Source organism: Marmota monax, unplaced genomic scaffold (assembly GCF_021218885.2).
Source record: "Marmota monax isolate L192 unplaced genomic scaffold, Marmota_monax_Labrador192_F-V1.1 WCK01_AAM20220418_F8-fsc00210, whole genome shotgun sequence".
In the NCBI taxonomy this organism is placed as follows: Eukaryota; Metazoa; Chordata; class Mammalia; order Rodentia; family Sciuridae; genus Marmota; species Marmota monax.
Genome location: NW_026695248.1, coordinates 50928 through 598691, shown reverse-complemented (window position 1 = coordinate 598691; position 547764 = coordinate 50928). Strand labels below are relative to the sequence as shown.

The window sequence follows — 547764 nt, the reverse complement described above, 5'->3', positions numbered from 1 at the left end:
TGACGAGCAAAGACTACAAATGACTACAGTGACATATCAGTGGGTACAGATGATAAAGAATATAGATTTCACAGAATTAGCTCAAGGGAGTCACTAAACAAGCAAAAAACAACAAGAACAAACAGTAACAACACATCCTGGGAAAGAAGAATAAATATGATTTCCAGAGTTACCACGGCATAATATTTAAAATGTCTGTTTTTTAAAATAAAAATAAATAAATAAGTTATAAGGCACATATACAGGAAAGGACACAGGCTTAATGGTAGTTGATAGACCATTCCTGAAAAGCACAAATGTTAGACTTACTAGACAAAGATTTTAAATCAGCTATTACGGATACATTCAAAAAATTAATGGAAATCATGTTATGGTTCAAATAGGGAGTGTCCCCCAAGAAAGTTTTGAGGTGAAATGATTGGGTTATGAGAATCTTAACCTAATCAATGCATTAATCTTGTAATAGGGATTAACTGGGTGGTAGCTGTGGGCAGGTAGAGTGTGGCTGGAAGAGGTAGATCCCTGGGAGCATAGATCCTTCTTCCTCTTCCTCTCCCTTTTCCTCTCCCTCTCTTTCCACCTCTCTCTCTCTCTCTCTCTCTCTCTCTCTCTCTCTCTCTCTCTCTCTCTCTTTCCTGAGCATGACCTGAGCAGCTTTCCTCCTCCACATTCTTCTGCCATGATGTTCTGCCTAACCTCAGGCCCTGAGGAATGGAATTGGCCATCTACAGGCTAAGACCTATAAAGTCGTCGTGAGCCACAAAATAAACTTTTCCTCTTCTAGAATGTTCTTGTCATATCTTTTGGTCACCGCAGTGAAAAACTGACTAAAACATCATTGTATATAGTATATATTAGTACGCTACTTCTTTTTCTACAAAAGAAAAAAGTGATAGACAAATAGAGGAACAAAAAGGATATATGATACATAGAAAATAAATAATAAAATGACAAATAAATCCTACCTTATCACAAGCTATATTAAATATAAATGCATTTAATAATGGGATCAAAAGCAGAGATTGACAAAATGTACTTTTTAATCAAGTGTTTTAATTGTAGATGGACACAACACCTTTATTTTGTTTATTTACTTTTTATGTGGTGCTGAGGATCGAACCCAGTGCATTACACATGCTAGGCAAGTGCTCTACCGCTGAGCTACAACACCAGCCCCGAAAAATGTACTTTTAAAAAAATAGATCCAACTACATGCTGTCTGCAGAGATAAACTTTAAATTCAAAAGTATATACAGGCTTGAGGTAAAGTTATGAAATCATGTAAACCATAACCAATAGAGTGCTGAGGATTATACTAATATCAGAAAAAAACAGACTTTTAAAAAGATTGCTAAAGACAAAGACAATGTTTAGTAATAACAATAATAATTGATCAGGAAAACAATAATTGTAAACTATATGCATCCAAAATAAGTCCCAAAAATACATGTAGAAAGTCTGATAGAATTGAAACAAGAAGTGGAAAATGTAATATTTATAATTGAAGATTTCAGTATTCCACTTTAAATAATGGATAAAGCAACAAGCCAGAAGATCATCAAGGAAATTAAAAAACTTGAACAATGCTTTAAACCAACGGGACTTAACATACCTATGGAATGAACACTCCCCCAAACAGGAGCAGAATAGACAAAATGCTCAATCACATGTGGAATATCATGCAGGAGAGACTATGATAGCCCCTTTAAAGTCTCAATAAAAAGAATTGAAGGTGGGCTGGGATTGTGGCTCAGTGGTAGAGCGCTCACCTAGCAAGTGCGAGGTCCTATGTTCGATCCTCAGCACCACATAAAAATAAATAAATAAAATAAAAGTATTGGGTCCAACAACTTCTAAAAAATAAATGTAAAAAAAAAAAAGAATTGAAGGCTTACAAAATATGTTTTCTGACCACAATGCAATTAAAATTTAAAAATCAACAACAGAAGGACATTTACAATTCATTGGAAATTAAACAACACATTCCTCAAAAGACCAAAGAGTTCAAGAAGAACTCAGAAAGGAAATGAGAATCTATTTTGAGAAAAAAAATTAAAATAAACTTGTACTTCCAGTGTCTCTCCCAGTGCACAATGTCTTGCATGCAGCAAACAATGACACAGTTTTATTGAGCTTGGTGGTTTTCTAATCTGGATCCCTTGCAGAGTTTTTAAAAATTCTGATTGCCCCAGCTGTACCCAAGGCTGGCTAGCTTAACATCTCTGAAGGTGAAGGCCAAGCTTTGGAATTATACAGTTTCCCTGGATGAATTTTCTGTGCAGCCAAGGTTGTGAACCACCAGTACATTACTTTATCCATCTGTTCTTATTGATAAGTCCTGGCCAAAAACAGTTCACCTCCACTGGAAATGAACTGAATTAAATTTGGCAATTTTGTTTTTTGTTTTGGTACCAGGGATTGAATTTGGGAGCACTCAGCCTCTGAGCCACATTCCCAGCCCTATTTTGTATTTTATTAAGGGTCTCACTGAGTTGCTTAGTGCCTCACTTTTTCTGAGGCAGCTCCTTCTACCTCAGCCTCTGGAGCTGCTGGAATTACAAGCACGGGCCACCACGTCACACGGCTCAATTTGGCAAATATTTTTGATTCTGCTATCTGCAATCAGGTACATGTGGATGTGTACATAACAAACACAATTTCCATGGAATAATACTTCCAAGAGTGCAGTCTTGTTATTTTCTATTATATCCCCTTACAGCTTGTCATTTGATTGATCTCATGACTCAAGAATGGATTACAGCCCACAATTTTAAAAAAAAAATTAAAAGCCTTTAAAGAATCATAGTAACTTTGCAAGGAACAGGGAAAGCAGTCAGACACCTTCTGCTTGGACCAACGAACCTGACCCAACTCTATTTAGCATAATTGAGCATGTGGTTACATATGTGGTTTCCAGGGTCCCTACCCAACTTCAACGCTCTATGCTTTGACAAGTGAAATGGGTACAATTAAAACCCCTCCATGCTTCTCCATCTCCCTCTCTCTCCCATCTGAGCTCACCCCTGGTTGTCCCACAGCTGCAACAACCAACAGGCCTCTGGATCCCAGGTGCTACTGTGCAGTGATGGGCAGAGTGGGCCATTGGCTCCTGGGGCCGATGGTGGTGCCCTCGGGAACAGGGCAGGTTTGGAAATGGTGCCCGTAAAATTTTAGCATTTACTTATTGGCACAGGAAGTAAAGTATTTCCTTCCATGTTAAAAGGCAGATGTTTCAGATAGCTTTTTTGAGATATAATTGATATAATTTTGAATGAAAACTATACATTTAATGTATACAGTTTGATGAGTTTGCACATATGCATACACCTGTAATACCATCACCATAATCAAGGTAATAAATATATCATTTCCAAAAGGTTCCTGGTGACTCTTTAAAAAAAAAGAAATTTTAATAGTATCAATAGAAAAAAAAGCAAAAGCAGATATTATGAAAAGTTACAAACATCAAATAAGGTTTATTTCTCACATGTTTCAAAGTCCAAGAGCAAAGGGCTCAGAAATCCAAGCTCTTTAAAGCCAGGCCTGCTATGTCACCAAAAACAAGAAGAAAGTAGAACAGGCACATAGAGACACCTATGCCACCTCTACTCAGGCATCACTGGTCAGGGCTAGTCATCTCATCAGCCTGTCTGCAAGGGTGGCTGAGAGGTAGAGATACACCATGTGGGTGAGACAGGGGTGCACCACCATCATCAAAAGCCATCCCACCCACCCAGAGGGACAAACATCAGGCAATGCATTTATTATCAATCATTGAATTGCGAGTCCTTCAACAGGGGCATTCTTACTTTGGCACCCGGACTTAATTACTGGTAACAACGTGCTAAAAGGACCAAACCAGGCCTTGCTGCCAGTCCTGAAAGCTGAGGTTTGCCCAGAGAATGAGATCATCCCTCCCACTGTACTGGTGAGATTTGTCTTTTTTTCTTTTTCTTTCTGATTCCAGGGATTGAACCCAGGGATGCTTAACCACTGAGGCACAAACCCAGCCCCTTTTTATTTTGAGACACAGTCTTTCTAAGCTGCTTAGGGTCTCAAAGTTGCAGAGAGTGGCCTCAAACATGCAATCCTCCTGCCTCAGACTCCCGAGTCACTGGGATTGTAGTTGTACACCACCATGCCCAGCCAGATCTGTCTTTGAATCATAGTCCCCACACAGAGAGAAGCCCTAGGTGGAAATATGTGCACAGCTCAGAGCAATCCTTCCCTTCTATGGGAAGTCATACTGCATATGGGCAGAAGTGCCCTTGGAACGCTTCCCCTTATTATTAGCTGAGCATTTTTTTGTTGTTCCCAGTCTGGGGACTGGGAAGTCCAAGGTCAAAGGACCCACATTCAATGAGGGCTTTCTTGCTGCAAAGGGATGGGAAACAAAAAATGCAGGGTTTCTTTGCAACTCTTCTTTCCTTCTTCTCAGGTAACCCCGAATCACATCCACAAGATTTCTCGCCTCTAATGAATTTAGGAAAGACGTGAACTGTGCTTAAACTGTGAGAGAGTCCAATATTGCCACCAACCCCGTGAACACTGACTTCTGTTAACAGGATGAATTTTGCATAACCACAGGAAATGGATAGAAGAATCAAATCATTCTGTCAAAGCAGACTCAGTCATCTGGGCCTAAGGTTTACCACGCTGCCCTCAACCATGAAGAGCTGGCAAAGAATGTCTGCATGCTTCGGTGCTATCAGAAGCCACTTACCACGTGTCCTTCGTAAATGACTGGTCTTGGGCAATTTCACTGAGAATATAAGATTTCGAATAACATAAACCCAAATTTAACTTTAATACTTGAAAGTATATATGAAGTTTAAAAGAATTTCAAGGACCATTTTGGAAAATTCTCGTTTAACAATTACTACCCTATTGAAACAGAACTTGGAGTATTTCAAAGGAGCTGTCAAAAGAGCTTTGAATTCTTCACATTCCACTCTTTCAAGATAGGTGCCTTGTTTTAAAAATCACACCAAAAAAATATAACCCACATCCAAAATACCTAAAGTCATCATAATACTGTTTGGATAACCAATGAGTTTCATGGTTATTGGGCATTTGATTTTTTTTTTTTTTTTTTTTTTTTGATAGCAGGGAGGGTACTGGGGATTGAACCCAGGAGTGGTTAACCACTGAGCCATATCCCCTGCTCTTTTTTTTTTTTTTAATATTTTATTTAGAGACAGGGTCTCCCTAAGTTGCTTAGGGCCTTTCTAATTTGCAGAGGCTAACCTTGAATTCATGAACCTCCTGCCTCAGCCTCCCAAACCACAGGGATTACAGGCATGTGCCACCACAGCCCAGCGTTACTGGGCATTTGAGGATCATGAACCAGGAAGCAGCCCTCACTAGACACCAAATCTGCGGGCACCTTGATCTTGGACTTTGCACCTTCCAGAATGGTGAGATATAAACTTCAGTTGCTTATGAGCCACTCAGCCAATGGCATTTTATTAGAGCAGCCCCCAAAGACCAAGACGCTGTGTATATATAATAATGTCATTTTAATTTTCTCATGTTTATCTACTTCTCTCTTTTCATGATGCAATTTAGCAAATATAATTGTAAAGAAAAGCAGTAAACCAGAAGACTGGAAGAACAAGGAATAGCAAATGTGCAAGGTCCTCTCTGGCCAGGGCAGAGGTAGGAGGACAAGATCTGTTCACCAAAGTTTCTCAGGGCCCCTGGCCCAGGATTCTGCCCCTCTCATGTCTCTTTTTTTTTCTTTTTTTTTTCATAAATAATTTGATGACAAATATAAAATATGATTGTGATTTAAAAGAAAACTGGAAGGTATGCATAAGCAAAGGAGAACAAAAAATAATTTGTTTATCGTTCTACCATGAGATAATGGTGTTAAGAATTTAGTATATCATTCCACACTTTTTTCTGCCTATTTTAACTACCTCTCTTAGAATGAAAGAGAGAATGAGATTGAACACAAAAGAACTTTTCAAGGTCACTGTCTTAGTATTGCTGTGTTGCTGGTAGTTTTGCTATAACAGAATACCTGAGACTGGGTACTTTATAAAGAACAGAGGTTTTGCTTGCCAGTTGGTATATGCCTATAATCCCAGTCAGTTGGGAGGCTGAAGTGGAAGGATCACTTCAAGCTTCGGGTTCTAGACCAGCCTGGACAACACAGTGAGATCCTGTCTCAAATAGTAAAAGAGATACAAACAAACCCAAAACCAGAGGCTTATTTTGGGAGTCTGGAAAGCCCAAAGTCCACATCATAGTGAGGGCCTTCTTCCTCTAAGGGGCTGTCAAAATAGAGATGTTTGCACCTCCTTCTTATTCTTCTCAACTCCAAGTCTGTGGATTTGCTTTCTTCTCAAAAGAAGTGGACTTTATGACTATATTTTCTAAATAGTGAGGATTTCCGCTGAAAACAGCATCTATCCTAAGAACATCTGGCTAGAGTCGCTGAATAGCATGGAGAGGACAAACCTGTGTTACAGAGACAGAGCTCTATATGGCATAGTATACGTCTGACTTGAAATGCAGAAGTGAATAGGCTCCCCCTCCAAAAAAAAAAATTCTTTTTAAGCTGAATCAATTTCTGAAATTAGAATAAATGCATCCCTCTGTGCATCTCAAGCAGCCCCAGGGGGTTCTGGGAATGTGTGCAAAGGGTGGGGGGGGGGTTGGGGGGGTTGTCAAAGTGACTGCAGGTGCTAATGGCATTCAGTGTGATGGGGGATGGAGGCCAGATGCTCATTGTGATGCTGCCCTACCCCAAACAAGGACTGAAAAGCCTGTGACAGGGATCACTGAGAACCAGCCACTCCTAGGCCCTCTTCCCCCCTGCCGTGAACACAGTCTTAATGTTCTTGGGAAGCATGGGGTCCTTTTTTAAGTGCTAGGATGATGTGGGTCATAGGCCCAATTGCCCCCGGAATTAACTACAAACACACTGGTCAAATCCTCTTTTCTTTTAGCTGAATCAGAGATGGGCAGAACTAGAAGGGCCCTGAGTTAACACCCCTGGCCCTGTCCTAGGGACAGAGAGATGCAGCAGCCCCAAGGTCAATCTGAGAGATGCAGAGCCCCCAAATCCTGAATGCAGTACCTTTGCCAGCAAAACACGCCAAAGTGGTACCATTTGCTCATTTAACTCCTGCGGATCCAAGCGTCTGAGTCTTAGGAAGAGCTGGAGGTGGGGATGAACGCAATACAGATGTTACTGATATGATGCGTAAGCCCATCATATAAAATGGTACAGTATTTGCAGGGCCTGACATACTTCAGATCTCCTCTAGGTTAATTATAATATCTAATGCAATGTAAGTACTATAAAAATAATTGTTACACTATATTGTTTAGGGACTAATGACAAGGGACAAAGTTCAGTACAGACACATTTTTGTTCTTGTTGTTGTTCCAGATATTTTCTCTGAGGTTGGTTGAATTCACAGAGGCCCAGCTGAGAACATAGGAGGCTGGCAGTCATCTGAGTTGTGCCGGGGACTCCAGCCACTGTTCCACTGTTGAACTGAGTGTGGGAAGCTCAGCACACTATCAATGTTCCAGCACCAGAGCAAAGATTATCTTTAAGTTAATATATTATTTGTTTCTCAATATGAACAATGAAACCAAACATAAAGTCATTCTTTAAAAAAATGGAAAGTAAATTATTCAAATGAAATCCATGATTTGAATTCTTAAGTTACAGTTAGGAACTAAAAATCACTAAGATAACAGGAATGTGTTATAAAAATAGACACTCACTTTGCTTTGGTGGAAATGAAATTTTCTGACAGTTTTAATGCTTCCGTGGCCCATTATCTCTTTTCCTCTAGAAATGGTCACTACATTTGCCAGTGTTTCTTAGGACCTTGTAAACCTTAAGAAGTTTATTTTAAATTCAACACGCTATGTTCTCTACTGGCAGCTGGTCCTGGCAAAGTTAAATAGACAGTGGAGAGCTCAGAAATGAACCCAGTAAATTATTGCCGCAGTTATGCTGCATGCAAGTCTGGTGGGGATCAACAATGACGCCTGATTTTGAATCCATGTCTCTGTTGTTGTGGGAGAGAGAACACAGCAGCCTTGTCTGTCCAGATAAGACAGGGTTGAAAATCACTCCCCTGGGTTGAAAATTGTCACACTGTATAGAGTTAGAACAAGCCCCTCTACTGCCACCTGCTGGGAAAACGTCATAATTAATACAAAAAGGTTCATAATGGTGTGCGTGAGCAGGACACCTCTTTAGCTGGGGCCTTACAGGGCAGAGCACAATCAGAGTAGCTTGATGTCTCTTCAGAGATTGTGCTTCCTTTCTAGGGTACAGAGCAGCTGTCCTGGGAAGCAACTGCTTAGTGAAGGGTCACAATTTCCACTCCCTCTTTCCCTGCATCTAGATGTGAAAAGTTTTCACCAATAGAAGTGATAGGTGTCTTCTTTTTAATTTTATTTTACTTATTCCAATTTTTAAATATAACAACAGAATGCAATTCAATTCATATTACACACATAGAGCACAATTTTTCATGTCTCTGGTTGTACACAAGGTAGAGTCACGCCATTCATGTCTTCATACATGTACTTAGGGTAATGACGTCCATCTCATTCTACCATCTTTCCTACAACCATACACCCTTTCTCCCTCCCTTCCTCCCCTTTGCCCTATCTAAAGTTCATCTATTCCTCCTATGCTCCCCCCACAATCCCCATTATGTATCAGCATCCTTATATCAGAGAAAACATTCGGCATTTGGCTTTTTGGGATTGGTTTATTTCACTTAGCATTATATTCTCCAACTCCATCCATTTACCTGCAAATGATGATTTTATTCTCTTTCAATGCTGAGTAATATTCTATTTTGTATATATACCACATTTCCTTTATCCATTCATCTACTGAAGGGCATCTAGGTTGGTTCCACAGTTCAGCTATTGTGATTTATGCTGCTATAAACATTGATGTCCTGCATCCCTGTAGTATGCTGTTTTTAAGTCCTCTGGGTATAAACCAAGGAGTGGGATAGCTGGGTCAAATGGTGGTTCAATTCCAAATGTTCCAAGGAATCTCCATACTGCTTTCCAGTTGGCTGCACCAATTTGCAATCCTACCAGCAATGTATGAGAATGCTTTTCCCCCACAACCTCGCCAACACTTATTGTTTTTTTAATTTCTTAATAGCTGCTATACTGACTGGAGTGAGATGAACTCTTAGTTTTGATTTGCATTTCTCTAATAGCTAGAGATATTGAACATTTTGATAGGTATCTTCTTTAGGCCAAGGTGATTATGAACCAGAGGTACCTTGTTCATCTCCTCAGACCTGTCTGGTAGCTGCCTGTGGAACTCTGAGACCCACAAAAGGGCAATGCCAAAACCCAGGATCTGGGTCCCTGCTAGCCAGGAGCATCCATGCTGCAAGAGTGAGACACCTGTGTTGTGTCAGCATCCGAGATTGGTAGTCCATTGAGGGCAGCAGCTGGTGCGACTTTAGTAAATATGATTTGCTACTGGCTGATGCGTTTCATCAGCTAGCTGCTGACTAGTGGTACCAAACAGCAGCAATTATAGCAACATTAATGGAGGAAATATGAAAAAAATTGAGGCCATTTACATTTCCCTGAAAATTACTAAAAAGATTGTTCTTCCTAAATTTCATAGCAAAGTACCAGTGTAGCTCACACAGAATCCATGAGAATATGGTTTGGAAAACCTTCTGTTGCTGTTTTGTGGAAGGCAACCTTCTGCTTACTCTTTAGGGAAGATAGAACCTAGGGTGATGGGTACAGGTAAGGCCAGAAGGCCTACTGTGGCCAGGCAACTCCCTATCCTTATTTCTTTTTAATATTTATTTTTTAGTTTAAGGTGGACACAGCATGTTTATTTTAATGTGGTGCTGAGGATGGAACCCAGTGCCTCACATGTGCTGGGCAATCACTCTACCACTTAAGCCACAACCCCAGCCCTGCCTAGCCTTAATTTTGCAGGTATTTACCTGCTCACCTGATCTAGGTGTAGAACCTCAGGAACTGAAACATCTCCAAAGCTGTCTTTGCTATAAAGATCATCACATTTCATGGGATGAGCTGATGAAAAGGAAGTGACATAGTACACTGGAATCCACATGGGAATTTAAAAGAAAATCCTAGGTCAGTGCTACCACATTAAGGGTCCAAGTATTTACATTCCACCCAATTTTCTGGCTCTTTGGAGCTCAGAATGTAGGTTCTCTTGTCTCTTTCTGGTTAATGGAATTCTCTGGTTATTTGTTCTGCTTTAGTATTATTGTAGGTGCACCTGGGCAGGTTTCGCCTGTTTGATAAATTTGTTAAATATTGAATATGGTTAAATATTCAAGATTAATGGACATGGGGAGGTTGTAGTATAAGTTAATCTTAACTTTTCACCAACACAAACCACCACATTAAGGTGGGTGCCTCAACATGGATGTCTACCTGTTGCTTTGTTATAATTTCTAGGTACCTATCTTAGAAATGTACCAAAGAAAGCTCACTTTCTAATTTCATGAGAGCAAAATCATACCCAGAAACCTCAGAAGAGCACATTACTGACTAAAACAGGTTCCAGTCTTAGGTCTTAAATCATAGACACTAGGGAGTGTCTTTCTAAAAAGAATATTAAATTATAAATTCAAAATCACGAACAAAAGTAAATATTTGAGTGAGAAAAATCATTAAATGTTACCAATTTAAAAAAATAAAATACCAAAGACATAACAAACTAAAGAACAATACTCTATTGGTATTTTATTGCCATTTTATTAGTCAACTAGCTGATATAACCAGTTTGCTACTTTTGGGGGGGGTGGTACTGGGGATTGAACTTCAGAGCACTTTACCACTGAGCTACATCCCCAGCTTATTTATTTATTAATTTTGAGATAGGGTCTCAGTAAGTTGCTTAGGGCCTTGCTAAATTGCTGAGGCTGGCCTTGAACTTGGGATCCTCCTGCCTCAGCCTCTTGAATTGCTGGATTACAGGCATTACTGTGCCCAGCAGTTTGCTATGTTTCTTTGTCTTGCTATTCCAATCAGGTTTCAACATGAGCTTTCTTGAGGGCAAACCTTGTCGACCCTGTAGGAGAACTAAGGACGCTAGTGGATGAGCTGGGAGTACCCCTTACCTTCGTCTCTGGCTCACAGTCCCCAGCCTCCCCACTGTTCCTGCTACCTCTTAACTCCAATTTGCCCAAATCCTCAGGCTCCAATCTCGGCTCATGATTCTCACCACACCATCTTCCTGCTTCTGTCCCCATGGCTGAGTGCCTTATGGTTGCTGTTTTTTGTCTCAAGCCCTGGAGAGCCTGAACCTGGTTAGCTCAGCTTGGCTTTTGCAGAGAAGAACCGTGCAGGTCTGCATCCCTGCGTAGAGGCCCATCCAAGGTCCAGCCAGCTCTGCTATCAGCCTTCTCTCCTTTTGTAAATATTCTGCCAGTGCGTTGTTTGCCATTGATTAGAGTGCTTTGTTACATGGTCAGATCTTTACCATTTGGTGCAGACAGGCTAGGCAAAGGAATAACTACTAGGAGTTTTGATAAAAGCACTTATTTGTTTGTTTACTCCTCCCAGTGGTGGCCCCAGTAACAGATTCTTGATTCCTCCCATGTCAGAGAGAGCACTTGGTACAGTCCTGAGTAAACTGAGTGATTTAGAAACTCCACAGAAGCTGAAGGTGGAGGCCCCGGCTTGTAATCCTAGCAGCTGGGGAGACTGAGACAGGAGGATCGGAAGTTTAAAGACAGCCTCAGCAACTTAGCCAGGCCCTAAGCAACTTATTGAGACCCTGTCTCAAAATAAAAAATATAAAGGGCTGGGATAAAAATTAAAAAGTCTCAGTGGTTAAGTGCACCTGGTACAGAAAGAAAGAGAGAGAGAAGGAAAGAGAGAAAGAGAAAGACTCCGCAGTGTAGTGATTGAAGTCCTCCATTAATGACAATGTACACGAACTTCTGAAAGAAGGTTCTCATTTCACAAACCCTGATCTCTTTTTTGGGGGGGTGAGGTGGGATACCAGGGATTGATCTCAGGGAATTCAACCACTGAGCCACATTTTGTATTTTATTTAGAGATAGGTCTCAGTGAGTTACTTAGTGCCTCGCTTTTGCTGAAGCTGGCTTTAAGCTCTCGATCCTCCTGCCTCAGCCATCCCAGCCGTTGGGATTATAGGTATGTGCCTTTCTTATTTACTAGTATTTTACAACTGTACATAATAGTGGGATTCATGATGCCATATCTGTACATGCACATAACATGGTTCGATGGATCTCATTTCCCAGTGCCTTCCCTTTCCCTCCTCTCCTGCTTCCCCTGATCTGCTTGCTCTAGGCTATTGATCTTCCTTATGTTATTATTATTACCATCATCATCATCATTATTTTAATTAGTGCATTATAATTGTATGTATGCAAGATTCATTGGGGTATATTCGTGCATGGATATAGCATCATTGGTAGATTTCATTCCCCAGTACTTCCCAGTGCCCTCCCCTCTTCCCTCCCTGTCCATCTGATTCCTCTACTCTGTTTGTCTCCCTTCAATTACCCCCTGTACCTTCCTTTTTTGTTCCCTTTTCTCTCTCTCTCTCTCTCTCTCTCTCTCTCTCACTTCCATGTCTGAGAGAAAACATCCGATCCTTGATTTTCTGAGTTTGACTAATTTCACTTAGCATAATGTTCTCCAGCTCTGTTCATTGACCAGCAAATGACATAATATGGTTCTTCCTTATGACTGAGTAAAACTCCATTGTGTATACACACCACATTTTCTTTATCCATTCATCTCTTGATGGGCACCTGGATTGGTTCCATAACTTGGCTAGTGTGAATTGTGCTGCTGTAAACATTCATATGCAGGTATCACTATAGTAAGACAATTTTGTTTTTTTTGGATAAATATTAAGGGGTGGGATAGCTCGGTCATGGTGGTTCAGTTCCTTTTTTGTGGGGGAATCGCCATACTACTTTCCAAAGAGGTTGCACCAATTTGCAGTCCCACCAACAATATATAAGAATATGTAGTTATTCTTATTACGCTGTAGTGATGTAAACTTTTGGGGGAAGCTACTTAACATTCATGCAAAACCTAAGAAGTCCAGCATTTTGTTTCAGTAGCTTCACCTCCAGGAACTCTAAGGTGATTAATCCCTTCAACATCTAGCACATACTTATCAAACAACTATTATGTGCTAGGTCTTATACTGTGGGATTTACCATGATAAGGAGAACCTGATTATTATCTGAATAGAATTTGGTTTAAGAAATAATCAGATGAATGTGCCATAGAAAAATTAACAATGGGCCAGGCTCAGTGGCTCAGAAGTTGAGGCAGAAAGATTGAAAGTTCAAAGCCAGCCTCAGCAATTCAGTGAGCCCCTAAGGAACTTATTAAGACCCTGTTTCAAAATAAAAATAAATAAATAAATAAAAGGGCTGGGGATATAGCTCAGTAGTTAAGCATCCCTGCGTTTAATTCCCAGGAATCCATCAACACATGAATGGTTAAAAAAATATGGTATATTTACAAATGGAATTTTACTCAGTCATAAGGAAGAATGAAATTATGTCATTTCACAAAATTAGAAATGAATAATGGAAACATGAATGATTAAAGACTGACAACTACTGGCAAAAGTAGATTTGTTATGGTTGGTTGGAATGTGCTCCCTCTAAATTCATGTGTTGGAAATGTAATCCCCAGTGCAACAATATTGGAGGTGGGGCCTAAGGGGAGGTGTCTAGGTCACAAGGGCTCTGCCCTATACAAAAGTTTGTAGGAGTGGATTCTCTCGATTGCCCCTCTATAATGTGTCCGCCATATTGTGACACAGCACAAAGGCCCTCACCAGGTGCTGGCCCCTCCATGTTGGACTTTTCAGCCTTCAGAACTGTGAGAGAATAAATTTCTCTTCTTTATAAATTACCCAGTTTCAGGTGTTCTGTTACAGGAACACAAAAGGGATGGGAGAATTTGCCCTTTAAGACTATTGGTGGCCAGGTGTCTGGTGCACGCCTGTAATCCCAGTGGCTCTGAAGGCTGAGGCAGGAGGATTGCAAATTCAAAATCAGCCTCAGCAAAAGCAAGGTCCTAAGCAACTCAGGGAGACCCTGACTCTAAATAAAATACAAAATACTGGGGATGTGGTTCAGGAGTCAAGCACCCCTGAGTTCAATCCTCCCAGTATCCCCCCCACCACAAAAGAAGGACTATTGTTGTAGTGTGCATTGATTGTGCACAAAAATCACAAAAGGTTGAAACAAACTGTTTTAAACACTCCTGCTTGCTTCGTAGAGCCTATGGGTGTAGTGTTTAGAATACAAATTCTAAAATCTACATTACTAGTCCTGTGACCTTGGCATTTTACAGACATTCTCTGAGACTAATAGTTTTTCTACCTGGTTATGAAAATTCAATAAGACAGATTCACTCATGAAAGGAGTTCCCACCAATACTGGGTACTTCTCTGGGCACTGGAGATATTACAGAGAGCAGAAGAGGGTACTAGAAGGAGAGATAGGCAAATAGCACCTACCATTAAGACATTTCTCATCTCCTTCAACTTGTTTGGGCTGGTGCATCCCTCAGCATGTGCCATGTCACTCCAATCCTTGCTTTTGTGGTCACATCACCTTCTCTGTGATCTTCTGTATGGGAACCCCATTCATAAGGACCCTTGCTACCACATCAGGCCCACCTGGATAATTCAGGATGAATCACTCCATCTCAACGTCTGTGAAGTTTTCATGTCTGCATGATCAGTTGATATTGATACTACATACCCTCATGGCAGTGATAAAGTGCTGTTGTCAGGCACTTGGCTCCTGTTCTGGGTGTGAATATGTGTAATATGTTAATATGGCTTTACCTTCTGGAGAGAGGAATATCACATAATCTATATAGGTTTTCTGCAATTCTTTTATAAAAAATGATGTCCTTTCTTCCTTATTCATTGGTTTATCCATTCATTTATTTATAGGTGTATGGCCTCCTAGAACTTTATATTATACTTTGGGTTATAATAATTCTATTTTTTTTCTTTTGTTGTTCAACTGGTTTCAGTTTTGGCCACTGGGAACTCTTTCAGAGTGTTTGCTATGATGTCCCTTTGACATACTTCCAGCATTTTTTAAAAGCAATTTATGGTTCTGTGAGATGCTCCAGGCTCATCATGTTATTTTCCCTGCCCTAGTTCTAGAATCATCCTCTGTTCTTTTTCTTGGAGAAAGATAATTAGAAACCAAGATCTAGGTGCTCACTACCAGTAAGTACCAATAAGTCCAGGCCATTCAGCAGACAGACAGGAACATATCCATGTCTACCAACCTTTGTATGCACACCTACCTACACTTACTCTGCATCAGTCTGTATGTATAAATAAACATGAGTTCATAGTGACATCTCTGATTCCAATATAAGACCACAGGATTCATTCCTGCCTCTTACTCTTACTTTTTTATAAATTTCTCTATGTAATAAACTTCAAACCATTCAAACCCTTCCTTCCTTCCTTCATAGAATGCTTGTCATCTCAGAATACCCCCATATCAAACAAATTTACAACTGGAATTTTGTGTTCATGTAACTTCTTGCTTGTCTCAAGTCTAACTTTCTAATCAAAGCACCATTTATTTAGGTCATCGTTGTACCCTGTGTCCTTCAGTAAGTTTATGTCTTATGTTTGTAATACAGTTAGATTTATATGTCAAAAATCTGCTTTCCATTACAGATTTGCCCTATATCCAGATCCAGTTTTTAAAATTTGCCTTCCTTAAAGTTTACTCTTTGTGATGCACAGTTCTCTGAGTGTGGAGAGATGTGTATCTGTGTATCCCAGGCCCATCACACTAAGCATTCCCCTGCGTGTCCACTTGATAATCAACCATTCGCCATCTCTCAGCTCCTGACAATCATGGGGCTATTTTCAATCCTTATGGTTTTGCCTTTTCCAGAATGTCATATCAATGAAAACTTTTGGCATGAATCAATGACTCATGGATTTTCATTGGCTGATTAGTATTTGATTATATGGATATACCACTGTTGAATTGTATCATGGTTGCTTCCAGGTTTTTATTATAAATCAAGTTTCTAATAAATATTTGTATGTATGTTTCATATGAATTTGCTTTTAATTCTCTTGGGAAAATACCCAGAAACATGATTGCTGGATCATATGCTAGGTATGCATTTAATTTTGTAAAAACTGTACTAAATTGTCTTACAAAGTGGTTGGGCCAGTTTCCATACCCAGCAGCAATGCATGAGAGTTTTTATGCTTTACATCCATGGCGATATTTAGTGTGGTCAGCTTCTTGGATTTAGCCATTGTTTTAAGTAATTCATAAAGTCTTTGCACAGAAGAGTACACATTTAAAAATCAATTAATGGGGCTGGGGTTGTGGCTCAGTGGTAGAGTGCTCTCCTCACACATGCGAGACCCTGGGCTCGATCCTCAGCATCACATAAAAAATAATAATTAAGTGAAATAAAGGTGTTGTGTCCAACTACAACTAAAAAATAAATTAAAAAAAAGTACTCTGACTTAAAAAAATCAATTAATATGTGTTGTTAATAATAATGTTAAAGATTAAAAGCCTAAGTCAGAAGGTTCTTTCCATGTGTCTGTGGTGATGGAGGAAATGTATGCTTTTGCATAAAGAATGGTGCCTGGCACACAGGAGGTGTTTAATAAATGATCCTTCCTCTCCAGTCTGCCTTTTCTCAGGCAGTTCTGCTTTCTTAGGAGGGAAAGCTTCATGATACAGGAAAGAAGGTTTGATGCTGTGCTATAAGGAAGCTGTCACTGGAGGGGGGGTCATTTTTTAGGACGCTTGGTCATTACACCTGCTCCAGGTACAGAGAAGGCGGGGCCTCAAGTCTGTGAAAGATATTCTGTCAAACTCAAAGCCCTTCCCACCCTTCTCACTTTTCTAGAACTCTCTACTACGCAGCAACTGAGGAAGATAGGAAAGCAGAAGGAAGGGAAAGGGACTTTTTACTTCCTTTTTGCCCCTCCTTAGACTGTCCAAATTCCTATTTATGAACTTGTCCGAGTTCCTGAACTATCAGTAACAGCCAGCAGTACCCTGTCCTCATAAGTCTGAGTTCAAGCTCTTGGGCCTGCTCCTCTGAGCACCTCTGCCCCTTTGATCTCCAGTCCTGGGGGTGTATAGCTGCTTCCTGCAGCTGCCCCTCCCTGAATAAACTCAGCATCCTCTTCCACTCTTTCAGTCCCCCAGCACGTACAGCTAATTCCCTCTATTAAGTTCTCTTTGGTGGAATACCTAGCATGGTTTGCATTTTTCTGATGTCCTTAGATTCTGATATTTAGGTTCTTTGTTGGCTATTAAAAACAGTGCTGCAAAAAAAAAAAAAAAGAAAAAAAAAACAGTGCTGCAGGTGGGTATTGTACCCCACACTTGTAATCCCAGCAATGCAGGAGGCCGAGGCAGGAAGATTGCAAGTTTGGGGCCAGCTTGGCCAACTTAGCAAGACCCTGTCTCAAAACAAAAACCAGAAAGGTCTGGGAATGTAGCTCAGTGGTTGAGCACCCCTGGCCCAATCTCCACAGTACTCCTACAAAACAAAATAAAACAATGCTGCTGTAAACATTTGTACCCGTCTCTGGGGACACATCACTGTCATGTCTCACCTGCCTCTGGATGTTCCTGGCCCCTCCCATCAGTGTATACCACCCCTGCTCATTAGTCCCTATTTTTCTAGGGAAGCCATTGCCCTAGACACATACACTGGGGTTGGAGCTTCCTTTATGTCAAGAGCTGAGGCAGGATTCAGGAATCGTTTTTAATCCACATCTTTATTTTTCCTGTGCAAATGTCAACGCAGGCATAATTAATAGTTAAGGCTTTAAAAATATACGCATTTTGAGAAAACATTGCTAGTTACATTTTGCTGATGCTATGAGATTGGATCAACGACCTTTAATAGACCTTCTTATTCATTTTTTAAAAGTTAAAATGGTCAAATGACCCACAGTAAATGGTCAAATGACCTGCAAGAAGAGACCCATGTAAGTCCAAAATACATAATTGAAAATGCAGTACTTTTGGCATGAACTATATTAGGACCCAATTATGTAATATATGGATTATAACATCAGATCACAGAGACTTCGAAATTTTCAAAGCAAAGTGGGGGATTTTGTCTGATGAGAAGAAGAAAGGAGGAGGAGGGAAGGAGAGAGAGAAGAGAAGGGGAATAGAAAAAGAAAGATTCATCATTGTGTAATTTGCAATGTGTATTCAAGTGAAGGATAGACCACGGAAAGTATAATTTGCAATCACAGAACCAAAATATACAAATCTGTTATAAAATGTTAATGTAGTTATATTTATTGGATTAAAAAAAAACCCTAGTTTCTGCAATCTGCAAGTTCTCAGCTAGCTATAAGCTTTGCCTTAGGATGGAATTCCAAGAGGGTTTGAGGCTTCCTCAGGTATGAAGGAGCAGTTTGTAAAGATATGGATTATGGGCCTCATCTTCTACAAGTCCCGGTCAACAGCATTTTTGACTTACGACACCATTCCAACCTCCAAACTAAAAGCCTCTCCCTGAACAGAGCTCTCCTCTTGGAGCTAGGACAGCTTGTCCCGGGGGGTCACATAGCCCTAGCAGCAGGCTATCCCGGCAGTGGCAGTTGGTTCCAATCTCCTTTGGGGACTCCCAGCATCATTCTCACCATGCAATGCACTCTCTTCAGAGTTTGTCTAAATTCCTGTGTCTGCCAAATTTCTCTGAGTCCCTGAATGATCAGTGATGGCCCACAGCATCCTGTCCTCAGAGGTCCCAGTCCTAGGACAAGAATGGAAGCTGTCTTTGAATCCCTTTGGCAAGTGAAAAGGGGACACCGCTCTTCCCCTAAAGAGAAGCTCTATTCTAGGAAGCAGATCCTGGTGTCACTGTGGCTGCATCTGCCAAGGAGTCTATTGGTGTCACCGTGGCTGCATCTGCCAGGGAGTCTAGTATTGCTTTGCCAATTTGAAGGGGCCTCCCACAGAATTTGTGCTTGCCACAGAACCACCAAAGGCTGGGGTTTCTAGGGGTCCCAGCAAGCATGTAAAGAGACATCAGACTCAGAAATACATCCTCAGACCATCTCATATAAGATCGAATTTTCGTTTCTGCCTATCTTTTAAGTTTCTTGTTATATTTTATTTTTTTTAATATTTATTTTTTAGTTAAAGGTGGGCACAATATCTTTATTTTATTATTATTTTATTGTTTATGTGATGCTGAGGATCGAACCCAGTGCCTGACACACGCTAGGCGAGCACTCTACCACTGAGCCCCAGCTTGTTACTTTTCATAATGAGATGGTGATAGAGTGAGGTTGGAGGTGAGGAAAAAGAAAGGGTGACTAAGTAATCTTCCACTTGTAGGAAAATTAGGTTACAAGTCCTAAAAATCTCCTCATGGATTCCATAAAAAAACAAAACAAAACAAAAAATTGGGCCAGCATGTAGCACACACTTGTGGTCCCAGCTACTTGGGAGGCTGAGGCAGGAGGATCACTTGAGGCCAGGACTTCAAGGTCAGCCTGGACAACACAGTGAGAATCTGTCTCAGAAGCAAATTATTACAGTTTCCCATACATACTTGCATGTGCTTGGACTGAGGATACTCCACATTTCCCTGCCCTGCTTGGAATTTCATGAAGATCTTACAGTAACCTGGCACTTCCCTGGAGCTAACATCCTGAGTCCCATTTTCTAGAGAAGAAAACCAAAGCTCTCTCCTGCAGTCACACTGCTTGCAAAGGATGAGCAGAATGCAGGATGAGGAATGCAGCCCCAGCTGAGTCCTCCGCCACACAGCTGCAGACATACAGCGTTGCACAGAGAGTCGGCCCCCATGGAGCAGCTCATTTTCACTACTGTTTGGCCTCTGTCTTTGCAGCCTCATCGGGAGCCTCCGCATCAGACGGGGGGCCGCTCCCACTGCCCTTCACCTGGCTCTCCAGCTGGCTGAGCCGCTGCTTCACCTTCATCTGGTTGGAGTTATACTCCGCCAGGAGCCTCGCAAACCTGGTCTGTAGCATGTCCAGGGAGGACTCCAGGTGCTCCACCTTCTCCTCGATGTCCTTGGGGTCTGCCCCAGCCTTGGCCACATCCTCATCGATCAGGTTGTCCTTCATCAGGATCTGCCGTCCCTTCTCCTCCAGAGCCTTCTTGGCCTCAGGGTATTCAGTGAGGGCCTCCATCAGATCATCCTTGGACAGGCAGAACAAGTCCGAGTAACCGATGCTCCTGATGTTCGCCGTCCTGCGGTTCCCCGACTTGCTTCCCTTGATGTTTAAGATGCTGATCTCCCCAAAGTAACTGCCATCGCTGAGGACCACAAACTGGGTGATCCCATCATCGGCCACCACAGCCAGCTTGCCCTCCTTGATGATGTACATCTCCTTCCCAATGTCCCCCTTCTTGCAGATATAATCCCCAGGGCTGAACACGGTTGGCCGAAGCTTCAGCACCAGCTCCACCAGCAGCCCCGCCTCGCAGTCCTGGAAGATGCGGACCTTCCTTAGGGTGTCCAGGTGCACGTTGATGGCGATCTCGGCTTTCAGCTTGTCTGGAAGGCTCTTCAGCACCTCCTTTTCATCCACCGTCTTCCCGTTGGCCCACAGGTAGTCAAACCAGCGGATAACCCGGGTCTCCAAGTCCTTGGTCACCTTGCGGAACTGCATGTACTGCTTGATGGAGTCAATCTTAGCCTGGAACTCGGCCCTGGAGGCATTCATGTTCGAGATCATGGAACCCACGTTGCCCACAATGGTGGCAAAAATCAGAACACCCACCAAGAAGTCAATGACCACAAAGAGATACTCCTCGTCTTTCACGGGGGGTGGAGTCTCACCGATGGTGGTCAGGGTCAAGGTGGACCAGTAGAGACTGTAAATGTACTTCCTGGAGAGGCGTGCATGCTCTGGCTTGGAGATATTTGGGTAGACCCAGGAGTCTGTTCCGAAACCGATGAACTTGGAGATGGCAAAGTAGATGCAGGCATTCCAGTGGATAATGACGAGGATGTACAGGACCAAGTTCCCAATCCTGAACACATTGGGGTAGCTGGTCCTCGTCTCTGTGCGGTCAAAGAATTCAAAGAGGCGAGAAAGTCTCAGTAGGCGGTTGAACCTCAGTTCTGGGTAGTTCATGCCCCACTTTATATAAGCCAGGTCTGTGGGGACCAGGGACAATACATCCAGCTTGAACTGCATGGACTTTGTGTAATGTTTCCACAGCCTGCTAGTATCCTGGACCATCAAGCCTTGCTCGAGGAAACCTAAAGAAGAAAAAGAAGGTCACGTGGGCATCAGAGCACCTGGCTTTCTTTGGTCACGGGCAGAGAAAGGTATTTTATATCAGGACTACACACTATGCAGTGACACCTATGTAAGGACAGCAGCTTCCAAGAGCTGTGGGAAACTCACACTCACGGATTTTCTTCGATGATGTTCTAATGCATTCTATATTCTATTCAGCTTTTCAAAAACCAGATCAGTTGGGCAATATTGAAAATAGATTGGGTATCATCCATGTTGGCATCCTGACCTTTAGGTTTCCTGTTATATTTTCACCATCAGATGGTGGCAGAGTGCGGTTGGGGAGGTAAAAGAGGAAGGGTGACTACATAATCTTCCATTTCTAAGAAAATCAGGGTACATACAAGTCCTAAAAATCTCCTCATGGATTTCATAAAAAAATAATTGGGCCTGACATGGTAGCACACACCTGTGCTCCAGCTACTTGGGAGGCCGAGGCAGGAAAAGATTATTACATTTTAAAGGATAAATGAAAATTTGTATCTATGATTTATATATAATATAATTTTAATATATAATTATATAAAATTTTACTTACATATACATTATTATTAATATATATAAAATTCATAATTATACATGTATTATCTATATACATAAATTTATATAAAATTATATAAATTTTATGTACTATTTATATAATCATATAAACATAAATTTATATATAACCATATTATTTATAAATTATACATGATTATATGAATTTACAATGTGTATAATTTTATGATTTATAAATTTTATATATTTTATAAATTATATTTTACAAATATTGTATAATATACTTTTTTATAAGTTATATATTATGAATTAATAATTATTATTTATATAATATATAAATTATAATTGTTCATATAAATATATAAAATTTTAAAATACATAAAATTATAAAAATAAAATATAGGACTGGGTTGTGGCTCAGAGGTAGAGCACTTGCCTAGCATGTGTGAGGCACTGGGTTCGATCCTCAGCACCACATAAAAATAAAGACATTGCATCCACCTATAATTTAAAAATAAATATTAAAAAATAATAAAATAAAATCTATATGAAATTTAAAATGTACAAAATCATAAATTATATATTTTATGATATATTTTATTTTATAAATCATGCAAAATTTATAAAATTATATATTTTCTACATTTATACATTATTATTTATGTAATTGTATATTATATATAAATATAAATGGGTACATATATGTGTGTATTGATTTTAAAAGGGGCTTTTCTAAGTTAACTTTCAGAGTCAGAGTGAGCTGAAGAGTTCACTGCCTGGGATTGGCTTGAAAATATCCCAGGCAGCAAAAAAAAAAAGGGACGGGGTGGGGCAGGTGACGGACAGAGGGTAAGAAGCTGGGAAGTGTGGAACTGGGTGAGGGCCGTAGGGGTCACAATACTGTTCCCTCTGCTTCTGGCTGGGTACACTGGAATATCAATCATAAACATTTAAACACACAGCTCAGATTCTATCAAATCGATTTCACCAGTCTCATGGGGCACAACCTGCCTTTGAGAAACCCTCCCCAGGAGTGGGGTGGCTCCTCCTGGTTGCACATTATAGTCTCCTAAGCTGCTAGAAGTCTGGGATTCGTGTCCAAAGACTCAGACTGGCAGGAGACAGGCTGGATACAGGAGTTAAGAGGCGTTCCGACCAGTGCACTCTATCATGGAACTCGTGACCTGCATTCTTTTAGTTTTCGCTATTTCCAAACATGCACAGGAATAGAGAGAGTAATATAATGGGTGCTTTTGAACTTTGGGTAAGCAGCAGAGTCCCCTATGGGGGGTTCAGTGGGACACAGAGGGCTTGAGCCTGGATGTCTGGGGCACTTCTAACAGGTTCTGGGTGCTGCTGCCACTGGTCCAGGGCCACACTTTGAGGCTATATGGGGGGTAGGCTGTCACCTCTATTAAAATTGGAAATCAAGTTTATCCACACATAAAGTATGTCCACACATAAAGGACACCCCACCTCCAGCCCCTATTCTTCACATCCTTCTTTTGTCATCCATTCTTCCTTTGGTGTCTTTGGTGTCTTTGGGCGGGTAGGTTCCAGGATCCACCTACCCGTCCTGCCCAAGGATACAAAAATCCTCAGTTGGTTGAGCCCGAGGACACAGAGGGATAGAAGGGCCATTGCACATGTACTTATTGAGTGCCTGGGCTGTCACATAGCATTCCTGTGCCTTGACACGTCTTGACACTTCTTTGAGACCTTTCTCTCAATTCTGATGAGTTTTCCCCTTGGACCATGATCCACAGCCACTTGGTTTCTGTGCTTCCCTCTCCCCCAACTTCCTGATGCACCTGGTGTTGCCCAGGGCGGAACACAGGCATAAGAGTCAATGTCTGAGCGAGGGGTCTTGTTGCACCAAACTTGGCTGAGATCAAGGACAGCCAGCCCAATGGACTGTTCATGGAGCTCTGAGCCTGTGCAAGCTAATGATGTGCAGCAGAGTGGCAGATCCCCAGGGCTGGCAGGTCACCATGTAAGCCTCAAGCCATGCATGGGAGGTCTTCTAAGTGACAGTGCTAGGCACCAGTGTGGGAGCCCGTGTGGCATGACTGGGTAGTGTCTGTGGACTTTGAGCAACTCACACAGTGTCTCTGGCCTTGTTTTCTAAATGAAAAACGGAGACCACCATCCTGCACCTCTTGTCTTGTGCAGTAGTTCCAATGAGAGCATGAGATGTGTTTGGAATGCTTTATAAACTACGAAGACACACAGAGAGAGGTGTGCTTGCTGTGACCTGGTGGTGTTAACATGGACAATTATGGCACAGTTTTTAGTTTAAAAATCTTGAAAGAAATAAGCAGGGCTTTTGCCAGTCTTCCTGTGAATTAGAAAAGGGAGCACAGCTCTGAGCCTGAGGGGTGGTGAGTTTTAGTCCTGGTAGAGGCAGTAGAAGGAGGTCTCATGTCCTTGGCACTGTGCTCTGAAAGCTACTGAGTAACTTTCCCTTTTGCTCCGCTACCAGTCTTGAACAGGCAGAGCTTGGAGGGGTCCTTCCAGATTGAAGTGTGGCCTTCTTGCTTTATAGATGTCCACAGAGACAGCTTGACCTGCTCAAAGCCCTTCAGTTTTCTGGGAGAGCAGAGCCCAGAGCATAGGCATTCTGACCCCTGCTCAGGGTCCATTCCAAGGTTCAGCATAGAGGGACCTGGAATAGCAGCACCCATCTTCATGGTTAAATGGTCCCCAGACCTCCTGGCCTCTCATGGTCAAAGACAGGTAACGTCCAACCTGTTATTCTGGATCTCTCTGAGCATTCCATGTGGTACCCAATATCCCCCTAACCCCAAAGTCTGTGGCCTGGCTCAGAGCAGTCTCCAGGCCTGGGACAGACTCACCTGTCCGAGTGCGTACCAGCATGTCCAAGCCATAAATGACATCTGACGAGTAGTCCAGGACCAACCACAGCATCAGGTGCTCAGACTGGAGCTCATCAAAACAGGCCCTAGACAAACCCAGCATGAGAGATGAGACAGATGGCCACTTGTCAGAACACAGGCCAGGCAGCATCTTCGTACCGTAAACATGGCTCACTTCACGCAGTGACAGTCCTGCTTGCAGGGTTAGAACCCCAGAGTATTAACCCAGGTCTCTGATGAGGAAACAGAGTTTCTTTTTGTTCCTCCAGAACTTGGGATTTGAACCCAGGGCCTTGGACATGCTAGGCAAGTGCTCTACCACCGAGCTGCACCCCAGCTCTAGAGACTCAGGTTTTAGAAAATTATTGTTCCATGGTCATGGGGCTGCTAAAAAGAGCCAGGGGCTGGGAGCGTGGGTCAGTGGTAGAGGATGCACAAAGTCCTGCTTTGAGCCCATTACCAAAAATGAAGGAGGAATTGAAGACAGAGGAGAAGGAGGAAGAGAGCTGGGATTGACCCCAAAGAGTGACAGTGAGCTATAAAACCCTAATAGGTGCATTTTTTCTAGGCCTCTTGGTAGAGTCAGGTAACGGGGCTAAGGACCTACAACAAAGTGTGACAACTGAGAAACTGACAACTAAACAAGCCAGTGAAGATCTCCTATCTTTTCCTCTTTACACTCTCTCTCTCTCACAGAGCCAACACCCCGGAACTCCCCTGCTGACCTCAGAAGAGCAGCAGCCTGTCCCTGTGGCCCTTCCTGTGGCTTGCTCAGCAACCCTCTGAAGAGCAACAGTTCACTCCTGGGTCCTCAGATTCTGACTGACAGGCAGGGAGCAGTGCAGCCCCCTGCTAACTTGCAAGGAGAGGTCTCCACATTCCCTTCTTTGTCCTGCAAACCCTCAGGAGAGCTGATCACTCCTTTCTCAGGCCATCCCAGGACTCCTCTTACACTGGGGTAGCGTCATGACTTGGATTTTAAATGTCCCCAAAGGCTTATGTGTTAAAGACGTGACCGCAGCCTGTGCTGCTCCTGGGAGGTGTGGGACCATTAGCAGATGGGGCCTATGGGAGGAAGGGAGGTCATTGAGGGCATGCTCTTGAAGTGGAGATGGGGACCTGGCCCCCCAATACTTCATGCTGAGGTGAACAGCTTCCCCCATCACCCACTCCCCATGATATGCTGCTGCTTTGTCACAGGCCCAAAAGCAAAAAATTGCCCATCAAGGGAGAGCTCAGAAGCTGGGTTCAAATAAACCTTTCCTCCTTTTAAGTTGTTTATCTCAGGCTTTTTGTCAAAGTGATAGAAAGATGACTAATGCTTGATCAGAAATGCCACCACGCTGTCTCCCAGAGCAGCAGCTGTCTGTCTTGCAGTCTTGCTCAGGAATGCCTCAAAGCCCACTGTCTAATGTCAGAGGGGAAGGACTTGCCTCTGTGTCCTGGTCTTGCATGCCAGCTCAGCAAAGCCCCAAAGGCACCCCTCACCCTCTCGGGGCTGCATCCTGGTTGGTCCTATCATGCTTTGGAGAGCCCCAAGTCCTCGCTGACTCTCAGAAGTGTAGAGACCTGCCCCTGCATGCTTGTCCTGCAGGCTTGCCTAGGGCCCTCCAGCTGCTCTCAGAAGAGCAGCATATTCTGCATCCTTGTCCTGCAGGTCTGCTGGGAAGGGCTCCTAGATCCCTGGCTTACCTTGAGAGAGCAGAGTATGGCCCTCATCCCTGCTCAGGAACTTGCAGCCCATAGACTTTCTCAGAAATACCCCCAACTCTGCCTGCCTGCAGAATAGAGCTGCCAGTCCTGCATCCTCATCTGGTAGCCTGCTCAGGAATGCTCCAAAGGCCCCTATTGAATGTGGCTCCCTCTGGTCCCTCTCCCGGTAGCTCTGCTCAGGAAAGCCTCTGGAGCCCCTTCAGAGGAGCAGTATCTTGTCCCTGTATTTACAAACATCACTTCCTAGGAAAGGTTTAATTTTCCCCTGGTGCTTGGGAAGCACCAATTCAACCCTGCACCTCCCACCTGCAGCTCACTTAGAAAAGTGCCAAAGCCTGTGCTTCTCTCCAGAAGAGCAACAGCTTCTTTTAAACTTCCCAAAGTACATGCTTGCCTAGGAACACCCTGCAAACCCACATCCACCCTCAAAATAGTAGCAGCTTCAATTCACAATAGCTAAACTATGGAACCAATCTAGGTGCCCTTCAACAGATGAATGGATAAAGAAAATGTGGTTCGTATACAAAGAGCGTCTCAAGCCCAGCTTGTCAGCAGTGACTTAGAGCACCCCCATAGTCCTCTTGGAGAACCTCCTGATTTTATAGGTGGAGAAACTGAGGCACCAGAGCTATAAGGTGGCTGTGAGGGGACCACAACTCTGAGATCCTGGGTGACACTCCATCTTCTGGCCATGGCTGCCCTCACCTGCTCCAGCCCGCCTCGAGTGATGGCCCAGCCCCTGCACCTACCTGCACACAAGCAGACACCAGTTATAGAAGACTGGCATGGCAATAGTGGTCAGCCAGCGGTAGTAGAGGTTGCTGGAGGGATCCATCACAAAGTCTTCCTTCTTCTTTCTGGAAACACACACACTCACAAACAGTTCAGTGTGTTGAAGGGTTGTGGCTTTGGGAGGGTTTTAGAGAACTGAGGGTAATTTCAGGTTGACACTGGACAATGACTATACACATCAGTGTCCTCTCAGTCTCAGGGGGTCACACACGGTGTCCCTGAATGGGAAGACAGGCTGGAATCCAGGGCAGACTTTGGGGTCCTTCCCTCCCAGCTCAACTCCCCAGGAAGCCATGGTTAAACCATAGTCATGACAATGATATTTTGTGTGACATGTGGCAGCGTCCTTGCCCTTCAGGATTCTGGAAATGAAAATGCTGTCTGGCAATGTCACCAAGGACTAGTGAGGGAGCGTTGGGACCGTCCAGGGGAGCTTTGTGTAAGTGCTGATTCCCAGGCCCTCCCATCCCCCCTCCAGAGCTGGGGCCTGGAGATGTGCATTTACACCCCGACTGGGGGTTTCCAAGGAAGCTGCTTTCCTTTGAATATGGAAGCCCAAGAGTATGCCCTTGGGAACCCTCCCTGCTTCCCTCACTGAATTTGTGCTAAAATGAGGTTATTGATTTTATTATTATCATCATCTATTATTCCTAAACTGTGAGGCGAACCACCCCATTCGAGTACACCCCAAGAAATTAGTGGTTCTATCCAAAGTTCTAGAATTTATGATCTTTTTCCATGAGCTCCTGGGAAAGTCGAAGACATCCTGAGACCAGACACATTTTGAGGTCGGTGGTGAAAACCCAAATCCACATACTGAGTTTTAAAGTCATGTATCAAGCTCTGTGCTTTGATGCAAAGGGTGTGGCCTGTAAGTTGTTCTCAAAACTTGTCTCTGGACCCACTGAAGGGAACCCAAGAGCAGAAATGAAGCACAAGTCAGAACAGTTTTGTGAGGCATGTGCAGACAGCCCCTGGCTTAGGTGGTTCAGCTTAATGATTATTTTGACTTTACAATGGTGTCAAAGATATGCATTCAGTAGACACCTGACCTTGAATTTGGATCTTTTCCCAGCTTGGTAATGTGCAATCCAATTCTCTCTCCATGCTGGTTGGTGGCATGGAGCCATAGTGCCTAGTCAGTCACATGATCTCTTATTACCATATATAACAGGCTTTGTGTTGGAGGATTCTGCTCAGCTGTGGGCTAATGTGAGTTCGGAGAGGGCTTAAGGTAGGCAGGGCTGTGGTGGGAGGTTTGATAGGTAAGGTGTATTCAATGTACATTTGACTTGGGATATTTTCAACTTAAGAGTGTTTATTGGAATGTTGCCCCAACTCAAGTCAAGGAGTATTTTTAGTGGCAAATCTCAGAGTCAAGTCCTGCAAATGAAGCCAAGTTCAGATGCATATTCAGACATTGCAGGATGGTCCTGCTGGTACACATGGCTTTATTCTCCTTCCTCTTTATCTTTTCTGCTTTCTGGTATGTGTATGATACTGGTGATTGAACCCAGGGTCTATATGCCCAACCCTTTTTAATTTTTATTTTAAGACAGGGTCTTGCTAAGTTGTCCAGGCTGGCTTTGAACTTTTGCCTCAGCCTCCTGAATAGCTGAGATCATAGGTTTGGGCTACTACACCTGCCCCACTGCTTCCTCTTCTTTATTGGGTACCTTTTAAGGGTTAGGTAAGGTATTATTCTAAAAGTTATGTAAACTGATGGTTATAAAAGTTTTTCAAGACAGGCATTATTGCCCCATTGCCCAGTTGAAGAAACCAAAGTGAAAGGTAAGAGATTTTGCCTGTTAAAGGGAGAAATCTATAGCAATCACCTTTGGGCCCCTCTGATTTCACTCTTCCACATTCTGGAAGAAGGCATAGTTGAGAAAAATGTCTAGTCATTGAAAAAGACCAGTATGCTTTTATCTGGCATTTGCTAAGAAAATAATTATGCAAATATGCATACAGCAGAGTCATCACAATAATCAAAAAGTGCAAGCAATCTAATCATGCCCTAGAAGATCAGCAATAGAATTCTGTGAGGTTACTTGATGATGTTGTGGAAGAATATGCAGCAATATGGGAAAACTATTCCTAATATTTTCTAAGTTAAAGAGCAGCCAGGTGTGGTGGCACATGACTGTACTCCCAGTGATGAGGGAGGCTGAGGCAGGAGAACTGCAAATTTGAAGCCAGCCTCAGCGATTTAGTGAGGCCTTGTCTCAAAAAAAAAAAAAAAAAAAAAAAAGGCTGGAGATGTAGCTCAATGGTGAAGCGTCCCTGGGTTCTGTCCCCAGTTCCAAAATAAATAAAATAAATAAAAAGCAGACCATAAAAGAGTTTAAATAATAGTGAACTGGTTTTCTTTTGCTGCCAGAACAAATTCCCACACATTTAGTGGTTTAGAAATCCATCATGTAGATCTGTAGGTCAGAAGTCCAGTGTCACTTCCCTAGACTAACATCAAGCAGAGCTGTGCTCTGTTTTGCAGGCTGTTTGGGAGAATCTGTTTCCTGATTTTTGTGGACTGTTGGCAGAATTCAGTTCCTTGCAACTGTAGGATGGAGGCCCTTGTTTTCTTGCTGGCTGTGAACTGAGGGCTAGTCCTAGCTTTCAGAGCCTGCTGTGCCCCTTGGTCTGTGGCACTCTTCCTCCATCTCAAAGCCAGTGGTGGTGGCCAGGTTCCACTTACTGAATCTCCCTCCTCCTTCCCTTTCAACTCTGACCTGCTCTTCTACTATGTCTTTTACTTGAAGCACTCATGTGATTATATTGGGCCCCCCTGATAATCCACGATATCCACCCAACTCAAGATTTCTAAATTTAATCACATTTGTAAAGTCACCTTTGCTACATGGGGCAAACTGTTCAGGGATTAGGACAGTAGAGACTTCTTTTTCTCCCCTTCCCCCCCCCCTTTTTTTTTGAGTGGGGACAGAAGGGCTATTCTGTCTACAATGATCAATATTTATTGAGCATATTTATCAGGCACCGTTTCAACCCTTCACACAGCTGTGTAAGACACTATTACAATCCTTTGAGGTCATGGCTCATAAACCCCAAATCACAAATTATAAGCCAGAAAACTTGACATACGGACTAGTCAAGGTAACTTGCCCAAGGTCACAGAACTCTTAGGGGACTGAGTTGGAATACAAATGTTGAGTAATTATCTTTGATATATTGTATCTATTTATCTATTCAATATTTGTGCCTAGGAAAAAAAGTTGGAGGGGGCTGGAGCTGGGGCTCAGTGGTGGAGTGCTTGCCTGACATGCCTGAGGCACTGGGTTTGATCCTCAGCACCACATAAAAATAAAATAAAGGTATTGTGTCCACCTACACCTAAAAAAATACATATTTAAAAACAAGTTGGAGGAATATTAATATTTTAAGAGGGGTTCTCACTGATAGCTGGGTTCTGCTGTTAACAGAAAAATGTACTTTATATGTGCTTATGGGATCTTTTCTTGTCTTCCAAGTTTTCAGCAATGAATACATGAATAAAATGGTGTTAGCTTACATTTAGATCCTCGGAGGATGCCTCCACACTTGAATCGCAATATTTATATACTAAATAGTATATAAACTGCTTTAAAGACGACCTCACATTAAATAGCGGAGTCCCAGCCAATCACAGCTGGGACTGTGATTGAGCTTCTGTCAATCACCGGAGACCCGCTGATTTGAATAAGGCAAAATGCCCGGCTGTAACCAGGGGCTCTGTCTCCACCTCACTTCCTTTTTCTCTCCATAAATGGCGCTTGATCATGTTACAACCTTCTTAGAATTTGTTTTAGTTTGGGGGTTAATTGTGAATAAAACCCAATTAAGGTCTTTAAGTAATTTTTTCTAATTTTGTCTTTTGCTAGTGGATAATACATTATTCAAATCTTAAGTGAGAAGAGCAGTCACCCATCCTCTGCCTTCTTGAATCTACTGTGATGTGACCCCTGGAGTCTTAACGTGAAATTGACAGCAGAGGGCGCTGCACACAAGCTTATCTAGCGCACCTATCCCTGTGTAGCGTTATTACGCCAGGCTCAGCTTGCTTTGTCCAGGCCTGTCGCCCTGGGGTACAGGCCTTTCCTCTGATTCCCAAACTGCAGAGGGTCTAGGAAAGACACAGAGCCATACAGCTGCATCCACAAATCCACCCAGGACTGCTGAAAAAGAGCCTGAAGTCCTACAAAATGATGCCCAATTTGGAAATAGTTATGGAGACCTAAGGAACTAACTATGTGATGGAAAAGTGGAGGAAGTGTCCAGGGAGGGTTACTTTCCATATCTTCTGTGCCCAGGTGTCCCCATTTGAGGACAGTTCCCAGTTTCATCCCTTGGTCATTGACTGCAGTGTGGACCCATGAAATTCGCCTATTTGAGAAGATTTAAGAGCCAACCCCATCCACCTCCATCCTTGTCCACGTCTCAGCCCCAGGACACAGGGGCCCAGAGTCTGCTGTTGAATTAGTCTTCTATTGCTGACAGAAAGATTATCACATATTTAGTGGCTTAAACTGCAAGTCCATTATCTTGAAGATGAATGGCCTTGCAGGATCTCGATCCCTGGTTTCCAGCACCCTAAGCTTCTCCCTGCTCAAGAGACTCAAAACCCAGTCTCCCAGGGGGTCTCATGTCAGGTTTGGCCTTAAATTCAATCATACATCACAGCAGCTATTGTGGTGTTGAAATCATTTCATTTTTGTTAATTGACTGTATTTGAGTCTTTGAATTTGATGTTCAAATTTATGCAAACAGAATACATGCTTCCTTTGTGGAAGGAAACAAGAAAACAAATCTGAGTAATGGGAGAAGAGAAAAGTGTTGGCTCGTGTCTCTGTCAGTTGGAAGTCAAGAAACGGGCATTTCTTGATGATGTTGATAGTTCCCCCCTAGCCTTTGGTGAAGAGTCCTTTTGCCCTTGGTATTCCATAAAGAGATGTCCTGTGTGGCTGGAGAGTTGTACACACATGCATTGATGCACCCTGATAATTTTGCACACACACTCACACACACGTACACACACACTCACTCCTGGGGCTCGTGGGTGGCACTTGTGAGAATCACCCTCATCTGCCAGCTCAGCGTCTGTGACAGAAAGAAATCACAGCAGGTCACCCTTTCAAAAGGCTGGTCTCTGGAAATATTTAAATTCCCCCTTTCTCTTCCCCTGATGACACCCTGAGTGTCACTGGCCTGAGTTGGCCTCAAGATGGGGGCATTTCACTGGCACCCAGGAGCTTGAAGTCCTAGAATGGAAAACGCATTCGCACCACTGAGGTGACCGTCGATGCTCTGCCCGAACTCCGCTTTTGTACCCTCAGATCGCCACATAAGAGGTTAGACCTTCAGGAGTTTATCTGACCAGACCCTTTTGCTTTATAGATGAGAAAAATGAAGTCACAGAGATAAAATGACTTCCACAAAGAAGTCATCCAGACCTTGTCCCCTCCCCTCCTAGACAGATGGATTTCCAGCCAAAGGAACAGGATTCTAGAATGTTCTACTGATGCTTGGGGTGGGATTGGGAAGCAGGAGTATTCAAGGGGGAGACAAAGCTGGACCACTAAGGCGGGGAGGGTGGATCCTGGGATTGGAAGGGAAGTGGCTCCGCTGAGCCTGGGTACTCACTCCTCCTTTGGGTTCTTAGAGGCCTCCTTTGTGTTGTTAGAGGCCTCCTTTGAGTTGTTGGAAGCCTCCTTTGAGTTGTTGGAGGCCTCCTTTGAGTTGTTAGAGGCATTGGTGTTGCTTTTGGCCAGGGGCCAGGCACTGCGGGAGGCAGAATCAGTTTCAGTTACTCAGGACCAGTGTCCCCAGGTGATTATTCTAATGCCCCAATTCCCCCTCCCCAGGTCTTCTAGTTCACAGCTTAAAGAACTCAGGACTTCTTTTTATCAGGGACCAAAAAACATTAGGGACTAGTTAGCTCTGGTTAAAGCTTTGGGGGAAGAGAGGGCCCATGCTGGGCTGGGCTGAGCTGAGGTTTTTCCGAATAAATGAGAATTGGTAGGAATTGGTGGTTTGAATCTCATCCAACTTCCGGTCTCCAGTCCCTCTGGATTTCCTGTCATTCAATTCTGTAACCAGTTGGTGTGTCAGACACCACAGGCCAGAAATGGACCCTTGGGACCTCTGCCCTCAGGCCCTTCTCAGGTAGGGAGTGGAGCCTTCTGCGTCAGGATGGACACACCCTGCAGCAGCAGCAATACCTGGTCACCCTCACCTGCACAGGTTCTTGGCTGTCAGGACAGTTTTTGACACAGCTAGTCTAAGAAAGTCAGGTTTCCTATCCTGTAGCTGGCCACTGCAGATAGCTCACAGGAGACCACGGGGACTGAGGCCAGTGACTAGTGACACTGCCACCTGTCTCTTAGGGCCTTTGCTTCTATGATGCTGGATTTCTGGCCAAATGGCATTTTGGCTACTTCTCTTGCCCTACCCAAGCCTCTGTCTTCCCATCTAACACGTGGCCACAATTTATATTCTGGTTCAGCTCACTTGAAAATCCCCCAAGGAGTGGACGCCCCATCAGCTCCAGGGTACAGGCTTCTATGCCCCAATATCACAAGGCCAAACCCACACAGGGGACTAACACCTATCTCCGCATACACCTTGCTTTGAAGTTGGGACTTGGCGTCCAAAAATTAAAAAGCCTCCTTCTCCAGGAAGCCTCTCTGATTGATCAACTACCACCTTGCCCCATCAATACATCACAGTGGCCCTTCTGATGGCTGACCAGGGATCTGTGGTATACTCAGGATGTGGTCCTTGCCCAACCCTGTGCTCATCTGGTCACACTGGGAAATGAATCAAGATTACAGCATCCATGTCCATTCGCCTAAGGTTGTAGGAATTTGATTTGATCAATTTGTTTAAGGAAGTCTTTGTTTGCTAAAAAGGAATTGACAAACCAGTCTGGCTGGGTTGTTAAGAACCTTCCTTTTGCTCCCCCTCCTCTTCTTCCATATCTCTCTGCCATCCCTCCTGTCTTTCTGTCTTGGCAGTCAGTAGCATGTAGGCTTTACTTATGGAGCATGCTTGGGGTCTGGGATGCCTGGCCCTGGGAACCTGGGACTGACTTGCACATATCCCTGCTAGCACCCAGGTGCCCCGGCCTTCTTCCCATAGCCCAGGGAGCCCACAGGTTTATAGTCCCAGCCCACGTGAGACCTTGTGCCTGAGATCCCTCCCCAGCAGGCGACTTCACATCTGTGCATTCTGCCATCTTTCCCCAGTAGAGGAGATAGAAAGTGGCTGTCCTGTAGCGGTCACCAGCAAGAAATGACCGACCTTGAACTCTCATATTTTATCTTAAGAATGCTTGTACATTTTGCAATCTCCTGTACAATCTGTACTGTAAATATATCCCCTCAAACCCTCAGACACACAAATGTGGATGGAGGTCACAGAGGAGGCTCCAGAAAGATCCAACACATCTCCTGACGCTTGCCACCTTCACTTCCCCAGGGTCCTCCTAGACCCACTGGGGAAGCCCCAAACGGGAGTCCTTCTCACTGATACAAAATCAAATGGCATTGTCTCTAGCAAATTATATAGGAACTATCTGTTCTGTAGCAATCTCTCACCTTACAAGTCTTGCATTACCTACAGGCTTCTGCCCAAAGAGAGCTTTGCAACATATTTTAAAGGTTCAACCTTTTTAAACCTTTTTTTTTCCCCAGAATGCAAGTTCTGGATGAGAATTCACCTGCTTGTGAGGCTAGGGGAGGCCAGGTTCCTCTCTACATCTGAGCTCTCCTCCCTGCAGACTGACTTAGGTATCCTAAAGAGACCCTCTGCTTATTTCCCAGTCTGACCATGTGTCATACAAGATGCTCGGAGGCCCTTGCTTGGCAGATCCTCTTACCAGAAAGCACATACTCTGCCCCAGCCTTCCCCTACCCTTTGCCTCTTACCCTATCTTGGGACATAGATGAGTCCCCTAAAAAATTAGACCAACTGGTCTAATTAGAAATATATATAATTGTGAGTACAACATAGGTGCCCCCTACAAAGGGTCCTGGTATAAAAGGCCCTTCTTTATAGCAAGATGGGTCACAGGGCAGTCTGGGATGAGGGTCATTGAGGGAGAGCAATCGTTGAGGCCCCTGATGAATGTAGAGGGCTCCATGTAGGAGGGGGTCAGTGGTCAAATGAAGCTGGACACTTGGGACCAAGGACTTCCTTTCCTGCAGGACTGCTTGGACTCCCAGTGGAGGATGCCCGAGCTTCCAGCCTTGCTCCTGACAATAGATGTCTTCTTCAAGGGATCTTGCTCCAAGGTCAGCAAGGGGCATCCAAGGTGGACCCGTCAAAGCAGACGACTCCTGTTGGCCAGCTGGTGCAGGTGGTTTTTTCTTACCTTCTCCCTCTGTCTGGTGGCTCCTGGCTGCCCGCCTGTGACTGAGCATTGCTTTCTTGGCTGGACACCTCCTTGAGCTCAGCTCCTCGGAAACGGTCCAGAAGAGAGTCAGATCTTTGGTCCTCGCAGCGCGAGTGCCTGGCAGCCCACGTGCGCAGTGAGATGATGAGGCGTGCCAACCTGGAAGGGCCATCAGAGGGCAGCCATCAGAAGAGGAAAGATAGGGAAAGCCCTCTCCCTGGTCTCGAGGACCCTGGAGAAGCAGAGATGACCAGGAGGGTGTGGGTCAGGGGTTCAGGTTTGTATATCCACTAAGCAGGGTCTTTTTTTTTCTGGGGGTATTGGGGATTGAACTCAGGGGCACTCAGCTATTGAGGCATGTCCCCAGCCCTATTTTGTATTTTATTTAGAGACAGGGTCTCAATGAGTTGCTTAGTGCCTCGCTAAGTTGCTGAGACTGGCTTTGAACTTGTAATCCTCCTGCCTCAGCTGCCAGAGCTGCTAGAATTACAGGTGTGCACCACTGTGTCCTGCTAAAATCAGTTCTGAGCAACTTGCAACTAAGCCATGAATTGTCACATACCTTGACCTAATCCCACTTTTGTGTCCTTGGCCTAAGGGAATACATTGAAGCATGAAAATATTGCTGATAGCTGCTGCTGTTGACATATTTTGAGGTGCCTGCCTGGCCCTTCTCAGCTCTGGACAGCCCCCTTCCTCTACTCTGTGGAAGGAGTAGGACCAAGGACATGTCCCTTACTCCTGCCTCAGCCAACAGGACTGGGGTTGGACAACTGACCCATAACAAGTCACTCAAGCTTCTGAACAACCCAGAGCCAATCCAGGCTGGGGCTGGCTGTGTCCACTGAAGACTGTATGTTGAAGGCCATTGTGTGAGCTCAGAAAGCCAGAAGTGGGGGAGAGGTGAAGAAAAAATACCATGACACCGAACAAGAGAGGGAGGAAGAAGGCAGCTGCCTCCCGCACCCCTCCCAGGTGCCCCTTTGATTCCATTTCCAGGACAGTTTGTAGCACTAAGCAGTGGCTGCTCCAGCCCTATCCCAGCCCTACCCCAGCCTTTTAATCTGAGCATACTTGAAAGTCCTCTCTCCCTTGCCATCAAAGAGACTTAAGACAGCATTTGATTAATAAACCAAAAACACCGGAAATCTCTTAACTACAATGAGCTGGTCAACAAATCATGGTAGAGTAGTATTCTCCACAATGAAAAATATGGTAAATAAATGAATGATTTTTTTGGTGGTAATCTTAAGTAAAAAAGCTACAGAACACATGACTGTAAAACTGTGGTGCTGTAAAATAATTTGCTGGAAAGAAACAACATATCCCAATGTTTGCTGAGCACCTGTCATGAGTGGGCACCTGGCTCTGAGGCTGCTGTCACCACCCGCGGGGCAGGTACTGTGAGATGAATTTCTAGATGAGGCTTGGAAAGATGAAATGACTTCCTCAAGGTGGTGCAGCTATGACAGCCAGGATACAGAGTGCTACGGAGCTCGGAGTCTTGCTAATCTTTCAAATATTTTTGCAAGGACACTTGCTATAGAGTCTAGACAGACACCGGATAAAACCTGCCAGGGACAACGGTCACCACTGCCTTAATGTACCACTATGTCAACCCAGTGGTCACCTATGGCTGGCTGATTGGCTTTTTTATTTTTTTCTGAAATCTTCCAGAATTGAGCAAGTACTTTAACATCACTTTTTATTAAATCACTTTCAGATAAAGACAGGCTTTTTTTTTTTCTTCTTAGACTCTTCCTAGCTCAGAACATCTGATCTAAGAGGAAGGAAATTATGACTGAGAGATTTCAGGCTGCTGTGCTTCTGCCCTATTCTCCAAAACTTCAATTTCATTCCCACCCAGCGCGTCTTCCTGAGATGTATCCACCTCCATTCTGCCCCAGCCTCCCCCTTCCCAAGGTGAAGGCTGGTCAGTTACCTGGCAGGTCCCTGGCCAGTGAAGGAGCTTTGCAGGGGTCCAGCAGGTTCTCTGGTCTCCATGGCGATTCCTTGCTGCAGGGCTGTGGGTGTCTCCTCACATGGCAAGTGGCCCCTAGCAAATCAAATATGCAGCAGCTAAATCGATTTCAAGCTTACCCACCTCCTGGACACAGTCAGGAGGGAGATGGACAGAGCCCTGCTGCATGAGGGAAGCCATCCACCATCACGGGTCTGCAGCCCAAGGACTCTCACTTCCATTCACCTCCAGCAGGCCCTGACTTTGGGGAGAAATGCATCTTTTCTTTATAGCAAGACTGGCCAAAGATGGTGGCTCATGTCCAGCCATTGTCCAGAGGCTGGTGAAGGTATAGGGGGGAGACGGCAGCAAACGTTGACACAGTCCCCATCAGAGCATGGGATGGAATGGTGTTGGGGTGGAGTGCCTTCCATCTTGAAGCATAGCTGCTGTTTTTACAGAATGATTCCAGAATGACGATTTTGGTTCAAACACAACTCTGTGTGCTGAAATCTGACTCTCTAAGACCAGGTCCTCCTGGAAGCCTTCCTAGTGTCCCTCATGTGTACAATCACACTTCCAGGACAGTGTGCTTGTCTGGTAGCCTTTCTGCAGCCCTTTGGATTAAGGGGGAAGTTCCCAGATTTGCATGGCCCTGGCCTAGCCCTCCAGACACACTCAAAATAATTTGTACAGCGCTTTCAAATGCAAATTCACTCACTTGTTTGTCAAACCCTGGCCTCTGTGCCCTGCATTGCATAGGTAGGGGACAGAGATCTCTTCTGTGTAATTCCCGTCCCTGGCAGGTTTTATCCCGGTAAGAAGTATGTGCATAAAGAGGATAGGGGGACCCCTCTGCAGGAGCCTGTTGAACTGCCTGGAATAAGACCAGGAATGTGTTTGGGGGTATTTGTCTTTTGTGTAAAACCTCCTGAGACTGAATTTGGATCAACTTGATGGCGAGTCAGCCAGGCGTCGGCCTCTGGGGATTTGTACTTCATCCTAGGAGCCTTGAGGAGCCCAAGCAAGGCCAATTAATCCCATCACGTGGCCTATTCCAACCTAATCAGCTTTCTTAACAAGGTGGTTGAAGCAGGAGGCAAGAATTAACATCCGGGGGCAAAGCTGCTGTCTGTCCCCCGTGAGTGATTAGAAGTCAGAGTCCTTGAGTCCCAGATGCTGAGCTGCCCTGCCCCCTCCTTCCAGCAGCATCCCAGTCCTGGAGCTTACCACCATCCTGCCAACTGGCCAAGCCCTTTCTGGACAGCTCTCGGGGCCAGTAGTCTCCTCCCTCCCTGGGCTTCCCCTCAGCAGGGCCACTTTTTCTACAGAAGCTACACAAAGTCAGGCAGCTTAACCTCCTTCAGGGCCACCTGCAATGACTCTGCCACATCTGGTTTTCCAGGGACAGACCCTCCACCCTCGCCCTGTCTTCACCCACATTCCTCCTTGGGTTTAAGTCTCTCCCCCATCACAGATATTCTCCTGTGAGCATGTTCCTGAGTTCTTGCCTTGGCTGGGCAGGGAGACTGAGGCCACCTTCTATTACTGGGGACAAGCCAGGACGTCTTTGTTGGTTTATGTGCTTTTGGTGGCCTCTGATGGTCACCGCTACTTAGCAACAGACCAAACCCAATCTTATAACACAGGCTGCTGCTAAAATATCAGCCACCCCTGATTTTCCTTACAACACCATCTCATTTGCAAATGCAATACACCAACCACCAGCCATTTGTCAATGGCTTATTTCTGTCACCACCTACCTCTTAGCATTTAATCCACGCAACACTTTAAGGGAGGGAAGGGAAGTCTAGAGAGGTTAAGTAACTTCCCGAGGTCACAGGCCAAGTGGCAGAGCTGAGATGCCAATGTCATCCCATCCTATTACAAAACCTGCCCTCATCCACTCCCTAAAGGAGCTCATATATGGCACAGATTAAAATATATGGCGCTTTAGTTCCAGAACCCCTGAAGGAATGCTCCCCACCACAGCCCATAAGAGATCACTCACATCTTGTCTGCGTTCACACCAGAGACCCCTTTGGAGGCCCTGGGCACAGTCCACAAGCCAATTCCTCTGCCCTCCTGATATTCTGTATGTAGCAAAGGTGGGCTTCACATTCCAAAGCACCTGGGTCAGTTACAGGAGGAGGTGACCGGGGACAAGTGAGTTCATCTCTTGAGTCCTTGAATCTGAGCAACTGGCATGGGGTTGGGGTAGCACCTGGGCTGGGGCCGGTCACAGCACGGGTGCCCAGAAGTTCCAGAGGCTATCCAGAGGGTGGAGGTGTTTTGTCCGCACCCACTCTAATTCCAAAGCCAGCTCACAACTGGCAGCAGCTGGAGCCACTGCAAGTAGATTGAATGCACAGGGGGCGGCAGAATAGGGAGCAAGAGGTCTAGATTTGAATCCCTAATCCAGTGCTTTTTAGCAGGCTGTTCTGTGGACTGGTCACTTACCCTCTCTGATCTTAAGCATCCTGCTCTTCATAAAGGAAATAAAGAAAAAAAAACCTGGTAATTTCATGTTGATCTGAGTATTGCTCAAACTCTCAATCCCAGGAAAGGACATTTAGCCCTGAAGAACAAGGAGAGCCTTTTAAAATGCAAGTTCAAGGATCCCAGGGGGCCTTTTCTTCATGCATCTATTATGTTTCAGTCAATGAGGGGCCACATATATGACAGCGGTCCTGTAAGATTATAAAGGAGCTGAAAGTTCCTATCGGTTAGGGACATCATACACTCAATGATCACACAAGTAGGAGGTTGGTAACCTTCACCGTTAAAGGACCCATAGACCATAATTACTTGGTTTCACCAAGCAGATGGAGGGGAATGGAAAGAGGACAGGAATCAAGAGTCTGAGGTGCCTGAGCTGAGATCCCCAAGGAGACATGGGTCCTGAAAAAAGGGAGAAACTTTTAGCAATCAATGCAAGAATGGGGACTAGAACCTTCCAGGGAAATATAGAGGCAGGAGAGTCTGGAGGTCAGGTCCTGTTCTGCCTGGAGCTGGCTGAGGGGTCTGGAGCAAGGGCTTGATAGGGCCTCAGTCTGTAAAATGAGCAAACTTGGTCGGGACAACCCTGAAGCTTCCCTCTGGTATCTCAGAAGCTCGAGGCCCCTGAAGTTGGAAATTGGCCAAGAACAAGGCCAACTACAGCCACATAATGAAGTGATTGTTTTGAAAGATGAGGTGAGATGCTCAACTTTAAGTGTATTTATAGAGAGGCATTTATGATGGTAAGGTGAAGGTTTCCTTTGCCCTTGGTCACTGGGCAGGACAGAGGTTCCCAGGAGAATGGAAACTGGTAATTAACTTCGCACTCTGTGGAGCATGTGGTGTCTTCTTCCGGTGACTTTGGGGACATAAGAGTAAACAGAGGTGACCTTTCAGCACCAGGCTGGAGAATATGGCACTTTATTTCCATTTTCCTCTTCTCAAGCCCTGAGGAACTTGGAATCCGCTGCTATTGGACACATGTGACCAGAAATTGCAGCCAATTCATTTTTAAGTCTTTAGTCCTGGAGAAGCAGGTGGAAAATGGGTTTCTTTAGTGATAATTGCTTTGGGCTCCACTTGGGGAGTAGCATGAAGAAAGCCTCTTTTCTATAGGCCACAGATCCTAGGCCCCAAAGCTCATTCCAAAATAGCTGCACCAGGTGAAGGATGGGGACTTGGGGTGCTCTCTGTTCTCACTGCAATCCTCTGTAGTATATTCTTTGATCTTTTTCTTTTGCATTATCTTTTAAAATGTGCCAAATAGCTCCTAGATAATTGGGTTAACCAAACAGATCTGAATAGCCAAGGAAAACTGAGGACATTTTTATTGCTGGAGTTTTCAGGGTGTAAATATATATATTCTCATTCAAAGGAAGCATTCTCACTCTTCCTTATGACTTTACATTTGGAAAAATAACTCCAAAAATTTAAAAAAGAGAAACAGAAAACCAGGCCTCCGATTTGGTGAAGAACATGGGGGCAGGGAAGTCCCAGGGGACAGACATGGTAGCTCCTTCCTCTGGGACACTTAGCCAAGAGCCACACCAACACAGGTTTCAACTGGCTTCTTGGTATCATTAAAGATAATCAGTAATTACTGTGTCAGCACACAAAGTCTCAACTGTTTATCTGAAAAAGCTTTCAAAGAGAATTTCAGGGCAAAGAGGTGCTGCATTCAAACACCATTTCCTTCCCCCAGAGAGCGATTTGAAGCTTAAAATTTTGTATGTGGATGTGCCAGAGGCCTTCGTTCAAATTGATTTTATATGGACCTTGTCTGTGAAGAGAGAGATGCTGATCCTGGCTGGGAAGTTGGGGAAGGATCCTGGGGTTATGCCTCCATCCTGAGGCTGCTCCACCTCTATCCTGAGCAGGTGGTGGCTCTCCTTGATGACTCCAAGGAACATTGTAGAAACTTCAATGGGTCATCCTATTTCTGTTTCCATAAGGTAAGAATATATCTCTCCACCCTTAGAGTTGAGAAAGGAGGTCAGGAGGAGGGAGGAAGGCAGGGAAAGGGGAGGTACTGGGGAATTAAACTGATCAAATTATGTTATGTGCATGTACAATATGGCACAATGTATTTAGTTGGAATGCACTAATAAAAAAAAAAGAAGAGTCTCTCTCTCATGAAAGAAGCATTCTTTGTCACTTTCCTTTTGAAATCTCTGTAGTGTTTCCATGGGCTTCTGTATTCACCTGTCAACAAGTTGTTACCATGACCCAAGTGGACCTCAGGAAAACTCAGCCCGTGGTCAGGGTGGGAAAACACGACTGGGCACAGGCAGGAAGGGCATGTCCAGTTCCAGATGCCTGGCCTTCTGGGGTTATCTGAGGTCTTCTGGGGTTATCTGAAGTCTCCTGGGGTTATCTGGGGCATCCGAGAAGGCCCAGGGTGGGAGGAATCGTTCCTAGGTCTGACAGTGAGGGTTGATTGAGCGCTTCACCACACAGCTTGTGCCATGCCAAGAACGTTGCAGTCACTATTTATCTTAACCACAACCCAGACGATCAACACTGGACCGGCTCATACTGCAGATGAGGAAAAGGAGGCTAGATGCAGTTGAGCAACCTGTCATAGCCGGTCAGCTGTACAGATCCTGTTCCAACCCACACTGTGGCATTCCTTCCCACCATCGAGACAGCTTTGCAAATAATCTGAGGCAAGCATGAAACGAAAAGCCCATCTTACCTGCTGAGGCCATTCTCAGCGCGATCAAGGTCTCTGTCCACGGTCTTTGCTGTGAGGTGGGTCAGGGTGGGGCGGGAGTATTGGGTGCTGACCTTAGCCATCTTGCTTGTCGCATTCAGCCCCCAAGGTGGTGGCTAAAATGAGAACACAAAGTGGATATGCCATCAGGATCAGCAAGTAGGCGCAAACCCAGCTCACTACAGACACAGGCCACTCTGTGTGGCTCCCTGAGAATTCTAGTGCATAGGTCCTCTGGTTCATACATGGCTCCTCACACTGTGCTTTAGTAATTCTGGATTCTTCTTTCCAACCTGAGCCATGACAAGTTCTTTCACTCCTTTGCATATTTCTCTACCCCAAAGAGCTGTTCAGAGTGAAGTGCTAAATGAGCAAATGAATGAATGAACCAACGGTCGAGTAGGAACCTGATGTAACCAAGCCAAACCCCATGGTTCTCTGGGAAAACACAATGTCCCTTTTAACCCTGGCTTTCTCACTTCCTTATTTATATTTTATAAGTTGGCATGTGCTTTAGTAGTTTTCCTGAATCCTATTTTCAAACACAGTGTGAAAAAATAAGTACCAATACTTAACATTCATAAAACCTTTACAAAAAAGCAATGCTGGGCTCAATACTCATCTAATCCCCGCAATAGCCTCCTGTGCTAGTCAGCTTTTCATTACTGTGTCCAAAATCCCCGACAAGAGCGATTTAAAGGAGGAAATTTTTATTTTGGCTCATGGTTTCCATCTGTGGTTGGCTGGCTTCATTGCTTTGAGTCTGAGGCCAGGCAGAGCATCAGGGTGCAAGGGTGTGGCAGAGGAAAGCTGTCAGCTCAAGGCAGCTGGGAAGGACAGGAAGAAGAGGCCAGGGACAGGATATAGTCCACTAAGGCCTGGCCTCAGGACCTCCATCCTTCGTCCATGCCCCAGCTTGCATGACCACATTTTCCACCAATTCCTGGCAGTCCATTCAAATGATTAATTCACTAATTGGATGAATCCATTGATGAGGTTAGAGCTCTCATGATCCAATCATTTCCTAGAAATCCCAGCCCTGAACATTGTTGCATGGGGGACCAAGCCTTCAACACACGAGATTTTTGGGGGACATTCCAGCTTCAAATCATCATACCTCATGAAGTATTTGAGACTTCTATCCCTATTGACCCAACTAAGACTCAGATCAGCTTGTCTGATCAAACCAATAGATAAAACCTACCAATGTGGCATGTTCTTATGCCAGAAATCAGCCTAGGAACATTTTCCTCTTCAGCAAATGTTGGACGGTAGGTACACCTAGGAGTGAAGGGGAAGAGGAGTTGATGTGGGGGCAAGGCCAGTGTGGTTGGCCAGTTCCATAATTTCTGGAAAACTCTTCCAGCTGGAAGATAAATTCCTGAGGTTGAGTCACTAAAATAGACTAGCACAGACTCTCTGGAGCAGTCATATGGCTTAAGTGTGTCAAATGTCAGTAGAGAGCCCTCTAGAGAAAGATGGCAGTTTCTATAAATAGCCCCAGTGACTCACACTGGGACTGAATTCATTCCACATCCAAAGGAAGGGCAGTGCACGGAGCCCAGGGGACCTCACCAAAGCAGCCTGTGGGTGTGAGCCCTGCTTTGCAAGATCAATGCACACCCTGTTTCTCAAGGGAAGCCGTTGACTCAGCTGGGTCCTGACTCACTTCTGACATTTGATAGCTCAAGTCTAGATTTTTAAATTTTGCATGCCAAAGAAAAATAAGATAAAGTCTATCTTTAAGAATTGGATGGTCTAGTGGGGCAGTGGATACAACAGGGCCTTCCAGGTTATACTGAAGAGCTATGGCTTTACCCTGAAGCCCAGTGGGTATGTGGTCAAATGTGCAAAGGCCATTGTGGCTGCACTAGGGAGGATACACTAAGGGGACTTGAGTGTATGCAAGGTGAGCCATTAAAGTCTGCCGCAGCACCTCAGGGGAGAGAGAGTAATAACCTAAACTAGGTAACAGTCGCCTGATCTAGGTAGTGAACTGGATAAATTTTAAAAATTAGTAAATGGACATAATTGCATGGGCATGGAATTGATTGGGTATAAGGGATAATGAAGAGGGAGATGCTGGGCATGATATCCTGCCAGCTGGCATGGAGGTAGAGATGCTGCTCACCGACCTAGGTAGGGAAATAGGGAGCAGATTTGTGGAAGAGAAGGATTCCAGTTTGGGATGCCTGTGAAAACTTTGGAGCCAACTTATGAAATAATGGTTTTTCATTAAAAGCCATAAACTCTAATTTGTAATGGTCCATTCAATACTTGTTTTTAATTGGTCACTTACTACATGCCAGGGGCTCTGGGTGGGTCACAGAACAATGTGCAGCTGCCCCAAGAAGCACGGAGTCTAGTGGAGTCCAGGGAAAGTTTTTGGGACTCTGCAGGAAAACCATTACCTCTGTACCTGAGGCACAAACCCTGGTCCCAGGGCCACTGTGTGGCGGTAGCCCTTCTGTCCACTCACAGACTGGCCTCCTGTTGTGGTCATTAGGTGCCTGGCCCAGGGTAGATGCTGGGCAGCACTTTCTCATGTGACCCTCACAACACCTCTGCTCCTCGCTTTGCAAATGAAGAAACTGAGCAGGTGAGTGGTTTCCTGAGGCTGGGCCTGTGCCCTGGCCAGGATGGACCAAAGATCAGACTCCACAACCTTAATAATGGCAAGGAACCAATGTTGCCTCTAGGCCTGGGCAGGAGGGGTCCCGGCCCTGGCCCCGACTCTGACCCTCCTCCAGCTACATCCCTCCCGTGAGGCAAGGGGATGTGCCCACCCATAACTCCACCTCCTGCTTCAGAGGATGCTCTGGGTGCCCAGGACTCCCTGAGTCTCTGGATTGTTCTAGACCCTCCTTCTCCTCCTTCCAGGTCTACTTTCCCCAGGGTGGCCCACAGGTGCACTCCCCAGGGCCCACGGGAGGCCAGGGAGCAGCTGTCTGTGAAGGAGCGGGGAATGGATCTTGGAGGTATGGGCAAAGGGTCCACATGCATGGGTGCAAGACCCCTTGCAACATGAGGTGGACCCAGGCAGGACTGGCAAGAGAAGAAGGCAGGTCATGGACAAGCACCCAGGGATTAAATCTCTCTATGTGCCCACATTCTGAGGCTCAAACTAAAAGTCTGAACCTGGCCTCCAAGGCATTATGAAGGTGTATCTGTCAAGATGGGAGGTAAGCATGTTTGATTGAACAGTGTGATAGCTGGGTCACCTAAGGGTTGTCTCTGGCCCTCTACCTCACACCCTTCCTGCCAGTCTTTCAGTCAGCTGTTGCTATGGCATCCAGCTGCATGCTGGGTACCCTGATAGCATCTTGCCTTACCTTCTGCCCTGGGGCCTCCCTGCTCCCCACAGGGAACACCCTCTTGGACCACATCAGTCATTCTGACTCAAATAGAACCCAGAAGTGTCAGAGTTAGCACCTTCTTGACTCATTGCAGCAGGACTCAGGATGTCCGCTGTCCTGGACAGTTAGACCAGGAAGGTCATTCTGAGGCACATTTCATGTGGTTCCTTGAAGGACCCTGGTTGCCCACACTGGTGGTCAGTGAGATGATTACATTGGGTCCACTTTCCCTTTTTCCTTCTTTCTTCTTCAGAGACTCCTACTTCTCTTCCTTGGAATCAATCCCTAAATCAACTGCCCACATACACATCCTTGTCCAAGGATTTAGTTTGTTTTGTTTCTTGGGAGAACCCACGGAGCAAAGACCCTGTTGAACTTTTAGATATTTAAACACATGGTAAGTGTGTTGTTTGCATTTCTGACTCAAACCCCCTCAAGGTTTAGGGGTAAACCTGACTTCTCTTTTAATTCTGTGTTCTTTGGGGATTGATCAAAGCAAAATGTACAACATTAAGGGGAAATGCCAGTTTAAGAGAACTAATTTTTCTTCCCCAGCTGTCTTACAAATGTCATAAATGATTGTCTTTATGTTTTATTATATTTTTTATATTGGTACTGAGGATTGATCACAAGGGGACTTTACCACTAAGCTACATTCCCAGCCCTTTAATTTCTTTTCTTTTTTTTTTTTTAAATTTTGAGACAGGGTCTTGCTAAGTTGCTGAAGTTCTCGCTAAGTTGCTGAAGCTGACCTTTAACTTGTGATCCTCTGCCTCAGCCTCCTGAGTAGCTTGGAATACAGATGTGCATCACTGCACCTGGCTAAATGATTATCCTTTAAAAAATATGTAAAAAGAACCAGTATCCAAATGTGGTCCATATATTTCGATTGGTTGATGTTGGCATTTTTTTAGCTGAAGTTTTCTAAGCCTGTTTCCCTTTATGGAAGATACTTAATTGCTTGTCTTTGTAATTGCCTACAGTTCAGATTTTTTTTTCTAATTCCAACTAAAACAATTTCCTATAAATGGTAATTGCAGCCAGAGGACTGGTCAAATTTGGATTCCTCGTTTGTGTTTTGCTAAGACTACTTCATAGGGGGTGTTGTATTCTTACATCAGAAGGCCAATAACATCCAATTATTTCTTTGGGTGATGTTAGCAGCCATTGATGATCATTAATTAGATCCGCCAACTCATTAGAGATCGCAAATTCATGCTATTCTATCAGTCATTTGTCAATTAGTTGAGATATTCTTAAGAGAACATTTTAGCTCATTAATTACTTGGTTGACCAGTGGTACAGTCCATAGTAGTGAGAGATGCATTTGAGGATACAGAGAAAGATATGCTGAGTCTCAAAAGAACTCAGTCTCAATGAACCATCAGAATTCGAGAAACACACATGAAATGCAAAACAAGCAACTCAAGAGCAACCCAACCCATGTCCTTAGCCCATGTCCTTAGCCCATGTCCTTGGCCCTTGTCCTTGCCTGCAAAAAGTAAAGAGATGTAGGTAATAATGAAGCGCACAGGGAAAGTGACGTGAGATTGTGTGTTTCCACCCTAACTCTACCTCTAATCCCTAGCTACTGTCCTTCCATAAATATGAACACCCCAGAACATGGGATTGCTTCTGGAGATGGCCCACATTCTCCTTTGAATGTGTGTCTTTTTACCTCGATAAATTGTGTCTCTGCCTGGTGTGTTGGTACACTCCTGTAATTCCAGCAACACTGGTGGCTGAGGCAGGAGGATTGTAAGTTTGAGTCTAACCTCAGCAACTTTGTGAGACCCTGTCTCAAAATTAAAAATAAAAAGGACTGGGGTGGGGGCGTGTATCTCAGTGGTAGGGGGGCTCTGGGTTCAATCCCCAGTACCAAAACAAGCAAACAGACAAATAATAAAATCTGTCTCTGACTAGTGCATCTAAGATTCTTTTCCATCATGAGCACCAAGGACCCTGCATTTCCTGAGTGGTGGTCACCCTCTCCAGGAACTCCTCCAGTGGCATAAGCAAGACAGGGTAAATATTCAGTTCTTCCCCCAATTTATCGGTTTTTTTTTAAAATTTTTTATTGTGGGTTGTTCAAAACATTACAAATTTCTTGACATATCATATTCCACACTTTGATTCAAGTGGGTTATGAACTCCCACCTTCACCCCATACACAGATTGCAGAATCACATCAGTTACACATCCATTGATTTACATATTGCCATACTAGTGTCTGTTGTGCTCCGCTGCCTTTCCCATCCTCCACCCTCCCCCCTCCCCACCTCTCCCCTCCCCTCCCCTCCTCTCTCTCTACCCCCTCCACTGTATAACCCTGAGGGTCTCCTTCCATTACCATGCAATTTCCCTTCTCTCTCCCTTTCCCTCCCACCTCTCATCCCTGTTAAATGTTAATCTTCTTCTCCTGCTCTTCGTCCCTACTCTGATCTTAGTTACTCTCCTTATATCAAAGAAGACATTTGGCATTTGTTTTTTAGGGATTGGCTAGCTTCACTTAGCATAATCTGCTCTAATGCCATCCATTTTCCTGTAAATTCTATGATTTTGTCATTTTTTAATGCAGAGTAATACTCCATTGTGTATAAATGCCACATTTTTTTATCCATTCGTCTATTGAAGGGCATCTAGGTTGGTTCCACAGTCTTGCTATTGTGAACTGTGCTGCTATGAACATCGATGTAGCAGTGTCCCTGTAGCATGCTCTTTTTAGGTCTTTAGGGAATAGACCAAGAAGGGGAATAGCTGGGTCAAATGGTGGCTCCATTCCCAGCAATTTATCGGTTTTTAAGTCATGACATTGCAAGAGAATATGCAATGACCCTATGTGTTCTCGAATCTCCTGTCCCTGACAAACTCTGGGAGAACTTGCACAGGAGATCAGGAAATCACGATCAGTGATCCTAAAACTTTGTTGAAAATGAGAACTGCCAGGCAGTGACACCCGCATCCCCACCCCGTGCCCCAGTGAAGCACTTCTGTGTCCTCACTGTGGTCCTCAGGGGCTCCAGGGAGTAGCAGGGATTTTGATTTGCAAATGAGGCCAGGGAGGCTGGCTCTGTCTGACTCCACCTGGTGGTTTGCTTGGTTTCCCATTCCCACTGCAGGAGGCTGAAAATGCTCAGATGTGACTTCAATTTTCAAGAGCAGGAAGAAGATGCCTTCTGCCAGCTATGAAGGTGACCTTGAAGTAGATGGCAGGCATGAGTCCAGCAGTGGTTTGTGAGCACTCTAGGAATTGACCTGAGAACTAAGAATGTACCATTTCAAACAATTTCTATTGTCTTTTTTTCTTTCTTTCTTTCTTTCTTTCTTTCTTTCTTTCTTTCTTTCTTTCTTTCTTTCTTTCTTTCTTTCTTTCTTTCTTTCTTTCTTTCTTCCCTCTTCTCTCTCTCCCCCACTCTTTCTATCTCTCTTTCTTTCTAGTGCTGGAGATTTAACCCAGGGCTTCAAGCATGCTAGGCAAGCACTCTATCACCTCGCTACCCACCCACTCAATTTCCATTTTCTTTACAATGTGACTAAATTGGAGGTCTCCCTGGTGATAAATAACCACAATCTTTACTGAACATTGACCACATGGTACCCATTGTGCTGTGCCCTGGCCCCCAACCCTTTTATGGACTCCTTGACAATATGTCCCAGGCACTGTACCTGAAAGAGGAATTTGGGGATTTTGGAAAAGGGAGCAATATTCTGGGTCTCAAATAGAAGAGCTCAGAACCATTGAAATGCAGAAATCACCCTTGAATCCTGAAATGCAAAAAACATCCATGAACAGAGGCAACCTGCCTATGCCCTTGACCTGTACCCTTGACCCATGCCCTTGTCTGAAAATGTGTAGCCTGAGGACAAAGCACAAGAGCTGGGAAACTGGCATGAAGCTGTGTAACTGCACCCTGACCCCACTTCTAGTCCATCCCTTTTCAAGTCCCTCTATAAATATCAACACCTGACACCAACGGTGGCTGGCCCTCCCTCTGGAGATGGCCTGCATACTCCCTTGAATGTGTATTCCTTGCTTTACCCTCAAGGCCGCTTCTCTTGACATCACCCACATTCTCTCCTGAATATTTATCTACTTTCCTAAACAGACCTCTGTCCATTCCTTTGACTGGCAGCTGCTGAGATTCTTTTATCTCGTTTATGTCAAGAACCCTGCTGGTCCTGCAAGTCCCCCTTCTCTCCAGGAACCGCTTGAATCCTTCATAAATCTCTCTCTTCCCATGACATGGCTGGCCCTCAGGACCAAGAAGATGAAGAATACAGGCTCCTGCCTTTGAGAACACAGAATGGATGGGAGGCGGGTCGGGAAAGTGCTAGAGGTGTTGAGATAGATGATGGTGAGCCATGTGGAGAGGACGGGAGCACCAGATCTACCTCAGTGTCCATGGAGGAGGCCTCCCTGGTGACAAATAGCCACAATCTTTACTGAGCATTGACCACATGGTAGCCATTGTGCTGTGCCCCTTCGAGACCGTGGAGACTTTGGCGCTCTGGTGTTCATCTCCGATTGTCTTCCTTGTCGAGGGCCTGGGTATCTGTTAGGCCAGGCAGTTCAGAGGGCTCGCGTGGGTTTTAGTTATTTTTGTACTTTTCTTGTTCCTTTACTTAATCCAAACACCTTGGAGGCAAGAACTATTTCCTTCTATTTAAAAAAATAAAAAGATATTTTTTTCTCTGAATACCCAGCACAAACACATAGTGTAACAGTGTCCACTCATGCTTTGAATAGAGCCTTGCTGCTTTGCCACTGTGACTTATTTTTAAAATGGACCTGCTTCTTTTTCTTCCTCTTTCCCTGCTCCCCACTAATTTCCCCCACTCCCTAATCTCAGGGGAAACAGGATCACCTTTCTTCCCCATCCTAGGCAGAGTTATCTGTCCCTGAGTACACACCCACCATAGGACCGAAGTCATCTAGACTTTGAGGATGGCACCGGAAGGTCTCAGAAATGACTTCTCCCAAATTAATAAGTGAATTACAACTGCAACAGAGAACATGTGGAATCACCTCTTTAAAAGCTCCTTGTTCCTGCTGATGGGCAGAATCACAGCCTCTGGGGCAGGAGTTCCCTGTGTTTCTCCTTTATTAGCAAAGCAATAAAACTTCTTTTTCCTTTTTTCTCAAAACGATGTCCTTGTTATTGGGTTGGCATCAGGAACAAGGACTGAGCTTTTGGTAACAATAGTAGCTAGTAAAGAGTGTGTGGCATAAATGAAGGAGAGTAAATACTGATGAGTATTTACAACAGGACTCGGAGGATGCTGTTGCTAAATAGCACCAACTCTTGACAAGAGCCTGCAGATGCCCAGTGGGTATCTAAAAGCAGGACAAAGCTTGGCATCTCTGCCCTTGTTTTGTATCTGTCTCCTTTATTACCTGGTTAGCCCTCTTCCCACTTCAAGGCTGAAGGCATCAAGATAAATCAATTGAAGTATTTTCAAGGTTTGCAGGGCTGTGCCAGTGCCCTCTTGTACAACATCCTGCCCCAGACTTCCAGGAATGGTGCCTAGGGGTCTCCAGTAATTGCCCTAAACCTGCAGTCACCTTGGATTCCAGGAACAGCAGAGCATCTCAGACAGATCACCCCTTGATGAAATTACCCTCTAAATGGAAGCAATAATGTTTTGACGGGAACCAGGGCTGTCTCACCCTAAGCAGGAGCAATGATTTCACCGGAACTGATTGCTCCCTCAAGTGACCACTACTTCTCCAGAGTCACCTTGCAGAACCAGAACTCAGAGAAGAATGATGAATCCAACGACAGTTTGATCAATACTACGTAATTACTTGTTCCTATCCCCCTGCCCTAATTCTTCCTCTATTTAAACCTAAAGGTCATGTCATTACCCTGGAAGACAGGGCTGAGGGTGAGTCTCTGGTCTTCCTGGTGTAGCTACACTGATTAAAGTTCCTTTCCTGCCTTCTTCACTGTTTGCATCTTTGATTGGCATTTGGGAATGATGGCAGATCCTAATCTATTTAGGGCCTTCACCCTAAAGTGTCGCAATTCATCCATGGGCTGTGCTTGTGAGCTATGAGCATTTGAGCGTATGAGGGGACTGGTCTGGCCTTGTGCGCTGATTGGGCATCCTCCGAGTCCTGTCGCTCTGCCTGTGATCCCACACAACACCTGAGATGGGTGTGACTAGCCAAGATGTCCACCAATCTGCTGACCACAAGACATCACCAAGCAAGACTCCACCCTTCGAAATCCTACCCCTTGCCTTATTTGGGTGGAACAATCTATTTATTGAATGTCTTCTCCCCAAAAAATAGGGTGGTTTCAGGTGTGCTGTCTCTCTTGCTCCTCTTGCTCTCTGGTGCAGGAGCTGAACCCTGAGGTGACAGATCCAACCCTGACCCCTGACAATGGTATTTTGTGTTTGTGTGGTCTTTTCGTTGCCAGCCCAATTCACACGGAGTGCTCCTGAATCCGTCACCCGCGTGGGCGCGGGCGACACTAACACTTAGGTAACAATCATAAGGGTGACACTAATAATAACAACAGTATTATTACTGAGCACTTCTTCTGCCTGCTCCTGTTCTTTCTGTTCAGATCACTTAACATGCACATTAACTCATTTGCTCTTCACAATGATCCTGTGAATAAGTGACACTGAAAATCATCACCCCACTTATAATGATGCAGAGAGATCAGGTAAACAACACGGGAGGCCAAAACATGCAAAGCCCTGTGCTCTGTACCAAACCATGCTTCTGGGAAAATAAAACAAAAAGCAAAACAACAACACACACACACACAAAAATCCTGGTCCCCACTCAGGATGACTAAAATAGTGTTTGTGTCCTGTCCTTTTTGTATTATGGCTTAAACATGAAAACTAGTTCCTGGTCCAATTTATGTCATTCTGAGCCCAGAATGCAGCAGAGACAATAGAGAGGTGGGTAGCCTGCACAGTGTCACAAGTGCAGGGACATCCACAGTTGCCTTTGTCCCCCCTAGCGAGTCTGTGGAGGCTTACTCTCCCTGTTCCATGCTGCCAGAGCAGCTCAGAGAGGTGAGTGACTTGCCCAGGGCCTCACTGGGGTAACTGGCAGAGGCAGGTGGAGTTGATCTTAGGGCCTGCAGTTGGCCTGCTGCTGCTCAAGGCCAGGTACCAGGTGTGACACAAATGTCACAAGTGTGACACACAGGCTAGACCTGAGACTCTTGGATTTTCCTTGGTGCTTTTAAAATACCATTTCCTTTATACATCTCTTTGATGGTAGGTTCGTGCTTTTAATCAAGAGAATGATGCTGAAGAGATGGACGTTGCTGGTCAGCTCTGCCCCGCCATCGGCCTTTACCAGCCAGCACACCGGCCCATGCGGCTGGCGTCTAAGCCTTTGGGAAGCAATAGAGAGGGAGTCCCCTGCCTAGTGGTGTGCCACTTCTTGCCATTTCCCTGGTTGTTGCCCCCCTGATTCTTCTTTCTCCTCTTCCTCTTCCTCTATCACACAGCTCCTTGTGCTCAACTCCAGTGCAATCTGGTTGGCTTGGGCTTCATTGTCAACCTGAACCAACACACGTCACAGGACTGTCCTGATCAGGCTGAGAAGACAGCATCTCCCTCTCTTCTAGAGCTGGTCACTGATTGGAGGGCCAATTCGTCAACCTTGAGGCAGTTCAGCTGGTCCTACAGGGCTGTCTTCAATCAGGGCTATGGCTCCTCCTCCCTGCACAGCAAGGTTCCCCCCCCCTCACTATACTGCCACTCTCTGTGCGCTATCAGCCGGGCACTCGGTGATGATGCCATGACTGATTCCCCAAAGCAACATCCTTTAGTTGCTACCCATATTAAGCAGGTGAGCAGACTGAGGAACATGGTTCACGCAGCCAGGACCTATCACATTAGCCAGGATTAATCTGATGATGCGTCCTGCAGCCTTAATCCCTTGCCTCTCAAGAAACAAGGCCAACTTCTGGGACCAGTAAGTACCATGGCTTTGTCTATCTGCCCAGGAAAGGCCACAGAGGGTGTCTAAGTGCTAGACAAGGCAGTTGTATCTGGTTGTACCTAGAGGTGAGTTTGAAGGCCATGGGGCAGTGGGAGGTCAGAACCCCATTCTTCCTCCTCTGTGGAGTGGAGTCTAGCCTGTACTAAGCCCAGGAATGTCCCTGAACTTAAATAGGGATGCTGAGTCTGAGTGAGGAGAGTTGTCTTGTTTCCCAAAGAAACCTTCTCATGGCTGTGAACTGGAATACATTCTATTCAACCAGCAAACAGGAGCTTCCTAATGCCAGCTGCAGATTCTCAATTCCTGCCTGAGGAAAAAAAAAGAACAGTTCCCAAGAACAGGAAGAGATTTGGGCTTAAAGAAAATGCACTGGAATTGGAACCCAATTATCAATTATGTCTCACCCAGGGAGGCAGAGACCTGTCTCATGCCTAAAATGTGTCGTGGTCTAATGTAGGGATGACTCAATTCATGGGACTCTGAGTTTCTCAAATCTGAGTGTATTCAATTTTGAAATTAATGCTTTGTGATACAATTCAGCTGTTTGGTTTGAGATTTCAAGAGGATGAAAGTGCTTTCTTATTCTTGCCAGATCTGTGGAACTGAAAACTTTGTAGCCAATCTCACAGATGCTCTCTCCAGAACTGCCTGTTCTTTCTGCCCTAACACCAGCAAGGCCAGGCCAGAAACCTCTCTACCTCTACAAGGATCTGCTTCACCAATCCTCACTATAAGCACAGGAAATTAGGTGGCATTTTTTTTCCTTAAATAACTTTTAGAGTGCCCTTACATGCCACTACAGGTAATAATAAGATGGTCCTATCTAAATTTGAGCACCTACCATCTGCCAGGTATTGTATTTAGGAGTTTACTTCTATTACTTTATTTAACTCCCAACAAACCCATGAGGTAGGTATATATAAAATAACTATTATTCCAATTTACACGTGAAGAAGCTGACACTCAGAATGATTAAATAACTGGTTAAGAGTGACCTAGTAACAGAGCTGGGGAGTAAAAGCCTGTTTCACTTCAACCCTGACGCTGCATTATTAGAATCCAATATGTGAATCCTATAAAAGGGTTGAAAGAAGTGCTCTGGAGATAAGATGAGGTCCAGGGGGATTCCTGTGAGGGGTGTACCCATGTCCAGGGAAGAGTTTTCCTTGAGGCAAAACTGTCCTGAGTGTCACTGCCCCCCATTGAAGTACCACCAAGCATGCTCTTCTTCCTCTCATCCCTGTCTTGGTTACTGCCATGAATGTCACTCAGAGCCAGTTGATCACTCAATTGAGACTGAATGAGCTTTCAGTCCCCCCAGATCCAGCATTACCAAGTCCAATTAGTTAAACCACTAACTAGCCACTAACTAACCTTTGTCCCCTTTATCTCATTTACTAATTTGCAAACAGACTGAACACTAACCATGTGCTAGGGTCTCTACCTGACAGAGGGTATGTGGTGGTGAACCAGACTGGCAGCTCCTGGCCTCCTTGAGCTGTGCCCCCATCTTTGTCCAGGTTCTTGTCTCTCTCCCTGGGGTCATTAAAATAATACCCTTTGCTCCCCTCCCATCTTCAGTCTCTCATCCAGTGCCGGCACTTAGGAGATGCTCAACCAGTGTGGAATGAGTGAATAAGTGAATGAATGAATCTTCCAGAGTGACTCCAGGGTTTTTGCAAAGACAGTTCTAATCATTGTCTCTCGTCTCAGGAACTTTCAGAGCCTGTTTATTGTCTCCGTCACACAGTCCCCATTTCTTCATATCAGCTTAAACTGGATGTTCTAGCTAAACCAAGTCACCTCCCCTTTCCCTACATGTGTCATGAATTTTCTTCTGTCATCTATCGGAAGAGACAGTGCTCATCAAAATCAATCTGTGCTTCCTCTATTTCCCAAACTCTGTTTCAGGACAGGTGAGGGCTGAGGGACAGGCTCTGGTCAGTGGACTTCTCCCATGATGCAGGACCCCACAAACCCCATGGCCTTATGAGTGATGGGCTAAGCCACTGAGGTGTTCCAGTCTATGTCAGCTTAGCAGGATCTATTCTCTCAGCCTAGAGAGCTTTCCCCTTTTCTTTGCAATTTGTTTTCAAGTTTCAGGTCCAGGGTGAGCTCCCCTGGGAAGCCCTCCTTGACCAGGAGCCAGTCCCTCCTCTCTCTTTACTCTCAAGGCTATTATCCCCTCCACTTCAGTCTGGAGGATGGGCAAGCTCACAGGTGGTGTAAGGGTTTGTCTCCCACACTGTACCAAGCGATCCCAGAGGCAGGGACTGTGCCTGCTTAATTAAATTAATTGTGTTCCTCCCACTGGACTCAGCTTTGTGCTTTGTACCTAGGAGTAGTCAGTGTGAAACCGAAATGAATTAGGTCAGAGGGGAAACCATTTACCACCAGGCCCCAGGGGATGTAGTAGTGGGGGATAGAGAAAAAGTTTGACCCATCTCAACCTTGAGGCTGTGGTTTGTGGGTTTGCAAGGCTTCAGGTGAGCAGGATGCTCGGGAGAGTGGGGGAAAGGAGGGGAGAGAAGGGAGAGGGAGAAAGGCTCTGGAACCTGGTCATCGCAGGAAACCAGCAGCCACTGAGCTATCCTCAACAACTAGAGAAGAGCCTGCAGCTTCCAACTGTTTACCTCCTGGGTACCATGGCGACTGCTGACTGGTTGCCATAGCAACCATGGGCTTAGCCAGAAGCAGCAACCAACAGCTAACAGATAGTGAATGAGGACAGAAAAGACATAAAAACAGGCACATCAAAGGCAAGGGCACACGCAGTCCTGGCTGAAGTCCAAGAGAGCGTGATTGAGATCCTGCATCGACTAGTCTGCCACCATAGAGCCGCTCTTCACTAGCTCCTGACAATTCTGAGCAGTGGAGGACCCTCTCTGAGGCTGAATAGAGGCTGAAGAGGTAGCACGTGCCCGGGTATTTTGTATAAAGTTGAGCAGAGCGAAGTCCTCTACCCACACCACAGAGCCCGCATCAGCTCAGTGAAATCCCAGCTGAGTCCCCGATCTGGCCTAGAAGATTTGGCCTAGAAGACCGAGTGTGGTGACAGTTCACCTCTGCTTTCCTGGCCCCAACTTTCTACCACCCCCCTATCCACTGAGTTCTTACTTATGGGTATGAGCACCTACAAAGTGCTACAAGTGGGGACCCATTCCCAAATATATTAATGCTCATTTTGTTTTATGAATGAAACTGTGTGTGTCTGTGTGGGGGGTGTTAGTCTATAGAGAATGAGAGGGGGGTCTGGGATGCCCACATTGGGTTGGAGTCTAAACCCAGGTGGCTGGATCTTTCCCAAGGGTTTGAGGAACAAGGGACCTTGCCCCCTCATTTCAATAAAAGATTTGGTGAGGGGTGCCTGCCACAGGCTGTCTAGATTCAGGGAAGAGGCTGCGCTTGCAGAGTGGGGACAGTACTGAGCAAGCAGGTTGAGGTGGCCTGGGGGCTGTACCTGGTTCACAAACCAACCATGTCCCTCTGCTTTAGTCCCCTTTCTTTCAGGCCACACTGTGTTTAGCTGGAGATAACTATCTTAGAGTGAGGAATCCTAAAGTCCCAACAACAGAATAAAGTATGGAAATTGCATCAGAGAAAAATGCAACAGTCCTACCGAGAACCCTATCCCCACTCTGGGGTGAGCAGAGCACAGGGGTCAGTGGACCCAGCTACCTGGGATGGGTTGGGGGCTGAGCTGCCTGGAAAAGACTGAAGACAGACAGCCAGGAGCCTTTATCTGATTAGTGGATTGCAAAGGATCAGAGGACCTGTTGCGCCTTCCCCCTGCTTGGCACTAAGCCCGAGGCACTTAGGGGCTAAAACTGTGATTATGTTTTATCAATAATAATAATAATAATAATAAAATAAAGTGCTCACTCATCAAAAGAAATTTAATTCCCTGCCTTCTCTCCAGTTCACCTGTTTGGATCCCCAGCCTGAGTAGGGTCGGGTAGAGGCAGCCCCGCATCCCCCACCCTCTGCTTCACAGGGGTCCCCTTCAAATCGCTGATACAACTGCCCCAGTGCAGCACGGGCCCAGGGACACAGGGCAGGACCCCTGCCTGGAGCAAGGGGATCCAAGCAGCAGTGGAGACCCTTCCCCACTAGCCGGAGTGGAGGCGCCGCTTCTGGGTGCAGTGTCGTGGGAGAGGGTGTCGCCGAGTGGGAGGACTCCTTCCTGACCCCATCGGAGCCAGCCCTGTTCCTTCTGCCTCCTTCTCCGACGGCTCCGCGGGCTCAGCCCAGCGCGGCTACCGGACGTGAGTAAATGGGGGTGCGATGGGCTTGGGGAGCACAGAGGACGGCTTCTTGTCCTTTGTACTGGACTGGAGGGGTGGGGGGCGCGGAATATGGGAGCAGAGGCAGGAGCGGCCCCTCGCTTCTGTCCCTTTCTCCCTGACCGGTGGGTGGCCGGTTTCAGCACCAGGGGCTGTGGACAGCGACACTCCGCCCTTGCAAGCCCCCACCCCACTCCCGAGCCTGGAGTTCTTTAATCCAGCTCCCGCCAGAGCCTGCACTCCCAGCACACCTCCCGGCGCCCCAACAACTCCCAGATCCAGATCCCCCACTTCCTTACCCCGGCAAAGTTTGAGCTTCTCTGCAGCGCTCCCGGGTCCGGCAGAGTCTCCTGACTCTGGGCAGCAGCTCCTGGCTCTCTCCCTCCTCGCGCTCTGGTCCCAGGACCCTTCTCTGGGGACAGCGGAAGGAAGGATCTTGTTGCCTCCCCCTCTCTGGGGAAAGTCAGATGAGGCTCTGGAGCCTCAAAGGAGTTCTCCCGAGAAGCAGAGGCCACTCATTCATATCTCCATCCCCTCCAAGGGAAAGGGGGCGAGCCAGAAGCAAGAAAGCAACAAAATCCGTCTGTCAACTTTGGAGTCTCTCCTGGCTGCGCGCGGCCACCTTGGACTCCTTCCTCGGATTTTTACCAGTACAGTAATCCACGCGGGATGAGGACACCGCAGACATCCGCGAGTTTGAAGTTTAAAGGTGGAGATGTGTATAATATTTATATATAAATATTAATTTTAGGGAGGATTTGAGAAACTAGTCTTTCTTGGGGATCAAGTGTATTCTCCTTAAAGAGTTTTTATTTTCTTCTATCACACCAGACAACCTTGACTCCCTGAACTGAAAGTCAAAACTCACCAATCCAGCAAATATTCATCATCTTCTACCCCAGTCAAAGGAATCTGAGTTCTTTTTGGAGAAAATAACTTTATTCAATAAAGCCTCCACTTTCCCCCCAAATCACTTTCCCACGGAAGGGGCATGTCTAAGGACACCATCAAGAATGAAGACCTGGGCTGGGGTTGTGGCTCAGAGGTGGAGTGCTCGCCTGGCATGTGCAAGGCCATGGGTTCAATCCTCAGTACCATAAATAAATAAATAAATAAATAAATAAATAAATAAATAAAGGTACTGTGTTCAACTACAACTAAAAAAAAATTATTTTAAAAAAAGGATGAAGACCTAATTCCTACTGCCCCCTCCCCCAAGCAGATCCCACAGCAGTCACCACCACAGAACTTCCCTAGGACCTGTAGCCCATAGCATTTCCTGAAAACACCCATTAAATTGCTTATTCATGGAGCAGCTTATCTTGAAAAGTCTTAAGACTTCAAGTTCATGCACACTTGAAAGGAAAGATGAAGTACTAGTTTTCACTGAAGCAATAATTAGAGTGACAGGTAAGAGTGTACACACGTGCACGCACACACACACACACACACACACACACTCAGGAAGCAAAATCTAGAAAAAAATTTCCCTAAAGAAATGGCAGGCTTATTCAGATGCAACGATTTCTGGTAGTGGGAGAATAAATCAATAGTAGTGGTTAATAAATAAAACAAAGTTGAAGCCACAGAAGTTGGAGGAGTGGTGAATTCTTGTTTTATCATTTGGGCTTCTGGAAAGAACTTGAAATTACTTCAAGATGAGAAAACATAATTTATAGGATTCAATTTTATCAGGACCTTTAGTGTGCTTATTCCAAAGACTCTCAGCCTATCTCAGTTATTATGTGCAATTATTTATAGTCTTCATTGTCAGGAAATGCTTTATTTCCACTAATCCCAGTAATTTATGCTAAAAATTAAAGCTGTTTTATGTTGGTTTGTCCCCAAGGAAAACATTGGAAACAGATGGTTATCTTCTGTTGTCTGGAAACATTTCAGAGTTCCAAAAGAATCTTATATCCTGATGTTGGAGAAAGTAATAACTATGATGAGGTAATTTTAAGGCATCATCCTGAACAGTGAAAAATCCCCTTGGATTCTGAAACACACACCATTTCTAAAATTTGAGGGAGGAAATATGACCCCACAGAATTAACCGTGAAGTAGAGAAGTACACTATGTCTGATAAAGTGAGACAGAACATTTGGTGCAGGACTGGGTACATAATTGACCCTTAGGAGATGAGGTGTGGGGCAATCGTTACCATTGAAGAACTTTGGGTACCTGAAAGGTAGGAACAGATGAACTGAGACTGGGAATGAGTAGAAAGCATCTGAAGGGGATCTATCTGTGCATTTGACTTCAAAAGAGATCCGGCAGCAAGATCCAAGGACACCAGACCCACTCAGAGGAATGGCCTAGTGCGAAAGGAATAGAAATGTTTCTTTTTGTACTGGGGTTGGAACTTGGGGCACTGTACCACTAAGCTGCAATTCCAGCTCTTTATTTTGTTTACATTCTTTTTTGTACATTATAATCATGCATAATAATGGGATTAATTGTATCATATTTGTACTTGCAGTACTTTGATTAATCTCATCCCCAGGACCTTCCCTTTCCTTCTTCTATTCTTGCTCTATTCCATCAATCTCCTTTCTAGTCTTATTCTTTTAATTGGTGTATTACAATTATATGTATAATTAAATATACTGTAATGAATCCTGCTTTTTAATATATATAAACATATAAAAATCTATTTATATATAAATATTAATATATATTTATATTATTATATGTATTACTAAATCTGTTATATATATTATATACTATATATAGTATATAATATATAGTAATTAAATATACTGTAATGAATCCTGCTTTTATATATATTTGTATAGAGAGATTTATACATATATAAAAGCAGGATTCATTACAGTATATTTAATGAATACATGGAGTAGCATAATTTGGTAGGTTTTGTTCCCCAGTACTTTCTCAAGCCCTCCCTTCCTCCCTCCCTCTCCCTTCCCTTCCTCTACTCTTTTGGTCTCCTTTCTATTTTCATGAGGTTCCCTTGATGTTGTTCTTTTGTAATTGCTCTCTCTGGCTTCCACATTTGAGAGAAGACATTTCAACCCTTGACTTTCTGAGTCTGACTGACTTCAATTAGCGTAATGTTCTCCAGCTCCATCCATTTACCAGCAAATGACACGTTTCATTCTTTTTTTTTTATGGCTGAGTAAAACTCCATTGTGTTGCAGGTGCAGTGTTCACACCTGTAATTCTACTAGCTCAGGAGGCTTAGCAGGAGGATGGTAAGTTCGAGGGAAGCCTCAGCAACTTAGCAAGGCCTTAAGGTACTTAGTGAGACCCTTCTTAAAATAAAAAAAAATAAAAAGTGCTAGGAATGTGGCCCAGTAGTTAAGAACCCCTGGGTTCAATCCCCAGAACCAAAAACAAAAACAAAAACACCCATCCCTCCAAAAAACCCAACTCCATTATGTATATACATATATATATATATGCCATAGTTTCTTTTATCCATTTATCTGTTGATAGGAACCTAGGTTGGTTCTATATCTTGACTACTGTGAATTGCACTGCTATAAATATTGGTATGCATATATCACTACAGTATGTAGTCCTGTGTTGAGATAAAGTCTCACTAAGTTGCCCAGGCTAGCTTCAAACTGGTGATCCCCCTGCTTCAGCCTCCTGAGTAGCTGGTGACAACAATCTTTTTGTCAAGACGCAGGACACAATCAGTACCAGTTAATCCAAGATGCGTTAGTAAGATGTCCTAACAGGCCCGTGTCACCAGGAGACCAAGCACAGTGATCCTCAGAAACCCAAAGTCATGTGTCAGAATGGACCATGGTGAGAAGGGAGCTGTGGTGAACTTCATACCATCAGAACTTCATACCATTTCCTCTTTCTGACAGGAGAGGTAAGAGGGACCAGGTGAATCTGAAGTTGCTCTGGCCTGAGTCAGGGCACGCTAAGGAGGCGGGGAAAGTTCTGTGGGGAAAAGAGTGGTACCCAGTCCTCAGGAGCTGAGTGAAGTTGGAGAGAGGAACCCTGGTAAGACTAGTTCTGCCCATCCAAGAGCTAGGTGCCAGGGAAATAAAGGGATGGATATTAACTGTGCCCAGGGGGGTTGACTGATCATCAGCACGCATATGTGTGGCTTAGGGGACTCCCACTGATGTTTAGCTTGTTTTGTGAAATTTAGAATTAGTGTGATGGTCTGTATAGTCTCCTGAGATTCGCTTGTATCAATCCACATTAGGCTAGTGAGATTCAGGATGTTGCGTGTAGCTATTTTTCATTCAATTTCACTGTGTAAATATATAATGTGTTTTTATTCTCTATGCACACTCTATCGGTTGCTCCAAAAAATGGAGAAGGGAGTCAAAATTTTATTCTAATTATGTAAAATCTTCCAATTCCAGACAAATTTTAGGTGTTCAGGGAACCTGATATTTATACATTAGGGTTGAAAGGCACACAAATAGGGCCCATAGGTGGGTAACAGGACAGCTATTTCTGCTGGGGGCCATATGGTACCCAGGTTAAAGAACACACAATCTGATAAGGAGATAAACGGACTGCCAGCTGATAAACAGAAATGCAAACAGATAAGCCCAGTTATCAACAAAGCGAGGGGAGTGGGGGCTTGCTTTGGCAGATGGAATAGGTCCTTGGCAAATGGTAAGGCGACTTGTAGGAATGGTTTTTGGGGAAGTGAAATATACACAATGAGGCAGTCGATGTTCAGATGAGAAGAAGGATGCGTTGGAATCTGTGGGAATTCTCTCAGTCAGTGCTTGGATGGGGAGAAGGCCCAGGCTGGGCAGAAGCAATGGCTTCTCATCTTGAAGGGCCACTTCGACTGCTTCCTTCTCAGGCAAATGGGATGGTGGCATCTCTTCCTCCACCTGTCTGGCAGGTGGAAAGCAGAAGGAAAACAAAATTAACGAATGTGTTTTAAAGGGTTAAAAATTCCAGCTGAGGGGCTGGGGTTGTGGCTCAGCAGTAGAGTGTTTGCCTAGCACATGCGAGACCCTGGGTTTGATCCTCAACACCACATATAGATAAATCCAATAAAAGTATTGTGTCCAACTACAACTAAAAAATAAATATTAAAAAAATTCCACCCAAATATCATTAAGAGCCTGTAGGGCCATGACTTCTAATCTACCCTGCCCCCTGGGGACCTTCTCTCCACTTTCAAGTCATCCTGACCAGCAGTGGAGAGGTAGAGGGTATCTGAAAGGCCCCAATGTCAGCTCTCCCACTACATCCAAATCTCCAGCATCTGACCATCAATACCTGAATTTCCACCATCAGAACTTCATCTATTTTCAAAATTTCATTCCTTTTAAATTAAAAATAACTCTAGGAGATAGAATGCGGATAAGTATCCCAAAGCCCTTGAATAAGAAAGAGAGATGAGAGCCTTTGATGGTCTTGCAGACCAGCGAGGGTAGGAAGGTGTGGATTTCAGCTCAGAGGGGACAAAGGCCCAAATGGCAGTCACTGAACACTCGGTTAAGCTTGGCTCCCATCACAACCAAACCCAGAAAATCACCTGAGCTTTCCTCTAAGCCTGAAGCCTTTGTTCCCACCCACAGAAGGAGAATCACCCCTGCTAATCGTTTAGCTGGCAGGTGTGTAGTGCAAGCACGGTGGCTTTAGTGGCTTGTCATGTGAGATGTGATCAGCGGTGCACTTGAGTAGGTGTGACACGCTCTGGGGCTCAGTACTGTGTAGCCCAACATGGTCAGCATGTCCCTGGGTAAACACAGACTGGCATATTTTGATATGGGCAGAACAGATAGCAAAGGACACTTAGGAGATGTGGAGACCGAAGGGTGTAAATCAGATTCAAAAAAGTCCTGAGAGCCTTCAATGATGAGCAGATCAAACAAAGAAGTAACAGGAACAAAGGGAAATTTCTGCACCAGATTTTAAAAGAAATCAGCCCCCAAGCAGAGGAAGAGGAGAAATGGCTTCTCAGACCTCACTCAGCGTGTGAAGCTGCAGGAAGACCAGTCTCTCTGTTGTGGTGTGAACTGATAAATGCAATCAATAAGAGTGTAAATTATAGGTTATAGATCAATAAAAATATAGATTATAGACAAGCAATTTTGATAAGTGGGATAAGACAATTATAAAGCAAGAACTGTCATAGGCAGGCCTAAGACTCCATTTTGCTGCCTTCTATAAAAAAATGCTACAAGAGCTGTTTCTGAGAAACTGAAATGAAAGCTGTTTTCTTATAAAAATTGTTTTTCTGTACTTTGTACCCCACAAATTGTGCCCTACTCAGGATGCAGCGGTGGTCATGGTGAGCTACATCCTGGGTTTGGATGCCCTGTGGGTCTACATGACTTTGAAGTAGATTCTCGCCCCGCTGACCCCAGGCCCAAACTCAGGATGTGACTGTCTAGCACCTGCTGAACCAGGACTGTGGTCAACTGAACTGCAAAGCTAATGCCTTTTTAGCTTCTGTTTATTGCTTGCTTGCTGACTGGAAAATTCCAGTCCTGCCTAGAGCCCACAGGTCCCACTTATTAATGTTTTAATTTCTGTGATTGGCTAGCTTACATGACGATAAGCAAGTCACTGAGTTGTGGTTTCTGTGCTAATGGACCAGGAAGCTGCTGTCCTCCCACAGAGCTTGAGTCTCAATGGTGGGTGACAGTCCCTGTCCAGGTAAATAAAGCTCTCTTTTGATTTGAAATTAGGTATTAGAGAGCTTTCTGGAGCAACTCCCCATAACATCTCCAAGAATGGGCAAAAGCTATCGAGAAATAAGGAGGACTGAATAGAAACATAGCTTGCAGGGAAGAGACGAGCCTGCTCAGCTGTTCTCTTTTCGACATACCTGGGTTGTTTTCATTTTACTTACTGCATTTCAAAAAGATGTAGCACAAGCAACATTAAATTAGAAATCACAGAACTTAAAAAATCAGTCTAATAAATCAATTGTACATTAACAGTTGCCCTCTAATTTTTCTTCACAGATACATGTCATCCTCTTTGACAGTGATAATAACAGTGATGTAATTATAATTTTGTTACTCTGCTTTTAATTAGGTCTCATATCTTAAGAGACTGTCTATCATGCTGCATTCATTTCCAATGATTGTTGATCATGAGCAAATCCTTTATCACTGGCCATGATCATGGCCAAATGGATGATGTAACTAATAGAAAGATTTACACAATTGCTGCATTTTTAGTGTACATTTCAATTATTTCCCATCTCACTCCTTTAAATGACTATCATAAAGACAAGCATAGTATCTTCTTCTATTTTTTTTTTTGGGGGGGGTGGCAATTTCCTTAGGTTACAGTCTCAGAAATAGGATCATTCCAGGGATAGGAACATCTGAATTCAAGAGAAGTTCTAGCAATTTCTATGAATAGAAATCATTTACCAGTTCCACTATATTTATGTGTTTTATCAGCATCTATTTTATTTTTCAAATTTAATGCATAAACTGTACCCCATTATAATTTTAATTTGCAACTCAATAAGAGGTAGTAAAGTTGAACATTTTCTTATATTTATTCCTTGTATTGCCTCTTTGTGAATCATCTATTCATGTCCTTTGCCCACTTACATTAAAGTTTTGATGTTTTTCCTTTCAATTTTCATGAGCTTTTTGTGCAATACTGACAGACAATTTTTTTCTGTTTTATTTTATGAAAATATTTCCCCTAGTCTTCTGGCCTTTTTGAGTCCTTTTAATATTCTAGTGATTGCAAACATTTCCCCTTGAGATTCATTCCATTCATTGAAGGCCTTATAATGCACAATTCCACTAAATATATGATGTCTACTCTTTTTTTTTGGTGGTCATATTTGCTTTTATTTGGAATACAATTTAATATTCTTTAATACAATTGAGCTTATTTTGACAGAAGGTCTAGACAATTTTACTTGAAAGCTCTTTAATTTTGAGCAAAGTTCAATGTAGTGTGAGACTTAGGTTCCCTGACTGTTAAAAAAAAAATGAATCTACTTCTCACTTTTATTCCAAAATCTTATTTCAGAATTATGGGTGAGTCAAATAATTAATAGCTTAGGGCTAGTCCTCAACCATTCTGGGTCAGCTTATCAATTCATTTTTTCTTATCATTCAAATGCAGTCATGGACATATTTATTTATTTATATTTATTTGTTCTTTTTTAGTTATACATTATAGTAGAATCTATTTTGATATAATTATACAAGCATGGAATATATCTTATTTTAGTTAGAGTCCCATTCTTATGGATATACATGGTGGTGGGATTCACTGTGTAGTTTTCATATGTGTACATGGGAAAATTATGTCAGATTCATTCTGTTGTCTTTCCTTTGCTTATCCCCATGCCCTTCCCTCCATCGCCCATTGTCTAATCTACTGAACTTCTATTCTTTCCCTCACCACCTCTCTTCTGTGGGTTAGCTTCCACATACCAGACAGAACATTTGACCTTTGTTTTTTTGGGATTGGCTTATTTTGCTTAGCATAATAAGTCTCTAGGTGCATTCATTTGCTGGCAAGTGCCCTCATGTCATTCTTCTTTAGGGCTGAGCAATATATATATATATATATATATATATATATATATATATATATCACATTTTCTTTATCCGTTCATCTGTTGAGGGCACCTAGATTGGTTCTGTAGTTTAGCTATTGTGAATTGTTTATAGCAATTAACATTGATGTGGCTGCGTCACTGTAGTATGTTGATTTTAAATCCTTTGGGTGTGTGCCAAGGAGTGGGATACCTGAGTCAAATCATGGTTCCATTCCAAGTTTTTTGAGGACTTTCCATTCAGCTTCCCGGAGTGGCCAGACCACTTTGCAGTCCCATCAGCAAAGTACAAGTGTCACAATTTCTTTATATATTTTTTCCTGAGGATGCTGGAGAGGCAGGGAAGGAAGGGCTCTCTTGCTGTTTCTGGTGGTTGTATCATCGGTGAGCAACGCAGGTGTGGGAATGTTCCGTGGTGCTCTGCCATGGCTATATGGCAGAAGGCACAGTCCCTTGATGACCTCAAGGTTTAAAATCATAGTTTCCTTACCTTCATAGTAGTCCCAGCTTGGCCTGGTGATCATTTTCCTGTAGCTCTTACAACATAGCACCCTGCATGCTGTAGCCTCCTGACTGTACCAGTGCTCCAAATCCCTCTGCTTCCCTGTGTCCCCTTCCCCTGGGTTTGTCTCCTGTGACCTCCTGGAGCTGTGACCCTCTCGACGCCCACACCTGTTCACAGGGGTGCTTCTGCTTCTTCTGCACACCCGTGTGGCCGGCCGCTGGTTGCAGCTCGCTTGACTCCTTTCTGACCTCTGGGCGAGTCAATTCCTGCTTTCTCAGTGACTGCAGAGCAGCTGTGGCCTGAGAGAACCAGGGGACTTCTGTGCCACCCACTGTGTTGCAACTGTCCCTCCTTTAACAAGGTCTAGAGCTGTCCTGGGGAAGTAAGACACAGGATTTAAGCCACAGGAAAAAAGCTATGGGACAGTGAAAGGCGATAAGTCAGCATGGCAGTATAGTTACAGATCAATACAGGCTGATAGGTTAATCTAGATATAGACAAGGTTACCTCAGTATAGTTGTGAACAATTGTATTAGGTTGGTCATGTAGACATAAGGCTTATACATATCAGTAGTAAAATGATGAGTAAACGAGATAACTGCAAGCATCAAATAAGTGACTAGTGCTGGGACAGTGGCCATGGAGTCACTGTGGCTATACAAACAAAAAGTGTGGCCGTGAGCACTCCATCTTAGCTGTTCTAGACTCCACCTTAGTTTTTCTGTTATTGCTCCGGTGAAGAGGGAACTGCATGACCCATTTCTGAGAAACAGAAACCAAAGCTGTCTTCTTTTAAAAAATTGTTTTTCTATACTTTGTGTCCCACAGAATGTACCCAACTCAGGATACGGCGGTGGTCCTGGTGAGCTCCCTCCTGGGTTTGAGTACATTTATGGGTCTACAGGACTTTAAAATAGATCATTGCCCCCGTTCAGCTGAAACTCAGGATACGGTTGTCCAACACTTTTGTAGACCCGGATGCAACTAAGCTAAATGCTTTCTATAGCTTCTGTAACTTACTTGCTTGCTAACTGGAAAATTCCAGTCCTGCTTAGATCCTTCTTAATATTGGTTTGCTTGCATTATGCTGAGAAAAACCCCTGATCTGTGGTTTTTGTCCTTAAATTCCCAAGACACAGGCCGGGAAATTGCTGCTCTCCCACAGAGCTTCAGTCTCTATGGGTGGGTGACAGTCCCTGGCCAGGTAAATGAAGCTCTCTTTGATTTGAATTCGGATGTAGAGTGTTTTCTGAAGCAGCTCCTGTTAACAGTTTCAGTCTCCTCATTAGATCCAAAGTGATATACACACCATGAACCACTGCATTCTTGATATTTTTCTCTAGAGAACAGGTCAGAATTTTCTTTTTCCAGGGACCGGATAGTAAGTTTTGGGCTTCAGACTGTATGGTTTCTGTCACAAACTTCAAACATCCCTTCATGTAGGAAAAAAAAAAATCTCTGCAAATTAAGAATAGAAGGGAACTTCAACCTGATAAAAGTCATTATAGAAAAGCTTGCTGCTGACATCTTGCTCAATTTGAGACTGAGATGAGGAACAAGTCAGGAATGCTCACTTTGAAGCTGGGGCTGGGGCTCAGTGGTGGTAAGTGCTCACCTGGCACGTGTGAGGCACTGGGTTCAATCCTCAGCATCATGTAAAAATAAAGTAAAGTGAATGGGGTTGTGACTTAGAGGTAGAGCCCTTGCCTACCATGTGTGAGGCACTGGGTTCGATCCTCAGCACCACATAAAAGATAAAATAAAGATATTGTGTCCACCCATAACTAAAAAATAAATATTAAAAAAGGCATTTAAAAAATAAAATAAAGGTATTGTGTCCATCTACAACTAAAAATATATATTTTTTAAAAAAAGAATGTTCACTTTCTGCACTTGTGTTCCACATTGCACTGAAAGTGCAATTCCAAGGAAAAGAAAAGCAAGGCATAAAGAGGGCAAAAATATAATCACTGTCATTATTTGCAGAGACCATGGCTATGTATGTAGAAAACACCATGAAATCTGCAAAAAAATCATGAATCTAATAAATGAACTAAACAAGATTGCAGTCTGCGAAGTTAATGGAGAAAACTCAATTGTACTATATTCTAACAACAAACAATAGAAAATGAGTTTTTAAAAATACTATTGACATGCACCAAATACATCAGTTTCTTAGGAATAATTCTAGCACCCTGTGCAAGACCTTATAAAACATTGATAAGAGAAAATTCAAAAGATCTAAATTAATGTGAGATATAAGTAAATAATAAGCTTATTATTATTAACTTACATTAAATAAATGTAAGTTTATCTCAATAATTTAAATATATTTTTCCCCAAAATTGATTTATTCGTTCCATACAGACCCAATCAAAATCTCAACAGCTTTTCTTGAAGAAATTGGATCCTACAATTTTACAGAAATTTAAAGGAGTTAGATTAGACAAAACCATCTTAAAAAGAAAAAAAAAACAGGGTTTTGTTTTTTTTTTCTGATCTCAAGACTCCTGATGAAGCCACCATAATCAAAACTGTCTGGTTTTGTCCTAAGCAACAGGTTAGTGGAACAAAATAGAAATTCTAGGGAAAAAAGTCATCTATGGTCAATTTATTTTTGGTAAAGCTACCAAATTAATTCACTGGAGAAAGGGAATCCATTTTTAAGAAATGGTATCAGAACAAGGTTTCTCAGCTTTATTTCATTCCATGCAGGAAAATTAATTTGGGATGGATAAAAGATATCTAAATTTAAATGCCAGAACCCTAATGCTTCTAGGAACAAAACTCAGTATCTTTCCATGACTTCAAAGTAGGTAAAATTTGCTTAGGACATAGAAATCACCGACCTTTAAAAAACAAAAACTAAGTCCCAATAAGCTGTACTTAATTAGGATGAAAATTTCTCTTCCTCAAAAGATACCATGAAGAAAATGAAGAAGATGGTCCACAAAATAAATGCTATGTGCACTTCAAAGTTATGCCAATAAAAATAAACCATGATGGACATACAGACAGACTGAGGAACTGTTCCAGATTGGAGGAGACTCAAGATAAATGAAAACTAAGTGCTGTGTGGTCTTGATGTGGGACCTTGAATCTAGCAATGTTTTTTTTTTTTAATTTTGCCACCAAGAGACTTGGTGAGTATTGAACATGGTCCACAGGTTAAATAATCATATTGAATCAGTGTCAATGCTGATCTTGATCATTGAACTGCGGCTACGGGGGAGAAATAGAAAGTCTAGTAGTCCATTTTCAGAATACTGTATTTAGCCTTAAATGTGATATTACTTGGGATGTAAGGTAGGCAGCTGTCAGGGAGAGCAGAATGAAAAGTTAAAAGCAGTTAGCACTGGAGTGTGACAAATTCACAGTCCCTTGACAGACAGGAGGTGACAGGGAAGGGGCTGGCCTAACCAACAGAGGGAGAGGGCAAGATGCATGCAACCCAGGAAGGTCTTCCTGCCACGGGAGAACAAAGGGAGGTGAGGACAACTAAAGGTACATTTCTTTGGATAACCCAAGAGCAGACAGTAAAACCTAGTTCAGGAAGGCTGTACCCCCTATGGAACTCAGTGAGGAACCCGGGGAGGGACCTTGCACACCTGATCTTGCAAGACTGTCAGTAAAAAGCCTCATTTTTGCTATACCTTGTGTCTCTTGGTCTATCATTTGGGTTTGGGCAGGTGAGTTTGTTTCTTGTCCTTGTTTTTAGAATATATTCACTGAAATATTAGAGATAAAGGGATATCATCTGTCAGTCTCAAACAGTTCAGGAACACACACACACACACACACACACTCACACCACGTGTGCACAACAGACAGAAACAGAGGCTGATGAAACCAACGTGGAAAATATTTGCATCTATGGGCTCTGAGTAAAGGCAATACGTAGATTCTTTGGACAGTTTTTGCAATTTTTCTGAAAGTCTCAAGCTACTTCCAAGTAAATGTTGAAGCAAGAAAATATACAGAAAAGCTCCAGATAAACTATTCACGGTACATGTATCTGACAAAGGACTCATCTGCAAAGTCTATAAAAAATTTATATAAATCAACAATAACAAGACAACTCAATTAACGAATGGGAATAATATTTGAACAGACATTTCACCAAAGAAGATAAATGGATGGAACATTTACACATGAAAAGTGCTCAGTGCCATTAGTAGTCAAAATACTAATTAGAAATTTGAAATGCAAATGAAAGCTACAATGAGATGCTCACACGCATCCATTAGCATGACTAATGTTAAAAAGATTGACAGCACAGAGACCCAGGGAGGATGTGGAACAATGCCTGCCCCGGTAGTAGAAATACAGAGTGGCACAGACAGTTTGGAAAACTATATGGCAGTTTCTTACTACGTTAAATGTATACTTAACACACGAACTAACATTTTCCATCATTTGGTGTTTTTCCCAAGAAAAATGAAAACATATGGCATCAAGATGGTACACAAATGTTCATAGTAGCTTTATTTAGGATCACCCCAAGCTGGAAAGAAACCCAAGGTCCATGAATAGGTGCATGGATAAGTAGATGGTGATGGATTCAAACATGGGATACTTCTTGGCAAAGGAGAAGATGACAGATACATGTCCTCATGGACATGTTGAGGTCAATATGCCAGACGTCAAGTGTGCCTGACTACGGTATGTGAAGTTCCAGAGAGGCTAAAATAATCTAGGTTGGGAGAAAATCAGAACATAAGTTGCCTGGGGATCTGGATGGGGGGTTGATAGTAACGGGGTCAGGAAGGAACTTTCTGGAGTGCAGGCAGATATTCTATATCTGGTGGAGAGGGGCAGTGTCACAGGTGTCTGTGGCTGTCAAACTCATGGAGCTGAGTACTTAAGAGGTATGAAGCTTATTGGATGTCAACGCAATACCTCATTACAAATTATATTAGATTTTAAAGTGACTGGGAGTGGGAGTGGGCTGACATTGGGGCATCTTTGGTGCCAAGGTGGGGAGGGGAGAATTCATCCCCAAACATTTCCCCTTCCACTCACTCCCTGGCCACCTTCTCTAACTTCAATTGGATTATAAAAGACCTTCTTGTTATGGCAATGCGATGGAAATTTCTAACATTCAAGTGACTTAGACCTAAAAATCTTAGAACCCTCTTTGACTTTTCTTCTTTTTGTAGCTCATATCTGCTACAGTAGCAAAATCACCTAACTTTAAAACAAATCCCAATTCTGCTCCGTTTTTGCCACATCCGTTGTTACCTGTGCTAGTCATCCTCATGACTGGAATGGGTCATTGTAATTGTCTCCTACATGGTCCCCTGCTTGCTTTTCCCCTGCCCCTTCACTACCTTCCTTGTTAATCGTCAAACAGCCAGGCACATTTCTGCCCCAGGGTCTTTGCACCTGCTTTTCCTTCTGTCTGGCACAGCTCTCATGGGGCCCCTTCTTCCTTTCTTTTGCATATTCACTCATACATCGCTTTCTCAAGAAAACATTTCCTAAATTCCCTGTTCTGTACCCATCCCCAGATTCTACATCTCCCCTCTTGCTTTATCTTTGTCCATAGCACTGATTTCCATCTGACTGGGCTCATATTTTATTTTCTACCATTCCCACCAGGCTATAAACACCACAGGACAGATACCTTGCCTCTTTTGATTACTTTCATAACTCCCAGGGCTTAAATTTGAGCATATGGTAGCAACTCTGAAACTGGCCGAATCCACAGGATCCTAGCTTTGCACACTGAGCTCCAGGAGCAAGAGGGAGGGAAGAGTTCGTTCCCATCTGGATGTCAAAATGCCTTGAGCATCCTCACAGTGGTCAGTTTCAGTGGAGGCTGGTCTGGAGCGAGATGGCCTTTCCCCTACCCCGACATCAGCCCTTTTCTCCTTTCTCTTCCTGCAGATGTTCACTGTCCTCTCTCTTTCAGAGCTGGATGTTAAAATTCCCTGGGGAACAGGGATGGGGTCCACCCTCAGTTTGTCCTGGGTGTTTTGGAGAGTGGCTGCTGAGGGGGATCCGGCTGCCTTGCAATGGCACCTAGAATCTCAGGCTCTAGGCTGGGGCCCAGCAGAGAAAGCAAAGGTTCCAGGGAACATGAGTCAAGCCTTCTGGAATGGCTCATGGGTTTATTATGATTCACAAGATCTAGGTGACATTTAGATTATGCAAATATGTCCTGCTTCTCTGAGAGTGGACACAACGCACACATTTGCAGTGACACGGAATGATGAGCAATACATTTCAGAGGGGAGGGGTGCATTTTGCATTTCCCTTTCGCTCTTTGTAAAGCGTGGGTTTTGCTTTTTTTTTCTCTATTTGAATTCTGACTCGACACCAAGTGGATAGACGAAGGAATTTACTTTGTTTTCTGTGGCTTCTCTCCCTCTCTCCCTCACCTTCTACCTTTTCCTTTCTGTTTTTAATCCTTCTTTCTTCCCTTCCTCCCTCATTTTTATTTCTCCTCCCTCTCTGTCCCCAGACACCATGGCTTCTTCTGACCCTTGGGGATGACTGAACTGGATCTTCTTCTGTCCTGAGTGAGCTGGATGCTGGACACTGGGATCTTTTGACCCAATGGTGATGGAAATTAAATAGAGTCTGATGAGTGTGCAGATAAGGCAAATTTTCTTGGGGCTTCCATTTAGAAAAGATAAGAGGACCCCGGTTAGCTCCTTGAATAAAAGAAGGGTGCTGGCTTGATTGGTTACCTAAAGGAATGTTCATTGGCTTCCGATACACTCAGCCCCAGTTTGGCCTGTGCAAAAGGTAATCTACTGCAGACATTCACAACACATCATGGCACCCTGATCTCAGCCATGCAAAGCTGACTGGTTGGGGGTGGCACACCCCAACCTTCCCAGCCATGACAGGTCATGAGCTGAGGCTCAGAAGTGTACTTGTGACTCACCCCTGTAGTGGTCCCTGTCTCTAGCTCCCACTGTGTGTCCATGGGCACCATGTTTACTAGCAACGCTTATTTTTTTCTCAAAGAAGCCTGGAGAGAAGTATCTTGGGAGACACATCTAGAAGGTTCTTTTGGGGTTGCTGGCTACAGTAGGTCTCCTCCCACACTTTCCACCTGGTTCCTCAAATTTGCCCATTGAACAGATATGAAAACCAAGACTCAGAGTGGGAACTGACCAGCCCAAGGTTAAATGGCAAGTCTGATTTGTATTCACCAATGATTGCTTTTTGTGATAAAAATATTTATTATCTTTCTAGCTAGACCTCCTGGGCTGTATGTCCCCTGAGTCCCCTGATACGGTAACTGTCGTGTGGGAGATCAGACCCAGGAAACAAGGTTCGGAGCTTGGCAGGTGGAAGAGGAAGCAAGATGCTGTAAGGATAGTAGACATGCTTTACTCAGTGGTGGCCACAGCCTCCAGCCTCCAGCCTCAACTTAGCTCCCAGTCGTGCCCCCATGTTGTCCCTAAGTCTTTTCCAAAGACCTTTTTTTTTTTATGCAGGCCAAACAGAGAAGGCCCGCTGCCTGCGGCCAACATGTTACATAGAGGGTGCCTGCTCAAAGTTAATGTTTATGACCTTAAGTGTTTGCACTGAATGAGAGTGTTTCTGGCCTCAACTAACCATAACAGCCAGATCCCAGCCCTGGCTACACACTACACACACAGCCCAGGAGAAGTCTTGGCGAGGGAGCCCAACTACAGCAATTTTGGGCCCAGCCCTGACAGTGACAGAGGACGGTGAACCAGGTTTACTTTATGTCTCCCACTTACTATCCTCACAGGGCTCCAGGACTTGTCAACTGTCATTTACAGGCACATTAAAGTCTCAGACCTTCACTCTAGGTTGTCTCTCTGTCATGGGAGAAGAGATGTCTCCGGAGAAGTGTCCAAGGAGTCCCCAGAGGGAAGGGAAAACTTCAATTCAGGACAACCAATGTTCGTGGCAGATGTGATGGAAAAGAATTTTAGCACGAGTCAAGACAAACGTGTAGTCAGAGGTTTCTTTAGTAAATAGATGCACTTTTCAAAAATGGGCCATCTTGAGAGTGAGAAGCCCCTCTCTGGACTGGGGGTGCAGTATTTGTACAAGGGTTGTAGCTGGGGGCCAGGGTGGAGGTGGAGCCAGGGTGGGCTAGTTTTCTCTGTGTTTGTGTATTTCCCTCATTTTACAAGGATACAGGCTGAAGACTTGTCACTCAAGATCTACAGCTGTGCCTCCTGCACCTCAGTGGCTCCTGGGCATTTCTTTTTAAACGTCAGTATATAGCTCTCCCTTTATTCTAAGTCTCTAATGTACCTCTACTGCATTCCCCCCAAGACCCCATGCATATCAGAATCTGTGCTGCTCAAGCCCCTTACATAAAGTGGTGTGGTATTTGCATATAACCCATGCACACCTCCAGTACTCATTCAATCATTTCTAGGTAACATGGTACCTAATGCGGTGTGCCATGTGACTAGTTGTTCTATAGTATTCTTTAGAGAAAAAAGCAAGGAAAAATATGTCTGTACATGTTCAGTACAGATGCCATTTTTTTTTGTCCTGAAAATCTTCCAGTTGGTTTAACCCACAGATGTGCAACCCACAGACACCACAGTTGTCACCTCAAGTGATTCCTACTTTGCAGGGAAGACTCACATGTAAGGATATCATTTTGGATGCCTGGCTGGAGGTGAGTCACTTACATTCAAATACACCCTAGAAGCAGAGAAACATACATGGAGGCCTCTGGTAACGTAGCTAGGTGGTACTTCCAAAAAAATCCCAGAGGAGAAGCCCCACAACACTCCTCAGCAGATCATGTGTAAATCCACAGGATGGCACAGTGACTTTTAAAATGAAAGTGAATTTGTACCACCATGTGAATAGACTTAGCACTACTGAACTGTACATCTTAAAAAGAGAAGATGGTAAATTTTGGCTGGTTGTAGTGGATCACACCTGTAATCCCTGTGGCTCGGGAGGCTGAGGCAGGAGGATTGCGAGTTCAAAGCCAGCCTTGGCAAAAGCAAGGCGCTTAGCAACTCAGTGAGGCCCTGTCTCTAAATAAAATACACAATAGGGTAGGGATGTGGCTCAGTGGTCAAGTGCCCCTGAGTTCAATCCCCAGTAACCACCCCCACCCCCCCAAAAGACGGTAAATTTTGAAATTTTGTTATGTATTTTTTTACCGTAATTAAGAAGAAGCACGCACACACACACACACTCACACACACGCACAGCCACTGGTAGCACGGAGCTCCCCAGTCTTTCGCGTCGAAGGTGAAGCTTTGCAGTGACCTGTCCGGCCAGGTTCAGCGGAGGCTCACTGATTCAACTCACCTTGCCTGCTCTTTTAAGCCTTGACAGGAGTGAACAGAAGCTGTAGCGGCCTCCCCAGAGCTGTCCAGAATGATTCGACATGAATACAGATAATTCATGCAGAAAGCAGACTGCAGGCAGATCACTGCCCTGGGACCAGAAAACCTGTGCCTTGCGAATTGAGTGTCAGTGGGACATCGTGTGTTTTTCCTGAATCTCAGTTGCAGAAAAATAGCAAATGAGGTGTGTCTCTGATGGGCACAAGGTGTAGAAAAAAATACATGAACCAAGAGAGCTGTAGAAGAGAAGGGGACAGAGGGCATTGTACGGCCAACCCCGAGAACACACCCCGCACCGAAAATCTCCAGATCCTTCTCCTCTAAATAAGTTCTAGTGCCCAGAAAAGCACAGGGAGAGGGCCCCTCAGTGAGACATGAGCCCTCTTCAGAGGCTGGGGCTAGAAGGGGATGCAAGCTGTCCCTGTACCCTGAGTGGCCCCAGGGGAGCCCATCCTTGGAACCCGTTGAGCCTAATGTCTCAGGAACCCATGTGAGAGCAGCAGCCCCAGGGTGTAGCAGGGTCCAGACACCACGGGACAGCAACCCGCAGGTGCAGTGAGTTGTCTCCTCGAGGGTCTCCCGAAGGCTGCTAAGTTATATCCTTCCTGCAGCCAACTATGCATTCTCCAGGTCAGTCAAACCGGGGCTCTGGGGCAGGGGAAGGAGCTTCTGTTCACAGGCAGAACCTTTCCTACTCAGGGAGCTTCAGCCTGGCCCTTCAGCCCTTCTGCTGATTGACCCAGGCCCATTTAGACCATCTAGGTACTCTCCTCTCCTTATGCCGACTGATTATGGACTGTAATCACAACACCTAGGCTGATGTGTGAAGAACTGGGCACTATAGCATAACTAAGTTGACACGAGTTGCTACCATGATTTCCCTGATGACCAATGCTGTGGACCAGTTCTTCATGCACTCATGGCAAATCATATATCTTCTTTTTAAATCTTACCCATTAAAAACATTAGCTAAGAAGCAGAGAAGAAGGGGCCAGGTCCTACTCTCCCCTTCAAGGGATGCTTATCCAAATCATAGCACCTCGTGATCCTATATGTCCATTTACCACTCCATCAGCTGCCCCTTTATGCTACAGTTGCCCTATCTATTCTGTCTATAGGGGAATAAGGACAATTAGAGGAAAAATATTTTCAAAATATTTACCTAGACCCTTACCATTTTAAATGCTGCTAATTCCATTTTGGGGGAATGGGGATACTGGGAATCAAACCCAGGGGCACATAACCACTGAGCCACATCCCCAGCCTTTTTAAAATATTTTATTTAGAGACAGGGTCTTGCTGAGTTGCTTAGGGCTGAGGCTGGCTTTGAATTTGCAATCTTCCTGCCTCAGCCTCCTGAGCCACACAGTATTACAGGTGTGTGCCACTATGTCTGGCTTTTAATTTCATTTTTAAGATCTGATTTTCTGTTTTAATTTCCCTTCACCCTGAAGAATTTCTTTTAGAATTTCTTGTAATGCATGGTTTTTGATGATAAAATTCTCTTTTTTTACTTTTATCTGAAAATGTCTTTATTTTGCTTTCATGTTTGAGGATATGTTCACCAGATGTAGAATTTTGAGTTGCAAATTTTTATTCTCTTTTCAACACTAATGATGTTGTTCTGTGGCCTTGGAGCCTCCATATTTGCTGATGAGAGTCCACTGGTTTCAAATGATTTTTCCCTTTTTATATGTTGTGTCTTTTTTTTTTCTAGCAGCTTTCAAGATTCTCTCTGTTTGGTTTTCAACATTTTGATTATGATGGGATGCTTTTTTACTTATCATTCTGCTAGGGATTGGCTAGAGACTTCTTGAATCTATAAATTTATGTCTTTCAGTAATTTGGGAAATTTTCACTATTTCTCCAAATACTGCCACCCCTCATCCACACTGCCCTTTCTTTCTCTCCTCTCATTTAAAAACTCTAATTACAAAGCATGATTTCTTTTTTTAAAAAATATTTTTAGTTGTAGTTGGACACAATACCTTTATTTTATTTATTTATTTTTATGTGGTGCTGGTGCTGAGGATCAAACCCAGGGTCGCACGTGCTAGGCGAGCACTCTACCACTGAGCCACAACCCCAGCCCGCATGTTAATTCTTTTGGTATTTCGTCACAGTTTCCCTAAACTCCTGTAGATTTTTTGGGGAAAAAAAATCTTATCTTTCTTCTTCAGTCTGGACATTTTCCATTGATCGATGTCTGATCATGGATTCTTTGTCATTTCTATTCTGCTTTTAAGCTTGTCCAGTGGATTTTTCTAAGTTAAGAAGTTATATTTTCAGCTCTAGAACTTTCAGTTGTTAATTAATTTTTTTTAGTTGTAGATGGACAATAATTTATTTTGTTTATTTATTTTTATGTGGTGCTGAGGATCGAACCTAGTGCCTCACATATGCTAGGCAAGTGCTCTACTGCTGAGACACAACCTCAGGCCCCTCAATTTTTAATATTTTTATAAATTGTTAAAAGCATGTTTCCCTTGACCTTAAAGACCGTTGTTATAGCTGCTATCAAGTCCTAATCTGAGTCTGACATCTGGGTTATGTCAGGATGGCTTAATTGACTTATGACTTTTTCTCTTGAAACTGTATCACATTTTCCTGGCTATGTAGTTGAGTGATCTAAAATTTTATCCCAGACTTTGTAAATGTTAGGTTTTAGACACTCTGGATTCTGTTACATTCCTCAGAAGAGTTAATATCTTTATTTTAGCAGACAACTAAGCTTGTTGAATTTAAACTGAAAACTCTTGTATCTCCGGAGGCAGTTCAAGTTTGAGTTGAGCTCTTTTAACATTAGCCTATGTGTTCACATTCTGTGTGTGCATATGTGATTAAGGTGTTGGTCCCCTTCTTGGTCTATTCCCTAAAGACCTAAAAAGAGCATGCTACAGGGACACTGCTACATCGATGTTCATAGCAGCACAGTTCACAATAGCAAGACTGTGGAACCAACCTAGATGCCCTTCAATAGACGAATGGATAAAAAAAATGTGGCATTTATACACAATGGAGTATTACTCTGCATTAAAAAATGACAAAATCATAGAATTTACAGGGAAATGGATGGCATTAGAGCAGATTATGCTAAGTGAAGCTAGCCAATCCCTAAAAAACAAATGCCAAATGTCTTCTTTGATATAAGGAAAGTAACTAAGAACAGAGTAGGGACGAAGAACAGGAGAAGAAGATTAACATTTAACAGGGATGAGAGGTGGGAGGGAAAGGGAGAGAGAAGGTAAATTGCACGGTAATGGAAGGAGACCCTCAGGGTTATACAGTGGAGGGGGTAGAGAGAGAGGAGGGGAGGGGAGGGGAGAGGTGGGGAGGGGGGAGGGTGGATGATGGGAAAGGCAGCGGAGCACAACAGACACTAGTATGGCAATTTGTAAATCAATGGATGTGTAACTGATGTGAATCTGCAATCTGTGTATGGGGTGAAGGTGGGAGTTCATAACCCACTAGAATCAAAGTGTGGAATATGATATGTCAAGAAATTTGTAATGTTTTGAACAACCCACAATAAAAAATTAAAAAAAAAAAAAAAAAAAAAGGTGTTGGTCAGACACTTGGGCTGAATTTATACGCAAAATTTGTGGTTTCCTGTCTCTAGATCCCTTCTTGCTGATGTTCTCCCTGAACTTTCCAGCAGTTATAATTTCCTTAAACTTCTGTGTTTTCAAGCCAGAAAGACTACAAGTTTTGATTGAGAGGTTAAGCCTCCACGTGGGTACTCATCACGTCTTGCCTTAGCCTGCCCTTGAGCTAAAGTACATGACAACAGGATCTGTTTGTTTTGGTCACTCTCTAGATTTTCTGGGGAGTATTTTGTCCAAAGTTCATAGTTGTCTGTCAAAGGGTTGTTAGGAGTTTTCTTGAACTTCCCAGAAGTAGAACTTCTTTTGTTTTGTTCCAGTGGAGATACAATTTTTTGTTGGTGGGTTTAAAAAATTTTTTCCTACACTTTTGCATTTTAATGCCTAATTCGAATATATTCTGATCTATATATTTTTTGTTGAGAAGTCATCCATAATCTTATCACTGTTCCCCTGAATGGAATGTATTTTTCTCTTCTGTCTACTTTCAAGATTTTCTGGTTATCTTCATGTAGCAATTGGACTATGATGTGCCCAGGGGCAGTTTTCTTTGTGTTTATCAAACTTAGGATCCTGGAATCTACTAATGTTTTCTGCCACATTGTGCAAGTTTTCAGTCTTGATGTCTCCAAATTTGGGTTTTCCTTTCTCTTTTTCTACCTCTTTTAAGTCTCCAATTATCCCTGCTTTGACACACTTGGAATCATTTCTTAGGTCTCTGAGGTTCCCTTTACTTTTCTTCAACATTTTTTTTTCTTTTTGTTCTTTGGATTGAGTAATTTTTATGAATCCATCTTCAAACAATTCTTACTTGTTCCAGCTGCCTCTTTTGGAGAATCAACTCTCCTCCAGCTGTTAGGTAGGATTCTGGGGACACCAAGATGGTGGAGACAGCAGTAGAAAGAAGCTGCTAGAGAACAGGACAAGGAGACAATCATGCCCCGATTTACAGTCAGTCCCATTACCATGACAACTCCCTCCAGTGAGAACTTATCACCATGACAACTCCAACCACAGGATCTATATTTTAAAATGACCAATGGGAGTAAAGTGGGCAGCTTTCTAAGTAAATTTTCTAAAGTAGCCAATGGGTACAAATGGGGTAAGGTCTTCCATCAGGTCTGTATAGGGAAAAGAAGGCCCCACAGCTCAGGATATAAGACCCTAATTTCCAGACACTGGGGCCTTGAGCATCTCTTTTTCTCTCAGCCCACTCTGCTCTACCTAATGGAGTGCTACCTTCACCTTCAAAAAACCTGTACTTTGCCTGTTACTTCTGTGGGTCTTGCTCAACTCTCTGTTCGTGACACACCAAGGACCTGGACTTCAACTGGACATTCTAATGGTAGCACAGCTTCTCTCTACTCTTGAACATTTACTGTGCCTTTAAATAGTTATAAGAAGTATTTTATCCAGGTCTTAAATTGTTGTGTGTGAAAGGATTTGTGTGACCACTTCCCATTGGTGCATTATTGGGAGTTCTCTTAAGTGAAACTTCAATTTCTGTCATCTGTTCTTATATCTTTGTAGATAGTTCATATCATTTGCCTTATTTTTCCTTAAATTTTTAAGAGCTTTTTTTTTTTTTTGTATTTTAGGGACATTAATCCTGTGTGTGATATATAGTACAAATACTTTCTCCCAGTTTGTCATTTGTCTTTGCTTATGATGTTTTTTAGTAATGCATTCTAAAAAAAAAACCACATTTTTATGTTGACAAGGTTAGTGATTTTTTTTTTTTATTGCATCAGGATTTTGAGTCACAGAAAGCCTTTTTCTACATTCATGTTATAGTGGAATTCTCTTATATTTTCTTCTAGTGTTTCCACATTTTTCTTTTTTTGCTTTCTTGTTTTACACTGAGGACCTGAATCCATTTGGAGTTTATTCTTGCACATGATGTGAGGCATGGATCTGATTTTACTATTTTCTAATGGCTATCAGTTGTTCTAGGGTACCAGTTACTAAAACGTTCCAGTGATTTGAGATGCCATCTTTATAAATTTCCATATAATTATGGAGTTGAGGTCTTTTTCTGGGCTGTTCATTATTTCATGAGTACATGTATCTTTACTTGTGTGAGTGCCATGCTGTTTTAACAGGAGATCTGTTATAGTGGTTTTATGTTAGCATAAGTCCTTCCTTACGTCTTTTGTTTTACAGTATTTTTCTCAGCTATTTTCATGTGGTTGTTTTTTCATCTCAGCTGTCAACTTTTCAAGTTTCATAAAAGATTCACCATTTCATTTGGAAGATGTTACATTTATAAATGAAATCAGAACTACCATCATCTCCATGAAGTCTAGCCATCCCCTCTAAAAACAAATGATGTTCAAGCCTATTTTTGTGTATTTCAGGAGCGTTTTAAAGTCTTACGCATAATTCTTTTGTGCATTTCTTGTTTTTTCCAGATACAGACTCTGCTCACCATTCAGAGATTCCATGTTTGTGGATTTACCTACTGGATAAAATATATTTTATCAATGCTCAAGGCACTTTTGCAAATTTTTCACTTCTGAAAAATTTGAGTTGACTCAACACCTTCATTTAACTCTCCCCACCATTAACAATGTATCTTTTTAATGGTGTATTTAGTGTTCCTTTTTTTTTTGTATTCTTTGTGATTCTTATTGATTTCACAGTTGAAAATGGCTGAGATGCTGTTTAGTATTCTTCAGAGAAGTCTCTGACATACATTTGGAGAATATTTGTTAGATAAGATTCATTCATGCTTTTAGTGTATTGGGTGTATGTAATTAACAAAATAAATAAGGGGTTTTAAAATCAGAAATACTTATAAAGCAAAGTTATACACTAACTGGTTAATGAAAATATTGTGATCAGAGACCCATATGGTGGCATACCTCTGTAATCCCAGCTACTCAGGAGGCTGAGGCAGGAGGATTAAAAGTTTGAGCCCAACCTGGGCAACTTAGAGAGGCCCTGTCTCAAAATAAAAAATTGAAAAGGCTGGGGAGGTAGGTTGGTGACAAAGCACCCCTGAGTTCAATCCCCAGTACCAGGGGTAGGGGAGAAGAAAACATTATGACCAGAGATTTGCCAGAATCTTGTAGTTCACCCTGTGGGCAATAATTCAGTATTTAGTGTCTAAAACAATTTTATAGAACATAACTACTGTGAATAATGAGAAGCAACTTTGTTGTTATTGCAATAAGATTTCTCTATCAATAATGTCTTTTAATTGGTCATTCTTTGTGCCTATTAATTCCCATGATTTGTGTATATTGATTTCTGTGTATTAAATTTACATCCTTTTATCTCACTGGATTCTTTTTTTTTTTTTTTTTTTTTTGAGTACCAGGGTTGAACTCAGGTAGAATTCAAACACTGAGCCACATCCTCAGCCCTGTTTTGTATTTTATTTAGAGACAGGGTCTCATTTGGTTGCTTACCACCTCCCTGTTGATGAAGCTGGCTTTGAATTCACGATCCTCCTGCCTCAGCCTCCCAAGCCGCTGAGATTACAGTCATATGCCACTGCATCTGGCTATCTAACTGAATTCTTTTGTGGATTTGTGTTATGATTTGTGTGGATTCTGGATTTGTGTTATGATTCTCTCAGGTTTTTAAGGCATACTCTTTTATCCTGTGCAACTGTATCTTTACTTATTTTCCAGTTCTTATTCCCTAAGTAACTTCTCTTGTTTAATTGTAGGGCTACATCCGTCGACCCTTCCTTTAACAAGGACAGTTTTTCATCTGTGTGAACTGGTTTGAGTTGATAATGGACCAGGTCAGTGGGTCATAGAATTCTGGAGTAGAACAAAATATAGAGGTAAGAATGTAGGTGACTTGGTTACTGATCTTTTTTTCTGGATTGAACCCTCAGTCTTGCACAAGTTGGGCAAGTGCTCCACCACTGAGCTACATCCCCAATCCCTTTTGAGACCAGGTCTCATTAAGTTGCTCACGCAGTCCTTGAACTTGTGATCCTCCTGCCTGGGCCTCCCAAGTAGGAGAGGTAGTAGGTCTTAAAGGTGTGCCCTTCTCCCAGCTGTCACCTGTCTTATACGTTCCTTAGCCTCAAATCTGTTCTGTACTTGGACGTCTGATCCTTTCCTCTGGAGAGCATCTCTCTCTTTTTCAAGGACTCACTCTGTGCCCATTCCAGAGACAGTGTCTGTATGGTTTCAACCACTCTGTACCCCCATGCTTCCGCCCCTGGCTTGTGATTCGTGACAATTATATAGGGAGACCATGAAATCAGAATGTACAGCTAGCATTATTGTTTTTGTTTTAAGAGTGGATTTTATTTCCTTCTTGTGTGTGCCAAAAGTGCAGATTTATTGGTGAAAAATCAAATGCACAGATCCCCTGAGGAACACATCGAGGTGGGTGTTCAGGATGGATGGAAATGTGTTAATGCACCAGTACCATTACTCTATACAGTCAATTACCTTTAAAAGGGACTTCAATAATGCCTTTTATAAATACCACCAATTACATTTCTGGAACGCTCCATCATCTAAGCCATTTCTGAGGTATTCCAGCTGTGTTCGTCCTTGTCGGGGCTGCATTTTCTGCTTCTCTGCATGCCTATCTTTAAGCTAATCTTTGGATGCAAGACATTGTGAATTTTACCCTGGTTGGATGGTGTATATTTTTCTATCTCTGTTAAGTATTCCTGATCTTTCTTCAGGGATACAGTTAATTAGAAACAGTGATCCTTCCAGTTCTTTCTTTTAAACCCTGTTCAGGGGAACAGAGGAGCATTTAAGTCTAAGGCCAGTTTTGCTCTGCAACGGAGGCAAATCCTTTCTGACCCATTACTGGAAGGCCTGAATGAAGGAGGTTTTCCTCTCTGAATAGAGGGAACAGGAACTAGTCCCAGCCATGTATGTGTTGCAGCGACTGTTCCTTCTAGTCTTTTCGAGAGGTCCTCCCTTCAGCCTTGAGTAACTAACTGCCTTTGCAGTTGTACTGATCAGTACTGGGTTCAAGGGGTGTCTCAAGGGGAGCCCTCTGCAAACTCCAGAGCTTTCTCTGAAGCTTTCTCTCCAGCACTCGACCCTGTGAACTCCGGTTGCCTTGGTCTCCTCAGAACCTAGTCCCATATTTCCTCGGCTCAGGAGGCCGAGGGCCCTGCGGAGGCTCCCCGCTCCCTCTGCTGCAGCTGGACCTGTCTCTCTAGGGAACAAGGGGGGCTGCCCCAACAGTTCACCTCCTTTGTCTCTCAAAGATGACTGTCCTTGATTGCATGGTGGCCAACGTTTTGGGAAACTCTTGGGTTCCATGCATTTTATCAGGCATTTCAATTTGGGCCAGCAGTGGAAATTGAGTTTCTGTTATACCACGTTTTGGCTGGAAGTGGAAGCACTCGGTTGTAATTGCAAATTCCCCCATCTCTTTGAACTAGGCATCATTAAACACGTCTCCTAAAACATGTCACACACGACCGTTAGGATGTCCTTCTGCCCTGCAGTCCTTTCTTCCTGCACACCTCCCCCGACCAGACAACAGCCTTGGGTGCAGTACGAACGTGCAGATGGAGGGATAGAGAAGGGATGTAGAGGGGGTAACATCTTCCAGTTGTCTGATGGTATCTCTGGAGCCTGACACGTTGTCAGTACTCGACTGCCTGCTGAATAATGGAATGGTGCCCGCAGGCTTAACGTGATGGGTGGGTTCCTTCCTACCCCTCCTCCAGTTCTCTACTATGTACAACACCACCCTGCGTCCTTCAGACACAGCTCTCACTAGCAGAGGATTGCTCTAGAACCTTCCTGCTGGAGAGGCAGATCTGAGTTGGGGGCAGGCAGCACGCCTCCCCATACACTCCCTCTGCCTTGTGTCCGTCATTTCCTCCATCCTCCGTTCCTTCCTTACTGCATCCTATTCCTAGGCTGATGTTGAGCTAATGTCCCTTATTCCGTTTTTGGAAGTAGATTTCTCCGATATTTATTTTTTTATCATAACCCTGGTGACCCTGAACTTTCAGGAATGTGAACACCACTTTTAAACAACAACAACAACAACAACAAAACCTTCATCTGTTTCTTCTTAACAATCTGTACTCTATTTTTATCCAGCCCTAGGGTTGTTACTAACTAGAAAAAAGGGAATTGGAGAGAGCCAGCTCAGCTTTGAAATTAGGAGAGAATCCAGTACTTTTATACGGCATTGCTCAAATGTGTTCAAAGAATACAGTGATCAGTGAACAGCCCGACAGTTTTCAAATGTCTCCAACGTAAGAGTTTTTATTCTCGTTCTGCACTCAATTAGAGGTACCTACAACAGACTGTAGACAAAAATAATTAGGAAGGGCTCAATAGAAATGTTCGGAAAAACAATAACTCGGAGAATGGTCAGTCTCGATGATCTCAGACAAGCTACCAGGTCTTAATTTCAGTCCTCAACCTTGAGTGACAAAGTCCCTAATTCAGATGGGAATGATACTTTAAAACGAGGTGGCAGGGTTGGATTGATAAGTACTGACTGCTAAACAGTTGGAAAATCCTATGACAATAATCTGTCAGGTCAGAACTTCTGAGTGTGACCATGTACCAGAAAATCCAGAAGAGTTTTGTGAAGATGGGGAAGACACCGGGATGAACAATGGTGAGGAAAGGTGGGAACCCATACGCTCAAACAGGTGGGGGAGTCAGGGAAGGAGAGGGGCGCGCGATAGGCCTCTGCTACACACAGGGAAGGCTCGGGTGGAAGATGGCGGCCTTACCTCAGTGAGGGGCTGCTTCATAGTGTCCAGTGGCGGAGGCTTGGGCTGCCTGGAGGAATCCTGGCTCTCTTAAACCTAGTTGCCACTAGACTATTTTTTTAAGACTTCTCAGTGGTGGTCCTCAGCCCTTTGCTGCTGTGTGCCTTGGAGAGGACAGGGCAGGGCTGCTGGAGGTGGACATGTGGCAGCGATGGCCGGCTGAGTCCTAGGCCTCGGGCCTCGGGCCTTCTCTGGGGAAGTGGATGTTAGTGTTAATTTAAGGGTTAGTGTTTTTGCTGTGGTGGGATCTACTCTGTCTGGAGTCTGGAATTGACCTCACAGGCACTATTCTTGAAATCGAGATTTCAAAGTGTCGCCGAGATGTGTGGTGTTGGTCCCCCTCCCCACACCTTGGGCTCGGGGTATGGCTTGGGATGGGATTCTTGGGACCTGGTGCCACGGGAAGAGTCATCCGAATCTGAAGACACCACCTCCTGCAGAGGCGGCCTCTTAGCAGGTTTCTTCTTCTTCCTTCTTGGGTTCTCCTGTTTGGGCTCTTTTAAATCCCCCATGTCAGCTTCTTTCAGTGGGCAGAGTACGAAGGTAGATTCCCTGACCTCTGCGTCTTTCCTGGAGACAGAGAGAGAGAGAGAGAGAGAGAGAGAGAGAGAAAGGGGTTTAATCCAGCCCCACAGGGGCTTCCCAGCTCTTTGTCCTCTGGAGTCCTTGAGCCCTGGGGGCTGATACTTAGCGCTGCTCAGTTCTCCCCCAGAGGCCTTTGTGGTCTGAGCCTCATGGAGCTGCAGGATTGTCTGGGCTCATGGAGACATTTGGACAGAGTCCTGACCAAGTCGGTGAAGGAAGAGCTCGCTCCATCGCAGAAGCCTCAGGCGTGCCGCCTCAGCATTGACCCTGTCCACCCAAGGGGACCAGCTTGGCCCCCTCACACCTGAACTGGAGAACCACAGAGATGGCCTTCTGTTGCCCTGGGTTTCTCTCAGGTCTTGATCCAAGGTGTGCCATCGGGAACACTTCCCGAAAGCCAACAATGATCTGACTGTTAATTGCATTTAATTGAAAAAACTTAGGCACCACCATGAAGTCACGGAGCTAGACATATTATTTAGGAAATGTCCCAGACAAAGCCTCTTTGTCCAGAAGTGTTTGTCCTTCACTTGGGAAGACCTTGACCTCATTCCACATGGTACCATGGCTCCCTGTTTTCAGAACTCAGCCTTTTTCAGGGTCTTCAGGGATGTCAGGGTACCTGCTGCCTGGCACTCAATCTTATTTTGTTCCCATGTCAGGATCAAGCACCTCGACCACCTGGTCCCCCCCCCCCTTCCCTCTGCGTAGTGTTTTGTTTTGCTTTTACTCTGAATAACTTTGGATCATTACTGCTTCCAATCCTTCTGGAAGAAGTCAGGAAACAGAGAATAAACTGGGAAAAGATTTTTAGTTACTTCCAAAGAGAAATTCCACCATTCAAATCCCTCCCTTCAAGAGTCAGTGCAGGTGATAATTTTCAAAGGTTGGCTCAAAGACTCGGGAGAGAATTCCGGAGAGAGACTAAAACACTGGCCTGAGCCGTGGCAGTAGCGGGCTCCCCAGGAGGCCAGTGACAGACCCCGGTGCCTGTGTGGACACGGGGCTCTGTGATGCCAGGGTTGGGAGACATCCTGGAATCGCAGCACTCCCACATTCTGGTCATCACCCTGCTTTGTGAGTTCCAAGACCTTACCCACCATTTCACCCTGAACTGCCCCCCTCCAGAGTGGACTCTTGATATGTCTGCTTTTTACAGCCTTTCTCTACTTACCATGTAATGAGGAATGATCCCCTAGTCTAGTCTACCACCTGTAATCTCTCAGAAAGAAGACCAACAGGCATGGGAGCAGAGAGTTTTCTAGACATACTGAAAGCACCCAGTGAATAAGGCTGTAGAGGAACCTGCTTTCCGTGACAGGTAGGGAGGGAGTAGGAGGGGGAGGAAGGAGGTATGAAGGAGGAGAGGAGGAAGAGAGACCAAGTATATAGCTTCTGTTGGGACTGGTCATGTGGATACGTTATGGGCCACCTGAATAGTGGAATTTTAGATAGGCAATAATGAAACAAGATGTGTTATGGAAAAATAAGCCAAGTATGTATTGCCAAGTGGGAAAGATGTTAGAAAATGGGATACATACTATATTTTCACTTTTGTTATCAAGGTTGTAAATATGCAAGGGTGCCTGGAAACCTTGTGTCAAACTGTTAACTGACACTTTCTCCACCTTTAAAGAATTTTTTTGCAACTGTCATATATGATGAAAAAAAATTAAAGCTTTCTGTTTTGAGGAAAAATAAGAATCAACACAGCAGAGAAAACACACCAAAATATAAATGGTCGTTAGTTTTGAAATGTGGGACTATGGATGGTTTCTGTACTCTTTCCATTCACCTTTAATTTATAAATTATATTAACTGTGTATGTGTGTTTTTTTTTCAGAATAAGAATAAAACAGGTTGGCATGATTAAGAACAGAAAAGAGTTTGGATCAAGGAAAAGTCTTTAGGTTAATCAGGCAGATATTGTTTGGGTTCTGTATTTCACTCTCCAGAATGACTGATGCTGACCAAGTTCAAGACATTTTCTGAGGAGACGTCCCCTCTATGGGGTACAGGTGGGGGCAGGGAGCAGGGTAGGTGTGAATCTGATGTGAAAGCTCTTACCACCCTCAACCCATGCCCCTCACTCTGATGCTCAACTCACACCCACTCTGTGGAGAGGAGAAGGGCTGCCATGATCCCGACTTCCTGCTGGTGGACCTTCTCCATCAGCAAACCTGGGAAGGACCCAGGACTCAGTGGCTTTCTTTAGCTCAATCTCATATCAAAGTGGCAGTAAATTAGGTGCTATCGAGCTACAGAGCTGGTTGGGCAGGTTAAGTGTCCCTTATCTGAAATGCTTGGGACCAGAAGTGTTTCAGATTTAGAATTTTTTAAAAAAATTTTGGAAAATTTATATACATAATGAAATACCTTGGGGATAGGATCCAAGTCTCAATGCAAAATTCATTTCTGTTTCATATATACCTAACATAAGCCCAAGGTGATTTTATACCATATTTCTGATGTGCCTGCATTTTGACTGTGACCTCTCACTTGAGGTTGGGTGAGGAATTTTCTGTTCATAGTGTCATTTCAGTGCTCAAAAAGTTCATATTTTAGAGCATGTCATATTTTGGATAGGGATGCTTGACCTGTAATAAGATAAATGGGCCAAACGTGTGCATGCTCCAGCTGGGGAGAGGACAGTGTTTTCCTTGGCTCTTCAGCAGGGGCTGGTCCCACTTCCAGGAAGAAAGCACTGAGCACCCACTCTGTGCTCTCCTGAGGACAAAACCCACCTCACTTGCTTGAGGAAGCATCACCAGCTTGCCAGTATTCTAGCTTGCTCCCTGAGGCCCTCATTTCAACTCTGCCCTAAGTGTCTGTCAGCAAGGCTATCTCAGGACATAAAGAACAGGAAGACCCATGAAGTAGACACCAAGCAGATGTCTGAGAAGGACCAGGAGGCCTCTGAGCTTCAACAATGAAGGAGCAGATAATGAAGAGACTGAGACCATTGGCCCTGAGGGTCAGCAAATCTCTGTGATGCCTTATGTTCTCTTGTCTCAAGTGTCAGGACACCACGGCACACTTCCTGAGAGTAGCCAGTGGCGTTTGTCCCTGGATAATGTATGACGCTTGCAGACAGGATTTATTGCTGAACTTCTTATTTCTCAAGTCTTTGCTTTAGGACAGGAAATGGGGCTCCTAATCTGACCAGAAAGGAGAAAAGGAACTAATGACATACAGAGGCTTAAGGACTGTTATGGTTTAGATATGAGGTGTCCCCTAAAAGCTCATGTGTGAGACAATGCAAGAATGTTCAGAGAGGAAATGATTGGGTTACAAGAGCTTTAACCCAATTGGTGCATTACTCCCTTATAGGGACATCAAGTAGGAGGTAACTGAGGGCAGGTGGGGTGTGACTGGAGGAGGTCGGTCTCAGGGGACGGGCCTTTGGAGGTTTATATTTCGTCCCTGTGAGGTACACTCTCTCTCTGCTTCCTGATTGTCATGTCTTGAGCTGCAATGTCCCCCACACCCTTCCGCTGCAATGTTCTGCCTCACCCCAGACACCGAGCAATGGAGTTGACTGTCTATGGACTGAGACCTCTGAAACCTGGAGCCCCAAATAAACTTCTCCTCCAAAATCATTCTTTCAGGTCTTTTGGTCACAGCAGTGAAAAAACTGCCTAAAACACTGATTTCAAATGCACGACTCCCTCCAGGGAAAAAGTTGTCAGGAGTGAGCAGGGGAGGCGGAAGGAAGCGATTCGTCTCCTGTCAAGTCAGAGGCATTGCTGAACCTCAGGTTTTAATCAGTGACTTGATTTCACTCTGTCAGGACAATGTGAGTAAAGTGGGGAGGGAAACAACGTGGGAATTATCACTTCTATTGGCACATATTCCCAAGTCCAAATGGCTACATGGAAAATTACTAAACTGCTCAAAAGAGAGAAAGCAGGAATTGGGAAGCTGACCATAGACCCAGCCAAACACATCTGAGCCCTGGGAGGGTCTCCTCCTGCAGCCAAATTCACAACTAGGTCACTAAGACAGTCAAGCAACAAGACAAGAACGTTCCTCACCATCAGGATCTCAGGACCCAACAACTTCCTCCAGGTACCTGATGGTTTTTCTGGTGCACCAAGAAAATGACTGATCTTATTTGACTCTCCTGAGATCACATTTGGAATGCTAGTAGTTTTTAAAAAGAGATCATGCTCCCTCTAAAGAGGGTCTTCTTAAGGAGGAGTCTTGCTCAAGTCTGGCAAGGTCAAGAACGAAGAGAGGATGGATTCCAGCTCTGCTGCAGGGATTTCCAGCCAGTTACGTAACATCAGCTGTGTGGATTGGGTTCAGAACTGCCAGAGCCCCAGCTGTGGACCGTTAACATCTGTGGAGGCCGTTCCCTTCCATGGGGAAAACTAGAAGCTAGAGCATGGAACTTACTTGGTGCTTTCCCCTGCAGCATCCAGAGGCCACAATCCCCTTATGTGAACAGGACCCCAGGGGAGGCATCCAGGGAAAGGAGTCCTCTGCCAAGTGAGGACAGGAGGACAGAGGATGCTAAATGGGGGGAATTTTCTCCTGTTCTGCTTGAGATTTCCTGGGAGAAATTACATGGGTGTTCTCTAAACGGGGGAAGTTATGGATATGTTAGAGAATATTTTTTTTTTTTGCTCATAAAAGATGACTGTGATGTCACAGCATGTAGAAGAAAGTTTAGGGACACTCCTGAGGGACAGAGGAAGGGAAGGGCAGTCACTTCCCTCCACTGAGACCCACTCTCAGGTGTGGCCTTGGCAAAAGAGGAAATGAGCGCCAGCCTCAGTCATTTCACATTGTAGATATGGGTTTGTCAGGGATCTCCTCTGGGAACCAGTCACTGGAATGTGGCAAGAGGTGTAGCTTATTCTGCAAGCCAACCTTGCTAAGAGTCTTCAAGATCATTTCGGTGTCAGATCTTGAATCAAGAATGACAATTTGCATCAGCTTCGGCCATATTTGATTGATTTTGAACCCTTCACTCTCCAAATACTTTCATTCCTGAGTCAGAAATTGGAAGAGGGACCTGCAGGGAATATTGTCAGTCACCTGCACCTGAAGGCCCCCAGGAGGAAGGAGAGGAGGGCCAGAAGATGGAGAGCTAGACATCAGGCATCCTGGTGCACACAGCTGTCTGGGGCCAAGGATCCCTGTCTTAGCTGCCCTAAATGGATGGTATACTTGATTCAATATTTTAAAATTAAATTTAGTTAAATGATGACTTGTTGGAGATGTTACCTATAATACATTTCTTTAATGGCCCATGAAGAAAGCACCAAGATTTTTTTTAATTGGCCTCATTAAAAGATGGCACATTTATAAAGTGAGAAAGAGCCCCCAGTGAAAGACCTATCACAAGGAAATTCCAGGGTAGATACAAATAAACCCTACATCTTTATTTTTGAGCTCAGCTCTGCCAGCCCTGATTATGGAAATGGACAGATTAAGCTCTGAACTTAGCAGGCTGAATGTGACCTCTGCTTAGGAGAATTAAATTCAGTCTCTCTTAACACCCAGAAAGGCAGGTAGTGTGAAAAACAGTGGAAATTACAATGGGAGAGGAGGGAGTCAGTCAATGAATACATTCATTGTGTGAAGCCCCAGAAGTGAGAGTAGAAAATTAGCAGCTAAGGGCTTTCAATAAAGCCTTGGAAACGTGGAAAGGAAACAAAGGCTTTTCTCAGCAGAGAAAGAAATGAATTTTAATGAACAAATAGCAATTGAAAATGTTGAGTTTAGGGACAACAGCCAGCACCTGGACATATCTATTCATATTTCTTCACAATGTACTATAATTTACATACCATATTCTTAAAAATATTTATTTTTTAGTTGTAGTTGCACACAATACTTTCATTTTATTCATTTTTTATGTGGTGCCGAGGATCAAACCCAGGGCCTCGCATGTGCTAGGCAAGCACTCTAATGCTGAGCCACAACCTCAACCCCACATACCATACCTTTTGAGTGAAGTTTTGAGACTAACACAAAATCCACTATTATTTTTAAAGGAAATATGCTATGTAGACAAAGGATGAAGGAGTGTAGCATATATTCTCAATAATCATACTTAGGAAACATTCTCTGTGGAATTATGTAGCCCTGCAGGACCACCACTGGGTGCTGACACTAACATCTATTTCGTTTTTTGAGTTGTTCTTCAAATAGTCAGTGGGCATAGCCTGTGAGTCAGATCTGAAAATTGGGCTTCAGAGGCAGATAGAACGTGGCCTTGGCCTTCAAGGATTTCACAGAGTCTATTGGTTTGGATGTTGTTTGTTCCCCAAAGGTTCACATATGGTGATGTTGAGGATGGTGGGACCTTGAAGAGGTGGGACTTAGTGGGAGGTGGTTAGGTCATTGGAGGATTGGCCTTAAAAAGAGACTAAATGTTGTCCTCATGGAGTGAGCTGGTTCTTTTGAGAGTGAGCTGTTATAAAAGAATAGGACTAGCCCCTCTCCAGTCTCTGGCTTCCTGTTTTACCCCATAATCTTTGTTATATGCACTCCCACTGGATGTTAACCACCAAGTTGTGATACAACCTTAGCGCCCTCACCAGAGGCCAAATGGATGGGGCCACCTGGTCTGAGCCTTTCAGTCTTCAAAACTGGGAGCTTAATATACCTCTTTTTCTTTATAAATTACTTAGCTTTTAGGCAGTTTGTTATAACAACAGAAAATGGACTAAGACATGATCCAACACAAGGGAACTTTTCTTTTTTCTTTTGTTAGTGGTGATTGAACCTAGGGACACTGAGCTATACCCCCAGCCCTTTAGAAAATTTTTTAATTTTGAGGCAGGATCTCATAAGTTACCCAAGCTAGTCTCAAACTTGTTGTTCTTCTGCCTCAGCCTTCTGGGTAGTTGGGATTGCAGCTATGAGCCACTATGTCTAGCTATAAAAATTTTCTTTAATGAAAACCTCTACAGGGTGCAGTAGGATCACCTTACTGGGAGGGCTGGCTGCCAGGTTACTGAATACTAATGGAACACTGGAGCTCAATCTTGGAATTCCCCAGGTGGCCAAGGGCATGGGATACCGTTCCAGGGCAGGGATATTTGGCTCACACAAAGGCACAGAGACCTGAAAAGGCATGGTGTGTATGTGTGTGTGTGTGGGGGGGGGGGCACACTACAGAAAGTTTAATGTGGTTAGTGTGCCCTGGAGGAGGGTTGGTTGAGGCTGGCTAGGGACAAGTGAGGCTAGGAAGGCAGGCTGGGTCACGGCAATGAAAGGCTAAGATAGGATAAGAAGGGGCATTCAGGGAGCGGGTGGATTTTTAAGTCAGGGAATCTTAAAAGCAGATTTGCATGTGAGGAAGATTACCCAGCTCAGCCCTTGTGGACAATGCCTGGGCTTGTGGCAGAACAAGTCTGGAAGAAATGCAAGCCCCTGACCTAATGCAGCAGAGAGCTGAGAAATAGCTGAAATTTGAAATCACTAAAACATGAAGACAGGTGGTGGAGGCCTGGGGTGTGGTGGGTGAAGGACAAGCAGCAGCAAAGATGACCGGCATGTTTCTGCTAGGATCACTCCGAAGGGTAGGTGGAAAGGCGAACTGAGACGAAGAAGGACGAGAGGGCAGCAGGTTTGTGGGGAACTACAATTTCGGTTTAGATGGCTCAATTTTCCATTTTGCACCCTTAAGTAGAAATACCCATTGGGTGGTGGTGCTTTTCCCACCATGCGCCAAACACCTACTTTATGCTAGACCCAGCAAGGGACATTCCTAACCCTTCTACCACCCCTAGCCTGACAAAGGCAGGACAAAGCTCAGAGGGGAAAAGCAATCTTCCCAGAGCATGAGCCAAATGATGGTGGACGAGCAATGGGCCCAGTCTTAGTTTCCAATGTCCTTTCCCTATAGTTAGCCACCATGAGTGTGCATTACAATCACGGGGGCACTCTCTAGAGACCCACTGAAGGTCCCCCTCTCAGGGTCTGGGGTCCTGATTCAAGAGCCCAGGGGAACAGCCTGGATTGGAGGAGACATGGGGTCCTTAGAGTAAGCAGAGTCACGGGAGCCATGTGGGTGAAGCCAGGCAGGGAGAAACTCAGAGAGAGTGATGGCAAGCTTCAAGACCAGTGAACTAGGGAAGGAGGGAGTGGCCGGCTGTCACATACGATCCCAAGAGCAAGCTCAGTCAAGCCTGGGAAAAACTCATTGGCTTGGCCCTGGGAAAGGTCCTGAGTAGCTCTGTGAGAACTGTTTCTGCAGAGGGTTGGGGTAAAGCTGATGCCCAAGGCGTAGGGGGAAACAGAAGGCAAGAGAGTGCGACACCAAGTCTGCTGGACTGCACAGACACAGGCCGAGAAGGGAAGGAGGGTGCTGGACCACAGCCACAGGAGGCCTTTGTGTTTAAGTGTGTGTGTGTGTGTGTGTGGGGGGGGGGTGTATACGGTAGGGGAAAGCAAACCTGTTTTTTTGAAGGGTGAAGCCTTCAATGGAGAGGAACTAAAGAAAGAGATCAAAGTATCCAGGGATGATGACCCATAGAGCAAGGATCCGAGGCAGTGGGATAGGCCACTGGAACCTGATAGATCAACTTCAGATGATAGGAGGGATGCCGATACTTCAACATCATGGGAAGAGGCAGGAATTCCCACAAAGGGCAGACACGAGAAGGGGAGGGAGAGAATTTTTGATGGTTTCTGTAATGAAGCTGAAGGTCAGGCCATCAAGACAATAAAGGCCGGCTCCCAAAGATAGCCCATGAACTCTAGGTAAAATTGGAAGGTGTTTCCTGGGTCTCTTTCTATAGCCCTTGCGCAGAATCTACATTTATCTCTATTCATACACTTTTGACTCCAAGGTCATGGCTCTATGACTTCAACCTTGACACCCTTCTTGGCCCCACAGACTTGGGGTTGTTTTCCCCCATGCTCTTTAGGCTATTTGTGTTAATTCCCCTGCTCTTTTCGCTATTTGTGTTAATCCACCTCCACAGCTCTTAGAAATCCCACTGTCCTCAGCGGCTCTGGAGGCTGAGGCAGGAGGATTGCAAGTTCAAAGACAGCCTCCACAATTTAGGAGGCACTAAGCAACCCTGTCTCAAAATAAATAAAATTAAAAAGTAACATTTGTTCACCCCAAATTTGCAGCTCCTGGAAACCACCACCCACCTCCCCACCCTCTCACTGTAAGCCAGGGCCAGCCCCTCACTTCTGCCTCCCAAGGTGGAACAGGCAGCAGGTAACTGTCGGCCTCCTCATTAGGAGGGGCCTGAATTCCTGCCAAAAAAAAAAATGACAGGACCGAATGCCCTTCTGAAGGGCAGTGGAATCATGTTGAGTTTGAGATTAGAACCCAATGGAGGGCTGAGTCACAGAGAATGTGACATGGAAGGGACAGCTGTCACAGAGCTACATTAAGTGGGCAGGCTTCCACTCTGGTTTTCTCCCCCATTGTGCGGAAGCCATGGATTCCACCTAGAAACAGGACAAGAGGCACAGATGGGAGCCAAGGGGTGAAGGCTGGGCACACTTACCCTTTTGGATTTTCCTGAAGTGGGGGTGAGATTATATGAGAGCAAGAGAGAGCATATTTGTTTTGGCTGATCTTTATGAGTGCACTCCGAGGGCAGAATTCCTGCAACGACACCGAAAGTGTTCATTCAGTTTAAATCAGGAAAGTCCACAATTCAGAAATGATTTTATTCTACCCAACCCGTTATAATAACTACCAGTCATTATCCTATTCAGGGTGACACTTAAGAGACAGCCGGTTAGATTCAGAGATTCCCTTGATTTCCTTGCGGAATTAAACATTGTTGAATCGGCTCTGTCATTTCTCCACATTCCGGGTCAGTTGTCAAATCTACCCACATAAGATATGACACACGCGCGCGCACACACACACACACACACACTCTTTGTATAACCACCTTCCATTCTATCTTTTTTTTCAGCCTTGGCCATCTCTATGACAACTGCAGCCACCACCCTTTGGCTGAATGCCCAACTTTCGATGTTGTGGGGTCTCCAAGGATCGCTGACAGCACTGTCTCCAGTGTCCTTTCCCCTGAGCATGCCTCTCTGGACTTCAGGGACGCCGTACCCTGTGGGTCAACTCCAAGGTCCCCCCCTGGGCTCTGAAGCTCCTTCTCAGGGATCCTGAGCTAACTGCCTCATCTCTCCCCAAACCCTGGGGCATGCCTGGGGACATCTCCTCAGATGTCCTTTGGTTTGCTATCCCCAGAGAACAGTGTCATATACAAGGAATGCTAGCCACTTCTCCATCCTTCCCGACTGCTCAACTTTCTCTAACAATATGGTTTTGCACGGACTGGTGGGAAGACACCTTCTTCTCTTGTTAGTCGGACACAGCGCTCTGGTGTCCACTGGCTCTGACCATCTTCATACCTTCCCTCAACCCTAAAATTGGTTTCCCTTGCCCCATCTCCTGATGGAAACACCTCATGCTACAGTCAAGAATTTACTCAATATTTTAATTCTGTAGACGAAGCAGTTGGGCACAGTGCCTTAGTGTGCAAGCCATGGATCCAGATGTTTGGGTTGAAATGCCTGCTCAATCACTTACCAGATATGTGACTTCAGTTCTCTGATTCAGTTTCCTTATCTGAAAATGGGATGACAGTCCCTACCTCACAGTGTGCTGAGGATTCAGCCACTCGCAACCCAGAGAGCATTTACATTACCCCAGGCACATAGCAAGGGCTCAATAAAGTTAGCCCTGCTATTTTGCTTTCTTCTCACCAATCTATTTCTCTTGCCAATCAATTTTTTAGGCTTGTTAAGTGGTCCATCAGGCAATGTCAGTTTTCATTAGGAATTTCATTCATTCAAGTACTTTTAAAAAACACCATGAGAACCTTCTTTCCATCAGGGGCTACGTAGGAAGAGGGTATAAAGAGGAATAAGTCAGGGTTGGAAATTTGGTGAAGAAGCCAGCATGGGAGAGGGTCAGTGGGAAGTCTCAATCAGGTAAGTTTTTAGAGAAATATATCATTAAGGAAGGATTTCTTAAACAAAACATAGAGAAGGCAATTTATACAGGAGGGGATGCATACATTTGACCATATTAAAATTTAGAGCATCTGTATAAACAGAGATCCTAAAATTAAAAGACAAGCAATAGACTAGAAAAAAGAATACCGACAGTATGCATTAAATCTGGAAGACAGAGAGGAACTCCTCGGATCAGACAGAAAACACAACACTTCACATATCTCTTATGTAATGAAACAGAGGCTCAGAAAGGTGAAGCAGACTGCCCAGGTCAGGTATCCACTAGAAAGCACAGCAGAGGGTTCAGTGAATCCAAGCTTTTTAAACCATAAAGCCTATGTTCTCTCTACCCAGCTGCACTTGACCTCATATTCCTGCCAGTCCCAGGGCGGGGGTTTCCTAGGCAGGGATAAGGTGGGGAACCAGGGGGTGATATTCCTTGATGAGGGCTGAAGGAAGAGGGGCATCCCTGCCTCTGACCCCCACACTTTGGGATGGCCTGTGGTTCACCAAGAGGGAGCCGTCCGGGAGAACCCAGTAAGAAATGCAGAGTTGTAGCTCAGGGTAGGAGCAGGAGCCGCCATGCCTGGCCCAGAGAAGGTGTCCAAAGATCAAGGCTTATCCCAAGAGACAGGCCATGAGGTAGCAGAGGAGGACAGGACTGGGAGAAGCTTGGGAGATGCCCATATCTTCAGGGCTTGCAGAGGAGAACAAGGTAGTAGGAGGAGGACGGGGAGGGGGGAGAGAATGACACCCCAAGAACCCAGAGTGAGCCCATCCAGCTGTCAAATGCAGAACAGAGTCTGGCCAGAGTCAAAAGATCATTCAGCGCAGGTCATGATGACCCCAGTGGGGATAGAGTTTTCCTGGCAGAATCCAAACCCAGGGTGTGTCTAGGCAGAGCCTTGGCCGAAACATCTGGCTAAGCCAGAAAAGGATGAGGGGACGTCCAGGGTAAGGCCACTTTCTAGCAGGACAGTGGTTTTCTAAACCAAAGTCTACTTACTCTACGGTTGTTACACTTTAAAACTGTGTAGAATTTTTCTGAGTTTGAATCTGGATTTGGAAGTGCTGTGACAATGGCAGGGACATAGAAGTCAAATCCTTTGGGGATCACAATTTTGGCAAACACGTAATCTCCAACCTGTAGAGGAGAACAGATATCAGAGCAGATAATGTTTATAGATCTCACAGACAATGTTGATAGAAACTTGTGTCAAAATACCCCACATGACTGGGAAGTACTGGGGCTAAAATTCAAATACCTATTTTTCTTTTTCCTGTTAAGAATGAATTCCAGAATTCTCTGGATTCATTGGTGAGGCACACCTGGAATTTTATGGTCAGTTTGGGGAAGCCCCATTTTGGTAGGACTTTGCCAACTGACAAAGGTCCAGGGGACAGCCAGGAGGATGGTGGGAGTTCTGGAAACCACATGTTATGAGATTTGTTGAAGGAACCTGTTTGGGGTGCTTGACTTAAGAGACACACTTGGTGTCTCCTCGCATATCAGAAGGGCTGCCACTCAAAGCAAAGGAGCAGGTTTGGTCAATGTGGCTCCCAAGTGCACACTTGGAAGGCATGGATAAAAGTTCCACAGGTTACCTGCAGCAGAAAGGAAACTTTGCAAAAGAGCACACAGACTGCTGGGTGCTGGCCAGTCATCAGGGGCAAAGTGCCTGAGTGCACAATGGGTTTGGCCAGAGACATAGGAACAGACATCCAAGGTGAAATGCTCTATTTCCTCCTGGCTCATATGATGCAAGAAATTGCACTTTGCAAGGCCTCCCCTTACCTTGGCCTTGGTGCCAGGACAGTGGCAGGAGGATGGTCCAGACACAGTATAGCCTTTACGAAGTGATGAGCAGATGAGAGCACATTAGTCTGGCTCATCTGTGGAATGCACACTGGGGGCCACTGTGCATTACATCACAGTCTGATGTCAACTGACTACAATGTTAAGGAAGCACTGTCTCCTTCCTTGATATTACATACAATATAATGTCATCTTTTGCAGTTAGAGTGTCAAGAACCACAGCGACTCCCTTCCCCCATCTATCTATAGTCTTGTCAAGCGACAAGAGCCACAAGGTGCAATGTAAGTCAATCTGCACAATCCTGAGCTACATCAGCAGGAGCTGGCAGGTCAGAGTCACTAGCAAAGAAATTGTCAGGTGACAGGTTCCAGAAACAGAAGCCACTGCTCTTCCTGCCCAAACATAAGCTCCCTGCTGGAGCCCATCTGGAATCAGCAAAGTGCTAAACAGTGCCTTGCTATCTTCTGTTATCCTACACTGCATGGATGATGGGAAGGGTCCCAGGACAGAATGGAGCAGGTACCTGCAGCAGCGGGCAGGGCATGGCGCCTCCGATGGGAGTGATGAAGGAGGTGGGAACGACCTTGGTGTCTCCATACTTGAAGCCCACCAGTGCGTGGGTGGGGTTCAAGCACTTCTTCACAATCCCTGAAGGAATCAAAGGCGGCATAGATATAAAGACAAGAGTGCTACCGAGTCACAGCACCTGGCTGCTTTAATCAGCATAGCCCTTTGATTTCTCTAGAAAATAATGTGAACGTGGTCTACCCGGCTGCGCCGTGCGGAGTGGCAAAGCGCATGCTCTGGGCTGGAGCTGGGCGACTCCAGGAGGCCTGTCCGTCGGGCACCACCAGCTGCCATCCAGCGGTGAGACGCTAGTCCCAGAGACCATCCTCCCTCTGGATACCCCCTATTGCCCCATTCCCTTACTTATTTATTTTATCCCTGTTTTCTTCTCCAAAGATAGAAAAAAGGTGTTATTAAATTGTGAAAGTATAAAGGAAACATGAACTCCATCCGAATCAGCTTCTCATCTGGTGAAAAATGAGGAGGTAAAAAGGTGGAGAAGCTGGGACGGAGGCTGTATGTCCCACGAAGCTTAGACTACTTTTTTCTTCCACAGAAAACATCAGCTTATCTTTGCTGTACACGTTGCATGTAGACTTTGTGTTCTCACGACTTCTCCTTCTCCTTCTTCTTTGTTTTCTTTTTCTTTTTTGGTACCAGGAATTGAACTCAAGAGCCCTCAATCACTGAGCCACATCCCCAGCCCTATTTTGTATTTTATGTAGAGACAGGACAGGTCTCACTGAGTTGCTTAGCGCCTTGCTAAATTGCTAAGACCGGCTTTGAACTTGTGATCCTCCTGCCTCAGCCTCTTGTGCACTGGGATTATAGCCGTGTACCACTGTGCCCAGCTCATGACGCCTTTTTAGTTCCTTCAATTCTGTTTCTTTCTTTCTATAATATCAGTACATGTGGGTAAGTTTCTCACAATTATCTTCAAGACCAGCCTCACCAGGCTCCCCTGCTAGCTATATCCTGGGAGAGCTGGAGGACTCAGGGTTGGCCTCAGTCTCCATCTTATTAAGGAATTGCTACCAATTCTTGTGTTAGGACTAAGTTCAGCTCCAAGTTTGGGCCTTCCTTACCTGCACTCTCTCTCTTTCTACCCCCAATGCCAGAGAGCTGAGACTATGTCTCTTGGTTCTGAAATCCATCTGAGGACGGATTCAAGGAGCAAGCAGAAGAGCCTCCAGGCTTCTGGTCTTCCTTCTGGGGGAGGCTGTCCAGCCTAGGCATCTTCCTGGGTAGGAGTCAGCCCCTTAACTCAGCCAGGAGCTGTCCTGTAGTCGGATGGGGGAAGGGGAACACACCTCTTTTTGAGCTTCTCAGCAAACATGCTGTCCATGCCCAGTGGTCAGAGGATTGGCAGTCAGTATAAGTTGGTTCTTGGGTGGAAGGTGCATGCGTAGTTCTCCATCTTTTTTCCAAACAGGAGTCTCAGGCTGGAGACTCCTGGCCATCTTCTCCACTGCAATGCCACCCACACTCCCTTGTCATAGCCTCTTCTTCCTTTAGTCTGGCGAGTCCCTTTGCCTGTGACTTCTGTTAAGCTGTGAATGTGAAAACAGCTGCCTGTGCCCCAGAGAGTACTGCAGTGGCTGGGTCTCCTCAGAGGGGCTCTCAGTGGACACTAGATGGACTCTTCCCACGCAATGAACAGCGCGCTGTGCGCTGCCACCCTTAATCTAGGCGACAATCTCACAAAGGCTGTGGTAGGTTTCAATTCCAGTTGTAAAGGCAGGGAAGCTGAGGCAGAGGGAAACTGAGGGACCCCGTCATAGGGCGAGAAGAGGGAAGGGGCCCAATCGGAATAAATCAAAGCCCAGGGTCTTCTGATGTAGACATCGCACATGCCCCTGTTTTCTTCCAATTATAACTTGTCCTGTGGCCTCAAACAGAAATCCCCGAGCTTCACCAAGTAAGATGCCTCTCGCCAGTGAATGACGAGGAGCGAGCCCCAGTCCCACCAGCCACGATCGGATGCGGTGTTGAAAGGCGTCTTGCCTGTCAGCCAGACAAGCCCTGACCACTTCCACTCTGTACAAGGGAGTCGTTCCTCATCTAGGCAGTCCACCTCGACCACCCCTGGAACTCGGACCTCTCCTGGGAGTCCCTGCCATGCCCTGGAGGGTGGCAGCAATAGCCAGCCGGCCCAGCTCTGTTCCAGTGTGACCTGGCCTCTACCAAGGGACACCCAGATCCAGCAGGTGCAATGCTGCCTTGGGCTGAGGGCACATTTTCAACAGCTGTTCTTCACTGAACGTGTTTAGGAGCTTTGGAGTAATAGCTTCCAGAAAGGGGTTCACCAGTGGGTGCCATGTTTGTGCCCTACATCACTCTGCTATCCTTCTCTTTTGCAGGAGGGAAAGTAGCAACTCATAGTGACCAGGTGGACTAATGAGGGCAGATGGACATCATGTGCCTTCGGATGCAATGTCACCTGAATAAGGTCACTCAGGTAACATTCTGACCAAGAATGTATACATTGAATCCAATCTAGTCCAAATTGAGGAACATGTCATGAAATAATTGGCCTTACTCTTCAGTAATGTCACTATCATCATGAGTGACAGAAAAAGCTAAATAATGACTCTAGATTAAAGAGGACTAAAGAGACATGTTAACTAAATTCAATATGGGATTCTGGATTGGAACTGCACTGAGAAAAAAATCATATAAAAGCCATTATTGGGACAGTTAATGAAGTCAAAATCTGTAGATTAAAGGACTATAATAGTGTTAAATTTCCTGAATCTTATAACTTTATTGTGGTTATATTAAGAGAACATCCTTGTACTTGAGAAACATACACTGTTGTATCAAGGGCAAAGCATGATAAGTGTTGCCCAACCTCTAATAGTTCAGCATAAATGATATGTGGGTGTGATGTGTACATGTGGAGGGGAAAGAGAGATGAGACAGAATAAATAAAAGTATGTGATTAAATGTGATCAAATGTTAAAAATTTGTAAATCTAGGTAAAGCACACACAGGAGTTCTCTGTATTATTCTTGCAACTATTTTATATAAGCTTGAAATTATTTTCTATAAAAACTAACTCTATCAAGGTACAGTTGAAATTTCCCATTAAAGATTACTTGACTTTGGAGAGGAGAGGACACAAAAAGTAAGTTATCCAGCTCTCCCACACACTGTCATTTAATTTGGCAGTCAGTGTTTTCTAACTAGTCACTGATCAAAATTACTAGTTATATGACTAAATTCAAATATTTTACCCCAACTTAAATTTGATCACAGCTGCAAAATTAAAATTCCCAATTAGCCAGATCCCATGCAGCTATTAAGAGCAAATGATCTCTAATTACACATTTTTTAAAAACTGCCAACATGTGGGGTGCAGTGTCACACGCTGTCATCCCAGACACTTGCGAGGCTGAGTCAGGAGGAATGCAAGTTCAAGGCCAGCCTGGGCAACTTAGCAAGACCCTATCTTAAAATAAAAAGGACTAGGGGTGTGGTCCGTGACAGAGACCCTGGGGTTCAATCTCTAGTATCACACACACACACAAAAAGATTAAATAAAGTAAGATAAACTGCCAGTGTGACCTTTGGTTTTGCATGTGACTGTGGTCTTGGCGGGTCTCTCTGACCCTCTTAGTAGGTCTTTCATACCCCCACCCAATGCTGGGCTGCGGTTGCTCAGTTCTTTCAGGAACCACATCCGCCCAGGAACGCTGGGCAGACCCCTAAGGTGCAGCCACACCAGCTGCTGGCTCCTCCCCCAGCTCCCTCCTCCTCTCTAGCTTGCTCTTTCCCCAACTCTCCATGCTTGCTCCAGCCTCCAGCCTTGGAGCTGCCCGTGCCTCCTCTTTAACTGTCTTCCTCAGGTTATTTCATGGCGTGCCCTCCTCCTTTGAGTCCTTATCCTGTGTCACCTTCCCCAAGAGCTCTTCAGTGTGCAGGGCTAAGCACACATTTAGAACCGCGACCTTCACCTTGACACTCTCAACGCCCGCTGTGGCCTGATTTTTCTCTGTGGGCACTGTATCTTGACATGCAACCCGCCTGTACTTGTTCCGTTGCTTGTCTGTCTCCCACCGTAAGATATAAATAACCTCCAGAAAGATAAGAATTTTCATGTGTTTGCTTACTGTATCAGACCAGCACTTTCAGAATATTGCACAAAAGAACAAAGTAGGTATATAATAAAAATATGTCTGCTAAGCAAATGAGAGTTAAAATGAATACACTTTTCTGGCTATTCCCCCCCCCCCCCCCCCCCCGCCTTCCAATGTGATGAGAAAACCCATCACTGTTTCACTTAAGAATACCTTAGTGGTCTCTAGTGCCAAATTATTTAACAAAAGAGTCTCACAAAAAAATAAATAAATAAGTAAAAAGCAAGCCTACCCGGAAAATAAAAGCCATTTTCATCACATCTTGCAATAACCTTCTGGCCTTTCAGGGGATCTACTTTTTTTGGTTTGGTTTTCTTTGTAGGATTTCCTTGAGGTTTCTGTTGTTGAAAAAGACAAACAGTAGTCATTAATGAGAAAAAGTCAGTATAGAGAGTGAAAATCCTAAGTCTCACATCACCTGGGATTCTTTCCTGAGCACAGCACTAATGAAGAACTACCAAACCTACATAAGCTATATACTCACTTTGGAATACCTTCTGTTCTATATTAATTAAAAATCACCCTCTTGGGAAGTGTACTATCTATCCTCCCCAATATCTATACTTAGCTCCAGGTAAAAGGAGAATTGACTAACCAACTGAAGAAAAGGGAAATACAGAAAATAATCATACATACAACTAGAATTCTAGAAAATCTATGATAGTCTTAAAGCTAGGGACACCAAAGACTACCTAGAAACAGGACTTGTACCATCGCCTTCGTAGAATTGGGGGAGGTGAATGGGTTCTTTAACAGAAAAGTCAATCATCAGTTAGCAACTTGGAGACAAGCATGAAAGCACAGTGATTACAAATATAATAGCTCATATCCCACCCCTTCAGGACAAAGAAAAACTCTTATAAATCACCTACATACAAAGAGGAAAGAAATGCAAGGGCTGAGATTGGCTAATGAATGGATTGCTCTTGTTCTCATAGCTCCTGGTGGGGCAAGTGTGGATACTAGAAGGAATAGGATGTCCTTTCAATGTCCCTGGAGAAAGGAACTTTCAGCCTAGTATTCTAAACCCCAGAAAGCTGTCAATCAAATTAAATGACAAGGTAAAGATATTGCTAGTCATGCCCGTAAGCACAAACTCCCTCCCATTCATCCTATGTTAGTAAGTTATTTGAAAATGTATTCCAGCAAAATGAAGGCATGAAGAAAGAGAAACACATAAAATCCAGGAAGCGGTAGGATCCATCCCAAGGGAACAGGAAAGGGAAATCTCAGAAGGATAGCTTTCTGCAGGTCATAGACATCAGGAAGTCTCCCAGGAAAAAGAGGACATAGAAATCCTAGAAAAAAACACACATACATCTATAAAAGCATGTCTGTCTATCTATCTAAAATAAACACAAAGTAATGACTCAAACATAAGCAAAATTGTGGCATCATTTTGAATACCAAGGGATAAAAGGTAAAGAAATTTATTTTCTTGATGCTGTTAACATTCTTTAATTGGTTGACATATCAAATAAGACTTCAAGAGGGCCATGTACCACTAAACCGTGATTTGTACCAGTTTTGAACAACAGTTATGCATATATCATAATAATGCAAACAGTGTTTAATGGTTTTTAAAACAACCTTAAAATTTACAGTGAGCCTTTGGGAAGAGCATAATACTGGCAATACAGTGGCCTAAATGCAGCTCTTGGAAGGTGGAATTGAAAGAAGAAAGAAAAATCACTGGCACCGAGATCTCTACCATGTGGATTCAGGAATTGAAGATTATGAAACTTGATGTGAATCTAAAAAGATAGGCTTAAATATATTAAGTAAAACATTGCAAATACAACTAACAATGTTGGGAGAGGGACTGACAAGGGTAAATTATCACTTTTTTTTCATACAGAGGCATAAAATATTGTTTAAATATGATTAATCATGAAATAGAGGCATAAAAAGAGTTTGAAGAGAAGAACTAAAAACAAATGTCATAGATGTTGCTTCTGGGAAGTAGGATTGAGATGGCAGGGACACTGTTATCATTAGCAAGAGCTCTTCTATGCATTTGAGTTGTTATGAAATAAGTACTATGATAAAAATTAAAAATTAATCTGGAAGTCTCAGAGAGGAAATAGCTGGAGGAGATGATGTCTTTCTTCTCTCTATGAATGAATCAAATTCCAGGACTCACTCATGAAGTGCACACGAGTAGGAAAGACTTAAAGCAACAAGGCCCAGGATTCAAGAACTGAGCTAAAGTTTACACCATTGTCCAAGTCCCAGACTGACAGAATGAACCCCAAATAAGGCAAGCATGGGGCAGACTCAAAGGAAACAGCACCAGCTTTTTAAAACGGAACTGACATGGGAACCACTACTATGGAACTCTAACCCTAACCAAGTTGGATGGAAACAAACAAACAAACTCAGCCTTCTCCAGAAAACTGAAATCTAGACTCTTAAAACACTGTATCAAAAAGTCCAGCATACATTTAAAAATGCAACATAGAAAAAAGCAAGAAAATTTGAGCAATTCTCAAGGTAAAAGGCAACCCAAAGATCCCAACACTGAGATGACCCAGATGTTTGAATAACTGATAAATCAGTTATAAGTGAGCTGGTCTAGGAAGGGTTTATAATCAGCAATTATAAACACAGTCCAGGAGGTAAAAGTAAATACTGTTGAAACGTTGTTCATTTAGTTTTTTCCAATAAAGAAATATAAAGTATAAAAAATGGAAACTTTGGAAGTAAAAAATATAATATCAGGATAAATATCTAATGAATAGCAGAATTGATGTAACAGAGAAGAGACAATGTACTTAAGACATATCAATAGAAAGTGTTTAATTTTGAAGGACATAGAGGAAAGAAGAAGAAGAAAAAAAAAAACAGTATCCTTTTTTTGTTCCAGATAAACCTCATGGACCAGCTCACTTATAACTTTTCTGTGAAGACTTTACCCCCAGGAAATTTCAGAAACAGCAAAATAAACACTGTTTTGTTGCTATCAAACGTTCTATTTTCTATGTTTGATGACTGATCACTAATAGAAAGACTCAATGTCTGCTAACCCGCCCCTCCCCCACCAAATTCCACAAAACCTTCATTTTATCATCCAGAATAGTAATTATTTCTAATTCCCAATCAATTTGAGGACCAATGTCCTTGTAAACTATACTACAAATTAATTGCTAGAGAAATGAAATAGTGTAGGCTTATAGAAAGTTTAGGTTCTGGATTTTAAAAAATCTATTCAAGAAATCTGAAAATCAAATAGTAATAAATGAGTTGGGGAAAAAAAGCAAGAATTCAAAGCACTTCATAACCAATAATGTGTTTATTATATTTTCCCTCTAGTGGCCTGATCTCCAGGTAGTCAGAATTGGGCACCAGGTGCAGACAGCTTTAGAAGTCCTCTAGTTCTGGTTTAAGGGGACTCCTAATACTTGCAGAAGATAAAGAAATTCCTCTCTCCTTTTAACCCAATTTTGTACCCTAGTCCCCAAAACCCATCCTGTGGTAATGTTGGCAACATGAGCCCAGAGGAGCCAGAACTCTGAAGGAGGGAAATCTGGTTTGAATAATAGCACTGTGGTCCAAAGAAAGTGGAATCAGTCCACAGATACAAGTAAAATAAGTAGAAGCATGACACTGATCTCTGGGTAAAAGAAAACAAAATATAACCAGATATTTTGGCTGGAGAACTGGACAGAGGAGCCTCTTGGAACCACAAAAACTGAAAGGATCCATAGATTAGAAAAAGGCAGGTGAAGCATTATCCCAATAAAAAAAGAGACAGAGATATCACAAGATAAGGAAACTACAGATCTGTATATTTCATGAATCCACAAGATAAGAAGGATTCTACACATTGGCAAAGTAGGATTTATACCAGGAATGCAAAGCTGGTTTAAAATCATGTTAATAGAACAAAGAATATCAACTAATGTAATGCACCAACTTAACAGAATAAGCCATAAAACCATATGATAATTTCAATGCACAAAGAAGGAAAATTTATCCAAACCCAGCACTTTTGTGACAAAAATTCCCAACAATTTAAGAATAGAAGGAAGGAACACTTTCAGCTTGATAAAAGGCATCTATGAAAAGCCTCCAGCAAATATCATAATGGTGAAAAACTTCCCCCTGAAGATCAGAAAAATGGCAAATCACTTTTGCTACTTTTATTCAACTTGGTACTTGAGGTTCTAACCAATATAATAAGGCAAGAAAAAAATCCAGGAAAAGGAACAAGTAAATCTAGGTATATTTATTCATAAATTATATACTCTATATTTGAAAAATTCTAGAGAATCCACCTCAAAATTACTTGAATTAATGACAAGTTCAGCAAGATATCATGCTACAAGATAAATAAAAATTAGTTTTTCTATGTACTAGAAATAAATAATCCAAACATGAGATTAATAAAAATTTCATTTATAATAGCATTCAAACAGATACATTTAGGAATGAATTTATGAAAATAAGTGAAAGACCTATTCACTGTAATCTACAAAACATCACTGAGTGGGAGTGACATATCATGTTCATGGATCAAAGTTGATGTTATTAAGAGAGCCATTTGATTTCAATTGCCCTATAGATTCAATATAATTCATGTCAAAATCCTAGTATGTTTGTCTTTGTTGTTGTTCAGAAATTTGGAAGGTGACCTAAAATTTACACATAAATTCTGAGGACCCAGACATGCCAAAACAATTCTGAAAAAGAACAAATTTGGAGATCTTACACTTCTTGATTTCAAAACTTACTATGAAGCTACACTTAACCATGAAAGTATGCTACTGATGTAAGAATAGTCATGTGCCAAAAAGGAACAGTATTGAGAGTCTATTAATAAATCCTTATATTTTTGGCCAACTTATTTTTAACACTTTGGCAAAAGCTTGATACTTTCTTGAAAAAAATAAACTTACCATATAACCCATAAATACTACTGTTAGGTATAAATACAAAAGAAATGAAAACTTATAACCATACAAAGATTTATGTGCAAGTTCATATATCAGCATGGTCTATAATAATAAAAAGATGGAAATAATTCAACTATCCATTAATTGGGGAATAGATGAACAAATGTGGTATACAATAGAATATAATGCAGCCATTGATATGTGAAATATGCAGAAAAGGCAAATTTATAGAGACAGAAATTGATTAGTGGTTACCTGGAGCTGTGGGTGGAACAGAGGTTGACAGTACATGGGAATGAGGGATCTTTTGGGGATGAGGATAATGTGGTAACACTGGATTTGTGGTGGTAACTGACAACTCTGATGATTTTATTAAAACCACTGAATTGGGCTGGGATTGTGGCTCAGTGATAGAACACTTGCCTGGCATGTGTGAGGAACAGGGTTTGATCCTCAGCACCACATAAATATAAATAAATAAAAATAAAGATATTGCATTCATTTACAACTAAAAAAAACCCCATCATTGTATTGAAAGACAAAATTTTATAACAAGTGATCATACTTCTATAAATCTAGGCTTTTGATTTTGTTTATTTAAGTCGGTTTTTTTTTTCATACCAGAGATTGAATCCAGAGGGTGCTTAACCACCGAGTCACATCTCCAGCCCATTTTTAATTTTTTATTTTGAGACAGAGTCTTGCTAAGTTGCTTAGGGCCTTGCTAAGTTGCTGAGGCTGGCTTTGAACTTGGGATCCTCCTGCTTCAGCCTAAATCTGTTTTTATTTTTAAAGGAAAATATGAGTGGCTACTTATTTCTGATTGATCTATGCGACTGCTCATGGCATTTTGCATCTAGTGGGCTGAATAAATAAGCAGAGACATTTTTACTCTATACCGAGTCGAATCCCCAGCCTTGAATATCCTTTTAAATCAAAAGTTAAAACAAATAAGCCTTTCCCTCCAAATTGCCATGTCACAGAAACAGGGGTTTCCCATCCTAGATTTTTATCTATTTTTTTCTTTACCATTACCTTACTAATTATTGAGTTTTTAAAAGAAATTAGTCCTCCATCTCAATTAAGAGTACCCAGCAAGATCATTCTGCAGATTCTCCTCTTTGCAGACTATCAAATGCTCATTTTCTCCATGACACAAAGCCCAACATAAAGTATTTCCATAGGCATTTTGATGCCACTTTTAGCAATACTACAGCTGAATAACCACAGCTATGTATTTGCAGTATTATAGTTATATCATAAATAAAGTATTCAATGCATACTTTATGAGTTCATCTGTAGGCCCCCACTTAAGGAAGTCTCTAATTTATGAGGCAATTGACTATAAAAATTTAAATAACTTCAGGCAGTCTCAAAACCACTTGCCACTGGATCATTATTCATGTTCAATACAATTTGGGTTCTGGTAATAAGTGGGCTCATTTCCATGGTGCCCTGACGTGCCTATGACAGGGCTCCGCTGTAGCCATCTATCACTGGCATCTGTTTGGAGATGCTTTTCAGGTTCATTAGCGGAAGTGAGAGTCTGGTTTATTTCCTCAGAGATGAAAATTCAGATCCAGGTTCTCAGAAGTGAAGAATTAGTAAGCTGAGGGGTGAAGATCTCTTCAAGGACTTGTGGAATATTTTCAAGTTTTCAGACTTTCATTGCTGGTAGTCTCTGAAGCCACGGGCAAACATGTATGGAAAACACTGCTCTTCGTTTGTGGTATTCTCAACTGGTCAGATTTTGCTTGGGCTCTTCCCAAGCCTGGAATTTGTCTCTTTTCTGAGGCAATCAGTATGTCATCAGTGGTGGATGGGGGTTGCTAGCTGCTTATTTTGGGGCTTTTATCAAGAGGAAAAACCTAACCCCCTTTCTCCCTGTTGAAGATTGAGAAGGACCTACTGCAGTCTGAAAATGGCCTCAAGGGACAGGAGAAATGACACATTGCTGCCCGGCTGGCTGTGCGAGTTTGGGCAGAATCTTTTCAAATCTTCCCAGGTTTTTTTTTTTTTTTATCCCTGCAATATGCAAATAAGCAGACAAACTAAATGATCTCTGGCTTCCTCTGATTCCATCTTTCTGACCAGGAGGCACTGAATCTGCAGTTAGGCCATCTCTACAAAAGGCATAGGGAAGCAGGAAGGCCACCCTCTTTTGCAGTTTCTATAAAGCGTGGGGAAAACACGGGCCAACTCTGCACACAAGCAGCACAGACTTCCTATCTTCCCAAGAGAGGCCCATGCCAAAGTTTCCTCCCACCAGCAACTCAATGAGAGAGTCCAGTGAGATCATTTAGAATCTAGAACATGCCAAGTCAACAGCTGTTGCTTAAAAACCTCACTTTTACATAAGTTGACTTCCAAGACCACTTTGCTTCCTGCTACCAGTGTTCACATCAAAGACCAGCTAGCCAGAGAGGTATGGTTGGTCACCGAGGCCACCTGACAGCCTCCCTGTCTCCAAATAACAGCATGTTATTCCAGAAGAATGTCCAGACTGATTCCAGACTGATTCCAGAAAGGGATCATCCCCCTTCAGGGTTCATCAATATGCCAAGCTGCTTCTTAGAACCTATGTCTAGATTCAGTTAAAGCTCCTTCTTTAAATGCTATGTGAGTATACTCACATAATTTATTTAACTAGCCCTCTTTTATCTCTGGATTTCAAATATTGATTTTCTCAATGTCCTAGCCAGAAGCTAACTGATGAGATTACTTTTTTACATTTTCAGAATGTGTTAGAGGTACAAATCTGTGAAGTCAGTTGCCTAGAATAATAAGGTTTTTTTTTTTCTTCTTCTTCTTCTTCTTCTATTGACTCACTTGCCAGTTCATCCACTATAGATCAGCCATTCACTCCAGACAGGCCTTTGTTCTGCTTGGACAACAACACTGCAAAAGTGTCTTTCTAAAGGGCTAGAGGTATCATCTCCCTCGCACTATTCATATACCTGTGAGTGTACCTGGAAAACGTCAGGTCAGATTGTCAGGGCTTTGCACCAGTAACTTACATTCACTCTTTTTGGTTTCAGCTATTCTTACTTTGGGCAAAAATTCATTTCTGGTCAACGTCACAGCATGCAGCTGTGTGCAGAGAGCCATTCACTCCTTAATACACATTTGTACCATGGCATGATCAGTTGGGCTCCACCACCAATAAAGCAGAGGAGCCCAGGCAACAATGAGCCCAGTAGGGCTTTAATACAGTGATTCGTCCTGCAGAGAGACAAGAAGGGCCTCCCACGATGGGGACATCTCATCAGGGAAGCTAGACATGCCAACCCTTCTGCCAGAATACTGACAGTTTTGTTCCTGAAAGATGATATTCTGCTGCTGTAAGTCTTGCAAAAGACGTTAGAGGTACACAGCTCACACCAAAGAATACCCCCAGCCCAGTCCTTTCCTGCCATAACTCACCCCCCCACACACACACTAAACAAAACACTATATTGAAAAAAGAAATCCATGAAGACAAGAATCAGAAAAGAGAGAGACAGAAAGAAAGAGAGAAATAAAAATGGCTGTCCTAAGATAAGCTGACATATCTCGAGGCTTAGGCACCTGAGAATAACTACAAACCAGTTCAGTGGGGAAGTCACATGATGGGGAGATGCTGTCCTCTGGGTAATTTGATTTAGCCTTGTCTATAAAATTCAGAGAATCCAATTCACTTCTGTGCCAGATTCAATCATCAGGTGATGTATGGTGGGGCTCCAAACGATGTCACCCTTTTTTCATTTCATTGCTTCATTTCAAGGTCACGCCCCTGGGTTTGCATTAGTGAAGACAGTGATGTTACTAAATGTTTGATGCTTTAAAATTTCCTATTGGGTAAGCACTAAGCTTCCATGCTGGGTACAGAACACATTTCTTTGATTTAACTCCAACTACACCTTGGCTCAAAAATCACATTGAGAAACTACTACTGCATTATTTTTCCCGCCCCAAATCATTGAACTCCACCACACACAGTCCCCAAGGTGTCCTAACACCGAAAACAGCTTAATATTAATGCTTCCATGTCCACGTGTTGTCCTATGATCAGTAAAGTCTATGACTTTGCTTTAATTAAGATGATGCACGCAGAGTCACATGTGTTTTGATCTTCTCTCTAGAATTCCCAGTTATGAGGCCATAAAATTTGCAAAGTGTTTCTGGGAATAATTCAACTCCCTTTAAAACTTTGGTGAGCAGGACAAGGCCAGTCTGGAGAGTCTTCTGACATCCCCCTCACTCGCCAAGAAGATTTCAAAGAGCTTCCTCCACCCAGAGAATATCCAGGGTCTTCATCCCTTTTAAAAATGGATTAAAGGGAGAGAGAGAGACAAAGATCAGGAGAAACAAACTCCTGCCTAGCCCCTGGGGATTCGTGACTCATGGTAAAGGAGTTGGAAGGCCTCCATGTGATTTCTTTCCCAGATCACGTGCATTTTAACAGGAGGAGAGGTATTGTGCCAAAGAAGTGAAACTCTAAGTGGAATTCCTGCCTCAGCCCTGGAGAGGAAGGGGTGTCTCCTTGCACCTTTCCCACTAGCAAAGCAGTTCAGGGCTGGGGCCGCTGGGAAAGTGGCCATACTGCTTGTGAGTCCAAGGCTTAAGGGAACATTTACTTCCTCCCCATGCAGCAGTGGAGTCACTTAGCCTTGCTTTAAAAACCAGAGGGGAGTTGCTTTGGTGGAGCTGTTTCTGTTCACATCTCCTCAGGGAATTTAGAAAATGAGGTTTGAGAAAAAGACTCTTCCATGAAGTCTCCTCTGCCCTCTCCAGGGCTGTTTTCTGAGGGGACCATGGACCTGGTGAGCTGTCTGGTCCTAAGCTCATCCCAGGCAGCCTGGCACTTTGTGTGGTGTGAATGGCTCCCTCACACGGTAAGGAGAGGAGGACTCCTCAGGAGAAACCCTGAGGAGGAAAACAGCCCTTTCTCCCCTCCCCAGCTCCAGGGCGGAGAGCAGACGTCACCATTCTGAAAATAAAACAGCCAAGCAGATGTGAACAGCGACTTGGGGGACTTTTATGAAAAGATGGAGATTCCTTGATTGCTCTTCTAGGGAAAAAAATCAAAGAGGAAAAAAAATCTGAAATATTAATAGGTAATACTGAAAATGACTGAAGATTTGGGGATTTGGATGTTCCTGATGTAGGTATCCATTTTCTGTGACTGCAGAGATGAACAAAAGTCACCTGTTGGAGCCACTTTGGTGTCACTGCCTGAAAGGTGGACCACCACCAGATACCTGGGGACCCCTGAGGTGTGCGGAGATATGTATTCATATCTCACATGAGACTACAGCAGGTCTTTTAAGAAAATCTTCAAAACATCGACAGCTCTTGTTCTGCCTCCACCTCCCTGCCTTGCTCTGTGACCCCAGAGGCTGGCCCCCAAGGACCATACCCCACTATTTCCCCAGCCAGCTGGAGTCTGGAAGGGGGCAGCCAATGTGAGGCGCTGGCAGAGATCAGAAAGCAGGAGGAGGAGAAAGACCAGGGCTGTAGTTTCCTGCTGCTCCCTGCTCTTTGTTCTCTAGGGCTTTCTCTTGCCCCTGAAGGTCACCCTGGCGCTCTCCCTCAGGGTTCCAGTGACTATTTCCTTCTACTCCTTCAACAACTTTCTGCTATTGCCAGTTTCCGGGTGCCCCAGTACCCCCAGCTGATTGCCTTGGACCTTCCGCCACCTGTCAATCAGCGGCAATCTCCAGCTAGGAGGGGCGCCTTCAGCCGCAGAATGCAAAAGCAACCTGGCTGCTGCTTTTGCCACCTCGGAGATCCCCAGAGTTGGTACCCATCTTCCTGCTCCTGCGCAGGTAGGTACTAAACAGAAGACTTTTCAAATAGAATTTGTGAGAATTTTTCTTCCCTTCCCTAATTTCCCACAGTGACAGGAGCTCCTGAGCAGGACTGTCTCTTTAAATCTCTAGCTCATACAGCACAATCATGAGGTCAGAGGTATTTTTTCTTTGACATCCATTCTTTCTAGGATGGCAATGTCATCCGTGCACAGATTTGTGAGCCCCTGTCCTCACCTCAGAGGTCTTACTCTGTCAGAGAACAGGTCTTCCTACCAGACCTGGCTGTCAGCAGAGCAGACTGAAGTGTTCGCTTAGGGAATGAGGAAGGCTGAATTGGAGGTCAAGGGTGATTCTCCTCCACTTTGGTCCAATTGCTATTTTGAAGCAAATATCACAACTGTAGAGAGTCTGACTTCATTTAATATAATTCAAAGAAATTTCCCTCTAATCTCCCCAATTAACATTCTCCCATATGCACAACATCAAGGTCACAATCCAGTATAATATTCTCATGTCCAAAGTGTGTCTCTTCTCTTCTTTCTCCAAGTTCCAACTCACCCAGCCTCAATCGCCCCCCTTCCCTATGTGCATTTTCTCCCAACACTCTTTCTCCTGGATAGTTTTTCATGGGGCAGAGTGCCCAACCCACATTCCTCAAAGTCATGGACTCCAGATGCCTCACTGGTCATAGCTTTGAGAAGCAGACACATGCAGCCAGCTGTACGGATACAGTTCCAAGGCCTCCTTCACAGTTGCCTGCAGCTGCTTACAATTTTAAAAAGATCTTCTGCATCCAGAATTTCCAAGGTGATCAAAGGCATGGGTGTAGAGAGGAATTTCTTAGTCTGGATTCTGTATGATTTGTTCTGGAGGACAATCCATATTTACTGAGAAAATGTTTGGGACAGCACAGCTGGCTGCCTTAGACCAGGCTCCCTGGGAGACCAGGGAAAGGTTAATTATAATTTACAGATGCCCTTCATTGCTCAGCTGTGAGGGTGAGATCTGTAATCATGGCAACCAGAGGTGGGCTAGCAACAGGAATTTGCAAGGAGAATTTTAAAAATTTAGACTTATACATTTCCCTTCTGTTATGTGATCAGTGAGCACCTGTCATCAGGGATGCCCTAAAACCAGTGGACTATGGAAACAGGAAAATCATTCCACAGCCAAGCATGGAATGTGCTCAGTGTGGGGGCACCTGCAGAGCAGGTGAGAATGGTTTTCACCTTAGGTCTAGTCTGGGGCCAACCAGTGCCCCTTGATGGAAACCTGAGAGTTAAAAGCAAGCCAGGACCATCTGCACGAGACGTCTGAAGCCACAACTCCTTCCCATCTCTAGATTTCACTGATGGAAAAATCATGGTGCTGTCCCAAACTCAGAAGCCAAAGAGGGAGCTTGTTGGGTGCCAACATTACTGCAGAGGAGGGTACCAGAAAGCCTCCGATGACCCAACTCCATGGTGCACCCTGGGGTAATGCAAATGCAGCGACCACAGCCTTCTGGACCCAGCTGGGTGTTTCTGATTGGATGCCACTCCAAAGGCACTTTAATCTATCTTTGCTGCACATTATAAATAAACTCTAGGGGGTCTCTATGGTTAACAAGGTTTCTTCCTCTCCAACATTTGATCATTTATCAAAATCTTTTTGCCTTGGTGAAAAGAATTTAAAATGAGACTATATTAATATATGAATGAGTTAAAAATGACGTGCATCTCTGCATCTGTGAATTTTGCACCCTGGGATTTTAAAATGCCTTGTAGTCTTGAGCTTTGGTCCCACCAAAGTTTTTCACTCTGGAAGTTGACCTGTTCATGGGTCATGAAAATAAATCAGGGGTGCATGATAAAAATGTAATTCAGGCTGGGTCACGGTGGCGCATGCCTGTAATCCCAGTGGCTCAGGAGGCTGAGGCAGGAGGATCGTGAGTTCAAAGCCAGCCTCAGCAATGGAGAGGCACTAAGCGACTCAGTGAAACCCTGTCTCTAAATAAAATACAAAAAAGGACTGGGGATGTGGTTCAGTGGTCAAGTGAGTTCAATCCCCAGTACCAAAAAATAAAATAAGAAAGAAATGTAATTAAAAAATCCCAGAATATATCACACATGGTCAAAAGGAAGATTGGTTTAAAGGCAACAACATACAAAATCTTCCCTTGAAGAAGGTGGCAGTGGAAAGAACTCTGAAGGTGAGCTAACAAAGACAACCCCTTTATTCACTTCTTGTGGACAACTGTCCTGGCACGTGGGGTTCACCCTGAGCAGATGGAAGGGGGGTTGGATGCCCTACGCGGGGACAGGGCAGTGAAAGGAGAGTGTTAGTCTCTGGCCAAGAAGTAGCTAGGGGGCTGTGAGAAGATGGCGGCGAGGGGAGTGCATTGCCCCCGTGTGCTGCTTCACTGTGTGGGAGTATGACAAGTCAGGACGGCTAAAGGATATCTTGTTAGGAATTTCCAGCAATAGTGGGGTGCTCCAGAACCTGGAGGAAGGATTTCCATCGCACGAGGATCGGCTACGGGGACTCAAACGCGAGAGGTTTGTCGCACGGAGGGTAACACTGCTTATTCAGCAAATCGCACCGCCGCTAGAGTCTGCAGCGCGCGCTGGGAAACGAGGAGATAGCGACGCAGGGATACAGCGCTGCAGTTTCTGCCAGCCGTGCAAGCACCGTACTCAGGGCTGAATTCTGGGTTCGAGACGGGGGAAGGAAGCTGTCCATCTCGGTTCTCCACACCGGTCAGACCACAGAGGAGGCCAGCAGCCACCATGTTAGAAAGCTAACGTCACCTTCCCTGTTTTCGACTGACCGCAGCTCATTCAGCCATAGAACAGGTAATTTCAGGCTGCAATTCGCCTGCAGCTTGCAGACAGATTGCTAGGGTTCAGTGCCTGGATGCTTCTTAGAACCTGATCTTATCGGACGGAGCGAACACCGAGCGCGGGGCGGCCGAGTTCCGGCTCCCGGAACCGTCCCGGAACCGCCCTGGCCCAGGGCTGCGGAGCCTGCGGAGGCTGCTTCTTGGACCCTGCTCCTATCAGAGCATACACCAAGCACTAAGCGGCCGAGCCCGCGGGGACTGCTTCTTGGAGCTTACACTTATAGGAGCTTACACTGAGCACGGAGCGGCCGAGTTCCAGCTCCCGGAACTTCCCTGGCCCAGGGCTAGGAGCCCGCGGAAACTGCTTCTCGGTCCGGGTCCTGCTGAGGGCCGGTCAGGACTCACCCGTTGCTTTGGTTGCCCGGCAAGGGGAATGAAATGCTGCCATTCGCATAGGATACCAACATGGCAGAGATCTGATGTCATCAGAAAGCCGCGGAGGAGAGATCTTCATCAATACCAGCGGCGACAGAAACAGTTGGTCTCCTGGTAGGGGGGGGTGAGGCACAGACACCCGAGTCTCCTCAAGTTGTCGTCGAGCCAGAGGGGAGGAGCCGGGCCGCCGCCAGCGCCCGGAGCAGGCCCAGCGGCTCGCCAGCATGGTGACCGCGTGACCCCAATTGGAGAGGGGGCGGAGCGGAGCCGCCACCCACACCCGCAAGGTGGGCAGACCCGCGACCCAGTGGTACATGGGCGTGGTAGGAGGGGCAGGGCAGAGCCGCCGTTCGCGCTTGCAAGGTAAACAGACCTGTGACAGCCTGGCGGGTCAGGCCCAGTGGCCTGCCAGTGTGGTACACACGTCACCCCAACTGGAGTAGGGGCAGAGCAGATCCTTCTCCCACGCCCGGATCAGGCCCTGCCAGTGTGGTGGTCACGTGACCCCAATTGGAGTGGGGGCGGAGCGGAACCGCCACCCGTGCCCGCAGGGTGAGCAGACCTGTGACCAACCTGCAGATCAGGCCCAGGGGTCCGCAGGCGTGGTAGAAGGGGCAGGGCAGATCCGCCGCCTGCACCTCCAAGGTAGGCAGACCTGCAACAGACCGGCAGATCAGGCCCAGGAGCCTGACGGCGTGGTACACACACCACCCTAATTGGAGTAGGGGCAGAGCAGAGTTGCCGCCCGTGCCAGGAACAGGCCCAGCGTCCTGCAGGCGGGGTAGTCACGACACCCCAATTGGAGTAGGGGCAGAGCAGAGCCTCCACCCGTGCCCGAAAGGTGGGCAGATCTGCGACCGACCAGCGGGACAGGCCCAGTGGCCTGCCGGTACGATAGACACGTCACCCCATTTGGAGTAGGGGCAGAGTAGAGCCGCCGCCCGCGCCTGCAGGGTAGGCAAACCTGCAACCGACCGGCGGATCAGGCCCGGTGGCCTGCCGGCGTGGTACACTCGTCACCCCAATTGGAGTAGGGGCAGAACAGAGCCGCCGCCAGCACCCAGAACAGGCCCAGTGACCTGCCGGCGTGGTAGCCACGACACCCCAATTGGAATAAGGAGAGAGCAGAGCCGCCGCCCACGCCTGCAGGAAAGATACGCAAGCAGTATGAAAAGACAAGGAAAGAAAGGACCACAAGCAATGCAGGTCAACGCAACTTTAGAAGAGGTAACAGCTGCAGCAGATGGAATGTCAGATAAAGAATTCAGGATATACATGCTTCAGATGATCTGGAGTATCAAGGAAGACATTAAACAGCAAAATCAGACAATGAAAGATCACTTCGACAATGAATTACGCAAACAAATCCAGGAAGCAAAGGATCAACTATACAGGGAGATAGAGGTTATAAAAAACAAACAAACAGAAATCCTAGAAATGCAGGAAGCAATAAACCAACTTAAAAACTCAATGGAGAATACTACCAGCAGAGTAGAACACTTAGAAGATAGAACATCAGACAATGAAGACAAAGTATTTCAACTGGAAAAGAACATAGACAGTTCAGCAAGACTGTTAAGAAACCATGAGCAGAACATCCAAGAAATATGGGATAACATTAAGAGACCAAACTTAAGAGTCATTGGGATACAGGAAGGTACAGAGCTCCAAACCAAAGGAATGAGCAGTCTATTCAATGAAATAATACAAGAAAACTTCCCAGACTTGAAGAATGAGACAGAATCCCAAATCCTAGAAGTCTACAGGACGCCGAATGTGCAAAATCATAAGAGATCCACACCTAGACACATTATAATGAAGATGCCCAACATACAGAATAAGGAGAGAATTTTAAAAGCTACAAGAGAAAGGAAGCAGATTACATTTAGGGGTAAGCCAATCAGGATAACAGCTGATCTTTCAACACAGACTCTGAAAGCTAGAAGATCCTGGAATAACATATTTCAAACACTGAAAGAAAATGGGTTCCAACCAAGAATTGTGTATCCAGCGAAATTAAGCTTCAGGATGGAAGATGAAATTAAAACCTTCCACGATAAACAAAAGTTTAAAGAATTCGCAGCTAGAAAACCATCTCTTCAAAACATCCTCGCCAAAGCATTACAGGAAGAGGAAATGGAAAATAACAATGAAAACCAACAGTGGGAGGTAGGACAGTAAAGGGGGGGAAATAATCAAAGAGGAAAACAAATCATGTTTAGTAACAGAAATAAACAAATATGGCTGGAAGAACAACCCATATCTCAATAATAACCCTAAATGTTAATGGCTTAAACTCACCAATTAAGAGACACCGGCTAGTAGAATGGATCACAAAACAAGACCCAACAATATGCTGCCTACAGGAGACGCATTTGATAGGAAAAGACATACATAGGCTGAAGGTGAAAGGTTGGGAAAAATCATATCACTCATATGGACTTCGGAAACAAGCAGGAGTGTCCATACTCATATCAAATAAAATAGATTTCAAGCCAAAGTTAATCAAAAGAGATAAAGAGGGACAGTACATACTGCTTAAGGGAACCATACACCAACAAGACATAACAATCATAAATATTTATGCCCCAAACAATGGTGCAGCTATGTTCGTCAAACAAACTCTTCTCAAGTTCAAGAGTCTAATAGACCCCCACACCATAATCATGGGAGACTTCAACACACCTCTCTCGCCACTGGACAGATCTTCCAAACAAAAGTTGAATAAGGAAACTATAGAACTCAATAACACTATTAATAACCTAGACCTAATTGACATATATAGAGTATACCACCCAACATCAAGCAGTTACACTTTTTTCTCAGCAGCACATGGATCCTTCTCAAAAATAGATCATATATTATGTCACAGGGCAACTCTTAGACAATATAAAGGAGTAGAGATAATACCATGCATCTTATCTGATCATAATGGAATGAAACTGAAAATCAACGATAAAAGAAGGAAGGAAAAAGCATACATCACTTGGAGAATGAACAATAGGTTACTGAATGATCAATGGGTTATAGAAGACATCAAGGAGGAAATTAAAAAATTCTTAGAGATAAATGAAAACACAGACACAACATATCGGACTCTATGGGACACATTGAAAGCAGTTCTAAGAGGAAAATTCATTGCTTGGAGTTCATTCCTTAAAAAAAGAAAAAACCAACAAATAAATGATCTCATACTTCATCTCAAAATCCTTGAAAAAGAGGAGCAAAACAACAGCAAAAGAAGTAGAAGGCAAGAAATAATTAAAATCAGAGCTGAAATTAATGAAATAGAAACAAAAGAAACAATTGAAAAAATTGACAAAACTAAAAGTTGGTTCTTTGAAAAAATAAACAAAATCAACAGACCCTTAGCGATGCTAGCAAAGAGAAGAAGAGAGAGAACTCAAATTACTAGCATACGGGATGAAAAAGGCAATATCACAACAGACACTTCAGAAATACAGAAGATAATCAAAAACTATTTTGAATCCTTATACTCCAATAAATTAGAAGATAGTGAAGGCATAGATAAATTTCTTAAGTCATATGATCTGCCCAGATTGAGTCAGGAGGATATAGAAAACATAAACAGACCAATATCATTTGAGGAAATAGAAGAAACCATAAAAAGACTACCAACTAAGAAAAGCCCAGGTCCGGATGGGTATACAGAAGAATTTTACAAAACCTTTAAAGAAGAACTAATACCAATACTTTTCAAGCTACTTCAGGAAATAGAAAAGGAGGGAGAACTTCCAAATTCATTCTATGAAGCCAACATCACCCTGATACCTAAACCAGACAAAGACACTTCAAAGAAAGAAAACTACAGACCAATATCTCTAATGAACCTAGATGCAAAAATCCTCAATAAAATACTGGCGAATCGGATACAAAAACATATCAAAAAAATTGTACACCATGATCAAGTAGGATTCATCCCTGGGATGCAAGGCTGGTTCAATATACGGAAATCAATAAATGTTATTCACCACATCAATAGACTTAAAAATAAGAACCATATGATCATCTCGATAGATGCGGAAAAAGCATTCGACAAAGTACAGCATCCCTTTATGTTCAAAACTCTAGAAAAACTAGGGATAACAGGAACATACCTCAATATTGTAAAAGCAATCTATGCTAAGCCTCAGGCTAGCATCATTCTGAATGGAGAAAAACTGAAGGCATTCCCTCTAAAATCTGAAACAAGACAGGGATGCCCTCTCTCTCCACTTCTCTTCAACATAGTTCTCGAAACACTGGCCAGAGCAATTAGACAGGCGAAAGAAATTAAAGGCATAAAAATAGGAAAAGAAGAACTTAAATTATCACTATTTGCAGATGATATGATTCTATACCTAGCAGACCCAAAAGGCTCTACAAAGAAACTATTAGAGCTAATAAATGAATTCAGCAAAGTGGCAGGATATAAAATCAACACGCATAAATCAAAGGCATTCCTGTATATCAGCGACAAATCCTCTGAAATGGAAATGAGGACAACCACTCCATTCACAATATCTTCAAAAAAAATAAAATACTTGGGAATCAACCTAACAAAAGAGGTGAAAGGCTTATACAATGAAAACTACAGAACCCTAAAGAGAGAAATAGAAGAAGATCTTAGAAGATGGAAAAATATACCCTGTTCATGGATAGGCAGAACTAACATCATCAAAATGGCGATATTACCAAAAGTTCTCTATAGGTTTAATGCAATGCCAATCAAAATCCCAACGGCATTTCTTGTAGAAATACAGAAAGCAATCATGAAATTCATATGGAAAAATAAACGACCCAGAATAGCAAAAACAATGCTAAGCAGGAAGTGTGAATCAGGCGGTATAGCGATACCAGACTTCAAACTATACTACAGAGCAATAGTAACAAAAACAGCATGGTACTGGTACCAAAACAGGCGGGTGGACCAATGGTACAGAATAGAGGACACAGAAACCAATCCACAAAACTACAACTATCTTATATTTGATAAAGGGGCTAAAAGCATGCAATGGAGGAAGGATAGCATCTTCAACAAATGGTGCTGGGAAAACTGGAAATCCATATGCAACAAAATGAAACTGAATCCCTTTCTCTCGCCATGCACAAAAGTGAATTCAAAATGGATCAAGGAGCTTGATATCAAATCAGAGACGCGCCGTCTGATAGAAGAAAAAGTTGGCTACGATCTACATACTGTGGGGTCGGGCTCCAAATTCCTCAATAGGACACCCATAGCACAAAAGTTAATAACTAGAATCAACAAATGGGACTTACTCAAACTAAAAAGTTTTTTCTCAGCAAAAGAAACAATAAGAGAGGTAAATAGGGAGCCTACATCCTGGGAACAAATCTTTACTCCTCACACTTCAGATAGAGCCCTAATATCCAGAGTATACAAAGAACTCAAAAAATTAGACAATAAGAGAACAAACAACCCAATCAACAAATGGGCCAAGGACCTGAACAGACACTTCTCAGAGGAGGACATACAGTCAATCAACAAGTACATGAAAAAATGCTCAACATCTCTAGCTGTCAGAGAAATGCAAATCAAAACCACCCTAAGATACCATCTCACTCCAGTAAGATTGGCAGCCATTATGAAGTGAAACAACAACAAGTGCTGGCGAGGATGTGGGGAAAAGGGTACACTTGTACATTGCTGGTGGGACTGCAGATTGGTGCAGCCAATTTGGAAAGCAGTATGGAGATTTCTTGGAAAGCTGGGAATGGAGCCACCATTTGACCCAGCTATTCCCCTTCTTGGTCTATTCCCTAAAGACCTAAAAAGAGCATGCTACAGGGACACTGCTACATCGATGTTCATAGCAGCACAGTTCACAATAGCAAGACTGTGGAACCAACCTAGATGCCCTTCAATAGACGAATGGATAAAAAAAATGTGGCATTTATACACAATGGAGTATTACTCTGCATTAAAAAATGACAAAATCATAGAATTTACAGGGAAATGAATGGCATTAGAGCAGATTATGCTAAGTGAAGCTAGCCAATCTCTAAAAAACAAATGCCAAATGTCTTCTTTGATATAAGGAGAGTAACTAAGATCAGAGTAGGGACGAAGAACAGGAGAAGAAGATTAACATTTAACAGGGATGAGAGGTGGGAGGGAAAGGGAGAGAGAAGGGAAATTGCATGGTAATGGAAGGAGACCCTCAGGGTTATATAGTGGAGGGGGTAGAGAGAGAGGAGGGGAGGGGAGGGGAGAGGTGGGGAGGGGGGAGGGGGGAGGATGGGAAAGGCAGCGGAGCACAACAGACACTAGTATGGCAATATGTAAATCAATGGGTGTGTAACTGATGTGATTCTGCAATCTGTGTATGGGGTGAAGGTGGGAGTTCATAACCCACTTGAATCAAAGTGTGGAATATGATATGTCAAGAAATTTGTAATGTTTTGAACAACCCACAATAAAAAATTAAAAAAAAAAGAAGTAGCTAGGGCAGCAGTGGACCTGGGATGTCACTGTACAAACAGAATGCCTACTTCTTAGGGTCCTGCCACCTCTTGCTCCTTGCCTACCCTAAGAAGATCTGGAAACAAAGCTCTTGGCTTCCTAGCTTGGCTTCCTTGACTCCCACCTCCTCTTCCACTTACTGCAAACTGCTTCTGCTCCCACGATGCCCCTGACGTTCTTCTGGCTAACATCGTTTGGGAGCTTCCTCTGGCCAAACTGAACGGCTTTCAGACAGCGTTCGGGATGGCTTTTCCAAAGTCAGTTCCAACTTGCATAATGGAAACGGCAGTCATGGTGTGTGTATATGCAGAATGCATTTCCTGTTGGCGCCTAACGCTGACCTAAGCTCAAGATGCTCTTTGTCTCATAACCATCTTTCAGATTGGGACTTTGACTTTTCTATTTCACATATGAGGAAGCCTCGAGGTTGACAGGGCTCAAATTACACGACCAGAAGGTGGCAGGGCAGAGATTTGACTCAAGTCTCTCTGACCCCCACACCCAGCTCCCAGCCCGGTCCCCAGGGGGCTCACATCACAGCTCTCTGCTCCCAGCCTCCTGCTCCTCTACCTTTTCTGTCTTGGTCCCTTCCCAACTGTCTCCTCTTCCTCTCTCGAACCTCAGATGATTCCAAGCTAATCCGTAGCTTGGGCCTCTCTTGGGAGCTCCCGGAGTTCTGCCATTGGCCTTCCCACCTGGACGCCCTGTTGACACCTAAGAATCAACAGGACCAAGAAGAACATCCTGTTCCTAATAATCTACCCTCCTCCTTGTGCCTCTTCCTTCTTTGACTTCCTGAAATACCCTTGAGTGCCTGGGCAGTGCCTCCCACGAGTTCAGGCTCTGGGAGGGAGGACCTAGTACCTCGCACTCATCCTAGTGGAGAAGACCGACCACAGACAAATGTGTCCCTAACGCTGGGGAGTGAAATGTGCTGGAAAGTCAACAAAAATGAGGTAAGGGTGATAGAATGATGAGGTGAGCACATGGACTTCCCGGGGAACAACGGCCTTAGTGAGGAAGCGGTTAATAGTGACTGTCCTCCAGTTGTCCAGCACAGACATCTTCCTGGACACCCTTGGCTTTACCTCTGGCTCACCTGACACTTATGGCTTTCCAGAGATGCGTGATTCTTTACCTGTCCCCTCCTCTGCTCCCCCTTGGCTCAAGGACTCAACACCTCCACTGGGAGCGTTGTACACGGTTTTGGTCTCTTCCCTCTACGATGGGCCTCGTCTCACTGCCAAAATAACCTCCTTGAGACTCGAGTCTGTTGGAGTCTTCCACCTGCTGAAAACCCCTGCCTGGGGATCCATTCCTAGGCACAAGATCCTCACAGACAATTCCAAGCCCCTGCCACCATCTTCCTTTTCCTATCTTTTCTCCAGGTGAACGTCCCATCTTCTTCCCTACCCCCCACCTGCTTTGCACAGGCTGTTTCTTTCACTCAGAACATCTTCTACACCCCAACCCCCAAGTCCTACAGAGCTTTCCAGAACAAACTGGATGACCCTTCACCCTGTGAAGCTTCCCTCAACTCCCCAGTCAGAATTGGTGGTGTTCCCATCTGCCAGGTCTAGGGAGGCCTCTGGTATCGCACTTATAACGTTCAAGGGCTTAGGTTTGGTCCTTCCATACGTGTTTGCTGGTGCCCACTGAGGCTACTCTTGGTGCTACTCTTGGTGCAAATTAGGCCAGACAAGGGCTCAGCCCTCATGGCAGTGATATTCTATTCTAATATGTCTCCTCCACTGGGCTGGGCCCACATCTCCAGTGCATTTTGTAAGTAACACACAGTATCACTCGGGAGACCCCAAGGAGGGAGAGAATAAGACAGGCTCCTCGCTGCCTGGGTTCACCTGGGCCATGCATGGAGTCTTATCCATGGCAGGGAATAACTACTTTTTTTGATCAAATATTTTTGAATGCAGGATGTATGGAAATTGCTTTTATTCCCATATTGTGGAAAGGGGATGTAGAAACAGAAAAACTAATTTGATTAATTCACATCCTGTAAACAGTGAGCTTTGGACTGCCGGAATTCTAAACAAGTTCAATAGAACACACTATCTTTGTTCTGAGTCAGAGGAGGCTTTTTTTTAAAAAAAAAAAAACAAAAAAAACTCCATTTGTAACACTTCCTATTTGAATATCTAATAGAAAGCAGAGATGAAAGAATAATGCTAGAAAATTTTTTGTTAGGCCGTGGTGTCTCCACAGTTCAGCAGTGGACCATTACTGGTGGATTTATATGTTGTGTTCTCTGTGCTCCAGGTACCTAGAATAGTGCTTCGTACCTTACAAGAACTCATTAATATTTTAGTGAGTAAATGAAAGAACGCCTATCATCTCAGCAGCTAGGGAGGCTGAGGCAGGAGGACCACAAGTTCAAAGTCAGCCTCAGCAATAGCGAGGCACTAAGCAACTCAGTGAGACCCTGTCTCTAAGTAAAATACAAAATAGGGCTGGGGGGATGTATCTCAGTGGTTGAGTGTCTCTGAGTTCAATCACTGGTAACCCCCCCACACACACACAAAAAAAAGAGCAAACAGACCAGGGGATACGTGAGTGAAGAGCATATTTTGAGGAGAGGTGGGTAATTCCCTTTCGGTCCTCTTAATTCTTAGGTGTCCCTGGGGCCCTGAGATGAGCAAGGCCAATAGGAACAGAAATATCTGGAGGCATCCATGTGGTGCCTTTCAAGGGAACATTGAGTAATTCTTTGAGAGAGTCACTTTCTCAGAATAACATTAATGGACGTATGATGATCTATGATAAAATCTTGGTAGAATCAAGAAGAATAAAATCAGAAGAGACAGCTTTTTATACTGGAGGGGAGATTATGATTTGCATAGGGAAAAAAAGGAAAGTGAAAGAAAAACTAGCAAACAAAACAAAAGACCCAAGACAGCAAACACAGAAGCCGAACCCAGGAAAACCCGCTTCACTTGGCAAAGACTGAAACTGAGAGGATGAAGCCCAAAGGTGAGCTCTTTGGGAATCATTTTCAGACTATTGTATGGGGAATACCAAAAAATTATCTAGGATTCAGTAAGATGTTAGATGGATTTTTTCCATGTCCATAAACCCAAACACAGTCAGAAAAGGGGGATGTCACATGGCAGGATCTGTTCTGAGCCTCCAAGTGTTCATGCCCTTCACCCAGGAATCCCTCGCCTAGACTGTAACCTAACAAAATAATCCAACTATACAAAGCCCAGGAGGCATAAAAACATGAGAGAGAGTGGAACACTGGAAACAACCCCAACGTCCAACATTCAGTGAAGAATTAAATACATCAGGATGTAAACACGCCGTGGAAATATGACGGAACACCAAACATGCCCATCTGAAGATTCAGCAATAAAAAAAAAGAAAACTTATGAAATTAGGCTTAAGTAGAAGCAGCATATAAAATTATAGACACTCTAGCTTAATCTACATAAAAACACATTTTTGAGGAGAAAAAAAGATAAAAGGAAATACTCCAAAGTGGAATTCAGATAGCAGTTGGATTAGAAATTATTTTTCCTTTTTAGATTTATTCTAATAATAATAATAATAATAATAATAATAATAATAATAGTAATTGCTAACACTTATGTGGGGCTTTCAGTACTGAGTTCTTAACATGCTCATTTTATCCTCATAACGACCCTATGTGGCTTGTATTACTACTCCTATTTTATAGATAAGAAAACTAAAGTCTAAAAAGACATGGTGACTAGCCAAGAACACACAAAGATTAGGTGGTAAATTTGATGGTAGGCCTTTGTCTCACTTTTTTTTGATACCAGGGATTAATCTTGGGGCACTCGACCACTGAGCCACATCCCCAACCTTATTGTATGACATTTAGAGACAGGGTCTCACTGAATTGCTTAGTGCCTCACTAAGTTGCTGAGGCTGGCTGTGACTCGTGATCCTCCTGCCTCAGCCTCCTGAGCCACTGGGATGACAGGTGTGCACCACCGCACCTAGCAAAGTCCAGGATTTTAATCATTACATTATACTTCCATTTAGTTTTGGTTTTCAAATTAAAAGATGTGTGGTCTTAAAACATAAGACCACATTAAAGTCAAATGACATTTCCTTTATGATTAAAAAGTAGTGAGATCTTAGCTGGATTGGCTCCGACTCTCTGAGAAGTTGGTGTGGTGGAGGGTGGGAGAGAGAGGGAGGGCCAACATGGGAGGCCCCTGACATGGGACAGGCAGGGAGAAGGCGATCTGGAGAGCTTGTGGCACCCACCTCAACCAGTGACTTGCTTATGCAGCTCTTCTTGGCTGCCCCCTGCAGCTCCATGGCCTGCTGGATGTACATTTTTCCAGCCAGGATCTCATTCTCCAGCATTGACAGTTCTTTCAATGAAATGGGCCAATTCAACCGTTCCAATGCCTTGTTTAAAGCAGTCTTGTTTTCCAAGTATCGTATTGGTTTGTTTGCATCTAACCTAAAAGCCAAAAAAAGAAACAAAAGGAAAAGAAAATGACTATAATAGAGAAAAATAGGGTAAGATAGTTTCCTCAGTCAACTCTCAGACTTCAGATGACAGAGTCACAGCCGTGCTCTCCCGTCTGTTAGGACTTTGGTAGCTGGCATAGGTTAAAAACAACCACCTCTGTGAATCACTGGAGGTGCTTTTGCCCATCACCTCGTTTTAAAGAAGTTTGATAGACATGAATTTTTTTCAGTAAGATTGCCCAGCAGATTGGAGCCTATTCTGTTCTCCCTAGGCCTAACATTTGTTAGAACCAAATATGAGATTCAAGGAGATTTCACCCAACCAGGCATAGCAGTGACTCTGGAAAACAAAACAAGGCAAAGCCAAACAAAACCCAAATATTTGCTACAGGGCAGTAACTCTGCTAGCTCATTCTAGCTCTTTTAATCTTTGTTCTTCCATGTAAGCCTAAATATGCCTCAAATTTCTGGCTAGGTTGTTTGATAGACAAAGAACAAAAGACACACTTTTTGAGCTGTGGGTCTCCAGGTAAAGCTAACATGGAGTATGGCCTTGTTCCTGGTATCTATTTCTAGTCGCTGAAGCTTCTGAGTCAGATGCTTCTGACGGAGAGGGGTGGGGAGAAAGACATTTCATAATCCCCACTCTCTTACCTTATCCCTTTAGATGGCAGATGTTGGGGGACTGCAGTCTAAATTCAGCTACAGGACTCAAGTCTGCAAACTAAACTTCTCTCCAGCAGACAACACAAAATTCTTATTAAAACTCTAAATTAGAATGATATCAGTAAGATAGTCGAATAAGAAGCCTGGAGCCCTTATTTCCACACAGAGACACTGACTTAACAATGTACAGACCAAATTGGTTACAGCATCTCAAACAAGTACAAAGCCAAGAGGTGTCTTATCTAAGTGGGACAGAAAATTCATTGCATTCTCCACAAACAGTGCAGAACAACTGGAAGAAAACTCCCAAATTCTACCTTCTCCCTGGGAAGGGAGAGTGGAATGTGCATCCAAAGTTCTTGTCTTCTGGGGTGCTGTCTAGAGAACTAGTTTCTGTCCTGTTTAACTTGGAGGGCTGAAGGTAACGGTGGCATGTTTCAGATGCCAGGTTGGAATCTGCCACAGCATCAGAGACACAGCAGTACTTCTGACACGCATCATGGGGAGCAAGAGATCACAGATCACAAAATCCTGAGGAAGAAATAGGAGCAAACTTCTTTAACTGGGAAATTATACACACAAGACCAGAAAATATAAATCTCCAGAAAGGGTTTGGGAGACCCTCAGGATCTTCAGCTGGGATAGTTGGTAAAGACCTCCCCCTGTAAGAAGCCAGCCTATACAAACTGAGAGAGGTGTCTTTTAAATTTTTTTCCAAGTACTCTAATGTCAACTAAAGATCACAAGGCATACAAATATACAGGGAAACATGGTCCAATCAAAAGAATAAATAAATCTCCAGAAACTGTGCCTAAAGAAATGGAGATACTTGACAAAGAATTGTAAAAATATCCTACTGATGTTTCATGAGCTAACAGAGAAAGTAGACAAAGTAAATCAGAAAAGCGATATGTGAACAAAATGAGACTTTAAAAAAAGAACAAAATGAAAATTCTGAACTGAAGAATACAATGGAACTGAACATTTTACTGGAAGCGTTCCACAGAAAAGAGCATCAGTAAACTTTAATAAATTTTAAGTCATTAACAGCTGTGTATCAACAGAGTGAAACAACAACCTACAGAATGGGGTAAAATATATGTAAATCATATACCCAAGACTTGGGTAATATCCAGAGTATATAATGAACTATAACTCAACCCAATTTTAGAAGTGGGCAAAGGACTTGAATAGACATTTCTCCAAAGAAGATACACAAATGGCCAAAAGGCATATGAGAAGATATTCAACATGAAGAATCATTAGTGAAATAAAAGTCCAACCACAATGAGATGTCACCTCGCACCCACAAGGATGGTCACTATAAAAGTGAAACCAGACTGAAAATAACAAGAGCTGGCAAGGAGGTGGGGTAATGGAGACTCATGTACCGTTGATGGGAACATATCATGGTCCCATAAGATTACATCAGCTAGGGACATTCATCATCTTCATTTGTGTAAGCAGATGCTACAGTGTTTGATCAATGGTAAAACATCTACTTCTGCTTTTCTCAGAATACATCTCTGGTGTCAAGTGACACATTAATGTATCAGGTAGCTTTTAAAGGAGGAAAAAAATTATTTCCTAACTTTAGATAAAGGAATTTAACTGTCAAGACTTTTTAAAGGCATGAAAAAGTTATATAGAGTAATGGTAAAAATACTTAAAATTTCCATATCTGGTAAATATCGAGCACATAGACTTCATTCATTAATTTATTCAGTAAGTATTTACTGTACGCCTGTGCTGTGCCAGGCAGAGCGTGTTGATAGACATGAGGTATTTCTCTGATGAATAAATAGCTGAACCAAGCCCTACGACGTTCAGAGTCTGGAGAGGGAGGGGAGGTAATGCGAAATGAAATCAACCAAATGCTATGTGCATAATGAACCCCACTTTTATGTATAATTATAATGTAGCAATTATTTTTAAATAGAAGGGAGACCGGTATAGTAGAGGAAGGGGATCAGTGGGAAGGTGAAATGGAGGAGAAGGAGAAGTACTGAGGAATGAAGTGGAGAAATGAAATGGGGAAAAATATGATATGTGTACATATGAATATTCACAGTAAACCCTGATATTCTGCATAATTATAATGTACTAATAAAAAACATAAAATTTTAAAAAAACCTCAACAATTTACTGGTGGGAAGAGACTATAATAAGCAAGGAAATACAGAAGATATGTAATTATAGATTATGACAAATGGTAAGAAAGAAATAAAGAAATATTGAGAGGGGGAGAGAAAGAGTGCGTCAGGATGAGAGTGAGCTAGGGTGATCAGGAAGACTCTGATGAAGTGACAGTACAAAGAACCTGTCACCCAGACAGTGGGGGAGGGGACATTCTAGGCAGAGGGAATAGCGTGTGTGAAATGAAGAGAGATCAAACAAATCTGTCAGTTTTCACAAACCAAGATAGAGAACTTCAGCATATGTGAATACGTATATAAAAACCTGGGTTCTGAAACGGTGCTAGAAGAAGGGATTCTTTAATTAACTATTTAGAGCTGTAGGGCAAGGCAGGCCTGGGAGAGAATCCAGATACTGTTAGCTATCAGCCAGGTGGCTTTGGGAAAATGACTTAATTTTCCTACACCAGGGATTCTTAAGTTTTATCTCAATTAAGAATTGTCTGAAGGGTATTTTCCAACACAGATGGCTGCACCCCTCCCCTCTGCTATGTTGTCTTGAGAGAAACAATCTCATCTGTAAAGTTGGGGCTGATACCCCTCACATACAGGTGTCACAGGAGTGAAATGACACAATGGGAGTGAGGTGCTTCATGGAAGGCCTGACACACATCTGGTGCTCAGGGAGGTAGTGGTCGAATAGGGTCTACACATCTCTCCTAATTCCCTTTCTACAGTCCTGGGTCAGGCTGAAGGGATCTTTCTCCCTGACTTTTCATTCTATTCTTAACACCAATTTCCAGAACTCTGAGTATCTCTGTTTTCTTTGGTCTTGAATTGTCATTGTCTATATCCACACAGTGTGACTCTGACAAGGCGGGAAACTCCTCAGGACAGACCCTCACCTGATCCTGCTTTCACTCTCCAGGCTCACAGGCAGCCTTCAGGGAAGGTAAAACCAGATAATCTATGAATTATGAAGGTTAAATAAGGAAATGACAAGTATCAGGTGACAGCAAGCACAGAACTCACTTAACGCCTTGCTTTAGAAAGTGAGAAGTGAAGTGAGGTTGTGAAGGACAGCAGAATAAGAAAAATCAAGATCTAGGCTCTCTACCAAAACTAGTAAACCAGCTGTAACTCAGAATCAACCATTTTGAAACTCGCGAATCTAGTTGAATACCTGTAGCATCCAGGGGAGTGAATGCTTGATGAAGAAAGAGGCTGGTGTTTCAGGAAATCTCTGCCCAGTCACTGGCTGAACACAGAGAAAATGGAACAGAGACTTCTCTGGAAACACACATGACAAGGAATGTAATTTTTGTAAAACTTGTTTGGAAAAACACTAACTAGACAACCAAATCATTTCATTAAGCAATGAGGCAGATTCTGAATTCCAGAGGTATCACATTATAATATCCAAAATGTTCAATTGTTAACTAAAAATTTTATCAAGAAACAAGAATTCTTATGTCCTATTCATAATAAAACAAAAACCTGATAAAAGAAGGTTGATGTTTGGTTTACTTAACAAAGATTTTAACTTAATGGTCTTAAATGTGCTAAAAGAGATAAAAGAAACCGTGAGAAGAGAACTCAAAGAAATCAAGAGAATGGTGTCTGAACAACAAGAGAACAAAAAATATAAGAGGAGGTAAATAGAAATACTGAAGCTGAAAAGTGTAATAGCTGAAATAAAAAATCCATTCGATAGCAGATTTAAGTAGGCAAAAGGATCAGTGAACTTACCGGTAGATTAATTATGATAACCAAGCTTGAGAAGCAGCGAGAATAAATAAATGAAGAAATACGAACAGAGTCCAAGGAACCTTGTTCCAAAAAGTGACAAGAGGGGAAGGAATAAGACACTTGAATAAATATTGGTTGATAACTTCCCAAATTGGATGAAAGATATAAATTTACACAACCTAAAAAGTTCAGCAAATTTTAAGGGAGTATAATACAGAGAGACAAAGACAAAGAAATTTTGTGTTTTTTTTTTTGGTGCTGGGGACCAAATCCAGGGCCAAGCTCTGTACCACTGAGCTATACCTCTAATTCCCAAAAAGAGAATCCTTAAAGAAACAAGAAAAAAGTGACTTGTCATAAATAAAGAATCCTCAAGAATATTAACATTTTATTTCTCATCATCAACTGTAATAGCCAGAAGGTAACAGGATGATCTATTAATGTACTGAAAGAAAATCCAGGAATTATATATCAAACAACACCGTCCTGCAAAAATGAAGACAGAACTAAGACATTCACAGATAAACAAAAGCTAGGGGAGTTTGATGTTGATAGACTTTCTCTACAAGAACGCTAAAAAGAACATTTCATGCTGAAATAAAAGGATACTAAGCCATATAAAAAAGTAAACATGCCTGGTAAAAATAATGACATATAAATATAAAAGCTAGTATTGTTGTATTTTGGTATATAACTCTTCAAGTTTTGTATATTATTTAAAAGGCAATTACACAATAATAATTATAACTATGTTAATGGATACACAATACACAAGTGGTAATCTGTGGAAATAACTACATAAAGGGAGGACATGAAGTGACAGAGGAAGAAAGTGAATGTCTGCTATGGAAACTAATAAGATATTGATTCACACTCGAGGGTTATGAATGTTTAGTGTTAACTGTGATCCCCAAGGGAACTACTAAGAAAAACTAAAAAGTACACAGCAAAAGAAATGAATAGCAATCAAAATAGTAGACCAGAAAAATATAAATATTGGAGCACAATAAATGGTACATCCACACATATAGAAATAGCACCGAAGTCCTCCATGATTAGTAAACACTTTAAATGTAATGGATTAAACTCCCCAATTAAGAGACAAAGATTGGCAGAATTTAAAAAAAAAAATGACCCAACCGAATGCTGACTAAAGGAAACTCCCTTTAGAACCAAAGACACAAATGGGTTGAAAGTAAAAGGATGGAAAAATGATATTCTGTGTGAACAGGGATCAGGAGTGGCCCAGAGTGTCTAAACTGTTACTAGACAATAGAAACTTAGAGTTGTAAACTGTTACAACAGGCAAAGGATAATGATTGATATTGATAAAAATATTAAATCAAGAAGATCTACAAATTATAAACATATCACACATCCATTAATAGAGCCCACAAATAAATAAAGCAAATCTTAACCGAATTAAAGGGAGACAGACAGTTTGTACAAAAATAGCTGGAGACTATTTCTAGTAATGGATAGGACATCTAGAGAAGATCAAAAAGGAAATTGTAGATTATAAAACAGAATAAATCAGTTATACAACAGACATATACAGAATACCTCATTCAGTAACAGCAGAACATATACTCTTAAGTGCACATTTAATATTCTCCAAGGGCATACCATATATCAATCCATGATTATTCTCAAAATACTTTAAAAGATCAAAATCAGGCCAGGTATGGTGGTGCAAGCCTAAAATCCCAGAAATTTAGGAGGCTTGAGGCAGGAGGATTGCAGGTTTGAAGCTAGCTTTAGCAACTTAGCAAGGCCCTAAGCAATTTAGGAAGATCCTGTCTCAAAATAAAAAAATATAAAGGGCTGGGAGTGTGGCTCCATGGAAAGCACCCCTGTGTTTAGTCCCCAGTACCAAAACAAAGCAAAACAAGATCAAAATCACAAAAGTATCACAATGGAATAGAACTAGAAATAATAGCAAAGAGAGAGCTGAAAATTTAGCAAATACATAAAAATTAAATATCACAAAGAACAACAGGTCGAAGAGGAAATCACTTGAGAAATTAGAAAATACTTTGAGATGAATAAAAATTAACACACAATATACCAAAACTTATGCTATACTGTGCTCAGAAGGAAAATTTTGGCTGTAAATACTGCATTAAAAAAACAGATCTCAAATAAACAGCTTAACATTATACCTTAAGGTCCTAGAAAAAGAAGAGAAAACCAAACCTAAAGTCAGCCTAAGAAAGAAACAGGAAGAGTAGAGCAGACACACATATACAAATACAGTTAGACAACAGACATAAAAGTTACAAAAATTAGAAGGATTGTAGACTATGAATGGTTATACACCAAAAAATCAGATAAATGGACAAATAACCTAGATATACAGATGACCAAAACTGACCAAGAAGAAACAGATAATTTCAATAGCTTATAATAATTAAAAACATTGAATGAGGAATCAACCTTCCTCCTCCTCACCCACAAGAAAGGGAAGTCCAGACCAGATGGCTTCATGGGAAAGGTCTATCAAACATATGAAGAAAATATGAAGAATATAAAAATATGAAGAAAAATGAACACCAGCCCTACTTAGACTTTTCAAGAGAATAGAAAAGAGGGAACACTTGTCAGTAGTCATAGAATTACCCTGATCACAAATTGAGGCAACGATGCCAAAGACCACTTCAGACCATTTTCCTTTATGAATGTAGAAACACTATAATATAATTTCCTTAACAAAACACCAGCCAATCAAACCCAACAAAGCAGTCAAAGGAGTACACACCAGGACCACGTGGGATTTGTTCCAGGAATGCAAGAGTGGTTCAACCTAAGAAAACCAATTACTTTACTACATCCCATCAATAGGCAAGGGGTAAAATACCAATCCTCTCTGTAGCTGCAGAAAAATCACTTAAAATTAAACACCACATTCATGATAAAAACCATCAGCAAAGCAGAAATGAAAGGAAATTTCCTAAACATAATAAAACATTACATTCACCAGGTGAGGTGGCACACACCTGTAATCCCTGCGTCTTGGGAGGCTGAGGCAGGAGGATCAAAAGTTCAAAGCCAGCCTTAGCAACTTAGTGAGGCCCTAAGCAACTTTTTATGTCTCTAAATAAGATATAAAAAGGGGTGGGGATGTGGCTTAGTGGTTAAGTGGCCCTGGGTTCAATCCCCAGTGCAAAAACAAACAAAAACTTTACACTCAGTGGTGAAAGAAGACTGCACTCAGGAGCAATACGAGAATGTCTCCTTTCATGGCTACTTAATGCTGTACAGGATTCTAGCCAAATCAATTAGATAAGAGAAAGAGAGTCATCTAAATTGAAAAAGAAGAAGTAAAACTCTATGTGCACATGGCATGTTACCATATACAGAGAATCCTATAGATTCCTGAAACTGCAAAACACTGGAACTAATAAATTCAGCAAAGTTGCAAGATGAAAGGTCAAAACACAAATATTGGTTGTGTTTCTGTACACCAGCAAAGAACAACCAAAAACTAAGAAAATGATCCCATTTACAATGGAATCCAAATGAACAAAATAACAAAGATGAAAGTCTTACACACTGAGAACTACAAAACATTGCTGAGGGAAAATTACAGACCTAAATAAATGGAGAGACATCCTGTATCCATGGGCTGAAAGCCCTAATATTGTTCAGATCACAATACTTCCCAAGACTCCCCAAGCAAATTGATTACAGATTTAAGTAATCCCTATCAAAATCCCAATGTCTTTATTTTTTTTCAGAAATAAAAAATCCAAACTCATATGTACTTTTGAGGGCCCCTGAATAGTCAGAACAACTTTAAAAGAGAAAATAAAGGTGAAGCACTCATACTTTCCAATTTCAAAGCATGCTGCAAAACTACAGAAATCAAAACAGTGCCCTACTGGCATAAAATCAGACATATTGACCAATGGCATGGAATAGAGTCCAGAAATAAACTCAAATGTTCATGGCTAATTGAATTTTGACAAGGATATCAAAATCATTCAGGGAGGAAAGAAGTCTCTTAAAGAGCACTGGGAAAACTGGATAGCCACAATAGGAGAGTGAAGTCAGCTCCCTGCCTCACTCCATCTACAAAACTGCACTAAAAATGGATTGATGACCTAATGTGAGAGCTGGAACCATACACCAAACAGTGGGGTCTCTTCATGACCTCGGATCCGGCAGTGGAGTCTCAGATAAGACACCAAAAGCATAAAAAACAGAAGAAAAATAGATCAGTTGGATTTCAAATGATTAAAAGCTTTTGGACATAAAAAGGTGCAGGAAGCCATCCATGAAATACATGAGGACCTTCTCTTGGCATGACAGCCAGGGAGAGAGAGGCCTGGCATTGGGAACTTTCCATGGCTCTCCCATGGCAATAGATTGCCCAATGCACGTGACCTTTCCCTCCACTCTGCTAGGAAGGTTCCTCATAGTAGCTCCAGAGATGGGCGTAACCCACTAGAACTGAACAGCCCACTTTTAACCTTTTTTTTTTTTGGAAGAACATTCTATAGAATCTCTTTGATGTCTCCTGATATAAATAAGGCAGACATGGGCTCCATGGTCTAGAAGCTCGATTTTTTGATCAGCTTAACCATCCTGCCCCAGCTTTGAAACTACTTTCTGTGTTCTGTGGTTTTTCCTCTGTTTTATTTCCTTTAGCATTTGTTTCTCAGCCAGCCCATTCCACCGAGGGCAACCCCATTCCCACCACCCACACAAGGGATGTGGGCGGGAAAAGGGTTTAAGATGAACATGAAAATACAAACTACTGAGTGGGAGAAAATATGGGAAAATCCTACGTTTGGTAAGTGCTTAACATCTAGAAGACTCACACCTCAACCACCAAAACACGACCTGGCTTAAGAATGGGTAATGGACTTGTGTGGACATTACCAAAAGTATGCAGATGGACAAGAATGTAAAAAGACATTCAGGATCATTGGTCATTAGAAATGTCTATTAGAGCCACATGGTCACACTTAAAACCCACTAGGATGACTTTAAATGTTTTTGTTTTTGTTTCAAGGAAAGTGGCCAGTACTGGTGGGACATTCCTGTATGCTGCTGGTGGGGGTACAACATGGAGCAGTCCCTGGGGGCAACACCTCAGAGGCTCCTCAAAATGTTAAGCATAGAAGTGCCACGTGAGCAGCAAATCCGCTCCTGGCCATATCCTCAAGAGAAATGAAAACATGTTCCCATAGGGACGTCTACACAAGGACATTCATAATGTTATTTATGACATTATTCATAATAGCCAGAAAGTGCTAACAACCCAAACTCCCACTTATGGAAGAATGGACAGGCAAACAGAGCTCTGTGTGTGTGTGTTTATGTGTGTGTTTTCAATACGTGTGTGTATGCAGTCCCTGATACATGCTACAGCTTGGATGAGCTTTGAAAAGCATCATGTTTCCACATTAACTAAGTAAAATAAGCAGACACCATGTCTCCTGCTGTTTGATTCCTTTCTGATGATTCATCCAAAGAGGCAGATTCATAGGGACAGAAAGCAGACTAGTGCATACTAGGGGCTGGGGAAGGGGTCGTGGGCAGTCATTGCTTCATGAATACCAGGTTTCACTTTCTGCAGTGATAAAAAGGTTCTGCACCTAAAGAGGTGGTAGTTTGCCCAACATTTTGAATTCTCTCTATACCACTGAATTATACACTTCAAAGTTATGGATTTTCACTGACCCGAATTTCATTGAATTTTTTTTTTTTAAGTGAGGAGGGAATAGAAGGGCTTACTTTTGTTTTTCCTCTTGAGATAATGCTTGCCATACGATTTTATTCAAGCGCCTGTTTAAAAAACAACAACAACAACAATTTAGAAGCAATAATACATTTCACGGCAAAAGTATGGCCCCAGGATCTAAAGGGCACTGCGTGGGGACCCCAAGCCCAGCCCCATCACTCTGGACTCTGCCAACGTCAAATTAAAGAAACTGGGCGTTGAGAGTCTCCCTCCCTCTGCACCAGTGCAGAAGCCTCCAGGCTCTGCGGCGATCACACCAAATATTAAAGAATGGCTCAGCTCAGCTTAATCAGAGTTTCCAAACATCCTAAGGAAAACATGACTGTGCCTTATCTTGCCTCTGTAGATTCTTCCACTTGGAATTTCAGAGCAAAAAGGTTGTTAAGTAAAGGATGCGGACACGTGTTAGCTTGACCACCTGTGCTCTGGGTGAGGTCACTGACGGGGACCCATAGCACATGGCTCATTCACGTCAACATGCTGAGACCAAAGCCCATCACCGATGGTGTCTTCAGAGAGGAACTGTCAACCCAAGAGCAGAGGAGGAGGTTGGAGCCAGTGGTGTTCCTGTCGGGTGGTTACAGCTGGTCTCCTTGTTACTAATCAGTGATGCTTCATTCAAAGGGTCTCATCCAGCTCTGTGTCCTTATGTTATTACCCCCAAAGCAGGCTTTGTGGGCTGCAGGGCATAGAACCCTGGCCGCGAGGAGTGTGAGTCTGGATTCCATGAAAAAAAAATCTTCAACATAAGGAGGTGTTACTCTTCTAGCCATGGGAGCCAGCACCTCTGGAGCAGGGTTCTGAGAACACACCTCAGGTAGAGCTCTCTTGCCCTGCTTGCCCATCTGGAGCCTGGGGGACAGGGCAAGAGAGTCTGGAGGTGGGCATAACCCGGAACAGAGTTCACTTTGCATCTCCTCTTCCTGGCCATGTGGCTCTGGGCAGTGCCCAACTTTGTCAGCAACAGTTAGAACTCCTGAGTAGCCGTGGGGACTCCCTGAGGTAGCCTGAGCACAGCACAGAATCATGTGGGACCCAGGTAGGTGCTCTGTAACTGACAGCGAGAGAGGAGGAGGGAATGCACCCGCTCTGTGCTTCTGTCCCACCGAAGTGTTCTGGTTCTTTGGGGTCAATTTGGAAATTGGGTTTCTTTATTCACGTGGTTCATGTAACAATAATCAAGGCTCCCAAGACTTATGGAAAAGATTTATAGTATGCATTTTGTTGTGCTCTTATTTAAAAGAAATATTCAACCCCCTCTTAAATCTCCACTTGAAAGTGGGCTCAGTGTGGTGAGGAGGGGGAGTGGACAAGGGCTCTCGCCCAGCACGGGCCTGGGCTGAGAGCTCCGTATCCATCCCTGTGCTGCTGGCTGAGCCCACGGGGCAGAACTTTTGAAAATGTTTTCTCATCAATAAAACGAGGATACCATTACTTGCCCTTGGCACTGAGAGGCTGAAGTGAGAGATTTCTGGTCACCTACGAAATGACCAGAAATAACTCCATGTCCATTGTTCCCAGGTTCTAAAGAAGGGCCAAGCTTGGAAACTTGCAGACACCATGGGTGAATGTGGATCCGATTAGCTAGCACATGTCCTGAATTTTAATTCAACCCCTTAGGAGAGGTTTTTCCGAGAGCACATCATTGTAACCCCTGCTATTCTCCCTTTGTTCATCTCCAAGGAAGCATTTCAGGGAGTTGGGTGGCCATCTTTGGAAATCCTGAGGGATGAGGAGGGTCTTTCTGGGATGTCCCTCTTTGACACTGGTTCAGCCCCTTGATTCAGGGGTTTTACTAAGAATTGTTTCCCTCTTTGTTGTGGGGGAGTGAAATTAAGTTGAGGGGTTGCATTCACTGGCTCACTATATTTCTAGTTCTCAAATCTTCTTGCACGGAGAATTGACTCACTGGCAAAGCAATCTGTAAATAATGATGCTTCAGAAGTCTGGCCAGCAGCCAACTTAGCAAATGAGCCACCATAAGCAGAGGTTTCCATGCCTGGTCGAAGAGCCAGGTTAGAACCCAGACTTCTGTGGACCTTCGAGCGGCGACCTTGACTTTAGAACTTGCAATCAGAAAAATCACCTCTGAATTCAGACAGCTCTGTAAATATGCAAAGCTCATGCTGAGACACACAAGCCCAAATTGCTGCCTCAATTCTGGAAATACTGTAACAGGAGGTCACCACACATGGCCACTAAATGGGACCAGGATGGCTAGTAAATTCCATTATTTTGGTCAAAGAATGAGCTTCCCATTTCCCATTTGCTAACCTAATCATAACGGATTTAAGGTTAGATGAAGTTTATTTAAAGTTACATCTGACTTACTTTGGTGGGAAACTCCTCAGAAATGTAATGTTGAGGATGGCGGGAGGAACCCTTCATCAATTACTTTTCCTATTTCATATACCTCCAGAAAGGTGGAGGAAGATGAAAAGAGAATCTATATTTATACCAACAGAACTCTTAAGCACCACTGAATGTGAAAGACCAGAAATTTTTGTTCTTTATAATATTAATTTTTATATTAAAAGACTTACTATGAACATAATCTTCATAATACCAATGTTAATTAAAGCAATACTAAATAGGATTAAATACCAGTCCCATTAGAGTTGGTCTCATTAATATTAAAATTATTATTCTTTACAAGTAACAACAGAACTTGAGTATCTCTTTTCTGAAATTCTTGGGACCAGAGTGTTTCAGATTTTTTTTTCAGACTTTGGAATATATTTACATACTCATAATGAGAAGTCTTGGGGGTGGGACTCAAGTCTAAGCAAGAATTCATTTATATTTCATATACACCTTATACATACAACCTGAAAGTAACTTGATAGAATATTTTAGTGTTCCTGCATTTTGGCTCTGATCTTTCATATGAAACCTGGTGTGAAATTTTCCATTTTTGGCATCATATGGGCACTTAAGACTTTTTAGATTTTGGAGCATTCTGGATTTTGGATTTTCAGAGCGGAGATGTTGAACTTGCAGTGACTGAAAGGTTTTTCACTCAGAAGTAGGAAGTGGGACGAATCATTACCACATCTGTACTGGGGTTTTGCTTTTAAGAAAGAAGCACATTTTTGCCCTTGAATGGGGCGTCCCTGTCCTTCCTGAAGCCCTGGGGAAAACGCGAGCCCAGTGGGAAGAGCCTTGTGACAAGGACAGCGCATGTATTCATGGTTACTTTACGATCACCAGAGTCAGGGAAGGAAAGGGGGAAATACTTCACATTAATTGCTCTTTAGATATGATTTACATAGGCCTTGTGAGAGCCCCGTGAGATGAGTTCTATTGTAAATAAGGAATCTGAGGCTCATGAATGTCATACACTTGCCCAGCATGAGCATCAGGGCCCCGAGGGAAACCTACAAGCTCTGTCTGGCCCCAAAGCTCCAGCTGGTGGCCGTGCACCAGGCTTTCACAGACTGGTACAAATTATAGGACACAAATATCCGAATCACACAAGAAAACAACATTAGAACTTGAGTGGTATTATGATGTTACATCTGGAATACCTGATTTTGAAAAATTATAACAACTAAACTGGAATCATATCAAATTTGAATTAAAATGGTCAAATATACAAACACCTGCAAGGAGGAATAGATAAGGGGGAAACAAGGTTGGCCAGCCCCTGGCTCTGGAGCTAACAGCCCCGGGTTAGGAGGAGAGGTGGTCAGCAAGCCTGAGGACTGAGCAGTAGCCGTGAGTCCCTTGAGGGCCACATGCAGGCGGGCAGTAGAAAGGGCCCGTGGAATGGCCCCTCCGAGGAGGTGATTGGTGCTGAGGCAAGAAGGACGGGGGGCCCAGGGCGGGACAGCAGCAAGGCAGGAAGAGGAGCTACGTTCCTGGAGGCCTTTCGGGAAATGCCCGAAAGGAAGCATCAGAGCCTGTCCCACCTGTGACAGAAAGGTGGAGGGCAGGCTGAGGTGCCGAGGAGTACAGCGGGGGCCTCCTTAATCCAAACATTCCCAATCCCAAACCTGTCGACCTTCCCCACCTGACACCACAGTGGAAAATATCCAAACCCCTAAACTCTTGTGCACAGAATGATTTTAAATATTGCTCAAAATTACCTCCAAGCTATGTATATATGGTGTTTATGAAACCTAAGTGAATTTTATTTGGACGTGGGTCTTCTCCCCAGGATAGCTCGTGTTACATAGGGAAATATCCAAAATCTGAAAAAAAGAATCCCAAATCTGAAATACTTGTGATCCTAAGCATTTTGGAACAGATGCCCTCAACCTGAGCTGAGGAGCCCACGGAGGCCGCTGAGGGAGCCCACATACCATGGCCTCGATTCTTAAGGGAGGCCCAATGGAAGAGGCTCCAGTTGAAGGGGGGCTTGGAGAGGCCTGTGATGGACATGGTAGGCCAAGGCCTCTCAGTGGGATGGATTGGCACTCCCTGCAGGCAGGAGTCAAGCTCTGTACTTTCTTCTTTTTTTAAAAAAAAATAATTATGTATATTATTTATATTTTCTGTGAAGGGATACATACATTTTTATGTATTAATTTAGTGGTATTTATTTATTTTATTTCTGACTTTTAAAAAATTTGTTCTTTTTAGGTATATATGACAGTAGAGTATATTCTGACATATCATACACACGGAGTATGACTTCCCATTCTTGTGGTTGAACATGATGTAGAGTTTCACTGGTCGTGTGTTCATATACGAACGTAGTAAAGTGATATCTGATTCATTCTACTGTCTCTCCAATTCCCATCCCCTCTCCCTTCCCTTCATTCCCCTTTGTCTAATTCAATGAACTTCTATACCTCCCTTCCCTTCCCCCTTATTATGGGTTAGCATCCACATATCAGAGAGAGCATTCAGCCTTTGGTTTTGGGGAGCTGGCTTATTTCACTTGGCATGATAGTCTCCAGTTTCACCCATTTACCATCAAATACCATAATTTCATTCTTCTTTATGGCTGAGTAACATTCCATTGTGTGTAGACACCACATTTTCTTTATCCATTCATCTATTGAAGGGCACCTAAGTTGGTTCCATAGTTTAGCTATTGTGAATTAAATTGTTATAAACATTGATGGGGCTGTGTCACTATAGTATGCTGATTTTAAGTCCTTTGGGTATAAACCTAGGAGTGGGATTGCTGGGTCAAATGGTGGTTCCATTCCTAGTTTCCTGAGGAATCTCCATACTGCTTTCCAGACTGATTGCACCATTTGCAGTCCCACCAGCAATGTACGAGTGCCTATACTTACTTTGAACACATAGTAGGCCCACCACAAAATGAGTAGAGATTAATAAATGCTGGCCTGGCTACATCATTGACTTTTGTGTTTTTATTTCATTTTTTCTCATATGTAGTAGAGAAAGAAAGAAAAACAAAAAACAAAAAACCAAGAGCCCAGCTTCCAGAAAGAAGAGCAGACTTGCCTGAAGAATCTGGGCACAGTCCACGTCTAAGAGCTGTGTATCAAGGATTAATTCTATGCTGGGGTGGGAGATGGCACTGTTGAGTCAGCTTGGTCATCTTGAACTTGATACAAAAAGTTTTTTTTTTTTTTTTTGTACCAGGGATTGAACTCAGGGGCACTCAACCACTGAGCCACATCCCCGGCCCTATTTTTTAATTTTATTTAGAGACAGGGTCTCACTGAGGGGCTTAGTGCCTCGCTGTTGCTGAGGCTGGCTTTGAACTCACGATCCTCTTGCTTCAGCCTCCTGAGCCACTGGGATTGTAGGCGTGTGCCACCATGCCCGGAGATACAAAAACTTTCAAATAATAATCTATATGTATAGAGTTGTCCCTCAGTATCCATGGGGGTTAGTCCCAGGACTTCCTGCCCACCCCCAGATACCAAATCCAAGGATGCCCAAGCCCTTCCATAAAAAGACATACCCAGTATGTCCACAGAGCCTATTCATAGTCTCCTGTACACTTAAAATCATCTCTAAATTGCCTATAATGCCTAACACAGGGTAAATGCCATGTAAATAGTTGTTCTGTGGGCATTGTCTGAGGAGTCCTGACAAGAAAACCAAGTCTATTCATGGGCAGCGCAGACGCAACTTTTTTGTTTTGCATATTTTCAATCCATGGGTCATTGAATCAGCCAATGCAGACCCCACAGATACAGAGGGCTGGCTCTGTGATCTCTATATCTCGTCACTGTGGTGCTTTCACAGTCATTTTACACAACGTTAGATGTGGAAATGACCCAATTCACTGGGCCAAGAGGAAAAGCTAACGGAACATAAGGTTTCTGTCGAGGCTGGAAAGGAAAGATGGTTTCTCGAGAACTCTTGGGAATATTCGGGTACATAAGAAGTCCCTACACAGCGGCTTATATTGATGTTGGATGATTTTTAAATAGCTGCTTCAAATTAAAAACAAACAAACACAAACTTAAGCCAAACAAGGGCACGCGAGAGAAAACAGGCTGAAACAAATTCCGCGTCCGCTGAAGAGCGGTCGGGACTAGTACTCACTTTTCATAGGATTTAATGGCCTGCTCCACTTTCTGCTTGTAGATATTGAGTTTGACTCCTTGGGGATTGATCAGTGTCATCTTATTCGTGTCGTTGCACACGTGTGCCAGAGGAAATACCTACAGGCCGAAACCAAAGGAAAGCAGGTGTCACTTGACAGGTCCCCAGGTGCCTGCAGAGCTGGAGGGGCAGGGCCGTGGGCGGTTTTTCCAACTATAAAATCAACAACTTATAAATGTAGAAAAGTGGAAGGTGGAGGGAGTCATGAACCATAAGGATCAGATGTCATTGCTAACTTTTCCCTTCCAGGTCTTAAAACTCTATATTTTAAAACTACATTTTTAAAACACCACATCATCACACCCAAAACAACCACCACCCAAATCCCAAAACTGCTTCAGGAAACCCTACTTAACATTGAGTATGATTTCCAAGAGCATCTATCAAGTTGGAAAGAGCAGGCAATAAAAAATAGGACTCCTTAAATATACATAATTATTACATGTTCATAAAAAAATTGAAAAAAAATTATTAATAATACATTATTATTGTACTATTGATACATATTATTAATAACAATGTTAATATTGTATTATTATTATTATTAATACATTGTTAAGCACACACCTGCCAAAAGGAAATGGATCTCATTGTTGCTTCTTTGTAAGTGACTTAGTTGAATTAAACATCTTTTTAATATATTTATTTCATATTTTCTTAAACTTTTGAGAATATCTGATGTTGGTTCATATCTCTTGGCTATTTTTCCTCATCAATTTGTAAGAGGCTGTTACACTTGGTAAACGAGGAAGGAATAGTGGCTCCAAGAATAGCAGAGTACCAAAAATAGAGACTTTTCTGGGTTCTGCTTCCCGCATCTGGTGCTTACTTGTGGGTTTGGGATACCTCTGATTCCATGCCAGTCAATTCCAGGGAGAAAAATGGTCAACTTATCGCTGACTAGGTGGAACTTCAAACTCTGGTATCCCTCCCCAATTCTCTTGGGACCATTTCCATGTCAGTTTATTGGTCACCTAAGTACTCTGTCCAGGATTTATAGTTTGATTTAAGTGGAGAAACAGGGTGAAGGACGCTCACTCCATCTTCCCTAGAACCAGAACCCTCTATCATATTCTTCTGTTCCCAAGACTTCTTTCATCCTAATAGTACCCACCATTTTATATTTGCCTATTTGCATTTTACCCGTCTCTCCCTAGCAGAATGTGAGCTCTGTGCAGGAACTTTGTTTCAGTCACTACTAAACTCCTACCATCTAGCACAGTACCTGGAACTTCATAGGCCCTCACCAAATATTTGTTGATAAATGGTAGACATAAATCATCAAAAGGTATATTCCAAGTTGGGTGCAGTGGTACATCCCTGTAGGCCCAGCTCCTTAGGAGGCAGAGGCTGGAGGATAACTTGAGCTCAGAAGTTTAAGACCAGCCTGGGCAGTATGTAAGATTCCTATATTTAATAATAATAATAATAATAATAATAATAATAATAATAATAATAATAATATAGGTATATTCTATTATTTAACATTTAAACAAAAAGAAAAAATCTAATAGGAAAATACTAAGCTATACTATCGTTGTTTCAAAATCCTGATTCTGATCATAATGAACATGAAGACATTTTGGAAATGGGGGAAATTATTTTAAAAAGTAAATTTTTAAAATTTGTTCTAATTAGTTATACATGACATGAGAATGCATTTTGACACATTGTACATAAATGGAGCATAACTTCTCATTGCTCTGAAGAAGTAAATATTTTACTTTTAATTAGGATGATAGAGATCATGGTTTTCTGTTCCTCCCTGCCACTAAAATCTTCCAAAAAATTTGTTATTATTATTTAATAAAATAATTCATAGAAAGAAAGAAAAAAGACAGAAGCATGGTTGATAAAAGATGGACAGAAATGTGAATGGTGAGCAGGGCTAAAGCCATGGCTGTTGGTTCTGGCCCCCATGATGGTGGGGCAGTGGGAGCTCAGCTCCGGCAAAGCAGGACCAAATGGGACCAGGAGTGCTCTGGAAAAGAAGTCACCTCAGTGACTGATGTCAACTGGTACGAAGGTCTCAGCCCCGAAAGAAGGCCCTGCCTAGTGAAAGGACACTCCTGTGGCTTTACAACCAGGCACTAAACCAGACCACTTTTTGTCTCTGTGATAGCCACAATATCACCATGGAATCAATGCCCTAAATATCCATGTGTTGTCCCTGGTGTTGAGGGCCAAGAGGGTGGATTCAGGCAACTTCAAAACAGAAGAGCAAAGAAAAAGAACACAAATGCCAAAAATATTAGTTGAGGAAATTAACAATCAAAATGTCAATGCACTTAAATTAATTTTATGAGCCATCTCTAAAAATGACTTTAAATTATTATTAAAAGGACTTACAACTAAGCTGTTCAAAGACAAAAAAGATAAAACTACAAAACTTTACTCAAGTGCCACAAGAAGCAATGGATGTCAAAGAAAAATTAAGAAGTTTGACTGCCAACTCTATTCCAATAATTTAGATGAAAAATAACAACTATATTTTTAAAAAACTACAAAAAATTTTAAAACCTAAGACAATGGAACTGAAACAAAGATGCATCTTAACAGAATAAAATTCTAGAGCAGACAAAATAGTCTTTAAGAAAAGAATGGGTGAATGATAATACTGGATGCCTTTCCCCAGAATATAGCACAGAAAGGCCAAAAGCCAAAAATTATAGATAAATAGATGATAGGTAGGTATATGTATAAAGAGACTGAGAATCTTTTATATTAATAGAAATTTCAAAAGAACAGATTATCAGAGAGGCAACATTGGGGAAATGTCCTCCAAGATTTTACAAAATGGCAGCTGAATTTCTAGCTTTACCCTTCTGAGGACTGGAGATTGCATTACCTGCTAGGACTATGATTAGTCAAGCTGTTTGTGAGAAAGGAATTGGGTGTGGTCTCAGTCCCTGTGTCGTTTGGGGGAGGAGGTCCATTTTGCAGAAGGTCAGGGTCAACAGTGTTTTAAGGGTCAGCTTTCTTGGAGTGGGGCGGGGGGGGGGGGGGGCCTGCAGCAGGGTTCAGAGCTTCAGCTGCTGGCCCGTCAGGGGTCTGATGAACAGTGGCCGTCTGACTGTTTTCCGTGTCACGAGCAAATGCGACTCCATTTTGTTTTTATTCCTTGACAATATGAGTTTTAAACCTGGAGAGCAATGCTTTAGTGCTCTTTGTACTAAAAGTTTTAAAACATACATGGAAATATAGGCTGCTGTTTTCCTCTGGGGGGAGAATGGGATCAAAAAAGGTGATACAGGGTCCTCAACTTTATCTGTGATGCTTTATTTATTTTAAAGCATATCTAACACAGGAATAAGATGAGGTTTACAATGACCAACAGCGGTTACTTCTCAAAATCTGGGATTCAGGGCAAGTGAAGAGAGGCGGGTAGGACTTTCTCTCTTAACTATTTAGTTCTTTTTTTTTTCAAATACATAAATTAATTATTAGTTTTTTTTTCAAATACATAAATTAATTTTATAATTAAACCATCAAGACTCAAACAAACACACCAACTGGCAAAGATTTAGAAAACCAAAGAGAAAGAAATGAAGTTACAGGTCACATGGTCCAACCCCGCTACTTAAAAACCAGCCAGTGGCTTCTGAACAATCTGGTCAAAAGGAAGGGACCAGAACACTGGGTTAAAGGTGGCACCACTAGGCTTTGAGACCGAAGCTTGTGTACGTGGGGAACAAACATCTCTCAAAATAGAGCTACGGGTCATATACACTTTCAAAGGGGAAAAAAAAAGTCATCTCTGCAGAATGAAAGACACATTTTAATCTCCCTTGGGAGGGGGAAAAAACCCCAAACTTTAGAAGTCTATAAATAGCTCTCCTAGTTTGTCAACTAATGCCTCAGCTGTAAATCCATACCCCTGAATACTTAGAAATATTATAACATTTTTCACCACGATCATCTTGACTCTTGGACTTAAGAAACCCCATTCATGGGCTACTTCCCTCTTTTGTGGACTTCGATCTCATGCCTTCCATGGTCATGGCCGACTTCAGTGTGGTCATTCAAATTGGCTTGTATGCACCCACTCCTCCCCCCTTTCTGCATGCAGATTTGGGGAAAGACAAAGGCATTACCCCACACCTTCTGTCTGTGGTCTTAGTTTTTACAGCATGGTGCTGGCCCAGCAGGTCAGATGCGACACCCTCTTTATGATGTCAAACTTAATGTGACTCTGAGGTCATAAGGGGCTTTCTCAGGGCTGGGGGGACCAGAAGCAAGCCAGTGGGGAGGGAAGTGGGGCTCACGAGGAAGCTGAGGATAATAAAAGCCCCCGATCATGCCACTTTTGAATGTGGCTGGCTTATTAATACAGTGAGGGACCCTGTGGACCGTAGTTGATAGCAAAAGGAAGCCTCGAGGTACTGCTGCTTCCATTTTCTTGAGGCTGACCCAGAGGCCTTACCAAATCCGTACTGATGATCACACCCTTTGGGACAACAGTTTGTGAGGGTTGTGTGAGTGCAGAGACAGACAGACAGGGACAGAATGAAGGGGGGAGAGAGAGGGAGGATAGGTCCTGACCACAAACACAGAGGAAATTGCTAGAATTCATGGTCAGGCCAATTTGGGCTGATTATGTTAGAAATCTTCTGTTAGATCAAATACCCAAAGGCAACCACTGAACTCAAGAGCAATTTTATTTTTTATTATTTTTTAACATTCTCATGAGGTCTTCTTTTTTAAAAAATTGGTTCTAACTAGTTATACATGATAGGAGAATGTATTTGACATATTTTACGTACATGAATAACTTCTCATTCTTCTGGTTGTACAGGATATAGAATTACGTTGGTCGTGTAATCATACACGCACATAGGAAAATAATGTCCCATTCATTCTACTATCTTTCATATTCCCATTTGCCCTCCCTTCCTTTTGTTCCCCTTTGTCTAATCCAAAGTACTTCTATTCTTCCCTAACCCCCACCCCACCCCTATTGTGAATTAGTATCTGCATATAAGACAAAACATTCAGCCTTTGGTTTTTAGGGATTGACTTATTTCACTTAGCATGATAGTCTAGAATTCCCTTATTTACTGACAAATGCCATAATTTCCTTCTTCTTTATGGCTAACTAATATTCCAGTGTGTGTGTGTGTGTGTGTGTGCGTGTGTATATATCTCACATTTTTTTTCCATTCATCTGTTGAAGAGTACCTACGTTGGCTCCATAGTCTAGCTGTTGTGAATTGAATTGCTATAAACATCGATGTGGCTGTATCACTGTAATATGCTGATTTTAAGTTCTTTGAGTATGAATTTAGGAGTGGGATAATTGGGTCAAATGATGGTTCCATTCCAAGATTTCTGAGGAATCTCCATATTGTTTTCCAGAGTGGTTGCACCAATTTACAGTCCCACCAGCAATGTCTGAGTGTACCTTTTCCCCCACATCTGTGCTAACGTTTGTGGTTGCTTATATTTCAAGAACAACTTTATTAATAATGATAATGGTACTTATCCTCGCCCTCTACAGATATTAGGCAGTCTCTGCATACTTTTTCATTCAGTTCCTTTATAGTCAAATGCATTTAATTGCTATTTTTGTTATATGGCTTCTCTTTCCATACCAAACTCCAGAGTTCTTTAGGCTCTTTTAAAAAATAGTAGTTACTGGCACAATACATGTACAAAGTCATCATTTATTGAATACACAAGAGAGTAAAACCATATACAAATTAGAATAATGACTAAGGCCCCAAGACTTTTTCTTTTAAATTTATCTTTTTATAAAGCATAAATAAGTTTGAATTCTACCAAATTTAAATTCTTGGTCATTGAAGCACGGGATGAAGCATAACTCTGTTGTTTTTGAAGAATATCTTAATACTATTTTAAAAGAATATTTTAAGAATATGCCAAGTATATGAATAATATAAAAAATATTTAAGATCTGTATTTATATAAGAAAACTGTTTGCAAATGATAAAATAATTGAATATTAAAATTAAATATGGTACCATTTTTACGTAACAACTGAAAAATTTGGGGTTTTGTTTTGTTTTACTATTCTGCTTTAGTGATAGCAAAAAGACATAGGAAAATGGACATTCATTAAACTCCAAATAAGCTACCTAATAACAGGAGGAACAATTAGGTAAATTGTAGTAGTTCATATTATTGAATAGTAGAGCAATCATTAAAATTCATCCAAAAATGGTCATTATGAGGAAAAACATTCAGAACATAGGCTAAATGAAGAAAATAGAATACAAAACTATAGGTGGGTGCCCTGGCACAAGTCTGTAATCCCAGAAGTTCAGGATGCTAAGGCAGGAGAATCATGAGTTCAAAGCCAGCCTCAGCAACTTAGCGAGGTGCTAAGCAACTCAGTGAGACCCTGTCTCTTAGTAAAATATTAAAAAGGGCTGGGGATGTGGCTCAGTGGTTAAGTGCCCCTGGGTTCAATCCCTGGTACAAAAAAAAAAAACACACACACACACAATACCAAACTACAGACACAGCTATTACCTGCTAAACTAGAACCATCCCAAACATTTTGAAATTGAGAAAATAGTATGAAAATAGAGATTATTATATATTTATTATTCAATCCTGTCTGAATTCACCAATGTCACTATTTTTCAACTAAATCAGTGTTTCCATTAAACATCCAGAATTTACTACCAAATCGGCCAAGGAGAGGTTCTGATTGGATGTGTGTAATGAACATGCAAATAGTGCAAATCCCACATGAATAAATACCATGGATGCAATAGCTATTGCAATGGTGCACACCGCTGAGTGCTAACGTGACACGTCCTCAGCTTTCAGCTCCACAGAACAGACAGAAGGCAGGCCACCAAATTAACTGGCACATCGGCGTGTGAAGAAGGTCACTCGTAAGCCCATGAAAACCTGTTACCGCAGCGATGATGGTATCTCAGCATTTTTAATTCAGACCTGTAAAGAGCTGAGGAGCTTCGTGCTGACAGTGAATAATGTTCATGAGAGATGCTGAGCAAAAGGCAGGTACCAATAGCATGTTCAGTTTGACTTCATTGGGGAAAAACAAAACCAAAAAGCAAAAAATATGTGCCGTGGAAAAGGTCTAACCAGAGAAAGCGCCAGGTGAGTCACCCCTGGGGGATTCTAACTCTATTGTTCCTTTCTTTTCCACTTACCTGTAGTTTCTGATCATTCTGTATAATGAAAAGAATTATAAACACACACACACACACACACACTCGCACGCACACACATACACACATATCTTCTGCAATAACCATCATTTTAAAATTTTACTTTAAAAAGCTTTTCGATCAATATATAGCTTTATGTTCAAGGCCACTGTAGTGGAAAGCAACAAGATGTCACGACTTTGGCAGCATTCCAGATCTCTTGCACCTGACATTCCTTGTCAGCTAGGTAAGGGTGACCAGCCACAGCTCAGGCTGCTCTGAGTTTCAGATGAGACACTTGAGTGGTATTAAGTGCTTCTCTCAGAGCCCAATGTGTGATGAGGGTCCGTCTCATAATAGATTAGGGACCTTGTCACAGTCCTTCAGGAGTAAATGATAGAGCTATGGCATAAATGCACACATCTATGTACACAATGCAGCTTCAATCAAAGCAGAAAGCCTTGATGGGACCCTGAGAAAGCTATGATGGTGACATTGATGATGGATGGTAATGCAGATTCTCCAGAATGCAGACAGATGTTTCCAGATGATTCCAATCTTTTTTTTTTTTTTCAAAGCAATTAGCAATGAAGAGCTTCAAATTCTAGGTTCCTCAGATGGTTGAGGCAGTTTTGTCCCGTATACGACGTGGTGATGGACCAATCTTTTTTGCAAGAGGGGAGATAAAATGATCTGGCTCACTTTGCATCTTGTAATGAAGCGTTGCCAGGGCAACCTCTCTACTCAACACTTCATTTCCAAGGTGACAGATTTGATGCTGGTCCAGGAAACTAAAAACTGAGACTGCATTGTGTTCCAGAAGAAGAGAGGGCCCATACATAAGTCATGAATGAAAGAAACAGAGGGGACAAAACCAAACGCTGTTTCACAGCTCAGCCCAGGCAGACGTGGCCACTCACAGGAGAGGGTAAGTCAGTCAAAGTTCTCAGTGAAAACGGAGGTGCAACCATGGTGCCCTCCAGCTCCAGTCTACTTGATCATAAAATGTTTGGTCCAAATCTCAAAGATATATATATATATATATATATATATATATATATATATATATATATATATATATAAAATGAAGTGGGGGATATTTTAGATATTATCGCTATTTTTTTTTCTATTTATAGCTGAGGGTTTCTTCTAGTCAGAGAAAATATTAGGGAATAAAAGATAAAAATGCAAGACATTTGAAATTTACTTAGTTATTTTGGAATAGAACACATTGTTTTCCACTCTAGTTACCCTACTCTGCAGTAGATCTCAAAACCTATTCCTCCTGCCTATGTGAAACTGTACCCTTTACCAACACTCCCATCCGGACCCCCTCCACTCCAGCTGACCATCACTCTACTTTCTATTTCTATGAGTTCAACTTTTTTTTTTAGGTTCTATATATAAATAAAGTCAAGCAATCTCATATTAAAAAAAAAACTAACAGACAAATGAAAATTAAAACTATACTGAGATTCCATCTCATTCCAGTCAGAATGGCAATTATAAAGAATACAAGTGACAATAAATGTTGGTAAGGATATGGGGGAAAAGGTTCACTCATACATTGCTGGTGGGACTGCAAATTGGTGCAACCACTCTGGAAAGCACAATGGAGATTCCTCAGAAAACTTGGAATGGAGCTACTATTTGACGCAGTGACACAGCCACATCAATGTTTGTAGCAGCTTAATTCACAATAGTTAAACCATGGAACCAATCTATGTGCTCTTCAACAGATGAATTGATTAAGAAAATGTGGTATAATCTATACAATGGAATATTACACAGTTAATAATGAAATAATGGCAGTTGCCAGTAAATAGATGGATCTGGAGAATATCATGCTAAGTGAAATAAGCCAACCCCCACAAACCAAAGGCTGAATGTTCTCTCTGACATGCGGATACTAACCCACAAATAGGTGGGGGGGGGGGGATAAAAGTTCAGTGGATTAGACAAAAGGGAATGAAGGGAAGGGAGGGAAGATGGGAATAGGAAAAAGAGTAGAATGAATTGGACATCACTTTCCTATGTTCATACATGACTATACGACCAGTGAAATTCCTCATCATGTACAACCACAAGAATGGGAAGCTGTACTACATATGTGTATGATATGTCAGAATACACTCTACTGTTAGTACATCTAAAAGGAACAAATAAAAAAAAAAAAGAATAGGCAAGTTCTGGCACAGTGGTGCACGGCCAGCAATCAAGGAGGCCGGAGGATTGAAAGTTTGAGGTCAGCCTGGGCAACTTAATGAGACCCTTTCTCAAAATAAAAAATGAAAAAGGAATGGGGATGCAGCTCAGCAGGATAGTACCCCTGGGGTCAATCCCCAGTAGAGGAAAAGAGAGAGAGAGAGAGAGAGAAGCAAAAATAAAAGAAAGAAAAGCAATGGGGGTGATATATATGTTAATGAGCTTAATTTAATCATGAATAATGCCACATTGTACATATATCAAAACATCAAATTGTACCCCATCAATGTATACAATTATGATTTGTCAATCAAAAATAAATAATTTTTGCAGGGGTGTGATAGCCTATTCAAGGCCTGCCTGGGCAATTGAGCAAGACCCCATCTCAAAAGAAAAAAAAAAGATTATAAAAGGTTGGCGTTGTAGCTCAGAAGCAGAACTCTCCTGGGTTCAATCCCCAGTACCAATAAAATGAAATAAACTTGAAAATATTTTAAGTACAGTGTGTGCTTTGATGATAAAATTGAGATTTATTGCAGTATATGTCTTGCACCACCAAGAGTTGTGCTCTTCCTACCAATAAGAGGGGATGGGTTTGCTGGCAGCTGGCCCCTGTCCCTTGAAAATGTCCACCCCCTTTGGCTTTGCTTTCTAGGGGCAGAAGACTGGAATGTTATAAAGCCAGGACTCTCACTACTTTCCCTCCCGGCCTCTTCCTTCTAGATCATCCAGGCTGCAATCTTGATAGCAGTCTTGACATTTTTCTTTGCCAGCCACACACTGCTCGGCCCTGTCCACTTGACTAGATAATGGCCTTGGATGCACTCGGGCGCCACTAGGTCTGGGCTGCCCACAGCGTGCCTCCCCGCCCATCTTCCCAACCTCGCTCCTCTCCCCTCAGCCTGCTCATGGCAGCCAGGACCTCAGATTAATTTTCTATCGTCTGCTGAGAGCCCTTCATTCCCCTCAGGATGAAGTTCAAACTCCTCAATTCAGCCATGGTGCACCCTTCATCAACCTGGAAGATTCCTAGAACAAACGCTGGCCCACAGGCTGGCCCACAGCAGCCCCTGCCAGGGACCCTCAGCCTCCTCCACTTCATGACGCTGACACCTGCTAAGACAAACCTTCCTTGACAAGGAATCAAGTTGGGGCCTCTCCCACACGTCAGCTGTCCTTGACACGTATTCCAGAGCCCAGCACCGGCATGCAGAAGGCATGTAATTAAACGCCTCTAAGTACTACCCACTGTATGCATTACTTCTTCTAATACTATAGCAATCTCAGAGTAAGTAACAACGCTCCTCCCAGAGCACACATGTATAGGATACATCCCCAAGAAACAATTTCTGACTGTGGGACTAAGTTACTATGTTTGCTTCTACAGCATATGAGCCAGCGAGGGGAGGGCAGGTTGAAGAACAGTTCATACCGGCACACCACCTTCAGCACCACCAGCGCATCTCCACACCCAGAAAGCATATCACCAACAGCATCATAGGGTTCCTCTTCAGGAAAGGGCCCTATCATACACCGCCTGTGGGGTACAGACTGGTGGAAGTATAAAATGTATTTAGAAAATGATTTGGACTTCCCCGTCAAAATGGAAAATGCACAGGTCCTTTGGGTCCAGCAATCCCACTGGAGGGAATCTGTCCCAAAGGTTGTCTTGTCCATGTGCCAACAATGTGCAGTGAAATCTATAGGGAAGGAAGGACATGATGTAGGTGTCCCTTAATAATACGGAAGAACATTGCAACTGAAGAGAGTAAGACTGACCCAGATCTATGGTGTGGAAAGGTCTCTAAGACACATTTTTCTTTTCTTTTTTTTAAGATATTTTTTAGTTGTCAATGGATCTTTTAATTAATTAATTTATATGCAATACTGAGGATCAAACCCAGGGCCTCATGCATGCCAGGCAAGCGCTCTACCACTGAGCCACAATTCCAGCCCTCTAAGACACATTTTTCAAAAGATCAAACAGTAAATTCATGTGGTATTGCCTTATTTATATTGATTAAAATTATTATGTATAAATAGCATGTTATATATACACACACATTGATCCGTGTGTGTATAGGAAAAGAATTAGAAGGAAATTCACCAAACTATTCAGTGTTCCCTTCATGTCAGAGAAGCATCCAGAGATTCCTCTGAAGACTTTTATATGGGTTAAATTATTCATGCTGAAAATCTATTCATACATCACTCATCAGATAAAAAAAACGAATTAACTAACAATCGAGTTCTTTTTGTATTTTCACCATCTTCTCTTTTGCTGTTAATTCTGCTTTTCTTAACTTTTCCTCAGTATGTAATTCATGTAGGTTCAGAGTTAATCTACAATAAAAACATACAAGCATATAAATAAAAAACAAACATTAGGGGCTGGGGTTGTGGCTCAGTGGTAGTGTACTCATCTGGCTTGTGTGAGGCACTGGGTTTGATCCTCAGCACCACATAAAAATAAATAAATAAAATAAAGGTATTGGGTCCATCTATAATTAAAAAAAAACATTACCAACAATCACACCCCCAGTCAAACTATTAACATTTGATAAAAGAAAGAAGGGAATGAGGAGATACTCTGTCCACCTGTGCCGAGCACACCTATAACCCAGCGGTCAACACACGACACGTGCAGTTTTGTGCCCTGATCTTTCCATTCAGTATGATATTGAGGATTTTCCCCAGGTCATTACTTATCCTTCAGAAATGTGTTCAATGAGTATACAATATGTGATTATAGGAATGTACTTAGTAGGTATTTAGATTGACTTCAAGTTTCTCATTTTTAGATATAAGCCATCAATAATTATTCTTTGCATGTATTTGTCAATATCTCTAATTAAGTATTTACTTACATAGATTCCTAGTGATATATGGATTTACAAGGGTAAATGTTTTAAACCCTTAAGGATCTGAAGATATTGTACACAAGCTTACACTAATTAAAACCCCTACTAGCAGGATGTAAAGTTTCTCATTTCATTCTAGCTTTGCTGTTAGTATCTATCAATATTTTTTGACCTTACCACTTTGATGGGGGAGGGTGTATAACTGATCTCCAATTTACATTTTTTTTCTAAGTCATACTATTTGGTAACCAGGGAAGGTAAGTAATTTTGTATGTAGTTTTGATTTTTTTCCCCTAGATTTTCCACTAAGGTGTATATCATTTTCGTATTCCTGCGTGGTATGGGTATGTGTGCATGTGTGTATCTTTGCTGAACACTGATTTATACAGATACACACATACACATATAAAATACTCTCATGACCCTTTGTGTGTTGCATATGTTACAGATATTTTTCTGAATTCTGTCTTCATTTTATTTATGTTTCTATGCAAAAAACCCTTCTATATATTCAGTCTATAAATCTTTCCTTTATGACTTCTTTCTTTGATTTTCTGCTTACACTTCCTGATTTTTGAGAAATTTACTTTTCACTGTGTCTCAAGTTCTTGGGAGGCTTAGAAAGAGGCATAAACCCAGGAAAAGTCTATTTCCAGGAAGACTTCACTAAATATATCTTGTTCTAAATAAAAACTCAAGGATACTAATGTAAGAAATATACAGAATATGAAGAAAAGGTAACCAAATTTCCTGGATGAATTGAATCAATGTTCACCTTTCTGTTGCTTCTGGAAACTTGAGACAAAGTAGGCAGGAATCAGATGAAACGAAGCCACACTCAACCGCCCGAGTAGGAACAGTGATGTTGGCAAGATGCCTGTTGACTTCCAGGGGAGATACAATTTTTTTTTCTTCTTTATTGGGGGGGGGGTACTGGGGATTGAACCCAGAGGCACTTAAAAACTGAGCCAAATTTCCAGCCCTTTTTATTTTTTTTTATTTTGAGACAGGATCTGGCTAAGTTGCTTAGGGCTTCTCTAAGTTGTTGAATCTGGCCTTAAACTTTCCTATTTAAAAATGTTTTTTTGATTTTGATTTTTATCACTTTTTTCTTATGGAAAATCTCAAATATACAAAAAGCAGAAGGAATAGTACATTCAGCCTCCCCCTCGGCAATTATCAACTATAAACAATGTGTTTCACCCACTCCTACCCTCCCCCACTACTCCCACCATCCAGCTTATGTTGAAGCAAGTTCCAAACATTTATCATTTCCTCTGTAAATATTTCAGTATGAGAAAGGTCTTTTAAGGACATTGTTTCCATTTAGCTACTATAAAGCCTGATGGGCTGCTATTTCAAGCAGTAGTTGCTACCTTTGCCAGGAATCAGTGGAGCCCAGTCTCCACATTGATATTCTTTTGTGTTCTATGTCCCACTGGAGTCTCCATGCTCCCTGAAATTGTTCTTTTGTTTTTATTTTTATTTTTTTTTAGTAGCAGGGACTGAACCTAGGGGCGCTTAACCAGAGCTACGTCCCCAGCCCTTTTTATTTTTTTATGTTGAGACAGGGCCTCGCTAAGTTGCTTAAGGCCTTGCTAAATTGCTGAGGCTGGCTTTGAACCTGGAATTGTTCTTGCTAAGGACAAGGACTTCCTAGTTGCCAAATTTGATGGTAACTTTTCAGTACAATCATCCGTCAGTACCTGGGGGGATCCCTCAGCATCCAGGAACCCCTTTTCCCACCAGCAAGTACCAAATCTGCAGATGCTCAAATGCCTTATATCAAATGGCATGGTCTTTGCATACAATTTATGCACATTCTCCTGTACACTTTAGATCATCTGTAGATGATTTATAGTACTTCTTACAATGTAAACAATGTAAATGTTATGTAGTACTGAGGTTTTTTTTCTTTCTTTTTTCTTCTTTTTTTGTTTTGTTCTGGGGATGGAATCCAGGGACACTTCACCACTTAACACATACTTTTATTTAGAGTCAGGATCTCACTGAGTTGCTTAGGGCCTCACTAAGTTGCTGAGGCTGGCTTTGAACTCTTGATCCTCCTGCCTCAGCCTTCCAAGCTGCTGGGGTTACAGGTGTGTGCCACTGGACCTGCTGCCACAATTAATTTTTAAGGAAAAACAACAAGGAAAAACCCCTCTGCACACGTCCAGTACAATGCCATTGTCTTCCTGGGAATTTCAACATGCGGTCAGTAGAATCTGCAGACACAGAACCTGCAGATATGGAAGCGCTGGCTGCCTGCCTGGCCCGTCAGGCCCCCCTGCCCCCATCCAGGCTGTTTCTCCTGGAGCACACGGCTACCCAATCACTCTCTGTGGTTTGGTCTCTCTCCCACTCTCTGACTTTTCCCGTGGAGGGCTTTAGGATGAAAAAGAAGTCACTCAATTCAGGAAGAAGGCAAGCAAGCAAGGACGGGACCGCTTCCAAGTTCTTCCAAACTCATCTGATCCTGGATGCTATGCACGCTAGGCTCAGGCCTCGAGAGCTTCCAAGCATTTCTGCAGCTCTGGACTTCCACAGGAGGGACGAGCCCTCCACCGCCTGTCTCAACTTAAACCAAGGACTCTTAAGAGCCTCTTTCTTTCCCTGTCCCTGCCTTAAGGACAATTTCTTCCAATGGCTGAAATATACTTGTTACAGCTGCACAGGAAACTGCACTGGGTTCATTTTTATTTAAACAGAAAACTAAACATATCCCAAGCAGCGACCGACATGAAGACAATCGGGTTACCTCATCAAAGACCTTGGAGGAGACATGCTTGTCCAAGATGGGAACGTAGGTGGGGCTGTGGGGCACCATGGTCCCTGACAAGGCGTCCATGATGGTGAGTTTCCTGGCCACCAGGCCGTGGATCTGAAGCCAGCTCTCTGAGGACACCTCTGAAAAGCTAGGAACAGAGGATTGTGGGGTTTTAAAACTTCTGTCTTGATGGGTCATGAACAATAACATAATGAAATTATCCTCCTCAAAGGAAGGCTCTCACTTGTCATCGTAGGATTGGCTTCCTTCTCGAGTCCATCTATCTGACGATCTGTCGTCTGGATACTCATTCATCAGCAGGATGCTCATCTCTGTGGAAGAGACAATGGCGGGTATGTGACAAAGTGCACAGGATCACACTAGTTCAGGTTCACACTTGTTAGGCAAGTTTTGAAATCAGTATCTGGAGTTTTAAGAGTGTACCCTTGTAGGTACTTGGTTTTATGAATGGAAAGGGATGTCACCTCACTGAATGAGGAGCATCTGGAGGGAGGGGTTAAATGGGTTGGCTAAATCCCTAAGAAATCAAATCCTAGTCATCGTTTGATAAGCCCTTTATGGACTGTGTGTGTGTGTGTGTAGCAGAGATATGAAAGGTAAGTGACATTGAGGGAAAAAATGTCACAAAGAGCAGGCCCTGAAAACAGGGTTTGATTAGGCTCTGATGAGTGACAACAGGTGCACATCAGCCAAGAGTAGGGGACCGTGTGTCTGTGTGTTTGGGATTTATTATTTAGTAACTATTTTATGTTTGGGGAAAATAATATGGGACTTCAACTGTTAAAAATTTATTATTTTAAGAATAATTTTATCAATAGGAATAAATTCCAAGTGGAAAAGTCAAGTTTTCTTTATATTTAGCCCCCAAAGGCTAACAATTTGGGTCAGAGAGGGGATCATCAGATAGCACCACCAGTGATTGATGGGAAAAAAATAAATACACTATGAAGTATAAAAGGTTCCGATTTGAAGCACAGAGTGGCCCCAAGCTGCTGGTGTGTCCTGAACCAAAGTGCAAGCAGCAAAAGTCTAGCCCAAAGGAATCCAGCACACAAAGGCTGTTGGAGCCGATTGACAGGGGAGCCCTCCAAATGGGAAGAAATCTGAGAACCTTTAAATCGTGATTCATTTTCCCCCAACATATGCCTATCCAGCTCATTCAAGAACAGGGACACGGGGCCAAAGGAGGCTGGCCAGCACATCCCGGGACGGGGACCCTCATGTACTTGCCTCTGTCACTCAGAGAAAGGGTCCAGCTGCTGGATTTGGAGAGACAGTCCTTTCTCTCACTGCAAGGTGGGCTCTTGAGGGCGGACATCTGGCTTCTAAGCAGGCTGGTTTTGGTTGATTCTGTTGGTACCACAGGAGAGAGATTAAAAGGATTTGGGGTGGAAAGAGATACTTAATTCAATGCGCCTGTTTCCCTAGATCTTTAAAAGAAGAGTGCAACCTTAGTGTCCCAATCTTCAGGGGGTGGCCCTGAGGCAAACTGAGTGCTGTGACAATGACTTGATCCCTGTATCAGAATTCAAGCTGTGCTCTTCTTGGTAAGAAACCCACTTCCACGTTCATTCACGTTGTCGGCAGGTGCAGTCCTTGTGGCTGCAGGACTGAGGTTCCCGTTTCCTAAGCCAGCAGCCTGTCTCATCATAAGGCACCTACACTGCTTTCTGCCACCTTCAAGCCAACAATGATGCACTGAATTCCTACTATGGCTCAAATCTCCCTCTCTCTTTTGCCACCAGCTTTCAAGGGATTTCATGTGACCACACTGGACCCCCTGGATATCTTGGCTTTGAGTCAATGAGACATAACCACTAGAGCAATGTCTTGTCATGTTCAGAGGCTGCAGGGTTTAGGGCAGGACATCTTTGGTGAGCCCTTTTAGAAATTCTGCCCACCACAGCTGCTGTTCAGACTTCATTTACATTGTTATTAACCCTCTGTAGGTCCCTTGACTGATGCAATGGTGATATTGAATCTGTGAGCATTAAATGAGCATGTGACAAGGTATCTTGGTTCCTTTTCATCCTTGATAACACACACACTGACTGTAAATGTGTTCTGTGTTCTTCACAAGCACCAAGGCTCTCTATAAGCGTTCATGAAAGAAATGCATCCATGTTTTCAATGAAGGAGGGGGACTCACTCTCCCCTATAAGAAATTAGATAGTGGAAGTGAAGCTTAGCCAATAATCTACAAATGAACTCTCTGCTACACAGAACAGTGGCACTTAGTGGTCTCCATGCATGGAGAAGGGACTGTGCTATCTGGTGCTCGTTGTCTTTTCTTTCTAGGCAACAAGAAGGTGAGACTGGTCTTGCGGCCTCTGTAGCCAGGAGTGAAGAAAGACACATTTTCACGGGAGCTGTGTCTGTGAGCAAGAGATCAATGACCCTCACGGGAGAGCCGAGCTCCTGTTGCTGACCTCACTGGCAGGCCACCTTGTCCACAATCACAAGGCAAACCCCTCCAGATACAAGACTGTGGCAAAAAGAAAATTAAATCTAGCTCCCAAAGGCCCCATACAAAAAGATGTCCTAGTGCCACACCCCGAAGATACTGAATAAAAACAGATTCATATAGCAGTGGATTCAAGCATCTAACTCTTCCCCAGACTCTGCTTAGCAGCTCCACTTCAGCACTCTTCTGCTTTGAAAGTGAAAATGAAATAAAAATCCAGTACCTGGTTGCCTGCCCAATACCAAGGATTTTTATAAGTGAAATGTTTTGAACAAGTAGCAAATAACAGCTCTGGAAAGACTCAGGTTTACTGGGCGAGGCAGGCAGGACTGACTGGTACTGGGGGTGCAGCCACCAACTGGCCTGGGATGGGAAGCCTGTTTTTCCCCAGGAGCATAAGACACTTCTCCCTTGTACAGGGACATCAGGAGCAAGTGGACAGGTTATTCACAAGGGACTGAGTTGTAGCTCATGGTTTGTTCCAGGATGCCTCTATGTCCTTGTGAGGTCAAGGCTGGACTCTCCTGCCTAGAGACATGAGGACCCCCAAGGGACAGCAGTGGGAGAAGCCACCATAATCTTCCCCCTGGAAGACACCTAGCATTCTGGTCTGAGGAGACCTCTGTTGCCACCTTGGGCAAAACCACAGGGACCAAAAGGAGAGCCAGAGATGCCAGAAAAACAAGAAAATAATAATACCAGAAATATACCCCAAAGGCTATAAAAATTAAACTACCATAGCAACCACAGCCCACAAAAGCAGGCCAAGGCCTACATTGCTAAATTTAAAACAGAGTGGCCACTGCCCCAAAATAAAAGACTTACATGGGATCCAAAGTCCCCCAAATAATACACAAAATGTTCAGGATACTACAATAAATCACTTGTCTTTCAAGAACTAAGAATCAAATCTTCAATAAGAAAAGAAAAAAAAAACAATATTGATGCCAGCAAGATGAATCAGAAATTAGAATTATCCAACAGGGACTTCAAAGAAGCTGTCCATTCAGATGCTTTCATGGTTAATTACTAATTCTCTTGAAACAAATGAGAAAATAGGAAAGGAAACCTCTTGCAAGAATGAAAAACACAAAAAGAGAGAAGATAGACTTAAGGCACGAAGAGCGAGCAATGAAAGGAAGGGCATTAGTTCAGATCTTGCAGCCAATGAAAAGGAAGTGAAGGAATATCATGAACAACTTGTGCTCAGAAATTTAACAAAGTAGAAGAAAATGAACCTCTTCCCCCAAACCTACTAACTTCTAACATTTAAAAAAGATGAAATAATAATTTAAACAAGATAATAATAATGTTAAAACCATTATGGAAACTGAATTCATAATGAAAAACATTCTGAAAAAGAACTCTGTAGATTTAAATGGTTCCATGATAATTTTACCAAGCATTAAAAGAATTATATCAGTTTCTTCCAGGAATAGAAGAGGAGGGACAACTTCCCAACTCACTTGATGAAGACTATATTAGCTTGATACCAAAATTGGACAAAGACATTATTAAGAAAGAACTACAGACCAATACCCTTCAGCAATTTTGATTCAAAAATTCTCAACAAAACATTAGCTAACAGAACCTAACAACATATTAAAAGAATGGCACACCAAGACCAAGCAGAAAATATTCAAGATATCCAAGGCTTCCTCACCATTTGAAATGGACATAATCAATGGAATCTGCCATATCAATAGACAAAAGAAGAAAAATCACGTATTGATGTAGAAAAGGCATTTGCCAAAATCCAGCATCCATTGTTGATAAAAACTTCCATAAAGCTAGGAATATGGAGAACATTCTCAATTTGAAGCAATATGTGCAACCACATATAGCTAAAAATCATAATGGGAAAAGACTAAATTCCTTCTTCCTAAGATCGGATAAAAGGCAAGGATGACCACTCTTATTTCAATATGGTACTGGAAGTTCTATCTATTGCAGCAGGGCAAGAAGAAGAAATAAAGTTAGAAAGATTGGAAAAGAGAAGATAAAACTCTATTTGCAGATAACATTTTGTCTATAGAGACAATAGAACTTCTAGGACTATTGAGTTCCACAAGGTTGAAGATCCACATAAAAATCCACTGTATTAGGGATATAATGCAGTTGGTAGAGTGCTTGCCTTGCATGCACAAGGCCCTGGGTTCACTCCCCAGCACCAAAAAAAAAAAAAAAAAAATCACCTGCATATTTTTACATAACCTACATGCTGAAAGTTACAACATGCTACTGCAAGACATCAAAAAAGACTAACTGAAGAGACATACCATGTTCATGGGTTGGAGCAACTGGCATTATAGATGACAGTTCTCCCCAATGGATCTGTAGGTTTAATGCTACTCCAGAAGACATCCCAGGAAGATCTTTTTTTTTTTATAAACATAGACAAACATGTTCTGAAATGTATACATACATATCAGGTCCTAGAAAAGCTACAATGATTTTGAAGAGTTAGGTTGAAAGCATCATTGGACCTGGTTTTAAAACTTACCATGTAAACACATGGATCAAGACCATGTGGTACTGGCAGAGAAACAGACAGTAGATCAATTGAATAGAATACAGAAAATAGATTTAACTCACACAAACATACCCAAAGGTTTTTGTCAAAGGTTCAGATGAATTGATTGAAGTACAGCCTTTTCAGTAAATACTTCTAAAGCAATAACTATAGGCCAAAAAGAAAAAGAAATTTGGCCTAAAACTCAAATGAATCATGGACTTATATGTAAAACATAAAACTATAAGATTTCTGGGGGGAAAAAAACCACATAAAATAAAATCTTCAAGAATTAATATTTGTTTTTAGATTTGACCCCAAAAGTAGGATCTGTGAATGGAAAAACTGATAAACTGGACTCATTGAAATCAAAAGGTTTTGCTTGGCAAAAGACCTTGTTAAGGGGATGAAAAGACAAGATACAGATAGCGAAAAAACATATGCCGAGGACATATCCCGTCTCTAGACGATATGAAGACTTCTTCTAATCAGCAGGAAAGACAAACCACTCATTTAGAAAACGGGCAAAACACAGGCACACACTAATGATGATCCACAGAGAGCAAATAAGCCCAGGAAGAGAGGCTCAACATAATTTGCAATTAGGGAGATGCAGCCACTATCAGAAGGGCTAAGATAGAAAATAGTGACAGCTCGTGCTGATGAAGGTATGGAGTGACTGGGCCACTCATTCATTGTGCCCAATGGTACAGTCAATCTGGAAAACAGTTTGGCAATATCCTTAACAATGAAACATTCGATTACCACGTGATCTGGCAAATCACACTCTTGGACATTTTATCCCAAATACAAACACTTATGTTACATAAAACTTGTAATGAATGTTCAGAAACTGCTTTATTGGTAACAGCCAGAAGTTGAAAATGGTTTGGATGTTCTTCAACAGATAAATGCTGAAGACATTTCAACTGTGGTACGTATATCCATTTCTCAGAATACTACTCGGCAATGAAGAAGAATGAACCACTGACACAGGCGGAAACTTGGGTGAGTTTCCAAGGAAGTACTGAGTGACAAAAGCCCGTCCCAAAAGGTCATACCACAATATTTTTCAAATTCCAACATTTTAGAAATAGAAACCTACTGGTTGCCAATTTAAGAAAAAAGGATACACAAGGCAGGTGATATGGTTATTAAAGGGCAATATGAAAGATTCCTCTGGTGATGAAATTCTTCTTAAACACAGATGGTCGCACACACCCCGGATAAACATAAATAAAACTGGGACAACCTATGATTTGTGAATTATATCAATGTCAGGATCCTGGTTTATTATTTTGAAAGATATTACCATTGGCGGAAGCAGGGTATAGGGTAGTTCTAGGGGAGCATGAAAATATATAATAATCTCAATAAGAATTTTAATTGAAAAACCCCATGGGGGCTGAGAGGGCTGAGGCTAGCTCAGTGGAAAAGCACACTGCTAGGGGCTCAATCACAAATACCACCAAAACAATAAAACCCACAGGTTAGGGCTTGAAAAGAAATTCTCTGTGTGTTTGGTTCTAGTCTATTTTCTTGTATTGAAGGGAAACCAGCCAAAAGAAAGAAGCCATTGTGTTCACTGATACCTGCATGGAGGCCTTTCCTCTTCTGCTGATTTGAAAGGTCCCAGGGTACTTTCAATATATTGAAGGGTGAGATTTGTGTTGATTCAACATCAGATTGAGTTTTAGCACATTTTTCTGGGGTTGCAACCATAGAAGAGATTTCCTTTTGATGCCTGTTTGTATTTAGATAAAACACAGACGAAGAAAGAAAAAGAAAAAAAATAAATAAAAAGAAAACTCCCATCAAGAAGGAAGACTTAAATAAATGCATTCATGTTGAATACTGCAAATTTAAAGAAAGGAGCCCTCCCTTATTGGAAATTAAAAATAGCCGTCTACCCCTGCCCCTGCAGAAGAGTCAGTGGGAACATGTGGCTCCCACCACAGATCTGTTCCTCACTGGGCGACCCCGTTGAAGTTACACAGTCTTCTTGAAACTTCTTCACTCTCCTTGTCTATTCCTCAGGAAATTTCACCTGTGCACCCCCAACAGGGGTTCACTTGATGCTTTGACTCTACCCCTTGTGGCTTTAAAATGCACATTTTTTTTTCTTTTTCTCAATCTTCTTTTCCCTAACCTTCTCCTTCCTGATCTCTCCTCCCTAATCTCATTTTCTCTGAATCACCTCTATAAAAGACTCCTGTTCCTGTGAATGGGCAGAATCACAGAGTCTGGGACAAGAGTCCCCTGTGTTTCTTCTTTCATAGCAAAGCAATAAACCTTCTTTTTCCTTTTTCTCAAAACCATGTACTCCTTAATGGATTGGCACCAAGGTGGGAGGACCAACTAGGTAGGGCTGATACAGGGGCTAACAGAGGGACCACCTGGTATTACCACGTCTGATTTACAGAAATCCATTTTTCTAATCATAGGGTCAGGTTGACCAGCAAGCTCTTACAAAGGCCAGAGAAGGGAAACTCCCACTGTGGACCTCCCCAACCGAGGAAGAGATGGCGGCCATCCATTCTGGGGAAGATCTGGAGCCAAGAAAGATCCAGAAATGCTTGACTATTTTCTGACACATTTCTTTCTCTGAAGCTCAGAACACAATAGCCACAGATAGGAAGGTTTCCAGAACATTCTCCCACTCTACCACTTTAAAATGTGCTCCTTCTCCTTCACCAGCCTGCCTCACACCTCACCAAATGCCCCCACAAAGCACCCACCCCATATCCTGGAATCCTTTGTGTGATGGTCCCCACAGGGTGCATCCCCTGGCAGAAAGATCAAGCGCACCTTCATGTGCGTCCCAGGTCCCCTGTGTACAACCTGTTCTCAATAGATGTTTGAAAAAGCATTTGGGGGCTGTTAAATATTTTCTTCTGCTGGAAAAACTAGAAAAAGGAAGTTTGGGATTGACCACAGATAAGAGGGCAAAATAACTTTTCCTAATGTTAAGTTAAAAGGAAGTTCAGAAGCCTGGTATCTGCAGGATGAAGGGCTATGGTTAGGACTTCCCATCACGTTAAGCAAGACTGTTTTATCATGTGCTGGACACACTCTTGTTTAATCCACCCTGGGGAGGGAACTCAGGCCCAGAAAAATTCTGTGACTTGCCCAAGGTCACCCATCATGTACTAGGGGAAATATTAAAATGTTTCTCTGTCCAACTCCAGGACCTGCTCCCGCCAGCCCTTAAAAATAACACTAAAATAAACAGACAAAAAATAAATAAAAATAAAAAGGACTTCATCCACCACTCAAATAGCAGACATAGCCAACTAACCAAGTCAACTTTCTAAGAAATAGCTGCTCTTTGTATCCTGAGATCTCAAATTTGATTAAAAAGGGTAAGAATGGATTTAAGGTACAGGCCTGAAAGTACACAGAAGGGAATGTACATTTAAGAGCAGCTCATTTGTTTGAGTCTTGGTTTTTTTTGTCTAAATTTGCTGAGTTTAGAAGATGTACCTATGTTTTCCTAAATACTTGAAAAATAATACTGTAAAATGCTTGATTTGCTAACAGGAAGACAGTCGATTTTGATGAACAAGAAATTCTGATTTATTTTTTTCTTCAATTTCTTTCCGTTTTGCTCTTAAATAAAAAGATACCCTCTTGGCAGGGTACGCTGTGACCCTGGAATGTCTGGTCACAGACCCTTGAATCATCTTAATGAGTTTCTGACACATTTCCTGAGTGTTGGGAATATATATATATATATATTTTTTATTTTATTTTTATGTGGTGTTGAGGATCGAACCCAGTGCCCCACACATGCCAGGTGAGCGCGCTACCGCTTGAGCCACATCCCCAGCCTGGGAATATTTTTGATTTGGGGTTTAACTAAGAATTAGAAATGTATTATACTATAGGCTGGAAAACAAAAACCCTCCCACTCGAGCCTCCAAGTCAAAGATGGGGAACCTAAAGCCAGGCACAGCGGTGCGGTGCACGCCTGTCATCCCAGCTGCTCAGTAGGCTGAGGCAGGAGAATCCCAACTTCAGGGCAGCCCCAGAAATTTAGTGAGACCCTGTGTCAAAACAAATGAAGAAAGAAAGAAAGAGCAATGAGGAAATGAGGCCGGCAGTGATGGACAGGTGCAGAGGCAAGTTAGGCCCTCACCAAGAGCCCTCTGCGGGAAGCCCAGGCCGGGGCCTCCTTATCTCCAAGTTAAAGCTCCTTCATTATACAGCACCTTTCAGTCCTGACACTGCTTGGGTTAGGGGACCTGTCCACACTTGATAGAGCATGAAAGTGGCTTTCTCAAGACCATGGATTGCTATTAAATTATTCTCTCTGCTAAAATAAAAAAATCCTAACTAATCTATACTATGTGATTCTTACACTAAAATAAATCTCCTGAAGCATTTTAGAGAGGGAAGTCAAGGAGAGCGAGGATAGTGTCTGCGAGGACCCCCAGGCAGGGGTCAGCGAGCGGTCCCTTGAACTCACTTGCTTTCTTCCTTCTCTCCGTTGTACCACCAGTCCATGATCAAGGACTTGGAATAAAGACTTTGCACCTTCTCCAGGTCACTGTAGCCCTGCTCCATCTCCTGAACCAAAAGAATCACATCTTCATTCTGTTGCAATGAGAAGTGAGGACATCATGAGGTTGCATCAGAGTTCCCATCTCAAACATCTCTAGCAGAAAATGGACTGCATCGGGAAAAGAAGAATCTGAAGACTTCCACGGGATTCTTATACTATATTATGAATTTCTAACTCACTTATGGACAGGTATTTCACACATAATAAACTGGACATATATGAAGTGTACGGCTTGAAGTTTCAACATTCACACCCCTGAGATCGTTATTATGATCAAGAGAAGGAATGTATCTGCCACTCCCCCTCCAAATTCTCTCCTACTCCATGACAAATCTGCCCTCCTTCCTATAACCCCTCTTCCCAATTCCTGAGAAATTTCTCATGGGCATTGTGCTATGATATGTTAATTTCAATTTTCTAGAATTCTATATAAATGGAGCCGTGCTGCAAATGCTCTTTTCTTGTGTGGCTTCCTTCACTTGGATAATCATTTTGAGATTCGCCCATGCTGTAGCATGGATCAAGAGCGCATTCATTTTGTTGCTGAGGATGATCCCATGGTATGCTAAATATCAATATTTATCCATTTGCCTGCTGATGCACAGGTGAGCTATTTCCAGGATTGGGCTACTGTCAATAAAACTATAAATTTTTGTGTGCAAGCCTGTGTATGGACATCTGCTTCCATTTCTCACGGTGGGAACTAGAAGTAGAATTGTTGGATCATACAGATGCTGATGTCAAAATTCTAAGGAAACTATCAAAGTATCCCAATATGGTTGTTCCATTTACGTTCCCATCAGTCATGCATGAGAGTCCCATTCCCTCCACATCCTTGCAGATGCAAGGTCGAGTCAGCCATTCTCATTTAGCATCCTGCATGGGTGTAACAGTATCCAACCCCACCAGCAGTGTGTTGATCTTCTAGTTTCTCCTCACCCTTTCCAGCACTCTGTTTTCTCACAGTTTTTGATTTTTTGCCATTCTGAAGGGTGTGCAGGGATGTCTCATGGTGGTCCAGTTTGCATTCTTCCAAGGCTAATGATACTGAACCTTTCATGAGCTTATCTGACACCACGATCCTCCTCTATGAAGTGTGTGCACGTGTTTTGCCTATTTTCTGATGGGATGTTTTGCTTTTTACTGTTGAGTGCTGAGAGTTCTTCACACCCTTTTTTCAATATGTCATTTGCAGAGACCTTCTCCAAGTCTGCAGCCCACCTTTCACCCCAGGGCATACAATAATTCAAGAAGCACACTCCTATATAGAAGAGCATTCTTTTTAAAAATTTTGTTTTTAGTTATTGATGGACCTTTATCATATTTATATGCAGTGCTGAAAATCGAACCCAGTGCCTCACACATGCCAGGCAGGCGCTCTATCACTGAGCTACTAGAAGGGCATTCTTAAAGTATATACCCTTTGGCCAAGATTGAAGGATTGGCAAATAGAATCGTACTTAATTTCCCCTAATAACCCCTGAGAACTTTTTGCTTTTTCAGATGGTCACATGGTCACATAGTCTGAGAAGTCAGGAGACAACTACCCTACATTGGAAATTTTTGAAAGTATCACAAATATGGGTATATAGCAATGGTTAACAAACATCACACATGAACCCCAGGGACCCTTGAATGTCCTAAAGTTTGACAAAATGTTGATGGTTGTTAAATTTGAGTGATGGTGTTCTTGGGGTCCTTGCACTTTGAGACTTTTGAAACTTTCCATAATAAAAAGTTTAGAAGAAAACACATTACCCTAAAATTCCTGGGCCTCTGTGCCCACAGCCTAATTTAGAGTTCCACAGTGGCACCCTGGAGTTTGTGCCCCAGTTCAGATGGTCCTTGGGGATTGAACCCAGGGACATTTTACCACTGATCTACATCCCCAGCCTCAGCGCCAGACTAACTGGGAGATCTGGTTGCAGAATGGACACCCAGTGTCTGGAAGGACTTGGAATCAGTGGCTCTTCCTCCACTCTCCATGGGAAAACTTAACCAGAGCATATGGGAAGCTGGGAATCACTTTTTAGAAGCCACATTGAGAATCTAAGGGACCCACTCTGGAATCCTGATGGCTAGGATATTCTGTCCATGGGTTTCCACAGTAATTTAAGCCATATAAGGCACAGTGCCTCCCCACCCTTTTGGAGACAGGGTCTCACTAAGTTTCTTAGAGCCTCACTAAGAGGTTGAGGCTGGTCACGAAATTGTGATCCTCCTGCCTCAGCCTCCTGAGCCGTTGGGATTACAGGCATGCACCACCACATTCAGCCCTTGAGCCACTTCTGAGAAATGCTGGTATACTTGTTAACCAGTTTGTTGGCTTGATTTGGTTTTCTCTGTGGTTACTGTTTTTTACTAAGGTACTGACTGCCCCTGCACCTCCACCAGTCATGTTAAAATAAATGAACACTCTGTGCTTAGCCCATCAAGCTCTTACCTGAAGAGCCTCCTGAGGAATGGGATCCTTGCAACCAAATTTATAAGAATGGAAATCTCCTCCCGTCAAAGAAGCAAGCTCTTGCAAAAATTCATTCGCAATCTTGTCATTGTAATTGAAGGAAATGGTGTAAATAGGAATTTTCTGGAAAACTTTGACTTGTTCTATCACCATCTCAGGTGGCTGAAATAGAAAAGAGAAAGGAAAACAAAGATGTGGGAGAACCCTTGCTATTTGTCATAGAAAAATACTGAAATAGTGATTCTTCACATAGGGATAATGGGCTTTTTGTAAATGTGTCGTTTCAATGCAATGAAGGGACACCGCCAGACAGTGAGAGCACGTAGACCAATATGAGGCCCTTGTCCTCCCAGGTCTCGCACTTCAATGGGAAGAAGCAGCACGGAGAGAGATTTGCTTAGCCAAGTCGCTCAACTTGAGGTGCTCCTAAGCTCAGGGTCCCTGTGAAGATGCAGAATCGCGTGTAGAATACGCTAACGTCTGTTTTATTTGAAGAAAGAATCTCTATATAGATACATTTCTGTCGGCCTAACATAAACTGGTGGCCTCGGTTGCCTCCTAGCTGGTGCGTGGGGTGAGGGGGAGAACTTTCCCCATATGCCTTTTGTACCTTTGTAATTTGGGCCACGTGAATGTATGGGTATTCAAAAATTGAATAACAAAATGGATCCTTAAGTCAAAAATCCTGATTAAGCCCATAAAACAGAATATGATGCAGTCGTTGAGAAGGAGGCCTCTGAAGAATTCCTCGTGACTTGGAGGAGTGTTTTGAATATTAGATGAAAGCAAAGCAGAGCACAGAATTAAATCATGAGTGATTTCAATCGTCTTCTTTTATGCTTATCCATATTTTCTAAGTCTCATCTAATACAAACATTAAGAAAATAAGTTTATTAAAAAGAAAAAGACGCCCTGTGTAGATGACTCTTCAATCAGAACGCCTAGCCAACGTCTTTCCCAAATCAGATGGAGCCTCATGTTTCCAGAACTTGAACATCCAAGCACTCCATGTGCATAACACCAGCACCTGCGAACCTCCTGCTCCCTGAAAGTTAAATGTCAATCCTTAATCACATAATGGAATAAGCCAGAAATTGGTCACCTCGATGCCTTTCTGCTCTGCTCCTACCTTCTCCTTACCCCATTCCTGTTCCTAAACCAGTCACACGTCTTCTGGCTGCCATCTGATCTCAGGAGAGGGTCCCCACCTCCCTGTTCCTGCTGCTGCTGCCCACAGCTGTTCCTAGTCCTTTCCAAGGTATAGGCAGGAGGCAGAGCAGAGCCAGCCTTTCCCTGGCACTACTGGGCATGCTTCTAAAGCCTGGATGATGGGACAGTATGGTCCTCTTGCAGGTTCTCCCTGAGAAATGCCCACCCTTTTAACGGGGCACTCAGGAACCTTCACACCTCCCCAACCCGACTTTCTCATCTCAGCCCTGCCTCAGCCTCTTTCCCTGACCCAGCCTCCACCCCATGTCCACACCTCTGTCCCTCCTGCTCAGGTCACCATTCATCTCCTCTGATCAGAACATTCCTTCTCCTCTTCCCAGACTCAGCTGCAGTGTGGTCTCCCCGGTGGGCCCTGCCCTGGTCTCTCCATCTCCTACAGCTGTCATCCTTCTCGGGGCCTAGGCCTAGGGCGGGCAGCCCGGCTCCCTGGACTGTATTAGAGTTCACTGTCTAGGCACGTCCAGCTCGTCCCCCTAAGGACAGACGCCCCTCAGGCAGGATGAGCTATGGTTCACCTGCGTAGCCTCTAACCTTGGTATCCCACGGGGAACATCAGAGAGATGCAAGAATCTGCTTCCCAATTGAAAACACAGCGAAGTTCATGGGAAAACCACTCAAAATAAAATGTCACTTTACATGCTGCCTCTCTGCCATACAGCCAATGCTGAGGGGGGAAAAATTCCAACTGATTTACTCCATGAACCATCTGACACAGGATATTCTCAGATATTTGCCTAGCAGTCTGCCTATGTAAACATTTGTCGAGGAAGGAAACCAGTTGATAGTAATTCACTTCAGTGGGTAATTTACATTGTGCTGGCCTGGAAATCCCTGTGTTTATTTAAGGGCTGCGACTCTCCTCTTTCATTCACAAAGCTCAAGAGAAGCTGAACAGGCTTCTCCAGAACCTTTCAAATATTTCCCAGTCGGGCTAAACAAAACAAAGAACATTTCACTGGAAAGGCATGCTTTGTTTAAATGAGGAATGTGCTAAAATTAGGGGCAAAGCCAAGGATGTTGTGCAGTGACATGTTTAGATTGAGTCCTCAAAGGTGTGTGTGTGGGGCGGGGGGAGACTCTCCTCACTCTCAGTTTGCAGTAAAGTGTAAACCAGACTCCAACAGAAGGCAGACACCTCCCCTTCCGGGTTGGTCTCCAGGACCGTGGGTGTGTGTGTCACAAGGCTCCTCAGAGCTGAGGCAGACAAAGGAATTCCCCAGTGCGTCTTCTCACCTCAGTTCTGGATCCCTAAGCCAAGGGACACCTCTCAACCACTTCTTTAAGGTCATCGAAAAGGTCCCCCAAACCCATTCTCAGCATTCACTTTCAGTGTGCTGGGGAGTCCCAACTTCGAAAATAAGTACCTGATCAGGTCTGCCGTCCGTCAGAAGGTAGATCACTTGTGTTTCTTTATCAGCAAAAGCAATTCGTAGGGCATCCAGGGTGTTCGTGGAGCTTCCAACCTGTGGGGAAAAAGAGGTACCCAGAGATCTCACAAACGAGTGGTGTTTATTTTCTGCTTCCAAAAATAATCATTAGGGCTGGGGCTGTATAGCTCAGTGGCAGAGCACTTGCCTAGCATATGTGAGGCACCGGGTTATATCCACAGCACCGCATAAAAATAAATAAATAAAATAAAGGTATTGTGTCCTCCTACAACTAAAAAAATTAATAAGAATAATAATAATAATTTAAGTCCAATGATTTCAAGACACCAGATCCCTCGGTGTGTCACCAAAGTCTCTTTCTAGGCAGTACAAGAACTGTTAGCAGCCAGGACTGTGGGTTTCCTGTCTTGATGACAGAAATCTTAATGCAATTTTATCTTTGGGTTTCTTCATGGGATGCAAACTCAGTTACATCTCATCCAGCTGTCAAAAGAGCTTAAACACACAGCCCAGATGCACCCTGGTAGGGATTGTGTTTATTTCAAACCCAGATTTACTCACGATATCCAACATTTGGCAAACACGAGCATGATATCATTAGCAGTCTAACAATAGTACAGGGATATATCTAATAGGTTCTAGCGACTACAGAAGTTCATGTGCACATTAGGTCTTACACAAGTGCGTGGTATTGAGTGGGGGACTAAATGCTGTTTTATATATCATAGAAATAAACATTCAATTACAGTTGGCACAAATCTATGGATTCTATACGCATGGAGTCAACCAACTATGGATTGGAAATCTTTGGGGAAAAATTTGCATCTGTACTGAACATGTACAGACTTTTTTCTTCTAATTATTTCCTAAACAATACAGTTGAACAACTATTTATGTAGCATTTACATTGTAGTAGGTGTTATAAATAATCTAAAGGTTATTTAAAGCACATAGGTGGATATGTGCATAAGCAAATACTATTGCATCTGCAGATTTTGGTATCCTGGGGGATTCTAGAGCCAATCCTCCAGGGCTATTAAGGGATGATTGTTCCAGTCAGAATCAGAATCAAAGGGAATAAGTTATGGCTCATTCTCTCTCCTACACATTATATCAATCATAACACCATCCACAACTCTTCATATAAAAAAGGTAAAATTATACACATGGTATATGTTAAGAGAGATAAATGATATTTAACTTATGTTAAACAATTATAAATTAGAAAATCTTTTTAATGCTTCATCAATATAGAAAAAGATGGACTTTCAGACAAATTTAAATTCACTGGAATGCACTTTCCTTTTTTTTTTTTATTATACTGGGGATTGAACCCAGGGTTACTTAACCACAGAGCCATATCCCCAGCCCTATTTTGGATTTTATTTAGAGATGGGATCTCACTGAGTTGCTTAGTGCCTGGCTGGCTTTGAACTCGTGATCCTCCTGCCTCAACCTCCCGAGCCACTGGGATGACAGGCATGTGCCACCGTGCCCAGCTGGAATGCACTCTACTTAATATGCAAAAATAATACTAAGAGACTATTAGTAAGAAATACAGGACTTGGAGGTTCCTAACTGTTTCCTTAAGCCTGTCCACTCCTCTCAGGCCCAGGGTATCAGTCCAGCTTTAATTATAAGCAAGAAAACTAATTGTGGTTGACCCAAGAAGAAAGGAATTTATGGAAAGGACATGGGATGGCTCACAGCCTTACCCAACTGGCAGGAGAACATGGTTTAGGACCTCACACTGGGAGCAAGGCCTCTGATCCTGCCGCAGACCTGCCTGGTGGAACCCCGCTGCAGCTCTGCTGCCAAACACCAGATGCTACGCCTTGCTTCGCCAACACTGGAGGTGCTGGCTCTGAGCTGGACCAGCAGCCTGCTGTCCCTGTCACCCAAGGAGCTACATCAGATTGCACTTGCCATCATTGCCACAGAGTCCCTGCTGGCACCATCTGGAATCGCTGACTTGCAACTCAGAGCCCACGAGGCTTTTCTGCCTGGTGGGGCCTGGTTCATACAACGTTCTCTCCAGCTGATGGGAGGCCAGGACCCCCAACTTCCACAGGTGAAGAGGCTCTGCCTCCCATATGGAGAATCAGGATAGGAAGAGAACCAAAACTGATGGCCAAACACGCATCCAAGCCTCTGCCCAAGGTGTCTCCCAAGCCTCACCACAGGCCACAGACCAGACACCAATGGGGCACTCTGCGCCCTGACCCACCCAGCTGCTCTCAACCTCGGTCACCTTCATCTGATTTCATTTCCTTTCTGTGGATATTCAGTAAGCACTGAAGTCCCACCTGCTAGGCATTTTGCTAGGTAGGGGACATAACTTACAAAGCCAGACCAAACTTTATGTCTTGAGGGGGGTTGGCAGGCAGTGCAGGAGGCTTGGAAAACCACCAGCAAATACTGGGCAAAAGCTGTCACGGCCCACGCCCACCATAGGACGCATCTTGCTCTAACTGAGTAGGCAGCTAAAGGCTTCTCAGGGTGAGATGGCAGGGGAAGATGATCAGTAGGGGGTAGGGCTGGGGCTCAGCGGCAGAGCACTCACCTAGCACATGCGAGGCTCTGGGTTCCATCCTCAGCACCACATAAAAATAAATAAATACATAAAGATATTGTGTCCAACTACAACTAATAAATAAATAAATATATTTTTTTAAAAAAAAGATCAGTAAGCTAGGTAGAAGAGATGATGGGTGTTCCAGACACCTATTTTGCTCAGGAATTGGCAAGTAATTTTATTTGCAAAGCTCCTCTGAGGCCAGAATAGTGACAGTGGTGGTGGCAATCATAAGATAACTCCCAGAGGGGCTGAGACTGTAGTTCAGTGGTAGAGCACTTGCCTTGCATGCTTGAGGGACTGGGTTCAATCCTCAGCACCACATAAAAATAAATAAATAAATAAATAAATATATTGTACCAATTACAACTAAAAAAATTAAAAAAAAAAAAAAACTCCAGAGAGCACATGCCAGGTGAGGGACTTGCTTTCCCTGCATCTTTACCCCTGTCATAAGAAGACTCAGGCAGCAACTTCTGCCCCTGCACCCCTGGAGGTCACCCAGAAACAGCAGGCAGCCCAAGTTCCTGGCACCTCTGCAGACAGCAGCAAATGGGATTTCGGAGCACAAGATGGCTCCGAAAACCAAACTGTCACTGGAATGAAACTTGCAGATTGAAACCAGAACAAACATGCTAAATCTAAACAGCGAATGCCTGCTAAATGAGAAGATTCAAGTGGGATTAGTTTCCTGACATAATTATCAAATTGTCCAGAATACAATTTTTTAAAAAATCACTCATCATATCAAGAACCAGAGATACTGCTTTTGAATGAGAAAACTATCTACTGATGAGGCAGAAGAGCCTTGGAGATCTGTGGGATAATAAAGAAGACATAATCTTTCTACTGTGAGAGTTTCAAAGAAAGAATTGAAAGAATGAAAAATTTGAAAATCATTTAAGAAGTAATGACTTTAAAAAATCACAAAATTTGGTGTAAGATACAAAAAACACAATTCAAGAAGTTAAGAAAAACTCCAAAGAGAAAAAGAGAGAGAGAGAGAGAGAGAGAGAGAGAGAGAGAGAGAGAGAAACCCACACCAGTACATGTTATATTTAAATTTCTGAAAACTAAAAAGGAGAAAACTCTAAAAACAGCCAAAGGAAAATAGTACCTGTAGCATCTATGAAAGAATATCAATTCAAATGACAGTCACCTCTTATCTGAAACACATTGTGTTTCAAGGGCTGAAATAAATGAACTGCTAACTATAAATCATGATATAGCTGGGGTAAATATTTTCCCAGGTTGAGAACTATGAGAATCTATTTCTGGAAGACCTGTCCTTAAAGAATGGCTAATGGAAGCTCTTCAAATAGAAAGAAAACATTTAAAGAAGAGAGATTAGACTTTCAGAAAAAGAAAGAAGAACAATGGAATGGGTAAATAGAAGTAAACCTAGGGGCTGGGTTGTGGCTCCGTGGTAGAGTGCTCACCTAGTATGCATGAGGCACTGGGTTTGATCCTCAGCACCATGTAGAAATAAAATAAAGATACTGTGTCCACCTAAAACTAAAAAATAAATATTTGAAGAAAAAAAGAAGTAAACCTAATATACAATTCTTAACTTCATGAGTTTTTTTTAATCATGTTTCATGACTGAAGCAAAAGTTTAGCACCCTCTAATATGGTATGTAATATTTATGAAGGAAAGACTTTAATTACATTTTTTAAATAGTGAGAGTAAGGGGACCTAAGTGGAAGTAAGGTTTGTGCACTTAAACCAGTAAAACATCAAAATTAGGCTGTTACAAACTACTCCGAACAATCATTATAAGGAAGATCCCTAGAACAATCATTAATGATGCAAAGCAAAGTATAAAAATAATATAAATAAGTCAAAATAGAACATTAAAAAATGGTCAAATAACTCATAGGAAGTCAAATTAAAAAGAAATGAGGAGCAGGAAACACACATAAAACAATAACTAAATGGGAGAATTAAGCTTTAAATATCAACAATGATATGCAAATGCTGTGAATGTACCAATTACATGACAGACATTGAAGAGTGCAACCATATGCTGTCTGCAAGAAACTCACTTCAAGCAAAACAACATAGACAGGTTGAAAGCAAAAGGAAGGAAAAGACACATTGTGCAAAGATTTATTTTTAAAAAGCAGGAGTAACTACCTTAATAGCATAAAAAATACACTTTAAAGAAGGCAAAGAAAATTATTAAGGACAAAAAGGGACATTACATAAAGATAAAGGGCTCAATACACCAAGAATCCTAAATATGTATGTATCAAACAATGGAGCTCCAAAATACATGAAGCAAAATCTGATGGAAATGAAAAGAAAAATGGATAAATCAAGAATTATGGTTAGGTTCTTCAATATCCATAGTTGACAGAACAACTAAACACTTTGCAACAGTGTAGAAGAACTAAATGACACGATCCACAAACCAGATCTAATTAACGTTTATAGAACTCTCCACCCAATAGTAGAATATACAGTCTTTTCAAACAAATATCAAACATTTACATAAACAAATCTTGAGTCACAGAACAACAATTAACAATTTTAAAAGAACTGAGGTCATATTGAGCATGTCCTCAACCATCATAGAATTGAAACACAAGTTAATAACAGAAAGACAATATGAAAATCTTCAAACACTTGGAAATAAAAGAACATGCTTTAAATAATTCATTGTTCAAGAAAAGAAATTACTGATAAAATTAAAATTAAATAAGAGTTGAGTGAAAATTAAGTAAAACATTTAAATTTATGGGATGCAGCTAACATAAAGTTGATGACACTAAAAGCTTACTTTAGAAAAAAGGAAATATCTCAAAATAACAATCTTTGCTCCTCACTCAAGAACCCCCAAAACGAAGAGTAAAATTAACTCAAAGCAAGCAGGAGGAAGGAAACAAAAAATAAACAAAGAAATCAATGAAAATCAATAAAATTGAAAAGGAAAACAAGTAGACAAAATTAACCAATATGACAGGTGAACAAAGGAACATCACTGTAAACCCCACAAAAATGAGAGGAATGATAGGAAATATTATAAATAATTTCATTCCCTTAAAATCAACAACTTCAAACAAATGGATCGCTTCCTTCTAGAAGCAAATGACCAAAACTAACTCAAAAATATTCAGATAATCTTGATAGTCCCATATTTATTAAGGAAAGTGAATTCATACTTTAAAACCTTCCAACAAAAAGAAATCAAGGCCCAAATGGTTTCATTGGTAATTTCAACCAAACAGTTAAAGAGAAAAAAATAACACCAATTCTACATAGGTCAGATTCAGGAGAAAAAGAAAAGTGAACACCTCTCTACCCTTATTACAAATTCTATATTCTCTGGAATCAAACTAGAACATTATTTCTGAGAAAAAATATCTACAGACTAACCTTCCTCATGAACAGACACAAAAATCCTCAACAAGATATTTTGACAAATCTAATGCAGAATATATGAAATGTATAAAACCTCATGAACAAGTGGTAATTATCTCAAGAGTGTAAGGTCAATTTGACATTCAAAAGCAATTAAACCAATGTAATTCACCATATTTGTGAACTATATAGATTACCATATTTGTGAACTAATAGATGTAGAAAACACATCTGACAAAATTCAGCATTCATTTATGGTAATAATTTTCAGCAAACCAAGAATAGAGGGGAACCTCATTAATCCAAAAAAATCATAACTGACAAAAAGGAACCAAAAACAAAAAAACCACCACCTACAACAAAATCCACCATAGCTAGCAAAGTACTTAACGGTGAAAGATAGAAACCTTTCCCTGTAAGATTAGGATGTCCTCTTGGATCACTCTAATTCAATATGAAAGTCCTAGCCATTGCATTGATGCAAGAAAAAGAGATAAAAGCTATACAGAAAATCATTTCTAATCATAGATAATATCACTGAAAATCCTAAGTAATCTATCACAAATCTCTTAGAACAAGTGAGTTTAGTAAGGCCTAAAGATACAATGTCATCATACAAATATCATTTGTAATAAAACAAAATTTAAAAATTAAAAGTACCATTTATGATAGTAACAAAAAGACCTAAATAAATGAAGAGGGAGAGACAGGGTTAAAATGTCAGCTCTCCTGAATCTGGCCTATGGGCTTAATGCTATCCCAATCAAAATCCTAGCACATTTGTGTTGTAGATTTCGACAATTGATTCCAAAATTTATAAGGCAGGTCCAAGGAACTAGAATAACTAAAAATTTTTGAAGAGAAGAAAGAGGATTTGTGACAGGTGATTTCAAGACTTAGTGTAAAGTTATAGTAATAAAGACAGTGTGGTGTTGGCAAAAGAAGAAACATCTCATTCGATGAAATAGGAAAGACTCCCCCAGGTAGATCTGTCCCGGCCTCCCTGGGGATTGGTCCATAGAAGTTACAAATAGGCAAGTAGGTCCATTACCAATTAACCTGTGGCTCCAAATTGGAGCCAGAGGTATCAATGTGAACTCACAGTGTATTTAATGTAGATACAGATAAATAGATACAGAAATCCAGATGTTTGTAGATTCTGGATTTATATATGAGAGGAAGGATAGGAAATATTATAAATAATTTCATGCCCTTAAAATCAACAACTTGATATATATCCCCACCCCCACCCCCAGTCATTTCTTTCCACTGAGAAGGTCTGAAAGTAATGAAACAATCCAGTAGCAACAAGCACATCAACTACCATGATCTTGGTTTCTAAATATAATTTCTAGTAAAGAATGAGAATTCCTTGAAGAACTGGTAGATTTTAGGATTGGGGCTGGGAAAACTTAAGATGATCATGAAAGGGCTGGGTTTGTGGCTCAGCAGTAGAGCGCTCACCTCGCATGTGCAAGGCCCTGGGTTTAACCTCAGCTCCACATAAAAATAAATAAATAAAATAAAGATATTGTGTCCAACTACAACTAAAAAATAAATGTTTTAAAAAGATGATTATAAAACATATTTTTATGCCAGAAAGTCAGCAAATACAACATAAAAAAAGAAAAAAAAAGATGGATTCTTTTTTTTTTTATTGTTGGTTGTTCAAAACATTACATAGTTCTTGATATATCATCTTTCACAATTTGCTTCAAGTGGGTTATGAACTCCCATTTTTAGCCCATATACAGATTGCAGAATCACATCAATTACACATCCATTGATTTACATATTGCCATACTAGTGACTGTCCTGTTCTGCTACCTTTCCTATCCTCTACTATCCCCCCTCCCCTCCCCTCCCCTCCCCTCTTCTCTCTCTACCCCCTGTACTGACCTTCATTTCTCCCCCTTGTATTATTTTTCCCTTTCCCCTCATTTCCTCTTGTATGTTCTTTTGTATAACCCTGAGGGTCTCCTTCCATTTCCATGCAATTTCCCTTTTCTCTCCCTTTCCCTCCCACCTCTCATCTCTGTTTAATGTTAATCTTCTTCTCATGCTCTTCGTCCCTACTCTGTTCTTAGTTACTCTCCTTATATCAAAGAAGACATTTGGCATTTGTTTTTTAGGGATTGGCTAGCTTCACTTAGCATAATCCGCTCTAGTGCCATCCATTTCCCTGCAAATTCTATGATTTTGTCATTTTTTAATGCAGAGTAATACTCCATTGTGTATAAATGCCACATTTTTTTTAATCCATTCGTCTATTGAAGGGCATCTGGGTTGGTTCCACAGTCTTGCTATTGTGAATTGTGCTGCTATGAACATCCATGTAGCAGTGTCCCTGTAGCATGCTCTTTTTAGGTCTTTAGGGAATAGACCAAGAAGGGGAATAGCTGGGTCAAATGGTGGCTCCATTCCCAGCTTTCCAAGAAATCTCCATACTGCTTTCCAAATTGGCTACACCAATTTGCAGTCCCACCAGCAATGTACAAGTGTACCCTTTTCCCCACATCCTCGCCAGCACTTGTTGTTGTTTGACTTCATAATGGCTGCCAATCTTACTGGGGTGAGATGGTAAAAGATGGATTCTTATTTATTTATTCTGGGGACCAGAGATTGACCCCAGGGGTGCTTTGCCACTGAGCTACAACCCCAGCCCTTTTTATTTTTTATTTTAAGACAGGGTCTCACTGAATTGGTTAAGGCCTAATTAAGTTGCTGAGGCTGACCTCAAACTCATCATCCTCCTGCCTCAGCCCCCAAGTTACTGAGATTACAGGCACGTGCCACTATGCCCGGCCTTTGGATTCATGTTTAAAAGACACAGGAGGCAGCCTGAAAGAATTCTCAATTGCCAAGGTAGAAATAACTTCAGTAACAAAAAAAAAAAAAAAAAACAGTGTTAGGTTATAATTTCAAGAATAAAATAAATCCCCAGGAGCCCATAATAAAGCAAATATATGAGTGAACAAATAAAAGGAGGAAAATGGAACCTCTTCTTTATAGAAGCTTGCAAAAAATAAATGTAAAAGGAGTAAAGGAAATAGAAAATCACCACTAGCTCATTTATACTTGCTGTAGAGAAGAATCGCCATAGAATGCAAAAATTAGTGGGCAAAAGTTTAAGGATCAAAGGATCTTTGCATAGCCTCAAAGTATCTCCACCAAGACATTCATTAGTTAAAAAGGGGGAAAATATTAATTTTTCAGGGGAGAAACCTGGCTGATACCACCTTAGTGAAATGGTCAGTGTCAACATCTCTGATGATAAGGCATTTTGACATCCCATGTGCCTGGGTACCATGCTGGGAAAGGCAGATGGCTTGGTGAGATTCTTCTTCAAAATCCATAACCCTAATCTCATTGTGAGAAAGCATCAGACCAACCAAACTGCAGGACATTCTACAAAATATCTCATGAGAATTCTTGAAAAGTTTCAAGATTATGGAAGACAAGGAAAGACAGAAGAACTGTCACCAACTGAAGAAGACAGGAGACATTGCAACTGAATGCAATGTGAGATCCTGGCACACAGAAGGGACATTCATAGGACTCTGAAGCCTTTGCTTTCCTTAATAGTGTCAATGTGAATTTCTTAGTTTTGGTAAATAACCACGGCCACGTCAGGTGTTCACGTTAGGGAAAGTTAGCAGAAAGGCTCCTGGAATATATACTGGTTTTGGGCAAATTTTGTAAAAATCATTTAAAATTTAAAACAAAACTAAACCTTCATGCAGGATTTGGGCCACAGAAATAGAGCCCAGAGGGTCATTAGAACAACTTCTCCCTTCGAGTCCAGTTTCATTAGTCCTTGGTTGACAAGCCATTGGTGGGCCATGTTGAAAAGATGGTGGAGAGCTATGAGGAAGCCAGACGCACGGGACCCTAGGGAGATGGTCAAGGTGCCTGTTTTGCACCTGCTCTTCCAATTTCCTCCCACCAGGCCTCACCCCCAGCTACCCAGTGGGTGCTGACACAGGCTTCCCCTCTGTGGACTTCAGAATGGCTGTGTCCACTGCTCCATAAGACCAGCACAAAGCAGGTACAGGACACCAGGAGTGGTGTCCTGGGTGTACATAATCGATTACTAGACAAACTAGCCAAAGAATAACAGGAGAATTTGGTCATCTCTATTACTGTTGTTTTAATTTATTCTTTATTGGTAATAATTAAATATACTAATGGTCTGTGACATGATGCTTTGATATGTATATGCACTGAGAAATGCTTAGATCAAACTGATTGACATATCCATTAACTTGTGTGTTTTTCTTAATGATGAGAACACTCAAAGTCTACTCCCTAAGCAGTTTTCAAGTCTATGTTCTTATTAACTATAGCTACCATGCTGTGGAATAGATCTCTAGGACTTATTCTTCCTGTCTAACTGAAACTTTATGCACCTCACTAACCTTTCCCTCTTCCTTGTCCCCCACACCCAGGCCCTGACAACCACCTATTGTGATATGAGTTCAACATTTTTCAATGTCACCTATGAGTGAGATCATGCAGTATTTGTGTTCCTGTACTAGATTGTTTCTCTTAATGTAATGTTTTCATAATGTTGTTGCAAATAATACTTTTAAGGCTGTGTCATATTTTATTATGTATATATACCACACATTTTCTTTTGCATTGGTCATCTTGAAAATGAATTTTGGACACTCAGTAAGCAGGCAAGGAGCAGAAATGCAGATTTTTAAAGATAGCAGAACTATGCTTTCCCAAAACAATTATAATTATGGTTTTGGCCAAAAGGCTAAAATCTAAATAGATGGTTGAGTTTATTCATTATTTATCCACTGAGATTACATACATAATATTTTGTTATCACAACCCTAAAAAATAATGGGCTCTGGGTGAACAAGATATTTCCTATAGTCTGTAAGAGAGAACATGTGTCATAAGTAGCTTCCTTGATTCATTCTGGAAATTAAGCAAGTTGGGCTTGAGCTTCAGACTCTTTCTCAGGATAAGATGCCCAGTCAGGTCAAAATCTTACAGGTTCAGGAGGCTGAAGCAGGAGGACTACAAGTTCAAAGCCAGCCTCAGCAATTTAGTTAGGCCCGAAGCAACTCAGTGAGATCCTGTCTCTAAATAATAAAAATATTAAAAGGACTGAGGATGTGGCTCAGTGGCTAAGCACCCCTGGGTTCAATCTCTGGTACAAAAAAAAAATTATCAGTATTATCATTTCTTTTAGAACACACTAGAACATATTTTCCTCTCCTCCTCTTTCTCCTCCTTTTCCCATTTAAAAATTCAAATCCCAAGGGAACCCTGATGCATCTTGGCATCAGATTTAGGGAAATTTAGGGAGATTTAGGGAGGTCTGCTGCTGTCCATTTGTGGCCCTCCTGTCAAAGCTGGGACTCTAGCCAACTCTAAAGATGTTTGTGATATTTAACTTTTTAACAACTCAGTTTCGATTTTAGTGTCTTTCAAGTATCTGGCATGTCACGTGGTTCTGTAGAACTTTTAAAATCAAAATAAGTTCTAGTTGAGGGATGTAGGGAAAGGAAATTCCTCCTGAATGGTAAACACCAAGACCAGCAGCTCTCAAGGTCTGCAAAGGAAACGCGGATCCGCAGGGACGATGTCGCCCTCTCCCTGTGTCCTGCTGGCCTTCTCCTCTAGCTCTCAGCCCTGCACACCCAGACTGTACCGCCCATCTCCACAAGTTCATTTCTCCTGAACAAAGTTCACAGTGAAGATCTGCCATAGATCCTTCAAAATGATGATGAAGTGTCACATGAGACAGAAATGAACAACTGAGAACAACAACAAAAAAAAAATGTTATATTTTGACATTTGTTTTCATTAAGTGTCTGAGACCTGAGCCAAGGACCCATCAGGAAACAGCTCGGCCAACCCTTGGTATCTACGGGTCTCCAAGGATTCAACCAACCACGGATGGAAAATGGGGGGAAAAACTGAGTCCGTACTGTACATAGACTATTTTCTCGTTGCTATTCCCTAATGTAATAACTATTTAATAGCATTTGTAGTGTATTAGGCATCATCATCCAGAGGTGATTTAAAGTAGGCTGGTGGCTATGCAAATATGATGCCATTTTTTGTAAGGACTTGAGCATCCATGGAATTTTGGTATCCTTGTGTGTGTGTGTGTGTGTGGTGGGTGGGTGCATGGGGTCCTGGAACCAATCCCCACTGGATACTGAGGGATGGCTATCCTGTGAATAGAGACTTATCTAAACCTTAAGATATTAGCTGTTGAAATTAATGTGACCTTTATAAACAAAATGAATGTCCATGTGAAAGTACTGCCATCCTATAGCTCAAAATGTTTCTCAAGAATTTCTATCCATCCAGGCAGGGGTCAACACGCTGTAATCCCCACAGCTCAGGAAGCGGAGGCAGGAGGATTACAAGTTCGAGGCCAGCCTCAGAGATTTAGGCCCTAAGCAATTGTCTCAAAATAAAATATAAAAAGGACCGAGGATGTGACTCAGTGGTCAGTGGTTAAGTGACCCTGGGTTCAATCTCCAGTACCAAGAAAAAAGAAGAAGAAGAAGAAGAAGAAGAAGAAGAAGAAGAAGAAGAAGAAGAAGAAGAAGAAGAAGAAGAAGAAGAAGAAGAAGGAGGGGGAGGGGGAGGGGGAGGGGGAGGGGGAGGGGGAAGGGGGAGGGGGAAGGGGAAGGGGAAGGAGAAGGAGAAGAAGAAGAAAGAAGAAGAATTCCTATCCTGTGAATAAATTCAGTACACATTTGAAAAATCTTAGGCTTGTTCACCAAGATTTCATCTCTATTTTACCTGAATGTCTCTAATCCAGGACTGAGCTGCTTTCAAATTATCTTCATTGATTTCAGCAAGTTTTTCCCGCCAAGCAACTGCCTGACCATCAAAAGTCACAAAATTGAATTTACTTTTGTATTTCAGCTGTTCCTGTAAGAGACAATTATTACTTAACCATAAAACCACTCAAATGTAAGAAAAGCTCAGGGCAGCTCTTAGCCTAATATATTTAATCACTAGAATATCTATTTTTAGTTCTAGAAGCTTAAAAATTATGTTCAATAGAAAAAATCTTTTCTGGTACAAAAGGCATTTAAATAAAATCTATACATAGTTTGAATGCCAAGACCCTTCCAAATGTATATAAGAAGGTATGAATGTTTATTATAGATATCACAAATATGTATACGTTTATACATATAATGTGGCATTAAATATTGACTTTAATACTGATATTAATGGTATGCTAAATGTGCACACTAAATATAATGTTCTTAAAAAAAAAAGAAACCTGAAATGATTTCATCATTTTGATTACCATCTTTTGGGAAAAACCATTTTTCAGTTACAGATTATTGACTTGCCTTCTATCTGTCCATCATTCTCCCACACAGCTTGGTCAGATCAAAAGCTGAATTTATTTATTTATTTATTATTATTATTATAAATATAATAAATAAATATAATAATTATTATAATAATTATAATAATATAAATATAGTAATTATTATATTTATTTATTATTTATTTTTTTTCAAACACTCCCCACTATTATTTCTGTAACTAATACAACAGACCCTGTGAGCATGATCGTACACACTCACAGACATGGAAATTGAAGTCAGGACCTGCTTCAGGTCAGACAACCTGCGGCCAGCGCAGGCAGAGTCAGAAGTGGGAGCTTCTATTCATCAGCCTCATGTATCCTCCCATGAATCTACCCTGGGACACACTCATTCATAATAAATGCTGGAAATTAAAATAAAAAGGCTAAGATAATAAATATCTGGGAAACAACAGAGCTTTCTAAAGCTTTCGGTGTATCACAGATTCAGGATAGAGAAAGCCTGAAGCAGTGGCTATAGGATCTCCCTTCAGTAACCCACAGGAGGCTTAAAGGACCCAATAGAGGACAGGTCTGCTTTAAAGGGGAACTGAGGATTCTCTAATGGGCAAAGGGGAGCCTTTTCTGAACTGGCATCCTTATGGGGTGTAAAATCTCCCTGTCCTCTGCTGGTGGCCACTGGATGGTGGTTGGTACAGATGCATTTGCAACACACAGGCCCTGAATGCACAGACCTGACCACGCCCTCTGACCTGTATAAGCTGAATGATCTTGTCCTTCACCAAGTCCAGTTTGCTCTTCATGGAGTGAGACGTATCGATGAGGACGTAGACACAATCCTCACGCACCTTTCCAAAGAGGATTTGGCTCCTGTCCTCTAGCCATTTAATCCTAGGAGGGAAAAAGTTTCAAAAAGAATGGTCAGAGCCTGCAGGCCATGAGGTCATCTTCCTTACAATGGAATGATGCTCTTCAGTGGCCAGAGCTGTGGGATACATTGCCTACACCCAATCTTCAGTGAATGGATACTTTGAAGTTTTTCCTGTAGAAAATCCTCCATTTGGGCCAGCTGCCTTTCCAACCCCCTCCACTGACCCTCATTCTTCCAAGTAAAACAGAACTAAGAAATCAGTAGGAAGAAAACTAAACCCACAAAAAAAAAAAAAAAAAAAAAAAAAAAAAAAAAGAAGATCTATGCCAAAGCTTCATAGAAAAGCAATTGTTTTTTTTAAACATATATTTATGAGCACTATGGAAAACTTCAGCTCATTGATTAATAAAAACTAAAAGTTGTTTTGTTCCTAATGCCTATGAAGAACTAATACTGGTACTGGTCAGACATACAGCATTTCATTCTTACAGAAGTTTTCTTATTCTGGATCAATAAAAAACTGAGTCTTCAATAATCTTCAAAAAAAAATAAAATAAAAAACATTTTCATAAAAAAAAAAAAAAAAGAAAACTAAACCCAACGTGGGAGCTAAAGCCAAGAGGAAATTACTACTAGTTACCTGATACATTGGGACCCTCAGCTATGAATTCAGACCATTTGTTCTTCTAATCCTGCTAACTACCATCAAGATGGTAGAGCAGAATATGCCTGATGTTCCTAAGGAGCTTATGGACAGTATCAGGCAGCTCAGGGCCCCGTAACAACCAAGCCCCAGGTAGCTGTGTGAGTGGGACTGCTATTGTAGCCCCTCATGGGATGTTACTGAAGTTCAAGGCTGCCAAGAAAACCTGGAAGGTCAGGATTAGGGAAGGAGGGGAGAGAAAAGACCTGAAACTGTTCAGAGTTCAGCAAGACCTAAGCAACCAGAATCTGTAGGGAGAAATATTGAAGAGGCCGTCACTGCACAGAAGCTTAGAAAGAGGGAGAGCGTTGAGGTCATGAGGAGAGACAGAGAGAAACATGCTCCAGAGATCTGCAGAAAAGTGCCCTCCAGATTTTGGCTAAGAGCTGGGGAAGGAACTACTGAAGCCAGGGAACCAATCACTGGGAAGGAGGAAGTGGCCCAACTCCTCAGAGCTCACACAGGTTAGGAAGAAAGCACCTTCCAACCAGCAGAGGGGCCGTTTAAGCCTCCTTAATGCAGGGAGAATCAAGGGGAGCCCTCAAAGGGCATTAGCTTGTCACAGGACCAAATGAGCCCTGGAATAAACTCTGGACCTATGCTAACAAAAGTCAGGGTCTTGCTGATTACAAGTAACTGAACCACATCACAGAACAGTCATAAAAATACAGTGGCCAGGCACTGTGGCGCTCTCCTGTAATCTCTGTGACTCGGGAGGTTGAGGCAGGAGGATCAAAACCAGCCTCAGCAAATTAGCAAGGCCCTCAGCAATTGAGGGAGACTGTCTCAAAATAAAAAATAAGAAGGGCTGGGGATGTGGCTCAGTGGTTAAGCATCCCTGGGTTCAATCCCTGGTACCAAGAAACAAAACAAAACAAACAAACAATAACAAACTCGTGAAATCCAGCTCCCAACAAGGTATAATTCAAAATTTCTGGTATCCAATAAAAAATTAACAGAACAGAGAAACAGGAATATATTATTCATGATAGAAGAAAAAGTGATCAATAGAAACAGACCCCAAAAGAACATACCCAATGGAATTGGCTACACGCCATTAGAGATGTAATTCATGTGTTCAAGAAGGAGAAGTAAGAACAGAAATAGAGAAATGGAAGACATAAAAAAGATCCAAGTGGAATTTCCAGAGGGACACAATATCTGAAATGAAAAATATGCAGCAAAATATTAACATTACATTAAAAGTCGGAGAAGAAAAAATCAGGGAAAGATTTTTTCAAATAAATAGCCATAGGAATAATTTGAAATGCAACCAAGAAAAAAAGATTTTAACACTTTCACAGAGAATAAATGGCCCATAGAACAATATCTAGGCACCTAAGATATATGTAATTAGAGCCTCTGAGGCCAATATACAACATTAGAGTCTGTGAAGGACAGGATAAGGAGAAAAAAATATTTGAAGAAAATATAGTCAAGAGCTTAGAGAAAACATGGCAGTGGGAAGGGAGTGAGCTGCCCTGCGCCCCGGGCTGCCGCGCCCGCAGATCTCGCCTAGTTGGAATACTCCATCTCTGAGAGCGTTAGAGGACCCTGTCCAGCTGCTCTCTACCGAAATCACCAGTTCTGTGACCTCGCGCAAGGCTCAGGGCCTCAGCATTCGAGCAGGACCCAAAGCCTGAAGTTCCAGCCCACACAAGGCTCCGCAAGCATCTTAGCAGAATCACCCATGAACACATCTGCAGGTCGCCAAGACTTCGCTCCACTCCCACACAAGTCACTCAGCTGCTACCTACCCACAGCACAATGCCATCGCCCGCTCTCCCCACCTCACCAGGCTCCCCTCACCTCACCAGGCTCCTCCCACCTCACCAGGCTCCTCCCACCCCACCAGACACCCAGGCACTGAAAGCAGATCGCCACCATCTTGACTCAACATTCTCTCTATATTAGGTGGGGGCCACTCCCAGATCAGATCTCCAGTGGCCAGGTACCAGGTTTCCAACCTCCCCCCATCCCCAGCAGCGGAAACCCAACATAGTAGGTGCCCAACACAGGTGTGCAGTGCGACCTGGGAACCACCCATGGGAGCCCCAGGGTGAGAGTGTCCTCAATTGGGAACTGACTGCTAGGGGAGAGGGAGAGACCAGGAACTGGGAAATCTCCAGACAAAAGAGGGAAATAGTACAGGGCGCTCAGGTCATAGGAGCGAGCGGTCCCAAAAAGAGAGAAGTGAGGTGCAGTCTTTCTGCAGGGATTGGCGGGTGCCACTCCTAGCATCCAGGCACCCTGCGCCAGGACCAGTCTTCCCACCCTGGTTACCTCCACCATCCAGAGGGCAGAGACACCAGCTTACAACAGACGACCCCACCTACTGGATGAGAAGAGAAGCAGGAAAGATACGGATTTCTAAAGCTGGCTACAACCCTGGCGTCTCCCTTCAAGTTTTTTGTTTGTTTGTTCTCTTCTACCCCTCTATCCTTCAGCCCTCACATCCCCAACATATGTGAAACCAAGAACTTTGCATGAAATAGGACTTTGAGTCATCTGAATAATATAATATAGAGGTGTTGTATATGCCCTTTTTTTCTTTTCCTTTTTATTCTTTCATTTTTCTTTCCCCCTCCAAATTTTACTGTTTTAACATCTGTATTTTTCTAAATACATATGTGTATTTGTTTTATGTACTCTACTGTCTTCCCATGTACTTGTCTACCCTGAATTACTTCCTGTCTATTCTCTTGCTAAGAACCCTCTTCATTAGATTTCTCCTTCACATTCCTAATATATATTAATTCTATGTCCTCACATCCTACCTCTCAACATATCGTCCTATGCCCTACCCCCAGTTTATTGTCCACCATCACAAACTGTAAACCTTTTTACAAAACTACTGATTATATCTTCGATAATAATTGAATCCAACATTTCTGTACATTGAGACTAAACTGTAAATGTCTTAATAACAACAAACTGTTCATAGGTGGAATATTGTTGATATTGGGATCTGTTAACATTGTCCTTCCCCACAAAGGAGAGGTCTTGGAACCCTACAAGAGCACTACAAACCTATAGGGTAAAAACAATAACAACCCAGACCCACAGAGCTGAAAAGGAAGACACACAAGCAACATGAAAAGACAAGGGAAGAAAGTGCCCCCAAACAAATCAAGACACCACATCATTAGAATCACTGGCAGCCACAGCAGAAGAAATGACAGAAGGAGTTCAGGATGTACAAGGTTAAAATGTTCTGTAAACTCAAGGAAGATATAAGAGAGCAAAAACAGACAGTGAAAGATCATTTCGACAAGGAGCTATATAAACAAATCCAGGAAGCAAAAGATCACCTCAACAGGGAGACAGAGGTTCTAAAAACAAAATTAAAAAAAAAAAAAAAAAAAAAAACAGAAATCCTTGAAATGAAAGAAACAATAAACCAAATTAAAAGCTCAAATGAAAGCATCACCAACAGAGTAGACCACTTGGAAGATAGGACATGAGACAATGAAGACAAAATATATAATCTTGAAAAGAACATAGACCACACAGTGATAATGGTAAGAAACCATGAGCAGAACATTCAAGAAATATGGATAGCATAAAAAGACCAAATTTAAGTGTTATTGGGATAGAGGAAGACACAGAGGTCCAAACCAAAGGAATGAACAATCTATTCAATGAAATAGTATAAGAAAACTTTCCAAACATGAAGAATGAATTAGAAATCCAAATTCAAGAAGCCTACAGGATGCCGAATGTACAAAATCACAACTGACCTACACCAAGGCACATTATAATGAAAATGCCCAATACACAGAATAAGGAGAGAATTTTAAAAGCCACAAGAGAAAGAAATCAGATTACATATAGGGGAAAACCAATTAGGATAACGGCAGATTTTTCAACACAGACCCTAAAAGCTAGAAGATCCTGGAACAACATAACATATATCAAGCTCTGAAAGAAAATGGGTGCCAACCAAGAATCTTGTATCCATCAAAATTAAGCTTTAGGCTTGAAGATGAAATAAAAACCTTCCATGATAAACAAAAGTTAAAAGAATGTATAGCTAGAAAAATCAAAACCACCCTAAGATACCATCTCACTCCAGTAAGATTGGCAGCCATTATGAAGTCAAACAACAACAAGTGCTGGCGAGGATGTGGGGAAAAGGGTACACTTGTACACTGCTGGTGGGACTGCAAATTGGTGCAGCCAATTTGGAAAGCAGTATGGAGATTTCGTGGAAAGCTGGGAATGGAACCACCATTTGACCCAGCTATTCCCCTTCTCGGTCTATTCCCTAAAGACCTAAAAAGAGCATGCTACAGGGACACTGCTACATCGATGTTCATAGCAGCACAATTCACAATAGCAAGACTGTGGAACCAACCTAGATGCCCTTCAATAGACGAATGGATAAAAAAAAATGTGGCATTTATACACAACGGAGTATTACTCTGCATTAAAAAATGACAAAATCATAGAATTTGCAGGGAAATGGATGGCATTAGAACAGATTATGTTAAGTGAAGCTAGCCAATCCCTAAAAAACAAATGCCAAATGTTTTCTTTGATATAAGGAGAGTAACTAAGAACAGAGTTGGGAGGAAGAGCATAAGAAGAAGATTAACATTAAACAGGGATGAGAGGTGGGAGGGAAAAGGAAAGAGAAGGGAAATTGCATGGAAATGGAAGGAGACCCTCATGGTTATACAAAATTACATACAAGAGGAAGTGAGGGGAAAGGGGGAAAAAAACAAGGGGGAGAAATGAATTACAGTAGATGGGGTAGAGAGAGAAGATGGGAGGGGAGGGGATGGGGGATAGTAGAGGATAGGAAAGGCAGCAGAATACAACAGACACTAGTATGGCAATATGTAAAACAGTGGATGTGTAACCGATGTGATGCTGCAATCTGTATACGGGGTAAAAATGGGAGTTCATAACCCACTTGAATCAAAGTGTGAAATATGATTTGTCAAGAACTATGTAATGTTTTGAACAACCAACAATAAAAATTTTTAAAAAATAGAAAAAAAAATAAAAATAAATAAAATTTTTTTTTAATTTTTTTTATTGGTTGTTCAAAACATTATAAAGCTCTTGACATATCATATTTCATACATTAGATTCCAGTTGGTTATGAACTCCAAATTTTACCCCAAATACAGATTGCAGAATCACATCGGTTACACATCCACATTTTTACATAATGCCCTATTAGTAACTGTTGTATTCTGCTACCTTTCCTATCCTCTACCATCCCCCCTCCCTCCCCTCCCATCTTCTCTCTCTACCCCATCCACTGTAATTCATATCTCTCCTTGTTTATTTTCCCATTCCCCTCACAACCTCTTATATGTAATTTTGTATAACAATGAGGGTCTCCCTCCATTACCATGCAATTTCCCTTTTCTCTCCCTTTCCATCCCACCTCATGTATCTGTTTAATGTTAATCTTTTCTTCCTGCTCTTCCTCCCTGCTCTGTTCTTAGTTGCTCTCATTATATCAAAGAAGACATTTGGTATTTGTTTTTTTTAGGGATTGGCTAGCTTCACTAAGCATAATCTGCTCTAGTGCCATCCATTTCCCTGCAAATTCTATGATTTTGTCATTTTTTAGTGCTGCGTAATACTCCATGGTGTATAAATGCCACATTTTTTTTATCCATTCATCTATTGAAGGGCATCTGGGTTGGTTCCACAGTCTAGCAATTGTGAATTGTGCTGCTATGAACATCGATGTAGCAGTATCCCTGTAGTACGCTCTTTTAAGGTCTTCTGGGAAAAGTCCAAGAAGGGCAATAGCTGGGTCAAATGGTGGTTCCATTCCCAGCTTTCCCAGGAGTCTCCATACTGTTTTCCAGATTGGCCGCACCAGTTTGCAGTCCCACCAGCAATGTACAAGAGTACCCTTTTCCCCACATCCTCGCCAGCACTTGTTGTTGTTTGACTTCATAATGGCTGCCAATCTTACTGGAGTGAGATGGTATCTTAGGGTGGTTTTGATTTGCATTTCTCTGACTGCTAGAGATGGTGAGCATTTTTTCATGTACTTGTTGATTGATTGTATGTCCTCCTCTGAGAAGTGTCTGTTCAGGTCTTTGGCCCATTTGTTGATTGGGTTATTTGTTTTCTTATTGTTTAATTTTTTGAGTTCTTTGTATACTCTGGACATTAGGGCTCTATCTGAAGTGTGAGGAGTAAAAATTTGTTCCCATGATGTAGGCTCCCTATTTACCTCTTTTATTGTTTCTCTTGCTGAGAGAAAACTTTTCAGTTTAAGTAAGTCCCATTTGTTGATTTTTGTTATCAACTTTTGTGCTATGGGTGTCCTATTAAGGAATTTGGAGCCCGACCCTACAATATGTAGATCGGAGCCAACTTTTTCTTCTATCAGACGCAGAGTCTCTGATTTGATATCTAGCTCCTTGATCCACTTTGAGTTAACTTTTGTGCATGGCGAGAGGAGGGGATTCAGTTTCATTTTGTTGCATATGGATTTCCAGTTTTCCCAGCACCATTTGTTGAAGATGCTATCCTCCCTCCATTGCATGCTTTTAGCTCCTTTATCAAATATAAGATAGTTGTAGCTTTGTGGATTAGTCTCTGTGTCCTCTATTCTGTACCATTGGTCCACCCTCCTGTTTTGGTACCAGTACCATGCTGTTTTTGTTACTATTGCTCTGTAGTATAGTTTGAAGTCTGGTATCACTATACCGCCTGATTCGCACTTCCTGCTTAGAATTGCTTTTGCTATTCTGGGTCTTTTATTTTTCCATATGAATTTCATGATTGCTTTATCCATTTCTACAAGAAATGCCGTTGGGATTTTGATTGGCATTGCATTAAACCTATAGAGAACTTTTGGTAATATTGCCATTTTGATGATGTTAGTTCTGCCTATCCATGAACAGGGTATATTTTTCCATCTTCTAAGATCTTCTTCTATTTCTCTCTTTAGGGTTCTGTAGTTTTCATTGTATAAGTCTTTCACCTCTTTTGTTGGGTTGATTCCCAAGTATTTTATTTTTTTTGAGGATATTGGGAATGGAGTGGCTGTCCTCATTTCCATTTCAGAGGATTTGTCGCTGATATACAGGAATGCCTTTGATTTATGCGTGTTGATTTTATATCCTGCCATTTTGCTGAATTCATTTATTAGCTCTAATAGTTTCTTTGTAGACCCTTTTGGGTCTTCTAGGTATAGAATCATGTCATCTGCAAATAGTGATAATTTAAGTTCTTCCTTTCCTATTTTTATGCCTTTAATTTCTTTCGTCTGTCTAATTGCTCTGGCCAGTGTTTCGAGAACTATATTGAATAGAAGTGGTGATAGAGGGCATCCCTGTCTTGTTCCAGATTTTAGGGGGAATGCCTTCAATTTTTCTCCATTGAGAGTGATGCTAGCCTGAGGCTTAGCATAGATAGCTTTTACAATGTCAAGGTAAGTTCCTGTTATCCCTAGTTTTTCTAATGTTTTGAACATAAAGGGATGCTGTACTTTGTCGAATGCTTTTTCTGCGTCTATTGAGATGATCATATGGTTCTTATTTTTAAGTCTATTGATGTGGTGAATAACATTTATTGATTTCTGTATATTGAACCATCCTTGCATCCCAGGGATGAATCCTACTTGATCATGGTGCACAATTTTTTTGATGTGCCTTTGTATCCGATTCGCCAGAATTTTATTGAGGATTTTTGCATCTATGTTCATCAGAGATATTGGTCTGTAGTTTTCTTTCTTTGAGGTGTCTTTGTCTGGTTTTGGAATCAGGGTGATGTTGGCCTCATAGAATGAATTTGGCAGAGCTCCTTCTTTTTCTATTTCCTGAAATAACTTGAAAAGTATTGGTATTAATTCTTCCTTAAAGGTTTTGTAAAACTCCGCTGTATACCCATCAGGTCCTGGGCTTTTCTTGGTTGGAAGTCTTTTGATTGCTTCTTCTATTTCATCTATTGTTATTGGTCTGTTTAAGTTGTGAGTATCCTCCTGACTCAGTCTGGGCAAATCATATGACTTAAGGAATTTATCAATGTCTTCACTATCTTCTATTTTATTGGAATATAGGTTTTCAAAATAATTTCTAATTGTCTTCTGTATTTCTGTAGTGTCTGTTGTGATATTGCCTTTTTCATCCCGTATGTTAGTGATTTGAGTTCTCTCTCTTCTTCTCTTCGTTAGCATGGCTAAGGGTCTGTCGATCTTATTTATTTTTTCAAAGAACCAACTTTTAGTTTTGTTAATTTTTTCAATAGTTTCTTTTGTTTCAATTTCATTGATTTCCGCTCTGATTTTAATTATTTCTTGCCTTCTGCTACATTTGCTGTTGTTTTGCTCTTCCTTTTCTAGGGCTTTGAGATGAAGTGTGAGCTCATTTATTTGTTGGTTTTTCCTTTTTTTGAGGAATGACCTCCAAGCGATGAATTTCCCTCTTAAAACTGCTTTCATTGTGTCCCATAGATTCCGATATGTTGTGTCTGTATTTTCATTTATCTCTAAGAATTTTTTGATTTCTTCCTTTATGTCTTCTGTAACCCATTGATCATTCAGTAACATATTGTTCATTTTCCATGTGATGTAGGATTTTTCCTTCCGTCTTTTATCATTGATTTCCAGTTTCATTCCATTATGATCAGATAAAATGCATGGTATTATCTCCACCCCTGTATATTTACTGAGGGTTGCCCTATTGCATAATATATGGTCTATTTTTGAGGAGGATCCATGTGCTGCTGAGAAAAAAGTATATCCACTTGATGATGGTTGATATATTCTATATATGTCAGTTAAGTCTAGGTTGTTGATTGTGATATTGAGTTCTATAGTTTCTTTATTCAGCTTTTGTTTGGAGGATCTGTCCAATTGTGAGAGAGGTGTGTTGAAGTCACCCATAATTATTGTGTTGTGGTCTATTTGATTCTTGAACTTGAGGAGAATTTGTTTTATGAACGTCGCAGCACCATTATTTGGTGCATAAATATTGATAATTGTTATGTCTTGTTGGTGAATGGTTCCTTTTAACAGTATATAATGTCCTTCCTTATCCCTTTTGATTAATTTAGTCTTGAAGTCAATTTTATTCGATATGAGGATGGCCACCCCTGCTTGCTTACGAGGACCGTGTGCATGGTATATTTTTTCCCAACCTTTCACCTTCAGCCTGTGTATGTCTTTTCCAATCAGATGTGTCTCCTGGAGGCAGCATATTGTTGGATTTGTTTTTTTAATCCATGTTACCAGCCTATGTCGCTTTATTGGAGAGTTTAAGCCATTAATGTTTAGAGTTGCTATTGATATATGGTTTGTACTTCCAGCCATGTTTGATTATTTATCTTCTTTTTTTTTTTTTAAATTTAGTTTGTTTCTCCATGGTTAGCTTCCCCCCGCCCTCTGTCTTTATAGAGGCACTTCCCACTGATGGTTTTGGTTATTGTTTGAGGAAACAAAAAACAACAATGAAAATCAGCAGAGGAAGGTAGTACACTAAATGAAAAACTATTCAAAGGAGAAAATACACCAAGTCAACCAAGTCAAGTTAAATAACAATAATAAACAATTATGGCTGGGAATACAAACCATGTCTCAATAGTAACCCTGAATAGCTTAAACTCACCAATCAAAAGATATAGGCCAGCAGATTGGATTAAAAAAGACCCAACAATATGCTGCCTCCAGGAGACTCATCTGATAAGAAAAGACATACACAGACTGAAGGTGAAAGGTTGGGACAAATCATACCATTCACATGGACGGCGGAAGCAAGCAGGGGTTTCCATCCTTGTATGAAATAAAGTAGATTTCAAGCCAAAGTCAATCAAAAGGGATAAAATGGACATTACATACTGCTCAAGGGAACCATACACCAACAAGACATGACAATCATAAGTATACATGCCCCAAACAATGGTGTAACTATGTTCATCAAACAAATTCTTCCAAGTTCATGAGTCAAATTGATCACAACACAATAATCATGGGTTACTTTAACACACCTCTCTCACCACTGGATAGATATTCAAAACAAAAGTTGAATAAAGAAACTATAGAACTCAATAATAAGAGCAATAACTTAGACTTAACTGACATATATAGAATGTTTTCACCTGCATCAAGCAAATATACTTTCTTCTTAGCAGCACATGGATCCATCTCTGCCGCAGTCTGGCTGGGCACAATCAGGAGCCACTTATCAAAAGAAACTAACTTTATTTTTAGAACCACACACGCCAAACAAAACAGCCTCTCAGGAAAAACCCTCAGAGCCTCAACTGCCACCACCGGCTTTCCACAAGCCTCTCTCTCCCCCACCAGCTTCTCTCCACCTCCCACAATCCTCCTGCTCTTGAGGCCGATTGGCTGGGTCACGTGGCTCGCACGGGGAGAGACTGAGGGTAAGTGAAACTGCTCGCCCCTGAGGGCAGGGCGAGAGGATGGGTAGCCATTTTAAGATTCCTCTTTTATTTTGCTTCACTTTTGTTTTAAGTTGCCTGTCCCTGGAGATGAGTGAGACGGAAGAAAAACCGCTCACATCTGAGGAAAAACTATTTATGTCTGAGGAACAGATAGGGAGAAAGGACGGATGCCCATGTCAGGAGGATAGAAAGGCTATAATGACTTTTTGTTGTTCCCTTTTTATTTCATTCTGTCTCGGTTTTGTTTGGCGTCATCTTGTTGGGTTGTATTATAGTAGAAATATGGGATCAGAAATTAGTAAAAAACAAACTGAAAGAGTGTTAAGTAAATTGTTAGAGGAAGGAGGCATCCCAGTAAAATCAAGAGCAGTCAGGGCATACGTTGATACAATACAAAAATGTAGCCCATGGCTTTTTAAGGAGGAGTTGTTAAATATATCACAATGGAACCATCATGGTGAAGATTTAAAAAGAATAGAAAAGGAAAGCCCAGGGACTCTGCCAGTTGGCACATTGCCATTGTGGACATTCGTATCTTGTTTGCTTAGTCCAAAGCCTTCAGTTCAGACAATGGTAGAGGAAGGAGAAGACATAATGATTCAAGTAAAAGAGAAGGTCTCTCAAGTTAGTCAGACAGAGGAAAAGATTCAAGTAAAAGAGAAGGTCTCTCAAGTTAGTCAGACAGAGAAAGAAAGTGTAAAACAGAAAAAGCCATCAGGGGGAAAGTTACAACAGGAGACTGCTACTAACACCTTTCTATCACCAGAGGGTGTAAGTGTCCAACCAACAGCACCACCTCTACAGGAGACTGCTACTAACACCTTTCTATCACCAGAGGGCGTAAGTGTCCAACCAACAGCGCCACCTCCATATGCTGGGAGGCCCCCAACCCCCGCAGTTGATAGTTGGGATCCTGAGACAAGATCTCAAATATTAACATGCCCTGTATTTGAGGCAGGAGGGCAGCGATTTTACCAAGTTTTAAATTTCAAAACAGTGAAGCAGCTAAAAGAGGCTGTAACAACCTATGGTCCTCAAGCACCCTTCACTGTAAGCATGGTCGAATCCATTAACAACTTGAACATGACGCCAGCAGATTGGGCTAATATGTGTAAAGCTGTGCTAAATGGAGGACAATACCTGTTATGGAAGGTTGCCAATGAGGAATTTTGCAAGGAGACGGCTAGGCGAAATGCAGCAGCTGGTTATCCTCAGAGAAATCTAGATATGTTGTTAGGAAAGGGACCTTATGAGGATCAGCAGCAACAAATTGCATATGATCCTGGCGTATACGCACAAATTGCTGCAGATGCAATTAAGGCATGGAAGACTTTACAAGGACATGGAGGTTTACAAGGTCAATTATCTAAGGTAATACAAGGAGCTAATGAACCTTATGCTGAATTTGTAGATAGGCTTATTCAAACAGCTACCAGAGTTTTTGGGAATACAGAACAAGCAATGCCATTACTAAAACACCTGGCTTATGAGCAAGCGAATCGTTGGTGCAGAGATATCATTAGACCATGGAAACATGAAGATTTAAACACATATATTAAATTATGTAGAGACATTAATGAACAAGAGCAAGTCGTGGCAGCTGCAGTAAAACAGGCTTTAGATGCCAGAGACATTAATGAACAAGGGCAAATTGTGGCAGCTGCAGTAAAACAGGCTTTAGATGCCAGGCCAAGAACATGCTACAATTGTGAACAAACAGGACATTTTAAAAGGAATTGCCCCATTGGAGGAGGGTTTAACAAAACTAGGTATCAAAGGAGTAGAATACCAGGTATTTGCCCACGGTGCCGTAGAGGGAGACATTGGGCTAATGAATGCCGTTCTCAAACCACCATAGAGGGTACTCCATTATCAAAAAACGAACAAGGACCAGGTGTTTATCCACGATATCGTGGAGAAAGGCATCGGGCTCCATTGCCAAAAAATGGACAGGGGGGCCCAATGCTCCGGGGCCCAAAACCACAAATATACGGAGCACTGGAGGAACCCAGCAACCCCATCAGGGTAGTGCCCAGGACACATTGTCCATCAGATCCCTCATCAGACAAACCAGAGGGAGCACAGGGTTGGACATCTGCGCCTCTGCCAGAGCAGTACTAACTCCAGAGATGGGAGTTCAAATCATTCCCACAGGGGTGAAAGGACCTCTTCCCAAAGGAACAGTAGGCTTATTATTGGGACGCAGCTCTTCTACTCTAAAAGGACTTATGATGAGTCCTGGGGTAATTGATCCTGATTATGAAGGTGAAATAAAAATTATAGCCAGTTCTCCAAAGGGTATATCAGTAATTTCACCAGGAGATAGAATAGCACAGTTACTAATAATACCCAGCCTACATGATAAATTTTCCAGTCGTACTGTAGAAAGAGGTTCCAAGGGATTAGGCTCCACAGGTGTAGATTGGGCTATGCTTTCTTTAAATTTAGATTCTCGCCCCATGCTAAAACTAAATATTCAAGGACATGAATTTAATGGGCTACTGGATACAGGTGCAGACCTTAGCATCATCTCTCGTCAAGAATGGCCAAAACATTGGCCATTACAACAAGCCACTCAAACGCTTCGAGGCCTAGGAGTGGCAACTAATCCCCGTACGGGCCACCAAATGCCGCAGTCTGGCTGGGCACAATCAGGAGCCACTTGTCAAAAGAAACTAACTTTATTTTTAGAACCACACACGCCAAACAAAACAGCCTCTCAGGAAAAACCCTCAGAGCCTCAACTGCCACCACCGGCTTTCCACAAGCCTCTCTCTCCCCCACCAGCTTCTCTCCACCTCCCACAATCCTCCTGCTCTTGAGGCCGATTGGCTGGGTCACGTGGGCGGAGCCAAAAAAGTCCCCCAATGAGCAGCTCCGTGGTCTGAAAGGGCAGGGAAACAGCCCAATGAGCATCACCGCAGAGGAGCCAATCAGCTAGATGTTGCTGGGGCCGAGGAGCCAATCAGCTAGATGTTGCTGGGGCCGCTGTGAGCCAATCATCAGCCAGCAGCTGGAAGTTTGCTGGCAGCTGGAAGTTTGCTGGGGCCCCTTTGGCTGTGGCTCTCAACACATCTCTAAAATAGACCATATACTATGCCACAAAACAACTCTTAGCAAATACAAAAAAGTAGAGATACTACCATGTATTTTATCAGACCATAATGGATTGAAATTGGAATTCAATGACAAAATAAAAAATAAAAATTACTCCAACACCTGGCGACTAAAAAATATGCTAGTGAATGAACAATAGGTTGCAGAAGACATCAAAGAGGAGATTAAAAAATTCTTAGAGGTAAATGAGAACATAGACACAACATATCGAAATCTCTGGGACACTATGAAAGCAGTTCTAAGAGGAAAGTTCATTGCATGGAGTTCATTCCTTAAAAGAAGAAACAGTCAACAAATAAATGACCTACTTTACCTCTCAAAGCCCTAGAAAAAGAAGAACAAATCAACATCAAAAGCAATAGAAGGCAAGAAATAATTAAAATTAGAGCCGAAATCAATGAAACCAAAACAAAACAAACAATTGAAAAAATTGGCAAAACAAAAAGTTGGTTCTTTGAAAAAATAAGAAAAATTGATAGACTCTTAGCTATGCTAATGAAGAGAGGGAGAGAGAGAACTCAAATTACCAGCATACATGATGAAAAAGGTAATATCACAATAAACACTACAGAAATACAGAGGATAATTAGAAAGTATTTTGAAAACTTCTACTCCAATAATATAGAAGATATTGAAGGCACTGAAGAATTTCTTAACTCATACGACTTGCCCAGATTGAATCAGGAAGATATACACAATTTAAGCAGACCAATATCAAGTGATGAAATAGAAGACACCATCAGAAGCCTACCAACCAAGAAAAGCCCAAGAACAGATGGTTACACAGCCGAGTTCTACAAGACCCTTAAAGAAGAACTAATACCAATATGCACTTCAATTTATTTCAGGAAATAAAAAAAGAGGCAGCACTTCCAGACTCATTCTATGAGGCCAATATCACCCTGATACCAAAACCAAGCAAAGACACATCAAAGAAAGAAAACTTTAGACCAATATCTCTAATGAACATAGATGCAAAAATTCTCAATAAAATTCTGGCAAATTGAATACAAAAACATATCAAAAAGATTATGCACCATGATCAAGTGGGATTCATCTCAGGGATGCAAGGTTGGTTCAACATAAGGAAATCAACAAATGTAATTCATCACATCAATAGACTCAAAGATGAGAATCATACGATCATCTCAATAGATGCAGAAAAAGCATTTGACAAAATACAGCACCCCTTCATGTTCAAAACACTAGAAAAACTAGGGATAACAGGAACATATCTCAACATCATAAAGGCTATCTACGCTAAGCCCCAGGCCAACATCATTCTAAATGGAGAAAAATTGAAGGCATTCCCTCTAAAAACTGGAACAAGACAGGGATACCCTCTTTCCTCACTTCTATTTAACATAGTCCTTGAAACACTAGCCAGAGCAATTAGACAAAAGAAATTAAAGGGATACGTATAGGAAAAGAAGAACTTAAATTAGCACTATTTGATGGCAATATGATTTTATACCTAGAAGACCCAAAAAGCTCCACCAGAAAACTTCTAGAACTAGTAAATTAATTCAGCAAAGTAGCAGGTTTTAAAATCATAAATCAAATGCATTTCTGTATATCAGTGACAAATCCTCTGAGAGGGAAATGAGGAAAACTACCCCATTTTAGAATCAAAAAATAAAATAAAATACTTAGGAATCAACTTAATGAAAGAGGTGAAAGGTCTATACAATGAAAACTACAGAATCCTAAAGAAAGAAATCAAAGAAGACCTTATAAGATGGAAAGATCTACCTTGCTCTTGGATAGACAGAATTAATATTATTAAAATGACCATACTACCAAAAGAACTATACAGATTTAATGCAATTCCAATCAAAATCCTAATGGCATTCCTCATAGAAATAGAAAAAGCAATCATGAAATTCATCTGGAAAAAATCAGAGAACCCAGAATAGCTAAAGCAATCCTTAGCAGGAAGAGTGTAGCAGGTGGCATCACTATACCAGACCTTAAACTATACTACAGAGAAATAGTAACAAAAACAGCATGGTGTTGGCACCAAAACAGACTGGTAGACCAATGGTACAGAATAGAGGACATACATTGGAGAAAAGATAGTCTCTTCAACAAATGGTGCTGGGAAAACTGGAAATCCATATGCAATAAAATGAAATTAAACCCCTATCTCTCACCATACACAAAACTCAACTCAAAGTGGATCAAGGACCTAGGCATTAAACCAGAGACCCTGCATCTAATAGAAGAAAAAGTAGGCCCTAATATCCATCATGTGGGATTAGGCCCCAACTTCCTTAATAAGACTCCTATAGCACAAGAATTAAAACCAAGAATCAATAAATGGGATGGACTCAAACTAAAAAGTTTCTTCTCAGCAAAAGAAACAATCTGTGAGGTGAACAGAGAGCCTACATCTTGGAAGCAAATTTTTACCCCTCACACATCAGACACAGCGCTAATCTCTAGGGTATATAAAGAACTCAAAAAGCTAAACACCAAAAAAAACAAATCAATCAATAAATGGACCAAGGACATGAACAGACACTGCTCAGAAGATGATATTCAATCAACAAATATATGGAAAAATGTTCATTATCTCTGGCAATTAGAGAAATGCAAATCAAAACTACTCTAAGATACTACCTCACTCCAGTCATAAAGGCAGCCATTATGAAGACAAACAACAATAAGTGTTGGTGAGGATGTGGGGGAAAAGGCACACTCATACATTGCTGGTGAGACTGCAAATTGGTGCAGCCAATATGGAAAGCAGTATGGAGATTCCTTGGAAAACTTGGAATGGAACCACCATTTGACCCAGCTATCCCACTCCTCAATCTCTACCCAAAGGAGTTAAAAACAGCATACTACAGGGACACAGCCACATCAATGTTTATAGCAGCACAATTCACAATAGCTAAACTGTGGAACCAACCTAAATGCCCTTCAATAGATGAATGGATTAAAAAATGTGGCATAGGGGCTGGGATTGTGGCTCAGTGGTAGAGCACTCGCCTCACAAGTTCGAGACCCTGGGTTCGATCCTCAGCACCATATGCAAAAATAAACAGTGAAATAAAGGTGTTGTGTCCAACTACAACTAAAAAATAAATATTAAAAAATGTGGCATATATACTCAATGGAATATTACTCAGCAATAAAAGAGAATAAAATCCTGGCATTTGCAGGTAAATGGATGCAGTAGGAGAAGATAATGCTAAGTGAAGGTAGCCAATCCCCCAAAAAACAAATGCTGAATGTTTTCTATGATATAAGGTGACTGACCCATAGTGGGGTAGGGATGGAGAGCATGGGAGGAATAGATGAACGCTAGATAGGGCAGAGGGGTGGGAGGGGAAGGGAGGGGGCAGGGGGTTAGCAATGATGGTGGAATGTGATGGACATCATTATACAAAGTACATGTATGAAGACATGAATTGGTGTGAACATACTTTATATACAAATCGTGCTCTATACGTGTAATAAGAATTGTAATGCATTCTGCTGTCATGTATTTAAAAAATAAAAGCAATTAAAAACAAAAGAAGCAATATGGTCAAAATGCTTCTGATTTCGATTGAAATGATATACCTACAGATCCAAGAGGATCAAATAACCCAAAGAAAAGGGACATGAAGAAAATCACGCCAGAGTACATCATAACAAAACTGATGAAATCCAGTGACAAAGAGAAAAATCACACAAGCAGCCGGCGACAGAAAAGTACACTTTACATGGAGAGGAAGAGACCCGAGAATAGCAAGAGCCTTCTAATCATAAATCATGTGAGCCAAGCCAGGAGACAAGAGAGGGGGGATCTTTAAAGTGTCAAAAGATAAAATTTTAAAGCTAGAAGTCTATACTTAGCAAAAATGTCTTTCAAAATGTAAAGGTAAATCTGAGAGTTTGATTTCAGACTTAAACAGCTGAGACAACTCACCACTAGCAGAAGATTCATTACTCACACTCCAGGAAATGTGCTAATGGAATTCCTTCAGGAAGAAATAAAATGATGCCAAGCGGATTCTGGATCCAAAGGAAGGAAAACAGAGCAACAGAAATATCCAAGTATGTGGATAAATGTAAAATATGTGTATTCTGGTATTTAATCCAGTTAGAAGACAGTGGGCCATTTGTAAAGCATTGTGGGGTTTATGGCATGTGCAGAAGTAAAGTAGAGAAGGGGCTGAGGATGTAGCTCAGGGGTAGAGCTCTTGCCTGGCGAGCGTGAGGCCCTGGGTTCAATCCCCAGCACCAGGAAGAAAAAAAGAATTAAAGAAGAGGGAAGTGAAAGTTGCAAGATTCTTATACATGAAGTAGTGTGATGTTATCTGAAGACAGACTGTGATAAATTAAGAATGCATATTGTATTGTAAATGCCAACTATTTATATGTATCAAAACAAAGAGATGGGGTTAGTAAGATAATAGTGGAGATAAAAACAGAACCATAAAAAATAAACAAAAGAAAGGGAAAAAAAGAAGAAGAAGAAGAAGAGGAGGAGAAGGGATAAACATTAAATAAACAGCAAGATGCCTGATTTAAATCCAACCAAATCACTAATCATATTAAATGTAAATGATCACAACACTCCAGTTCAAAGGCAAAACTTTCCAGACTTATTTAAAAACGATATTCATACATATTCTGTCTACAAGAAACCCAGGTAAACATAAGACAGACAGTTAAAGGTAAAGGAAAAGGAAGAAGATAAACTATGTAGACAATAATCAAAAGCAAGCTGAAGTAAGTGAAGTGGTACATGCCTGTAATCCCAGCAGCTCAGGAGGCTGAGACAGGAGGATCACAAGTTCAAAGTCAGACTCCGCTGATAGACCCAACCTGATCTTATCTTAAAATTGGGAGCAATCTCGCCACAAAGCCATGAAAAGATAATTTCGGCTTTACTATAAATTACTGCAAATTCTGAATCTGCTTGGAATGCCTGCCCGTGCCTTGAACTCACCCATGCCTGGCTCTCTGACCAGAGAGCAGCCCTCTCTGAAACTTTAGTGACACCTCATAAATATTGGCCTTCCCTGGTCAGACAACGACCCTCTTTGAGGCTATAATGGTCCTCATAAATTCTGATGTTGGGGCCAGCAAAAAATGTAAACTACCATTAGTGTGATGCTCGTCAAAGTTCTGTTATCTGTAACCCCCCTTTGTGTAACTTTCTGGGCTATAAAGCTGGGCTGCAGAAAGCTGGGGTGCTGTCTAGTTCCCGCTGTTTTGGGAGGGAGAGGCAGCCCAGCCGGTCGAAATAATAAGCTTGCTTTAATTTGATTTTAATTGGAGTCAGTGGTCTTTTCTTGCGTCCTGGTCTAACACAGCAACTCAGTGAGGCTCTAAGCAGCTCAGCCAGACCCTGTCTCTACATAAAACATAAAAAAGGGCCGGGGATGTGGCTCAGTGGTTAAGTGACCCCGGGTTCAATCCAAAAGAATTTAACAATCCTCAAGATGCTAGGCCCGTTAACAGAGCTTCAAGGTAGGGAAAGTGTGGACAGAAATGAAAGGAGTGGGTGAATCTGAAATTACAGTTGGAGATTTCAACCCTGTTTTCTCAATAATTTATAGAACAAAGAGAAGATCAGTACAATATGGAATCCCTTGAACAACATGGCTGCCCAGCTCCAGTTGGGTGATGTTTACAGCACACTCCACCCAACAGAAGCAGAAACTTTTTTTTCATATTCCAGCTCACCAAAACAGCTCCCAATAAATGTATAAGAGTCGAAATCATACAGTATTTCTCTATCTACAATGAAATTAATATGGAAATCAATAACAAAAAATATATATATAAGGAAAATTCACAAAGGTTTGGAAAGTAAACAACACATTTGTAAATACCCCGTTGGCCAAAGAAGTAATGACAGGAGAAATTAGCAAACATTCTGAAGATACTCAAAATGAAGTACATCCCAGCAGCTCGGGAGACTGAGGCAGGAGGATCACGAGTTTCAAAGCCAGCCTCAGCAACTTAGCAAGACCCTGTCTCAAAAAATATATATAAAATAAAAATAAAAAGGGCTGGGGATGTGGCTCAGTGGTTAAGAGCCCTGGATTCAATCCCACTACAAAAAAAAAAAAAAAAGAAAATGAAATACAACATATCAAAATCCATGAGCAGCAACTACAGAAGTATCCAGAGGGAGATTTATAAAATCAAAAACTTGTTCTATAAATAATAAAGAAATAAAGGTCTTATATCAGGGACCTAAGAATCTATTTTAAGAAATAAACTCAAGGAGAAAAAAGGAAATCATATTATACACAATATATTATATATTATACATGATACAATACTACATAATATATGTTATAATACATGTTATATTTTATATTACATATAATTTTATATATTTTATGTGTATATGTATGTGTGTACATATGTGTGTGTGGTTGGGTATAGATACACATAAAATCAGTGAAAACAAAAAGCTGGTTCTTTGAAAAGATCAATAAAATGGATAACCTTCAGCCGGGCATATTAGAAAATAAAGTGACCTCAGTTGTCAACATCAGGTCCATGTGGCGTGCATAGGTTATATGTAAATACTACGCATCTTATGTAAGGAACTTGTGCATTTGTGAATTTTGGTCTCCATGGTGGGTACTGCAACCAATCTCCTGACTGAGGGCTGACTATATTATGTGTCAGTAGTATGAGTGCTTAGGCACATGATCTTAGTTGCCCCTCCAGATGGCCCTATGGAATAGGAACTTTTATGCTTGGGCAGCTGAAGCTCAGGGAGGGATGTCTCTGATCTCAAGTCACAGATCTGTGAGTGGCTGAGCCAGGCGCCATGCTTAGATTTGTGTGCTGGTCCTGGCTGGACTGCTCCCCAGCTGTGTTGGCAGCAAGCCTCATGACTCTGTACTGTCGTAGTGTGGATCGGCACTGCTTTCTTCCTTCTCATTTTCCCTCTTTTCTCTTGTTATCATTGCAAAATGATTCCCATCATCTTGGCTGACAACCAAAAGGAAGTGCTGTTACATCGATATAAAGGATGTGAAAAATAAAATAGTAAAAACTCAGTGTTACTCAGCTCTAAAAAAAAAAAAAAGAAATCGAATGCCTCGTTTAAAACCTTCTCACAAAGAAGAAAACTTCCGGCTCAGACGGCTTCAGAAGCAAATTCTGCCAAACATGTACAAGGAAGACGATACCCAGTCTTCACAATATCTTCCAGAAAGTAGAGGAAGAAAGAACTTCCCGACAATCCTTGACATCTGTGGGGAGGAGAAGGACAAAGGGACCCAGAGGCCCTGGTGGTGTCCCTCCCAGATCTGCAGCTCAGGCTACTCCCCGCAGGGAGTCAGCTCTAGACCCTGAGCAGAGGCAGCTGCAGACATGGGGCTGCTGGGTAGGAGTGATCCACCACGGCCTGGGTTTTGAAAGGCTGCACTCTGCGGGTGAAGGCCCGGTAGGTGGGTGCCTGCAGCCTAAGGGTGCCTAACAGAAAGCACAGGAGGAGGGAGGCATCTCGTGTTCAAGTGGCTATTGCAGGCTGGTACTAGTTAAAACTCATTAGATTTAGCATCTTAACTAATCCATAGAACAAATTTATGAATGGCATTACTGTCCCCACTTGATAAATGAGGAACCTGATACCCGAAGACATTAACTAACTCCTCTAGGGTCACACAGCAAGTGGCAGAGCTGAGATTACAATCCAGCTCCCTCAGATCTCAGATCCCACGCGTCTAAATGCATTTGGTCTTCGGGGTCTAACACTATCCCCTGTTCCCTGGGAGGTGAAGGCATTCAGGCAGATCATCCTCCCGGGGGCCCCCCCTGGGGCTGCAGCATAAACACCATCAGATTTTAAGAACCCACCCACACCGACAGGGATGACAGGAAGTTACTTTTAGTTGATTTTTATATACACATTTCAACTGCTTTCTAAGATTGCCCAATGTTGCAACAGGTACAATGAAATGCTTTTGAAAGAGAACATTCAAGAGTCGAAGGCAAGGGAAATGTGGTATGCAATATACCTGTGGCCCCCAAACTCAGGGCATAGCCTCCTGCAGCGACTCGAAGCATGACCACTGTGAACCACACCTCTGGTCTTCATAAGAACCTGCACTGGCACCAAGGCAGGATGGAACTGGAATCCACAGATGTCCCCTTGCTGTCAGCAAGGCCATCGTGAACCAGGGGACAAGCCACCTCGACTTAACAGTGTTTAATGGCTACTTGATCTTTTTTTTTTTTTCTTTCTTTCTGTTTTTTTTTTTTGGTACCAGGGATTGAAGCCAGAGGCTCTTAACCACTGAGCCACATCCTCAGCCCTTTTATATATTTTATTTAGACACAGGGTCTCACTAAGTTGCTGAGGCTGGCTTTGAACTTGCGAACCTCCTGAGAACACACCAACCTCCTCCGGATCCTGGCCAGCACTGTGTGGACTCTGTCACTGTACCACCTGAACTTCTCCTTGGTGATGTTGACGTGGACCAAGCTCCCATCCTTCCAGGCAGCGTGGATGAAATTGTTGCAGTATTTTGCATGGACTGTCTTCTTCTTGCTCTCCTAAGGTAGGGGCAAGGACAGAAACCACTCAGAAACCATTCAGAGAAGAAAGGTCCCCAGGATGATACCTCTACCTCTGCCTTATTAAAATGGCCCTTTGTACTCATCCCCACCATCAAATCATTCAATCATTAATTCACATATACACGCCCTTGGGCCTGCTCCACAGGGTGCTAGGTGTCATGCACAGTGGTCAGAAAGACATGCATGGTCCCATCTGTGCCCCAGAGGAGCCAATGATTCCAGCAGGAGGGAGACAGTACACACACACACACACACACACACACAGAGAGAGAATAGAGAGAGCGAGAGAACAAACAGATTATTAGATAACCCAGGACCTGGTACTGGGTTGAGACAGAGGGGACTAAGAAAATCTCAACAAAGAAGAAAGCTCACAGTGTGCCGGAGGGCCAGGGAGACCATGCTGAAGGAGGTGGGGCTTGAGAGTCCCCCCAAAACCTCTTTCCATGTCTGCTCCCAGCCACCAATGAAGCCAGGGAGCCAAGAACCCCCTCCCACATCTAGTGCCCTAGATGGGATATACAGACCTGGCTCAAGGACAGAGGTTCCCACAAGGACTGCTCTCATCAGTGACATGATCTGTCCCTACTCCATGCCAGGTACCAGGAATACAATGCACATCAAAGACCCCTGAACTTGCCCGCATGGAGCTCACACTAGCAGGGGAGGAGCCAGATCATGAGCCAAGCAGAATGTGGTAGGTCAGAAGATGCCCAGGGTTTGGGAGAAAAATATGGTAGGGAAGGAGAAGAGAGATTGCCAGGCCAGAGGGCAGAGGGCAGGACAGGTTAAAACTGCGGGGAAAAACTTCATGGAGAAGGTGAAATAGGAGCAAAGACCTGAAGGAGCCAGGCGGCCACAGGCAGGCCCCGGGGGGAGTTGGAGAGCTGAGTTTGCCTGTCGTGTTTGTGGGACCTTGGGAAGACCAGCGTAGCCAGAGAGTGGGCAAGGGAAGAAAGTGTGAGACGAAGGTGGAAACGCACAAGGAAAAGGGCCGACTCCAGAAAGCCTGGTGGCTGATGGAGAGGGAGCCCCTCTGGATGGGAGTGGGTCCAGGAGGGCACTGGAGGAGAATGGAAGGGGAGGAGAGAGGGCGTGTCTACAAGTCCTTTGAGGAACTGAATTCTAAAGAGAAGCCAAGGAATGAAACAAATGAAGCAAAACCAGAAGCAGATATGAGTCCAATTAAAAAACAAAACAAAACAGAAACTGGCCCAAGATGGGAGTTTATGCATGGGGAAATGACAACAATGGGGACAGGAGCAGTTTACCAAATGCAGATCTGCTGATGGAAAGCTCTAGAGACAGGGCATTATTGCTGTGAGGCAGAAAGAGGAGAACGAATGAACGAGGGCAGAGAGAGACCAGCGAAGAGGTGAGGGAGTCCCAGCCATTGCCAGCCAGTCCCCTCCACAGAGGCCCACATCAGCCTGGCTGCCCAATCTTGTCCTGGCACCTCCAGAACCACGGATGAAATAAAGATTTCCTCTTTATAAGTTAAAAATAATGATTAAAAAAAAAAAAAGATGAGGGAGTGGGGCAATTGTCCTTGTCCCTTAGAGACAGACAAAGGAGAGAAGAAAAGAAACAGAGGCAGAGCCCACTGGGCAGACACAGCTTCTATCTGCCTTATCCACATCCCAATTTTAGGGTTGAATTCATTTTGGGGACTCATAGTCTAAATACTAGAAGTAGAACTATCCTTTTTCCCCCTAATACAACATCATTATGTGGGGATATTTTCCAAAATCGGTGTTTGCGGAAAAGAAGAGCTGTACTACATCATTCTCAACCTTTGCCATGTTATTATTAGCACAAAAAAAAAATTTGAGGCAAAAGACCCCTTTTATAAGGCAAATTCTTCAAGCTGACCCCCTAAAATGTCATTTAAATGGTCAAGAAACAGTAAGGAAGAAATCGGTCCTAGAGCTAGCTCTGGGCCTAACACGTGGTCACGGCTCATGGCTGACCACAGCCAAATCAACAGGGATTAATAGTTTTTAAATATCCAGGGTCTAATGTATTTCTAAAATGGAAATTTAGTTATGTATGATTTCCTGATCATTACTGACTGACTAATGTCTATTAAACTAGAAAACTGTGCTGGGGCGGTGGAGTGGGGGGGGACACAAATGAGATCTTCCCTGCACGGCAGCAATGACTCTGCATCCTAGGATATGCCAGGAAACAGGTCTTGCATTCTGCATTTTTCTAATTCAATTGCATTCTGCATTTTTCTAATTCAATTGCATTCTGCATTTTTCTAATTTAAACTTTATATTTTTCTCCTGCAGTTTGTTGTAAGCACGCGGCAGCAAGAGAACAAGGACACAACTTGGTGAGACTGAAGCGGCTAGAGGGAAACAGCCCTTCCCGGGGCCCAGTGGTCAGCCACACAAGACACATCAAAGAGACAGGAGTCTCCCCTGCCTGGATCTATGTAGGTCTCAGTGGTGACCCTGATGTCAAGCGGAGCCTCCATACTGTGTTTGAGGAGGGCTTTGGTTCCCTCCCCACTTGGCTCCGTGGAGCTCAGTATCCAGCAGGTCTGCTCTGGTTGGCATTTTGACTCTCACCTCTTGGTGTGGACCTGGGACTTCACCACCTCCTAAAATGGCTTTTCTCAGGTTTTAAGAATCTGGAAGGCTCAATTTATCCTGATTTTCTTTCATATTGGGACACTTCTTAAGTCTTTCTCTACTTCTAAACTTTTGATCTCAAGTCTTTTGGTTCCTTTTCTACATGTGGCTATTTCTCAAAGTGCAGTCCCTGGTCTAGTGGCTTCAGGGTCCTCTGGGGACTGTCACTTGCAAGGTTTGAATATGGCTCATCCCCACCACGTTGAGACTTGGTCCCCAATGTGGCGGTGTAGGGAGGTGGGGGCCTCTAAGAGGAGATGACGTTGTTAAGAGAGATTGGGTTTTTCTTGTGGGATTAACTCTCTGAGAACTGGGTTATTTACCCCTGGAGTGGATTGTCATAAAGAGGCAGCTACCCCTCAGTCTCTCAAATGGGTGCTTTTACACCTGCACCCACTTTCCTTCTTTTCTGCCATGAATTGACACAGCGTGAGGACCTCACCAGAAACCAAGCAGGTGCCAGCACCATGCTCTTTGATCTGAAGAACTGTAAGATAAATAAACTTTTTTTCTTTATAAATTTCTCAGCCTCAGGTATTTGGTAACACAAAACAAGTGAAGACATTGTTGATGCAAATCCTGGGGCTCCACTCAGACCTACTGGCTCCTGTGTGTGATGCTAGAGCGTGGAAACCACTGTGAACGAGATGATCCTTCCACTGGGAGCCAGAGTCAGGCACCGTGAGAAGATCTGTTTCCATGAGAACCACTCAGCACCATGGAACTACAGCTTTCAACGTTCTCAAAACACACTCATCTGGGGCCACAACCCTTTGGAGAAAGTGATTTTATATTTACTGGGAATCCATTATGTGCTGGCTGGTAGTCACAGGAATAATGCACCTTTGAGAGAGTGAAAAGACAAGAACCACCGAAATGCCTGCTTTGGAGTACCCACCAGCAGTTGCTTCTTTCCATTCAATGTGGGAGACTGCAAGTCCTCTCTTTTGACATAATGTTGAATAATTCAGACTCTAATGCCTGAATTTCTACAGGCCCAGCCAATGGCTCATCCATAATTCACGTGTCTAGTGTTCTGGTTTGAAAATGGTTTGAGTGTGTCCCCCAAGGGTCTGTGTGCTGGAAGCTTGGTCCCTAGTGTGGCAGTGTTGAGAGGCAGTGGAACCTTTAAGGAGGGGCTCTATTGGAAGGTCATGGGGGCACTGGCTCTGAAGGGGATTAATGCTGGTCTTACAGAGTGACTTAGCGTTCTCGTTGGCCGCCTGTTGTAAAGTGAAGAACCTGGCCCCCTTCTACATATGTCCATTTCCCTTTCCACTTCTCTGCCATGTTGGAATGCAGCCAGGGGACCCTCCCCAGAAGCCAAGAAGAAGAGGCTGCCTGATATTGGGCTTGTAGCCTCCAAAACTGTGACCTAAATAAACCTCTTTTCTTTATAAAGTACCCAGCATCAGGTATTCTGTTACATCAACACAAAGCAGACTAAGACTACCAGAAACCATTCCCAGACTAGATCTCTGCCTCACGGGTACCACTTAGAGAAGAATAAGGCAGGAAGCAGAAGGAACCTCTTTCTTCATGGAAACATAAGTGGATTTCTCTCCTGGCTGCCTTTCAATGTGGTCCTGCCCTGGGCTTCTGATCTGCTAGGATACCATGGGAATTCCACAGCCCCCCCTTCCCCAAGTTCACTTCACCTACCGCACTGGTCTGCAGGGACTCGTTCTCCGGTTTGGCTTTTATCTCAATGACTCCATCAGCATGGCGGAAGGAGCAGTCAGCAAGGACATCGTAAAATGACAGCTTCTGGGCTTTCAGACCATATTTCTGTAGCCACTTCTTGGAGTCCCAGGTGTCTTCTGGATTCGACTCACTCTCCACACCTGACTCTGTTTTTGGAATCACAGTTCATGAGCCATTCATTCCACACAGACCCTTCATGTCACACCCTCAGCTTCCTTCGCACCAGGCTGGGACGTGCCTTTGTTAGCCACGCTTCATTTCGGATAAACAGCTGTCCAAAGCAGGACTGGCAGGGGGTTAGTACCCAAGACTAGACAGCAGAAACCTAAGACCTCTCATCTCATTTCCTCCTCTACTGAAGTCGATTGGCCTTGTGCCTGGGTGGAGCTGCATGATAGACAAGGGCCTTGTGTCAGGAGAGCGTTACACTTGGGGTCAGAGGCTATGGGTTCAAGTCCTGGCTTTCTCACCTACTAGCTTGGGCTACTTGCTCAAATTTAAATGGGACACCCCACTTGACCTTTTGAACTTTGGCTTCACCTGCAGATGGAAGTTAGTATCTGCTAGGCATTTCTGAGTATGTTGCAGTAATTCAATAAGAAAAGTCACCTGATATTTTATTTTATTTTATAATGAGGGGGAAAGAGAAGTAGGGATACACAGCCTACAGAGAGGTGAAGTCTATCAACATGCTACAGCTGGCAGGCTGCTTCCCATGAAGTCCACTGCCTTGGGGGGAATTTGTCCCTACTAAGAACATGGTCCTCAGCTCTGCTATCTCAGAAGCCTCATAGGTGAGCCCTGATGCCTGGAGCTATAGATAGGACGACTTTCCTTAGGCTCACGGATCACCAAAAACCCAGAATTTGTCAATTACCCAAATATTTCCAACTCCAGGCACAGTCCCTTTGTGTATTCCAGAAGCTATCTGTACAGTTGTTCCCTCGGCATATGCAGGGGATTGGTACCAGGATACCAAAGTCTGTAGATGCACAAGTCTGTCATACAAAATGTTGCGTATTTGCATAGAACCTGGGCACATCCTCCCTTGTCCTTTAAGTCATCCCTACGTGGCTTATCATAACTAATACAATATCAGAGCTGGGTGAATGGTTGTCAGGCTATCTTGTTCAGGGAATAATGACAAGGGAACTATCTGCACATGTTCAGCATAGACACAGTTTTTCATTTTTTTCCAAATATTTTTGGTCCGTTGTTGGTTGAATTCGCAGAGGAAGAACTTGAGGATACAAAGCACTGACTGCAATTAAATAGTTGCGCTGTTAGGGAAATAAAATACTACCCACACGTACTCTTTGCTGGACATAAGGGGTTACATCATTAGCAGGAGATTCAAAGAAATAAAACACTTTAAAGGCAATTATCCCTCAATAATTGGAGGTGCTCATGAACACTGCATCCGAGCCAGGTCCTCACATTTTAATAGAATGCCTTTGAAAGATTTCACTCTGAAGTCTGTTGGAGTTGGAACTTGTCAAAGAAGCTTATTTGGGCTTTTGAACTTTATACCAAACTAGCATCAAAAGCCCCATTGAGCAGCACCCTGAACACTCCTGGTGTCCTTCCACCCCAGGGCCATCTCTCCCTTCCTTCTCAGGGAGCGCAGTCTGGCCTTCCCGGGATGCCCTCCAAACCTCTCCTCAGCCCCAGGACGCAGCCCAAGAGAGGAAGGAGCCCCTCCATGGCTCTCCTCTCTCAATAATTGTTAATGACATTGCCAGTCTCTGGTCTCCTCTTGAGAGAGGGGCAAGGACAGGTGGCTTCAAAGAAAAAGAAATGCGTAGATAGCACTCCCATGGCCTCCTGGTTGCTAACAGCCTCCAGGGGAGGGAAGGACCATATTTTACAACAGCACCTCCTGGTTGGCGCTCTTCTGGCCTTTTGGTCACCCAGTAGGCAGGGTGGGAGGAAGGTACAGGAGAAGAAAGGAAACCTGAATTCTATAAAAGGGGCACGACACCCCGACTCCTCGGGCACCAACTCTCTGGAGGATCCCCCCCCCCATCCAGTCCTGATTTGTAAGACCCGGGTTTCACTCTTTCTTCTCTGGTAGCAGAGACAGATTCCTTTCCTCCTCCCCTCTTTCCTGATCGATAGATGTGGTAGGAAATAAAATTCTCATTCAGTTGTTTCTATAGCAACACATGCCTCCCCTGTTTTGGGTTGTCTTCTTTTTAAAAGATGAGAGAGCCCTTCAAGCCTGAATTCAAGTTTACCGTGAAAAGAACTTCCTAAAAACACATCCAAACCAATCCTTGCAAGGGTTTTTAAGGAGCCAAAGACTCATTTTGAACTCCTTGATTTCCTGGGGACCAGGTGGTGCAGGCCCTTGAGGGAAGGATTCAGAGTCCCAATTAGCCACCCCAAGAAGGGGTTCAGGTGAAGACCCCCAACAAGGAGAGAATGGGCCACTAATCAATCACAAACGAGGAAAGAAGTGAGAGAAATCTCCTCTTTTCAGGGCTAATTATACCAATTAGTGGCCGAGCCTCACTTTCCCCAGGAAGGGAGGGGCAGGGTGTCAGCTGGTCATTAGCGTCACTTACTAAGGGGGCCTTTCCATTCCCCTGCAGTTTTCTTAATTAAAAGTGTTACATGGATTCTCCCCCACGGAGCCCTGTGCTCACAGCAGAGGCAATGAGGGCTCTCCTCTCCCACTTGACAGATTGCTTGAGATTTCCTTGCAGTGACGGGAAAGGGGAGCAGATGGCAGAGCATGTCACACCACAGCACTCGCTGGTCCCTCCATCCTACTTCCCCCAGCCTCTCTTCCCCTCCCCTCCCCTCCCCTCTCCCCCTACCCCTCCCCTCTCCCCCTCTCTCCCCCTCCCTCTCCTCCTCCCTCCCCCTCACTCTCCCCCTCCTTCTCCCCCTCTCTCTCACCCTCACTCTCCCCCTTACTCTCCCCCCCTCACTCTCCCTCTCCCTCTCCCTCTCCCTGGTCCATCCTTCATTCACCTACAGCAAGGCCCAGCTCCCTGGGGGCCTACAGGTATGGAGGGCTTACTACCCCATGACTGCCCACCCCCATCCTTCCCCGTAGAGAGCTACTTGTCTGGCCCCTCATTCCGACACACAAGGTCCAGGGCCTTTCAAGGACACTATCACCAGATGAATAGACTAGAGCTCCAGACTGGAGAGCAGCCTCAGTCACTGCCGGGGGCAACACCAGGATCCACCAACACCACTTCCCACACATGCCGGCGGCTGCTACTTGAATCGAATGTATGAAATATGATATGTCAAGAGTTTTGTAATGTTTTGAATAACCAATAAAAAAAAAGAAAGAAAGAAGGTGCATTACGCAGAAAGTTTGAGGAACTTGAAAATCAAGTTTTAAGGGTTTCTTGGTCACAGATCTTTTCTAAACTTTTTTTTTTTTTTTTCTGGGAATGGGCAAGGAGGCTCCACCCAAGCAAGGTTCCCAAATGCGCTTCTATTTTATAGACCACATCAGGGGACACAGTGTCCAACACCCCTACCAATCACAGGTGCCACGAGACACTGACCAAACCATTGGCCACTATGACAGGAAGGCACAGGAAGATGATGCTGTAAGAAAGCTGAGAAAGAAGGTGGAAGGAAGCAAAGGAGGAGAGAAGGAAAACAGGATTGAGGGCCGCTGGGAGGTGGGAAGAAAGACGGTTCTCTCAGGAAACTGTAGCCGGGTCCCACCTGCTGGTAAGATGGGTATGGTTTCTGCTGTGAGCCAGCTCGACAGACAGCAGCTGCAGGGACAAGTGTCCTCTGAAGGTGAGGGGAAGCCCAGCCCGGTCAGAAGCCCAGGGGACAGGTGGTGACAGCAGGGCACAAGAGAGCAGCCAGTCCCTGAGCCATACTTATTGCCTGATATTTTCTGTGACTCTGCACTTGCTAAAAACCATGTGCTGGGCATACATGCTGGACTGCACAGGATCTCAGAAAAGGGGGACAGAGGAGATGGAAGAAGAGAACTGTGTCACTCATTTTTGCATCACTGTGACCAAAATACCCAACAAGAACAACTTAGAGAAGGAAAGTTGTTCAGTAATGGCTCACGGTTTCAGAGGATTCAGTCCATGGCCAGCCAACACCATTGAGCACAGAATCATGGCAGAAGGGCATGGTAGAGGAGAGCTGCTCAACTCATGGCAGCCAAGAAGGAGAGGGACACAGAGAAGGAGAGATATCCAGGGACCAAGTATAGTCTGAGGCCTTGCGCCCAGCTACGTACTTCCTCCAACTCTACTTCCCCTCCCAGCAGCCCTTTCAACTGTCAATGGATTAATCCAGCAAATAGATTAAGCCACTGATGAGGTCAGAGCCATACTCATTGCCTAAAAGTCCCACTTCTGAACCTGACTGTATCGGGGATCATGCTTCCAATGCACGAGCTTTAGGGGACTTTCCACAGCTGTAACACAGCCATATTCTACAAAACTAATTAATTCACTGAGGAGACTCTGGTAAAATTTTGGGGGCGCCTCTGGGTCTGTACACGTGAGGACCAAGGCCAAACAGGAAGCAGCGATGGGGCTGAAACCACATGTCCACCATGTAACCACCTCCAAATGGGCAGTTCTAGAGTCTGCTGAGCCGACTGTCCTAGAACCTTGGGAAGCCTACCAGAGCATGTAGCTGTGACAGTCACGAGAATGAGGAAGGATGGTGATAAATTCTAGCTCTTTCTCCCCTGGAATATTGTAAAACCATTTTTCCTTCCTCCTCATAAAATCCAAGAAAAATCTGTTGTAAAGAGGGCTCCATAGTTTCCCCCATTTGTTGATAAACCAGTGGAAAAATGAGTCCAACACTAAGTGTCCATAATTCCTGTGATCATTGGGGTGGGAGCACGAGGAAAAGGAAATAAAAAACATAGAGGCAAAAAAAAAAAAAAGCAAATGTCAAAATAGAGAACATAAAGTACCAGGAATGGAAAGGACCTGGGAGAGGAGCTAAGACCCATCCAAAGACTCAAAGTCTACAGCACAGGCTGACGGCTGCTGAGCAATGAAGAGCAATAGTCAGCGTGGCATCCAACCCCCGTGAAGACTGAGAAGAAACCACTAACGGAGTGCAGAAGAATTTAAAAAGCCACAGTTTAATGGACATTTGAAATAAATTGAAAGTATTTGTACCTTAAGCCACTACTCCTTTAAAAATAGCCAGAACATGGCAAGATAAGCAAATTCCAGATGTCTGGTACAATGTGGACACATTGAGATTAAGAAGTGAAAAAAAAAATTAATGGCACTTGGGAAATTTAAACTGAGTGTCCTGAAATTCACAGGTCAGCAGAGAGGATTGGTTGTTGGTCTTTTTATTGTTGAGTTGTAAGAGTTCTCTACCTGTCTTGGATCTAGAGTCCTATTATACATACAATTTACAAATAGTTCCGTTATGTGTGTTGTCCTTCCTCTTTCTTGACAGTGTCCACTGAAGTCTAAAACTTTGTAAATCTTTTTGGGTCCAATTTGCCTATTTGTTTCTTTGCTTGCCAGTGATTTAGCTGTCATAACAAGGAATCACCGCCTAACCTAACACCATAAACTGCACCTAGGTTTTCTTCTACAAGTTTTATAGTTTTTCTACTGAGGTCTTTGATCTACCTTGAGTTAAATCTTTGTATATGGTAGGAGTCGGAGTCCAAGCACATTTTGGGGGTGTGAATATCCAACTGTCCCAGCACCATTTATTGACAGATAATTCTTTCCCCATTGAAACATCTTGGCACCCTTGTCAAAAATCAATTGACAATAAATGTGTGGATTTACTTCTGTAATCTCAATCTTATTTCATTAATCTACATCTATATTTATGCCAGTAATTCACTGTCTTCATTATTGTATCTTTGTAGTACATTTGTCCTCCAACTTTGGTTTGGTTTTTTTTTTCCCCAAGATTATTTTTGGCTATTATGTGTCCCTTGCATTTCTATATGAATTTAGGAACAGCTTGTCAATTTCTGTGCATGGTCTTCTAGATCCCATGTCAGAGCTCTTCTGATAGAACTCAGCCCCAGCTTCTCTCCTGACGCTTTTAGTCTAGCGTATGGTTTATTTTAACTGTTGTCCACGGCCTCAGGCAGCCACAAAGCTAATCAATTACCTCTCATTGTTTTTGACAATTTCCCCCAGGCTTTTCCCACTGGCCAAGCTCTGAGTCAGGTCAAATAAAGATGGTTTGCAAATGGCATCTTCCTAATAATGAGCATACAGGTCAAATAATGAGAATTTCCTAAGAATAAGACCCAGAAGGAACTCCAGCCCCATGTTGCCCCCCTCTGATGGCTGCTGGGCTGCTGATTCTCACTAGGATCACAGATGTTTATCTTCGAATTTAGTGAAGTGCTAGAAAGGGGGAGTATAAATAGGGAAAATTAAAATGCCATAAGCTTACTGTCATTACTGAGATTCAGTCACTTTTCTTGGCAAAACACTCCCCAGATTACTGCATACCTTCAGTTAGTTTCCAGATTAATTTCCAAATTAACAATGTCCTCATTGCTTTTATGGAGGAGAGAATTCTCAGATATCTTTAACTGCTATTTCCACCTACACATTTTTTAGTGTTTTCATAATTAAAAGACTCAAAAATACTGAATATAACTACTTATTGGATTTGTTATCCTTTTCTATAATCACTTTTTAACATGATTTTAACTTTGGCATTACATCATGCCTGGCATCATTGCATCCCAATATCTTTGCTAAACTAAATACGTCAAATCAATAATATTCTAAGTGGCCAGCTCTCCTATGTTGGGGAAAAAAAATTGAGTCTTAATTCTGAGTTGTGGAAGCATTATAGGCTATTCTAATGCAGATATTTTTCTGTGTTTATTTTTAGTCGGGGAGACACAGACTTCATTACCCATGCATGTTTGAGTCAATATCATCTTGATCCTGTCTCACACTCTCACTTCTTGCTTTATTAATCAGCCGTGTCAATATTCACTGGACTATGAAGGGGGTTTCGAGGTATAAAGCCATGCTGGAGGAAAATGTGAATTCTGGGAGACACTATTATTGTATTGAAGTGTGAGCACTGTGACCCGTGTGTAAGATGCTTCTGGTTGAGAAACCAGCTGTGTCCAGATCTCATTCTGCCCAGATCTCCTCTGCAGTCCTGTTTCAGCAAAGGGAGGAGACATCTTGGGAAGGCAGCCATGTACAAGTGCTCTCAAGCAGTCTGTTTTGCTCTCACATTTTGCTTTCAAGTCATTGTGTTGATGGGAGAGTCTTTGTCTAATGACCTGGTTGGGCATCCACTACTGGTATGGAATTGAAAACTCAAATGGTACATTCTTTTCTATGCATATCAGAATGAAAAAAAAAATCTTGGGGTCAAAGATCAGAAACATGAGATCATCACTTGATGTGCCCTGTTCACCTTTATACCATGCATGTTCACTTCAGCCCGGTGGTACGTTACTTGGGCATCTGAATTTCAGGCTAGCATGTTCCTTGCCTCCCTTACTTCTCCGCTGGGTCTCTGAAGGATGCTCCGGTCTCAGTAGGTCCAAACCAACTTCATCCTCTTCCCCTTAGCTTGGCCCTCCTCCAGCTATTTCTCTGCTGGGTGGATGGCACCAAGGAACTTACTTTTGACTCCTCCATCTCCTTCACTCCGGAGTCTTGCCAGTTCAACGACCCTCACACCTGTCCGTCAATCACCTTCTTCACATTCTACCCCTCATCCTAGGATGTCATCATGTCTCATCTACATTACATCTAACTCTCTTCCCCAATCCTTATTTGCCTCCTTCTCTCCAGTGTGTCTTCCACCCAGTAGCCCAAATGATTTTTTAGAATACGAATCTGATCTTATTTCCCTGCTTAGAATCCTCTAGGGGCTGACGATTGGTATTAGCTCCAGGGACTCTACAACTTGCATGATCTGGTCCCTGCCTTCCTGTCCAGACCCATCACAAGCTCTGAGCTCCAGCCACATTGATCTTCTCCAGCTCCTCTACAGCAGCATGTGTCTTCCAGCCTCGGCCATGGCCTATGCCCTCCCTCTGCCAGGGATAGGAGGAAAATCCTTCGCCTCATTTACTTACTTCCTCAACCCCCAGGTATCACCTCCAAAGACCTTTTCCCCAGGGAAGCTTTCCTTGGCCTCAGAGAATAGCTCTGGAGCCCCCACTTCTCCTCAATCAAAATTGGTAATTATACTTCTGGTGTTCATCTAATTTTCAGCTCACTGAGGAAGCAATGATCCTCACAGGTCCTGCTCTATGAGGACCTATTCCATGTCTGTTTAACTCACCACTGTGTTCATCATCAAGCACAGAGCTACATATAGTAAGCACTCAACAAAACATCATACGGATAAACCTTTTCTTAAATTATCATTACATTCTTTTTTTTTTTTTCTTGTACCAGGGATTGAACTCAGGGGCACTCAGCCACTGAGCCTTTGCCAGCACATTTTTGCAGGTATTTTCACAACAGTCCCATGGCACTAACATTCATCCACAGTCTGCAAATAAGGAAACTGAGACACAGTAATAATGTAACAGGGGTTCACCTGATGCTTTGACTATATCCCTTGTGGCTTTGAAACTTACACATTTTTTTGTCTTTTTCTCAATCTTCTTTTCCCTAAACTTCTCCCCCTGATCTTCTCCTTCTGATTTCTCCTCCCTAATCTCTTTCTCTGAATCGCTTCTATAAAAGCCCTCTGTTCCTGCGGTTGGGCAGAATTACAGCGTTTGGGACAGAAGTCCCCTGTGTTTCTCCTTTGTTAGCAAAGCAATAAACCTTCTTTTTCCTTTAGCTCAATTAATGGATTGGTGTCAGGGTCAAGGACCGAGCTTTCTGTAACAATAAGTGTCTTTCCCAGCATCACACAGCAGGATGGGCAAAGTGAGGTTGAATATTTCCCTAACTCTAAATCTGTGTCTAACTCTAAGTCCCTAACTCTAAATCTCCCTAACTCTAAATCTGTAAAGCCCTGCCATCCAGGGCTACGCCCCGTCCAAAAAAAATCTCAGTGGCTATTTAATACAATGTCAATGAAAATGAGCTTCATCCATCTGCTAAAAAAAAAAAAAAATGTGCTCAAAGCTTGTATGAAGCTGCTGTTGGGACTGCCCACGGAGCTTGAATAAGCCTCTAAGCACTTCCTGCTCTTTTTACATTAAGTCTGATATTTTGATACTAAGTATTCTGAGTCAAATCTCAAGTTTCGGGTGGAAGTCTCTGGGCTGTCTCTGTTCCTGATTAAAGCGTGACTACACACTATGATTCAGCTAATTAGCTCTGGTGGGTCACAAAATGGCTGTGAAGGTTATTCCCAATGAGGAGCCCATGAAATATCTTGAGCTGCGGCATCGGTCCCAGAAGGATACAGCTTCCCTGGCTGTGGACAAATGCTTTAATATGTTGTGAAAAAAGCCACCTTCCTGTTTGAGAATCGTGCCTAGACCACACACACAGATGCAAACTTACACAGATGTCTCTGAGCAGCTCAGCACCTCAGGAGTAAGCCCTATCCTCCTCTCTTCCTTTATCAGTAAGCTGCATTAAGGTGGCATCAACATAAAATGACCCATACACGTGTACAATGTACAAACTGCTAAGGTTTAACATATGTATGGTTGGTTTATGTTTATCATCTTGTTATCTGTTTTCTATTGGCCCTATTTGCTTTTTTTTCTTTCTTTTCTTTTTCTTTTTCTTTTTTTTTTTGACAACCTTTGCATTGAATACTTTAAATTCCATTTATCTCATTTGTTGTATTTGTGGTCTTAGTGGTTGTTTGGGTTAACAGGGTATATCTTCAGCTGGGTGCGATGGTGCACACCTGTAATCCCAATGACTCAGGAGGCTGAGGCAGGAGAATCACTGGTTGAAGTCCAGCCTTAGCAATTTAGGGAGACTCTGTCTCAAAATTAAAAAGGGCTGGGGGTGTGGCTCAATGGTAACAGGCCCTGCATTCAATCCCCAGTACCAAAAAAATATATAGTGTACACTTTCAAATTATCCTGGTCTAACATCAGGAAATTTATCACTCCATGTATAATACATGCTAATGATGAATTCTTTCAGATTTTGTATGTCTGAAAATGTCATTATTCTGCCTTTATTTTGGAAAGGTATTTTTCAATGAATACAGAATTATGAGTGGAATGTTGAGGTTCTCTTCTTTGAAAGAGAAGGTGCCGCTCCCACCATCCCTTTGTTTGAATGAAAAATCTGTTGTCACCCTTTCTTTGCTCTTTGTATATAACATCTCCCCCCCCCCCCCCACTACACACCTCTGGTCACCTTTCAGGCTTTCTTTTAAGAAAATCAACCAATTTCATTATTGGTTTTAAGCAAATTAATTAAGATGCCCCTCATTTTCTCGTGTTCTGTATTCATGGAATTTCTTGGATCTCTGGGTTTGTAGTTTTGATCACGTTTGGAAATTTTTCAACACTTATTTCTTTTAAGTATTTTTCTGTTCCCCTCTCCTCCACCTCCTCTCCCCAGTAATCCCATGGACTGTGTTGTTGGGGACCGCAAATCAAGTCAAGATGGTGCCTGGCAGTTTGCCAGGAGGAGTGGTTTGTGGGGCAACACCACCCAGCCATTAAGATTGTGGGGATTCCTTATTGGCTGACTACTGTATCTATATGACGCTAATTGAGACAAGCTGTGTGTAATCAGTAAGGTATATATACCTCTGCTGTTCTGCAATAAAGCTGCTCCCGCTACCTAGGGTGCCCGCTACCTTGAGTTCCCGCTCAGTTCCCGCTGAGTTTCTCCGTAATAAAGCAGTTCCCGCTTCAACCTTCAAGTTGCTTGTCACCTCCAGGTTATTTGGCCCAGCCGGACTGTGGCACTGTATATTTAGGCTCATGAGTTGTCCCACGACTCCCCAAGGCTCTTTTATTTCTTTGTAGTTTTTACATTCTTTTTTCCCCATGTGTGTGTCATTTTTGATAGTTTCTATCACTGTCTTCAAGTTCACTAATCTCTTTTGCCTGCCACGTCTAATCTACCATTGATCCCATTTGGTATTTTGCATTTATTTCCTTCTTTGAAATTTTCATCTCTAACAGTTTAATATATATCACCTTTATATCTTCTTTGTCTTTTCTTAACTTTGGGACACATAATAATTTTGCATACCCTTCCAGTGAATTCTAATGTATGAGTTCTCCGTTTTTAAAATAATGTGGTTTGTTGTTGTTTTTGTACCAGGGATTGAACTCAGAGGCACTCAACCACCGAGCCACATCCCAGCCCTATTTTGTATTTTATTTAGAGACGGGACCTCACTGAGTTGCTAAGGGCCTCACTTTTGCTGAGGCTGGTTTTGAACTAGTGATTCTCCTGCCTCAGTCAAAAAAATTCATCTCCCACATTCATCATCCCCATGATGAAAGCCCTCAAAAGTCTTTCTTCCAGCTCCCTGCAATGTATGGCCCATGGCTGCCGACTATGATCTGGTACAACAGCACACCGGAACTTCTTGCAGCCAACTAACTGAAACTTTGTACCCACCAATGATCCGTCCCCACCCCTTTTCCCTGTCCAATCTTGATGACCTCAGCTTTTTAGATTTCTCATGAGGGAGAACATGTGATGCTTGTCTTTCTGTGCCTGGCTTCTTTCACTTAACATCGCCATCTCCAGTTCCATCCATGTGGCCACAAGGACAGGATCCCATTCTTTTTAAGGTTGAATAGTATTCCATTGGGTCTACGTAGCACATTTTCTTCATGCATTCATCCCTTGAAAGACACCTGGGTTGTTTCCATTGCATGGCTCTTGTGAATAGTGCTGCAATAAATATGGAGGTGTGAGTGTGCCTTTGACTGGCTTTTCATTTCTGGTGGCTACCTACCCAGTGGTGGGATTGTTGGATCATATCCTCACCCTATTCTTAATTTGGGGGGAACCTCCACCCTGGTTCCCACAATGAATGTGCTGATGTATCTCCCCACCAGCAGTGCCCAGGGTTTCCTTTACTCCATGTTCTCCCGGGCACTTTTTACCTTTCCCCTTTTGTAACAGTCGTTCTTGCTCAGGTGAGATGACAGCTCAGTGAGGTGTTGACTGGCATTTCCCTGGTGATTAGGGATGCTGAGCACTTTTTCACACACCTGTTTTCCATCTGTGTGTCGTCTTCTGAGAAATATGAATTAGATCTATTGCCCATTTTTTAACTGGGCTGTTTTATTTTATTTTGGCTGTTGAGATCTTAGATTTCCTTGGATACTCTGGCTATCAAGCCCTTGTCAGACGTACAGTTTTCAAACATGTCCCATTCAGTAGGCTGTCTCTGCCCCCGGTTGATTGTTTTCTTTCCTGTGCAGAAACTTTTTAATTTGTTCTAATCCCACTTGTCCATTTTTGCTTTGGTTTCCTGTCCTTTTGGAGAATTGTCCAAAATATCATTTGCCCATCCCAGTGTCCAGAAGCAACTCCCCTGGGTTTTCTTCTAGCAGTTTCACAGTTTCAGGTCTTATATTAAAGTGATAAATAGAGGGCTGGTTGGTTTCACTCCTCTGAAGCTGGATATCTCATTTTCCAGGCACCATTTATTTGAAAGAATGACCTTTCTCCAGGGTGTGTTATGAGCATCTTGGTGGAAAACCAGTTGGCTGGTGATGGTTTTGCTTCTGGGCTCTCTATTCTCTTCCATTCATCTATTTTATGCCAGTGGCCATGCTGTTCTGATTACAACAGCTTTGTAGCATGTTTTGAAGTCAGGTAGTGTAATGGCTCCTGCTTTGTTTGTTTTGCTCCAGATGGCTTTGGCTATTGCAGGCTTTCTTTCTGATTCCTTATAAATTGCTTTTTTTCTAGTTCTGTGAAGAATGTCATTGATGCATTAGAGGGATTGCGTTGAATCTGTAAATCGCTTTGGGTAGGATGGACATTTTAACAGTACTGATTCTTCCAATCCATGAACATAAGCTATCTTTCCATTTTTTGTATCCTCTTCAAATTCTTTCATCCATGTTTTATAACTTTCATTGTTAAGATCTTTCACCTCTTTCCTTAAATTTATTAAAAAATAAACTATTGTAAGTGGGATTGCCTTCTTGATTTCTATTTCAGATAGTTCACTATTGGCATATAGCAACTCTACTGATTTTTGTAGGTTGAATTTTGTATCCTGCAATTTTGCTGAATTCATCTATTAGTTCTAATGTTGTTATAGTGGAGGTTTTAAATTTTCTATATATATAAGATGATGTCACCTTCAAACAGTGACAATTTGACTTCTTTTCCAAATCGGATGCCTTTTCTCTCTCCCTGACCCCTTTCTTTCCTTTCTCTTGCTTGACTGTTCCGGTTGGGACTTCAAGGAACTATTTTGACTAAAAGTAGTGAAAGTGGTCAACCATATCTTGTCACAGATTTTAGAAAGTTTTCTACTTTTCCTTATTCAGTATAATGTTGATTACTGGCTTTTTAAATTTTTTTATTGTATTTATGATGCTGGGGATGGAACCCAGAGTCTCACTCATGCTAAGCAAGCATTTTGTCACTGACCTATAGCTCCAGCCCCCATGAATGGCCTTTATTATATTGAGTTATCTTCCTTTTATACCTAATATGCTCAGAGTTTTATCATGAAGGAGGTTGACTTTTATCAAATGCCTTTTCTACATCTGTTGAAATAACCAGATGACTGTCCTTCATTCTACTTGTGTGGTGCACCATGTTTATTGATTTGCTTATGTTGAAACATCCTTGCATCCCTGGGATGCATCCACTTGATCATGGCAAGGAATCTTTTTAATGTGCTATTCAATTTGGTTTGCTTGTATTTTGTTGGACATTTTTTTTGGCTTTTTAAAAAATTTTTTATTGTTGGCTGTTCAAAACATTACATAGTTCTTGATATATCATATTTCACACTTTGATTCAATTGGGTTATGAGCTCCCATTTTTACCCCATATACAGATTGCAGAATCACATCAGTTACACATCCATTGATTTACATATTGCCATACTAGTGTCTGTTGTGTTCTGCTGCCTTTCCTATCCTCTACTATCCCCCCTACCCTCCCCTCCCCTCCCCTCTTCTCTCTCTGCCCCCTCTACTGACATTCATTTGTCCCCCTTGTTTTATTTTTCCCTTTCCCCTCACTTCCTCTTGTATGTACTTTTGTATAACCCTGAGGGTCTCCTTCCATTTCCATGCAATTTCCCTTCTCTCTCCCTTTCCCTCCCACCTCTCATCCCTGTTAAATGTTAATCTTCTTCTCATGCTCTTCCTCCCAACTCTGTTCTTAGTTACTCTCCTTATATCAAAGAAGACATTTGGCATTTGTTTTTTAGGGATTGGCTAGCTTCACTTAGCATAATCTGCTCTAATGCCATCCATTTCCCTGTAAATTCTATGATTTTGTCATTTTTTAATGCAGAGTAATACTCCATTGTGTATAAATGCCACATTTTTTTTATCCATTCATCTATTGAAGGGCATCTAGGTTGGTTCCACAGTCTTGCTATTGTGAATTGTGCTGCTATGAACATCGATGTAGCAGTGTCCCTGTAGCATGCTCTTTTTAGGTCTTTAGGGAATAGACCGAGAAGGGGAATAGCTGGGTCAAATGGTGGCTCCATTCCCAGCTTTCCAAGAAATCTCCATACTGCTTTCCAAATTGGCTGCACCAATTTGCAGTCCACCAGCAATGTACAAGTGTACCCTTTTCCCCACATCCTCGCCAGCACTTGTTGTTGTTTGACTTCATAATGGCTGCCAATCTAACTGGAGTGAGATGGTATCTTAGGGTGGTTTTGATTTGCATTTCTCGGACTGCTAGAGATGGTGAGCATTTTTTCATGTACTTGTTGATTGATTGTATGTCCTCCTCTGAGAAGTGTCTGTTCAGGTCCTTGGCCCATTTGTTGATTGGGTTGTTTGTTCTCTTATTGTCTAATTTTTTGAGTTCTTTGTATACTCTGGATATTAGGGCTCTATCTGAAGTGTGAGGAGTAAAGATTTGTTCCCAGGATGTAGGCTCTCTATTTACCTCTCTTATCGTTTCTTTTGCTGAGAAAAAACTTTTTAGTTTGAGTAAGTCCCATTTGTTGATTCTAGTTATTAACTTTTGTGCTATGGGTGTCCTATTGAGGAATTTGGAGCCCGACCCCACAGTATGTAGATCGTAGCCAACTTTTTCTTCTATCAGACGGCGTGTCTCTGATTTGATATCAAGCTCCTTGATCCATTTTGAATTAACTTTTGTGCATGGCAAGAGAAAGGGATTCAGTTTCATTTTGTTGCATATGGATTTCCAGGTTTCCCAGCACCATTTGTTGAAGACGCTATCCTTCCTCCATTGCATGCTTTTAGCCCCTTTATCAAATATAAGGTAGTTGTAGTTTTGTGGATTGGTTTCTGTGTCCTCTATTCTGTACCATTGGTCCACCCGCCTGTTTTGGTACCAGTACCATGCTGTTTTTGTTACTATTGCTCTGTAGTATAGTTTGAAGTCTGGTATCGCTATACCGCCTGATTCACACTTCCTGCTTAGCATTGTTTTTGCTATTCTGGGTCGTTTATTTTTCCATATGAATTTCATGATTGCTTTTTTGCATCCATGTATATCAAGGTCATTGGCCTTTTCTTTTGGCCTCACAGATGGTATTTGGGAAAGCTCCTTCCTCTTCTTCTTTCTGAATAACTTAAGGAGAATTGATGTCAGTTCTTTCAATGTTTGGTAGAATCTGGCAATGAAGCTGTCTGATTTTCTTTGAGGGCAAACTTTTCATTATGGATTCAATCTTTTGCTTGCTTTCGTCTTTTCAGGTTTCTATTTCTTCATGACTCTGTCTTGGTAATGTTGCATGTCTAGGAATTTGTCCATTTCTTCTAGGTTATCAAATTTGTTGGTATATTCTTGCTCATAATAATCTCTCATGATCTTTTGTACCTCTGTGGTATCAGTGATAATGTCTCCCTATCATCTCTGCTTTATTTGAGTCTTTTCTCTCCTTTTCTTCATTTATAGAGCTTGTCCATTTTCAAAGAACCAGCACCACTGCATTGTTCTTTTGTATTTTTTTGTCTCCATTTCATTTATTGCTGCTCTAACCCTTTATTTTTTCTTTCCTTCTGCTAATTTTGAGTTTGATTTGTTCTTGTTTTTCTAGTTCCTGGAGATTCAGGATTAGGAGTTTATTTTAGTCTCCTTTTTTCCATGAAGGCATGGATTGATATAAACTTCCCTCTTACGTTTTGTATCACATAGGATTGGGTATGTTGGATCTCCTTTTTCATTTATTTCAAGAAATTTTTAAACCTCCTCCTTGATTTTTTTCCTTGGTTCCCTGATTGTTCAAAAATAAGTTGTTTAATTTCCATGGACTTGTGGAGTTTTTAAAGTTTCTTTTGTTACTGATTTTTAGTGTTACTGCATTGTGATCAGAAAACACACTTGATATGATTTCAACTTTTTAAAATTTATTGAGACTTGTTCTGCAGTCTAGAACATGGTCTGTCCTGGAGAACATTCCATGTGCTGATGAGAAATGCATCTTTCACAGCTGTTGGACAGAATGTTGTGTAGACATCAGTTCGTTCCATCTGGTTTAGGGTTCAAGTTAACTCTGCTGTTGCTTTTTTGATTATCAGCTCAGATGTCCTGTTCACTGCTGAAAGTGGAGCATCAACATCCTAAATTATTATTATACTGGAGTCAGCATCTTCCTTTAGAGCTGTCGATATTCACCTTAGGTATTGGGTGCATATATATGTAGAACTGCTATTTCCTCTTACAAAATTGATACTTTCAGCATTATTATTAGATGACTTTATCTTTTTATTGCTTTTGATTTTATTTGATGTGAGTAGGCTACTCCTTCTTTCTTTTGAATTCCATTTGCACGGAATATTTCATTCCATCCCCCTTTGCTTTCAATCTATGTGTATCCTTGGGAGCAAAGTTGAGTTTCTTGTAAGTAAAATATAGTTGGATCTTTCTTTATAATCCATTCAGAATCTCTATATCTTTAAATTGGAGAGTTTCTTTCATTTAAATTTAAGGTCATATTGTAGGGAAAGTCTCACTATAGCTATTATAAAACTTGTTTTCTAGTTTTTTTTTTTTTAATACTTTCTTTCTTCCTCCCTCTTCTTTGTGGTTAAGTGATTTGCTCCGGTAGTGTGTTTTGATTCCTTATTTATTTATTTTTTATTTTTCTATTATAGATTTTATTTTGTGGTTATCATCAAATGTGCAAAAAACACTTTTGATTCTAACAATCTATTTGAAATGATAGCAACTTCACATGATTGTAAAGATAGGAATAGAAACAAACAAAAGAACAAAGGAAAATATATGGTATGGTGTGGACGAGCTTCTGCCAAAGGCCCACGTAGTAAAGGTTTGGTTCCTGGCCCAAGGCACTGCTGGGAGGTGGTGGGACCTTCACAAGGTTGGCCTATTTGGAAGTCTTCTGACCCTGTAGGGGTGGGGGTCCTTGATAGGGAAACTGGGACCCTGTCCCCTGATTTCTCTCTCTACTTTACAGCTGCCATGAACAGAGCAGCCTCCTCAGTCGAGGCTCCTAACATGATGTGCTTCCTTACCACAGACCCCAAACCAGCAGGGCCAACCCCATAAGCTGGTACCTCCAAAACTCTGAGTCAGAATAAACTTCTCCCCCTTTTGAGTATCTCAGGTACTGGTTACAGCAGTGCAAAGGTAACTAACACAATATACAAGAAAACGCTACACTGGCATCCATTTCTCCCCACATTCTGAGTTTTTGATGATGTTCCATTTCACATTTTGAAGTGGTACCAGCCCACTCCCAGCAAGAGGCCCAGAGACAAAACCCTGTGCTAGCTTGCATGTTCTGTTCCCCAGTTGTGTGGGGTCCTGCTCCCTTCTCTGCTGCCCAAGTTTGGAGGAGGTCTGGTGGAGACAGTCAGCCACCTGGCTGAACCCCCTTCCCAGTTCCAGTGGTCAGTCGCAGATCCTGGCTTGGGGGTAAGGGGCATGGGGCTCCGCCCAGCACTGGATTTTACCATGGTGGGTCTGGCACGGGGTTTCCGGTCTCAAGCCTGAGTCACTTCTCTTCCCTCCCCAAAGTGGGAGGCGTCTCTTTACATTGGACTATTTGGAGTTGGGAGTGGGGGATGCAGCAACTCTTTCCTCCCCGCCTTCTTCAACACATCTTCTTGTTTTGTTGTACCAAACTCAGGCCCTCTGGGCTCGTACCTGATTTCTTTCATTCCTATGTAGGTTGTTTGGTGCATGAACATCTGCTCTGCGTGGTGTGTCTGTCAGGAGAGATCACTGGAGGGTCTGATTCAGATGCCACCTGTCTCACCTCTCAATTTCAATTGGTTGATTTTTTTCCTTATTAAAGGCCACATTTTTCTGCTTTTTTTTAATGCCTGGTAACCTTGGCTTGAATGCCAATTGTGAACTTTGCCTTGCTGGGTCCCAGATGGTCCTGTACTCCTATCAATCTTGAACTCTGTTGTGAGCTGCAGTTATGTCACCTCGAAACAATTTCTTCTTTACACTTTGCTTGGATGCTTTCTTAGGAGTGTCCAGCATGCTACTCAGTTGAAGTTTAATCATTCCCCATCACTGAGGCAAGACTCTCCAGCATGGTCTACCCATGGCCCCATACCTTATGCCAAGTTTTCAGGCTGATGACAACCAACACTATTAATGAGTCTGGATGAGCTCTAAGCCTTTTTCTTTCTATTTCTTTCCTAAAGCTCTTGACCCAGGATCAGAGCCGGGTCATGGACTAATTGAGACATTGCATCAGTGACACTGAGCTGTGGGCGGGAACAGAAGGGGGCCAGACTCCCTACCTGCAGCCACCAGGGCCAAACTGAGGTCACAAAAGCTTGATGACTGTCCAACAGAGGACCTGTCCTGATGAGATCTTCCTATTAAAATTAAAACAGTGCCTTCAAAGAAGTTCATGAAAACATCTGCTTGGAGCTATTCTGGACTTTGGTTTTGGGGGGTGTGTATTTTAGATTGAAACAAAAGGACAATTGTAGGTCACTGTCCAATTCAGAGCTCCAGAGCTCTTCTGTATCCCTGAGAAGTAGCAGCTAAACCCTCTGTTAACCCTTAGGCCTGACTACACTGAAATTAAATACTCCCTCCAACAGTCTGCTTGGGCTTCCATAAATAAAATGTCGCGGGCTGGGTGGCTTAGGCAATGAGAATTTGTCTTCTCACAGTTTGGGGAGCTGAAAGTTCATGATGAAAGTGTCGTTAGCTGGCTTTCTGCTGAATCCGTTCTTCCTGGCTGACTTTCCAGCCATGTCCCAGCATACCCCTTAATCTGTGTGCCTGTGGAGGGAGACAGCTCTCTGGTGGCTGTCCCTCTTCTTATGAAAATGCCAATGCTATCGGATTAGGGCCTCACCCTTGTGATCACCTTGAGCCTTCACTGACTCCCAAAGGCCCGATCTCCAAAATAGTCAGTTGGATCTGGGGCGTCAACATAAATGGGACGGGGCACGATTCAGTCCATAAAGCTCCCCATACAAGCACCTCAGCAGCAGAATTGCCATCGTCGCTGCCTGGCAGAGATGTTCACATGAGTCTGCTTCATTTTCTGTAGTCCAAATGACAGGGGACTCACTGTCTGGGTTCTTGGGTGCAGTGACCCTACAAGTGGGTCATTTGCTCCTCTAAACAAGCCTGCCCAGTTTCCTCCTTTGGAATCCTCACAGGGGTGGTCCTGGCAAAGCAATCGCACTGCAAATTGGTGCAGTGGCACATGCCCAGAGGCTCAGGAGGCTAAGGCCGGAGGATCGCTAGTTGGAAGCCAGCCTCCTCAATGGCAAGGTGTTAAGCAACTCAGTGAGACCCTGTCTCTAAATAAAATACAAAAAAAGAACTGGGGATGTGGCTCAGTGGTTCAGCACCCCTGGGTTCACTCCCCAGTATCAAAAAAAAAAAAAGTCCAGCTATGCAAATATGAGCACAGAAGTCCAGAGGTTGAGGCCTCATTGAAAAGAGGATGCAGAAGAGCCCAACTCAAGCTTGGCCTAGGGGAGACTCTGCCAAGAGGCATGTGCTCTTGGAGGTACCTTGAGGATGGAGGAGAACTCGATGATGGCTTCACTGCTTGCTAAGTTGCTGAGGCTGGCTTTGAATTCGCAATCGTCCTGCCTCAGCCTCCTGAGTCACTGGGATGACAGGCAGATGCCACCGCAGGTTTCCCCAGCTGGAGTCTGACCAGAATCCCCCACCCTTGATCTCTCACAGCCTCCTCCTGCCCATCCCTGGGGGATGTCGGATCACCAAGGCTTGCCTTCAGCAAGAATCCTGTTAGAGCAGTTGAGCCATGATCCTCCTTACCGCTGAGGCTTCCCCTGAGTCATTTTCCATCCAGTGAACACCCCCCACCCTGCTCTGTGGCTGTGAACCCTGACTTGTCCACACTGCAGGTCGAGCCCAGTTCTACTCTGAGGCCTGTGGCAGTACACACCTTGCATCAGTTCCAGGAACATCTGTTGTTACGGCTTTAACTGCTGTGCAGCTCTGGTTCTTTTTTAAATGCACGCACACACGCACACACACACACACACACACACACACACTGCACACGCTGTCTTTCCAGCAGCTTCTCAAAGCTGAGCAAGGGACTTTCCTCATTAGGAGCATGGAAACAACCCCCAACCCCAACTGTTAACATTTACAACTCCATCACACTAGGTGACATAAATGGCACCCACCGCAGTCTATCTGGGCCGTGCTGGACTTGGGGAGATCGACCAGCAGCCTCTGGACCTGGGCCAGGGTTCTGAAGGCCTCCTCCATCTCCTTCCAAATGAGAAACACGTCTTCTCTGACTCCAGCCCCTAGAAAGGGAAACACAGCGTGAGCGGCCACCTGAGACAGGCTTGGGAGCTCTCCTGTGGTCCTAGCAGGCCTGGCATGGTCCAATCAAGTTTCTAGAACATTCCTGAACATCCAATTCCATGTTGCCACTAAGCTGTCTCTGAGAATCAAAACTGAAATCCCCAAGGAAATGCTGTCACCTTCAGAAGGCACGGACACAGACTTTAGGATGCAATAAATTGTTGTAAGCTGAGTATTTGTAGCAGCCAAATAGTTTAAGATACATTATGGAAAGCATAAAAACAGTCCACAGCACCTCACAAGCCAGGTGTGGTGATGCACGCCCATAATCCCAAAAATGTAGAGGCTGAGACCAGAGGATTGCAAGTTTGAGGCCAGACCCAGCAACTTAGCAAGACCCTAAGAAACTTGGTTGAAGCCCTGTTTCAAAATAGAAAAGAAAAAGGGGGATGTAGTTCAGGGGTAAGGCATTCCTGGGTTCAATCCCCAGCACTGAAAAAACAAAGCCAAGCACCTCATAAAGCCAGGGTCACCCTTGTGAGGGAGGGAGATTCAGGAAGAAGGACGCAGTGGTCTCTGATGCTTTCCAAACCTGACTGAGATTTTCTGCTTCTTTGAAACCAGCTTCACTAGTTTTCCCTCTACTCTAACATCATGGTGAGCCTTTGACCTCCTTTTTTGGACTTCTGCTGTCTGACTAACGGGTTAGTTTTCACTATGACACTTGTTTTTTAATGAAGTAGCTTAATCTAGAATTTGTATCTCTCAGTGAGTCAATCCCAGTTCATTGCACATGGGGCTGGGATGAGGTTCTTCCTTTCTCAAGGTCCAGACTAACAGATCAGTGGTTCCCAGAGATTGAGAGAGTACAGAGGCTGGGGACAGATGGGTGTGACAACAAAAGTGCAACATAAAAGCCGGGTGTGGTGGCTCATGCCTATAATTCCAGCAACTTGGAAGGCTGAGGCAGGAGGATTGCCAAGTTTGAGGCCAGCCTCAGCAACTTAGTGAGACCCTAGGCAATTCAGCAAGACCCTGTCTCAAAATAAGAAATAAAAAGGGTTGGGGATGTGACTCAGTGGTTAACACCCCTAGAATCAATATTCAGTATCAAAAAATTAAAATTAAAGTGCACCACGAGGGATCTGAATTGCATCAAAGTCAAGACACTGGTCTGATGATGGTCTCAACTTTTGCAAGATGTTATTAAGGGTGAGCAGGGACAAGGATACTTGGGTATCTCTATCATTTCTCTCTCTCTCTCTCTCTTTTACTTTTTATAATTGAATATGAATGTACAAGTATCTCAAAATTAAAATTAAAAAAAGATTTAAATCCATGGTCTTTCTACCATGCTGCTGCACCATCCCAGCTCATCCTCCCCATCCTCAGAGTTTCCTTGGGATTCAAGGTGGCCTCAGGATGCCAAGCACAGGTCCATGTTGGGGTCCAGAGGCAGAAGGGCCCACAACCACACCCCTGATGGAGTCAGGTCTCTTGGGCGCCTTCCCCTGGGCCCAGCAAGAGCTTCACTGCATCAGTACCAGCGCCTCTCCCGGGGCCCCTCTGGTAAGGGACCCCCGGGGGGGGGGAGCTTCGTGGTGGACCCACCGCAGCCCCCGACAAAACTGGGCAAACCTAAGGATGGGGGCGGATCTGGGTGGGTGCCCTGCCGCCTCCCCTGAGGCCTGTTGGGCTGCATCAGCGGCCTGGGCCTCAGCGACTAGAGCAGACGGCACCCGCACAGCCACGTTGTGGGCCAAACAGCGCGGCCCCCTCACTGCCGGCTGTGCCCTTGCCCCTGTGAGAGGGCGGAAGGAGTCCTTCACGTCCCACTGTCAGTCAAAACCCGTGTAGAGTTTCTTTCTTTCTTTCTTTTTTCTTTTTTTAGCATTTTTACTGGCTCTTTTCAGTTTACATGACCATGGAATTTACTACGACATAATTAAAGTCATGAAACATAATTTGCTCTAATTCAGTCCCCAGAACTTCCCCTTCCCCTCATTTCCTCCCATCTCTACCGGCTTCCCTTCACGGGTCTTTCTGGTATTTATAATTTTTTTAAAATGAGTGTCTTGTGGATGTACAAGATGGTGAGATTCACTGCGGTGTGTTCATCTATGCACATAGGAAAGTTATGTCAGGGTCATTCCTCTGACTTTCCCTATTCCATCTCCCCTCCCTTCCCTTCATTCCTGTTTGTCTACTCCTTGGATCTGTCTTCTAGTCTTTATTATCCTCCTCTGTATTTTGCATTAGCTTCCACGTATCAGAGAGAACATTCGGCCTTTGGTTTTGGGGGACTGACTTATTTAACTTAGCATGATATACCCTCCAGTTCCACCTATTTACCAGTAAATGCCATTATTCCATTTTTCTTTGTGACTGAGTAATATTCCGTTGTGTATAGATAGCACATTCTCTTTATCCATTCGTCTGTTGAAGGGCACCTAGGTTGGTTCCATAGCTTAGCTGTTGTGAATTGAGCTGCTATAAACATTGATGTGGCTGCATTACTACTGAATGCTGACTTTAAGTCTTTGGGGTACATGCTAAGGAGTGGGATAACTGGGTCAAATGGTGGCTCCATTCCAAGTTTCCTGAGGAATCTCCACACTGCTTTCCATAGTGGCACCAGCAGTGTATGAGTGTGCCTTTTCCCCACATCCTCACCGAAATTTATTGTTACTTGTATTCTTGATAATATTCTAAAGGGAGTGAGATGAAATCTCAGTGTAGTTTTAATTTGCATTTTTTTTATTTGCTAGATACATTGAACATTTTTTCCTATATTTGTTGACTGATTGTATTTCTTTGGTTGAGAAGTATCTGTTTGATTCCTAGTAAAATTTCTTCCAAGTAAGGCAAAAAGGAAGGACAATCACTGAGGGGCTGTCACAATGCTATTCTTGCCCTCACCAAGCCAAGCTCTGGCACCTCTTGGCCGGAGCCTGCTGTGTGCAGGAGAACCAAGGAGACTCCTGGAGGCAACCGTGGTGGGTCCCCACCATTTTCAGTGACATCCTCGGCCCAGCTACCAGCTGAGCACTACTTAGCTTCGAGGGGTTATGGGAGTCCCTACTCTGGGATTTGCTTCTAATAAATATGATCTTGCAGAAAAGAACTCAGCAGATGTGTTCTCTGGTTCTAAAAACTCCATTCCAGTAAAATGTTTTTTAAAGCACAAAACTAAACCCTTCTTTTCCACAGAATTCACATTGGCTCAGAGCCCACCGGTGATATCATCATTAAAGCCAAGAGCTGGGTCCAAACTCTTCAAGGACGAACACCGTCCTTGCTGGGGTACCTGGTCTCTGCCTGGGCTCGGGTCCTTCTAAACGTTTTTTCATTTCTCCTCACCACAGCTCTGAAGGCAAAATCTACTTGCACCCATTGTATGGCCAAGCAAACTGGAGTAAATGGTCCAAGGTCACAGCAAAAACAAGGGGCAGAACAGGGAGTGAAACCCATGTGGGTGGGACATCACCAACCTTGCTGCCCTGTAAGGTTGCCCTGGAAACAGGATGGATGTTCAGAAAGGGGTCCTGCACAATTATCAAGAATACAAGCAACAATAAATGCTGGTGAGGATGTGGGGGAAAAGGCACACTCATACGTTGCTGTGGGACTGCAAATTAGTGCAACGACTATGGAAAACAGTGTGGAGATTCTTCAGAAAACCTGGAATGGAACCACCATTTGACCCAGCTATCCCACAGCTTGGCATACCAAAGGACTTAAAATCAGCATACTACAGGGACACAGCCACATCAATATTTATAGCTGCTCAAAAATTCATAATAGCTAAGCTATGGAACCAACCTAGGTGCCCTTTAACAGATGAAGGAAAAAAGAAATTGTGTTATATATACACAATGGAATATTACTCAGCCTTAAAAAAGAATGAAATTATGGCATTTTCCAGGAAATGGATGAAACTGGAGACTATTATGGTAAGCAAAATAAGCCAATCCCAAAGAACCAGAGGCCAAAGGTGTTCTCTGATATGCAGATGCTAATTCATAATAAGGCGAGGCGGGAGAGATAGTGGTATTTTGGACTAAACAGAGAAGAGTGGAGGGAGGGGAGGGAATATGGGGGTAGGAAGTCTAGTAGAATGAATAGATCATTATTACCCTATGTGCATATATGATTATATGATCTGTGTAACTCTACATCATGTACAACCGGACGAATGAGAAATTATACTCCAAGTATGATGCGTCAAAAAACATTCCACTGTCATGTATATTAATTATAACAAATAAAAAATTTTAAAAAATAATTCAAGATTTCAAAAAGTAGTCCCCCACCAGTAGTTGAGACCCCTCTGACCAAGCCGATCTCCATAATAGCTCACGGATGCCTGATAGCTTAGAACCACAGAGAGCAAGACCACCATTGGGTCTAGGGGGCACTAGAGCCCAAGGACTAACCCCAAGCCACCAAGACGGACTGAGGCACACCAGGGTGGATGTTTCTGACTTTCAAAGTGTAGCCAATAAGGACAGGGCAGGAGCAAAGGCAGGTTGGGGCTCAGGCCCTCCCAAAGTTGGCTAGATCAGATGAGAGGGTATTAATAGCTCTGTTCATGAAGAAGCAAGGGACAAGTCCTGACAGAGATGGATGGCCAGCACAGCTCGCAGACAGCCAGGGCCCAAGAAGTGAAATGTTATGTGTGCTGAGCCCAGAGTTGGAACTCCCAAAATAGCTCTCACAGCTGCCAAATGCAAACCTTAAGCCCTCAGGGCTTCTGTGCACCCGTAAGACCAAGAGTGAGGTACAGCCGCCCGCCTGTGCCTGGAGGTGTTGAGTAGCAGGATTCTCTTTAAAAGTTTCAAATGAGACAAGGCTGTCCTCTAGATTCATGGACAACATCTTAAAAGCGAGTGCACCACAGGTCGGCATCAAAGGACACATTTCCAAGGAAATGCAGTTTGCTCTTGATTATCCAGGAATAGGAAAGTGCATCTCAGGAGCAGGGGACCAGCTCCCGGTGCAGGCAGGAGCCAGGATATCACTCCCCAGGTCTGGTGCCTGCAGTTGACAGCTGAGCTCGCAGGCGATCAAAAAGCAGACCAAACCAAAGCTGCTCATTTAATGAGGTTTGCTTTAAAGCAAGACAAAACCAAGCTGTTGTTGAAAACCCCAGAGGCATTTTAAAAGCATAACGTACAAAGGGTAGGTTGGATTTGAAAGTGCTCCCTCCCAGGAGGAAGTGCTGCCATTTTTTATCAGGGGTCTGCTAAGAGACTTCTCAGGGAGCTGCAGCTGAGGGAGAGGAAGCCACCGGAAATGGAAGAGGATGGGGGTGAAGCACAGAAAGTCTGCACCAGAGGGCTCTGTGAGCTTGAAATTTTCCAGGTTCACCCAGAGAGGGTGGGAAATGACACGAAGCCCTCTGTCCCGACCACAGAGGTGCCTTACGCTGCAGCCAAAGAGCCCCCAAGGCCCCCACCTTGGACCTCCCCATATGCCACGGGGTGACAGCGGCTCATGTTACAATGCTGACATCTCTGGGGATCCTCGTCACATGAAGCTGCTGTTGTTCTTTGGTGTCTGATAGTGATTTGCCCAGATGGCTAATTTGACAAATGAAATGAGGCCCAGGACAAGTTAAGTTTGAGTGTGGCAAAGGGGACAGGTCCCAAACACTACCTCTCTGTCACATTCATGTCTCACCTATCAGATAAAACAGTTGTCACCATCCATAGATAAACAGGTTCACTTAGCAAAGATAGGTTGAGTGCCTTCTACAAGTCGGGTGGGCACTGATGGTGCTGGAGGTGAATCCAGGGGCCAAGGTCCCCCAGGGCGTCCCCCTCCCAACACTCTGCCCTCAGAAACCTGCTTGCAGCTCTCTCCTCCCAGTCCAGGGCTCATGTCCTCCCCTCAGCCCTCCACTGCTTATCCCAGGTCTGTGCCACCATCAAGCTTTGCCTAGAAGCCCCAGGAAGCTGCAGTCAGCCTCCCGCTCCCCAGGGCACCAGCCACAACCCTGTGCTCCATCCTCCTGCTGCCAGGACACTCCTAGACCTCATATGAATTAGGCTGTGGGTACATGAAATCCCTGGCTGATTGTCACTCCAGCCTCAATTCCAAAGAGTGCAAAGAAGCATGCACCAGGGACGGTGACACTGTTATACGCAGGACCTTGACTCCAGTCTCATTTAAGCCGAACCTCCACAAACACGACAGGCCGCTGCTCAGCCCGAAGCCTGCTACTCAGCCGTGGGCCCAGCTTCTCCTTCCGCAGTAGCGTGAGCTCTTGGGGTGCTGTCCGCACTTTGCTCTCTGGATTGCAAACGTTTCAAGCACAGGGACAAAGACTTTGCCTTCGCACCCTCCACAGGACCCAGGGTTTTAGGTCAGAAGTCCTCTCCCTCCTTGTTTTCATCTGTACTTACGACGAGGAAACAGCTATTGAGCACCTACTGTTTCTTCTCTGGTGGCCTTGCTCCCCCTCGTCATTGGCAGCCCCATTACTGCAAGAGCTCTCCCGAGGGGTATGTGACAGGTGCAGGTTCTCTGCTCATAGGGCTATGACCCAGATGTTCCAGGCATTCATGGTGACATTCCCGTTAGGTCCCCATGCCACAGAGAGGTGAGACCGCCCTGAAGTACTTGAGCACTATCATTCCAAGGTCAGGAGGGAGAAAGCCATTAGAGAGGTGGTGTGGCACTGGGCCAAGTGACAACTAGCCCTGGGCAAGAGCAATTGAAAAACAAAACCAACACGGGAAAGGTTCACTCAGACAGTGCTGGTGGGACTGCAAGTTGGTGCAACCACTCTGGAAAGCAGTGTGTAGATTGGAACCACCCCTCAACCCAGTTACCCCACTGCTTGGCATGTACCCAAAGGACTTAAAATCAGCACACTACAGCAATGCAGCCACATCAATGTTTATAGCTGCTCGATTCACAATAGCTAAGCCATGGAACCAACCTAGGAGCCCTTCAACAGATGAATGGATAAAGAAAATGTGGTACATACACACAATGGAATGTTACTGAGCCTTCAAGAAGAATGAGATTATGGCATTTGCTGGTGAATGGGTGGAACTGAGACTATCCTATTAAATAAAATAAGCCAGTCCCCAAAAAAGAAAAGACTGAATGATCTCTCTGATATGCGGATGCTAACACACTATGGGGGTGTGGGGGTTCATTGGATTAGACAAAGGGGAATGAAGGGAAGGGAGGGGGATGGGAATAGATAGGAAAGATAGTAGAATCAGACAGAACTTTCCTACGTTCAAATATGAACACATGACCAGTGAAACTCCACATCATGTACAACCACAAGAATGGGAAGTTCCACTGCCTGTATTTATAATATGTCAAAATGCACTCTACTGTCATACTAAAGGGAACTAAAGGGAACAAAGAAAAAAATCACAAAAAAAAGCACCCTTGGCAATTCTTGACCCTGGGTCATTCCCAGGTCCCACTGTGGGCTGGATTTTGTGGGACGCCTAGGTGAGGGCCTGGTCCAGCTGGCTCCAGAGTTTGCAGTCTGCCTGACCCTGAACCCCCCCACACACAGCCGCCCCAATACAACCACGAAAAGGCAGTATTTTTTTCAGGAAAAAGGTATCACATGCTTCTATTTTCAGAAAGCCATACAACATGTTTTTTAAAAGATAATAAATTGCAAGCTATTAAAAATTCCCAGAGACCTAAAATGATAATTAGATCAGACAAAGGGGGAATATCACCTCCATAAAAAGGTGGAAGACAATGAAATCAGTAGCTTTTGTTAAAATGAAAAAAAAAATCCCAGTTATTTGCGTTAGATTGTATGTTCAGATGTTCTGTTGGTGAGAGGCAATTGAACACCTGCTAGCTTGATCCAGCCCCAGGCCCCAAGCACCAAGGAACTGCACCCAGTCCCACCCGACGAAAATTAACTGTTAATTAATTTAAAGCAAATATAGAGTCCTCTCGCCATCTGGACAAGTGTCTAATGTTTTCTTGGGTCACTGAGTATGTGTTTCACAAGGGTCCTTATGTTATCTCAGAAGCAATTTCAAATACAAAGGATGAGCCACTTATGCCATAATCTAATCTGTGAATGTGGTACTGTCTCCTGGGTCTTCTCTCTCTAAGTGGAACACTATAAAATGCAAGAGGAAGCCAGGTGCAGTGGCGCATGCCTGTGATCCCAGCGGCTCGGGAGGCTAAGGCAGGAGGATGGAGAGCTCAATGCCAGCCTCGGCAACTTAACAAGACCCTAAGCAACTTGGTGAGACTCTGTCTCAAAATCAAGAATTGAAATCAAAAAAGGGCTGGGGAACGTGGCTTGGTGGCTAAAGGCCCCTGGGTTCCATCTCTAGGACTGGGAAAAAAAAAAAAGAGTGTTATTATTTTAGTTGGATCTTATAATGGTTGCCTCCTGCTGACGCATGAAGAGAGGACATAGAAGGGGAAACTGAAATGTGGCATGAACCTGCTTCACGCTGACTACTGCTGGGCGTTTTAGACACATCACTTCATCGGCTCACAACAAAGGTGTGAGTCGCCCCACTTCACACACGAGCACACTGAGGTCAGAAAAATCAAGGAACTTGCTGAAAGCTGCCCATCTATAGGGTCAGGATTCGAACTCAGGTCTGTGGGCCTCCAAAGCCCCTGCCTTCCTTTCACACTGGAACCCCATCCTGTATCCTCAGGCATCATCACGATGCAAGCTCTATGTCGGCAGACCCCATCCCCTGTGTGCTGGCCCTTTTCAGTTTCCCTGAAACGGTCATGGGCAGTGACCCCTGGGACAAGCCTGCTGGGGTCAGCCCTGAGAGCTCTCCATGGCGGGGCTTCTGCTGTCTGCACGTTCATCTCTACTAAGGTTTGGATGTGGTTTGTCCCCTGGGGTTAATGTGTTGGAAGCTTGGTCCTCAAAGTGGCCGTGGGCGAGGTGCTGGGCCCTTTAAGAGGAGGGGCCTAGTGGGAGGTCTCTGAGGGTGCCACCCTGGGAAGAGACTAAGATGGTTCCTGTGGGCCCCCAGTGACTTCTCATGCAAGGGTTGTTATAGAAGAGCAAGACTGGTCTCTCTCCAGTCTCTCTGGCTTCCCCCCTCTCTGTGATCCCTCCTTCTCACATACATGCCTGCCATGATGCCATCTGCCATGATCTGACACAGTCAGAGGGGACCTCACCAGAGCCACAACTATATGATTTGGACTTTCAACTTCCATAGCTGTGAGCTCAATAAACCTTTCTTCTTAATAAATCACCCAGCCTCTGGTAGTTCATTATAGCAATGTAAAACTAAGACATTCTCTTATCAAACCATGAATTTCTTTTTTTTTTTTTAAACCATCACTTTCTTGATGACAGAATCATGTTTATCCATTTTTGTAACCATGATACATCCCTGATGCCTGGTCAATACTTCCAAATAGCTGTTCTAGAACATAGGCTCCTTAAGAGGCCTCCTTTGTTTATCATCATATCCCCAGAGCCCAGCAATGCCCTTGACTTTTTAATTTATTTATTTATTTTACCCTTGACTTTTAAATAACAAATGTGAGTGGAATCTCTCACTCTGTAATCATAGCAAGTTTATTCAAACATAATCAGAGCAGTCTGCACTGCAGCTGGGAGCCTAGACTTAAGCAAGGAATTAGGACCTGAGCCCAAGTTGGGGTAGGAATACAGGGGCCCTGCCCTGAGGTACGTACTCTCTAATTGGGAAACTGGTCTTCACCTACGTCAGATGAAGGTGTGAACTAGGGGAAGAGGAGAGGGAGGGGCAGCCAGACTGTTCTTAGGTGAACGGGGCCTTGGAGTCACAGGGGAAGGAGGAAGTCTAAATTGCAAAGGGACACTCAGAGTCCTGGGTCCCCTATTTGGGAACCTTATCTTTAATTCCTTTTGAATCTCCACTTCCTCACCCCCCTAGTGGGAATCTAAAGCCCCCAGAAGGTGTTTAATGAACATTTGTTAACCAGTCGCAGTCGATGAGACTCGCAAGGCACCCAACTGTCAGAGGAGCAAGGCTTCAGGGGACGTGGGTCCCTCCACCTCCTAAACTACAAGGTGGCAGCAATTTTGGAAATGCCGCTGCTCTGGCTCCATCCATCACATAAGCTGAATTCTAGGAAGCAGGAAGGAGTCGTCTGAGAACCTCCTGCTGTCAGTATAAACAGCTATAAACTGGCACCAGCCAGGGCTTCTAAATTAAATTGGAGATTAGAAACGAAGAAGCCAAGCCAAGCCGGAGCGATGGGCCACTAGACTCCAGATGTCTAATTCAAGATCACGAGAGTCTGCCAAGAACAGGACTCGTTTATTTTTTCTCTTTAAGCATAGCAACCTGACATATGCCCAAGTAAATAAAATTTCGTTTTAAAATAGTTAGTCTTAGTTCAAACATTTTTCTCCACCAACACACAAAAAAGGGTAGTTTCCAAAGGTAGAACCAACCAAAGTTTTATATTTTATAGCTACAACATTTTTGGACTTAATGCTGGTAGAGCTGAGCAGCTTTTCTAATGTCATTTTGCCAAGAGTCCTAGTTACAAAAAATACACTCAGAAAGAAACATTGTGTTTTGCTATTACCTAATACTCCTTTTAGTTTATTCATTGCAAAGTCTTTTTCCCTTGTCTCCTAAGCAAAATCCAGTGATGAGCACAGAGAATCCTATAAACAGGGACTGGTGATTAAAGATGCTTAGCCGAGCAAGTGCTGTGCCCAGAGGGGCTAAAGCAGGCTCAGTGGGGAGAGCGATGTGGATTGATTGATTAGTGATGGCTGCCATGGTGGGGTGAGAGGGTGGATTGATTAGTGATGTCTGCCATGGGTGAGGATGAGGCTGGAAATGGAAGGGCTTCCTTGGTGCCCACCCTGGCCTACTGGAACCACAAAAGTGTCCTGAGTACCACCCAAAGTACAAATCAGCATATTGGTACTTTGGGTGGTATCCATGAAACCATGTGAGTTGAAATTATGCCCCAGCTGTTTGCAATTTGCCTCCTCCACCCCCACCACAAGGGTATGATGCTCTGGCTTGAAGTGAGAGCCCTGAGCCACATTCCTGGGACTTTTTAATTTTTTATTTTGAGACAGGGTCTCATTAAGTTGTTTAGGGCCTTGCTAAATTGCTGAGGCTGATCTCAAAATTGTGATCCTCCTGCCTCAGCTTCCTGAGCCACTAGGATTACAGGCGTTCACCACCATTTGGCTCCTTAGATTTTCAAGCACAAAGAGGCTGACATCATGAGACACCCCACGCCACAAGTCCACTACCACCCCACACAAGTCTCCTGTCAACTTCATTGATTCATTAAGCCTGAGAAGCTACATTAATGCCAAGATCACTTACTTTTACTTGATGACAGGGAAAATTTTTAGTCTAATATAATTTTATGTATCTGTACTATTTCAGTTTAATTACATTTTTTGAAGCTAAAACAGGAAGAGAGAACCAAAATAAAAGATGAAGCCTGCTCCTGAATGGGGCTGCTGACGGGACTGCAAATTGGTGCAGCCACTCTGGGAAGCAGTATGGAGATTCCTCAGAAAACCTGGAATGGAACCACCATTTGACCCAGCTGTCCCACTCCGTGGTCTATACCCAAAAGACTTAAAATCAGCATACTACAGTGACACGGCCACATCAATGTTTATAGCTGCTCAATTCACAATAGCCAAGCTAGGGAACCAATCTCAGTGCCCTTCAACAGATGAATGGATAAAGAAAACATGGTGTATATACACAATGGAATATTTCTCAGCCATAAGGAAGAATAAAATAATGGCATTTGCCAGTAAATGGATGGAAGTGGAAACTATCATGTTAAGTAAAATAAGCCAATCCCCCACCACATACACACACACAACAAAGTCTGAATGTTCTCTCTGATACACAGATGCTAACCCACAATCATGGGGTGGGAGTTGGGAAGAATAGAAATTCAGTGCATTAGACAAAGGGGAATGAAGGGAAAGGTGGGAGAATTGGAAAGTCAGTAGAAAGAATTGACAGAACTTTCCAGTGTGCATATATGAATACACAACCTGTGAAACTCCACATCATGTACAACCACAGGAATGGGATCCTAGTTAGAATAAGATATACTCTGCGTGTATAATGTGTCAAAATACACTCTACTGTCATGTATATCTAAAAAGAACAATTTTTTTAAAAAAGATGAAGGCTTCTCCAAACCCAAGAGATCTGAAGCTATTTTTCTTTCTGAGAAAGAGTCCCCACACCACTAAACAGACCCCTGCTCTGGGCTCACAGGCCACCCCAGCAGCTGCCCAGGGGATTAAGAATGCCGCCCTGGGATAGCACCAGCTGTTAAAGTTCCTTCCAAAGCAGCAACAAGCCCAGACGAATCCAGAACAATCCATCCCTACATGAAATTGAAAATCATCATGTCCAATTTATAAATATCCTTGTAGTATTTGAGCCACTTGCTGACCTGAGTCTTACAACAGAGAAGTAGGTGAAGCCATCCAAAAAGGTCCCTCCAATAGAATCCTATTTACATTAAGTAAGACAAATGCTCCTGATTTCTTTCAAAACCCCCAGCGGTCAACCCCAAGTATCAACGTTGACCCATTTCCTATCAGGACACAGTTTAGTACTCCCATATGCACTTCCTGGTTTCAAATTCTAATTTCCACCCATAATTATGTATGCAGATAAACCAGTTAACATCATGATCATGGTCAAGGCTACCTTACCCTTTAGGATTATTTCACTTTCAAGAACTTTCTATGATAAGCCTGTTTGGGATTGCAGGAAGGAAAAAGAAAGCTGCTATTCATCGAATGTCCACTGGAGGCTGAATGTCTTGATGGGCGTTGTATTTTTTAGATTCTCCCAACAACCATTGCCATAGACTTTATTGAGAGAGAAATTTGGGGATACAGAAAAAGAAATACTGGATCTCAAAAGAGAAGCCCCATGAATATAAGAAATGCCTATAAGTTTTGAAATACAACTATGAGCAAAGCAGCCCATGACCATAACCCATGTCCTTGGCCCTTGCCCTCAAAAAGTAACATAGTGTGGGTAGTGCTCAAGCACAGGAAAAACTAGCTGCACTCTGACTCCTCCTCTAATCCAGCCCCTAGCTACCATCCCTCTATGAATGCTAGTACTCCAGACCAATGCGTTGCCATCTCTCCCTCTGCAATGGCCCATCTTCTCCCTCCAATGTATATCTGCTTTCCCAAATAAAGTGCCTGTGTCTCTGACTGGCACATGCTGAAATTCTTTTCCATCATGTGCACATGCTGAAATTCTTTTCCATCATGACCCCACTTGTCCTGAGTTGAGGTCCCCCTCTCTGGGAACTCTTCTGGTGACATTATATCATTCCTATTTTTATAAAACGAGGAAACATAGCTCAGCAACGTGAGGTAACCTGCCTCCGTGCTCACAATTAGTGACACAACTCGGATTGGAAGCCAGGTCTGATTCCAAAGTTGATTCACTTTCTAGCAAATGCTGCTTCTTAGGCCAAAACCAGAATCCCAAAGGAACAAAACACTGTAATAGTTTGTATGATCGTGCACCCAATTTTCACTTTCCTGCCTATCTGCGTGTGAGTGCAGTAGACAGACCTCCCCACTCCAATGATGCTGAACTTGGGCATGAGATTTGCTCTGGATAATGGGTGTAATGTGAGTCTTAAGTGGGGCTGCAGGGCTGGCCTTGGCTCCTGTGCATATGCTCTTGACCATGACAAGAATACACTGGATGGCACGGGTTAAAGGAGGAAACTAAATTAATCCATTCTAAATTAATCACACCACGGTTGACATGTAGATGCATGATTTAAAAAAAAAATGGCTGGAATTTTTCTGAATTTGATGAAAATCAATAGGTCCAAGAAGCTCAAGGAACCCTGAGTACAAGATACCTGACGTTAGGGATGACGTTAGGGATAGACGTTGCTCCTAGTAAAAAGTGGTGGGAAGCTGCAGAAGGAAAGGACAGAAATGAAAGGGGGAAGCCAGGAGGATGTGGTCTGCCTCCAGCTGTTAGCAGCTGTTAAATCCCACCCAGTGGAGAGTGGGAGAGGACAGCGGCGGGAGCAAGAGAGGAGCTGGATTTTCTTCCAGACTAATGGGGGGGAAGCAGACCCAGTGCGGGCAGAGAGTCCCAGAAGGAAATGAATGGAGGGTGTGCCTCCAAGGGTCTGTAGATAGCACCAGGCCACAGGGTCAGGGGTGAGAGGCACCACCCCATCTGAGCCGCACCGCACAAGTGCTTAGAAGGGCTGCGGCTCAGCAGGGACTGTGAGCTTGGGCCCGAGTCCCCGTCCCCATCTTCGCATTCTTGACAGCCAAAGATTGGCCATGAACTTCTAGAAGGTAATGTAGGAAAAACTTAAAATGCAATGCACCCTAAGCAACAAACATTGCCTGTGTCAAAACACTGGAAAAGGTTCCCATCCCCCAAAGAGCACAATCCAAGAAAACAAAAAGGGAAAATTTAAATCTGGAAGAAAATTCCTCTGAGGAGTTAATGCATGTAGAGTAATCCAAAGCAAGCACAGATTACATAAATGATTTTATAAGTCAAAAGAATCACTCTTTGTGAATGTATCTTTGTGTTATATTGTTCAATAAAATGTGGATGTAGGTTAAAAAGTTCAAGAATGAAGAATAAATGCTTTTACATTATATATCTATGTTTGCCTTTGCAATGAAACAAGAAACAAGACAAAATTGCTCTCAGCCAAAAACTACTTTTTGTTTTCTCAAGGGAAGAGGTTGTTGAAAGGAACCACCCCAAAACACAAGACCTAAAATTTGGTAAAAATCCATAGGGCTGGAAATGTGGCTCAATGGTAGAGCACTTGCCTAGCATGCATAAGGCCCTGCATTTGATTCAGGACTGCAAAAAAATAAAAATAAAAAAGATACGTGCATTCTAAAAGTTGATAAAAATTCATACCTAATTAATTTATTTGCAGATATTATTACAACTTGTTTATCAAACCTGTTTCAAGAAATGCAGATTTGTGCAGGGTGCGGCAGCACATGCCTTCAATCCCAGTGGCTTGGGAGGTTGAGGCAGGATGATCATGTTCAAAGCCAGCTTCAACAAAAGTGAGGCGCTAAGCAACTCAGTGAGACCCTGTCTCTAAATAAAACACAAAATAGGGCTGGGGATGTGGCTCAGTGGTTGAGTGCCCTGAGTCCAATCCCCGTTTCCCACCCCTCAAAAAAGAAAAAATTGCAGATTCATATAAATATCTACAAAACCATAAGTAACAAACATCAAAATTAGATGCAATCAGATTTGTGACAATGCATTTACCTAATTTAGCCACCCTCTATCAATTTAGCTTGGAGCAGTCCAAAGTCCTCAAGAAGTTTTAGAGAATAGTTTTTGCCTTTTAAATCTCCAATTGCTAATGGAATGAATGCAATAACATTGTTCTAATTTTTTAAAGGTTTTACTAGGCCAGCAAGCAAACTGCTGATACAGCCCAGTCTTCTGTCTGCTTTTTAAATTGCATCACTAGAGTGAGCCAGTGTATGCTGGGGGGAGGGGAAGAAAAATGAAAAAGGCAGGGAAAAAAAACCCAAGAAGCTTAAATGGCAATGGATATTTGGAGAAAAATGGTGTGTGTGGAATAAAAGGGCACTGAACTCAAACACACATGTGCGCTCCTCCTAGAAAGTTCAGGCCAGCAACATACAAAATGATGGTTTATTTGGATAGCACCAAAATCATTTTTCACATCTACAAAAAGTACACAAGACAGATGGTAAAATCAGTTAATGTCAAAAGGTCACAATTAGCCTTGGACTTGGAAAGGAAACAAAGTAGATGGTCCAGGATCAAGCCCATCACTAGCCACACACAGCGTACTTCAAAAGGAAGAAGAGATGAGTGGCAGGAAGACATTGCTGTATACTTAGCTTCAAATCCACCTTTATCCTCACATCACATTGTACTTCAAAATAAATCTAGATGGGCCCAAAAGATTTTTGCTTTTGTTTTAAACTCAGGCTATTAAGAGCCAAAAGAAGCTGGGTGTGCTGGCGCATGCCTATGATTCCAGCAGTTGAGGAGACTGAGGCAGGAGGATTCCAAGTTCAAGGCTAGACTCAGCAACATATTGAGACCTTAAGCAACTTATCGAGACCCTGTCTCAAAATAAAAAATAAAAATGGCTGAGGATGTGGCTCGGTAATTAAATGTCCCTAGGTCCAATCATTCGTGGCACCAAAAGAAACAAAACAAAACAAAACAAAACAACCAAGAGAAGGAGGATAGAATCACGAAGGAGCTAGGACTTAGAGACTGGAGTTACTGCGCGAATTTTAAGGCAGCATATAAAAAATAGCCAAAATGAAAAAAAAAAACTAGTAAAAATATCCATGAATATTACACTAAAGAGTTAATGTCTCTAATATACAAAGTTAAGATGACGTGACAATAAACATATGACCCCAGCAGATAAACAGGCAAAAGACAAGCAGGTGCTTTACAAAGGCAGTCAATAAATATAAAAGCAGCCGTTACTCCTCTCTGGTGATTGCATTAATTTCTTCATCAAAAAAATATTGACGGAAACAAGATACTAACCTAATACTGATTTGAGTCCCCTCAGATGGGTATTCTTTATATACTGCTGGTGTGAATGGAATCATCTTAAACCATTTTTTCAAAATTCACATGAGCGATTACCCTTTGATCCAGTATCTTCACTACTAGAAATAAATTTTTTAATTTATAAAATACTAAAATACAGGAGGAAATAAATATATCATGCAAAAGATAAATGTAAATTATTTATAATAACAAAATATTATAATATCATCTGTTATAATGAAAAATTATTATTTATAATAATGAAAAAGTCCAATAGGAAATGTTGGACAAAATTGATACAGAACTTTAAGAAAGATTAGATATTTTAATGTCAACTACAGATGTTTTATGATAAAATAGGAAGACACTTGCCAGAATATTAAGTAGAAAATGTCATGTGCAGATTGTATAATATGATATTTGTGCTTTAATTATTTTTTAAGTATACAGCAAGAAGATTGATGAAAGATACCAAAATGTTCAACAGCAAAAAAAAAATCCTTGGGTGGCAAGGATTTTTTTTTTTCCTCCTTCTTATACTTTCCAAATCATCTACACTATGCCTGGAAAGTGTCCTACAGTTGTGTGTTCAGACTTCCAACTCTTCTCATACCAGCCCTGTAATCTCTGCAAATTATTTCCAGGCTGTCTGCCTCCTGAAAAAAGAAAAAAAAAACAAAAAACCGAGGCAGCACTATCCCCCACCTCCCAGGGCTGTTGTGATTTTTTAAATGAGCTAATGCAGGCAATACACTTAGCAACATGCTTTGAAAGAACAAGAGCTACATATTTAAAGGGTCAGTGGACTTCATCCTCCTGGCCCAGTGACTAGCAATGATATCGTAACCCATGTAACACAGGGGCATGAAACAGGATGATCAAAGTTACTTTCTGATATTTACACATCTTGCTCTCTTTTAAAACATGAGAATTGTGTACCATGCTTTCAAGAGTTACTGTGGAATTTTAAAATCGATAATGAGAATTTAATAATAGAATTTAAAAACTGAGAGTAGATGGTTAAGTGTCCAAAGGATATTTTATCAGTTTTATATCAATAAGTGAGTGGCCACATAATAAAGACAAATAAATATACACCAAAGGTGAAGCATACTGTCCCTGCATATGTTAGATGGAGACCTGGGGCTCACATTTGCTCTTAGAGCCCGCTCCTGAGTATATCTACCCATTTAAGACCTAGCCTTTACATATATATATATATATATATATATGTATATATATACATATATATATATGGACTCAGGGGGCTGCTGCTGCCTCTGGATCAATTAAGCCTACTATCCAACTGCACCTCTCCTCTCCTTCCACCTGCTGACATCCTGAATTTGTTTCCCAAGGTCCAACGACACAGTACAATGCAAATCTTGTGTATTTGAATTCTTAGTAGTCACATTTAAGAAAATCAAACTAAATAAATAAACTTAATATTATTAATATATTTGAAACATGTAATATCACTTCAACATATAATCTATATTAAAAATTATTAATGTGGCTAGTTACATTTTTTACACAAAGTCTTTAAAATCTCATGTGTATTTTACCCTCAAGGCACCTTTCCATTTGGACTTGCTACATTTCATGTGCTCTAAAGCCACATATGGCTGGTGACTTCTGGCCTGTATGCTGGCTCTACATGTCTCATCTCACTGGCCCAATATCGTGCCAAGTTTTCATTTTCCATTCCCCAGCACCTACTCCTAAAGTATTTTAAAACATTAAAAACAAAATAACTAATTGTTTACAAAGCAGAAGCTTTGAAGAAGCCTAAGGGAATGACATTTTTTTTTCTCAGATTAAAAGGAGATTGCCCTTAGTTTGGGGAAGATGAGGGAGTCCCCAGGAGAAGGTGGGAACTGGTACCAGTTCTTTGCAGCACCTTGGAAAGAAGGCTGCACGGTGTCTCCAGGGAGGAGGAGCAGGATCTGCATGAGCCTGACAGCCAGAGCCCGGCATGACAGCAGTGAGATTTCTTGTGCTGGTGAGGCCATAGAACAGGGACCCCAGGGTTATTTGCCAGAACAGATGTCTCATTCTAGACCCTCTCTCCAAATGTTTAGCTACCTCCTAGGAGCTCTAAACAGTGGCTAAGGCCCAGGAGAGCATCCTTGACAATGACTAGGGTTAATTTCCAAAAGATAGAAGGGAGCTGGATCATTATTTTTATTATCATGAATTTTCTTGCATTAATTTTGAGTTTTAAAAATATTGCATTAACATGCATCAGTTTGTCAGGATAAACCCAACTACTATGTAGAGCTATAAAGCTCTAATTAAAAAAAAAAAATATTGCATTCATCCAGGTGTGATGATGCATGCCTGTAATCCCAGCAACTTGGAAAGCTGAGGTGGGAGGACTGCAAGTTTGAGGCCAGCCTCAGCAACTTAGCAAAGCCCTAAGCAACTCATCAAGACTCTGTATCAAAAGAAAATGTGAAAAGGGCTGGGGATGTGGTATATATATATCTCACACTGAAATATTTATTTCAATAAGCACATAAAAAAGATGTTACACATCACTAGTCATTAGGGAAATGCAAATCAAAAGCACAATGAAACACTAACTCCCACGCATTACTCGATGATTACTATCAAAAATACAGAACATAGCAAATGTTGGCAAACTTGTAGAACAATTTTACACTGTTGGGAACATAAGATGGTACAGCCACTATGGGAAACAGTGGAAAAAATTGGAAAATGAGTTTTTGAGCTTCCTCAAAAAATTAGAAATGATATTACCATATATGATCCAGGAAGCCCACTGTAGGTATATACCCAAAATAACGGAAAGCAGGTTTCAGAAAAACGTTTGCACAGTGTGGACATAACGGTGTTATTCACAACAGCTACAGAAGCACACAAGTGTCCACAGGTGAACGGATGAACAAACAGGATGTGGTCTGTACATGTCACTGAACCTGCCCGGCTTAGAAAGGAGGGAACTTCTGACACATGCGACATCATCGGTGAACCGTGAGGACGAGGCTAAGTGAGGGAAGCCAGTCACAGGACGCACCCTGTGTGACTCCACTTAATATGAGGGGCCTACAGTGGCACATTCAAAGGGAGAGAGGACCGTGTCTGTCAGGCTGGGGAGGGGACTCGGGTGCTGTGGTCTGAATGCCCGCGGCACTCCAGTGTTCAGACGTTGAGAGCCCTGATAGCCAACGTGACAGACTCATAGGTGGGGCCTTTAGGAGTAGGGTTAATTACAGCTTCTTCATCACTGTGACCAAAAAAAAAAAAAAACTGACAAGAACAATTTTAAGGAGGAAACGTTTATTTGGAGACTCATGGTTTCAGAGGTCTGAGTCTATAGACGGCCGACTCTGTCACTCTGGGCTGGAGGGGAGGCAGAACATCACGGTGGAAGGGTGTGGTGGAGGGAAGCAGACACAGACCGCAGACCAGAGTCAAAATATCTACCCCAAAGGCACATCTCCCCACACCCGCCTCCTTCAGCCACACCCCACCTGCCTACAGGTTCTGCCTAGTTAATCCCTATTAGAGGATTAATGCACTGATTGGGTGAAGGCTCTCATAACCCAGTCATTTCACCTCCAAACCTTCTTGCATTGTCTCCCACATGAGCTTCTGGGGACACCTCACATCCAAACCATAACAGGAGTCATGAGGCTCTCATAAAAGGTTGAAGGGAGCTCCCACTTGCCCTGTTCTGCCCTTCCACCTTCTCTTCCATGGGAGGACCTGAGGTCCCTCCCCTGCGGAGGTCTCAGCAACAAGGCCCCACTGTGGAAACAGAGACAAAGCCTTCACCAGACACTGAATCTGCCAGCCCTCTTGATCTTGGACTTTCTAGTGCCCAGAGCTGTAATAAATAAATAAATAAATAAATTTCTGTTCTTTATAAATCACCCAGTCTCTGGTATTTTGTTATAGCAGCACCAAAAAGACATGGGAAGCCATTGTTTAACAGGTACAGAGTTCCAGTTTGGGAAGGCAGAAAGAGTTCTAGATTTAAGTGGTGGTGGGTGGTCGCACAGTGTGAATGTGCTTTAGGCTACTGAAATGTATGCTCAAAAATGGCCACAATGATATATTTTAATACAATTTGAAGACCATTCTTATTTGGATCACAGATAGTTTTTTGTTTTGCTTTGTTTTTGTTTTTGCATTGGTGTAAAGCTCTCTGAAAACCAATGATTTGGAACCCCAAAAGACAATTATAGCAGGAAAGTCTTTAAGATTGCCAAATGAGTTCTACAAACAATGCTTCCCCAAGCCCTCACTCGATAGTCTCTGTTTTATCTACAATGGAGGCAAAATTATCTCCTAAGGAAGCCACCCCCCAACACACACACACACACACACACACACACACACACGACACCATCCACACACAACTAGAGGGTGGCCTGGGAAACCCACAGCAATAAGTGCTCTCAAGGGCCCATGTGGCAATGGGGAGAGGGACTCAGTGCAGAAGAGGCTACAGAGCGGCTGTGAAGTGGGAAACCACACATTTCCAGACCTTAAGAGTCTGTCAAAGTTTTCCGGGCAGTTTCTTGAGTGGGAGAACTAGGCTTTGAAACGTTGGCATTCTGGGACATTGTGACGGAAAGAGGAGACAAGATCGCATATTGAGCATTTGACACTCTGCCCCCTCAAACCCAGAACGTGTGATCACTGGAATGGATTTAGAGTGACAAGCCACAACCAACACCTCCATTCTGAGACAAGTGTTTTTATCTGTAATTTAATTTGATGCTTCCCAGGGCTGGGAAGATAATAGCTGTGGACAACAGGAAGCTATGGGGTCGGGCAGGTTTCCCTCACAACTCAGATGGCAAATGTTGTGGTTTGAGTGTGTCCCCAGAGTCCTGGTGCTGGAAACTTAATCCCCAGTGCAACAGTATTGGGGCTGTATTGGACTCTGCCCTCACGTATGGATTAAGGTCTTTATGACTGGCATGGATTAGTTATTGAGAGAGAAGGTTTAAAAGCAAGTTAAGGGGATGGGGATGTAGCTCAGTGGTAAAGTGCTTGCTTAGCAGGTGTGAGGCCCTGGGTTTGATCCCCAGCAACACAAAAAAAAGGAAAAGAGAAAAATTAGGTTCAGCCCTCTCTTGCTCTCTTGCTTCTGAATGCCATGCCAGCACCATGCCCTTGAATTTACCAGTCTCCAGCACTGTGAGCCAAATAAATCTCTACTCTTTATAAATTACGAGTCTCAGGTATTCTGTTATAGCAGCAGAAAACAGACAAAGACATCAAGAAATCTACATAGACCAAAAGCAAATCCCATTCACAGTAACTGGCAAGGCTTAGAATGCTGGTGATACATTCTTCACCCTGATTGAATCAGTGCCCACTAAGGATCAGTCTTATTTGTTACTTTCAGTAGGACATCCAGAAGTAACTGCTTCTCAGATTAGCATCCATCTAATTCATGATTTGGCATTTTCTCGCATTCTCTGGAGGCATCCACTTGACAATCAGAACAGTCACCTACAGGGGTGCTCCAGTGAGTTCTGCCCGAAACTACCCCCTGCTCTGCCCAGAGGACACTAAGAATTTAAATCTGAGAAGTTGTGCCTCAGATGCGGGGTTCCAACCTGATCCCCTGCTGTGAACTACCTGCAACTAACTGCCCACTCCTTAGGGTCCCAGAGAGCCTTTGCCACACCATTAGGTCAACAGGAATCTTTCAGAGACCTGTAGGCTGGAGCCAGGAGTCTGAGGATGCGCAGGCGGGTGGAGACGGGTGGGCTTTCTTAGCTGCTAACTAGTCAGGAGCCACATCATCTAACTATCAGATGGGAGACTGCGTCCCTGCTTTTCTTGGCAGTATTTTTTCAGTGTCTTGGGCACTTTGCAGTTTCATCAGCCCAAAAAAGAGACTTCCTGAGGTCACATTCCTATTTCTGGCTGATTTTGTGGCCTCATTTCTTGAGTGAAAAAGGGAGGCTCATTCAGCCTCCATAAAGGTCCCTGTGTGGCCTCCACCCTCACAAGAGGCAGGAAGAGCCCATACTCTGGAGCCACATTGAGGCTCACCACAGGGAGGACAGCAGGACCCCCTCCTCAGAAGTGCAGGCGCCCTCATTTGCCTAGAACTAACTCCATCATTGACACACCTAAGGCCACGCCTCCAGAAGGTTCTCAGGTGAGTAAACACGCATCGCTTAGGCCATTTCCCTGGGCCGTAACCTTATGCCTGGTGGCCAGGCTGGGAATCCCCCATGAACATCTGTGGGCTCTGCCCCTGTGCCACCATCATAATGAGAAGGGAAAGGGGGTCCCTACCTAGTGACAGAGATCACCAAGAGTCAAGAAGGATAACTACGCGGCTCCTTTGGGGTTCCAGGTACCTGGGGGGAGTTTTCCTCTCAGTTTTCTTGAATTCCAAGTGATCACATTGTCACCAGCCTCTGTGAGGAAAGCTGGCAATTCCATACACTCTGTCCTCTCGGCAAACGCGTGGAATCTGAAACACAAGGACGTTCCACATGAAGCCAGAGACGGGTGAGTGCGCCTCTCTGTTCAGGACTGTGAATCTCCTGTCTCCTTAGGGCTGAGCATCTTAATCTCACCATGTTCACCCCTTTCCTTTACACTCTATCAATTTCCACCAGTAGACAGGAAGGCAGAAGAGTATCGGAAATGGTTTGGGAGGTTGTTTCTGTTTGTTTGTTTGGTTGGTACTAGGGATTGAACCCACGGGGGTTTAACCACTGAGCCACATCCTCAGCCCTTTTTTACTTTTTATTTTGAGATAGGGTCTTGCTAAGTTGCTTAGGGCCTCATTAAGTTTCTGAGGCTGACCTCAAACTTGTGATACTCCTGCCTCAGCCTCCCGGTCTAAAATGGTTTGGGATTTTAAGTGATGATGTGTCTTTTCATTACAGGGTAATTAGCTCAACCAAATGGTATTTTTTGGTTTTTGGAAAATGATACCCTATTCTTCTATTTATTCTTTGGTTCCTGGGGTTCCAACATGCCAACAATTTTAATGACTCAGGATTTTAATGCGGTGACCCTGTAGCAGCCATCGGCATGTGGGCCTGTTGAAGTCTGGGGATATGGGCAGCATTGGCTCGTTCTCCCATTGCGGACGGGCCTCAGTCAGCTTTAACTCAGCAAACACATACTTCCCTGGGACCCAAGGTGAAGTGCTAGTTAAAAGAATTGCTGTCCAGGCAAGTTTTCAGGGCCTGTCTACCCAAAGTGTGGTCCAAAGAACAACCGCAGTGGCAGGGCCTGAGAGCAGGTTAGGGATCCGCATCCCCATGCCCCAACTGGGCCTGCTGGGTCAGAACATGCACTTGAATGTCCCCCGGGTGAGTGTGCAAATTAAAGCTTGACAAGTGCTGGTGAGGTTCACACAGGGGAGCGGGCTGTCACACTCCTAGCCCCCCCTAACCGAAATCCAAATTGTCAACAGCACCAGGGCATTAGATTTTGAATGGCAGAGAAGGTCTTGGTAATGCTAAGAGTTCCGCCTCTGCCAGTTCCTGCTCATTCAATGCAGAAAATCCTGCAGCAGAGCCTGGGGTGGACAGACGGGCAAAGAAATGGTAGGAGAGGTCTAGGGACCTTCTGGACCATGGGAAGCCTCACACCTGCCTCAAAGGTTCTGGGGAGACTCCATGGCAGTGAATAAATCTCACTCCAGTGCCCCCTTCTAAGGCCAGCGGACTCAGACTGGCCATGCCTGCCCCCTATGAGAGCTTCATCTAGAACAGAAACTGCCAGTTTCCTTCCTCCTGTGACCTCCTAGCAGGGCAAGTGAGGGAGGCAGAAGAAGTCTGTCCTGGCGGAACCCACGCCCTGAGTCTGGTGAGGCCTTTGGTGCCCAGGATTTTCCACTCTGATCTGTTCCCCAGATTAGAAAAGAGAGCAGGAGAAGGTTTCCTCCTGCTGATACCACCTTGCCTGTGCAGAAGCAAATCCCTTAATAGTGATATAATACGACTCTAATACAGCAGAGCTATTGGAATATAGCCCTGAGGCCACACTGATGGTTCCACTAGACACCGACTCGGTGTCTAGGGGGCCAGAGTCCACCTGAAAGACCAATAAGCTGGGACCACCTCCTCCAAGTTAAGAGGCCCACGACATACTGTTTCTGGTCAGATATTAACTGTCCTCTATTTGGGGCCCAGCAGCCCAAGGCGTGCCAGAGGAACCGGGAGCCATGGGTATCTGGGCAGGGGTGGAGCAGGAAGCAGCAGCACTGGCAGTGGGTAGGCTTGCTGTGAGGGCCCTGGGCAGGCACAGGAGGGCATATCTACATCTGCCCTATCTTAAAAACACACCTCCTCACAGTCAGTAGGGAACCACAGCTTCTCCCGTGGTTAATTACTCCCTGGGCTGTAGCATGCCCACAGAGAGTGCCCCAGGTGACAGAGCAGAGGACAAGCAAGACAAAGGGCCCTGCTAGTTGTCTTTTTCTCTCCCCCAGTGAAGGTGGGGAAGTGAGCCCCCTTCTGTACTGGGGAAGCTCAGGAACCCAGAATGGAAGTCAAGTTCTTGCTATGAAAAGATTTCAGAGGACCCAAGAGTAACCAGAGGATGGCCTCAGACTCCCAGATTCCTAGCCCCCATCAGACCCTGAAAATCAGAATCCACATTTCCATCGAGCTCCTTAAATTGTTATTACACAAATTGGTGGGCAAATTTGCATATTCCCATGCTCCTCTCTGTTATGTGGAATCAGCAAAGGCCAAGGCCAGGCCTCTGCATCATCAGCACACTCCCCTGCCATTATGACAAGCAGCTCCATTTAAGAGCAAGGGCTGTGGGCAAAATGTGTACCCATTTCAGACAGGTTGACTTAGGAAAAGGCTCATGAATTCTCCTTACGGCCACCAAGTGGCTGGTCTCTCTCCAAGGGGACCTAAACTTGCACATACAGAGAGAGAGAGAGAGAGAGAGAGAGAGAGAGAGAGAGAGAGAGAGAGAGACCAAAGAAGGGGAGACATGTTTAAGATATGGGTTTTATGGGCTGGGCCTCGGGCTCAGTGGTAGAGCGCTTGCCTAGCATGTGTGAGACAGTAGGTTCAATTTTCAGCACCACATAAAAAAATAAATAAATAAAGACATTTTTTAATATTTAAAATATTTTTTAAAGGTGTGGGTTTTATTAATATTATTCAGGTGCAGTAAGGCCAGCAGCTCAGGAGACCATCACTATTGAAAAGACAGTCACTGCTACAGACTGATTTGTGTCTGGGTTCCCACTTCCCATTCTGTATATTGAAGCCCTAATTCACAGTATGACTATATTTGGAGACAGAATCCATAAGGAGAGAGTAAAGGTTGACTGGGATCACCAGGTTGGGCCCTGAGCAGGCAGGATTAGTGACCCTGTAAGAAAAGGAAGGGAGAACCTGAGAGTTGACCTGCTCTCTTCCCACCAGGTGAAGCTGTGGTGAGAAGTCAGCTGTCTACAGCCAGGAAGAGAGCCCTCACCTGAAACCAAGTGGCTCCTAACCTCTAGGACGCTGAGAAATAAATTTCTGTCTTTAACCCATCTTGTCTCTGATATTTTGTTATGGCGGCGTGCAAGAGTTCAGTTCCAGAATGTCCTCCAAAGGCGCATGTGTTAAAGGCTAGGTCCTCAGCTTGGCACTCTTGGGAGATGGTGGGACCTTTAAGAGGTGGGGCCTAATGCAAGGTCTTTAGATCATTTGGGGAACCCTTAATAGGGATCGTGGAACCCCAATCCCCTTCTCTTCTTCTCTTTTGCTCTCTGGCCATGAGGTGAGCCATGTGCTCCTGCAACAGGCCCAAAGAAATGGGGCCAATGAATCACAGACCAAAACCTCCAAAACTGTGGACCAAAATAAACCTTCTTTGCTCTTTATAAGTTGATTACCTCAGGCATTTGTTATAGTGACACAAAGCTGGCTAATACACTGCCCAAGTAGACTAAGATACTTCCCAAGAGAAGCGGGTATACCATGCCACACAGGGCCCAACAGGACTGGTCAGGAGGCAGAGGGGTGAGGGAGAAGGTGGGTAAGGGCTAGGGGAAGGGGAGGCAATGTAAGCAGGTTTAGGATTAGCTAATTTGAATCATCTGAGTGAGCTCTGGGGGTGGGGTCTGTCTTGAGCTGTCTGGTGCCTGGCCCTGGGCTGACCAGCATGGAGGACAGTGGTCCTGAGTGCGAGAGCCTGGACTGAGAGGGTGGGCTCTGGGTGAGTTGGTTTGCTATGACAGGTACACCCTGGCCCCTGCTTTGCTGTTTCTAGGGACTGGCTAACCCTGGGAGGACAGTCTCTCCAGAGTCAGAGAGTCCCTAACAAGTCAAAGCATCAGAGCTACAGAAAACAAAAAAGGTGTGAAGGATACGGGATACAGAAGAAAATCAGGGGGAGGGTGCCCAGAGACTAAAGAGGACAGAACAGAGAGAGAATCCAGCAACTGACTGGGTAAGAAGGCCACCAAGACCCACTGTTAGCCCTGCTTAAGTGGGCCACCTACTTGAGTCCCCCACGAGCGTCCTCCCACCTACCTGCCATGGGTCTTGGCGCTCAGATCCTTCAGGAAAGCTACCATGCCTTCTCCTCTGGCGTTGAAGGACACTGTGTGGACAGGATGTGGGATGTCCAAAGCCCTCTGGAGGAGAAGCTCCTTGGACTCCGCCGGAATGTCCCCCACCACGAAGTAGTAAATGGACTCAATCTGTAAAACAGTGGTGCCAATCAATGGTTCATGGACCTGCATGCCCCTGACTGGCACTGGGCTCATCAGCAACATACTCTCTACAAAACCACTTCTTTAAAAAAAAATGGCAGAAAGAATAGCAACAGTACTCCATGTTTGTGGGGATGCTGGGAGGTAAAGTCAGCGAGTGAGGTGATCAAGGCTGTCGCCAAGAGACAACAGAGGCCAGATAGCAGGGGCTGCGGTCTTGGGGTTGCATGAGAAGAACGTGGCTGTTACACATCTAGGAGTAGTTGTGTGCAAATCAAGAAACGAAGGAGGCCTTGGCACAGCCACTGTGGGTAGGAAGCTTATTAGCCACTTCCCGAGGAGGTGCCAGAATTCTGCAGTGCCGCCTCGCCCATCCTCAGCCGGAGGCAGGGTGTGGGAAGGGGGGCATATCCAGCTGCTTCCTGCTCTGGTCTCATGTCACCAGGGAGCAAGAGGCCTGGGGACGTGAGGCTGTCTTGACTTTAGGCAGCTGGTCAGGAGCCAGGCCTGCCCCAGGCTCACTCCACGCTGCCATGCCCCAGGCTGACATTGTACACAGTGAGCAACCTGGGTCAGGGGCCAGAGTCTCCCCCGACACACCTTAAACCAGGGATTCTGGGAGATGCGTACCTCGCCCCATCTAGAGACAATCCCCCCAAAGCGGTCCCTGTTTAATGCAGATGGATGTCCACCCAAGAGGGCCCCAGGACAGCTGTCCTCCCCCAAACACAACCACTCCACTCTTGTTCATCCCCCAGACTGGCTTCCAGGACATTGATCTCCCCAGATACTGATGAGTTCTGTGATCTCTGGGACAGGGACCTCGCTTCAGGGCCCTCACTTATAAGCAGGGAGACATTTGTGTGTGTGCACATGTATTTACACCAGCCTCAGAGAGTGAAAACCAAGGAGAGCTAGGAATGCCATCATCTCAACCCAGAAACGTCCTGAGTGATGGTCTCTACAGGTAACTGGGGATGAGGCCCCAGCAGGTGTGCAGTGTTTTAAGGGATAAATAGGTTTCACCCCTCCTTTGGGATTCACAACACTCTCCCTGCTTTCATCCCAAACCCCAGCTACAGATTGCTACCAAATGGTCTTCCCTTAACTCCAAACCTGGGACTTTAACTCACCTGGCAGAGGGGGTGGACTCACAGTTGGTTCCCCAGCTAATCAGGGGGCCCTGGAGTTCCAAGGGGGGAGGTGGGGGCAGGGTAGCCGAGGACTGGGGCCCGAGTGGGAGCTGAAACCAGGCGACACCTCCCTCCCTCCCTCCCAAGCCTCATCTCTCAGATCTTTCAACACCAGCTCCTTGACATTAAAGAGCCCCACAGGGAGGTAAAAACCAAGCTCCAACCTCTCAGTCAGCCTCCTGGGAGGCAGAGGGAAATAGAGGAAGAAACCATGTTCTCCCAGTGACTTATTAGGCAACTAAATTCTGCTTCCAGCCAGTGCATCTTATTTTGTTCTTCTTCTGATATAAATGACCTTGCAGAGGATGCCCTAACAGGGTCCCAATTCACCGCACCGCTGTTGAAAAGTTTTTCAGCTTTTCAGCCCAAGTTTAGCATCCTGGGGACAGGGTCATCCTAAAATGACACATGGCTCAAGACAAGGGACAGACACAGGGCACCTTCTGAGATTCACATGTGATCTGATGGCTGATCTGTCTGCAGATCAACCGGGAGGTAAGCACGCGTGGGCAGCGCTGAGCCCCGCCTGTGTGGCAATAACCCAAGCAGCCACATTCCTTGGGCAGCGATGGTTTCTCCCCAGATCGCTGTGGCCAGCAGTGAGTCAGAATTTCCTTTCCTTCGCGGAGCCTACGCCATGCTTCACTGTTCATTAACTTTATTAAATTCGGCTTCTGAATCACATGTTTTCAGGCTGCAGAGGCCCTGGGACATGCTGGGCATGGAGGCCACCGGCTCCACCCGCTCCTGCAGACAGGCTCCTTTCTGGTCTCCTTTCTGCTCACATAATAATGACATTTAGAAAAACAGAGAGAGGGATAAACGCAACACCTATCCCCCTCTCTCTCCAAACTGACAAAAATGCTTCTTAAAGTAAAACGGCTCTATAGTTATCTGCTACTTGGGACAATAGGTGAAAACGGATTATTTGATTCAGCGTTCACAACAGCCTCGTGGAGCATGCTTTTATCTTTAGCATGCCCAGTGTAGAGATGAAGAAACTGAGGCTTAGGGTGGTGGATTGACCTGGCCTAGGAGTTGGCTGCCTAACCCAGGAGCTTATGTCCTGCTTTCTGACAACCACACGGTGTTGGATTTAGAAAGGCTGCTCACCCATTAGAGATGAATGTGAATCCGGGAACGATGAAGTCAAGGTCAGGGGGCAGAGGAGGTGGGCCAGGCCGGCACTCTGTTCACTGGCTGGGCTCCCCCACTGTCCAAGGGTTCAGGCTCTTCTGCCCGATATCAACACTGCTGATGGTGGCTTTAAGGGGGTTGTCCTCATGGGAATGCTCACCCTTGGCCATAAACTCAGCCCCCAGGGCCAGGGCCAGCCTTGAAACCCAGCAGCAGGAGCAGCTTCCCGGCTGGCCGGCATTCCCCTAGGGACTGATGTGCACCGAATTTGATAAAATAATGCAAAGGCTCCATTCGGCCTCCTAAGAGTGAGTCACAAGTTTTCACGTTTCTTATTACATAAGACAAGGTGGAGCCTCCATGCCGTTGCTTGGAAGGCCTGTTCTGTCTGGGCCATTTGTTCTGCAGCTCCACACAGCGATGGGCACTCTGCCCACCCACGAAGCCCTTGGCATCTTCCCAGCTGTTGCTCTGGGGTGGGGGCGGGGGAAGGAATAGCAGGGAGTGGCCGCCTCTGTTCCCACTGCCCTCTGCGAACCAGCCTGACGTCCTGCTGGGTATCAAGATCAAGGAGAAGAATTGAAGCCAACCAGCACGACAGTGAGGGGTCCAGCAGAATTCGCCCTTGACCTTGGAACGCTGCACCTTTGGGGAGACGCCAGACCTCCGGATGCGCCTCCAGGTCTTCCCTGTGCCTGCAACAGCCCTTTCCTGCTTTGGCCCGTTTTGATTGGTCACCACCCACTGTCCAGCCTCTCAGACTTCAAGGTCCTTATCCCTACCCTCACTCCACCAGGGTCCTACAAGGCTCAGCAAATTCACCACTCTGGTCCTGAGCAAACCACCTCCCTCCAATTTTAAAAAAGAAAAAAACCAAAAATCCTCAAATCTGGACATTGAGGGTAGGATCTCTTGGTCCCACATCTAGACTCCAAACTCCAGCATATAACCATTATTTCCAATTCATCCCATCAGTGTCCAACAAACATTTATAGAACTCTTAGGAAGCTTCAGGGACATACAAAGAAAAGATCTGATGCCCATCCAAGCCACCGAAGGAAATAAATGAGATGCTACATTCACACACCCACAGGACCAGGCCTTCAGCTTATTGACCAGCAGCAGCACAGGTTCCTTATGGAAAGGTGCAGGTCAGGTCTCTCAGTGAATATGATTTTTTAAATATATATTTTTTAGTTGTAGGTGGATGCAATACCTTTATTTTATTTTATTTTTATGTGGTGCTGAGGATCGAACCCAGTGCCTTCCACATGCAAGGTGAGCACTCTATACAGCTGAGCTACATCCCAGCCCCAAATATGATTTTTTTAAAACCAAAAAAAACAATTCACCAGGCACAGTGGTGCATGCCTACAATCCCAGCAGCTTGGGAGGCTGAGGCAGGAGGATCGTGCATTCAAAGCCAGCCTCAACAAAAGTGAGGCCCTAAGCAATTCAGTGAGACCCTGTCTCTAAATAAAATGCAAAATAGGGTAGGGATGTGGCTCAGTGGTTGAGTGCCCCTGAGTTCAATCCCCAGTAATGCCCCCCCCCTCAAAAAAAAAAAAAAAACAGATTCATGACTACCAGGCAGATGGGAGAGAACAAAAAATGGAAATACAGATGTCTTCTAGTCATGGAGCCTTCTCCTGAGGGCAGTTAGCTTTCTTGGGTGGCCTAAGCCAGGGCTCTGGGATAAACAGTCCTCTCTTCCAAAGACCTGGGAAAGGGGAGGCCAGGGCCTCCCAACAGACCTCTCCTCCTCAGAAAGGCCAGGGAAGCTGCCAACTTCCAAAGCACAGAGGATGCTGAGGAACAGAAGCCCATGCCGGTCAGCACACTGGGCTCAAAGGACAGCAATCCCTCTCCTGCAAACATCTCCTCAACAACCTTGCCGGGCATCAGGTCCTTTTCCACAGGATTCAGTAAGAATTCACCCATTAGTAGTGTTCTTCAAGTGCTGTTATGGGAGCCATGATTTAAAGACCCCCTCATACTGCCTGGGCTCCCTGCTGGGTCTTCAGCCTACCTGTGGTCACAGAGCCTGGTCCTCATATGGACTTGATACAAGACTCAGACTTCCGTGTTGATTTTTGGACCCAGGATGATACCCACTGTCCCCGTTCCTCCAGGTGCACCCTCATGGGGGCAGAAGCTCCGGCAAACTCAGGGAATCATCAGTGTGAGAAATTTATGGTTACTGCTCCAGAAGTTTCTTAAGCCTTAAATCTTGTCTATTCCTAGCAGATGGCAGCTACATGCTGGAATGCGAAACTCCCTGGGGTGGTCAGGAGGGGCCCAAAGCAGAGGAGCAGGCCACCCTGGGAACCTATTCCCCCCTTTTACATACACATGCATGCTCTTAAAAAAAAAAATACAGGCATGGCATTTTTATATATGAGACAGCTGCACTTACTGGAGGAAAACTTGGGACCACCCCAGGCAGAGGCTACGGGCGGAGGGACAGAGCAGCTTGTGTCGCCTAGAATTTCCCACGCGCTCCCAGCTCTTGTCAAGAGCTTGCGGGTTGCGTTTGGTGATCAGCGCCTGCGAGCTCGCTCCTTGGTTCCCTCTCTTCTGTAGGACCTCCCTGGGACTTGCTGAAGCACTCCTCGTTTTCTAGGCTAGGGATGCACATTAGAGAAAGGGGAGCCCAGCCAGACGGAGGAAGGGGAGAGAAGCACGGTCCCAGGGGGATCTTGCAGTTACATCAGGCGGGCCAGTCAGGTTCAAGGCGCACTCAAGAGCACACACATCCAGGAGACTGGGAAATGTCCCATTTCTTGAATGCAATACTAAGGTGTCAGGAATCTTGGCGTTTTTACAGATGTTGAAACAATCTGGAAGGATCAAAGAACAAAGTGGCTTGTATTTGGTTCTTCCTTAACAGAAAACATTTGTTGGTCTGGCTTTCCGAGGAAAACAATGTGTTTCCAATTTCAAATCGTCACTGATAAAATGCAGACCAGTGAGCTCCAGGAGCTGTCCTTTCATGGGGCCAGCACATGGCCTGCTTGCCCAGGAAAGGACTGATGTTGAGGGCCACAGCCGAGTCGGGATGACACATGGCATTTTTGCCAGAAGTAGTGGTTGAGAGGTGACGCCAGCGAGTTCTCGCGGAGTTCCCGTTGAGTTCCAGCTGAGCTCTGGGGGGGGGGGGGGATTCCCAGAGAGTTCTGATTGGTTGGGGAAGTGCCGGAGGGGGGATTTTTCCAGCTGCTGGTTCCTGGACAAGCCGCGTGGCGCCAGCGAGCCGTTAAGTGTGGAGATTCCTTATTGGTTGACTGCTGTATCTAGTTTATGTTAATTAAGATAAGCTGTGTGGAATGTATATATACCCCTCCTGTCCTACAATAAACGGCTTCCACTCCTGCTGTATCAGTGTACACAAGTTGTTCGTCACCACCACCACCCCCCCCCCCCGCCCCTGGTTATTTTGCTGCAGCCGGACTGGGCAGACTTCTGAAGGCAGCCGGGTAAAGCTGGAAACCTACAGAAAGGCCAGGCTTCCAGAGCCGAGGAAGCAAATGTGGATACAGCAAGCTGACCGTCGGGGACCTGGGGACACTCCTCTCCAGAAAGTCCCTTACCAGCTTGGCACAGCCCTCACAGTTCTCCCAGTGATCCCTCCCAGAAACACACACCCTGGGACTGAAAGAGACATAAGACACTGCCATATAAAATTGCTCCTTCTGGGTAAAGCTTTATTTCCAGAAGATTCCTTTCAAAATCCCTATGTCAGTACATTAATGTTCAAAAATGGAGGCTCCTCAGCTTGGATATACTTCACCTTGGAAAGCACAAAACAGTTCCATCTATGAAGAAGAGGACCTGGGAAGCCTCAGAACGCAGATGCTGATGCCGGGACCCCTCAGTTCCCCATCCTCAGAGTCCTCCGGCCTCTCCTCCCCTCAGGGAAGGAAGGTACTCTCTAACTGGCCGGAGGGCAAGAGCGGAATGAATGTGTTGGAGCTATGCAGCAATGGCCTCCCTCCCCGTCCTTTCCCGATGCTTAGGGGGTGTGAGCAGTGCTGGTCTCTCCTGGCACTAGCACCCCACAGCCCTGGCCACCTCACAGAAGCCCAGCCAGGCTCAGGGCACAAGCCTGAGGGAGCCTCTATGTGGTCGGTCCAGTCCAGCTCTACTGTCACCGAGGCCGCTCCCTGCATCCCTCTCTGTGCCCTGCAGGCTATTTCTCAATTGGCTCAAAATTCAGAGTTCAATCAGGTCAATACCCAGGGGCCTCTCCAATGCCAATGACGGGGCCCTCTAGGGAATGCTGCGGATGTGGGGAAATCAAGGTCAGCTGAAGGACAGTGTAAAGACACTGAGAGTGCAGAGTCAAAGCCACCCTGGGGACCCGGGCAGACCATGGACACACACTTACAGTTTCGTCTTTCCCAGCTTCCAGCAGAGCGTCTAGGCGGCAGATGGCGCTCATCGTGGTCAGCTCAAAACTCAGCTCCTCGACCCAGCCTGTTGCAGCGGCTATGCACTGTTGGGTCACCGGAATAGCGTGTTCTTGCCATTTCACAGGCTCTTGAGTAACCCTGAAAGGAATCACATGGGTGGTCACAGGGCAGTGATCAGTGCCACCAGAGGAATGTCCAACCTCAGTCCCCTGGCCACAAACAATGGGCCACCTAATGTCATATCATCAGCAGTGAAGAAGGACACAGCTCCCAGGCCCCTCAGAGTCACCAGGAAAATTTAAAACTTGGTGAAGATGGGCCTGTCTTGCTGAGGGAAGTGTACCTTCTGAATGCACCCCGTAATTTCAAGGTGAAATTATCTTCCTCAAGCCACCCTGACTAGGAAAAACAATGTTTACTTGAGAACAAGAAAAACTAAGAAATGTAAACAGTAACAAGTCCTTTAAAAATATCCAGATAAGCTATTTTCTTAAATGCGCAGGTTTGTATGAAACCGTCTTTCATTAACAACAAATATACAAAAAACTCACAGTATAACAATTTTGCATAAATTTTATTTCTTCTTCTTCTTTTTTTTTTTTTGGTATGAGGTTTTGAACCCAGAGGCGCTTCACCACCGAGTCCCATTCCCAGCACTTTTAATTTTGTTATTTTGAGACAGGGTCTTCCTAAGTTGCTTAGGGCCTCACTAAGTTGCTAAGGCTGGCTTTGAACTCTCAGTCCTTCTGCTTCAATCTCTCAAGCCACTGAGATTACAAGCGTGCGCTACTATGCCCAATTCTTTCTTGACATTTCCTTGTTCTGAAAAAGATTCCCATCCGTCACCTTTTTCAGATCTAAAATTAAATTGTTTTGAATTCAACAGAGCATTGGTTTTTAAATCCTGAGAAAATCTGGTAAAACCATTTAGTTTGAGTTTGGAAACAACAGTTGGAAAACTCCAAAATGTGGAGCCGTTTGAATGGATGTGTGCTTATAATTGCAAATAAATTGGCCCGACAGTCGCTCATGGCCCGCCTCCAGAGGGAGAGCTAGCTCACACTAGTGTCCCTTCTGTGTGGCTTCTCCAGGTAGAAAAAACTGAGCACTGAGTGGCACGTACACTTCAGTAAACATTCCAAGGAAGCAAATTTTGCAAACTTCAATATCTGCTTCCTTTAATAACACACCGCGGCAGAAACAGGAGCCCGGGAGGGCACACCATCAGGATCAGCCCCCAAGAGGTCCTCTATTTAGTCCAAAGCATTTTATTTAAAAAAGACAAACTGAGCTAAGCAGACTCCCCTCCCCCTCGGCAACCAGGTGTTTCTTCTCAGGGAGGTGCAACCATTGCTTCAGATGGAGGGTGAGCACCCAGGCCCAAATTCTCCCCGATCCAGGAATCCGTAAATAATTGGCTGTGAAAACTCTGAGATCCGGGAAATTCTGTAAAGCCAGCCACCTGTCGTTTGGATGAAAGAAGTCAACTTACAGGAGAGGTCAACTTGAGTTGCAAATTGGGTCTGGAAAAACAAGTGAAGTTTGTGGCCTTTGAATTCATTATCTTAGCTAAAATCTAAACTGAGCGAGGGGATTTATGGCCTTAAATATTTGTTGAATATGTGCAGAGGGTTCCTATTCTCGTATTTTTCAACTTCCCTAAGTTGAAAAGTATGTTTCTAAATCTCTTATTTCTGCAGGGCAGGGGACTGAACTCAGGGTCTTGCACACACTAGGCAAGGGCTCTGCTACTGAATTGCATTCCGGGTCCTAAATCTCTCTCATATATATATATATATATATATATATATATATATATATATATATATAATATTTGCAGGTGGACACGGGACCTTTATTTTTACTTATTTTTCTATGGGGATGGAACCCAGGGCCTCCCACGGGCTAGGCAAGGGCTCTACCACTGAGCCACGACCCCAGCCCCTAAATGTCTTTTAACAAGAACATCAAGATGCTTGGTGCAAAGCAGATTAAAGTTTCCTAATGTTTATTCATTGTGAGTTTTCTGCTAAAATTGTATATTCTAGGGGTTTTCAAGATGGTCCCCCCCCCCACCCCCCCAGAGCGAGCTGTGCCTCTGAAGGACAAATACCCGCCGGTTGCTGTGGCTCTTCCCCGCCCTCTGTGCTTCCCCTGGGGACTCACCATATGAAATTGAACCTGGCGACCTGAGCCACCTGCTCCCGCAGGACCATGGTCAGAGCCTCTCGGCACAGAGGAAGCTCGCCCTCCAGAATGTCGCCGAAATCCAGCACTAAGGTGATGCACTGTTCCAGGATGACCCCGAAAATCTGCCGGCTCCCACTGGTGAGCCAGTCCATCCGCCGCCTGCAGCTCTCCAGGGCTTGTTCTAAGGACCCCGTGAACCGATCGATCAGTTCCGATTTAGCCGTCAGCTGAATGAAAATAAAAGGAAAAAGCAGAAATGAGAAGACAGCGCCAAAATAAGTCACCTGGAACGCAGCGAAGCGATCAAGAGCTGAGGGTTCAAAACAACTTTGCAAATGATCCTCCAAATCCTGCAGGAAAAATCTCCAGCCTTTCAACCGAGATACCCTTGGATGGATGGCGCCCACAGGTGCTTGTCCAGGGCAAATTTCAGGACTTGGAGAATTCAACTTGGATTCTTGCCTAGGGCCAGCCTCGGTTTACATTGTTTAGGATAGTCAGCCCTCCAGCATCCTCAGATTCAACCAGCCTGGGATGGAAAATATTCAGAAACAAACTGCATCTGTGATGAACACATATGTACGGGCTTTCCTCCTTGTCATTAATCCCTAAATGACACCGTGAAAGAGCTACCAACATGGCGTTGACATGGCATTAGGTATCACAAGGTATCTCTGGCCAAAAGGGCTTTGCGCTCATCTCTTGGTGGTCCAGGGCTTCCTTGCACATAGCTCCTTGGCTGTGAGCTCATCAATGGCACTGGCCAAAGGAACCCTTCCACCTGAATGGCCACCTCCTCTGTGACCTGAGGTGACCTCAGCAGGTCACCAGACCCAGCCACGGAGGCAACTCTGACTTACATTGTACACTCTGCCATCTTCTGCTAGGTAGAACTGCGGAAACAGGCCAACGGCATACCTAGAAGCCACGGGTCTCCTCAGAGAAGTCACATAATCTGCATTTTTATAAAGAAAGACAATCAAAGTGGTGCTCAAGAGGTAAAATCAATAATCAATAAATGGGATAGTATAAAACTAAAAACCATCTTCGCAGCAAATGAAACAATCAAGAACATGATGAGAAAGTCAACAGAATGGGAGTAAATCTTCACCACCTGCACTTCAGAGAGAGCATTCATCTCCAGGATATACAAAGACCTCAAAAAGCTTAACACCAAAAATAATAATAATAATAACCTAACCAATAAGTGGGCAGAGGAACTGAACAGGTGTTTCACAGAGGAAGAAATATGAATAGTCAACGAATATGTGAGAAAGTGTTCAACATCTTTAGCAATTAAAGAAATGCAAATTAAAACCATACTGAGATTTCATCTCACTCTAGTCAGAATGACAATTATTAAGAACACAAGTAACAATAAATGTTGGTGAGGAATGGGGAAAAGGCACACTCATACTTTGCTGGTGGGACTGCAAATTGGTGCAACCACTATGGAAAGCAGTATGGAGAGTCCTCAGAAAACATGGAATGGAACTACCATTTGACCCAGTTATCCCACTCCTCAGTATATATCCAAAGGATTTAAAATCAGCATACTGTAGTGAAATAGCCACATCAATGTTTATGGCAGTTCAATTCACAATAGCCAAGCTATTGGAATCAACCTAGGCGCCCTTCAACAAATGAATGGATAAAAAAAAATGTGGTATATATACAGAATGGAATATTACTCAGCCATAAATAAGGATGAAATTATGGCAGATGGAACTGGAGATTATCATGCTAAGTGAAATAAGCCGATCCCCAAAAACAAAAGGCCGAATGTTTCCTCTGAGATGCACATGCTGACTCACAATAAGGGAGGGTGGGGAGAGGGAAGAATAGAAGTTCACGGGCTTAGACAAAGGAAAATGGGGGCATGGGAATAGGAAAGATAGTAGAATGAATCACACATCACTTTCCTAGTTCATATATAAATACATGGCTAGCGAAACTCCACATCATGTTCAACCACAAGAATGGGATTCTAATCAGAATAAGTCATACTCCATGTATATATAATATGTCAAAATACACCCTACCATGAAAGAAAAATGGTGCACTGTCAAAGCTTCTTATTTGTATTTCACAATAATTTTTTCCCTGACACCGTTCAAGTTATAGCCCCAGCAACACCGACAATTGGTGATGTTTTGTGTTCTGTCCTAAATGGGGAAGCATCACCAGATGCTGTGGAAAACATAACTTTAAATAGAATCTTTTAATGAATGAACAACTGGGAGGCAGAACAGAGCTCCCCTCCTGGCTCCCTGGTTCTCTCGTCCAGGTTAACTAAGGCAAATGGACGAAATGGTAAAGCGTTTAATTCTTGAAAACTTCTCTGGAAGACTTTGGAACTTGGAGAATTCCACTTAGATATCATCTAGCCACCGCTCTCTCTAGCGGACGTTCACGACTAAATGCACGAAATGTAGGATGCAAATAATGGACTCAGAAGACCCCAACACTGCGTCAGAACCACGGGGCTTTCCTTAGCAAATCAGGTGCTCAGCCCTACGAACATCTATCAGGCAGCTGCTACGTACTGGGCTCAGGGCTGACAAGATGACATTCCCTAAAACATCTTCCTACTCTCCTCCCTGGAACTTCCAGAAGGCCACAGAGGCTTTAGGAACCACAAGGACCCCGCAGGACAGAAGATGAGTTCAAGCTTCACAGAAGTGCTCTTATATGATGATGATGTTATTGTGGTGGTGAAGTCCCCAAAGGTGACAGACAGCCGGAGGTGTTCCTCACCTCCCCCTTTCTGGGGAGGAAGGGTAATAGCTACCTTGGAAAAATGGAAAGGTCCAGGTTGAATTTTATAGCCGCCCTGGCCAGGCTTGGTCCCTCATCACAAGGGGTGATAAAATTCAAACGCCTTGAGGTCCAGCTCTCATATAAAGAGAGTGGCTACTTGAATTCCGTCAGCTATACCCCTGCTCAAGAGACCTCTCCAACTCTGAAATCTCTATTTCCGAGGGTTCACCTTCCTGGCTGGCATTGATGGAGGGACTTCAGATCACCAGCAGCATTCAACTCTTTACCTGAGACGTTTATCTGGGCTCAGGAGAGGGCCGGTATTTGAGGCTTGAGGGGGTGGGTCACTGGAAGGCTCCACAAGCCGTATTGCCAATTGGAACGTGAGATATTGTGGGTTCTGCATCCAGTGATCGGGGAGTAGATTTGATTAGCTAAACCTCACACAGTGATAAACTGTGGAAGAAATGTAGAGACAACTATCTGAAGGCCCTGGAGGGCAACCAAGAACAGACAAAAACTGGAGTAGCACTCATCCTCAAAAGGAAGGCACAAGCCCGGTGTAATGTGCACAACTGTAATCCCAGCAGCACAGGAGGCGGAGGCAGGAGGATCCCAAGTTCAAGGCCAGCCACAGCAACTTAGTGAGGCCCTGTCTCAAAATTTAAAAAATAAATAAATTAATTAATTAAAGGGGCTATGGCTCAGTGGTTAAGTTCCCCTGGGTTCAATTTACTATTTATTTAGCAGGAGAGAGTTTGGAGTTTGGGTTCAGCCAAGTTAACTGCCTGCTAGGATAAAACCCAGCTCTCCACCTATCAAATGGTAAGTGGATAAACACACTGTGGTGTATCCACACCAGGAATATGATGTGGCCATAAAAAAGAATAGCAAACTGGTACATGCTACAGTATAGAGAATCTTTAAGATGTGAACAAAACCAGTTACCAAAGACCACTTATTGTAAATTCTACTTATATGAAATGTCCATAGTAAGCAAATCTATAACAGACAAAATCATATTACTTACAGCTGGTGGGTGGGGGTCAGGGAGAGGCAGCAGAGAGCTGAGGGGCACAGGGTGGCTGCTTTTCGAGGAGATGAAGCTGCTCTAAAGCTGACTGTGGGATGGTTATAGAAATCTGTGGATATGCTCAAGATCACTGAATCATACACTTTAAATGCGTGATTGATGTGAATTATGTCTTAATAAAGCCATTATTTAAAAAATCAGTTTTAAAAGAACAATGAGGAAGCATCTCCCACGACAAAGAAAATGCAACCCAAAGTCTCTACAAATCACCCACACTGCCCAGTAGAAACCAAAGAATCACCAGATAGAAAGTCGGGAAACCATGACCAAAAACAGTCAAGAGAAAACAGTCATCTGTAGACCTGCCCTGATAAGCCAGATGTTGGGACTAGCAGAAAAGGGCCTCAACATGTTCATAAGTGTTTTCATTCATAAATATAAGCAAACTATAATTATTTCTATTATAAACATTATAAGTGTGTTGAAGAGAAAGAAAAGAAAGGTCCTAACAAGTGAACAAATGAGGATCTCAGCAGAGAAATTGAAAGACCCAAAAAGAAAATTTGAAACAAAAGTACTGCTTGGATGTGGCTGAGGTCAGGTACTGAGGTGGTGGTACATTCAGCAGAATTATGATGAGAGAGTGGCTGGGGATGTAGCTCAGTGGTAGAGCACTTGCTTGCTTTGCATGTGTGTCGCCCTGCATTTGTTCCCCACCAAAAAAAAAAAAAAAAAAATGAATTGTGATAAGATAAGCATCTTTTCTTTATGAAGTATCCTGCCTCCAGTATTTTGTTATAACAATACAAAATGAACTGAGACAAGTACAACAGCTGTATCAGCCTAACAGCAAATTAGAAGTGTTAGTTGGCTTGAAAATCTGTGAAGAGAAATCCCCAGTCTAAAGAGCAACAATAACAAAAGGTTATGTAAATCAACAAAAGTTTCAGTGATCTGTGGGACAATCTCATGATGTTCAACATAACTATAACTGGAGTCTCAGAAGAAAAGGAGAGAACACATGGGGTATAAATATAGATTAGAAGAAATAATAGCTGAGAGTTTCTAAGATTTTCTTTAAAAAATAACTTACAGAGCCAAGTTGCTCAACAAATCCCAGGCAATATAAATACAAAGAAAATCAAACCAAGGCATAACATTATATAAAGAATAGTACCATAACTTAAAAACAAAAATAAAGAGAAAAATCTTAAAAGCAGCCAACGGAAAAAAGAAATGGTATACATCACATACAGAGAAAAAGCACTATGAATATGGATGATTGCTCAGATGAAATGGTGGATTTGGATATTTAAAGGTCAGAAAGACAGGTTAAGTGAAATAAATCAATCCCCAAAAAGCCAAAGATCAGATGTTCTCTCTGATATGGGAATGCTTACCCATGAGAAGTTGGGGAGAGGAGGAATAAAAGCTCAGTGGATTAGTCAAAGGGGAATGAATGGCAGGGAGGGGGAACAGGAATAGGAAAGACAATAGAATGAATTGGACATGACCTTCATGTGTACGTACATGAATATACCACAGTGAATCTCACCATCGTGTGTGTCCTCAAGAATGGGGTTCTTATTAGCATCAGATATATTACGTACTTGTATAATTATATCAAAATGGATTCTGCTGTCATGTATACCTAAAGTGAACCAATTTGTTAAAAGATCAGAAAGAAAACAAATATTAACTAATAATTCTATATCCAGCAACAGTATCCTTCAGGAGTGAAGGCAAGGGCTTCGGTATCTGGGAAGATGGAGAAAATGCACTTTTCCCTATTCCTTCCTTAACTAAGTACAACCAAAAATTTATGGACATTATAATATTAAAACAGTATAGGAATACTCTAAAAGGTGCAAAGGAGGTAAATGGACTAGGGAGCTTGGCACACAAAGAAAGGTGCTCTACTCCAGCCAAATGCTAGAGAAAAGATGCATCTGCACCTCTCATCTCTACTAGCAAAGGCTGGGTGGAGAGCTTAGATGGCTGGCCTTGGCAGGCCACAGTAGAGTACACCAGAACCTTGCTGCGGCTTTATCAAAGAAGGCAGAGCAGAGAGCCAGGACTCTGAGTCCGCAGGTCAGCAACAAGTCACCACAGCAGGATGTCCGGGAGGACCTTGGAGGCAGCCTGGGATTCCCACTGCCCCAGGCGTTCATGAAGCAGCCCTCCCTGTTTTCTCTAGGATGGCGTCAGAGCAGGCCTTGTGATAGGTCAAGACTTTTCCACCACTGAAAAGTAACAAGGCCACTCATCCACAATGTCCAAGGAGGCTAGAGAGCAATAAAAACGTACCCCTCCCATCCGGCCAGCATGATCATCAAAGGAGGCCTAGAGGGGAGCCCATCCTTACCAAGGAGCACCTGGTCCTGGGGAGGTCCACAGAGGTCGAGGGGTGAACCTGGACTTCGGCCTCCATCTGGCAACAACAAGTTGTACTTTCCTTTGTCCACCAGAGCCGTATCAGAGAAGGTCAGCTAGACCAGAGTTCAGTGAGGTCCAGTGACCAATTTATAAAACACTGACATGTCTTGGTTCAATAGAAATAGATAAGTAAGTCACTCATCCTCTCTAAAGTCAGGAAGATCTCAAACTTAATGAAGAAAGAAAATCGACACTATCAAGACCAAGATGACAAACATTAGAATGGTCTGGCAAAGATTTTACAGCAATCACCACTTATAAAAACACTTTAACAAGCAGTTATAAATGTGCTTGAAATGAATAAAAATGTAGTAAATCTCAGTAAAGAAATAAAAGACACACCGAAGAACCAAATGGAAATGTTAAAATTTTTTTTGAATAACCAAAATTTGAAATCCAGTGAATGGACTCAAGAGTCAAAGAGACAAAAAAAGAAGAACGAGTAGACTTGAAGACAGAATGATACAAAGTATCCAGTCTAAAACACAAAGGCAAAATAGATGGAAAAGGAGGCCCACAACCTCACAGACATGTAGGATTAGGGAAAGAGAAATGGAGAGAATATTCAAGTCACTGTAGTGTCAGAAGAAGAAGAGAAAAAAAAAAAGTATTTAAAAAAATGAAAATTCTCCAAATTTGGCAAAATACTAATAAGATAGCAGATTCAAGAAGCTGAGCAAAATTTATTGAGAATAAACCCAAAGAAGTCTACACAGAGGCCAAACCTCCAAACACGGATGACAGAGGAGACATTTTCAACAGCAGCCAAAGAGAAATGATATATTATCAATAAGGAAAGATCAATTCTAATGACAGCAGTTTTCTCATCAGAAACGTTGGAGGTCAGAAGAAAGTGGAATAATATGTCTTAATATTGCTAAAAGAAAAGACCTGTCAACCCCAAATCTAATATGTGGTGAAAATATTCTTCAGAAATTATAGTAAAATAAAGACAGTCTCAAACAAAGAAGCTAAAAGAATTTGTTTTTAGCAGAGCTACTTTTAAAGGGGGGAAAAGAAGTTTCATAAACAAAAGAATATAACTAAAGACTTGTAATATCAGAAAGGGGGAACACGGGAGTAAATAAAAACTCTGCTTGAGTTTTATAAGCTGAAGTTTTAATAAAAATTATAGCACAAAAATTTTTTAAAAAATCATATCACAATCTAATGTGGGTCTTAGTGTATGAAGAGAGAATAACACATTTTATTTCAAATGGGAGGGATAAAGGAAAACAAGGTGTCTGCCTGTCACTAAAACTGGGAAAATGCAGATATCAGTAGATTTTTGAGAATTTATGTATCCATAATATAATAACTAGCACAACCACCAAAAAGGCCATATGAAAAGAAACCCTAAAAACATTATAAATAAGAACATAATTCTAAAAAAAAAGCTTAAGTAACAAAGGCTGCAAAGCAGGTAGGTTGCCAAGGAAAACAAAAACAGGCAAGTGAAAAAAAATTTTAAAAATTAGAAAACAAAAAAATAAAATGGCCCCAAAGTCCAAACTTATCAATAGTTACACTAATCGTAAATGATCTGAATATGCCCATTAAAAGACAGATTGGTATAGAGGACTTTTAAAAAAAAGCCTCAATAACATGGTGTCTATAAAAATTGTCCTTCAAATATAGTTACATGCACAAGTTACAATGAAAGGATGGGGAAAGACAGGCCATGCAAATGCTTATAAAAAGAACTCGGGATTGGCTATCTCCGAAAAGTAAACTTCAGAGCAAAAGATATTCCTAGAAAGAAAGAAGGACTTTATATTATAAATCCACCAAAAGACATAGCAACAGTAAACATGTGTGCACAAAACAACTACAAAATATGTGAAACAAAGACCAACAGAATTGAAAGAAAACAGACAAATTCACAGTTATAATTGGAGACTTCAACACTGCTCTAGCAACAATTGATAGAACAACTAGATATAAAATCAGCAAGGATGCTCAACACCACCACCAATGAACAGAATCTAAGTGACAGCTGTAGAAAGTGCCACACAACAGCAGCAAGGTACCTGTTCTTTTCAAGTACCCACGGGACATATACAAAGACAAAGCACATCCTCAAATACAAAACAAACCTCAAAAAAATTGAAAGAATAAAATCCAATATAGTATGTCCTCTGTCCAAAATGGAAACAAACCAGAAGTTGGTAACAGAAAGAAAGCAGGAAAATATTCAAACACTTGGAAAATAGACAACATGATTTTTAAAAATCCATGGGTAAAGAGGATGTCTCAATAGAAATAAAAAAATAATAATAATAAGTTGAACTAAATGGGGATGATAACACAAAAAAAAATTTGTGGGGCGTGGCCAAAGCAGTGTCTCCAGGGGAATTAATGGCACAAAGTGCTCATATTAGAAAAGATAAAATCTCAAATCAGTAATCAAAGCTCTACCTGAAGAAGCTAGGAAAGAATAGCAAAATAAACAGAATATGAGCAGAAGAAAACAAATAGTAACAATCAAAGCCAAAGTGAACAAATTTGAAAACAAAAACAACAGAGAGAATCAAACAAAAAAATCCCAATTTTAAAAAGACCTATAAAACTGACAAGACTCAAGACTGACAAAAATGAAGAGAGAGAAGGTATAGATTACTAATATCAGAAATAAAAATGAGACTATCACTAAAAACCCCACAGACATAGGAAGACTAACAAGGGGACACTACAGATGGCTCTACCCAGATAAATTGGACAACTTGGATGAAATGAATCAGATCCTCAAAAAACACAAACTAGGCCTGAGGTTGTGGCGCACGCCTATAATCCCAGTGGCCAGGAAGGCTGAGGCAGGAGGATCATAAGTTCAAAGCCAGCCTCAGCAACTTAGTGAGGCCCTAAGCAACTCAGTGAGATCCTGTCTCTAAATAAAATATTAAAAAGGGCTGAGGATGTGGCTCAGTGGCTAAGTCCCCTGGGTTCAATCCCTGTTACCAGAAAACAAATAATCTCTCTCTCTCTCTCTCTCTCTCTCTCTCTCTCTCTCACACACACACACACACACACACACACACACACACACACACACTACCACAGCTCACCCAATATGAAAGAGATAATTTGAGTAGTTCCGTGTCTATTGAGGAAATCGAATTTGTCATTTGAAACTATTTGAAGACGAAATCTCCAGACCTGGATAAGTTCATTGAAAAATTAAACCAAACGTTGAAAAGAGAGTTAATATTAATCCCACACAATATCTTCCAGAAAATAGAAGATGAAGGAACACTTCTTAACCCAGTTTATAAAATCAGTGCTACTTTGATGCCAAAAACAGGCATAGCCAGTATGAAAAAGGAGAAAACTATTGACTATTATTCCTCATGAACACAAAGCAAAAATCCTTTAAGTGATATTGTCAAATAGTGTTCAACAATATATAACATATATGGAATGATAGTAATCTACCCACATTCACGGGATATACGTTTCAGGATCCCCAGTAGATGCCTGAAGCCACAGGTAACACCGAATCCTATTTATACTATGCTTTTTTCCCTTTACATATATATCTAAGATAAAGCTTAATTTAGAAATTAAACATAGTAAGAGATTAACAACAGTAGCTAATGATAAAATGGAACAGCTGTAACAATAGTCCATAATAAAAGTTATTTAAAACCTATGAATAGTTTATTCCTGGAATTTTCCCCCTAATATTTCTAACCTTGGTTGACTGCAGGTAACTACAACCATGGATATGGGGAAACTACAGAATACGCCATGACCCAGTTTATTTCAGGGACCGAAGCTTCGTTCCCTGTTTAACAATCAATCCACATAATCCATCAAATTGACTGGCTGACTGGAAAATTACAAGATCCTGTCAATTGATGGAGAAAAAAAATAACAAAAGTTCAACACCCAAGAATGATTTTGAAACTCTCAGATTGATAGGAATATGAGATGTTCCTCAACTTGATTTTAAAAACTATTTAAAAAACTTAAATTAACATCATCTTGGTGACTGAAAACTTTCCCGTAAATACAAGGACATCCACTCTTACCATTGCTATTCAACATAGTGCCTGAGGTTCCAGCCAGCAGAGTACAAGAAAAGAAAAAAGGCATATAGATCAGAAAGAAAGAAAGAAAACTGTGGATAATATGATGGTCTACTCAGAAATCCCTTGGAGTTCATAAAACAATCAAAGAAAAAGTTTTAAAACTAACAAGTTCAGTAAGATCACAGGATGGAAGATCAACCTGCAGAAATCAATCACATTTCTCTACACTAGCAATCAATGTGTGGAAACCAGAAATCTAAATATCATAGCCAGGTACGGTGGTCAGGCCTGTAATCCCAGTGGCTTGGGAGACTGAGGCAGGAAGATGGCAAGTTCAAAACCAGCCTCAGCAAAAGTGAGGCACTAAGCAACCCAGAAAGACCCTGTCTCTAAATAAAATACAAAATAGGGTTGGGGATGTGGCTCAGTGGTTGAGTGCCCCTGAGTTCAATCCCTGGTACTAAAAAAAAAAAAAAAATCTAAATATAGTGCCCTATGCAACTTATGCTGATTTTAAGTCCTTTGGGAATATGCCAAGGAGTGGGATAAATAAATGTGTATGTATTTAGAGCTTCAAAATACATGAACAAACAGAATTAAGGGACAAATACACCAGACAAAACAACTACTAAACATATAGAGTATCTCTACTATACCATCAACCATCTTGACTTAATCGACATGCATAAATACTGCCTAACGAGTGTGGAATACACATTCTTTTCAGTTGTGTCAGATGCTTGCTGAGACAGATGTTGAGCTGTAAAGCAAATCTCTGTCAATGTCCAAAGTCTAAAATTTTGCATGTTATGTTCTCTAACCTCAATAGAATTAAGCTAGAAATTCAAGAAAAACTAGATCTCTTTAAAAGCCCTAAAATATTGGGAAAGTAAACAACACAATTTTAAACATTTATCAAAGAAAAATATCCCAAGAGCCAGACACAATGGTGCATGCCTGTAATTCCAGCTACTCAGGAAGCTGAGGCAGGAGGATCATTAAGTTCGAGGCCAGCCTGGGCAACTTAGTGAGATCCTGCCTCAAAATAAAATCTAAAAAGGGCTGAGAATGTAGCTTAGTAGTAGACCACCATGGGGTTCAATTCCTAACATCACCAAACACACACACACACACATACGAGAAAGAGGTATTTTTAACTCAATAATAGTTTTCAACACTTCCAACCATTTTTTATGGCATTCAGTTAGAATAATGCTTAGAAGCATGTTTGTAATTTTAAATGATTATATAAAAAGAGAAGTTTTAAAAATCAATTATATAAGTTTATACCTTAAAAACCTAGAAAAAAGAACACACATCCAAAGTAGGTAGAAGGAAATAAATAATAAGGTGGATAGTAATGAAATAGAAAAAAAACTTAACTCAAAATTGGCTTTTTTGAGAAGATATACTGCTACTAAGACTTACTAATGAAAAAAAAAAAGGAGAGAAAGCACACAATATCAATATCAGGAAACCACACTACAGTTCCTACAGGGCTGTTAAGGAAACAGTATGAAAAGCGCTTTCTTGATACATTAGAAAATGTTGATGAAATAGACAAAGTTCATGAAAAACATGACTTTCCAAAATTGGCATGGTAAAACAGGAAGCCTAAATAGCTCCATGTTGATTTCTTAAAAAATCAAACTCTTCCCACAAACCAAGCTCCAGGCCCAGATAAGTTTCCATTAGTGAGTTCCATCACACTTCTAAAGAAAAAAATATTATCGATCATGTTCCAACACCCACAGAACATAGAGGAGAAAGGAATACTTCCAAATCATTTTATGAGGCATAATCCTGTTGCTGAAACCTGACAAGGATGTCATAAGGAAAGAAAATCACAAAGCAATATGTCCCTGATGAACCTAGACGAAAAATCCCTAATAAAATACAAGGAATCACTATTTTGCTAATATTAATAACTAAATTATAGTTGCAAATTATAATTATTTGAAAATGAGATAAATCTTTCTGTTTGTATCGTTATATGGGAATCCCACAAGCCCTGATTCTGGCGTACTGCCACTCAAAAGGTATTTAACAGCACAGGACCATAGGGTAATTAAGAAAGCACAACTGAGGCCCGAAGAGCCAGGTCTTGCCATACAGGTGGGCCTCCAGATCGCTCTATAACAGCCACACGCCTAGACCTTTCACAGTACCTGTATGGAAAAGGTCTCAAAGGAAGTGGTGACACACTTGGTTAAAAAAGAAAGAAAGAAATGGTATTACTAGCTGTTGAATAAATATTTGTTTGATTGATTGATTGACTGACTAATTCAGAATTACTGAGTAAAATCCTAGTAATCGAAATTAGATCAAGGAGCATGTGCATCAGGTGAATGTGCTGGACAGGGCAGTTCCTCCACACTTGCTATCTCACCCATGGTAAAACACTCTGTGATCCCAGTTCTTAGACCCTGTATTTCTGTACCAACCCATTTAGTGTATTGCCGCAGTCTGGCTGGGCACAATCAGGAGCCACTTGTCAAAAGAAACTAACTTTATTTTTAGAACCACACACGCCAAACAAAATAGCCTCTCAGGAAAAACCCTCAGAGCCTCAACTGCCACCACCGGCTTTCCACAAGCCTCTCTCTCCCCCACCAGCTTCTCTCCACCTCCCACAATCCTCCTGCTCTTGAGGCCGATTGGCTGGGTCATGTGGGCGGAGCCAAAAAAGTCCCCCAATGAGCAGCTCCGTGGTCTGAAAGGGCAGGGAACAGCCCAATGAGCATCACCGCAGAGGAGCCAATCAGCTAGATGTTGCTGGGGCTGAGGAGCCAATCAGCTAGATGTTGCTGGGGCCGCTGTGAGCCAATCATCAGCCAGCAGCTGGAAGTTTGCTGGCAGCTGGAAGTTTGCTGGGGCCCCTTTGGCTGTGGCTCTCAACATCTCCCCCTCTCTGTTTAAACAACAAGCATGTGGCTTAGGGACCGTGTCTGTTAGGCAGTCCAATTCAACATATGGTCCTTACCCGTCATCAGATGAACTGACCTCTAGGCATCAGCCTCCTGTCTTAGGTTGGTACCACTGCAATTGGATCATACCCGTCACTGACTACGGATCCAGCATATAGCCATACTTGTGGATAGGCCTTTGCACCTGTGGGGGGGTGAGGTTCTTTGCCTCACCTCTGTTGGCCCCCAAATTTTAGACCATCACTAGTAGAGGAGGATGCAAAATGCCATGACATTAAGCCAATTGAGGGCTCCTTTGAAAAATTGTACCACCGGTGACATCATCAGCAAAAATACCCCAACACTACCACAAGTCGCTGCACCAACAGATAGTTCACAATGCATACAGGTGAGCTCACAATGTGTCCAGGCAAGTTCTGCAAGCAGTTCAGTGATGGCTATTGTAGAAGCTGTAGATTGGTTTTATCTTTGACTTCACCAGCACTGGGATGAAGATAGGAATTCTGGCAATAATGGCTAAAGAAAAAATTATGTAACATTCCAGAAGGCACTAAAAGAAAACAATTTTCTTAACAATTTACATTGTCTTCACCGGCACTGGGATGAAGATAGGAATTCTGGCAATAATGGCTAAAGAAAAAATTATGTAACATTACAGAAGGCACTAAAAGAAAACAATTTTCTTAACAATTTACATTATCTTTAAGAGAATTATTAAATATAATGAAAAGGAAAGGTGAAAATAAACAAACAGATCTGTTAACCTTCTTTTTTGTTTACATATTAAAACAATCCTCAACAGTTGTTTACCCAATTTAAATTAAACCATATAAATCACGTGAAAAAAAAATATTTGGATCCATTTTATCATGAGCGCTCATCTTATATGATATATGGACATACATACATTCAAACATATAACACAAAACACAAGTGTGCACACATAATATAATACATACAACACATAACATTATAGTAAAGGCCTTATAACTTTTTACAGGTGAAATCTCCATTGCAATGTTTAAAAACTCTATAGTCAAAAAATAGAACTGATCAGCAAAACATTAACCTAGGTCTGTATGAGCTCAAAAAACAAAATAGAACTTCATGATATGGCAAAGGGCAATAATAAAATAGATATTGAAAAAAGCATCCTGGTTCTGTTGCAGATGTAAGAATAGCCAAACTGGAGTTTTGGATATCAGTTGTTATGGATTTGAGCCAAATCATCTTCTTTTTGGTCTGTAGAAATCGCTTTAGTTAATCTTTCTGGAATCCAAATCGGCTGCTGTTCTCCCTGTGGAAACACATAAACAGACCCCCGACTCCAGACAATCACTGGGTCAGGACCTTGGTTAATCTCTCTGGAATCCAAATCGGCTGCTGTTCTCCCTGTGGAAACACACAAACAGACCCCCGACTCCAGACAATTACTGGGTCAGGACCTTTCCATTGTCCTGTTAGAATATCCTTCCAAAGTACCTTGGGCTTATGTACATTTTTTGGACACATATGCCTTTCCGCAGCACTAAGTCCTGATGAATCCAAATTTAAAAAGTTTAGAGTAAAAAGGGTTATTTTAAGTTTATCTTTGGGGAATATATACCCCTTCCCAATTCCTTCTTTTTGCTTTAATAAGTACATTTTAATAGTTTGATGAGCTCTTTCAACTATGCCTTGTCCCTGTGGATTGTATGGGATTCCTGTTATATGAGTAATGCCAAATGTTGAGCAAAATTGTTTAAAAGAGGTAGAAGTATAACCAGGGGCATTATCTGTTTTTAACTGTTTTGGAACACCCACAGTGGCAAAATTTTGTAAGCAATGAGCTATAACATCTTTAGTTTTTTCTCCGGCATGAAGGGAGCCCATCAAAAATCCAGAAGAAGTATCAACTGTAACATGCAAATATTTTAATTTTCCAAATTCTGGCAAGTGTGTGACGTCCATCTGCCAAATATGGTTAGGTATCAATCCTCTAGGATTGACTCCAAGATTAACTTGTGGTAAAAAGGTCACACAATTTTGACATTGTTTTATTATTTGTCTAGCTTGTTCCTTAGTTATTTTAAAACGCTTTTGTAAAGTATTAGCATTGACATGGAACTTTTTATGAAAATTTATAGCTTCTTCTAGTGTAGAGAAAATATGTATGTCATGTGTAGTTTTATCTGCTAAATCATTGCCCAAACTAAGGGCGCCAGGCAATCCTGTATGTGCCCTGATATGTCCTATAAAGAATGGATCTTTTCTGTCCCAGATTAGACTTTGTATAGTGGAAAGCAAAGAGAAAACAGTAGAAGAAGGGGAAATCCTACCAGCATCTTCAAGAGATACTATAGCATTAACTACATACTGACTATCAGAAAATAAATTAAATACAGAATCTTTAAACATCACAAAAGCTTGTAAAACTGCATTAAGCTCTACCTTTTGAGCTGATTGTTTGGGTACTAAAAATGTAAAAGTTTGATCAGGGGTAACTACTGCTGCTGTACCATTATTTGACCCATCAGTGAATATATTTGGAGCATTCATGATAGGTGTTTTTCTTGTCATTTTTGGAAAAATTACAGGATGCAATGACCAAAAAGACAATAAAGGATTAGATGGTAAGTGGTTATCAAATGAAACATTAGATTTGCACATGATTATTGCCCAAGTATTTAACTCATTAGCTAACTCATCAATTTGATTCATAGTATATGGAGTAATAATTTTCTTGGGAGAAATTCCAAACACTCCCTTTGCTGCTTTTATTCCTTTGAGTATTAATTGTCCTACAGCCTCAGGATACCTAGTAAGAATAGTGTTAGGAGAATAAGATAAATGTATCCATAATAATGGACCTTCTTGCCAAAATACTCCTGTAGGAATATTTTTTGTTGGTAGTACAATAAATAATAAAGGCAAACTTATATCAATTCTATCCAAATGCATATTTTCCATATATGTTTCAATGATTTTTAATGCCTTTCTTGCTTCAGGCGTTAACATTCGGGGTGAATTTGGATCTGATGGACCTTTTAGGATATCAAATAAAGGTCCCAACTCTCCTGTTGGTATACCTACATAAGGCCTTATCCAATTTATGTCTCCTAATAACTTTTGAAAGTCGTTAAGTGATTTGAGTTGATCTACTCGTATTTGAATTTTGGGTGGACGGACCATGGTTGAGGATAATAGAACTCCTAAATAATTAATTGGAAAATTTAATTGTACTTTATCTATTGCTATCTCTAGATTATAATTTTTTAATAAGTTTATAAGTGTGGCATAACATTCTAGCAATGTGTTTTTATCTTTGTGTGCTAATAATACATCATCCATATAGTGAAATATTTGTAGTTCAGGATTTTGATTTCTAAGTGGCTGGATTACTTTGTTAACATAAATTTGACACATAGTTGGGCTGTTAGCCATCCCTTGAGGGAGTACTTTCCATTCATATCTCTGATCAGGACCTTCATGATTCAGTGCAGGGATAGTAAATGCAAAACGTGGACTATCCTCAGGATGAATTGGAATTGAAAAAAAACAATCTTTAATATCTATAACTAAAACATACCAGGTTTTTGGCAAAGCAGACAACTGAGGAATCCCTGATTGAGCAGGTCCCATAATAACCATCTCATTATTAATGGCTCTTAAATCTTGCAATAATCTCCATTTACCAGATTTCTTTTTGATGACAAAAATGGGAGTATTATGGGGAGATACAGAAGGTTGTATATGTCCTTCTGCTAATTGTTGTTTGACCAGGTCATGGGCTGCTTGTATCTTTTCTTTAGTCAGGGGCCACTGAGGAACCCATACTGGTCTTTCTGATTTCCAAGTAATTTTTATTGTCTCAGTGGCCCTTTCTGAAAATCCAACCCATGTCTGTCTGTTCCTTGATCTATTTGTATTGGTGCTGCTATACCTTGTTCTAGTTTTTCTAATCTTTTTCCTTTCCTAAAACCTTGTCTAGTCATAATAGTGGGTGCATTTTGGTTGATGTTATTTGTTAATGTCAAACCTAATTGATCTAGGACATCTCGTCCCCATAAATTTACGGGAAGATGATCCAATACATATGACTGTATAGTTCCTTCACATCCTTTAGGATCCTTCCAATCTAATACCATTGCACTTCTATGGGGATTAGTCGCCACTCCTAGGCCTCGAAGTGTTTGAGTGGCTTGTTGTAATGGCCAATGTTTTGGCCATTCTTGACGAGAGATGATGCTAAGGTCTGCACCTGTATCCAGTAGCCCATTAAATTCATGTCCTTGAATATTTAGTTTTAGCATGGGGCGAGAATCTAAATTTAAAGAAAGCATAGCCCAATCTACACCTGTGGAGCCTAATCCCTTGGAACCTCTTTCTACAGTACGACTGGAAAATTTATCATGTAGGCTGGGTATTATTAGTAACTGTGCTATTCTATCTCCTGGTGAAATTACTGATATACCCTTTGGAGAACTGGCTATAATTTTTATTTCACCTTCATAATCAGGATCAATTACCCCAGGACTCATCATAAGTCCTTTTAGAGTAGAAGAGCTGCGTCCCAATAATAAGCCTACTGTTCCTTTGGGAAGAGGTCCTTTCACCCCTGTGGGAATGATTTGAACTCCCATCTCTGGAGTTAGTACTGCTCTGGCAGAGGCGCAGATGTCCAACCCTGCGCTCCCTCTGGTTTGTCTGATGAGGGATCTGATGGACAATGTGTCCTGGGCACTACCCTGATGGGGTTGCTAGGTTCCTCCAGTGCTCCGTATATTTGTGGTTTTGGGCCCCGGAGCATTGGGCCCCCCTGTCCATTTTTTGGCAATGGAGCCCGATGCCTTTCTCCACGATATCGTGGATAAACACCTGGTCCTTGTTCGTTTTTTGATAATGGAGTACCCTCTATGGTGGTTTGAGAACGGCATTCATTAGCCCAATGTCTCCCTCTACGGCACCGTGGGCAAATACCTGGTATTCTACTCCTTTGATACCTAGTTTTGTTAAACCCTCCTCCAATGGGGCAATTCCTTTTAAAATGTCCTGTTTGTTCACAATTGTAGCATGTTCTTGGCCTGGCATCTAAAGCCTGTTTTACTGCAGCTGCCACAATTTGCCCTTGTTCATTAATGTCTCTGGCATCTAAAGCCTGTTTTACTGCAGCTGCCACGACTTGCTCTTGTTCATTAATGTCTCTACATAATTTAATATATGTGTTTAAATCTTCATGTTTCCATGGTCTAATGATATCTCTGCACCAACGATTCGCTTGCTCATAAGCCAGGTGTTTTAGTAATGGCATTGCTTGTTCTGTATTCCCAAAAACTCTGGTAGCTGTTTGAATAAGCCTATCTACAAATTCAGCATAAGGTTCATTAGCTCCTTGTATTACCTTAGATAATTGACCTTGTAAACCTCCATGTCCTTGTAAAGTCTTCCATGCCTTAATTGCATCTGCAGCAATTTGTGCGTATACGCCAGGATCATATGCAATTTGTTGCTGCTGATCCTCATAAGGTCCCTTTCCTAACAACATATCTAGATTTCTCTGAGGATAACCAGCTGCTGCATTTTGCCTAGCCGTCTCCTTGCAAAATTCCTCATTGGCAACCTTCCATAACAGGTATTGTCCTCCATTTAGCACAGCTTTACACATATTAGCCCAATCTGCTGGCGTCATGTTCAAGTTGTTAATGGATTCGACCATGCTTACAGTGAAGGGTGCTTGAGGACCATAGGTTGTTACAGCCTCTTTTAGTTGCTTCACTGTTTTGAAATTTAAAACTTGGTAAAATCGCTGCCCTCCTGCCTCAAATACAGGGCATGTTAGTATTTGAGATCTTGTCTCAGGATCCCAACTATCAACTGCGGGGGTTGGGGGCCTCCCAGCATATGGAGGTGGCGCTGTTGGTTGGACACTTACGCCCTCTGGTGATAGAAAGGTGTTAGTAGCAGTCTCCTGTAGAGGTGGTGCTGTTGGTTGGACACTTACACCCTCTGGTGATAGAAAGGTGTTAGTAGCAGTCTCCTGTTGTAACTTTCCCCCTGATGGCTTTTTCTGTTTTACACTTTCTTTCTCTGTCTGACTAGCTTGAGAGGCCTTCTCTTTTACTTGAATCTTTTCCTCTGTCTGACTAACTTGAGAGACCTTCTCTTTTACTTGAATCATTATGTCTTCTCCTTCCTCTACCATTGTCTGAACTGAAGGCTTTGGACTAAGCAAACAAGATACGAATGTCCACAATGGCAATGTGCCAACTGGCAGAGTCCCTGGGCTTTTCTTTTCTATTCTTTTTAAATCTTCACCATGATGGTTCCATTGTGATATATTTAACAACTCCTCCTTAAAAAGCCATGGGCTACATTTTTGTATTGTATCAACGTATGCCCTGACTGCTCTTGATTTTACTGGGATGCCTCCTTCCTCTAACAATTTACTTAACACTCTTTCAGTTTGTTTTTTACTAATTTCTGATCCCATATTTCTACTATAATACAACCCAACAAGATGACGCCAAACAAAACCGAGACAGAATGAAATAAAAAGGGAACAACAAAAAGTCATTATAGCCTTTCTATCCTCCTGACATGTGCATCCGTCCTTTCTCCCTATCTGTTCCTCAGATGTAAATAGTTTTTCCTCAGATGTGACCGGTTTTTCTTCCGTCTCACTCATCTCCAGGGACAGGCAACTTAAAACAAAAGTGAAGCAAAATAAAAGAGGAATCTTAAAATGGCTACCCATCCTCTCGCCCTGCCCTCAGGGGCGAGCAGTTTCACTTACCCTCAGTCGCTCCCCGTGCGAGCCACCAAATGCCGCAGTCTGGCTGGGCACAATCAGGAGCCACTTGTCAAAAGAAACTAACTTTATTTTTAGAACCACACACGCCAAACAAAACAGCCTCTCAGGAAAAACCCTCAGAGCCTCAACTGCCACCACCGGCTTTCCACAAGCCTCTCTCTCCCACACAAGCTTCTCTCCACCTCCCACAATCCTCCTGCTCTTGAGGCCGATTGGCTGGGTCATGTGGGCGGAGCCAAAAAAGTCCCCCAATGAGCAGCTCCGTGGTCTGAAAGGGCAGGGAAACAGCCCAATGAGCATCACCGCAGAGGAGCCAATCAGCTAGATGTTGCTGGGGCCGAGGAGCCAATCAGCTAGATGTTGCTGGGGCCGCTGTGAGCCAATCATCAGCCAGCAGCTGGAAGTTTGCTGGCAGCTGGAAGTTTGCTGGGGCCCCTTTGGCTGTGGCTCTCAACAGTGTATCATTTAAAAAAAAATAGGGCTGGGGATATAGCTCAGGTGGTAGAGTGCTTGCCTCGTAAGCACAAGGCCCTGGGTTCAATCCCCAGCACTACCCCCCCACCAAAAAAAAAAAAAAAAAAAAACCTCCTTATACATGTTTATGCTTCCTATAGAGAAAAGTGCCCCTGTGAGCTAAGAACTAGCATTCCAGCCAATGCATTAAGAAAAACTTGAACCATGCTCCCTGAAATCACACCCAGCTATTGTCTTCAGGAATAAGGGGATTATTTCAATCAATCCCAAAGGGGTTCATGGCCCAAGGGATAAGTGAGACATCTGCTAGGGTATGGATAAATACAAATTCTTCTATTTTTTTTCATTTCATGTATAAAAATGAAAGAATAAAATTTAGCATTACTCAGTGAGAATGTGGATTGACAGCTGTATTTCTATATAATACACATAAAGGTGCAAGAACAAGGATTTCCTACCTACAGAGACGTCAGATCAAAGCAAGTTCAGAGACCTAAGGTTCTCGGGGAGCCTTCAGGACAGACCCAGCCTCCTGGAAGGCTCATCAGCAGCATGCTGGCCAGGCATGAGTACTATACCTTCACAGTGTGGAAATCCAATCTGCGACAGAATCTGGTTCAAGGTCAATTTGTTGCTCTTAAGTCCATGCAGTTGAAGCCATTTCTCAGATGAAATGAGACTCTGTTCAACCAATTGTGTCTTGGTGTTGCTTAGTCCCTCCTGTCTGTGCAGCTGCTGTTTAGATGAATCTGATTCCTCCATCTCTGAGTCAAGATGCAAGTCACTGGGACCTCCTGAGTCAAATTCGGACTTCCTGAAAACTTGAAAATAATTTTCTCAAATCAACAGAGGACTGATTTAATAAAAAAAAAAAACTCATGACATGCAATTCTATTTACCAGTTAAAATTACAATATAGATATACATTTGTTGGCAAAGATATCCACATATATTGCTGAGAGGTACCCATAAAATTCAATACACACACAAACACACATACACACAGAGAGAGACAAAGAGAGAGAAAGAGAGAGAGAAGAGAGAGAGAGAGAGAGAGAGAGAGAGAGAGAGAGAGAGAACGCATCTAGAAGGATATATGCCAATAAGTTTGCAATAATTATCTATATGTAGCAGAAGTATGGGTGGTTTTTGCCTTTTCTATATTGTTTAAATTTTTCTTTTTACCTTTGCAAAAATGCATATTGCTTTGTTTTGTTTGTATGTTTTGCTTTATTTTGCTTTGTTTTGTTTTGGGGTACTGGGGATTGAACTCAGGAACACTCAAGGCCCTGAATTCAATCCTCAGCCCTGTTTTATATGTTATTTAGAAACAGGGTCACACTGAGTTGCTTAGCACCTTGCTGTTGCTGAGGCTGGCTTTGAACTTGCGATCCTTCCTCCTGCCTCAGCCTCCTGAGCTGCTGGGATAACAGACAGGCACCATTGCACCCAGCACATATTGTTTGATATTGAACATTTCTAAAATAGGAATTGCTTTTATAAACAGAAAATCTCTCCCCAGAAACTGCATCACACATCTGTATTCCAATTATAACCACACCTGACATTTTGCACCCACAAGGATATAGAGGAAGTGTGCATGGTCTGCAGACGGAGTGGCTAACTGGGAACTGGTGGCAGGCAGGAAGCAGATCTCAGTTGGGCCCTGGTGGAATACATGCACACATCTTCTCAGAGTTTGATTTTCTGGGATTTCATTCTAAAATTGGACTGAAACATTCTGGTTCATAGAATGAGCTATTCTGGGATCAACTGGACACAAAGCAATATGCAACCTATTAAACTTATCTCAACTCACCTAAATAAAGTAGTGTAACAGGGAAAGGGAATGGCCACACTGTAATGCAATCCTTTTTTTTTTTTTTTAAACTGGGAATGAACCCAGGGGCGTTTATCCACTGAGCCACATCCGCAGCCCTTTTTATATTTTATTTAGAGACAAGATCTCCCTAAGTTGCTCAGGGCCTCACTAAATTGCTGAGACTAGCTTTGAACTAGCTAGTCTGCCTCAACCTCTGGAATTACAGGTGTGCGCCACCACACCTGACTATAATGCAATCTTAACCCACCACAACTGAGCGGGGCCTGATGACTTGGAGGAAGTGTGAAAAGTTCTGCTTACCTCTATATCCAGAGCGTGATGCATAAGAAGGTTGCCTGGACCGTAAAACTTTTCAACAACAAAAAAAATTCCCTTTTCCAAAACTCTTTTTAAAAATATTTATTTTTTAGTTGTAGTTGGACACAATACCTTAATTTTATTTACTTTTATGTGGTACCCAGGGCCTCGCACCTGGTAGTTGCGTGCTCCACCGCTGAGCCACAACCCCAGCCCTGTAAGACTCTTAACTGTATTTCCTAAATCTCAGTATTATGATGAAAACAGTCTTGAAAATTAGTATCAGATCCTCGTTCCCCCAGTGTTGACGATTAAACACTGGAGAAAAACTGAGGCAAGAGCAAAAAAGCAAATTTTATTGGAAAGAGAGAAGAGAGAGAGAGAGAGAGAGAGAGAGAGAGAGAGAGAGAGAGAGAGAGAGAGAGAGAGACTACCCATCCTCCAGAGAGGAAGCTGGTAACCATTCTGGGGGTGTTTTGCCCCTTTATAGATTTCAGGTTTCCTTTCTTCTCAGGTGTACCTGACCAAAAGGCGGGAAGAGAGCCACCCAGAGATGGTTGGAAAATGTGATCCTCCCCCTTCTCGGACACTGTTAGCAACCAGGTGATGGGAATTGCTATCTACTCATTTCCTTTTCTTTGTTAATCTGCTACCCTTTCTTTGCTCTGTCTTATTGACATGGAAATTCAGTCAAACACAAAAATCAGTTGGACCCAAGCCAGGGAGGCCTGAGTGCAGAGAAGTTAGTAGTGCCTCCAAGGTTTGCAAACACTTATTTAACAAGGTGGTGTGTGCAGTTATAATAACCTCAGGAGGCAGGCACTATTCTTATTCCCTTTTTGCAGATGAGGAATCCGAGACAGCCCAATCTCACAGCTGGTAGCAGGTGTAACTCTGATTCTAACCCCGGCCATTCATCCCCAGTGTCTGTGTTCTGTGGCTTTTATTATAATAGAAACAAGGGCAGCAGCTTCCACAGTGGCCAGGCACTGGGCGGAATCCTTCATGAGCACTGGCCCACAGATTCCTCATAACCACACAGTTAGTGATGCTAACTAGAAACTATGAGAATAAAGAACTTGATTGCAAGTTCTGCCACGGCCAGTAAGTGGCAGAAGCAGGAGTCCAAGCCGCTGCTTTACCACTCTGTTATCTTTAGAGCCAGCCTCCTCCAGCCTGATTCTATGGGACAAGTCTACAACTGTGTTCCAGTAGAAGCACATTTTCTTAGGGTTCCTGGTCCTCATCCAACAGAGATAGCATTAACCTTTATTCTCAGAGCTCAGGCTCAACGTGCCTCCTGGCTTATTGCTCTTGAACTTTTAACTTTTCCATGTCAAGTTGTGTATGACTTTGTGTTATTCCTATATGTTGACTTCCAAAGGTATATACATTCGTACTGTTAAAGAACCCACTTTCTTCCTACAAGGCTCAATTTGATTAGTGTGTTACAAGATTATTTGGAGAACATGACAGAGGAGCAGAAAAGTTTAGACTCCAAACTCACTGTAAACTAGTTATGCCACTTTAGGAAGTGATTTTACCTCTTTACCATAGCAACACCAAAGTGGCACGCCCTAACCCCAGGTTACTCGAAGGATCAAATGTGATGTTGTAGGACTTAGGCATGGATAAGCAATTACTGCATGGAAAGAGCTGTGTGCAAAGAAACCATCTAAAAGCCATTTTCCTTTAGTGTTATATGTTGTTTCATGGCATCCACTTTTTTTTTTGAACCCAGGGAGACATAACCCCTGAGCCACATCCCCAGCCTATTTTGTATTTTAGTTAGAGACAGGGTCTCACTGAGTTGCTTAGCACCTCACTTTTGCTGAGGCTGGGTTTGAACTCGCGATCCTCCTGCCTCAGCCGCTGGGATGACAGGCGTGTGCCACCAAGCTTGGCTCATGACATCCACTTTTATTTCAAGTACCTTTTTAATCCAAAATTCCCAGGCATTTTGAACTATGAAGTTCAGAATAAATCACAGATAGTGAGAACAAGGGCAGATCAATATGCTTCAACTTTCTTTGGGGGAATCTGTCCACAAAGGCTACAGCTAAAATTCTTTTAAATTGGGTCAATTGTTCCTATAGAAACAAGGAAGGGAAGCTCAGAAGAAAGATTTCTTTACTACTTCGTCATTTCCAGTTAATCTTCCTCTTCCCTAAAACACACCCACTCCTACATTCTTGCCAGAAGGAGCTACATGTCTTGGGTTTAAAAGGGAAGAGGTTTTACTTCTTTATTTCTGCTTTCAAATTTTAATTAATTTTAAAAGGACACATTCTTGATTCCAAACCAAAGGTAGCCAAATTCCCCAGCTTAGCTCAGGTACACATCCCCAGTTCCTTTTGGGATTATCTGACTTTTTATTTTATTTTTTTAATAGGTGGGATTGGCTCTATAGCATCTGAGAACATGTATGATTCATTCTGACTCAAACCTCAGCTCCAGGGTTTTATAGCCTGACAATACCTGTACTGTCAGACATGAAAGGAAGTGGAAAGTGGAACAAGCCAGAGAAAACAAGGAAGAAAAGAGAAAGGGCATCTCCCAACAGGAGGGATCTTCTACTCAAATGGGATTAAAAAAAAAAAAGACTATTCTAAGAGCAAGGAAGCCTGCCTGAAGCCAGGATTAGCAAAGGACTCCCCATCCCACCCCATCAACACACAGCACCCCACCCATGTTTTCCCACCTCCAAGCTGATCTCCAGCATTCTGTGAGGAATCTCAGCCTCCAGATCTGGCATCAAATGCTGCCTCTCCAGATTCCCTTCACTTTGAATACTTCATCTCTCTAGCCTTGGACACTTCTGGTGTGACCTCTCTAGACTAGAAGAAGGTTCCACGGCTGTACTGGCAAACTCTAGGAAGGCTCTCAGCACAGTGCCTTATATACAGCAAGCACGTTGTGTAAGTGATGAGATGAATTAAATCCATCACTTGGAACTTACTGACAGAATCCTGATATTTTTTTTTTCAAAACCAAGTAAAGATTCACAATTCTAAGGAGGCTAAGAATGGGAAACAGCTATCTTTTTAACTATAGACATTATGTTCTGGATATAAGTATACTATTTATTTACTACTATTATTTAGGTTTTATCATCTGAGGTTACTTACAAATTGGGAGACCAAAGAACCCAGAAGTCAGAACAATGTAACACATTCCATTTTGAACATTGTCCAAAGTTTTAAAAGTTATGCCAAGAATCATGGAATTTGAAGAAAGAGGAAGGGATTTCCTGAGTAAGAGGAGGAAGTGAAAGAGGAAAAGACGGAAGTGAAAGTCTGAGCTGAAGCCTTGGGTAGGCAAAGCTTTTGGAGAAAATAGAAAGTTTATGGCTTAAGTCCAAGGGCCACAACCAAAGGAAGTAGGGGCTCCATGTCCTTCCAGCCCTGCTGGACTTCTGCCTGTCCTGGGCACCCAACTGATGCCCCACAGCTGCTTTGGGGGTGGTGGGAGTCCCATGCCCTACAAGGTCATATCCTATGTGATAAGAGGCTGAGAGGCAAAGCAAGACTTAAGAGTTCATCAATTTGGCTTCAGCATTTGGTAAGCTTTAGGATCAGCCTCCCAAACTTCCTATTCTTGGTAACTTCTGAAAAAAAAAAAAAAAGGTCTAGGCGAGGTGGTTATGTCTTGTGATTTCTGAGAGTTCTGAATTGTCATGCTCCCAGAAGAAAGGACACTGAGCCGACACTCCTTGATGTACTTTGCTTCAATTATTTACAGTCCCCATTTTTCAGCCCTTAAAAGGCAAGGCCAGGCTGTGATCATCAGAGCCAACAATGTTGGCAGCGGTGAGGAGTCTCCAGTGGACTGTCCCAGGATTGAGAAAATAGGGGCAAGAAAAGAAAACCTAAGAATAATTAGAGAGCTTTGAGGGTGGATCCTTGCTGAGAAGAAAGAAACACACAGCTCTTGAGGCGATGAAACTACATGGAAACTAAAGCTAACTATTAAGTTTTATGCCCATAAAAAAAGAGTCAAAGAAAGTGGTGTGATTGTGACACCACGTGTGGAATGGAAGGCAGCCAGAGGCCTTTCCGGAACTGAAATCTGTGGAAAGCTTTAGTGCAAAGCAGATCATTTTGAGGTTTTATTTATATTTATCATTATTTATTAGAAATTAGTTTTCCTGGTTCTCGTATTACCTCCAAAGCCCAAGTGGACTTCGTCATCTTACGTTGAACTGTGGCATAGACAGAAACCAGGGAGCTGGTTCTCTGCCCGAGTGGCTAAGCTTCTGCAGGGAGCAAGGTGCCAAGGGAAAGCTCTCTAGGGCAGGATGGGCAGGTACCTGTCCCTGGACTCGACCCGACAACCACAGTTAAGTGAGCATGGGGAGGTCGCTGAGCACTTGGGAGGATTGCAGTTCAGCTAGGAAACTCGGCATCCTTCCAAGTTTTCCCCCCACGCAACCTGACGGAAAGCTCAGCGCCTCGCAGGTCCTGGCGTGGCAGGATGGTGTCCCCCCACTTACTAGGCAATGTCGGATGGAGGGCAAGCGGCTCCGGCTCAGCAGCCCCCCACCCACCCTCCAGGGCCCATCGGACCCGAGAGGGCGGGCGAGGTAAGCATCTTGCTAATGGGCAAAGCGGAGGTTCCGCCGGCTGCGCGAAGGTTCCGCCGGCTGCGCGAAGGTTCAGCGGGTCCACGTCTCTGTTATCCAGGCGTTGCCGCGGTTGCTCGGACACAGCCAATCACGGAGCGGCTCGCGGTCCGGCCCCGCCCACAGGGAGCGCCCCAGGCAGAGGAGTTGGCGGGTCTAGGGCCCAGTTCCCGGGAAAGGTGGGAACGAGGTCGTCCGCCACCTCCAAGGAACCCTCCTCACGCAGGGGCCACGCCCAGCGCACAGAGAGGATGGCTTTGTCCCTGTGCCTACTGTCACGGGAAAAATTAGCAGTGGAGAATATTAATGAATTAAGTTAACAAATAAATATGCAGAGAGCCCGGGTAAGGAGCCAGGCTGTTAGGACTCGCCCCTGAGTGGTTTTCACCTCCTCACTGCGAAGTGTTTTCTCTTCCTTGTGCAGTGGAGGGAAAGAAACTTGAAACAGTAGCGTCAGTTACAGATGTTCAGCCACCAGACATGGGTGGAGCTGAGACAGAAGGAACAGCGAGCAGCAACTTTGCAAATTTGCACTGTTACAATTGCAACTTGAGGATGTTGCAATGTACTTTGGGTTGCAGTTACAAAAAAAAAAAAAAAAGATTCTTATCATTAGATAATAATATTCCTGTAGGCAGCCGGTCACCGTGGTGCATGCCTGTAATCCCAGCAGCTCGGGAGGCTGAGGCAAGAGGATCACAAGTTCAAAGCCAGCCTCAGCAATTTAGCAGGACTCTAAACAACTTGGTGAGGCCCTGTTTCTAAATAAAATATTTAAAAAGGCTGGGGACGTGGCTCAGTGGTTAAGCACTCCTGGGTTCCAGCCCTGGTACCAAAATATAAAATAAATTTCTGTAGGCATTATTTCCCCCATTCAACTTTATTTTTAACCCTTGTTTTAGTTTTGCCTCATCAAAGGTTCAAAATACATACCATGATTTTTCAGGCACTAGTACCAAAAAAAAAAAATGTGCTTATGAAAATCATCCTTAAATCCTGGATAAAAGATCCACAGGCATGTATTGCTTTTAGTATGGGGTCTATTATGCTGTGATTTCGATTTTCAAACTGAAGAAGTAACGTCATCATTTGTAGGTTTATGAGTCAACAATCTAATAAGACACAATTAATATTAGAACTGAGTAATTCTGTCCCCAACAGAAAAGTCTACTTCAACCATAGGGATTTATTACTCCCCCCCCCCCACTTTTTTAATGCTTTTATAAATATTAGTGAAAAGTTTGACTTCAGATCACAAATCATTCTAGAAAGTTATAAGATTGTACAGCATTGGCCCTGAAAATGACATCTGCTATTCATACCACCGAAAACCAAAGACAATTTAAAAAAAAATTTTAAACTACACAGTACTAAAGAATCGGTTCACCCAATACTAACCCCCCAAATAGAGACTAACTAGTCCCTGCCTCTGAGTACGGCTGGCTTTTCCTAGGCCACCCCTTTGATCGGGACTGCCACAGCCTGGGAAAGTCCTTCTCAGGTCCTTCAGGGAAGTCTTCCCTTGGAGGCTCCAACCCCAGTAATTGCTCTCCACCTTCTGAGGCTGGGAGGAGGACCTATCAGTACCACACTCTGGCAACCATATACACTCTTGTGACTGCCATTTCCTTGTCATTTGACCTTTGTGCTGTTTACTTTTCAGGTCGGGTGGTTTTTCTTTTTCTTTATACAAATCTATCCCTGACACTGATTGGATTCATGCCCATGATTGAGATATTTGGTGGGGGACAGAGAGTGATAAATGGAATGAAAAGAGGAAAAGCAATTTTCCAAAACCCACTACAAAAACTGGAACTAGAGGAAAGGGAGAGAGCGCATTCAAGGGAATTGTATAGCAGTGTGTGGAAGAGCCTGAGATGGAATTGAAAGGGTGGCCCTCTCTCTGAAGAGAATTGAGGAAAGGGGCACATGGAGCAACTGGGTCAGGCAACAGTCTCTGTTAAACCCTTTTTAGCACTTTTGGGGAAGGGGGTTTTGGTCATCATGGGCAGCCTTGGAAGAGGTGGGTGGGGCCAGGGGAAGGCAGAGTCTCAACAGACATCTGACTATACAGACGTTTCTCGACTCACAATGGAGTTACATTCACAATAAACTCATTATGATAAGTTGAAAATATTGTAAGTCAAAAATGCATTTAGCTGGGCTCAGTGGTGCACCCCTGTAATCCCAGCAACTTGGAAGGCTGAGGCAAGAGGATCACAAGTTCAAAGCCAGCCTCAGCAATTTAGCGAGGCCCTAGAGAGACCCTGTTTCAAAATAAAACATAAAAAAAAAAAAGGCTGGGGATGTGGCTGGGTGGTTAAACACCCTGCATTCAACTCCCAGTGCAAAAAAAAAAATGTATTTAATATATCCAATTTACCGAACACCATAGTTGAGCAACGCAACACATTATAGAGTGTCAGCTGTGGACAGCGCTCCCCCTGGTGAAGGTATCATACCCTGTAGCACTAGCCCAGAAAAAGACCCAAATTCAAGACTCAGATATAGGTTCTACTAAACACCTATCACTGTTGCATCTCCCTAAAGTTGAAAAATCACAAATCAGGGCTGAGGATGTGGCTCAAGGGGTAGCGCGCTCGCCTGGCATGCGTGCGGCCCAGGTTCGATCCTCAGCACCACATACAAACAAAGATGTTCTGTCTGCCGAAAACTAAAAAATAAATATTATAAATTCTCTCTCTCTCTCTAAAAAAAAAAAAAAAAGAAAGAAAGAAAAGAAAAATCACAAATCAAACATCCTGAGTCAGGGATCACCTATACTTGATGTTCTTGGGTCCAGTGTTCATTATCTGGGGAGGGAGTGCAGGATCCTGGCTGTCACTCTACCAATTTTCATGAGGAACAAAGCTTTTAGGCATAAGTCTTCCATCCTTGAAGTGTTCGCTTCTACCAGATGGAATCAATCCTTATAAATAATAGCCAGAGCCCAACAAGCGGCACACACCTATAATACCAGCGACTCAGAAGGCTGAGGTAGGAGGATCATGAGTTTGAGGTCAGCCTCTGCAATTCAGCAAGACCCTTTCTCAAAATAAAAAGGGCTGGAATGTAGCTCAATGGTAGAGCAGCTGTGGGTTGAACCCCCAGAACTGGGGGAAAAAAAGAAAGAAAGCAAGCTAGAATTTACTGAATGCCAAATAATGTTCTAAGCACTTTAAATATATTACCTTATTTAAAACTTAGGAAAGCTCCACAAGGGAGCTGCCAAAATATCTCCATTTTATAGGTAAATAAATAAACTGAGATGTAAGATTAAGTAACATCTCTAGGGCCACTTCACTAATAGTTTCAGAGTTTGAATCTTGGCCCCCTGACTCTTCACTTTCTCCTCTTAATTATATGCTGTATTGATCAATTGTTGGTTTCATTTTCTCCAAAAGTAATTTTGTGTCATCTCAGCTGAAGTGCTCACTTAGAGCTGGATATTAGAGCCCCAGCAAAACCCCTGCTGAATGGATTTATAACGGGACACATTTTCATCTCAAAGGACATGAAGCAGCTCTATTTCCTAATTCCCCTTCCCTCCCACAGGGCTTGTTAACAACTCCTTGGCCTCAGGGCGTTGCTCTTGAAGGAACTAGCTGCCTGGTAGGCCATCTATCATATCGCAATAATAAATTAAGAAGGTGCAAAAAATATTTCATATAAACACCAAAAGTCCCACATGCTTGACATTTTTAAATCACTCTTCAAAATAGATAAGACTAAAACTTGGCAAAGACTCTGCTCTTGGGATGAGCTTTTGAACATATGGAAATGGCGTTCAGGAATGGGCTGAATCTTGCCTCGCCCTGGTCATCCTCTTCCTAGGGTTCCTGGGAGATGTGGACAAAGGCGTAGGGGCCTTAAGGGTCCTCCTTATCCTAGGTGACCTGCAACCCTGCATGAGCACAGGCTAGACCCTCTCTCCTTCTGTGCTCAGATCTTTGCACCAGGTTCTTCCCAAGCCTGGAAGGGAAATCTGGACTGCCAGTGCTTATGTGAGATCAAGAGGGAGAGGAGGGTCTGCAGAGGAGGGAGAAGCACACTAGAGCCCATAATGTATGAACTTGGTACCACCAACATCCTGGACTCTGACCCACTTACATCAGGATGCCCCCCTCCTTGAAGACTGAGGAAAAGAACTTGAGAAGACAGAACACTCCCATCAATGGATCTAAACATAAAATTCCTAGGAAAAATGCTAGCAGATCGAATTCAGAAGAATATTTTTTAAACAATCACTTTTAAAAAGAAAAAGAAAAAAACAAGGATTGAACCCAGGTGCATTGAACTATTGAGCCACATCTCCAGCCTTTTTTTTTTTGAGACAAGGTCTCAATACATTGCTTAGGCCTTTACTGAGTCTGGCTTTGAACTTGCAATCTTCCTGCCCCAGCCTCCTGAGCCACTGGGATTACAGGTGTGCACCACCATTCCCAGCTAAATAATTGCTTTTTTGGTGGGGGCGGGGGGGGGGGGACGGGACATGCAAACAGACTACTAGGGATTGAATCCAGGGGGGTTTAACCACTAAGTCACATCCCCAGCCTTTTTTTTGGATTTTATTAAGAGACACGGTCTCCCTAAGTTGCTTAGTGCCTCACTTTTGCTGAGGCTGTCTTTGAACTGGTGATCCTCCTGCCTCAGCCTCCCGAGCCTCTGGGATGACAGGCGTGCATCTGGCTAAACAATTGCTTTTTCAAATATAAAAATGCATACATTGTCTGTGAAGCAATTCCACTTCTAGGTTTCTTCAGAACAGACAGAGGTCTTCTTTTGGGGTTTTGTTGTTATTTTGTTTTGGGGTTTGGGGGAGGGATGCAGAAAAGGGAAGCCAAAAAAATAAATAAATAAAAGCAACTGTGACTCCATTTACTGAAGTGAGTCTGTTCATCGACTGTATAAAATGAAGGGCCTGGTACATGGGGCTCCATGTAGGTTAGATGTTTATATGTCCCCCAAATTCATATGTTGAAATCTAATTCCCAGTGTCGTGGTATTTGAAGGTGGGGCCTTTGGAGGTAGCAAGGTCATGAAGGTAGAGCCCTCATGATGGGAACAGTGTTCTTACAAGGAGAAGCCAGAGAGCTAGATCACTCTGTCCACCATGTGGAGACACAACAAGAAGTTGGCATTTTGCAGCCCCAAAGAAAGCCTTCACCAGAACCTAACCATGATGGCACCCTGAGCTCAGACTTCCAGCCTCCAGAACTGTGCAAAATAGATCTATGTTGTTTATAAGTCACCCGGCCTCTGGTATGCAGCTCTCTCAACCTGAACACAGTTAGGGCATACTGTTCTTTATTCACTCACCCTACACATGGGAACCTCGTGACTGCACAATTGTAGTAAGATGGTCTTTCTTTTAACTAGAACTTACAATTGGAGGCTTATTAACCAAACATTGTAAACCTGACAAATATGAAGTGTTGGGAGCAGTGACTGGATTATGTTTCTTGAGCTGACCTGGGACACAGGCAATACCTCTCCTGGGAACTTTCAGTGCGAAGGTGCCCATTAAAGATTGCCCAGTTGCTATGGTGACACCCTGTAAAAAGGACATTCTGTGCCAGCCAGAGAACTATCAGTTTTTGACCATGAAGTCCAGACACCAGCTTCCCAGGGGTAGAAAATTGTGGGCAGAAGCTGATAATCATAATTGGGCTGCTCATACCTATGACCTTGGTTTTGCTTGTTTTTTGAAGAAACTTTCTCATAATAACCTTTTTGGTTTTAAAACTTATGTAGTAAATGTGCTGAGCTGGTTCTGGGTCACCATCTCCCTCCCTGCTGGGGTTTAGTGACCCACCAAGCCCCAGCTTTTTCTCTATTTGTGTGTCTGTTTGTCTTTTCTTCGTCCTCTCATCACCCCCTCTGGTACCTGAATTAATGGCCATACAGGTCGTGGCAATTAAATAATTCCTGTCATATGTAACCTAACCAAAATACAGTAAGAATGTGGAAGGGCTGAGAACCAGAGATGCTGGGCCCAAACCCTGCTCCTGGGTCAAGTTGATTACACTCCTGAGCCCTCGTGGGTTCTCGTTTGTCAGGGATCACGTGGTTCTGAAAGGTTCAGGTGTGAATGTTGGCCAAACCCCCATTCTCAAAATGACCCTGTATATCTGAGCTTGAATCTGTGGGAAGGGGCTTGGATGAGCTCTGAGGCATAAACCTTCCTTCTGGACCCAGGGCTGTGGGGGAGAGAGCGAACGGTGCACATGCAGGCTGCTAGAGCCAGAGGACCAGGATGGGTTAGCCCAGAAGACGCAGCTCAGGGTAGCACTTGGAGGGGCTTTGAAGAAAAGGGCTACAGAGAGACCTTGCAGAGGTTCAGGGGAGGAGCGTGATCAGCCTGAGTTTTCCTAGAAGTGATTGTCTCGTTGGTCAGATTGACAGGACAGAGACAGGGCAGGAAGAGCCAGGTGGAATGCAAATCACCAAGAACCGTGACACAGTGGTCCTGCAGCATAGCAAAAACAGTGAAGATGGCCCAAACCACAGGTGTGGCCAAGGCGCCAAGCAAGCCCCCTGTGATGGCATACTGATCTGCAGTTTAAGAGAAAAAATGAGCACCAGGGCCTGCCGTGCTCAGGAGCGTGGCCATTGAAGACATCCTCTCCCACCCCAGTCCAGGTTGGATTAGGCTTAAACTGGGTCCTGGAAGTAGAATTTTAACCTGAGTGCATCTCTAGGAGGCCTTGTGTTTTCTGACCTGACTTCTTGGCATGCTCTTCCCCCAGCTAGGCATTGACTTGCCCCTCACCACCTTCCCACTGAGCCCTTCCTTGACCAGGACCCTGGAGATCCCAGACATCTCCTGCCTCCTCAGCTCTCCATCTACCCTCCCTGATGGGCCCTTCTTCGTAGCACACATCTCCAGCTGTCTTGTACAGCATCAGTCATTTTGCTCCTGTCTGTCCCCACTGTTTGTCAACTTTGCTGCATATCTGCAGGGCCTGGAACAGGGCCTGATATGCAGTAGGCCCCCAAGACGTCTTTGTGAAAAGATGTGAGAAACCTAACTCTACCCGCTCTCCTTTTAAAGGATGTCTCAGCAGGTGGCCACTTCATCACACTAACTGTGCTTGTGGACATGCTTTGAGCAGAGAATCCCACGGAAAGACTGGTCTTCCTCTCAACGAGTAGAAACAGAGGGGTCAGCCGTGGGGCTGCCCCAGAAGCTTTAGCTCAGGGACAATGGTGCTCACTGCTGTACCAAGCAAACCCAGACATCCAGACTGCTTCAAGCACAACGGAAGTTCGTATCTTCTTCAGATAGAGTCCAAAAAGTGATAGTCCTCTAAGCAGTGATCTGAGGACCCAGGCTTCTTAATGTCTTTTGGCTCTGCCATCTTGATCAATGACTTCGAAGGTGGTAGTTGCACTCAGTCCAGCAGAAGGGAAAGAAAGCTGGAGACAGTCTGGGGGAGGTTTCCATGGGGCAGACCTAGAAGAGACATTTGTCCCTTTTGCTTAAACCCCATCGGCTAGCATGGAGTTCCAGGGCCACAGTGATTACCAGGGAGTCTGGCATATGAGGTCTAGCTGAGCGCACATTGGGAGAAAGATGTATGTGGACAGTCAGCCAGTCTCTGCCACACAGGCTCGGAACTGGCCTTCCCTCGGTGTCCTCACAGGGTTAACCCAGCACCTCAGAGTGACCATAGCATAGAAAGTTCCTGGGACTGGCAAGTCAGTGATGGGCAGGCCCTGCTCCAGCCAACGGCATTATATGTTTACCATGTCAGATGTGTTCATGTTCAAATCCACTGAAACTGGTTAGACTCCTGTTATGTGATTGAATAAAATTAGTGAAAAATAAGTACTAAAAGGGAAAAAAATATATGTCTATGAAACTCAGGATGAATGCTTTGGAAATACCATGCCGCTGTCTCAGACCATCTTCTCTTACTCTAACAGAATACCTGAGTCTGGGAAATTTATAAAGAAAAGAGGTTTATGCTCCTCATGGCTCTGGGGGCAGGGAAGTCAAGGTCACCACATCTGGCAAGGGCCCTGTGCTATGTCATAGTGTGGTGGAGGGCATCAACAGTAGCAAAAAAAAAAAAAAGTAGACTCACTTTGTAACAATCTGCTCTAGAGGTAACTAATCCAATCTCACAAGAGTGAGAACTCAGATGGATATTGAGCCATTCATGGGGGCTCCACCTCTATGACCCAAATTCCTCCTACCAGGCCATACCTCCCAACACTGCCACAATGGGATCAAGTCTCAGCATGAGTTTTGGTGGGGACAAATCTTATCCAAACCATAACAGTCAAAAAGTAACTGCTATTATTTTCAGAGTAGGTGAGACCCTCCTAAATGCCTGGGGACAGGAAACGAGGAGTCACGTAAATCCAGAAGTGTTCAGATTCCAAACTATCTTGCAGGTATCTTGAAGCTCTATTTCCACTTTATGGAGAGTGGAAGTGGAAATCATTGGTGTCTGGGTGTAATCTTTGAAAGAAAGAGAAGAAACTCTGACCAGTGAACAATTTTCAAAGAGAAAATCTTGACCCTGATAAAAGTTGAGGAAAAAGGAAAAGGACACCCATTTAGATATAAAAGTGAATTCATGTAAAAGATCTTATTACATGTATCAGATGAAGGAGCAGGCAAATGTCATAACCCTTCAAAGAAGAAGTCAAAACAGAACAAATTTATAAGGAGTCATGTGGAATTGAAAGTACAGATGGACACAGACCGACTTTTCTCCTGGGGAGAGGAAAGTCTATCCTTAGCTGACGGGGCAGTTTGTATGTCTCTCAGTTACCAGCAAAGTATAGATTTTTACAATAACTCTGACAGATCAACTTGATAAGGCAGAGGTGGCACTATTAATAATGCATAGTTTTCCACTAAAGCACATTTTTTCCCTGCAACCCAACATCAAAACACCGGGGAATAAATACATTCATCTGAGCCAAGTTAGAGGAAGTCGGTGAGATCTATGTGTCATTCTTTGGTGATGGTTCCTACATTTTCAATTAACTGGTTAATGATTAGCCCCAGTTCCTTGGATCACAGAGTTTCAGTTAAACATCTTTCAGGGGTTTCACTGGGCAAAAGGAGTAGAGAAAAGTGTTGATGTTTCCTAGTTTAAAAAACAAATTGATTCTCTTTTCCAACTGCAGGAACCTGAAAAAATGAATCAAGAATCACTTAAATAAAAGGTTTTAAAAGCGACAAATAAAGAAATAAATAGGTAAAAATGAGCAATCCAGGCATGTGGGGCCCGCCTCTCATCTCAGCTACTTGGGAGGCTGAGGCAGAAGGATCCCAAGTTTGAGGCCAGCCTTGGCAACTCAGAAAGACCCTGTCTCAAAATAAAAATTTAAAAGGACTGGAGGGGCTGGGATTGTGGCTCAGCGGTAGAGCACTCGCCTAGCACAGGCAGGACCCGGGTTCGATCCTCAGACCACATAAAAATAAAGGCATTGTGTTGTGTCCATCTACACCTAAAAATTAAATGTTTAAATTTTTTTTTAAAAAAAAGACTGGAGATGTGGTTCAGTGGTACAGCCCTTGCCTGATATAGGTGAGGCCCTGGGTTCAATCCAATACCAGAATGGAAGGAGGGAGGGAGGAAAAGAACATTAGACACCCCCAGGAGAGGCCCCCAAGGATGCCCCCTTCCCCTTCAGTGGCGCAAGGAACAAAAGATCAGAGAGGCCGCTCTGCCTATTGGAGACTGGGATTAGCAGTTTTTACAGGAGACAGCATTTTAATTTACAAAACCAAAATAGCATCAGCAGGTGGGGTGTGGAGAACTTAAACCTGGGACAAGTCCATCTCAGTAGATGGAGCTCATTCCTTTTCATGGGTTTTAGTTTTCAATTTTCAGGTCTTATACTGTCAGATGTCAAAAAGAATCGTAGCAATAGCACCAATATCAATGCCAATTTTCTAGTTTTGATAGTACACTACAGTTATATGAGGTGTTACCCTTGGAAGCTGAGGGGAAAGTATGGGGAACTCTCAGTACTATTTTTATAACTTCCTGTGAGTCTACAATTATTTAAAAATAAAAGTTTAAAAAAAATTTAAAAAAACAGTGGCCCATGTTTCAAGGCTTATGTAGATTACTTCATGAACTTTGGCTGACTGTATCTTATTCCTGAAAGACAGAAGTATAACGTTGTTTGGCAGTGGGGAGGGAGTACTGGGGATTGAACTCAGGGGCACTCAACCACCGAGCCACATCCCCAGCCCTATTTTGCATTTTATTTAGAGACAGGGTCTCACTGAATTGCTTAATACCTCCCTTTTGCTGAAGCTGGCTTTGAACTAGTGATCCTCCTGCCTCAGCCTCCCAAGTCCCTGGGATGACAGGTGTGCACCATTGCACCCAGCCAGAACTGTAATTTTTTTAGGGTATGGGGCCCATTGTGAGATCAGATGCATTGTGGAAAAAACGGTCACTTGAAAGGTATAAAAGTGTCATCTTGAGAGTACTGAAACTTCTTCTATAGGCATTCTAAGGATGATCATTAAAAAATTCACAAATAGAAATTATTTTTTTGGAGAGGAGGTAGTATTGGGCAGGAAGATCACAAATTCAAGGCCAGCCTTAGCAACTTAGTGAGTCCCTGTCTCAAAAGAAAAGCAAAGCTTTTTATACCTTCCAGGAAAGGCAAACCCAAGAAATATCTTCCTTCTGCAGATAATAGTCAAGAGTCTAGTTTCCAGTGAAGAAAAGACCTGAGATTTTCTTCTTTATAATTGTATTCAGAGATTTTCAGGAGACTGCTGTCCACGTGCACAAGCCTAAACCCAGCCTGGGGCTGATGGTGCAAGTGTTCTTCAAAAGAAGAAAGGCATCAGGTGCCCTAGTGTCGCCGCGACTACGGGGCACACTCTATCCTTGTCCCCCTGGCTCTCTCCATCGCCGAGCACGGGCTCTGTCAGCACAGCAGTGGTCCCCAGATATCCCTCTTGACTTGAAATGTCAAACTGCATCTGAATCACAAATGGAGCGAACATTTAAAGGTATGCTCTCTCTCCCCTCCTTCTGGCTTATCTGGTCCTTTTCCTGGAAGCATTTCTCTTTGTTCCTATTTTAGAGATTCACAGTTAGGAATGGTGAAGACTTCCTTGGAGACTGAAGAAGCTACAAAGATTCTGCCGCTTCACTGAGAATAATAATAAACAAGAACACAATTGATCCTCTTCAGCTTTTAGTGCTAGGAGACGGATCCTCCTGCATGCTAGGCAAGCACTCTGCTGGAGTGACAACCCCCAGGCCTGTGACCATCATCCTTTAGACATTCACAGTGTTGGAGATTGATCCCAGGGCCTCACGCATGCTCACCAAGCACTCAGACTTCATCGTTTAAAACACACTCGTCCTAAGAAGCAGGGAATTGTTTCGAGAAAGTAGCTTTCAATAATGTGTGAAATGGTTTTGTCGTGTGCAGAAAGCATTTTATCTGGTGTGTTTCAGGTGGTCTGGGCGCCCTACAGCTCCCTGGGGTGCAAAATGTATTCTTTTGTCCCAACTGAATGGAAATCATAGAGGGTGTGCTTACTGTAAACAGATGCCTTTCTTCTTCTTTGGGGGAGGGGTATCGTGGATTGAACTCAGGGACACTCGACCACTGAACCACATCCCCAGCCCTATTTTGTATTTTATTTGAAGACAGAGTCTCACTGAGTTGCTAAGCGCCTCGCTTTTGCTGAGGCTGGCTTTGAACTCGCGATCCTCCTGCCTCAGCCTCCCAAGCCTCTGGGATTATAGGCATGTGCCACTACACCAGGCCAGATGCCCTTCTTCTGACTTTGTTTTGTATGTAAGACACCAAGTCACAATTCTTTCTATAAATAGAATGAGTAGATCCCTGGTGAACCCTCAACAGAATCTGTAGCTCTAAGTCCAAAGAATGCTATCCTGTCTTCCAGAAAGCAATTTCTATCAGAAACCCAATCCTTTCTGAGGTTGTTTACACTTAAAACTTGTGTTTATTACAGATATGTCCTTGTAATAGTTAGATTCATCTAGCTGTGTACAGTGCCCTGGAGACATACAAAATCAAGACAAGGACTGTCTTCTTCTCATTAGGAAATGTTCACCTAAATTATAAAGTCTTCCATAAATAAAGGCTAACTATATATCAAATTAAGGCTTACAAAGGTGCAAAACTGTAACCAAAGTCAGTTTCAAATAAAATATCTTGGTTAAATAAATTATGTTACATATAAACAAGCCATTGAAAAGTGATGTCTAGCTGGGTGTGGTGGTGAATGCCTGAAATCCCAGTGGCTCAGGAGGCTGAGGCAGGAGGATCACAAGTTCAAAGCCAACCTCAGCAACTTAGTGAGGCCCTAAGCAATTTAGTGACACCCTGTCTTTAAATAAAATTTTTTTAAAAAGGACTAGAGATGCAGCTTAGTAGTTAAGCCCTCCTGGGTGGTTCAATCCTCAGTACAAAATGAAAAGAAAAAAAATGAAGTCAAGCCTGGCGCAGAGGCACACATCTGTAATCCCAATGGCTTGGGGAGGCCTAAGCAAGAAGATCATAAGTTTGAGGTCAGCTTCAGCAACTTAGCAAGGCCCTAAGCAACTTAGTGAGACCCTGTCTCAAAATAAAGAAATAGAAAGGGCTGGGGATGTGGCTCAGTGGTAAAGTATGCTTAGGTTCAATCCCTAGTACCAAAAAAACAAAAGTCTAGAAGATACAGTTAATGACTTGGAAAGGTTGATTTGCAACTCACTGTAGTAAGAGAAAAACAAAACAAGACCCCAAGGAAATATATTATACATGTCATGTAAAAATACTGGAAGGATATATAAATAATCCCAGGTCACTCGAGGCTATGTCCAAATGCAGCATAATGAACAATTCTCATTTTCTTGCTTTTCCTTTGTGTATTTTCTATAATAAATATGCATATTTTGTAATTTGAAAAACTGAAAACCATTTCCCCTGAAGTGAAAGAAAATGTACACTTAGTGTTATGCACTATATAAAAATCTGGCACAAATCCATTTTTTTTCTTTAAGAACATATATATGTGATTGCTTGGTTGCATAAGCTATTTCTGGAAGGAAACTGGAAAAACTGCTGTATTGATTGCTTCCAGGGAAACAAAATAAATGTTTAGGGACATAGAAGTTTTTCACTCAGCATGCTTTTATGTCTTCTGAATTAACTTAATTAAAGCTTGGAAGTCAAAATTTTTCATCAGTGTTAGCTGCAAGTTCTCTTGATCAACCCCAGTCAAGTCCTTGCCATGGGGTCTCTGACAAGCCTCGTCTGATGCCTGGACCCTCAGCCAGCATGTTCCGCCACGAGGGGCACATAAGAGGACACGTGTTCCCAAAGCATCCTGTCTGCTCCTCCCGGGAACATGAATGCTAAGAGTGCAGAACTGAATCTAAAATGGCCCAGGGGCTACAGTGGACATCTCAACCTGCCAGTTTCTCGATCCTGTTTGCTCTGCAAGTGACCTGCTTGCCACCCACCTCGGGGAGTGAGAAGCGTCAGCGAAGGAGAGTCATGGATTTCATTGTGTAAAATACACAGACCTCAAAACTGAGCAGAGCTCTCACTCCATTGTTACACAATGGCCAGGCCTGGACTTCCCCCGTGGGGGATTCCTCCAGGAACCCCGAGATGCCTTTGATTCAACCTGACTGCAGGGTTTGCTTCCAGTCTGTGCAATGGCTCCAGAGGCCCTGTTCAGCTGCCCTGGCCATGAAGCTGTCTCTTCCACTCTTAGGCTCTGTGGGCTACTCAGAACCTAGACCCTGGGCTCCACTCTTTGGCAGTAATACCAGGAAGGCCAGCTTGGGTGGTACTGGGCTTGGGGGCCTTTCTGTGTTTGATTTGTCAGTTCCTTTTGGTTTTAATGTAACCACATTACCACCTGTATGTTGGTGCTTCTTTAGGAAACAGTATAATAAAAAAAATGCAAGGGAGAGTGGCCGTCTTTTCCTTTAGGAGAACCTGCCTAGCCCTCAAGATGAGAGGCATGTGGAGTCTGTCCTTGAACTTACATACTGTTCCATCTAAGGCATTAAAGTCAGAGACCCTGGGGTTTGCTTGCTCCCTGTACAACACGCTGCGGTACTAACAAATGTTTGTAGGAAGTACGAAAACAGACAGCAAGTACTAGGTCACTATGCCTTTGTCCTGCATCTTGGGCCAGCCAAGAGTTTTATGCTGGGGTTTTCAATGAACCTGCTGTGGTTTGGATATGGTTTGAGTATGTCCTCCATGGGTCCCTCTGTTAGAAGCTTGGTCCCCACTATGATGAAGTTGAGAGTGGTACAGAACCTTTAAGAGGTGGAGCCTCATTGGAGGAATTCAGGTCATCAGGGGAGCTGCCTTCAGAAAAGATTAGCATAGTTCTTGTGGGTCCCTTCAGTTCTCAAGAGAGTTATAAAAGAGCAAGCCTGGCTCCTCCCTTCCGTGGCTTCCTGTCTCACCATGTAATCTCTTCCCTCTCCTACCTTGGAGATGCTATCCATCCTGAGGCATCACCAGAGACAAGTTTATCTCAGCACCATACACTTGAACCTGTAGAACTGTGAACTAAGTAAACCTCTTTTCCTTATAAAGTAACGAGCCTTGGGATTTTGTTGTAGTAACAGAAAACAGACAGATACAATCTATATTCAATGTTATATCCTGCCTCCTCAAAACTATCTCAGAGCCATGTTATTCTTTGTATTTATTATATTGATTGAAAAAGACTTAATTGATATTTTGGTCTTTAGTGATAATTATTCCAATAAATACTGACAGATGGGTATATCAAGCAGATTTGCCCACTCAGCCCATGCTCTCAGCACACACATTATTTCACCAAGATCCTAAAGACATTCACCACCTGGTACCAGCCAGTGCACAGCACCAAGGCTGGGGGACCCAAAAGACAAAATCAAAGAAAAGTCAAAACAATGAAGCAGGAGGAATAAACTAAGAAACTCCAAAACAAGACACATTACTACCTGGTTTCATTTTCTTAATAAATTTATTAAAATTTCTCACCATAACAGCTAAAAATATTCTTGAATGGGATAAGAATCTGATGAATTTCCTTGTGTGTGATAGTTGAGAGTGTGTCTTCTTAGATCCTGCACTGAACATAGTAGGTGTAGTCAAAAGGGAATTTTTTTGCAACTAGAAATGTGGGCTCCTTATTAGACATATCATCATCATTCTTGACAATATTGTCATCACCATTACATTGGCATGGATCATGTTCCCATGTGCTCTCAGCTCTGGTCAGAATAGGAAGGACATAACTCTTAATGCTTTTTCTCAAGATAAGAAGGAGATTCTGACTCCAATCTCTTCCTCCATCTCAAATCCAGTACCATTTGAGGGGATCCAAGAAAAGCGTGATCAAAATGAACATCTTCATGGCCCACGGGCCTTGGTTCTTATCAGTGATGTCTTAGAAAGAACGAGCAACTCTTCTCATTCCCTCAGGCAGGTGATCTGTCCTACCTACCACTCTGCATTTGTGTCCTGCCCTCCGAAACAGCTGTTATAGTCAAGAAGGCTTCAACTGCCATAATTTAAGCAAAGCACTGAAATTTAGAGTCATTCTAAAACCATTTATGCTCATCATGGTCGTGTGAAAATGTGCTAAAATTAGAGTCACAGGATGAGGAAAAATCCTCAGATTCAAATCTCTACTTCAGGGCCATGTGGATCATTATGCAGAGACATACCTCCACCCACACGGGGTGACAAACTGGGAGGTATGTGGCTGTAGATCAAAGAACAATGGTTGCATCAAGGGAAATCAGCTGTGAGAACATTTGTAATGTGTAACGAACTAGCCAATTTTTTTTCCCATAAAACATCATTTTTACTTGAAAGAACAAGTGATGTTGAATTTTAGAAAGACTTGAAGTAGTGATTATAAATATGTTGAAAGAGCAAAAGGAAATCATGCTTCAAAAAGTCAACGGAGTTACAATGATAATGTCTCGTGAAGTAGAGAATATTAATAAAGAGATGGGAATTATTTTTAAAAAAACAGAAGAAGAAGCAGCAGCAAACAGAAATTCTGGAGTTAGAAATTATAATAACTTAAATGAAAAATTCACTGGGGAGGCTAAACTGTAGATTTAAACTGGCAGAAGAAAGGATCAGCAAAATTGAAGCTAGACAGTGCTGTGGCTTAGATGTTGAATATTCTCCAAAAGATTGTGTATTGAAGTCCTAGTCCCCCGAGTCGTGCTATCTGGGGAGGTGGTAGAACCTTTAGGAGATGGGACCTAGCAGGAGGTCTTTAGGTCATTGGGTGTACCCTTGAAGGAGACTGTGGAACTCTAATCTCTCTCTTTCTCTCTATTCTCTGGTTTGAGATGTGACCATTTGTTCCTACATGTACTCTCACCATTGTGTGCTGTCCTCACCAGAGGCCAAACCAATGGGACCACCCAATCTTGGATGTTGAACTTCCCAAAATGTAAGTTGTGAACCTCCAAAACTGCAAGCTAAACCTTTTCTCTTTATAAAGTTAGTTGCCTCAGGTATTTTGTTATTGTCATCAGAACTGACTAATTCAGATAGCTAGAGATTATGAGATACGAAGTACAGAGAGAGAAAAGGAGGAAAAAGAATGAACAGAACTTTAGGCAAATGTGGGATAACATTAAGCACACCAAAATACACTAATTAGAGTACCTGACAGGAAGAGAAAATAGCACAGAAAGTCTAAATAAATAATTGCTGAAAATGTCCTAAAATGGATTTAAAAGCAAACATTTAGTCTACCAACAATCTAACTGCAAGAAGGTTGATGAATTACAAGGAGGATTACACTGACACAAATAAAATCCACACCCAGACAGATCATAGTAAGAATGCTGAAGGCCAAAGTCAAAAAGAAAATTTTTGAAAGCAAAAAGAGAAAAATGACTCATTCTATATGAAAGATCTGCAAAAAAAGACTAACAGCTGACTTTTCATTGGAAATACTGGAGGTGAGAAGAAAGTAGGGTGATATATTTGAAGCACTAAAGAGAAGAACTATCAGCCAAGATGCTTCTATACAACAAAATATCATTCAAAAGCTGGGGTGAAACAAAGACAGATTCAATGAGATACAATATGGGAGAAATCCTGGCTACCAGTCCCACTTTAAAGAAATAGGAAAGCAAGTTCTTTAAGCTGAATATAAATGACCTCCAGTGGAAATTAAAAAACACAGAGATTCAAGACAATGAGCTTCTACAGAGAGAATTGTGGGTTTTTAAAAAGATAATAGAAATGCTTGAAAGTGCAGTATAAGCAGAAAGAAATTTGAGGAATCCATAATACGCCGGAATTTAAAAAGAAGAAATCACAAGTTTCATTAGAAAACACTTTGAGATGAATAAAAATGAAAACACCCTACAGCAATCCTGATGGGGTGCATTGGAGCAGGGGAGATTTTCATTGCTCTAAACTCCTATATTAAACAAAAGAAGAAAATCTCAAATCAATAACCCAACTTTTTTTTAAAGACACTGGAGAAAAGAAGAACAAATTAGTCGCCAGAGCCAATGGGAGGAAGAAAATAAAAGAAATCAGGACAGACATTAATGATGTGAACAACAGAAGCATTGGGAAAAACAGTGACGCCAACAGTTCTTTCACACGATCAGCAAAATTGATAAACCTTTAATTGGCTAGATTCACCAAAGAAAAACAGGCTAAAATCAGGAATGAGAGAAGGAACGTTGTTACCAACCTCACAGAAATAAAAAGCATTATAAGGAAATACCATGAGCAGCTGAAGGCCAACAAATGAGCCAACCTGGATGGGATGGAATAAAACCACATGGACGCACACAATCCACTGAAACTGATTCAAAGAGAAACAGGAGATCCGATTAGACCTACGACCATTAAAGAGCTACTAACCAAAAACAGAACAAAACAACCCCAGCGAGGCAAAAATTGTTTCCATGGTGAATCCCAACAAACATTTAAAGAACTAACACCAATTTTTCATAAATCCTTCCAAAAAATGGATGAGGAGGGAATACTTCCCAACTCATTCTATGAGACCAAGTAGGACCCTGATATTTAAGTCAAAGACATCACAAGGAGATAAAATTACAGGCCAATATCTTTCATGAATAGAGACACGAAACTCTTTAATAAAATACTAGTAAACTAAGAGCCCAGAAATGCATGGAAAGGATTGTATGCCATGATCACATGGATTTATTCTGGGGATGCAAGATTGGTTTAATTAATGTCATTTACCTGATCGGTGGACTCTTTCAGCAAGTTTTTTCTTTAACTGGAAACTTGATTTTGGGAGCAGAACTAGATATCGTGGTTTTCTGTGAGACCAAAGGAACAGCAATTTCTCTCTCTCTCTCTGAATCAGGAACAGGGTTGAAGGTTATTTTTCTGACATGAAGATTAGATTACATGAGTATAAATTTAGTGGGTCAATATTTGACTTTGCATTTAGTCCAAGGGATACTATTTATTGAAAGATCAGGTGGCTTTTGTGAATGCTCTTATGTACTGAAAGGGCTTTATTTATGGACCCATTGGGAGCACAGCAGATTTCAGGACTCACCTCCCGGAAATGAACCAATCATGAGGGAACTGGGGACTTAAGAGGAGGGGCGTGGTGTGGGCATGCTGGCCTGGACAACCCAAACAGTCAGTTGTCCTTGCCCTGTTTCCTGACTTCCACCACCCTTCCTGGAGGGTCCAAACCAGGGAGGTAAGGTATTCAGCGCCCAGAATGTCTCGGCCTGCCGGCTCAACGTCTTTTTCTAAAGTGGGTGTGTGAATTGGTATCCTAATATATGGTGACATGGTTGTCTTCTTGAGTAAACAAGGCTGCAGCATTAACCAAGTGAGTCCTAATCTGGCCCACGTCCTGCTCACTCCTGGGAATTAGGAGAGAGGGAAGTCTAGCACACCTGTGGGCAGACTTCATGCATCACTGAATAAAAACTTGAGCCCTTCCTGAGGGGCAGGGAGATCATTAAGAAAACGCAGATACCCAGTCTTCCCTAAACTTATGTTTGGGGACCAGGGGAAAGGGGGGAAAGGAGCAAAAATGTAAGAGACACTTTCACTTGAAGCATTTGTGAGATAAGGGCTGCTTTAGCCAAGTGTAACACAAGAAGGGCGAGAGGCTCCTGCTGTCTGCTGAGCTAAGCCAATCTCTAGGCCAAACAATTGTACGGCTATTTTGGGTAGCTTTAGGCTCTGCCAGTTGGACGTGGGTGGGAACTATATATTTCCACAATCGCACAGCCAGATGGTATGCAACCATTAATGTTCATCTCAGACCAGATCCTGCCTGGTGTACAAGCCTTATTAGCAACGAGCTTCTAAAAGTCACAAAACCAGTTTTGTGACCTCAATTGGTTTTCCACTCTCTTTCCCTCTATTGTCCCTGGGACACACTGGGACACATTCCTCCCAGGGCTGCAGTAACACAATACTGCAATGTGTGTGTGTGTGTGCGCGCACACACACGTGTGCACATGTGCAAGTGTGTGTTTTACTAGGGACTGAACCCAGGGCTTTGTGCATGCTTCTAGGTAAGTGCTCTACCACTGAGCTACATCCCCAGCCTGGTACTGCAATCTTGGTGGCCTAAAGCAACAGAAATTTGTTCTCCCAGTTCTATAGGCTAGAAGTCTAAAATTGAAGTATCAGCAGGGCAAGTCTTCCCCTGAGACTCTGGGGTCCTCCTTAGTTTCTGGCCTCTCCTTAGTTCTGGTTGTCAGCAAGAGTCCTTGGTCCCTGGGCTTGTAGCCCTATCACTGCCATCTATGTCTCTATGGTCACATGTCATTCTTCTCTCTGTGTGTCCCTTCTCCACTTCTAATAAGAACCACTTATTATTGGATTCACTTGGTTACATCTACAAGGACCATATATGCGGAGTATATTTGTAGAATTTGATCTCATCTTAACTTGGTTATATTTGTAAAGAACCTATTTCCATACAAAGCAGGAGGCATCACAATACCAGACCTTAAATGATATTACAGAGCTAAAGTAACAAAAACAGCATGGTATTGGCACCAACATGGGCAAGAAGACCAGTGGAACAGAATAGAAGACACAGAGACAAACTCACTTAAATATAATTACCTCAGACTGGATAAAGGCCCCCAAACACACCCATACACACACACACAGGAGAAAAGACAGCCTCTTCAACAAAGGGTGCTAAGAAAACTAGAAATCCATATAGAATGGAATCCATATATTATGGAAATCCGTACTAGGATAAAGATTAACATCTATCTCTCATCTATCTATCCCACTCCTCAGCATATATCCAAAGGGCTTAAAGTCAGCACCCTACAGTGATGCAACCACATTAATGTTTATAGCATTCACAATAGCTGAGCTGTGGAACTGACCTAGATGCTCATCAACAGATGAATGGATAAAGAAATCGTGGTACATATACACAATGGAGTATTTACTCAGCCATAAAGAAGAATGAAATTATGACATTTGCCAATAAATGGAAGGATCTGGAGATTATCATGCTAAGTGAAATAAGCCAATCCCCCCCCAAAACCAAAAGCCATCTGGTTTTGCTGATATGTGGATGCTAAACCACAATAAAGGGGGGGAGGGGAAGAAGAGAGGTTCAATAGATTAGATGAAGGGGAATAAAGGGATGGAGGGGGGATGGAAATAGGAAAAACAGTAGAATAAACCTAACATAATATTCCTATGACACATATGAAAACACCTACGTGAACCCCACCATTGTGTCCACCAACAAGAATGGGGTCCTAATGAGAATAAGATAGATAGATAGATAGTGTGATTAATTTTATCAAAATGAATTCTACTGTCATGTTTAACTAAGAAAAACTAAAAATAAAAAAGAACTTATTTCCAATACAGCCACATTCACAGGTGGCAGGGGTTAGAACCTCAATATCTTTTTGGATGGTAGAACTCAGCCCTCAACATGCACCTTGCTGGAAAAGGACACTCAAAAACCCACCTGGAAACTTCACCAGCCAGGACCAGGGTTTTATTAAGTCAGATGACAAAGTTCTCTCTCAAGGGAAGAAAAATTGGGACCCAAGATCTTAGTAGAACTAACAAGTGATGTTCCAGTGAGTCTTCTCATTCTGCAAGAGCAGAGCTCACAACTTGACTCTCTAAGGATAAACTCTCTGATTACAAAAATGAAAAATAACTTCTAATATCCTTTATGATAAATCAACCTCTAGGGCAGTGTTTCTTAAACACTGTGCCACAGTCCCCTTTGGCAGTCTAGGAAGCCTATGGACCCCTTTTCAGGGGGTAAAATGCTTTAAAATTAATAAAATGAGCCAGGCCTGGTGGCAGCACATGCCTATAATCCCAGTAGCTCTGGAGGCCGAGGCAGGAGGATCTCAAGTTCAAGGCCAGCCTCAGCAACTTAGCCCTAAGCAGCTCAAGAGGACCCTGTCTCTAAATAAAATTTTAAAAAGGGCTGGGGATGTGGCTCAGTGATTAAGCACCTCTGGGTTAATTCCCCCCCCCCAAAATTTATATATATAAAATGTATTCTTAATTAGGAAGCTTCAAAAAGTGACTAGCGGCCCGAGGAGGAAACAGTTCAGTTCATGCCATGACACTGTCTACACTTCATGATCTTAACGTCATACAGACCCTTTGCCCCACTCCCTGTGGCCAGCCATCCATGGGCTGTGTGTGAGCTATTGTGCATTGCAGCGATGTGAGGGGATAGGCCTGGCATTGCAGGCTCCCTGTCAGGGAGTGGTCGCATGATGCCGGTGCTCCTCCCCCTCAAGTTCTGCCTAAGGTCCCACCCAGCATCTGAGATGGGTGTGACTTGCCAAGATGTCAATCAATCTGCTGACCACAAGACATCAGGAAGCAAGACTCCACCCTTGAAACCTTATCCCTGCCTTATTTGGTGAAGAACATTCTATGAAACTCCTTTGTTAGTCCCCCTATAAAAATAAAGAGATTCCAGGTGCACGCTGTCTCCAGCGCTCGCTCGTTCCAGCATGGAAGCTGACCCTTAAGGTCACAGAGCCATCCGACCCTCAGTTTAAAAACTACTCTCTGCATTGGGTGATTTTTTGCCACTTTCTTAGCTTAACATTGCAGCCAGCTCTTAAACCCAGTTCATCTCCTCCCTCTTTTCACAACAGAAGTCTGCGAGCCCAGGATGGCAGAGGTCACCGAGGAGGCTGCAGGTGCAGGGGTCTACTAACCGGGAAGGGGTGGGCTCTCAGAGAGACAGCAACAGGAGCAGCAGGTGCGCCAGGGTAGGAATGGGCCTGGGAAAGGGAGACATGAGGTCAGACCAGTAACAGGGCCAGGACACAGGAAATCAAGCTGTAGGACCGGCTGACCCCATTTGGCAACTAAGTCGATGCGTTTGTGAGCATTCGGAAGGAATCCCTGGGCACCCCTAAAAACCAGCTTGGAACATCCCTGCATATTTAGTGCATGGTTGGAACCAATAGAACATAGGTCATATTAGAATGTTTCAGGTGAATTCCATCTACAAACAGGGCAAGTTCTAAGTTTGAAATCAATAATTACCATACTGTTGTTATTTCACTAAATGTTTAAAAACAAGAAGATGAATTTTAGAATTTATCCGCTGCCCTTCAGTGTAGATGCCCTTAGAAAAGTGAATCTTTTTTTTAAGCAAAAAAAGAACCTTCCAACAGAGAATCATTATGTAGCTCATCTTCTAAGGCATGCAACCAGTGTGGTTTAGAAATGTTAAAAATAGCCCTTTGGCTCAGCTGTTGCCCTCTTTGGCATGTACTTGCACATGCTGAAGCCAGAGTTTGCAGTGACCTTGGCCTTGGTAGGGTGCTAGGGGTGGAGTGGGTTCTCTTGTTCACTCTCCTCTCTAAACTTCTTGTCTTTCAACTTGTATTCCACAAGTCAGAGGCCTGCAAAAGGAAGAGCAAAGCTCTGTCTCAGACAAGACACTGCATTCCGGGCCTCCTGTTCTGAATAATCCACCTTCCTGGATCACAGTTCTGAACAGCCGTGCCTTGGAAGGGGGCCCGGACAGGACACCATTCGACCTGATGCTCCTCAGGGCCCTGCTGTGGATTAGCTGTCTGGCCTTAGGAAAGTCCTTTAATCTCTTGGGGTTTTAGTTTACTCTCTACTGAATCTCTGAAGAACTTTCCAGTTTAAAAATTGTTCTATGACTGCACAAGGCTCAAACAAAAAGTTTTCTCGTGGCCCTCCAGTATGGGTTCTGAGAATTCTAGTCAAAATGTTACTCACACATGTAATCCTAAAACTAGACATTTCCTTACACAAATGATTTTAGACTTTTGAAACAAGAGAATGAATACAATAAAATGCAATCCATATATACTATTAAATGTTAATTCCTCTTATTCATTAATAAATGACATTATTAATTCAATGTGATGGATAATACCAATTTTTTGGTCCTAAGTTGCTGCTTACCCTGGAGTAAAACCTTACAGAAGCTGGATGCAGTGGTGCCCGCCTGTAATCCCAGAGGCTCCGGAGGCTAAGGCAGGAGGATTGGGAGTTCAAAGCCAGCCTCAGCAACTTAGGGAGGCCCTAAGCAACTCAGTGAGACCCTGTCTTTGAATAAAATATAAAAAGGGATGGGGTGTGTGGCTCAGTGGTTAAGCGACCTGGGTTCAATTCCCTGGTACCAAAAACAAAAACAAAAAGCAAAAAAAACGCCTCTGCCAAGTGTGACTCAGTCCTCCCATTCCTTTCTCCTTTTGAGCTATTGTGAAATTTCCTTCAATTCATGGCCTCATTTGGCCTTTACTTTGGAAGAGTGTTCTGTTTACAATTGATGCCCTCCTTTGCTCCTTCTTCCTAAGCCTGCATTCATTTGTTTTGGTAGTGGTGGGGGGCGGGTACCAGGGATTGAACTGAGGGACACTGGACCTTTAAGCCACATCCCCAGCCCTATTTTGTATTTTATTTAGAGACAGAGTCTCACTGAATTGCTTAGTGCCTCACTTTTACTGAGGCTGGCTTTGAACTAGCAATCCTCCTGCCTAAGCCTCTGGAGCTGCTGGGATTACAGGGAGCACCACTGTGCCCAGCTCAAATTATCTTTTTTCGTAATGGATAAGTTGCGGTAGTTTGTGTTTTTTGAAGAATAGGCCCATTTCACCTAAGGTTAAAATTAATTGGAATAGAGTTGTTTGTGGTATTCTCTTATCCTTTTAATATGTGCAGGAGCTGTAGTGATACACTCTGCTTCATTTCTCTTATTGGTGGTTTCTGCATTATCTCTGTTTCTTTTGTTTTCCTTTGTTAGTTTTGACACAGGTCTGTAATTTTTATTGATCTTTGCAAAGAACCAGTTTTGTGTTATTGATCTGTTTTCAATTTTATTTATTTCTGCTTGATCTGTTTCATTTCCCTCCTTCTAATTGCTTCAGGTTTATTTTACGTTTCTTTTTGTAGATTCTTAAGATGGATGTTTAGATGATTAATTTGAAACATGTTGTCTTTTCTAATATTTGACTCAATGCTATGAATCTTCCTCTCAGTGCTACTTTATCCATATCCCACAAAATTATGAATTGTATTTTCATTTTCATTCAATTCAATGTATTTAATTTTTTTTTTTCCTTAAGAGCTCCTCTTTTACCTGTGGATTGTTTGGAAGTGTCTTTGGTTTTCAAGAGTTTGAATTTTTTCCTATTATTTTATTACTAATTTCTGGCTTGGTTTCACTGTGATTGAAGAACATACTCTATCATCTCAGTTCCTTTAAGGTTGTTGAGATTTGTTTTCCAGCCAAGAGTCTACTTTTGTATATGTACTAATGGATATTTGAAAAGAATATGTATTTCCCTGTTGTCATAGGGAATTTTCCATAAATATCAATTAGGTCCTCTTGGTTAATGAGGCTGTTGAATGCTTCTAATTTTTTAACTGATTTTTCATTATTACTCTATTAATTGTTAACAGAAGATTTGAACTTTCTAATTGTGATTATGGATTTGTCTATTTGTCCTTTTGGTCTTATCAGTCTTGCTTCTCCTACTTCACAGCTCTGCTGTTTGGTATATACATATTAGGATGATTATGACTTCTTAGTGAAATATTTTTTATAATTATATGATATCACTCTCTGCCCCTGGTACTTTTCATTGTTCTAAAGTTCATTTTATCTAACGATATTATAACCATTCCTTCTTTCCATTGATTAGTCTTTACATATCTTTTTACATATTATTACTTTTAACCTGGCCATTTTGTTAAATTTGAAGTGAGTTTCTATAGAGAACATACACTTGGATCACCTTTTTTAATCCATATTCCAGTCCCTAACTTTTAATGTGTATATTTAAACCATTTACATTTAATGCAATAATTGCTATGTTAGGGTTTAGATGTGCCTTTTTTAAATTAACAGTTCTTTTTTAAAAAAAAATACATTTATTTATTTGATTGTTTTGTTTTGTTTAACATGGTGCTGAGGATTGACCCCAGGGCCTCACACATGCAAGACAAGTGCTCTACCACTGAGCCACAACCTCAGCCCCTAATTAATAGTTCTTATTTAAGTTTTCAGACAACCTTATCAGAAATTACAGAGCTCCCATTTACCATCTTCCCACCACAATATCTCTTATTATTAATATATTGTTTTAATGTAGTACATTTGTTACATTGGGCAGAAAAATCTGAAAAGATATCTCACCAAAAAATGGCAAATAAACATATGAAAAGATGATCACTATCACATATCACAGGGAAATTTAAAATAAAAACCACAAGATACTCCTTTACATCAATCAGAATGTCTAAAATTCAAATCACTGACAATACTTTATCATCTCTCCTCATCCTCTTGCTCCTTTTATGCTAATGGTATTGTATTTTAATTTCAAATTCCCACTGTTCATTGCCAGGATAGAGGAAAACAGATTGATTTTTGCATGTTAATTATGTATTCTAGAATCTTGATGAAATTGCTTATTAGTTACAGGCTCCATTGCTATCATTGTTGATCCTTTAGGATTTTCTGCACAATCATGTCACCTGTGAACAGTGATAGTTTTATTTTATTCTTCCCAATCCATATGCCTTTTATTTAATTTTCTCATCTTATTGCAGTGGCTAAAACTTCCAGTGTGCTGTTGAATAGAAGTGGTAAAAATGAACTTCATTACCTTGTTCCTGATTTTAGAAGGAAAGCATCTAGTTTTTCACCATGAAGTATAATGTTAGTTCTGGATATTTTGTAGATGTTCTTTATCATGTTGAGGAAGTTCTCTTCGATTCCTAGTTTGCTGACAGTCTGATTATGAATGAGTATTGGACTTTGTCAAATTCTTTCTCTGAATCAATAGATATGATCATATGATTTTTCTTAGTTTGTTGATATGATGGATTGCACCAACTGATTTTTAAATGTTGAAGTAGCATTACATACCTGTAATAAATCCCACTTGGTCATTGTGTATGCTTCTTTTCATACACTGTATATTTGATTTGCTATTATTTTGTTCAGGATATTTTCATCTATTGATATTGATCTGAAGTTTTCTTTTCTTGTAATGTCTTTGTCTGATTTTAGTATTAGATATTTAGTAGTATGCCAGCCTCATAGAAAGAGTTAGGGAGTATTTCCTCCCACTTTATTTCCTCAATCAAGAGATGATAGAGAATTGATATTATTCCTTCTTAAATGTTCAATAGAATTCACCAGGGAACACTTCTGAATCTCGTGATTTCTGGTATGTACATTTATAAATTATTTGTTCAATTTTCTTAATAGATACAGGCCTGATCTGATTATCTATTTCTTCTTTTGAGATTTTTGGTAGATTTTGGTAGTGTTTTCCAGGTCCATTCTATCTAAGTTATCAAAATTTTAGGCATAGAATTGTTCATTAATACTCCTTTATTATCCTTGGGAGGGGAGTATTGCAGATTTAACCCAGAAGTGCTCTACCAATGAGCTACACCAGCAGCTCTTTCTTTATTTTTTATTTTAAGATAAGATCTCACTACACAATTGTGCAAGCTGCCTTCAGACTTCTGATCCTCCTGCTCAGCCTCCTGAGTCGCTGGGATTACAGATGTGTGTCTTTTACTATTACATCTGGTGCTTTATTGTTTTTTAATGTCATCAAGATCAGTAATGATCACCCCTTTTAAGTTTCTGAAGTCAGTAATTTGTGTTTTATCTCTTGTTTTCATGGTTAGTCTCGGTAGAGGTTTATCCATTTTATTGATCTTTTCAAAGTACTAATTTTTGGTTTCATTGATTTTCTCTATTAATTTCTTCCCAAACTTTTGTTATTTCCTTTCATCTGATGAATTTGGGTTTAATTTGCTCTTCTTATCCTTGCTTCCTCTGTCTCTGTCTCTCTTGTCTGTCTCCATTACTGGGAACTAAACCCAGGGGCACTCTACCACTGAGCTACATCCCCAGTCCTTTTTATTTTTCATTTTGAGATAAGGTCTTGCTAAGTTGCCCACACTGGCCTCAAACTTGTGATCCTCCTGCCTCAGCCTCCCAAGTCATGAGGATTACTCTTTGTTTCTAATTATGCCTTTGATGCTATAAATTCCTGCATCTCACAAATTTTGGTGAATTGTATTTTAATTTTCATTTAATTCAGGATAATTTTTAATTTCCCATGAGATGTTTTCCTTAACCTAAATAACCTTTTGTTTTTTAGAAATATGTTGTTAAATTTTTATGATTTTTTTTCCAGTTACTTTTCTGTTACTGATTTTTAATTTAATTCCATTGTGGTTTGAGGCCATATTTTATGTCTCTGCTCTTTCATGTTTGTTAAGATGCATTTTTATGTCCCAAAATGAGATCTGTCTTGGTGAAACTTCCAACTGAGCTTGACAATAAGGTGTATTCTGTTGTTGTTGGGTGGAAGGGCTTATAAATATCAATTAGATCTGGTTGATGGGTGATGCTTTTTAGTTTCCCTATGTCCTTACTGATTGTCTGCCTGCTGGGTCTATCTGTTTCTCCTTTCAATCCTACCAGTTTTGCTTCTTGTGTTTTACACTCTGATTGGTGCACATGCTAGGGGTGCCGTGTCTCATAGAGGAGTATTGAAGTCCCCAAATGTAACAGTGGGTTTGTCTGGGTCTCCTTGCAGTTCTACCAGTTTTTTGTGTTGTGTATTTTGATGTTCTGTTGGTAGGTACATACACATTAAGGATTATTATGTCTTCTTGAATAATTCACCCCTTTATTATTATGCAAATCTCCTCTTTACCTCTGATAATTTTCCTTGCTCTTCCCTGACATTAATGTAGTTTCTCCTGTGGAATGGGTTGAATTGTATAATCCAAATATAATGTAGAAGTCCTAATCCCTAGTATCTCAGAATTTGGCCTAATTTGGAAATAGGGCTGTTGCAGATGTAATGACTTAACATGATATCCACAATCCAGTACAACTCAATGCCATTATATAAAAGGGAAATTTGGAGACAGACACAATGCACAGGAAGAATACCCTGTGAAGTTAGGAGTTGTGCCGCCCTAGGCTAAGGACCTGCCAGAAGCTAAGAAGAGAGTACTGGACAGATCCTTCTCTAGCATTTTCAAAGGGAGCATGGCCCTGATGGTACCCTAATCTTGGACTTCTGGCCTCCAGAACTGTAAGACAATAAATTCCTGTTGCTCAAACCGCCTCACGTGGTATCTTGTTGCAGCAGCCCTAGCAAGTGAACCAGGTTCCTTGTGACCAGTGTTCGCATGGAATGTACTAGGGCTTAAGTCCTTTTTTTGTTTTGTTTTGTTTTCTATTTCTTTTCTGTTTTAATTTTCTCTGTTTTCTTTTTCCTGACTCCCTTTGGGTTACTTGAACAGTTTTAGAATTATGCTTTGATTTCTCCATACTTTTATTTCAGTATACACCTTTGTATAGCTTTCAAATTTAGTATATTAAATATTGAAGGTGACAGTAATATAATTGCCTTGTCTATTTCCTCCACATACATTTAGAAGCACACCAGAAAATGTGACAATTTTTGCTTCCATCACAAACATAAATAAAGAAAATCAAGAGGAAAAAGAGAGCAGATCGTGTTTTGGCTGACTTTGTTGTTTCTTCTTGTTTTTCAAGGTTTTTATCTTTTTTTTCTTTTATCATTCCCTCTGTGTTTAGAGAACTTCTTTTAGCCATTATTTGAGGATACATCTGCTGGTGACAGATTCTTTGGTTTCTCTTCATCTGAGGATTCCTTGCTTTCTTTTTCATTTTTAAAGGTTGTTTTGACTGGACACAAGATTCTGGGTTGATGATCCTTTTCTGTCAGCACTCAAAACATTTATGTCATGAGCTTTGTAATGTTTTGAACAACCAATAAAAAAAAAAACAAACATTTGGCCTCCCTGGTTTCTGACTTTCTCCTATATATAAGGTGTTGCTTCTTTCTGCCGCTTTCCAGATATTTTTTTCTTCTTCTTCTCTTTAGTTTTCAGACATCTGATGTAATGTGTCTCAGTGTGGATTTCTTTACATTCATTCCATTTGGGTTTCACTTGGCTTCTTCAATCTGTAGGTTTGTGTTTCTTGCCAAATTCAGGGAGTATTTCAATTATTGTATCTTCCAGTAATTTTTTTAGACCTACTTTCTTTCAGTGCTGCTTCTGAGCCTCTGAGGAGATTAATATTAGACCCTTTGTTATAAAATAATAAATAGTAGGTTTTGAAGTCTATTTTCCTCCTACTCTTCAGCTTGGATAAGTTATAGTTGTTTCATGTTCAAGTTCACCCAGTCTTTCCTCTGTGTCAACTATTTTGCTATCAGGCCTGTCTATTGCATTTTTTGATTGTTACCCTTTTCAATTCTAAAATTCTCATTTGGTGCTGGATAGCTTTTACTTCGGAGAATTTTCAGATTTTCATTTGTTTCGAGCATGTCCGTAATTGTTCACCAAAGCCTTTTTATTATAGCTGCTTTCAAATATTTGTGAGATAACCCAAATTGCCTCTCCTATCAATTAATGTGTTGGCATTGATTTATTTGAGATCTGTCTGGCTCTTGAAATAATGAGTGATATTTTTATTAAATCCTGTACACCTTAGACAGTGCCCTATGAGACTGGATCTTATTTAAATGTTGTTTTAGTTGCTTTCTTTTGACACTGTCTAGCAGAAGAAGTGAGGTCGTGAGATCATTATTTCATTATTGCCTGGTGATGGTAGAAGCCTAGGTCCCCTGATGGCCTCCTTTGACACTCAAAGGGTGTGGTCTCCTCATCACTACAAGGTGCAGGGGGAAGTCCTGGCTCCCCGTAGGCAATACCTCCTTGACTAGGAAGGACAGGACAGGAGTTTGGCTCCATCGACACGGTGGGAGGTGGCCTTGTTGTCACTAGGAGCATCCTGGCTCCCCACCAGGCCTTCTCTGACATCCCCAGGGTTGGGGGGCTGGGACACCTCTTTACGGCCTAATACACAACCAGGGTAACTCCACATCATGGACAAGTACAGGAATGGGATCCTAATGGGAATGGGTCACACTCTGTGAATGTATAATATGTCAAAATACACTCTACTGCCACGTATATCTAAAAACAACAAATTAAATCATGATTAACAAAAAGGAATGTTTCCAAACAGGGCCTTTGCTGATGGAAAGCATTGAGATGAGGTCGTGTTGCGCAGTGTGGGCCCTGATAAAACAACCGAGTCTTTCCAAAGGAGAGGAACGGCAGCCGATGGGTACAGGTGCACAGGGCGCACAGGAGAACGCCCTGTGGAGACCCAGGCAGAAGCTGGAGGGGAGCACGGCCGAGCCAGCGCCAGGGCTTGCCGGCACCCCAGAAGCTGGGAGGGAAGCGGGGACGGGACCCTCCCTCAGAGCCTACAACAGAAGGATCTCACCAGCACCTTGATGTCAGACCTTCAGCCTCCTTGACTTTAAGAGGACGTATTCCTAGTGTTTCCAGCCACCAGGTTTGGGAACTTTGTAATCACAGCCCTAGGAAGCTGCCACCCTGAGCCTGCTGATCGCCAGGGGCCAGCTGCTGGGGGTGAAGGTGCACCTAGGCCAGGTGCAAAACTTAACAGAAGCTCTGAGGGAGGGACAGGAGCAGAGACCTGCTGGGGCCAGGCCCTCTGGCCTCGGCTTTTCTCTTAACCAAACCAACTTCTCACCTCTAAAAGGAGGGTGCAGACTAATGACCACACCCAAGAGGGAGACCACAGGTAAAAGGGAAGGGGAGGCCTCCAGCCAACTAGAGAGGGCTCACCCCACTTACAAGCATGGACCATTCGATTTTTTTTTTCAAATCAATTAATGCTATCCAGATAAGGAAAGCCAGAGGGTCACATTCAGCTCTGGGGCCTGGAAATTTTTCTTCTGGCCTAAAAGCAACCCAGGAGACCAGCCGATTGGTGCCGACCATCACCTTCCAGATGTTCTGTGGGACAAAGGCAGATTAGCTATCCTGATCTGTTACGGTTTCCTCGGCTAGTCACAAACACCCCCTCCCCAGTTCTAAGGGTTCTGAAATTCCTAACTGCCTTATTCCTTGGGTTAAGGCCATAAAGTTATTGACTCTAATGTAAATATTAGCATAGACTACAACAGTGGGACAGTAACTCAATTTGCTTCCTTTGAAGACAATACAGAGTCTTAAACCAAGGGAACCCTGAACAGGTAGTTTTAAGAAGGAGAATTGGAAGAACCGAAGCCATAGGCCACTGCCTAGGGAGTGCATCAGAGGCATGAGCCATGAGGAGAAAAGGTTTTATAGAAAAGGAGGGAGAGGCTGCGTGCAGTGGTGCACACCTGTGATCCCAGAGGCTGGGGGGGGGGGGGGCTGAGGCAGGAGGATCGTGAGTTCAAGGCCCACCTCAGCAAATTAGCAAAGGCCTAAGCAACTCAGTGACACCCTGTCTCTAAATAAAATATTAAAAAGGTCTGGGGATGTGGCTTCGTGGGTAAGTGCCCCTGGGTTCAATCCCTGGTACCAAAAAAAGATAAAAAGAAAGAAAAGGAGGGAGAGAGCAGGAAGATAAACATCATTGAGTCAAAATATTGCAGAGGCCATCACTGATGGCAGAAATGGCTCAGGAAGCACGGCTGCAGAGAATTTCCTCTCTCAAATTTAGGCGCTAAGCTTGACGCCAGAGACCCCAAAATAACAAAGCCCTGAGCTTAAATATAAAATTGGCCATTCGTTTTTTTTTTCTTTTTAGAATTTTAATATTTATTTATTTATTTTTCGGCAGACACAACATCTTTGTTTGTATGTGGTGCTGAGGATCGAACCTGGGCCGCATGCATGCCAGGCGAGCGCGCTACCGCTTGAGCCACATCCCCAGCCCTAAAATTGGCCATTTGTATCCCCAAGTTCCCCCTCCCCATCTTCACCCCAACAGTGGTTCATAAATATTCAGAAAAGAAAACCAGTGCTCTGGGGCTCGGTGATGGAGGCCTTACTAGCATACACGAGATCCTGGGTCCAGCCCAGCACTGCCAAAGAAAAAGAAAAAATTGACATCTGCAGGTATGGTGTGGTATCTGAACATGTCCAGAGTTTGTTTTCTTATCATTATGGCCTCCAACAATACACACTCTTTACATAGCACTGACGTTGTATTAGTTACGATAAGTCATCTAGAGATTTGTTAGAATCGGGGCGGTGGGGGGGGGGGCAGTGTAAGCAAACACTACACCGTTTTATATAAAGGGGTTGAGCAAGCTCAGATATGGGTGTCCATGTGGCCCGGGGACCACTCCCCAAGATACTGAAGGATGATTGTGTGTTTTCTTCCTACTTCATTTGACCTTCACCACATCTCTGAAAAGCAGCTATTTCCACATCCATTCCATAGACGAGGAGAATTAGACTCATAAAGATGAAGTGAGTTTCGCCAGCAAGTAGGAAGCCCGCCATCAGCTGGCTTCTGTCCAGAGCTGAATACTTGCTGCTCACCTCGGGGACTCCTGGCACATCTGGGTGCAAATCCTGCCTGTGGGAGGTTGGGCAGAAATGATGAAATGGCAATCAAGGCCTGCTGCCTAAGCCTGCCACCAGCCAGCCACTCAAGGCCATGGGCAAGGGTGGGCTGGTGCTTGGATTTAGTGCTCCGTGGTAATCCCCTTGAAATTCTTAATTATTTGTTTTAAAAAAAAAAAAAAAAAATATATATATATATATATATATATATATATATATATATATGCTGTATGAGTGGAGTCTAGGGGCACAACTGAGCATGTGCCAAGGGCTTGGCCTCTCAGCTCACAGAGGCCCACCTCTGGCTGCCTGCAGGCCATCTAGCTCAGTTCCCACTCCCCACCCCCACCCAGCAGCCTCTACTGTCTCCACCCTGCTGGGGCCTTTCTTTCTCTTTTGTAAACAAAAAGATCCACATTTTATTCTTGCCCTGCTCCAATAAATAGTCTCTATAAAAGCAAAGTTCATGAGCCAAGGAGCCCATTAGCAACTTGGCTGGTTCGACATGGCCCCATGGGTTAACTTTCTGTCACTGTGACAAGATACCTGAGAAAATCAACTTAGGGAAGAAAAGATGTGTTTTGGCTCACGGATTTCGAGGTTTCAGTCTCTGGTTGGCCAGCTCCATTGTTTCCAGGCGGAGGGGGAACATCAGGCGGGGAGGGGGTGCTAGAAGGAAGGGGTGGGACCAAGCTGTAGTCCCCAAGGGTATGCCCAAGACTCATTGCTTTCCAGTAGGCCCCACCTCCTCGTCCCCACCTCCTCCCAGTAGTCCATTCCGCACTGAATCCATCAGTGGATTAATCCACTGATGAGGTCAGAGCCCTGGTGATCCAATAGCTTTGCCAAAGCCCCACCTCTGAACTACACTGGGGACAAAGCCTTCAACACATGAGTCTTCGGGGACATTCCAGATCAAACCATAACCCCCACCACTGTAAAGCTTTAAAGCCCTGCTTTTAATAAGGAAAGCAACACTCCAGGGACACTCAGACGGTCACACTCTCTCCAACCCACTGCAGTCCCGTGGTCAATCTGCAGCTCAGAACTGGGCAGACCAGTTACCAACTCCCCTGAGAGCCAGAGCTGCCTGCAGAGGAGTTGAGACTGTGACATTCGGGGTGTAAGTCAGTGAGGTTACTCTGCTCTTTCCTAAATGCCATAAATCCAACCCTGGGGAGCTGTGTCCAAAGTCAGGCTGTGAGCCCAGGCCTTGAGCAGGGAGGGCAGGCCCAGGCAGTGCTCCACCTCCTGGTCAGGGTGTCCCCTGACTTCTGGTGGCTAGGATGGCAGTTTACCTCCTATTTCTGGGCACCTGTCCGTCTTTTCAGGTGAGACATGATTCCTGCCCAGAGTGGGGCTGGCTTTGCCCCAGGCCCACCAAGACCCCGTGTTGCTGTCTCTTGCTGTGCTGCTCCCCAGCCTCTGTTCTCGTCACCGCTCCCAGCACAGCTGACTGGCAGGACAGGCTCCTCCTGGGCCTGCTCCTGGACAGCTGGCAAGAGCAGAGGCCTGAGCCCTGTCCAGCAGCACCCTGGGCAACATCAAGGGAAGCAGGTGGGACAGGGCAGGGCAGCCGGGGGTAGGAGCCTCGGCCGCCCTGGGACTGGTGGAGCTCAGGACCAGAGAGCAGCAGGTGTGCCCAAAGGACAAACCCAGGCGCCCTTCTGCCCCTCCAGGTGCACAGAGGTACCCAGAGGACACACCTGAGATCACATCTGCAGAAAGCAAGCAAGGATGGGAAGTCTCCTGTGCTGGGGCCTGGGGACAGTGTGTGAGGCCACACACACACACACTCCCCAGAGGCTGGGGAGTCGCCGGCAAAACAACACACTCAGCCCCTGGGGACTGACTGCCTTCACCTTTTGGGGGAGTGATTGGCTCCTGAGCGCTCTGACATCATCAGCATGATGAAGGGCATGAGAGATTTTATTGGGGTGAGGGAAACAGTCTATAGATGGATCGAGACCGTGGCCACACAACTGTCCATTTACTAAGTTACTGAATTATATATTTAAAACAGGTGGGGAAAAAAAAGTTGTTGTGGCATTGGGATTGAACCCAAGACTTCTTCTTCATGCTGGGCCCATGTTCTACTACTGAGCCGTGTCCCCAGGGCCTCCCTGCTCCAAAGTTTTGATGCTGAGCTTGAACCCAGGGCCATGATCGCGCTGATCACACCATCTACCACTGAGCTACACCCCCCACCCCAAATAGGTGCATTTTATGGTACATAAGTTAGATCTCAATAAAGATCTTTAAAGAAAAAAAAAAGAAACACAAAATTTGTACATGTATATATATATATATATATATATATATATATATATATACACATTTTCTCATTTATTTGAGAATTCCTGTCCATTCAGATCCTGGCCCCAGATTGCACTTTTAGATCGATTTTACTGAAGCGTAATTTACATATAAATTACATCTGCTGTGTTTTGACAAAAATAGACATCGGTGTAACCACCGTCACAACCATGACAGAGAACATTTCCATTCCCCCCAAAAGGTCCCCCAGCCTCTGCAGCCAGTCGTCTCCCCAACCCTGGCCCCGGGCCACCGCCAATCTGCTTTTTGTCACTATAGATTCGTTTTGACTCTTCCAGGATCTCATATAAATAGACTCGTTTGTGTCTGGCTTCTTTTGCTCTGCAGAATGTTTTTGAAATTCGCCCTCGACCCCTCCTGCAACACAAAACAAACTTGTGCTGGTGGTTTCTCCAAAGTGAGAAAGTGGTTTCTAATCCAAGAAGGAGTCTTCCAAATTAGGAAACAAGTTTCCTCCACGGGTCGGAAGCTCCTGGCTGAAAATATTTTTCTTAACAATGAGTTTGGGAAAGTATCCGTTCTCGTTATTCAGAATGAGTTATTCTTGATATTACTAAGTTATTAATTTCACTTCTAATTTAGAATGAATTTTTCTAGGACCCTAAGGTAGAAAGCAAGTTCATATAAGAAGGAATCAGGAAAGGCTGTGTGGGGCTTGGGAAGGTAAACAGGATTTCTTCTCAGGGAAGAAAAGAGTTCCAGGTAGAGAGAGAATGAGCCCTGGCACAGCTATGGGATACCTGCCAAACAGCTCCCACCAGTCCCAGGGAGCAAGGGAGGATGGAGAGGATGCCACCAAATCACACAAGGAAAGGAATTCGACTGGTCAGTTCCTTCCAATGAGTTTTGGCTTCTTGGGGTGGAGGGCTTTGCATTTCAGCAATGTTCTCTAGACAGTGGGAAGGCCATGGGCGTGCCAGAACACTGGGGGAAGGCTTCATGTCCAAATTAAAAGAATTGGCATTCAATTAAACAAAAAACAGAGTGTCACATGCCACAGGATGCTATGGTCCCCCACAGTTGGACGATTGGCTGTTTGATTCTTCTGGTTTGGCTTGAAGACTGGGTAGCGGAACAGGCCAGGGAGGTCCTTCTGCTAAACAGCATCAACTCTCGCAAAGGCTGAAATTTCAGAACCCATAGAAGAACTGTCTTATTTTGTGTTGCTCTAACAAAATACCTTAGGCCAGGCACTTTTATGAAATAAAGAGGTTTACCTAGCTCACCATTTTAGAGGCTCAGCAGGCGGGATGAGATGATCTTGGACTTTGAGCCTCTGAAAGTGTGAGCTACATTACAACATGGTGGGTGGCCTCACCTGGTGGGAATTCCGACAAGAGTGGTGAGCAGCATGCGTGGAAATGGAGCAATACGTGAGGGAGGTCACATGGCAAAAAAAAGGAAGTGAAAGAGCAGGCAGAGGAAGCCAAATTCACTGTAGCCAGTCCCAAGAGAGCAAGAAGGTGCTCCAGTAGACCTCACTCACTCCTGGGAAAAAAAAGCATTCATCTTCTTAAAGGCACTACCTCTCAACATCAGCACCCTGGGGACCAAGCCTGAACATGAGTTTGGTGGGCACAGACCACATTGGAACCAATAGCAGGGCAAAATGCCATACTCCATTTTTTCCCATGCTTACCTTTCTGCTCCGGGGAGGCATTATAAATTTATGTCAAAGGATGCTTATCCGTTGCCAGGCAGGGACGTGTACCCCGATGTGGTTGTCTCTCACTGCAGGTAATATGCGTGTTTAGCCATGAGCGACAGAATCGGAGGGCTGGAGTGTTACTTCAATGGAGTTATTTGCATTGGTAGCACCAGAAAAGGTTGAATTTAAACTTTGATTTAGTTCCCTCATCATGATTTAAAATGACTCTTGAAAGATTACATGTGATGCAGAATTGAAACTAAAAATAATATTGTATGCAAAAGACTCTCTGAGGGTAAGCCTTCTGGTTTTGAACTGTGGTCTGAAGGGGGCAATTTCCCTTTTCTCTGAGAAATCACCCAAATGTAAGAAAGAGACTAAGAAACAGGAACAAAATTCTATCTTCAAAGAACTGAAGAGACATTTGTAACCCCAAACCAAAACAGATGAGGAAGGGCTTGGACACCGTGAAGGTCAGGTCAGCCCGTGGGAAGGTAACGGGAGAGGATGTGCACAGTTGGAAATGTCATCAAAGCCAGGAAAGCCTAGTTCCTCAAAGTAAATGCCACACCCGGAGAGAAAAAGCAAGAATCCCTTCTTGGAACAATGGAACATGTACAGGTTTGTGGATGGAGTTTCCCTTGACTGGTCAAATCCAAAGTCTTGACAAATAAAAAAGGCAAAATGTAATCCCAGTCGCTCAGGAGGGCTGAGGCAGGAGGATCGCAAGTTCGAGGCCAGCCTCAGCAACTTAGCGAGGATGTAAGCAACATAGTGAGACCCTGTCTCAAAATAAAAAATAAAAAGGGTTGGGATGCGGCTCAGTGGTAAAGCACCTCTGGGTTCAATGCCCAGTACAAAAAAAAAAAAAAAAAGCAGGACTGAATGAGAAAAGACCCAGAGGAGCTACGTTTGTGTTCTGCTGGTGAAGCAAGAGAGCATGGAGTACTCCGGCCATGCTTATCACAGCTGCTTGGGGAAAAATAAAGGATAAAAGAACTCACACATACAATACTATCTTTAGTCTGGAAAGTGGCACTAATCCCTCTTCAGAGTAAAATTTTAGGAAGAATTCACCTCTTTTCAAAAGGCTTGTCTCTTAAAAGTGACAAGATCTAAACGAAGACTCTACAATAAAGGAAACCGTAATTGCTCTGCTGCCGGGGAAGCCCGTAGAGCAACTAGTGCTGACAAGGGAGCCTGTGCCTTCTGTGGGCCCCTTCCTGCCTGCAGAACCCTCTGCTATGAGGATGAGACTGCCTTGCTCAATTTTAATGTCCTCGGGTTCTGAGGAGACCACAAAGCCTCATTCCCCATCTCCTACTTCTGAGATGAGACCAATGTCCAAGGAATGGCCTGACTCTGTTCATTGCAAACATCACCTGGGAAAGGCAGCGGGTAAGCAGCCAGTCTTCTCTCAAGCTCCTCAAAGAGTCCTCTGCAAGGGTGGTGCACACCTGTAATCCCAGTAACTTGGGAGGCTGAGGCACAAGTTCAAGGTCAGCCTCAGCAACTTAGTAAAAAGGGCCTGGGGGTGTGACTCAGAGGCAAAGTTCAATTCTCAGTACCACCCCCCCCAAAAAAAAAAAAGATTCCTATGCAAAGAAATAGTCTTTTAGGACTTCGACTCAATCCAGCAAAAATGTGGGTTCTGTCACAGAGACTGTCATCTTCATATCGGCAAACAAATCTGTCCATCTATATTAAACTATAGAGGCTAAATATTAAAACCAGTTCTCAAATTTATAATGCATCAGAATCACCTAGGGGAAAACACAGCTGAATGGCCAGTTTCTAATTGCGTAAGTCTGGGTGGGGCCCGGGAATATGCATTTTTAACAAGCTCCCCAGCAACACTGACACTGCTGGCCCCCAGGGACCCACAGTTTGAGAACAACAAGTGAAACAGTTACTGGCCATCAGGAACAATCTAGAATGTCCCTTCCATATCAGGGATTGTGGTTATCACACATGACAAGTGGTTTCAAGACCTGCATGCCTGCTAAAGAGCATCCTCCTAGAATTACTCTTCTAACCCAGAGTAGTTACACGTAGATGTCCCTAAGAATATCTGTGAGTTTGCATTAATGAGACAAAGTATGCATGCTTCGTGGCAGATCTAAGAGGTTTTCAGAGCAGTTTTGCTTCTACTTGATTACTGCCTTCTGTGCTAATCACAAAACATTTTCCACTTACCAATTCTGATGTCACTGTCTAATAAGAATTAGGCTGCAGTAAGCATGAGAAGACCTATTCTCTACACCCATGTGCACGTGTGTGCATGCACACACATACTCACGCTGAGGGGAGGGAGAGGGGAGAATGAATTCCTCCATGTGAAGGCACACGGCCTTACCCTAAAAAACTAGGTAAATGATGTGTATTCTCACAGCACAATATTCCAGGCAGAGGAACTCCACATGCAGAGGAGAAGAATTAGAAAAGTCAGGGCTTGGGGCTGGGGATAGAGCTCAGCTGGTAGAGTGCTTGCCTCGCATGCACAAGGCCCTGGGTTCAATAAATAAATAAAATAAAGGTATTGTGTCTACCTACAACTAAGAAAGATATTTAAAAAAAAAAAAAGAAAAGTCTGGGTTTGGCCATGGATTGGTGAGGAATGTCTTAGGCCACAACTTCTTTTCTCTGGTAAGTGGTTATTAATTCACAATCCTGATAGTCAGAAACTATTCACATTTTACTTTTTCCCTCCAGGAATCAATCTAGTTTGCATAGCTTCACTGACATAGGACTGAAGTTAACCAAAGAGCATCCCAGGGCTGCTGGTTATGGGGTCCTCTTAGAGCAGAATTCTCCAGTAGAACTTTCTGCGATGGTGGGATGTTCTAAGTCGACATTGTTCAATATAATGGTCGCTGGCCATACATGCCTATCTAGCACTTGCAGTATGGCTAGTGAAATTGAGAAAGTGCATTTTAAATTTTAATTCAATTTAAATTTTTTAATTAATTCTAATTAAAATTTAATTTTAATTCAATTCTTACTTTGAACTTGAACTTTTAAATGTAAGTGGGCACGCGTGGCCACACACAATGGCAGCTCTGGAGACGCCCCTGGAGCTCATAACTGCGGGTCCTCCACTCTCTGTGGTAGCTCCCCGAAGGTTCTTCCCTTCTGCTGATCACTATGGGCGGAGTTCTGAATTAGAGGTGGTGGGAGTTGTGATGAAGGCCGTAGGGTCCTCACCCTTCCAGAGCTCACATCCTAGAGAGACGGGACTAAACAGACACCTGAAATGCCACCACAGGCGAGCTCAGTGACCAAGGGCGCTAGGATTGTGTCAGCATCTCAGAGGGCCACGGCCCTGTCTGTGGCTCAGAGATGGCTTCTCCGGAGGACAGAGGCATCAGGCTGAGCTGGCATTCCTAATGGAGGCTGGGGAAGGGCCACGTGGGGGAGGTGGTGCCCTGCCGTTGCCATGGTAACGCTGAGTCCCTGGAACTCACAGCCTGCCCCTGTGCTGCTACTTCATTAAGCCACAAAACCATGGCTGGGAATTGCCATCCAATTAATTTATTTTTATACCTTATTTCATCCTAAGAGGAGTTGAGGAGGAGTGTCAGAATGAACACAATAGTGCAATGAGCCTGGGGGGCTCCCAGGTGGAGTGCCCCCCTGTTGAGCCCACAGAGGCATTTATGCAGATAGAGGATGAAGGAGTCCCTGCCTCCCGTAACATTGGGGACCTAGAGCACTTGAAATCACCACAACAGGTTCCTGGGCAGGTCTTTCCTGGGTACTGCCTGCTCAACAATTGTCTAAAAATAGAGACCATGTGAAGAAGACAGCACCCTGGAGCCCTCCCACAGGAGGCAGAGCACCAAGCCCTGTGACCTGGAGCGCATCCCAGGCTGAATTTTGACTCTGCTCCCTGCCACCACCACCCCTCAAAAAATGTGCTGAAATCCTATCGTCAGACTGTGATCTTCCTTGGAAACAGGGTCTTGGCAGATGTGATCAAGTTAAAATGAGCTCATTAAGGTGGTCCCTAATCTTACGTGGCCTGTGTTCTTTTAAAAGGGGGAGGACTGGGATGTAGCTCAGTGGTACCGCACTTGCCCAGCATGCACGAGGCCCTGGATTCCATCCCCAACACACAAAATTAATAATAATAATAACAACAATAATAATAATAATAAGGCGATTTGGACACAGAGTTAGACACACACAGAAGGAAGAGGGACGTAAAGATGGAGGATTGTAAAGGAACACTCCAGTCTGCCAATAAACCATAAGAACCTAGGAAAAACAAGGAACAGTCCTTACCCTGGGTTCCAGAGACAGCATGGCCTTGGCCAGACTTTGATTTGTGACTTTCAGCCTTCAGTACTGTAGGACAAAAGAGTTCAGTTGTTCTAAGCCACCTTGTTTGCAGTACTTGGTTACAGCAGCCCTAGGAGACCAGTGTTAAATGGAAAATTCCTTAGACCAACTAAATTGAATACTTTAATTCAGCAATTATACAAAAAAAGAACCAAGTGAAGTAAAATAATTCTTGAATCCGCTAGGAGAGGTTCTGAGAACTCCCCCAACAGTGAGATCAGGCGGCATTGATGAAAAACAGAACTGAGAGAGATAAGTTGATTGGTTACAGCTTGACTGGTAATTGAGCAGAGATGCACGTGGCTAAAAGGCCAGGGGGCCAGCAGGAGGGGCAGGGGGCAGCAGAAGGGAGAAGAGCAAGACAGTGGGAGGCCCGGGGGCTAGAGCTCCAAGGACTTGGTGACAACTGGCACTCAGAACTGGACAAATGAACAGGAAGTGACTCTCAGTGAGCAATGAGGTAGCGATGTCATCCAAAAGAGGAGGAGCAGGTTTGAGGAGAGGAAGATGGATTTGGTTTTATCTCACAGAGCAGAGAAGCCTGTAGAAAAGTCCATGTCGGAGCTCAAAGATGGACGTGGCCCTCAAAGGCCACCTGGTTCAACCAGCTCGGGCACCTCCTCTAAAATCCTGACTGCATCACGCTACCAGAACCTGAGCTTCACCAGTGACAATGATCTGCTGTTCCCTGGCAGCCTGTCCCAGTTCAAGGAGCTTAACTGTTAAAACACTTTTCCTAGGACCATGAAATTCCACTACTAGGAATTCAAAATTAAGATAGAAGTCAAAACATGGGCAAGGTTTGTACACAAAGATGTGTACATGTGAAATTATTTATTGCTAGTGATGACTCTAGCCATTTAAATGCACCAGATATAAAATTTGGTAAATACAGCTATTGAAATTACATTTTTTCCTTGGCGGTGGTGCACACCTGTAATTCCAGCAACTCAGGAGGACGAGGCAGGAGGATCACAAGTTCGAGCCCAGTGTTAGCAACTTAACAAGACCATAACCAACTGTGAGACCCTGTCTCAAAATTAAAAAAAAAAAAAGTTGGGGATATAACTCAGTGATAAAATTCCCCTAGGTTAAATTCCTCATATAAAAAAAAATCACTGTTTTTCCAAGTTATTTTTCAACTTCACCTAGTAGAACCACATGCACACAGACAACAGACTTATACACATAAATGAATGCAAATCCTGTGCAATCTGAATAATCTCTGTGGATTGTGCCAGTGTCGATTTTCTAGTTTTGCTAATGTGCTAGTTATGCAAGATGTTAGCGTTGGTGGGCATTCATGTAACTATCACCACAATCAAAACATCTCCATGAAGATCTCTCCTCCATTTCCTCACTTCCTTTTCCACCCTGGCAACCACCAATCTGTTCTTCACAGCTATAATTTAGTCACTCCAGGAAAGCTGTATAAACAGAATTGTATAGTGTGTAACTTTTCCAGATTGTTTTTTATTTTTCACTCTACGTAGTGCCTTTGAGGTCCATTCAAGTTGGTGTATATCAATAGTTCATTCCTTTTTATTGATGCATAGTATTCCGAGATAGGGATATACATCCCTGGCTTCACTTTCCACAGTTTCCATTACCTATGGTCAACCATGGTCCAGAATATTAAATGGAAAAATCCAAAAACAAACTATTCATAAGTTTTAAATTGCATGCCATTCTGAGTAGCATGATGAAATCTCACACCCTCTGTGTAATCTGTCCTGCCTGAGACATGAAACATCCCTCTATCTAGTGGATCCACTCTGTATGCACTATCCACCCATTGATTACTTGGTAGCTGTCTCTGCTGTCAGATATATAGGGTTTGGTACCATTATGCTTTCAGGCATCCCCTGGGAATCTCAAACGTATCCTCTGAGGGAAAGGGGGAATTACTATATCACAATTAGTTTAACTAGTTACTTGTTAAAGGACATCTGGGTTGATTCCAGTTTTAAGCTATTGTGAAAAAAGTTTCTATGCACAAGTTTCTGTGTAAACATAGCTTTTATTTCTGTAGAATAAATGCCCAGGAGTGCAATTGCTGGGTTGCATGGAAATTGCATGTTTAGTTCTCGAGGAAACTGCCAAACTGTTTTCCAGGGAGGCCATGCCATTCCTCATGCCACCAGCAATTATGATGGATTTGTTTTCTGTTAAGTGTTCACCAGCACTTGATGACGTCATCATTTTCATTTTAGCCTTTCTGACAGGTGGGTGGAGATCACCACGGTTTGATTTGCAATTCCATAATACTGATCATCTTTTCACATGGTTTTCCTCTTTCTGTGGCTGACATTTGTCTATTTATTGAAATTTGTCTATCTATTGAAATTTTGTCCACATTCTAATTGTTGGATTATTTGTTTTCACAGGTGAGCTTTGAGAGTTCTTTTTTAAAATTAATTAATTAATTAAATTATATATGACAGCAGAATGCATTTTGATTCATTGTACACAACTGCAGCACAACTTGACATTTCTCTGGTTGTATACAATGTAGCGTCACACCATATGTGTAGTCATACCTTTACCTAGGGTAATGACATCCAACTCATTCCACCATCTTTCCTGCCCACCATGCACCCTCCCTATTGAGAGTGATTTATATATTCTACATAAAAGAATTTGAGCTTTCTTAATAAAGTATGATGTTGGTGGTAGGTTTCATGTAGATGCTCTTTTTCAATGTTAGGAATTTCTCTTTTACTCCTGGATTGCAGCTTTTAGCAAGAATAGGTATTGGATTTTGCCTAATGCCCTTTCTCCATTAATGGACCTTAACATACAATTTTTCTATCTGAACCTGTTACATGGTGCATTGCATTTATTGACTTTGGAAGTCTGAATGAGACTTGCATATCTGGAATAAACCCCATTTGGTCACATTGTATAACTCCTTTTATTTATTGCTGGACTTGATTTGCTAACATTTTATAAGGATTCTTCTAAGTTCTTAGAGATGCTGTTTGTAGCTTTCTTTCTGTGATATCTTTGTCTTTGATATTAAGGTAAAACTGATTTTGTAAAATAAGTTTAAAATGTTCCCTCCTCAGCTGGGTGCAGTGGCATACCCCTTTAATCCTGCAAACTGGGAGGCTGGGACAGGAGTATCACAAGCTCAAGGCTAGCCCCAGCAACTTAGCAAGACTCTGACTCAAAATAAAAAAATAAATAAATAAACGGGGATGGAGATGTGGTTCAGTGGTCAGGTGCCCCTGGGTTCAACCCCCGGAAACCACCCACCCCCAAAAGGAAAATGTTATCTCCTCTTTTATTGAATGGAAGACATTACTTAAAATGGATTCTAATACTTTTAAATGTTTGATAGAATTCTCCTGTGAAACTACCTGCACTCAGAGTTTTTTTTTTGGAAGGCATTTAAAATCATGAATTCAAGGGGCTGGGGCTAGGGCTCAGCAATAGAGCACTTGCCTTACATGTGTGAGGCCTTGGGTTCGATTCTCAGCACCACATAAATAAAATAAAGGTATTGTGTTCACCTACACTAAAAAAACAAAAAAAAAATTAAAAAAGAAAATCATGAATTCAAGATCTTCAATGGTCGTTGGACTTTGCAGGTTATCTATTACATCTTGATAATCACATTTTTCAAGGAAATAGCTCATTCCTTCCAAGTCGTTGAGTTTGGAAGCACTAAGTCCCTCCTAGCATTCCCTTACTATGCTCTCAATGACTTCAGAATGCAGAGTGGCATCCCCTGTGTCCTCTCTGATAATCATGATCTGTATCTTCTATCTCTGTCCATCCTTTGCTGGGGAATTATCAACATGATTTGATTTTTTTAAATCAACTTTTTTTTCACTGATGTTCAGTTTTCGATTTCATCGATTTCCTGGCTGCTGTTCTTATGTAATTCACACACCCTACGACTGTGATTCAGGCTTGTGAAGTGCCCAGTTCATTGGTTTTGAGTATATTTACACAGTGAGCACAAGCCACCACCATCTAATTCCAGAACATTTTTCCTCAGGAAAAAGGAAAGAACTCTCCCATTCGCAATGCCTCTCCACCCACCCTTCCTCCAGCCCCCTGCAACAACTAACCTACCTTTGACTCTGTGGACCTGCCTACTCTGGACATTGCATGTAAATAGAATTGCATGCTACATGCTGAATTCATTTCCCTTAGGATGATATCTTCATCATGGAAACACAGTCCAATACTGTAGCTTAAATCCATCCTCGATGACCTCTGCTGGCTGAATAATATCCCATCATAGGTGGCTCTAGTTCACAAGAATCTGGAGTGTCCTCTCAAGGGCCTCTCCTGTCAGTGGGGGTGGGCCCTCAAAGGGGACCGTGGGATCTTGCCCTCCCTCTGTCTTGTCCTGGCGAAGAGGTGAGTGGGTTTTCTTCCTCACACATTGCCACCGTGACAGGTCGCCTCACCTCAGGGCTGGCGACAAGCCAGGTGTTGTGAAGACAGCCTTGCAGGCAGCCACCCCCAGGCCACGTGTTCAGTTTCTGGGAATGAGGCTTGGAAGGAGCTGTATCCCTCCTCCCTCTGGTGAACCCTCCAGAGGCTGCCAGGCTGGTGGTTTTCACATTGATTATGGGCAGTTAGTTTCCAAGACTACCACAGTGTTGAGGTGGGCGAGATGAAAACAAGGAAGTCAAAAATGCCAGAAAAAGCCAGGCTCAGTGGCACTCACCTGGAATCCCAGAGGTTCTGGAGGCTGAGGCAGGATGATCACAAGTTCAAAGCCAGCCTCAGCAACTTAGCAAGGTCCTAAGCAACTCAGTGAGACCCTGTCTCTAATACAGAAAAAAAATAAAAAATAAAAAAGGGCTGGGGATGCGGCTCAGTGGTTAAGTGCCTCTGGGTTCAGTCCCCAGTACCAAAAAAAAAAAAAAAAAAAAAAAAGCCAGGAAAGAAAATAATAATTTAGCCCTTTTTATTGAATAAATGCTCCTGAATCACCAAAAGCCTTTGGGTAATGTCCAGAATTCTGAAAGATGATGATTCTGACACGTCTGCCCCTTTCTCGTGGCTTTTATGGAGGAGAAGGGTTTTGCAGATCCCCACTCTGCCATCTCCTCTGACTTTGCTTCGATGATTTCTGATCTGGCCCTTTCTTGTCTTGGCACTGCTCCAGCTGCACTACAAGGAAACCGATCTGCTGGATTTTGTTTTCATTCAGTGACATGCATTTTGAGACTTCCTCTTCAACCCACAGATAATTTAGAATTCTGTTGTTTTATATTCAACCTTAAGGAGTTTTCTTGTTGGCTGTCTGTTACTGATTCCAATCCTGGTTCTATTATCTTCCAGGAACCTATTTTGTATCTCCAAGTCTGGAGATTTATGTTCTGTCTCAGGATATGAATGGTCTGTCTCTGTGAATGCTTCGTAGACATTTGAAAAGCATATGGGATTTGTTGCTGTCGAGTCTAGTGTGCTTTAGATGCGAGTTGGATCTTGCTGGATGGTGGGGCTGTTCAGATGTTCTTTGCTGATTTTCTGTCAAGTAGTTGTATCATTCGCTGAGAATGGAACATTGACATCTTCAGCATTTATAGATCTGGGGATGGGATCCAGATATTTGTGGACCTAAAATATTTGTCTACATACACCTACACATATCCACAGATATCTAACTTACCACAATCTATTAATAGTGTTTTATCCCTTTAAAGTATAGGACACTTATTTCCACCTACCCACTTAAAAAATATAATTATTTTATATTCCCTGTGTATACATTATGATTTTTGCTCCATTGACTAAATATTATTTAAGAAACTCACAAGCCAGGCATGGTGGGGTACGTCTATAATCTCAGCTACTTGGTAGGCTAAGATGGGAGAACGGCAAGTTCAAGAACAGCCTCTGGCAACTTAGTGTGACCCTGTCTCAAAATAATAAATAGAAAAGGGGCTGGGGATGTAGCTCAGTGGTAGAGCATTTACCTAGCATGTTCAAGGCCCCAGATTCCATCCCCAGAATAGAAAAAAAAAAAGAGAGAGGAATGAAATAGTCTATTATAATTAAATTATCTCAAAACAGCATTTAGTTTTTTGTTGTTTGTTTGTTTTGGTTTTTTGGTTTTTACCCATTTCATCTTTTTTCCTTCCTTCCTGCAGTTCCAAGCCTTCTTCTTTCTTTTCCTTGAAAAAATGTCCTTTAGCCATTCTTTTTTTGGGTACTGGGAATTGAACTCAGGGACACTCAACGACTGAGCCATATCCCCAGCCCTATTTTGTATGTTATTTAGAGACAGGGTCTCACTGAGTTGCTCAGTGCCTCACTTTTGCTGAGGCTGCCTTTGAAATTGCAATCCTCCTGCCTCAGCCTCCGGAGCTGCCCCTGGGATAACAGGCGTGCACCACCGAGCCCAGCCCTTGCGCCTTTCTTCAGGGCTAGATCTTTATTTTTCTGGCCGAGTGCCTTTATTACCCCTTCGTTTTTGAAGGATAATTTTGCCGCGTGTAGAATTCATGGTTCTTTCTTCAGAACTTCTATCATTCTCCTTTCTTTTGGCCTTCTTTGTTCTTCATGGAAATTCTCCTGTCAATCACATTGCTTTTCTCATAAAAGTAAAGAAGTGTTGTTTCATTCTAGATGTTTCCAGATTTTTCTCTTTAGTCTTCAGAAGTTCACCTGTGTGTATGTTGGTGTGGATTTCCTTGGGTTTTTTCTGTTTGGGATTCTTTAAGTTTCTTGAATGTTTATGTTTCCATTGTTGTTTTATTTGTCAAAATTGGGAGAATTTCTGTCATTATCACTTATCAGCATTATCAGTATTTTTGCTGATACTGATTATTTCATTATCTGTATTTTTGCATCTCCATTCTTGCTCTCTCCTTCTAGAATTCAATAATAAGAATGTTAGAAGTTTTTTTTTCACTCTAGTCTCCCTGAATCTCTAATATTTTCTTTTCAGTTTATTTCCTCTGTGTTGTTCAGATTGGGTAATTTCTGTCTTTCTATCTTCAATCTTGTTGATTCATTCCTCAGTTTATATATATATATATATATATATATATATATATATATATATATATATATTTTTTTTTTTTTTTTCAGACAAGAGTCCATTTAATGACTCATTTAAATGACATTCAGATTTGGGGGACTTGTTGTACTTTCCGTTCTATAATTTAATCTTCCATTGGTCCTTTTTTAAATATCATCTGTTTTCCTGAGACTGTCAACTTTTTCACGTCAAGCATGTGTGTAATTACTTGTTTCAGGGTTTTTGTGATGGCTGCTCCAAAGTCCTTGTTGGATCATTTCAACATCCGAGCTGAGTCAGGGTTGGCCTTTGTGGATTATCTCTCTTACTCAATTTATAATTTTTCTTGATTGCTGGTATGATGAATGAGTTTCAGTTGTATCCTGGACAATTTGGGTTATTATGTCATAAGACTGAATCCTACTTCATCTTTATTTATTTATTTTTTTTCTTTTAGCAGATAGCTCTTCATTTTAAGTGCGAAAAACAGGCCAGTCTGGGGGTGGGTGTCCCCCTCCCTCCTGAGCCCTGAGGACACCATCCTGACGAAGGCTAAGCAGTGATTCACGTGCCTGTGCATGCAGGAGTGACACACTACTTCAATGTCTTCAGTTTCCTGCTAGGCCTGGCTGATCCAGGGTGGAAGGACATGGATGCTGACTGTCCCTGCCATACACTGTCTCCTTCACCTTCCTTGATGGCTGGTGGGGCAGGTGTTTTCTCGTTGGCTTTCCCCACTGATGGCACCAAAGCAGGATAACTGGCATACTGCTGTGCTTCCGCTGGGCAGTAGGTGGAAGATGGGTCCCCTGGTTGGTCCTGTCAACACCACTGGGTGGGTAAATCAATAAATCTCTCCTCCTTTCTTGGAGCTGGCAAGAGAAAGAGAGGAGATCCACATTGGGTCTGACGGGAACCTTAGGTGAGAACATTCCTAAGGTGTTTTGCTGGAGTAGAACAGACATTCTGTTGTCTTGTCCTCTCTTTGCCTGGGCCTTTGTGCAGGGGGAATTGGGTTTTCTTAACTCTTTGCTGTTCCCTTTGCTTTGCTTGCTGGTGGCTCCAATTTGCAGGCTTTACCAGCCCTTCACTCAGCAGATACAGGAGGCAAAAAGGGGTCCCACTGAACTGGCTGCCATGTTGTTTCTCAAGTCTGAAAGTCCTCCACCAATCTGCCTTCTCTCTATGGTGCAGAGTCACCTGTGCTTGTTAGCTGTGCTTGGTTGTGAGGGAGACTTTAGTGTAATGCAGCTATTCCATCTTGGCTAGGACTAAGAACTCGGAAATTACTTTTTGTGGAAAATGCATACCGTTAAGTAAAATAGCAAGATAAAATTTGCATGTATCACATAATCTTGAAAGTGTGGTACATTTCAGAACAGCAAGTAAACATACCACTCTCCAATAATGTTTATGACTGAGTTGTGAGAGTCAATGTAATTTTAATTATTTTCATGTTAATACTTTTCTTGCATATTCTATTTTTTTTTTTTGGCAAGGTAAAAAAAAATAACTTACAAAACAAGGATATGTTTACCTAAAACCCTTCATATACTAAGCTATGATCTCCTTTCCTCTTATTTTTTCCTCTTGGTCCTAGTTTTTCCCTCTAGAAATACACAGTATAAATAAAACCTCTTTCCCACTGAGACTTCATAAAACATTCAAAGAAATCCAAGTTCATTTAGAGTAAATATATATATGAGCTTCTCCCAGATTTCTTCTGACAGCTTAGCCCTCAGTTTCTTCTAACCAATATTCTATTATTTCTAGTTCCAAGGGCATTCTTTTTGAAGACAGAGCAAAAGAAAACTAGGGCTTGGGTCCTGGCTTTTGTTCTTCTGCCCATTCTAAGTCAGCTGCCTATACTGTGCTCACCTCTGTCCGGGTCACTTACATCCTGGGCTGCCATGGTAGATTATGTTTCTAACCCCAAGCAGAATAAGTTCCCTGAGCTCCTGTCCCATTCTCTGAAACCCCCAAACTTGGCCTAGTGTCTGACCTGGTACAGGCACTCTGTAAATATCCAGTTGGATGCGAGGATAAATGGAGTAGTAAGCACGTTTGGGATAGATAGGTGAATTAGTTAACGAAGATTCTCCACCACAGGTGCTCTGACTCCCCAGTCTGATCCCTTTCTCACCCCAAGCCTCAGCATTTCCCAGAAGCCCCAGTGTGTACACAGCTGTGGTCTCCCTGCGGTTTAACTCGTAAATCCTGAACACCCTTTGGTATGTCATTTTTATGAGTCCGGCTTTTAATCTTTTGTCCACTTTTGTAATAGATAGCAGGTAATGAGATTTTAGGAATAGATTTTTTAATAATTTGGTTAGAAGACTTTAGTCATTTCTCTGGAACTGATTAATCTGATCAAATCATTCCCTTTTTCCTCCCCAACAAGGCAGCTCTTACTACATTGAGGCATCTATTTATGCACCAAGTGGCCTTTAAGTGACTGAGGGTCACAGAGACTGGGGTCATTGACTGACCAGCAAAAGACTTTAGTCATGTCCAGGGAGTAGACGTATCATTATGGGGAGAGCAACATTCCTGAAGAAGCCCAAGTTTGGATTTTCAATATTATCTCCAAATAAGGTTCTCTACACAGGCACAGAGGTACCCTAAATAGCATCACGATACCATATTATGTTTTCTTGTTTCAAAAGCATTCATGCATTCAGTGAAACCATTTAGAAATACCACAATTTTTATAACCCGGTTTTGGAATTTCACCCTTTTTTAATATATCAAGAACCCCCCAAAACTGGAGGTGCCTGACCGCCTTTCTTGATCTTTAGGAAGCAGTAGGAATGGGAACCAATGTCCCCTGGGATGTTGATCCCAGCAGCTTAGAAGAATATGTCCACAGCTGGGGCTCCTAGAACAGAGAGAGAATGAAACAGTCCTGGAAGGCAGGGGACAGTTACACTAAAGAAGGTGTGACGGAACTGCACTTGCTTCTTTGGCCCCATATCTTCCGCAAGGGGTACCTTTGGTTTACCAAGAGCTCCAGAACGCAGAATGGAGGAATCTTGGTCTTGGCAGACTCTCCTCAGGTAATGTCTCCTGTAAGGGTCTAGGGTTTGGTCATCTCCTGTGGACAACACAAGAGGCTTTCCTGTCCTCACACATCTTTCATCCTCCAGAGCAAACCTCACAAGACTGTGCCTCACAAAACTTTTGTGCTGCTTTTGCCCCTGCATGCCATGGTGTCTGTATAAAAGAAAAAAAGAGAGAGAGAGAGAATAGATTTTTCTAGCACATGCAAACTGTAGAATAGCACTGTCTCGGGATGCTGCATTTTCTTTTCTCATTTTTATACAGTCTTCTGTTAAGATTTTTATTGAAATTGGCCTGTGGAGAGAAGGTGATTGAGCTTGGGTAACTTCACCTAGGCCCACAGGATAATGGCCCCACTATTTGGAATGCAATACCCAAGGGCTTTTCATTCGATGGTCTTTCTTCATAAAAGAGCCAACACAATTTTCAAATTTTTTCCAATATGTTTCCAATTGGGGATGCCCATTTTCAGTCTCTCTTATTCTAAATAGCCTCATAAAAATTAATTTTAAATGCATTTACTGTGATTTATATTATTTGCTCAACTTAATTTATGGAGAGCCAGGCAGTGTCCTATGTGCCCGGGATTCAGCAGTGACCAAAACAGACAAAAGTCCTTGTTCTCAGCCAGGGATGTGGCTCAGTGGTAGAGAATCACCTAGAACGTGAGAGGCTCTGGGTTCCATCCCAGCACTAGAATAAATACAAGTCTCCTTTCTCATGGAACTTACTTAAGTTGAGGAGGGGAGATAAATTAGAGCTATAATATACGTCAGGCAGAGTTAAATGCTATGAAGCAAATGCAGCCGTGTAGGGTCATCTAGAATGGCAGGAGTAGAATCTAACCCGGGGGGAGGTGTCAGCCATGTGGATGTCAGGAGGTTGCTTTAGTCAGCTTTGTTGCTGCTGTGACTAAAAGACCCCGCAAGAACAATTTTAGAGGAGGAAAAGCTTATTTGGGGGCTCAGGGTTTCGGAAGTCTCAGTCCATAGACAGCCGTCTCCATTCCTCAGGGCCCAAGATGAGGCCGAACGTCATAGCAGCAGAGTGTGGCAGAGGGAAGCGACTCAGGACCTGGCAATCAGGAAGCAGAGAGAGCTCCTCTCACCAGGGACAAAATATAAACCCCAAAGGCACACCCCTGGGGTCCACCTCCTCCAGCCACACCCTCCTGCCTGCAGTCACCGCCCAGTTAATCCATATCAAGGGATCAATCCACTGATTGGGTTGAGGCTCTCATAACCCAATCATTTCACCTCTGAAAATTCTGGCCTTGTCTCACACATGAGCTTTTGGGGGACACCTGGTATCTAAACCATAACACATAAATTTAAGAGACCTAGTAGGGATCCAGAAGAACATTTAAAGCAAGGCATTGAATTACATGAAAGGTGTGGCTTAAACTGAACATAAACTTATCTCAGATTTATGGTTTGGATATGAGGTGTCCTCCCAAAGTTCACGTGTGAGACAATGAAAGAAGGTTCAGAGGTGAAATGATTGGGTTATGAGGGTCTTAACCTAATCCATGAATTAATCCCCTGATGGACTAACTGAGTGGTAACTGAAGGCAGGTGGGGTGTGGCTGGAGGACAGGGTCACTGGGGGCGTGCCTTTGGGGTATATATCGTACCTGGCGAGTGGAGTGTCTCTCTGCTTCCTAATCATCATGTGAGCCCCTTCCCTCCACACTCTTCCACCATGATGTTCTGTCAAGCCCAAGGAATGGAGCCTCTTGTCTATGGATTGAGACCTCTGAAACCGTGAGTCCCCAAGTCAATTTTTTCCTCCCCCTACAATTGTTCTAGTCAGGTTTTTTAGTCCCAACAGAGAAAAAACTGATTACAACACTCAGTATTTCTCAAAGTGTACTTTGCATGTTGCTAGTTTCATGTGCTGTTTAATAGTTTTACATTGAACTTCGACTTCTGACCATAATGGAGTGACTGGTATCACAATAACCCTCCTTCCATAGACAACTATAAAATGGACAAAAATATGGAAGAATAGTTCTTGGTCCCTGAAGAACATGTGGCACAAGACTGTTATTCCTGAAAGAAGGAAAACTCGCAGATCCCTGTGTGGGGAAAGTTTTCCAGCTGATCACAACCAAGAACTAGAATCCAAGCAGAAACACTGTGGTCCAGCTGAGCCGAGGAGGCAGAAATAGTTGCTTGGAGCAGCTCAGTAGATAGCATCAGGGAGGGGGCCTAGCAGAGGAAGGAGCTCTGCAGACAGGGAGCTCCGGAGGTCCACGTGGGGAATCCTCATGAATCTGTCAACAAGGAAGGGTCTGTGAGGGCACAGGGCAAGACCTTTTGGAGCTTACTAGACAGGATTTGCAATAATGTAAGAGTAGGTCAGACGCTAGAAACCAAATGGGACTTGAGGACAGGAAGAAATAGCCCTGTCAAAGAGTAGAGATCTGTTTTCAACTAATTAACATTCCCATCCTCCAGCAGAGGCTAGAAGCCTGTCCCTGGAAAAGCCCTGGAGTCACGGCTCCTCTCAACCCATCCTAATGAAGTCTAAAGCCAAGTCCCGCAAGGCTGGTGTGGGATAAAGAGTTTTGAGAATCAGTCCTTCCAAGTTCAAAAAGACTGGAAAACGTCTTGAGCTTTCCACGTGTTGGCACTAATGAACAAAAAACTAAGTCTCCATCAATTCATGGTGATCAACCATTAATCAATCATCCTGGCCAAATAAGAAATCAACAGTCTTCAGGGAAAGATAATAGAAACCAGCGTTCTCTAAAATGTACTAGCACAATGTCCAATAAACAATCAGAAAGTGCTAGACATACAAAGACACAGGATAATGTGATCCGCTGAACTTAATTATAAAAAGCAGTCATTTGAAACCAAATCTAAGATGGACCAGATTTTGGAATTAGGGGGAAAAAAGTCTTTAAAGCAGCTGTCACACTTACGTTCAAAGGGTTAGAGAAAAATATCATCTTAGTGAGTAAACAGATAAGGAACTCAGCCAAGAAATAAAAACTAGGAAAAGTGTAAATTCTTGAAATGAAAAGTAAAAGTTATTTCAAAGGATTCTGTGGACCATTAACATGAGAGTCTTGTTTTAAAAGATGTATACAGGCAACTTTACTATAATTTTGGGGGGAGTACTGGTGATTGAGATCAGGGGCACTCGACCACTGAGACACATCCCCAGCCATTTTCTGTGTTTTATTTAGAGACAGGGTCTCACTGAGTTGCTTAGCACCTCACCCATGCTGAGGCTGGCTTTGAACTCGAAATCCTCTTGCCTCAGCCTCCTGAGCCGCTGGAATTACAGGCGTGCACCACTGCTCATGGCTACTGTAATATTTCTTAGAGCCTTTGATATGCTAGCAGGCATTATAAGTTGCCAAGAGGATTATAAGGTGCCATGAAGTCCACATATATTTAACTACAGAGCTGGACTCACCCAGGAACTGAGTCTTCTGAACCATTTGAGGCTTGCCTTTGGACTTTGCTACTCGTCTCTCTTCCGGCCCCCTGATCTGCCACGCACCCTTCACCTCCAAAGGGCTTGAGCACTGTTCCTCTGATTTGCATCACCTTCACACCTCCATATCTATCTGATTAACTACTCCTCCATCCAGGCTTCTTCCTGAAGCCTCCCCGCCAGCTCCCTCTCCTGAAATCGGCCACTCCATCTTCTGAGATTCCCTAGCACCCTACAGAAACATCCAATGAATCACCCTTTGCTGCACTTTAATTATATGTTGACACAGCTCTTTTTCCTGTGACCTCCTTGTGGGCACTGTCATCTGCTGAAGGGCAGAGGTCCACCTGATTCATCAGCCTACAATCCAAGGCCAGGGACTGGCCATATCATGAGTGTTTGTAGAGTGAACAATGTTTGACCTCAGAAGTTGGCAGCCAATGGAAAGCCATGACCAAGATGACACATGCTGTAATTCTCAGGAGCATGAAGGTGAGTCATGCAGTCCTCTGAGGCACCGAGTTTTATGGTAATTAAGAACATAAACCCTGGGACCGCTGCCAGGGCTCATATCGATACTTTATCACTTGCTGTCTGTACACCCTGGGGCCACTTATTTAAGCAACCTTAGCCTCAGATTCCTCCTCTAACAAAGGAGGACACCAGCACTCTCTGCCTCACAGGTGGATCAAATGGGGTAATCCATGCAATGTAGTTACACAACCCCACTTGTCAAAGCACTTGGTGGGCAGTGGCCATTTATGACATTACCTCTTCCCGCTGGTCATCTGCCTGCCACCACCTCCCCTCCTAGGCATCAGCCAGTTATCAATATTCCTCCCTTTACCTTCCTTCCCCAGCTGACCCTCTGCCTCTGACGACCACGCCTTTACCAACCCCGTCTACCAATTCTTCCCCAAAAGGAAGCATTCACCACCACGAGTCCCAGCATGCGCTCGCCCACACATATATCTGCTTATCAAATGAGCTGTGCACAAGCCAAGCTCATCCCTCAAGGCCAGATTAGATATGAGTCTGCCCACAAACCTCAGCTCCTAAATCTCCCCCTTCCCTACGGCAGTATTCGTCTGGCCCACGTGGTTTGGTGTGTGCACTCAGTGTTTTCTATATGCAAGGGCCCAGTCCCCAGATAGACGACAGTCCTGCTTGGCAGGGACCTCAGCTCATTCCATTGCCTTCTGTGACCACCTCCCAGACTCAAGACCAAGAAACTGGCCGTTCCAGGATACTTACCATCAGACTGCCTCTATGGATGTCTTTTAGAATCACAGTGATTGTACTGTAGAAGTCACATCCTCTGCAGTCCAATGTGTGGGAGAAGTTCAAGGTTTAAGGTGACTGAACATTAACTCAGTAGTGTTGTGTTAGCTAAAAAGGTCTGATAGTCCTGAGCTGCTAAGGGTCCAGGACAAGGGCAACAATTCCATGTCCTCTCAGCTGATGTGACAGATTGAGTTCCTTCCTTCCTTACTGATGGGTGGTAGTGGTAACCCCAGGAATGTACAAAGGAAAAAAGAAATGTGTTTAGTAGCTTAGAAACAGCACCAGAGAATGGATGCTGGAAGACTGGAAGATACTTGATTGAAAAAACACACATCTTAATATAATAGCCTTTGATATTGATCATTAGGGTTTTTCCAAGCCTTGAAACTTAACCTGAACATCTTATCAAAGACTTTTTAACCAACTACCTTCTGTTAAACGTTGTTGGTCAGGTGGTTTGGACACCTGCTTTCTCCTGGCTTTCCTTCATCCCAACCTTAACTATAAAAAAAAAAACAAAACCATTTTTAGTATTCTCTTCAAATCAGAGATTTAAAACAATATGAATTATTTCATGTAAAATGGGAAGCCTAGATATTGGAGGGAACAATGTTCTGTAAACTGTGCTTTCTGCATAGGAAGGCTGTGAATATTATCTCACAATATTTGGGTCATGTTACTGTAAAAGTATAAGCTTACAACAGATGTCCGTCCACATGGGGTTGTGCGGAAGAGGGTCCCAGCAGACACAACAAATGGTGGGATATATGCTCAAAGAATTAATGATAAAGAAATGATCTGAGATAGTTAAACATGTTCATAGCCAGGTGTGGTGGTGCACAGTGACTCAGGAGGCTCAGGCAGAGGATAAAAAAATTGGGGCCAGCCTCAGCAACTTAGCAAGATCCTGTCTCAAAATTAAAAAGATGAATAGATATTTAAGGGCTGAGGATGTAGCTCAGTGATAAAGCACTTCTGAGTTCCATCCCTAAGAAAGAAAGAGAGAGGAAAAAAAAGAAAAAAGAAGAAAAATTTCAGAGAAATAAAGGAATGAATAGAATTAGGGCAGGAAGAGACATTGGGAAAGATAAATTAGCAAATAAAAATTTGGAAATGAAATATTTAGGCATTAAAACATATAGGCATCAAAAATCTCAGTAAACAAGATAGAGGTGATGTCAAGATGTAAAACCTGTGGTTTGAAAGGTGGATCTGGGAAAATCACACCAAAGCAGAGAGAGAACAGAATATTTGAAAAAGGAAATCAATGTAATGTGACAAATAGAATCACAAAATCCAATACAGATCCAGTAGGCATTTGAGGAAGAGAATGAGGAGGAGGCAAAGAGAGAGAAAAAAAATAGCAGAGAATTTACCAGAATTGAAGGATGAGTGTTCAGATGGAAAGAGCAAGATGGGTAAAAATAAAATCAATTAGGGTCACGTCATAGTGCAACTGAGGTGTGCAGAGGACAAAGGCCAGCATATTAAGTTCTTTTGAAAAAGGGAACTAAAGTGGGTCACTAAGAAGCTTCAACAGCCTCTCTTATCTGGGGCCCTATACCTTGTAGCCAGAGGGGGGAACAAGAACAGAGAAGAACCAGTCACTGTCCAAGCAAAGGTGGGAGTTCAGAGAGACATTTGACCTAAAAAAGAAATTGGTGGTCTCCTTCACACCACTTTGCAAGGATTCATGGTCACATCTGTTGATGATGTGGACTTGGGTGTCCACGGATTGATTTGCATGTGTGCAGGAGGGGGTGGTGTCAGGCGTCTTAAATTATCTGCAGTCCATTTCCCTTTTTGTATTTGTGCATATAAGGGTGGTGAAAACATCCCACGCCTGGCTGCACAGAAAACCCAAGGAGTGTTGTAAATATCCCAGGGGCCCAGAGGCCAGCACATGCATGCGACTCTCACATGTAGCTGGAGTTGAAATCCACTGCCATAGGACAAATGTCCTTAAGTTCAGCACTATTGACATTTTGGGACAGCTAATTCTTTGGCGTGGGGGCTGCCCTGTGTCTGACAGCTCCCGTGTCCTCTACCCAACGGACATCAATAGGTACTCCCCTCTACACAGGTGTGACAATAAAATACGTCTGCAAAGCAGTTGTCCAGCATTTCTCAGGTTACTTTGACCTCTGGCCCACAGCTAGACCCTTGTACACCTACAACAAAAGTTCCAGAAAGTATTTCTTATTCTAGGTAGAAGTGATGTACCCTGATGTTCTGGGGTTTCCCATCCTTTCCTATTTCTCTTTGTTCTCATTACCACTTACAGAACCTCCCATTACTCTTCAAGCCACTCCAGGGTGACTTCTGCCTCAGGATTTCCTCCAAGTGGCTCTTGGTGAAGTTTACCAATGACCCTCCTGGTCTGGTAATCCCTTGATGGTCCTCAGCTCTCTGTGGCCCTGGACAGAGTTGGCCACATCCTCTAGAAATAGTCTCTTTCCTTAGCTTCCACGACATCACACCCTGTAGTTTCCTCTACTCTGTTTGGGCAATTTGGTCTTCCTTTCTCCATCTTCCTTCACCTGATTTTTATATCGTTAAAGTCTCTTGCTTTCTCTCTGGACTTGGACTTCCACATTCCTGGGGTTTTCAGTGCCAACCATATACCAGTGACTCTCAAATTGATGTTCAGCTCAGACTTCTGAGCTTGACATCACAGATCTATCTGCCTCTTACCTTTCCTCATTGATGTCCATAGACCCCAAAACAAGAAATTCTGGCCCTTTCCCCCCCCCTCTCTCTCTCTCTCTCTCTCTCTCTCTCTCTCTCTCTCTCTCTCTCTTTACATCTCAGCAAACAGCACAACCAATCCATCTAATTGCTTAAGCCAGAAACCTAGAGACCCCCTGGGTACCTCCCAGACATCCAATGGATCAAATTCTGTCCGTTTGCAAACTGGACTCGAGTGTGCCTGCTTCTCCCACCTCAAGGCCTCCATTCTATCCTGAATCAGGGTCACTTCTCACTCTTGGAAAGAGCCCCGCGAGGCCCTCCTGTTTCCATTCTAACCCAGTCTCCAGTCCAGCCAATTTAAAATATAAATCGGATCTTGTCTCTTCTTGTTTAAATTCCTCCAATGACTTCCCTGTGTGTTTGGAATCAGAACCAGAGATCTCAGGCAGGCCTAGGAGGCATGTCCTTCCTGTGTCCCCAGACCTGCGTGGCACTACTGACTCGCAAGTTCATCAGCCCTAGCCAGGGGTCCACCTTCTCTTAGATCCATGATTGCTGCCCAAGCTGTCCCAGCCTCGAGTCCTTCACTCTTTGTGTTCCCTTCTACCCAGAGCACTCTATCCTCCATTTTTGCAGGCTAATTCCTGCTACTCCTTGAGATATCAGATTAGCTTCCACTTGCTCCAAGATAGCTTTCTAGATCAACACCTCCCACCCCGATCTAAACCCAGCTCTGGTTACTCTTTCCCAGCACTCTCTCCTTTTCCTGGATTGTGCCACCAGCTTCATGATTGTCTGTGCCCTCACCAGAAAGAGGGACTACGTCTTTTACGCTCACCTCGAGTCTAGGACAGTGCCTGGCACGAACTCACAAATAAATGAACAGTTTCAGAAACCGTAGTGGTGGGAGGGGGGACAACTAACAGAGGCTGCCATTAAGATGGGTCTTTTGAGAAAATTGATGGTCATGGGGACATCAGAAGGTAACTGATGGGCAACAAGGTCAAAAGAAGTTTTTGTTTGAAGTGGGCGTCCCATGGAATTGCCCAGGCTGTCCTCAAACTTGCAATCCTCCTGCCTCTGTCTCCCAAGTAGCTGGGATGCAGGCATGTGCCACCATGCCTGGCTAAAGGGGGTTCTTTTGTTTAAATTATCTGGAGAGTGACATCAGTGATGTAGACGTGTTCTGTCTGGAGGTCATCTTCTCTGTCCGTGTCCTGAAGAAACTCAGCCAGGATACTCTCGGGCTCGTGTCAGGTGGCTTCCTGAGCCTCCGACCCTGTGACAGGGTTGCTGGCTCCCCACCCCCTCAACCCTCTTTTCCCCAGAGGTGTTTCTGGTGAACACCCCCATCTTTCTGTAAACTGAAGCCTCACCGTGCTCAGTGGAAAGACGCCTTCTCTTTAGAGGATTCATTCTGGTAAGATGTAAACATGACCTTTGAGAACCGCCTGACCTGGACACCCAAGGCTTTGTTCCAAAAGGAACTAAGAATGACTTCACCATTTTCACTTACAGAATTACAAGGAGATGACGACAGTTGTTTAAGCATCTTCCTCCAGAAAAACTTTGGAGTCACAGTCTCTGGAAATATACTTGTGGAAACCACTTCTTTTCTATGTGTGAAATTGAATAAATCTCTTTGTTTTTCTGTGCTTCAGTTTCTTCATCAATAAAATCAATAAAGGGGCCATACTGGACTTTTGATTGTGGTTACAGGTATATGCATGTTCAAACCTCCTAGGGGACTCTTCAAATCTGGGTTTTTGGGGGCAGGACTTAGGCTTAAGGTTTTTTTGTTTTGGAGTACTGGGGATTAAATTTATGGGGCTTTTCCACTGAGCTACACCTACACCTTTTCATTTGTTATTTGAGGCAGGATCTTGCTAAGTTGCTGAGGCTGGCCTCAACTTATGATCCTCCTGCCTCAGCCTCTGGAGTTGCTGGGATTACAGGAGTGTACCACTGCATCCAGCAAGGCCTATGAATTTTAATAAGGTTCTCCAGGCTGTATTGACATACACTGCTGGTTACTAGCTAATATTCTTTTAATTTCTAATATTTTATATTAACACCCATAAACTTAGGTCTAACAATAGTGCAAAAATTTCCCCAGTACAGATTTGGAGAGTCCCCTTTGAGGTCTGAACATGCATATATCATTAACTACCACCAGAAGTCCACTGTGGCCCCCTCATTTGTTTTGTTGATGAAGACACTCAAGGTCAGAAAAACTGTTGTTGCATCTAAATTAGGATTTTTCACTAAGCACATTGGCACAAGCCTGTAATCCCAGCAATTTGGGAAGCTGAGGCAGGAGGATGAGAAGATGAAGGTCAGCCTCAGTAATTTAACAAGATCCTGTCTCAAAATAAAACATAAAAAAAGGGGGTTGAGGTTGTAGCTCAGCAGTAGAGCACTTGCTCCACACTGGGTTCCATCCACAGCACCACATAAAAATAAGTAAAATAAATAAAAACAAAGGTTTTTTAAAAGAACATAAAAAAGGCTGGAGATATAGTTCAGGGGTAAAGGGCCCCTGGGTTCAATCCCCAGTGCCAAAATAATTAATTAATTAACTTAAAAATTGGGACTTTTCAAAAGAAACTTCAGATGAATAATTGATTTATAGTCAAAGAAATCTGAGTGCTAAGACATTATTAATCTATAATGGCTCTAACATATACTCATTGCTTAAGCAAAGCTCAGTACTTGGAAGAAGCTACTGAGTCTGACAAGATCTCTTAGCATTTGTGATGAGAAAGTGCAGTGTAGGAGTCACCAAGCAAGGCCACCTCATTTCATTACCAAACCTCAAGACCTGAGAATCAGAGGAAAGATCTTACATCAAGGATGAAAATAAAGAACTGAAACTTACGCTGGGCATGGTGGCACCCGCCCATAATCCCAGTGGCTTGGGAGGCTGAGGCAGGAGGATCACAAGTTCAAAGCCAGTCTCAGGAGCGAGGCCCTAAGCAACTCTGTGAGACCCTGTCTCTAAATAAAATACAAACTAGAGCTGGGGATGTGGCTCAGTGTCAAGTGCCCCTGAGTTCAATCCCAGGTACCCCACCCACACACACACAAAGAACTGAAGCTTATTATAATACTGAGAACAGAAATTGCAGCTAAAAAGCAGAACATTGCTGTGGGTACTCACCTTCCCTACAGAACCCAATGAGTGAGTCAGGAAAAGCTGACCACAGAGCCACCGAGATGAGTCGGCTCAGAGTGCTGAGTCCCAGTCTCCTCATCTGTACAGAGGCAGGAGACGGGGCTCAGCGTCTGTGGATGAATTAAATCATCCAAAGGGAATATGCACACAAGCTCTCACCCCTCACCTCTGGGCAAAGGTGAGGCAGGACCACAACTCCAAAGCTATCAAGTGCATCGTCCTTTCAAAATTAAGCCTTGAAATAAGAATTGAACCGAGCTGCAGAAAAATGCAGCGTCCCCCCCCCCCTTGCATATGCAATTCTCTGGTCTGGGACACTCCCCTCTCCAGACTTGCTATCCATCATGACCTTCTTATTTTTATCGATGGAAGCCATCTCACCTCTGCTCTCTGGCTCCAGTGGAGATCTTTGACAGATCCCAAGTCCTTCCTGCTGGATGCAGTTCACATCTTCTTTCTCCTTTCCAAGTAGAGACTTCCCGCTTACCTCCAAGGCAGCGGGAGAAGTCAGTGCCTCACTCTGTGTTGGACTCATTCCTTCCCTGAACACCAAGTATCAGAGACCACCTTGGGCAATGGAAACATACAGGGAGGGTCAAGTTCCTTTCCTCCTGGAGATTGCATTTGGAAGGTGGGAGACAGTAAACCAATAAGTAGACAATGTGTCAAGAAATGACAAGTGTTCCGAAGTTAAATATAGTCCAGTAAAGGACTGAAGAGAGACAGGAGACAGGTGCATTTCAGAGGTGGCCAGAAAGGCCTCTGTATCCAGCTGACCACTGGGCAGAGAGCTCTGGGAACTTACAAAACCACTCTGTGCTCATGATTACTTCAGATGATGGCACGGTGGGGGACTGTTAGTTACCCTGTTAGCTCACCCCATGTAAGATGGAATCCGACGACCTCCAAACAGCAGGTAAATGCCACTAAGGTACCCATGGCCACTGATGGAAGATAAACTGAGGCAAAATACAACTGGTACCAGTTTAAATGGGCTTCTCTTGAAAACTATGTTTCTACAGGCACATACCTATAATCCTAGTGGCTTGGGAGGCTGAGGCAGGAGGATCGAGACTTCAAAGCCAGCCTCAGCAACTTAGCAAGACCCTGAGCAAGTTGGTGAAAACCTGTCTCAAAATTAAAAAAAAAAAAAAAAGGAAAACAATGATTCTGTAAACATATATAAAATTACTTAGTACAAGAATAGACTAAATCTAAATATCCAAACTGTCCACTTGGTGTTTCCCAAAACAGTTGGCCCCTGTTTTCATACAATCCATATCCTAGGATTCAATCAACCATGGATTGAAAATATTCAGAAAAAAATTGCACCTGTATTGAACATGTTCAGACTGTTATTCCAAAAAAAAAAGAAAAAAAAGCATAATATAACAACTAGTGAAGTAACGTTTACATTGTAAGATGTACTATAAGTAGTCTAGAGATAATTATAAAGTACACAAGGGCAAACTTAGGAGGATCACAATATTGATGCCAGCCTGGGCAACTTAGTGAGACCTTGTCTCCAAATTAAGAATTAAAAAATGGCTGCGGATGTAGTTCAGTGGTAGAGCACCCTGGGTTCAATCCCCAGTCTCAGAAAATTAATTCATTAAGTAATTCAAGTACATGGGAGGATGTGCATAGGTTCTGTGCAAACACAGGGCCATGTTATGTAAGGAATTGGAGAGTCCTTGGATTTGGTATCTGCAGGGGGATGGTTCTAGAACCAATGCCCAGTGGACTCTAGTGTTTCTCCTTACTCGCTATTGATTTGGAAATGTTTATTTATACTTTATTGATTTGAATAGTAGATTCAGAAGTTTGTGGTCCCAGCCACATTCTGAGGTTCCATTTTAAGACAGATGACACAGCCTCTGGAAGGCCTCCTATCAAGTGCACTTGAGACACAGAGGAGCCTGTGGACAAAGAACCAGGCAGGCCTCGGTGTAAATGGAGACGGAGCTGGAGAAGTTCAGTGACTTCCTCAGATCACACGGCCAGGAAGGCAGGAAGCCTGGATGACCGTTTGGGCAGCACTCAGCAAGTTATGCTCACAGAAAGGGGCGGGAGGAGGCACAGCTGAAAAAGCCACATACTGTCAGATTCCATTTAGGTAACATTCTCAAATAACAGAATCAAGCTGGGCGTGGTGGGGCAAATCTGTGATCCCAGCGGCTCTGGAGGCTGAGGCAGAAGGATCACGAGTTCAAAGGCAGCCTCAGCAATAGTGAGGTGCTAAGCAACTCAGTGAGACCCTGTCTCTAAATAAAATACAGAATAGGGCTGGGGATGTGGCTCATTGGTCGAGTGCCCCTGAGTTCAATCCCCGGTGCCAAAAAGAAGAAAAGGAAGGAGGGAGGACAGAATCACAGTGATGAGAAGAATCCAGGTTCCAGACTGCAGGAAGGTGGCCAGGGAGGGTCTTGTGGTGGTGGAGCTGGTCTGGGGCACTGGCTGTGGTAGTGGTGGCAGAGTCTCCATGGGATGAAACTGCACAGAACTACACACACACACTGACACATGAATGCATTAGAACTGGTGAAATCTGAAAAAGTTCTGTGCATCCACTTCAGGTTGATTTTCTGGTTTTTATAGTATATTAGAAACGCACCAGATGTGACCATTGGAGGGACTGAGAGAAGGGAATGCAGGATTTCAGTTTTAGTTTCTTATACCTGCACTTGAATGTATAATTATTTCAAAATAAAATAGTTAAAAAATAACAATAAAATCAGGTAGGCACACACCTGTATTCCCAGCTACTTGGGAGGCTAAGGTAGGAGGATCTTGAGTTTGAGGCCAGCCCGGGTAAATTAGTGAGATCCTGTCTCAAAATACAAAAGCAAACCAAAAAAGAAGCTAAGCACAGTGGCTCGTGCTTGTAATCCCAGCAACCCAGGAGACTGAAGCAGGAGGATCACAAGTTAGAGGCCAGCCTCTGCAATTAAGTAAGACCCTGTCTCAAAATAATAAGAAAAAAAGGAAAGCACTGACTTCCATCTCCCATTACTGCAAAATAAACAAACAAAACAACAAAAACAAAGAACCCACAACACTAAGGTAGAGCCTGAAACCCAAGCTTCAACTACCATATAGAGCCAGTGGCTAGGACACTTGAATATATGAAGGGATTCTTTAATTAAACAACATAATATTTTAAATGTTCTATTATTCTGCAACATTTGGCTTACCTCCTTAGTGAGCAAGAATAAATTGAATTTAAAATCATTTTAGAATTATCATTTTTTTTAATGCTTACTTGTTCATAATGTAATCCACGTGAAGTGTCCCAGTTCATAGTAAAGGGGGAAATGGCTTTGAAAAAATCTGTATTGCTCCCATCAGTTCCCATTATCCTACAAATTTTTATAGTTAGAAAAGAAATCAGAAAGAGGGGGGGGGGCGGTTAAGATGATCCTCAGGGTCCAGCGACAGAGACAGCACTTATCTAGCATGTATGCGACCCTGGGTTCAATCCTCGCCCCCCAGGATTCAGGGCGGGCTGTGGGAAGGAAGAAAGGAAGGTCTTCACTCAAGTTCGCAGAGCTTTGTTCCAAAATCCATGGGGAAAGTAACTTCCCTTTTGCTCGCATTCAGTTGTTTTGACTTATCTGAAATTTTACATCATGGGCTCTGGAGGATTCTGTTTCATATTTTTTCATATTTATTTTCCTTTAACAATCGGTACAGCCTGTGCAAGTCTAAACAGAGTGTGGGCCAGGCCTGTGCTCAGTGCAGGGCTCCCATTTAGCTTTTAAGCTCACAGGTGGCTACTGGCAGGCAGGCCGCAGGGCCTTGGCTGAGGGCCAGAGGTATGTCTGGACGAGAGGGCCTGTCCTAGGGATCCTCCTGTCACCATAGCCTTCTTTTCCCAGAGGGAGAAGAGAGAGACAGAGAAAGAGAACAGACATACACAGAGATTTTAAAATCTATTCTTGAAGTAAGATCACAACGCTTTGGCCATGTTCTTCTCCATTGAAGTGTTATGTGGTTCATCCTCAAGAGGGGATGAATTTGTTTATAGAAAATGTTTATAGATATTTGGGGGCCATCTTAGAGTCTTCCTGCCACACAGCACTCAGCAGAGAAGAAAACCTCTTCTACCACCCCCATTGTGCGTGTGAATTTTTTCATAGCATTTGTGGAAATGCTGAGTTTGAACGTCCCCCCCCAAAAAAAGTTCCTGCAGACACCTAATCTCCAAATTCATATGTTGAGGCATCTGGAGGAAGGGCTTTGATGAGGTAATTAGGATTCAATGAGGTCATGAGGGTGGCACCCCATGATGGGATTAGAGGCTTTATGAGAAGAGGAAGAGAGACCTGGGTTTGCACGTTCCCACTCTCTCACCACGTGATGCCCTCTGCCTTGTTATGATGCAGCCAGAAAGCCCTCACCAGGCACTGGCACCGTGCCATTGGACTTCCTAGCCTCCAGAACCACGAGCTCAATAAATTCCTGTTCATTAATTTATAATGAATAATTTATAATGGACGATTTATATTCCATCTCAGGTATTCTGTTATAGCAACAGAAAACAACTATGACACTGAGCAACCCGTCCTGAGAGGGCAGAGCTCAGAGCAGCTCTGGGGACCTCAGCAGAGGGGATAGTGGACAGTCCTGTATAAACTCTACCACTTATATAACTCAGACTTTTCTTCAGAATCTAATCTCTGAGAATTTCAAATGGATGAGGCCAGCCTGGGGTGGAAGTTCATGTTCACTGTGGCAGAGAAGGCTAGATCACAAAGAATAAATCTGTGTGCCTTTGGACAGGGGAGCATGCTCTCAGAGGAAGGACAGGTGATGTGCCAGACACAGCTGGTGAGGCTCCAATAAGCATCTCCATCAGGAACAGGGTGGCTGTGGCTAGAGAGGATCTGTGTTGGCAACCTTGGTCCTCAGGAGGCAGGGAGGAGCATGTGTAGTCACTGTGTCACATCCCAGGTCTCTCTTTGGCCCAGGCTCAGGCCCCACAAATCTGTGCATACCTCAGAGACATACAAGTCTCTGTGTATCGTGTTAATGACCAAAGGAACCTGGGTGTCCTTCCAGGGTCACAGAGTAACTAGAGAAGAGGAGTTAGTGCAAGGTGGGACTCGAGCCTTACATGTTGAACCATATCTGCAAGCATGGCCTTGGAGAGGTCCTGAGCATCCAATTTCTTTGGAGGACAAAAGTGGGGCTTTCCAAGGTCCTGCCAGATGCTGCAAGGCCTGGCCATTATCAGTTGCCATCTTGGGCTGAAGTTGGTTTCAAATGTCCTGACAAGTGCCAAAATTCTTTAAAGTATTTCCAGGGCTTTGGTGAGACTTAGGAGAGAGGATTGTGTCACTTTTGTTTCGTGTTTGTCTCAGAAATTTTTATAATTTTACTGTCTTATATAAAACAAATTAGCGAGCCGGCGCGGCGGGCGCGCTGCCGCGGCCGTCCCCTCCCCCACTCCCACTGCGCCGGAGGGGAATCCGTCACCGCGGCTGCTCAGGCCGCCGCGGTCGGTCGTAGCCATGGACTCTTCTTGGGAGGATCTGACGCTGGCCTTCTCCCGCACGTCCATGTTCCCCTTTTTTGACATCGCCCACTATTTGGTGTCCGTGATGGCGCTGAAGCACCGGCCGGGAGCAGTGGAAGGGGCATGGAAGAATCCTTTTTCAAGCTGGTTTTCTGCAATGTTCCACTGCTTTGGTGGAGGAATTTTATCATGTATACTTCTTGCAGAGCCTCCACTGAGGTTTTTTGCAAATCACACTAATGTTTTACTGGCATCTTCGATCTGGTATATTATATTTTTTTGCCCTTGGGACCTTATTTCCCAGGGCTATTCATTCTTACCTGTTCAACTTCTGGCTGCGGGAATGAAGGAAGTGACCAGAACTTGGAAAATAATAGGTGGAATCACACATGCTAATAGCTATTACAAAAATGGCTGGTTAGTCATGATAGCTATTGGATGGGCCCAAGGTGCAGGTGGTATCATTATCACAAATTTTGAACAGTTACTAAAAGGAGATTGGAAACCAGAAGGTAATGAATGGCTGAAGATGTCCTACCCTTCCAAGGTAACCCTGCTGGGGTCCCTTATCTTCACATTTCAGCACACCAAGCATCTGACCATATCAAAGCATAATCTTATGTTCCTTTATACCATCTTTCTTGTGACCACAAAGATAACCATGATGATTACAGAGACTTCTTCTGTGACTCTTGCTCCTTTTGAAGATATATTGAGTCGGATGCTCTTTGGTTGGCAGCACCATTTTTCATTGTGTGAAAAGAAATGTGGAGCAAAATCGTCTTCCAATGGCACTGGTTCATCAGTCTCAAAACCTATAACCGATGGTTCAGATAATGTTAAAAGGAAACATTCTAAGAAGACTGAGTAAATTTACTTGAGCTCTAGAAGGCAAAAAAAAATTCTTTTCTACCTATCAGATTGTGATAAATATTTCTATGTAGATGATGTGAAATAAAGATTATATATAAGGAATGGAGGTGACAAAAAGAAAGAAATTCTTTCTGTTTTAGGGTGACTACCACTTTCTTGATTGTAATTCTTGAGTGTCATGAGTATATCATGTGAATTTTTTTCTGATATAAAGTATCTTGTGATTATTTGAATAGTTTACATTGATAAAAGAAATTAAAAAAATTTGAAACTTTTAAAAAATTGGGTAATTTCATGCATTTAAAAAAATCTGAATCTATTTGAGCTTTAGTTCAGAATTAAACTTTTAAAAGTAAATAAAAGTTTAATTCCTAGGTATGGAAAATTAATTGATTAAAAAATTAAAATTCTAATTTAATTTTGAGCATTGAGGATGTTAACTTTTCCTAAAATACTTTCTATTATATGTGGATATAAATTGCTAGTTTATATTTGCTATATAAACATTGTAATTTTGCCCTCGTTAAAATAGAAAATACCTGAAATTTATCTTAATTTTATCTCTAATAGTACTTTTCAGTAAGAACACAATATTGTTGTATGAATTTCAGTTTGAAGTCTGCTTCATGCCCTTGTTTAAAAAACTGTTTTTTTCCTCCTCACAAGAAAATTAGGGGTACAATTTTTGATAAATTACTTTTCAGTTTTCCAAGATTACAAAACATGGAATTTTCTTTTTTTTTCCTTCCCTCTTTCTCTCTCCTTAAAACACATTTATTTCAACTGTAGAGAAAATTTTCACATTTCACATGTTCTCCCTGACTTTGGTTGTTCTGAATACATTGGTAGCAGTTGTCTTAATGATTCAACACAAAGTATTATCTCCATTAAATTTGTTTCTTCCATATCTCCTTTCTAGTGGCTACTTTCTCAGTTTTTTGTTTGAATGTTTCATGTTAGATTAAATATGGTTATATTTAGTTTTAATCTATGTGTACATGCATTATTTATTTTGTTTTAAATGAAAACCAATTACCTTCATGTGAAAATGCTCAGCTCTGAAGAGAATTGTACACATTTGATAGTAATCAGCTAGGAAACAGATCAACCGAAATCTCATGGTTGTCTTATTTGATTGAAGAATGATGACATTAAATCTGGTTTCTTATTGGCAAAATAAACCAGAAAAGTACTAAATGATATTAGAGTTTCTTTATTTTATGATTTAAAAGTACAGTTCTAACATTCAAACTCTGTGACATGATTTCTTATACCAAGACCATGAACATACTACCTGTATCAGGTAGAACTTTTAGATGGCTTAGAAGTACTCAAATCATTCAAGTTGAAAGTTCTTTTTAACAACTGTGAACACCAGCGGGTACCATATAGCTTATGAAAAATGATTTTCTTTTTGGCACATGGAGCACTTTTGATACTCTTAGAATGCTAAGAATGCTAAGAAACTTGTTTTTAATATTATAATAGCCTTAAAATGAATTCTGTGTTATATTTGATATTCTTATAGTTGAAAACTTTTCAAAATTAACTTGTTATTAATTATTTGTCAGTTTTGAAGTTTGGATTTAACGTAGTTAAACACTTGTTTTACACTTGTATTAAAAGACAAATTCATTAAAATAAGTTATTCAACAAAAAAAATAAAAAAAATAAAAAAAAAAAAATAAAACAAATTAGCACTTTGGGGCTGGGGATATAGCTCAGTGGTAGAGCACTTATCTAGCATGCACAGGACCCTGGGTTCAATCCTCAGCCCTGCCAAAACAAACAAAAATCAAATTTTGCTGTTCATTGTTTCTGGTCTCCATCTGCATTGTGAATTTGTTGGTCTTGACCTTACTGAATAGTTCTGGATCATTTTTTTTTCTTTCTGGGTTCTGGGTATCCAGTACTTGTGGGGCAAGCTCTTTGCTACTTAAGCCGCATTCTCAGCCCTTGTTCCTGGAACTTTTTCAATTATAGTTAAATAATAGAGGTTGTAACACAAAGTCCCTCCACACATTGCTCGATGACTTTTTTTTCCCTGAATGGCTTCCTAAGGCTGCTAATTATCACCAAACCTTGCAATTTTAAATACAATTGAATGATGGGTGAGACGGATTTCTTTAATAATGGTGTTTAGAAATGTTCCTGAACTCAGGGAAGCCTGAAAATCAATGTCAAATTACTAATTGAGTACTAGAGAGGAGAGTGAGGGGAAGGTGGAAGGAACAAGAAAAATACAGGGTTACCCCCTGACTTCAAGAAATCATCTCCCTCCTTTTCATGGAAATACCATCAAGTCACACGAAACTTTTAAAAAGTCACAAGATGGATAATAAGTGTAGGAGAGAGAAAGAGGGGTTTTGGAGACGGTTGAGAATTTAAAAGGGCAGGCTGAGTTTTTGACTCATTTTCAAACTAGGATGATTGTTATAAAAAAAAAAGTCTTAGGAATTGTAGAAAGATTAACACAGACTTGTAAAATATGCCAGTTTGCTTGGAAGGAAGATTATTGAACAAAATCACGCTTAATTCTACATCTAAGTTAAGGTGTGTGTGAGTGGTAGTGCTTGGGGTCACTGATGATACCTTGGGTCATGTGGATTTGGAAACTGCAAAGGAATCTAGTTTTCTTAAGGAATGAATGAAAAAAACCCTTCGAATAGGAGGGATCCACAGTGACAGAGCTCAGCCCACCACCTCAGAAGCTGCTCTCTCTCCCTTCAGCTTGAAGTGCTTGCCTGAAGTTATTTGCCCTACCCTAGGCTACTTGCCTAGGTAACTAACCTAGTAATTTTAACAGGCTTAAGCCCTAGGCTTTGTGTGTTAATTCCACACCGCCCCCCATACTAGGGATTGAACACAGTGGCTTTACTACTGAGCTACATCTTCAGCCCTTTTTATTTTTTGAGACAGAGTCTTGCTAAGTTGCTGAGGCTGACCTCAAACTCATGATCCTCCTGCTTCAGCCTCCCACATAACTGGGATTACAGATGTGTACCACTACAACAGGTTGTTTGTTTGTTTTCTTTTTAGAATAACACCAGCAGAAACCTATCAGGGACTAAGTCTGCTTATTTTTGTGCCTTATTCTTCAATGGGGTTCCATTAGTGTTATTCTTAAAAATAAAAATAAAAAAATCGGTTCACAAAGTCCAGGACTTAAGTCTGAGCAGGTTCCTCTGTGTACTGAAGATCACAGACAATATGCTACGTTTCTTCTCATGCACTTGTCGAGGGCTTTGGTCATACTCTGGACTAGATGAAGGACACGGCTGAGGACAGATTAAAAATCAGCCAAGGTGTTAGTGAGAAAGAGCTTCAGGTAGGGCCCAAAAGCATACTGGGGATGTTCCAGGAACAAAATGGTGACAGTCCAGTTGATGTAAATGAAGCCCAGAGAACGCAGCAGGAATGAACATCAAAGACCAGGCTAGCCAGGTCCTGGAGCCGGGGCCTCCCAAGAGCTTTGACTTTGATCCTGAGATGGGAGCCACTGCAGGAGGGAAAAGAAACATTTCATGTTTTAAATGAATCATTCTGCATCTTCGGTTAACAATAAAGGTATGAATTTATGTCAAATATAAAGCAAAGACCACCAAGTTGCTGAGTTTATATACTTGCCAGGCATGGAATCTAATCAGGGGAAAGGTTCAAGGCCTGGAAACTCATCAGGGGAAAATCTCAAGAATCAGGAAAAGTCCTGGCTTTTTAAGTGCTAGAAAGAGGAAAGCGGGGGTGAGGTGGGGGGGAGTGTTTCACGGTGGTTGTTAATCAAAGGTTGAAAATCAACACTATGGGGTGGAACAGCATTGATAAAGCATGTCTCTTTGTTCACTGGGCAGAAACAGAGTTCAGGTAGGTCTTAGAAGGGCCTGGCAATGGGGTCAAAGTCCACAGACCTTTGTCAGCTTCCGTTGGTTAGCACCAGGTATGGTATAACATAGCATTCCATTTTGACATCTAATAGGCAAGTGCTGTAAGTGGAAATTTTCCCTTTTACAGGTGGAAACAGGAGGATCTATTAGGAATCTCTAGTAGAAAGCCAGGCAGCTCATGTCGCAGTGGAGGTGGTGATATTCTGGATGTATCTGGAGATACATAAAGAATGACTCCCAGGGTGGGTGTTGATCTGTGTGGACAAATGTTAGAGTCATCTTGGAGATAAGAAGGGCTGTGGGTGGAGCAGGTTTAGGGGAAGGATTTCGCATTCATGTGTGTTTAAGATGTCTATTAGACCCAAGAGGGCAACAGCAAAAAGACAGTAAAGTCTGGCTGGTGACATGAAGTTGAAACTTGAAAGGATCCAGATGGTGTTGAATGGCAGGAGACTGGGTACATTCACCTGGGAAGCCAATGAAACAGAACTCCAAAAAGTCCAACAGTATTCTTTCTTCCTGGTTCCAAATTTAATACATATATTTATATATATACATATTTGATATACATATTTATATATATACATATTTGGTTCAAAATTTAATACATATATTTATATAATACATATATTTATATATATACATATTTGATATGTGTATAATGGATATATGTGTATAGTAGAATAATGAAAGTGTTCTTGTAAGCCTTCTAAAATACTTTTGGAATGATGGAGGGGTATAAGTTGATCAACGAGTTGGGCAGAGTGACGCATACTGTAATGCCACCAACTCCAGAGGCAGAGGCTGAGACAGGAGGATGACTAGTTCAAGGTCAGTCTTAGCAACTTAGTGAGACCCTGCCTCAAAAAAAAAATTTTTTTTAAAAGGGCTGGGTATGTAGCTTAGTGGCAAAACAACCCTGGGTTCAATCCCCAGTACCAAAAAATAAATAATAAAAAAGAAATTGATCAACGATGTTTGAAAGTCCACTGTGCCTAGTGTTTTGAAAAAGGCATAATAATAATCACTTTTGACAATCTTCTTTGAGCAAGGCACTATTCTATATGTTTTATAAACACATTTTGCTTAATATCTGCAAATTTCTTAGTTACAAAACCCATTTTACAGAGGAGATGGAGGCCAGAAAAAAAATCAAGTAATTTGCCCAGCATCCATTCCATTTGGCTGGAATTGAAGCCAAAATGTATTTGAGTCTCTTATAACTCCACCTCCAGTGGTAATTTACTAATGTGGGTAGAGAGCAAAATGAACAGAAACTGAGGTGTCCCCACAGATTGCAACTCCTGGCATGAGTCAAGTTAGTGCCATGGTCTTCAGCCTGGAGCCTGTTCCCCAATCCCCCATTTGTCAAAACAACAATTGAAGTTTGTTACAGAGGCCTGGCTAGTGGGGGAGGGGCAAAAAACCAGGTCTGGCCACTCACTCCCAAAACCACACAGAAAAGAAAACTTTAATTGATATGGCCATACTCGGAAGACCAAAATTAGATTCAGCAGCTCAGCCCTGTCTCCAGGGTGCTGTGCTAACAGGGCCTTAGGTTTTAACAGGGGAAGAGTGCACACTTTGGCAGCACACATACTAAAATTGGTACAATATAGAGAAGATCAGCATGTCCCTTGTGCAAGGACATGCAAATTCATGAAGCATTTCACAAATTAAAAAATACAGGAAGTAAGAATTTGGGGAGGGTGAGGCAAGAGGTTAGTATAATCAAGCAGTCTTGGTCAAACTGTGGTCTGGTTGATCAATCTCTGTTCTCTTTCTGTGAGGCGATGAGGTGGCTCTGGAGAAGTTCTGTGTCACTGGAGGGTGGAGGGCAATTTCCACTGGTTGCTCAGGATGCGCATCTATCATACCTGTGATTCTGAAAGGGGGCAATGACTGGGGACTTCCAGGCACCACTTATAGGGGTCTGAAGTTGGATGTTGCAAATCTTCAAGGGGGACAATTGAGGTTAGCTAAATTACTAAGTTATTACCAGTTTTTAGATGAATACTTCTTAAATGATTAACATGTCTAACTGCAGAGCTGAACAAGAACTAAATCCAACGTTTAAGATAGCAAAGGAGTCAGATACAAGATGAAGGCAGAGAGGCCAGGCTTTATCCTACTTTTAGTTACTATTAGGCATATGCAGACCTGAAGAGTCACTGCTTTTAGCAAAGGTAACCTAAACTGCTATTAACTATCTAAACCTAGAGTCTCTGACTCCACAGATCTGGATTGTGGCTTGCTGATTTGCATTTCCACTGAGATCCCAAGTGCTGCTGCTAGGGATAACACTTTGAGAAACACTGGTTTAGCCCGTAGCAGGTTTTCCCTGCCAGCTAAATAGCCTCTACCTTCCACATGCCCAGGCTCTTGAAAGCCCAAAAGAGAAGGGAAGTTCACAACTCAGCTGCAGGAGGGTCTGGAGGATCTGGAGACACTTGAGTGTCCTGGCAGGGAGCAGATGGTGGGGCAACAGTGGCTCAACTCCAGGAGCTTGCCAACACACAGGTTAGCAAGTTGTCTAAACGATAACTTCTTTTACTACTATATTATACTACCAGTGGTCTCATCAGCCTTTCCTGGCAAGAAACTTCCATCTCTTGTGAAGGAGAGAGTTCAGTTATGGTAGTTCTTTAAAGCTTACCCAACTAGTGGAAGGGTGCCTTTAAGAACAAGAATATAAACTTAAAAAAAAACAACTAGTTGCTGGGCCTTGGAAGAAACTTGTGCAAGAGGGGTACTGCAGCCTAAGCCTCATTAGCTTCATGGGATTGAGTTCTGATCAGACTTGTCTGTATATGTCTAAGCTCCAATTATAGACATATGCAAGTTATTTCCCATGAGACTCCTGTGCTTCAGGCTAATATAGAAAGTGGTTGATTCCTGCCTAAGCGAACTTGAGCATTTCATGGTTCGAGAGGCTTGTTTGCCTTGAACCTGGCAATGGGGGAAGGGCTACTGCCTCCACACTGCCTCAAGTAGGACTGTTGAGGGACTTATCCTTGAACTTGATTTTTTTCCATGAGTTCAAAGCCTTTTAGAAATCTTTCCTTTTTTAAAAATTCATCCTCAGCCTTTAAAATTTTTTTTTTTCTTTTTAATTGAGACAGCCCAGACTGGCCTTGAACTTGCAATCCTTCGGCTTCCGCCTCCTAAATTGCTAGGATTATAAGCATGCCTATAGCGCCTGTCCCTTTAGTGAAGTCTCTGAAATCTTTTCTTATCTGGTTTGTTCTAAGACATATAACGGGAAAACCTGGCTTTGTGAATCTAGTGACACTCTGGGCCACCAGCTGAGCCAAGTAAAAGGGTGCTGGACTAGGAGTTGGGGGCAAGACTCAAAGATGAGTAAAGAGTGACTCCTTCACATCCCCAGGAACACCAAGAACCTCAACCTGAGATGGAAAAGGCATCTAAGAGACATGATGTGGCTTGTGAAGGAGACAGCGTTTGATTTGGGCCTTTTAAGAAATATAGGAGTAAACGCCTCTGAAGAAGCATTCCTAGACAGAGAAAGCCAGCATGGCCCCTGGGTGTGTGTGTGTGTGTGTGTGTGTGTGTGTGTGTTTTTTCTCCTAAAGAACACTTTCCCTCCGGGGTCTTGGGGCAAGAAGGGCACAGGCCAGAGGATGCCAAAAAGCACCTCCTGAGTAATGGGGAACCACGAAGATGAGGAGTCCCAGTCCTGAAGCACCACCAAGAACTGAGTCAGACCCGGGGTATTCTCGACGTCAAAGCGACCTAAAGGCAGAGGCGCCATCAGAAGGAATCACTGAAATGCATTTTTCGCGCTTGGCCTGGGGTCTAGACCGGCACTCAGGCACCTGGAAAGTTCTCGCATTGCAGCACAGACGAGAGCGCCCCGGCGTCGGAGCGCCCAGGAGCCCCGCCCCCCAGCCCCGCCCCCCAGCCCCAGCCCCAGCCCCAGCCCCAGCCCCAGCCCCAGCCCCAGCCCCAGCCCCAGCCCCAGCCCCAGCCCCGCCCACGCCCACTGCGGCTGCGCGGCGGGGCTGCCCGTCTCCACGTGATCGCCGTCACGCCTCCACGAAGCGTAAGCGGCCATCATAAGTCCTGGCGGCCGGGCCTGGGCCTGCCTCCCTTCTCTATGGCCGGGCAACGATGATGGGGTCGGGTTGTGTGGTCCCAGACCCGTCTGGCCGGTAAAGCCGTGAGTCTCCGAGAGTGGTACAAGTAATTGGGACCCACGGACTCTGGGGCAGAAAGACAGGCCCAGGTGTCGGCACGGCGGGGGCGGTGCCCAGAGCCGAGCCCCGCCCCTCGCAGGCCAGCGCCCAGGGCCCGCGGTCCTTGCCCGTTTCCAGTATGGCCGCCCGCTGTGCTTGACCCGCGGCCTCTCCGTTCCGGCTCCTCGTAGGCGATGCTGAGGCCGAGGCCGTGACTGACACTCTCGCTTACACGCACGCACGGACCCAGACCCACGCCTGAGCCCGAGCCGTGGGCCCGGAACCGCTCTCGCTCCCGGCACCGCGGCCGGATCCCGGACCACGGCTCCCGCGCCGCCGCGTCGCCGAGAAGGGCCGCGCCGGAGCTCGAGCGCGGCGGCCCCCGGCCGGCAGCGATGGGGAAGCGGGCGGGAGGAGGAGAGGGAGCCGCCGCCGCCTCCGCGTCCGCCGGGACCGGGCTGGAGCCCGCGGCCGGCCGCGGCGGGGGCCCGCGGAGCGCGGCCGCCGGCTTCCTGGGAGCGCTGCACCTGGTGATGACCCTCGTGGTGGCCGCGGCGCGGGCCGAGAAGGAAGGTGAGTGTCCGCCGCCGGCACCCACTGCCGCTGCGCTGTCACCACTCTCGCGGAGGCCGCCGCGGGGCTGCGACCGGGGAGGCCGCGTCGGCCCCGGCGCGAAGTTGGTGGGTCGAGTCCCGTCCCGGGCCGCGAACTTGCAGCTCGGAGGCCAGCTCGCCGCGTCGGCCGCGCGGAGTTGCTCCCGAGCTCCGTGGTCTCTTCCCCTTGTCCCCTGTCACTGCCATTTCCAAACTTCCCGAGCTCGAATGTTCTTGCCGCTCGGCCCGCTATGCTGTGTAGGAGGGGCATAGTTTTTAAGCCCAATTGTTGCTAATAGGTAAATCTTAGAACACTTTTTTTTTGGGGGGGCGGGTGTTGCATTTTTAATAACGGCGTACAGACGGAGCTCACTTTAAAATGCCATGGTAAAAATAGCAAGATTGGTGAAAAGTCTTCAAAACACGGCTTCCAAAATTTGAATCTGTTCAGAGGTCTCTTTGAGGGTAGTCTTGTTTCTTTGGCTTCCTCCTTCACTATCGCTTTGCGGTAGTGGTGATCCTTTAGCTTGTTAGTAGGTCTGAGTACAATTCCATTTAACTCTCTAGTAGCTATTGAAAGCCAGTTTGTTTCTTACTTATTTTAAAGTCACATATAATTCGGTGCCTCTCTCTTTGATGTGTAAGAGTTTAAAATCGAGTAAATTTTCAGCTTGCAAACCTTTTAACTATAATTTACAGTTAAGGGCTGGCCCCTATTTTTAAAACTCATTAGTGTTGTCTGACTGTAAAACTGGCACTTTGATGGGGTCAGAAGTTATTTTAAAATCCTGACCACCCAATTTGTGTAAATTTGTCTCTACTACCTGTTTTTGAGCCTAGGGGAATATAAGTGGTCACAGAACTGTAATGAAGAAGTCACTAAAAGTGATTTTTTTTTTTTTTGTTTTAAGAAAACTTGGCAGTTTAGCTTCTATTTGACATTAACTCCACAACAAAATAATTTCTTGCCATGGTGACTTTAGAGTTGATGTTCTACTTGCTTTTTAATGTTATTGACGGCCACAGCAAATGCCAACCAAATTAGAGATCAAGTGCAAATGTGCTTCAGTTTACCATTTATTTTTGTTGAAAACGTAGGTTACATTCCCTCACTTTCTAAGCAGCCTTAGCTTGGGTTAACATAGGTGGAAATTTTTCAGATAGTCGCCATCTATACCAAGGATTAATTGACAGAGGCAAGATTATTTCCAGGGTAGAATATTGCTGCTTTAGGATTAGTCAGGCCTAATCATCATTGTTTACAGATGTGCAGTTATTGAGTATTCTTACTGTTTGCCTGTCCTAGACGTTCGGGCATGTCAGGGTGTTCTGTAAACCCACAGTGGTACAATAATTTAATGGGCACGTCTCCTTGACTTCACACAGACCTGGTGGGGGTGGGGTGTTGTGTTCTTGTCTTCCTGTTCCTTTGCTTACCTTCCACAGTGCCAGGCACATAGAAGGCACTTAGCCTTTGAGTGAATGAATATCTTCATGAGCTGTTAGCCCAGGGAACCAGAGTCATGATGGAGTGTAGTAAAGTATTAGATTTGTATTATCCTTCTGCATATCTTCCCAACAGCCATTTTATATGCTAAATCTCCTTGTTCAGTTAAGTAAACAAACCTCTTGTTTGACAACTGTCAGCCTAAAATATATTTGCTAAGTTCTCATTTTTGTAGTTTCCAAGTTCTAGCACACCTCTCTAATATCCTTAAATGTATGTAAGGCTCATCCAGGAGAATAGCTTTCAAAGTGTTAAGTGGAAAAAGAAGTGGTTCAGCCAGCCAGTGGGCCTTTGTGGCCCCTGCAGTATCTGTATCAACAATGTGTGTGAGCAAAGTAATGTAGAACATAGGCCTCTGCCCATCATTAACGGGTCTGGTTCTAATCAAATATTCCCTAAGATATCCCTACAAATGGCCTGGGCTGTAAACTTTCTTGCTGATCAAATGCTAGTGTTTTTGAATAAGTAGGGGAAATGCCATTGATTTTTCTTACATGATTGTGACACTGTGAATTTGGCATCTGATGTGGTGCAAACATAACATTTGCCCTAAAAGAGTGTTGTTGGGGCTTTTCAGCAAGTCTGGGCAGATTTCTGAAGATAGCTCAGTTGAGTTTGTCTGTTTATCCCCTGAGGATTCTTTATAGCTAAACTAATTTTCTGGATATTTTGTATGTTTGTGTATTTTTTCTGCATTGCAGTAGAATTTCACTAGGAAATCTTCAAAAGAAAACGCAAAGAAAAGGGACACTTTTCTTTGTGTCCCTTTGTACACTTAACACTTTGGACACTTATCTTTGTGTCCCAAAGAAAAGCTGCAGACATAGCTAAATTGTCTAATGCAGTTTTTTGTGTTAGAACTAAGTGTTCTCTTTTTTGAGTTGGAGCATGAGCCATTTCTTGTCCTAACATCCTGTGTCTTTTAACATTCCTGTATCTTAACATCCATCTTAACTGATCTTGGGGTGTGTTATCGCTAGTCCAGAGGAAAGGGATCTTTGACACTGTTTGGGCTGTGTTCAAAAGTTTGTAAGGACTTTGAAATAATTGCCAGAGGTGGAACTTACTATAATTACTACAGATAACTCACTCACTCTGAGTTGGTGTCAAGATCTTTCTTGAGGCTAGGATCTAGATACTAAGAATAGTGAGTGTATGTGTGCGGAGGAGAGTGAAAATATCTTATGTAGAGTGAAAATATTTCTGTGTGTATATATTTGGATACTTTTTAGTTTCTTTTCAGGTATAAATCAGCCCATTATGACAAGCAAATAAGAGTTAATTCAAAAAAGCCTCTTACGTATAACATAGTTTGATGGTGAAATGGGTTTTTGGAAGGCATGGTGTCTTTTAATTTATGATAAAGGAGCTATAATGTAGATATCTATTAAATGTAAACTTGGACATTTTCCATGGTTGTTTCAGTTCCTGAAATTTAAATCTGAATTTCACATGTGTTATCATTAATTGGCGATTGATGGCAGGGTAAAGTTTGACAGTTTTTATTAGTACTTAAAATTTTTTTGCTGGTGCACTGTAGTTTGGTGTACACATATTTGTTTTAAGCTATATTTGTGGCATAAGTGCTGAAGAATGGTAGAAAGGATTTTCTACAGAGCATAAGGACAAGTGCTTAGGACTAAGGCCAGAAGAATAGAGATACAAATGGAATAGTGATTTGCCTTAGGGTAGTAGAATTGATTGGGGAGAGAGATTTTTTTTCTTAGCCAAATTATTACTTTATAATGTCAAGATATATTTTAAGGAGTCTTTCTGAAGAGTGAGATACTCCCTTTGTGTGGAGATAGAGAGACTACCTTTTAGGGCCTACGAAAAGAGAAATTACTAAGCACTTTACTAATGAATTTCAGTGTTTCCTAAATGCTGCTGCACCCTGTGAGGAGGACTGGAGACCATAGTGGGAAGCATTGGCCTCCCTCCTCTGGCTGGTAACTGTTTTCCTCTGCATTGTCATTCTTAAAATGGAGCCTCATAGGCACCTGCCCAAAAGCTCAGCTTTGGGAGCAGACGTAAAATTGTCCAATTTGCCATCCAGGGAAGTGATCACTACATTTGGGGAAAAAATGAAGTCTTTGCTGGTCTTTGATACTTTAAACTCACCTCATGTAACCTGAGCTTTCTGAGAGCTTTGCCATACTAAGAGGTCCCCTTTCTGTCTGACCTCAGCAGCACTGGGCCTGGTTTTTATTCTGGATTTTGGACATCTTTGTGCCCCAGCTGTCCAGTTGCCCATCATATGTCCTTGTCCATTTGTGTCCAGGCCAGGGTTATCTGGCACCCACCTTAGTTACCCAATTTTTATTAATGCCACCATTATTCTTCTGCCACAGCAAACTCATTTTTGACCCTTTACCCAGTAGTATCAGTGCCTGTGAGGCCCTGTGTCCCTCAGCTCTCCCTTGCCCTTTGGTCTCCAGCTGGGGCACTGCAGGAGGCTCTTACTTGCTACGCTTCCCATTTCAGTTCAGTCCTGGTGCTCCTCTGAACTCCAGATGTCTTGGCTACTCACTCATCTTGACATTCATGAACTGCCCATTTAGATACTGAAACAATTTCACCCAGACTGGAATTTCTATAGGTCAGAACCTCTGTCAGCATCTGCAGTGAGTACATAGTTTTGAATGAAGATTTGCCTAAAATGACCTCATCCTCCATTTTTTATACCTGTTACTTAGGTTTAGAGTCAAGAGTACAGGTAAAGGCAGGAGGGTGCAGTGACATAATCCCCATGACTCAGGAGGGTGTGGGGAGGATTTCAAGTTCAAGGCCTCTTGCAATTTAGCAAGACCCTGTCTCAAAATTTAAAAATGTAAAAAATGATGAGGGTTGTAGCTGAGTGGTAAAGCACTCCTGGGTTCAGTCCCCTGTACAAAATAAATAAGTAAACAAGAAACCTACAGTTGAAAACCTCAACTTAGGTGCAGATGTCATTAGGAAGTATGCTGTAATAGGACATGGAGCGGTGCCACCTTTGTCTTCCCCACATGTTGCTTCTGCTTGTAATTAAAATGAACTGCGGATACTTGCGAGACCATCACCCACGTGGCTTTTGGATTTTAAGATTTTCAGATTCTCTTAAAACCCCAGTGTGTAGATTATGCATGAACCTGAGGCTTCGAGAGGTTAATATACCCAACATTAGGTGGGCACGGTGGTGCTCACCTGAATCCCAGCTACCTCAGAGGCTCAGGCAGGAAGAGCACAAGTTAAAGGCCAGCCTAGTCAACTTAGTGAGGACCTGTCTCAAAACTCAAAAAGACTGGGATGTGGCTCAGTGATAGAGTGCTAGTCTAGGACACACAGCTCTTGGGTTCAATCCCCAGTGCTGTCTCCGCCGCCGTTTGGCAATGGAGCTGATAAATGATAGGGCCAGGATTCCATCCCAGACCATCTGTCCTTAGAGCCAAATCCTGAATGAATACTTAAGGATGTACATTTTATTATATTATGTACCACCTGGCAAAAGAACAGGCATGCCAGTTTGTGTAAAACCAGTATATTAAGTATTAAAGTGAAGGGTCCTTTCTTGGATTTTTGTCGTTGTTGTATTTTGTTTTGTTTTCTTAGAGCTCTGTAGTTATACCATAGTAGTTGGGTTCATCCCAACATGGGTTTTTGTTTTTAGACAGCCATATTCTGTCAACTTGTTAACCATTAAAATGCTCACAGGGACTGGAGTTGTGGCTCAGTGGTAGAGCGTGCACCTTGCACATGTGAGGCACTGGGTTCAATCCTCAGCACCTCATAAAAATAAGTAAAAGTATTGTGTTCATCTACAACCAAAAAGAATATTAAAATAAAATGAAATAAAATGCTCACAGCCCATTCTGGATCATGAAGGAACTTTAGAAGGAAATAGATGAGTGGATAATCCAAGAAAATGAGCATTTGGTGTTGGGAGCTCCTGTTTTTGATGATTCTGGTGCCTGGTTCTGTCGCTTAGGTTAAGGTTAAGCAATATTGCATTCTGTGACTACACCTTAGCTCTAGATTGCTGTGACATTAGTCTAAAGATATGGGATGTTCTTAGAAGTTGTTCCTGGGTCGAAAGGCACTGAGACAATCCAAGGGCTGTAGTGGAATTGGCATTTGTTTGAAGGGAAATTTCTTTCAAAGTTAGTATCCAAAGCTTTCAGAAGAAGTTCATTTCTAGTTTTTGTTCCTTCTCTACAAAGTTGTTCAAGAATTGGCCTTTGCTGGTTGCTGCATTCATTTTATAGCATATAACACATAGGGCAGAGGTCTGAAAAATGTATAAGGTCATGACAGAGTTAGGAAACTTACTATTTGGTTTTACTTATTAAAAATTTTTAATTGTGGTAAAAACACGTAAAATTTGCCATCTTAATCATTTTTAAGCCATCAGTTCAGTAGTGCTAATTATGTTCACATTGTTGTGTAACAGATCTCCAGAACTTTTTCATCTTACAAAACTGGAACTTCTATACTCATTAAACAACTCCCCATTTTCCTCCCATCACCCATACAGCCTGGTAAACACTATTTTTCTTTCTGTTTCTTCAAATTTATCTATAGATAACTCACAGAAGCAAATCATATAAGATTTGTCATTTTTGACCTGCTTATTTTATTTAATATAATGTCCATAATGTTCATCTGTAGCATGTGTCAGAATTTCCTTCTTTTTAAAGGCAGGATAATATTCCATTATATGTATTTGCCACATTTTGTTCATCTGTGAACACTTGGGTTGCTTCCCCCTCGTGACTGTTATGAATGATGCCAAGAGGATGCGGGTCCAGATCTCTCTTCAAGACCTCACTTTCAGTCATTTTGGATATATATCCAGAAGTGAGATTCCTGGATCATATGCTGGTTTCTATTTAATTTCTGCAGCCGTTGCCACGCTGTTTTGCATTGTGTCTGTGCCATTTGCATCCCAACAGTGTGTGAAGTTTCCAGGTTCTCTATATACTTGCTAACACCGGTTATTTGTTTGGTTTTCTTTTTTGGGGGGTGGAGGGTGGATAGTGACTATTTTAATGGCTGAGGGGACCTCATTGTGGTTTTGATTTGCATTTCTCTAATGATTAGTGATGCCGAGCATCTTTTCATTCCTTGTTGGCCATTTTTATATATTTAGAGAAGTGTCCGTTCAAGATTTTAATTAGGTTTTATGCTTATTGTAGGAGTTCTCTAAATACTGTGGATAGTAACCTCTTATCAGATAGTTTGCAAGTGTGTCCTCTCATTCCACAGGTTACCTTTTCACGGTTTAACAGGTTTCTGATGTAGTCCCTGTAGTCTGAGTTGATTTATACTTATGTAGTATCATGAGCCTTTGGAGGTTCAGGCCTGCACCCTGTTATCCTTGGACTTAATGTTTAAAGGGGTTCAGTGTTGAGTTCTGTACTGGTAGGTATTGTAGGCTTTCTATTCCTGTAACAAATACCTGAGATAATCAGTTTATAAAGAGCAGTGGTTTGCTTTGGCTCACAGTTGTGGAGGTTTTGGTCCATGCTTGGTTGGTGCTGTTGCTGTTTAGTGGGGAGACTGTGGGGAGCAGAGCTGCTCTCTTCATTGCTGAGGATGTGAAAAAGAGGGAAAGACTTGGGTCCCACAGTCTGCTTCTAGGGCACATTCCAAATGGCCTAAAACAATGATAAAGGCTCCACCCCTTCCAAACAGCCCCTAGCTGGTGAACAGCCTTCCTCACCTTGGGCCTTGGGAGCAGCTGGGAGCAGCTTGCTGATCAAGACTATAGGTGTGCAAGTGGCGAACCCCTTACCCATCAGTTAAAGGTGAAACAGAATTAAGAAAAAGTATTTCTGAAATGGTGATATTGATACAAATTTGATTTTAACCATTTTAGGGATACATAGCAGCACTGTTTGCCTATAATTGCCTGAGGGTGCATTTTAATAACCATCCATCACTGATCAGCCGTTTTCTTTGTATCAAGCAGGGTGCACCTTAACTGGCGCCATGCTTGATACAAAGCCAACCACGTACAGGCTGAAACCTCCAAAACTGAGCCAAAATAAACCATTTTTCTCTATAAGCTGATTATGTTAGGTATTTGTTACAGGAATAGAAAGCCGACAACACCTACCAATTCAGAGCTTAACACCCTGAACCCCTTCAGATGCCACCATTCTCTCAAGTTCTTAACCAATCTGCCCATAAAGCAGATTGTTTTAATTGATTTTAAAACAATTATTAGTAAGATGAAGAAGCACTTATACATTTGTTGGATTTTTGTATTTCTGTTGTGTTGCTTGATCAAGTCTTTCATCATTTTTCCCTTTGGTGTTTTGAGGTTTTCTTTTTGACTTAAAAGAATGCAGAATTAAGGACAAGTGTTTTTCAAGTTTCTATTTTTATTTGAATTTTTTGTGTATTTCTCTTTTTAAATTTATCTGCCAAATTTATAACTCTTTCTTGTGGTTTCTGCCTTTGTTGTATTGCCTTAAAAGCCCTGTGCTTGAAGATTGTATATTCACCAATACTTTATCTCTGTGCTTCTCTTTCTATGTGCAAATACCTACATTCAGAGTGCATTGCTGTCAGGTGGGAGTCTGGTCTTGAATGGTTAGTCAGTTTCTTTATACTGCCACTTGTTGAATTATATACAGAATTTCCTTTTGTTCAAATTGTTATATACTTGGATCTGTTTCTTGATTTTCTGTTTTTACCCTCACATACATATTTGTTTCTGTTTAAAGTGATTTTAAGTAATATAGATTTTTTGTGAATTTCATTAGCTGGCTTGGCATGTCATCTCGTTTCCCTAAGTTATTATTTTTTCCATAAGCATTTTCTTGTGTATCTTTATTTTATTCCCCATGAACCCTAAATTATTTGGTGGAAACAAACTTAATTTTTTTTTTTAAGAGAGAGAGAGAGAGAGAATTTTTTTAATATTTATTTTTTAGTTTTCGGCGGACATCTTTGTCTGTATGTGGTGCTGAGGATCAAACCCAGACCTCACGCATGCCAGGCGAGCGCACTACCGCTTGAGCCACATCTCAGTCCAAGTTTTTTTTAACTAAATTGCATTAAAATGTTAGCTCAATTTGGAACTGGTTGACATCTTATAATGTTCTTTTTCATTTTTCCATGTATGTACATATATGTTAAGTTCAACCACATGAAATTGGTATTTTTGTACGTCCAGATTGATTAAATAACAACATACATGTTTCAATTTCTGCATTGGCCAGACCTGCAAAACAGTGTTAAACATGAGTGATGATGGCAAAGCGCCCTGATCTTCTGTGGTCTTTGGAGAAATACCTTGTGTTTCTTTGTCAAGTATAGCCATGGCAGGTGGTTGAGGTTAGATGTTCTTGATAATAGGAAGATTCTCATATTTTTAAAGAGTTTTAGGCTTAAGAGTTGTCAGGGGTAGAGGTTTAATTTTATCTGGTGAAATTATGTTACACGTTTTGACTTGGAACTGTTGATTTTGGCTGGAGCAGCTATAGCAGCAGTTCTCTGAGCTCACTGAGCTCTGGCATGAAAATTTGTGGCCCATGCTGGCTGGATGGGGCCACGTGCAGCTGCCAGGCCACATCTGTTTGTGCCCTCTAGCTGGCATGGTGTTTTTATGTTGTGGACTTTTTTTTTTTTTCCTCCAATCCAAAACTTTAAAAAAGTTTTGAAATATTTCAGACATTAGCAAAATCTACCCATAGTAGCAACGACATGATTTTAATGATAAAAAATGTGCAGAATCTGGGAAAAAAAGAACTGAGAAGTAGATATGAACCGAAGATGCTCATTGTGCTTCAGATAGAATTTCAGTGTTTTCTCGTTGAACTTGATATTTTTAAAAATACCAACAAACGTTTTTATGGAGTTAGGAAAGTTGATGATGAAGTTTGTATGGAAAAACAAACAAGTAGGAATGCTGAAAAAAATGTTGAGAAAGAAGTTGCGCAGGACGGCTGGCACAGCAGTTATTAAAACATACTCTTACTGGATGTGATGGTGCATGCCTATAATCCCAGCGGCTCAGGAGGCTGAGGCAGGAGAATCGCAAGTTCAAAGCCAGCCTCAGGGGGCTGGGGATGTGGCTCGCCTGGCATGCGGGGGGCGCTGGGTTCGATCCTCAGCACCACATTTAAAAAAAAAAAAAAAGACGTTGTGTCCCCCGAAAACTAAAAAATAAATATTAAAAAAAATTTTTTTTTCTCTCTCTCTCTCTCTCTCTTTTTTTTTTTTTTTTTTTAAAAAAAAGCCAGCCTCAGTGAGGCACTAAGCAATCAACTTAGTGAGACCCTGTCTGTAAATAAATACAAAAAAAGGGGCTGGGGCTACGGCTCAGTGATAAGTGACCCTGAGTTCAATCCCAGGGACCCCTCCCCCTCAAAAAAGAAAAAAAAATACTCTTGCTGAGCACAATGGTGCACACCTATAATCTCTGCTACTTGATAGGCTGAGGCAGAAGGATCACACGTTCAAGCCAGCTTGGGCAATTCAACAAGACCCTGTCTTGAAAAGAAAAAAAGGCAGATTGGGGATGCATTTCAGTGGTAGAATGCCCCTAGGTTGAATCCCTAATGTTGGAACAATTATACTTTAACCTATGTGTAACAGGAGTAAGTTACTAGTGTATAAATAGATACAGATGAATATAAATTTCCACTAATATCCATAAGTATATGTGGCTTATGCTTAAAACAACAACAAAAACCCTGCTTTCCTTGGATTCTGGGATTTTGGTTTGTGCTGGGCAGAGGGTGTCTCTGTGACCAACTTCAGATAAAACCCTGGCCCTATGTTTAGTTTCCTGCCGAGGCTGTGGTAAATCACAACTTCAGTGGCTTAAAACAGCCTAAGTTTATTTCTATGGTTCTGGGGGGCAGAAGTCTCAAACAGAGGTGTTGTCCAGGCTGTGCTGCTTCTAGAGGTATCTGGGGGAAGTCTGTTTCCTTGAGTTTTCTGGCTTCGAGAGGCTTCCTGCACTCCTTGGTTCCTGGCCCCCTCATCACGTCTCGCCATCTTCTTGCTTCATTCCACCTCCTGCTCCCATCCCCCCACTGTCCGGTACTCTCCTCAGTGTGGTTATATTTGGCCCACCCAGATATAGGATAACCCCTCTACTTCACTTGAATCATGTCTGCCAAATCCCTTTTGCAATATAGGGAACTCCCTGGATTAACTCCCTGGATTAGGACTTGGACATCTCGGAGCCATCTTGCGGCCTGTCATAGAGCTCGTAGTGAGCATGATTAGCTATTGGAGAACCACAGATGAAAACCACAGTGAGATCCTACCATACCTGCTAGCATGGCTGCAATCAAAAAGGTAATAAGTGATGGGAAAGGTGTGGAGATTTTGGTAGGCCACATGCTGCTCTTTGGAACATAAGATGGTGCAACTGCTTTGGAAAACAATGTGGTAGTTCCTCAAAAGAAGAAATATGGAGGTACCTTATAACCCAGCAGTTCTGCTCCTAGGTATAACCCACACCAGCTGATAACACACACTTGCTGATAAAAACATACAGGAACACTATTATTCGTAGCAGTCAAAAATAGAAACAAAGGTTTATTGACTGATGAATGGATAAGTAAAATGGAATGTTGGCCATCCATGAAAAAGGAGTGAATCCTGGTGCTGCTGCAGCAGAGGTGGCAAGAGCACAGAGCCGCTCCGACCACCAGGGATCCAGATTCCTTTATGCACATTGTCAAGAACTGGCTAATCCTGGGACTGTAGGAGGGAGGTATGGGCATGACTGTTAATGGGTTCAGAGTTTTTTTAGGGTTGGTGGAAATGTTTTGGAATTATGTACTGATGTTTGCATAACTGTGAATATACTGAACATATGCATTGTGTGCTTTAAATGGGCAAATTATATCTCAGTAAAACTGTTACTAAAGTTTTGTTAAAATGTTGATATTCTTTTTGTCTAAAGGAAAATAAACATAAATGAAGTTCTCACTTACTCAAATGGCATAAGTTTCAAAGCTTTACAGCACTTTTGGTGAGGCAGTGGGAAAGCACATGCTCTCATACTTTATTGGTAGGAATACACAAGAGGTATAATCTTTATGGAAAAAAAAATTGGCAGAATCTAACAAAGCTACATACAGGTTTACATTTTTGACTCAGCCATCCCATTTCTAGGAAAGATACACTACTTGGGATACACTTACAACATGTGCATACCCACAGGTTATTCAGGCGAGCGCGCTACCGCTTGAGCCACATCCCCAGCCCCCCACAGGTTATTCATAGTGTGATTATTTGTAAATAAAAAATATAAGAAACTGTAAATGCCCATAGTATAGTTGAATACATTGTTACATCCCTATAATGGATTAATATTATGCACCTGTAAAAAGGAATGAGGGTGATCTCTGTATCTGCTGGACTGTGCATCCTCAGTGCACTGACAAGCAGAAGCAGCTGGGCCACAGAAGGTGTGTGGTGTGCGTTCCTGGAACAGTGGTCCACGCCACCCTTTGAATATAGCTCTGAATATATGCCCTGAGGCTTATATATTTTTTTAAATTTATATATGTATGTATATATATGTATATATATACACACACACACACACAAACATGTGTACATGTATATGTATATGTATATATTTAGTTGTCGATGGACCTTTATTTTTTTTTTCATTTATTTATATGTGGTGCTGAGTATCGAACCCAATGCCTCACACCTGCTAGGCAAGTCCTCTACCACTGAGCCACAACCATAGCCCTCTTAGGCTTATTTTTAAAAGACATGTTCTTTTCCTCTTCTCCCTCTTCCTGTCCCTAACCTGGGGGTGAATAACAATTTGACCTTGATTTATCCATGCTTCTCAGGAAGGAGAGTCTGCCCCAGGATCTAGGAAGTGAACCCTAACACACCATCCTGGTGCCCTGGGACACCCGACCAGAGCACACCTGGAATGGAGCCTTTGAGCAGCTCCTTTAAAAGCCCTTTGCTTTCCCTGATGGGCAGAATCACAGCCTCAGGCACAGGAGTCCCCTGTGTTTCTCCTTTGCTAGCAAAGCAATAAAACTTCTTTTCCCTTTTTCCTCAAAACCGTGTCCTTGTTATTAAGTTGGCATTAATTGACATTGGGGTGAAGGGCAGAGCTTTCGGTTACGCTATCTTAACAAATATTTTTATGAATTTGTGAGTGTGTGTGTGTGTGTGTGTGTGCGTGGTGGTGGTGGTGGGGGGCGTTCTGTGACTTTTAGCACTTGTCTACCATAGTCAGTATACAGAAGAGTTTCCTAAGCCCTCACAACTCCCTCGTCCTGTCCCAGTGCACTTAGCCTTGTCTACTTCTGATCCTTGGCAGCCACAGATCTTTTTTTGCTCTCCATTGCCATAATTTTCTGTCACGACAATGTCTTATAAATGCCATCATGTGGTATGTGTGATTTTGAGATTGGTTTCTTTTACTTGGCACAGTGCCTTTGAGATTTGTCCAACTCATGTGTATCATTAGTTTGTTTCTTTGTGGTGTGGAGTAGTATTCCATTGTATGAATATATCATTGTTTTTATCCATCTGTTGCTGAAAATTCAGGTGTCCAGTTTTGGGCCATTACAAAGCTTCTGTGAACATTTATATGTTAAGTTTTTGTATGTGCGTGTATTTCTTTTTTTTTTTTTTGGTGGAGTGGTAAATACCTGGGAGTGGGATTTTGGAATTATACGGTAATTATACGGTAATTATACATGTAACTTGAAAAACTGCCTACCTGATTTCCTCAGTGGTTGTACCATTTTATATTCCCACCAGCACTGTGTAAGAGTTCTAATTCTTGGACTGGGCTATAGCTTAATGGTAGAACATGTTCCTAGCACACATAAAGCCCTGGGTTCCATCCCCAGCAACTTAAAAAACAAAATCCAGTTCTTCCACCTCTGTCAACACTAGGCATCCAGGGTTTTTTGTCTGTTTTTTAAGCCAGTTAACAGGTATGTATAGTGGTATTTCGTTGCAGTTTTCAGTAATTCATTAAGTTTTAGTTTGCCAGTATGCTCCTTTATAGATCATGTCTTTGGTATTGTATCTAAGAAAACTTTGCCTATATCAAGATCACAAAGATTTTCTCATGTTTTCTTCTAGAATTTTTATAGTCATAGGTCTTTATAGCTATGATTCGTTTTATTTTTTATATATGACATGAAGTATGGAACCAAGAATTTTTTTAATATAAATGCCCAATTGTTCTAGTAATACTTCGTTGAAGAGGATGTGCCTTTCCCCACTATATTCTTTGCCCATGCTGAAAACCAGTTGCTTATAGCGATATGGGTTATTTCTGGTGTGTGTCTCTCTCCTTTATTCAAATAAATCTATTTGTGCATCTTGATCCCAGTACCACACTGTTCTTACCATCGTAGCTTTATGATGGCTTCTTTGGTGAGACAGGTCTCACTACATCACCCAGACTGGCCTTAATCTTCTAGGCTCAAGTGATCCTCCCACCTCAGCCTCCCTGTAGCCTGGACTGCAGGCTTGCTGCACTGAGCTGCACTGTAATAATTAATTAAAACAGAGAGTGTTAACTCCTCCAGCTTTGTTCTTTTTCAGCGTTGTTTTGCCTATTCTATCTCCTTTACATTTCATTATGAATTTTAGAATCAACTTGTCAAGCTTGCTTGAGTTGGTTGGGATTTTGCTGAATCTATAGGGAACTGAAGAAGAACTGATAGCTTGACAATATTTATTCTTCTGGTGCACGAACAAGGATATTTTCTCCAATAATTTAGATCTTCTTTAAGCAATACTTTGTAGTTTTCAGTGTAAAAGTTTTACATCTTTTGTCAGATTTCTCCAATTGGTGGGGGGCGGGTACCAGGGATGGAACTTGAAGGCACATGACCACTGAGCCACATCTCCAGCCCTCATATTTTACAAATGATACTGTTTTTTTTTTTGTTTGTTTGTTTGTTTGTTTTTTAAATCTCAGTTCTGATAGTTTATTACTGGAATATAGAGATAAGTTGATTTTTCCCTTGTGGATTTTGTATTCTCCAGTCTTGCTTAAGCTGACTTTAGCTCTGTTAACTTTGCTGGAGGTTTCACTGAATTTTCTACATAGATGATTGTGTCTGCAGATAAAGACAGTTTTACCTCCTCTTTTCTGGTCTGGATACCTGTTATTTTTCATGCCAGATTGGACTGCCTGAGGCCTTCAGCACAATGTGGAGTGGAAGTGCCAGGAGTGGGCACATGTGTCTTGAGAGTGTTCTGCTTCACCCCTCAGCACCATGTTAGCTGGGAGCTTTTCATATTTTCCTGTTCTTGGATTGAGGAAGTTCTCCTGTGTTTGGTTTGGTGAGAGTTGAGTTTATCAAAAAACTTTTTATGTGTCTGTTAGTTTATTTATTTTTTTTTTTAAGGATAACATAATGCATTTCCTAATTGGTCATAATAGCCTTTCGATGTATTTTTGAATTTTTTTGACAAAAAGTTTTAGGAGATTTGCATCTTTGGAAATGAGGGATACTGTTCTGTTTTCTTGTACTATCTTTGCTTTTGGCATTAGTTCTTTTCCTTTTTTAATTTTTTGGGAGTGCCTATTTAGAATTGGCTTCATTTCTTCCATAACTATGTGGTAGGAATTACCATTGAAGTCATCTGGGCCTGGGCTTTTCTTTGGGGGAGGTTTTTAGCCACACCATCAGTTTTTAAGGTATAGGGCTAGTCAGAGTTAACCTATTTCTTCTCAAGTGAGCTTTAGTAATTAATGTCTTTTAGAGAATTTGACCATTCATTTAAGTTGTCATGTGACAAACTTGTCTACAGTGTTTCCTTCTTATCTCTTGAATATCTGTAGTATCTGCAGTGGTGATTCCTGATAGTTATAATTTGTCTCCTTTACTCTTGATCAGCCTGATAAGAGTTTTATCAATTTTCATAATCTTCTCCCCCAAAAAGCAGCTTTATCTCTCTCGTTCTATCTCATCGATTTCACTAGGGTATTTATTGTTTTCTTTTACTTACTGATGGTGTAACTTGCTCTTCATTCATCTTCATTCTTGTAGTTTCTTTAGGAAGAAGCTGAGGTCTTTTGATTTGAAGCCTCCAAGTGTTTACCAAGGATCTTCTTGGATCTGTGGGTTTCTAGTTTTTGTTAAGCTTAGGATATTTTCTTCAGTATTTTTTTCTATCTTTTCCCAATCTCAGTATAGATTGTAGTCGTCTCTATACTAGGGTGCTAAGTGAACCCACTGCTCTGTGTGGCATAGGTGGTCTGCTCTGCCTTCAGGGTTCTTTTCTGTTGCACAATTGGCCATTCATCCCACCCAGTGCGGTTTTTCACCTCACACATGGTACTTTTGTAGAAGTATAGTTTCGTTCTTTTTTATATCTTTCATTTCTTTCTTTTTGGACCATAGGAGTACGTTTGTAATACTTGTTTTATTGTCATATCTGTCAACTAAATAAGAGTTTTGTTTTGTGTTTGCATAATGCTAGTAGTTGAACTTGACACCTCATGCTTCATGCTAGGCAAGTGCTCTATCCCTAGAGCTACATCCACAGCCTCTGAAGTCTTGCTTTAGGTGGGTCTGGAGCAGTGCTCAGTTTTGGACTATTCTCCATGGCTAAGGCAAGACCCTTGAGAGCACTATAACCAGTATTCCATTAACTGTGTTTTTTTCCAATGTCACTGGTGGGAACAGGCACTATTCCTGACCCTGTGTGAATGCCAGGTGCAGTACCTTTGATCCCTCTGTGTGGTTCCTTTCCCAGGGTTGGTTAGTTAACCACATGTGATCAGTACTTTGCCACAAACTTGATGGGAACTGTCACTCCTTAGTTTCCCTGTGCATTTCTCTCCTTCCCAGCACTCTGTCCTGTGAACTCTCGCTGCTTTGGTTTCCTTGGAGTCTCAGTTTGTGTCTCTTCCACTTGCAGAGTCCACTGGGCAACCCTCCCCGAGCTGTAGCCTAGTATGTCAGTGAGCTTTTGTTGCTGTGACCAAAATATCTAACAAGAACAACATAGAGGAGACAAGTTTATTTGAGGCTCATGCTTTTAGAGATCTCAGTCCATGGCTGGCTGACCCAGTTGCTCTGGGCCCTAGTGAGGTGGGACATGGTGGAAGGGCATGGTAGAGGGAAGCTGCTCAACTCATGGCAGCCAATAAGGAGAGCTGGAAGAGCCAGGACCAAAGTGTAAACCCCAGAGGTGCGCCCCCAGCGACCTACTTCCTCCAGCCACACCCACCTGCCTCTAGTTACCACCCTGTGCAATTGTCCTTTCAAATTATTACTCCATTGAATGGATTAATCCACCAGGTAGATTACAGCTCTCATAATCTAATCATTTTACTTCTGAACATTGCTAAAAAAAACTCTCTTGAGTTTTGGGGGGGAGCACGTCTCATTCTGATCATAACACCTAGTAACTCAAGGCAGTAAACTAAGGGAATGGTAGGACTCATCTTCTTTGTTTGCCGCCTCTCAGGGGTTGAGGTCCTTTGTCAGCTGGTGTTCAGGTTCTGAAAACTCTCATTTAATGTATTCAGTATTGAGTGTTGGGTTTTTTTAGGCTGGGGGTACCCTGGCCCCTGTTGCGCCATCATTCCCAGAAACAGGTCGGGCTGTCTAGATCAGTTTCTCCTCTTCAGTATGAACAGGATTGTTATTTTCTGGTATTACTCCTGAATCTTTTGCTACAGAAAAACTTCTGTTAATTCATATAGGATGAGATAGTGTATTAGTTTCCTGTTGCTGCTGCTGTAACAACGAGCCACAAACTTACTGGCTTTCAACAACACAGATGCATTATTTTATAGGTTTAGAGATCCGAAGTCTGAAATGAGTATCACTGGGCTAAAGTTGAAATGTTGGTAGGGCTGTGTTTCTTTCTGGATGCCCTAGGGAAGAATCTCTTAAGCTCTTTCCTGGAGCTTCTAAAGCTTCCTTGGTTTGGGGCCCCTGTCTCCATCTTCAGAGCCAACAGTGTGGATCAGCTCCTTGTCCTGCTGTCTCTGACTCTCTCTTTTTTTTCTCTCTCTCCCACTTTTAAGGACATCAGGCCCACCCAGATAATACAGAGTAACCTCCCTTTCTTAAAAATCAGTCACTTACAGCCTTAATTCCATCTGCCACCTGAATTCCTTTTTGCTGTGTGATCTGACATATTCTCGGGATTCTGAGATGACGATGCGGACATCTTAGAGTGGTCATTGTTCTGTGCACCACAGATAAGTGGCGTGCAGCATCACTGTTCTCTGCCTCAGATATTTATCTTTTTACAGTGAAGAAGAATGGTCTCATTAGCATTTTCTTAACCTACATGCATGAAAACATATTATTGGAAACCATGAGACAGTAAATCTGTTCTTTAAAAAAAATGCTGTGTCTGTATTGGCTCTCATAGCATTTAGAGGTAGATTATTTTCAAATAATTTCAGATATGGCTCAAATTAATTTTTGTGGAGCACTCACAATTTCTTAGCCTGTCTCATCTGGCCATCTGTGAAGCTTGTAAAGTGACTGAGCCACTAAGTTAGCTTTAGCAAGTACCAACTACCGTGCCCTATATTTCGGGGTTTTTTCCCCTGTAGAAGCACATAATGGCCTCCTGTGTTCCTTGTTGCTGTGTGTCACCCCAGCAGCTCCTCACTTCCTGTGTTTGTCTTCCTGTCAGCCTTCAGCAGTGTCATCCTCCACGTGCCAGCAGTCTCAGCCCTCTCTGACCAATATCATTGTCGTAGGCCCAGGGCTTCCTCCCTGACCTTTCTCCGGGATCCTTTGTGGGGCGTGAATGTATTTCATATGGAACAGTAATGCTCTGAGCAATAAGGCTGTCATTTTTGCGCCCATAGCTGTCTTTGTGTAGTATTTGATTCCTGTCTTCTTCGGGTAAAATTCTAAAGTAGTTTAAGTCAGAAGTCATGTGCAAGACATATAATAATTTTAATCATTCTTTGTGCTTATCCCTCTCACAAGCTACTTTATAAACCAGATAAACTGGCTTTTATTTGTCCTAGAAGGATTGAGTGTCAGTAGGTCAGTGGGGCCAGTTCCAGAGCAGAGTCAGGCCAGAAGGTGTGTGGCGGCTGTTGCTGCTGCAGTCTTTGCTTTGCTGGTACCGGCACATCCCTGGGGGAAAATGCTTTGGATGTGCCCAGCAGGGCAGACTGTCAGAAGGGGGCCAGAGCACAGGGCACTTTGCTCTTGCCGCAGGGTGGGCTTGAGTTATCTCCCTCCTCTGGCCACAGTCCTGGGACCTGGAGGCCCATCAGTGCAGCACCTCTTATTCCACCTTGCTGGCTGCTGCCTGGGATCCAGTGCTTAGTGAACAATCAAGGTCAAAGTGTTGCAGATGGATGGCTTCTCCTTATGCATTAGCTTATTTACTGGCTGTACGTGTCCTTGGAGGAAATTATTTGATTGTGGCCTACATTCACCTCTAAAATGGACACCCACCTGCTGGAGTTGTGGGCACTTTGTGTAGGTTGAATGAAGTTAGTTTTCTGGTGTCTTTACAGAGAAGATCTCCTGCCTTTGTTCTCTGTTTCCTTCCCCTCTGTGTCCCTTTACATTGTCCTACCCTTCTCACCTCATAAAAGAAACTGCCTGAAGCTTTTGTCTCTTGATCAGCTGTCAACATCCTCATGGGAACCTGAGGACATACCCCAATGAGTAGCCATTTCTTTATATGTCCCTGTGAATTCCAACAGAAAATCAAATTTTCCCAAGTGCGTGCCCCTGGGGATGAGCTTTGTGCCTCTAGCTCACTATAGCAGATTCCTGGAAACATTACTGACCGCAGCAGCGCTGTTACAGTAATGCTCAGTCATGAAGGAGCAGGGAATGGAACGTGGCAGCGTCTTGATTGGTAGAGGTAGACTGACCTGGTGGTACACCCTCGGCTCCCTGCACAGCTCTGCCTCACACAGGTTGTCCTGCAATAAGCTCAGTAAAATTCAGAGACATGAATGGTTTTTCATTACTTGTAACCCCAGGTAGTCCAGGGTTTTGTGAAAGACTTCTTCAAAGGGAGAATCCACAACTGGGTGCAGTGGTGAACACCTGTGATCCCAGCTACTCAGAAGGTAAGGCAGGATGATTACAAGTTCAAGGCCAGCCTGGGCAGCTTAGACCCTGGGTGGAGGGTGACAGGGAGGAAAAAAGAAAACAATCCGTGGAGGGCAGGGGTGTGGCTTGGTGGCTGAGGCCTTGCCTAGCATGTGCAGGGGCCTGGGCTTAAGCCCTAGTACTGCAAAAGAAAAAAAGGAAGGGAGAATACACGTCAGATGCCAGGTGCTTGGAAGAGAATGTGGGCTCGGCTTTCAGTTTCATAGTTGTGTCCCTGTGGGTTCTCGTGGCCTCGTCTTGTCTTGTTCAGGAGTTTTGCACACAGTGCCATGTGGAGTCGTCTCACCAGGTGCGCCTGTGTGGATGCGTTTCTGATGTTCAGAGTGAGTGCTCCAGGACCTGGGGCGGGCAGCCTGGGAAGAGGCATGCCAGCACATAGCCACATTCCAAGAGAGCAGAGGAGCCAGGAAGCACCCTTCATGAGGATCTGGAAAAGAATATGCTTTCGAAAATGCAAGCTAGGCTTTTAGGGCCTCTGGAGACCGAGGAGGGACAGATGGTCAGAGGGGAGGCTGTGAGGAAGGAGCTGGGGAGTGTGGGTGGGCAGGGCCCAAACAGGAGCAGGGCCTGCAGCTGGAAGAAGCTGGTGATGGTGCGATTGTCTATCAGCACACATACCCCGCTGACCCTCTTCAGGGGCTAGCTTTAAGATAGGGCCTGCTGGGTGGCTTCTTGTGGGACGGCAGATAACAGCTAACGTGTACGTGCCCGGCTGTGATAGCAGGCAGCAGATCGTTCTTCAGTGGGTCTGTCAGCTGATTAACCGTCATATCCTCCTTGTTCTGAGGGGGGCCGACGTGCCTCAATAAACTGGCTCGTGTGTGTGTGTGTGTGTGTGTGTGTGTGTGTGTGTGTGTGTGTGTGCGCGCGCGCTGAGTTGGGGACGGAGTGTGATCCCGAGGTATTTGTGGCCTGAAGCTCACTGCAGTCAGCCTGTCACCACAGGAGGCCGGCGAGCACTGCTGGTATAGTGCTCACTTCTAATGGACTCTCCACCAGCAGCCGCTTGGCATTCTTTCTGAAGACTTGGGGTTTTGTCTGAACAGCTCCCCTACCAGGGTGGAACTCCTTCTCCAAGGAGGCCTCCTTACAGGGAGATAGAAGGGCCTGCCGTTATCTGCATGGAACAAGGTACACAGCAGGCGCTCAGTAAATCCCAGCTCAGTTGAAAATGAATTACACACAACCCACAGGTGTGTGACCAGCCCTGTGTTTACCTCAGAAGTTCGTTTTGCCTTAAAATGTCAATACTTGATACATTAAAGACTGAATCAATTAAAAAAATCTGATTAAAAAAAATTGCCCCTTGGGCTGGGATGTGGCTCAAGCGAAGCGTGCTTGCCTGGCATGCGAGGGGCGCTGGGTTCGATCCTCAACACCACATAAAAATAAAATAAAGATGTTGTGTCCACACTGAAAACTAAAAAAATAAATATTAAAAATTCTCTCTCTGTCTCTCAAAAAAAAAAAAATTGCCCCTAAACAGGACCCTCCGAGCCCTTCTCTGGTAGTCACACCTCAGTTTTTACCTGTCTCCAGGCTAGACTGCATGATGGCAGGTTAATTCATTAACTTGTATTTGGTGGTTGCCCACCCTGGGCTGGTACCCCTGCAAGAGCCTTCGGGGTGGTGAGCACGCCTGCAGGCAGACCTGCCAGGACAGGCTAGCTGCTGGGGACACTGGGAATGGCAGAATGCCCTGAAGGGACTTCCAGCTAACATGTGGGGTTTACGTGCCTGTTGGCAGGACTGTTTCTTCCTTATGAGCAAAATGTCTAGTCTGAATGAAACTTTTGGAGTCCATAAGCTGAGCAAACACTTTTTGAAATGACTCTGCATAGAATAAATTGCCTGTTTGGGGTCTTAGGCAGTAAGACACTGTCATTTTGTTATAATGTGTCTGTGTCTCAAAGGGAGAGTTGGATTTTGTTTTCCTCTTCCTGTCTCCACCTTAAGGAAAAAAAAAAACTTGAAAAGTGGTAACAAGACATCACAATAGGATGTTTTCTGTGGGAGACAGATCGAATGGGGGGACTGAAGGGAAAAGCACCATGCTCCCTGCTCCCTGCTCTGATACTTACAGCTTGTGATCTTGGACAAATTGCTCTTCTCTTAGACTAAATGGTAATGAAAGTATGTGTGGTTTTTTGTTTTTAAATCCAGAACTTTTAATAAGACAAACAAATGAAAAATTCCAAAGTCACTGGTAAAGAATAGGTAATCCATTTGGAATTGATTGCATTTAAAGAAAACAGATGATTAAAACAAGTATGATAAATACAGTAAGAAAATAACTTCAAATTTCAAGACAAGGCAATAAAGTCAAAGTTTAAGTGCTTAATTAGATATGGGGGACATCCTATCTGGCAATGGTTTCCAACCTACATTTGAGGACTGAAGTAACTTTAGCAAGTGCGTTTTACAACAATTAGAAATATAATGAAGATGTGAAACTGGTTATTTTGAAGATTAAAATTTTGCTTATAAAAGGCTTCAGAAAATTCAAGTTTAACAAAAAATGGACGTATAATCAAAGGTAGTACACGTAAAGCTGTATGCCAGCAGTGTGGAGTTTTATTTTATTTTCATGAAGTGTCAGGAGGTTAAACTTCTGCTTGGTCTACCCATGCCCACTCCCCTCCCCAGCCCCTCCCCCACACTCTTAACCCTCTTGAAAAATTTACCATTGCCCGTTTTGATCAGTGCATTTTTTTTTTGTTGTTGTTTGTTTGTTTGTTTGTTTTTGTTTTTGTACCAGGGATTGAACTCGGGGGCACTGGACCACTGAGCCTCATCCCCATCCCTTTTCTGTATTTTATTTAGCAACTGGGTCTCATTGAGTTGCTTAGTATCTTGCTTTTTTGCTGAGGCTGACTCTGAACTTGTGATCCTCCTGCCTCAGCCTCCTGAGCCTCAGGATTACAGGCATGCACCACCACACCTGGCTGATTAGTACACATTTTTAAAATAAATAGTTCGTTAAACTTCCTTATTTCCATGTGATCTTTATACTTTAATTTTTTAATTCTCTTTTTTGGCCAGTTGGTCTAGAATTTAAATAAATGGGACCATCTCAAAACGTTTCATTTTGTGGTCACATCTGAACAATGTGCTTCCCATTCTCCATCAGTGTGCATCTTCCACGCAGCCAGGGTTTTTAGAATGCACTGCTGGGCTCCAGGAATATGTTTATGAATAAGACATAGCTATTAGCTTCCAAGAATTTCCTATTCGGTGACGGTTATAAACAAATAATTACAATGTAAGATTAGAGATACATGCTGAGGTGTGTGGGAGTTGAATTGACTGACTGTATGCACAAACCTGTGTATTGATCACTTTATCTAATAGTGAAAAGAATGATACTTGTTAGGTCATAGGACCTGATCCATGTACATCTGTTTTACTACAAGTCAAAACACTGCCCTTTCAGTTCTGACTTACCATCCTTGCTGCCTGTAGAAATGTGCCTTTTTAAAAAGTTGTTTTTAGGGCTGGGGATGTAGCTCAGTGGTAGAGTGCTTGCCTAGCATCTTCGAGGTCCTGTGTTGAATCCCTAGCACCACAAAAATGACAGCAACTTTGTTTTAAGTGATGGGCAGATGTGGCTGAATTCAGACCTGTGAATACTCATGGAAGCCTTTTGGTCAGAGTGTGTCTTTCTGGTGAATGATTAGTCTTGTCATTGTACACCAGGATCCTGGTGCCTATCTCTCTGTAGAGACTAACATACAGCTGCCTTGGAATCTGGGCTGGGCTGTGACCTTGAGCAGGTTATCTAGACCTCACGCCTCAGCTTCCTGATCTGTCTTAATGGGGTTAGTATGAGTGCCTCTTTGATTCAGTGAGGACACTTCCAGTCGCCTGCAGGGCGTGGTACTCTTGAGTGCTGGATCAGGCAGGCCCTAGCTCTTACATATTCATCTTACATTTTCATCTGGACTATTATGTAACACCAGGCCAGGCCAGGTTATTTTCAGCTGGGCCAGACCAGCTCCTTGGCCTGAAGGTATGCCGTGTGTTCAGCTTGGCAAACGTATGGAGGGCCAGTGTTGGGCACTAACTTGGTTTTGAAGCCTCAGAGGTGAGGAGATGATCCCTCCCCTCTAGGAGTTGATAAATGTTATTTGTTTTGTTTTCTTTGGTTTCCCAAAGGGTTTTAAAAACCAGGACACTCAAAGATTAGATTTGAAAAGTAAAACTTTCAAAAGTTAGAAAAAAGTTTTTTGTTTTTTTTTTTTCTCTTAAAGTAATTCAGGAGGTAGTTTAAGGGAACTTGCCTCTTGCAGACAGTGTTAACCACCCCAGAAAGGTTTGGCCCGAGCTGGATATGAGCAGAGACCAGCACTTTACCACGAGGGTCACATGGTCCCTGGGTCCAGTCTGTCATCCCAAGTTAGTCAGTCTAACATGAGACATTGGTGATAGAAATTTGCTTTATGATAGAGGGAAAAATATTGAACTGTATCAAATTAATGATGGCAAAGAAATTAAATTTGTTAATCACATACTCAGTTTCAGAATTTCCTTTTGGTTAGGTCTTTTAGGTTTTGTTCACTCTGTCACAGGAAAGCAGGGGGCCTGAAACTCCAAACCTCAGTTCTTGTGTTCTGACAAAAGATTTAAAGTTAGACACCAAAAGTCATGCAAGAGAACTTTATTAGAAGTGAAAGTGAGGTGAAAATAAAGGAAAGCAAAAAGCACTCTCAAGAGAGAGGGTGGGCCACCTCCAAGCAGAGGACAAAGGAGACAATGCTGGCCTCGATTTTATTATTGTTTTATGGTTAATTTGAAAATTGGGATCTCCTTCAGCAACGTTCATCAGTCAGATGTTCAACTCCTCCTTCACTTTGGGCAGTGGAGTTTTGGGCCTTAGTTGGTCCTCTCTGGAACTGTCATGGTGGCCATCCTATTTAGGGGGGCTTCATCTACAAGTCAATCCCTTGTTAATGTGGGCATTGGGGTCAGTCTCTGGTCAGAAGTTACCTCAGTGTGCCTGTGCTGCTGAAGGAATCTTCCTCCCCAGATAAACGGACATACTTTTAGCCATAATCATGTCAGCATCAATGGACCCTGTCAAGAGTTATTCCTTTAATCCTTTTCTCTTGACATATTTCCCAGTTAGCTCCTTTTGCTTCTTTTTCATTTTTACAATTTAACTATCACTCTTTGCTTTCTTCTTTACTTTGGAAGTACTTTAAAGAAGATTCTAAAGTAGTTTAAAGAACACCTGTGACCTTGCCTGCATTTCACTGCTACCTAACAACTCCTTAACCAGTTTATTCTTGTTTTATTATTTCTCTACTCATTAAGATTTTTAGATCTAGTTGAAGAGCTATACTAGGATACTTAGCTAATACCATCCATTTTCTATCTCGAGGTGAATTCAGAATTATGTTTAGATCATTTCTCCATTCGAAGGCAAGAGAAAGGTAGAGAATAGCTTTTGTAGTTAATCTGTATAGGGCTAGGCCAGTTTTATACAATCTATATTCACAAGAGAATTTGTACAGATTTTTAGAAGCAGCTTTCATTACGCTAAGAAATTTTTAAACAATCTGTGTTATTTGTGAGATCGGATGAGCTATGCCCAGTCACAGGGCTTCTCACAGCTGTCCAGGTTCGTCATTCTGCTGTCCACGAAGTGTTTAGCAGAGGGGCTCCATAAATGGCCCTGACAGTAAGTGTGGGGAAAGTGGTGGTTATGTGCCCCAGTTTCAGCAGTAGTGTCTATTTTAACAAGAAGTATTTCCATAGTTCATAGTTTGGGTGGGGTAACTAGGGTTTAGGACCCAAGAGTTGGTGTTTTCCCATGCTTTCCTAATATGAGTTAATAGTATATTTTAAATAGTATTACTATAGGTTAAGCATCCCTAATCCAAAAATCTGAAATTCAGAATGTTCCAGAGTCCAAAGCCTTTTAGGCACTGAAACGATGGCAAAATGGAAAACTCCACACATCAGACCCCAAGCACTGGGATGGGGCTGAGTCTCAGTAGTAGAACATGGGTGGCGGGCCTGAGGCCCCAGGTTCAATCCTCAGCACTGCTATTCCCACCACCACCACCACCAAATTCAGGCCTACTAAAAAATGTGTAAGATGCCCTTCCTGCTGTCTGCATAGATATACATGAAATATGATTTCTGTTTTTAGACTTGGGTCTGATCCCAGCATATTTCAAAATCTGAAAGAGTCAGAAATCCAAAACACTTCTGGTCCCAAGCCTTTCAGATAAGGAATAGTCAACCTGTGACCCTGTTTCAGAAACTTGATTCTCCCTCCCAGGATTTGTTGGGGTTAAATGAAAACAGTACAGGCGCATTGTCTAGCACAGTGTTCATTGTGCAGGAGGCACATGATAGATGAGGTTCAACATTTTACTTGGGTTATTTTTAATGCCTTTCTTCCTTGAAGTGAAGTTGTAGCTTAAGGAAAAACAGCAACAGGAGTGGCTTAGTCTAGGACTTTATATTTAAAGCATTTGTTAGGGGGAATAGAATGAATAGGACATCACTTTCCTGTGTTCATATGTGAATACAGGATCAGTATAACTAAACATCATATATACAACCGCAGAATGGGAAGTTACATTCAATGCATGTATGATATGTCAGGATACACTCTCCTGTCAAGTATAATTAAAAATAACAAAAAAGTGTGTGTTTAACAAGGTCAATACAATAAAAGTAGATTATTATTCACGTTCTCGGTTGCACTTGATTTTTGTTTTCTTGAATAATCCTCATTTGACTGTTTTAAGGAAATTATGGAAAATATTGACTTCGGTTCTAGCTGTGTTTCCCTGTGATTGGTTTGCAGTAGGATGCGTTTACTGTACAGGAGAGCTGTGCGACTAGCATACCACTTTAGTAATAGGAAGTGATTTGCGCAAAACTGCAGGGAAGTGGAGGCCAGAGATCAGCCTTGAGTAATCTAGAGTAAGGTGGAATGCCATGACAATTTCCTAGCTTCCTAAATTGAACAGCAGTGTCCTTGAACTCGGAGATGGTGGTCTCCTTTAGTGTCTTTTTTTTTTTTTGTCTGGGGATGTAGGAGTGCTCCTGAGTGAGGAAGAGGAGACTTCCGACTGCAGCTGTGTGGTGTGATGGGTGTGGGGGGGTTGCTGCCCGCGTAGTGGCACAACGTCCAGGAGTGTGAACACTGGGTTTACCAGGTTTCTTGGAAGTGGGTTGTGTATGTACCATGTTTGTGTGAGCCTGTGGGTGAGAACTGTCTTCAGGAAAACAGTCCTATTTGAGAAATAAGTTATTCTCTCAAATATCAATCACCCCACGTCCAAATATTTTGAACTTGAATGGACTTACCACTATATAGAGAAGAAAAACTTTTTTCCTCTTCATTTTTTTCTTTGTTTGGCAGTACTGGGGCTTGAACCCAGGGCCTCCTTTGCACGTGCTAGGCAAGCGCACCACCACTGAGCTATGTAGCCCTTTTTATTTTATTTTCAGACAGGTCTTGCTGAGTTGCCCGGGTTGGCCTGCGCCTTGTGATCGTGCCTCAGCCTCCCGCATAGCTGGAGTTACAGGCGTGCACCACTATGCCTGGCATCCAGTTGTTTTTGCAGGATGTCTTTGTCCATACCTGTCATTCATTTTGGTAGGTGTGTAGAGGTGTTTCATTATGGTTTTGGTTTGTGTTTGCATAATGGCTAATGATATTGGACATCTTTACATGTGCTTTTTGGGCTACTCTTAACAAGATCTTTTGTTTTTTAGTCAAAAAAATTTTCCCCAAAATGAGAAATTATACCCCAATTGATTCAAATGTATGAATTGCCAAGATCATTGTAATGTCATGTGTAGCTAATAAAAAAAAAATTTTCCAAATTTTTATTGAATTGTTTATCTTAGTAACTTTTGAAGACTCTTTATATAACATGGGTAAGAATCTTTTAATTATAGATGCATATTTTATATACATACATGTACAATATTTTTATGTATGTGTATATATCTCTAATAATTTTTCCCAGTGTTCAGCCTTTTCATTTTTTTTAAACAATTTTTTTTAGAGGAAATGTTTTGCATTTGAATGAAGTCCAGTTTTTCAACTTTTTCATTTATGGTTTGTGCTTTTTGTGTCCTTGTCACAAAGATTTACTCCTCCTATGTGTTTCTCTAGAATATTATAGTTTAAACTATTCTGTTTATTTCTCCAATCTATTCTGAGATCTTTTTATGCATGGTACGAGGTAGGAATCAATATTCATTATTTGCATTTAGATGTTAGCTATTATGGCACAATTAATGAAAAGATTTATTTGCCATTGAATTGCTTTGTCACCTTTTTTGAAAATTCAGTAAGCCATATATACACACACACACATATATCTGTTTTTGGATTCTCAGTTTTGTTCTGCTGATTTACATGTCAGTCATTTTATCAGTACCACACTGTCTTTTGATTATTGTAGCTCTTTTTTTCTCTTTTTTTGGGGACTAGGGATTGAACTCAGGGGGCCTCTACCACTGAGCTACATCCTTAGCCTTTTTATTTTTAATTTTGAGACAGGGTCTTGTTGAGTTGCTGAAGCTGGCCTTGAACTTGGGATCCTCCTGCCACAGTCCCCTGCCCCCAGTCATTCACCATTTTAAGTATGATGTTATTTGTAGATTTTTCATAGAGGCTCATAATCAGGCTGAGGAAGTTCTTTCTATTCTTAGTTCACTGATAGTTTTTGTCACAAATTGTTGAATTTTTGTCAAATTCCTTTTCTAGATATTGAGATGGTTTTAACTTTTCTTAGAATGTTAATATGTTAAAATGCATTGATTCAAAAACAATTTAAACTGACCTTACATTCCTATTTATTACCTCTGTTTGGTTATTATCTATTTTTCTTTTTTAAATAATGCTGGATTCAGATTGGTTAAAAAGTTAAGAATTCTGGTGTTTGTATTATTAAGGGATGTTAGTTTTAGGTTTCATATAATATTTCTTGCCTGTTTCTGATGTTGATTTTTTAAAATCACCTGGGAGATCATTTTTCCTATGAGGAATTATTTGTATAGTATTAGTCATTTATTTTTAAGCAGTTTCAGCATTATGTGTTGATTAGATTTTACTAGTAAAATTATCTAGAACTCAGAAAAACTGTAAGGTGATCCTGGAACATTTTATTGTGCCATAAAGAAGGTGCTCAAGGACTAATGGGCACTTGTTAGGAGGACATAGTAGCTGGCTTCAAGGGATTCCCATTAGCCAAGTTTGGGGCATTTGAATTTCAGAAAAGAATGATGTCAATAGTCAGTTATAATGGGAGAAGAATCCATAAGTACATAGTGATGTTCAAAATTGACAAGGGCAGAGGGAGGCAAAGATGGCCACAGAATGCCATGCAGTAAAGGTACGAGGTTGAATTAGAAAACCAAGTTTCACAGCCAGCACTGTAATCGTTGACTCAGGCAGTGGATGCTGAAGTCATTGGCGAAAGGTGGAGCTCAAAGTTCTTCTATGGATTATTTATTAAATACAAAGGGGAAAAGTCATCTTTATTATAGAAAGGTCTCGTGGTTACTGCAGAAACCACAAGCCACTTGAGCTCATCTGCATTGTCAGACTGATATCTGCCTCTTGGTGTGTATGTATCTTTCATATATTGTTCTTGCCAAAAATGTTTAATATGAATTTGGTCATGAAACACTATATCAAATCAATATTGTGGGACAGTCTTTATAACACTAAGACTTGATTCTTTAAAAAAATGTTTTATGAAAGAAAATATATTTGAAGGTACTGTTTTGATTTAAAGGAAAATAAAGAGCTGTTAAAACCAAATATAATGCATGATCCATAATTGGATTCTGACTGCCAAAATAAATAAATAACTGGTGATAAAGAACCATTTTTTGTTTTTTGGGTTTTTTTTTTTTTTTTGTGGGGGTGGTGGTGCTAGGGATTGAACTCTTGTGCATGCAAGGCAAATACTCTACCAACTGAGCTATGTCCTCAGCCTCATAAAGGACAGTTTTGAGTAGACAATTGAGAAAACTTAAACATAGGCTATATATCTTCATATCATTAATATTAAGTATCAGTATTGAAACACTGGGGCTTGATAATAGAATTATGATTATGTAGTAGAAAGTCCTTGTTCTTAGGGATCCACACAGGAAGTGTTTACAAGGAATTGTAGTTTCCTTTCAGGTGGTTTGGACAAAGAAGAAAAATGGAAAAAAATATATGTAAATAGATATGGGATGTACTGAAACAAATCTGGCAAAAAAATTTTTCTTTAAATTTTTCTGCAGGTTAAAGTTCACTATGGAAAAGGTCTGGCAGAAACTCCCCGTTGGAGAGTCAGGGCCACTGTCTGGGCTAGGTGGCTGCAGCAGTTAGTTCTGCACATCTGCCTCCATCCCCTGCCTCTCCCCTCCCCGTGCACTCTGCCCAGGCACAGGTGACCCCGAGTCTTGGCTCGGGCTTCTCTCACCCCTCTTGTCAGCCTCACTTTATGTTGCACCTGCATGTTTCTCTGTACTTATCCTTCTGAGAGAGCCTTTCTTCTTCCCAAGGCTCACCCTTCCCTGTTCTCGTGACCTTCCAGGAAACCCATTTGTAGTCTGCCTTCTCTCTGCCACTCAGAAACCTGTCTAAACACTTTTCAGTGGCTCTCAGTTGGCCAAATATGGGGGCTTATTTGAAAGTCCCCTTGTCTTTCCCATTCTCTGCAACCTTGACTCTGTTGGACCCCTTCTCTTGGCTTCCAAAGGACCTGTGCACTGTCTTTTCTCTTCCCCCTCACAGACCACTGCTTCCTGACAGTGGTGCTGCCTGACAGTGGTGCTGCCTGTTTTAAACTGTAGACTTCAGATCTCCACCATTTCTTCCTTGGTGACTTTTGAAAGCTTCAGTTTTCACCTCTCCTTGCCTGCGTCAGCATTGTCACTCACATGTTGGTTGCATCGTCATCTCAGATTCTGTCTGTTGTCATGATCTGGTCATCCACCTGCCTTCTCTGTAACAGGTATTTAAATCACTAGCCCATGGATCGCTGCAACATGCAGGATCCCATGGGGCCTCGCTCCTGCAGAGGGCGTTTTGGCACATACTGAGGACCAACGTGATGTCGTACTAGCTTGCCATGAGCTTTCTCTACGTCAAGAAGCTGAGCTTATTTGGAGACTCCTTGCATGGATGGGAGGCTGCTGAGAGGCAACCTGAGCTTGAATATGAGGCTGACCTGAGCTGTCCTCTTGACTCTTGTAACTCTGCCAGTTCCAAGTTGTGTGACCCTGGGCAAGTTACTAGAAAGTGGGGGGAAGTAGCACCTAACTTCCAGGGCTTAGCATGGGCTGGGGCTTAGCTTCTATCTCATTTCTCCAACCTCTTTAAACCTGCTCAGTGCTCCCTGGATTCCAGAACTGTGAAATTGAGGTTTGTAAATGACTCACCCTACAGTGAGAACATAAAATAACCTGTCCCCTCCCTATCATTTGAGTTAACTGGTGCCTTCTGTTTTTAGCCAGTGGTCAGCACCAAAAATGGTATCCCTGGAGCTTTGAAGCAAACCAGGGCAGCTAGAGGTAACTTAGGATCTGTGCCTGGTTAGTGAGGGGAAAGAGCACAGCGATGATCCGACATTAATGTAATCAAAAAGTAAAACAAGACTAATAAATTTATAGTAATTATTATAGTTTATATAAACTACTAAGTTTATAATATAGTAAATATACAATTTATATGTAAGTAAAATAGTGAGTATGTGGGTACAACAGAATTTGGGTATTTTGGTTTTTGATGAAAACGTCACTGAGTTTGGAACCTGCCAAACTTGGCATCTTTTACTTTTTTTTCCTTCTTTTTATAAAAAACTCACATTTAGATGAATATCTGATTTCATTTTAAAATCTCATTGGACAGTACTTTAAACTTGTGTGTCACATGAGGAATAAGCTATTAAAGACTGACAGTAACATATTGGATTACATATTTACAAAAGGCACAGTTACTAGTAAAAATAGCTTACACTACTTAACAAAGATAAATATTCTTAAAATCTTTCCCTCTAATTATAACACATACTCAATTTAACATCAAACCTGCATGCTAACCCAAAATAAGGCCATGCTTTTTTAACCACTTTAGATCCTTAATTTCTCTTAAAGCAGTGTTTGACTTTTTAAATCTGTCTGGTTGTGCTTAATATGAGTGTCTACCATCAGTTGAATTGTTGGATTCTCCTGCTGTCTGCTTCTGCTCTTCTTGGTCTGTCATCTGAACTTTAAATGTTCCACTGGGCCTGGGTGGCTCTGTGCAGTTTGATTCCACTCCCCTCTGTAAGCCAAGGCTGTTAGGAGGACACTTGTGAATCAGGATAAGCCCAGCCTCTCTCTCAGATTACTGAGCAGGGTTAATTCCATGGTGATAAGAAACTGGACTGAGATCTCCAGTGGATAAAACAGAATGCAGATGTAGTGAACGCTGACCTTGCAGCCCAGCAGACACCCCTCCCCGCCCCCACCCCCACTTTCTCATTCCAAACGCATTGGGCTTCCAGAGGACTTCTGAGGTGCCCTTGAACCTTGCAAAAAATCAAAAGTCTTTCTCCTAAACTGCTGGGTTACCTGCTCTCTCAGCCTGAAGAAGAATATCCTGAAGACAGACCTCACCCCAGTGCTCAGGCCTGGAGTGTGCAGCAGGTGTTAGGAGCAGGAGGAAGTTGAGAGACATGAGGACCCAGGTACTGGAGAGGACTGGAGCTGCAGAAGCCACAGGCATTCTGGGAGAAGCCAGGGAGAGGAAGGGTGGGGAAGGGTGGGCAGGTCCATAAAATGTACTGCCGCACTTCATCCTGGCTGGTCTCTAACTGAAGCATACCACATACTCAGCTTAGTATGTCCGTTTTTCAATTTTATTTATGTAAATATTTACTTGACTGTCATCCAAATAAAAATGTACACTATTTAGCTTTGCCAGCATTTTCCCCATTGCTGATTTAACCAGCGGTCAGGTAATGGCTTGATAGGTTCGGATATGTGTTTTGTTCTGTGGGTTTTTTGTTTTGTTTTGTCCTCATGCTGAAATTTTGAATATTTCACAAGAACAACATTGTTTAGTGTAATGATTGATGTTCAGTAGCTGTCATCATCACAAGACATGTGTTTCTGAGAGGGAACATTTCAGTATATTAGACCAGTTGGATATAAAGGTGTAAGGCAAGGAGAATAGTTGCATTTTTGGAGAAAAATCTTCAAGTAGTTGATTTAAGACTGTGATTTAGATCCTTCAAATCAAAGAAGTCCCATGTAAAAGAAAGGAGGAATCTTGACTTTTTAAAAATGGGTTTTTCAGTGGGGCACGGTGTTACAATCTGTGTCCCAGGGGCTCCAGGTCAGCCTCAGCAACTTAGCAAAGACCCTGCTTCAAAAATAAAAATATCTGAGGATGTGTAAGTGCCTCTGGTTCAATCTGTGGTACCAAAAACGAACAAAACAAAACAAAACAAAAAACACAAAAAACCCACGCAGTAACAACAAAAAACCAGGTTTATCACAGTACGATTAATGTACAATAAACTACACATATTTAAGGTATGCAGCTTTGACCTTTGCCAGTGCTTGGCCTTTGGCCTGTGAAACCAATACTCTCCATTACAATGAAGATAATAAACACATTACCCTCTCTTCTGCCCTTTATCCAACCCCCAGACAACAGCTTGTCTGCTTTATGGCACTACAGATTAGTTTGCATATTCTAAAATTCTATATCAGTAGAAATGTATAGTACTTTTTTTTTCCTTCCTTCCTTCAGCATAATTATTTTATTGAGAGATTCCTCTAATGTTGTGTGTTTTGAGTGTTCTTTTTTATTGCTGCACAGTATTCCATAGTGTGGATGGGTATGGCTCAGTTTGTTTATCTGTTCACCCATAGATTCAAATGAGAGTTGTTTTCTCTAAATATTCATGTACCAGTTTCTCATGCACATGTATTTTATTTTCTCTTGGGCGATACCTAGGAATGAAGTGCCTGGTTGGTGGATATATATGTTTTAATAATGCTTTCCAAAGTAGTTGCACCTTTTTCGATTCTAGTCAGCTGTATATTAGAGATCCAGGTCCTCCACATTCTTTGGTTACACTTGACACAGTAGCGATTTTTAATTTCAGTCATTCTCCTGGTAGGCAGTAGGACTTCATTGTGTTTTTATTTCCCTAATGACTGAGGATTGTGAGCATTATTTCATGTTCTTATTTTCACATGCCTTATTTCATGTGCTGTTCATATTGTCCTCTCTTAAATGCTTGTTCAAACATTTTTTCTGCATTTTATAATTGAGTTTTCTTTATTGGTTATAAGAGTTATTTACATATCCTCGAATACAAGCTCTTGGTCAGATAAATATTTTGCAAATATTGTTTCTAGTCTGACTTATAGTTTTACTTTAACCTCTTGAAAAGTAGAAATTTAAAAAAATGTTTTAATGAAATCTTGTTGTTTTTTTCGGGAGGTGGGTGGGTTCCAGGGATTGGACTCACAGGCCCTCAACCACTGAGCCACCTCCCCAGCCCTATTTTGTATTTTACTTAGATACAGGGTCTCACTGAGTTGTTCAGTGCCTCAGCATCCATGAGGATGACTTGAACTTGCTATCCTCTTGTCTTAGCTTCCCTGCCGCTTAGATTACAGGCGTGCACCACTATGCCTGGCCTGAAAACTCGGTTTTTTTGTAATTCATGGAGTGTTTTGGGTTTTGGAAGGGTTGTATCTTAAAAAATTTTTGTCAAACTTAAGGTTACTAAATTTTTTAACACCCCCCCCCACCTTTAAACAAGTTTTAGAATTTTAGCTCACGAATTTCTGTCATTCATTTCAGTATGACTTTTTTCCCAAGAGTTGAGTAATCCGGGTTCCTTTCTTTCCAATGTGGCTTTCCATTTGTGTCAGCTTGGTTTTGTGAGACAGTTATTTTTCCTAATGAATTGTCTTGGCACCTTTGTTTGTTAAGGTCTGTTTCTGAGCCTGTCTTCTGCTCTAGGAGTCTGCTGTCTTTGTCAGTGTCACACTGTCGTGATTATTGTGGCTTTGCACTGTGAGGTCAAGCAGTGTGAAATCTTCCAGTCTTTTTTCTTTTTCAAAATTGTTTTCACCATTTTTAAGTTCTTTGCTTTTTCGTATACATTTTAGAATCATCTGGTGAATTCCTACAAAGCAGCCTGCTAAGATTTTGACTGGAATGCATCGAATGTCTAGATCAATTTGGGGGACTAGGTGTCTTCACAGTGTTGAGTCTCTTGGTTCAAGTACATGGTTGGTCCCTCAATTTACTTAGCTGTTCTCTGAGTTGTTCCAACCCGTGGTTTTGATTTTTCATTTTAGAGTCATTCCTTACTGGTATTAAGAGATGTAATGTGGCTCTTTTTTCTGCCACTTGGTTCACCTGCTTATTCTGTAAAATTTTGTAGGATTCTTAGGATTTTCTACATTTCAAATTGTATTGTTTGTATGCAAAAAATGGTTTTATTTTCTGTTCCAAACTCTGTAATTTCTTTCCTTTTCCTGCCTTCTTTCAGTATGACCCGGAGCAGGAGTGCTGCAAGATGGAATCCTCTCCTTGTTCTGGTCTTAGATGGAAGTATTTTGTCCTTTACTGTTGATTATGATCTTGACTGTGCTTCTTTTGTGCATGCCTTTTATCAGTCTTTTTATTCATGCTTTGCCAAGATCTTTTATCATGAAAGGATGATGAATTTTGTCAAATGCTTTTTCTTCATTTTTGGAGATGATTGTTTTCTTGAAGTCTTTTTTGGGTTGACTTTTTCTTTTTAAAAAAATGTTAATCCAATATTGCATTCCTGGGGTAAACTCCATTTGGTCATGATATTTGTTTTGTTTTGTTTGTTTGTTTGTTTTTGGTTCATTGATGGATTATATTTCCTGAAATTTTGACAAGAGGTCTCACATCTATAATAACAAAGATCTGATATTTGTCTGCAGTTTTTCTTTTAATGTCTTTGGCTCTTCAGGGATCTGAGTGATGCTGGGTTGATAAAATGAGTTGGAAAGTTTTTTGCTCCTCTTTTCTGGGAGAGTTTATATTGAATATTTTTTTCTTAAATATTTAGGAGATATTATCATTGAGTATATCTGGGCCTGGAATTTTATTTGTGAAGTTTTAAAATACAAAGTAAATTTTTTTGGGTACATACAGGAATATTCAAATTAAGCAGTTTTTCCCTTGTGACCTTTGGCATGTTGAGTCTTGGAAAGGCATTTGTCCACCATAACCTGATCTGAATTACTGTAAACAGAACTGTTAATGATGTTCCCTAACAGCCTTCTAGTATTTCTAGAAAATGTAGTGGTGTCCAGGGAGATCGTGTGCTCATAATGCATGGCTTCTCCCTTTTGGTTTGTAACTGACTAGTCTAGGTAGAGGATTACCCATTTTACTTATTTATTTGTTTATTTAGTAGTGCTGGAGATCAAACCCAGAGCCTTGCGCTTACTGGGCAAGTGCTCTGCCACTGAAGTACAGCCCCAGCCCAATGAATTTCATTAATCTTCCTAAACAAAAAGGTACCTTTGATTTTTCTGTTTTCTGCTGTTTATTTACTTATTTGAGGTGCTAGGAATTGAACCCAGGGCCTTATGCAAGCCGCGCAGATGGTCTACTACTGACCAAACGCCTATTTTAATTTATATTCTTTATTTCCTCTTCTTTGGGTTTAATCTCTTTATTTTCTAGTTTCTTAGTTTTTGAACATGTGGGAAAAAGCATGTAAGATATGGATAACTACTTACCTAATATTTAGAATGAAACCTAATGTATTTGTTACGCATCCACAATGTACATGTTATGTATAAACCAAGTTTCTTGTAATATTTATTATTGGAAATTACACAAGATAAAATCCCTGTATAATAGCTGAGTTGGCGTAAGCGAATTATTTTAACTGACATTTTTAAGATGGCCATAATACACTGTAGTCACAGACATGTCAGCAGCTCATTGTTCTTGTCACGGTTAATCTGGGGCAGCAGTAAGTATACCAGCCGCCTCTGTAACCAGTATTTGGCATACCATTATATCTGGCTTTTTAAAAGAATAAGTGTGTTTAAACATTCAAATTTTTATAAGTCTTAGTGATTTTCTCTTGTAAACATTTTATTTGGAATATTTTCAAACTAGGAAAATCTGTAAGAATGAAAATGGAGTAAAAAACACACACCCTTTACCTAGACTCACCACCTGTCATTGACTGTTTGCTTCATTTGCTGTTCATTCTGTCCCTCCCTCACACATACATATGCAGCACATGCTAATAAATGAAATGTTAAACTTGACAGAACTAGGAAATATAAAGGTTTTTCTGGAGCAAAGATCACATTTTACCCTGTGGTTACATAGTGTTTAAAGAGGACTTCAGGTAAAGTTGTTAGAAAAGATTTAGGGAATAGGAACACAAAACCATGCAGTATCCCCCCCCCCCCAACACACACACCCCTTTTATTTCCCCAACTCTTTTAATTATTCTGAGACAGAGTCTTGCTAAGTCATCCAGACTGTCCTTGAACTTGCTATCCTTCTGCCTCACCCTCCCATGTACCTGCAATCACAGGTGTGTACCACCACGCCCAGCGTACTCTTCCTCTTATTGTTTGTTGGCCTAAAATATCGAGAAGCTAGGTGCAGTACACCTCAAAATGAATTAAACTATGAAACATAATTCCAACATCATAGATTTCCTCTTTTAAGCTATATGGCTTTCTTTTACTGTGTTCAGAATCGTGTAAGCATTACCACCATCTAGTTCCAAAATATTTCCATCACCCCAGAAAGAAACCTCATGTATTTTAGAAGGGACACTCTGTTCCCTCCCAGCCCTTGGTAACTGCTAATCTACATTTGATTCTATAGATTTGCCTATTTTGGATATTTGCTATACATGGAATACTAAAATATATGGTCTTGTGTATCTGGCTTCTTTCACTTAGCGTTAGTTCTCAAGGTTCATGTTGTGGTATGTTTCATCATTCCTGTAATTTTATTCCTGGAAAAAAATTATTCACCATATTTTGTTTGATTTTCCCTACCTTTTGGCTATTATGAGTTATGAACATAGATGTGCAGATTTGTATGCATGTTTTTAGTTTTCTTGCATGAATAGGAGTAGAATCCATATATAATACGGTTATTCTGTATATACTTTTTAAAAAAATATTTATTTTTTAATTGTAGTTGGACACAATACCTTTATTTTGTTACATATTTTTATGTGGTGCAGAGAATCGAACCCAGGGCCTTGCACATGCTAGGTGAGCAGGCCTATATACTTTTTTGAATAACTGCCAAACTTTTTCAAAGTGACTACCCCATTTTACATTCCCACCAGCAATTTATGAGTCTCCAGTATTTCCACACCCTTGATAACACTATTCTTCTTCTTCTTCTTTTTTTTTTGGTAGCCATTCTAGTGTGCAGTCAGATTTTGTTTGGGTTTTGATTTACATTTCTCCAAGAGTTACTTTCTTTTTCTTTTTCTTTTTTTTCCCTGTTTGACCGACAAGTCTGTCTCCCCTTCAGTACCAGTACCTCACTGCCTTGCTCAGTACAGCTTGCCATTAAGCTTTGAAATCACAGTGACTGGTCCTCCACTGTGTCCTTTTTCAAGATTCTTTTGGCTGCTCTTGAATTTTCTTAGGAATTTAGAATTGGCTTGTTGATTTGCAGAAAGGCAAAGTGGGATTTTGACAGATTGCTTTTGGGGATCAGCCTGGGGAGTGTTGCCATCTCAAGTGCTTCGTAGCTTTAATTCTTTTCAGCAACGCATTATAGTTTAATGTGTATTTCTTTTGTCTTGTATTTGTTTTTGCAATCCTCGTATGTGTTGTTAGGTGTTGCTCACTTATATTTTGTCAAGGACTTTTATGTCCATATTCATAAGGAGTGTTGATTGGTAGTTTCCTTTTTGTTTTTCCTTCTTTTGGGTACCAGGGATTGAACTCAGCAGCACTCAACCACTGAGCCCCATCCCCAGCCCTTTTATATTTTACTTAGAGACAGGGCCTTGCTGAGTTGCTTATTAGCACCTTGCTTTTGCTGAGGCTGACTTTGAACTCCTGATCCTCCGGTCTCAGCCTCTCAAGCTGCTGGGATTTTAGGTGTGCACCACAGAACCCGGCTCTGTTTCCTTTTGATGACTTTGTCTGATTTTGGTATCAGGGTATTAATGCCTTTATAGAATAAATTGGAAAGTGTTTTATTCTTTGGATGAATTCGTGAAGGATTGCTGGTCTCCTTTAAGTGTCTGATAGGGCTCATTGATGAAGCCATTTATCTCTGGTCTATTTGGGGAAAACTTTGATTACCAATTCAGTCTCATTATAGGTCTAAGATTTCCTACTCTTGAGTTAATTTCAGTAGTTTGTGTCTTTCTAGTTATGTGTCTATTTCACATAGGCTATCTAATTTGTTGGTATATAGTTGTGCATAGTGTTCTTAATCTCTTCTGTGTGGTTGTTAGGCCTCTTTCTCTAAGGCTAGTAGTAACATCCCATATCATTCATCATTTGCTTCTTGGTTTCTGGGGTTAGTCTTGCCAATTTTGTTGATCTTAAAAAAAAAGATCATTTTTTTAAGTTTCATTTTCATTTTCTCTTGTTTTCTGTTCTCTGTTTAATTTACTTCTACCTCAACCTGTATTATTCCTTCCTTATGCTTCTGTGGGTATACTTTGCTTTGAGCAAGTATAAATGTAAAAGAGATATTAATATCAGTAACAATGGTAAATTCTGACATGATGTTATTGTTTTAACCAATATTATCTTTCGTTTTTCAAACCATGGGCTAAACACAAATGATTAATAAAATTATTACAGATTGTGATGAGGGTTTAAGTAGGGCCCGTAATAGATGCTAACACGCTGCTGGGAACAGTTGGGGTGGGGGTGGCTCAGCTGCCTCTGGCCCTGAGAGGAGCAAGGTGGGTCTTTGACCTCAGGGTTTGGAGGCCCTTCCTCCTCTTGTTTTTTTGTAGAGGATTTAACTGATCTAGACTCTTCCCTTTAGAGGGAAAGACCATGGAAGTCAGAGTAAAGACCGTGGCAGCCTAGGTTACTAATGCCTGCCCCCCCCCATGTGATTTCTGTTTCCGCTATTTACAATATTTATTGTTTTCATGAATCATTTTTAGCAATTTATTAAGAGGCAGATTATATCAAGTTGTTGGTTGCAATATTCAGAAAAAAGTTTTCACCGAAAAAAACCCTCCAAGAACTATGGTAGAGAAAGATTTGCCTTTAAAGTGAACATATTTTTTATTGCATCATTTTTTAATAAATTTTATTTATATATTGTAATGCATTACAATTCATATTACATATACAGAACACATTTATTGCATCATTTTTTAAAATTTATTTTTTAGTTGTAGTTGGACACAATACGTGTATTTATTTATTTTTATGTGGTGCTGAGGATCAAACTCAGGGCCTCGCATGTACTAGGCGAGCACTCTACCGCTGAGCCACAACCCCAGCCCTATTGCATCATTTTTTAATAAATGAAATAGGGAAGTAAACAGACTCAACTTCTCTTTTTGAAATGTGTCGTTACACAACTGACACATTGAGAATCTTAGACTCGAGTGGTGTGTGGGAACACGAGAAGCTTAAAGTAGAGCTTGTGACCTGAGCTTCATGAGAATAAATAGCACTGGAATCATAAAAGGCAGAACAATAAGTGTCACTTATTCCTAAGTCCTTCTTTCCCTACTTATCAGAAATATATGCTTTATTTTAAAAATTAGTTTTCTCAAAGGTGTTATTAGTCATGAGGATTAATGTAAAGTTTACTTTGAAAGTAGTAATGGACTTAGAAGTGTGGATTCTGGGATCTCATTGCTGAAATTCATAGTCCATCTGCAGCCACTTTCTTGCTGAATACAACTTCATTCTTCTTTTCTAAAAACCTTACTGTGGTATCTGTAAAGCAGATATCATAGGGCTAGTTTGAAGTTTAGTGAAATAGTGATCAATAATTATTAGTTTTTTTCTTTATTACATCTGGTTGCTGCTCGAACCACAAAACATTGGGAAAGTTTGAGATTCATTAAGCATATAAAATTAGGAAAATATTTTTGGGAGAAGAAACTGCTGTCATTTGTGAATTTGAATCTAGAGAAGTGGGGACTTGCTTTGGTTACTTTGTATATCTTGCAAGTTAGTAACTGTCAACACAGCCAGGCCACTGCATACACTTGTAATCCTAGCAGCTCAGGAGCCTGAGACAGGAGGATCATGAATTCAGAGTCCGCTTAGGCAAATTAGCAAGGCCTTAAGCAATTTAGTTAGACCCTGTCTCTAAGTAAAATATAACAAAGGCTGGGGTTGTGGGTCAGTTGTTGAATGCCCCTGGGTTCAATTCCTAGTGCCAAAAATAAATTAAAAAATTTTAAAATAACTGTCAGCACATGAAATGATTAAGTGCATATATAATGACACCTCTGTCTTTCTAGGTGTATAATTTAAAGTTAAAATAATTGATCATTTAAAGCAAAATATCCTAATTTCTTTCATGCTAGAGTTGAATCCTATTCTGCCTCTTTAAGGAAAGCCGATGAGGTGTAACACTCTTCCTTTTAGAACTTCATAATAGCTGTGCTATTCATTTTCTTCAGCTGATACAATTCTTTTGAAAAGCTCCCAATTAAACGTAACGATATTATTTTCAGTGTTCTTTATCTTATCTTAATTGAGTGAAGTTCTCAGTCAGATCAAGGTTTGGTCTAGTTGGATGGTAGGAACTCCTCTGGTGGTCACTGGATTGAATCTCTAATAATAACAGGAGCACTTCTAGTTCTTATTAGTGTCCTCTGGTCACCAGGTGGGAAGCTTCTGGCTCGCTTGCCTTGTCTCTTACCTTGTGAGCAGCTGGTGCCTTTGATTGGAGAATTGTCTTGGAATCCAAGATCTGGATGGTAGGGATGCTCATTGCTCCTCAGTGTTATTGCTTCTAGTCCTTTTTAGCCAACAGAGCAAGGAAGTTTGTGTGTGTGTGTGTGTGGCACACACACATGTGTGTACGCACACGCACCAAGTCATGTATATACACATCTAGAAATATTCCTATATTTGACAGTCTGTATCTGCCTAAGCATGAGTTCATGCTGATGTCACCAAATCTAATCCATTACCACAGCTTCCTCCCCTTGCTTCTCTGTAAACTCTCATTCCAACCACGGGAAACCTGGCTCCCACTGTTTACCATCTAACTAGTTGTTCAGTTTCAGGGACATTAGAATTGTTACTGTAACCTCCTTGGGAAATAGTCTTATCAGCTAAAGTACAGTGCATATGTACAGTTTCTTCTGTCTGTAGTCTTAAGATTCTTCTCATTTCCATTCTCCCCTTCCTGCTTCAGTGAAGTTGATTCATATATTTGTAATAGGTTAAATCATTTCCTCACACTTTGCATTCCATCCTGGGATCCCCCATCTCATAAATGATGATTTAAAATTTGCATAATTTAGATTGATTCTTTGTGCCTTAGAGTTCTATTTTGACCAATGTGCAGGGTTGTGTATCCCACCCCCCCACCCCCCGCCTTAATTACTTCCTCTGGTTCGTTTACTCAACTTTTTCCTGCTGCTCTGAACGCCCCGCAGCCACTGATCTTTGTAGCAGCTTCACAATTTTGTGTTTTCCAGAATGTCGTCTACCTGGAATCCTGCAGTGTGCAGCCTTTTCTTTTACTAATGCATTGCGCATTGCGTGGCTATTGAAGAGCATCTTGGTAGTGTGTACATTTTGGTGATTATGCACAAGGCTGCTATGAGGAATTCATGCAGATGAAATTATTTATGGACTTAAGGTTTTGAGTCAGTTCTGTAGACAGCAGGAGCATGGTTGCCAGGTTGTGTGGCACAGCTGTGTTGTCTTTTATGTGTCTTGTCTTTCCATTATTCTGTTTCTTGGAATGGAATAATTTGCTTTTGCCATTTTCCTCACCCACCTCCCTATCAAGTTCCTTTTGACTATTAGTCCCAGGTCATGTCATCACTACAGAAGAACAGAGGATACAGAATTTCAGCTGATGGTGGGGGTGTGTGATATAATACTCTAGTGATGTTTTCCAGGTACTTACAATCAGTTCAGGTAATCTGTCAAAGAAAATAACTTGCTACATCTAGTTGGATTTGACCGTTTTGGGCTTTCTCACAGTATAACAGGAATAGATGAAGGGCACTTAAACAGCCAGTAGGTTATTGAAACTCCTTTATTATTATATTTTATTCTAAAGCATTTCAAATTTGCTTAAATTATGAAGTATTATCCTCTTTAACCAGCAAGCTATGGTGTTGTTTTGTTTTGTTGTTTTCAGCTAGGGATTGCGTGCAGAGCCTCATACATGGTAAACATGTGCTGTACCTCTGAGCTATACCCTAGGGCAAGAAGTGTATTTTAAAATGTAAAATCGTAAAAGTTGATTTTAAGGTAAAAGATTCTACTAAAATTGAGTTTTCCTGGCAGTGATGTCTACTTTGCTTCTTTCACAGCGTTCATACCTACGGAGAACATAATAGAAGTGCTGCGCTTTGATGATGGCGGGCTGCTGCAGGTAATGGCTTTTTAAGTTGAATGATTTCAGTGTTAAATCTTGAATAATATTTTTATTATTTTTTTAAATATCCTAATTAAATTTTTCTTTAAAATATCCTAATTAAATTCTAGTTAAAAATACACCAATATTTAAAAATGTAACTGAAATGTATGTTATGAGCTTTATTTGTAGGTAGGTCAATAGTCCAATGATTATAAAACTCCTCAGCTATGTGAATTATCATTTTAGAAATTCATATTTATCTATAAAGCAAACTCATTGCAGTATCAGAGTCTTGTAAATAAGCACATTGCCAGTCTGTGGCAAATGTGTGAGTCTGTGGGTCTGACAGGGTGGAGGTCAAATCAGATTACAAGTTGCTGAGTGTGGCCAGTGAGTGAAACGCTAAATCCAGATGTTGCATCAATGTTTATTGGGAAGAGAGCTTCTTTAGGAGTGTAAGTATTATAGATTTAATCTGTATTATCCTTCCACTTGACATCCTAGCCATATTTAAATATATTACACATAAAATAGGAAGTGTGATCTGGTAATGGCACTGTTGTTCCTGCCACACCTGGCTCCTACACCACCATGAAACCTATTTCAGTCTTCTCCACTACATATCAGATCTAGAATTTCAGAGCTGCAAATGATAGAAGAAGTGTCTTCACTAACCCTCTGATTCTTATGGCTAAGTTTTTTCTCCTTTCTTGCGGACTGTTACCACATATTATGCTTGTCATTGCTTAGTGCCATTGTTGTGGTAACATTGGTTTTTCAAGAACCATGTTGTCTGGTGGCATGACTGATAAAGTTTAATCATTTTATCCTCAGGGGAAGTCAAGGTTCAGATTTAGAAAGTGTCCAGTGTCCTGACTTCATGGAGTGGGACTGGCCTTCTCATTCTAGGTGTGACCTTCTCATGTTACTGCCTATGATGTATTTAAAATTAAATAAATGATTTAAATAGTCTGAAAGGACATTTTCTGTGGTTTATAATAAAGGCAACAAAGTAAAAATTAAAATGGAATTAAGACAGAAGAGAAATAATTCTGTATGGTTAGAATGAGATTTGTGTTATAGAATAAATTTAGATTTAAATATTGCATACTGTGCCAGCGAGTAAGGGGAAAAGAAGTGATAGATCTTTTTCTCTGATGGAGCTAGTAAGTTTTTTGGAAGAGAAACTTTTCTTCTAAATTTTTAAATAAATTTATCATTCATGCCTTTACATAAGAGATGTTGCAAAACATAGCAGGTTATTGTTGCATGGTACTTGCAGAAAGTTTTCTTATAGCTTTTTAAATTTTAAAACCAAATAAAACACACAAGCCAGCAGTTGCACTCTTGGCCATTCTCCCAGGGAAATGAAAATTTGTTTGCACTGAGAGAGTTCTGACTTTTGTAAAGTCTTTCTACTGGAAAATGACCTCAGTCTCTTTTTCTAGTTCTTTAATCTGTTTCAAGGTGAAAACTTGGATAACCTATGGAATGAATATTTAACTAGCTCCTTTTAGGTAGTTGTTTGCAATATTTGGAGTGCAGGCAAATTAGGACAATTTCTGGAAAATTCCATAAGTGTAATTGTTCTTTATTGATTGAGAAAGCATCTACCTACATCCATTGGGATCTAGATATCTAGATAACAAGTTGGTAATCCATTTTGAAAATTTTGGAGCATGATTTGTATTTTTGCCGAGAGAGAATCTGTCCAGATCTAAATGGAAGAGCCTTTGGGCTGGGATGAGATTTGCTCATTCTCTCTGGATCTGGTCAAGTGCTTGGACAAGCACTTGGTTGAGACATCAGAATTCTGTGGCATGGATAATTTTAGTTAGGGCAGATGTTGAGTGTAAGTTGTATCAGCTGGTTACCTGAGCCACAGTAAAACTTAAGACTCCTGCAGAATGTCTAATGTTGAGATGTTTTAAAAGTATATTAAGTATCTCCAAATGGCTAAATAGAGAACTCTTTTGAGTGATGTATATAAATTGTTCATTTCGGTGTTGAAGAGTATTTCCCAGAATCAACAGCTTTGATTTTTGCCGTATTATTTGTTCTGACAACAGTTTGCCAGTAGGTTTGACTATTTCTTAAATAACTCCTGGTTTCTTATGGTGTGGTTAAACAAGAATGTACACCTAGCATTTCTATGGCAGAGTATGTATCAGGCTTCTCAAATTAAATTTAAGCTAAAGCAGGTCAAAGCAACAACCCTGTCTTAGATTATTTAAAATATGCATTTTTCCAAGGCTGCTTCTTCCCAGATCCTGTACTACATGTTAACTTTGTGTGGCTTGGCTCATAGTAATCTTTTTAATCCTCAAATCTTTGTATAAGATGCCAGTAAAAATTGCCAAACTCATGAAAAATGGTCTAGAAAGGTTAGGCTTATTTTCCTTACATTTTAAAGATAAGGAAAACAAGGTTCAGAGAGGTTTACTGTGAATACAGGTGCATAAAATGTGAAGGCATTAGGACAGGCTCACACCCTCAGAAATGTCCCTCACTCTCCCCTAGTTACTTTCGCCAGAGTTAGTCGTGATCTTGATTTCCTGGTGATTTCCTTTCCCTATGGTTACACTGTCTGAGCATGTATGTAGCTTCACCTTTGTTTAGAAGTTCATATTGTTTGTATTGGGGTTTTTGGTTTGGTTTATTTTTTCAGTATTATGCTTCTAAGAGTCTCTTTTCTGTTAACCTGCTGGTTTTAACACTGCAGAATGGTCCTGCAGTATGGCTATTCCCGATTTATGTGTTATTGCAGCTGCTTGTGGACATTTTGGGTTTTTTCCTAGCTTTCTGCCCTTATGAATAGTGCTGTCTTTTAAATTTTTTTCTAAGTGGTACTGGGGATTGATCCTGGCGTCTTGGGCATGCAGAGCTATAGCCCCAGCCCAAATAGTACTGGCTTTTGGTGACTCCATGTTATGTGTTTTTCAGGTTTTATTTCTTGTATATATTAAGTTGTCCCAGCATCCTTTGTTGGACTCCCCACCCCTGCGCCTGCCATATTTCCTTTCCCCATTGATCCTTCATGACTTTTATTCACAAATCAGCTGTCTTGTACATGGGAATCTGTTCTGGGTTCTGTTTTGTATTTTCTGGGTTTACTCATCTCTTGATCACAGTGCAAACTGTTACTATAGTGTTATCTTAGTATCACAAGAGCACGCCTTCTCGTTTGGTCTCTGTTCTTCAGAAATGCCTTGTGGATTCTCAGCCCTCTGCCTCCATGGCTATTTTTAAAATGAACTTTACATATGTGCATTCTACTGAAATTTTTATTAGGATTACACCGAGTATGAGGATTAAAAATTTTATGTGGATAACTGAATATGTACTGTGTAGAACAATAATAATAGTGTCTTGGCAAATACATTATTCTCCTGTGCCAGAACAATTGCACAGGAGAATAACTTCAGGACACAGGGCTAGGCAGGAGTTGTTGACACCAAAGACTTGAGAACACAAGTGCAATCCAGAAAGGAAAGATTGATGAATTAAATATTTGCTTTGCAAAGGACCATTTGAAGAAGATGTAAGGACAAAATAATTGAAAGCCACATACATGACAGAGGACCTTGTTTCTAGAATACATGACACATTTTTCACCAAAAGGGTTTCTTTTTTTTTTAACAGATGGTTAACAAAAAATGTAAAGCTGTTCAACATCATTAGGCATCAGAAAAATGCAAATTCAACCCCACATACACAAAAGAGTGACAGCACTGAGTCCTGGGAAGGCTGGGTCTCTCAGACATTGTTCGTGGGCACGTTAGGTGGTGCTGCCATTCTGGAAAGTTTGACAGGTTCCTACAGAACTCAACATGCAGTTACACACAAGCCAGCAGTTGCACTCTTGGCCATTCTCCCAGGGAAATGAAAATTTGTTTGCATTGAGACTTGTATGTAAATGTTTACCAGAGCTCTATTTATAATGGCCAGAAATTGGAAACAACCTGGATGTGTTTCAGTAGGCGAGTGGTTAAACAAACTGTAAAGCCACACTAATGGAATATTTCTTAGCAATAGAAAGGAACTATTGATAAGCACAAGAACCTGAACAAATCTCTAGAGAATTAGGCCAGGGGAAAAGAGACAATCCCAAAAAGTTGTACACTAATGATTACATTTATATGGTGGTTTGGACTTGGCAAAACTGGCCACATGAATAGCAGAGTAGTGGCCCCGGGACTTGAGGGAGGGGAAGGAGGGAGTTGGGTGTGTCTGTAAAACGGCAGTGTACGCAGCCACTGTGTGCTGCAGTTCTTCTGGATCTTGACTGTGGGGTGTCTACCCAGCTCTGAAAATTCTGTAGAACTAAGTACCAGTTCAAGCACAAATGAGTATAAGCAAAACTAGGGAGATGGACAAGATAGGGGAGTCTGATCCAGATGAGTGCCCTGGATCTGACACTATGCTGGAATTTTGCAGAATGTTATGTTGGGGGTGGGGGTGGCGGAGGTTGAGTTAAATGTGCTTTCCCCCATTCTTTCTTACAACTATGTGTGAATCTACAGTCATCTCAGTTTACATTACAAATACATGCACATGGGCAAGCACGGGAAGCAGAGCAATGAAAAAAGGAAAGACCCCCCGCTCTGTGAGTTAAAAATTCTTGAAACTATCTCACAGATATTTTATCCATTTTCAATAAAATGAGATTATTTATTATGGGAAGGTTGGGTTGATCAGAACCAAGGGCACATTTTGAGGTCCTCAAAAGAGGATCTCATGTTCTACCCTGTCCCAGTGGGGAACGGAATGGGGAAGAAAGGAAGTATGTAACTTTATATGTGACGGTGAAAAAGAAGCATACTCTGATCACCTGCAGGGAAATGTGGCTCCTCCCCTCCAGCATATTCCAAGGGAAAGCTGTGCAGTGTGGGACACTCACATGGTGCCCGGCATGGCCTCCTGGTGCCCCCGGAGTGGGTCAATGCCCTGCCATCAAGAAACTCAAGTTCTAGGGTGTTACAGGCCTTGTCTTATCTGTAAGCATCCAGGGCCTGATACACAACTGATACCTACCCAATTCTCTAATAAACTGTATTTAGTTGAATTTTTTTCTTACAGAATTAAATTGTCTGTTTAACAATAATGCAGTATAGGAGTTGGCTGCATTATAATTTAACAGCAAGAATGTGGCCAACTTCTTAGTGTGAGCTAAAAGAAGTCAGTATTGGTATATACAGTCTTATCAACATCTGTATGCAATAACATTTATGCATATGTATGCATTATATGAATGCAATAATAGACCAGGCGATAGAATTTGAATTCTGACTCTGATTGTTTGAATCCTGGATTGGTGATATGAACTCTTCAGAGGCTTAATTTCTTACCTGTAAAATAGAATCCTGAACAAATCTCTAGAGAATAGAGACACAATTGGAGTGATAATCATGGGCCTTGAATTTATAATGCAGGGAGATATTATTACTAATAAAAATCAAAATTATTGGCATCTCTATAAAATTCAGATTATAGTGTTTTTTAGTCTTGGCAGTACTATACATGTTGGCCCAGGTAAATTGTTGATTGGGGGATAGAGGGGAAACTGTCCTGTACATTGTAGGGTGTTTATCAGCATCCCTGAACCCTGTCCATTTGATGCTAGTAGCCCCCCTGATTTTTGACAATCAGAAATGCCCCAAGACATTACTAAATGCCTCCTGACAGACAAAGCTGCCTTCAGATGAGAACCACTGATTTACAGGAATGCAACATTTGTTAGTGGTATTTAAGGGCATTTCACACACAGCTTCTGCAGAGGCTGGTCTGTTTGAGTGGAAGCATAGTCCATTTTCCTGCAGCTAACCCTGTTTGCATCCCTTTCTGAGAGAGGCTGTGCTCAGATTGGTCTGGAATCCACAGCCTAGTGATGAAGGAGGGAAGGCTGGATTCCCTAAGTGTGTGGAGTCTGAATTGGGGTTTCACAAGTTTCTGATCATATATTCTGGATTAGACACAGTGAAAAGATCGTTTGCGGCAGTCGAGGTTGCTGACTCCAGGTTTCTTTGATTTGGTGAAGCTTCTCATGAACCACTGGGTGTCACGGTTCATAGGAGGTCCAGAATACCAGGCACAGGCATTTTCAAGGGCACAGAGTACTCCTGGTCTGCCCTTGTCTCTGGGTGTGAATTCACAAAGTTCAGAGGTCCCTGCCATGTGGAATTTCATTGTATTGTAGGGATTTCTTTGAAGTTTAATGAGGTAGTTGTCTTTTCTGTGTGGTTATTGACCATTTTTTTTCTTCAGTGAATTACCTGTTCTTGCTCTTTGCTCACATTTCAGTCACAACACTTTTTCTCATTTTTGTCTTTTCACAGTTGATTTATAAGATTTTTACATATCAGATCTTTTCATTGAAAAGCTATTAAGGTTGTAACCCTTTTTTGTTTGCCTTTATCCTTTTTAATGACATTTTCTCTGTTTGCTCATTGTTTGACTTTTGAATTAAATGTTTTTAGCTGGGCTTTAATTTTTTGCCTTGATCCTTTTGTCTTTTTAAAATATGCACTTTAGTTTTCATTTCATCTTATTAAAGGTGTGTTTAATCTTACCCATTGAATTTCGACACTTTCTTCGTTTTTTGTTGTTGGCTCTTACGTTTTTTTCCTCCTCTCTTACTCTAGGGGCCCAACTCTAAGATGGACTTGTAAGATATGTAGAGGGCTTACTTTTCAAATTCCTTCAGAAACAAAAAGTGATCTTCTCCTTTCTCTCAGCATTGAGGGCCTGCTGTTGGTCCTAAGATTTCTATTCTTTTTTGTTATAGCAAAAAGATGATTTTTCTGTGGCTTATTCTTCAAACAGCATTTACTTTCCTGCTTTCTCACGCTGTAGCCAGTTCCTTTGTCTTGATGTCTGTCTGCCTCTTTTTCAGAAGACAGCTTCCTCAGCTGTGGTTCTTCATCACGAGGTTTCCTGGGCCAGGTTGTGTTCATGCTGGTTCCCCCCCCCCCAAGAAAATGCACCTGGGTGGTGGACCTCCCAAGTTGCTCTTCTGTCACCTGCGTGTGGGAAGCATAGCTCCTGATGATCTAGAATTCTTCCATCCCTCAACTGATGTGTGATGACCTACAATAAATGCACATTTAAATTGTACAGTGGAAAAATCTGATCCACTTTTACATCAAGATAGTGGACATATCCACTGCCACCAAAGCCTCCTTGTGCACTGAAGACGCTCCCACCCCCACTCTCCATCTGACACTGGCCTGTTACATCACCCTCAATTACATTTTAAAAGGGGATCATACAAGGATGTACCTTTGTGAGGATCTGTGTTCTTTCATTCACCATAGTTATTTTGAGGTTCAGCCATCTTGTGTGTGTCGGCAAGTCATTCTTTTTAGTGCTTGAGGTAGGTGTATTCCATGGTGTGGCTGTGCCATGCCTCGTGTTGATGGAAATTTGGCTTGTTCCAGTATTGAGCTACCACCCGTAAAGCCACCGCAAACACTCACATACACGTATTTGTATGAACGAATGCTTCTATTTCTCCTGGGCGTGTATTTGGGAGGGGAATGGCTGGATCATAGGGTAGGCATATGCTTCACTTTGTAAGAAATTGCCAGGCTTTTTCTAAGCTGGTGGTTCTATTTGGCATCTTCAGCAGGGAATGAGAGTTCCAGTTGCTCTTTATCTTGCCAGCCCTGGGCATCATTGTTGTAACAGAAGTGTAGTCTCTCATACAATTTTAATTTTGCTTTTCCTTACTAATTGATAAGAACATTTTTTCATGTGCTTTGTTAACATTTGTGTAATTGTCCATTGTAAAATATCGGATTGTTATTATTCAGGTTTTGTTGTTGCTTGTTTCTATTTTGGTTTGATGGCTTTTTGTTTTGTTTTTAAGTTGTAGATTGACACAATATCTTTATTTTATTTATTTATTTTTATGTGGGGCTGAGGATTGAACCCAGTGCCTCATGTGTGCTCGGCAAGTGCTCTACCACTGAGCTCCATCTCCAGTTCTTTTATTTTATTTTGAGGCCAGAAGCCTGGCTTCAGACTTGGTGTCTCCTTTAGTCTGTTCAGGATACAAGTTTCTTCAGATGTGTGATTTGCAATTATTTTATCTCATTGTGCAGTTTCTCTTTTCATTTTTATTAGCGTCTTTTGGTGAGTGTATATTTTTAATTTTGATGAAATCTAGTCTTTTTTTTATGGCTATTTTTTTTGTTCATTAAATTTTTGGCTGTTCCAAAGTTGAACAGGCAATCTTCTTTGTTTTCCTGGTGAAGCTTCATAATTTTAATTTTTACACTTGGAACTGATTTCTCTGAAATTCATTTGAGGATATGGTGTGGAGTAAGGATAAAGGCAGTCTTCCTCTGGTTCTGACACCATTTGTTGAAAGACACGTTTCTCTGCTGAACTGCATTGATGCCTGTGTTCAGAACCAAGTGGCAGTGCATGTGAGTATTTCTGGACTTCTCCATTGCCGTTGCTCTGTCTGTCCTTATGCCAGTACCATACTGTCTTGGATACTATAGTCTTTTTTTTTTTAATTTTGGTAAAATATATGGTAACAAAATTTGCATTTCTTATGGGGAGGGGGCAATGAGGATTAAACTCAGAGTCTTGCACAGGGCAGCGCTGTGTTACATCTCCAGCCCTTTTTAAAATTATTTTTTGAACATGGGCTTGCTTTGTTGCCTGGGCTGGCCTTGAACTTTTGATCATCCTGCCTCAGCTGGAATTACAGACATGTACCACCATGCCTGGCAAACAAAAAAAAAATGTACATTTTTACCATTTTAAAATGTACAGTTCAGCGGCTTTAAGTACATCCTCATTGTTGAGCATCCACCACTACCATTGAGCTTCAGACTGAAACTCTTTACCAATCAAACCATAGATCTTCTTCTCTCGTCCCCGGGAACCTTGACTTTGCTTTCTATCTGTGAATTTGACCACCGTTGAGTACATCATCATGTAAGTGGAATTGTTCAGGATTTGCCTTTTTGTGAGTGGCTTATTTCCCTAGCGTAGCATAGAGTTAATAATCAAGGTTCATTCACTGTCGTAGCATCGATCTTTTTGAAGCCTGAGTAACTTCACTGCATATATAAGCTACATTTTGTTGCTCCATTCATCTGTTGTGGGGCCCTTTGGTTGTTCTGCCCTGTACCCTTTCACTGCTGTGAATGGTGCCGCTGTGAACATGTCCGTCCAGCCTCTCTGGGAGCCCTTGTTTTCAGTTTCTTGGAGGCTGTCTACCCACAAGTGGGATTGCCATGGTGACTATACTATTTTATATCACCACTTGCAGGATTCTGAGTTTTCTGCATCCTTGCCAACACTTATTTTTTAAAATTTTTTATTTAAATAATAGCCATTCTGATAGCTGTGTGGTGGTATTGATCATGACTTTGACTTGTATTTCCCTGATGATTACCGATGTTGATCATTTTCCATGGGCCTCCAAGCCACTTGAAAATCTCCTTTGGAAAAATGTCTAATGAGTTCTTTGCCCATTTTTTAATCAAGTTTTTTTCCCCTTGTCAAATTGTAGATATTCTTTATATATTCTACATATTATCACATAGGTGATTTGCAGATTTTTTTCCATGCCTTGGGGAATGGGTATGATTTTCATATAAAAGATAAAGAAATTTTTCTTCTTTTTTTTAATCTGTTGCATTTTTATAACTCCCAAGTTTATTTTGAAAACAATCTTTCTGACATATATCCATGTGAATTTTGAGATTATAGTGAAATTACCTGTATTTACCTATAGTTTTATTAAATACTCATGAAACATTTATTAACATATCAATACTTAAGGACACCAATATAACTGATTGCTTAAATTATTTTTTCACACCTAAGCCAATTTACATTTGGTTACCTGTGCATATAAAACAAACACACCCCTCAACCAACCATAGGATACATACATAAAAGTGTCCTAATAAAGTTTTGGGCACAAAGTGGCTCAAATGAGAGCAAATAAGCTGACCTTGTGAAATAAATCAGACAAAAACAACAAATACTAAAGGTGCTAAAGATCAATCCCTCCGGTCTGTCTCCTATCATGTGCACTGTGCGTGTGTGAGCTAAAACACTTGCTGCAGCCATGGAGAGCTGCTGGGGACAGGGTCACTATGGCTCTGGATACGCAGATGAGCACGGGTGCCCTGTGGGCATTGGCCAGCCACACACAATCACTGCAGGGAGACCAGGCCCTCCATCCTCACTGGGCCCTGAGGCTAACCTGGGCCTTCGGGTGTGTGTGCTTGGTGGTGTGGTGCTATTTCTCTCTCTCTGCTCACTCCACTAGCCTGTAATCAGGGCAAAGTGGAGGCTCCATTAGTTTAAAGAACTCTCACTGCACCCACGGTTGTCCTAGTGGGCCTTCTCCAAGAAGGCTTTGCAGCCCCTGAGACGCTGCTGGTACACCACCTCAGAGTCAGCGTCATTCCCATAATAGAGATCTTCAGTATGAGTTGTTTCTGTGGATCATAGCTTCCCACAGTTCAATTTTAGCTTTGCAGTTTTTAACTTGATTATTTTTTCTATTCAAATCTCTCAGGTTGCTTTCATCCATACACAGTATCTAGTCGAATGTGACCAAATCTTCTTTGGTCACCTGCCGGGCCATGTCGTTCATGGGGATGCCGTGCTTCCTCATGCAGCTCTGCCATGGTACTCAGGGGTTCCCCACTTCATAGGTGGACGTGGCTGCACTGTCTGTCCTCCAGTTGTCTAAATCATTTTGATCAGTTACTAGTTTTCTGAAAATTGCTTCTGCAATGGGTAACTGACAAATGTTACCCAGATACACGAACAGCACAGACTTAGGACCATTCTTCACCATCTTCAAACGCAGACACTCAGAAATTTTTCTTTAAGTACAAAAAATAGAAGAATCCACTGAATACATATTCACCTACCAGACAAACTTTAAAATTAACATTTTACCATAATTGCTTTAGCTATACACACATGCATGCACACAGATTTTTATTGTTGCAACATTTTAAAGAAAATCGCAGACATCTTACACTCTACCTAGCATATGCTTTCAAAAGGGACATCTCCCCATATTTGCCACACCTTCCCCATATTCATTCGCCAGCATACCATTTCAAAATAATGTACATGTCAGTGGAGGAAATGGTGCTATACCTCTGGTGCTTTTCCTAGTTAGAACAAAGCAGCTAAACTCCTGGGACAAGTGCACTTACTGCTGGGGGCCCTTGGAGTGTGGGCTTTTTCTCCTGCACTGTGGAGATCTTCATGCCCTTTGTTACCTGAACTGTAGCAGCTGCCTTCAGCTTCCCAGCTCCTTCGTGTCTCCTCTAATCTGGCTCCACGCTACAGCCAGAGTCATGTCTTTAGAACATAGTCCATGTCTGTTGGTCTGTCTGGTCCTCCTCCTTGTATTGCATTTAGAGTATAGCACAACCTGAACTTCTTAACACTATGGCTTCTTAACAACATACAACATGACCTGGCTCCTGCTTAGCCCTCCAACCTTATTTTCTTTAATTCTTTCCCTTCTCTCAAAGAGAGGCAGGTAGACTTGCTGTTTCTTGAACATACAGAGTTCTTTCCTTTCCCAGGGCCTTTGCACCTGCTTTCTTCTACCCCAACCTGTGCTACTTCCACGTTCAGATAGATTTTAGTGTACATCTTAGTTATTTAGCTGAGCTTTCCATAACATATTTAAGTACACTGCCCATTTTCTCCCTTTCACAGCAGCCTGTCTTGATATTTTCATGAACCTTCTTCAATGTGTAAATACATATTTAGTGTGTAAGTGACTGTCTCCCTCCCAATCCCGCTCTGCCTTGAGCTCTCCAATGGCAGAGACCATCAGACACCAGTACCTAACACACGGGTGGTGGCAGGTGAACAGGGAAAGACACAAAGCCTCATTCAGGCTGATTGTAAAGGGGACTATTTTTATAGGATTTGTATTATTTGTCAATCACAGTATTTTATTTGCATGTGTTTAAATTTATCTAAATTATTCTCATTTGAATTACATAGTGTGATCAGTCATTTCATATGACCTTGGGATCAGGCTTAACCTGAAAATTCAAATGGGTAACATTAAAGTTGAAGGTACAATAAAATATTTTGGATGTTCCATGTGTCTATAATGGAACAATGTGGTTTTAGTATTTTCATCATTATTTTCTTCCTTTCACAGACTGAGACAACACTTGGACTCAGTTCATATCAACAGAAAAGGTAAGACTTGTGTATTTAGTAAGATATTAACACTTTTCGTTCTTTCTGGGGGATTCCTCCAGTTCTTCCCTTCATTTTTTCCTCCTACTTTTGGTGTACAGGGAATAGCAAATTTAAAAATCACATTATATTATGATTTCTAAGTATTGTATATGGAAAAAACAAGTTTAAATCTGAATTTACATGTGATACAATTGTGTGGCATACCTCCTGTGATAACTTCTGTTACTGTAGCCGGTATCTGAGGCAATCAACTTGTAGAGAGAAAAGGTCTGCTGGACTCCTAGTTGTGGGTGTTTGAGTCCATGATTGGTTGGCCCTGTGCCTTGGGCCTGTGGCAAGGCATGCACCATGGCAGGAGTACATGGGAGCAAAGAGACAGGGAGGGGGCTGAGGCCCCACAAACGTCCCCAGTGACCTGAAGACCATCTGTCAGGTCCCACCTCTTAGGGGTTTCACCACCTCCCAGTGGTGCCTCCCTGGGGACACATAGGCCTTTTGGGGACATTCCAAACTATCCCTGCCTTTTATGGACTAACCGTTGCTACTTTCACTTAGCAGGGGCTGCTTTCAGACCCCTGGAGGAGAAGCTCAGATCTAGGGACCCAATCTTGTGACTCAAAAGCCCCTTTTAAACATGGCCCCTGTGATAATAGGGTCTGTCTTACCTCAGGTATTAGGAAAAGACACTCATGCATGTGAATTTGAAGATAGCTTTCCCACCTCCCTACCCCCCAATTTTTTGGTACTTTTTTACATCCCTTTGAAAAAGGATAAAAGGAAGATGCTGACCTGATTCTCCTTCCATATGCAGTGACAGCCTGCTGCTGGTGCCGAGGGGACTGGGAGCTTTCTTTGAGTTAGATAACCGGTCCTCCAGTAGCCCTTTCATGGACACTCCAGCTGTTACTGATCATTTCCCCAGGGAGCCACAGATTTAAAGGAGTTTAACTTAGAAGACTCAGCATAATGGCATAGTTGCAGTTCCTGTTGGCCGGGAACAACTGGCCAAGTCCCCAGTACCTGTCATAGTGAGTGCCCTTGAGTAACAGTTGGAATGCTGACAGCGCTATCAGTGGCTTCTCAGATATGGAGCCAGTTTCAGGTTTAATTATTATTATTTTACAGCATGTGTTTTTAGGAGGTTTTACTCTGTCAGCATATTTATTCTTGAGATGAGAACAAAGAAATTTAAGAATTATCAATAAATTATCTGATGAAATCAGGCACTTAACTGTCAAAGTGGTTGAGGCCACACAGGATGCCCCTGCCCTTGCTGTCCACTGTAGTTGCATTTTCCATTCAGCAAGAGCAGCGAAGAATTTCCCTTCACAGGCCTTGGTGCTTCACCAGCCTATGTGAGTGTCCTTCACCAGCCTATGTGAGTGTCCTTCAAGCAGCAGAGTGCAGGGTGCATCAACGAAGAATGCTGTTTGGAGAGAGTGTCAAATATTCAGATTGCAAGTAGGACAGTCAGCATTCAGAAATAATGAAAACCCTTCAGTAGTCACTGTTTCAGTTCTTTTCACCCATCTCTGCAACAACATGGCCCCTTTCCTCTTGCTCTGTCTGCCCTTCTCTCTGATGCAGGTGACCTGGTGGGGCCTGCCCGCCTGTGAACCTTGCCCAGATATTTTTGGCACTAGGGTGTATTGTCACCAAATCATTGTGCGTCTAGTCTGATGACTATTTTTTTGGACCATCTAACAACTCAAGAGCTCAACACATCTAGAGCCAACGACTAGAGAGAAAAGCGCACCTCTTGTTTTATGCTTCTTCCTTGATCCTTTATTCTAACAGGAAATTAGCTATAGAATCAAGATGATTTACATTAATGAAGATGATGTTATTCACCCATGGTCAAAGTCTGGGCTTCAGGTATTTTCCCAGTATAATAAGGAGTTTGCCTCAAGTTTTACTTATCTGCTGTCTCCAGCTGTCTACCAAACTGCCCCTAAGCTAAGTGGTATAAAGTCGGGGACTCAAGTGGGGTTGGCTAAGACAGTCTATCTCTGCGTCATGAAGATCTGGGGCCTTGGCTGGGCAAGCTCCGCACCTGGGAATGACTCAGTAATGGGGCTGGAGGCCTGGTCACTCACATGTTGCTGCTGGATTATTATCTGGGACTCAGACGGCTGTCACCTGAAGTACCTCCGTGTGGTCTATTCATGTAGATTAGTTTGGGCTTCCTGTTAGCATGGTAGCTAGATTCTAAGAGTGAATGTTCCAGAAAGAACCAGTGGAAACTATTGCCTTTTGTGGCATAATCTCAGAAGCCGTATAATGTTACTTCTGTCATATGCCATTGGTTGGCCAATAATGTCAGCTTGCAAGGGTTCAAGTCAGGCCTTCATAGGAGAGAGGCTACGGAGGGACATACAGACACACACAAAGCTCTCTGAGGTCTCTTCTTACAAGGGCACTCCCCATCAAAAAGACCTCACCCTCATGACCTCATCTGAATCTAATCACCTCTCAAAGGCCCTGTCTCCAAATACCATCACTGTGGGGTGCTAAGGTAACAAAAGGCGTTCAACATATGACTTCTGGAGGGATACGATTCTTTCCACAGCAGCATGTGAGTCCAAATTCAGATTTTTTTTTTTTGTCTCTATCAACCAACTAAACACCAAAGCATTATGTTTAGGATTACTCTTAGTAGGTCATTTTAAAACACCTGGGATAGTATCCACATTCACCGGGCGCAGGATAATCAGAATGTAGCTTTTACACTGGACGAGATTAGCCAGCTCCTTTTCCATGTGGCACAGTGCTATACAATCTAAACCCTGCCAGAGCTCTCATCTAAATAATGATTTATTGAAAATGTATACATAAAATAGAACATGAAATTAAAATATCAACATGAAATATGTCTAATTGTGTAACAACAGGCATTGTAAGCTTTATTTATTTTTTATTTTTTAGTTCAAAAATAAGGTATTCTTTGGAAGTGTCAGAGTTTGGACTTGGGTTTGAACATTTGACTAAGATGAAGTCTACATACAGTCAGGGATGATTCCAATTATGGAGACCCTAATAGATCATCTTGTTCAATCACCTTATTAGACAAAATCAAATCAGGAGCCAAGACTCTTGAGAAGCAAGAGATATGCTCAAGTTAGAGAGGCCAAGTTGTCATGAGAACGATGCCTTCTGCTTGACAGTCCTCTGTTTAGTTTCTTGTTGATGTGGAACCTTCCAGTGCTCACTGTGTTTCCTCTCCTAGCCAGTGTTTGGAAAGAGGGACATAGCAGCAGTAGGAATTGGGGGGGAAGGCTCTGAAGGAGACGGAGAAAGGCCCTTGAGTCGTGGAAGGAGTTGTCATGGTTGAGAGCAGCGATAGGGCAGCGTGGGAGAGGTGAGGTGCACACAGCCTGCTTTCCAGTGCAGGAAGGGTCGCTCACGCGCTGGGGTTACAGATGTCCCCCTCTTCAGGGGGCTTAGAGGATAGTGGAGGTGGCACTTCCAACGTGGTCATAGAGCATGCAATGAAAAAGTGACAAAGTGCAGCCCACTTAGTGAAAGAAGGAACGCGACCCATTTGAAGACACCATTTCCCTGGTCTGATGCTGTAAGCCTGGAGGGTTAGCTGGGGAGGTGGGCGCTGCACCTACAGTGCACGTGCTCAGTGTTGTCCTCCAGTCATGGCAGAGGGCAAGGCTGGCCTCTTCGCTTCTGGACCAGACTCTTCTGCTCATCTTCTTCCAGAGCACACCAGTGTGGCAGAGGTGCTGAGGTGGACGCTTTGGCTTTTTGACCTCTGTTGTTTCTGCGCCCGACTCCCACTTCCCGTGTCCCCAGTTGTCTAGTTCGTGCGCTGCACCCCTGGTGTTCCCAGTAAGGCAGGTTCAGCCCCATCCTGTCTCATATGAGTCACAGCTCTCATTCTTAACCTGCCCCCCCCCCATCTGTATCATGAAAAGCGTGGCTGACAGATGACCCCTAGGTAATAGTAGATTGAATGGACGGCAGAGATGCTAGGCTCCCTACCCTTTGTTAACCTCACCATCAGCTCTGCAGGTGAGCCTGGCTTCAAGAGCCTCCAGGACATTCTGCAAAGGAAAGACCTGCTGCTTTTGCAAGCTCAGGACACAGTAGTAAAAACCATGAATAACAGAATATTCCAGGGTAGTTTTTATTTTATTTTATTTTATTTTGTGCTTCTCTCTTTTGAATCACCCTTTCTAATTTAAAAAAAAAAAAAGAATAGGTTTATCAACTACATGAAAATTTTGTTTTAAAAGGTGCTGGCTGGCTGCATGATATAATGGTGGAGGATATGTATATAACACTCTATCTGTTTTTGAGTTAAATGCCAAAATACTATAATAGGTACTAGTACTAACGTAATTTTTTGTCACATGAGGCCACCCTTTAAGGACAGTCTCTCTTTTCGGGGTAGGAGAGGCAACAAGGTTTGAATCCAGGGACACTTTACACCTGCAGCCTTAAAAAAAAAAAAAAAAAAAAAAAAAATTGAGACAGGGTCTTGCTAAATTGCTACGGCTGGCCTTGAATTTGAAATCCTCCTGCCTCAGCCTCCCAAGTTGCTGGGATTACAGGCTTGTGCCACCATGCCCAGCTATGGATAATCTTTTTTAAAGGTTGTGGAACCCTTGGTGGGAGATTAGGAATCACAACACCCAAGTTTTCTGTTAGTCAGCTCTGTGGCCTTGAGAAAAAGCACACACATGTATGTGTGTGTGTGTACATGTATACACAAGTAGTCAGAACCACGTTTTTCTAATCTTTACATTTTCTAGTTTCTCTCATAACCTGGAAAATAAGCCAGAAATCATGGGTTGGAGAATACTTTTCAAGGTATAGTGGCTAAGGTTTCCTTTAACTTAACTTGGTAATTTGCTGATTATTGAATGCAGCCCTTTCTATTGTCTACAATCAAGCATCTAAAGGATTGTACTTGGATCCAAAATTTGGCCTTACCTTTCTTAATGGCAGATAAAATCTGCTAACAGTTGCAGTTTGACTATTGTGCTTTAAATTTTGTGAAAAAGTTCAAGATTTCATTTGTATTTATACTTTGATTTGTTTTCTTGCTCTGGAGCTTTTAGTGCATATGTGGAAAGAGGGTACTACTTTGCATAAATCTTGAATACTACAGTAAGTTGATATTAGGTATGACAACTTAGGAAAAGTGAATTTAAGGAAAGAAATGGGTTGCTTTGTATTCTGTTATGCTATTGGTAAGTTCCTTTGAGTAGGTGAGTTGACCTCACTTATTTTCCAAAAGCAACAAAGTACTCTCACCTTAAAAATGAGCATGTCAGAGTAGGTGGTTCTGGACTCATGGTGTGAGTGAAACCAGAGTTTCCCTGCTTCTGCAGGCAGTTGGAGCCTGCATATAACCTGCATCCCCTACAGTCTGGAAAGCCCATTTTAATGTTAGCTAATCAAGGTAGTGGATGCCTGCCAGGCTTGGCTCCAAGGGTCCAGCGGGCAGAGCCAGAGATTGGCAGTGCTGTGACACTTCATGGTGTGCTCTGCCCTCCAGGGTGGCAGCAGACCCCAGCAGCTCACCGCCAATTTCTTCTTTCTGGGTTCTTGTCTTGCAAATTTGAAGAATGAAACCCACAGATGAGGAAGAGTGAGTGTCCAGTAGCAGGGTTCGTTCAAGTTGGAAAAAAAAGACCAAGCTCTTGCAGGGCACGAGGGGACTAGACAGGGGTGCTCCCTGCGTGTGCTAGTCTAGGGTGTTACAAGGCTCTTGGGTCAGCACTGTTAGTCCACATTTATGCTCCTCAGGTTTGGGGAAGTACCAGTGTTTGGGGGCCCTGCAGTCTCTTTTCAGGTCTGTACCACTTCAGTTTTGCCTCTGCTCATGGGGAAGCTGGCAGTTGAGGCTGTCAGATCATGGATGCTTGGGGACAGGGGCTGTGGTGGTGTGTGGCACAGGCGTGCACATTGGGCCGGGGCCTGGCTGCTGGGGTGTCGCAGGTCAGCACCTGTCCCTGGCTCCCTTCTCTCGCTGTGCCTCAGGCCTGCCGCTCCAGGTGGCCAAGACCTGTGCTTGCCAGCCGTGTTGTAGCGTGCCCCGGCCGCAGTTCCACCACTCCACAGCCTCTTCTTGAGGGGGTTAGCGGGTGGCTGTGCAGTAGGCTACTGGGGAGCCCTGTGGTGAGATTGGAACCTCTCTCCATCGGGTTCCCTATCAATGGCCAGAAGGGGTGAAAACACAGTCTGGATATTGTTCAGAGGACTTAAAATGAATGCAGAAATATTCACCAAAGCTGCTTAGACCTGATATGAATGGTGGAAAACCACAGCCTTCAAGCTAAGGACTGTTGTGGCCTCCCCTTGGCTCTGCTTTAGTAGGGTGGCAACTGGGAAGGGGTTCCCATCCCCTCCAGCTCCACAGTGCAAGAACCTCCAGGTGGGTTTGGCAGATGTTATTGTCCACAGCCTCTGTGCTGCAGGGCTTATCCTGAATCACTGGTGGCAGCAAGGTGATCCCTGTTCACCTTTTCTCTGAGTTCTTTGATTTAAAAGGAAAACATGAACATATGAAAGGAAATGGATGATAGAAAAAGAAATAAATGAAAGCTCCATAGTTGAAAAATATGGTTTCTGGAATAAAAATGCCACTGGGTAGAATTAACAACAGCTTAGACATTACGAAAGAAGGCCCAGTGAATTAGAGGATAAAGTAACAGGTAATCCGTATGAAACACGGGGAGGAAGATGACCAGAAAAAGAACAAGCAAGCCCCCGTGCAGCAGTGAACAATCCAACAAGTGACACTGAGTTCTCAGGGTTGAGGGGACTGTCACAGAGCCCCAGTAAATCCAAAGCAAGAGTAACACAAAAGAAGCCACACCAGGATTCCAATTCCTGAAAGGCAGTGGTAGAAAAGCACCTGGGAAAAAAGCCACAGAAGTAGTACCAAAAATAAGACAAATGCTGGCTGCTCTTCACCAAGAACCAGCGAACTGGAGACGAATGAGGGCATCTCTAAAGTACCACAAGGAGAGATTGCCAGCCTAGAGCACCACGTCCGGCAGACGGGTCTTTCAAAAGTGGAGACAGTTCCAGAGAAAGCTAAGAGAACTTGTAATTAAAGGACTGGCTGGAGGTAATTAAGTCATTGCAGGTGAGAAGATGGATCCAGCAAGCACGGAGACCACCACCGAGGCAAGCGCATGGATAAACATAGAAGGAATTCTTCCTGATTAAAAATTTTAAACAACAGACTTTTAAAAACAAATAATTCTGGCATTCTATAAACTGTCTATAAACATTCTATAAACTGCAGAACAGCATGCATGTGTGACAGTCATGCAGTTACTGCAAAGGACTGGAGAAGGGGGTGGAGACCCGGAAGGTTCTGATGTGACATGAAGTGCTGTGATGTTATTTTTTATAGTGGTAATGCAAAATAAACCTAGAAGAAACATTAAGACCATAAAAAAAGAAGAAAGAGCTAATAAACTAATCTTAGAAGAAGACAAAAGGAATAAAAAACAGATGGGAAAAATAGAAAACAATAATGGCAGCATGGTAGACAGAAACCCAAGTGAATCAAAAATTGCAGTAAGCAATTGTTTCCAGCACATGTTGTGGACTGTGCAAACTGCAAGATCAGGTTTATGCCGTGTTCAAGAATATAAGCTTCTTAAAATTTTTTATTTAATTTTTTACCTTTTGTTTTGAGAAAAATTTAGAGGAAAGATGCAAAAATAGTGTGGAGAATTCCCATATTTTCTTGACTCGGATTCCCAATTACCACTATCATCCATCCCTTTCCAACCCCTTCCCCTCCAGCCCTTCTGTGCCTTTCTTTATATACATAGGTTATGTGTAATTATTCCTTTTTGTGGCATGGGGTATCAGGAATTGAACCCAGGAGCACTTGACCGCTGAGCCACATCCCCAGTCCTATTTTGTATTTTATTTAGAGACAGGGTCTCACTGAGTTGCTATTGTTTGACTCAGACTGCATTTTGAGCAAGAATATTACTAAAGTCTGTGTCCCCAGGGCATCTCAGAAAGCACATACTACTTGTTAATTTTTCTTTTGTAACTTCTCTAAGTGTCTATCTTGCAGAGAAATACTTTGAGACCATGTAAATATCCTGTTTTGCTTGAAACACTCAGTAGTTTGTCTATTGGTGATTCTTGCCTGAAATAGTTCTTACTGGGGTGATTTTTTTCAAAGTCCATCATTACTTCAGTGTTTATTAGTTGACATTCTAATGCAAGTAAGTTGTGAGGTAAAGGTTAAAGTTCTTTTTCATTTGGTTATTTTACAGTCATCTGCATTGTAACTGAAAAATCATATGTGCTTGGGTCTGCTCCATGTCATTTGTACGTTTATCATTCACTGAACGCGTCCTTACTTTCTGGCACTTAAAGATATTCCAGGCTTATCTTGGAATTTTCCTGCCCCAGCCCTGGAATAACCATTTTCTTTCTTTCTCCCCCTCCCCTTCTTTTTGGTACCAGGGATTGAACCCAGGGGAGCTCAACCACTGAGCCACATCCCCAGCTCTTTTTTATATTTTATTTAGAGACAGGGTCTCACTGAGTTATTAAGGCCTTGCTAAGTTGCTGAAGCTGGCTTTGAACTTGTGATCTCCTCCCTCAGCCTCCCGAGTTGCTGGGATTACAGGCTTGCACCACAGTACCTGGCAAGTAACCCTTTTTTCTAAGACATGTGCTTCGTTAGTGGAGGATATATTTAGAAGCTGAGATCTGCATGCCACGCGTACTTATTGCTGTTGGGGTGTCATTGTCCCAGGCCCTTTTAGAGAAAAAAAAAAAAAAGAAGCTGGGTGCGGTGGCAGACACCTTTAATCCCAGAGACTCTAGAGGTTGAGGCAGGAGGATCACAAGTTCAAGCCCAGCCTTAGCTATTTAGTGAGGCATTAAGCAATTTAGTGAGACCCTATGTCAAAATTAAATGGCCTGAGGATATAGTTAGTGGTAAAGTGCCCTTGGATTCAGTCCCAGTACCAGTAAATCAGTAGAAAAAAATCTTTTCAGGAAGGTGTATAAATATATACAATATATACTGACGCATCTATTTGTGTCTAAAACCATGAGTTGTTACTGATGCCTCCAGTTTTAATACAGAACCACAGTGTTCTCTTCTGCCCTTTTCTGTTCTGTCCATTCTCCGACAGTAAGAAATCCAGCTCCATTATCTGTAGTCTGTGTACCAATTTGCTCAATCCTAAACTATAGTAAGTTTCAGCATTGCTAACCTGTACCATCATGAAAAACAGACCTACTAATTAGAATACAGAATTCATTTAGAGCATTATTATTTTTTTTTTTTAGTGAGTGTATGTTGTCAGAATACTACATTTCAGATTTACATGGGTCGTAACCTTCTTCACCTTTCTCTCCTGGCATCTCCTTTCTCTCCATCCTTCCTCCACTCCACCCCCCACAACTTCATTGTGGTTATGAACATTTCAAATTAAATTTGGTTCATTTATTTGTAGTGTATACTCAAGGTTTTATCCCCCCATTTAAAAAAATTGTGCCATCATTTATTCCCCCATTGATTCTTTTTTTTTAATATTTTGTTTTAGTTGTAGTCGGACATAATACCTTTATTTTTATTTTTATGTGGTGCTGAGGATCGAACCCAGTGCCCCATGCGTGCTAGGCAAGTGCTCTACCTCTGAGCCACAACGCCAGCACACCCCATTTTTTTCTTTATGTGAACAATTTGCTTGTTTCCAGTATTTTGTAATTATAGTGTTTCAAATAATAACTTAAGGTTACCTTCCTACAACCCATATTAACACAGGCATAAATTGTATTGTTGAACATGTGTGTTTAGAAGTGGCCAACAACAGAGAAAGATGCTTAACATCACTAATCATTAGGGAAAAATGAAGATTAAAATACAACCATACCTCACTTTACAACTCTTGGAATGATTTATCAATAATACAAAAGTGCCACTTGTCTACAACTGTTGATAAAAATGTGGAGGAAAGGAACATTGGTTTGCTATTACTATTATGAAAAACAATGAAAGTTCCACAAAAAAATTAAGAATAGCCAGGCATAGTGGCGCATGCTTATAATCCCAGTGACTGGGGAGGCTAGGGTAGGAGGATCATAAGATTTGAGGCCAACTTCAGCAACTTAGCGAGACCCTATCTCAAAAAGGCCCTGGGATGTGGCTCAGTAGAAAAGTACCCCTATCTGGTTCAATCCCTAGCACCACCCCCCAAAAAATTAAAAATAGAACTACTATGTCATCAGCAGTTCCACTATTCCATATACATCCAGAGGAAATGAAATTAGTATATCAAAGAGTCACCTCACTTCTGTTGCAGCATTTTCACAATAGCTGAGAAATGGACACAAACTAAATGACCATCAGTGGACAAATGGATTAAAAAAATGGGCTGTACATACAGAGTGAAATACTATTAAGCCTTAAAAAATAAGGAAGTCCTGTCATTTGCAGTAACCCAGAGGAACATTGGAGACTATAATGTTAAATGAAATAAGCAGCCAAACATAAAAGACACCACATAGCCTCACTTGCATGTGGGCTACAGGGCAGAATTGTGGTTACCTGTGGCAGGGTGGGGTGCAAGCAGATGGCTAATGGATACGAGATTTTGGTTAGAGGAGAGGAACAAATTCAAGAGATATAACAGCACACTGGCTGTTATATACTGGAAAATTGCTGAATAGATTTAAATGTGTTCTTGTTCTTTAAATAATATAATCCAGAGAGGTATTAATATGTTAATTAGGTATAGTCATTCCACAGTGTACGCATACTTCAAAATATATTACTTACCATAAATATATATGATTTTTGTCAAATAGTTTCTGTACATTTAGGGTAAATTTCTAAAAGAAGAATTGGTGAGTTGAAAGTAAGTGCCAATGTAGTTTGTTAGGTATTGACAAATTCTCTTTCAAAAATGTGCCAATTTGCATACCCTATGTCACTGAATAAGAGTGCCACTTGTCCACAGCCTTTCCTACGGAATGTGTTATTGTTTTTAACTTTTCCAGTCTGATAGGTGAGAAATTCTGTCACCACATAGTTTTTCTTTTCTAATCGTGGGTCTACACTGACTTTAGAGCCGTCCCTATCTTTTGATGTTGTCTGTTCTACCTGTTTTTAGTAAGGCTTTTGTTCTTACCTTTTAAGGGCTCTTTAGAGTTATCAATCGGTATTGCAAACATCTGTTGGTCAATAGTCTTTGATTTTGAAGAAATGAAGTTTCGGTGTAAGGACACAGGTAGGTTAAGTATAGAAGATAGCACTGAGGGACAGGTTGGCACCAATCCTGGGGTGACTGGGTACTTTCCAAGTAGACTGCAGGTCAGAGAATGTTGTCAGAAGAGGGGGACACTTTATGATTACTAGAGACAACCTAACAGGAAGATGTAACAGTGCTGAATCTAGAGAAGCCCAATATTGGGTCTTGTATGTGAAGTATGTAAAGAAAAAAATGAACAGATTTAAAGGAGAAAATAGACAAATCCCCTGTTATAGTGGGAGATTTCAACACTCATCTGTCAGTAACTGATAGAAAATCAGTAATGGTGTCCATTGAAATAGCACTGTGAACTTACTTGGCCTAATGGATATTAAATAGTATACCCCAAACAGCAGGTTTTATAGGTTATGTCCTCTGATCACAGTAGTGAATAAATTAGAAACCAATAACAAAGGAAATCCAGATTTTTAAAAATTGGAAATTAAGCCAGAAACTTTTAAATAAATAGTTAAAGAAATCAAAGGGAAATTGGGAAACACTTTGAAAATAAAAATAAGATATATCTTAGTCAGCTGGCTGGATGGCCTTACCCAAGTACCATAGACTGAGGCTTAAACCACAGATGTTATTTTCTCACAAGTTGAAGCTGAAAGGCAGATCAGCATGCCAGCTTTGTCTGTCTCCAGTGACAGCCCTTCTTCTTGGCTTGTAGGCAGTGGCCACTTTGCTGTGTCCTCATATGTCCTTTTTGTGCATGCGTGCAAATGTCCCTTTGTGGAAGGACACTGATCCTGCCATATCAGAAACCCTGCCCTGATGTCCCCTGAATTACTTCCCTACAGACCCTCTTAGAGGCAGTCACTGAAGACAGGGCTTCAACATGTAAAGAGGGGTACACAATTCAATCCACCAAACAGCATATCACGTTTTCCCAAATTTAGCCAGTGTTACTTAGGTGGAAATTTGTAGCCTGTTTCAGACAAGCAGAAAAAATTTAAAAGCATTTCTAATATAGAAAAAGAATATCAACTTAACCTCAAACTGAACAGCAAGAAGAAAATAAAAGACATATTTGAAATCAGTTAAATAGAAAATGGAAAAATGAGAACTATGTATACAAAAACTGATTGTCTTCAGCAAACGATGCAGTGGATAAACTTCAAGATTGGTTAAGAAAATGGAGAGGAAACACAGAAAATCATTAATGAAAGGGATATCACACCAGTCTTAACAGACATTCAAATAATCAGAAAAATTACAAACCACTTTATTCTAGTAAATTTGGCAACAAGAAAAGTGGACACATTGCTTCAAAGATACAAATTACCAAAACTAACCAAGGGATAGTTAGAAAATTTGAATTTTCCTGTGTGCTTCAGAGATTTAGCACTCATAGCTTGAAATCTTTCCACAAAACTGGAGGCCCACGTGGCTCCCCTGGCCAGTCCTACGAGACACTGAGCAGAGAAACAGTACAGTGCAGTCCAGCACAAGCCACTCCAGAAGAGGGAGGGGGAAGGTGTCTTCCCAGCCATGTTAGCAGGTGACCATTGCAAGAAAAGCATATTGACCAAATCTCTTATGAGCATATGTCCAGAAATCCTGAACAGAATGCTAGCCAACTGAATCTAGAAATACCCAGAAGGGGTAATACATCATGACCAAAAGAGGTTTATCCTGGGAACACAAGATCAATTCACATTTGAAAGTCAAATCAGCCCAGTTTTCCCCTGATAACCAAAACAAAGGGGAAATGCTACATAATTATTTGAATAGATGTAGAAGAAAAATTATGAAAAAATTCAACATTTATTCATACTTAAAATGCTCTGCAGACTAAGCATAGAAAAGATTTTCCCAACATGTTAAAGAGCATCTGTAGGAGGAGAGCTAGCGTGTACTTGATGGGGACAACTGAGTACTGCATTTATAACAAGTGCGAGAGTCAAAAGTGTTATAGAAAAATGCCATTTACAGTAACATCAAAAACCATTACATACTCTGGGATAAACTTATTAGCAAAACAATTTTGAGATATGTACACTAAGAACTACATGATGTTACTTGGTGTAATTAAGGGAGTTCTAGATATTTTGAGAGATTTTATGTTCATGGTTTGGAAAAATTGTTAAGGTGACTATTCTTCCCAGATGAATTTTAGATGAAATGCAGTTCTGAATAAATGCTAATGGATAATTTTGTGGAAATTGACAAGCCGACTTTGAAATTTGTATGGAAATGTTAAGCCCCTAGAATAGCTTGAACAAGTATTGAAAAGAATAACTAAGTTGAGGATCTTTTAATATTTAAAAAAATATATTAATTTTTTAATATTTATTTTTTAGTTGTAGTTGGATACAATACCTTTATTTTATTTATTTATTTTTTATGTGGTGCTGAAGATTGAACCCAGGGCCTTGCACATGCTAGGCGAGTTCTACCATGAGCCAAAACCCCAGCCCCTAAATTGAGGATCTTAAACCACCTATTTTGAAGACCTAGTTCAGAATTTTTTGACAAAATATGCTCAGGTCTTTCAGTGGTACAATTAGGTCTAGCATGATCTGTAAAAAGACCCTATTAGAAACAGCAAAACAAAAACTGATCTTTAACCCTAACTCATGCCATGTCCCCAAATTAACTTAAAATAAAATGGACAATAATACACCTATATGCAGAAGCTGAAGGTATAAAACTTTTTCAAAATGTTTAAGTCTTTTGGTAGAATGATTTACAACCTGGGCAAACTTAAGACACCAAAAGCACATGGCATTCAAGAAAAAAATGATAAATTGGATTTCATCAAAATTAAAAGCTTGTACTCTTCAAGACCATTAATAATAGAAAAAGATAAGCCAGGGACTGGGAGAAAATGTGCACAGTATCAGTCCAAAAAAATGCATATCTAGGGGCTGGGGATGTGGCTCAAGCAGTAGCGCGCTCGCCTGGCATGCGTGCAGCCCGGGTTCGATCCTCAGCACCACATACTAACAAAGATGTGTTGTGTCCGCCGATAACTAAAAAATAAAAAATATTAAAGTTCTTTCTTTCAAAAAAAAAAAAAGAGCACTGTCGGGAAACTGCTCAAAAAAAATTAAAAAAAAATGCATATCTAGGACAGGCATAACTCTTACATCTTAATGAGGCAAACATCCCAATTTTTAAACTTTGAACATATATCTGTTTTTTAAAAAGATACCTAATTGGGCCTGGGGTGTAGCTCAGTATTAAGGTCACTTGCCTAACATCTGTGAGGCTCAGCACACCTTTCAGTCCCCAGCACTGCAAAAGAAAAGAAAGAAAGAAAAAAACACTTCCAGGTATCTAATTGAACAATAGATATCTTTTTAAATGAATGAAAAGCTATTCAACATTATTAGTCATTGGGGGAAATGAAAGCTACAGTGTATTTATAGGATAATGTATATTAGACAGGAGAAGTCCTGTTCACTTCTCTTGTAAGTCACTGTTTATTTAGCTGACTCTAATAAAAACAGTATTTGGAACTACTTGAAACTCTTGGTGACTCTGGAAATTATTCTTGTTAATCCCCTCACCACCACAGATTGAGGCTACAATGCTTGTTTGTACATCAACATGCAAGGTAGTCATTCCCAAATATGAGCTCCTGCTTATCAAGCAGGTTTTCAGCTCAATGCTGGAGGTAAGGAGTCAGGTTCTGTGGGCGGGGCCCTAATCTGCATTTCCACAAGCATTCTAGGTGTTTTAGATTCAGGTATACCACAAACCATTCTTTAAGAAATACTGGGCTGAAGAGTGCCTTTTGTATAGGTAGTAACTGATCCCAGGAAAACACTTTGGATTTCCTAGCTTACAAAAACACCTGATGCTCCTAGAAAGTCCTCTGTTTCTTTTGGGAGTTGTCTGCTTAACTTTGACCTGACAGTTCACCAAGCAGCGTGGACTATTTCCCACGGGATTTTATCTATCTCCCCAGTTGCTTCCTAGCTCAAAGTCAGAAAATAGTCTTCATTCATTTCCTTATCCCCAAATAGTATTTTAGCAAAAAAATTAAAAACAATATGAGATTTCAGAATAAATAATCACTGCAGAAAGCATAACAGCGTGCATTGTGCCCTTATAATGTCTTGTATCGGTGGAGGGTGTCCTTTCCATCTCTTCCCTGGTTTATTTTCAACGTTACTTGCAAACATTTGCTTTCTGTTACTCAAGCACTAAGCCATGTCATGCCTTATCTAAGCACAGCAGCGCCTTCCCCATCAGTTGTGGATACGTGACAGCTATGTTATTGCAGTTTGGGTTTTGTTAAACAAAATTATGCCTGTGTCAGCTTCTGTTGACCCACTTAAATATTAAACTGTTCTTTAGATTTGGATCTGCTATTGTTCTGAAATATGCATTTATTTATGAGGTTCATCTTTTATGCATTGTATCCTCTTTCTTACAGTCTGTGAGCATTCTGAAAATATCAGAGTAAAAATTGATGGGCACCACTTCTTTGGAGTATTTTATGGGAAAACTTAGCATAAAGCATAAAAAAGAAAAGCAAGATCTAAGAACCTGAAAGGAAGTAGAATTGTCCTTCCTTACAGATTATTTGTCTCCAGGGACAATCCAGGAGAGTACTCATTGTGGCAGTACATATAGCAAGAGTGGAGTAATGTTAAAGGAATCTAGACAGACTGTTAAAACAGACTGGCCAGTGTGACTGATGGTAAGGTCAGTACATGAACATCAGTAACTTCGTGCACACAGTAGTTGTGTATATCCACTTGCCTACTTGACAACACCGTCTAGATACGCCATCTCAAATTAAATGTCTGAAACATTTTAATACCTTTGAACTTCCTCCCGTCTACCTATCTGTTTCCCAGCCCCTTCTCCCATGTCACAACTTTGTTGCCAGTCAGAATTTTATTAAGTCATCATTGATTCTTTTTTTCTTCTCTCACAGTCAGAGTTCAGCCATTGGCATAATATGTTGTGTCTAACTTCCAAAGAGTTTCTGAAAACAGTTGCTTCTCACTTACCTTCCCTTGTGGGTCACCTGTAGACCAGGGACATACTCACCTCTTGTCTGAAACCCTACAGCAGCTCCCTGCTTCCTCTCCTGGGCTCCCACAATCTGTTCTTCACACAGTAGCCAGAATTAAGCTTTTCAGGTATCAGGGCATATCACTTATTTGCTCAAAACACTGTAGAGGCCATTAGTTACACGTGGATTAAAGCCATGCTCCTACAAGGAGGTCTGGTGTCAGTGCCTTGGCCTCATCCCCTGTCCCTCTTCCCCCTCTCCCCTTCTCCTTCCTTGTACTCGGTCCCTTCAGCCTCCTTGGTCTTCACCTTACAGGTGCATCTCCACTTCATCAGTCTCCACCATTTAGGTCTTGGCTTTTGGCTCTCTGAGAGAGGTGTTCTCAGTTCTAACCATAGCACCCACTGTGTTTATCTTTATTTTTTAATTAATTGCTTGTTTGTTTACAGTCCTGGGATTGAATCTAGGGCCTTGCACAAGCAAAGCAAGCACTGAGCTCCTTCCCCAGCTCCCTTTATTTTTAATTTTGAGACAGGGTCTCACAAAGTTGCAGAGGCTGGCCTCAAGTTTGCAATCCCCCTGACTCAGCCTCCTGACTTGCTGTGATTACAGGCATGCATCACTGTGCCTGGCTTGATTTATCTTTATATCCCATGGCATCTTCATGCTGAATAAATGGGGTATTCACTTTTTTACCCTGCCTGGCCACTTCAGACATTTCCATTCGTGACTTGCAGAATAGACTCGTGGTTTTGTGAGAAGAAAAAGATATTTCTTAATCTTGTTTGTACCTCTGGCATCTAACACAATTCAGGTTTATATGTGTGAATGAATAACTTAGACAATTACTATATGCAGCGCTTTATTTTTTCTTGATTCGGATTTCGTGTGATTTTGAGTTTAACACTACTAAAACAGATGAGCTGAACAACATCTTGTTTTGAAGAAGTCAAAAGAGTTGTTCTGTTGTGCACAAAGAAGGGCAGAAAGTAAGAGGGAATAGATTTTGTACCTACCACTGTGCATGGCAGCCCAGTTGCAAGGAACTGTGCTCTTTTGTCCCAGTGTCTTTCGTTTTGTGCGTTAGTAAAGTGTAGTCTTATATTTGATGTTTTCTTTCTTTTCTGTTCATATGTAGAAAGAGATGATCAGTCAGCACAGAGGAAAACTCCAAATTGGTAGGGCTGAAAGTACGGTTGGGCTGTTACTTCCAGCTCAATACTATCAGGACTATTTAATCTTAAATGTAAGATTGAATTAAAGCCAAACTTCCTACATATTGTGGATGTCCTTGTCTATTTCTGCTGCCTTTCCTGTGCGTCCTGAAGGGAATCGCTGTGCCATCTTGGAGATTTGCGCTCTTGTGAAATCTGGCTGTGGTGAAAATGAAGCCCTTGGGCCTCACAGAGGGCTTTTGCTCGGGCATCATTCCTTAGGATAAGAAGAGCCAATCCTGCCTTTCAAACGGACTGCATTTCGAACTTCAGGGTGCAGAAGCAGCTGGCTTTAGGTACGCAGGCACTCCCGGCCCCATCAGGGTTGGATCAGGGTGGTGTCTATGGCTGCTATGCAGAAATCTGGCTTACTGAGAAGGTGCAGTGCCAGGTGGGGTGGCTAGGAAAGATACTCATCTTAAGCCAGAACATCACAGATCAGTGTGTTCCAAACTCCCAAATGGGATAAATGTTTTAGTTCTTAGTTCATTTTTTTGTTGAGCCCTTTACCATTGTAGTCATAATGGGATCCTAATTTTTGTTTCCAGATGTCTGTCAAGCTTATGTAATTGTTTCAGTTACTAAGTATTCATCATATGTGTATCAAAAATCCAAATGAACATATTAAAGCATACTGTTACCAGTTATTTCAACCAAATAAATTTCACCAGTCTATCTGAGCATTTCCTATTTTCACAGTTAGATAGAAAAAGTATTTCCCTTTTTAAATTTTTTTAAAGATACAACGTCTATTGATTTCCTCTCATTAAAAAAAAAAATCAATACACTAGGCCCCACTTTCCTTAAGGATTCCCCACTTTTCTCAGTACAAAAGCCAAGCATTTTGACTACTGTTTAGGGAAATGCGTTTTTTGAAGAACTGCTTCTTAAACTCTTTTTCTTTTTAATTACAGTTTATCTCTGTACCGGGGTAATTGCAGGCCCATCAGATTTGAGCCACCAATGCTGGATTTCCATGAACAGTAAGTTTAACATTTTTGGACTCTATTTTCCTGTTAAACTATCATTTTATATGTATTTGTCTTGCCTTTGGCCTGTGTTATCTATGTAAGAAAATTATGTTCAAGTCACCAGGAAACAAATGTTGAATCTAGTTCAATACTAGGAAACAACTATTAGGAGTCTAATATAATAATACTGAGAACATTTGAAAAATACCCCCACATTGCACTCTTTGGTTCGGAGAATCTTATCTTCAGAAGCAGCATGAAACTTAATAGGTTAACTTTTCTGATCAGCACTTTATTTTCTTTCTTATTATTTAAAAGTTTTTTTTTTATGGGCAGAACAACAGTGATTTTACTACTGGAAGTCTAGGCTAAGGAAATAGTATTTGCTAGACGCATATGCTTTTTTTTTTTTTTAAGACACCGTACTGGGTTTGAACCCAGGTGTGCTTTACCACTGAGCTGTAGCCCCAGCCCTTACTTTTTACTTTGAGACAGTGTCTCACTAAGTTGCTGAGGCTAGCCTGAAACTTGGAATTCTCCTGTCTCAGCCTCCTTGGTCACTGGGATTACACACGTGCGCCAAAGTACAGCTTTTATACCTCACAACAGAGAAAGTATCACCAACCCAGAAAGGCTGACAAAAGCAGATGCTACATACAGACCCAGTCCAAGAACAAAACTGCTTCCTTACACTGTCCTTATTGCTCACCTTCTACCTCTGGGACTCAGGTTTCACACATTTCAGAAACTTACGGAGAAACAGGGTTTTACTCTATTGGGCTCCAACCCGATTAAGCAGATGGATGAGGAGAGCACCTGCGCCATCAATCATACCATCCTCAACTCCACCTCCTTCCTGGCCTCTGCCTCTAGGCCCTCACCCTGACCCCTCCTGCTCCAAATCAGTTCCTTTCCTTTATTTTCTGGACATGAAGCCACCCATCTTCCAGGTTGGCCTGTGAGCTTTTAAAGAGCATGCTGTAGAATTTCTTCTTCTGTCTCCAGAAACTGCCCCCCTGCCTGCCCCCAACGAGAATCCCAAAGGGCTTTGGAAGCCAGTGAGTGCCCCCATCCCAAGGTCTTAAGAGAGGGGTAGTAAGGGGTGAGAATCGAGGGATTGGGCAGCCCAGGTGAGCTCTTTTTGGGCAGGGCCAGTCACAGCGGTGCCACTTGGTAAGTTAGCAGAAATTTAAAAGGGACAAGAGGAAGCCATGTGTGTTTCGGCTCCACTAATTAGAATCCCTGATAGGGCCACAGTGAAGCTTGGATTTTGGTTCTTCATGTGTGCGTATGCATCTGGCAGTGTGTTTTACTGGTATGATCAGACTGTTCGGGCAATTTTAGACCTTTTTCCTTCATTAATATAAGTAATGCTGTGTACTATAAGCTTGTCCTAAATGAAAATGTATGTGCTGAATAGCAATCCTGTTGAGTTTAACTGTTCCCTCATTCTTGGACATTTAGTTGTTTCTTTTTTCTCTTCATGCCATTGCTATAGTGAATGTCTATGCATAAAGGCTTCAGTTTGTTTTTTAATTTTTGAGATTGGTGGGTAGGTAGGTAAATGTTAGACTATTTCCTTAGTCTAGATTTCCAGGAGTAAAATCCCTATTGTTAAAGTGTTGATGTACATTGTCAAATTGCTCTTTTCCTTACTTAGAAAGGTAGTTTTATTTATTTCACTGCCATTTACTCAGGTATCTATTGTTCGATACATCGATATCCTGACTCAACAGATGAAAATTACAACTGTCTTTAATGCTATCAAAGTTGTACTTAGCTGTTTTTACTATAATAAACATACTAAGTTTAAATAATTTATAATTTAAAACCTAGAATAATCAAAATATATCAGTTAAACTTTTTCGAATGATTAGCCACCAGAAGTAAAAGATATTTGATAGCAGATGTTTAATGGAGATTGTATTCCCACAGAGATCCCATGGGTTTGGGGGGCTGGAGTGCAGATAGAAGTTTGCATACTTAATTGTGCATTTCTAGATGTAATCAGTATTTGGAAGTAGTCATTATGTAAATAAAATTAACTAGTGTGAGGGTTTAAAGACCGTGTGTTCAGATAGATAGTAAGTCACTATTTGGTTCTGTATGAGAACCTGTGGTTGGAAACGACCTTCACGTGGAGACACAGGACCTTTAGGAAGCTATTGGGTCAGGCGGGCTCTGCCTTTGCTGCTCTCTACTGAGTGGGACATCTTTCCCTGCTTGATACCTGCCTTCTGCCATGTTAAAACACTGCAGGGAGGACTTCCCAGTCTCAGGAACTGCATGGAGGTAGGTTTCTGTTCTTTATAAATTACCCAGAATGTGGTATTTCATCAGAGCAGCCCCGAATGGACTAAGATAGACTCAGTGCTGAAACTACAAGGAATATAGAGTTCTTAATCCACTTACAGAAATACGTCACCGAATCTCCTTACAAATGCAACATATTTAATGAAACAAGGAATATATTGATGTATATCAGGAGAGTTCATTATTTTTCAAATCAAGACTGTTTTGTTTCCAGTGTGTTCTCCTATTCCAGAGTGAATCACATTAGAGACTGAGGAACTCATGCCAAGACTATGGCACTAAGCAGTATCTGTGGCACTTTGTCAAGAGATGTGGGAGAGGAGATCAGTGCATAGTATCAGGATTTTAGTCTAAAGTAGTGAGGGGGTTGTAGTGGGTGTAGCTCTTGCCTAGTTCTTGGTAGAGCATTTGCAAGTAGAAGTCCAACTTTGAAAAACTTGGTACAGGTAAGTATTCTCAAAATATTCTTTAAAAAGTTATATGCAACTGGTGTTTTTTTTTTTGTTTGGTTTTTTTTTTTACTTCAGTATTTGTTTTTTGAGAAAGTTTTGTAAATTTTATTTTGAGATAAATACCTGAACTAAAACTAGAAATTCCTGTTCCAAATTAACTGTCTCTCAATCCATCAAGCAATGCTCCACCACCAAAATAGGAGAAGTTGGGATAAGATCAAGCAAGATTCTGGATTGATGATCTTGACCGTTTTTGTGTCATGGATCTCTTTGGGATGGATGAAAGCTGTGGACCCTCTTGCTTCCTGTCTCCCAATACACACACACACACACACACACACACCACTTTGCATACAGGTTCAAGGGGTTTACAGACATTCCCCTCCAAGTCTACTAGTAGTGGGTTCTTTGGAGCTACTTAGGAATTCCTGTGCTGGGCCATGGTTGATAAATCACCACCACAGAACTTATAGGAGTTGCCTGCTAAGCAAGCAGTATACGCTCACTGTAGTAAGCTTTAAAAAATACTTATTTGTGGGGGCAGGGAGAGGGAAATAAAATGCTACTCATAATCCAAACACCTGGAAACCTTAAATTTGAGCTTGTTTTCTTTGGGGTGGGTACCAGGGATTGAATTTAGGCACTCAACCACAGAGCCACATCCCCAGCTCTATTTTGTATTTTATTTAGAGACAGGGTCTCACCAAGTTACTTAGGACCTTTCTTTTCCTGAGGCTGGGTTTGAGCACAACAGTCTTCCTGCCTGCCGCAGCCTCTTGAGCCGCTGGCGTGTGCCACTGTGCCCAGCTGAGGTTGCTTTTTGAGTCCTTTTCTGTGCATCACTACTCATTTATTAAGTTATAAAAATATAACCATATTTCCTGAACATAGTATTTTATAACCTGCTTCTTGACTTCCTATATTATGTATACTGATAAAAATTCCACTGACTTTTCTGTTACTTTTACAGTTTTAAAGAAAAATAATATAGGTATATTTGTTAAATTCATTCACTGGAATTGTTTAAGATGTTTCTTTCTTGTGATCAGTGCTGAATTTAATGGTTTAAATGCAACCATGCCTATTTCCTTAGCAGACTGCCCTGTTGAAGTTTTTAGTTACCTTTAGACTAGACAATAATTTATCATGAACAAGAGGCAACTGATCAGAATAAAAGAACCAGTCTCTGACTGGAAAGAGAATAAATGGGATTCCTTAGCGGGACTGGTCCTTGGTCATAGAGAAACAGAAATCTCCTGAGCTTAGAGAAAGTCTGGAAGGTTTGCTGAAGACACACGGAAAGAAGGACAAACCAGTACAGTACAAACCAGGGTCAGGGAGCACAGTGAAGAAATTTATCTGAAGCATAGGGAAGTAGCTGTTCCCTAAAGTAGCAGACTTTTCCTTGATTTCAAAATGGTGGAAACAAACAAAAAGAAAACTCTTGGCTGTGGTTTGAATGTTTGTGTGTCCCCTCTCCCCCATCTATGTGTTGGAACTGTACTTCCTATGTGACGATGGTAGGAAAGGGGGCTCTGTAGATGATTAAGTCCTGAGAGAGGGCAGGACTCTGAGGAATGGGTTAATGTCCTTGTGAAAGGTGCCCATAGAGCTGCCTTGCTCTTCCCACCATGTGAGTATAGCAGGAAGACCAGAGAGAGGGCCATTGCTAGACCCCAAACATGCTGGCCCTCGATCTCCGATTCACAGCCTCTCCAACTGTGAGAAACATATTTCTGTTGTTTATAAGCCACCCATTATATGGTGTTTTATTAATGCAGCTGAAAGAACTAAGACCTTGGGTGCAGAAAGGCTTTAAATAATGGGAGAACAGCCTGAGAACAGCTAAATGGGAAGTGTATTTTATCTCACAAAGGTAGAAGCAAATCTGTAGGAGCTAAGGGGTGGGCAAATGTGAACTTATGCATATAGTGGTTCAGTTAGAGAAGTAGAAACAGCCAGAGATTCTAAATGTGTTGGTCAGAGTGTGTGTGTGTGTGTGTGTGTGTGTGTGTATGTATGTGTATGGAGGGTCTATCATAAGGAGTTGGCTTAATATGGTTCTAGGAACTAGTCAAGTAAGTTGAGATTCTGCAGGGGCAGGCAGCCAGGAGGGAAAGATCAGGAGTCAGCTGGACCTCCCAGGGTAGGGGCTAAAGCTTACAGTCTGCAGGTGGGCCTTCAGGGAAGGCTCTGGGGAAGGGATACTGCTAGTCCAGCTGCTGTTTGGAGTCTCTCCACCCGCACAAAGTCTAAGCTGTCTTTGAAAGGGCTTCCAACTGATTGACAGGCCCACCTAGAATAATATCCTCTTTGATTAACTTAAAGTGAATTGATTGGGTGCTTTAATTACATTTGCAAAATCCCTCCTAGCAGTACCTGGATTAGTATGTGACTGAATAGCTGGGAGAAGGGATACTGACACAGTAGGGAGAAGGGATACTGACACAGCGGTGGCTGCCTGACCCCCATCTTGCAGCCCTTGGGAGAGAACAGGTATAACTCACATTAACCAGAAACAAGCTGGAAAGGAATTCTGGGGACTGCAGGTTAGTGTCACAAAGCCATCACATGGTTATAAACCCAGAGGTTCCTAAATTTAGTACTTTTATTGTAAAACGTGGAAGGCGATGGGGTTGAAAATTTTGCTTAGTAATTTTAGAGCTGAGGTTCTTTTTATGAAACTTTACAGTAGTTTTAGGACAAAGAACATGAAACTGTACATTTTCACTGCCAAAAACAATTTCCAATGGCATCAGCAAGTAGCTGATTGCTGAAGGAGATCCAGAGATACTTTATGACACACCCTCTTTAAAGTATTGCACCTTTTTTTCCCTCTCCGAAACGAAAAGCTTGTTAGATGGCTGCAGTTTTTTCCCATATATTTCTTTCTGCCTCCAAACTTTCCTGCTCTTTCTTAAAGGAATATTAACTGAAAAACAATCAGAGAATACCACAGCATAGAGAGGCCCACTTCACGCCTGTCGCCTGGTCAGCCTCTCCCCACTTCTCTTTTGCTACCACTCCAGCCTTTTCATTTACCCTTAGGGAAAGTGGCCCTGTCCCTGACTCAGGAGTAAGTCCCATGAAATCTCAGTCAGTAATGAGCCCATTCTCGTGATCAGTTCAGGGATAGACACACCCCTGTTTTAGGCATTTGTACCCAGGGACTTCTGGAAAGCCCCTCTCCCCAAAAGGAGACACAGGAAAGAAAGCGCCCTCTTCCTTGCTGGGACTTGTCTGTCTGTGGTGCCGGGAACTGTGGCCCCATCCTGCCATCAGTGTTAGAGCTGAGCAGTTTGTCTCACAGAATGGAAGAACAAAAAGGGCTGTGTCCTTGGAAGGCTTGTCCAACTGCTGAGTCCACAGGCCCTGGGCCTGCGCCCCTTGGGTCTCTCTGTTAGGTGACACTTGTTAGTCACATCTTCCTTGATCTCTTGTGGAGTGCACAGTGCTTCCTCGCTCAGATCTTTCTCGGCACCACTCGTGTGAACCGCCCTCTGCTTTCCTCCTGTGTCTAAGCCTCTTCTTCCTCCTTCTCTTTCAAGGGCTTCTGTCCCTTTACCCGTCCACTGCCTGCCTCTGCTCTCCCACCTCACCCAACGTGTCTGACATATGCCTGTGATTTCCCCGACCCCGTACCCCACGCCATCACTCACCATGATAGTGTCACCAACGTCACTGTCATCGCAACGTGTCTTGCTGCAACTTCAGTCTCTGAGTGACCCCACCAGGTGGGAATCCGGGGGGCTTCCTGGCATTTGCCCTCAGAGCACTCCCATCACCCCTACCACACCTGTGACTGGAGGGGCCTTTGCTCATCCTCTCCTTCTCACTGCCCCCGCTTCTCCTCCTAGTCTAGGCCCCATCACTTCATATTGTCCTCCAGCACAAACCTGCCATTCTCCAACTTATGATCCATACTGTCAACAGAAAAATCCTCTTAATATTAAAATCTGATCATGCCACCCCTCAAAAAAAAAGTCCTTTAGTCAGTTCCTATTGTCAAAAGATAAATGCCAAATCTCCTGTGTGCCCACCACACATGTGGAGAGCACCACACCATTCCTGAAGTCACTAAGGTCTTCCTGAGTTCCAGGAATCATATTACGCATACTTTGAGAATTTCCCTCTAGCAGGATTTTTTTTGGCATCAGGGATTGAACCCAGGAGCACTTAACCACTGAGCCACATCCCCAGCCCTTTTTATTTTTTATGTTTTATTTTGAGACAGGGTCTAGCTAAATTCCTTGGGGCTTTGCTTAGTTGCTGAGGCTGGCTTTGAACTCATGATCCTCCTGCCTCAGCCTCCTGAGTCTGTTAGAGCCATGCACCACCACACCTGGCTCTAACAGGATTTTTTTTTTTTTTTTTTTTTTGGTGGTGCTGAGGATTTAACGGGAGTCTCCACACAGTTGGAAAAGTGGAGAGAACAAATGGCGGATTTGCTCTTAAGGACTCAGCGGTGGGGAAGGCTTCTGCCGTGTCTGCTTTGTATCTTTGTTATTTGTGAACTGTTGGAGCACAGCAGACACATAGGGCCTTTCGTTCCCTGATTGTCCGGCAGGTGATAATATTAACCAGGTCATTCTGCGTAACTAACGTGCCAGACTACATTTGGTCCCTCTGTTTTTTGGTCAGTGCCATAGTCATCTGGTTGTCACAGAGGTTAACTGAAACTTGTCAAAGTAAGTGTGACTGTGCTGGAAAGAGTCCTGAGGAGGTGAGGAATCTGCGGAAAGGCCAGAGGTACAGCTGCCCCTTGGGATAGAGGGTCTGCATGATCAGCACCCCCAGGACTCCTCTCTGCCCGTCATTTGTGCCTCTCTCTATTGGCTTACTCTCTGTCACTGCCAATGTCTTTTCCCTCCGTGATGGCAAGAATCCTATGACTGCTTCCAGACTTGCACTCTGGAGCTTTCTTCCACTGGGAAGCACTTGCTTCTGCTCCTTTAGCATAAAAAAGCTCAGTGTAGAGCCCAGAGTGATCACAGTCAGGTGTGTCCACCCACCGTGCAGACCAGAGGGGGTTTAGCAGTGGACATCTCCAGGTGCCATTCCTGTATTTGTCGGGCAGCCACTCCTCAGCCTGTTGAACCCCAGGGGCCAGTACCTGCCCAGCCAAGGTGGAAACCTTCTGTACCCGTAGTCTCACGTTGACCCCACAGAGGTGGAATGGATCCCCACCTAAAGTTTGGCTAGGATACCAGGATGATGTCACACATGCACTAAGCGGGTTTGAAGTGGTCTGATAAGCAGATGTTCCTTAACTTAATCTGGGTGTATGTCTCCATAAACCTTAAGTTCAAAATGTTAATAAGTCAAAACCTGTGTAATACACCTCGCCTACCAACAACAGCTCAGCCTGGCCTCCCTTTTTCCTTTTTCTTTTCTTTTTTTGTTTTTGTTTTTGGAATGGGGCTTCAAGCATGCCAAGCACCCACTCTATACTGAGCTGCACCACCCCCCCCCAGCCTAACCTCCTTTAAATGTCCCCAGAACCCTGACATTAGCCTACAGTTGGGCAGAGTCATCTGGCACAGAGCTTTCTTCAATAGTGTCGCATTCTCGTGGAATTTGTGAAATACCTGGAGCCAGAAAGCACTGGCAACACAGCCCAGTGCCAGTCTCAGTCGCTTCCCCCTTGATCTGTGGCTGACCAGGAGCTGCAGCCACATAGTGTGAGCCAAGAAAAGATCCACATTCAAATGATGATTCCTATTGAGTGCAGGTTGTTTTTGCACCATCTTAAGCTTGAAAAATCCTAAGCTGAGCCATCATAAGTTGGGGACCATCTACACTTATGTAAGGACACTTTCTGGAGAAACCACAGCAGGTTCCCAAGCAGGTCCGAAAGTGGCTTCAGAGAGCAAAGAAAGGAAATTTGCTTGGCTTTTATTGAGATTCAGGGCCGAGGCTGGTGGGGGATTCTTGCATGGTCTGTACTTCTCACTAGGGCCTGGAAAGGCTGTGGGCTTGTCTGTTGGCTTGCCCGGATGTAGCAAGATGAGGGGCATCAGTGGGGCTTGGAAACCACCGCTGATAAGCATAAGAAATGAAGGGAGAGGTAATGTGTGTTCGTAATTTTAATAGCCAGTGGAGTCGCGGTCCTCACTACTCCTGGCATCTGCTAAAGGATTTCAGGCCCTTTGGTAAGAAGGCAATGAAAAGTCCCTTTGCTTCTGTAGACCACCCTCCAAGTGGCTCCTCCCCACCTTGGTCAGCCCTACTGCACCCTAGAACTGAAAACTCATTAGGTTAGCATCTTGATTTTTCATCCTTTAGTTTAAACTGATTCTTCAGGCCTACTTTTCCTGCCTCCCTCTCTCCCCCACCACCAGCAGCCCACTGCAGCAGCCCCTTTCTCTTTCCACCCCTCCCCCACCGATTTACACGAATTCTGTTAAATGTTCTGTTTCCATAACAACTTCTTTTTTCAAACATTTATTGCAGACTGTAAAAGATGCCTTCGTTGGAAACTTGTTTTCCTGAGTTCTTCGGCTTATATAATTATTAAGGGCAGAAAATCTTGTTTTCAAATCCGAAGTTTGAAACGGCTACTTAATGTGTCAAGACTGGACATTTAAATGTTTGTCACTAAAAATGGAAGTCTTTATTCTCAAAGTAAATTCAGTTTATGAAGGTGCCCCTCTCTATGGACTTGGGGCATTCTTGGGAAGGTCAGGCAGGCCTCCTTTCTGAAGGAGTGTTTGATGCCCCTTGGCATTTCAGTTGCTGGCTCTTCAGTCTTTTTGTAAGAGCCTTTCCACCAATGTGTTTCTGAGTTGATGGTAGGATTTTGTGGTAATTGAGTGGTACAGAGTACTGCATATTGATTCCGCCCAACTTCCTGCCAAAAGCTGTGTAGAACAGAGTGCTGTGTCCCAGCCATTCAGAAGGTTTGTCTAAGGGCACTTGCTAGTCCATTTCTCCAGCTGTTTCCTGGCATTTAGTGTCATATTTCTGTGGCATAGGAAACTTGCCACTGACCACAAAATTGCAGCATATTTTCCAAGCTGGTCTCATTCATACTGCTTGTTCCTAATTCTTTAGAGCCTCTGACTCTTCTAGAATACAGACAGTTAGTGGCTAGTTCTGTTGCTGCAGCGCAGAGAAAGCTGTCCACTTGCATCAGCCTGGTTCATCTATAAATACTCGACACTGTCCCCTTTGTGCCTCCTTCTGTCTTTGGAGCAGCCAATAATGGAAACAAACAGGACCAGCATGGGCCTTGTCTAGAAATCTTTATTTTTAAATTCTACCTGTCCAGCCAAGCAGGTCACACAGGCTGCGTGTGATCAGCAGAATTCTAAGATGGTCTGCAAATGTTCAGGCCTCTAGTTAATGTACTGACCACACTTTTTCCCCATTACTCAAACACTAACCCAAGTGTCCCTGTCAGAATTTACAAAGTATAATGAAGGTCCCAGATCAACTGACCTTTAAGAGAGAGAGATTCTCTGTGTGGGCCTGAACTAATCCTTGAGCCTTTTAAGTGTGTTTGCAGCAATTAGGAACAGAAATGTTGGAGATTTGAAGCACAAGAGGTATTCGATGCAAGGGAGCTACTTCACACTGGTTTTGGAAATAGAAGAACTGAATAGCAAGAGGTAGAGCAACCTGAATTCTGCCGACAATCTGAATGGGTTTAGAAGGGGACTGTGAGCTTCAAATGAGAAACCAGCCTGCCCATACCAGGAGGCAGAAGCCTGAGACCCTCAGCAGATAATGCAGCCATTCTTAAAGAATGCTACAATAAGTCGTGTTGCTTTCAACCACTAAGTTTGTGGCAATTGGTTACAAAGCACAGAAAAATAATGCACTGTGTATTTATAAGTAAGCATGTGCCATAGTCCTGAATTTGCTCATGTCACCAAGGGAAAAGGGTGGAGCAGAGAGCCTCCCTCTGCTTCCTGCTGGGTACACTGCCCAGAATGAGAGGCAGCCTACTCTGTGCAGACACTCATGCCTAGAATGGCCTGCTTATGCCCTCCCTCTGTCCTTGTTACTCCAGGCTTCACTGAACAACCTAAGAACGTGACCCGTCTCCTCTGAGCAAGAGTTCGTCTCTATGGGACGTGGCCTAGGGCCTTTCCTTTCTGCTCATTCACTGAAGAGAGGGCAAGGCCAGCCTCAGTGGCACTGTGGAATCCTGTGTCCTTGCTCCAGCATCCTTTGATACAGCGGGCCCTCTGCAGCCCTGTCTTTTTAAAAGATACCTCAAAGACCTGTCCATCTTATACCTTGTTTTCTCCTTAACTGGGACTGATTAAAGTCACACAAGGGATAACATTAAGTAGTGACTGATTGATATTTATCCTGAATTCTATTTGGATTGTAGCTGAGCATATTTTTAAAACACAGTACAGAAGTGGTGAACTTTCAGGTTGAAAGGAGTCTGTTTTTATTTCTGTACTGTCATTGTTCTTCCATGTCTATACAAAGCTTGAGGAAGAAGACTTTCTCTTCCATGCAGTACTATAGACGGCTTCTTCCTGCAGTGTCCTGGCCATAGTGTGAGGCCCTGCATGGGTTTGTACCTGCTCACCTGTTTCAGAGTCCTGAGTTCCCATCTAGGATCCACGAGCCAGTTGGTTAAGGGGTCTAAAAATTGAGCAGGTTGGTTGCTTCTTATTTGAGGGTCTGAGAGTATTTAGCTTCCTGCTCCATAATGCCAGAAGTGTCCTCACAAACCTGCTTTCCTTAGCCTGCCATCGCCAGTCAGAACCCAAGCCCTGGTTCCACTCTTAACCTGTAGCAGGCTGTTGAGCCATGGAACTACCGTGGGCCTTGTGGTGGCTGGGCTGTGAGCCAAGGAGAGATGTTAGCCCAGGTTTCTGCTTTCCTGAGTAAAGCAGAGAAACTAGTTTGTGGAATCCCAGCTTTCAGGGCAGTCTGGGTACAGCCTTCCCAGGAGAGCTGCTTCAGTAGGGCCCTTGGCCGGGGAGCATCTGCCCGACTTCTGCAGAGCAGCGGCACCCACAGCTTTCCACAAGCCAGGCTTGGTTTAGGCCTCAGAGGCAGCCTCAGCCTCAGCCTCAGCCGCAAAACTCACATCAGCTTGTAAAGAAATCCTCCAGTGGTGTATGAAATAAAACAGCGTGAACTGTTATCAAAACCATTTTTAGAAGTGTGATATGAGTACAAAAGACAGTGAAGAGTTCTTAACTTATGCATTTTTTGGACCCTGTTGTGTATTTTGGGTAATATGGAAAAAAGATGTTATCATTCCATTTCAGGAAAGACAGAAAATGTAGAGTCCCAGATTCGGGTGTAAATGAAGCCACAGAAGAAATGGGAACATGTAGCCACTTGGATTTTGATTTAGATGATACAGCAGATGAAAAGCAGATTAAATATGTGACTGCTGAGAGTCAGATACATGAGTACATGAAATTCTGACCAGGGTTTCACTTCTTTTTTTCTCCTTTTGTTTTGAGGGCTTTACTCAAGAATGTCTGTGAAATCCTAATTAGGAAGTTAGACAAGATTATAAGTAAACAGACAATATTTCAACTTGGACAAATAAATGCATTATGAGTTATTTATCATAATAGCTACCTAATGAGTTCCCTAACATTCTATTGTTAAATAGCATTTGCTAACATTTTTTTACAGTGGATTATCGAGGGATATGTCCCAGCGTACTGAGCTCCATATCTGACTAAATAGGCTTCATCTATCATTGATGGTTAGATAAGAATCAACTGGTAAAACCAAATTGCATTTTTCTAATGCAGGCCTCCAATGTAGGTCTTCAGCAGACTCCTTCCACTTCATTGACCTTGAGGAAATAGCATACATAACAAAGCCATCTTTACTGACTTCTGGTCACTCTATAGTTTGAGGGAGAAAAAAAAGCCACCAATGCTTTATTTAGATTTTTTGGTTTGTTTGGTTGTTTTCTTTTAATATTAGTTGTAGTTGGACACAATACCTTTATTTTATTTATTTTTATGTGATGTGGAGGATTGAACCCAGTGCCTCACATATGTGAGGCCAGCGCTGTACCACTGAGCCACAACCCCAGCCCCTTTTATTCCATTTTTATATGGTGTTTAACAATTGTAGAGTTGTTTTACTTTCTAGAGTATTTTTGTTACCTCACTGTAACCTTATCTCTACCTTTTTTTTCTTTTTTGTATGATATACTTACACAGAGAAAAATGCATGACAAATGTATTTTTACATCTACCACACAGCTGGAGAAAGAGAACGCTTGTCAGCACCTAGACCCTGTTCTGTATGTGGCCCCGGTGACAGTTTCCTTGCTCTACAGGATTAACCACTTTTCCTCAGTCTTCTAATCATTTCTAAATTTTCTTTACTGTTATATTGTACCTGCACACATTTCTAAATAGTACATTAGTTTTACCTGTTTTTGAACTTACTTTCCCCAGTTTTGATTTAGAAATACTTTAAACCTACAAAACAAACAAAGGATTTAGTGTATTCTTGTATGGCTTGTTAATCGTGATCACAGGTGTGCTGTATGCCTTGTATATCTGTAAGGACAAACCATTGCTTTTGTTCTCGGTGGCCCCTAGATTCAGACAAGATAGAAGTCCATGCCTCAGGAAGGAAGGCCCCTAGAAAATCAAGACTTTGGGCGTGTGGTCCAGCCTGCTCTCTCCCTGCCTAAGAGAAGCTAGAAGTTGGGATTTTCCACCTTGTTGTGCTGTGCTATGCCGGGGGTGGAGGCTCTAGAGAGTTGATGTACCAGATTTTGCTACCAGCTTTGATGCAACAGGTTTCAAGTTCACTTGGGGTGAGACTCTTAAACTAGTTTCTGGGTTTCTCATGAAAAGAGTTTTTCTGTGTATTAATTTGGCATCTCAGTGGGATAAGGAGGTCTGGGTCTTCCATTCCCTCCTCTTGCTGATATCCCTCCGTAGCCCCCATTGTCCTCTGTTTTTGTAAATAAAGTTCTGTTGAAACACAGCTTCATACCCATTTGTTTACATTTTTGCCTATAGAAATAACAAACAGAAAGTCTGAATGGAAATAGAAAATCAAGAAGAAATTTAAAATTCTGAGTAGACTTATAGCAATTAAAGAGTTTAAATTAATCACCAAAAACCTCCCAGAAAGCAATCCCTGGTACACATAACTTTACTGGTGATTGCTACAAAACATACAAAGAAGAATTAGCCTCAGTCATTCACAGAGTCTCCTAAACAACAGAAGTGTACACTTTCCAACTTAGTCTTTTTGGCCTGTATTGCCCCCTTATACCAAAACAAGTCAAAGGTGTGTGTGTGGGGGGGGAACACAGACAACTATCCCTTCTGAATAGATGTGCACAAATTCTCCACAAAATACCAAACAGAATCCAGCAACACACAAAAAGAATTGTACACCATGACCAAGTGGTTTTAATCTTAAGAATGCAAGCTTTAGTTTAACATTTGAAAATCAGTTGATGTAATGCACTATACTAATATAAGAAAGGGAAAAGAAACATGTCAAGCACACACACACAAAAAAAAAAACATGAAAAATGCTGTATCTTTTCACAATTCTCAACAAATTAGGAATAGAAGGGGAATTTCTTTAACCTAATAAAGAGCATCTATGAAAACCTGAAGGCTGGCTCATTCTTACCATACAAAGAGTACAAAGTTCCCCACTAAAATCAAGACCAAGACAGTGATGCCTGTTCTTGTCACTTCTATTCAGTATTAAACCCCAGGTCTGACCAGGGCAACTAGACGAGATAAAGAAACAAAAGAGTCAAATGTATGAAAGATGATATATCATGAGCTTTGTAATGTTTTGAACAACCAATAAAAAAATATATTAAAAAAAAAAGAAACAAAAGACACCCTGAAGGAAAGGAAGAAATAAAACTGTCTGTCTGCATATGTTGTGCATTAGTATGTGGATATTCCTTAGGAATGCATTTTAGGAAAATAAAAACCATTAGAACTAATAAGCAGGATTATTAGGGTTACGGGATACAAGATTAATATACACACACAAAAAAACTATTTTTGTACATTGGCAATAAATAATCTTAAAATTAAGAAAATTCTATTTACAATAACATCAAAGAAGAATAAAATACTTAAATGTAAATTTGACACAATCAGTGTAAGGCTTGTATACTGAAAACTAGAAGTCATTACCAAGGGAAATTAAAAAATAAACAGGAAAACATTCCATGTTCATGAGTCAAAAGACACAAATTAAGATTACAGTACCCTAAATTGATCTATCAATTTAATGCATTCCCCTGAAAATCTCAGTTGTCTTTCTTGTGGAAATTGACAACTTGATTTTAAAATTCACATGGAAAATAAGGTACCAGAACAGCTAAAGCAATCTTTAAAAGGCAACCAGAATTGGAGGACTCACACTTCCCAATTTCAGAAACTTTGTACAGAGCAACAGTAGTTAAGACACTCATACCAACGTAAGGATAGATGCATAGATAAATGGAAAAGAATTTAGATTCTAGAAATAGACTGTTATATTTGTTGTCGGTTGATTTTGACTGTGGTACCAATACAACTTAACAGAGAAAAGAGCAGTCTTTGCAACAAATGATGCTAGAAAACTTTAATATCCACATGCCAAAAAAAAAAAAAAATCATTTGGACCCCTCCTCACACCATACTCCAAAATTAATTGAAAATGTAACATTAAAGCTAAATATATCAGATGTAAATGTAATGGAACAAAACTGTAAGCCATTAGAAGAAAACATCACCATGTATCCCAATTACCCTGGACTGTGCACTGTTTTTTTAGGTTGGAATACAGAAGCATAAGTGACAAAAGATAAAATATATAATTAGATTACTTAAAGTTAAAATTTTGTGCTCCAAATGATGACTCTCAAGAAAATAAAACAGACAGTCCACAGAATGGGTTAAATATTTGCAAGTCATACATCTCATGCAGAAAGAACCAAGTCTGTCTGATGTTAATGAAGTGGGGAAGCATAAATCCTCTTACAGGTTCAGTCATCATATTGGGGCTGGCATTCCTGTCTGTCACCACATTGTATATATTTCCTAGTTGATGTACTCATGTTGTTTTACTGTATGACTTTATGAGCTACCGTCTTAAAGGGCATAATAAGAAAGGGCAGAAGGCCAAGCCCTTTGTCCCTTCTTGTGAATTTAAGAAGAGGACTAATGCCCGAGGTGGAGAACCCTGGTTGCACACACTGTCGACTGCCCATATTTGTCACTACTGTCTCTGAAACAGTGTTTAGGCATAAGCATGTTGGGTAGAAGTGTCTTCCTAAAGTGTAATCCCCCAGCCCTAAGACTTTGGAGGACCGGAGAGGGCATTCAGAGAAGAGCTCAAGGACAGCCATCTTCAGCTCCTAGCCGCTGCCAGCCTTTCCCCTGTTCCAAGATGCAGGAGTCGGCTCTGATGGCCTCAAGACAACAGGGAAGGAGGTGGAGAGTAAGTGTTGGGAAGCCTTCCTCTGCCTGGCCTCTCTGTGTCAGCTTGGGCTGCCCTTTGCCCCGCAATCCCCCTCGTTCCTCCCAACTGCCAGTTCAAGGCAGCCTTCAGTTCCCCAAGGATTTCTCCCTGGGTTTGTTGTTATTTCTCAGAATCCATATCTCCTTCTAACTTTCAAGTTCGTTCAGCAATGTTGGCAAATTAGGTGGGAGTAGCAAGGAGACCCCATATGTACTACTAATTTGCCATCTTTGAAGATGCATAAAACCCAAGTAATTTTTTTAGCTAGCAAAAATGATCATGGGTTCACTGTTTAATCAAATTTCCCAAGTCTTAAATTGGAGGCGATCAACTGAATGGAAGAAAAGGTAGAGACAAAACTTCTTTCAGGACAAAAGCAAGCTGGATACTTGAACCAGATAGAAAACACAGTTCTGCCTCTGCATTTTCAGCTTCTTAGGGTTGGGGGTTTAAACACAAACCTTGAATTTGAATTAAAAAGCACAGAAAGTTTTTAAAAGCATGGCCTAAAATGGTTGCATGAAGAAAGGGCCTCATGAAAGAAGGTTGTATTTGACTTAGAAGGTGACAGTTTGAATTAGTGTAGAGGTTAAGGAGAAAAACAGTGAACAGTTGGCTGAGACATGGGTCAATCACGAGCACCCAGTCTGGGTGGAATGTTGGGATTGTGAAAACCTAGCAACGTACTTGTTTGTGTTGGGCAAGATCAGATCAGGAGAGAGAGAGGGTGTGTGTGTGTGTGTGTGTGTGTGTGAGAGAGAGAGAGAGAAGAGAGAGAGAGAGAAAGCAAGCAAACACACATGCATGCCTGGGACTGTGCTAGATATTATGAGCAGCATGCAGAAAGTATGTGATGTGTCATTTGTCCTCAGGGTGCTGATAATCTTGCCGGAGAGAGAAGGCTCAGGACAATGAAATGACCATAGAACGCTAAGAAAAAAAAAATGTGTAATTTACATGCAGAATTCTCTGATGCTGTATAAGTTGAGAAGAATGGCTACAGAAGCACTAAGTGGACTTCATTAGATTTCACTTTGAAAGCAAACTTGGTTTTTTAATTTTTGTTTTGTTTTATTTTGGTGTTAAGTTTTTTGAATTCTTGATATATCCTAGAGATTAATGCATGATCTGAAGTGCATGTGGTAAAGATTTTCTGCCAATCTGTAGGCTCTATGCTCACATTATTGATTGTTTCCTTTGCCAAGAAGAAGCTTTTTAGTTTGAATCCATCCCATTTATTTACCAGTGGAGTTTGAGAAGTACATGGTTCTCAGTCTATAGGAGGGCAGGGTGGCATTGCTGAGAGAAAAGGTCCAATCTGGTCCACTTGGTCCCTGCCTGTTCCTCATTACGTTGTAGGTTTCACTGGGCTGAGACTGACTTTGCTGTATCATGGCACTTGGCATAGCGGGTAGCCTGTGACAGACACTCAATAAATATTTGCTGAGTAGTGAAATGTATTTTGTGTGTAATTTTACATTTTAATCAATTTGATATTTTAATGTATGTGAATATGAACTTTTAATAATTTGGTTATTTAATGTTTTAAATGACTGGTACTTATCTTTACAATTAGAATTATCTTTGAAGTATTTGTAACAGTTGCCTTTTCATTTTTACAGGCCAGTTGGAATGCCAAAAATGGAGAAGGTCTACTTACATAATCCTAGTTCTGAAGAAACCATTACTTTAGTATCCATATCTGCTACAACATCACATTTTCATGCATCATTTTTTCAAAATAGGGTAAGTTTCTCTGCTAAAAATTATCTCTCCTGGGTGCTTAGTTGGATATTGATGAATAATTTTATTCACTGTAATTAGAATCTGGCTTGAATGTTTCTTATCTTTCCTAGATTTGAGTTTGTTCAGTTTCCTGAGAGTTATTACTCCTTCCCTTAAAAAGACATTGTTTTTCTCAACACAAAACAGCTGGGAATCTTAAATATCCTTACAGTCAGTTGATTTTCTCTTAATAATTTCTTGGCATCTTTCTATTGGTGCACAACAAATTATCATAAATTTGATGGCTTAAGACCGTACCCACTCATTAGCACGCAGTCAGTAGGTTGCGAATCCAGTGGGTTGTTAGCTCAGCTGTCACAGGGGAGATTAGGCTGCCAGGCTGAGCCCTTGTCTGGAGGCGCTGAGGGGAAATCCACCTCCAGACTCATTCGAGTTGTGGGCACAATTGAGTTCCTGTGCCTGTGGAACTGAAGCCCCATTCAGTTGCTGATGTTAACCACAGACCCCTCTCAGCCCGAGGCACCCACATTCCTTCTTAGGGGCCCCTCCACATCCACGCCAGCAGCAATGTGTTATTTCCCCTTACTCTTCCTCTTCTGCCACCAGTGGAGCAAACTCTGCTTTTGAAGACTCGTGGCACTGGCTCAGGGCCATCTTCATGGCCTACCTTTCCACTAACTGAGAGTCAGCTGACTGCTAGCCGCGATTACATTTGCCAAATCCTTTACCATGCCTTGTAAATAACCACAGGGGCAAGGCCCCGGCATAGTCACAGGCATCTTGGGACCGTGTTAGGGCTCTACCGCAGGCATGCTCTAAAATTTTACTTACAGTTTTGTAGTTAGTCAGTGGACTTGTTATGTTATTTTTTAAAAAAGGACTTTTTTCTTATCAAAATAAAAAATTGGATCTTAAGTTTTGAATTTAAGAGAATGCATTAAGCTTTAATGTATAAATATCTAGTATCAGAGAGAAGTAAATAAATGGAACCTAATTTCATCTTTCCACTGACTCCTCTGAAGAGATGCAATAAAGAACAAAAAAGGAACTTTTTTAAACATAGAAGCTATTAGTTTTATATCAGTTGTTTAGATTTTTACATTTCTCATTTCTAAAATCCTATTTTATCATATGTTATTAGGTAGCAACTTGTAGGATTTAAAAAAAATAATTTTGACTTTTTTCACTTAAACGCATTTTATAAATGAAGTATTGATAAGTCATCATGTTATTTTGGTAATAAATTTTTTGTAGTACTAATGGAAAATATCTCTTTTCTTAAATGTTTCTGAAAGTAAATTTCACCTAAGTTCATTATCAATGTGTTTGTTGTACCTAAAAGATAACTCCACAATTCTTATAAATGTGCAAAGGTCTTAGTAGAATTCTAGTTCTGATAGACCTGTGTGTACAATGAAAAGCCTTATCCTGGAGGGGTTTGCCCAGGTTATGCAGTTATTTTCAAGAACTAAGGTGAAGGGGCTGGGGATGTGGCTCAAGCGGTAGCACGCTCGCCTGGCATGCGTGCAGCCTGGGTTCGATCCTCAGCACCACATACAAACAAAGATGTTGTGTCCGCCGAAAACTAAAAAATAAATATTAAAAACTTCTCTCTCTCTCTCTCTCTCTCTCTCTCTTAAAAAAAAAAAAGAACTAAGATGAAGTCTAGGGCCCTTAGCCTCCCAGTGATCCCAGTGGTACTGCACTACAGTGGCTGGCTTGTGTCCTACACTCATATGCATGTAGAACCAGCCAGCTTTCCTCAGTGCCTGTGTGTGTGTTGAGTTAGAGGGCAGGTAGACATGGAAATAGTTTAAAAATAGTTCACATCTGCACTACACGTTTTATTTATAACTTTTTTAACATTGCTAGTTCAAGTGATGTTTGTTGTTTCTGAACACCAGCTTTACTTGCGGTAAAGGCCAGTGTTTTCACTCTTTTCTCTACCTTCACAAGCCAGAGGGACAGGGAGTTCTGTGGAGAGCATGTGGCCCACCAAGGCTGCAGTCTTAGTGGCCTTTGAGAGTGTCAGTCCATACACAGTTCTGATTCTTCAAGAAAAATCAGGAATAAGAATTTTTATGTTTCCCAGTTTTTACACATAGATAATGAACTCAGTTTTAGAAACAGTGTGGACCTAACAACATTAGCTAAAGATCACCATTTTACCATTTCTGAACTAGATCTGTTTCTACAGATGAACTTATGTGAAGAGAATAGTTTTCCTGGAAATTCTTAAAAATATAAACTGGGGCTGGGGATATAGTTCAGTTGGTAGAATGCTCGCCTCGAATTCACAAGGACCTGGGTTCAATCCCCAGCACCACAAAAAAAAATAAATAAATAAAAGTGTACATAATCAAAGAACAAGTTAAAAATAGATCTGTGTTTTCTGCTGTCAGGAGGTGGAATTAAACAGTAAAAGCAACATTTAGATGGTCCAGATTTTGCTTCAAAGGATACAGCTGCAATCTGCTTTTTTTACCTTTGTTCCTCCTCCTTATCTTTCCATCTTCTTCCCTGCGGTAACATTGACTCCAGAAGCTCAGGAGGAGGAAGGGAGAGAGAATGAACTCCTGAGGGAAGAAATAACCTCCTTCCCCTCCTCCTCAGCTTTTGTGCCTGCAGCCAGGGCTTTGGTGTTTCTGCACCCAGGCGAGCAGACCTTTCTGTGTGTCCTTGCAACTCTGCCTCCCTGCATCATCCTCAGCATCCTAGGCAGGTCTTAACTTCTTTGGCAATAAAAAATTTTTATTAACTGATGCCACCTTCATATTAACCAGTAGGGTAAGAGATGTAGAAATGTGTTTTTCTGACATCTTATTTCTCTTTATATATCTTCAATTATTAATTTATCTACAGTTATTAGTAATTAAATATATTTTTCTTTCTTTTTTTTTTAAAGAGAGATAATTTTTTAATATTTATTTTTTTAGTTTTTGGCGGACACAACATCTTTGTTTGTATGTGGTGCTGAGGATCGAACCCGGGCTGCACGCATGCCAGGCGAGCGTGCTACCGCTTGAGCCACATCCCCAGCCCCATATTTTTCTAATTATAGTTAAAAGTTACCTAATATTAAGACTGCAGGTTAGTCCCATATACAACGTATGTTTTGCATCAAAGGATACAGTCTTTTAATATTGTATGGATAGTCATATTTCACTTGTTTGAACTATGGAGGGGATGCCTTACACACATAACAAGGAAACAAAAATAATTTTGTCTTTGATTGACTGAAATTTTTTGAGTAAATCAATTTCCAGGCAAACTGAAAACTAAGAAAAACTTTGTTTCAGTCTAAATGTTTTGGTCCATTTACATGTATGTGCTTTAGAGTGAAAAATAATTTTATGGGTTGAAGGCCATTAATGAATACTAATGACTATTTTTAATTCATTGTAGAAACTGGACATTATTTATTCTGTTTTAGGTTAAACTGTGATGTTCAAGCATGGTGTTGGGAATTGAACAGAACGTGATTTAGCATTTGTATGGGATATTGTACAGATGACAAAAAGAATGAAATAGATCTGTATCTGTTAATCTAGGATATGCTGTGAATAATATGCATGTGTTTATGTAAAAAAGGCATGTGGTGGAGCAGGATGTAATGTCATGTTTTATAGAAAGCAAAGAATCTATGTACCTTTGATTATAAGAGATAGATCAAGTTACAGACATTCAGGTTAACTAGATAACCTGAGGGGTGAGAATGGACAAGGCTTGAGGATATTAACTTTTTCTTCTTAGATCTTTGCACTGTATTACTAAGTATAATAAGGACGACTTTGGCAACTTAAATCAAATAAGAAAACAACAATGCGGGGTGCAGTGACGCAGACTGTGATCCTAGCAGCTCGGGAGGCTGAGACGGGAGGATTGCGAGTTCAAAGCCAGCCTCAGCAAAAATGAGGCACTAAGCATCTCAGTGAGACCCTGTCTCTAAATTAAAAAAATACAAAATAGGGCTGGGGATGTGGCTCAGTGGTCAAGTGTCCCTGAGTTCAATCTCCGATACCCCCCACCAATATGAAAATACAAATTAAAAGATCGTTGCCAACTGAATAGAAATGAAAAGGGGTATATGTTTCCTCTAGTTTTTTAATTTATAGACATAGGGTTGTTCGTAATATTCCTTTACCATTTTTTATGTATAAAGAGTATATAATAATACTTATTTGCAGGGGGTGTACTGGGGATTGAACTCAGGGGCACTCGACCACTGAGCCACATCCCCAGCCCTATTTTGTATTTTATTTAGAAACTGGGTCTCACCGAGTTGCTTAGCACCTCACTTTTGCTGAGGTTGGCTTTGAACTCACAATCCTCCTATCTCAGCCTCCCAAGCCACTGGGTTTATAGGTAGGCACCACTGTGCCCAGCAATAATACTCATATTTTAGTTCCTTCTTTTTTGTTCTCATCCTCTCGCTTTTCATTCAATTATTCTGTATAGAAGTTTTTATCAGTTTTATGGGCCTTTTTCTGGCACCAGCACTGGTTTTATTAATTTTTTTTCTATACTCTGTTTAATTTTTCCTCCTCTCTTTATTATTCTTCCTTTTACTTTGGATTTAATTGACTCTTTTTCTAGTTTCTCAAAGCAGAAACATAGATTCTTGATTTGAGACATTTATGTTCAAAATAATCATTTGATACTAAAATTTCCTTTGAAGTATTGTCTTAACTGCTGCCCACAAATTTGTACACATTGTGTTCTCAAATCAACTCAAAATATAATTTCTTTCATGACTACTTACATAAGCTGTGGATTATTCAAAAGTGCACTCACTGTTCAATGTCTGACTCTCTAGGGACTCAGCAGATGTGGATGTCATTGATCTCTGACTCCGGTGTGGCTCCACCTAGTGGTCACAGCTTCCAGGGGTTCTGTGCTCTCCTGGGAGAGCACACACACAGCCTTTAAACTCTATAAACATTTTCACTGAATTCTTTTTTACCTCCTGGTGGTAGCCTCGACTGTACCATTCTCTATGTTGGGTGAGCCAGTAGTCACATTCCATCTCTCCTTGGAAGTGTTTGTCTTCCTGAGATTTTGGGTGGTTGATAACCAATCTCTGATATAGTTCAAGGACAATTGTGACTTTTTAAGTTTTTCCGCTTTTTGTTGCTGATAATGCAGGAGGAATGCTCTTTCCAACGTTTTTCATCCTTAAGCAAAGCAGAGTCTCAGTGCCATGTATTTTGAGCTATAATTTGGAGTATTTTAGAGTCGTAGCCTTGTACTCAGAATGGGAGAGGTTATCAGCTTTGCTTATTAAATGCCTTTTTTTAAAATATTTTTTTAGTTCTAGACGGACACAATACCTTTATTTATTTTATTTATTTTTATGTGGTGCTGAGGATTGAACCCAGTGCCTCATACATGCGAGGCAAGCGCTCTGCCACTGAGCCGCAATCCCAGCCCTTGTTAAATGCCTTTTAAGGCTTCACTGCAAGCAGAATTTCAGCCCCAGCCTTGAACAGCCCCTGTTGTTTTGTGTAATAATTTTTTATTTCTTTGACTGCAGTGACGTTTTCAGTCTGCCCCAGATAACAGGAGTGAGATCCCACATGTACTTTGTCCCTTGCCTTCTTTCCTAATTTAAGTTACAAGGACATTTTGTGCCTATGTGGATGGATGGCAGAGGTGGGAGGGGTGCGGGCCTGGGCTTATTCTTCAGAATAATAATACAAGCTGCTGCTTAGTAGTAGGGTAGTACATCTATGTGAAAAGCTCAGCTTCAGTCCAACGCCTGCTTGATTGACTGGTCATGGAACTGCCTATAATGAGGTACTTCATTCCAGCCTGGCAAACACTGAATGACAGAGTCCAAGGCAGCCATCTGTTGTACAGGGCTCTGGGCTGGTAATGGACAAGCCATGTGACTGCAGACATCCATTATGAAGACATCTTTTTGTTATTTTCCATTGTGCAATAGTTCGCATAACTTAATGCGTAAATTTTAAAGAAAAAAAGCTAATTTATGTAAATGATTCTAAGATACTCATTATAGAGAACTTTAGCTAATTTTGGCCAGTATGATCAGATTTTGGGGGGCAGGGAGGGTCACCAGTTTAACTTTATTTTATTTTATTTTTTTCCAGAAAATTCTTCCGGGAGGAAATACATCATTTGATGTAGTTTTTCTTGCAAGAGTAGTAGGAAATGTAGAAAATACTTTATTTATTAACACATCTAATCATGGGGTATTTACTTACCAGGTAAGAACGAGAATTAAAACTTTTATTTATTTTTATAAAATATAATCATCATCGCCAACTTCAGATGACAACCTTTTAAGAACTCACTTCAGAAACTTGAGATAATAGAAATGTAAGAGTTTAGACTTACAGCATTTTTATATTCACTATGGACATCAGTCTGTGAACAAATAATCTTAAAACTATAGCTAAAGTGTTAATATGAGATTAACAAAAGAATAGTAAAAAGTATTTTTATACTGACTCAATTTTTAAAGACTAACACACTTATGAAGCATATTTAATAATAACTTTGAAATTAAAATGTATGTGCCTGCTTTTCTTTAGGAGGTATATTGTTCAAATTTTGATCAATTTATTTTACATAGATTCCTTGTTTGGATTATTAAAGAAAATTCATGTTTATAGGAATCATATAATAAATCTTTTGTAAATCAGCCATTCTGTGTATGAATCAAGATTTTTATATATTAAGATTATTAAGAATTTTGTATTTGTCGACACAATATGAACTTCTGCTTGCATTAGATTTTATTATTCTCATGGTTTTTTAGACGAGGAAGTTGAAATTTAGGAAGGTTCAGTGATTGCCCCAGTTATCCTAGTTTGCTACTAGGAACTCAAGTGTTTCAGTTCTTACTTACTATGCCTTTTTTTGTTTTTTTAAACATTTCCTCTCCAGTCTCTAGAGCACTATCTGTTTTGAAAATAAGAATCAGAGTAAACTTTTCCATTTTAGTGAAGTGCCGTGTTCTGCTTGCTGCCACTGGATAAGCCTTCACGGGTTGTTTCAGAGGCTTTCAGTAAGCAGTAACAGCTGCTTTGTTCAGTAAGTTCCGAGTGCTGTGTAGATGATCCCCGTTTAACATGCACTTGACCAGCAAGCAAGAAGACAGTATCTAAGAGTGGAAGTCGTGGCCCTACAGAGGCATCTCCACTGGTTGCAGCCAGTGTGGACTCTCTGAGGGCTGCGGTTAGCCCGAGGCCAGCTGTCTTCCATCTGTACCTCTCCACACCTAGTCATTCTCCCAGTCTTCCTCCTGAGTGTCTCCTGAGCCTGTCCATTTCCCTCCTCATGCACCATGAGCACTCTCTGGATTACACTGCAGCCAGCTAACTGTCTCCCCTCCTCCCTAGCCCCATCCCTATCCCCAGTTCAGGACCCACTCTGAGCCAGAGGGATGTTTTTAGACCTTTTTTGTTGACATCTAGTCTGTCCCAAAACTAGATTGTAAGTTTCAATGAGAGTAGGCACATTATTTATCTTGTTCACTCTTAAATTGATGACTGCTGTGTGTGTGTGCATGCACGCACACCTGTGATCCTGCGCACCACACATCACAGACACTGAATAAGTGTGTGTCATTTGAATAACTGGTTCACCCTGCTTAGTCATCATAGGGCTAAATTTAACTGTGGTCTGTCTGAAATCTTATGAGTCCCTTTTCTCTTGTTTTTGTGTGTTCCATGAAGGACTGCTGCCATTTCCATTTCCAACATATTATAGTCGTCATTCCAAATGCACATACATTGAGTAAATCAAATATGTAGCCAAATTCAGTTTTTAAAAAGGGTATTATTACTCTTCTATCTACATTAGATTCGCCAGTCTCCTTAGATCAAGCAGAATTGTAACCATAAAAATGGTAGTTACAAAAGCAGCTCAGAGGGGTTTTTTTCTTCTTCAAAATAGGTATTTGGTGTTGGAGTTCCAAATCCATATCGATTGAGGCCATTCCTTGGAGCCAGAGTGCCTGTGAATAGCAGTTTCTCACCCATAATAAACATACACAACCCTCACAGTGAGCCTTTACAGGTGAGTTTAGGAAATGGTTTTAATTAAGCCTCATTTTGGTGAGAATTCTGTAGCATATAATCTGTTTGTTAAAACTTTCAGGGTTTTATAAGTGCATTTAAGGGGGTGTTAACTTTAATACAATTGTACTGTAGTCTGAATTTTGGAATACAGCAGTTTGGATTTTCAATTTGGGGACCATTTTTAGTAGCTTCTCAGGTGTTTATAGTTCAGGGTGTTCTGTGTTTACTTTGAAAAGTGTTCAACTGTACAGAAAAACTGAGTTCTTTTTGGTTCAGTATAAACTTTTAAAAAATAGTTTGCATTTATTTCTTGTAATAATAAATTTTTGGTGATGGCATTTTGAAAATTAAAATCCAGCGAAGGGTAATACAGAATTAATCAAGCAAACTGACTCTTATTTATAAAATTGAACTCCTTATCTTAGCCAGCCTAGAAACCTCCCCTCACCCACTCCCTGTCTCTGTTGCAGTGGGAGTGGCAAGTGTGGCAAGTGTCACTCCTTCAGAGGTTTCCTAAAATCCCCTCCCCACACCAGCGACTTCCACCTAGCTAACACATGTAGCCACTAGAGCTCTGAGTTGTGTTGTCTGTGTTAGAAGGAGATGTGGATGCTTTCCAGAATCGTCCATCATAAATACACCCAGGGCCCAGAGTTCTCGGGACCACATCACAGGACTTAACAGTAGCTTGAAAATGGTAGGAAGAAGAAAAATCATATACTATGTAGCAAGTGCAAGGCTACGATTTTCATCCTCCTTGGTCCCCTGGCATAAATGTTCATAAGAAATGAAAGGGAAATGAGGAGGGACAAAGGGAGATTTTCAGAGCCTGAATAGTGAGACACTTAGGAATTACAACTGAAGCAACCAAAAGGAAGTCCCTCCCAACACTTGGCTGAGAAGAGCTACTGATAAAAGTTCATTGCCCCGGTTTTAATTTCTTTAGATATCTCCATCACAAAGGAGGGAAATGCTCTGCTTTCTGCTTTTGCAAATCAAAAGTGTTGCTGTCTTCATCATCAATCTGATTTAGACACTTTGCTACTTTAGAGCACAGTGAATTTTCCCTGTTCTGCTAACTTTTATCACAGATGTATACAGAAGCCCCAGTTGGCTGCTTTCTTTATTTTTTTCAATGAAATAAAACCATGTCTCGCAGACCCTGGTGCGTGAGTCACCCCACCCTGCTGTGGAAAAGGTGTTACAGAGCACCCAGGGTGCCCTCTGTGGTTAGCAGGCTACAGACCCAGAAGCTGATTGTCACACAGAAAGATGGAGCTTGTAGGACTCTAAGGTGTTGGTCATCTCCAGTTGTTTAAATAGCCTGGGGTCTGTACCTTTTCCCCTCAGCCTTTGGAGTTACCCACCTGTCGTCTAGAACAGCTACTACTTTGAATTCATTTCCTCTAGTCTTTTCAGGATTTACCACAGTGGCCGTTTCACCAGCACACAGGAGAGGAAGAGAAATTAAAGTTGCCTTCTTGGACCCCAAGAGTCCCGTAATAGGTAGTGCTGTGTTGGTTGACTTGCCTTCAGATTTAAGAAAATATTGTACAGCAAGAAAATGCATTCAGTTATTTTATTATACACAAACACATGTGATCTGCCTGATACCAAAGCATGCAGCAGTTATACCAGTGAAGCAGAGGTCCCCTTGAATGCCCTACTTTCCAACAGAACTTTGATGACAAAAAAATTCTGCATCTACTTTGTCCAAGACAGTAACCACTATCCTCATGTGGCTGTGGTCGCTGAAGAACTGAACATTTAATTTCATTTTGTTCCAGTTTTTAAATGTAAATGAGCACATGTGGCTGGTATCTGTCATATGGACGACACAGCTACAGTCTCCTCAGAGACCCTCCTCAGAGACCCCACTGGGATCTGCATGATGTCCTTCACACCTTTTTCTGTGCATTTGCAGGCACATGTGGGCACACAAATATACTTTTTTAACATAAATTATATTCTGACTATGTTGTTTGTCCACCTTTTCTTCTAAACTCTACTAAATTAGGACAAATAGTACTAGATGAAAATCAGACTGTCACCAGTTCCTGGTTTTAATGCGATTTTCCTTTGGTTTGTAATTCAGAGTTTTTCAGTCTCCATTTCCTACTCATCTTCTCTATCATCAGTAGCAATCTTGTTTCCAAACATTATTATGCTTCTTTCCTTGTTACCTTGAAAGATTAAATGAACTATTGTGTGATATTTTCTGGCTTTTCAGAAGAAGGTCTGCAATCCCCGCAGCAGTCAGGGTGTTGCTATGGTTGACACAGTCTATGCTCTAGGAGAGCACTGGAGGAGGTCAGCAGATGAGTTACAGTCAGGAAATCTTAGCCCTTCAGTCTTTGCAAAAGGCAATGCTTTCATAGCAATATGCACCACAAGAAGAAAAAACAACAAAAATATCCAAGCTTGTACTCAGTATTACAGCTTCCCTGGCTTTGTCCTTTGTATTGACTTCTGGGGACTTTTTGTGATTAAACAAGTGGAAGTTTCCCTTCTACATCACCCCAGATTTAGTTAAGTTGATGAAATGTATTCCTTCTTTCAAAGAGCTAGGGTTACCTGCCTTTATAGGAAAGTCTCCTGACATCTGACCTGTTCTGTGGCACTAACCCCAAAGAAGGGAAAGCAGGTCTCCACACCAAGGCTTTTGTACTTGGTGTCAAGGCAGCTTTATCCTCATAGCTGCACACTGGAGAAACCAGTGAATGCATAGAAACTGCAAAATAGCCATAAAATAGAAAGAAACAACCTATTAATACATACAAAATGGTGTATCTCAAGATAATTACACTGAATTAAAGAAGCCAGACGAGTGCATACTGTTTATCCCCTTTATATAAATTTTAGAAAATGCAAGCTAATCTATACTGACACAGAGAGGTCCGTGATTTCTGGGAAATAGAAAGGGGCAGAAAAGGAGTATAGTTTGCAGAGGGCATAAGGTGGGGGCAGTGGATCTACTTGGTATCTTAATTGCAGTGACGGCTTCGTACCTACAAACATATGTCAGAATTCCTCAGTTGTATGCTTAAATGTGGATTATTTTTTGTGTATCAGTGATAACCTTAGGCCTTTTCTAAAAAATTGTAAGTGTAAGCACAAGTCACAGAGCTATTAGGACCTGTTAATTTGCTACCAGTAGAAGCCAGATATTTTTTATGTTTCGTGGTTTTGTTCTGACCTGTAGTGATTGTATGTATCTTGAGGTATGTACACTGTGACATTTCAGTACATATATACAAAGAGTAATGACCAGCTCAGGGTCACTGGCTTATCTCTCACATCAGAAATTATCATTTATTTGTGTTGGAAACTTTTGAAATCCTTTTAACTAGCTACTCTGAATAGACAGTTAGTTCATCACTGTCAAGCATAGGTACTCCGCTGAGCCACAGAACTTGAGGAGTTCTTCCCCCTGTTCAGCCAGGCCCTTGTCCTGGTTAACCTCTGTCCCTTCCCCAGAAACCAGATGTTTCCATACTGTACTAGGTTGGTTTTGTATCTCTGGCTAATTATCTCTTCACTCTGTCATGGTTGTAGTTATTGGATAAGCTGCTATCTCTTGATATATGTGTATTATTAAAGAAACACGTTTCTACAAGAAATACGAAACAGGTATTTCTAATACTTGAAAATGATTTCCTCAAATTATTTTATGTGAAAAAGAATTGTTCTGTTGCTTTTTAACCTAGTCTCTGAACCAGATTCACTGTTTCTAAGTTTAATTTTCAGTTATCTTGTTTTAATTAACAGTACCACCATTGGTTATGCATATGAGGCACTGAATTGAGTGATAAGATGTGGTATCCTACATTTATATCAGGACACACTTTTTCAGATAAACAGTTATGATACCAAACTTACTTCTGAAACAGCAAGTCACTCAGGTTGAGAATGTGATTTTTGACACTAACCAGCATGTGGTCCTCTGTCCCAGGTGGTAGAGATGTACTCAAGTGGAGGAGACCTTCACCTGGAGCTTCCAACAGGGCAACAGGGAGGAACCAGGAAGCTGTGGGTGAGTGGAAGCCAGTTGTTTCTTAAATACAATGAAGAGTTGGAAAATACCTAACTCTTTGTTGCCTGAAGAAATATAGGGGACTTTTCTTTAATGTCTTGAAACCTTAACTGTATATTAGATATATTTGAAAGTTGAATGAAAGAATGAGGAGAAAATATAAGTTGTGCTTCTTAGAAAAATCAGTGAACAAAGCCGCCCAGAGCCTTAGCCCGCTGTGTGGAACGGAAGCAATTTCTCAGCACTGCATTGGAAACGTTGCCTCTGAACCTGGTCATTGATGATATGCTATATACAAAGTTTTCTTTGGGCGGGGAGCAAACAGTGGGAAGGATTCATTGTATTTCTGAAGGTAGAGAATTTAACATTCAGTGTCACTGTTGCTAGAGGAGATGGCATTTGCAGAGAGAACTTTAGTTCATTCTCTGGGATAACAAAGGACATTTTAAATTCTTGGATGATCTCCATCTACCTTCAGTGTCACTAAATATTTAATACCAGTTTATTTCCATGTTTAGAGAATCACTTTCTCTTGACAAATATTAGCCACATTAAAGAATATCCAGGAACTACACATCCACACATGCGCACGTGCACGAAAGGCTTCTCCATTCTCTCTTCTAACCAGAGTCAATCAGGGAAGAGATGTACAGGTGATAGTTTTGGAAAGTTGACTTGAAAATTTAGAAACAGTTTTGTCAACAGGGGACACTGGAGTCTGAGGCAGGAGGATCGAAAGTCCAAGACCAGCCTGGGCAACTTAGCAAGATCCTGTCTCAAAATGGGGCATAGCTAAGGATTTAGCCAAGTGGTAGAGCATCCCTAGACTGTGCATTTGCTTGGGAACCTTTATTTTGTTCTGTTAGGCTTTAAATGAAAGCAAGTGTAAGCCCTCTTGGTTATCTGTATAGATTACTATGCTCTTCTAGAAAAATATTTTCCCTCTGGTGGTGACATTTCTGTTGGGCTAGAGAACTTAGGCATGAAACCTTACCACTGCTAACATGACCCAGTAACTGATTTGTAGGTCAGCTCTGCCCTTTAGTGGTGACTTTGCAACTTTAAATTCTTTTCAGATCATTTGACTCTTACTTTTCTCACTTTACATCCCATATTTTGTCAGTTCTAAGTGTTATTTTTGTGTTGTTGTTGTTTTCACATTCTAACATTCTCCACAATTGAAGCCCATGTTACAACTAGTGTGAAGTGTTCATGAGAAATTTAAGGGTTTTATTTTGGTGATACTAGACGTTGAACCCAGGGGCTTATATCCCCAGCACTTTTAAAATTTTTATTTTGAGACAGTATCTCACTTTATTGCCTAGGCTGGCCTCAAACCTGCGATCTAAGAAGCTGGGATAACCAGTGGGGACCACTGCAGTAAAACTCGCTTTATTTATTTTAATTTTTGTTGCAAAGCTGAGGATTGAACCCAGGACCTTGCCCCTGCTAGGCAAGAGCTGTACCCTTGAGCTATATGCCCAGCTCCAATAGCATATTTAATTGTCAGTGTGTTTTTTTCTTAGTAGATACATAAAATATTAATGCATCCTTCAGTCAATGTGATCTAAATCAGTAAAACAAGGTAGGTTTGCGACATTTCAAATACTGTGCTCTCTGCTTATTCAGGAAATTCCTCCTTATGAAACCAAAGGAGTAATGAGAGCCAGTTTTTCATCCAGAGAAGCAGATAATCACACAGCCTTCATCAGAATAAAGACCAATGCCTCTGACAGCACAGAGTTTATCATTCTTCCCGTGGAGGTTGAAGTTACAACAGGTTAGTGGAAAACAGAAAAATGGCACGTTCATTTGTTTTCTTTTTGTACATCTTACTCTGGCAAAGTGAAAGGTAATTGTTTACTTTTTTTTTTTCCAAGCTCCTGGAATTTATTCCTCAACTGAAATGTTAGATTTTGGTACACTACGAACACAAGGTAAAATAATAATAATAATAATAATTCCTGAATGGATTTAGTGCCTAATGGCTGTTCTGTACTTTGTAATTCAGCTTTGAAAGTTATTTACCACTGAGTTGAGTGGTCTTGTAAAAAAAAAAAAAAAAAAAATCTCCTTTTAGGGACTCATAGCATTCACAAGTTTCATCTCATTCCTCTTGAGGGTAGCAGTGCTCACCAGTGGGAGAGCTAGGCAGGGCCTGCTGCAACCTCCGGATGGAAGACGGGTCTTACCCCGCTGCCTCACCCATGCTGTTACGCTGATTTTTTTTTTTTTTCTAATAGTAAAATAAAGGAAGCCAAAAGATTTTTCTTCTGTATATTTGGTTAAATATGAATTATTCAGTCTCATTGTAGTGACATAATGTTAAAAATTTATCCAATATGGTCAGAGAAAGACTTCAAATTTTAAAATTGAAAACAACCAAATAAATTTTTTTATTAAGGAAAATAGAAGAGTACTTGTAATTGGGGATTTATTTGGATTATATGTAATTAAAATTTAGTTATTTAAGATTGAAGACCACATTTTTGAAAATTAGAGTTGCTTTTAATGTGATAATTTCCCATTGTACATTACTAATTTGCTTCATTATGCTTTGCTGGAAAACCAAAAGATTATTAGTATCTGAATCTAATAAAAATTATGTTCTAGATTTTGTTTTGTTTTGATTTGCTTTTTTGTCTGGTTGTTTAAGAGGGGGCAGTTCTCATAACACACAGGTCCATATGATGATTGTTTTATTAACACAATTATCATTATAGTTCATATTCTAAAACAGCTTTAGTTTGATGTCTCATATGGTGAGGATTCTTAACTTGCTCTGAAACACACTGTTTCTTTTCTTTTTAACAGATCTGCCAAAAGTTTTAAATCTTCATTTATTAAATTCAGGAACAAAAGATGTACCAATAACAGTAAGTTTTTACTTCTTAGTTTATATATTCTTTGTTTTAAACACCTGATAGGGTTAAGCATAATTAAGTCCCTGCTCAAAAGAATCCTCTTTTGTGGTGGCCTGGTGACTGGTAGAAAGCTGGTCTGCCTCTGATGCCCCAGGCCGGAAGGAGGCCGGGAAGGTGGAAGGTGGCCATCTTGTCCAAGCCGGGCTCCCCAGGCTCCTGTTCAGGCAGAACTGTAGAAAAGGCCTGTGGACTGAAATCCTGGATCTGTGTTCGTGCGGAGGGAAGGCAGGTTGCAAGCATTCCATTAGTTTTGGTTGTTGGACTTGAGATCTGGGGGAGAAACTAGGGGCAGGGGAGATTCAGGTTAGTAGGAAAGAGCAATGAAGCAGAGAGGTGATGTAGGTGATGGTAGAGTGCTGTCCACGTCAGTCATAGCCACCCTTCCCAACTCACAGCCATTGCTCACCATAAACCAGGGTCCTCTCTTCCCTCCACACACATGCACAGAACAGGTGACTTTTATGCCTTCTAATGGAATTGGGGTGCATGCCATGGGACAGGTTTAGCCAGAAGAAAACAGAGGCATCAAATTTTGCTGTAGCTCATGGCCTCTCTCTCTGAGAAGGTCCCCAAGACACATAGGGAATAGTGGAGAAGGAAAGCCGAGCAGTGTTGTTATGACTTGTGCTGAAGCTCAAAACCTAAATTCAGGAAACTCTGTTTAAAAGATTGGTCACGTGGGCTTGATACTTAAGTGACTTTGTCCATCCACATCAGCCACAGGGTAAACCGCCACAGTGGAAGCCGAGTGCAGAACTTCTTAAGGATTTTCCTGTTCATTTCCACTTTTTCTGTATAATATACCTTGCTCAGAGACTGCATTTTAGAAGGGTTCCTCCTACCTTCTTCCATTTCACAAATATTTACAATTTTTAGGATCAGCTAGACAGTACTTAAATGCTAGGCTTATTTCTATTCTCATTTAATTCCCCTTAAGGGAATTCTGTCTTTGTTTAAATACTGTAGTCTTTCTAAATATAGGATTATTAATGCAGGTGATTCCAAATATAAGTTCCTCACCTGTTACTGGACAGGATGCCCACTTTAAGTTCTCTTAACATCTGTAATAACACCTCTGAAAAAGTGGGTTTCCTCAATATTTCCAAAACATTGATGCTGTCTGAGTGACAGGATAAGTTTGCCTGACATGTCTTCGAAGGAATATTTGCATGGGGTTTCCTTGCTAATTGGTACACAGAAGTCACAGATTGACTTATTAGTTTTGCCAGTATCAGCTTGGTATATGCTTTAGTGAGTTTGTGCACAGATTGTTCAAAGTACAGTTGCTGTATACTGAAAGGTTATTATTCTTGTTTGCTCACATGCTTTTTTTGTAAGTCATTTCAGAATGTCCTGGACTCTTGAGACTCACTTGAGAGTTACTGAGCTTTAATTGGGTCTGAATATCGTGAGAAAAGGCAGAGACTATATTTAGAGCCTGTACAAGCTGCCTCTCCTGGGAATCTTGCCATGTTTTCTCCACTTCTTGATCATCTTTGAGTAAGCAGCAGTTAGTGACTGACACTAACACAGGTTGTTATTACAAATTTGTGTATTACAAGGGAATGCTTTTGTATTGTTTTTTCACAGTAAGCCACCAGAGTAAACCCACTACTTACAAATTTGGATGTTTTGTTTTGCTTTGGTTTTGTTTCCTTAGAAAATGGGTTTTAACTGATTATAGTTTGTTTTTAATGATAATGAATAAACAATTGAAGCCATTTTTATAAACATGAGTTGCCCTTGAATACTTATTAGTGTACTCTATTTTAAGGTAATAATAATAATGCATGTAAAATTCACCTCTGTTATGGAAAATCTTAAAATAGTGTGTTTTATGTGAGCAAAACATTTTCATCAACTCTTCCAAGCTTTTCCTACTTACAGTGACTGTGTTTTAGCAAAACCATTACTTAGTTATTTCTGGCATGGTTTTGCAGTCTGTAACATTCAAAAAGGGCTGTGGGTGTTACTGACCGATTGTCATTGGAGCATGATGGTTCCACCGCGGTTTCGTGGTCCATAGCCCAGGTGAAGGAATGAGGAGCCAGACCTGCAGGATTCCTCCAGGAACAGCAGAGCTGCTCACCAAGGTCACCTCTAACTAACCTTGACCCCAAGTTGGCAAAATTAATTGAATCACAAAGTTTTTGTAGATAAGTAGAAAATATTTGCCCCAGCCCCCTTGGCTGTTTGGACAGGGGAGGAAGTGGCCTGAGCACGTTGCAGTCTCCTCAGGCTGGCGCTTCTGGCACCAGGGGATGGCACGGGGCCTGTCTGCCCCCTTCTCTTGGAAATGTTAGTATGGTGGAGTAGCAGAGTGAAGCTTCCTCCCATTTGTAGTTTATCTTACAGTTCAGACTGCTCTGTACCCTCCCAGGAATGAGGAGATTTGTATTTAAAAAGGTTGCTAACAACAGCAAACTTATTAATAAATAAAGATATTGTTATGAATGAATTGTTCAACTCCCAGCCCTAGTCTGAGTTTCAAAGGCAAATGAGAAGCCTTCTCAGAGCAGAAGAGGAGAGTTAAGATGCCAAGTCCTGGCCAGAAGCTGAGAACTACTGCACAGGCAAGGGCGGAGCCACTCAGGACACCCTGCTGCACAAAGTGACATAGGAGCAGTAATCACTGTGGAATCACCTGGATTCCCTGTGACGGCATTCTGTGGCAAAAGGAACAGGTCTCTTTCTCCACACTCCTTAGATGCTTATTGTGCCTTCAGGGGACTATCCTTTGATGTTCAGGGCAGGCAGACTTCTCCTTAGTAAGTGAGCTGAGAAGGGTGGGCAGGGGCCACGGGAAAGACCTGGTGACCTGCTGGATCTGCCTGCACCTGCTGTTTTCAGGTTCACCTGTGAGTTTCACAAAAAAGAACAGCTTTCTTCCTGATGGCCTTTGACATCAAGTTCATTAAGCCCCTGAGAAATCAGCAAATACCTAGAGCCCAAAGAGGAAGTTTTTTTGTTTTGTTTTATGTTGGGGGAGGGATGTTTGTTTTGTCTTACTAGGGATTGAACCCAGGGCTCTGTGCACACTAGGCAAGGTTGTGAAGGAAGAATTTTGATCAAGGCTTGTGTGCAAGACCACCAGGTTCATGAATATGTTTGTGCAACAGGACATCAGGCAAGGGGCCCAGGGCCAGTGAGGAAACCTGGTTTGGTTCTGCCCGATGGTGCCCACCTATGGAACGGTCTCTTCATGTGGCAAGGTGCTCTTCATCAGTAAAACAGAGAGGGGTGGAAAGTTTAAAGTCACTTCCAATTGGAAGACTTTGTGTCAATGAGGATGATCAAAATAACTACTATAAAATCCTCTTAAAATATAAGTTTTTACTGGTGTTTTGCTACTTTAGGTTTAGTTTTTTGAAAAGAAAGGTCTGGTTTTCTAAGTCTCGATATTCCTGTTGTCTGGTAGCTCAGCCCTGGCCCTCAACAGCAGAGGGCCTTAGCCACACGGCGGGCCCTGAAGAGGAAGAGAAGACGCCCGAGCAGTTGGGTGTGCCTTCTGCACACGGGGCACCAGCTACTCGCTCACGCTCATTCTTTTTTAGACAGTTGGATGTTTCGTTTGTGCCGTGGATTTTCTTAAGAGGGACCCTATCAAAAGTTATTTCTGTGTCACCTTCTCTGATATACAAATTAAGCCTCATTTGAGAAATAAATACTTTTAGTTTACATACTCAGACCCAGTGTTTGAGTTTGTCTTCGGATTCTTCCATTTACTCACGTGTCATGCTTTTTTTCTTCAGGTCATCAGATTGTTTCATAAAGATGCTACTGTTACCAGTTTGGTCTAATCCATTTAAAGGGTCTGCAGAGGTTAAACTTCAGATTTCGATTCTGCTTTACTTTTCTAGCATATGTTCCAGTATAGAGCAATGTATTAGACCAAACTAATACCGTATGTGTTGTGTTTTTTTTTCCTTACAGAGTGTTCGCCCTACACCACAAAATGATGCCGTAACAGTACATTTTAAACCAATTACATTAAAAGCTTCAGAAAGTAAATATACCAAGGTTGCGAGCATTAGTTTTGATGGTAAGCATTCACTTTTTTCTCTTTAATAATGGTGGTACTTTGATAAACTAGAAAGCACATGTGTTGACCTGTTAATATAGAAATCCAAGGCTGTTTTAATATACGGATTTTAAATGATTGCTTAGGTTGTTTTTTCTTAAATCGTTATGAACTCTCATCTCATTAATTCACAAAAGAATATTCCATAACTCCATAAAGCTAAGTCAGTATTAGCAATAGAAAACCATTAGCAAATACATTAGGATTGGCATATTTCATAACAGGCTAATCAGGTATATCTGTTATAATGTGGCTTAATTATGATGCCATTTGTTTTTGTCATTAAGGGATAAGTATTTAAGTTTCTGAAACATGTTTAAATTTGAGAGCAAAATGTTCTTTGTAACATTTTTATATGTTAGCTTTTATAAACAAAGCAAATAGTCCTGCTGAAGCTAGGATAAAAGTCTCTATGGTAGAATCATCAAATTAGCTATTATTTCAAACATGGAATATGTTTTGTCATTTGAAATATTAACTCAACCTAGACTTTCACATTTTACAGCATTTTTAAATTCAGTCTTGCCTACTCTACTAGCCATATACTGAGTTTGCTATCACAGAATATTTTAAATAGTGATTTCATGCTGCTGAACTATATTTGTAGTGTTTAAGAATTAAAACTCTGGACATAGCTCAGTTGGTAGAGTGCTTGCCTAGCATGCACAAGGCCCTGGGTTCAATCCTGGTCACTCAAACACACACACACACACACACACACACACACAAAAAAAAAAAACTGTGGAAAGGGTTTTCTCCCAGGGACTCATGTGAGTGAGAGCCATCAGCTTCAGCTTTGGCCTTGGGATGAAGCCACGTCTGCTCAGGTCCTGTTGGATGAGAGTAGTTGGTCAGCGGGGTCTCAGGGCCTGGCATGTTCTGCGCAGTGTCTGTGAGAGCACCAGGGCTGTTCCTCACCCGCTGAAGATTCCAGGGAGGACATGGAGCAAGGACATAGGCTGCACACTCCCGCAGAACTTATCCCTCAGCTCAGTGAAAACCCCAGGGATCCAGATTAAATAGGATCCTAACGTCCATAGCACACGTCAGGAGGCAGCGCCTCACTGGCAAGTCTGTGGTAAGTGGTCTTCTGTCTGCAGAGAGAGCCCATCCCTCACCACTGGTGTCTTCATCTGCAGGGACATAGGCTCTGCAGAGAAAAGAGTGGCATGTAGTAATTCTGGAGCCCTGAGAACACAGAGGATCTGCTCTGTCATAAGCCCAAGGAACAGGGGAGTGCATGCTGGCCACAGTCCTGCCACGTGGTTCCCCTCAGTTTGGCTGGCAAGGGCGAAGAGTTCCCTCTCCAGTGCCTTCTTGACCCCCCAGCAGATGTCTGCATTAAATGCAGTGTCCTTAGTGTTGGCTCTTCGGACATCACACACTTAAAGTGTTTCTTCTCTGTTTGGATTTTGCTGCGTTGTTTTTTTGTAGTCCTGGGAATGGAGCTTGGGGTTCCCGTGAGCTAGGCACATGCTGCACCAAGCATCATCCCAGCCCTAAAGTTTCTTAAAGAAATCATGTAAAATCATATACAAAGGAAAAGGATCTTTAAAAACAAACGCCTTTCCTAAAAGTGGTTTTCAATATGATGGGAAAAGACCAGGTCCCAACCCAAAATACTTCTGTGAGACTGCTGTGGAAGTCTGTCAGGGAATGTGTTTTATTTAATGTTTAACATTTTCAAAATGAGCATTATATGTGTGACCTCTACAGTGTTCACTTATCAAGCATCTTGCTCATCAAAAGTCACTTTTAGGGCCAGGCATTGTGGTGTACGCCTGTAATACCAGTGGCACAGGAGGCAGAGGCAGGAGGATCCTGAGTTCAGAACCAGCCTTAGCAACTTAGTGAGGCGCTAAGCAACTCAGTGAGACCCTACCTCTAATAAAATACAAAGTAGGGCTGGGGATGGGGCTCAGTGGTCAAGTGCTCCTGAGTTCCATCCTGAGTACCCCCAAAAAAGTCACTCATAGGATTTTTTAACTGAATTTTCTTGAGATTTTTGACCACTTATGACATGACACTCTGAAATGCCTAATGGTCCTTGTAATCAGCCTTATATCTGAACAAATAGTGAAAAATTTAAAACATCCCGAAATGCCCACCTAGCAAACAGAAAACAGTAAGAGGCTTAATGGAAATTTAAAAAATCTAGAGTCACCATCCATCAAATATTCCTTCTTTGTTCTTTATTTTGTCTGAAGTTGATGACATATTGCCACACTCATAGACAGACACATTCTTCTCATGGTGGGAGTGTGCCTGGAGGACTTTAAAGGGCAGAAGGTTAAACATCAGATGCTTTGTATGCTTTGAAAGGAACATCTTCGGGTACCCACGTTGGGTCCACTGTCTGATTCCAGGTCAAACTATTCAAAACTGCCACAGAACCTACAGGTATCACTTCATCAGTGAGGAAAGTATGAGAATGTGACCCATGGGAGAGGGTTTGTCTCCATTTCTGCTCCTCGGGGGCTGGCTGATGCGGGGAGTCAGAGCTCTCCTCGATGTTGAGAGCCACAGCCCGAAGGGGCCCCAGCAAACTTCTAGCTGCCAGCAAACTTCCAGCTGCCGGCTGATGATTGGCTCACAGCGGCCCCAGCAACATCTAGCTGATTGGCTCCTCTGCTGTGATGCTCATTGGGCTGTTTCCCTGCCCTTTCAGACCACGGAGCTGCTCATTGGGGGACTTTTTTGGCTCCGCCCATGTGACCCAGCCAATCGGCCTCAAGAGCAGGAGGATTGTGGGAGGTGGAGAAAAGCTTGTGGGGGAGAGAGAGGCTTGTGGAAAGCCGGTGGTGGCAGTTGAGGCTCTGAGGGTTTTTCCTGAGAGGCTGTTTTGTTTGGCGTGTGTGGTTCTAAAAATAAAGTTAGTTTCTTTTGACAAGTGGCTCCTGATTGTGCCCAGCCAGACTGCCGCATTTGGTGGCCCGTACGGGGAACGAACCCGCGACCTTGGCGTTATCAGCACAAACTCTCTTGACCTTGCTTGCACCCCACTGCTTAGTTGGTTTTTATAGCAGGACTCTGGCTGCACGGGTCCTGCCCATTCTCTCTTAGAATAGCTGTAAACTAGCAGTTCTTAGTAGGTGACTCTTGGTGACACCTAGAGACATTTTGGGTTGTCTCAGCTGAAGGGGTGACAACTGACATCCAGCAGGTAGAGGCCCTGCATGCCGATGGACATCCTTCAGAGCACCAGGCAGCACCACAGCAGAGAGTGAGAATGATCCTAGTGCGGCACCTGAGAGGCCCTGCCCTGGGAGGAGGGCCAGGCCTGTGGCTGCAGAGAAGTGGCACAGACCGCACTTTTCCACGGTAGCATGTTCACTTGTTAATTCCTGATCTCCTTAGCTCATTACCAGAAAAAAGAGAACAAGAACATTTTCCCTGTTTTATTTGAAAAAAAAAAAAATGTGATTGTTTAAACAAATTCTGTTTGGCAATTTGAAAGCTCACTTTTTTCCTCCCCAGTTTGTCAGTCTACATAAAATCGCTCATACTCTGATAGTTAAGAGGTGACAGATTATTTCTTATGCTTCCTTTTAGCTTCAAGGGCAAAAAAACCATCTCAATTTTCTGGGAAAATAACTGTTAAAGCAAAGGAAAAGAGTTATTCTAAACTTGAAATACCATATCAAGCAGAAGTTTTAGATGGGTGAGTATCTAGAGTCTCTCTAAACTTGAAATACTGTATCAAACAGAAGTTCTAGATGGTTGGGTTTCTTTTAAAAATAAGCTTTATAACTTGTTGCTAATCAGCATATTCTGTTTTCCTACTAAGTAACCTTAGCAAAAATCATACCCAGATGCTTTGTTGAAAAGAACAACTTCAGCTGTAAAGGAGAGCCTTCTATATTTTATTTATTACTTTCTTAGGAGAAAAAGATAAGTGGGATAATGTGGTTTTGTTCAGAGGAAGGTTCAGTGATGCAAACATGAATCTGTGGGGTTTTTTCAATATTTAAATTATTTAAACCATATTCTTCTGTCATTCCTTTTGTAACATATTACAGAAGTATTACAGTACTTGAAACAATCATTTATGTTTCTTTATAAACTCATAAGTACTTCTAGAACTGTAACCTTTTATAAATGGACAGTAACATGTAATTCATTTTCTTACTAACTGCAACCAAGTTCAATATACAACTTATAGTTGTTTTAACAAAGCCGATTGCAGTTTCAGTGATAAACATGATTTTTTTCAAAGTAGATTAAAGCCTTTTGGTACATTTTTGATTCTTACTGTTTGATTGACATGATTCATTAAAGAATAGTTCTTTTTATTACATTTCAATATTTTGCAAGCCAATTTGTTTTAAATCATGTGGTGAGTCATTAAATAACATGTAGTCCTTAATACTAAATGTAAATTACTACTCACAACAAACTAACTTAGATTTTAAATTAACACATGGAAATGAAAATGATTTATTTTGTTTCTGTTTTCTTCACATAGCTATTTGGGATTTGATCATGCTGCAACGTTATTTCACATCCGTGACAGTCCTGCTGACCCTGTGGAGAGGCCAGTCTACCTTACTAACACTTTCAGTTTTGCGATCCTCATACATGATGTGCTGCTGCCAGAAGAAGCCAAAACAATGTTTAAAGTACGTCCAGGACGCTTCAGGCTTTTATCTTGCTGCTCTGCCAATTAGATGATTCTAACACTTCTGTTTTTTTTCCTCTTCCCTCATTTCCTAGGTTCACAACTTCAGCAAACCAGTCTTAATTCTTCCTAATGAATCAGGATACATTTTTACCCTGGTTTTTATGCCATCCACATCATCCATGCACATAGATAACAACATTTTACTTATTACCAATGCTTCTAAATTTCATTTACCTGTGCGGGTTTACACAGGCTTTTTAGATGTAAGTATGTTATTTACCTTTAAAATATAAACTTCCCAGCTGTCTTTTGTGTTTTCAGATCTCATTAGGCATTTGTGTTGCATTCTCTTAGGTTTTGCTATTATCTGTGCTCTATAATTCCTTCCTAGTCAGTATAGAACAGTACAGTATGAGGAGCCTCCTCTGCCTTTATCCACAGAGGATGTGTTCCAAGACCCTCGGGGAATGCATGAAGCCAAGGATGGCATTGAATCCCATATTGTCATCCTTCAGTATCTGATGGGGGAGTGGTCCCAGAATCCCTTGAAGATAGTAAAATTCACAGATGCTAAAGTCCCTTATGTAAACTGGCATAGTACTTGTGCAAAACTTGTGAAGTCCCTGGATGTGAAACCCATAAACTGGAAGAGCCAGTTGTATATGCTGTGTTTTCTTACATATATACACACACACAAACACACATGCACGTGGTTACATTTAATTTATGGATTAGGTACAGGTAAGAGAGAGTGACAAGAATAACAAATAGTAAAATAGAATTTTTAAAACAATATGCTGTGATTAAAAGCATTAATTTGACCTTTTCACTTGAGAGAAGCACCCTACAGCTTCTCTTGGTATATCTGAAATGCTGCCATCACTGTTGTTGTCACCACCCTTGCACTTTGGGTCTCTAAGTACAGTAAGGTCCTTGAAAACAGTCAGTGTAACACCAAAACAGTTGATTTGATAACCAGGACAGCGAAGTGACTAATAGATCACATATACAGCATGGATACGCCGGACAGAGGGATCGCTCATGCCCAGATAAGCCAGCACAGGATTTCATTGCACTACTTAGAATGGTACATAGTTGAAAACTTAGAAATGGTTTCTTTCTGGAATTTTTAAAAAATATTTTTGGATTACAGTTGACTACTCTCTCCCCATAATATAGTTGATTCCTCTAGTCATGATGTCCACTTAGATCTTTTTCACATGCTGCTTTCTCTCAATTTTGCTTTTAAATCATTGTAATGGTAGGGATTCTAAAAAGGAACTAAATGGAAGAAAAATACTAGGTAGGAAGCAATAGTACAAGAAGGGCCAAGACGTACGTTTGTAGGGAAAAGATGACTAAAGTCAGGAAATACCAGGACAAAGGAAAGAACAAGAGAGTAAAGAAGCTAAGATGGTGAAGGCATAGCATCAGGAGAGCAGTAGAATAAAACAGAAGGACAGAACAGAGCTCTTCCAACACAGGAAACAGAACAAAAAAATCAAAGTTGTCTGAGCAGGAGCAAGGAAAGAAAGAAGTCTAGATAAGAGGTAACACTGTTAGGAAGGATACAAACAAAGGGGATCGTCCAGCCGCCTGTCCTCCCAGAAGTCAGTAGCCTCTGGGAGGACAGGCTGCTGGACGTCCCCCCTTTGTTTGTATGTGATTCCTTCAGTGACTGTTGGAATGATTACCTGCTTGTAGTCACAGTGCCTACTGAGACCACAGACTTTTTGCCTAGTCCCCAGGGGCTGCACTTGACCTCTCCTGGCCCTTGAGCTTCTGAACGTATATGTAGACACTGTAGTATGTCTTATATAGTCACTTCCTGTTGGTAACATTCTGTCGCATAAGCGTGGTTTTGTGTTTAATCCAGTTTTTTAAATTACTTTCCAGTACTTTGTATTGCCCCCCAAAATAGAAGAACGCTTCATAGATTTTGGAGTTCTGAGTGCTACAGAAGCAAGTAATATTTTATTTGCAATTATAAACAGCAATCCAATTGAGGTAAAAAAAAATTGTCTTTATTCTAAATCAGATTTAAGGATTTTATGCTTATGTTGAAATAATCACTTTCATATTTTCTTTTTTAAGCTGGCTATAAAAAGTTGGCATATCATAGGAGATGGTTTGTCCATAGAACTTGTAGCTACAGAAAGAGGCAATAGAACTACAATAATTTCAAACCTTCCAGAGTTGGAAAAATCCTCTTTATCAGACCAGTCATCAGTAAGTAAGCCTTCTTCTTATTTCCTTAAACTAAAGTGGATGTCTAAACCACGGATAAAGACCATTGCTATGTCACATACCTCAACTAATAATTTTACAGCATTGGTTATTTGACATTGAAAGGCCCTGGTAGGTAATCTGCTTCAGCCCTTCCCTGTTCTGATGAGGGCACTGAATCCCAAAGGGGTTGATCTCTACCTTGTCATACAAACTTGTAGAGCAAGCAAAATTTATCTTTCTATAACACAGGTGTCATTACAGGAGACATCCTCATGGGTTCTACACTAACCCTTTGTCAAATTTACCGGGGGAGAGCCCTGAATGTTGAAAGAGGTATCTTCAGTTAGCAGTGTTTCTGCCCAGACTAGAAGGGAGTAGCTGTGAGGCAGACATTGTTTGGTCCCTCTGAGAATCTTCCCTTGACTTTTTTTCTGCATCGTAAGCATGTGCAGCTCTAAACAAGAAAACCAGTCTCACCCTCACCACTGCTGAAAAGGGGACCTGGAGTTTGTGCCTATTGATAAAAGAATCAGTAGAATCACCTTCTGTGAGAAGGAGCCTCAGGTACTTTATGTGCAGGCTGGAATAGAAATTCTTGGGGCACTTTTACAAAAGGAAAGTTTAATGTCCTTATGCACAGAGTTGTTGACGCACTTCCCTGGGATGCCTTGGGTTTGGTGTTGATATGACCCAGTCTCAGCAGCTGTGAAGACATTGCAGAGCTGCATTCAGAACCTGAACCTGAATCCACCTCTGCCCTTCACTAATGTGATGGAAGGGCTCGTGGAAGGCTGGGTCCCTCTGCTCCAGCCCTCACCCCCTCTGGCCATACAGGAACAGAGTTGCTGAAGGAGCAACTCTGAGCAAAAGGACCACACCCGCCCTGGGTGGCAGCTGTGTCCTCAGTGGCCCATGCAATAAGTGTGGTAGATGGACTTTAAAGGATGGGTGTTATTGTGGGGTGTTGTACAGGGAGGTGTGGCCATCCAGTGTGACTGGTGTGTGTGAGGACTAGAGGTCAGCTGATTCCCCACAGCTTCCTGTCCACTTCCATAGAAACTTGAATTTGTAGGGCTAATGAGTGATGTCATTTTTACTACATGCAGGTAATATTAGCCTCAGGCTATTTTGCAGTCTTCAGAGTCAAACTTACTGCAAAAAAACTGGAAGGGATTCACGATGGAGCCATACAGATCACAACGGACTATGAGGTAAGGGTTTTGTGGGGGGTCGCGGCAGTGGGGGTTTTCTGAATAATCCAGTCCCTTTTTATTTTCTATGTTTATTTTTAACTCATGTAAAAAATATATTTATGAGACTTTTTATTTTTATAGAAACAGAGAACTAAATTTTACTCAGAGTTTTATCAGTTTTGTGTCTATAAAACTGAGCTTTTATAGACACGGCTGCCACCCAGGGCGGGTGTGGTCCTCTTGCTCAGAGCTCTTCCTTTCAGCACCTCTGTTCCTATATGGCCAGAGCTGGTGAGAGCTGGAGCAGAGGGACCCAGGCTTCCAGCAACCTTCTCAAAAACGGAGCTTTTCAGAATTATCTATAGAAGATTGATTTATTTGCTCCTACTTTTCTAATGAAACCCGAAGCTCATAACCAAAAAAGAAACTTTAGAAAAGTGTCCTTGACACCTGCAGAGTCGCTGATAGAGCCCAGCTTATGGTGGCACAGGCACTGCCCCCAAGCCCACCAGACCCCTGAGCTGGAGAGTACCATTTCCTGCTACAGGCATAAATGTCCTCCTGTGTGACCTTCCCAAAACGGAGGGTAAAGTCAGGAAATATGTCTTCATTTGATTCCTCACATTAATATGTATAGGAGTCCTTCTCAGGCAAGAGACAAAAAGATGACTGGATTTTTAAATAAGATTCTTTGTGGGATTTATGTTGCATTCAATGAAGGCTGGAGTGAATGTATTCCTGCTACACTTAGTTTTAATGTAACACTTAGAAGCTCTTTAGTACGACACTGTTAAATCCAACCAGTTGCTACCCTGGTCCTTCTATGTGTTTTGTTTGTTTTTGTTTTTTGTGATGCTGGGGACTGAACCCAGGGCCTTGTGCATGCAAGGCAAGCACTCTACCACTGAGCTATATTCCCAGCCCCTTCTATGTGTTTTTAACACACACAACCCCTGCCTGAGAGAAATCTCATTGCAAAATAAACAGAATCGGCTATTTAATAAGTGATTTGCTGGGAATATTTCAAATTAATTACCTCTGAAAGTGAGAAATACATACTTGCCATTCATGGTAGAAATAAGTACATTTCAGAATTAAGAAAAATTTTTGTTATACGGATGAAAATAAGAATTAACAGTGAATATCCTTGCCCAGCACTGTGGGGAACACATTCCAGCCACATGGGTAGCTGAGGCAGGAGGATTCAAGTTGGAGACCAGCCTAGGGAATACACAATGAATAGCCTCCTATGTCACTCCCCTAGTAACTCACTTGTGATCTGAATGGAGCATGAATTGGGGTTCTAACCCTAGAATGTTCAACTCTTTTTTTTTTTTTTTTTTTTGTACTGAGGATTGAACCCTGGGTGCCCTACCACTGAGCTGCCTTTTAATTTTTATTTTGAGGCAGGGCCTCACTAAGTTGCCCAGGCTGGCATCTAACTTGCCACCCTCCTCCTGAGTAGCTAGGATTGCAGGCACACACCACTGCATTCAGTTGATATCTGTTTGTATATACAAAAAGTAGAGAGCCACATAACTCAAACATGCTGGATTTTTATACATGTTACTTTAGGGGTATAATTAGACCTTCCTTTTTACAACTAATAATCTTCAAAATACTTGTGTTTTGAAAAATATGACTTTTATTCCTTCCCCATTGTGTAGTCTTGCAAATTATGTTTTCATTGAATTACTGGGTAGTACATGGACATTTATTATATTTTATGGAGAACATTTGGATAGAGTCAACATTATCCGGGGTTTTAATATTGGTTTTGAACAGATCATCGCCAGTATAAGTTCCCAGAAGTTTTTTTTTGTTGTTGCCCCCAAAGCAATGCCATCCTTGTCCACCTCGCCTTGACTTGCATGTGCTCACTGTGCTCTGCCTTTTCACTCCACAGATCCTCACAATTCCTGTAAAGGCCGTGATTGCCGTGGGCTCCCTGACCTGCTTCCCGAAGCAGATGGTTCTTCCTCCGTCCTTCCCAGTAAGACACTTAATTTACATATCTGTTCTGGCTAATTTTTTTCCTTAGCCTTTACCTCTGTGTTTCTAGGACTCAATAGTTGTTATAAGGTAAGAATGAACCAGATTCTTTAGAAAAGGAATAAGAAATGGTCCCTTCCTTCAAGAAATGTTCAATCTGTGAAGGGAAGTGGGCTCTCTTCAGGGATGCACGGCAGCGTTCCCAGGTTGCCCTGAGAAAGATGGTAAGGAGAGGCTGGGAGAGAAGTGCACATCTGATCCCCAAGTGCTGTGGGACTGGCTTGGAGCGTCCGGCTGGAGTGGACGGGGTGGGAAGATCTTGCGCAGGCCAGGCCAGCCTTGCAGAGATGCAGAGGCAGTGCACTCTGTGGTGGGTTCAGGCAGTGGTGGGTTGTCCAGCCTAGTGAGGATGGACAGAGAGGATGGAATGACATGTCAGAGCCACAGCATGAGAAGTAGGTGCACTTATGTGCAGGGTAATCCAGAGTTTTGAGTAGAGGCTTAACATGGTCAAAGCTGAACTCTAAAGATTGTCTCTGAGGCAGAAGGAAACGCAGGATGCATGTGGAAGTTACTGTGGAGTGCCTCGGGCTGACCCAGAGCCTGGTTGGGTCCACAGGAAACGGGGTGCAGTGAATGAGGGCTAGGCAGAGGAGGGACGCCTTTTCCTGCCTCTGCCTGGACTGCTTCCGCTCCTCTCCCTTCAAACAACTGCATATCTTCATGAATTGGTTCCATTGTCGTCTCCATCTCCTTTCCAGAGGCTTTCTCCTTTTTAAGCCATGACCTTTCAACTTTAATTTGTGCACTTTTTTAAAAAAAAAATTTATTCTTTTTGGTTATACATGACAGTAGAGTATATTTCAATGTATCATACGTACATGGAGTGTAACTTCCCATTCCTGTGGCTGTATGTGATGTGCGGTTACACCGGTCATGCATTCATATAAGAACATAGGACAGTGTTCTGCTTTTAAAGGTACACTCTTGTTTCAGGAAGGCAGTTACAGATCAGTGCTGAAAAAATGAGGTCAGAATGTCACTAGGCGCCATCCAAATAATTGCCAGACTTAATCAATTTAGCTTAATAAGAAATTGGGGGGCTGAGGCTGGCTCAGTGGTAGAGCACTTGCCTAGCACATGCGAGGCTCTGGGTTTGATCCTTAGCAGCACATAAAAATAAATAAACAAAATAAAGGTATTGTGTCCAACTACAACTAAAAAAATATTTTAAAAAAGAAAGAAATTGGCCACACGTGTAATCAATTTAAAAAATCATTTCTAACAACGTTTTTGGTTTTCTTAATGCTAAAACAAAGGTATGGCCCACCTAGTTTTTATTCACCAGGAAGAATTTCTTCTGATTGCAAAGCCCAACAGAGTTGAAAGTTTCATCGCAAATGAGTACAAATGCATAACTGTATATCCACATAAGCTGGCCTGTATGAATATGTGTGTGATTGTACACATGAAGTTGGATATTGGAGACCTACACGCTAAAACCTCTATTTCTAAACTGAATCAGTATTATGTTTAGTTACTTTGTTAATTGTGATCATAATGTTTTATGTTTATTTACAGGTTTGTAGGTTCAGGATTCCAAAGACTCTTGAAGATTTGTTTGACCCCTCTAGATAACGTTAGTTGTTCTACATGTGATCCTAGAATATTTTGGAATTCTCTCTCGTAGGAGTCCTCATATTGTGCAGTAAATATTTCATTACCAGTTGGTCCTTCAAAGTGAGACTGACACCTCTAGGAAAGGAATGGGGGTCTGTGTTCCCCAAGACAGGCGCTAGTTAAGGTAGATACTGCATGGATGAAGGAACAGAGTGGTGGAGAGGGAACAGGGGCCAGAGGAGCGAGAGGCGCTTCAGGCCAGCTGGCCGAGCTGTGCCTGCTGTCCTGGTGCAGTCACACAGACAGGGCGGGGCGGGGCGGGGCCACTGGAGGAGTCAGAGCTCTTAACTTAAAGTGAACCTGGAGAACAGGGAGAAGAGAAAAGGAAATACAGAAGATGGCACAGTCAATTCAGGACATCAGGGCAAGGGTAGAAGTGGCTCTTTCCTATGATAGGAGACGCAGAAGATATCGCAGAATCTCAGAACTATATACAATGAAACCTAAATTCAAAATTTAGCTCCTTAAAAATATAAATGTTGAATTAACACATTTCAGTTTGGGTCTTAATTAAAATTTCACCTTCCTGTGATCCCACTTTGTACTGACTATATGTTGAATTCTTGACTTAATTATTATTTATCCAAAAGTACCTTGTTCTCTCCTTCAATTACCTTCTCAGTCAGTCATCTCCTTAATCTTTGTGTAAATCCCAGGAGACTAAGGTGGTTCAGTGGCAGAGTACTTTGCCTGGCATACATGAGACCCTAGCACCACAAAAAAGTAAAAAAAAAAAAAAAAATTAAAATCCCAGAAGAGGATAATTAGTTTAAGGGAGATCATGAAAAGGCCCGCAGGGGAGTAAAGAGGAAGTATCTGTATAAAATAAGGCATCAGTTTAGGGCTGTTCAGCTCAAGCTCTCAAAAGTCTTTAGATGGTCTCAGGACCAAATATTTGCTTGCAATTACAAATTAACATATCACCAGATTCTTTCAATCTCTTTGTCAGAGGAAGGATGGAAACAATACCTGAATAAAAAAACGTTTCAGAAAATTAGTGCTTAATACTTTATGTTTGGGTAGAATTACCAAGGGAAATTTTTGTCTGTTACCTGTTTGGATGCCCACTGCACCCCTGAGAGACGAGGAGGGCAATTATCACCAGGGACTAAGGTTCTTCCCACCTCAGCCCACAGACCCTGCCCTCTGGGGTCCTTCTGGTGTTTTCTCACTAGCCTGGAAATGAGGAGTATTGGTCCCAGCGTCACCTTCACCCAACTCTTCACCGGCACATTCTTAACTTCTGTAGCCTTTTAATACTAAATGTTTAAAAAGTGCATTTGTCATTTTGGAGACTTCCTTAAATGGATAGGAGTCACATGCACCAAAAAATAAAATTCTGTGTTCACCAAAAGAAAGTGTAAGATTGTAATATTCTTATTGAGGATTATTTAAATCATTTTTCATTTAAAATTTGGCACAAAATCATAACAAGAAACTTGCAGCTAGTAAGCATAGTCATTGATTTTTTTTTAGTAATTTAATCTGTGTGCTGCTTTGATAAGATACATCATAACCTATTTTATAAGATAACCTGATTTATCTTATAGTTCAAGTAATGCTTTTTTTTTTTTAAGACAGTCTTTTAAGAAAAAACTGTGTTTTTGTCTTGTTTGATTTTATGTTTTAGAATTCAGTTATTTTGGGGCAGCCCTGCCTTGATAGAAACAAACCTTGCTTAACAAACTGAGAGTGCCTGTCCCTTAAAGCTACCTCGTTTGTACCTGGTTGGCTGTCTCAGTATGTCAGCTGCGTCTTGAATATGTTAATTCCTTCTACAGACTCCTCGTCTGAAGTGTATTGGTAAAATGCTGTAAAAACAGAAACAAAGGTTTGGGGGGTTTTGGTGGGGCGTTTGTTTTTGTTTTCCTCTCAATTACAAATTTAGAAATTATCAACTGATGAATGTCTTTTGGGCTATGATTTCCTGGGAATATGCTTGTCAGCTCTAAAGTGTGTGATCTTGGAAAAGCACACCATACACAACTGAGTTTGGGTTTTCTTTTTTTTCTTCCTGCAGGGGAAAATAGTACATCAAAGTTTAAATATTATGAATTCCTTCTCACAGAAGGTAAAGATACAACAAATACGATCTTTGTCAGAAGATGTGCGATTTTACTACAAACGATTACGGGGTAACAGAGAAGACTTGGAGCCAGGGAAAAAGTCAAAGGTTTGGAAACATTACATTTGAGAATTACCCCCGTGACTGTTGTTTTTTTTTTTTTTTTTTTTTTTTTAATTTTTTATTGTGGGTTGTTCAAAACATTACAAATTTCTTGACATATCATATTCCACACTTTGATTCTAGTGGGTTATGAACTCCCACCTTCACCCCATACACAGATTGCAGATTCACATCAGTTACACATCCATTGATTTACAAATTGCCATACTAGTGTCTGTTGTGCTCCGCTGCCTTTCCCATCATCCACCCTCCCCCCTCCCCACCTCTCCCCTCCCCTCCCCTCCTCTCTCTCTACCCCCTCCACTGTATAACCCTGAGGGTCTCCTTCCATTACCGTGCAATTTACCTTCTCTCTCCCTTTCCCTCCCACCTCTCATCCCTGTTAAATGTTAATCTTCTTCTCCTGTTCTTCGTCCCTACTCTGTTCTTAGTTACTTTCCTTATATCAAAGAAGACATTTGGCATTTGTTTTTTAGGGATTGGCTAGCTTCACTTAGCATAATCTGCTCCAATGCCATCCATTTCCCTGTAAATTCTATGATTTTGTCATTTTTTAATGCAGAGTAATACTCCATTGTGTATAAATGCCACACTTTTTTTATCCATTCGTCTATTGAAGGGCATCTAGGTTGGTTCCACAGTCTTGCTATTGTGAACTGTGCTGCTATGAACATCGATGTAGCAGTGTCCCTGTAGCATGCTCTTTTTAGGTCTTTAGGGAATAGACCAAGAAGGGGAATAGCTGGGTCAAATGGTGGCTCCATTCCCAGCTTTCCAAGAAATCTCCATACTGCTTTCCAAATTGGCTGCACCAATCTGCAGTCCCACCAGCAATGTACAAGTGTACCCTTTTCCCCACATCCTCGCCAGCACTTGTTGTTGTTTGACTTCCTAATGGCTGCCAATCTTACTGGAGTGAGATGGTATCTTAGGGTGGTTTTGATTTGCATTTCTCTGACAGCTAGAGATGTTGAGCATTTTTTCATGTACTTGTTGATTGACTGTATGTCCTCCTCTGTGAAGTGTCTGTTCAGGTCCTTGGCCCATTTGTTGATTGGGTTGTTTGTTCTCTTATTGTCTAATTTTTTGAGTTCTTTGTATACTCTGGATATTAGGGCTCTATCTGAAGTGTGAGGAGTAAAGATTTGTTCCCAGGATGTAGGCTCCCTATTTACCTCTCTTATTGTTTCTTTTGCTGAGAAAAAACTTCTTAGTTTGAGTAAGTCCCATTTGTTGATTCTAGTTATTAACTTTTGTGCTATGGGTGTCCTATTGAGGAATTTGGAGCCCGACCCCACCGACTGTAGATCGTAGCCAACTTTTTCTTCTATCAGACGGCGCGTCTCTGATTTGATATCAAGTTCCTTGATCCATTTTGAATTCACTTTTGTGCATGGCGAGAGAAAGGGATTCAGTTTCATTTTGTTGCATATGGATTTCCAGTTTTCCCAGCACCATTTGTTGAAGATGCTATCCTTCCTCCATTGCATGCTTTTAGCCCCTTTATCAAATATAAGATAGTTGTAGTTTTGTGGATTGGTTTCTGTGTCCTCTATTCTGTACCATTGGTCCACCCGCCTGTTTTGGTACCAGTACCATGCTGTTTTTGTTACTATTGCTCTGTAGTATAGTTTGAAGTCTGGTATCGCTATACCGCCTGATTCACACTTCTTGCTTAGCATTGTTTTTGCTATTCTGGGTCTTTTATTTTTCCATATGAATTTCATGATTGCTTTCTCTATTTCTACAAGAAATGCCATTGGGATTTTGATTGGCATTGCATTAAACCTATAGAGAACTTTTGGTAATATCGCCATTTTGATGATGTTAGTTCTGCCTATCCATGAACAGGGTATATTTTTCCATCTTCTAAGATCTTCTTCTATTTCTCTCTTTAGGGTTCTGTAGTTTTCATTGTATAAGTCTTTCACCTCTTTTGTTAGGTTGATTCCCAAGTATTTTATTTTTTTTGAAGATATTTTGAATGGAGTGGTTGTCCTCATTTCCATTTCAGAGGATTTGTCGCTGATATACAGGAATGCCTTTGATTTATGCGTGTTGATTTTAAATCCTGCCACTTTGCTGAATTCATTTATTAGCTCTAATAGTTTCTTTGTAGAGCCTTTTGGGTCTGCTAGATATAGAATCATATCATCTGCAAATAGTGATAATTTAATTTCTTCTTTTCCTATTTTTATGCCTTTAATTTCTTTCGTCTGTCTAATTGCTCTGGCCAGTGTTTCGAGAACTATGTTGAAGAGAAGTGGAGAGAGAGGGCATCCCTGTCTTGTTCCAGATTTTAGAGGGAATGCCTTCAGTTTTTCTCCATTCAGAATAATGCTAGCCTGAGGCTTAGCATAGATTGCTTTTACAATATTGAGGTATGTTCCTGTTATCCCTAGTTTTTCTAGAGTTTTGAACATAAAGGGATGCTGTACTTTGTCAAATGCTTTTTCCGCATCTATCGAGATGATCATATGGTTCTTATTTTTAAGTCTATTGATGTGGTGAATAACATTTATTGATTTCCGTATATTGAACCAGCCTTGCATCCCAGGGATGAATCCTACTTGATCATGGTGTACAATTTTTTTGATATGTTTTTGTATCCGATTCGCCAGAATTTTATTGAGGATTTTTGCATCTAGGTTCATTAGAGATATTGGTCTGTAGTTTTCTTTCTTTGAAGTGTCTTTGTCTGGTTTAGGTATCAGGGTGATGTTGGCCTCATAGAATGAATTTGGAAGTTCTCCCTCCTTTTCTATTTCCTGAAGTAGCTTGAAAAGTATTGGTATTAGTTCTTCTTTAAAGGTTTTGTAAAATTCCGCTGTATACCCATCGGGACCTGGGCTTTTCTTAGTTGGTAGTCTTTTGATGGTTTCTTCTATCTCCTCAATTGATATTGGTCTGTTTAGGTTTTCTATATCCTCCTGACTCAATCTGGGCAGATCATATGACTTAAGAAATTTATCTATGCCTTCACTATCTTCTAATTTATTGGAGTATAAGGATTCAAAATAGTTTTTGATTATCTTCTGTATTTCTGAAGTGTCTGTTGTGATATTGCCTTTTTCATCCCGTATGCTAGTAATTTGAGTTCTCTCTCTTCTTCTCTTCACTAGCATCGCTAAGGGTCTGTCGATTTTGTTTATTTTTTCAAAGAACCAACTTTTAGTTTTGTCAATTTTTTCAATTGTTTCTTTTGTTTCGATTTCATTAATTTCAGCTCTGATTTTAATTATTTCTTGCCTTCTACTTCTTTTGCTGTTGTTTTGCTCTTCTTTTTCAAGGATTTTGAGATGAAGTATGAGATCATTTATTTGTTGGTTTTTTCTTTTTTTAAGGAATGAACTCCAAGCAATGAATTTTCCTCTTAGAACTGCTTTCAATGTGTCCCATAGATTCCGATATGTTGTGTCTGTGTTTTCATTTATCTCTAAGAATTTTTTAATTTCCTCCTTGATGTCTTCTATAACCCATTGATCATTCAGTAACCTATTGTTCATTCTCCAATTGATGTATGCTTTTTCCTTCCTTCTTTTATCGTTGATTTTCAGTTTCATTCCATTATGATCAGATAAGATGCATGGTAATATCTCTACTCCTTTATATTGTCTAAGAGTTGCCCTGTGACATAATATATGATCTATTTTTGAGAAGGATCCATGTGCTGCTGAGAAAAAAGTGTAACTGCTTGATGTTGGGTGGTATACTCTATATATGTCAATTAGGTCTAGGTTATTAATAGTGTTATTGAGTTCTATAGTTTCCTTATTCAACTTTTGTTTGGAAGATCTGTCCAGTGGCGAGAGAGGTGTGTTGAAGTCTCCCATGATTATGGTGTGGTGGTCTATTAGACTCTTGAACTTGAGAAGAGTTTGTTTGACGAACATAGCTGCACCATTGTTTGGGGCATAAATATTTATGATTGTTATGTCTTGTTGGTGTATGGTTCCCTTAAGCAGTATGTAGTGTCCCTCTTTATCTCTTTTGATTAACTTTGGCTTGAAATCTATTTTATTTGATATGAGTATGGACACGCCTGCTTGTTTCCGAAGTCCATATGAGTGATATGATTTTTCCCAACCTTTCACCTTCAGCCTATGTATGTCTTTTCCTATCAAATGCGTCTCCTGTAGGCAGCATATTGTTGGGTCTTGTTTTGTGATCCATTCTACTAGCCTGTGTCTCTTAATTGGTGAGTTTAAGCCATTAACATTTAGGGTTATTATTGAGATATGGGTTGTTGTTCCAGCCATATTTGTTTATTTCTGTTACTAAACATTGTTTGTTTTCCTCTTTGATTGTTCCCCCCCCCCTTTACTGTCCTACCTCCCACTGTTGGTTTTCATTGTTATTTTCCATTTCCTCTTCCTGTAATACTTTGGCTAGGATGTTTTGAAGAGATGGTTTTCTAGCTGCGAATTCTTTAAACTTTTGTTTATCGTGGAAGGTTTTAATTTCATTCTCCATCCTGAAGCTTAATTTCGCTGGATACACAATTCTTGGTTGGAACCCATTATCTTTCAGTGTTTGAAATATGTTATTCCAGGATCTTCTAGCTTTCAGAGTCTGTGTTGAAAGATCAGCTGTTATCCTGATTGGCTTGCCCCTAAATGTAATCTGCTTCCTTTCTCTTGTAGCTTTTAAAATTCTCTCCTTATTCTGTATGTTGGGCATCTTCATTATAATGTGTCTAGGTGTGGATCTCTTATGATTTTGCACATTCGGCGTCCTGTAGGCTTCTAGGATTTGGGATTCTGTCTCATTCTTCAAGTCTGGGAAGTTTTCTTGTATTATTTCATTGAATAGACTGCTCATTCCTTTGGTTTGGAGCTCTGTACCTTCCTGTATCCCAATGACTCTTAAGTTTGGTCTCTTAATGTTATCCCATATTTCTTGGATGTTCTGCTCATGGTTTCTTAACAGTCTTGCTGAGCTGTCTATGTTCTTTTCCAGTTGAAATACTTTGTCTTCATTGTCTGATGTTCTATCTTCTAAGTGTTCTACTCTGTTGGTAGTATTCTCCATTGAGTTTTTAAGTTGGTTTATTGCTTCCTGCATTTCTAGGATTTCTGATTGCTTGTTTTTTATAACCTCTATCTCCCTGTATAGTTGATCCTTTGCTTCCTGGATTTGTTTGCGTAATTCGTTGTCGAAGTGATCTTTCATTGTCTGATTTTGCTGTTTAATGTCTTCCTTGATACTCCAGATCATCTGAAGCATGTATATCCTGAATTCTTTATCTGACATTCCATCTGCTGCAGCTGTTACCTCTTCTAAAGTTGCGTTGACCTGCATTGCTTGTGGTCCTTTCTTTCCTTGTCTTTTCATACTGCTTGCGTATCTTTCCTGCAGGTGCGGGCGGCGGCTCTGCTCTCTCCTTATTCCAATTGGGGTGTCGTGGCTACCACGCCGGCAGGTCACTGGGCCTGTTCTGGGAGCTGGTGGCGGCTCTGTTCTGCCCCTACTCCAATTGGGGTGACGTGTCTGTCGTACCAGCAGGCCACTGGGCCTGTCCTGCTGGTCGGTCGCAGATCTGCCCACCTTTCGGGCACGGGTGGAGGCTCTGCTTTGCCCTACTCCAATTGGGGTGTCGTGACTACCCCGCCTGCAGGATGCTGGGTCTGTTCCTGGCAAGGGAGGCGACTCTGCTCTGTCACTACTCCAATTAGGGTGGTGTTTGTACCCCGCCGGCAGGCTCCTGGGCCTGATCCGCCGGTCTGTTGTAGGTCTGCCTACCTTGAAGGCGCGGGCGGCGGATCTGCCCTGCCCCTCCTACCACGCCTGCGGACCCCTGGGCCTGATCTGCAGGTTGATCACTGGTCTGCTCACCCTGCGGGCACGGGTGGCGGTTCCGCTCCACCCCCACTCCAATTGGGGTCACGTGACCACCACACCGGCAGGGCCTGATCCGGGCGTGGGATAAGGATCTGCTCTGCCCCTACTCGAGTTGGGGTGACGTGTGTACCACACTGGCAGGCCACTGGGCCTGACCCGCCAGGCTGTCACAGGTCTGTTTACCTTGCAAGCGCGAAGGGCGGCTCTGCCCTGCCCCTCCTACCACGCCCATGTACTACTGGGTCGTGGGTCTGCCCACCTGGCGGGTGTGGGTGGCGGCTCCGCTCCGCCCCCTCTCCAATTGGGGTCACGCGGTCACCACGCTGGTGAGCCGCTGGGCCTGCTCCGGGGGCTGGCGGCGGCCCGGCTCCTTCCCTCTGGCTCGAGGACAAATTGAGGAGACTCGGGTGACTGAGCCTCACCCCCCTTACCAGGAGACCAACTGCTTATGTCACCGCTGGTATTGATGAAGATCTCTCCTCCACCGCTTTCTGCTGACATCAGATCTCTGCCATGTTGGTATCCTATGCGAATGGCAGCATTTCGTTCCCCTTGCCAGGCAACCCAAGCAATGGGTGAGTCCTGACCTGCCCTCAGCAGGACCCGGACCGAGACACAGTTTCCGCGGGCTCCTAGCCCCGGTCCAGGGAAGTTCCGGGAGCCGGAACTCGGCCTCTCCGTGCTCGGTGTAAGCTCCTATAAGTGTAGGCTCCAAGAAGCAGCCCCCGCGGGCTCAGTTCCGGGAGCCGGAATTCGGCCGCTTAGTGCTTGGTGTATGCTCTGATAGTAGCAGGGTCCAAGAAGCAGCCTCCGCGGGCTCCGCAGCCCTGAGCCCGGGCGGTTCCGGGACGGTTCCGGGAGCCGGAACTCGGCCGCTCTGTGCTCAGTGTAAGCTCCTATAAGTGTAAGCTCCAAGAAGCAGTCCCCGCGGGCTCAGTTCCGGGAGCTGGAATTCGGCTTCTTGGTGTTTCGTGTTTGCTCTGATATTAGCAGGGTCCAAGAAGCAGCCTCCGCAGGCTCCGCAGCCCGGAGCCAGGGCGGTTCCGGGACGGTTCCGGGAGCCGGAACTCGGCCGCCCCGCGCTCCGTGTTCACTCCGATAAGATCAGATTTTAAGAAGCCCCCAGGCGCTGAACCCTAGCAATCTGTCTGCAAGCCGCAGGCGAATTGCAGCCTGAAATTACCTGTTCTATGGCTGAATGAGCTGCGGTCAGTCAAAAACAGGTGTGGTGACGTCAGTTTACCAACATGGTGGCTGCTGGCCTCCTCTGTGGTCTGACCGGTGTGGAGAACCGAGATGGACCGCTTCCTTCCCCGTCTCGAACCCAGAATTCAGCCCTGAGTGCGGTGCTTGCGCGTCTGGCAGAAACTGCAGCGCTGTAACCCTGCGTCTCTATCCCAGCGCGCCTTGCAGACTCTAGCCGCGGGGCGATTTGCTTAATAAGCAGTGTTACCCTCCATGCGACAAACCTCTCGCGTTTGAGTCCCCGTAGCCGATCCTCATGCGATGGAAATCCTTCCTCCAGGTTCCGGCGCACCCCACTATTGCTGGAAATTCCTAACAAGATATCCTTTAGCCGTCCTGACTTGTCATACTCCCACACAGTGAAGCAGCACACGGGGGTAATGCACTCCCCTCGCCGCCATCTTCCCTCCTCCCCCGTGACTGTTTTGATATTGTGCCTCTCCATGGGTTGGGGACTCATGGTTCTCATATGCCTCTTTGTAGATTGCAAACATTTATTTTGATCCGGGACTGCAGTGTGGGGACCATTGCTACGTTGGCTTGCCTTTTCTATCCAAATGTAAGTTCCTTGCTCTTCCTCTGCTACCTTCATCCCCCAAACAGACTCTTTTAATCAAAGCCTCCCTCTTTCAAAGTCCACCCCTGTGTTTGGCACATGGAAGCCTTTCCAGGGAAGTGGACAGGCCGTGCAGTGTGGAGCAAGTCCTCATCACCTGTTTCCCTTGTAGCTGAACCCAAGGTGCAGCCCGGGGTGGCCATGCAGGAGGATGCGTGGGAGGCCGACTGGGATTCCCACCAGATTCTATTCAAAGCCTGGATGGGAATAAAGGAAAGTTCAGGCCACAGGTGAGTGGGGTTGCCACAGGTATACAGCATCTCAGCTGTAAATGCCACTGCATTTTTCTATGAGGTTACTTTACTTTATAGCTAAGAAAATATGCCTGATCTTCATAAGGTTGTTAGTGAGACATCTTAAATTACCATTGCTCAGAAATGTACACACTACCTTATTTCTCCTTTCTCCTCTGCTTACTGAGTTCCTTGCTGTTCCTCTGCTGCCTTTATCCCCCAAACAGACTCTTTTTAATCAATGCCTCCCTCTTTCAAAGTCCATCCTTGTGTTTGGCACATGGAAGCCTTTCCAGGGAAGTAGACAGGCAGTACAGTGTGGAGCTTTCTTAAAATTAAAAAAAAAAAAAAAAAAAAAAAAAAAAAAATCTGAAATTGTCATTATGAGGCAGACTGCCTTGTTCTCCTTAGACACAGTCATTTGCATAAGAAGAAAAAGTTTTTACCTGCCACTGGCCTGTGAAAGACAAAGAAAAACCCCTACCTTTATTCCCAGGGCAGGAGACCCAGTATGGATTTTATTCCTTGAGATCCAGTGTGTATTTTATTCCTTTCAAAGTGCTGGGCTGTTGGGGAGGGCCCAAGTCAGATGGCTCCCCATTGTGTCTTTGGCAGGTAGAAAATATGCACATGACAGCCAGGCAAGGTGGCACACATCTATAATCCCAGAGACTTGGGAGGCTGAAGTGAGAGGATGAAAAGTTACAGACCAGCCTTGCAAAACAGATCTTGTCTCAAAATTTAAAAAAATAAATAAATAGAACCGGGGGTATAGCTCAATAGTAGAGCACCACTGAATTCAATCCCCAGTTCTACAAAAAAGAAAAAAAAAATTTTAAATATGCTAATGGCAAATTAGTACAGCATCTGAATTCAAAAGCAAAGATATAATTATTTGGTACTATAGAAATCAGATCTTTTCATATACTTGAGAAAAGCATTTGTCTATAATAATAAAATAATGAAAAGTGCTCTTCTTAATTGGCTAATTTGAAATATATTTGTCAGAACATAGATATTTCAACTTAAGAGTAATATAAAGTTCTCAAACCATTACCAGTTGAATCTGAGGGTTTGTTTTTCTAAACTATCTGCTGCAAAAAGCTTTTTTAAGTCAAAAGAAAGCTAGGGCTGGGGTTGTGCATCAGCAGTAGGGGCTCACCTAGCATGTGCAAGGCCTGGGTTCGATCCTCAGCACCACATAAAAATAAATAAAATAAAGGTAATGTGTCCAACTACAACTAAAAAATAAATATATAAAAAAAAAGAAAGCTAAATTTTTTACTTGAAAATAGTTAAAATGAGTAAAGGAGACTTCTGATAGATTGGCAAGGAGCTCACCAAAGCTGTCCTTTGTAGCCTGTTTCTCCACAGGCTTGTGAAGTGCCCAGGGCTTCAGATCTCAACACCAGTTATGAATGAATGACTCACAGTGCTGGCCTGGGCTCAGCAGCCCCAGGGACCTCTCCACGTCACCAGCAAATGCTGGCCTTGCCTGCCATGTGCTCCCTGCTCCTGCCTTTGTGTTACCTCATCACTGTGTGTGTTAGAGAATGTCTTCTAGTGTTCTCATGAAGCCTATACTCTTAGCAGTGTCCAACGATACCAGTTTGATAGCGTTGGATTTAAATGAGCTCCAGTATTTGGTCCCAGGGTTGTAACCCCAGTTATAATTAGTTCTGAGTTCTGGACAGCTGGCTTATAAACACTCATAAGTAGGGAATTATTCAAATGAGGGTCTGAACGTTACTCAGAACCCTCACATTTTTCCTCGACTAACATCTTCATTACACGTGAGGATTTTGTTTGGGTTTATCTCAAGGGCCAAAAGAATCCCATGCCAAGCAATGCACTGCTGTCTCGTTAGTTCTGCTGAAGATATTCCTAGCACCCAGCTATGGTGTCCAGATCTTTCCCCCAGGCATAGATCCTTTAGGGTCCCATCACGTCATATACTACCTTTATGTGCTTGTCTTCTCTATATGTTCTCTAATGCTGTCCAGCTTTTTACTGAATTTATAAGTAAAAAAGATTTTTCAAGCTTTACACAGATTGCACTAACACTATTAGAACTGTTCCTAAGATTTGTCAACCTTTACACACTCAGTGTAAAGTACAGATGATCGTTGTATGTCAAAACAGACATCATTCTGTGGCATTAAAAACTTGGTAAGCCAGCGTGGTAGCGCATGCCTTTAATCCCAGCAGCTCAGGAGGCTGAGGCAGGAGGATCATGAGTTCAAAGCCAGCCTCAGCAAAAGTAAGGTTCTAAGCAACTCGGTGAGACCCTGTCTCTAAATAAAATACAGAATAGGGCTGAAGATGTGGCTCAGTAGTTGACTGTCCCTGCCTGAGTTCAATCCCCAGTATCCCACCCCTCCAAAAACAAACAAACAAAAAACTTGCTAAAATATAAGAGCAAATATATTTTGGGGTCATCCAGAACAAATTTTCTCAAGTACACAAGTCTTGTAGAGTTTCTTATGTTCAGAAAACTCACATATTTCATTGTGATACAGTGATTACGAATTGTTTTTCTAGATTGAGTGCTATATTTGAAGTAAATACAGACCTTCAAAAAAATATAATATCAAAAATCACTGCCGAGCTCTCCTGGCCTTCCATACTTAGCTCCCCCCGGCACTTGAAGTTCCCGCTCACCAATACAAACTGCTCTTCAGTAAGTATTCCAGATGACTTTGAGTTTTATAAATGTGCACTAGCATTGTAAAGTAGTCACTCTTAACCTGAAAACCCAGTTGTGTATTTCTGGAATGGATATTGCAAAGTTTAGCAGTTCAGAGGAGTGTGTGGTGAGAAGATTGTGGATGCAGGGTAGAGGGTGCCAGGCCCTGGGCTCTGCCACCAATAGTGACCTACTCACCACGAGAAGGCAGTAAGCTCATCACTGCTATAAGAACTAATAATATAATTTTATTCTTGATGTAGAAACCTTTCATCTAATGTTTCATTGCTTTGTTTAAGGAAGAAGAGATTACTTTGGAAAATCCTGCAGATGTTCCTGTCTATGTTCAGGTTATTCCTCTGGCTTTATATTCCAACCCTTCAGTCTTTGTAGATAAATTAGTCTCAAGGTAAGCATTGCTTTAAATATCAAATGTTTCTACATGGTATTATATAGAAATTAACTAAAACTTTATTGCGTCTTTATTCAAATTAATTAAAACTGTATTGTAGCTCATACTGCTAGTAATAGGTTTAACTTAGATTCTAGATCTGTAAAGTTGAGAGAGGGTTCTGGGGAGAGGAGTTGATATTGCATTAAGCATCTAGAAAAGCTTTCAGTCTCAGGCAGTGTGTATCTTCCCTTCTGACAAATTTGTGAAGAGAAAGCAGCTAGAACCTTTGAAACATTTTTATTGTAAAAAGTGAACAAGATATTAATTACAAGATGCGGCCTTTAACATTTTGGGCTCAAGTGTAAACTTTATCCCCAAACCTACTGAAAGATAATTAGCAAATAAAACACAGACTTGATCAGTATTCCACAATCCCCCTTAATGAAGCTGTTTATGAAGATGTCTTTATACATTTTTTTTATTTCAGGTTTAACTTGAGTAAGACAGCAAAGATAGATTTGAGAACACTAGAATTTCAAGTCTACAGAAACACTGTAAGTATCCAGAGGCCTGCTATGGCGTAGTGTCAACAGTGCAAATGTGAAAGAAACCTGTGGCTACCTTCCAGTGTAGCTGAAGGGGAGTTACTGAAGAGGTCAGAACAGCCCGAAGATTATGTTAAAGGCAGAGAAACTGGGAAGAGTGGGTGGGATTTAGATGAAGGTAAGGCCTACACTGAGCAGAAGGTTCCTTTTCGTGAGCATTAAACAACAAACCCCTGAGGTTTGTCATAGTAGCTACCAGAAGTTCTAAGACTACATATACAGATGAAGCATAATTTATTTTGATTAAGCGTCAAACTATTGAGCTTGGTCATTTATATTTTCTTCTGGCTGCTTTCTAATAAGATTGCAAGCTCCCTGAATTCACAACCTGTGGCTGGCTGTATCTGTGCTTGGCCCTGTTATCCACGGCTTTTGCTCAGTAGGTCGTCTTGAATAAATAAGCCCACACATAAACCGGCTTGTTCTAGGAACCAGGCTGTTTTTTCTCATCCAGATTGTATGCCCACGAACCATCCTTTGGAAGGCCTTGCTGTGGAGGAAGGCAGCACTGGGGGCCACAGCTCCTGCAGAGTGGCGGCCACCTCTTGGCCTCCAGAACCTTTGTCCTTACCATCATCATTCCTGACAACTGCGGATTAGGAATTGCTCATTAGCTTTGTCAAATCAGATATCTTGTAGTTCTTGAAATATTGTGGTCTTTCCCATAGCTTCACCTTTTAATGGCTGAACCCCTATACTGATGTTCAGACAGTCATGTATTCTAGTTTTGAACCTTTGTCTTGGAATCTTTTTGTACTTTGCTTTTCTCACCCGTAAAATGTCAATGTGACCAACTATTATTGGAGGTTATCAAGAAGAATAACCAGAACTTTGTTTCCTCTGCTTTTAAAAGGAGAAAATACACAATAAGAAATAAATGAGCTAATATTCATCTTTTTTAAAAAAAATGCATACAAGTAGTATTTGGAAAAACAAATGAATATTCTATAGACCTCAAAAATTTGTTTTAAGGAAATTCTAGGGGAGATCCTGAGAAGAGCTTAGGATAAATTCTATCCCAGTTTTTTACACTGCTGTGGAATTGTGTTCTCAAAATATTTGGTCTTGCAACTCCCTTATAGTCCTAAAATTATTAAAGAGCCTAGAGAGGTTTCTTTTTTATGAATTACATATTTTAATATTTTACCATATTAGAAATTAAAACTGGGAAATCTTTGGAAGATTGATTTCATTCATTTAAAATAACAAACCTATTCCATTTAACATAGATAACATGAAAATGTTGTCAATGTTAACATTATTTTTAAAAATTTAGTTTGCAAGAAGGGGTTGTTTAACATTTTGCAAATCTCAGTAATGGCTCTCTGATTTAACAAACAAGTAGATTCTCATATTTGCTTCATTCAGTGTCATGATGCATGGTTTTGTTGAAGGGTATGATAAAAATATACCTGATCCTGGCACAGTGGCGCATGCCTGTAATCCCAGCAGTTTGTGAGGCTGAGGCAGGCGCCTCACAAGTTCGAGGCCAGCCTCAGCAACCTAGCAAGGCCCTACACAACTTGATGAGACCCAGTCAAAATTTTTTAAAAAGGGCTGGGGATATGACTCAGCTATAGCCAAGTGTTGCCAGCCCTTCTCTTAGAAGTTGTAAACTTGATCTTAAAAATCAGAAATGTATCTTTATGTGTGAAGTATGGGTTCTTTAATTTTTTAAAAAAATGGTTTTTAACTATTTATTACTGGCCATCAAAGCGTAATATTTTAGATACTAAATTAAGCTACACTTTTAAAAAGCTTCAAATCAAGTGTTTATAAAGTAGCAACTATGTGCCTAGTTTTCAAAATAAAATTCAAGGAAAGATTGATACGAATTGGAAATATGGTTGCAAATAAAACATTTGCTGCAACCTGAAGCCTCTGCAGTTGGTTCCCATCAAAGGAAGGAGTGACGGCAGTGACCGGGGCAGCACTGCGAGGGCCTGGGGTACCAATCGTCATTGTGCTTGTTTGCTTTGTGCTGACGCATCCAGCTATTCATCTTAGTTCTGTGTCCTTTCCTGCGATGTGTTGTATTTAAGATTAAAAATATCTATATGCGAGAATAAATGCCTCACACAAACATGAGGACTCAGGTGGCCTGGGAGCAAAGCCCATTTTGGGGTTTACACAGAATGTGAAGGCCGTCACTGGCTCCTCATCCCCTGAGTGCAGCTGACCAGTGCCTAAATCGTGAAGGGCACAGCCATTTGCATGTTTAATCAGTTTGAAGAACTACTGGGCTCTAGATGGGGTAAGGGAAAACATTTTCCAGAAAATATCTTAATGACTCCTATTTGTTTACCCACTGATTCAAGGCTCATCCACTGCAGAGTTCAACGGGATTTACCGAGGGCCTCTCTCGACATTTAATTTTAAACCTAATTTTAAAACCTGGAGAAAAGAAATCTGTCAAAGTAAAATTTACTCCAATTCACAACAGAACTGTTTCTTCACTAATCATAGTGAGGTAGGTTCTGTGGTCTGGGTATGGATTGATTTTTTAGTATTTACATCAAAGTCCTTATGTTTATTCTTCAAAAATGTGAGTAGTATGTTACTGAAGTATCATGTGTGACTCTTAAGAATAACAAACTTTTGCTTTTCTCTATGTATTTAAAATTTTACACCCTTAGGCTGGGGATGTGGCTCAAGCGGTAGCACACTCGCCTGGTGTGCGTGCGGCCCGGGTTCCATCCTCAGCACCACATACAAACAAAGATGTTGTGTCCACCAAGAACTGAAAAATAAATATTAAAAAAAAAAAAAATTCTCTCTCTCTCTCTCTCTCTCTTTAAAAAAAAAAAAAATTTTACACCCTTAAAATTCAGTGTATAAATTTGTATGTCATGGGTTACAACATAACTATAGAAATTATTGATCAAAAGATTGTGCAGATTTAGTGGGAGAAAAAAATCTGTGATTTTTGTTCTCTTCTAGAAATAACCTGACTGTGATGGATGCTGTGATGGTCCAGGGACAAGGAACAACTGAGAACTTGAGGGTGGCAGGCAAGCTTCCAGGCCCAGGAAGCTCCTTACGCTTCAAAATCACAGAAGCATTGTTAAAAGATTGTACAGACAGTGAGTATTCCTGACAGTGCCGAGGGCACAGATTGCAGCACACACTTTGAACAGCAAATAATTCCAGGAGTAAGGACAGACCCTCCAGTGCACACCTGTGTATAGTGAAAGGTGCTCAAGCCATTGAGGAAGGCCTGCGTCTTACATTCAGTCTTGTTGATTTGGATCTTAAAAGACTTAAAGTATCAATACTCATTACATACCTTAGATCATTCACTCTTAAGGGTAAAAAGTAAAGTATAATAAAACTTTTGCCATCTAAAATAACATATAAAAGTGGAGTGCTTCCCGACGAGATCTGGGCACTGGCTGGTCTCCTTGGCGTGTGGGATACAGTTGTAGTTCATGAAGAATATGCTTATCCTTTGCACTGGGAGCCTGTGATAGCAACATTTATCTTCACTTCTGATTTTTTTCCTTTAGGTTTAAAACTAAGAGAACCAAATTTCACATTGAAAAGAACATTTAAAGTAGAGAATACAGGACAACTTCAAGTCCACGTAGAAACCATTGAAATCAGTGGATACTCATGTGAAGGATATGGCTTTAAAGTTGTTAATTGTCAAGAGTTTGCACTAAGTGCCAATGCCTCAAAGGACCTAATCATATTGTAAGTGTTTTCTTATAAGGTGCAGTATAATGAATCACTAACTTCTGTCTTTTTATACTAGAGTCAGATACTACAAAGAAAGATATTTTTATATTTATAGATAATAAAAGGTCTTTATCCACAATTATTCATTTGATATTTTTTTTTACTTAATCTTCAGCTAAGGTATTTCTTTATATCTTTGTTTTCAAAGTAGTAAAACTTCCTCTGTATCCCAGGTGGATCAGATAATCTTAGAAACCAACTTCAGAATTATTTAGCATAAGATGCTGGGATGAGTTCAGTGTCCCAGCCACAGAACAGAGACTTGGACCATACGTGTATAGTTTTAACTTGCAGACTAAGAATGGGCAATACTTAATTTAGAAGACCATTGTAATGCCTAATCAGTAAGAGTTGTAGTTTTTGTTGTTGTTGTTGTTTTTGTTTTTGTTTTTGGTACCGGGAATTGAACCCAGAGGTGCTCAACCACATCCCCAGCTCTTTTTAAGTTATATTTTGAAACAGGGTCTTGCAAAGTTGCTTGGGGTTGCTGAGGCTGGCTTTGAACTCAGGATCCTCCTGCCTCAGCCTCTCAAGCTGCTGGGATTACAGGCATGTACCACCGTGCCCAGCTTTGCAGCATATTTAACAATTCATTGATAGCTAACTTGTTATAAACTCTGTCCCCTTAATTGAATAATAATTTCAAGCCCTTCTGTGATGCTTACTTAATAAGTGGCTAAATTACTACATGTGAGGCTTAATTCTTGACCTAAAAGTACAATGAGGTAATGAAACGCCTATCCTCAAGGTGCACTCAGGTAACAAAAAATAAGATGATTGTGACAGCAAACTGAGCTGCAGGCAATGAGGAATAGTCTCTAGTTCTAGGGTGGGTTTTTGTTTTGTTCAAGCCATTATTGAGAATGCAGCTTAGATAAAGAAGAGGAAAGGCAAAGAAGCTCAGACACACTTCCTGAATTAATGTCTGAGAAGATGGTTATTGTTCTTTTTTTACATAATTCCTCAAAATTATCCACAGAATGCAATTGTTCCTGTTGTTAACCTCCTAAGTACCACCCTTAGATTCTGTGCTGAGCCTTTAGGGTTCATGGGACTGTTGTCAGCTTGAACTGCTGTGCTCTGTTGTTTTTTAACTCAGCCTCACTGCCATCCTCTGTTTTAGGTTTACTCCTGATTTCACAGCTTCTAGAGTGATTCGTGAACTGAAGTTTGTGACGACCAGTGGCTCTGAGTTTGTATTTGTGTTAAACGCGTCCCTCCCGTACCACATGTTAGCAACCTGTGCAGAGGCCCTCCCCAGGCCCAACTGGGAGCTGGCTCTGTACATCATCATCTCAGGAATAATGAGGTACTGTGTCTTCTTTTGAGGTTGAATTTCATTCATTGATGGACACAACTTATCAGGCCCCTGCTGTGTGCTGGTCATTTTTCTGAGAGCTAGGATGTGCTGCCAGCAAACACAGCTCTTCCCTTGCCACACTGCCGTACCAGAAGGGGCAGTTAGAGCTCAGCCATCCTCAGTGGCATGTATAAGCATTTACCTTTGAAAGTAGAGAACCAAATTAAGCACCTGTTGATTTCTTTTAAAAAATTCATAATTTGCCAGGTACTTGCTAGATTTGGGCATATATACTTAATTATATGCCTAAGCAACATAAAACTGATTATAAATATTTTTAAGTCCCCAGCATCCCATTTTTTAACAACATATTTCTTTGTATATTTTTGAGAATCAGATATCCTCTCCCAAACTAGTTTACATAGTTACGTTGCACAAAAGGGAAAAGTTGGCCTAGACAGTTGTAACTCAGATTTTTTTTTTTTCAATAAAAGAAAAATCATCCTCCAGGTATCCATTCTGATACAAATAATTATTTCCTCCATGTAAAATTATTTCACTCCATGTAAAATTGCCATTTATAAAAATTTGCGTGCACATTTTTATCCATGACCTTTTGGTTTAGGCCTTGCCCATTAAGAATTGCTACCAACAGCTTTGTTTTTATATCATACTACACCATACCAAAAACTGTTTAACAGCTAATTTTTTTCTCTTGCACTAACAAACAATCCTCCTGTCCACTTCCTGTACTCTGCAGCGCACTGTTTCTCTTGGTAATTGGAACAGCCTATTTGGAAGCTCAAGGAATTTGGGAGCCATTTCGACGGCGACTATCCTTTGAGGCCTCAAACCCACCCTTTGATGTGGGAAGGCCATTTGACCTCAGGAGAATCGTTGGTATTTCATCTGAAGGAAAGTATGTCACACACTGGCAATCAGTTCTCTAGTGGGCATGGATTTGGCTGATATGATTACAAGAAAAACTAAACAAGTGTCTTCCTTTCTGCTTGGGAGGAACAAAACCTTACTTCTAATTACTTAACACCCTGGTTGCCTTTGGTTACTAAGCGTTCATCCCAGAAGCCATGTCTTTATCACATTGGTTAAGGTTCAGGTACCCTCTAATCACTGACTTTTCACATAAAGTAGAACCTAGAAAGTTGTGGGAATTGTCCCTTGCTTGATGTTTTTTTCCCTTGGTTTCTATTTGTGGTGTCTGTTCTGATGGAATAAGTTCTTTTAATATTAGATTTTGTAGGTGACTCTTTGCTGATCTGCAGTGGTCCTTTTTGCAGCTTGAATACACTCAGCTGTGACCCCAGTCACAGTAGGGGGTTCTGTGGAGCAGGAGGCTCGTCATCACGGCCTGGTGCAGGGAATCACAAGCAGTGTGGCTCGTCAATGCACCCACACGGCAGCCACAGCAACAGAAACTCAGCTGACGTGGAAAACGTCAGAGCCAAAAGCAGTTCAAGTACCTCGAGCAGGACTTCTGCACAAGCAGCCTCCTCACAGTCGGCAAACAAGACAAGCCCCCTTGTCTTCGAGGCACACGCAGCGCCCCAGGGTCACACAGCGGGCAGAAGGTCCAAAGGGGCAAAGCAGAACCAGCACAGCGGCCAGCACCACGGCCACAGCCCCCTGGAGCAGCATGCGCAGCCTCCAGCACTGCCAGTGCCTCAGCACCAGGAGCCGCAGCCCGAGCGGCTATCTCCCGCCCCCCTCGCACACCCCACCCACCCAGAACGTGCCAGTAGCACAAGGCACAGCTCGGAGGACTCGGACATCACCAGTCTCATAGAAGCCATGGACAAAGACTTCGAGCACCATGACTCCCCACCCCTAGAAGTGTTTACAGAGCAGCCGCCATCACCATTGTCAAAAAGCAAAGGTAATCAGTCATCTGTCCCCACAGTCAGAGGAGCAAGGCATGTGAGGGGAAGCCAGGGCAGTCAGGAGGTATCCTGGTGGGGTCCACATGAGCAGCTCCCCTTGTGGGTGCTCTCTGACTCAGGTTTCTCTCTGGGACGGTGTAGGCTATAACATATCACAGTGCAGATGGAGGCATCCATTTGTTAAGAAAGATAGCTTTATAAAGCTTAGATTCCATCTCGGTCAGAAATTTCTTGAACATCTGCTACTTTCCTTTTCAGCTACCTGTGATTGTTATATTGCTATAATTTTTTTTGTTAAAATCATTTAAACACAGTGGTAAATGAAGATCATCTGTCTTATAACTCAAAAAATAGGATTTCCACTCTACTTTAGAGCAGGGGTTGGCAAAATCAGCTCATGGGCCAAATCACCATGTATTTACAAAGTTTTACTGGAATACAGCCTTAGTCATTGTTTGCATATTATCTGTGGCTGCTTTCTTGCTCCAGCGGCAGAATCGCTGCAGGGACAGTCTGGCCCACACTGCTGAAAACCTACCATCTCGCCTGGCATAGAGCAAGTTTGCCAAGCCCTGCTGTAGAGTTCCGCATACTATCTTGGCTGCCTGTTTCAGGGGAACAGATTACCCTGAAACCTAGTGACCTAAACCACCAGAATTTTCTTCTCTTGGTTCCTCTGGGTTAGGAGTCTGGGTGCAGCTAGCTGGGTCCTCTGGCTGTCTCAGCCTTCAATCAAAGTGTCGGCCAAGGTTAAAATCACCTTAAGATTCCCCTGAAGTTGCTTCCAGGCTCATGCAGGGGGTTGATAGCAGTATTCACTTATTTCCAGGCACAAGGCACTTCTCCCAGTAGGACTAAGGGCCCCAGTTCCTTGCTGGCTATGGCCAGAAGCCTGAGGTGGTTCCTCCAAAGGGCAGCTCAACCGAATGAGAATCAAAAGGACAGGAAAGGACAAAGGTTAGCAGCTTGGAAGTCGGTGATGTTGGGAGTGACACCCCATCAGTTCTGTAGTTTTTCGGTTCATTGGACATGTGGTCCAGCCCATTCTCCAAGAGACAGCCCATACTCATATTGCACCAGGGCAGAAGTACTAAGAGGTGAGATGGAAGCCATCTTGGAAGTTCTCGTGCCACTCAGATGGGTGGGCCAAGCCAGACTTCTACAACCAAAATGAAGAAAACCTATCAGTGACCTCTACTTGTATTTCAACTTTATCCCTTTACAGCATGAACTATGCATCTTCCTTCCTCTTTGGAGGCAGCTGTGCTAATACATATTACCCCAACCCTATTTAAGTTCCTCCTCACTGGTTCACCAAGGAGTTTTTGCCTTTGTTTGCACAGGAACAGGAACCTTCGTGGCCCTAAGAAGTGGGGAGAAACCTGACATTCAGTGTCTAGGAGTTTTCCTTTACAGAACATCTTAGTCCCAGTCATGTGAAGACTGGCTATATTGAAATTCCATGCATTTGTGTTTGTTAAACAGTAAAATGTTCCCTTGAACATTATTAAGTTCTACAGAAATCCTTCCTTCCTTCCTTCCTTCCTTCCTTCCTTCCTTCCTTCCTTCCTTCCTTCCTTTCTTTATTTATTTTTTTAATTAGTGCAAGGAATTGAACCCAGGGATGCTTAACTACTGAATCACATCCTCAGCCTCCCCCCCTTTTTTAATATATACATATTTTTTATTATTTTTTTTAGTTGTAGGTAGACACAATGCCTACATTTTTATTTATTTATTTTTATGTGGTGCTGAGGATCAAACCCAGTGCCCCGCCTGCACTAGGCAAGCGCTCTACCACTGAGCCACAACCCCAGCCTGATATATCTATTTTTTAGTTGTAATTGGACACGGTACCTTTTATTTTATTTATTTATTTTTATGTGGTGCTGAGGATCAGACAGAGGGCCTCGCACGTGCGAGCCCTCTACCTCTAAGTCACAACCCCAGCCCCCCAGCTCTTTTTTATATTCTATTTAGAGACAGGGTCTTGGTAAGTTGCTTAGGGCCTCACTAAGTTGCTGAGGCTGACTTTGAACTCAATGATCCTCCTGCCTCAGAAATCCTTTTTTGATTAACCTCTTATTAACAGAAAATACATATCTTAACTTTTAAGATGAAAAAAAAAAATTGTTCTTTGGCTTTCAGAGTGGTCCCAGAGTACCCTCCAAAGAGCAATCTGCCGATGGAGTTGGGGCTGCACCTTCGGGAGGCAGGGGGCCCGCTACTTAATTTCCTTCCCTCTGTTGCTGTTTGGTAAAAAGGAAGGAGTCAGAATATATTTTGTTTTTCCTTCAATAACTGTTTTTATTGAAGTATAAATGTAGAAAACCAGTCTCTAAAATGAACTTTAGGGCTGAGGATGTAGCTCACCCTCAGTAGAACACTAGCCTAGCAGGCACAGGGCCCTGCTTCCATCCCCAGTACTACCCCCCCAAAAAAATTACCAACTTTGAAAGGTGGACATGGATCTCGGAGTCGCAGAACAGTGTGTGGAGAAACCATTCTTTCAGCTGGAGAGAACCTTCGTCATTCCTCACAGACTCACCCTGAGCATGTCATTGCGCTTACTTGGAATGTGCACTTATTCTTTTTAGAAGCAGACCATTCTCCCCACCCCGGATCTCAAACAGAAATTCTTGTAATGTCGAGCCCTTGGGGACATTCAGCAGCCTTCCCTTTCAGTTCATGTGTTGGTCTCCTTGATCTTGTCTTCCCTGGCTGTCGGCTTGTGGGCCAGCCAACATTCTCTTCTCCTCTGTCTAGCCGCTGTTTCTGGAGGAAGGTGCCCAGGAGTGCCCCCTGTTCACGGTTGGCTGGGCAGGGATGGTCATTACATTCTGTACTTCCTCAGTTTCTCCCACCTGGAACACACAAACTGGACAGAGGCCATTGCTGGATTGAAGGTTAAAATCGGAGAAAGTCCCAAAACCTGGCGAGGTCGGTTCTTGGTGTGTGGTGACTGAAGAATGGTGGCATCTGCAGCCATTCTACTTTCCAGCCTTGGTGATTTGGTGGATAGCTTTGTCAAGGGCAGGGAGAGGCAAGGTGGTGCAGTGTCTTGAGGCCAGGTCCCACCATCAGGCAGGCCCAGATTCAACCCTGGCTCTGCCTCTTTCCAGCTGTGTGGCTTTAGAAAAAAATCACCCCTCAGCTGCCACTTGACACCTCAGAATGTAGAGTAGTCTTCACCTGTGCTACAGAGGTAGCTACCACGCAGGTGCCTGTCAGGCAGGACATGATGCTGCTGTCCTTGGTCTGCTGAGGGGGAGGACGCACCAGGAGGCAGCCAGCCTGCAGGAGAGCAGGTGAAGTCACACGTAGCCAGATGCCCCGCCAGCCTGAGCAGGGCAGACTGGCGTCCCATGGAGACTGGCAATTAGGACATGCGTGGCGCAATTTCTGAGAAGTGTTAGGAGCCAGTTAGATCAGGTAACTGGCTTTAATAACTTCAGATTAGAGTGTGTATTACAGGCATTTGTTCTTGACCTGTATTTTCTATGTTCTTTAATTCTTTGTGTGAGTGTGTGTGTTCTTTAATTCTTTGTGTATGTTCTTTAATTTTTAACAAAAAAAAAGAATGCATGTATTACATGGTAGAGTTTTTGCTTTTATCATGTTTTGTCAGTGTGTTGTACGTCCTGGTGGGTCTGTGGTGACGTCATCGTTCCATTTCATTCCCCCTGCTTGCCCTTGCTGTCCTTCCCCTCTTCCTGTCCCCTCCTCTACTCTATTGGCTCCTTCTGTTGGGGGTTTTGTGATGGTTTTCATTGGTACATTGTAATTGTACGTGGGGTCGTTGTGATGTGTGCACTGTGCAAAACATGATTTGGTCAATTTCATCCCCTGCCCTCCCTGTCCCCACTCCTCCTGCCCCTGGTCCTTCCTCTACTATGCTGCCCTCCTTGCTCCTCCCTCCCTCTCTCCCTCCCTCCCTCCCTCCCTCCCTCTCTCCCTCCCTCCCTCTCTCCCTCTCTCTCTAGCTTCTGTACATGAGACCAGACATTAAACCCTTGATTTCTGAGTCTGGCTTATGTCACTCAGCATGACGTTCTTCAGTTGTGTCCATCCAGGAGATGACGTCATTCCGTTCTCTTTATGGCTTCGGAAAACTCCATTGTGTACATACATCACATTTTCTTTATCCATTCATCTGCTGACAGACCCCATAACTTGGTTCTTGTGAATTGTACTGATATAAACATGGGAATATATGTATCCCTATGGTAGTTACTTTGGATAAATAACTTTAGTGATATCCCATTTTATTTCTGATATCAGTAATTTGTCTTTTTTTTTCTTTTCTTTTTTTGTCTTGCTAGAGGTGTGTCGGTTCAGAGACTCGGGTTTTGTTTCTTGACCTTTGTCCACTGCCTGTTTTAATGGCTTTGCTTTTGGCACCTACTCTTACTCTTCTCTTCCTCCTGCTCCTTTAGCTTTGCTTACCTGCTCTTTTTAAGTTGTTGGGTGGAAGCCGTTTTTTAGCATATACTCCTGGTGCTCTCAGTTTCCCTGTGAACCCTGCTGTATCTGTGTGTCAGTGTGACATGTGGAACTTCCATTCAGTTCTGTATGTTTTTGGTTTGAGACTTTCTGTGACCCATGGTTTACCTATAAGTGCTTTGTTAGTTTCCAGGTGTTCAGAGATTTTCTAGTACTGCTTCTAGTTTGAATCCATTATGTTAGGAAAAAACAACTTTGAATGATTTCAGTTCTTCTGTATACGTTGAGGTTGTTCTATGGCCCAGGATTTGGCCTATGTTGGCATGCGATCCGTGGGCACTTAAAAAGAATATGCATTCTCCCCCTTTTTTTTTTCTTTTTAGAGAAAAATTTATAAATGTCCATTAGATTAATGTCAGTGGATGATATTGTTGGGTTTTTTCCAGATCCTTTCTGATTTTCTATCTAGTTGTTCTATCTGTTGTTGACAGGAGGTGTTGTCCTCTCCAGCTGTCCGTGTATTCCTCTCTCAGTTCTCATTCTCTTCACTTAGCTGGCAGCTCTTCTGAGTAATGCATACACATTTAAGATTGCTGTATATTCTTGGTAGCTTGACCATTTATCATTATATAATGTTCTCCCTTGTCCCTAGTAATTGTCTGAAGTTTATTAATATAGCCTCTCTTGCTTTTATGTTTCCATGATACATTTTTTTCCATTTCTTTACTTCTACCTTTCCTATATCATTATATTAGAAATGAGTTTTCCATAGGTAGCACAAAATTAGGTCGTAGTTTTTAATCCAATCTGCCAGTCTCTGTCTTTTTGATTACATAATCAGACCATTTACTTTTAATATAATTATTGATGTTTTAAAACTTTAAACCCATCACTTTATATTTGTTTTCTCTTCAGTCTCCATTTTCTCTTTCTTTTTCCTACCTTCCTGTGGATTACTTTTTTTTTTTTTTTTTTTTTTTTTTTTAGGGAAGTAGCATATTCTAGAATATCTCTCTATATAGTTTTTTTAGGAGTTGCTCTAGGCATTACATTTTAATGGCCATAATTTGTCACAGTCTTCTGGGGTCGTCTTACAAGTTTAAGTGAAGTATAGAAACCTTATCTCTCTTTATGTTTCTTTGCCCTTTGCAAGTTGTAATTGTCTTAAATATCTCTACTACATACGTTTAGAGCCATATCAGATAATGTTAGAATTTTGCTTCAGTCATCCAGCACAACTCAGAATCTACTCAAGTCCTGAGGAAAGCCTGTCTGATCTACCCATACTCTGCTGACTCCTTCTTGGTTTTCCCTAATGCTCCCATGTTCCTTTTTTGTTATCCTTTCTCTCTTGTGTACTTCTTCTATTTCTTCTTTTAGAGCAGGTCAGTTGGATTCAAATTCTCTTCGTTTTCCTTCATTTGCGCATGTTGGGAAGCTCCTGAAGGATGTGTTCAGCTGGGTGGAGGGTTCTGGGATAACGGTTGTTTTCTTTAGTGCTTCTAGCCTCCATGATTTCTGAAGACAGAGCTGTCATCCTGATTGTTTTTCCTACAGATGAGGCAGGCGGCTTGGCTTTGCTCTCCCGGCTGACCTCCAGGTTTTCAGTTTTCCCAGGTTTGCTTTTGCTGTGTCTTGGTGTGGATTCCTTTGCATTTATCTTGCTTCAGGCTTTCTCTTTTGTTTTTGATTTGTAGGTTTGTGTCCCAGAAAGGGGACATTTTCATTTCCATTGTTTCTAGAGTTCTTCTTCAGCCCCTCCTGTTTCTCCTTTCTTTCTGAAACTTTGATAACACAATATTAGCTCTTTTGCTATAATTACACAGATCCTCTCTTCACTTCTTCTGTTTGCACTCATAATTTCTATTTCCTGTTTTCAGGCTTACGATTATTTCCTGTCTCCTCCCTTCTGCTCTTCAGCCCACGCACTGAGCCTTTTATTTCAATTATTTTTCAGTTCTATGATTTTCATTGTGTTCTTCCTTGCATTTTACATTTGTTCGCTGAGGCCTTCAGTTTTTTGCTTATTTCAGGCGTGTTTGTGATTGCTTAGTGTCACTGCTGTGTACTGGTGACGAGTCCTCGCTTTCCCGATTGCTGAAATATAACAACACCAGAGAAGCACATGCCGAGGCGAGTGGAAGCTTTATTAAAGGACAGCAGAAAAGACTTCTCCCCGAGGAAGAAGGGGACCCAAAAGGCCTATAAGGTCTTCTTTCAGCTTTCCCACACTCCTGTCCTTTGTTTCCCTCTGTCCTGCAGTGATGGAAATGCAGGTGGGAAGGCCCAAAGGGTAGGGGACAGGTGGGCTGGAGGAGTAATCTGGGCAGGGAGGGCCTGGGGCAGTTTTTGGATTAGCACCTCCCTGTTTGCTGGGAGCTGCTTCATTAGCAGTTCCTTAGGATGGGTTGGGCCTTGGGGACATTAACATTTCAATTCCCCCAGGTGCTGCTCTGCTCTCCTGGACTCCATTCTCTGTAATGGCTCCATTTTATTTATCTTATTAGACCCGATTTACCTAACTACCTATCTATCTGTAAATCTGGCTTCATTAGGACAGCAGTTATGGCTTTGTCAGATGGTTCTAACATATCTGTCTCCTTGGCGTTGGCATCAGTCAGTTGGGTTTTTTGTTTGTTTTCATTTAATTTGAGAGGTTCCTGGTTCTTGGTATAAAGAATGACTAGACTGAAACCTGGACCCCTGGAGTCTTGATGTTCTGAGACTTTGGCTCTTTCTCAGCCTTCCTGTTATTGATGCCTTTCTCTGACATTGCTCTGACAGGGGAAGGGGACAGGGTGTGTTACAAGTCTTGATTTGCTTCTTGTCCCCTGTTGGCACCTGAGGGTGGGAAGACTCCTCATTGCTGCTGGGTGGGGTTGGGGTTCTGGGCACTGGAGTTGTCAGCAGAGGCACAGCGGGCAGCGGAGGACGTCCTGACCCACGCCCTGCTCCCTCCCAGGTCCTCTTTGACACCAACCTGGCAGGCATACTGGGGGCCTGGTGATGGCCTTGCAAGAGAGAGTCTGGGCTTCTGCTCAGCCTTGGCTGGCGTGCTGGGGTGGGAGCACGTGGTGTTTGGCAGGGAAGAAGGCTTTTGTCTTGCAGGATGCCCCTCCTGCCCTTGTTAGGGCTTTGCCTGTGTGCATTGATGCTCACGGGGAAGGTAGGTGTAGCAAGGAGAAAGTTCAGGGAGCGCACCGCCATGCCTTTTCTTGGGCCACTGTCTGTCTCACCGTCTCTCCTCCTCTCAGAACTTTCTTACGCTTATTTTATATACTGCCCAGGGATTTTAGATGTGCTTATTAACAGGAAGAATAAGGAAAAGTACATCTACTCTGTCTTCACAAAATTGTTAGGCCTCTGGGTGTTTTTAAGGGGGTTTCTGTTTCCTGTCTGGCTCCAGTGAGTAGAGAAACTCAAGTCAGGTTGGAGAGTCTTAAGTGAGTGTGCTGTGATCTCACCAGCAGCGCCCTCGGCTGCAGGCCTCCCATTCGAGCTGTCAGGTCTACTTGGACCTACTCATGGCTGGGGTCAGTTACTTAGAAAGCCCTGAGGTGGGATAAGAGTTTGGTCTTAGGGTAGTGAGTCCAGGTGCAGGTCCCAGGGTCGATATCTCCTTCTTCCATGGCACAAAACCAAGGGCAGCCCCGCATCTGCTGCTAGCGCTGGTAGAGGGCGACAGATCTCTGAGGCCTGAGCGCTGCCCTCATGGTGCTAGGGAGAAATGGAGCCCAAGGGGCAAAGCTGGAAGCCTCCAAAGGGGAATGTCACCAGGGATTTGGTGTCCACAGGAGGTGAGCCAGCCCCTGAGCTGGAGTCTGCTGGGTCACTGGAGGAGGAGGAGGAGGAAGAAGGGGGCGGCTGGCCTCAGGGACATTCATGCCACCGTGGTAAGTGCCTGGTGAACATGCTGCCCTGCGAAGACCCCTCCTCTGTCACCAGGTTCACGCTGGGTATTGTTCTTCCTTGGAGATGCACCGAGTGTCTCTATGCTGCCACTTCAGCCTGGGCCATCATGTTTAGAAGATTTTTTTAGAGTGACTGTGTGCCACTTATGCCACTGTCCCCTCCAGAGCCATTCATTCAGAATCTCTCACGTATTTATTTAAGCTCCCTGGGTTATCCTAAAGTGTGTCTGCTTAAGAAATATTTTTATAGACTGAGAGCCTGAAAGATGATTTTAGTGTATTTAACTTAGTTTTAGACATTTTAGATTTGAATTGCTTAAAGTGAGCCCCCAAGGAGAATAGAAGGGGAAGAGGGCAGATTGCTAGGAGCACCAGCAAAAACGTTGTCAGAAGAGAAGTCCAGCAGTGATGGTGTTGGCAGCAGGCCGGGAGAGGCCTTGACTCTGCAGGTGCTCTGGGCCAGGGGTGGACGGGAGGCGAGTCCTTGGCTTCCATGGTGGAGGGGTCACTGTGAAGCTTTCCAAAATCACATCCATGAAGGCACCGAGAACAGAAGTCAAGGGCAGCATGTTTAAAAAGTTAATGAGAAGAAGATAAAGACTTGGAGGCAAAAAGTATAAGCTACTCTTTCATAAAATACCTTTTTAACCCAAGTTTTCAACTTAATTATTGGTATAAGTATTTCTTCTTCTTCTTTGTCTATCCATGGCTTTAAAATTTGAGTTCAGTTCTATAAAAACTCCACTCCTCTCCTGCTGTGGAGGTCTGGGCTAGGGTAGGTAAGTCCAGCTCCTCCCACACCTCACTGTGCTTACCCAGGCCGCAGCACTGGCCAGTTGTGCAGCGCAGGTGAGAAGTTCATGGCTCAGGACTGGGCTCCTCTGGAGCAGGACACACCCTTTCCCTTCTCCCAGGGTGGGGAGGCGCTCTGGCCCTCCAGGGATGTCAAGTGCTGTGGTGACTAAATCAAACTGGTCAATTTTCTCCTGGGATGAAGGCCCTAATTTTGAGACTTAATATCCAGTTATGGTTTCAAATCCAGCACCTCCTGGGATCATTGTGAAGTGACAGAGGGACATTCCTGGAAACCACCCCAGAGCCTTATCTTTCCTTCCCCCGCCCTTTTTGTTTTATTCAGAGGCAGGGTCTCACTGAGTAGTTTAGGGCCTCACTAAGTTGCTGAGGCTGGCTTTGAACTTGAAATCTTCCTACCTCGGCCTCCTGAGCCGCTGGGACTGCTACCACCACTCCTATCCCAGAGCCTTACTTTTTCTTTTACCAGACCAGGCTCTTCAAACTTTCTGTAAAGGGTCAGGTGGTATCTGAGGCTTTGTGGACCACAGACTTTCTCTGGGGCTTATTTAGTCATTTTTTGTTGTTTGTTTGTTTTACACCACTTAAAACTATGGAAATCATTCTCCCCTCATAATCCATATAAAACAGCCACAGGCCACATTTGACCCATGGGCCACAGTTCACCAACCTCTGATCTTGATGCCAAGGTTTGAGTCCCTGGAACCTATTAACAGTGACATTCTTTGAGAAAAAGCATAAAACTTGAGGTTCACATTAAATTGTATGAAGTCACTGTTTTCAAAGGATGTATTTAGAAATGACAACTCACACAGGAGTGGCTGGGGTGCAGCCCTGCCCCCTGGTGTTCTGCAGGAGCCTTTGAGGTGTGGAACCTGGGGGTGTCTCTGCGTGTCCCATCCATACCCAGGAGCAGCTCCGCGAGGCAGGAATGGCTGCTCACTGCTGTGCTCCCGGCACACACAGCACCCCTTCAAACATGTCATGGGGTTGGGCCTTGTTAGTCTTGGTGCATCCAGGTCTTTCATTACAGGCGCTCTGTAGCCAGTGTGGCCACACTCGGTGTCCTGTGCCACCCGGTGTCCTGTGCCAGCCGCTGTCCTGAGGCCTTCTGTGATTGTTCACAGGAGCCTCCGAGCGCTTTTCTCTCCGGTGCAAACAAAGGCCAGGACCCCCAGCAGCTGGGGGCAAGCAGCATTGAGACTGGCCACCATGGCTCCACTGCCAGGTTCCTAGCCCCCAAAGTCACAGGGCCACTCATCACATGTGTCACCACTGGGCCTCCATCTCTGAGCAGGTCTCAGAGGCACCTGGTTCCACCGTGTGACAACAGAGCTCATCGCCCTCTGGGGCACTCTCAGGCTGACAACAGGTCTGCCAGGTGGACAGAGTGGTCCAAGCTCACCAGCCATACACTCTGGGCAGCAGTTGGTTACACACAAACCGTGCCCGTGAACTGATGTTTTTAATAATCTAATCCAGTTCTGATTTGGAAAGGTTCAAACCCTCATGAGTGACAAAGAGTCCAGCCTCTTCTAAAAGGTGCGAAGGCTGGGCTCCCCGCCGCCTGCGGGCTTTACCTGATTCTCACCCGCAGGGAAAGGCAAAGGCCTTCAGCGCAAGGTCAAAGCCCCGAAAAAGCAGGAGGAGAAGGAGGAGAAGGGGAAGGGAAGGCCCCCGGAGGACGAGCTGAAGGGGTCCCTGGCCGACGACGACAGCTCCTCCACCACCACCGAGGCCTCCAACCCTGACACCGAGCCGCTCAAGGAGGTAGGCGGCAGGCACCTGCCCCGCGGGCCTGGTGTAGTGCAGCGCTGGGGATCCTTGGGGACGGGTCAGACCTCGTGCCGGGCCAGCTGGGGATGGACGGCTGCACCTACCCTGGTGAAGGACGTTTGGAAGCACCACTTCAGAGCTGGGAGTATCAGGAATAGTGACCCCTATTACTAGCTCACAGGTGCTGTCTGTGTCGAGAGGCTGGGTAGCGTCAGGACTTCATGGTCACGGTGTCACATTGGGAGCAGCTCCCTCCCCAGGCAGGTGGGGCAGTGACTATCCCAGGAGGGTGTGGCCCAGGGCGAGACCCCAGGCTTTAGTGGTCACCCAGAGCTAGGAACCCAGCCCAGGACATGAGAGCCATGAGAATTCCACCTTGTCCCTGGAGTCTTCTGCTCAGGAATAACCTTGCAGAACGCCCAGCATGTGGCAGCATCCCACAGCATCGCAGAGGAGAAAGTCCCAGCCATGGATCGTGAGCTCCGAGCTGTGTGCAGGGTGGGGATGGTTCTGCTTTGACGCCTTTTAGATGAATGTTTGAGACTTAAAGGGATCACGGAGCAGAGTCTCTTTCAACTTCAGTCTAGTGACCTAAGAAGTCAATTCTTAAATGTGCCCAGCAGTGCCTGCAGGGTGAATTAATTTTGGAAACACGTGTGCCTTGCTATCCGGGCAGCGGCCTTGCTCTGCGTACCCCTCCTAGTTGGCCCATGCTGTCTGCTTGGTCCGCTTCTAGCCAGTACTGGGGTTCTGCACTTGATCCTCTAGAGAGCAGGGAGCTGTTGCACGCCCCGGGGCCCTGGCTGCACAGGCTCATCCTCCCCTGTGGCAGCCGCACCCTGGTCACCCTAAGTGGCTGGCACCTGCCAGCATTCCTGCACCCACTAAACCATCCTGGCGCCCTTGTTGGCACTGTCCTCTGCCTGCCCCTGCTTGCACCCAGCAGCAGCCCCAAGTGCACATGCTGTGGCAGCACCCAGGCCTGTCTGGCTGCCTCGGTGGGTTCTGTCCTGGTGCGGTGCCCACAGAGGTCAGGAGCTTTCCTTTGTGACCAGGCCCAGTTGGCAGATGGTGTATTTGCTTCCCAGCGAGGTCACATGCAAGAGGTTGTTTTCCTCGTGTCTTTTCTGCCCATTCACTGAACAAACACTTGAAACCCCTGAATGCCAGGCCTGTGCCAGATGCTTGAGCACCATTGGACAGGGAGGCCACAGCCTTGTCCTCCTGAGCTCTCAGTCTGTGGCCCCCAGTGGACTGAGTGTTCAGGAGATGCTTCTCCAGTAACTCAAAGTAGTCTTCAGAGTGTAAGAGCCAGGGGCTGATGTACCTGCCTGTGCTTGATGTCATGGACAGTCGCCTGGCCTGGCATGGCCTGCTAAGTCAGGGTGTCGTCGTCACCATGTGGGAGGGCTGGATGCTGGTGGGTAGGTGCTACTCCACCCCAGGCTCCACCCAGCGTGCACGCTGCCCCCTTTGCTGGGTGTGTCCTTCCTCTCTGTCCCCTAGTGCTCCTTGAGTGACTGGTAAAGAGCCAGCCTGGTGTTCTGCCTTCCCACGAGCAGTTCACCTGGTGGGTTCCCCAGCACCTGAGCGGACACGCCTGTCCAGGGGACAGGTCCACTGACCTCATGTGCGCACGCCACAGCAGCGTCAGTCACTGTACGATGCACGTGCAGCTTCTGCACTGGTCTGGCTTTTGGGGGCAGCCTAGGTGGCCCTCCCAGGCTCTACCTGGCGGCCAGGCGAGAACCCTCTAGAGCGCTCTGTCACACCACGGGCCCACATTGCTCCCAGGTTGTCCTGTCTCTCTCCACCTGCTAGGCCTCAAGGTCCTTGAGGGAAGAGGCCAGACCCGCACACCAGTCCCACTACCTGGCATCAGGTGGGTGTCTAGTAAATGTGTGTCGAGCAGGTGAATGAATACCTCAGCCTTGTCCTGTTGAGTCCCACTGAGCCGGCCACACGCTGGTTCAGTGGAAGGCCCAGGTGTGGACACGTAGAGGACGGCTTGCCTGGCTTTTTGGCCCTGAGTTTTGTTCTTTGGATTGGGCACGTTGCTAGGAGTGTTTAAGTTTATAGTCTTCGCTCAACTCTCCTTAGCTACCAGTTGCTTCTTCCACTGCCACCACCCGCTTCTATCAGATAGGAGTATATTAAAATGAACTCTGTAAAAAACTCAGACTCACCAAAACATAATTATAGTTACAATCGTAATGTGGTTGAAAAATTGACAAAACTACAGTAGATTTCAGGGAAGGAATGTGTCACGTTTATTCATTTCACAACATATATCCACTACCTCTTAGTGTCTTATCATTTGTCGTTTTTATTAATCCTTCTCAGCAATTCCACATGCGTTTTTTTACAGGATACAGAAAAGCAAAAGGGAAAACAAGCCATGCCCGGAAAACATGAAAATGAAACGTCTCAAGTGAAGCAAAAAAGCAAAAAGCTCTTAAATGTTAAGAAAGAAATCCCCACGGATGTGAAACCCAGGTGAGGAGCGAGAGGGTGCAGAGGAATGAGGATAGGTGGGCTTCCAGGGCCTTTGCAGCAAAAGCCACGCTCCTTTGGGGCTTTCGTCACATTCGCTGCTAACACGGGCTCCAGGTGTTAGCCCGGGGGGGCGGGGGGCAGCTTGATGATCTGCTGCCAGGGGACAGGTATGGAGGAGAATTTCAGTTTATGACTCATTCCCGGGCAGAGAGGCTTTTCAGTTCTGCTCAAGGTGACCTTGATGGCCAGCACAGGTAAAAGTGTGACATCCTCCAGAAAGCGCCCCAAGGCTGCTGCAGCACCAGCCCAGAGCTGATGTCAGGACCTCAAGCTCTGTGCTGTAAAACTTGCAAGTTTGTTCCTACCAAAAAGAAAGTTCAGAGCAGGTATCCCCAGCCAGACGGTTCTCTCAGGAAACACCTCCAACTCGGGCCCCACGGCTAGACTCGCTACCGAGTGTTCCCGGAATAAATGAGGGCGTTAAACTAGTAGGTTACTAAAGAGCTTTTGGTGTGCAGAGATCTTGTGCAAATAGAGTTATGCAGTACATTTTGTGATTGTAAATTGTAAAACCAGTGCTCCTAAGAATGGTCTTAGAGATGCTGTGCCATAGGTGACATCACCAGATCTGCCGTCTGCTAGCCCTAGCCCTGGTGCCTGAGTTTAGTGCCTGAGACTGAGCAGACAGGATGCGCTCCTCTTCTCAGCCCTCTTGTGCTGACTCCTGTGGTGTTCTGGGGTTTGCGTTGGCCATTAGCAGGCTCCTAATTGGAAAAGGCTTCACTGGAGCCTGCACCCTTGTGAGGTCTGTGAGTTAATTCTCTCCGCCGCAGTTCTCCATTCTCTTGATGGATAGCTGATAAAGAAATGGGTCCCAGAAGGCCACTCGGGCAGCACGCCCCACACATGCACCTTCAGTCTCCTGATCTCTTCAAACCCACTGATTGTCCTCTGTTTCTACAAATTTAAGGGTAAAACATTGAGAGTCCCAGTTCATCACCGCCAGCGAGCGGTGGTGGTGAATGCAGCATGCTGACGGGTGGCCACCATCAGGGCCAGTCCTGGCTTTAGTTGCCTGAGATCCTGTCCAGCTGTGCATATGATCATAGGCCAGAGGAAGGGCCTGGGCTCTGTGTCACCCTACAGCCACACCCTGAGCGCAGACTTTAGTAGAAGTCAGCTCCTGGGACTGGGAGCAGGGGCTGCGGTGGCAGAAACGTGGTCTGTTTTCCCAGCTTTAGCACCTATGGTAGCAGGCCTGTGGACTCCAGAAGACTCCATCGCAGGTCACAGATGCCCGAAATAGGATTAGACCTCAAGCACTGAAAGGGCTTCCACAGAATCAGGAAGGGTCCAGGACATCCTGCTTTAGGACAGCAATCATCTCTGCTCATTGAATTTTCTGTTTATGAGCATTTTTACACATTTGTATAATTGGAATATAAAATCTGTGATAAGCAGAGAGAAGTCTGGAATGTGGACCAAAAGCCATACACTCTCCAGCAGCGTACTTGCACAGGCAGCAGAGCCCAGGGCCCTGGACTGCATCACTAGACCACAGCCCTTCATCATGGGGAGCACACCCGTCTCCACCCACTCAGCCTCTGTCCCCCAGACATCGATGCAGCATGTGTGACGGGAGCAGGGACAAAGCCTGTGAGAGCCACCTTCTCCCTTCCCTTTTAGGAAAAGCCACCTAATAAAAGTTGGTTCTTGTCCATTTTTTTGGAAGCCTTAAAAAAGTATTTTGGTAGAGATCATCTGGCTTAATCAACAAAAATGAAATAGTCTGGCACCTTTTTCCTAAAAAGCCAATTAATGTTATAGTAGCAGAATTAAGCTTTGTACAGACATCCCCCCACTCCTTGACTACCTACCCCAAAAATAGCCCATGCCCACACCCTGCACCAGGGCTGGTGTCTGCCTCAGGCAGCCTTCCGGGTTTTTTGGAAGACAGTTTTTAAATAACCCTGTCAGTCAGAAGTAGAAGAGCAGCAAAAGATATTATGGCTCTGTGTACTGATGTGTACTCATCAGCAGTGCGTGGTTTTTGTTTGTTTTTGATTCTTTGAACGTCAGTTTGTTATCGCATTAAAATTCTGTTTATTTGGGCTAAGAGACCCTCTGAGTTTTTGGTTAGCTCTTATATTAATTCCTGAAATAATACCTATTAATTATAGAAAATTTGTGACATGCAGAGAGACTAAAGAATGAAAAGTCAGTTAGTTAATTGCCCCTATTTATTCTTGTTGCCAAGGCCAGCCTCAAATTTGGCATCCTCCTTCCTCGGCCTTCCGAGTTGCTGGGTTACAGGCATGTGCCACTGTGCCCGTCTCTGCTTATACATGTGTATTATCTTGAGCTCTCTCATGGCGCCCTGCTCCCCTGGACCACAGGCACGAGGTGCGGCCCTGCTTCTCTGCAAGGAATTGGTGCATTTCCACAGTAGCCAGGAACTTGGCACAGGTGCCCCCCCTCCAGAGTTTCTATGGGAAAGTGTCCAGGGTTTTGAGTAGCAGGAGCTGTGGTGGGGCGGGTCTGAGATCTTTGACGTCTGTATGTTCACGAGTCCCACAGTGGCCCAGGAGCTCCAGGCCCGCGGCCACACTTAGCAGCCCCACATGACAGTTCAGGGCTCTGTACCCATTTTCTGAAGTGGATGCCGTAGCCCTCACCTGTACCTGAACCAGGTGAGGGTCTACATGCTGAGTGTCTCCTGAGCAGCCCTGGGAAGCTGAGCACACAGCTGGTCCTGGGCTGGGCTGGGCTGAGCCTGGAGGAAGTCCACTTAGCATCAGTGACTTCCGCCCTCACCCAGAGCAACAGACACGCGTCTCCCTCCCTGGCTGTCTTCCAGTTCTCTAGAATTACCGTACCCTCCCACGTTGGAAAGTAAACCGCGTAGAAATCTCCCAACCAAGATTCCTCTTCCAACTGCCTTGACAAGTGGATCCAAGTCACGAAATTCCCAGAAAACAAAAGGTATTGTCGTTTTGATCTGAGTGGTCAGCCACCTGAGGCTGGGGCATGTGCCCACCTGAGAGGGAAGGAGGGAGCAGAACTAAGGAATTCCCCTCCCTTAACAAATGTTTGATTTTTGTGCAGGTACAAATAAGTTAGTGGACAACAGACCACCTGCCCTAGCAAAATTTCTCCCCAGTAGTCAAGAACCAGGCAACACCAGCAGCTCAGAGGGTGAGAAGGACTCTCCGCCACCAGAGTGGGACGCAGTGCCAATCCACAGGCCCGGCAGCTGTGAGTACCGACCTGGCGCCCGGGGCCACCCACACCGTGGGAGCACGTGCTCCAGCCGTGTTGGCAAAGGCTCATGCAGGGCTCTGTCCCCGAAAGCTGGACACCAGCACAGCACTGCCTCTGTGCACGGTGGAATGACCTGGTCAGGTTGTTGATCATCCAAGAGTTGTCACCCCACAATAGTGGTCTTTTGCCTGCGGCCAGATCCTCACATCACAGTACTGGAGAGAGTAGCAAGGGGCTGGCTGTGGCTCTGGAGACAAGGGCACAGAGCCACAGGCAGAGGGCACTGCAGAGGAGCCAGGGCCTCTGCAGGACGCATCAAGCGGAGAGGGCTAAGGACCAGGAGCCCCCTCCTGCTCCTCATCCTAGGGCAGCACTCGGAGCAGGGCAGTGGTGGGTTTCCTGTCCAGTTGTGCTGGACTGCCATCTTGATGCAGAATAAACATTGTAAGACATCTACCGGGAGTCTTTACGCCAGCCTGTGGATGGTACTTACCAGGCCAGGTGGATTCTCAGAGCATATCCTTGTGATTTGGGGGCCAGGGCAGCTCACACCAAGGGGGAGACAAGGTATTCTTGTAGAACAGGGGACGTTCAGCCCAGGTGGTGGCTTCAGCTGCCATCCTGAGGAACAGGAAGCAGAAGATGTCAAGACCCAAGAGCACCCGGCCAGCCTGGCAGGGACAGTGCAGGTACCAGCCCCTGACGCCCCCGAGGGCACACACAAATGAACTTCTGGTTTCTCTTTAAAACCTTTAAGCAGAACACGTCAGCGCCTTAGCTTGAGTCCCACATGTGCTGAGAACGTCGGAAGTAGCTGATAAAGAGCACAAAATATCACATTAATGAGGCCTTTTGTGTTTAATTTCCAGCAACTGACAGTCTTTATAAACTTTCTCTGCAAACCCTCAACGCAGACATTTTCTTAAAACAACGCCAGACCTCACCGAGCCCCGCCTCTCCATCTCCCCCTGCCGCCCCTTGCCCGTTCACGTCCCGGGGCAGCTACAGCAGCATCGTCAACAGCAGCTCCGGCAGGTAGGGGCCTCTTCTCAGCAGGGGCATCCAACGGCCACCATCACTGTCCTGCCACACCTCGGGTGCTTGCCCTTGGCCCTTGTACCTGGGGCCAGCAATGATCCTGCTCCTATTCTGAGTCACTCCCTGCTGTCACCCTGGCCTGGCCAGGGCACTCTCAGCACATCAGGCATTAAGTGAGGTTGGGGACACGGGTTTATGTGGCGCTAAGACCTGATGTTGGGAGGGCTCTGGCTAGGATGGCAGACGGGCCCTGCCAGGGGACCCACCAGCCACACTCGCTCAGGCAGAGCCCCTTGTGTCTGCCTGGGACCATTAGCGAGTTGATTTTGGAAGGTGGGCTCACCAGCTGCCAGCATCATCATGGGTATCTGTGTGTCCCATCCTGGCAGGCTCATGTAGGTTCCCCCAGAGTTGGCAAGAGGCGGTGATCACCATGGCTGGAGAGCCTGCTCAGGCCTTGCCACGGTGGGCTTATCACCCTGCTGTGCCAGGAGCCCCCTCTGAGGTCTACTCCCATGGAGGCAGTGGTGGCTCTTCAGAGTGGCCCCTCCCAGCACTCCCCAGAACACGATCGCAGCTTCTGCAGTCCCTAGACCCCTCACTGCCACCTAACAAAGCAGTCTGACCCACAGCACGCCCAGGGCAGCCCTGAGAAGGCCCTGTTGGCCCCGCTGTGGGCACAGCTGGCCAGGACTCAGTCCTCACTCTGCTTCTTCCTTAGTGACCCGAAAATAAAGCAGCCAAACGGAAGCAAAAGCAAGTTGACGAAAGCAGCTTCGCTCCCGGGCAAGAACGGCAACCCCACCTTTGCTGCAGTCACGGCGGGTTATGACAAGAGCCCTGGTGAGTGCCCACCTTTGCCCCAAGGCCGGCACACCTGGGCACAAGGCGGCTGCGTGGCCCTGGTCACTGTTTGCCCTCACTGACACAGATCCACTGTCACAGGTGGGAATGGCTTTGCTAAAGTGTCTTCAAGCAAAACAGACTTTTCCAGCAGCCTTGGCATCTCTCACATTCCCGTTGACAGCGACGGCTCGGACAGGTATGTGGTTGCCCCTGATCAGCAGGGAGGGCAGGACGCCTCCACGCGGCCACCCGCCCCCCCAGAGGCATTTCCATGTCTGTTAGATGTAGATAGTGCTGCTAAGAAGCCTTGTCTGCTGGGGGAGCCACAGTCTCTGATGAAAGGGGTGCAGCAGGCCCCGGCCATGGGCCAGCAGACCCCAGTCCAGACATTTCCTCCTCAGTACCGTAGTGGGCTGGAGGGAGCACTCTGATGGCTTCTCAGGAACCCTCGTGAATCAGCTGGGCCCCTTGACACAGGTAGCAGTGTGGTGGCATTAGCCACCCACACTGGTGACCCGCCTAGAGGAGTGACAGCAGCAGGCCCCATGCCTCTCTATCAGTGGGAAGTCCTAGGTGTGAAGCCACTTTTTAAGAAATCTGCCCCCCTCTGCAGACGCCTGCTCTGACCCAGGCTGTGGGCGGGCACAGGCTTCTGTGGCCCTGGGACCTGCCCTCATGGGAGGGCAGCCACGCCTCCTACAGATGGGTGGTGCAGTGTGCCCGGCCCGGTGCACTAACATCCCCTGTTCTGTGTCCTTTCTCTCCTGAAAACTCAGCTCTGGTTTGTGGAGCCCCGTCAGCAACCCAAGCAGCCCCGACTTCACCCCCCTCAATTCATTCTCGGCCTTTGGAAATTCTTTTAACCTGACCGGTGGTGAGTGTTCAGCGAGACTGTGGGGAAACGGAGGGGCGGGACGAGGGAAACTTTCCTGTCCGGGGGAGCCACCCTTGAGCAGACGTACATACGTGCCGGGCAGGTCCTTTGAACTTGCATCAGATGCTGACGGCCTGAGGTACACACTGACTCCACTGGGACAGTTCTGATCTTGCCCTCCTGGGCGCCCTCGGGTCCCGGCCCACACAGCGATGTCTGGCCCTCTCCCCGGCCTCCCTCCTCCACCATCCACCCAGGGCACAGTGGGCCAGGCTCTGCTAGGGGCCTGGTGGCCGTGCCCCATGGCCGGTGTCTAAGAGCTTCCTGACTCCTGGGAGGCCAGGGCACCGCCCCCTTTCTCTTGCCCTGTAGGATCGGAGCATTGCTGGGTGTGCCTCAGCTGCAGCATCCTGTGGGAGGGTCAGCACCTTCATGCCTGTAGTGCAGAATAAGCTTGAGCCTGGGAGACGTCCCCGCACGCGTCGGGGGAGCTGGCTTACAGTGGGACGGTGTGTGAACCCCATCTTCCCAGTGTGGCAGAACCAAACGCGGACTTGATGGCTATCTCATTTCAGAAGTTTTCAGCAAACTCGGGTTATCTCGCTCCTGCAATCAGTCCTCCCAGAGAAGCTGGAGTGAGTTCAGCAGTGGCCCCTCTTACCTCTGGGACTCTCCAGTGACAGATCCGAGCCCCTCCTGGCCGGCCAGCTCCAGCTCCCCCACCCACATGGCCACCGTGAGTACTTGGCCTGGCCCACAGCCTGGCCGTCATGGGCACTGAAGAGACAGTGAGGGGTGGGCTGGTGCAGTGCGGCCCTGCCCTGTCTCTGCGATCCGCCACAGTGAGCAAGCACTGTGCCTCAGAGCCTCGGGGACCAGGAGGTTTGGGGAGGAACGGCAGCTGTGGGGTTGGTCCTGGCTTCTCTCCTGGTACTTCAGGGTCCTTTTCAGCCTGTGACCTCAACCACAGGTGAGGCTGTGACCCACCTGGGGCTCAGATGAGGGCTGAGCAGGTTTCCGGGTCCATGTACCTCTGTCTGCGGCCCCTGAGGCAGGCTGGCACTTGGCATGCATTTTGTTTCTAAGAAGCACCTCTTAGCTCCAGCTTTTCTAGTGCACGTTTGTTTGCTTCTCAGCTCAATTTTTCTGCAGAGATTATGCTAAAAAAAAAAAAAAAACAAGTCCACTTATCAAGAGAAATGATTTCAGCTTCCTATAATTGTTACCAAAAACTGTGATCCCACTGTGATTGCGTCTTTGTTCTCAGGAAAACTAAATCAGATGTGCAGGGTCCAACAGGCAGTGTTTTAACTTCGTAGCTCTTACTCCCTAGAGTCCACAGTTTGTCTTGTAATCATTCTGGCTTCAGATTTGATGCCTTAACAATTGTTTAAAAGAGGAGCTAGCAACAGGCATGGTGGCACACACCTGTGACCCCAGCAACTCAGGAGGCTGAGGCAAGAGCATCACAAGTTGGAGGCCAGCCTGGGCACCTTAGACTGTGTCTCAGAAAGGGCTGGGGATGTAGCTCAGTGGTGAACGTCTCTGGGTTCAATCTGCAAAACATAAAAAAGCCCAGGATCCCACAAACTCAGTAGAGAAACAGGTAGTCAGTATTCAGGCTTCACAGGCCACCTGTCTCTGCCCTTGTTCCTGGTGCAGAAGGAGCCAGAACAAGGGCAGTGCTCCAGGGAGACCAGCGCACAGGGCACGCCGGCTAGGTTCGGGCCACTAGCTGGAGCCCACCAGCCCTTCTTTGGAACATCAGAACTGTCTCCTCAGACTCTGACGTGGCCTCCTGTGGTTAGAAGTAAAGTGGGGAGCCTGTGACCTAGCCTCATTTGTCCCCCACTGAGCCACTGCCCTCTCCTGCCCATGCTGCCCGGGAGCTCAGCCTGCTTTTCTCTGTCTTGTCGCAGTCGATCCTCGGCAGCACCAGCCTGTGGTCCACCACCCCCTTCAGCAGCTCCATCTGGTCCAGCAGCCTCAGTAGCGCCCTCCCCTTCACCTCCCCCGCAAGCGCGCTGTCCAGCGTCAGCCTCATGGGCGCCGAGACCTCCTCCACGGTGCACGCTCCTTCTGCGTCCAGCCCTGCCGACGACTTGGGACAGACCTACAACCCCTGGCGGATATGGAGTCCCACCATCGGAAGAAGAAGCTCTGACCCTTGGTCTAACTCGCACTTCCCTCATGAGAATTGAAATTAGGCAAAGAAACAAGAACAAACCGCGCGGGGGCGCCTCATCTGGATCATGACCCGCCTCCGAGACCTGTCGGGCTCCCTGCCCTCGCCCCACTCCCACCGCCCACCGGCCGCGCAGACTCGCAGGGCAGGCTCTACACTCGCTTCTCAGATCTTTCTTGCAATTATGATACTATGAGATTTGCTGTTGTGCTTTTAGAGAAAAGTCTGGACTCAGCCACAAACTCCACTAAGACCTGTCCACCCAGCCCTCAGCTGTCCCCGTTCCCCTCCCTCCCATCTCCTCCCTGCTTTCTTTACCTGTCTGAACACAAATTTGACATTACAGCTAAGGGAGTAATTTGAGTTGATTCAGAAGTCCTGGCATGTGACAATTTTACTAAATTTCCAAGTTTGGTTTTTAATAATTTCTCAATATTATGCGCCAAGATCTAATTTTAAAAATGTATGAGGACTTTGTGCTGAAAATACAGAGTATTTTTTTAAAAGTAAGGCTGTCTTGGTTAAAGCAGATTACAGAGATGTAAGACAACTTCAGAACAGTGGGTGAATGTAAGACCACTCAGTTGAGACCTTACGCATTTTCCGTGCTGTTTGTACTTGAGGTATGTAACATTTGTATACCTGAATTTATTTTAAAGATAAACTGAAATGCACATAACCAAGTCTTGAAGTACAAGATTGAATGTGTATTTCTTAAAAATACAACTTTGTGTTGTACTTTGAAATAAATGATGCTTTTTTCAAAAGCCTTGAATTGTTTTGTTTCGCTTTTTTTTTTTTTTTTTTAAACACATTTATTTGGACTTCCGCACACCAAACAAAACCCCCGGCGCTATTGCCCAACCCTCTGGAGTTGACGGGTCAAGGCAGTGCTTGGTGGGTGTGGCTGGACCCGGTGGTCTACTGCAGTTCCCACAGTGGTCACTGAGGGTCTAGGAGAGAAACCTCGAAGCCTGTTCAGACTCCTCCAAGGGTGGTTTTTCCTCCCAACGTCCTAGACATTAATAGAATGACGATGGTTAACTCCATCTCAGCACCTGGCTGAAACCGTGGCTGGCCTCGTGATGACCAGGGCCCCGAGACAGGCTGATGGCAGAGCCACACGCCAGTCGCCATTCTTGGCACAGGGCCTGTGTCCACCACTGCATGTCCTGGGATGGGCTGACCTTTGTCAAACTGTTGTTATGAGGAGTCACGTGAGGAGCGGAAGATCTGAGAGGAGCAAGGTGTGGAAGGCGGGCAGCTGGGAACCGGCAGGGCCTAGGAGGGACCTGACCCGCCGGCAGGAGTTCCCCACAGCTCACAGCTCAGGGTGCCAAGTGGCCCCTTTCAGTTCCGAGCTGGGGAGGGGACTAGGAGAGTGGCCGTCTACCCACCATCAGCCCACTGATGTTGAGAAGTTTGAGCAACCTAACCTGATGCAGCTGTACCCCAAGCCGGGCTGGACCCAAGGGACTGTGTGACACTGACCGAAGGAGCCACAGCAGAGAAGGCTCAGTGCCGAGTAGAATCACTAGCACAAGCTGTCTGTCCTTGGAACAGACTGGAAGTCATATACCACACCTGGAAGGTGCAGAAGTGTGCACACCTGGGATGTTATTTATCCTCTTCACAGAGTGTGTTGATCCTTTGCCACTTTAGTTCTCCTACAACTCCTCCAAATGGTCCCTGGGGTCTGCAGGGACACCAGACGAGTGCCAGCCTGCCACTGGGTGTCAGTTTGGGTCAATCTTTCAGAGAGGCCTGCCCGATCCACTTGCTCTTCTTAGCCCCTCCTTTCTTATTTTCAAGCCAGGCGTGGCCAGGGGGGTGGGAGTGTTGAACAGAACTGTCAGAGGTCAGTTACACCAGGAAAAAACCGAGCCGTCCTCATGAAGGTAGGAGTAGTGAGCCATGGTGTGGCGTGATTTTTCATCCACCATATGCTACGATTCTGTAAAACCAGACGCGGAACCTATCACTCCGATCACTCCAGATGTCTGGTGCTTGGGCCCATGGTGGGCATGTGGGTGATAGCTGCCCTTTGACCATCTCCCTAGCAGGGTCTCTTCTGGTCACTTGCAAAACCAGGGCCGATTCAAGCCTTAGGAATCTATACCAAAGCAGATAATCAAGTGTAAATCTCTACAACAGGTGAGCTTCACATAAACCCTCATTAATTAAAGAAATTCATCAGCAATCTTCACTTAAATAAGGGTATAGTAGGGAGCCTAAACTTGCTTTGTCATAAGAGTCACCTAAGTCTGCCAAACTCATAAGTCCTAATTCCATCCCATGAGCCTCATCCACAAGCTTGAGGAACATGTGCCCTTGGAGAGGGAGAAATTCAAACAAACCTTACTGCTGTCGTCTAGGACTCACAGATAACCCAGGGTAAGCAATCCAGTGGCGGGTGACCCTCTCAACAGCCAAGTCTGAAGGCTTGACAGAACTTGGAGTCTCCAGTTTATGGGGAAAACTTGTTAGCACAATAGTTTGCTTTGTAGCAGGCCAAGGTCAAATTTAAAGTTACATAGATAGAAAGAAGGACAAGATGGCTGAAAAGAGGTGCCCAAAACTTGCTGCCACCTCCACAAACAAGGACCCAAGTAACAGGTGCGCAGCTGTATTTGCGGTGACGAGCAGTCGGAGAACCGGAACTGAGCAGGACAGAAACCTGGGCCAACAGCACAGCAAGAAACCAAACGCTCCAGCATGTGCCACCCAGTCCAGAGCCGGGGCAGAGGTCTCCCCTTTGCAGGGGTGAGGGTCACAGAGATGGTCCCGGCAAACTCCACCATGCAATTGCTGGCAGTCCTGGCCACTGGACGCTTTCACCCCACTCACAGGCCTGCAGCCCACTTAGACAAGTAGCCTAAAATCTGCATGGTGGGCTGGCTTTGGAGAAAAGACCCCTCACCTGCTAGCAGTCCCCCCGGTGGGCTACAGCCAGGAGCCATCTTGAGAAAAGGGCCCATGTCGGAATCTGGATGGCTCTTGGGGACACAGCATGTTCCCATCTCTGGGTCCCCACAGGTACTGCCCTGGCTCAGGGGTAGCTGCCTCATGAGTGACTGGCCCATGTCAGTAGGGTGCCCTGTATTCTAGGGGACAGGGGACATGACAGGAACAGAGAGCACTGCCCTCAAGAACTAGGACGTGGCCAGCATGGCCAGCCCCTGGTACCAGGGCGGGACTGCAGGCAAGGGCCCCGTGGTTCCTGCAGCCCCCGCACCGAGCTCAAGCACCTGCTACTGACGGCGCAGGGAGGAAACCCGGATTCCCGCCACGCCCCTGCCCACAGGTGACAGGGCCTGGAGCAACCCGGGGCTCTGGCTGTTGCCCTGTCCCCAGGCCCACATGGCTAGAGGATGCCAAGAGCAACTGAGTCCAGCTTGGCCACCGTAGCGCTCCAGGGGCAGCTAAGGCTGAAGGAATAGGGAGAAAAGCCCTGGCTTCCCCCAAACCTGACCCCACCCTCAGCAGAAGCTCAGAACATTGCCTGGTGCCACTGAGACCCCATTCTGCACAGGGACTGCCACAGGAGCCAGAGGAACACCCCAGTTATCCCTGCCACCCGCCCAGATGGTTCCTACGGCCGGTGGTCCCCTCACCTTGTCTGACCACACACTGCTGTCAAGACCATGCAAGCACCACAGGGGAGGCCACGGCTCTGCGACTGCCTCTCCCCCCCCACCCCCGCAGCATCTGGGCCCACACCCCTGTTGGGCTGGACAAGTGCTTTAGGGCCCTCACCACTGCTGGGGACGCCAGAGCCCGAGGCCCTAGTTAGAAGCAGAGTTCACATCAGAGCAAAGTCCCCATCGCCAGTTAGAGGCCATCAGTCCCATGACTGAGGAGCCATGGAGCACCCTACAGCCACTGCTGTCTACACAGCCCCTGACCGAACACTAGTGTCCCCACTGCTGCAAGGCCCTCAGCAGTGGAGTCTGACTGCCATAGGACGTCCTGT

At 42.8% G+C, this 547764-nt stretch overlaps 4 protein-coding genes, 2 non-coding genes and 1 pseudogene across 17 annotated transcripts; 4 read left to right on the top strand and 3 right to left on the bottom strand.

The window, feature by feature from the left end:
- Window positions 1-19885: 19885 nt before the first annotated feature.
- Window positions 19886-42854, bottom strand: Cnga3 (cyclic nucleotide gated channel subunit alpha 3). Of its 3 annotated transcripts, XM_046440350.1 has the most exons (7): window positions 42754-42854; window positions 37542-37655; window positions 35579-35758; window positions 30955-30963; window positions 27171-27278; window positions 24688-24794; window positions 19886-21294 (listed from the first exon to the last, which is right to left on the bottom strand). In XM_046440350.1, the coding sequence occupies exons 1-7, from the start codon at window positions 42852-42854 to the stop codon at window positions 19886-19888; spliced, it is 2028 nt and encodes a 675-aa protein (XP_046296306.1). The 3 variants fall into 3 exon arrangements, with proteins under 3 accessions (XP_046296306.1, XP_046296307.1, XP_046296308.1); XM_046440351.1 differs by lacking the exon at window positions 30955-30963; XM_046440352.1 differs by lacking the exons at window positions 30955-30963; window positions 37542-37655.
- Window positions 42855-86499: 43645 nt separating this feature from the next.
- Vwa3b (von Willebrand factor A domain containing 3B) lies at window positions 86500-343333 on the bottom strand. 7 transcript variants are annotated; one of them, XM_046440343.2, is made up of 28 exons: window positions 301780-301970; window positions 295726-295968; window positions 275557-275651; window positions 274673-274923; window positions 272482-272644; window positions 265583-265752; window positions 261434-261549; window positions 238380-238505; window positions 217655-217842; window positions 213175-213329; window positions 190482-190620; window positions 189183-189314; window positions 176440-176538; window positions 173825-174007; window positions 171286-171413; window positions 168410-168561; window positions 163072-163191; window positions 162065-162152; window positions 161812-161968; window positions 146786-146904; window positions 140302-140352; window positions 129797-129998; window positions 105351-105456; window positions 100936-101060; window positions 99602-99739; window positions 97116-97216; window positions 87436-87615; window positions 86500-87236 (listed from the first exon to the last, which is right to left on the bottom strand). In XM_046440343.2, exons 2-28 carry the CDS (start codon window positions 295907-295909, stop codon window positions 87212-87214), a joined length of 3693 nt encoding a protein of 1230 aa, XP_046296299.1. In that variant the 5' UTR covers window positions 295910-295968; window positions 301780-301970; the 3' UTR covers window positions 86500-87211. The 7 variants fall into 7 exon arrangements, with proteins under 7 accessions (XP_046296299.1, XP_058434273.1, XP_058434274.1 ...); XM_058578290.1 differs by lacking the exon at window positions 301780-301970 and adding an exon at window positions 343100-343333 and having other exon boundaries at window positions 86500-87615; XM_058578291.1 differs by lacking the exon at window positions 301780-301970 and adding an exon at window positions 320137-320229 and having other exon boundaries at window positions 86500-87615.
- Window positions 295157-295232, top strand: Trnat-cgu (transfer RNA threonine (anticodon CGU)). Its single transcript has one exon. It is a non-coding gene; the product is annotated as a tRNA-Thr (tRNA).
- Window positions 343334-369219: 25886 nt separating the features above from the next.
- LOC124090013 (trimeric intracellular cation channel type B-like) lies at window positions 369220-371398 on the top strand. The gene has a single exon (XM_046440328.1). The coding sequence runs from the start codon at window positions 369321-369323 to the stop codon at window positions 370194-370196; it is 876 nt and encodes a 291-aa protein (XP_046296284.1). The 5' UTR covers window positions 369220-369320; the 3' UTR covers window positions 370197-371398.
- Window positions 371399-375654: 4256 nt separating this feature from the next.
- LOC124090035 (U6 spliceosomal RNA) lies at window positions 375655-375758 on the top strand. The gene has a single exon (XR_006850931.1). It is a non-coding gene; the product is annotated as a U6 spliceosomal RNA (small nuclear RNA).
- Window positions 375759-378370: 2612 nt separating this feature from the next.
- Tmem131 (transmembrane protein 131) lies at window positions 378371-544561 on the top strand. 4 transcript variants are annotated; one of them, XM_046440299.2, is made up of 42 exons: window positions 378371-378848; window positions 421966-422027; window positions 434188-434228; window positions 452599-452667; window positions 470483-470606; window positions 476717-476833; window positions 478527-478649; window positions 482604-482684; window positions 484314-484464; window positions 484565-484621; window positions 485499-485560; window positions 489542-489650; window positions 493242-493350; window positions 494155-494308; window positions 494403-494573; window positions 496207-496317; window positions 496405-496539; window positions 497646-497750; window positions 499639-499725; window positions 503425-503577; window positions 511162-511237; window positions 511407-511524; window positions 514069-514207; window positions 514513-514622; window positions 515095-515161; window positions 517531-517682; window positions 518153-518295; window positions 518719-518905; window positions 520074-520259; window positions 521011-521169; window positions 521549-522144; window positions 530386-530484; window positions 532913-533085; window positions 535460-535587; window positions 538445-538569; window positions 538693-538842; window positions 539763-539883; window positions 540608-540729; window positions 540832-540928; window positions 541509-541606; window positions 542182-542342; window positions 543526-544561. In XM_046440299.2, exons 1-42 carry the CDS (start codon window positions 378671-378673, stop codon window positions 543805-543807), a joined length of 5688 nt encoding a protein of 1895 aa, XP_046296255.1. In that variant the 5' UTR covers window positions 378371-378670; the 3' UTR covers window positions 543808-544561. The 4 variants fall into 4 exon arrangements, with proteins under 4 accessions (XP_046296255.1, XP_046296254.1, XP_046296256.1 ...); XM_046440298.2 differs by having other exon boundaries at window positions 378372-378848; window positions 539718-539883; XM_058578310.1 differs by lacking the exon at window positions 378371-378848 and adding an exon at window positions 389211-389669 and having other exon boundaries at window positions 539718-539883.
- LOC124089997 (low molecular weight phosphotyrosine protein phosphatase-like) lies at window positions 430627-435768 on the bottom strand (annotated as a pseudogene).
- Window positions 544562-547764: the final 3203 nt, after the last annotated feature.

Coding starts and splice junctions, on each gene's coding strand:
- Vwa3b (XM_058578290.1), bottom strand. CDS start 295,909: ATGGAGGAATCAGATTCATCTAAACAGCAGCTGCACAGACAGGAGGGA. Junction 99,740..100,935: donor TGCCCTGCCCGCTGCTGCAG/GTACCTGCTCCA, acceptor TCTCCTCTACAG/GTTGGAGATTACGTGTTTGC. Junction 97,217..99,601: donor TAAAGTGTAACAACCGTAGA/GTAAGTAGACTT, acceptor GTGTCGTTGCAG/GAATTCTGCCCTCGGAGTGC.
- Tmem131 (XM_046440298.2), top strand. CDS start 378,671: ATGGGGAAGCGGGCGGGAGGAGGAGAGGGAGCCGCCGCCGCCTCCGCG. Junction 484,622..485,498: donor TGGTACACTACGAACACAAG/GTAAAATAATAA, acceptor TCTTTTTAACAG/ATCTGCCAAAAGTTTTAAAT. Junction 530,485..532,912: donor GGGACATTCATGCCACCGTG/GTAAGTGCCTGG, acceptor TCTCACCCGCAG/GGAAAGGCAAAGGCCTTCAG.
- Cnga3 (XM_046440350.1), bottom strand. CDS start 42,854: ATGGCTAAGGTCAGCACCCAATACTCCCGCCCCACCCTGACCCACCTC. Junction 35,759..37,541: donor ACTGGCCAGGGACCTGCCAG/GTAACTGACCAG, acceptor TGGCCCTTCCAG/GTTGGCACGCCTCATCATCT. Junction 24,795..27,170: donor TGGTGTCTGCTTGTGTGCAG/GTAGGTGCAGGG, acceptor GGGTTTGTCTAG/GGCCTGTTTTGATGAGCTCC.
- LOC124090013 (XM_046440328.1), top strand. CDS start 369,321: ATGGACTCTTCTTGGGAGGATCTGACGCTGGCCTTCTCCCGCACGTCC.